Here is a 418,876-nt window from a genome sequence, read left to right on the forward strand (position 1 = left end):
TCGAAGGAGTCTGTCCTCTACAGTAGAGACCACGCCCAACGGGAATGGGTTCACTGCCTTGAGGACTGGGAGTGTACGAATACTAAACGTTCCAGGCCTATAAGAGCCCATTCACTATTTTCCGCCACGGAAGAGGAGGTCTCTCTTCCGTTCGCCACGAAATTGGTGGAGAAGGCTCTTCAGGCAGTCCTCAAGGATGAGCCCCTTCCGCAGTTGAGAGAGTCGGAGCCAGTTCCTTTCGTCCCACTCTTTCCCGCCTTCGGAGAGTTATGGGAAAACCTGCCTGCTACTTTCACGCAGGGTAAACTCAAGCCGGACTGCGCTATGGACCAGTTCTTTTGGTGAGAAGTTGCCTAGGCTGCCGGACTCCCTAATCCAGGCAGAGTTCGATGCGGCGACTAGGTTTGGCAGGTCCCTTAACTCTATCATAATCACGGAAATGGCTGCACTGACTTATGCGAACGAACCGCTATTTAAGATCTTAGCGAAATCACAATTTCACACGGTTTTGCTAGACGCTTTTGACTTCTTCCAAGCCAGGAAGAACTGTCGGAAGCATGTTCTTCAAGAGTGTACTATCAGGCACGAGCCTAATAGACTCTTATCTGCCAGCATGTGGGGAGCGGATCTCTTCCAGAGTCAGCAGTGAACGAAGTTCATCACGAAGCTGCTAGACTCAACCAGAGCCTTAGAGCTGGTGGGGGGCATTTCCTCTAAGAGGAAACAGGAATCCGTTCCTACTGCTGGCAAGAAACCAAAGAAGGCTGGTAAGAGATTCCAGCCATACAAAAAACTCCAGCCTCAGCAGCAGTTTGTGCAGGCGGTCCCAGTCACCCAACAAGGACAACCTGCTACAGCTAAACAAACTCAGCCGTTTCCTCCTGGGTGCCCCAGCAATCCCAGCCTTCGACCTCCTATGCCATCTCGCCTGCCTTTAACCCTGCTTATGAGGTTCAAGGCTACTCTCAATCGAGGGGTAGCGAGAGGTTTACTTTCGTCACCGTGGCGCAGGAAGGGGCGCAAGGAGTAAACAGTTCAGAGGAGGGCGTGGTGGCCAACCCGCCCATCAGCAATGAGGTTCCTCCAGGTAGGAGGGAGGCTGTCCTTTTTCCGCCACAGGTGGGGGTTCAGCAGTTGGGCACAGAGCATAGTGTCCAAAGGATTAGGCTGGAGCTGGATCCAAGATCCTCCTCCAATCAAATCATTCCATCAGCTACCGTCAGAGGAATTGATAGATTACGCGGAAGAACTCCTTCAGAAAGGAGCTATTGCGAGAGTCAAGCATCTAAAATTTCAAGGTCGCTTATTCAGCGTGCCAAAGAAAGGCTCAACAAAAAGAAGGGTAATCTTAGACTTGTCAAAGCTAAACTCTTTCATTCGCTGCGACAAGTTCAAGATGCTTACCCTCTCGCAAGTAAGGACCTTACTGCCGCGTGGAGCCGTCACATGCTCCATCGATCTTACAGACGCATACTATCATATCCCTATAGCCAGGCACTTCCGCCCATTCCTAGGATTCAGGCTAGGAAATCAGACATTCTCATTCAAAGTGATGCCCTTCGGTCTGAATGTAGCCCCCAGGGTATTCACAAAGATGCAGAAGTGGTTGTACAACAATTGAGAGCTCAGGGAATCATGGTAGCGGCATACCTCGACGATTGGTTAATCTGGGCACCAACAGTCGAGGAATGTCTCAAAGCTACCAAAAAAAGGTAGTTCACTTTCTGGAACATCTGGGTTCCAGATAAACAAAACGAAATCCAGACTTGTTCCGGAATCTCGTTTTCAGTGGCTGGGAATCCAGTGGGATTTGTCCTCCACAATCTATCAATTCCAGTAGCCAAACGGAAGGAAATAGCAAAATCTGTCAGGCAATTTCTCAAGTGCAAAACAAAACGTCAAGAAGAAACCAGGAGAGAATCCTAGGGTCTCTTCAGTTTTGCTTCAGTAACAGATATCCTTCTGAAAGCAAGGCTGAAAGATATAAATCGAATTTGGCGGTCAAGAGCAAACTCCAAATATCGAGACAAGTTGTCAGTAATCCCACAGATCCTCCGCAACCAACTACGGCCTTGGTCAAAGTAAAGAACTTAGCCAAAAAAGTACCCCTTCAATATCCCCTCCCAGTGTTAACCATTCCACACGGATGCATCCCTGTCCGGGTGGGGGGATACTCTCAGTTCAAACAGGTTCAGGGGGACTTGGTCAGTTTCAATTTCGCCAGCTCCACATAAACGTGTTGGAAGCAATGGCAGTATTTCTTACTCTGAAGAGACTGCTTCCCCCGAAGAAGTCTCACCTAAGGCTAGTTTTGGACAGTGCAGTGGTAGTTCATTGCATCAACAGAGGAGGGGTCCAAATCCAAGCATGTGAATCATGTCATGATAGCCATCTTTGCATTAGCAAACAAACACAAATGGCATGTCTGCCACTCACCTGGCAGGAGTAAGGAATGTGATAGCAGACTGCCCTGTCCCGTCAGTTCCTCTGGAATCAGAGTGGTCTCTGGACGACGGGTCATTCCAGTGGGTAAGCCGGAGAGGTCCCAGGTCTCCAAGTGGGATCTCTTCGCCTCACAAGCGTAACCACAAGCTCCCTTCCCTTGCTATGTGGCCCCCACCTGGACCCTCTGGCTTATGCCACGGACGCCCTGTCGTTGGTTGGATTGGAATCAGTGGAGGAGAATTTACGTTTTTCCTCCAGTGAATCTTCTCCTGAAAGTCCTAGACAAACTAAGGTCTTTCAAAGGGATAGTAGCTCTGATTGCACCGGACTGGCCCAAGAGCAACTGGTATCCACTTCTCTTGGAATTGGGTCTCCGACCTCAACGGATCCCCAATCCCAAACTATCACAATCAGTACAAATGAGGACTGTGTTCGCTTCCTCAGGAACTCTCCAGACCCTAACTTTATGGACTTCATGAAGTTTGCGGCTATAAAGATGCTAACATTGATCCACAGAATATTCTCTTCCTGGAATCAGATAAGAGGGAGTCAACCATCAGACAATATGACTCAGCTGTTAAGAAATTAGCATCTTTCTTGAGAGAATCGAACACTACAACCATGACAGTTAATTTGGCTATATCCTTTTTCAGATCTTTATTTGAAAAAGGTTTAGCAGCTAGCACGATTACCACTCACAAGTCGGCTTTGAAGAAAATCTTTCAAGTAGGTTTTCAGATAGATTTAACTGAATCTTATTTCACATCTATCCCTAAAGCCTGTGCTAGAACTTAGACCTTCTCAGAGGCCTACTACAGTTTCATGGTTCTTGAATGATGTTCTCAAACTAGCTTCAGATACTGACAACTCTCTTGTACATTCATAATGCTCCTGAGGAAGACTCTATTCTTATTAAGCCTAGCCTCAGGAGCAAGAATTTCAGAACTGTCGGCTCTATCCAGAGATGCGGCCATGTGGAATTCCTCCCATCAGGAGAAGTTCTACTTGCTCCGGATCGTAGCTTTTTAGCCAAAAAATGAAGATCCTCTTGCAAGGTGGGCTCCTTGGAAGGTTATCCCACTTCCACAGGATCCTTCTCTCTGCCCAGTATCAACCCTTAGAGCCTTTCTATCTCGTACTTCTTCTAGATCCTCGGGTGCTCTCTTCATGAGAGAAAAAGGTGGTACTTTGTCAGTTAAAGGTATTAGGCAACAAATCCTTTACTTCATTAAACAAGCCAACCCTGAGTCATTCCCAAGAGCACATGATATCAGGGGAGTAGCCACCTCCTATTAACTATTTCCAACATATGAACTTTGAGGATCTTAGGAAGGTATACTGGATGAAATCCCGACAGTCTTTAAACGGCATATTTCTTTAAAGTCCTTGGAATCTTTAAAGTTTCAGCAGTAGCAGCGGGAAACATAGTTTCCCCATGAATACTGCTTAGTAGTTGTAGTATTGATCCAGGTCTCCTTTCTACCTAACTTCAACCAACATGCCTCAACCCTATCACCAGGCTACTCATCATTATAGCCTTAGCCGTTGTGTGTTATAGTGGTTTGTCCCTTATTTTTTTGCTAGGGACAACCACATGGGTACTGATATGTACCCCAGTGGTCCTAACCTTATTTTTATGCTAGGTTAGGCCACAATATGTTTGTGTAAAATTTCCATTTAACTTGTGATAACTTCAGTCACAATGTGTTTGTATATATTTGAATTACTTGTTTTATTTGTATTAAATGATGGAATTGAGTGTACCTACCCTTATTTTTTATGCTAGGTAGGACACATGTATGTATATATAATTGTACTTATATGTTCTAATTAAGTAAATTCAAACATTTCCTTATTTTACATGCATATTTATGATTTTTGTTACTACCATTTAAGTACTTTAAGTTTATAAACTAACATTCTGTTATTGATTACTGTAATAAGTTAGTTTAAGTACTTATTTTGTATGCTGTATTTGATTTACTTATATTATATCCATCATTTTAATATGTTTTTCATTTTTCCCTTTTCCATCTTGTCTGTTTCTCTGGTACTCTTTCATAGGCCGACACGAGCTGAGCCAGAAAAGGGATTTTGACGAAGGAAAAATCTATTTTCTGTGATTATTGGCTCGTGTCGCCCTATGAAACCCATCCCTTTTATGGTTTGTTTTTCCCCCCCTTGCAGGACAAGATGTATTTATGTTTTAATTAAGGATGACGCTAGGGGCGCTGCTGTTCCGTGGCGTCCTCTAGTAGTAGTAGTAGAGGCTGCATCGCCCGTTGGTATCAGCTCTCTCTTTAGGGGATTCTGATAGGGAAGTTTAATGGTGTTTGTCTCGTGGTAGTGTTCCACACTCGCCCTATATCATACCGACACTCTTTTTAAGAGTGAGCGAGTCAGTCTTACTGACATTTTCTTAATTTTGTTTTTTTCTCTGGTAAGTTTTAGGATAATTTTTACCTAGAAAGATGATATTAAGGATTACTTTCATAGGGCGACACGAGCCAATCACCCAGAAATAGATTTTTCCTTCGTCAAAATCCCTTTTCTGGGCGATTGGCTCGTGTCGCCAGCGAAATCCCACCCTACCCATCCCTTCGCCCAAGATTGTCTGCTAACTTCAGGATGGACCACCAGAGGCGCAGCAGTCGGCAGCATGGGATGGAGTAGTAGTAGTACGAGCTGCTCACGCTGTGGGTCGGCTTCTCCTCGGAGGGTTTTGTAGTGGGAGATTTCTATTGGCATTTGGCTCGTGGTAGTGGTCTCACTCGCCTAGTGTTCATACCGACACCCTCTTGGAGGGTGAGCGAGTCAGTTATACTGACCTTTTTCTTTATTTTATTTATTCTCTGGTATGTGTTAGTACATTTACCCTAGAAATAATAGATTAAAGGATATTTCGCTGGCGACACGAGCCAATCGCCCAGAAATAGATTTTTCCTTACGTCAAAATCCCTTTTTTGTTCCTGAATTGCAATGCAACAGACTGAATTTTATATAAAACTAGATTAGTTTTTCTTACAAACCCCATTCACAGAATGAGTGCCCTCCTAGCCCTACTGATCTCACAACTTTGTATTCAGAATACACAAAAAGTAGAGCAGGAGGGTCATGATTGTTCATTATAATTCTTTTAGTATTTGTTATTCAAGAGAGTGTAGTGTCTGGGGACGTTTGAAGACCACAGTCATATAAAAGTGATCAGTTTGAGAAACTAATTTTTTCCATAAAAAAATTTAGTATTTGAAAGAAGTAGTTTTATATCATATTTTATCAAATTTGCAAACTTTGCACAGTATGTTTTACCTTGAAAATTTGTCCTCAGATATGTGCATAATCAGATTGTGAGTGTGCTCACGGCATCAGCCCTTACTAGAATGTTTGAAAAGCGAAGAAACTATGATTTTCGTCACCTTTTGGGAGGCACAGAGCGATTGCTAGATCATCTGCTGAATCTCTTGGATTCACATCCTTCTTTTCTGTTAGGGGCAATTCAATGTCTACCTCTGAATACTTCAGTCCGAGACACCATAACTAGTACTATAATTCAGTATTGCTCGAAAATTAAGGTAAGAACTCATATTAGTATATAAAAAGTATACGTATTAGCAGTAGAAAACTTCAAAGTTTTTTTGTTCATTGTTATTCATTTATTTCCTGAACCAGTCAATATCTTGAACAAAACATTTCAGAGCCAGGTCTGTTACATGGTAAAAATCCATAGTCAGTATTGTGCCCAGCATCAAATATTAGTTAACAATGTACAGTTGACCCCCCACTGCGTATTGGCAGACTCTGGATTCAGGGACTCACATATTTGCAAATTTCTCTATGGACCTTATATACCCATTATTTGTGGGAAATTCACGTATTTGCAGTATTTTTCTATGAGAAATATCTACAAATTACTGAATCTTCTTGTCAATTTCATGATTAAATTATTTTTTTGTGATAAAACTATTACAATAACCAGGTCTAAGCATTTCTCATGGGTTTTTCTTGAGTTTGAACCAACAAAATGGGCAGTTTTAAGCATTTTTATAGTCTGTAAGTATTCATGGATCCTAGCTATTCACGGCAGGGTCTGGTTCGCATCCCCCGTGAATACGGGGTGTCCACTGTACTTAAATGAAAGAGGCTTAGAATGACCCATATGATTCAGTGACATGCTTTGATATACATGCCTCATTATATATACTGTTTCTTTCATACTAAATAAAGTTATAGTTCATCCTTTTTTATATTAGAAAGTTATGTACAATTTATACACATTAGGTTATTCATTTTTAGGCTGCATATCAAATTTTTTGTGAAGAACCAAAATCTTTTTACTGTATGTAAGATAATGCTGTAAGAATAATTTTCTTGTCCTCATCTAGGTAAGTTAATCATCCACACAAGATGAGAGATAGCGTTTGTGTTTGATGAAAAGAAGATTAGTATTGAGTTGGAGAAACATTGGATGAAACTATTTTCTGTATACATCTACTCTTGCTTCTCCATGGTCTTTAAGTTGACAGAAGTTTAAGGGCTAACTATAGACGTTATTCTTCTCAGGCATTTGTTTGCTATGTTTTACCCTTTAGAAAGGAAATTTCTTGTCTTCATAAGGATGAATCACACTTACTCTCATGTATGTAGCCGTATGTCTTTGAATAAAAGCCCACATTTTAGCTACAGTGATCCATTATATGCTTGCTTTTTAAGAAAGTATACCAGGAGATCCTGGATTGCTTTTGAGTATTGACACCAGTGTGAGAACTGCTAAACTGACATAAATTATTTACGAAAACACATTTAATGCTTATGACCCACTTTATGGTTATATGTGGATTGATTTTCAGGTCTCAGCAGCAGAAGTCATCCACATTCATGGATGGACTTTGATGAGTTAGACATTTCTTCAGATTTCATCCTAGACTTTAGTGGATCACAGAGCTCTTGGTCATCCTTGCATTTTTGGGGATTCATGTTGACAAAGTTGTTTACTTATGCCCACGCATATCTCTGATGAGGCATCACAGAGGTGCAAGACAAAGGCCTAGATTTTCTCTTCTCTTCACCAGACATCTTGCTCATTGATATCCAAGAACTCCATCTCTTGGAACTCAAGGCTTCAAGACCTGCCTCATGTGCATAGCTGTAGCAGTGCCATTTGCTTCATAAAAGTCAAGTTAAAATATTTTATGAAGTTCTCTGTTCTTTGAGCGTAATGTACCTAACTGCACATGCGGTGCATCTAGATTCACACATTTCCCACTGTTTCAAAGGCATTTATGAGTAATAATAGTTACAGAGTGCTCAAAATTAAAACTTAACCTTACTGGACGGGTAAATATATCAATATGCAGCTCATCAGGCTGGGTAAACTTTGAGATTGGCCAAAAAAAAAAAAAAAAAAAAAATCAATGGGAAAATGAAGATAAGCAAATGCACATGGTGAAAGAAAAAATAATTATAACAAATTATTCCTACCTTCTACGAGAAGTTGAAAGTGACTATCCACAACCCCTTGTGGGGCCTCTTTATCAAGACAGTCATAAATTTTACCTACTTATATATGTTTTTTCTAATAAATTTATTTTATTTGGTATAATTTTAATTATACTCTGACAATATCAAAACATAAGAAATAAAATCAGTAACAAATTCCTAGCATTTATCAAAAATTTTTACCTAAATTTACCGAGAGTGAAAATACAGTAAATTTTTTTGTCTGTTTTTCTAATATATTTTTTTGCATTTCTCTTTGCAAAATTACTTTTACAACAGACATAGTATTGTATTAGAAAAGAACTAAAACCAACAGCAGCCATTTGGTATATTTATGAGCCAAATTTACAAAAAGACATCACATGAAACAGAAAGCCACCACATCTCTCCCCCCCCCCCCCCCCAAGTTAAAATCACTACGAAGCTTGCATGAGCCACTGAGTCTGATTTTAGTCAGTGTAAAATTTGCCATTAGGGAATTTATGGGCTATAAAAGTATTGGCACCTCTTTCCCACCCGATTCTTTCCAAATCGATGGTGCTTCATATTGTTTATCTACGGGATCAATCCATCCACCACCCCAAACCTGTTAATACTACTCCCAAGGAGCAATCTGGCCATTAAGGGTTAAAATAATAGAAAAACTTAACCAATCTTTTCAAGATTTTAAACATACAGGTGGCCCTTGGTAGGCAGCAGGGGTTCCATTCCTGGCCACCGACGCTAAGTGATTTTTGCCACTAAGCGATTTAAAGCCTACGGCCACCGCACACCTTCTTTTGAAATTCTAGACCAGTTAACAGCGCCCTAGACCAGTCAAACAGAGCACCGTAATCCCGCGATGGCGCAATAAGTAAAATTATATTTATACAGTATAGTACTCTAGAATTTACTGTACAGTATACATTATAGTATTATAAATGCTGTAAAGTGAAAAAAACCTTGCTTTAATCCTTTGAGTGTCTAGAGTATGTAAAAATATAATAAGGTCTTATACAGTGTACAGGTAGCTGTAGAGTTCAAGTTACAATAATTCGTCTTATGATAATATGATTTTATATGAGAGACCAAATTACAATAGCCTAACTTTATCCCATCTTCTAGTTACTTAAGTTCAAAAACAGCAAAAGAGAATGATGAAAGTATGGTTTTAACATTATACTGATTGCATAAACATGTACAGCCACAAACAACCGAACGAGAAACTACTTTTTTTTTCTAAGTACAACAGACTTGGATAACATCCGTTTGGCTTGTATTTCAATCATCGTACTATAGTGCACTATTACCATAGTTGTTATAGATGACATTATGTAGAATAGAACTGAAATATCTTAATGTAATAACTTTATTCGTTATAGATCAAAGATCAATATAAAGATCAATCAGGAAATATACTGTTAAATTTAAACCTAGTTATAACAGAAGCTGAGAAACTGTTCAAGCTGCTAATGACTATTTCTGGGCTCAGCTCGTGTCGCTGCGCGAAATATCCTTTAATCTATTATTTCTAGGGTAAATGTACTAACACATACCAGAGAATAAATAAAATAAAGAAAAAGGTCAGTATAACTGACTCGCTCACCCTCCAGGAGGGTGTCGGTATGAACACTAGGCGAGTGAGACCACTACCACGAGCCAAATGCCAATAGAAATCTCCCACTACAAAAACCCCTCCAAGAGGGGAGGCCGGACCCACATAGTGAGCAGCTCGTACTACTACTACTCCATCCCATGCTGCCGACTGCTGCGCCTCTGGTGGCCATCCTTTATTCAAGTTAGCACCCACGAGTCGGTTGTGATATTTTTCCTCCTCGTGTGTTTTTTTTGTGCCCTTTCATTGGATTTTCTATTATGGAGCGTGCAGCTATCGCAGCAGCTAAGTTAAGTACTCAGTATTTACGGTTAGTTTTGTTTTTTCCGGCTGAGACAGTATTTGCCGTGTTTTTAGGTATAAATACGATCTCGGGGTCGGAAGCATGGCAGCATGGTTTTCTGCCTCGTGATGGGCTCGTTCTTGGTCTCCCATACCTAGAAACATCCCCTTATTTATCTTCGCTCTTTATGATTATCCGCTTTACTTAGGGTACGGTCTACTCAGGTTTGTCATGCATGCATGTATTTACCTTACTTAGGCTTCTTCTATCCAGACCCTAGTCCAGGTTCTTAGTATCGGCTCTGACTAGCTTTTGAGTGGTAGACTTGCCTTCGGGTTAGTCGTACACTCCTGGATTTTTTCTCCTGCTATATTGTTTTCTTTCTTTCATTTATTTATTTATATAACTGTGTATTTTATTATTGTTAGGTTAGTTAGGCGTCTGGCTTAGCCTAGGTCCTGGCTCTTTGAGCCTATACTACCGCTCATCAGTTCGGTTGCTTCCCTATAGCATCTCTCTGATCAGTTGGTTCGGCCAGTGGGCTTATTTGCCTCCGCTTTTCAGTTCAGTATGCTTCCCGATAGCATTTCCCTGATCAGTGGTTGTCCTAGGCTTAGTTGTCGTTTTTGGTCTTACCGCCTCGTGGTCACTTCGTGATCACGGGCCAGCCAGACGCCTGTCCAGTCATTCTTCCCCCCCTCCCGCTCTTCCATAGAGTCGGGCGGGGGCGGGTCGGTCTGCCCATGCTCGCTCCTCATACCCGAGCCTGCCTCCCTCTCTCCCCTCAGGCGGAGGGGCTAGGGAGTCGGGACAGACCCAGACTGGTCTCGACCTCTCCGGCTTCTCGGTCCGGCCGGTGGTACGGAGTGGGGGGTACTGGCCTTGCCCACCCTCCGCGCTACCTTGTCGCTCCGGGCTAGCTTGAAGCTTGTATGTCTCTCGCTCTTTCCCATCTTACTAGGGCTCCTTCCTGATCGGAGTCCTGGTATCCAGCGGAAAGTTGTTAGTCCACCCAGTAGGGTGGACCGGAGCATACAGTGGGTCTCTACTAACCTTACCGTTTTGCTGAGTTACTACACTCCGCTACGCACTGGACTTAGTCCGGTTTGCTTGTGTGTTAGGTTTAAGTTATCTTTTAAGTTTATCTTAAGAACCTTAAGTTAAGTATATCTTAGTTTTACCAGACCACTGAGCTGATTAACAGCTCTCCTAGGGCTGGCCCGAAGGATTAGATATTTTTACGTGGCTAGGAACCTATTGGTTACCTAGCAACGGGACCTACAGCTTATTGTGGGATCCGAACCACACTATATCGAGAAATGAACTTCTATCACCAGAAATAAATTTCTCTGATTCCGCGTTGACCGAGACGGGAATCGAACCTGGGACCACCGGATTGGCAGCCCAGCTCGAAAACCACTCGTCCAGCGTGGAACTCTTAAGAACCTTAAACCATCCCCCTCCCTTACATATCTTACCGGATCTCTCCGGAATTATAGCCTATTCAGGCGATGCAGGGAGGGGTTATGCCCAAATTTTTTCCGAGCTCCGGCATGCATCGGAGCTCTTCTGTCCTTTAGACTGTAAGTGATGTTTTTAAGATACTCATGTGTCTCCCCACTTACAGGCCACCAACTGTGAGCATCCGGGATGTTCCGCCACACTTCAGGACCCTTGTGGACACGAAGTTTGCCGGTCCCATGCTCCATGCGCGACTCCGCTCGGGGACATCCAGGTCTGGTACCATGAAACGTGTACCATATGTTACGATCTGGTGAGCCAGCTTTTGGAAGGGGTAAGTTTTACATCTCCAGTAGCTGCTCCGCTTCTTTTTTAGCGCTTAAGTTTTCATCATATTAACTTAAGGCAATTAATTTAAGTTATACTTTAAGTTTTAGTTTTAAGTGATTCTTAAATCTAAACTACGCTTTCTCTTCCAGGCTCCGGCGGTAAGAGATACCGCACTGGCTACCCTGCGGGCCTGGGTCGGCGGTTTTGGGAAAAACGCCGCCAAGGGACAGCCCTACATCCTAGAGAAGCGGTTGGCATTACTAATCTTCCCCGGAGGCAAGGCGACAGGATACGGTCGACCCGGTAGAAGCGGATCGACTATCGCCTTCCATTCCAACAACAGCTGGCCCACCTCATTAACTGAGCAGGACCAGGATATCTCTACGGATGTCGCGACCCTAGATATTAATGTTGAACCTATGGTAGGTATAGACGACCTGTTGGTCGAGGTAGGTACGGTGGACACCCAAGGGTCACCCTTGGGCGTAACTGTTTCTTCTACTCCTGCAACCTCTCCATCCTTCCAAGGCTTTACGGGTGCCGAAATATATTCTCCTCCTGGTGCTTCGGTTAGACCTAAGGTCAAGTCTAAGGTGATGACTTTGACTAAGACGTCGTCGTCGTCTAAGAAGACGGCTTCGCGGCTTCATCCTCCTCCCGTAAGTCTCCGGCTGGGAATACCCGAGCATCCAGGTCTAAAGCTTCTAGCTCCGGCTCTAAGTCCTCGAGGAGTAAATCCTCCAGAGAGAGATCTCGCACTCCGGCAGAATCACCAGTTCCGCTACCTTTGGTTCCGATTCAGAGCCTCCCCTCCACCTCCGCAGCAGCTCCGGCTTTGGACTCCAATGCTGGCCTGTTGCAACAAGGTGGGTGACCTGGTTGGGTCCTTAAAGAGTAGCATGGAGCAAATGACTCTCGTCTGTCGGACAGGATTACTTCCCAGGACTCCATTATAGCCGGGCTGAGAGAAGCTCCTCTAGCCTCTCCTCCACTGTCCAACACGAGTGGATCCCAACTTCCTCCGTATGACTCCACTACCTCAGTTCTCTATGAACAATCCGTGGAGAGTAGCGTCATACGCCCCTTCCAGGACGGTCTCATCTCTATACCGGAATTTGGGACTCGAAGAATAGAGGACTTCGAGTTCTTCCCGGAAGACCTCCAGCCTCCGTTCATAGGCTACGCAAGGCTTACGCCGTCGGCTATTGGTGCGGGACGATAATAGGGTAACCGAAGGAAGACAGTCCTCTACTCACGAGACCAGGCTCAGAGAGAATGGCTCAGGTGTTTAGAGGACATGGATTGTTCTAACACCAAGATACAACCATTTAAGAGTCCCTTTACCATTTTTACAATGGATGAGAGTACCCCGCTCCCGTTCCTAACCAAGATCGCGAGGTCGACCATCCCAGCGGCCCAGAAGGGGGAACCTATACCGCAGTTGAAGGAAGCGGATCCCACTTCTCCGTTGCTCCCCTCAGTTGGAGAATTGTGGGAAGACTTGCCGAATACATTCTCAGCCTGGCAAACTCAAACCGGCTGTGCTATGGAGTCAGTTTTGGTGAAAAGCTACCCAGGCTCCCCAGATAGCCTTATTCAGGCTGAGTTTGATGCAAAAATCGCGTCTAGCCAATTCTATGGCTATGTCCTGAGGTAGCTACCATGGCTTATGGATCAGAACCGATTTTTAAGCTCATGACCAAAAGCCCTGACTCAAACGGTACAGTCAGATATGTTGAGTTTGCCACTGCTCGGACGAATTGTAGGAAGCATGTCTACAAGAGGCAAACCAGTTCGGCATGAACCGAATAGGTTACTCTCGTCTAGCATCTGGGGAGCAGATCTCTTCCCAGAAGCTATGGTTAAGGAGGTCCAGTCAGAGGCTACCAGGTTAAACCAGAGCCTTAAGGATGTTGGGGCCTTTCGGCTAAGAGGAGGCAAGACCTGACTCCTAAAGGTAAGGGACAAAAGAAACCCAGGCGTTTCCAACCTTACCCAGAAGAAAACAACTACGCTTTCCTCAACAAGTTCCAACAGTACCGTTAGTGCAGACAGCCCAACCCTCCACTTCTAAAGGTCAATCACAGCCAATTATGTGATATCCCCTCAGCCTCAGCCCTCACCTCTTACGCCATCTCTCCAGCTTACATCAAGCCTTCGAGAGTCAAGCTTCTCAGAAGTATGACCGCTCGGGTAAGGGAGGTAGAGGTAAGCGTTCCTTTCGTGGGAGAGGATCGGGAGGCCCCTTTAACAGGGGAAAGCACTTCAGAGGAGGCCGAGGCGGTTACCAGAACCAATGAAGAACTTCAGGTAGGAGGGAGGCTGTTTCACTTTCGCCACCGGTGGAACTTCCAGCAATGGGCTCAGAGCATAGTGTCAAAAGGTCTGGGTTGGAGCTGTTGACGAACCCACCTCCATCCAGACCTTTCCGTCAACTTCCTTCCAAGGAATTGACAGAGTACGCAGACGATCTCCTTCAAAAGGAGCTATAGCGAGAGTCAAGAGATTAAAATTTCAAGGTCGCTTGTTCAGCGTGCCAAAGAAAGGCTCACAAAAAAGAAGGGTAATCTTAGACTTGTCCCGCTTAAACTTAGCCTCCGCTGCGACAAGTTCAAGATGCTCACGATCTCACAGGTGCGGACCCTACTTCCCCGTGGGGCCGTCACCACCTCTATCGATCTTACAGACGCTTACTATCATATCCCTATTGCAAGACACTTCCGTCCGTATCTGGGTTTCAAGATAGGAGACCAGACATTCTCCTTCAAAGTAGTTCCATTCGGACTCAACGTGGCACCCAGAGTGTTCACGAAGCTAGCGGAAGTGGTAGTGCAACAACTCAGATCGCAAGGGATCATGGTAGTAGCGTATCTCGACGATTGGTTGATCTGGGCCCCAACAGTCGAGGAATGCAACAGAGCTACTCTGAAAGTGATTCAGTTCCTGGAATATCTAGGCTTCAAAATAAACAGGACCAAATCAAGACTCACTCAGAGGTCAAAAACTTCAGTGGCTGGGCATTCAATGGAATCTAGCATCCACACTCTGTCGATTCCATCAACCAAAAGGAAAGAAATAGCAAAAGTCAGTCAAGCAATTTCTAAGTCACAAACTAGCGTCAAGGAGAGCCCAGGAAAGGATCCTGGGTTCTCTCCAGTTTGCATCAGTGACAAACGTCTTAATGAAAGCCAAACTGAAAGACCTAACCAGAATCTGGCGCTCGCGAGCAAACGTCAGGTCCAGGGACAAAACTATCCTCAGTGCCTCTGATTCTAAAGAATCGACTTCGGCCATGGGCGAGAGTCAAGAATTTATCAATGTCAGTAAACCTTCAGTTCCCTCCACCAGGGGTCACCATCCACACAGACGCGTCCTTAAGCGGCTGGGGAGGGTATTCCCAGGTCAAAAAGGTTCAAGGGACTTGGTCACCTCAGTTCCGTCAGTTCCATATAAACGTACTGGAGGCAATGGCAGTGTTCTTGACTCTAAAAAGGTTACGCCCACCCAAGTACTCCCACATAAAGCTAGTCCTGGACAGCGCAGTGGTAGTACATTGTATAAACAGAGGAGGCTCCAAGTCACGGCATCTAAATCACGTCATGATAGCCATCTTCTCCCTGGCAGACAAGTTCAGTTGGCATCTTTCCTCCACTCACATAGCTGGAGTAAGAAACGTCATAGCAGACGCCCTATATCCCGATCAGTACCCCTAGAGTCGGAATGGTCACTGGACAACAGTTCGTTCCAATGGATCCTTCAAAGAGTCCCAGGGCTACAGGTGGACCTCTTCGCATCACAAGCGAACCACAAACTACCGTGTTATGTAGCCCCCAACCTGGACCCTCTGGCCTATGCCACGGACGCCCTGGCTCTAAGACTGGGAACAACGGGAGAAGATTTTACGTCTTCCCTCCAGTGAATCTCCTCATGAAAGTATTGAACAAACTCAGGACATTCAAGGGTCAAGTGGCTCTAGTAGCCCCAGACTGGCCGAAGAGCAACTGGTATCCTCTAATTTTGGAGCTGGGCCTTCGTCCTCTTCAGATCCCCAGTCCCAAGCTCTCCCAGTCAGTGCAAATGAAGACTGTGTTCGCTTCCTCAGGGATTCTCAAAACCCTAACTTTATGGATTTCATGAAGTTTGCGGCAAAAAGAGATGCGAATATTGACCCTCAGAATATTCTATTCTTAGAATCCGATAAAGGGAGGGATTCGACCTTGAGGCAGTATGATGCTGCTGTCAAAAAGTTAGCAAACCTTCCTGAGAGATTCGGATATTAGAATCATGACAGTTAATTCAGCTATATCCTTTTTCAGATCCTTATTTGAAAAAGGTTTAGCAGCTAGCACGATTACGACAAACAAGTCAGCTTTGAAAAAGATATTTCAATTTGGATTTAACATAGACTTGACGGATTCCTACTTCTCGTCTATTCCTAAGGCATGTGCTAGGCTTAGGCCTTCTGTTAGGCCTACGTCAGTTTCATGGTTCTTAAACGATGTCCTAAAACTGGCTTCCGAAACCGATAATGACACATGCTCGTTTATAATGCTCTTAAGAAAAACCCTATTCTTATTAAGCTTAGCTTCAGGAGCAAGAATTTCAGAACTGTCGGCTCTATCCAGAGGACCCGGATCATATTCAGTTCCTTCCCACAGGAGAAGTCCTACTTTCTCCGGAACGTAGCTTTTTAGCAAAGAATGAAGATCCTTTGATGAGGTGGGAACCTTGGAAGGTACTACCCCTTCCACAAGATGTATCTCTTTGCCCAGTTACAACCTTACGAGGCCTTCTGTCTAGGACCTCCTCATCTTCGTCGGGTCCCCTCTTTATGGAGGGAAAAAGGTGGAACTTTATCCATTAAAGGCATCAGGCAACAAATCCTGTACTTTATTAAGCAAGCCAATCCTGACTCTTTCCCGAAAGCACATGATGTCAGGGCAGTAGCCACCTCAATTAATTAGTTTCCAAACATATGAACTTCGATGAGTTGAAAAAGTATACTGGATGGAAATCGCCGACAGTGTTCAAACGTCACTACCTTAAGTCCTTGGAAGCTCTGAAATTCCCAGCAGTAGCAGCGGGTAACATAGTTTCCCCTGACTCTAGCTAGTTTGTAGTAGAAGATTCAGTCCTCCTTTCTACCTGCTTCACCCAAAAGTTTCGTCTATTCCTACCTGGTTCATTTGCATTCACCTTGTGTCTTAGCTGCTTTTGTGATAGTGTAGTGGGTGCCCCTTATTGTCTGGTTAGGGACACTCACAAATGATTATAAACATTGATCTCATGGATGTTTCCCCTTATTTTATGCTAGGGGATACATCATATTATAATGATTACGGGTTTTGTATATTAAGTCATATACATTCTTTATATATTATTATTGTTGATTGTTTTTATTAATTGCTATTATACTTTTGATACATGCTGTTACACAGATAACATTGATACATGTAAATAATTTTACCTGTACATATGTAATTACCTTATGTTAACAAACATGATTAGATTTTATGGGTAATTTAAGCATATTTCTATTTTTATACCCCTGTGTATATGTATCTTTTAGCAATTATAGTCTATTCATATATATTTTATCTTTTATTTGAGACCTATTCTGATTTATTTTTAATTTATTCTCATTTTATTATTTTTGTTTACAATCCTTGTTGCTATTTCTCTGGTACGATTTCGCGCAGCGACACGAGCTGAGCCCAGGAAAAGGGATTTGACGTAAGGAAAAATCTATTTTCTGGGCGATTGGCTCGTGTCGCCAGCGAAATCCCACCCTACCCATCCCTTCGCCCAAGAGTTGTCTGCTAACTTCAGGATGGCCACCAGAGGCGCAGCAGTCGGCAGCATGGGATGGAGTAGTAATAAGTAGTACGAGCTGCTCACTCTGTGGGTCGGCTCCCCTCTTGGAGGGGTTTTGTAGTGGGAGATTTCTATTGGCATTTGGCTCGTGGTAGTGGTCTCACTCGCCTAGTGTTCATACCGACACCCTCTGGAGGGGGGTGTGAGCGAGTCAGTTATTACTGACCTTTTTTTCTTTATTTTATTTATTCTCTGGTATGTTGTTAGTACATTTACCCTAGAAATAATAGATTAAAGGATATTTCGCTGGCGACACGAGCCAATCGCCCAGAAATAGATTTTTCCTTACGTCAAAATCCCTTTATTGTGCATCGGCAACAAGAACAAAACTCCAGTAAACGTATGCCATCAAACACAACCGTAGATAAAATTGAGATAAAATCATTTTAATCAAAACTGTACTTGGAAGAACACATTTTACTGTTGGTTTCACGCCGATATAAGATAACGTAAAGTTCGTATTACGATGATATAAAGGTAAACAGCGAATGGAATCTCGTAATTTTTTTATGCACTAAACATGCCGCCAAAGCAATCTGGTAACGAAAAGAAAAAATTAGTTCACAATCACAACGAGACACATTCAATGCATATATCCACCTAAAACCCCCTCATTTTGGGACCACCTTGACGTGGTGAGGGGGCTCTCGAACCTCAGGAATCTCTTCCCAGGTTCGAACCCAAGAGTCCCATATGACATTATATATTTTCGAGTAAACTTATGTGGACCTTTCCATTTTTTGTCAAAATTTTTGAAAGCAAATAAATGAGAAAACATATCATGGCTTAACGTGGAGTTAAATCCGAAGCTAAATAGTGAGAACTGTGGTAGATCCATCATCTACCCGACAATATTCGGACCTGTTTTTCAGGCGGAACTATTCTGTGGAGCTGGACCACGGATTCCAGGGGGGGCCTGGTTCTAGGAATAGAACTCTCGGCATTCTATCCAGTTTGCCCATAATGTGATTAGGATGGGGATAATTGTATTAACATAATACTCTTAGTCCTAGCAAGCGGGTTCTGCTTACACTTGGGCCATACTAATCATGTTATGCCATCCCCTTTTGGGGTAGGTAGGGATGCGGACATTTGGGAGTCCTTTCTCACTTGTGCCTTTGGCAGAAAATTTAACTTCACGAAGGGCCAATGATATCTTTTCAAGAATTTTTTTGTAAAAACTCAAAATTTATAGAACTGTGAAATAAATGATTTGAGTACCCCTGGGCCCCATGATGGAAAAACTACGGCACAGTTGATGACCATTGGCACGTCACTCCCGAATTTCCTAGGTACTGCCACAAGTAGTGAAAGTACTATAAAAGATACAAAGGAACACCCTGTTCCAAGTAAAGCAGCAGAGCCAGAAAACCAAATAGAGTGCATAAATACAAAAGAAACAAACAAAAATAAATTGGTAAACTCCAATATCGTAACAATGGAACCATATATGATGAACATTAATTCTGAATTAGAGACAAATAATCCTCTCAGCAATACAGAAAAATATAAAAATCATAATAGACAAGCAAACATACATAAAACAAGGACCAAAAAGAAACAAAAATTACCGACTTAATCCCACATTGGTACATTTTGATGACCTCTTTGGACCAGATAATTGGTCAAGATTTCTAGTCCTCAAAGCTGACAACAAAATCTCAGCAGCGATGCTAGAAAACAAATTACTTAACATATATCCAACACAAGACATGGAATGCAGACACATCAAGGACAATGAATGGCTTATCCAAGTAACCAATAAAAAGCAGTCCACTGCCTTTTTAAGTATAACAGAAATAAATAATATAAAGGTAATAATTACAAGCCATGAAACATTGAATTATGTACAGGGTACAGTCATCCTACCCAATAGCGAGCAGGAGCTTCCTTCAAAACAACTATTGCTAGACTCTAAAATTGAGATATAACATACCACGATTTAGAAATATACTCTATTTCAAGTAGGAAAGATAAAAGTAAAAATATCAACATTGCCAAAATAAAATTTACAGGCCAAGACTTACCATTTAAAATAAAAATTCTTGGACAAAATAGAGAAGTTCGTCCTTTGTTCCTAAACCATTACAATGTACACAGTGCTCAAGGTATGGACACACATACAAAAGATGCCGTAATAAAGCTATATGTGCAGTCTGTGCATCAGATGACCATACCACTAATTGGAACTGTAAACAATCAAAATTTATTAATTGTGGACTAGCCCATCACGCAAAATCTAAGGAGTGTTCATTTTACCAATATAACACAGAACTTCAGTTGTTAATAAATAGGACAGGAATGTCAGTCATGGAAGCCAGACTTGAGCTAAAAGTAAGAGGCGTTAACAATCCATCCAAAACCCCCACCTTTTCAAATGTGACTAAAAATCAAGACATCAAACAGCACAATGACAAGATAGTATAATCATGGAAACTGGATTTCATACCAATAATACTGAAACCCAAAATAAAAGTGATATTACAACAACCAATACCACCACCAACATAGATGATTCAGTTATCCATGGAAAAGAACTTCCAATAGAAGAAGAATTAAATAATGATGATAATCGAACTGGCAAAAAGAAAAGAATTCTAGAAAGAACCCCACCTAAGGGAAAAAGTAAATATTGAAAATTACAATCAATCCAGAGAGACTCCAACTACACCAGGAGAACATTTTAAAAAAGATATTAAACTAACCTCATCACAAGTGGAAATACACAATTACCCTCAATCTCAATCAAACAGCCAACATCTGGACAGTAAAGATCACTTTACAATTTCCATCAAATAATACTAATGAAAATCATACCATTAAACCAAACCAAAATATAACTATCACCCCCCAACCATCCACAAGACCGAAATATCCCATTAACAACAACAAAACAAATAACCCCTCAAACCAACAGTCCTTATCACTACAGAAAAGGAACAATAGAATTACAAAACCAGAAATTTCTAAAGCTAGACCAAAAACTTCTGAACCAATAATTAACATTACCAAACATGCTTCATCTTGTGGTTGTAATGAATGCTTTGTAAGTACATATAACAAACTAACTACCAAGACAGAGGACACAGTACGAAATTGTATTGACAATTTTACCAAATTAAGGAGGTGCCCTTTAACACACCAACATGAGAACGAATTATGTTCTGAATCCTTAAAATACAAAAAGGAAATTATAAAATCAAAAAATAGACTTATTAATATTCAACTATGAAAAACAAACAACTGCAGAATCTAATAACCAACATACAAATACAACGATTAAAAAACCACAAATAAATTCAAATGCATATAAACTACGAGATAAAGTAAAATCAGCAATCAATTTACAGAATTTAACACCAATTCCTCCCAATAATGGAATATAAAATCATTCAATGGAATATAAATGGTCTCTTAACCCGACTACGTCTGGGTGAATTACAAAGAATCATACGAGACCACAACCCAATGTGCATATGTCTACAAAACATATAGGAAGTAACCCTACAAATATCCAACACTATAAAATTGCCTGTTATTCACCAACTGACGGTGGAAAATTAGGCACAGCCATATACGTTTCATAATAGGCATTACATATGAAACTGTTGACATACCATCTATGCCATATCAAATAACATCAATTAAACTGTATATGCCTGATAAAAGTAAAATTACTATTGTAATTTATATAAACCAACCAAATTTCAATGCAAATTTCAGTGATTTTTCTGAACTTATTAGCAAAAGTATACAGGAACCACTACTTATAGTAGGAGATTTTAATGCACATAATCCATTATGGGATATTAATAACCCCACTGACACATCCGGAATCAACATAGAGAATACTATAATGAAACACAATCTGTATTGTCTCAATGAAAGCGAAGTTGCCAACATATTTTTCAAATACACCTAACCTTTTCTTCAATTGACATTTCATTATGTTCAAATGATGTAGCGGAGAAATTTGAATGGAACGTCCTAGACGATTCATACACAAGTGACCATTTCCCAATCATTCTGAACTACTTAAGTAATGTCAAAACCAAATATTGCCACCTACAAGATATAATATCCAAAAAGCTAACTGGGATAAATATTTCCTATAACACACGAAACATACCACCATTCCCACATATAATGAAGATCACAATACTACTACATGTGAATCCTTCTCAAACTTCATAATAAATGCTGCAGATAAAAGTATTCCAAAAAACCAAAACACATTCCACAAAATCCCCTGTCCCATGGTGGAATCCAACATTAACAACATTAAGTAAAATAAAACATATATTGAGTCGCAATCTAAACAGACTCAAAACTCGCCTTAAATCACTCAACAAAATGCCCTATATATAAAACATATTAAACAAAATAGTTAATAACAAACATAACAATTAACCACATTAAACCACTATATAACAAATATACAGCCAAATTTAGAAAAACGGTAATAGCTGAAAAAATCGCATCATGGAAGGAATATGTCTCAAACATATCTTCAAACACATCCACAAGGGATGTCTGGCAAAAGATAAGGAAAAAAAATCAATGGAAAACATATAAGACCTCCAAGAAGTGCAATACATTTAAATGGAAAAATATACCATGATACTTATGAAATATCAAACATAATTGGGAAACATTTTGAAAACATCAGTGCTTACTCCAGCCTAGATACACATTTTCAAGTATCAGAAAACAAAAAGAAAAATATAATACTCAATTTTGAAACTCTTGAAGACCTGGAATATAACTATATTTTTAACATGGATGAACTAGATAATGCCATCAACTCTTGTCATCCCTCTGCACCAGGATATGATAAAATATCATTTGAAATGATAGAAAAATTAGCTCCTATAGCTAAATCATATTTATTAAAATTTTACAATAGTATCTGGCTAAAACGTGTCTTTCCTGATAAATGGAAACATGCCATAATTATACCAATAAACAAACCAGGAAATCTTAGAAAAAATGGTTAATGCACGATTAACGTATGTAATAACCAAAGAATCCATTTTAACACCAACACAATCTGGTTCAATAGCTGGCAGATCAACCCTAGATCCCTTAACACATTTAGAAGATCATATCAAAAAAGGCTTTGAACAAAAGAAATTAACAGTAGCTTATATTTTTTATATAGAAAAAGCATACGATACAACATGGAAACATAACATCATGCAAAAACTCCACTCCAAGGGACTAAGAGGCCACTTACCAATATTTATTAAGAACTTCTTAACAAACAGAACTTTCAAGTAAGAGTAGAAAATTCCTACTCAGTAACCTATAAACTGGAAGAAGTAATCCCTCAAGGTAGTGTCTTGAGCTGTACATTGTTTGCTTTAGCAATCAATGACATTACTATAAATTTACCAAGTGGTGTAAAAAACAGTTTATATGTTGATGACTTGTCATTTACTATACGAGTAGTAATCTGAGACATGCTCAGAGAGTTCTCAGTACTGCCATTTCAAATATATGTAGTTGGGCAAATTCAGTTGGATTTAAATTTTCAACTGATAAAACAAAAGCAATCGTTCTTCTACAAAGACAAAAGGTGGATGAAGAACCAAACAATCAAACTGCATCTTTATAGCACTGAAATACAATTTTGTACAAAAATCAAGTATCTAGGAGTAATATTTGATCAAATTTAAAATTTGTTGGTGAAAGAGCACATCAAATACATTAAAGCCAAGGGCATCAAAGCCCTTGCCATATTAAAAAAGTTATCAAACACTAATTGGGGAGCAAAGCGAGACATTTTATTAATGATATATAAGGCAACAGTCTTATCCATAATAGATTACTGCTGTCCAATATATTCATCCGCCTCAGAATCTGCATTAAAATCTCTCGATTTGCAGTGCACCATGAGGCGTGCGATTGTGCACAGGAGCTTTCCGATCGTCCCCAACAAACTCACTTTTGGTGGAGGCAGGTGTTTTGCCCTTAAAACATCACCGTAATTTAATAACAATACAAAGAGGTCTTTCAATGCAAGCAGGATCGTCTCCTGCAACTTACTGCTTCCAAAACTGTAATCAAGTAACAGCAGTTAATAGTACTAGCTCTTTCCCAAAAAGAGCTTGATACATAATGAACATACATAATATGAATCCAATTTTTCACCCACCAATGGAATTGCCACCACCATGGATTTTAAATAGAGTAAAGATATGTACCTCCCTGTCTTACCTACTCAAAAAACAAATGACAAGTACGGAAATGTACCGCCAACATGCTTTGGAGCACATTAGAAGAAAAGGCAACAAATTTATGATATATACAGACGGCTCCAAAAATAATGTTGGAGTAGGAGCATCTGCATATTCGAAAAATATGTTAAGTAAAAAAAGCCTACCTTCAATATCATCAGTATTTTACTGCTGAAGTCACAGCCATACAGATGGCTCTAGATATGATATCTGAGGCAAAAGCAAGTGTGTCTGTTATTTTCAGTGACTCACGTAGCGCTATAGATGCAATAAGACAGTATAAACCAGGAAACCAAATAGTACAGGAAATTCAAATAAAAAAAATTCATCAACTCCTCCAATCAGGAATATCAATGGAAATATGTTGGATCCCAGCACACGTGGGAATAAAAGGAAATGAATATGCAGACTCTGCTGCCAAATTAGCCTGCACTATCCCTCCAACAATTTCATATGCCCCAGTGTCAGACTGGGTAAAATCAGTTAAAACATTAATTTACCAGGATTGGAAAGAAGAATGGGCCTCTGTGCCAACAACAAATAAACTTAAAAATATAAAAACTGAAGTCTATGCATGGAGGACATCCTCACAGGAGGAAAGAGCAAAAGAGGTGATCCTAGCAAGGCTACGTATAGGACACACAAGATTCTCACATGGTCACTTGATGTCAACACCACATGCTGACCCAGTGAAATGTAACAGATGTCAAACACCCATGACAGTACAGCATTTGCTTGTTGAGTGCCCAAATTGGACCCAACAAAGATCTATTTATCTGCGGAGTTCGGAAATGAAAAATATTCTTGCGGAAAGCAGGGATTTTTCAATTAATAAAATCATAAATTTTTTAATTAAGACTGGTTTCTCAAATAAAGTATTTTTTTTTTTTTTTTTTTTTTTTTTTTTTTTGCTTCTCAGGATTGATCCCTGAGAACCAGCCCGAGAAGAGTCTACTTGAGACTCAGAGGTCTGGAAAAACTAACACCTATTAATAATAATAATAATTCCACCTAAAAATGTGTTGTATAAGGAAAAATAAAGTTATCTCAGTAAGTCAAGTATCTAGATATTTGTTTATGCTAACTAGAATTAAGAAAATTCGCTCAGAATTGCGTTAAATATGGCGAAACAAACTCGTATTCACCATCAGCTGATTTCAAACCAAAACATTGGCCGCTCTGCGATATACTGGCTTAGATTTACCGTAGTATTTTATAATATAATAATATGAGAATATATATAATATAATTAGATACAGTGAAGTAATGTATAACTTTTAAAAGGATTTATGGAAAAGGTGCATATTTACTTTTGATTCTGTGCTTATCTTAATTTTCGTTACTATGCCATTTACGTAGCAGCAGCATCTCGAGCTCGTACGGTTGTACCTCAATTTTCTGCTTGAGTAACAAAGCCAAAAATCAACCGAGTTGCACAATTATATTTTGTACTTCTATCCCATGGAAAAACAAACAAATTGCAGTATTGGAAAATTGAATGTATACACGAGTTTTGTCTTTTAAAATCAATTTATACAACAATTGCAAATATAATGTTATAAAAATGTGATTCAATTATATAAATTAAAATTTTATTATTCTGGCATGACTGAGCAACCTATTGTCTTCATCATGTGAAGGGCTGTTACAAAGACTTCAAATGGATATGCGTACCACCACTGTATCATATTTATGTACAAAAATAAAATAAATACCCTGTAATACATTTTTTATGCACATTTTAAACATAAATGTATGAAAACTTAGAACAAAAAGCTTAAGTTTCATTTACAAAATGAGTTATAATTAGCTCCCAACTTAATAAAATAACACAATGCATTTTTCAGAACAGTGGCAGACAAGAACGAACATGAAAAAACATTCTCTGACAACATGGAGGGTAGTTACAATAGCTGCCTTAATTTGTATCATATTTATGTACAAAAATAAAAATACCCTATACGTAATACATTTTCAAACAAATTTTAAACATAAAAGCATGAACATTTCTAAAATCGACACATCGATCACTAAATTTGCACTTTTTTTTAACTATATTTTCGGAAGAGTGCTAGGTGGCGGCTTACAAGAACGAACATGAAAAAATATTGTAGTATTTGATAACTTGAAGGGCAGTTTCAAAAGCTGCCTTTGTATCATATTTCTGCGCAGAAATAAAAATACCCTGCACATAATACATTTTCATACACATTTTAAACATAAATGCACAAACTTTTATAAAATCGAAACATCGATCACTAAATGTGCACTATTTTTAACTATATTTTCGGAAGAGCGGCAGGCAACGGCTCACAAGAAAGAACATGAAAAAACATCCTCTTTGATAACGTGAAGGGCAGTTTCAAAAGCTGGCTTTGTATCATATTTCTGTGCAGAAATAAAAATACACATTTTAAACATAAAAGCATTAACATTTATAAATCGACAAATCCATAGCAAAATTTGCACTTATTTAACTCGATATTTTCGGCATAGAACAGCGTCAGAGGCATATATTTTACCCTAATACCCATGTAATAACTCTCAATAAGTTTTTTAAAATATCATTTGCATAACCTTTATGGTCTGAATGGTATTTCTACAAATGTATATACTCGTTAGACATAACGGTGCTAGCGGCACTGTTGACCGAAAATTGTGCCGTAAAAATACCTTAAAATGCCTTATTTTTTTAATGAATATTTTTGACGTCAGTCGTTAAACAGATTCGCCGCTGAGCAATTACACCATTAACCGCGGGCTGCCAGTATATTCATCTCGTTTAGCAAAACTACTGGTCAAATATTCAGTCTTATAAATTAATTTTAAAATATTTCACACAGTTTTTGAATTTTTGAAAACTTTCCATACATTGGCCTGCCAAGTCCACGAAGAACATAAGATTTGCAAGGGACTTTTCATTCCATTAATAATGTAATCTAATTTTCTTGTTTTTAGAATATTAGTTGAACATCTGCAGGAAGTTTAAAGATTTCAAATTAATGTTACTCATTAAAATTCACTTCAACCTTGTTTAATAGTTGTTAAAATCAATTCTTTACAATAATCTACAGAATATATGTGATTTTCAGCTAATTTGGTTGATTTTTAGTGCAAAATAATGTGACAAACTGTCAATTTAGATGCATCTTCATTCTGATAATAATAATAATAATAATAATAATAATAATAATAATAATAATAATAAGTCTATAGAAGTAAGTATTTATAACATATAATTAATAATAATGTGTATGAATATATTTTTTTAGTATAATCTGATACTTCATCTTAGCCTGAGGCAGTATCAACGCAACTAATGCCAGGTTCCAACCTGAAGGACATGGCAAACTTGCTTACAGTTGTAATAACCATATTCCAAGACGCCTTTATTTCTCTGTTGATATGATCACTTTGCATGACTCTTAGGAGGATCTCACGCCACATCCACAAAACAGGGCTATTCGTCTTCCATCACTTGCACTAACATGATTCTAGACCCACCAGGCAATAGTTCATCAAAGTATTTAACTTCCCAGAACAATACCAAGGCCAGACGAGGCTCAAAATACCGGAGGCCTTAACTGTTTGTAAGCGGCTGACATCAACAAACATCTATTTTGTGCCAAACAGTTTGAACAAATTTTAAAGGAAAAATATTCAAATCACTTCAATGGGTCATAAATGACTTATAGCAACTCTTACACAGCAACTCTAGTAGCTAACTACAGGATAGAGAGAGATCAGTTTGACTTTGAGATTTCATGAGGGAATGTGCTGCTCCTCCGAATCCCAATAAGTCTAATAAATTTTACCATTAAATACTCAGAATTTGTTACTGATTTTAGCTTCTTAACTGTTATGATATTGTGAGCTGTAATTATAATTTTATCAAATAAAATGAAAAATTATTGGAAAAAACAAAAATAACTTGGTAACATTTGCATACTTTTTACGACTGTCTTGGAAAAGAATTCCGCACAGGATTGGAAATACACTGGACCCCCTTATTTCCATTGGGTGCGTACCAGACCACCTGCAAACCCATGAATGCTTAGAACCCCCCTGAAAAGGAATCTACAAAAACTAGAGGCTGATGTAGCTCCAGGACTCATGCAGAAGAGTGTGATCCTAGAAACGGCGCACATAGTAAGAAAAGTGATGTACTCCTAAGGAGGCAGGATGCAACCCAGAACCCCACACTATAAATACCACCCAGTCGAATTGGAGGACTGTGATAAATTACACACATAAAAAAAAAATAATAATAATAATAATAATAATAATAATAATAATAATAATAATAATAATAATAATAATAATAATAATAGTCTATAGAAGTAAGTATTTACAACATACAGTAGTACCTCGAGATACGAAATTAATCCGTTCCGAGGCGCCCTTCGTATCATGAGGTTTTCATATCTTGGACCACATTTTACATGTAAAATGGCTAATCTGTTCCAAGCCCTCCAAAAACACCCCAGTAAATTTCATAATAAAGCTAAATTGACCTATAAACAATGAAATACTACAACAATTTGGACCATTCAATACCTAAATTAATAAAAAAATGCAAAATATAACCTGTATATAAAGTGTATATTAGTGTACATGGTAACAAGAAATATACTGTACGTAAAATGTGAAGCTTACCCTTTCGAGTGAGGCTACGTACATACGTAACTATCCAAGGAAGATTGCTTCTGCCTACTTTTCACAATGTTCCTGTGTGAGCCTTTTCGGGGGGTGTCTTCTACAAATGTTTGCACTTTATGAAAAGCGGCTTTCATTTCTGCTGTTTTTTTTTCTTTTGTACATATGTACGTATGTACATTTTAAAAAATATATATGTCAATGACTACATAACGTAACAACTATCCAAGGAAGTATTGCTTCTGCCTACTTTTCACAATGTTCCTGTGTGAGCCTTTTCGTGGGGTGTTTTCTACAAATGATTGCACTTTTTACTTTCTTTTACTTTACGTAGAATTTTTTTTTTTTTTTTTTTTTTTTTTTTTTTTTTTTTTTTTTTTTTTTTTTTTTTTTTTTTTTTTTTTTTTTTTTTTTTACAGAATTTCAACTTTGTTTTTTACCACTTGGTTCTTTTTTTGCACCTCATGACTCTGTTGGCCCTGGTGTCCATCAAAACCCTGTTCAACCAAATGCTCTCTCTGCAACTGATTTGGGTACTGAATGTTCGGCTGCTGACCTTCAACATAAACTGAAGTGCCTTGATTATACGTATACATACTGGTATGCATGTTGTAAATGATTGGTCTACACCCTCTATTCAGCAGGGAGTGGAGATTCTACCAACCTTGCAAAGTTTCCAGTTATCCCATGAGAGAGACCTTGATCACTTGTCCCATGTGAGAGATCTTGGTCACTTTTAATTTTAGTACACATTGACGATCCCGAAAACAAATACCGCATGCGTACTATAACAATGCTGTACGAGTGGGCCGAGCCACGCCACCACGTGTACATAGTAGATGCATGATGGGAGGGACGCTGGCCAATAGGAGAGAAGGATTTCATGGCCGCAACTAGCATCAGGAACCAATGGGAGAGCAGGAGGATGGTGGCGAGTCTACTAGTACTAAGATGGCAGTGCGCAGCGCGATTTTCAAAATTGTTATCTGGGCGAAGCTCGGACTTTCAGAAACCTTTCATATCTTGAAAACTTTTCGTATGTAGAGCCGTTAAATTTTTCGTATTGGCTTTCGTATCTCGAGTTTTTCGTAAGTTGAGCCTTTCGTATGTCGAGGTACCACTGTATAATTAATAATAATGTGTATGAAAAAATATAAATACCTGTGCAGTGCAATCCAAATGGAAAGAGGCATTTCTTTCCCTTCATCCTCTGGAAGCCAACAGCAAACTGTAATTACCAATAACAATTAAGATTTTAAAAAAACATGGTGGAGGGGTGACAATATCCTATAATTCTGTTATGTAATTAAGTATGTATTACAAATGTCAAGATTAAAAAACTCAAATATACAATATTGTCTCAAATCAATTATATACTATATTGAAATAAAAAGACAAAACCTGACCTTAAGAATTGCTTAAAATAAAAATTAAATTCGAATGATAAAATGAAATTCTGTAGTAATTACTTAGCTAAGTGTCTACTCAATGGCAACTTGAATTTTGAATTGTATTGCATATAGTAGTATTTAGGCCAAAGGCCAAGCACTGGGACCTGTAATGTCATTCAGCTCTGAAACGGAAATTGATAAAAACATGCAAATAGAAAAATCTTGCAGCATTATCAATTCTTATTGTTTCCTTACCTGTTAAGAGAGCTATAGAGACAAAACTGCCTCTGGCACAGGTACTCTGAACTTAGTAGAGGTGTGGTGTTAGACCAGGGTCACCTACTACAGAGTGGGGACCTTACAGCAAGGAATTCACCAAGCACTAGTAAAGCACAGACATTGCCCCTGCCCTAGGCACAGTAACACGAACAACATAAAGCCAGGATACCGACAAAACTACCTACACCAAATATTAAAAACCACCACCCTACCAACGATTCTGGAGGGTATCCAGTACCAAGTACGTTAGCCCCAGACTCCCCAAGGACTCAACACCGATTTTCAAGGTGAAGAGCAAGGTAGGAAAGAATGCTTCCTATGCTTCTTCTCCCATTACCATGCCAGCCACCACAACAGACCCAAGGTACTGCATTCATTAAAAATAGTTTCCACTTCTTCAAAATAACAATTTGCAACAATTGACTTACATTTCCAGTAAGTGGACTGGAGAATGGAAGCCAACGAAAGATTTTATCTGAAGGCCAGAGATGTAGCCACTGCTTTAAATGTAGAGCCTCCACTGCTAACTGAGAGTGGGAATCCTGAATGAGGTCTCTAAGAAAGAACGAAAGGGCGTTCTTAGTGAGAGGATGTGAGGGGTCCTTAACAGACCACCACATGCTATTGGAAGGTCCATAAATGTTTTCAGTCCTGTGAATGCAAAACTTCAGAGCTCTCACTGGACAGTCTCTCGTCTCTTCATCTTCCACTCCTACTATACTAGAAAAGTTCTTGATGGTAAAAGAACAATCCCAAGGTTTCATAAGATTTTCATTCTTAGTGAGGAAGCCTAAAGTAAATGAGACGAAAGCACCTCCATTAGAGAAACCAACTCTCTTATCTATGGCTTGAATTTCGATCACTCTTGGCCAAGGCTAAGGCAATCAGGAAGTGTCTTTCTAGTCAAATTCCTAAGTGAGGCAGAAGCTAGAGGTTCAAAAGGAGGACCAGGCAGCCATTTCAGGACTACATCCAAATTTCACAATACCTGCCGAGTGCCCTTACATTTGCAGGTATCAAAAGACTTAATCAAGTCTGATAAGTCCTGATTCGAAGACAAATCTAATCCTCTGTGCCTTAATACAGAGCTTAGCATAGCCCTATATGCTCTGACTGTAGAAGACAATCCTCTAGAAGAAAATCGGCGATCTGTCACAGATGTTTGAGAAGACTTAATTTCTTCTACACCAAGATTGGAAAATGTTCCACTTGTAATGGTAGACGGAGGATGACTTTCTTCTATATTTCGAGAACGACTCTGCATCTGCTCATGAAAAACCCTTTGCTCTGAGGAGTCGGACAACAGTTTGAATCCTGTCACAGCCAGCATAGATAATCCTTGGTGGAAATTTAGCATGTGTGGTAGTCAGAGCAGTTTTCACCTTTTGGGGGAGTAACCTGGGAAAATCTGCTAACAGACTTACCAAGTCTGGGAACCCTGAGAGGTCAGAAAGGAGCTATGAGGATCATTGACACATTCTCGTGTGACTGGAACTTTTGGGGTGGAATGGCATAAAGTTCCTTGTGCGACCAGTCCAGAAGCAAGGCATCCACTGGCCATGCTGCCGGGTCCGGCACTGGAAAGCAAAAATGTGGAAGCTGATGATTTCTGGCAGTTGCAAACAATTCGATCATCGGTCTTCCCCACAACTTCCAAAGATCTAGGCAGACCACTGGATCCAGAGTACATGCTGCAGGAATGACCTGATTGTGATGACTGAGTTGGTCTGCTAAAACATTCATCCTGCCTTGCACGAACCTTGTCACTAGCTTTGTGAAATTCGAGTGGGCTCAAAGGAGAAGGTCTCTCACTGCCTCGCAGAGAGAAAGAGTGGGTCCCTCCTAGCTTAGAAATGTACAAGAAACTGGTTGCGTTGTCCGAGTTGCACAATCCGTTGAGTCGGGACTAGTTGGGATTTTTACAGGTTGATTAGAAGGCCGAGTTCCTGAGCTAACTTCAAAGTCTTTCGTAGATCTCCCATGCAGCTTAGTGCTGTCGAAGAGCAAAGAAGCCAATCATCCAGATAAAGGGCAATGTTGACCCACATCAGATGTAGTAAACCCACCAGAGGAGCCAGAATACGAGAGAGCACTTGGGGAGCCATAATCAGTCTGATTCATAGGGACTGAAACTGAAAGACTTGGTCTTTGAAGACAAATCTAAGGTACTTCCTTGAGTCAAGATGAATGGGGACATGGACGTACGTATCTTGCAAGTCTATGGAGACCATCCAGTCCCCTCTGTGGATGGAAGCAAGAATCAAACGATTAGTTTCCATTTTGAACTTAGTTCTCAAGACATAGACATTCAGTGCACTCAAGCCTAGGACTGGCCTCCAGCCGCCTGAAGACTTCAGGACCACAAAAAGTAGATTGTAAAAGCCTTCAGTCTGTGGGTCCTCCACTCTGTCGGTCACTTCTTTTAGAAGAGCAGACACCTCATCAGCCTGAGCGGATTACTTCTCTGAGCCGAGAGTACGCCGTCAACTCAATGGGTTGCTTGACTAAGGGTGGATGGTCGAAGAACAGAATAGAGTATCCCACTCTTAGGACCTCTACCACCCATTGTACTGCTCCTCTTCTGCTCCATTCTTGCCAGAAACGATGGAGTCTGGCACCTACTGCTGCTTGGGATAGACAGTTTTCATTGCTTGGGGGTGGACTTGGAGGAAGACTTCTTAACTGTTTTGATTGGAAAGCAGACATTTCCTCAACCTGGATTGCTGTCAGTTTGCCACCTGAAAGGGCAACCGTTGCCAGGAAAACTTAAACCTAGGGACAAAAGATGGAGTCTCCCTGGAATGCTTGGATTATTGGGAGAGCAAATCTTGGGTTAACTTCTGCAAGTCAGAAGCGATCCCTCCAACATCATCCTGAGGAAAAAAGAATTCGTGAACCAGCAGTAAGAACAGAAGAGCCAATTTCTAGACTGAAGTCACTCCTTTAGCCGTGAAGAAGTACCACAGCACACTCTTCTTAAGGATGCACCTGTCAAAGGTAGAAGCGATTTGGCAGGAACCATTGCTAATGCCTCTAAGCAAGCACGGGAGAACTCGTAAGTACGAGAGAACTCCTAAGAGGTAAGAAGACACAGATGGAGAAATTGCAAAAGCAGCATCCTGAATTTTCCTACCAAGGGAGCCAATAATCCAGTCCATAAAACTTAATAACTTCTGAAATCTTAAACAGATTTAGGAGGAGGTGGTCGATCTCAGCCAAAGAAAACTTGATTTTTGCCACCATGAAAAGTCAGTCTCAGAGAAGACTCCAGAAGTCCTGAGAAGTCCCCTTGGGCAGAGGCAGAAACACCCAAAGAGGGAGACTCCCCAGTGAAATAATACGAATGTCTTCTCTTAGCCAAGCAAGGAGGGGAAGAGAAGACTGCCTTTTCTTGTGCTCTCTTTTCTGCTAGCCAACTTTTGACCTCACCCATAGCTTTCTTGGTTGAAATAGAAAGCACTAACAGAGAGATCACGAGAGACTGAAGAAACTTTACTCATCTGAAGAGTTGTAACAGGAGGGGAAGGAGTAGCTGGCTTGAAAAAGTTGAGATAACTTTTCAAGAAAAATTGCAAAAGAGCCTCATAAGCTGTTGGCGATTTAGAATCTTCTGTAGCAAGCTCTTCCTCTTTCACAAAAGATACAGGAGACAAATGAGGGTTAGCCTCGCCAACCAAAGGAGAAGACAAAACACGAGGAGCCGTGAGCAACTCAGGTTTAGGTGGAAAAGGGAGCTCTAGTGCTAATGGGCTTTCCTGCACTGTTGAAGTCCATGCGTCAAAGTCTCAGGTGCCGATGGGCATTTATGCATCAACAAGGGATCCGTAGTCAATATACGCTTGGAAACAGGGACATGGCTAATAGAAACAGCACATACAGGAGCCACAGCAGGAGACAAATCACGCCCTGGTGTCCTAGGCTGCTCATGAGCCGTAACTGGTACAACCTGAGGAGCCTAAGTGACACTGGCACCGAAGCACGCATCGAACTCGGATGTTTACATCTCACTACAGGTAGGGAAAAGTCTCCTGGAAGTTTACCAGAATTATCCATGAAAAAAGTCTCTGGGCTATCCCAGAAACTACAAGAAGGTTTAACCTCCTTTAACTTCTTCAGCGTAAGGTCAAGCCCCTACTGGTCTATCATTCCGAGACTCCTCGAGCCTTCAAGGCCCACAAAGTGCTTAAGGAGAAGTTTCCAGTGATGTGGAGGGCTAATGCAAAAGCCTGGGTGACGAGGCTTTTGTTCACGGAGTGGGTAAATCTGTGTTTCAGGCCGACAGTGAAGAAATTCTTGGAAGAGAAGCGCCTCCCTCTAAAATGCCTGCTGGTGTTGAACAATGCCCCTGCTCACCCTTCTGGCCTCGAGGAAGATATCCTAGCAGAGCATTCCTTCATCAAGGTTCTTTATCTTCTGCCTAACACCACCCCTCTCCTCCAGCCCATGGACCAGCAAGTGATATCGAACTTTAAGAAGCTGTATACGAAACATCTTTTCAAGAGATGTTTTGACATCACTGATACCACAAACCTCACCTTGCGTGAATTTTGGAAGGAGCATTTCGATGTTGTGATATGCATCCGACTCATCGACCAAGCTTGGCAGGAGGTTTCGAGGTGAACCTTGAATTCCTCGTGGAGGAAACTCTGGCCTGATGCCGTACCCGCCCGAGACTTCGAGGGATTCGACGTGGGCGAAGCTGGTGCTGCAGATTCAGAAACAGTTGACGATCCTGAAACTGTTTTGCAACCAGATCTTGACGAGATCGTTGCACTCGGCAAGTCCATGGGGCTGGTCATCGACGAGGACGATATCAACGACCTTCTCGAGGAGCAGCAAGAGGAGCTTACGACGGATGACCTGAAGGAGTTAGAGGCCATGCAACATAACGTTGTTCAAGAAGAGTTATCTAGCAGCAGCGAGGAGGAGGAGGACGACATTATGACAACGGCAGAAATTAAGGATGCTCTAGCTGCTTTTCATAAGTAGCAGTCATTCGTTGAAAAAAAAGACACCCCGAAAAGGCTTACACAGGTCGTATGCTTGCGCAGTTCGATGACGTTTGCCTGAGTCGTTTCAGGAACATTGTGAAAAGTAGGCAGAAGCAATCTTCCTTGGATAGTTATTTTTTAAAGAGGCCTTTAGTACTAGCAGGAGTAAGCAAAAATTAAGAACCAAGTGATACTAAAAAACAGAATGTTGAAAGTGGTGATGAAGTTAAAAAAAAAAAAAAAAAAAAAAAAAAAAAAAAAAAAAAACTTATGTAAAGTATAAAAAAGTAAAAAAAAAATGTAGAAATAAAAAAAAGACAAAAATTTTTTTATTTTAGTTTTTTGTAAAGTTGAGTGTTACAGTTTTGTTAATGTGTCTCGTAAAGTTAAGTGTACGTACGTATCTGCCGTTTGTCCTCCTCCTCTGTCGCCACTTTCGGAGATAGCCTCACTCGAAAGGTAAGCTTCCACATTTTACTACATACGTACAGTATTTCTTGTATACCATGTACACTAATACACTTCATTTACAGGTAGTTAGTAGTACATTTTAAGTTAGGTATTGAATGGTCCAAATTGTTGTAGTATTTCATTGTTTATAGGACAATTTAGCTTTATTATGAAATTTACAGGGGTGTTTTTGGAGGGCTTGGAACGGATTAGCCATTTTACTTTATAAAACACATTAAAAAATGGCAGAAAACTTTTAACGCTAAGCTTTACGAAACGCATTAACAAATGACAGAAAACATTAACACTTAACTTTATAAAAAACTTAAGATTAAATATCTTTTTTTTTTCTTTTTCTGATTTTTAAATCTTTTTTTACTTTTTTATACTTTACGTTTTTTTTTTGCAAAATTTCAATTTCTACACCACTTTCAACTTAATGTTGTTCGTATCACTTGGATCTTCCTGTTTGCTTACTACTATTAAAGGCCTATTTTAAAATTAACTATCCAAGGAAGATTGCTTCTGCCTGCTCTTCAAAATGTTTCTGAAATGACTCAGGCAAACATCATCGAACTATGCAAGTATACGACCTGTGTAAGCCTTTTTGGGGTGTCTTTTTTTTCTACAAATGATTGCACCTTATGAAAAGCAGCTAGAACATCCTTAATTTCTGCCGTTGTCATAGGGTCGTCCTCCTCCTCCTCGCCACTGCTAGAGAACTCTTCTTGAACAACGTTATGTTGCATGGCCTCCAACTCCTTCAGGTCATCCGTCGTAAGCTCCCCTTGGTGCTCCTCGAGAAGGTCATTGATGTCGTCCTTGTCATAGACCAGCCCCATGGACTTGGTGAGTGCAACGATCTCGTCAAGATCTGGTTGCGAAACAGTTTCAGGATCATCAACTGTTCCTGAATCTGTAGCACCAGTTTCGCCCACGTCGAATCCCTTGAAGTTTCGGGCGGATATGGCATCAGGCCAGAGTTTCCTCCACGAGGAATTCAAGGTTCGGATGCATATCACAACATCGAAATGCTCCTTCCAAAATTCACGCAAGGTGAGGTTTGTGGTATCGGTGATGTCGAAACATCTCTTGAAAAGATGTTTCGTATACAGCTTCTTTTATCCCGACAAGAAGCAGCCTTTCCATTTCATCGTACACATGGCTCCTCTTGCTGGACAAAATAGTGACGCCCTTTGAAGGTGTAGCTGCTTTGATGGCATCCTTCTGCTTAAGGATGGTGCCTATTGTCGACGGATTTTGGCCGTATTCCTTGGCGATCACACTCAATCGCATACCAGCTTCATATTTTTTAATAATCTCCATCTTTGTCTCCGAAGAAAGCATCCCCTTCTTTCCTACTTCAACTTTCTTGGGACCCATGACTACATATATACTGTACGTAATTAAGTTATGTAGTATGTATATGTATGAAGTAAAGTTCTCACACAACACGATAAAGCAGTACTACAACGAAATCACTAACGAATTTTCGTTAATAAACTAAATCGTATAGAACGAACGAAATCCGCGTGTTTACGATACCGATGATGCTGCAAAGTGGCTGAAAAAGCACGCTGCTACATAGATGCAAGATGGGATCATGGGAGAGATACTGACCAATAGGAGAGAAGGATCTTATGGCGGTGACTAGCATCAGGAACCAATGGGAGAGCGGGAGGGTGGTGGCAAGTCTACTCAGTTGGCAGCACGCGAGTTTTAAAATTGTTATCGTTGGTACGGGCGAATCTCGAACTTTACAGCAACAAACTTTCGTATCTTGAACAATTTTCGTATGTAGAGCCGGAAAAATCTTCGTATATGCTTTCTTATCTCGAGTTTTTCGTAAGTTGAGCCTTTTGTATCTTGAGGTACCACTGTGTATATATATATATATATATATATATATATATATATATATATATATATATATACATACATACATACATACATACATCTATACATATACATACACATACATATACATACACATACATACATACACATACATATACATATATATATATATATATATATATATATATATATATTTAACTTATTTAATTAGAAGGTAGGATAAACAAAGAGATGATGGAAAAGAGGTTAGGAAGTCCCACGAAGAAGAGGAAGATGATATCAATGGAGATTAAAATTGCCATTGTTAAAATGTTCTGGAAAAAGGTGACTTTTCTTTCTTTCTCTCGATCGATTGATCGATCCCAAGGTTTACCTGTAAGTCCATTGAATCTGGCATTAAAAATTTGTAGAACTACAGTACAGACCATATTAAAGGATTAGGCATATTAGATTCCATATTTTTATTCAAGAGTTATTACTTAATAAGGTAAAATATCTGGCTGTGACCCTAGTCTGGGGCACTGTAAGGTGGATTGTGGTGCCTGCAGACTTTTGAATTGTGGTTATCAACGATTTTCAGTTCCTGTGAAGCCCCATGATATCGTGAATTCAGTTGTTTTATTTATTATTTTTTAATATTTTGTTATACAAATCATGAACAAAATCTACAAGGAAAGTTTGTGATGTGTTTGCTATAAACAAAAAGTGAAGAAACCGTACTGTCTGGTTATGTTTTAGTTAAAATACTTCTTTTATTACAGAACCTTGTATTTGGATTGATTATATGCCAGAACCAGCTCATATCCTTGGTGCGTATGAAAAAGTTCCTGCTTCATCCAGCTGATCTACATCTTCTTTTTAATCTTGTAAATGCTACAGAATCCCTCAAGACAAGCGAAAACTGGATGCCTATTTGCTTACCAAAGTTTGATCCAAAGTGAGTGAGTTATTTTAGTTGTTTCATTATTCTCTCTCTCTCTCTCTCTCTCTCTCTCTCTCTCTCTCTCTCTCTCTCTCCTCTCTCTCTCTCTCTCTCTATATTCATATATATATAGAATATATTATATATAAATATATATATAGTACACAGGCAGTCCCCGGGTTAAGACGGGGTTCCGTTCTTGAGACTCGTTGTAACCCGAAAATCGTCATAAGCCGAAACATCATAAAAAATACAAAGAAAACCTTACTTTTAATGCTTTGGGTGCATTGAAAACTATGTAAACTGCATTCTTATTGCATTTTTTATCAAAAAACGTTCAAATATTGATTATTTTGCATTTTTGGTATCATATTACTTCTGCCAGATGAGCGTTGTGGGCGTCGTAACCCTGGAAATAATTTCTGATGAATATAATTGAAAAGCGCCTTAACCTTGGAATGTCGTAAGCCGAACCAGTTGTAACCTGGGGACTGCCTTTATATGTATGTAATGTTATATGATATATATATATAATATATAATATATATATAGATATATATATATATATATATATATATATATATATATATATATATATATATATATATATATATATATATATATATATATATATATAATATATATATATGTATGTATATCGAGCTACAAATGTCTTTTAATATCTAATTCGCTCTACCTCAGAATTCATATATGTTTAACCGAAGGAGAATTTATTCAGCGATAATAGAATTGCCAGCCGACGGGCACGAACTATCGACATCTTCAATTCCAGGACTGGCAGTGAAGCCTTAGCCAACCCCGCCACCGCAAGAGATATAAGTTTATGCTGCCTCCCATCTCAAATACCTGCCGCGCTCAGGTATTTTTAGTTCTAGAGACTGCATCAAACCCATCTCGTCCTCGGTAGCGTGGTAGTGCTTTTGCCCGCACGTAGTCATTATATAAGTCATATCACATTACCGTGATTCATATACATATATCGAGCTACAAATGTCCTTTAATATCTAATTCACTCTACCTCGGAATTAATATATTTTCATATGTTTAACCGAAGGGGAATTTATTCAGTGATAATAGAATTGCCAGCCGACGGGCACAAACCATCGACATCTTCAATTCCAGGACTGGCAGTGAAGCCTTAGCCAACCCCGCCACCGCAAGAGATATAAGTTTATGCTGTCTCCCATCTCAAATACCTGCTGCGCTCAAGTATTTTTAGTTTTGGAGACTGCATCGAACCTATCTCGTCCTCGATAGCGTGGTAGTGCTTTTGCCCGCACATAGTCATTATATAAGTTATATCACATTACCGTGATTCATATACATATATTGAGCTATAAATGTCCTTTAATATCTAATTCACTCTACCTCGGAATTAATATATTTTCATATATGTTTAACCGAAGGGGAATTTATTCAGTGATAATAGAATTGCCGGCCGACGGGCACGAACCATCAACATCTTCAATTCCAGGACTGGCAGTGAAGCCTTAGCCAACCCCGCCACCGCAAGTTTATGCCGCCTCCCATCTCAAATACCTCCCAGCTTTCAATGCCTCCTTTGAAACACAAGGGGCGTTTCGAGACTTTAATAGACACGCAAGGGGTAGCAGAACCAGAGGTGCTTTCCAGCAGAGAGCTGGCTCTAGAGGCAGAGGCTTCAGAGGAGGCAGAGGAGGCAGAGGAAGTAAGACCTCAACCAGTCAATGAGTCTCTGCAGGTGGGCAGGAGACTGTACCTCTCCCGGGACCATTGGACCTTTAGCATGTGGGCCCACAGTATTTGTGATTCCGAAAAAAAGGTCCTGGGTGGGGTGGAAATGGAAGAAAGGGCCTCCTCCTCCAGTCAGTTTTCATCAGATTCCAACGACAGACCTTCTAGACTATGCCAAAGACCTTCTTCAAAAGAAGGCAATAAAGAAAGTCAGTCACCTGAAATTTCACGGACGTTTGTTCAGTGTATAAAAGAAGGACTCGGACAAACGAAGAGTGATTCTGGACTTGTCACGTCTCAACTCATACATTCAATGCGACAAGTTCCGCATGCTAACCGTCTCGCAGGTGCGGACCCTACTTCCGTGTGGGGTCGTCACCACCTCTATCGGTCTTACAGACGCCTACTATCATGTACCGATAGCAAGAAACTTCTCTCCATACCTAGGCTTCAAACTTGGAAAACAAGCTTACTCGTTCAGAGTCATACCATTCGGGCTCAGCATAGCGCCCAGAATATTCACCAAACTAGGAGAGACAGTAGTACAGGAACTAAGAGCTCAGGGGGTGATGTTAGTAGCTTACCTAGACGACTGGCTCATTTGGGCAACCAACGGCGAGGAATGTCGCAAGGCAACAGCCAAAGTAATAAAATTCCTAGACTACCTGGGTTTCCAGATAAACAAGGAAAAGTCCCGTCTCATTCCGGCGTCTCGCTTTCAATGGTTGGGAATCCAATGGGACCTAACCACACACAAACTACCTCTTCCGCTAAAGAGAACTTAGGTTCACTTCAGTTTCCTTCAATAACAGATGTTCTGTTGAAAGCCAGACTGAAGGATATCAATTGGGTATGGCGGAAAAGAGCCAACAACAAGTTCAGAGACAAAATCTCCTTGATTCCGCCAATGCTAAGGAAAAGACTCCGCCCATGGACGGAAGTCCGGAGTCTTTCCAAATCAGTGCCACTACAATTTCCCCCGCCGTCTCTGATAGTCCACACGGACGCCTCTCGGAGCGGATGGGGGGCTACTCTTAGTACAAGAAGGTTCAAGGAACATGGTCGACAACATTCCGCCAGTTCCACATCAACGTACCAGAGGCAGTGGCCATTTTTCTGACCCTGAAACGACTAGCTCTGACCAGGAACATTCATATCAGACTAGTCTCGGACAGCGCAGTGATAGTTTATTGCATAAACAGAGGAGGCTCCAAGTCGAGCCAAATAAATCATGTGATGATTGCAATTTTTTCGTTGGCAATGAAACATCATTGGCACCTGTCAGCTACTCACCTGGCAGGAGTACGGAATATCATCGTGGACTCACTGTCCAGGACAACTCCGCTGGAGTCGGAGTGGTCCTTAGACACAAAATCATTCCACTGGATTTCCCAACAAATCCTGGGCCTTCAGGTAGACCTGTTCGCCACGGAGTCCAATCACAAACTTCCGTGTTATGTGGCTCCCAATCTGGATCCTCTGGCTCACGCCACAGATGCGATGTCCATAGACTGGAACAATTGGCAGAAAATTTACCTATTTCCGCCAATAAACCTCTTGATGAAAGTTCTACACAAACTCAGATCTTTCAGAGGACAGATAGCATTGGTTGCACCCAACTGGCCGAAGAGCAATTGGTTTCCTCTTCTACTAGAGTTGAAACTCCGTCCCAGACGGATTCCCAACCCAAAACTGACTCAAATAGTACAAACTCACACTGTGTCAGCTTCCTCAAGAATTCTGAATGCCCTAACTTTATGGACTTCATGGAGTTTGCAGTACAGAAGGATGCTAGTATTGACCCACTAAACACCCTGTTCGTGGAGTCAGACAAAAGAGAATCTACACTCAGGCAGTATGATTCGGCAGTAAGGAAGCTAGCCATCTTTCTAAGAGAATCAGATGTCCAGAGTTCGAAAAAGGCCTAGCTGCTAGTACCATTACTACGACTAAATCTGCCTTGAGGAAGATTTTTCAGTTTGGCTTTAATATTGATTTAACAGATTCGTACTTCTCGTCTATCCCTAGAGCATGTGCTCGTCTGAGACCGGTAGACCGCCCTCACACGGTTTCCTGGTTTTTAAATGACATACTCAGGTTGGCTTCAGATACTGATAACGAATCATACTCATATATAACCCTTCTCAGGAAAACATTATTTTTAATGAGTCTGGTCTCAGGCGCCAGAATATCTGAACTGTCGGCTCTCTCTAGAGAACCAAATCATATTGATTTCCTCCCGTCAGGAGAAGTTCTGCTCTCTCCATATCGGAAATTCTTAGCAAAAAATGAAGACTCACAAAACAGGTGGTCTCCATGGAAGATTGTCCCTCTTCCACAGGACCCATCATTATATCCTATTATTACATTAAAATCTTATCTGGGCAGAACTTCTAAAAAGTCTTCAGGTCCTCTTTTTATTAGAGAGAAGGGTGGAACCATTTCCTTGAAGGCCATCAGACAACAAATTCTTTATTTTATTAAACAAGCCAATCCGGATTCAGTCCCTCATGTCCATGATATCTGGGCAGTGGCTACCTAAGTTAATTATTTTCATCATATGAACTTCGAGGGTCTTAAAAATATATATGGGTTGGAAATCCCCGACAGTATTTAAATGCCACTATCTGAAAAATCTTGAGGCCCTTAAATATTTGGCAGTGGCTGCAGGGAACATTGTTTCCCCTGATACGGCCTAGTTATTTAACTCTAAATCTATATTTTATTATTTTGCTATTAATTATCTTTTGGTACTCGCTCTCACCTACCTGCCTCGCTTGTAATCCCTGCCTTTCTGCCTTTTGTTCTGGACTGGATTGCTCATCAACCCACTCCTGTACATGTACATAGTTCATTAATATATTTGTTGTTATGTTCATTACCTGTTGCATTTTCCCATGATAGTATGGATTTGGTCATATTAGGTGCTTTTTACCATTTGTAATTTGTTATCCTTACCTTGGTTATTAAAACAATAATTTTAAGAAAATTTTCATTTTCCTTTCATATAAATTTTTTTTTACATTTTATTTCCAAGCTTGTATGGCCAATTCTCTGTTACTATTTCACTGGCCGACACAGGTCGAGCCCAGAAAAGGGATTTTGACAAAGGAAAAATCTATTTCTGGGGAAAGACCTGTGTCACCCAGTGAACCCATCCCTCTCTTTTTCCTTTCCCCACCCTTTTAGCTGGCCCAAGCTTGGGTGCATATTTCAGGAATGAGGGTTTCTGGCAGGGGTAGTAGTAGCGAGCGGAAGGTAGACGACGTAACGTCACCTCTCTAGAGGGGGATTTTGAGAGAGGAGACTTCTAATTGGCAAAGCATCTGTGATAGTGGTTTCCACTCGCCCCTGTGCTATACCGACACCTTATGAGGGTGAGCGAGCTGGAGGTAGTAACTCTAGCATTCTATATGGCTTTTTTCTCTGGTATATTTAGCATTTATTTATACCCATAAATGAGTGCTATAGGGACATTTCACTGGGCGACACAGGTCTTCCCCCAGAAATAGATTTTTCCTTTGTCAAAATCTCTTATATATATATATATGACTGGTAAAAATGTTCTTTAACAACAGAATTCCATCTAATAAAAGGAGCCCATAAAAACACCAAAATATAGAGAGAAAAGTACTATATTTCAGAGACTGCTGTCTCCCTCTTCAGGTAGATGAATGAGAAGTTTACAAAAAAGGTGGTATTTATACCAAGAGGTCCATCCACAGGCAAGCCCATTTAGGTCACCCCCGCTGATAATCTTCCTTTAATCTTCTTTAAGTGTTGGTTGAATGAAAACCTTGTCGATTGTATCTGAAATCCATGCTCCTTTTTAGATGTTCATTACCTGCCTCTCTTTTATTAAGGCCGATTCCATCATTTGACTCTTGTACTGGCAGTTGCTGGAATTTGTCTTGTGTAATTTATAGTAGTAACTGCCGGTACAAGAGTCAAATGATGGAATCGGCCTTAATAAAAGAGAGGCAGCTAATGAACATCTCAAAAGGAGCATGGATTTCAGATACGATCGACAAGGTTTTCATTCAACCAACACCTCTTGGTATAAATACCACCTTTTCTGTAAACTTTTCTCATTCATCTACCTGAAGAGGGAGACAGCAGTCCCTCCTTCTTCTCCACTTGCTGGTACCAGTCGAGTGAAGACTCATGATGTGCATGGAATGAGCACATCTCTTGCCTTCAAGAAGAACCTCTCTGTTACCCAGGTGATGGAAGCTGGCACATGGTCTCGCCCTTCCACCTTCACTAGGTTCTATTTTAGAAACTGTACCCACAGCTACCTCGACACAACTGACCTTGGTCCTGTGGTAGCCGCTCAGCAAGTGGTTTAGTTGCCTCCGTGCCCTCAGAGGTCGGAAGTATCGAATCGAGGATCGAGGTTCCGTATCAGGGTGGGGGTGAATGTGAAAGTATGACTGGCCTATTTTTTTTTCACCTTATTCCCTTTCTTGGGGCCACAGCATCGAAACCCGTTCTCCATCACCGGTTTTGATACTGGTAAGCAATCCATGTCTGACTAGTGGTTTTTCTGTAGACACACAGAAGTCAGTCTCCACACTTCTTTCTGAGGGGGAGTGTGCTGCAACCCAACAAACCCGTTATAATTATATTGCCTGGTTTTGGTCACCAGGGAAGTTCTACGCTCATGCTTTGATGCCCAGGCTGTCAGCCATCAGGCCACATTTACCATGGCTCGTGGGGTGAAAGATCCACGACCCAAGCTATAAGCCTAGGTCCTGGCATCCCGGGTTCCATTCTCAGCCAGTGAGGCAGGACTTCCATCCCTACCTTAGGATGAGTCTCCTAAATAAAGGACAGAAGGTTTGCATACGGTATAGAAAGAAATGACATTTTTGAAAGTAAAATGTATTTTTCTCTAACCATACAAACCTGGAGTCCTTTACTTGTATGGTCCCGCCAAACACCCACCCTTGATTCAAGGGTCAACATCACAGTCCTGGCTGTAACCAAATTGAAGACTCAGTGAGCTGGTGGGGAGGTGGTGCTTCCCCACAGCCGGGGGCCAGGTAACTACCAGCCCAGTAGTTACTACCTTGGTTTATAAAAGAATGAATTAGCCAGTAGTTTCAGCTGAGCTGCAATCTATCCTAAGTAAAGGACTCCAGGTTTGATGGTTAGGGAAAAATACATTTTACTTTCAAAAATGTCATAGTGTAATACTTACCTGACCTGAATGATTTCCGCCTTCCTCCCCACTTCAGTTTGATAGTGAATGACTCAATTGAGGAGGCAGGCCTCTGGTGGCCGGTATTTGCAGCAGCATTGCCAACAGTAACACAGGTAACTCATTTGGCTACATTTTACCTGCAGCGTTGGTAGCACTGACAGTTAAAAGTACAGTTAAAGAACCCACTTTGTTGGTAAATCTGTGGGGATATAGTTCAGGCTGGTCAGTGACCAGGGCTAATTCAGGTGTTCAGGTAAGTATAACAATATTAGTTTTATTATGAAAACTTCATTTTTATTACAAAATGCCAAATCATTTTAGGATGCACTCATCTTGAAAATGGCTTTCTTGGTGATTGCATGTGTCTTGGTCAGTTTTTTTTAAGGATAACTGATTGTTAATGTTTTTATATAATATACTATAGTTCATTGCTAAATGCTTTTCTCTTTTCAGTGGATATTTGTATGGCCATGTTTCATATCTTGCTGATGATTGTGAGGCGTGCTTATTGTTGTTAACTGTTGACAAAGAGCAGTTCTTCACCCTGTCAGAAGCTAAGCAGAAGATTGTTGATGTAAGTAAGAAAATGATAACCTTTAGGCTGTGTAGTTACCATACTGACTCTTGTGAAACACTGATGTAATATAGTGGTGATTTTCGCCTGAATCACCGATTTATTACTTAACCTTTTTTGGTATCATAACTGCATTTTAATACTTTGAACTGGTCTTGTTATTTCTGCATGGGTTTCAACCCAGCTGGATGTCATTGTCATTGTTGTTTTGGTACAAGTAAGACCACCTTTTGGGGATGAGACTTGTATCCAGGTGTACAACTCAAGAATTATTAGTCCACTAGATGTTATCATACCTTTGAAAACAAAAATAACTCTGACACCTTCGAAATGAGCATTATTTGGCCTCTAATTACACAATCATAAATCTAAAATAAAGGATAACCTAAGTTGGCCATTTAGGCAACAGTTGCCATACCATCCGTCCTTACGTAACTGAATGCAGTCATTTTAGTGTTGCTATATGTAGTATGAAGACTTGGCTTATCAAGTATCAATTGTCTTTGCACTTGCTATTAGTAAACACTTGTTTGCATAACATTTTTTGCTGCATTTTGCAGCACAACCTTGTTTTCATTGACTTCTTGTAATTTTGTCTCAATGGCGTTCTCTGTTATCACATGATGACCTGAATTTAGGATATTTATACCCTGTTATCTCCATTACATCTCTTGGACTAGCCTTATGTAGTGTATATTATTCTGTTGGAGTCAATACTTGATTAATTGTTTTGTGAACATTTCTAGTGTATTTGGGTCTTCAACTTCCCTCTGTTGCAAGTTGTGTTAGAGAAATTCCCCTGCATTAAGACCAAAGGTTTGTTAGTTATGAAAAATACAAACTGATTAAAAATTTATCCTTTTCAGTATGTTAACTAGCACATCTGTGTATGTTGCCTTGTTCTGTACAATGAATGTTTCCTTGCTCAGTCCCCTTGTGCTTATTGCTTACAGTAATGTGCATTTTGCATTGCGGATGGTGCTGAAGGTTCTTTGCAGTGTCCCATTGGCCTAAGCTGCTTTGCTTTGTACTCATCAACCATTCCCCTAGTCTCTTCTCACTTAGCTGCCTAACTTTTCAACATTGCCATGTTCTGCTATCAGCTCTCATTTAAGATCATATCCTTTGAGTGAGCTTTGTGAAAGTCTAGAAGCGTGATACTATTGCTCTGATAGTGTTTTATTATTATAATAATTTTAATAATCCTTTTTCCAGTCAGTTATCACTGTTTGGCATATTTAGCTTGGTATGTTGGGAATCTTCTGACCAGTGAAAAAAACACCCTAGGAAACCATAGAAATTTGTGAAACGTAAAAGGTAAAAAAACAGTACAGATGGGCCCAAAGAGATGTTTTGTAAAACTTTTAGTATTGTCTGCAGAGTGCTACTCAATGCATACTGTGGACACTAGCCCCTTACAGGGTCAGCTACTTCAAAGCTTTGTAATACATATGTAGCATTTATAAAATTGACATCTCTGCAATCAGCAGACCAAGACTCATAAAATATCCTCGTGGCAGAAGCACATGTTGATTGAAGGCCGTGCATGTCGTAATGGCTGGTTTTGGTGATCATCACCATGAAATGCATGCTTGGGGTCACAAAAAAAAAAAAAAAAAAATGATAGCGGCTCAATCACACATTTGTGATTCAACAATGCACAATGTGTAACTGCCAAAAATGTGCTAATTACAATGTAATTACAGTGCAACCAAATCCCCATGAATTGCTACAGGGCCATCAAGTTTGGCGATGTGCACCAAGTGATGGCAGATGTTTTAATGGATGGTGCATGTCGCAATTGTGAGTTAACGATTTGTGCAATCTATGGCAAGCGGCGAAGCCATTGCATCAGTAGCAATACCATTGTATAAGCGTTGCACAATGACAGTTGGCATGAACTGACTGTGTATGTGTTGGGTGGTGTCACGGATCCACCATCACTTGTTGCAAGTTGTCAACCTCGGCAATGCAGTAACAATCCATGGCGATTGTTGGAGATTTGGTCGTAATTGCATCGTAATGGCATCCTAATTAGCAAATTTTCGTCAGTAACAATGTGCATGGTCTTGAATCGCCAATGTTTGATTCAGCCATTATGAATTGAGTTTATAATAATTCAACCTTGAAGTAGTAAAATACACACCAAATAGACCTGGGGTGCATTGCCAGATTATTCTTTTGTTATAACCATTGCTAGTTATTTCAGTGTTTTAAGTTTATCTTAGTTTAACCAGACCACTGAGCTGATTAACAGCTCTCCTAGGGCTGGCCCGAAGGATTAGATATATTTTTACGTGACTAGGAACCAGTTGGTTACCTAGCAACGGGACCTACAGCTTATTGTGGTATCCGAACCACATTGTATCGAGAAATGAATTTATCACCAGAAATAAATTCCTCTGGTTCTGCGTTGGCCAAGCCGAGAATCGAACTTCGAACCACCGGAATGGTAGCCGAGCGCAAAATGCACTCGGCCAACGTGGAACTAAATATTCCAGTGTTGAGAGTTCACAAATCTCCGTTAGTATAACGTGTTCATCCCATTGATGAACTTAGAGAAAATTCAGAGCCATTACATAGGGGCTTTTGATGTGGACACAATTGGAGCAGTATGATGGGAAAAGATTTGGAAGTTATTCAATGAGTCTCAACTTTTCCTTAACCCTATTTATTTCGTTAATAGTATTACAAAAAAGAAAATTAAATTTTCTTGTCATTGTAATTCTTCAAAAACTCATCCTCTTATACCGAACTTAACTTAATACTACCTCGACCCCCTGAAGAACCTAAACCAAATTCTTAACCCTAAATCTATAGTGTTTCCTCCCTAACTATCAGGAGAACCTTAACTTAATTAAACCCTGCTTTCAGTAAATCAGAAAGCAATTATTATATATTCTTTACTTCATGGTTCTCACTGTCAGCATCTATTTCATTAACTTTTTTCACTTCCTTGATTGACCTCAAGCAGTCTTAATTTTTTTCTGTCTCCCTTTAGGAGGTGATATCCCCTTTTCCATACACTATGTATACTTAATTGAGGCTTCCACCTGAGCCGGGAGCCCATAAACTTTTTATAAACAACTCAACAGTGTCCTGACCAGGTGCCCTTGTTTCTGCAATGTGGCTTAGTTTTCTGTTTCTTCAGTCTAAACATTACACTTCCTTGCAGAAATTGAATTAAAGTGTAAAAGCTGAATGAACCACAGATGTGCCTTTGGAAATTTATTCTTGATTTCCTTCCCTAGCATGGTATTATGACCACTTATGTCTTATCTGCTTTTAATCGCTTTTCCTCTTACTCCATCGGTACTTTTCTGATTCCATTGGCTGGTTTCAGCCTCTCCAGCTCTTAGCCTTATTTGGTGATTGCCAATGCAAATCCTATTTATATATGTAGGCTCCCAAGGTTCAGGTGAAGGGGAGCAGATCCTATCTTAACTCCCTCACAAAGGCAAACTGCAAGTAAAAAAGAAGAAAAAGAAGCATTAATTAAGATCACTTTCTCCTAAAAACAATCATGAATAATAAAATAACCAAATCCTACACCTGCACAAGCAGATAAACATTAAAATATGAAAAGAAACTATCAGTCACATTCAGCCTACTACAATGTTCTGAAGACTGGATGCTTTTTTATATGTAAAGATCTTTACTGTTATACCTGAGTGTTATGTGCTCTGTCAAATTGTTTTTGATCAGTTTTGGTCCCAGCAAACCCTTTCAAGTAAAAAATGCATTTTTATATAAGTAACTTACCAAGTATTTACATAGATATTAGTTCCACTTATATGGCAGCTTAAATTTAAAATTCGTGGGTAACACTTCAAATGTCTGTATAGGTGACAAATTCTGCCCACTAGTGGGAATTTTAGGAATGACTTTAGCAGATAACCTCATTCTGTTCTGTAGGGCTTAGTGAAAACACCAAGTACTGGTGGCAGCTTATTCATTATTTTCCACTTATGTATACTATAACTGGATTCCAGTGATGTACACGTCCACTGAAGGCATATTTAGTAACCTTCATGAAATCTCAGGATGATTTTTTTCTTTTTTTGAAATTATTGAGTCATAAACACAATTTTGCCTTAAAAGTAAATCTGTTAGGTCATATATTTTGTTTATGCCTAGGCTATTTGCAAGCCATCAATAATACTAGTTCTCATATGTTATGGGATTCTTTTAGGCTGAAACTTTTGCATTATGTTTCGCTTACTGGGCCTAGGTTAATTGCAAGCCATCAATGGTGTTTTCTGGGTATAGGCACTCGCAAGCTGCCAGTATGGTGTTGCCTTAAAAAGCAATTCTTGTACCTTACACCATTCCTTTAGGCCAAAGCTTTTACATTGCTTTGTTTACTGGGCCTAGACCCCTTGCAAGCTGCCAGTAGATTAGTGTTGCCTTCAAGTAAATTCTCGAATGGTGTTTACAGGGCGTAGGCTTCTTGCAAGCCGTCGATAAATAAATGCCTTAAAAGTAATTCTTGAATGTTTCATTGTTCCTTTAGGCCAAAGATTTGCTATGTTTGTTTACCGAACCTAATCTACTTGCTAGCTGTTAGTAAATAATTTTACCTTAACCCTCCCACTTTCCTTTGCAGAATTGAAAAGTGTAAGGACAGTAAGTAGTAAGGATAGAACGGTGCTTAATGGAAGAAGTAGGTATCGTCGCCAAGGATCGGTCTCAGTATTTGCTTTGGCAGTACATTGTGCATACAGGCAGTCCCTGGTTATCGGCAGGGGTTCCTTTGCGATGGCTTCATGATAACTGAAATTGAGTGATTTTTGTGGCTTATCAGTGCCAATAACCAGTTAATGGCACCTCTGTCAGGTATGTATTGTTGTGCAGATATACTCTACTATTGGTGCTGATAACCAAAATTCGGAGCTTTAGGTGCTAGACAAGCCCCATAAAACTGAATCTCCGATAACCAAGGCCGTTGATAACTGGGGACTGCTTCTACTGCTAGTATTTGCTTCGTCAATACATTTACTAAGTTGGAACGTTTCTGAGGAGCGTGTCATGTCTCCTGTGCGAGGATGACATGCATCTAGGTTGATTTGCAGATCATGAACGTACTACACTTCTAGCACCCAGAAGCGCCTGCTGGCGTCCGCTACATCCTGATGCCAGTTCATGTTGTTCAATGGCGCCATTTACCATCTGCCACCAACTCGTGCCTTAGCAGCCAAAAGGCGCCCAAAGAAGTGCCCATAAGCGCCTGAGCCCCCAAGAGCACCCACAGGCGGCATTTGTAGTAGACAGCAAGGCGTGCACAGAGCTGACCCCACTGGTGCTATCTACCATCTGGCAGCGACTCGTACTCTAGGCAGCCAAAAGACTCCCATAAGTGCCTGAGTGCCCACAGGTGGCATCTTTAGCAGACAGCCAGAGGCATGCACAGTGCTGACATACACTTTTTCTCACCTACTACTAACCCTACATTTTTATCCATGTTGCTTCTGTGGTTGGCTCTCTCGCTTCCTTCCCATGCCATTGCCAGTTTTGTTTCTGGGTTAACAGAAAATAAACCTTGCAAAATGAAGTGTTGTGCAATGGAGGAGATGATTATCCAGGCTGCTGGTTCTCCTAGACCTAAGTCACCATCTTCTTTCCCATCGTTATCCCTATGCTAAGGGGCCACTTGCCTAATGTGCCTTTCCTTACAACATCAGGCATGGTTTATTATTTGGCAAAGGGGTTTTTATGACTGCATGCTCTTGCTGTCATCAACCACAGTTATTGGCAGTGGGCCTTGCCTTTGACTAAAAAGTCCACCTTCAAGGCAGCAGTTTCCACAGTTATCGGTGGTGGGCCTATCCTTTTACTAAACAGTAAGACTGCAAGGCAGCAGTTTCCACAGTTATTGGCGGTGGGCCTAGCCTTTTGCTAAAAATATACGACTGCAAGGCAGCAGCTGTCCTTTTATTCGCCTTTTACGAAATGCAGGACCTACGGTGGTAGTATTCATACACCCCTACCACAGGGTGGAGACCTAAGTCACTGTCTTACTCCCCTAAACCTGGGAGAAGTCATACTGAATGTCCAAGGAAGGCTGGTGGTAATTACCCCAGGTAATTGCCCCTCGGTCAAACCTGTTGCATATTCCCAGGTATCGGTAGACATCCCATGAAAAGGTGTCTTTGTGGAGGTAAAGTGGAAGAGGCAGCTATCCAGCCCATCAGATATCCTAGACCTAAAGTCCTTGTCATACTCCCCTAAACTTGGGGGGAGACATACTGGCAGTCCAAGGGAGTTTGAGGGGTTTTGGCCCTGGATAAGTGCCCCTCAGTTGAGCCTGTGATCCAGGTATCAACAGACAGCCGCTGGAAAGGTGTCTGATGAAGATGTAGTGTGAGCACAACTCAATAACGGTTTTCTTCCTGAGCACCGGGCTCCAGCTTGCTAGGCTGACCCCTCTATTTGGCGCCAAGTGCTTGCCCAGTGGTCAATGGAACACCGGTGACCCCGTCCTAGAGTCAAGTGACTGAGCGCCCAGTGTCCGAAGTACTTGCTTCAGCAATACCTTTTCTAGATTAGAATGATACAGAGAAGATTAGCATGGCTCCTGCACAAGGATGACATGCAAATCATGCAGCCTTCCGTAATTTTCAATCAACACTTTTATAACCCTCAGTGCCTGGTTTTTCCTTAGAACATACTATTGTTTTTTTCTTGGGTGCCACTTCCCAATGGAATGCCTGGCTCCAGCTTCCAAGTAGTCGGCACCAGTCCCCATTTGCCAAGTGCCTACTATCCTCTCACAAACTCTTCAATCAGTTCCACCTTCACTTAGAGTTCAGGACGTTACTACAACCTTTACTATTGCAGCCCTGTCCTTTGTGCACAGTGACATTTTGAGGAGTGACTTTTGTCAGGAAGAGAGAAAGGCTTGTGCCTTCGGCATTCCTCCCTCTTGTAAGGGAGCCCTTAACCTTTTGATGACTGCAAACCCCCAGTGAATTGCCCAATATGGTTCCAAACCCCCTTTGATTAAGTCCACTTAAGTCCCATTTGTTGACAATATAACTTAATACACTTAGTTTAACACATACGTTAGTTATGAATAGCAAGGAATAGACCATAAAGAAAATCAAAAGCATTTATAGTTTTATATGGTTATTTACTTACAAAATATACCCATGTATACATTGACACATTAAAGTCAAATATATAGAAATATCCAGAGATCAAGTCTCAAGGGGGTATGGATACCCCCTGTTAACCCTCTTACGCTGACTGGACGTATTTTACGTCGACATTTTTTGTCTCCCGTGTGCCGACTGGAGGTATTTTATGTTGACTTACAAAAGTTTTTTTTTTAAATTCGCGGAAAAATACTTATAGGCCTACCAGCCTAAAACTTTTGAATCACGCGCCTTGGGGGATGCTGGAGTTCAACGGATCAAGGTGTTGTTTTGTTTACAATCGTTACACAGGCGCGCAAGTGCGAATTTCTTTCTTGCCACACTAAAAAGTATCTGTGACACATCTCGGAAATTATTTCGTCACTTGACATAATTTTTGTACCATTGTATATTAGCCGTTACATGAAGTATTATATATGAAAATGTGCGCATTTTTATGTAAAATACAACAATAAAATACTCATGATTGGAGCTTTTATCAGTTTTGAGATATTTTCATATAAATAACGATAATTGCCAAAATTTCAACCTTCGGTCAACTTTGACTCTACCGAAATGGTCGAAAAACACAATTGTAAGCTAAAACTCTTATATTTTAGTAATATTCAATCATTTACCTTAATTTTGCAACTAATTGGAAGTCTCTAGCGCAATATTTCGATTTATGGTGAATTTATGAAAAAACTTTTTCCTTACGTCCGCGCGGTAACTCTTCCGAAAAAAATCATACATGCGATTGTGGTAATGTTTGCATCATTTTAAAATTAGCCGTTATATAAAGTTTTATATATGGAAATGTGCGCAATTCCATGCACAATACAACTAAGAACAACCCATGGTTGTAGCTTTTATCAGTTTTGAGATATTTTCAAATAAATAACGATAATTACCAAAATTTCAACCTTCGGTCAACTTTGACTCTACCGAAATGGTCGAAAAACGCAATTGTAAGCTAAAACGCTTATATTCTAGTAATATTCAAACATTTACCTTCATTTTGCAACAAATTGGAAGTCTCTAGCACAATATTTCGATTTATGGTGAATTTATGAAAAAAATAACATTTTCTTTACGTCCGCGCGGTAACTCTTCAGAAAAAATCATACGTTGCGATTGTGGTAATGTTTGCACCATTTTAAATTAGCCGTTACATAAAGTTTTATAGTATATGAAAATGTGCGCAATTTCATGTAGAATACAACTAAAAATAATTGAAGGTTGTAGCTTTTCTAATTTTTGAAATATTTGCATATAAATCACGATAAATAGAAAAAAAACCACGTTCGGTCAACTTTGACTCTACCGAAATGGTCGAAAAACGCAATTGTAAGCTAAAACTTACAGTCTAGTAATATTCAGTCATTTATCTTCATCTTGAAATAAATTCGAAGTCTCTAGCAAAATATTTAGATTTATGGTGAATTTAAAAAAAAAATCTTTCCTTCCCTCCGCGCGCGGATTCTCCGCCACAAATCCCCGAAATGCGTACGTCCCATTCTCGGAATATTTGCTCCGTTTCATATTAGGCATTTCATAGAGTTTTATATATGAAAATGTGCGGAATTTCATGTAGAATAAAACGAAAAATATTTGAAGGTTGTAGCTTTTCTTATTTCCGAAATAATTGCATATAAAATATATATATATAAAAAAATTTGACATTCGGTCAACTTTAACTCATCAGATATGGTCGAAAACTGCAATTGTAAGCTAATACTCTTACAGTATAGTAATATTCAATCATTTGTCTTCATTTTGAAAGAAATTGGAAGTCTCTAGGACAATACTTAGATTTATGGTGAATTTTTGAAAAAAAAATTTGTTTACGTCCGCGCGTTACGAATTCATGCATTATTTTGTGATAATGTTTTCTCTGTGTTGCTTTTATCGTTTTACAATGTGTTATATACCAAAATGATCGCAATTTATTGTACATTACAACGAAAAAAAATTAACTTGTTACCTTTAACCGTTTTGCGCACAGCGCGATTTGAATACAATTATATATGAAATTTCGTTTTTGCGCTATCATATATCGCATTATTTATATATGATAATGATAATTTTTTTCATTTCTGATGGTTGCATACTAAACTTCAGCCAATGAAAAAAAAGGAGCCAAAAATGAACTCTTAATCTTGAAAACTAAGCGCGCTGTGATTTTTTGAAAAAAAAAAAAAAATTTCCGCTTCCGCGCTCACTCTGAAACACCTCCGGCACACGGGAGACAATTTTTTTTTTACTGCTTCGGCGTAAGAGTGTTCAGTACTCCTGCTCTAGTACTATGAGAGAACTATCTTCCTTGTGGAAGATTTTGTCTAGTTTCTGGATTGTCTTGACTGGAACCAGGAACCTTGGCTAAGAAGTTGGAGACTCCCTAGAACTTTCTGAGTCATCACCTTGGATTGCTGCTTGATGTGGGCAAGTATAGTTGGATTAGATTTAGAATTGTCCGCTCTTGTCATCAATTTTGGAAGAGGGAGCTTTGGTGCTTTTCAACCAGCATCGACTCACAAGCTATTGTCTTCCTCTGTTTAGAGGATTTCAGCTGGCCTGCGGATGATTGCTATATCACAGTATTTTTTTTATGTGCTCTCCTGTTATTATTTTCTGCTACATACAGTTCTGCATAGTCTTCAGTCTGTACAAATTGATGTCAAGTGTATGGTATGTCCATGTGTCTGCATGGCTACTTAAGAAGATACAGAGTCGGCAGCTGGTCTGCACGGATGTTTGAGAGGCTGCACAATGTTTTGCTAGATTACTCGGTTGTCTGCAGAATGAAGATGAACCAGAAGGCCTGTCTTCTGAGACAGGTTTTCTCAGTTTGGGGACCTGTGCTCCGACCTCTCTGCGGCACTGCAGGCAGTTCCCGGGTTATTGGGGGTTGGGTTTCCATTCCGCCAGCTTGATGATAAGCAAAAATCGCTGATAACTGAAAATCAGCGACCAATTTTCAGGGTTTATCAGCACCAATAACCAGTTAATGGTACCTCTGTTAGGTATTTATTGGTGCCAATACCCTGGTATCGGCACTTGTAGCGGTTATCGGTGCTAGACAAGTGCCATAAAACTGGATCGCTGATGACCAAGGCCATCAATAAGCAGGACTGCCTTTATAGGTCTTCACATGAGTCCTCGCTCTTCTTCACTTAACCTCATTTTCTAGCCTTGACATCAGTCTTTACTTACAAAGACTATCTTGACCGAAGTATTGGATGCCATTGTCATTTCCCATAGCCCTAGATTAAGTCAGGCCTGTACAGTGGACCCCAGTATTTGTGCGGGATGCATACCAGACTCCCCGCGAATAGTTAGAACCCCCCTCTAAAAATGCTTATACTAGTAACTGCCTATCTTGGATGTGTAAACACCAAAGTAATCCCTAAAAATACCATCCTACATCAAATGTACATTAAATTATCATCCTATTATTGTACATATTAATCTTTAAAATATTATTAATACTATTTCGAAGTAAATCTTATATTTTATGGTTAAAAATATATGTATGTACTGTATGACGTAGTTACGTATGTCTGAAAATAATCCAGTCCCCCTATTGGTATTCAGTCATGTATATTTTCTTTCATACATTTACTATTCAAGCCGTCCAGTTTTCTTTTTACAAGTGAGACAATTGTATGTGAAATTACAAGAGAGAGAGAGAACAAAAATATGTATGAACATTAAAAAAATTCATACATTAGTACAACATATATTAATAGGGTACTCGCCAGTGATAAATGTTGATTAGAAATGATGAAGATGAATTAGCTGTGCAGTCTGATGAATAACAATGAAAATAGACTGCACAGTTAAGCAGAGGAGTTATAGCACATCTAAGGGCGCCTCTTCACTTACGGGAGGCGCTTCGGGAGACACTAACTCAGGCGATTTGGGAGGCACTTCTTCAGGCAATTTGGGAGGCACTACTTCAGGGGTTTGGGGAGGCTTTGGATGGTCCTTCTGTGTATGTGTGATGAACATGGTGATTGGCAGCTGGTGTCTTTGCTTCTTCATGGTGATGAGGGCTTGATTATAGGGCTCCAATGCTGTATCAAGGATGTTTGAAAATTTTAAGGAGCTTTCCATGTAAGGATCACATGTTGCAACAAACTCCTGAGCCCCGTTTATCATTTTCCTAATTTGGGATAGGCGTTCCAAAGTCAGGCCCTCGTTCTCCTGCTCCTGTTCCTCTCCAGAACCTGGAGTGTCATCTTCCTCGCTGGCAGACTTTGTCAGGTCTTCCTAATCCTGGTCTGTTAAGGGGTCAGAGTGGGCATCAATGATGGTGGCGGCTTCATCCTCAGTGATATCGCCAAAGCCTTCACCACCAAAAAATCTCGCCAACTGGACTGCCTTATTAATGGCTGAATGCTGGATTCCCTCAGGAGAGAAGCCATATTTATAGACATAATCTAGCCACAACTTACTCCAGCATGCATTTAGGGTCTCCTCCTTCACGTCCCTCAGCAACTGGCCGATTGCAGACACGAGGCAATCGTGAATTTACACTAATGCTCTTTCAGCGTTAATTCACTATAATGGTCCATTGCATCAAAGGTGCTGGAGGGAGTTCCCAGTGTAGATTGTCTTCATATCCTGGTCCATAGGCTGGAGGAGAGAGGTGGTGTTGGAAGGGAGGAACTCCTTTTCTCGCCTGAAAACCTTGGGAAACTGATGATGGTCCTGGTTGTGGCTCTTTCTCTGCATGTTCTTCATCTTCTTCAGGTGCAGGTTCATCAAAGCCCAAGAATTCTAATTCCCCTTCTTCATCACTTTCCTATGCCTCTAGATTGCCGCCTTCCTGTTCCTCTATGTTGCTGCTTTCCATACCAGTTGATAACAGCTGGCAGAGCTGTTGTGCTTTCTTGCGTATGATGTTGGAGTCAAGGGGCACGTTCTTCTTATGGCAGTTCTTGATCCAGTACGGGAGTCCAGAATCCATCCATATGATTATTTCATTTTGCACTGTCAACTCTGTTTTAGCTGTACCAAAGTAGGTCATGCTTACACTTTTTCTGATTTCACACACTTTTTTTCTTAATGTATCTCACCATGCTCTCATTCACATTAAAATGGCGGCCACATGCGGCAAAAGTTTTGCTCTCCAACGTATCAAGAACTTACACCTTCACATTGAGCTTCATGATGGCCTTCTATCTTTTAGGCTCTGCCAGAAGCCTTAGAAGAAGGGTGCTTTTTAGGAGCCATTTTCGGCATAATTCACATGGATATTTGGTGTTACATTAAACACAGCTTCGCAATTACGTCTACTTGTCAGTACTCTCTACGCAGTGAGGCTAATCAAGGAGATATGCACGATACCCACAATTCCATCATCACATCAAGTGTACAGCCGATATCGGAGGGCATCATGGTATCCTAAGATTTGTTTATCTGTGGAAAGTTGGCTTGGGGGAAGCATCTTTTAAGAAAAACCAATTGTTATTGAAATTTTGCTGTGTTTACATTAACTTTTTACAGGACTAATATTTGAAAATTGATAAATCTTTTTTCATCATTAAAAATGTATTTAGTCATGAAAATATGCTTTGTATGTATGCAAGAAAATACATACAGTGGACCCCCATGAATACTTAGAACTCTTCTAAAAGCAAAGTCCTCTTAAACATTTTACCATTAAAAATATATACGTACAGCAAGTAACAAGAGAGAGAGAGAGAGAGAGAGAGAGAGAGAGAGAGAGAGAGAGAGAGAGAGAGAGAGAGAGAGCACTGAATCAGCAACATCATACAGTGTTCACCCCATACTCGCGGGGGATGGGTACCAGACCCCCGCGAATGACTAGAATCTGAATAGTTGAAAAGTCTATAGAAACCCTTAAAACTGCATAATTTTTAGTTAAAACTCAAGAAAAGCCCACTAAAAATGTATATACCTGATTTTTTTAATAGTTTTATCACAAAAAGTGCACTTTATGGTGAAATTTATAAAACAGGAGTTTGTGGATATTTCTCATAGAAAAATACTGTGAATAGGTGAATTTCCCACAAATAAGGGGGTCATACGTTCCAGAGAGAAATCCGTGAATACATGAGTCCACAAATATGGGCCATTGACTTATATCTGACCATCAAGAGTGAAATTATGAATTATTTTGGAGAGAGAGAATAATAATGAAGAGAGAGAGAGAAAAAAATCTTAAAATATCAAAAGGTTGAAATGAACTTCTATGGGCAACACTCCTTCCCCTGTGACGATACATTTATCAGACTATCATTTACTCCTTTCTCGAAGTGGATAAAAAGACTTGGAATCTCAATTTCTTTTATTGATTTTATTAATATTTGAAAATTAGTTATTAGGTAAATGATTTCTTTATCATACTATGAAACAAATAAGTATACATGAGAGAGAGAGAGAGAGAGAGAGATTATTTAGCATACCATGAAACAAATAGATATATGTAAAAGTGAGAGAGAGAGAGAGAGAGAGAGAGAGAGAGAGAGAGAGAGAGAGAGAGAGAGAGAGAGAGAGAGAGAGATTTTATTATTATTGTTTAATCTCATTTAAACTTAATATTATTTGAGAACTAGTATACTGTAAATTATTATTTTGTCATAAAATGCAGTAGTACTCTTAAAGATATTTATACATACTTCTAACACTTCCAGCCAAAACAGAAGGAGAGAGTTACCACCATGACATACATATCTTGTGGAGAGAGAGAGAGACCTTACCTTACCTTACAGACCTTACATCTTGTTCGGGTTGCCCCAGGTCCCTCAGTGTGAGGCACCTCTAATGTCTACCAGAGAGTTGCTAGTACATCTTCCGGTATATTTTGCATCTTCCAATCTTGGATGGTCTGGGATGCAGTTTAGATATTTGTCGAGCTTATTCTTAAACACATCTACGCTCACTCCTGATATATTCCTCAGATGAGCTGGCAACGCATTGAATAGACGCTGCATTATCGATGCTGGTGCGTAGTGGATTAATGTCCTGTGTGCTTTCCTTATTTTTCCTGGTATATTTTTGGGCACTATTAATCTACCTCTGCTTGCTCTTTCTGATATTTTTAGTTCCATGATATTTTCTGCTATTCCTTCTATCTGTTTCCATGCCTGAATTATCATGTAGCGTTCTCTTCTCCTTTCCAGACTATATAATTTTAAGAATTGTAGTCTTTCCCAGTAGTCTAGGTCCTTAACTTCTTCTATTCTAGCTGTAAAGGACCTTTGTACACTCTCTATTTGTGCAATATCCTTTTGATAGTGTGGGTACCATATCATATTGCAATATTCAAGTGTACTACGAACATATGTTTTATAAAGCATAATCATGTGTTTCAGCTTTTCTTGTTTTGAAGTGCCGTAACAACATTCCCATTTTTGCTTTACATTTTGCCAACAGAGTTGCTATTTGATCATTGCATAACATGTTCCTATTCATCATCACACCAAGGTCTTTAACTGCTTCCTTATTTGTGATGGTCTCATTATTAGGTCCCTTATATGCATATAGCTTTCTTTCTCTGTCTCCATAATTTATGATTCAAATTTATCAGAGTTAAATACCATCTATTTACCTCTGCCCAATCATATACTTTGTTAAGGTCTCTTTGTAGAGCGTTCCTATCTTCATCACAAGTAATTTCTCTACTTATTCTTGTGTCATCTGCAAAAACTACTCACTACCGAATCCTTAACATTATTGTCTATGTCTTCAATCATAATAACAAACAGTATTGCAGCTAACACCGTACCTTGCGGCACACCGGATATTACCTTGGCTTCATCCGATTTCTCGTCGTTTGCAATAACTATCTGTTTTCTGTTGTGTAAAAATTCTTTTAACCATCTTCCTACTTTATCCACGATATTGTGTTTTCTAATTTTCTTCGCTATATATTATGGTCTACTTTATCAAAAGCTTTTGCAAAGTCTAAATAAACCACATCTGTTTCATTTCCGCTTTTCATATTTTTGAATATGTTTTCACGGTGGACTAACAGTTGGGTTTGTGTACTTTTTCCGGGTACGAAACCATGTTGTCCTTTATTAAACAAATTATTTTTTATTAAATGTTTCATAATATTTTTCTTCATTACCCTTTCATACACTTTCATTATATGTGATGTTAGACTCACAGGCCTATAATACTTGCCTCTAGTCTTGATCCACTTTTGAAAGTAGGGGTAATATACGCTAATTTGTGCTCATCATATATCTTGCCTGTATCTACACTTTGTCTTAATAATATTGCAAGTGGCTTTGCGATAGAATGAACTACTTTCTTTAACAAAATAGCAGGAATTCCATCAGGCCCTGCAGCAGCTCCATTTTTAATTTCATTAATAGCCTGCACAATATCAGCTTCATTAATATCTATGTCAGCTAAATATTCACTATTTTCATCCCTTGCTTCTATATCATTATCTTCATTATCTATTCTAGGGGTGAATTCTCTCTTATATCGTTCTGCCAGTATGTTGCAAATTTCCTTTTTTTCATTCGTTAATCTCCCTTCAATTCTCAGAGGGCCTATTTCTATTCTTCTTTTATTCATCTTCTTCGCATATGAGTATAATAGTTTGGGGTTTTGCTTGATATTTAATAGGGTTTTTTCTTCCAAGTCCCGTTTTTCATTTTCTTTTGATTGTATAATCTTTTGTTCTGCATTTTCTATCTTACTTTTTAGTTCTATAACTTTCCATGCATTTTTTTCTTTTGCAAGACCTTTTTTCCACTTTCTGATTTTCTGGAACAAGATTCTTCTGTCTCTTGGTATGCATGAATGATGTTTTACTTTTCTTCTTCGGTATATATTTTTCCACTATTATCTCCAATATTATATAATATCTCCGTATTTACCCTTATGTCATCACTTACGAAAATGTTATCCCAATCTTTGTTTAATTCTTCATTAATTTCTGACCATTTTTATATTTTTTTTACTGTAGAAGTTGTATTTTCCATATCCTTCCCACTTTTTCATTTCTTGCTTATCTCTATTTTCACTTGCTTTGGAATGAACTGTTAATTCTATGACATTATGGTCTGAAATACTCGCATTATAAACTATTATTTCTTTAACATAATTCATCTCGTTCACAAATACTAGGTCTAAAGTATTTTCCTTTCTTGTTGGCAGGTGATTTATTTGTTGAATGTTGTATTCTAGTAGCATATCTAATAGCTTTTCAAATTGCCTCTTATCTTCTGCACTACTATTACTCTCTTTTTTATATGTATAAGTACAACCACAATCTCCTATTCGTTCTTTCCATTCTACGAAAGGAAAGTTGAAGTCACCAGATAGGAGAATAGTCCAGTCCTTGTGATTTCTACATATATCATCCAATTTTTCAATTATTAAGTCAAACTCTTTAGTATTAGGAGGTCTATATATTACTATGTTCATCAATTTTTCAGATTCAAATTCTACCGCTATTAGTTCACATTCTGAGTTACTATATTTCTCATATATTTTTCCTTCCTTGTTTTTTGTCTTTCCCATATATTGCGGTTCCCCTTAGTTCCCTATTTTTTCTATCTGATCTATAAGTTTGGAACCCTTTATTTGATCATCATTCCCAGTCTCTTGGGAATACCAGGTTTCACTTATTATTCATTATATCTATTTTCTTTCATTTTGGGTTAGTTCTTCTAAGTACTCTATTTTTCTTTTTGAGTTACTCATAACTAAACCCTGCGCATTCATCACTATGATGGTTTGCGTGTTTCTCCTTCATTTAATACTGATAGTAATAAGGATTTTCCATGTCTCTTTCCTGTTCTGGTATGTTGTTCTTTTTTTCATTTCCAGAAATTCTGACATTAAAAAATCCAACTTTTCCATAATATTTGATCTTCCTTCATCATAATTATTCATTTTGTGTCTGAATCTGCAATTTTCTCCGTTTCTGCAATATCCTCTTGCATAATAAATACAGTTATTATCTCTTGAGTAGAATTTCGGAGCTGATGCTTTGAAATTTTTTGCTGACACCTCTGCATATCTCATTGGTGGTTTGCTTTTCTCTTTTACCTGATATTCTTGATTTCTCTCTTTATTTGTTTCTTTCTTATTTTGGATTTTATTACTTGGTTGGTTATTTATTTGATTATGATTCTTGGCTACAGGGTGCATATATTTGCATTTTTTGTCGAACTTACATCCTTTTCCTTCTTTTATTTTTGGTTTTTACATATTTTTGGATGCAGATCTCTGCAATCATCCCCATATCCATCTAAGTATGCACATTTACCATATATTTCATAGTTTTGACATATCTTAGGATGTTTGTAGTAACATCTTTCTCCAAATCTGCAATTCCCTCTTTTCAAAAGGTTGCAGATTTTGTCTTTCTTGTCTATTTTTTCCTCTTTTCCCGTCATTGTATAGATCTGGGTAGAGCCTCTTCGGGATTTGCTTTTCTGTTGTCATATCGTAATTTATTTCTTCGTAGGTATGCTGCTTTATTGCCTCATATGTAGTATCAATGAGTATCTCTGCATCCATACTTTTATCTTGTTCTTTGTTTTCCTTATTTTTTTCTGTCATTTCATTTTTGTTTACTTCTCTTCCGTTTTCCTCTTCTTCTTTTTCTTCTTCTCTTCCTCTTCCTCTTCTTCTTCATCCTCAACTATTTGTACATTCAATCTTGATTTAATAACATTGTCTATCCATGATAGACATGTTGAACAAAAAATTCTTGTATCTTTTCTCAAATCTTGTATTACCTCAGCACACTGTGGATGGGTCGGAATGTTGCATGCAGCACATTTTCTGATTAGGTTTTGTGGATTGACTATGCTATACCAAACCTTACACAGTTTGCATGCTTTTGGCATTCTTTTTCCTAATGCATCAATTAGTATATTCACAAGATTCACCTTATTCATTTTCTTTGTCGGAATATGTTGGTTTATGTATATTTTCTTTATGAGTCTCTTGACCACTTGGATTTTATTTGGAACTTCTTCAATTATTTTCAAGATGTTTTCATTAGATTTGTTCCAGAGAGAGAGAGAGAGAGAGAGAGAGAGAGAGAGAGAGAGAGAGAGAGAGAGAGTGAGTTATCCTTATTTAAAAGTGTGAAATGGAAAGATTTCTGGGCTTGACCTGTGTCGGCCGGTGAAATGCTCCTGTAGCACGCATTTCTAGGTATAAATAGATGCTAAATATACTAGAGAAAAAGCTAAAAGGAATGCTGAAGTTACTACCTTCAGCTCGCTCACCCATAGGGTGTCGATATAAACACAGGGGCGAGTGGAAGCCACTACCACAGGTTTTCTGCCAATTAGAAGATTCCCTTCAAAACCCCTCTCTAGGTAGGTGCCGTTACAAGGACTACAATACATCTACCTTCCACTCGCTACTACTACAACTCTCGCCTGAAGGCTTCATTCCTGTATCAGCGTGGTACAGTGACCGCACGTGTTTTTCTCGCTGCCCTCTTCCTGTGTTTTTTGACTAAGCCATGTCTGCTCCAGAGCCCCAAGCTTCTTCATCTAAGTTGAGTATTCCATGATGCATCCCTTTTTAGCCCTTATTTGACCCCTTAGTTCTCGCGAACCAGGGTGACGCTCCTTTTACATCCGCCATCTTGGGTGCATCATTCGCCGCATGCATTTTTTCCCATTGGTATTCTATGATGATATTTACCTCACTGTTTGCTTTTCACTGTTTAGTCAACTGTTTTTGTATACCCCATCATTATTCTAGCTCCTGTCGTTTTCTGGAGCTTTGGTTTTACGAATTTTATCCTTACGTCGTAGGCCCTAACTTGCTCCTGACTTACTCTGAGGTCTCTTGTTATATGTTTATTTTTCGTTACTCTAGCCTTTGGCTTTTGTCCTCAGTCCCGTGTTGGTTCCCCTTCGTACGTACTATTTATTTTCTATGTTATACGCGAGTAATGTATTTTGGCTTCTAAGCTAGCCTATAGTACGCCAGTTTTGTGGAGAGGACGGTTCCTCTCTATCTCTCTCGCGATATTCATGCATGCATTCTTTTATTGTGTTTTTCGATGTTAGTCAGTAATGCACTCTACTATATGCACGTTTATAATATTCATATTCTTTGTGAAGTTGGAATTCCTTGCGATACCCTTCCCTGGTCTACCCGACCAGACCTAGGCTAGGTTTTGGAAGGTAGGTCAGGCAGTCCTGCCCCTCCACCCTTTCGGCCCCACTCTTACCACCTCCTGTCCAGGCCATTGTGCTTGCTGGAAGAGCAGTCCAGAACAGAGAGTCCCTCTTGTGCCATGTTTGTTGGGCCAAGACCTATCATATCTGACCAGATCGGAATTTTTGATTTTGGAGGATTTTGTTAGGTTCTATCCGTCCACTTCATGACGTCCTTTGGAGGCCAGGCTAGCCTACATGACCGGATCTGTACCGATCTCAGAGGGTTAGGCTGGGTCCTTGCTGGGTGCATTACCCCCCCCCCCCCACTTGTTATTCCTCTTTCGCAATTCTTCCAGTAATTCCTCATCATTTATTTTATGTTTGTCTTGTTGTGTGTAGCCTGGGCCTTTGCCCCCTTTAGGGTGTCAGTTGGCCTACCGTCTTCTGCTCCCTTTAGTGGTAGGCTTGTTACAGCTCCCGAAAGGTGATGGCTCACTGATCGGTTGCTGTGGCCAGGTGATCACGACTTGTCCACTCTCCTCCAGACACACCCCCCCCTGCCTTGCTCTCGTCCGGCGCTGCCTAGCTAGCTTGCAGTTCAAGTAATCCTTTGATGAACGACCGCTAGAGCATTTAGCTTTTCCAGGGGGATTAGTCGGAGGAGATTGGTTGTTAGTATTTTGTGTAATCTCTTTAATATGTCTCCGGGCCCATAGGTCCTCTGGCCAGGTGGGGTCTACCATCACACCAGCCAGCAGGCTATACACCGGATTGTACGTACTGCTGCTCCGCCGCTCAGTTGTCTATTCTCCCTGTTGTCTCCGCCTCCCCACTCATGTGGGGGCGGAACTGGGCTTAGAGCTGCGTTTCTAGTTACCTTAGAATTGCTTCTCTTCCCCGGTGCGATCAGATTCAGGCCTAGGTTTTACCTTTTTCCCTGTTCTGCTCGTATCAGCCCGTCTCCGCCGGCACTTACTGTTATGATAACGGGATTATGGACTCTGGAGTAGGTGAAGCCTTTAAGAGATTATGCTAGAACTTGTTTTATTAGCCTCTGTAGGTATGTCTCCGGATCCGTATTGGTTCCGACATAGTGTGGTCTTCCATCACACATGCCAGGAAGTATATACCGGAGTTTATTGTACCGCTGTTTCCGTCGCTCAGTTTTCCATCTTCTTTGCTATCGCTGTTCCCCATTTCGGTGGGGACGGAACGGGGCTCAGATAATGTGCCTACATTTGATTACATTGTATTAATCTGCTGCGATGCGATCAGACTCAGGCTTAGGTCTTACCTTATTCCCCTGTTCTGCTCGTATCAGGCCCTCTCCGCTGGTTATAGCTTTCCGATCCCGAGGACGGATTCCGGAGCAGACGGAGACATCCAGAGCTTTTTTAATAACAAGTAAGTTGAAAGTTATACCCGATATTGCCTTTACGGATCAAATATCTAGTTAAAGTGCACCCATCTGGCCGGAATTAACTTTATTTGATGATACTCATTTGACTTTTCAACATACAGATGGTCTGTTGCCAGGTGTCGGGATGTCCGGCTGTCCTATATAGGCCGTACGGGCATGAGGTCTGCCGATCTCATGCCAACTGCGCCATCCCGGTAGAGGGGAATATGGTCTCGCACCCAGAGGCCTGCACAGTTTGTTATGAACTGGTGAGGATCGTGTCAGACGAGTCGGTAAGTAACATTCTCGCCTCATTGTTTCTGCGAAATTTCTGCTATACGATTGACTTTAGAAAATTTCTTTGACACGGGGGATCCTAATTTGGTTATTTTTAAAGGTTAGTTTGTCACTCACGACCGCGTCGATGACGTCCCTTAAGTCCTGGGTGGGAGGATTCAGGAGGAATGCTAAATCCGGCCAGCCCTACGTGCTGTGCTGTCGGAGGAGCTGTGTTCCCTCCTATACCCGGGCGCTCCGGTTTCGGCGGCTGTACCTGCGTCTGTGGTGGCTCCCATTATTGAGGGCATCCGTCAGGAGACCCAACCCCTCCCGGAGGACCAAGAGGGCTTGTGTGACATCGTCACAGAAGTAGTCGCGGCCATCAGCCTTCACAGGGAACCTATGGCCACAGAGGATCAGGAGGTAGGTAGGGAGGTAAGTGAGACAGGTAGTCTCCCTTTTAGTCCCACTCCTTCTCCCCCTTCTTTCCAGGGCTTCCCTACGAAGTCCGCCCCCACTTGGGATAGATCGGCCTCGGTAATCCCCAAGGTCAAGGCCTGGAAAACAAGATCCCTGCCAAAGGTATCCAAACCATCAGAGCCTTCTCCGGCAGGCTCTGCAAGGTCGTCGTCATCTCCCAAGCCGTCGACTTCCTCTTCTAAAGCTTCTCCCCCACCCAAGGGGTCGAGAGCCAAGTCCTCCAAAGCCAGGCCGGCGGAGTCCGGCTTCGACCAGGAGGTTTTAGCAAATCTTCTCATGATGAAGATGAGCAAGGTAGTGGACTCCAGACTTGAAACGGTGTCCACTCGACTTGCCTCAGGCCTAGAGACCTCGGGTCAATCTATCTTGTCTCTGACCCAGAGGCTACAGGCCCAGGGGGAATTGGTGTCCGGATTCCTCCAGTCCGGAACCACACCACAGTCCGTGACGGTACCGGATGCATCCAAGCTGCTGCCATTTGAGAGCGACCCGTGGCGGTTAGCTCTGCATGCCCCGTTCTCGGACGGCAAGCTGACGATCGAAGGTTGCGGAACCCGACCGGTAGAAGACTTTGAGTTCTTCCCGGCGGGCCTTCAATTTCCCTTTCCAGGCTACGCTAGACTAGCCAAAGATGCGCTAGTCAGGGTAGACAAAGTCCTGAAGGAAACAGTTATCTACCCTATGGACCAGGCCCAGTCTGCATGGGTCCGCACCCTCACAGATTGGGACTGTGTCAACACAAAGTTGACACCCCATAAAGGATGCTTTACGATGTTTGTGGCCCCACAAGGAGTTCCGACTCCTTGTACGTCGAAGGTGGCAGAATTGACTCTGCAAGCTGCGGTAGAGGACAAACCTATGCCTCAGCTAAAAGAGACGGAGGCTACCTCCTTGCTCTTCCCCAGCGATATGGAGTTTTGGGCGGAGGCTCCGGGAACGTTCACGGTGGGCAGACTCGATCCAGAGTGTGCCTCCGCCCAATTCAGTGAACGTTTGCCTAGAATTCCGGACCCCATGGTCAAAGCAGAATTCGAGGCAAGATGCAGGCTGAGTAGGTCGATTAACTCGGTCACCATGGCGGAGTTGACTGCTATGACGTTTGCAGATGAGCCTCTATTTCGGATCCACACAAAGTCACTATTACAGGCCTTCCAATCAGACCTGTATGACTTTATAGTGGCTAGGTGAGCCTGCAGGAAGCATGTCTTTGCGAATGCTTCCATAAGACACGAACCAAACAGGCTCATAAAGGCTTCGATCTGGGGTGCCAACCTCTTCCGTTGGGGACTTCCCATCAAAAGGAAGTTTGAGGCCCCCGGACCACAATCCAAAGCTAGGAAGAGGCCGAGGAAATACCAGACTTTCCAGTCCTCTCATCCTCAGACAGTTGTTCAAGCGGTTCCTGTCTCCCAGATCGGCAAGCCTTCAACATCCAAGGCACAGCCACAGCAACAGTTTGTCCTGGTGCAGAGTCCACCAACTCAGCAACCTTCGACTTCAACCGCCTTAGTAACCTCCCTAGCCTTCAATGCCTCCTTTGAGTCACAAGGAGCATTTCGTGGCTACAACAAGCATGCAAGGAGTAGCAGAACCAGAGGTGCCTTCCAACAGAGAGCTGGCTCTAGAGGCAGAGGCTTCAGAGGAGGCAGAGGAGGTAAGACCTCAACCAACCAGTGAGACTCCGCAGGTGGGCGGGAGACTGTATCTCTTTTGGGACCATTGGACCTTCAGTCATGGGCCCACAGCATTGTATCGAAAGGTCTGGGGTGGAAATGGGAGAAAGGGCCTCTTCCACCAGTCAGTTTTCACCAGATTCTAACGAGAGACCTACTAGACTATGGCAAAGATCTCCTTCAAAAGAAGGCAATAAAGAAAGTCAATCGCCTGAAGTTTCAAGGACGTCTGTTCAATGTACCAAAGAAGGACTCGGACAAACGAAGAGTGATTCTGGACCTGTCCCGTCTCACTCATACATTCAATGCGACGCTGACCGTCTCGCAGGTGCGTACCTTACTTCCCCGTGGGGTCGTCACCACCTCTATAGATCTTACAGACGCTTACTATCATGTTCCAATAACAAGAAACTTCTCTCCATACCTAGGCTTCAAACTAGGAAAACAAGCTTACTCATTCAGAGTCATGCCATTCGGGCTCAACATAGCACCCAGAATATTCACCAAACTAGGAGAGACAGTATTCCAAGAACTAAGAGCTCAGGGGGTAATGTTAGTAGCTTACCTAGACGACTGGCTCATTTGGGCAACCAACGATGAGGAGTGTCGCAAACCAACAGCCAAAGTGATAGAATTCCTAGAGTATCTGGGTTTCCAGATAAACAAGGAAAAGTCCCATCTCATCCCGGCGTCCCGCTTTCAATGGTTGGGAATCCAATTGGACCTAACCTCACACAAGCTATCTCTCCCATCAAAGAAGTGCAGAGAGATAGCGAAGGCTACGAGACAGTTCCTCAAGAACAAAAAGGCTTCTCATCGTACCCAAGAGAGAATTCTGGGTTCTCTTCAGTTTGCCTCAATAACAGACGTCCTATTGAAAGCCAGGCTGAAGGATATCAATCGAGTCTGGCGGAAAAGAGCCAACAACAAATTCAGAGACAAGATCTCTCTGATTCCGCCGATATTGAAGAAAAGACTCCGTCCGTGGACGGAAGTCCGGAGTCTCTCCAAGTCAGTGCCACTGCAATTTCCCCCACCGTCTCTGATAGTCCACATGGACGCGCCTCTGAGCTGTTGGGGGGGCTACTCTCTGTACAAGAAGGTTCAAGGAACGTGGTCAAATACATTCCGCCAGTTCCATGTCAACGTCCTAGAAGCAATGGCCATTTTTCTGACCTAGAAACGTCTAGCTCCAGTCAAGAACAGTCATGTAAGATTAGTCTCGGACAGTGCAGTGATAGTTCATTGCATAAACAGAGGAGGCTCCAAGTCGAGCAAAGTAAATCATGTAATGATTGCAATTTTTTCGTTAGCAATGAAAAATCATTGGCACCTGTCAGCTACTCGCTTGGCAGGAGTACAGAATGTCATTGCAGACTCACTATCCAGAACAACTCCGCTGGAGTCGGAGTGGTCCTTGGACATGAAGTCATTCCATTGGATTGCAATCAAATCCCGGGCCTTCAGGTAGACCTGTTCGCCACGGAGTCCAATCACAAACTCCCGTGTTATGTGGCTCCCAATCTGGACCCTCTAGCTCACGCTACAGATGCGATGTATAGACTGGAACAGTTGGCAGAAAATTTACCTATTTCTGCCAGTAAACCTCCTGATGAAAGTCCTGCACAAACTCAGATCTTTCACAGGACAGGTAGCATTGGTTGCACCCAACTGGCCAAAGAGCAATTGGTTTCCTCTTCTACTAGAGTTGAATCTCCATCCCAGACGGATTCCCTGTCCAGAACTGACTCAAGTAGTACAAACTCAGACTGTGTCAGCTTCCTCAAGAATTCTAAATGCCCTAACTTTATGGACTTCATGAAGTTTGTGGCTCAGAAGGATGCTGGTGTCAATCCACTAAACATCCTGTTCGTAGAATCAAATAAAAGAGAATCAACACTCAGACAGTATGATTCTGCAGTAAAGAAATTGACCATCTTTCTAAAAGAATCAGATGCCCAAAAGATGACTACGAATCTGGCAATTTCGTTCTTTAGAACCGTTTGAAAAAGGTCTAGCTGCTAGTACCATTACTACAACTAAATCTGCCTTAAGGAAGATTTTTCAGCTTGGCTTTAATATTGATTTGACAGATTCGTACTTCTCATCTATCCCTTGAGCATGTGCCCGTCTGAGACCAGTGGGCCACCCCCACACGGTCTCCTGGTTTTTAAACGATGTACTCAAGTTGGCTTCAGACACTGATAATGATTCATGTTCATATATAACCCTTCTCAGGAAAACATTATTCTTAATGAGTCTGGCTTCAGGCGCCAGAATATCTGAACTGTCGGCACACTCTAGAGACCCAAATCACATTGATTTCCTCCCGTCGGGTGAAGTTCTACTATCCCCAGATTGGAAGTTCTTAGCCAATTAATGAAGACCCACACAACAGGTGGGCTCTATGGAAGATTATACCTTTCACACAGGACTCATCATTGTGTCCTATTGTCACACTAAAATCTTATCTGGCCAGAACTTCTGAAAAGTCTTCAGGTCCTCTTTTTATTAGAGAGAAAGGCGGAACCATTTCCTTAAAAGGAATCAGACAACAAATCCTTTATTTTATTAAACAAGCCAATCCGGATTCAGTCCCTCATGTCCATGATATCCGGGCTTTGGCTACCTCAATTAACTATTTTCACAATATGAACTTCGAGGATCTTAAAAAATGTACGGGTTGGAAATCTCCAGCAGTATTTAGACGCCACTATCTAAAGAATTTAGAGGCCCTTAAATTTTCAGCAGTGGCTGCAGGTAGCATCGTCTCCACTGATACGGCCTAGTCTTAGAACTCTATTTCCTATTCCTTTATTCTGCTATAAAATTTTTCCCTTGATGCTCACTCTTTCCTACCTGCCTCGCTCGTAATCCCTACCTGTCTCCCTTAGGTTCCGGGCTGGTTTGCTTATCAATCCATTGCCGGACATGTAAATAATTTATATTTGTCATTTTTGTATTCCTTACCTGTTGTTTTCCCAGGATAGTATGGATCTGGTCATATTTGTTCCTCCGTTTTTACCATTGTATCTTGTTACTTTACATTGGTTATTAAAACTTAATTTTAAGACAACATTTTATTTTTATTTTTCCTTGTATCTTTTGATTTTTGTATTTTCCAAGCTTGTTTGGCCATTCTCTGATACTATTTCACTGGCCGACACAGGTCGAGCCCAGAAAAGGGATTTTGACAAAGGAAAAATCTATTTCTTGGGGAAGACCTGTGTCGCCCGGTGAACCCATCCCTCTCTTTTCCTGGTCCCCACCCTGTAGCTGGCTCAAGCTTGGGTGCGTAATCTAGGTATGAAGCCTTCGGGCAGGAGTTGTAGTAGAGCGAGTGGAAGGTAGATGTATTGTAGTCCTTGTAATGGCACCTACCTAGAGAGGGGTTTTGAAGGGAATCTTCTAATTGGCAGAAAACCTGTGGTAGTGGCTTCCACTCGCCCCTGTGTTTATACTGACACCCTATGGGTGAGCGAGCTGAAGGTAGTAACTTCAGCATTCCTTTTAGCTTTTTCTCTGGTATATTTAGTGTCTATTTATACCTAGAAATGTGTGCTACAGGAGCATTTCACCGGGCGACACAGGTCTTCCTGCAGAAATAGATTTTTACTTTGTCAAAATCCCTTTATTGTATTTCTTTAAAATACTACCACATGAATTTTATAATTACAGTTAGTATATTACATATTATCATATCATTATTTGAAAATGTTAACCCTCTTACGCCGGAGCGGTAAATAAAAAATTGTCTCCCGTGTGCCGGAGGGCTTTCGGAGTGAGCGCGGAAGCGGAAAAAATATTTTTTTCAAAAAATCACAGCGCTCTTAGTTTTCAAGATTAAGAGTTCATTTTTGGCTCCTTGTTTTGTCATTGCCTGAAGTTTAGTATGCAACCATCAGAAATGAAAAAAATTATCATTATCATATATAAATAATGCGATATATGATAGCGCAAAAACGAAATTTCATATATAATTGTATTCAAATCGCGCTGTGCGCAAAACGGTTAAAGGTAACAAGTTACTTTTTTTTCGTTGTAATGTACACTAAATTGCGATCATTTTGGTATATAACACATTGTAAAACGATAAAAGCAACACAGAGAAAATATTACCACAAAATAATGTATGAATTCGTAACGCACAGACGTAAACAAATATTTTTTTCAAATATTCACCATAAATCTAAATAGTGTCCTAGAGACTTCCAATTTCTTTCAAAATGAAGAAAAGGGATTGAATATTACTATACTGTAAGAGTATTAGCTTACAATTGCAGTTTTCGACCATATCTGACGAGTTAAAGTAGACCGAATGTCAAATTTTTTTATATATATATTTTTTATATGCAATTATTTCGGAAATAAGAAAAGCTACAACCTTCAAATATTTTTCGTTTTATTCTACATGAAATTGCGCACATTTTCATATATAAAACTCTGTGAAATGCCTAATATGAAACGGAGCAAATATTCCGAGAATGGGACGTACGTATTTCGGAGATTTGTGGCGGAGAATCCGCATGCGGAGGGAAGGAAAGATTTTGTTTTAAATTCACCATAAATCTAAATATTTTGCTAGAGACTTCGAATTTATTTCAAGATGAAGATAAATGACTGAATATTACTAGACTGTAAGAGTTTTAGCTTACAATTGCGTTTTTCGACCATTTCGGTAGAGTCAAAGTTGACCAAACGTGGTTTTTTTTCTATTTATCGTGATTTATATGCAAATATTTCAAAAATTAGGAAAGCTACAACCTTCAATTATTTTTTGTTGTATTCTATATGAAATTGTGCACATTTTCATATATAAAACTTTATGTAACGGCTAATTTAAAATGGTGCAAACATTACCACAATCGCACGTATGATTTTTTCGGAAGAGTTACTGCGCGGACGTAAAGAAAATGTTATTTTTTTCATAAATTCACCATAAATCAAAATATTGTGCTAGAGACTTCCAGTTTGTTGCAAAATGAAGGTAAATGCTTGAATATTACTAGAATATAAGCGTTTTAGCTTACAATTGTGTTTTTCGACCATTTCGGTAGAGTCAAAGTTGACCGAAGGTTGAAATTTTGGCAATTATCATTATTTATATGAAAATATTTCAAAACTGATAAAAGCTACAACCATGGGTTGTTTTTAGTTGTATTGTGCATGAAATTGTGCACATTTCCATATATAAAACTTTATATAACGGCTAATTTTAAAATGGTGCAAACATTACCACAATCGCATGTATGATTTTTTTCGGAAAAGTTACCGCGCGGACGTAAGGAAAAAGTTTTTTCATAAATTCACCATAAATCGAAATATTGCGCTAGAGACTTCCAATTAGTTGCAAAATTAAGGTAAATGATTGAATATTACTAGAATATAAGCGTTTTAGCTTACAATTGCATTTTTCGACCATTTCGGTAGAGTCAAAGTTGACCGAAGGTTGAAATTTTGGCAATTATCGTTATTTATATGAAAATATCTCAAAACTGATAAAAGCTACAATCATGAATATTTTATTGTTGTATTCTACATAAAAATGCGTACATTTTCATATATAATACTTCATGTAACGGCTAATTTACAATGGTACAAAAATTATGTCAAAGTGACGAAATAATTTCTGAAATGTGTCAGATACTTTTTAGTGCGGCAAGAAAGAAATTCGCGCTTGCGCGCCTGCGTAACGATTGTAAACAAAACAACACCTTGATCCGTGAACTCCCAGCATCCCCCAAGGCGCGTGATTCAAAAGTTTTAGGCTGGTAGGCCTATAAGTATTTTTCCGCGAATTAAAAAAAAAAAAAAAACTTTTGTAAGTCGACGTAAAATACGTCCAGTCGGCACACGGGAGACAAAAAATGTCGACGTAAAATACGTCCAGTTGGTGTAAGAGGGTTAATAAACATAGTATACATGCATGTACTACCATAAAAATTCTCTCATCTATGTAAAAGAGAGAGAGAGAGAGAGAGAGAGAGAGAGAGAGAGAGAGAGAAATTACATGAACATTAGCTGGCAACATGCTCCCCCCTCCTGTCACATTACTTGAGAGTTCTGGACCTCAGCTCAGTACTTGGACATTGACTTATATCTGACCATCAAGAGTGAAATTATGAATTATTTTGGAGACACAGAATAATAATGAAGAGAGAGAGAGTCATTTACTCCTTTCTCGAAGTGGATAAAAAGACTGGGAATCTCTATTTCTTTTATTGATCTTATTAATATTTGAAAATTAGTTATTAGGTAAATGATTTATTTATCATACTATGAAACAAATAAGTATAGTACATGGAATCAGCTATGTAATTACTTGGCAAGTTATGACAATTTTATAATAAAATAAAGTTTTGTGTCTATGTACTTACCAAGTAATTACGTACTGAATTGGAGCCCACCCTCCTTACCTCTGATGGACATAAGGCTTGAACAGAATGAGGTATTCTGCTAAAGTCATTCTTAATACTATTCCCACTATTGGGCAGAACTAGTTACCTACACTGACGTTTGAAGTGTTTCCCACGAATTTTGAATTCAAGTGGCCGTACAAGTGGAATGCATAGTTATGTAATTCCTTGGTAAGTATGTATAAAACTTTATTTTATTATAAAAATGTCATTTTTGTTACACAGATTCCAGTTATATTAATTCACAGGCTGATTGACATAATATGCCTTAAGATGAGTTTCATATTTCAGTTCCACTTTTAACCCTGTATATTATATACTATTTGATGTTCAGAGAGCATGAAGTTTAAGAATTAAAACTTCGGAGTCCAGATAACTACTTAGAATATTTTCATGGTGTACTCTTTGCAAGTTGGTACCTTTCTCCATAGAGTTCAGCACTGTTTTTCAACTGTTTAATAATCAGATGAAGATGGCATGCGTGATAGAATATTAGTTTTGAGTTATGTACAATTATTGTAACACAATTATTGCAACATAAGTGGCAGTTTCTGAAAAGAATTAAACTTGTTAAGCTACTTGAGACATCGTTAAAGTACATATACTATTGTGTAGTAGATTAGTTTTGTTTCAGTGTTAAATGGAAATTACTCTATGATGCAGATTGTGTAGTGTCATTTTTTACTGAAAGTTAAACTGTATAATTGACTTGAGAATTTTGTGTTTCAGAGATTACGGAGACATCATTGCCTTGAGGGTATAAATACTGCGATTCGTACATCTTCATATACAGTTAGAACTATAGGAGCCCCGGAGTTGAGACATTTTTTGTACAAGTCTAAAACAACTGCACAATTCACTTGTCCTGAATTTACGCCTCCGTAAGTAATTGCACTATTCTAATTTTTTATTTTAATCAGATACATTCTTGTTGCCTTGTTTGACGTACAGAACTGTATTTTGTATGTAGTAGTAAAGTACAAGTAAAGGGAGTAAAAGGAAATAAGAGTGAGGAATGTTAATAAAACCAGTGAATGTTCCTTTAGAAAACCCATATAAACAGTGCTAGATGTGTTTTTAACAAATCAAAAGTTCTGTTTGACAAAGGGTGCTATGAACTGTCTTTACTATCTTACTTATGATGGGTCATCCTAAGAGTTAGCAATCTCGTTTATGGCTCAGTCAGACATTTTTGTCATTAATTATTTTATATAGTATGTGTAATGGCTTTTGTTTTAGTAGCAAATATTGTAACATGCTCCGTTTTTTCAGTCTCAGTCTTAGTATTATGATGATATTAGGAATATATGAATAGATTTATTATAAAATATGTAACATCCTTAACCCCTAGGAGGTGGTATAAAAAATTAATATGCAACACCCAAGACCTGGGAAACTTTGAAGTTGGCCAATTTAAGACCAAAAAAACACCTCAATGGAAAGAGGAAGATATGCAAATGCAAATGCTGTAAGGAAAAAAATTCTAAAAAATTTTCCCTGCCTTCCATGATAAGTTGAAAATAACTATATTTACAACCCCTTGTGGGGCCTCTTTTATAAGGCAATCGTAAATTTTTCCGAGTTATACATGTTTTTTCTAATAAATGAATCTATTTTGTAAAATTACAATTACAGCTCACATAAAATCAAAACAGATAAGAAATAAAATTGGCAAAAAATTCTGACCCTAATTGTTGTAAAATAGGTAAATTTACCAAGAAGAAGATGCCGTAACTTTTTGGGATTTATGCATGTTTTTCTAATATATCAGCAAAATTACATCTATAACTGACATACTATCATAAAAGATAAGAACTAAAACCAACAGCAACCCCTTGGTATATTTATGAGTAAATTTATAAAAAGACATGATGTTAGACAGAGAAGCAGTACATCCTCCCTTGAAGTCGAGACCACAACTAAGCTCTGAACTGCCCAGCCTCTCATCTTAGCCAGTCTAAAAGTTGCCATTAGTGAATTTATGGTCTGTAAAAGTAGTGACACCTCTAAGCTGCTCAATTCCCCCAAATCGATGGCAGGTAATATTGTCACTCACCAAGAGTCACCCCATCGTCCAACTAAAATCTGTAAATGCTACTCATATGAGCATGTCCCTCCACCAAGGGTTAACTTCCTCTGGCATGAGATTGTCACTTCTCAGATATGTGACAAAAGTTTATTTATAAAATTCATTAAAAACAAAGGTTTTGGGTTTTCTAACCATTATTACACTGTCACAAGGACGGTGATGAAACCAACAACAACATCCTAACACATCCTGTACGACTAATAAATAAATAGAAAACAAGTCACAAAACTTTGGCAAAACCTCTGATCCTAGGTGTAATTCTGTTATTCTTACCACCAAGGGACACTTTTTCCTTAGCATCTTATAATAATCCATTCTGTACAAGTTGTACTTTCCAGCCACTGCTGAACAGACAATGTTTCTTTAAGAAATTAGAATAAATTTTTGTACTTTGCAGGCTTTTTTCTCATAGGTACCATAAGCTCTGTATATTTTAATATTAGGTATTTCCATGTATGCTTCTGGGCTTTTGGGGTTAACCAACCTAGAAGAGTTCAATTTCAAGTCTCTTAACCCTTTACTGCCGACTGGACGTATTTTACGTCGACATTTTTTGTCTCGTGTGCCGACTGGACGTATTTTACGTCGACTTACAAGAGTTTTTTTTTAAATTTGCGGAAAAACACTTATAGGCCTACCAGCCTAAAACTTTCGAATCACGCGCCTAGGGGGATGCTGGGAGTTCACGGATCAAGGTGTTGTTTTGTTTACAATCGTTATGCAGGCGCGCAAGCGCGAATTTCTTAATTGCCACACTAAAAAGTATCTGTGACACATCTCGGAAATTATTTCGTCACTTTGACATAATTTTTGTACCATTGTAAATTAGCCGTTACATGAAGTATTATATATGAAAATGTGCGCAATTTCATGCACAATACAACTAAAAACAACCCATGGTTGTAGCTTTTATCAGTTTTGAGATACTATTTTCATATAAATAACGATAATTGCCAAAATTTCAACCTTCGGTCAACTTTGACTCTACCGAAATGGTCGAAAAACGCAATTGTAAGCTAAAACGCTTATATTCTAGTAATATTCAAGCATTTACCTTCATTTTGCAACAAATTGGAAGTCTCTGGCACAATGTTTTGATTTATGGTGAATTTATGAAAAAAATAACATTTTCTTTACGTCCGCGCGGTAACTCTTCCGAAAAAATCATACGTGCGATTGTGGTAATGTTTGCACCATTTTAAATTAGCCGTTACATAAAGTTTTATATATGAAAATGTGCACAATTTCATGTAGAATACAACCAAAAATAATTGAAGGTTGTAGCTTTTCTAATTTTTGAAATATTTGCATATAAATCACGATAAATAGAAAAAAAACCACGTTCGGTCAACTTTGACTCTACCTAAATGGTCGAAAAACGCAATTGTAAGCTAAAACTCTTACAGTCTAGTAATATTCTGTCATTTATCTTCATCTTGAAACAAATTCGAAGTCTCTAGCAAAATATTTAGATTTATGGTGAATTTAAAACAAAATCTTTCCATCCCTCCGCGCGCGGATTCTCCGCCACAAATCTCCGAAATGCGTACGTCCCATTCTCGGAATATTTGCTCCGTTTCATATTAGGCATTTCATAGAGTTTTATATATGAAAATGTGTGCAATTTCATGTAGAATAAAACGAAAAATATTTGAAGGCAGTAGCTTTTCTTATTTCCGAAATAATTGCATATAAAAAATATATATATAAAAAAATTTGACATTCGGTCTACTTTAACTCGTCAGATATGGTCGAAAACTGCAATTGTAAGCTAATACTCTTACAGTATAGTAATATTCAATCATTTGTCTTCATTTTGAAAGAAATTGGAAGTCTCTAGGACAATATTTAGATTTATGGTGAATTTTTGAAAAAAATATTTGTTTACGTCCGCGCGTTACGAATTCATGCATTATTTTGTGATAATATTTTCTCTGTGTTGCTTTTATCGTTTTACAATGTGTTATATACCAAAATGATCGCAATTTAGTGTAAATTACAATGAATAAAAAAGTAACTTGTTACCTTTAACCGTTTTGCGCACAGCGCGATTTGAATACAATTATATATGAAATTTCGTTTTTGCGCTATCATATATCGCATTATTTATATATGATAATGATAATTTTTTTTATTTCTGATGGTTGCATACTAAACTTCAGCCAATGACAAAAAAAGGAGCAAAAAATAAACTCTTAATCTTGAAAACTAAGCGTGCTGTGATTTTTTGAAAAAAATATTTTTTCTGCTTCCGCGCTCACTCTGAAACACCTCCGGCACACGGGAGACAATTTTTTTTTTACCGCTTCGGCGTTTAAGGTTTAACATAGGAGGATGAAAATATGAGTAGGAAAATTCAGAGAAGGTGAACTAATTAGGAAAATAAAGGCATGTATAAAAGATAGTATGGTGTTTGAGCAAAAAGCGGAAAAGTTAGGGTCTATAGGGAGCTTTTGGATATGGACTAATGGAAAAGAAAATTACTGCTTTTACTACTAATAAGAACTTTGAGTGTCTTGATACTCATGCTGGTTGGGATCTTACTCTGTGAACATAAGTAGAATTGTTAATTTCTTTAGAATGCTATCAAATAAAGTACAGTAACACACAATAACTGGCTGTTTGATTCAAGTACGTATATATCACCCCTTTGAAAATCAAGAATTTTGGTTCAGTGGTCTGGTAAACCACTGGATAATAAAATAATAATAATAATCTTTGATGTTTGTATTTGCTTTACTAGTATTGAGATATGATAACTGTTGCCCTATCTTTTGCAAAAGAACTAAATTGAGAATCAAGGTCAATATTTTAATGTCGCCATAATGGAGGTATATTAAGAGTTACTTATAACTATGAATGTCAAAATATTTGTAATTTTATTCAAAGGTACCATACTGAACAAGAGCAAAAGAGACTGTATGGACTTTATCAGCTTCTTCATCACCGTGTGCATTCTGCAGCCCGTCCTCTAAAAATGGTATATATGGTCATGGACACAGAGACTCTTGTTGGATGGGTAAGAAAAGCTCTGGTCTTATCCAGATAAAAAAAATATTTGTGCATATACTGTATGTGTGTATTTATATATATATTAGAGTATAAATTCTGCTAGTATTTACTTTAAATTACTGAGTTGTAGACACACGCGATATATAAAAACCCATGGCTATTTGTAGGGGTGTTGGGTATTAAGCAAATTTGTGTCTTAGGCATAGGGAGAGTGCCCTCAGGAGCCACTCATTTTAAGGAAACAAATTGCCTTAGACTGGTGGCTTATATAAGCCAGAAAATGAGTAAATGTAAGGTTTTATAATGTTTAACACCAAAGTTTCAAATGACTTTTGTATTTCATGAATACAAATTATAAATTTTTTTGAAGTTTTAAGGGGGCCGGCCGGAACCCCTATATATGGTGGTATAGGGCGAAAAATGCAAAGTCATGAAAAAATTCATGGAGCTTCATATGGCAATTGAGAATACGTATACAAAATATTTCGTCAAAATTCCTCTTACTTTCGTAGTTACAGGGTAATTAGTAAACATAACTCAATAAGCCTAAAACATTCATCCGTACAAGAAAATACAATATTTCTTCTGTTATCGTAAATTTTGATAATTATTGGCAAAGAAATTGTGAGAAATGGCATCTGTAGAGATTCCGTGGCTCGCAGAAGCGTCTGAAGCGAGTATCTGGTGCAATCATGAATCAGTTGGACCATAGACGTCAAGTAGATTATACGTTAGAGTTTCACCTCGTGACATTCGCTTGCTTTTACGTATGTTTATGTATGTTTCGGCAAGAAGTTCATTATGCCAATGAGGAAAAGACAAGGAAAACATCTCGCTAACATACAGACGAAGAAAAATCGCTCAAGTATTATTCCAGAATATCATAATATACTCGTAGTTAGTGAAGAGAGAGGGGAGGGTTGCCTAGTAACCGCCCCCTTCTTGCCTGACAGCACACGTCACACTGCCCAAGGCTACGATCTTTGAGCAAAGAGATCTTCATTTATGATAAATAACATAGTTTTGGTTTTTTAATACCCAAAATGGAATATGAAATTCATAATAATCATGATTTATTAAATTGTCATTGTAAAAAGAGAGTACACCTTCGAGTTTCACCTTTGACATTCTCTTGCATTTATGTTTGTTTATCTTTGTTTCGGCAAGAATGTCATCATGCCAAAGAGGAAAATACAGTTTTCCCCCCGTATTTGCGGGGGATGCGTACCAGACCCCCCGTGAATAGTTAGAATCCGCGAATGTTTGGAACCCCTATAAAAGCGCTAAAAACAGCCTATTTCGTTAGTTAAAACTTAAGAAAAACCACTAAAAATTTTCATACTTGGTTTTTTTAATAGTTTTATCACAAAAAGTGCATTTTATGATGAAATTGATCACAAAAACCAGGAATTTGTGGATATTTCTCATAGAAAAATACCACGAATGCGCAAATTTTCCGCGAATAATGCAGGGAAACGTTCCCGAGAGAAATCCGCGAATGTGAGAGTCCGCGAATCCGGAGAACGCGAATACGGGGGGTCCACTGTACTAGGAAAACATCTCGCTAACATACAGAAGAAAATTCGCTGTAATAAGCCGAGTTAGTGAAGGGGAGAGAGGGGGTTACGTAGGAAGGAGTGCCCCATCTTGCCTCAAGCAGTGCCCCAGGCTACAATATATGAGCAAACGGATCATTATTTATGATTAAATTATGATAAATAAAATAGTTTTGGTTTATTAATACACAAAAAAGAAATATACATTCATAATAATCATTATTTATTAACATTGTCTTTATAGAAATATGAAGGAAAACTTTGAACGCCCGTATCTCAAAACTATACTTATTGACCTTCAAAATCTATCTCCTCACTTAGTTTGGAAGCTATAACATTGGAATTTGGTATATAACTCAGAAAGACATTATAGAACAATCAAACAGAGCCCTTTTTTCCAATTTTTGTTTTGTCTTTTTTTATCAATTTTTTTCTCGTGATTTATAGGGTTTATTTTTTTACCATATTGAAAAATTCATATCTAGCAAAAAAATGACTTTTAGAAAAAAAACTCTCCATTTGATTGGAGGTCGACATCAGGTCTATATATGGTAGTAATCCCAGGTCTTAATATTAAATATCAAGGGAGGAGATAGAATTTGAAAAATGGTTATTTTCGGGATAAATTGCCCTGGCGTCACAAAACCGAAGGTCAGAGGCGAAAATCATATGCGGTTTGGAGATGTCCCAAGTCACCTTATTAAGTGGTATGAATGTCAAAGTCCTGTTAAAAAACGGCATTAGCGGGGGCCGGCCGGCTAATGCCATTTTTTAAGGACAGGACTTTGATACTCATACCACTTAATAAGGTGACTTGGGACATATCCAAACCGCATATGATTTTCGCCTCTGACCTTCGGTTTTGTGACGCCAGGGCGATTTATCCCGAAAATAACAATTTTTTCAAAATTCTATCTCCTCCCTTGATATTTAATATTAAGACCTGGGATTACTACCATATATAGACCTGATGTAGACCTCCAATCAAATGAGGAGTTTTTTTTCTAAAAGTAATTTTTTTGCTAGATATGAATTTTTCATTACGGTAAAAAATAAACCCTATAAATCAGGAAAACAAAATTTATAAAAAAAAAGGACGAAACAAAAATTGGAAAAAAGGGCTTGATTTGATTGTTCTATAATGTCTTTCTGAGTTATATACCAAATTCCAAAGTTGTAGCTTTAAAACTAAGTGAGAAGATAGATTTTGAAGGTCAATAACTATAGTTTTGAGATATTGGCGTTCAAAGTTTTCCTTCGTATTTTTATAACGACAATGTTAATAAATAATGATTATTATGAATGTATATTTATTTTTTGTGTATTAATAAACCCAAACTATTTTATTTATCATAATTTAATCATAAATGATGATCCCTTTGCTCATATATCGTAGCCTTGGGCACTGCGTCAGGCAAGATGGGGCACTCCTTCCTACGCAACTCTCTCTCTCTCCTTCACTAACTCGGCTTATTACAGCGAATTTTCTTCTTCTGCATGTTAGCAAGATGTTTTCCTAGTATTTTCGTCTTTGGCATGATGAAATTCCTGCCGAAACAAAGATAAACAAATGTAAATGCAAGAGAATGTCAGAGGTGAAACTCGAAGGTATTCTCTTTTTACAAAGACAATGTTAATAAATCATGATTATTATGAATTTTAAATTCCTTTTTGGGTATAAATAAACCAAAACTATGTTATTTATCATAAATTAAGATCCCTTTGCTCAAAGATCGTAGCCTGGGGGACAGTGTGACGTGTGCTTCAGGCAAGACGGGGGCGTTTACTTACTACGCAACCCTCCCTCTCTCTGCACTAACTACGCTAATATCGCGTATATTATAATATTCTGTAATTATATTAGAGCGAATTTTCTTCGTCTTTATGTTAGCGAGATGTTTTCCTAGTCTTTTCCTCATTGGCATGATGAAATTCTTGCCAAAACATAGATAAACATATGTAAAAGCAAGCGAATGTCAGAGGTGAAACTCGAACGTGTAGACTACTTGAGGTCTGTGCTCGCACTGCTTCATGGTTCAACTTGATACTCCCTTCTGCGAGTCACGGAATCTCGACAGATGCCATTTCTCACAATTTCTTTGACAATAATTATCAAAATTTATGATAAAAGAAGAAATATTGCATTTTCTTGTATGGATCAATGTTTTAGGCTTATTGAGGTATGTTTACTAATTACCCTGTAACTACGAAAGTAAGAGGAATTTTGACGAAATATTTCGTATACGTATTCTCTATTGCCATATGAAGCTCAATGAATTTTTTCATGACTGCATTTTTCGCCCTATACCCCCATATATAAGGGTTCCGGCCGGCCCCCTTAAGGGATATTCATTTGTGAGGAAAACTCAAGACCTCTTACCTACTGATGACTTTTCAGCAAATGTGACAATATATGGGCAGTGGTCCCCCCTGTATTCATGGGGAATGCGTACCAGACTCCCCTTCAAATAGTTAGAGCCCACAAATGGAACCCCTATAAAAATGCTTAAAACAGCCTATTTTGTTAGTTAAAACTTTAGAAAAACCCACTAAAAGTCTTTATACCTTTTTTTTAATAGTTTTATCACAAAAAGTGCATTTTATGATGAAATTGATAAAACCCAGGAATTTGTGGATATTTCTCATCGAAAAATACCGCAAAGAGGTGAATTTCCCACAAATAAAGGGGGGAAATGTTCCAGAGAGAAATCCGCGAATGCGTGAGTCCACGAATCTGGAGAATGCGAATACAGGGGGTCCACTGTATAGCATTTTACAGCAAATGTGACTGTATGGGACAGTATAGCATAAGCATAAGTACCGTATATTTCCGTGTATAAGACAACCGTTAGATAAGACGAGGTAAAAAATCATGGCAAATTTTCATGAATTGATCTCATATCTGTAGTATGGGATGACTTCTAAATTTCAAAACCGAAATGTTTTTGGATAAAAGTGATTATTTGTAAAACTTAAACAGTACAACTATATTGATAATAATGATGACTTAAATAAAGGTGGTTTTGCTTGTATCCAATTACAGTATTACTATTATCATATTGTTACTGAATTGCAGAATATAAACATTGTCATGTACATCATTTGCTTTTGATCTTGTTTATATTCTCAAAATCTCGGCTGATTTGAGTATTATCTACACATTACTTCATTGTATAAGCATTAGGTGTGATTTCTCCAGTTCCAAAGATCACTTCCACCTGGCCATTATTTATTTTATTCTGCCTCGGCTATAACCAGTAGCTTTAATTTACTAGTATTCTTTCTTGAGATCTCCATTGCATGAGGGATGACCAAAAATGTATTTTATTTTTACTTATAGAAGCCACCATTGAGAATCGGCAGGGTTTAACAACTTGACAATGTTAATGGAGCTCTTGATAAACGCTCGATAGTTTTGGTAAATGACATCAGCAATCAGCTGTTTCTCAATTTGGTTGTTCATGTCACTACATGTTTACAATAATCGCCTCATTCAGAATTTTAAAAGCCAGAATTTCTTAGTGTGGAGAGAGAGAGAGAGAGAGAGAGAGAGAGAGAGAGAGAGAGAGAGAGAGAGAGAGAGAGAGAGAGAGAGAGAGAGAGAGAGAGAGTGAGTTACAAGGAGTTACAAAGATTAGGATGTTTCGAAGACTTGTTAGTCCATCTGAGGAGACATTGTGTGCTCACTTATCTGTAGGAGCAGGTTTTACTGTGCATTCACAGTGTCCTAATGATTTTGTCTAGCTTTTATTTAACTCTTCCACACTGTTGCTGTTTACAACTTCTGGTGGCAGTTTATTCCACATCTCACATATCTTGTATGTAAAGAAGTTCCCACAATGGGATGTGTTGTATCTCTTAAGTTTTAGTTTCCATCCATTATTTCTTGTCTGGTTTTCATTATGCCTTTCAGTATTTTAAATGTTTCTATTAGTTGAGCTCGCAATCGTTGCGTTTCTAAGCCATACATGTTCAGGCTGTCTAGTCACCTTTGGTAACCTATTTGCCTGATGGATGGAATTGACTTTGTGGCTCTTGCTTGTACTCCTTCTAATCTATTTAGGTCTTTTCTTAGTGTTGGTGACCAAAACTGTACTGCATATTCAAGATGGGGTCTAACTATTGATGTGTAGAGCTGCAGCACCATTTCCACGTTTCTGTATTTGAACTACCTCATTATGCATCCCTCTAGTTTCTGTGCATTCCTAGCTTTTATGCACTGTTTTGTGGATTTTAAGTTCTTGGTAATAACGACTCCAAGGTCCTCCTCTTGTTCTACACTATTTATGTCATTTCCAAGCAGCATGTAGCGGGCATGAGGGTTGTTTGTTCCTATTTGTAAAACTTTACACTTATCTACATTAAAAGGCATTTGCCATTTTGTTTACCCCTCTCCCATTTTCATTAGATCATTTCTTAAACTTTCCACTGCATCTGGGTCTGCTGCATTTACAGCTAGTTTAGTGTCATCTGCAAATTTGGCTATCCTACTACTTAAGCCTACATCAGTGTCATTAATGTAAATAAAAAACAAGAGAGGGCCAAGGATAGAACCCTGGGGAACTCCGCTTGTTATGTCTGCCCATTCTGATTCTTCACCATTTATTACGACTCTGTTTTCTATAAGTTAACCAATCTTCAACTCAGTCTGCTGTTTCTCCTACAATTCCTAAAGCTCTAACTTTTTATCATCAGTTTCTTGTGTGGGGGACTTTGTCGAAGGCCTTTTGGAAATCTAAGTCAAGTATATCTATTGCTCTATTATTGTCGTAAATACCAAGCATGTTATGAAAAAACTCCAAGAGGTTTGATAGGCAGGATGTTTTATTTGAAACCGTGTTGGCTGTTTAACAACTTGTTTCTATCCATGTGATCCACAATTTGATCTGCAATTATGGACTCAAAAATCTTGCAAACGACCAACGTTAGGCAGATTGGTCTATAATTTCCTGGCTCTTCTCTTGGGCCTTTTTTGTTAACTGGGGGCACATTTCCTAGTTTCCATCCTTTTGGTGCCTTTCTTTTTTCAGCACTTTTCCTGTAGAGTTTATATAGGTGAAGAACTATCTCCTTTTTTAGCTCTTTAATTTCTCTTGGATGAATCCCATCCGGGCAGGAGATTTGAACGTGTTGAGTTTGTCTATTTTGTTTTTAATGTCTTCTGTAAATTCTGTAAATATTATTTTGTCCAATGGTTCTACCCCTTCATATTTAATAGCAGGTTCCGGTATAGAGGTAGTGTCTTCAGTTGTGAATACACTAGTAAAAACTTATTCAATAACTCTGCTTTTTCCAAGTCTTGAGTTCATCAGGTTACCTCTATTGTCCTTTAAGGGACCTATGCTATTTTTTATTGGTTTTCTACTATTAATGTGCACAAAGAATTCTTTTGGGTTTTCTTTACAAATTGATGCCACTCTCTTATCCTCTTTTATCTTTGCACTTCTTACTAATTTGTCTACCAATCTACAGAGTTCCTTATGCCTGCTTGCTTCTATTGGTGTTGGGTGTGGGTTCATTGATTCATGCAATCTGTCTCTTTCTCTTATCTTATTTTTAATTTCTCTATTGAACCACTTAGGCTGGGGTTACCATTTGTTAGTATTTGCCTTAATGGTATACATCTAGAGCGCTTTTCTGTATATTCCTCATGAAAGGCTTCCCAGTGCTCATCTATGCCTGTGTTCGCGTCGTACTCTAGATTTTTAACGTACTCCTTTAGCTTATTCAGTTCTTGTCGACGGTAGTCTTAATCTCATTAATATCTTCTTTTTTTATGTTGAATATTAATTTGAAATGAGATAATTTTATGGTTGCTTTTGCCTAGATTTGCACCTACTGAAAGTCAGATACTAGATTATCTTCCATTGATAGGACAATGTCTAGTGTGTTGTTTCCTCTACTAGTGGGTTTGTCAACCCATTGGTGGAGGAATTCATTTTTTACAAAATCTAAAATTCTCTTTCCTTCTACCTTTGATGCGGAGATCATCGTGTCCCAATGTACTGCTGCATTGAAATCTCCCATTATTATGAAGTTTGTTGTTTATCTCTTGTCCTAGTAGTTTGGGAGGATCACAAGCTCAAAAATAAAACTGCAAAACTCCCCCACATAAACTTAACCAATCTGGCTACCAAACTCACCCTCAGCCACACTTTCCTCTTTACACTACGGAATACACATTCCTCTTTATAATACGGAATACACACAGGACAACTGACCTACCCACACACACAACAAAAAACACAACACATGTACTCACCCAACTCCAGATACTCTGAGCTAGGCTGTGCTGTTTGCTGGTCAAGGTCACCAAGACACCACCAACAACATAGACAACAACCAAGAACCACAACCCAACAACCAATGACCAACAAACCCAAACAAGGAACACAACAACCAAGACAACACACCCTAAGGACCAACCAACGCCCAACAAACTCAAACAACTAAAAACAAGGGATACAAACCAAACAACTCAACAACACAGCAAACAAACAAGGAACACGACCATAACAAAAAACCACTGCATAAACAATCACTAACACAAAAAGGTAACACACGCCCACTAACAACACCAAGGAATCATAACAGTTCACCAACAACAACCCTCAACAACTCACAACCACACCAAGAAACCACAACAGCCCAACAAACCAAACCCAAACCCTCAACATAATAAAAACTCACATATAACCCAACAGGATCTCACAAGCACAAAAAATCTAACAACACAGGCACAACAACTCCAAAACAAGCAATATCAAACTTAACAACAACTAAACAGCAAATCAATAACATACAACTTGACTGACTTCAATGCCTTCAACACTCTTCATAGACCGCTGCTGACACTACTGGTCATCACAGGCTCTGACCCAAGACTAACTCCAACAGCACCAGCAAACAACCCAGAACTCACCAACAGCCAATTCAATCGTTAACCATCCATCCACCAAGTATGCCCTCTCTCTCTCTCTCTCTCTCTCTCTCTCTCTCTCTCTCTCTCTCTCGTCTCTAACTCTTCTCTTTCTCTCTCCTCTCCTCTCTCTCTCTCTCTCTCTCTTACAGAAAACCAAAACGCAAATACATACTAAATGATTCAACAGCAACACAAACCACGAAACTTTCTCTCTCAATCCCCAAGGACGTTGTCAAATGGAACTCCCACAACTCCTCCATAGTGCTTAAAGCTGCTCATCTTACATTTGTGATTGGCAGGGAGGTCTGTACACTAGTATTAGAGTTAACTTCCTCCCTAGGCTGTTTATATTGATGCCAGTCACTTCTTGCTTGGTTGTAATTTTACACTATTGGTCTGAGGTGGTCCCTAACATATAATATGCCTCCACCCTTTTTATTGAGTTTTATCTTTTTGAAAAATTTATATCCAGCTATCTGGTACTCTCCTACGAAGTCTCTTGTTGCCTCTTGTATCCATATTTCTGTGATACCTATTATTCCTCACTCGCTACCAATGCTTTGAAGAGATCTACTTTGTTCCGAATTAATTGTGCATTAAACTGCGCCACTCTGAGGGACTTTTGTATCTTCTCTTTTGTCCGCAGTGGCTTTATTAGTTTCCCTTAGTATCACTGTTGCCGGCAGTGCTACTACTAACCAGCTTCTTGGAGCGTTCCGATTTCTTATCTTGAAAGTTCAGTTCATTGAGGCATTTCAAGAGGTTTTCATTGAGGTTTCCTATTAGTTTTGCTCCTTCCAAATTCAAGTGAGTTCCATCTCTTTTATAAAGTTTTTTATTCCCTATAAATCTGCCCCAAAAGTGTACAAACCTAACACCTTTTTCTTGGCATGTTAGTTCCAATCTGTCATTGATTCCAATTGCCTTGCTATGGGAGTAATGGCTTACATTGATTCTAGGCAAAAGTCCTGTAAGAATGCCATCATCAGTTTTCTCTCAGATATTTTCTACAATTTTAGTCAGGTTGGCTACAAGACCTTCTGTCTGGCCAGTTCCACCATCTTTTAGAAACAAGTCATATCCTCCTCCCTGCACTATGACTGCACTTTTTCTATTACAGTGGTCCCCCCCGTATTCGCGGGGGATGCGTACCAGACCCGTGTGAATAGTTAGAACCCGCGAATGTTTGGAACCCCTATAAAAATGCTAAAAACAGCCTATTTTGTTGGTTAAAACTCAAGAAAAACCCACAAAAAATGTTCCTACATGGTTTTTTTTTAATAGTTTTATCACAAAAAGTGCATTTTATGATGAAATGCATAAAAAAAAAACAGGAATATGTGGATATTTATCATAGAAAAATACCGTGAGTGCGCGAATTTTCCGCGAATAATGCAGGGAAACGTTCCCGAGAGAAATCCGCGAATGTGTGAGTCCGCGAATCTGGAGAACGCGAATACGGGGGGTCCACTGTATTTACTTTGATTTTTTTTACTTCCTTGGCTAACTTCTTTCCCCCTGCACCTGGATAAAAATTAACTTTTCTCTTACTTTTGTTTTTGGCCACAAAATTTAAGCCCTGGTCTTTTACTAACAAGTCTGATTAAGATTGTTTCCTCTTCTGCTTCTGAGAACACAGCAAATCTATTTGTTGTGTTGATTCCTTTTGGGGGACAGTTGTTTTCTGGCTGCTATCACTCTTCTACCAACCGCTCTCTTGAATTCATCATTTTTATTATTGTAAGCTTCTTTCTTTGTAACTAGTCTAGTGCTTGTTTCTGTTTCATTTCTGGTTCTGATCTTAAGCCATTGTTTTCTAATCTCCATTATACTCTCTCTGTTTTCTACTATGCCGTTGTTCAATTCCTGTTTTTCTTTCTGAGGGTTTGTAACTTCTCTTCTTAGGTCTTCAATTTCCTTTTCCATCCTGTCTTCTCTTCTCTTGCCTTCAAGTTTGTCCTTTTGTCAACTCCTTTAGTTCCTTTGCTAATTCTTTTACTTCCCTCCTCAGTTTAGCTATCTCCTGTTCTTGTTGACAGGAGAGACAGACACTGAGACTACCTAGCTTTGATGCACATGCCTCTTTGTAGTCTACGCACCACTTGTTAACACTGCATTTTGCACATGTGTGCTTTAATTTTAACTTTTCTAGAGTCATCTTTGTTTGTGTCTTGGTTTCAAGACTTCTACCTGTGTTTTTAATTCAGTATTCTTTCTATTGTGACCAGATGAAAAAGGGGTGGTGGTTGAGTACTCCCACAGTCGCTACTTCTGCTTATCTATGGACAGTTTTCCATAGTTCGTCGCCGGGATACCTTTTGTCACTGCCACAGTAACAAATGGTCTCCCTGTTGTTAGACGATCCCAAACATGTCGTAGCTCCCAACTGAGCAACACAGTTAGCCTCAGCAAATGATTTTTTGCCAGGAGTGAACAGCAGCATCCCTTAAATTACTATACTTCCAACAGCCATGAACAGCCAGAATCTTATGACTTGGATGCTTCTCCTCCAACCATGAAAATCCCCAAGGAATGGCCATACCAGCAGGTCCCATGGGTAGGAAGTTCCACAATCAATGTCACAGAAGCTTGTCTGGGGTTTTTAGTTGGCTAGGACTCCAACAAGGCACAAAAGCTCCGCAACCTCAGAGCAGTTTAGCCCTCACTCATAGGGTAGTGGTTGCAGGGGTGGTCATTCATTACACGAAGGAGTGAGCATAACGGGGCACAATAGCAACACTCCATTTCTGCATCCCCAGTTGCCCAAGGATCCCTCCAAAACTGAGAGAGAGAGAGAGAGAGAGAAGAGAGAGAGAGAGAGAGAGAGAGAGAGATATCCACTTGCAAAAGCCAAGTAATAGTTGTACTATTGAGAATAAGGATCATTTTAATAAAACTTGTTTTACTGTAATCATATTGCATGTATTATTGTGTTACAATGTATGAACAGAGTGATGATGTGCCATTTGCATTCTGGGTTTGTTTACATCTTAAAATAATCAGCTGGTCACATTTTACAGATATCATCACTGTCTTTAGTTGCTGAATGGAACATAATTCAGTGGTACATTCCTTTTGTAAATTATCAAGGCTGGTTTTAACAATGCCGATTCTATAACATTGCATAAAAGGGAAACCATTGTTTTGTTTACGTTTCATCGCTGTTCTCAAAAAACCGCTAATAACGATACAATTATCATTCTTATGACTGAATTTTTCTGAACAGCTTTATGTGCTGCCTCACTTGGTGTTCACTGTGTTTTTGTTACAAAAGCATTGGGGAATATGAAAATAGAAAGCATCATAAAATCATTTAAAAAATGCCATGGATGGCATTATCTAGTTTATACCTGTATTCGACGGCCTACTGGGGGTCTTACAAGTTAAAACTGTATTATTATTTTTTTCATTTACAATATGTAGTTTAATGATAACATTTGAGAAAATAAATAAAAGTATAAAAAATTTAATATAAAATATAGCTTTCAATATAACATTTAGCATAAAAGATGTATAAAATCATATGTAACTGCGATGACGTCACTCCCAGCTGACTTGAGACTGAACGAGGGAGCGTTGATATGTTGAGGAGAGAAGGAGAAGAGAAAGTTAAACATTACTGTATGTATGTAAAAGCAATAGCAAGCCACATAAAAAGGGAATTTCCCAATGAATTTAACGTAATGATAAAATATGAGAACAAACAAATGCAATACAGAAAAAAAGAAAAAAAAGCCTTAATTGAGCCAGTGTTCGGTGTGCCGAGTGAGACGGTCTAGTTAAACAATATTACAAAATAGTAAATGAAAGAACAAAGCTTTTCACAATAGAATTTAGCACAAATGATTAACAAAATCATTCGCCATTGCAGTGATACACAGCTAACTTGAGGTAGAGGGAGGAGCGTTTATATTTTTTAGGAATAATGAATAAACGATTTCAAGTTATTGTGCATTGTGGTATTGTTAATGAGTGAAGAGACAGTAAAATCTTTACTATAATATGCATGTAAAAGCAGTACCAATTCACATAAAAAATGTTATTTCACAATAAATTTAACAATGATAAAATATGAAAACAATCAAATGTAATAAAGAAAAAGTCTTAATTGAGCCAATGTTTGGTGCACTGAGTGAGATGGTCTAGTTGAACAATATTAACAAAATAGTAAATGAAAGAACAAAGCTTTTTGCAATAAAATTAGCAAAAATGATTAACAAAATAATTCGTCATTGCGGTGATGCACAGCTAACTTGAGGTAGAGGGAGGGAACGTTTATATTTTTGAGGAATAATGAATGAATGATTTGAAGTTATCTTGCATCGTGGTATCGTAGAGGAGAGAAGAGAGAGTAAAATTGTTACCATAATATGTACGTAAAAGCAGTACCAATTCACATGAAAAATTAAATTATTTCACAATGAATTTAACATAATAATAAAACATGAAAACAAATGCATACAGTAAAAAAAAAAAAAGCTTGCTCGAGTCAGTGGAGAGAAAAGAACGGCTCTGCTTCCCACTGACTTTTCAGCTGATCTGGGATGATTATTCACCCATTTCTTTCACTTACACTCGATTTTCCCAAATCACTTTTATTCTTGTTACAGTAAAATACCAGTCTAGTGACAAATGTTTGTTACAATATTTTACTACTGTAAAAGTAACTCTGCTCTGTGATAAACAAACTGGCTCAGCTTTCAGCATCTGCATGCCTTTGATTGTTTGTTTAAACGGCTTCTTGTGAAAAGGTATTTTATCTCTCTTCCCTTTTCTTGCATTCTTGACTTATTACTTATTTATTTGCAAAATCCTGATGTTTATTTTAAAAGTCTGCTGTTTGCCCACAGTAAGTCAATGTATTGTGGCAAAATTAATCCCTTTCATCCACTTAAGATCCAAGTGTAAACGCACAGATTACTCTCTCTCTCTCTCTCTCATTCACAGTCGGACACACACGCTATCAATTCCTTTGATTGTCTTTGTACCTAATATGTGGATAAAATTGATTTTATCAACCTTTGCATACTGCAACCAATTTGGTTTGCTCAAAGGGTTCCCGTCTCTCCTCCCTCCATCCCCCAGCCAGCTGGCGCCATTTTTACTGAACAGTTCGTAAATCGTACATTGAATGAATAAAATTTAGATTTTACTTCGTATAACGTACTGTTTCATTACTTTAAACTCTTAATTCAACTTTTGAACACAATAATAATAGAAAAAATGTGAAAAGGGAGACTTTTTGGGTTGGCTGGAACGAATTATACTGATTCCCTTTATTTCTTATGGGGATTGTTTCATATTTCGAACAACTCGTACTTCGAACAGCCTTCTAGAACGGATTAAGTTCGAAGTGCAAGGTACTACTGTACTGGGTTTTTAAAAATAGTTTTATCACAAAATATGCAATTTATGATGAAATTGATAGAAAAGACCAGGAATTTCTGGATGATTTTTTAAACAATACTGCGAAGAGGCGAATTTACCGCAAATAATGGTTGGATATGGTCCAGAGAGAAATCTGCGAATCCGGAGAACACAAATATGGGGGGGGCCACTGTATTACCTTTATTATCAGGTTATTTCATGAAGTGAATCTTCATGTATGTTGGTGGTCAGGTTAAATCACTGAGACAGAGCCTAGCATACCAATACACATCTTTGAATTCAAGGTTTGATTTTTAGAATTGTAGTGTAAGAAGACTCCCAATTTTTAAGGATGAATTTTAGGATTTAAAGGTCGTCTTATATGTGGAAATGTACAGTAATTTATTTTTTGGAGTTGAAAACTTTAAATTTATTTAATTACAATATCATGCTATTTAGTCCAGTTACAGTATTATTATTTAAAGAATTTCTTATTGCAGGTAACAAAGGAGTTTGAATTATATGCAGCCCTGGAACCTTTGGTGACCAAGAACAATGCAATTGTTTTTGTCAACAAACTTCTGCGTTGGATAAAAAATGAGGAAAATAAGTTATTTATACTTAATTCTCCTACATTTTAAATATTACTTTTTAAGCATTGATCTCTTTATAATTCCAGCCCTTTTAATTATTTACTTACCTGTTTTATAGGTATCTATGTGTAATAAAATGTAATATAGTTTTATCAGATATATATTTTTTTTTTCCCATTTAGAAAATAGAAAATTAGTCTGCCAATTGAATTTGATACTGCACTTTTTGAAGAGTTCTTAGGCCATTCTTTTGGCATTAGTTACATTGCTTTATGCCTTGTACAGTACTTCTCATCCATTACCTTTGGTATTTTTACATATGTATCTAACTTCTTTAAGTTTATGAAATGTTTTCAGTTTTGATTTAGACATATCCTTCTGGTGGATGCAAAGAGAGTCTAGGAGTGCGACTCAGACATCTCAATAAAGTACTTTGTATTAATATAATAATAATAATCTACACAAATAAAAACCTGAATACTATTTTACTAGCACTTTCTATGCCAAAAGTATTGAAAGTAAATTTAGTTGCCCATGGTTAATTGAAAGGCAAAGGAAATATTACAATGTTTTTCCAGAAGAAAATTTCCACTATTAATGATACTTAGGCTTTGACTTCTTAGCTTCTGAGGCCATATAGCTATTGCCATCCTCTTCCCTTGGGTCAACTCCATCTTATAAACACTGAGGATGATTCTGATGACCCCTCTGATGTTTCGTCAGAATGTCATGTTCAAACTCCTTAACAATGCTTAAGCCATCATTTCTTAGACATAGGCTTTGTGTAGTAACATCATCATTGTCTTTATCAGTCATGGCCAGTTGGTGAGTACCCAGAGTTTTTTTTTTTTTTTTTTTTTTTTTTTGTTTTTTTTTTTTTTTTTTTTTTTTTTTTTTTTTCTCATATACAGCATTTCCATGTCACTATCAAGGTATCACATCACCAGTGCTCTCTCAATCATTTTTATTGTATTTCTTGATGTCATATTTTTCACTGCATAAAATGAGGAAAAGCATAGCACTAGATCTTTGCTTTTAGTCCAGAGTAATGTTCAGAGTAATTTCATAAATTGTTCATTTACGTTTATATTTAAAATTCTTTTCTTATATTTTAAAAGTGTATCCATGATTTTTAAAATTATTTTTTGCCATGTATATCCATTTTTCATATTCATACTGTATAAGATAGTGTATCCTTGATTTTATTATTTTTTGCCATGTAGTACCAATAATGGATATAGTATGAGGTACAGTATTTAGGTTAAATGGGCATAAACAGGTTGTACGCATGATCGGCATATGTATGTTACTCTTTTACATAAGGTGTTTGCAATTATACATGGTTTCAGGGAACATGTGGGTCTTAGAACATATCACAGTATAGTTCCTCAGACTTTCCAGAAGGCTGGTCAAAAAGTGATTTGTTTGAAATATGAAACAAATTTCCCTAAAAGAAATAAAGGGAATCAGGATAATTTGTTGCAGCCCACCCAAAAATTCCCCCTTTTAAAATTTTTCTATTATTAATGTGTTCAAAAGATAGATTAAGAGAGTAAAATAATAGAACAGTATGTTATAAAAAGTAAAATTTTCAAAATATTCTGTTTCCGTGTACAAGCTAAAAATTCCATGTATGAATTGTTTGATGAACTTTGGGCGCAGCTGGCTGGGATTGAGGAGGAAGAGACGGGATCCTCTCGAGGAAACTGAAGTGGTCGCAGTAGGCAAAGGTTAATGATAAAATAAATTTTATTCACATTTTGCAAGGATTATCAAAGGCATTGATAGTCTGTATGTACGTATGTTACAGAGAGAAAGAGTAATCAGCGTCTGACAGATGTGAAAATAATCATGCATGCATGTATAGTTGTTTATTGTGATTTTTACACTAGGATTCAGAGTGCAAGAAAGAGATTAATTATGCCACAACAAATCAACTTACTGTTGGCAAATGGCTTAATTCAAAATTGTAATTCCTTTTAAAGTGCTAAAAAAATGATATTGTAATGATACAATTAAGTTTGTTCATACTTACCTGGCAGATATATATAATTAATTACCCGCCCACCTCCCCTCAGGAGACAGTGGAAATAAAAATTATGAATAGAAAATGGGAATGATTCCTGATACCCGCCTCCCAGCGGCGGGAATGGGTACTAACCACCTGACTCCCACTACGTGTGTCGTAAGTTTTAAATTCTGTCGGTCGTCAGAAATTATCAGCTATATATATATCTGCCAGGTAAGTATGAACAAACTTAATTGTATCATTACAATATCATTTTGTTCATGCAACTTACCTGTCAGATATATATATAGCTGAATCCCACCTTTGGTGGTGGGAGAGACAGAATAGAGGATTTAGGAAACACATATATGCAGATATTTGATATCTTGGTTCCTTACCTGTTAGCATAGCTGGCTTCGTGATTACTGCACGTAAGTCTGCTTGTGCTACTAGAGTTGCCAGCAAGGTAGAGACCTATGAAGCTGGTGCACTCCAGATGATCTGTCAACAGGGGCGAGACCACGACGTGACTAGACCATGGACCATACTAATGAGGGCAACGAGACAAAAATACCACCACCTGGCTTAGTTTACCAAAGGTATCCCACTTAACTAAGCTAATGGAAGGGAGACCCGCCCCAGGCGGTCACCCCACAACCATAAACACAAATTAAAAACCCCCCTAATCCCTAAAGGATAGGATGAGTGTTACCTCCTGCCCCCAAAACAGTGTCTGCAGCAATGTATGGTCCGAGGGAGAAGCAATTTTCGTATGTCACTTTCACCTCCCGCAGGTAGTGTGAAGCGAACACCGAATTGCTTCTCCAAAATGTGGCATTCAAAATATCTTTGAGCGCCATATTTTTGTGAAAGGCTACTGAAGTAGCAATAGCTCTCACCTCGTGAGCTTTTACTTTCAGAAGCTTCAAATCACTATCACTACACTTATTATGCGCTTCTTGAATCGTATTCCTGATGAAGAACGCCAGTGCGTTTTTCGACATAGGAAGATCAGGTTTCCTCACTGAACACCACAAATTGTCCGATGAACCTCTGCAAGCTTTAGTTCTCTGCAGATAGAACTTTAGAGCCCTGACAGGACACAGGAATCTCTCACGTTCATTTCCCACTATATCTGACAACCCTTTGATTTCAAAGGTCCTCGGCCACGGGTTGGAAGGATTCTCGTTCTTTGCTAAGAACATGGGACTTAAAGAACAAATCGCACTACTGTCTGAAAAGCCAATCTGCTTGCTAATGGCCTGAATTTCGCTAACCCTCTTCGCCGTCGCCAGAGCGGTTAGGAAGATCGTTTTCTTCGTCAGATTCCTGATAGAAACTGACTGAAGCGGTTCGAAGTGACTCGACATCAAATATTTGAGCACCACATCCAAGTTCCACGAGGGTACTTTAGGCTGGACTACCTTCTTAGTCTTGAACGATCTAATGAGATCATGAATGTCTTTATTATTAGTCAAATCGAGTCCTCTGTGCCTAAAGACTACAGAAAGCACGCTCCTGTAGCCTTTAATAGTTGGAACAGCCAACTTCACTTCCTCTCTCAGATAAAGAAGGAAGTCAGCTATCTGGCTCACAGAGGTTGTGGTGGAGGAAATGCCCTTCTTCCTGCACCAGGATCTGAAGACAGCCCACTTCGATTGGTACAGAGCGATTGAGGAGGGCCTCCTTGCGGTGGCAATCGCCTTCGCCACAGGTCTTGAAAAACCCCTCGCTCTGGCCAACTTCTTGATAGTCTGAACGCAGTCAGACTCAGAGCGGGGAGGTTTTTGTGGTACCTCTCGAAGTGGGGCTGTCTGAGTAGATCTTTCCTTAAGGGCAGAGTCCTCGGAAAGTCTACCAGGAAGGACATCACCTCTGTGAACCAGTCGGCTGCCGGCCAGAAGGGGGCGATGAGTGTCATCCTCGCTCCTTCCGATGCCGCGAACTTCCTCATCACTTCCCCCGAGGATCTTGAGCGGGGGAAAAGCGTATATGTCTAGACCCGACCAACTCCAAAGTAGGGCGTCTACTGCGACTGCTCCCGGGTCCAGAACTGGGGAGCAATAGAGTTGAAGTCTTCTCGTCCTGGAAGTTGCGAAGACATCCACCTGTGGACAGCCCCACAGGTCCCACAGCGACTGGCAAACCTCTTGGTGAAGGGTCCACTCTGTCGGCAACAGCTGTCCTCGTCGACTGAGAAGGTCCGCTCGAACATTCTGTACTCCTGACACGAACCTTGTCAGGATCGTGACTTCTTGCGCTTTCGCCCATAAAAGGAGTTCCTTTGCGATGGCAAACAGAGAAGGCGAGTGAGTTCCCCCTTGATTTCTTAGGTATGCCAGCGCTGTGGTGTTGTCCGAATTGATCTGAACGACTTTGCCGGATACTTCTTCCTGGAAGAACCTGAGAGCCAGATAAATGGCTGACAGCTTTTTCAGATTGATGTGCCAGGACACCTGTTCCCCTCTCCAGTGAACCCACCTTCTTTCCCTCCTAGTGTTGCTCCCCCCCCCAACCCGTGGACGACGCGTCGGAAAACAACACTAGGTCGGGGTTCCGAAGTTTGAGGGAGAGCCCTTCTGCGAGCTTCCGAGGATCTGACCACCAACTTAGGTGATCCTTCACCTCTCTCGTTAAACACAAGATCGCCTCCAGATCTTGTTTGTTCTTCCAACTGTTGGCTAGGAAGAATTGAAGAGGTCTAAGGTGCAGCCTTCCCAGAGAAACAAACTTCTCCAGTGAGGAAATGGTCCCCAGCAAACTCATCCATTCCCTCACCGAGCATGTTTCCTTCCCCAGAAAGGTCGCCACTTTCTCCAAGCATTGAAGTTGTCGCCCCTGGGACGGAAAAGCCCCACCCGAAAAGCCACTGAGTCCATCTGAATCCCCAGATAGACTAAAGATTGAGACGGAGTCAAATGCGACTTTTCGAGGTTTACCAGAAGCCCCAGGGACTTTGCTAACGTCATGGTCGTGTGCAGGTCCTCCAGACACCGTTCCCGCGATGAAGCTCGAATAAGCCAGTCGTCTAGGTAGAGAGAGATCCTTATATTCTCCAAATGAAGCAGCCTTGCCACGTTCTTCATTAGAATGGTGAAAACCATCGGCGCTGTGGTCAGACCGAAGCAAAGTGCCCTGAATTGGAATACCTTCCCCTTCAGGACAAATCGCAGGTATTTCCTTGATTGGGGATGGATGGGGACGTGAAAATATGCGTCTTGGAGGTCTAGTGAGACCATCCAATCCCCCGGTCTCAAAGCTGACAGCACCGATTGAGTCGTCTCCATCTTGAATTTCTTCTTTATCACGAAGAGATTTAGGCTGCTGACATCGAGGACGGGTCGCCACCCCCCCGAATGTTTCGGCACCAGGAACAGGCGGTTGTAAAATCCTGGAGATTCCAGGTCGAAGACCTGTTCCACCGCTTGCTTCTCGATCATTTGTTCCAGCAGATCGAAAAGCACTTTCTGTTTCTCTCCTCGATAAGAGGGAGACAAATCCTTTGGTGTTGAGGATAGCGGGGGTGACTTCAAGAACGGGATCCTGTACCCTTTCCTCACGACATCCAGCGACCAAGGGTCGGCATCTCTCTCTTCCCAGGCTTTCGCGAACCGAAGAAGCCTGGCTCCTACCGGCGTCTGAAGGACTTCCAAATCACTTCCTACTCTTTGACGGAGCAGGGGTTTTTCCTCTGGAAGAGCCTCTTCCTCGGGAGGCTGTTTTCGAGGAAGATCCAGCACGAAAGGGCTTCGGTTTCTTGGCAAACGAAACTCCAGAAGATGAAGCAGCTGCTGGCCTTCTAGAAGACTGAGCCAGAAGATCTTGCGTTGCCTTCTCCTGAAGGCTTGATGCTATGTCCTTAACCATAGTCTGGGGGAAGAGATGGTCTGAAAACGGAGCGAAAAGCAAGTCCGCCTTTTGCGCTGGAGAGACGGATTTGGCCGTGAAGTTACAAAAGAGTTCTCTCTTTTTGAGAATCCCCGAGCTAAAGTGCGTAGCCAACTCCTCAGAACCATCCCTGACGGCCTTGTCCATACAAGAAAGTACACTGGACAGCTCCCCCAGACTAATAGTATCAGAACTCCTTGACCTGGCATCTAAAACTCCAAGACACCAGTCGAGAAAGTTGAAGACCTCTAGAGTCCTGAAGAGGCCTTTTAGATGAAAGTCGAACTCGTTATGGGTCCAAGAGACTTTTGATGAAGACAGAAGGGCTCTTCTGGAGGCGTCCACGATGCTCCCGAAATCACCTTGAGCAGAGGCTGGTAGTTTAACCCCTACGTCCTCTCCCGTCTCATACCACATGCCTCCTTTACCGCAGAGTCTTGATGGCGGTAAAGCTAAAGAGGACTTTCCTGACGCTTTCCTCTTCTCCATCCACTCATGGACTTTCCGGAACGCTTGCTTCGTGGAAAGCGACTTCTTCATTTTAACGAACCCTGACGCCTTCGTTGCTTTAAAAGAAGAAAATTGAGAAGGGGGAGTACGAGGGGCTTCCGGTTGAAAAGTTTCTCCAAACTCCGACTGTAGAAGACGCATCAAAACTTTATAGTCCGATGAGACAGGAGCTGGTTGCTGTTCTTCCTCTGCTTCTACTAAATTATCGCTAACTCCTTCCTCAGAAACCGGAGAAGTAGGAGGAAAGTCTGAAGAAAACTGACGAACAGGAAGGGTTCCTTCATCCACCTGAACTTGCATTGGTGTCGAACTGGTGTCTACCAGCGCGCGCTTGGTGTCCGAATCCACACGTTTGGCGCCGACAGGTGCGCGCTCGAAATCTACTAACACACGCCTGGCGTCCACTGGCGCACACCGAGCGTCCACTAGTGCACGCTTGGCTTCCACTGGTGCGCGCCGAGCGTTAGTCAGCGCGCGGCTGCCGCCCACTGGTACACGTTTGTCAACAACAGGTGCGCGTTTGGCGGCACCGGAAGCGCGCTCCACTTGCACAGAAGCGCGCTCAGCGTCCACCACTCGCTTGCGAACATACGAAGACTTGCGAGCGGGAGATATCTCATCCTGAGAGCGAGAAACGCACTTCTCACCTCCTCTAGAGAGCTGCTGGGGAGCAGAACGAACTCTAGAGGGAGACTCGAACGAAGAGAGAGGCGAGCGAGGAGAAAGAGCAGGTCTTGACTTCTTCACAGGAAGCTTCTCATCCTTTCTACGACGCGGAAGAGACTCTCTAGAAGCAAGAGCGTCCTGAAGTTGCTGCTGCAGTGACTGAATCATCCTCTTGGTTGGCGAATCTTCCTGCTCCGGGGAGGGACTGATCCTGTGAGCAGGAGAGCGGCGAGGGGACGCCTCCCTCCTCCTCCTAGGAACGGCCTCCTCCCGAGCTCTAGAGCGACTGTATCGCTCGCACGAACTAACCGAATCCAAGTCCGAAGACTCTCTACGCCTTTTCTGCGGCGGAAAAGCAGCGAACGCATTGTCAGGAGAAGATCGCAAATTCGGCGAACTAGGACGTGAAGCGTCAATATCACGCGCCGTCCTTTTCAGCGGACGGGAAGCACCGTGAGAACTCCACCCTTTACGTGGGGATGAAGCCTCCGATGACGAAAAACACTCCTTGAGGAGACGTGCTCGTGCACGGTCCCTGGCAGTCTGGGGATTTTCATCAGTAACTGCCGAAGGCACGCCAGATCGGTGGGGGTTCCTTGTAACCCTCCTTCGGCTTTCGACATGCTCCCTCCCCAGGTCCTGGGAGTCAAGCAGAGGTCCAGGCCTAGAGGCGAAACGAGGCCGATCTGACGCACCCTCCACTACACAAGGGGTATCACTGCACTTTTGCACATCACTTTTGCTCTCAAGAGCCAACACTTTCGATTCTAGATTACGAATCGACTCCAAAATTAAGGATAAAGTATTACTCTCTACAGACACTGCTTCAGGGCCCGGAGGCAAAACTACAGGGTTAGGAGCATTAACAGAAGGAGGGTTAACAGGAGAAACATTAATTTCTTGCACACCTGAAACACTCCTGGAGGAAGACCTCCTTAACCTATCCTTTTCAAGTTTCCTAAGATAGGTATCATACGCCTTCCACTCAGAATCTGTTAATCTTTCGCACTCCTTGCAACGGCTTTCATACACACATTCATGCTCCCTGCAACTCTTACATACCGTATGTGGGTCTACTGAAGCTTTCAGTAGCCTACCTCTACAATCAGTCCTAGAGCAGAACCTAGCGCTAGCTGTACTAGACCCTGACATATTATCCAAGAGAAGTCCAAACCAAAATCAAATCAATCCACTAATAACGTGTGCCTAGCCACCGATCCAAGTCAATTAATCCAAAAAAGAACCAAAAGGGATACTCAAGTAGCAAAAAGTTTCCAAATCCAGACGGAGGTGCTGTAAACAGATGTTCACAACACCGGCGACAGAAAAATTATGAATAGAAAATGGGAATGGTTCCTGATACCCGCCTCCCAGCGGCGGGAATGGGTACTAACCACCTGACTCCCACTACGTGTGTCGTAAGTTTTAAATTCTGTCGGTCGTCGGAAATTATCAGCTATATATATATCTGACAGGTAAGTTGCATGAACAAACTGTAAAATACAAAGTGTCACTCGATAGGTATTATACCATAAAAAGAAGTGATTTGGGTGAATCAAGTGTAAGTGAAAGAAACAGGCACAATGCAGTTTTAAGAGAAAAATCATCTGAGCCCAGCTGGGAAGTCAGTGTGGAATCAAACCCCTTCTCCCATCCAATAACCCACCGCCATCCCCTCACTTGGCCCAGTCCCAAACATTTGCTCAAGACTATTTTTTATTGTTACTGTATTACATTTGATTAAATGTAACAATGATCCGATTTAAAAACCATGTGAAATTCACCTCTTTTATTACTATTTTTTTATGTGAATTGTTATTGCTTTTACACTTTCACATACTTAACAGTAATGTTTTTACGGTCTCTTTTTCCTTTTCTCCTCAATTATGTAAACACTCCCTAACCCTATCTCAAGTCAGCTATGTGTTACTGTAGGGACATATGATTTTGTTCATGTTTTGTGTTAAATGTTTTTGTGAAATGCTGTATTATTTAGTTTGTTGAATATGGTTGTAAATGAAAAACATATTAACCTTTAATGGACAGATATACTCACGAGTAGTAATAACTGATTTGGGTGGTTGACGGATTTACTTGTGGTGAGTAACAATATAACACCATGTGCATTTGCATATCTCCCTTTTTCCATTAATTTTTTTTGTTTTTTTTTTAAATTGGCCGACCTCAAAGTTTACCCAGCCTGGGGTGCTGCATAATGAATTTTTACCCTGGCTCTGAAGGGTTAATATAATTTTTCTCGTAGGATGCAGTAGGGCGTTGAGTACGTACAAGTATAAACAAGACAGTCGGTCAAGTTTAAGTTTTAAGTATTTGTTTGACAAACGAAACAATTTCTTCAAAAATTTCAGTTGAAATATGGAATGTTTGACATAAACATTTGACAAATGAGGTGCTACTGTACTTGCATATACAGGGGCCTTACTGTATTAAACTTAGTCTGTAGTTTAAGAAAACACACTTATCAGCACTAGTAATCGAATAAGTGTTGGGAAATGCATTAAAGAACTGATTGATACTCCGTAACTTTAGATCATACATTTGTTAGGCCAGGTTCATTATTACTGACACCTACTATTCACAGCAGTCTAGGCTTACCCAGCAAACACTTGGTGAGAATTTTTCACTTTTTCTTGATATACCATGCACATATGAATTATTCCCCCTCATTTTGGGACCACCTTGATGTGATGAGGGGGCTCTTGAACCCCGGGAATTTCTTCCTAGGTTTGAACCCAAGAGTCCCATATAACATTATAGGCAGTCCCCGGCTTATGACGGGGGTTCCTGTTAGTGTTTCTGCATATAACGTAAGATATGCAGCTAAATAAAAGATTTAATTTTGTATATGTATATTCGTTATACAATCTGTGCGCATGTATCACGTGGTACGTCACGTGACATGCCATGACGTCATCACAAGGAATGTAGGCCGTGAATGATTGGACCTGCGGCAGTCTTCTAGGAACAGCGAGTTAGTAACATTGAGTTGGATAGATTTTTGCGTTTAACACTGGTAGCAGAGCGTGGTTGGAGAGATCATAATGGCGTCAAGCAAGTGGCCACCTAAGTTCAGTGATGAAAGCGCATATGAAAGCTGGAAGAAGGACATAGACATATGGTGTGAACTGCCGAAGAGCAAACAAGCACTAGCTATACACCTGTCCTTGGAAGGGCGCGCCAGAGTGGCAACCTCGGAACTGGAGACAAGCGATCTAAAAAAAGAAAATGGTGTGAAAACTATCATAGAAAAACTTGACAGTTTGTTTCTTGCTGAAAAAGGGCGTCGGCAGTTTACGGCCTTTCAAGAGTTTTATAATCTCAGAAGATCAGAGAATACGGAAATAAGGAAGTTCGTTTCTGAGTTTGAGCACACATACTTTAAGTTCAAGAAACAAGAAATGGAACTACCTGATCCCGTAATGGCGTTTATGCTTCTTGCATCATGTGGTTTAAGTGACAGTGAGCAGCAACTAGTGATGTCAGCAATCGCAGAGGTATCGTATGATAATATGAAATCTACGTTAAACAGAGTGTTTTCTGGCAACATCGGAGAAAAAGATAATAAGGGTGTGCAGGAATTAACAAAACCAGTCACTGAGATAAAGAGTGAGCCGGTCTTCATGACTAAGGACGAGGGTGGCACTGCAGAAACACCAGAGAGTGCTCTGTATGTTAGGGGGTACCAGCGTGGAAGAGCCAGACAACGTGGTGAGGGTGGTGCAGTGAGAGGCCGTGGAGGATGGTCACATTCAGCAAGAGGACAATCACGGAGGAAACAAAACCCAATTGGTCCAGATGGCAAGGTGTCAAGGTGTGTAATATGTGATTCCCGATTCCATTGGGCTCGTTACTGTCCAGATGCGTACGAAAATTCCGGAGGTTCGGAAGGCAACGAAAAAGGTGAAAAATCTGCGGAAGCAAACAGTGAAAGTGTTCACTTGTCCCTGTTTGTTGGGTACACAGGAAATGGCGATAAGGAAGGAAAACTTAATAAGCTTGTAGATGAGGCCAAGGGATGTGCGTTATTGGACTCAGGTTGCTCAACTACGGTGTGTGGAGTTGACTGGTTGAGTAATTTTGTTTGTGGTTTAAGCGATTATGAACGTAAAAAGATTGTGGAAAATGAATCATCATCCACATTCACGTTTTGCAAGTGGTAATACAGTGTCTTCCATCAAACGTGTTTGTCTTCCTTGCTCTATTGGCGGAATCAGCGCTACGTAACTACAGACGTGGTGAGTTGTAACATACCACTATTGTTGAGTAAACGCTCATGAAGAAGGCTAAAATGATCATAAACTTTGGAACAGATCAGGTAAATGTGTGTGGGAAATTGATTGATTTGAAGACATCGTCATCGGGTCATTATTTAATGGCCCGGTTGTCAGCTTGACTATGGAGAGTGTTTGCCAAACCATTAGCGCTGGCAAACACTGGGGTGGGGAGGGGAAGCGATGTGAGAAGGACTTCTTTGAAAACTACACAAACAGTTTGGCCATCCTACAGCTTCAAGGTTAATTAAACTTGTGAAAGATGCTGGCATTAATAATTTGGAAATAAAAAAAGCCATTGAAAAAGTAAACATAGAGTGTGAAGTGTGTCACAAGCTAAAGAAGGCCAGACCACGTCCTGTTGTGTGCATCCCCATGGCGAGTAAGTTTAATGAAGCTATTGCAATGGATTTAAAGATTTGGGGAAAGAAATATTTGTTGGTGATCATAGACATGGCAACCAGGTACTGTGCTGCCACAGTCATTAGTGACAAGCTTGGAACAACCATTGTGAGTGAGTTATTTAAAAAGTGGATTAGTATTTTTGGTGCACCGCAAAAAAATTCTAACAGACAATGGCTGTGAATTCAATAATGATGAGATGAGGGTGCTAGGAGAAACATTTAACATCAAGGTGATGACAACCTCTGCAGAGAGTCCATGGAGCAATGGAGTGTGCGAGCGACAGAATGCTGTGATTGGCGACACTGTCAGGAAAATTATGGATGACAGTAAATGTAGCTTGGAAGTGGCTTTGGCATGGGCAATATCTGCAAGAAATGCGTTATACAATCACTCAGGGTTCGCACCCAATCAGCTTGTTTTCGGTCATAATCCTGGATTACCCAGTGTGTACACGAATAACCCACCAGCTTTAGAATTTAGTACATCAGAAATTGTGAGAGACAATTTAAATGCATTACACTTGGCTAGACAGGAGTTCATCAAATCAGAATCAAGTGAACGTTTGAGGAGAGCTTTGCGACACAACATACGTGCAAGTGATGTCAATGAACTCGAAAATGGTGATGAAGTATTTTATAAAAGAAATGACAGCCCTGAATGGCATGGCCCGGGTATCGTTATTGGCAAGGATGGGAAGCAAGTTTTTGTGCGACACGGTGGTGTTTACGTAAGAGTACACGAGTGTAGGTTAGCACATCCTCCCGCTAACAGCCCAATAGTGAAAGATATGTGTAGCGTTGCTCCAGAGACAGTGCAAGAGGAAAGAAAACAAGCGTCGCTTTGTTACAACCATGAGTTGTGTGAGGAAGACTCTGAGGATGAAGAGTCTGTGAATAAGTCCGCAGAAGTGGAGATCGAAGAGGTGGAGGCATCTGAATATGCAGAGAGTGAAAATATAGAAATAGCGACAGAAGCAGCATCAAAGGATACATCAAGGCTTTCAGTTGGTGAAAGGGTAAGAGGTATACACGTTGAAAGTGGTGAATTCAGGTCGGGTAAAATTGTCAGTCGAGCCGGTAAAGCTACTGGAAAATACAAGAACTGTTATAATTTAAAGTGGGACTATGATGGAAGTATCTCTTGGGCGGATTTGAGTAAAGATTTTAGTGATTTAGAGATTGTTGATGACAACACTGAGATGATGGTTCTATTTAATTCGGATCAAGTCTTAAGTGCCAAGGAAACAGAAATTCAGAACTGGAAGGATAATGATGTCTATGAAGAGGTGAATAATGATGGACAAGATGCACTATCAGTTTCGATGGGTTATTACTGAAAAATTAAAAGGGGGAAAACCAGTGGTGAAAGCTCGTTTAGTTGCGAGAGGTTTTGAAGAAGACAGCACAGATTTGAAAAAAGATTCTCCTACGTGCTCCAAGGAGGCGGTGCGTTTGGCTTTGTCACTGGCCGCTACACGTCACTGGGACTGCCACACAATGGATATAAAAGCAGCATACCTGCAGGGGGACAAGATTGAAAGAATTGTACACCTGCGTCCTCCACCAGAGTTTGATGAAGGTAAGCTGTGGAGGTTAAAGAAGACTGTTTACGGCTTGTGTGATGCCACTCGACAGTGGTATTTGAGTGTTAAAAATCTGCTGCTAAATCTGGGAGCTAAAGTGTGTACACTTGATCCGGCGCTGTTTTGGTTACGTGACGGCAAAGCTGAAGGAGTGGTGTGCATTCATGTCGATGATTTTTTGTGGGCAGGAACACCAGAGTTTAAGCGACAAGTGATTGATCAGTTGAGAGAGACATTCACCATAGGGAGCTCAGAGACTAAGGCCTTCAAATACGTTGGAATAAATGTTGTATCAAACAAGAATGGCAGCATAGCTCTTGACCAGTTTCAGTATGCAATGACCTTGAAACCAATACCTGTGAGTAGACAACGGGCTGCGGTGAAGTCTGCAGAGCTGTCTGACTCGGAGAAATCAGAGTATAGAGCTATGATTGGACAGTTAAGCTGGATTGCTACTCACACCAGACCTGACATTTCATTTGACGTGTGTGAGTTAAGTGGGTTACGTTGCAATGCAACAGTGTCAGATTTAATGCGACTCAACAAAGTCATAGAGAGAGTAAAGACTGATAATGTTAAATTGTATATGCCAAGGATGAGGAATCTTGAAGAGTGTCACCTCGAGTGTTTTTCCGATGCCTCGTTTGCCAACTTAAAAGGAAATGGATCACAAGGAGGATTCGTGATTTTCTTACGGGATAATGATATGGAGAGATGTCCAGTATTCTGGCAAACAAGAAAAATTAGAAGAGTGGTCAAGTCCACCCTATCAGCTGAAACAATGGCGCTTTTGGAATGTGCAGAGACTGCAGTATACCTGGCTAGAATTCTGTGCGAAATTTCTGGATGTAGGAGCATGAAAATAAAATGTTTCGTTGACAATAAAAGCCTTGTTGACGCTCTTCATTCCTACAAGAATGTGGAAGATAAGAGATTGAGAATTGACATAGCTGTTTTGCGAGACATGCTAGAACGTGGTGAAATTACGGAAGTGGTCTGGGTAGATACATCACAGCAACTTGCTGATTGTCTGACAAAGAGAGGGGCGTCGACCGAGCAGCTACGTGCTGCGGTCAGCAGAGAATGAATGGAGACGACAGCAGTTAAAAAACTCCTTCCAAGACAAAGAAAGAAGGGGGAGAGTGTTAGTGTTTCTGCATATAACGTAAGATATGCAGCTAAATAAAAGATTTAATTTTGTATATGTATATTCGTTATACAATCTGTGCGCATGTATCACGTGGTACGTCACGTGACATGCCATGACGTCATCACAAGGAATGTAGGCCGTGAATGATTGGACCTGCGGCAGTCTTCTAGGAACAGCGAGTTAGTAACATTGAGTTGGATAGATTTTTGCGTTTAACATTCCGTTCTTGAGAGGTGTCGTAAGCTGAAAATCGTTGTAAGCCGGAAAAGTGTCAAAACACACTAAAGGAGCAAAATGGGCAAAAACCGGGAAAAAGGCCAAGAGAGGAAAAAACCCAACTCTCGTCCCAAGGCGGTAAAGAAAGACTGGCGTAGACGTAGATGTTTGGCGTTTGACCACTCTTCACCCGATCTACGCATGCATTGCCAGATACCACAAGATTCCTTGCTTTCATCTACTTTTTTACCGGATCCAGCTAGGTGCTAGAAATGATCCTATTGTTAAGACCGAGGGTTTGTTCGTGTATGAACAACTATGTAAACTGCATTTTTATTGGATTTTATAAAAAGAAAACTTCAAATATTGATTGTTTTGCATTTTTGAAGTCATATTTCTTCCGTCAGATCAGCATCATAAGTGCCGTAACCCTGGAACGTGCGTCGTAAAACTGGAAATAATTTCTGATGAATATAATTGAAAAGCGTCATAGCCTCGGAACGCCGTAAGGCGTAGACTGCCTGTTTATATTATTGAGCTAATATTTGTGGACTTTTCAATTTTTTCCCATTTTTCCAAGTCAAATAAATAAGAAAGCATATGACTTAATGTAAGGTTAAATCTGAAGCTAAATAGTGAGAACTGTGGTAGATCCATTATCTACCCGACAATATTCGGACCTGTTTTTCAGGCGGAACTATTCTGTGGAACTGAACCACAGATTCCAGGGGGCCTCTGGTTCTAGGAATAGAACTCTCAGCATTCTGTCTGGTTTGCCCATAATGTGAGTAGGATGGGGATAATTGTATTATCATAATACTCTTAGTCCTAGCAAGCGGGTTCTGCTTACACTTTGGCCATACTAATCATGTCATGCTATTCCCCTTTTGGTGTAGGGTAGGGGTGCAGACATTTGCGAGTCATTTCTCACTTGTGCCATTGGCAGAAGATTTAAGTTCATGAATGGCCAATGATATCTTTTCAAGATTTTTTTTCCCTCAAATATTTTTATGATTAGTGAACTTGATGATTTGGGCCCCATGATGGAAAAACTCCAGCACAGTTGATGACTATTGGCACCTCACTCCTGAATCTCCTTGGTTCAGCCTCAAGCAATGAAAATGCTACAAAGGAACACCCTGTTCCAAGTAAAATAACAAAGCCAGAACACCAATTAAAGTGCATAGAAAGTCAAAAAGAAACAAACAAAAATCAATTGGTAAACTCCAATATCATACCTATGGAACCATATATAATAAACAATAATTCCGAATTAAAGACAAGTAATCCTCCCATCAATACAGAAGAGTATAATAATCCTAAAGACAAGTAACGTATGTAAAACAAGGACCAAAAAGAAACAAAAAGTACCTACTTAATCCCACATTGGTACATTTTGATGACCTCTTTGGACCAGATAACTGGTCAAGATTTCTAGTCCTCAAAACTGACAACAAAATCTCAGCAGTGATACTCGAAAACAAACTACTCAACATATATGCAACACAGGACATGGAATGTACACACATCAAAGACAATGAATGGCTAATCCAAGTAACCAACAAAAAGCAGTCCACTGCCTTTTTAAGTATAACGGAAATAAATAATATAAAAGTAACAACTACAAGCCACGAAACATTGAATTATGTACAGGGTACAGTCATCCTACCCAACAACGAACAAGAACTTCCTTCAAAACAACTACTACTAGACTCCCTAAAATTGAAATATAACAATATTCATGATATAGAAATATACTCAATTCCAAGTAGGAAAGACAAGAATAAAAATATCAACATTGCCAAAATAAAATTTACATGCCAAGACCTCCCATTTAAAATGAAAATTCTCAGGCGAAATAGAGAAGTTCGTCCTTTCATTCCAAAACCACTACAATGTACACAGTGCTCAAGGTATGGACACACAAAAAATATCGTAATAAGGCAATATGTGCAGTCTGCGCATCAGATAACCGTACCACTAATTGGAACTGTAAGCTCCAATTAGGACAGAAATGTCAGGCATGGAAGTCAGACTCAAGCTAAAACTAAGATGAGTTAATAATCCATCCAAATCCCCACTTTTTTAAATGTAACTAAAAAATCAATACAGCAATCAGCACAATAACAGAAATATAAACACAGAAAATAATTCTCATGCCAATGATACTAAAACCCAAAATAAGAGTAATATTATACCCACCAAAACCACTTCTAACATTACAGATTCAGATATCCATAAAAAAAATGCCAATGGAAAAGGAATCAAATAATAAAAGTAATAACCGAACTGACAATAAAAGAATACTGGAACGAACCCCACCTAAGAGGAAAATAATCCAATATATTGATAATTACAACCAGTTTAAAGAAACACCAGCTACAGCAGGAGAACATTTTAAAAAATACATTGTTTTAACCTCATCACAAGTGGAAATACACAATTATGCTCGGTCCCAATCATATAACCAACATTTTGACAGTAAAGAATCAATTAGTCACTCATTACAATTCCCAAAGGACAATACAGGCGGCCCTCGGTTAGTGGTGGGGGTTCTGTTCCTGGCCGCCGACGCTGAGCAGTTTTCTACGCTAAGCAATTTTAAAGTCTACGGTTGCCACACACTTTTCGGAGCCCTGGACCTGTTAACGGCGCCCTACACCAGTCAGTGACGCTGTAATCCCGCAATAAGTAAAATTATATTTATGCAGTATAGGATGAGCTTCGGCTCCATTTACTGCACATCAAATCAATTTTCCCCATTGAAAATACTTAAAATGTCCTTAATCCGTTCCAACCCTTAAAATGCCACCCCATATTTTTGTTTCATGTTATTAAATAAGGAAAATACATTTCTAAATAACAAATATTGTATATAAACATAATAGACAGAGTATGTAAAGATATAATAAGGTTTTATACAGTGTACGGGTACCTATTTAGTGTTCACAAGTTACGATAATTCGTCTTACGATAATCTGATTTTACGAGAGACCAAATTACTGAAGCCTAACTTTATCCCATCTTCTAGTTACGTAAGTTAAAAAACAGCAAACGAGAATGATGAAAGTATGGCTTTAACATTATACATATTGCGTAAATGTGTACAGCCATGAACAACCGAACGAGAAACTACTTTTTTTTTTCTAAGTACAACTGGATTGGGTAACAACATCCGTTTGGCTTGTATTGCAACCATTGTACTATAGTAAACAATTACCATAGTTGTTATAAATGACATTATGTAAAATAGGACTGAGATACCTTAATGTAATAACTTTATTAACTATAGATCAAAGACCAATAAGGAAATATACTGTTAAATTTAAACATAGTTGTAGCTGGCTGAGGCTGAGAAAACTGTTCAAGCTGCTAATGACCATTATCTTGCATCAGCAACAAGGATAAAACTCCAGTAAACGTATGCCATCAAACAAAACTAAATAAAATTGAGATAATATAATTTTAATCAAAACTACTGTGCTTGAAAGAACACATTTTACTGTTGGTTTCATGCTGATAAAAGATAAATAATGTAAAGTTCATATTACGATGATAAAAAGTTAAATTGCGAATCGAATCATAATTTTTCTACTCAATAAACATGCCGCCAACATAATCTGTGAAAAAAAGTTCACAATCACAACGAGACATATTCAAGTCATATTGCCACCTAAAAACATCGTATAAGGAAAAATAACCTTGTCTCATATAAGTCAAGTATCTAAATATTTGTTTATGCTAACTAGAAGCAAGGAAATTCGCTCCGAACTGAGTTAAATGTGGCTAAACAAACTCGCATTCACCATCAGCTGATTTCCAAACCAAAACTGATTGTTATGTTAGTAGTATTATTTTATAATACAATAATATGAGAATACATACAATATTATTGGATACAGTGAAGTAATGTATAACTTTTTAAATTTAAAAGATTTATGGAAAAGATGCATATTTACTTTTTCTATTTTGCTTATCTTAATTTTCATCACTGCCATCTACGAAGCAGCAGCATCTCGAGCTCGTACGATCATACGTCAATTTTTTGCTTGTGTAACAAGGCAAAAATCGACAGAGTTGCACAGTTATTTTTTGTACTTCTATCCCTTGGAAAAAAAGAAATTGCAGTGTTGCAAAAACAAAAATATAATTTGTTATAAAAACTTGATTCAATGATATAAATTAAAATTTTATTATTCGGGTGCAACTGAACTACCTATTCTCTTCATCATGTGAAGAGCTGTTACAAAGACTTCAAATGGACATGCGTACTGCCACTGTATCATATTTATGTACAAAAATAAAAAAATACCCTGTAAAACATTTTTCATACACATTTTAGGCATAAAAGAATGAAAACTTATAACAAAAGCTGAAGTTTCATTAACAAAATCAGTTATAATGAGCTCCCAAATTAATAAAATATAACCATGTGAAGTCTTTGTAAATGCATTTTTTCGGAACAGTGGCAGACAAGAACAAACATGAAAAAACATCCTCTAATAATGCGGAGGGCAGTTACAAAAGCTGCCTTTGTATCATATTTATGTACAAAAATAAAAATACCCTATACGTAATATAAACATTTATAAAATCGACACATCGATCGCTAAATTTGCATTTTTTTAAACTATATTTTCAGAAGCGCGGCAGGCAGCAGTGGACAAGAATGAACATGAAAAAGTATCCTCTTTGATAACGTGGAGGGCAGTTTCAAAAGCTGCATTTGTATCATATTTATGTATAGAAATAAAAATACCCTATACATAATACATTTTCATACACATTTTAAACATAAAAGCATGAACATTTACAAATTGACACATCGATTGCTAAATTTGCACTTTTTTAATTCAATATTTTCGGAAGAGCGGCAGGCGGCGGCATAGAAGTGTCATGGACTTACCTAATACCTATGTCATAACTCAATAAAAAATTTTAATATCATTTGCATAACCTTTACTACTATGGTCTGAACAGTATTTCTACAAATGTATGTACTCGTTAGACATAACGGCTCTTGTGGCGCTGTTAACCGAAAATTGTGCAGTAAAAATACTTTAAAATACCCTATTTATTGATGAATATCTTTGACGACCGCCGTAAAACCGATTCGACGCAAAGTATTGCACCGCTAACTGCGGGCCGCCTGCATTAATGACAGATTTCTCTTATATAATACTAATGAAAATCATACCATTAAGCCAAAACAAAACACAGCTATCACACCCAACCATCCACAAAACCCAAATATTACACTATTAACAAAAAAGCAAATAACGTTCCAAACCAGCGTTCCTTATTACTACAGAAAAGGACCTATAGAATTAGAAGATCAAATACCTCTGAACCAATAGCTAACAAAACCAAACATGCTTTGTCTTGTGGTTGTAATAAGTGCTTCATAAGTACTTATAACCAACTAACCACCAAGACAGAAGACACAATATGAAATTGTATTGACAATTTTATTAAATTAAGGAAATGGCCTTCAGCACACCAACATGAGAATGAATTATGTTCTGAATCCTTAAAATACAAAAAGGAAATTATAAAATAAATAGACATTAATATTTAATTATGAATAACAAACAACTGCTGAATCTAATAACCAACATACAAATACAACAATTCAAAAACCACAGATCAATTCAAATGCATATAAACTTTGAGGCAAAGTAAAATCGGCAATCAATTTACAGAATTTAACACCAGTTCCTCCAAATAATGGAATATAAAATTATTCAATGGAACATAGTAAATGGCCTCTTAACCCAACTACATTTAGGTGAATTACAAAGAATCCTACGAGACAACCCAATATGTATCAACACAGGATCTAAACCCACAAACATTCGACAGTACAAAATTGCTTGTTATTCACCAACTGATGGTGGAAAACTAGGCATAGCAATATATGTTCATAATAGTATCACCTGTGAACTTGTAAACGTACCATCACAATCATATCAGATAAAAGCTATCAAATTATATATGCCAGATAAAAATATGTTCACAATTTTTAACTTATACAACATGCCAGTTCTTTACGGATTTCATAATAAATGCTGCTGATAAAAGCATACCTAAAACAAGCACAAACCCAAATGAAGCCCTTGTCCCATGATGGACTCCAACCTTATCAACTTTGAGTAAAATCAAACACGCTCAGTCGAAATCTTAGCAGACTTAAAAAACGGCTCAATTAAAGCCCTTAAAAAATTGCCCAACCATACAAACATTCTAAACAAGATAGTAGTAATAATCAACATCATGATCAATTATATTAAACCATTATATAATAAATATAATGCCAAATTCCCAAAATTGTAATATCTGAGAAAATATCAGCATAAAAAAATTATGTATCAAGCTTGTCAACAAATACATATATGAAAGATACAATATGTCAAAAAATAAGGAAAATGAATGGAAAATATAATATTGACACCCAAGAAATGCAACAAACCAAAATGGGAAGCTATATCATGACCCATATGAAATCTCAAATATAATAGGGAAACACTTAGAAACACAAATACCTATTCCAATCTAAATGAACATTTTCAAAATATAAGAACAAGGAAAAAATACTACTATACTCAATTTTGAAACTATTGAAGATCTAGGATATAATTATATAGTATTTAATATGGATGAATTAAACAATGCTCTAGATTCATGTCATCCATTGGCCCTTGGCCACGATAAAAATGTAATTTGAAATGATACAAAGACTAGCCCCCATTGCCAAATCATATCTATCAAAATTCTATAATACCATTTAGAAGGAATATTTTTTTTCCAGATAGATGTAAAAATGCTGGGAAAGATTCAAGTAATCCATCCAATTATAGACCTATCTCTTTGACAAGTTGTCCATGTATAATACTACTAGAAAAAATTGTTAATTCATGACTAACATATGTCTTAACAAAAAAATTCAATTCTGACGACAACACAAGCAGGATCAATAGCTGGTCGATCAACCTTTGATCCACTGACCTGTCTAGAGGATCATATCAAAAAAGGATTTGATCAGAAAAAATTAACTGGCAATTTTTTTGACATAGAAAAAGCATATGATACAACATGGAGACACAATATCATGCAAAAACTTCTCTCTGAAAGTATAAGAGGCCATTTACCAATTTTTGTTGAAAATTTTCTTACAGATAGAACCTTCTAAATTCAGATAGAAAATTCTTATTCAAAAACTTATAAATTAGAAGAAGTAATCCTCCAAGGAAGTGTCTTAAGCTGTACTCTATTTGCTTTGGCAATCAATGACATTACAATAAATTTACCAAAAGGAGTTAAAAACGGCTTGTATGTTGATGACTTTGCCATACAGTATATTATACAAGTAGCACACTAGCACACTAAGACATGCCCAAAGAATCCTCAATATAGCCATCACAAATATTACCAACTGGGCAAATTCAGTAGGATTCCAATTTTCAATAAATAAAACAAATGCAATTATTTTCTATAGAGAAAACACCAAACAATTAAGCTATATACCGAAATTAAATTGGACTACACAAAAGATGCTCGACTTCCTGTTTGCCATCTTTTGTTTACTTTCTTATCTGTGATAAACAACAATTTGTCTTTTCTAACAGGGCTATGATAGTAACACCATATGTTACTGAAGCAGTGATAGTTATCCCACGTGCAAACCATCGTTGTAACAGTTCCGACATAAATAATGCACCAATAATAATTTCTGCTTGGGTGACATATTGCTATTTGATTAAAAATCAATTACATTACAGAAAAGGTAGCAATACATGAATTGTACATTTTAACAACATTGTCTATATATATATATATATATATATATATATATATATAATATATATAGATATATATATATATATATATATATATATATATATATATGATATTGCTACGTCTATAGAACGCCTCGCCTTCCCAGCAGAGTTTTAGTTATATTTAATTATAAAAGTAGCAGCCATGCCTTCTCCTGAAGCGACTGTTGTTGGGAGAGTGGGCATGTCGTAGGAATGATATTTCCGGTCTGACGGAAGCTTAGGGTAAGAGAGGCAAGTCACAAGAGTAGCTAGGCTTCGAGATGGATTTTAGGGACTTCTACAATAAGACCTATTTTCCTTCCCAATTTGCTGGCGTTGTGTTTACCACCTTTCAGGCAATGCTCGAGGCGGTTTTTGGAAGCCCCGTGATTCGAAAACAACCAGTATCGCTCTCAGTCGGCTGCGAGACGTGATCTCGGACAGAGGTCAAATTGCCAGCCTCCCAAAATTAGGCCTACCCACGACGTACTGGTGGACACGAACCCCAGACCTGAACAGAGGTCGGACCGCATTCTTCTACAAGGATACACTGAATATTGCATAAAGGTACGTCTGAAAGTGTAAACTTCAACCCAGCACCTTTTACTACCATACGACTCTTGCTAAATTCATTTTCCATTCTCATTTTTACCCCTTCTACATCAGAAGCCCTTTGTCCTCATCGGGCCACGTGCTCCCCTTTGTGACTTGTTAAAGACCAAGTTTTCGTGCATACCTCAGTGAACCATTCGAGTTACCTTCCCCAATGTTGGAGAATTAATCAGCCTTAATCAAAGCAAGAAGTCATTTTTCCTTTTATCTCGTTTAATCTGGGATTCTTTTCCAGATTCCATGAGTCACGTGCCGTCTCTCTGCCGCAAGTGTGCATTAACCCCAAGTGTATGAAAACCAGCTATAACAGCTCAATGGAGCCATCATTTACCTTTTCTCCAGCCCAGCACGGGCCTTTTAGTAAATAAATAGTTGTTAAGTAACGAGCTGAGTTTTCTGGCGACCTTCCCTCTAAAGTATTCATTAATAACTATCAGTTTACGGTAAGTTAAAGCAATTCCCTCTTGAAATCCCTAAATTACTTCCGTTTACGTATCTAGCCTCTCTCAAGGCCGCTATATACATAACAATATATATATCTATATATATATATATATATATATATATATATAGATATCTATATATAATATATACTTCATCACTGGTGGGCGAATCCTCGGTGAAATAGGTACGGGCATACGGAAGGACATGGCACATTAGATAGATAGATAGATAGATATTTTATTGACCATTCTCCACAGAAACATCAAATACAATATTATGAAATTACACAACGGTCCAAATACATAAACTCATTTCACAAGTTACATTTCCTAAAAAGGAAAAAGAAAATTAAAAAGAACTGTATTCAAAACAAATGGCAACAATAATTAATATTAATTTTTTAAATAACACAAAAGAGATCATATCGAGAGCTGTTTAGAATATCCAATTCTATATTACATAGAAACAATAATATACAATAGACTAATAAACATCACACATTCAGATTAGACTGGAAATGCGTTAAAATTATAACACAAAATGAAGTCAGCTGGGCGAGGCACAATGAGTGTGTTTGCATTTTATTATTTGAAAACTCTCAAAATTAAGCTTGCGATATGACAAACATTTGCATAGTCTGATCTTTCTACCATCAAGTCGCTCATTGATGAGATATCAAATTGGGTCCGAATCTGGTAGGTCCTGGGGCATGCTTCGATTACATGTTGCTCAGTTTGTATTTGGCCACACACACACAATCTCTCCTCTACAGGTAACCGGCCCCTCCCTCTTCTGTTCCAACGGCCAACCTCAATAGCAAGAGAATGGGAACTCAGTCTTAATCGTGTCCACTCCATTCTCTCCAACTCATTTACATTGTTTTTTTTTTTTTTTACTATAAATGTCATGAACGTTAAATTCTGAATTGATGTTTTTATAGAAAGTTAATCTACCTGAGTTTGAGGTAGTTACTTCATGTTTCAATCTTTCAGATGCTTGCATTACATCGTCAATATCATTATCTAACAAGTCTCTGATATAACGTGAGGTAGGGGTATTAAATTGCAAAATTAGATTAATTACATGGGCCAGCGGATCGTCCTCCCATTGTACCACGCTCCACCCAAGCTTTAGCGAAAAACTGTCTCTGCTTTGACCTGACCAGTGAACGAAAATTAACAAGACCAAGTTCGACTAAGCAAAGAGAATTTGTAGTGGTTTTCCTTACACCTAACAGTTGTTTTATGCACCATAAATATAATTTTTCCATGGGTCTCAAATCACCGTTAATCCAAGATTCATTTCCATACATTAATGCTGGTAACAAAGCCGAATGAAAAACCCTTTTCTTGATATAGAAAGGAACATCATTATTTTTATTTAAGAATGAAAAATTTTAAAACATGACACATTCTAGTTTGTGCTTCTGCTTTCACTGATGATGATATAGAGCCATCAGCAGTAAAAATACATCCTAAATATACATATTGCTCACAGGGATCAACAACAATACTCCCTACAACCATTATCTCGTTATCGTGTCCATTGCCATTTATCACAAAAAAATTAGTCTTACTACTATTTATTTTCATTCCATGAGAGCTACAAAACTGATTGAGTAAATTTAACTTTTCCATCATACCACGCCTGGTTGTTGAAAGGATACGTGTCATCCATAAGGACAAGGATGTGTAACCAACCCAAAAACCCATCAATACCACAATTATTTTTAATTAATCTTATAAGATCGTCCACAAAAATGACAAACAATAGACATGAGGTTGGTGACCCCTGGCGAACACCAATTGTCGAAGCAATTAGAGTTGTCCCAACAATACTATTGGTAATTTTGTACATAGAAATAAGTGCTACTATCATTACAGATCCACAACCCAGTCTTTTCAATATAAAAAATAAAGTACGCCTTTGGTACTCTGTCATAAGCTTGTTGGAAATCAATAAATGTCACAAAAAGTTTGAATTTTTTCCTCTTTGCAAGGTCAATCAACAATCGTAAAGATATGATATGCTCCAAACACCCCTTCCCCTCTGCGACCCCGCCTGCTCCCTCCCTGCATGGAGTAAACCAAAGAGAGAGTCGGACACACAGAACTGCATCATACAATTTAGCTATTGAGTTTATCACATTTATCGCTCGATAATTTTTAACCAATAACCTTGAACCACGTTTAAAGACAGTAAACAACTTTGCATTAATCCACGATACAGGATACAATGAGGACATAAATATATTGTTAAACAAGGCTACTATACATAAAATCCAAGACACAGGTAACATTTTATATAATCCAGGGGGCACTCCATTAGGTCCGCTCGCTTTCCCACTCTTCAAACGCTTGATTTGTGATTGTACTTCATGGTATGAAATAGGATCATCCAAAATGGGTACATATATATCAGTTTGTAAGCCATCAAGATTCTCAATCGTATCCCCCGAGTGGTCATACAGTTGTGTGAAGTGTTCAATAAATTCCTGATCTGATGGTGAAGAAGCATTACCAAAGTCAGTTGAATTGGTATTTAACTCTCCGCGCCAATTAATAGCACGCCAAATTGTAGCACTATCATTCTCACTTAAAAGGCGTTCCCACCTATTTACAGTAACATCAACACCAGGTGCGGTCCTCCTAACTGCCGATTTACTTGCGCACTCGTAGAATATAGTACCCAGATTACCTTCAAAATTGTCAATACTTCCATCAAAAGTAGGTTCTCTGTGTTTCGCCAACTCACTGACAAACAATTCCTGATTCATTTTTCCTGACATTATAGGCTGAGTCACATATTTATTAGTAGCTTTACTTTGCAACACTGCATGACCACCGAGCTGAGACGCTCTTTCTTTTATATGAGTTAAATCGAGGCCAGGGCATATAAAGGCTAAGGATAAGGGTGCATGATTAGAAGGTAATCTTAAATCCTGGATTACATCGAAACTCTTAATGTGTATGTACTCATGAGATATCAAACAAGAATCAAGCTCGACACCCACAGTTGTCCCTGCCTATAAGTAAGACCTCCCTTGAATTGCGTGCAAGACGTTTGAAGATTGTTAACAACCAACAGTTTTTCATCCACACAAATCCCGATTCCCGAGTAACATCCTCCCATTGTCATTAGGGTTAGGTACGGCGTCCGGGATAGCAGGGTAAGAATAGCTTTATAGGTAGATTCCCTCTCACCGGCAAGTCACGGACACCGACACCAAAACGAGCGTTTAAATCACCCATCACCACACAACCACCTACATAAGACTTAACTTTCTCCTGTATTTTACTAAGTAATGACATGTCAAAATAAGGTGAATCAGATGGGGGGACATAACAAAAACCAAATAACACATTCGGGGCACAACTAATTGTGAGCCACACCTGATCACTAATACTTATATCTTCAATCACAACATAAGAAAAAAAAGACACCTACGGATCAAAACACATGTAGTACCTCCGCGGTGTTCTGCATTCCTATTACGACTAATACAAGATACATAACCATGGAAATTAATTGATGACGAGGTTTTTACTTCATTAAGGCAAATTATATCATAATCCAATAATAAATTCACTACAAAAGTTTTCTCAATCTTGGTCCTAACACCATTAACGATTCTTTATTGCTAGCGACGTTTCGAGACAAAGTCCCGTCGTCAGGCTAAAGGCAAGAAATAAATGTTACATCAATACCAAGCAATTAAGCAAGTTAACGTAAAATTACGAATTAAAACATCTCAAATAATGACTATTACATCAATACATAACACATTCATGAAAAGGAAATGTAAAATCATAAACAATTAAAATATTTCTAAGTAAAATTACAAATAAAAAACACACACACACACACACACACACACCACACACACACATATATATATATATATATATATAGATATATATATATATATATATATATATATATATATATATATATATAAATTAAATTAGAACATAAGGAAAATACCTTGCTCGAGCAGAGTCCCGCCGTTCCGTGTCAGGACGGTGGATTAAATTCAAGAAGAGGCAAAGAACAAAGTGATGTGGCTTTATGCTATATACAAAGGTACTGAGGTTGTTAAGTGAAGGTACCAGTTTCTTAATTGCCAAACTTTCAAGAACGAGGATTTGGTGTTCGTATGGTGACGTCATGATGACCTTAAAGTTGTTATAATTTATCTCTGCCTTACAGATTCTGGCGTGATTCCTAATATTTGATTGTTCAGGTCTGCTGATTACATCGACAGCAATTAAATAAATACACTACACCGGATTGCATCAAGGAGGGTAATTTCTCTGTGTTTTAGGAAGTTACCAATAGTTCTAGGATTTATGCAAGTGAATCTGGCATCAACTGCTGGATAATGGCGGTTTAAAATTTTCTTAGGGGAGGGCAAAAACTCCCTATCATGTATATAAGGTATTTTAATATAGTATCTAAGTTTCTATGCTAAATGGACTGGACTAGGTGGATGAAAAAGTTATTGATAGTATTTTTGACGTATTTAAAAAAATGGCCCCGATGGGTAACAATTGCTGTTGAAAAATCCCTCAAGAAAGATTATTTCGTCATTGAATAATTTCCAACTTGATGTTGAGTTTATAGCCCTATGGAGGAGTGTTGATAAAGAATTTAATTTAAAATGATAAAATCAGAAACTGTAGAAATTCAAGCCAAGACCGGTGAAAGTAAGTTTCCTGTAGATTCCTATGTTAAAACAGTTATCTTTACGAACTACCATTGTCTAAAAAAGCTAACTGTCCATTTTCTTCTAATTCACAGGTAAATTCAATATCTTGATGTTTGGAGTTAGCATATTGTAAAAAGGAGTCGCTATGATGCCTATCTTTAAACAAAACAAAAGTGTCATCGACATACCTTCGATAAAACAAGTGGTTTAAAAGACGAAGGGCAATTGTCCAGCAATTCCCTTTCAAATTTGAGCATAAAAATATTGGCGAATGTACAGCTTGTGGGATTACCCATACCTACACCATCTGTTTGCAAATAAACCTGTCCATTAAAAATGAAAGCAGTGTCCCACACTGCTAACTCTAACAATTTTCTAAAATCATCACGTTTAAAGCCACTGTATGTAGTATCGCCTTCTGTAAAAATAGTATCTAAAATAAAACTGATGGTTTCCTCCACAGGTATATTAGTGAAAAGTGCTTCAACGTCGAAGCTTGCCATGGTTAGGTCAGAGTCCTGGCATAAAATACAGTTCTTAAAATCAAGAGAGTTAGTTAGATTATATTCATTCTTAAAATGATTCTCTAATAGAGGTGTCAACAATTTAGCTGTTTTGATTGTAACCTGGTGTAGTATAGGATGAAAGGATGGGTCTCATAGGGACACCCTCCTTGTGTATTTTTGGTAGACCATGCATAACACCCAATGAAGAACCTGTTACATAAAGAGTTTCGTAAGTTGTTTGATCTATCGTTTTATTATCTTTCAAAGTTTTCAAGAACCGGTTTATTCTGTCCTCGTTTCTAAAAATTAGTTTGTAGTTAATGTCACCCATGTTTCTAAACTTGGTAGCATCTTTCAGAATTGTTTCCATTTTGTTATCATACTCTGTTTTATTCATTATGACGGTTCCTTTACCTTTATCGGGTGTAGAAAAAAATGATATTGCCGATTTCTTCTAGTTTCTTAAAGGTACGAAGGTCCTGTTTATTAAAAAATGGTGCCCATCTTGGTTTTAGTTTGTTGAAATTGATATGGGCAAATGTGAACAGGTCGTTTTGAAACTTAGAAAGGTCAGTATTCGGAGCTAAGTTTTTTAATTTTGAAAACAAAATTTCAAATGGTAGAAAATATTCATAATATGAAGGTGTGTAAACCTGCAAGCAAGAATCCAGGCCTAAAGATAAAAGGAATTCCTCTCTCTTGGTTAAATTGTAATCAGATAAGTTAAATAGAACCACAGGCGAGGCAGGATTGAAGGGTGCCACGACAGGTGGTGAAGTCAGAGCTGTCTTGACTTTCTTAAATGCTCGCTCATGGTCGGGCGTCCAGACGAATGAGCGTTTGGGGCTCATAAGTGGACGTAGGGGCTGTGCTGCTGCTGCGATGTCTGGAGTGAAGTCGGCAAGTTGATTGAGGAGACCCATAAACGACCTGACGTCTGTGACATTGGACGGTGTCGGGAAGTTGCGTATAGCTGATACCTTGTCGGGGTCTGCTGCAATACCATTGGATGATAAGACATAACCGCAAAAGTTAACTTTAGGGGCGGCTACAGTAAATTTCTCCTTGTTGAGGGTGATGCCATACTGACGGCATCTGGTCAGCATTTGGTGCACGTGTTGTAGGTGGGAAGGGAGATCCTCATCGGAAAGGAGAATGTCATCTACCACCTTCACACAGTTGGGAACACCTTATAGTGCCATATCTCCACGGAGGCAGTATGCATCACCTGTTGCTGAAAATCCCATCGGGCCGCGACAGTGCTGGAACCTTCCATATGGAGTTATAAATGTAGTCAGGTGGCGGTCCTCTTCTGCCAACTCCACTTGCCAATAGCCATGCAGGGCATCCGCTGTGGTGAAGTACTTCTCAGTAGGAGAGATGTTGCGGACGGCATCATGGGGCGTAGGTGAAGGGTGTGTAGGGCGGGCTACCTGAGAATTTAGGTGGGTGTGATCCACAGTGATGCGCACACCTTTGTCCTTGGGTACCAAGACCATGGGATGGCACCATTCAGAGGGTTCGTTGCCTGCTGGTCTGATGATTCCTTGTTGCACCAAGGAGTCCAGTTCTTCTTTCACTTGATCTCTGAGAGCGAACGGAATGGGCCTGGGTGTATGTACAGCGAATGGTGTAGCACCCGGTTTCAGGTGAATCCTCATTGGAGGGCCTGCCATTTTCTTTAGTGGCTGGGTTTGTAGATCCTTCTTGGATATGAGGACATCGCTGAAGTGCCGAAGAAAATAGTCCTTAATAGCTGCGGGTGACGTCATGGCAGAGGCAGGAAACTGAGCGCATCTGTTGACATGTGTTACCTTGAGGATGGGCTTCGGGAATTCCTGTGACACTATGGCGAGGGCTCGGCAATGTTCACGGGAGAGGAGGGGAGTCTGGATATCCTCATGAACATGTATGGTTCCTGAGCAAGACTTGTTGCCAAGACAAAGTGTTGCCTGGAAGCATCCTACAGCCGGTGTCATGGGGGATCCATCTGCTGTCACGACATCTGTCATGGGTTGAGGTTCGAGCCTTGTCCGAGATATGCGGAGTGCATCCAAATGTATGGTGCCAATCACTGTGATGTCTGCTCCTGTATCGGGGATTAGCTTGAGTTGTGCTGATATATCGCCAAATGACAGAGAGACAGTGACTGGTGTGGGGGACTCGCTACCCAAGTTATCACCCACAAAACGGCAGCTGGGATTTGACTTATTAGGAGGAGGTGAAGCTGTGTACCCAGTCTGACTTTTCTTGGTCGACCTGCACATCTTCTCAAAATGTCCCTGTTTCTGGCAGGTCTTGCACTGAGCTTCCTTAGCAGGGCATTTCTGAGTGCGGGGCCAGTGACCCGTGCGTCCGCAGTTATTGCACGATGCACCCGTGGCTGGGCATTGTCCGGAATCGTGCTTGCGAGAGCAATATTGACAAGGGTCACTGTTAGGAGACTGGTGAGAACGTTGGTCAGGAGATCGATGAGAAGTCCTCTTCTGTAGACGCTGGTTCTTCTTGTATGTAGATACTGCGTTGACCTGGCTAGGGGAAGATGCAATGGCTGATGCAGTCGCACGTGTAGATTCGTAGGAGCGGCAGCATGTCACGAACTTTGCGAGGGTAGATGAGGGTTGGAGGGGGATAAGGCATTGTATTAACTCTTCGTCTCTCACACCCATCAAAATTACCATCTGCAATTGCCGTTCAGTGCAGGAAATGGGGTTGCCAGTGCATAAGTCCACTTCATCAGCGAGATCCTTGAGGCGTGCGTAGTAGTCTGCAAACGATTCTCCGACAGCCTGTTTGCAGGACAACAATTCCCTGCGTCGTAAGGCTTCATTTCTGAGGCTGCGAAGTGCTTTTGCAGTGTATCCAACACCTCTGTAAGGGAAAGTGATGTGTTGGGAGGGATGCCCAGTGTATGCGTAAGCAGGTGCTGGACGTCCAGGGAGATGCAAGTTCTCAGGTGAATCAGCTGGGAAGTTTGATGTAACCTATCAAGTCCAACTAATGCCGCATAATCCTCAAAACGGAGTCTCCATTGGCGAAACGCTTGGTACGTTGCATCTTGTTGCAGGAGAGGTGGGGGATGGACCGTAGGCTTGCTAGAAACTGAAGGTGTATTCTCTGAGAAGCCAGGGGGTGGGGGAACAGGTGTAACAGGAGGTGTGATCATGGGGTTAGTTTGCTGGGGTTGCGATGCCGCAATCTGTCCTGATAGCAAGGAGAAAAGTGACATGAACCGCAGGTTGTCTTCCTGTCTTGATTGCTCCATCTGTAGTCTGAAGTTCTGCTCCTCTTGTCGTCGTCGGTCTTGCTCTTGCATGCTGGAGGTCTGCAGAAAGTGTATAAGATGAAGTATGTCATTATTCTGGTCTCCTGTCCTATTGGGAGTCAGGGGAGGAGGGAGAGTGGTGCTGGTATCTTCATCAGCGGTGGGTAGGTGCACAGGTACCTCGTCTCTCATCAGACCCTCCGTTTGATCCTCTGCCTGATCCGCTGTCTGCTCCTCTGTCTCATCCGATGTCTGATCCATTAAATCAATTAGATTTTCCTCTTGCTGAGCCATATCGTGTTCGGTGTTGTAAGAGAGCTTGAGAGCTGCAGAATGCCAGAAAAATGTCCAAGTCGCTGTATGTAAGCGAAAGGAAGCACTTTGTATATTTAAAAATTACAATGTTTTTCAATGCGCTTGTGAAATAAGCGGCAGTTGGGTGGGGTTAGTGAGTGTGTTGCGAGCTAGCGACCAGAGGGGAGTCGGGAGGGGTGAGAGTGCCTCTGGGGGAGCGCCTTGGGCCTCAGTCACCTTCGATGCATGACGAGGGGAGGATGTATGGTGGGGGCTCCCGAGAAAACAGGCGCTAGAGTTCAAATGTCCTGAAGAAAGCTTGGCAAGGACACTTTAATATAAAGCAACACAACACTATAACACACTGTCACTCTAACCCTACACTGCACAAACACTGTATCACTCTTGGAGACACTGTATCCTTCTTGGAGACACTGTAGTGAATTGTCGTTGATATCTTGAGTCACTGTAAGGAATCCAATGTGCGAGACGAGAAGTAAGCGGCAATGGCGGTCGTCTTCTTGGAGTCAATACGTGCGGTTACTCACTGCGCCATGTGTGGGATGCTGCCACATACTACATCCATGCAAGAAATGGAATGAAGGGGTGACAAATTAAATCCGTAGATTCTTTAAAATCTTGTAATGAAGATTAAGAGACATCAAGATGACAGCAGCGGGAGGCAGGTCCGCGCTTGTCACTACAGTGACCACTGGACAGTGACTGACTATGCATATGGTGGGAAATAAAGGCAGTGTTGACACATCTAATTACAATGTTGCCACGATGCATAATGAATAGTGGTCTCACAGTATGTGCAATGGGAAATATACATGGAAACATAAATATAATTCTTCTATAGAATAATACAAAGCAAATGTACAAAATGTTCATAAACTGTACGTAATGTAATTAATATACAGCATAACATTAAATATCTACACAGTCATCAATGGAAGTGACGTCATAAGTGGCGATGACATCACGGCTTCCCCTCGATCCGAACGGGAAGCAGACGCCACTGGCAGATGGATACAAAATGACTGACCCTGTGATGTCACTAGCGGGGCTGACGCCACGGCTTCCCTCTAACTCGAAGATGCGGCAATCTTTACTGGCGGAGCAATACAATATGGCTGACCTCGGCTACCAACAAAGACGAGGCCAGGAGGAGGGAAGAGGGCCTGGACACCGTGAGGAGGGGGGTAGTGAGCATCCAAGAAGTGCGTCAGCAAACCCTCCAAGGAGGGTGGACCCCGTAGCCCAAGTGTCCCCCAGAGCGCCGCCATTTTGGACGCCTCCAAATCTGAAATTAATGAAACTGATGAAAAGCCTCCTCCCTCTCGGGAATTAAATTAACTCCCGAGGAAGAGGGGGCAACATTACATAAATCAGCCTGAAGGCCTCCCGATACTTCCGATGACGAATTGATGGAAGAAAAAGAAGGGGACAAAGGCACAACACTAGTATGGGGTGTGACAGTGGCAGGAGACGAAGCATCGGGAAGAGATGAAAAACCCTCCCATGTAGGAAGAGTAGAAACTCTACGATGCTCCCTCTTACTATAAAATAACTTCCACTGCTCTCTAGGCCACGCATGGCATTCCGTGCAGGGATTCGTTATTGTACAAACATTAGAACGGCACCTACTACAAGTGATGTGAGGATCCATCACTGACGAAGCCAAAAAACGAGAACACGGATAATTTGGAATTCTGGGGCACACACGTTGATGAGGCCAAGAAGGAGCAGAAGAAGCCTAATAAAAGCACACACACACACACACACAGAAATACAAGCCAAAACAGGCAATAAACCGGGTAAAGGCCGAGAGAGATCAACCACAACTCACATCCAGCTAGTTAAAGAAAGACTGACAATGTGGTGTTGGTGAGTCATTCGATATACGGACACATTGCCAGATCTTACAAGATTCCTTGCTTTCATCTGCGATTTAACTGTATGAAGACTGAAGGTTTGCTTGCATATGAAGAAATAACGTTTTATGTATATGTATGAAGTAATTATATTGACCATAGTTTCACTCATCGGCAGCTTTATAAATCTGAAAATCATGGTAAGGCTAGTGTATGTGTAGGTGTAGGTATTAGCCCCGGCCTATTTTGGGGTAAGAGAGGAACAACTTCAGCAAACAGTTAATTGTTTTTGCCCCTTCCCATATGGGGTAAGGAGGGAGGACTCCAATTCGTAATTACTTGATAACTATTAATAAAATGTTATTCTATCATAAAAATTTCATTTTTATTACGAGCGAAGCAAAGTCTTACTGGAAATGGGCACATTTCTGGTGACCTGGGAACGCCAGGCCCTAATGCTATTATGTTTTAATTACTGCATTAGACCCTACCACTATTCAAATGGTAAGTACGTAAGTAAATCTTAGTTTTACCAGACCACTGAGCTGATTAACAGCTCTCCTAGGGCTGGCCCGAAGGATTAGATATTTTTACGTGGATAGGAACCAATTGGTCACCTAGCAACAGGATCTACAGCTTATTGTGGGATCCGAACCACACTATATCGAGAAATTAATTTCTATCACCAGATATAAATTCCTCTGATTCAGAGTTGGTCGAGCCGGGAATCGAACTTCGGACCACTGAATTACATTCAAATGGTAATATCTACAAAAGTATTGAAGATAAAAGAAAAATTCCTCTGGCAAAAAAAAAGAAACCTTACATCTTTACATTTCATCTCATATAAGATTTATTTTTAAAATATCATAAATTCACATTTAAATTATGTTCACCCTTTGATGGTTTAACTTGAAGCATCGCGAGTTATTGCCTTAAGGGAGCCCTACTGGTAAATAGTATGTAACTTATCAAGTAATTACGTTGCTGAATCCAAAATTGACCCGGAGATGAGAAATGGCTAGTTCTACCTCACACATTATTAACAGTTTTGAAAAAGAGAATAGAAAATAATAGCATTAATTCAATGCTTGTTGTTCCTTACCTGATAAGATAGTTGCTACAGGTAGATATTGCCTCGGGTCAGCTCTCACTTCATCCATGTAGGGTGTGGCTAGTTGGCCAAAGGCACCTCTCAACAGGAGTTTTGTAGCATGGAATGAACTCAGTGACTACAAAGCATACAGTAGTTAGTTGCCCCTGCCCTGGGCATACATATAACTAAGTAAACAAATACCAGACAAGAAAAATCAATTATCTACACCATAAACCATATAAAATTTACAAAACCCCACCATAAAAAATAAAACTAAAGGGTGCTCCAAGCACCAAGTGCCCCCAGACTCCCCTTGAACCCAACACCTGTTATCAAGGGGAAATTACTGATAGGAAAAAATTATATCTACACTTCCTCTTCTAACACCCTGCTAGCCACGGATATTGACCTTAATGCACCCCAATATAAGGAATGTTGAAGCTGGAGCAGCTCGAGCTGTGGGAGTAAAAAATCCAGGGAAATCATGCATTAGGTTCTTTAACAATGCTGCATAAACAGTAGGAGGGAAGCCTTGATCCCCAACTTCATCTTCATTATCCGCCTCCAAAGATAAAGGTGAAAGGAGCGAACCTTTAGTGCCTTTCTCAAGAATGCTAAGAATGTCCAACAACTGATGCTGAAGCAACAGGTCTGTCCTGCATGTAGGATTGGATGGTGATATTCATTTGGCATCCGAAGTCAGGCGCATTGCAAAATACTCTGGGTGAACTGAAGGTGCAGCACCAATATCAAGTACATTCTTAATCGAAGACATTTTCTTGTATACTGGTGAACGTAGAAGCTTGAGCTGGTCACCCCTCGGCATTTGGGAACCCACAGATTAGCCGCAGCTCAGCTGCTAGTGGGTGCTCTGGCACCATTGAGCACTCTTTGGAAGATGAAGAATCCTTGAAAAGGGTAGAGCGCTTGTACACTATCACAGGACAATCCAAGGAGAAACAGTCAGGGGAGTCCCAAAAACTACATGACAGTTGTACTAGCTCCCTAAATCTCTTACACAGCACTGTGGGAGTGCAAACCGAGTCTGAAGCAGGCATTTTCAATGGCTGTGACTTGTCATTAAAGTGCCACTGGCACCTATTCTCAGGATTGTACTCTCAGAACTTGAGGACAGACTGTGCACTTCCTTTTGAATGAATTTCCAATGGCCATCCTTCTTCATAACCTGGGAAACTACAAGTCTGACTGAAGAGACAACTGTCCATGGGTAGTCCCCACCAACCTCCTTACAGACTCCGGTATGACAGCTCCCAGATGCAGGAGAATATGCCAGTGAACTTTGCCTAAGAGTGTCGGCCGAACGAATAGCCGCCTCCCCAAATGACACTTCACTACAATTATGTCTACTTTCCTCTTTATCCATGAGGACAATCACTGAATCTGCTAACTGGTAAATTGTCTCTACAAACAACACCATTTTAGCATAAAAAATCTTACTAATCTTCGAGTCGAGGCTGGCAAGGGGGTCAGGTTTGGAAGTGGGGGAGCTGGGCAAGGGAGCAAGATAAATTGGTCGAAGGACTGGGAACAGTGACAAAGTGGAAGCAGGCATAGAGATATTAAGATCATCAACAGAAGGCTATGCACAAATGTCTATGTCTTAGTTTCTACAGTCTTTGACTCGGCTCTAGCGGCCGCCTTACGTCTCCTGTCTCTATCTAATTTTGATAAGTGTGAACCTAACACTTTCCACTTCTTGGCATCCCACCCTGAACATTCACGGCAAGTCTTGTTGATAGAACATTCCTGTCCCCTATATTCAAAGCACAAAGTGTGCGAGTCGTATTTCTCTTTAGACACTCTGGTTTTACAGCAAAGGCACTATTATCAGACATATTGAAAAGAGAGTACTAAGTCATAAACAATCAAATCCGGTGAATTGTATTAATAATTAACGTCTCTGACAGAGAACTAAATAAAAAAGCAACAAAGTCTTAGGCTACCAGTGCTTCACCAAACCAATCTGAAGGTAAAGTCAACGAAAATCAAATCCAAGCCGGCCACTCACAATTGAACTTAAGTCGAGAGTCGGTAGAAAACAATTGACTGTTTGATGAAGTTGTTCCTCTCTTACCCCCGAAAATGGGTGGTGCTAATACCTACACCTACACCTACACTAGTGCTACCATGATTTTCAAATTTTCTAAGCTGCCTGCAAGTGAAATATAAAAATAAATGCTTATAAAACATTAATAAGGCATGAAGTTTTCATAATAAAACTAATATTGTAATATTTACCTGAACACCTGAATTAGCCCTGGTCACTGACCAGCCCGAACTATATCCCCACATATTTACCCACTAAGTGGGTAATTTTAAAACCTAGTCAAATGAGTTCCCTGTGTTACCGTTGGCAACGCTGCCACAAATACCGGCCACCAGTGGCCTTTCTCCTCAACTGAATCATTCACTATCAAATTGAAGTGGGGAGGATGGTGGGAATCATTCAGGTGTTCAGGTAAGTATTACAATATCAGTTTTATTATGAAAACTTCATATTGCAATACACTCCCTGAACACCTGAATTAGCCCGATTAACATTTACTTGGAGGCGGGATCAATCTCATTCAGCCCGACCTGTCCACGGAACATACGCAGGTAACTCATAAGCAACCTACCACGTATAAAAGCATGTACCCTCAACTAGTTATCTAACTCGGAGGTGAGGATGTTTGCAAAGAAAGTACTTCAACATCAGTGTTGAGTCTAAGGTACTGTAGGCCAGAAGTACCTCCCATGTGATAAGCTATACTTCCTATTCATGGAGGTAACAACAAATCTCCTCACCTGGTTGTCCAGCTCAGTAGGTGAGGATGTATGCAAAGAAAGTACTTCAACGTCAGTGTTGAGTCTAAGGTACTATCTGAGTCAGAAGTACCTCCCATGTGATAAGCTATACTTCTTGTTCATGGAGGTAAAAACAAATCTCCTCACCTGGTTGTCCTGCTCAGTAGGTGAGGATGCTTGCAGAGGAAGTACCATACCGTCGGTGTCGAGTCCAAGGTACTGCCTGAGTCTGAAGAACCTCCCATGTGGTATTCTATACCTCTCATGTATAGAGGGGAAATGGTGAACCTCCCATGTGGCTATGTAGCCTCTCATGTATGGAGGAGAAGTTGAGTGTGCAGGACCTTCAGTTCTCTACTGCTCACTGATGAAGATGACTTGTGCTGTAGTAGTAGTTATTCCAACATGACCATCGGGATCTGCCTAACCTCAAGGGCCTAAGGGACAATACACTCGGTCTAAGCTTGACCAACAGAACCACTAGAGTTCATTAGACTATCACTGCCTCCCTAAACTTCTAACACAATAAAGTTCATTTAGACTATCACTGCCTCCCTAAACTTCCAACACCCTAACTCTACCAAGCCAACTATAAGCTGAGTTACCGCAACAACAGGACCCCGAGAGTAACCTCTCTGAAGAAATTGAAATTTCCTAAGGTACGGTGTTGTGAAAAACCACGACGACTCTCAAATAACCACCTACACAATCGCCGACAGCGAAACATTCCTCCGGAAGCCAAAGGGTAGCCCTCCGCGACACTTTGCGCCCTTGGATTGACTAAGAACCCCTTTCTTATGAGTGTCCGGATAGCGCTGAGGCAATGATTAACTAGTCCCTCCTCTCCTTGACAAGAACATAGCATAACCCTCAGAAATGTTAGTCTGGTATGCAAACCCCCTCGAAACCAAAGTGAAGAGGTTATTAAACAGTCCAGGCTCAGAGAAACACCCATCAACTCTCACCACATCCACACAAAGTGGGACAAGGCCTCCCACTGGCTGTGAAAGGTGTCTTCCAAATACGAGCCTCATGATCCGTAACCCCTACCACACGAATCAATGAAGGAACCCAATAGCGAAAAACCTCAACTGACTCGTAAACCAGAAGTCTGACTCCGGCAGAGGAGTTACCCGCTACCTCGATACCGTACGCAGTCAGTCGGCAGCTGTCAGAGTGCCCGAGTCAGTTACGTACTACGATGTAGGCCTAGTGTTGTTCTCAGACACGTCAGAGTAGGGATGGGGAGCAACACTAGGGGCGTATAAAGTGTCAGGCACGTGGAAGGGAGACCAGGTGAACTGGCACATCAACGTGAAACAGCTGTATGCTATCTTTCTGGCTCTTAAGTGGTTTGAGTAAGAAGTCAGAGACACGGTGGTCCAAATCAATTCGGACAACACCACGGCTCTGGCATCCATCAGAAACAAGGAGGACACATTCCTTCTCCCTTTACGAGGTAGCAAGAATCCTTCTTCCGGACGGAGAAGAAAGGGATCACGCTCTTTACCAGATTCGTTCAGGGAGAGAGGAATGTGAGGGCGGCCCTGTTGAGCAAGAGGAACCAAGTCCTTCCTATGGAGTGGACCCTCAATCTCGACGTGTGCCAAAGACTATGGGCCCTGTGAGGCAGTCCACATGTAGACCTGTTCGCCATGTATCAGAACAGGAGACTGGACAACTTTTGCTCCTCGTTAGTGTACCCGAGAGCAATAGCATTCGATGCTCTCCTACTGAACTAGTCAGGCATCGAGGCGTAGGTTTTTTTTCCCCATTCGAACTGGTGGGGGAAGTGATGAAAAAGTTTGTGTCCTCTACAGGAACGATTCTAACCCTATCGCTCCCTTTTGGCCCGCTCAAAAATGGTTCACAGAGGTTCTGGAATGGACATTGGACTTCCCCATATCCCTTCCACTAAGGAGAGATCAGCTCAGACAACCCCACTTCGAGAGTTTTCTCAAAACCTCCCCGCTCTCTGCCTGACTGCCTTTCAACTATCGAAAGACTCGTCAGAACGAGAGGCTTTTCGCAAAAAGGTACTAGCGCGATCGCCAGAGCCCACAGGTCTTCAACCTTACGGTTGTACCTATCGAAGTGGGAAGTCTTTCAACGTTGGTGCAGGTCGAAGAAACTGTCCTCTTCCAGTACCTCTGTGACCATTATTGATGACTTCCTTCTCTTTTTGAGAGGAGAGTGTCATCTGGCAGTCTCGACATTGAAAGGATATAGGAGCATGCTCTCCGCTGTCTTCAGAAACAGAGGCCTGAAGATCACGGAAGATAAAGATCTGTAAGATCTCATCTGATCCTGCGAGACAGCCAAGAGAAAGTCCTCACAACCACCTAGCTGGAATTTAGACATAGTTCTTAAATTCCCGACGTCTAGCAAGTTCGAGCCTCCCCATCAGGCTTCGTTAAGGGCCTGACGAGGAAGTGTATTTTTCTCAGGGCTCTTGCAACTGCAAAGAGGACGAGTGAGTTGCACGCCCTGGACTCGAGAGTAGAGCTTAAAAGGGGACTCTGCTATCTTTTCATGCCCGTATTCTTGGCTAAAAATGAAAATCCCTCGAAGCCCTGGCCTAGAAGCTTCGAGGTTAAGGGACTCTCCCCCTAAGTGGGGAAAGAGATAGAAAGGTCTCTTTGCCCTGTCAGAACCCTTTAGTTCTACCTGCAGAGGAGGAAGCAACTTAAGGGTGTGCGGTCAAAGACCTAAAAAGGCCCTTTGCTAAGAACGCCCTGGCATTCTTTTTGAGAAGCGTCATCACTGAGGCACATGCATCGTGCGATGATGATTCTTTGCGGCAGCTTAGAGTAAAAGCGCATGAGGTTTGAGCCATTGCGACTTCTATATCTTTCCATAGAAACATGTCCATGAAAGATTTTCTGGCTACCACTTACTGGAGATGTAACTCTGTCTTTGCATCCCACTACTTGAAGGACGTAAGGGTTACTTACGAAAAGTGCTTCTCGCTGGGGCCATGTATATCGACGGATTCGGTGCTGGGACAAGGAGCTGATGCTAATCCTTGATAGTTAGTTAGTTTTATTTGTGCTGATGTGTTTTTATGGTTGTTTGAAAAGAGGTTTGGTGGTAACTTTTTTTCAATCGTAGTTCTAACCCGAGTTAGTGGGTCAGGTGGTCAGGATTGATTTTGTGCTCCTTGATTTTGCCAAAGGCAAGAGCTTTTGTCATGTATGTGTAATAGCATCCATTGACCAGATTCTTTTTAAGTTCTGTTGCGTAAGTGGATAAGACCCCAGTAACAGATCCACAAGAACTCTCAGCCATAGGTCTCTACCTCGCTGAGGCTCTTGAGGCGAAGCAGGCTCTTAGACAGTAGCCATGAAGTCTTCTGCCAAATCTTGTAAGAACCAAAGTTTTTATCCTACAACTTGTGTTGTTTCCTGTTTATTTCAGTAATTTAGCCGTCTCTTACCCTCCACCAAGGGTGTCAATCAGCAAAGTATATATCTGACAGGTAAGTTGAATGTACAAAAATGATATTGTTATGATACAATAAAGTTTTGTACATACTTACCTGGCAGATATATATGATTAATGGCCCGCCTAGCCTCCCCTCAGGAGACAGGTGGAAGAGAAAATCTGATTAGAAAATGGGAATGGTTCCTAGTCCCGCTACCCAGCGGCGGGACGGTAGATCACCTGACCTACCTGTAGCGTGCCGCGAAATTTGAATTTCTGTCGGGGACGACGGAGTCTATAGTTTTTTAACTGGTTTCCAGCTGGCGCCAGAAGATTATCCTATTGTTAAGACCAAAGGCTTGTTCCGCATATGAACAACTAAGGAAGTACCTGTACAAGCGTGCACTACTGGCTCAAAACAATAGCAGCAGAGCAAACAGGCTTTTAAGTGAGCATGGGAACAACGCCAACTAGTGGTGACTACTGAACCACTTTTGTTTACAAAAATTGTTTACAAAAATCATATGATTCACTGAGTCGGATTCCTGTTTTGTTTGAGTTCTGATGCAAAATTTACTCAAAATTTCACGTTGGAATTTCGATTTCTAGTACAGTTGAGGACTAGGTCTCTACTATACTGATAATTTTTCAGCTTACAATTCACTGCTTTGTTTTGCATTCTATAACCTCTTGATTCCAGATGGTTAGGTTAAAGAAAAACTTCAAACAAATGATATATTTATTAAATTGGAATGTACAAAAAATGCATATTTAACTAAGCTCAGACTGAAAATTAACAAAATACTAAATAAAAATTTGCAGCACTGACATGGAATGCACGACTGGTAATGCAAAGAATTTAAAAATGGGAAAAAATTATCATTCATCATATAAATATGAATATGATGTCTGATAAAGTATGATAATAAGACATACATGAATTCTCTTGGCACACACACAGTATCAAAGTATGACATTGGGCAAATTTATAAACTTGCAACCTGTTCATTTAATTCAAATTCCAAGGCAGTAAACAATAGTTAACCATTCGTTTACAAAGGATACATCAATGATTTATTTTGCTTGTTCATTTACAATTCACATAAATGACTGGAATGAAAGAGAACATATGCCTGGGAAGTTCATTTATGTATGTATATAACTTTCATTAAGTCACTTTGGGTAGCACACTACGTATTTTGGAAACTGGTACTACTTACCCACTACTAATACTCAAAATTATCCTATGAGCAATGACAGTCTTTTAGTGAAAATAGTATAAATTAAAAGATTACAGGGATTGTCAGACATGCCTAAATTGGTCCACTATATTTAACCACATATCACAACTGTAATTCATCACAGACATGGAGTCATAACCAAGGGTGCTGCACATAAGTATATCATATTGGTAGTAAAATCATGAAAGAAATAAAAATATTTGCAAAACTGGAAATCTCATACAAAAATTTTACCTTTGCCAATGTAGTCACTTGGCATACGCCATTGGTTAAAACATGCCAATTATCAACAAAATACACAGATAATGCATTTACTGGTAGACAGGAAACATCACCTTTAACTTGGAACTCAACAGCATTATTTGTCATGCTTTTTCACAATATTCACAGCCTTGATTCCTCCATCATTTAATCCTTTTAAATAAAATCAAAAGTTAATTCATCACAAAAACTGGTGGCCCAAGAATTATGACAGATCTGTAACTATTCAACAAATGGTTCTGCTGTATGAAAAACTAGTAAACTTTTAACTCCCACAAATTAATTTGTCAGACTACTAATTATCCATTTAATTTTAATGTTGGGGAAATTCTTGCTACAAAAATCCCTTAATATACTCTGCAAAGTACTATATCATTCCTGTTTCATATGATTACATTTTTACAATATCATAACTTAATTTACATTCATTCTTATGACTATATATTTTAGTTATGATTAAGGACACGTTTGGATTATTTCAAATCTTGAAGTTTAATGATAAACATTTAGCCTTTCTAGATGAAAAAGGGTTAACCTATCTTCAAAGTTTCATACACTTCATTTTCCATTTCAAATTCTGAAAATTCAGGTTTACAAAAATTTTTCCACCTAGGATCCCCATTAATAATTTTAACACACTACATATGAACTCTAGCTGTCTATGTAATCCGTAACATGGACAAAAAAATTTTTTAATAGATGACTGGATAAGAAGCACTGACAAACAGATTACCATATACATGGTGTTCAAATGCCAAACTAAATCTGTACAGTTAGGAATATTAAAGGATTGAATTATTGTAATATTAACATCATTCTGAAAATGCCCTAACAACTACTGTAGCATGATCCTTGATTTCTGATTAACTTCCAAATAAAATCAATGGCTAAACCTTTGACACAAGCATGACAAATTGCTGAATTTGAGATAGATGGCTTAGTTCTTGTTTAGTTTGTTTGAATTATTCCTTAAAAATTAGTGGCACAACTGAGAGACTAAGAATTACATCAATGTAAGGACTTTGCAAAGAAATGAAAATAGGCGAGTTTGTGTAAATTTTCTCTTGCAGTGATATGACACAATCAAGACGTGGACCATTTTGAAATATTTTAGTCTTCCTCCTCACATCCACTTTTCCCCTAATTATGTGTTTATGCTATCCCTGTTAAAAAAAATTTGACAAAACTTTATGAATACCATAACAGAGCAGAAATGTCTAGAAAAATAACATACAGTTGTCCCACCAAATGTGTTCCCAAAGAACTCAATTTCTGACCAGGCAATACACCAGGCTACTAGCAAAATGTGGTTCAGTAATACAGTTCTTGTAATCTAAGCTCAGAACAGGTAAGATTACTTCAGTCATTAGTAACTAGAGTTCCCAGCCACAAACATTATGATAATAGTACACATCCAAAGCCTTTCTTTTCTTCGTACTAAACAATACAAAACCCATAAAAGTAACAAATCCCTTAGTTCCACCTGTATACATTAACACAAGACTAGTTTGGAGTGACTGTCCTTGCAACAGCTGTTCAGGCTTTACTCCTGATCATTACACAGACGGTCAAACACTTGTCTAGTCTTGTTTGATTATTTCAAGTTTTATAAATAGACTTACAGATTATTCTTGGAAATAAAGTAATACCTGCAAAGCTCAAGACAATTTTTACAAAGTTCAATATACAAAATAGATGGCAAAACAGAAAACAGTAGATTCTAGACTATGCAAACACAGATGTTCTGTAGTATGACTGTAACATATTAAAGAATTACACTCTGTACATGATAAGGTAATAATATTTGAATAAGTTCTGGTATTGGTATAACATACCTCAAACATAACACCGTTGCTGTATAATATCTACACAAATCAATTAAAATTCTGCTCTGTGTGAGACAGATTGCAGGCTACTCCTTACGCAGAAAAACATACATTATACTACTGCATTTGTTACTTAGTTTGTTTGTTTGTTTGTATGGTGTTTTTACATTGCATGGAACCAGTGGTTATTCAGCAACGGGACCAACGGCTTTACGTGACTTCCAAACCACGTCGAGAGTGAACTTCTATCCCTAGAAATACACATCTCTCACTTCTCAATGGAATACTCGAGAATTGAACTCGCGGCCACTGAGGCAATGTTACTTAGTGTTGACATTATTGCACCATTTACTGGCATATTCACATTGGCTGTATTAGTAAATTATGCACGCATCACAAAATTAGGACTATTATAGATATTAAATATTACAGACATACTGTTATTTATAAAGCATACATCAAATACTGTACTACCATGTAAATAACTATACTGCTGTATGTAATAAATCTTTAATAGGTTAATTATTAATGTGTAATTTATGTTAATAAATGATGAAATAGGCATTACAGTATAGTATATTACAATATGTTTTAAGTACTTATGACTTACTATATCTTTAGTTTTGGTTACACACTGTTCAATCGCACATGGTTTGGATTCAAAAATTCAATAATGATAAAATAGAATATGTAAAAATATTTTATGCACTAATAAGATATGTATTGAGCTCTTTTCACTTTTCTTTACATTTCTAGGCTACAGAAGTTGTCTTCTGACTTACTCAGATTGCTAAGAAAATCCAAAGATTAATTTGTAATTTTATCACTGATAAATAACCCACGAATTTGGAGGGTCAAGTGTACAAAATATCACGGTAAAGAAAAACTTTTCCTGCAAAATATAAATACACAATAAAGACAGGTCAAGTGTACATTTAAATCTATTTCAGTGTGGCGTGAGAATACAATTTGACAAATGTCACTGGCACAAAGAAGACATAAATAATACAGGTTTCTTAACTCCTTTAAGGCATGAAATCAAATTTGCAGTCCTGCAATAGAAAAAAAATAATTTCCACAATTGTATGCCCAATTTCTGTTCATAGAACTTGCATATTATTTTTCATATTTAGAGTTAAAATCAATAATAATGATGATTATCATGAAGGCAAACAAGGTAAACTTTTATTTTCTCCAGACCAGGTAAATCCTACAGCAGTTATGGGGAATGGACGGAGTACCGACATTAACAGTAAAGTTGCCAATGAAAACTGTCAGAATAATTATCCCAGCAATATTCCCTTACATCATCTTGTGCATGACTGAACAGCTTCTTGTTTGGTAAGCTCTTACTAATTTTCATTGATGAATTAATTTTAGAAGTTAAAACTGTATCATAACATTTTGCAACATTCTTATGATAATGAATTAAAAGTCTGTGGTAACATAAGACAAATATTCAAGCAGAACCTATTCTTACTCTGTAACCATTATCTGTACCTACCTACAAACTTCAATTATCTCTTCAATTTTAATAAAATTGGCAATCAAAATGTTCCAGCATATTGGAACAATCAAATTTATGGCCTTCACTTATACAAACACATGATGAATGTTGAGGAATTTATGATTTCATTAATAAAAATAAACAAAATGAATGTCTCAAAAATTAATCTGTCCATTACAAACTACTAAACAATTTGCAATGTTACAAGGCCATGTATGGCTATATTTTTGCAATTAAATCCCACAAGACAGTCCATTAAGTCCTGGTATATTTTGTTTTCCAAAAGTTTAATAATACTAACCAAAATGATATTCCTGTGCAACTACCTATCAAATGCCAATTAAATGGCTGCATATATCAACCAAACAATCATTCATTAACCAAATAAGGATGCTAATATCAATAGTCATTTGTATGTGTGCCATTTTAGGATAACTGGAAACCAACTGACTTATAAGCTGCAGCTTATACAATACTAGGCTTCACAAAAAAAATCTACACATCTGAGAAGTCTTTGACAATTCAAAGGCCACATCAAATTTTAATAGAAAAAAAGAGGAAGCAGTATGTTACAACATGACTCTACAAAAGATGTGCTGTAATACCAGACTGCATTTGATTAATCTTTTCATTCATTTATAGTTATGACATAGACTCTTTGAAGACATCCACCACAAGACCAAGTTACAAAGTTAATAATTATGAAAAATGTTAAAGCATATTTTATGCAAAAGATTGACAATATAAAATGTGGGGAAACAATGAAAAGTGGCAAAAAGTCTTGTAAACAATAGTAGGATATATATGTATAATGGTATGATAACAGTGAAATACCAACCACAAAAAAAATCACTGCAGTATAAATTCATTGCGTCTTCAAGTATACGTTGACTAAGAAATTATTCCAAGCACAAAAATTGTATACGATAATCAACAGTTAACACCTTGAACCTAACTGTAAATGTGATCAATGTAATGCATTATATCAAGAACTTAAGAAATTACTATAGCTTAACAGTTCCAGGCGGTAAACTGGCATTACAAGTTCGGTAGTAACGGAGATCATTGATGAATCGTTGAACATTTTGTGTGAATGTTGGCAAGTCCTGAAAAAAGAAGTAAATAAAATGTCATGAGTTTCCAGAAACTTGAGAAACCAATCACATTCTAATCTAAGTAATAACCACACATGATACACCTATGTTTATCTTGCCTTGTATACGTTGTATGAATTTGGTGACTCAGAAAAATACACTGATGATACTAAACTGTCCTGAACTTTATTCACCCCTTAAAAGCATCTCTTTTCCCTTCTTTTCATTTTCCTTCATACTTCAAAAATAATCTATTGCAGTTAAGTGACCTTATGTAAATTCATACATGTATAAATAGGTATATATACCGAATATACTCGCGTGCCATGCGACTTTTGAAGCTAATTTTAAGGGGTAACATCATACGCAAGATATAAAACTACCATATGTAATATTCACATATGTGTATCGTATCATAAAATACAAACATAATGAATATACATCCTTTCCATGGATTTTTAAAAAAAGTTATGCTTTACTTCACTGTACCCTATAATATTGCATTTATTGTCATTTTACAATTGTATTATAAAATACAATCATAGCAATCAATGCTTTGTTTGTGAATCAGCTGAGGGCGATTACCAGATAAGTTTATTTTGCCATATTGAACTCAAATCAGAGCAACTTTCTTGCCTCTAGTTAGCATAAATGATCTATTTTACTAATTGGCTTACTGTATACAATTACAGCTCATTTTGATTTTAATGTATCACATAAGCATTCATCAGTTTATTACTCTGTATGTGTTTTGACTTTTAACTACTCAAGTTTCCTTCTTGACAAAACTGTCGTGAAGTTCCATTAATACTTATTATGTACATATGATCTTAAATAGAAAACAAATTGAGTCTAGTGCTGTTACCCATCTCCACAGAAAGCCCCTCAAAGTAAAAATAATTATTATGTAAATCAAGATATAAATAATTATGTAAGAAGTAGAAATGATAGCCAACCAAAGCCTTATTTTCATAGTTTCTTAAGCTTTAATATAATTTCAACTTATAAAAATATTAGAACTATATGAACCTCAGTTATGCACTATCTGTATGTGTTATACATCAGAACTTTTTTTTAAGTATTGATACAAATTAGTAAAATCTATGATGATAATGCCAAAAAGGGATTTCTATTTCATTAGTAGCAGGGCCAAGTTCCAAGGGTATGTACAGTCCACCCCCGCAATTCATGAGGGATAGGGACCACAACCATCAGCGAATCACTTCAATCCATGACTACTTAACCTCTACCCCTCTCTCAAAACACTTACAACTGCATAGTATGATGGCTCATAGACCAAAGACATCCCTCTAAATATATCTATAATGCATATTTTAATAGTTCAAACACCAAATGTATACTTTAAACTATCATCCTACACCAAACGTAACCTAAAACTAATATCATTTCAAATTCATCTTGCAACATTACCCTTAAAAATATATGGCTTACAACTACAGGCAGTTCCTGGTTATAGGCGGGGTTCTGTTCTTGGTGGGGTGCTAAGCGAAAACTGCCATTAACCGAAACTCAGTGATTTATGGGGCTTGTGGCTCCTCTGTTGGGTATGATGCTATGGTGCCATAACTATTATTTGCACCTTAAATGTAACCGAACCTTGGCCCGTTATGCCGCCGGTTTTATGGTGCTAGACAAGTGCCATACAACCGGATCACCATTAACCAAGTCTGCTGATAACCAGGGACTGCCTGTATGTGTAAAAACTAGTTACCCCTCTATCCAGATCCAGAAACATCCATTTTTTTTCATACAGTATTGAAGCTGACCCATTTTCTTTTTTAGTAGATGGGTGAGACATTGGTAATTCACAAGTTAATTATATACCAAAATATTTCAGTACACAGTACATTGAAAAAAATACATTTGACTAATATTTTGCTATGTTTACATTAAGTATTATTAATATTTGAAAATTAGTTAATCATTTTTGTTCCTACAAAATATACAAACCTTTACATTAGAAATTGCTTTCAGCAAAGCTGGAAAATGGCCACTAGACTTTTAAACAAGATGGTTAGATAGTTTAATTACAGTTCGGTTGGCAGAACATAAACATTCCAATTTGCCTTTGGTCATCATCTGCGGATGTGTGTACTCTTCACTCTCTGCCTAACTGTCACTATAGTCTTGCCACTGCGACGATAGCTCTCTGGTGTGGCGTTTAAAGAAGCTATTCTGCCCCGTTGCTAATTTTACAAAAACAAGAACTGATTCATGTGTGACAGACCTTTGAATGTCTGAGGCAAACCCCGAGGCTATAATTATAAGATTATAGGGGCTTTTCATTCCCAAGTATTTTAATCTCCTTCCTATTCGGCCCTGCTCTCGATCTCTCTCTTCTAAATCTTACAGCTGTCCGAACGAGAGCCTCTTTATGGGATAACATAGGCCCTCCATTTGCCTTTTCCTCTAGAAAATACCTATTTATTTTATATACAATTGCCTTTTCTCGGCTGTGAAGATGATGTCAATCCATGTCTGTGAGATGAACAGGAATGACCTGTAAGTCGGATTCAAAGTCACTCCACACTTCAGTCGGGCCAAAACTTTGCCATATTGTATTCAAGTAATATTCAGTCATTGTTTCTTATCTACTATTTTGTGAGAGAGACATATCTGTCTGTGTACGATTGTTTATTTTCTCACTTGTCAAACTTACTCTGTTATGCTTTATTTCATATTTCCATGCTTACCAATTTATTCTATATATTAAGAAATCATGATATTTGTAGAAAGAACTGCCTCCAGACACTGAAAGTGACCCCTGGAGAGAATAAGCGGCTTATCCGTGGATTTAATTACATTTGGAACTGTTTGAAATAGTGGCAACAGCGCCAAAATGAAATGCCATGCTGACAGAAAATCTGACTCCGTTTCTTGTTATTTCATTAAAAAGTTTATCAATCGTGAACGTATGTAACTGATTTAGAATTCTGCATATAGTGCAAAAGATGATATTTGTTATCTCTAATGGGAGAAATGGTTTTATCTCTGTTGTTGTTATAAATTTGGCAGATATGCAGAGATTAAACACATGGGAGGAACCAAACAGCCCCGCCAGAGCTCTCTGGTCATTTTGGAAATACCATAGCAGTTTTTCCCAGTGAGATCCTTTCTCATTTGTTGTTTTACTAATAGTATAGTGGGCCCCCTTCTTATGTAGGAATAGGTTCCAGAAACTACCACAGAAATACAAAAATCCCCTCTAAAAATGCTTATATTTGGCATATAATTGCTAAATACCTTGTAACCCTTAAACTAAAATGCGTATAACTGCCTATTTTAATATTTCACTACTTACTTTGATAGTTAAAACAAAAAATACCTTAAATTATCTTACTAAAACAATTTTAATATAATTTAAAACAAAAATACATCCCAAACCATCATCCCAAAACACCCAAAATAACCTTACATTAAAATGCTCTCCTACTACTGTTACTCTTAAGTAGGCTACTTACACCCTTAAATTGCTTATATGTAACTGCCTATTTTAACTGTAAACCTTGACAGTTAAAACAAAAATATAGTATAAAAAACTATCATCCCAGAAAACCCTAATATCATTTCAAAGTCATGTTGCAAAACTAAGTACCACCCTACAACTGCTACTCTTCAGTATTTTCTATCATTCAGGCGCATGTTTTGTTTAGCCTATGACATAATTCTATAATGCGCTGGGCCTGTGTTGTATGAAGATTTTGAAATTATATTTACTGTCCAGGTACATTATTTTAGGATAGTGCACTAATGTACAGAGTATGGTATCTAAAATACGTGAGTGCTTTAGAAGGATAGGACACAACCTCCAAAGAGAATGCTATGTTGATACTACATCATGTTATTATTTTGTGATTAGGTATGAATACATTTATGATAAAAAAATTATTTATACTACTGTAAGTTCTTGGTTTATGTTGTTTTGTGATTAGTCCTCACCATCCATAAATTTATTTTTAAAATCTTGTGCCGTCATTCTAGTAGCAACAAATTTTTCTGTGATGAGGTAATCTTTTTTCTCTCTCTTTCTTGTATGTATATCAGTACTGTACTGTGCCTACATATCCTTTTAATAAAAATATCAATAACTGTACCATAAACATGGAAAAAAAAAATTAAATAAATAAACCAATCCATGAATTTCACGACATGACAAGGGTATATTGTTGCCATATTTCTTGCTTTGTCTGATTTATTATACTGTATTCCATTACAAGTTTAATTGACTATGATTATCACATATAACACTACACAAGAGAATATTTTATCAATGATGATGTTTCATCTCAAATCAATGTAAAAATATTTATAAAACAAAATTAAGGAAACACTTAACATTCTACTCTCTTCCCAGCCAGTTTAAGTACCTGTGAACTCTCATCCCCAACTGCTCTCTCTCTCTCTCTCTCTTTCTTTTTCTCTTTCTCTCAGATAAGTGAGACTGATTTTTTATGCACGTACAGGCAGTTCCCCCATCACTGGCAATCGGTTTTACGGGGCTCGTCTAGTGCCATAAAATTGGCAATTTATGGAGCCATAACAGGCCAAGTTCAGGTTATCAGCGCCATAAGGTGCCTTATGGTGCCATAACAGTGCTTATGGCGCCAATAACTGGATGGCGGTCTTTGCTTGTCGGTATCTCGGCAGGAACAGAAACCTCCCCCCCTTGATATCCGGGGGACTGCCTGTATGTTTTTGTACAGTTTGGTTTTATAGATAAATGTGATGTTAGTTTGTCATTCATGTTTTTCATTCTTTCCATGCTGTAATTACATAAAAGTTTTTGCATCACAATAAAGACTGGAAAAAAAATAAAATAATCAGCAAATATTTCAGATACCGTACAATATGCTCTATCATCCAAAAATACTTTACAATACTGTAATATAATTTCAAATACATCTTATATTACCCCTGAGAGAGAGAGAGAGAGAGAGTCAGCTTCAAAGACTGGTGCTGTGTCGGATGCCTGGTCTGATCAAGAAACAATGTTCGAGTCTCTGCGGCATCTCAAAAATCTTGAACTGGTGAGGGATAGATCTCTCTCCGTACCAGTGAAGGCACAGGGCGAGAGAAAGTCAAAATGTGCAGGTGCCTCAGCTCTCCCTGCCAGTACTTCCACCAGTACTCAACCAGGTGCCCAGTCCAGTGCCTTGGTCTCCAACCAAACACCTAAAGAAGCAAAGAGGAGGTCCCCTGCTCAGACTTCTACAGTTGTGAGTGCAAGTTCTCGCCAGCCAGCCACTTGCTCAACACCGCCCAGTCCCCATCATGTTCAGGCGATCAGTCAGGCTCAACCGAGTCGAGTGCTCAGGTTGAGCCAAGTACTCGGCCTGCCTCACATGAACCTCTCTCCTCAGGACAATGCTTCGCCGAGGTGAAAGCGTTCTCCTAGACCCGTAGTGCCGTCATCACTGTGGGTTGGTGATCGTGTAAGGCTCATGTCACCTGTTGGTTCTGTTGGCAGGACAGGTGAGAGTACCCGATCCTCCTCATCTGTCTCCTCAACCTCTTGGGGTTTTACTGGGAGGCATGACTCAGACAGGAGGAAATCCGATGTGTGTTCTCCTTGGAGTCCTACTACACAGGCCTACATTCCTGGCTCGGTTCTTGGCCCAGACCAGTCGTGTACCTAGGTAGCGCAGGAAGAATTACAGGGGTCTGGTGAGGTTCTCCCTCCTGTAGGGAGAGTAGATCGGGAATACCACACCCTGAATGGACTCAAGGGTTCTCTCTCACGGGATGCAGACACCCCTGAAATACAGAGGATATTTTCAGAAATCACTGCACCAATTCATAAGCACAATGATCTTGGGGAAGGGACCACGGTCTCATCTGTGAATCATCCATCACGCTTCAAATCCTTCTGTGGTCATAAAGAGGAACCTAAGGTTTCGATGGGGCTGCCGTGGTCTGCGCTTGTCGAGGGGGTCCTTGACTAAGTGAACAATCTTGTTTGTGGGTGAGATAATTCGCTTCGTCAAATCGCTTAGACAAGTTACTTCCTCCTCCTCTGCATTGTCAGAAAAGCTAATACACGCCCTCAGAGAGGTCCTTGCTGACTAAAACAGGTTGGTCTGGACCTGATTCGTCTAGGCCCGGGTCTCTTATTGCAGCAACTTACTACAGAAGCAGTATCCCTTTTGCAGCAAGCAGCAGTGAGCTTGGAGGCTGCCGCTATGGCAGCTCTCCAGGCAGTCTCCAGGTTGGATCTGTGGTCGTTCACAGTCTCCAAAGTGGCTGCTTCCTCGGGTGATATCATCCTTGAGGAGGACTCTGCTTTCAGGAGACTGTGCCAGTCTGAAGTTCAGAGTTATTTCCTACCAGGCTAACCAGATGGCAACCCTTTGGGCAGACCTAGTACAGTGGTACCTCGAGATACGAAATTAATCCGTTCCAAGGTGGCCTTCGTATCATGAGTTTTTCATATCTTGAACTGAATTTTACATGTAAAATGCCTAATCGGTTCCAAGCCCTCCAAAAACACCCCAGTAAATTATATATCCAGGCTAACAACACATGTTCTAGGGTTACGACGCCGATCCGATGGAAGAAATATGAATCTGAAAAGGCAAAATACTGTACATACTTGAGTAATATTCAACTGCATGTAATGTTCAGCCCCATTTTTACTGCATATATTAGGACTTTAGCATATGTCCCTTAGCAATAAGCCTAGCCTATGTTAGGAGTTGCTACTGTAGCCTAGTCTATGATTCTGACATCTAAACCTAAGAAGCTAAAAGCTTAGAATATGCCAATAAAATGTATAAGTAATCAGTATGTACTCATTTCAAATAATTATTAATTAATCATTAACTATAATACACAAACAAAACAAAAAAACTTTCCAACCGTTTGTTTACATCCAGCACTTACGAGTACCAAACGATCGCAAAGCAATCACTTTTCCTAGCACACAGTAAGCCATAAATTTTCATTATCTCTCTTCAACTAATAAAACTACCAAAGAGTATAATAACCATTCATTTCTATTCTTTATTCTATCTTTACCTAATGGAGATACTGAGTTACTGACAGCTATAATGAAACATATACGTAATATCAAAACAGAAGAAGAATTCTAGAAAATACGTATTTGTTGGCTTCGATGATAGCAGTCTGATTTATTTTATGTTTTATGAAACCTAATTCACAATTTGCTTTATTAAATGTATTGCATGTACTCATTTCAAATAATTATTAAGTAACCATTAACTATAATAAACAATCAAACAAAAGAAAAAAAGCTTCCAAACTTCTGTTTACATCCAGCACTTACGAGTACCGAACGATTGCCAAGCAATCACTTTTCCTAGCACACAGTATGCCATAAATTTTCATGCTCTCTCTTCAACTACTGAAACTACCAAACGGTATAATATCCATTCATTTCTATTCTTTATTCTATCTATACCTAATGTTTTTTTTTTTTTTTTTTTTTTTTTATTAAATTTATTGCATGAATAAGTTTTTAAATTTACAGCATCCTTTTACCAACAGAATACATAGAGCACAAGGGGTAGATGCTGACCAATAGGAGAGCAGGATCTTATGGGGTGACTAGCATCAGGAACCAATGGGAGAGCAGGAGGATGGTGGCAAATTTACTCAGTCGGCGGCGCGTGAGTTTTAAAATTGTTCTCGGTGGTCCGGGCGAATCTCGGGACTTTACAGCAACAACCTTTCATAACTTGAACTATTTTTGTATGTAGAGTAAAAAAAAATCTTCGTATTTGCTTTCGTATCTCCAGTTTTTCGTAAGTTGAGCCTTTCGTATGTCGAGGTACCAGTGTACCAAAGAGAAGGGATGCTGTCCTGAATCAGATCCCTACATCGGTAGGTCCCAAGTCTGCATTGACCTTATGGAATGGACCTCTGCTAGGTTCCTCCCCTCCCTTCCCTAGGGTTGGTGGATGTTGCGCTGAACAAACGCTGTGTCAAGGATAATGACCACCTTGTTCACCAGGCAGAGACCAAGCCCTCCAGGTCTTCACATGGCACTACGGCCCGACATTTGGATCAGGCTAGCTCTTCCTCAGCCCATAAAAAGTCCTAGATTTCGAAGCACCAGGGGCAGCGTTCCCCTCCAGCTGTTACCACTGTTGGGGGTGCCTGTCAAGCCACTGGCCAACATGGTAGCGACATGGAGCCGAGACCTGGGTGGTGGATGTCCTTCAGGAGGGATATCTACTCCACTTTGAGTCTCAGCCACCCCTCACCAACAACCTGGTCTGTCTCCTGGCTTACGTTCCTGGTTCGCTGAAGGATGTCGCACTCAAGGAAGAAGGGCACTGTGGAAGTCATGTCGGATCGGTCCCCAAACTTTTACAGCTACGTCTTTCTTGTAAAGAAAGCTTCACCAGACTCAGCTCCATCAGGGAGGGACGACTTCATGCTTACGGTAGATCTGAAGGATGCGTATTTTCAAGTACCCAATCATTAGTCCACCCTCAAGTACACCTTCACTTTATCCATGGAGAGACTGTGTATACTAGTTCAGAGCACATTGTTTTGGGCTCTCGGCTGCTTCTCAGGTGTTCATGAAAGTGTTCACCCTTGTGTCAGTCATGGTAGGCGCTTCAGTTAAGAAACATATTTTAAAGAAAAGGAAAATGTATCTTTTTCAAGTACATAGGTCTGGAGAAAGGAGGTATTCCAGCACGTGTTTGGGGTGTCTGTTCTCATGATTCTTTGAGAATACTCTGTTGTTTTGTGGAACTCCAGCAAGCGGTCATCTCTAGTAACACAATGCTTAGGATATGACGTAACATTTTGTCCAGAGGCTTCTGAAAAGTTCCTTTTGGGGGGTGGAAACATTCTCTGGTTAGCTTCGCCCTTTCAGCCTTGCCCCGACATCAATGTATATATATGGGACTCTGAGGAAGAGATAAGAAAAGAGAAGAAGGAAGAGACAAAGGATAAGAGAGGAAGAGTAGGAGAGAGGAAAGAGGATGCATGAGAGAGAGTGGGAACGGAAACAAGATAGTAAAGTTCGTAGTCGGAGAGAGAGAGAGAGAGAGAGAGAGAGAGAGAGAGAGAGAGAGAGAGAGAGAGAGAGAGAGAGAGAGAGAGAGAGAGAGAGAGAAATCCCAATGATGAGTAAACCCTTTCAGAGAAGAAACGTCTTGCGAATGGGTTTGAGAAGTAACCCGCCCTTCAAATTTCAAGACTAAGACATTCCTTCTTGCAATGCAAAGATAAGAAGCCCATCTGAAGCTTCAACTGCCTCCTCCTAAGCCATCGTATCGAGCACCAATCTTAAAAGCTGTTTTACTGGCCAGCAAGTATCTCATTACTGCACTGTTCCCCCTTTTCACATATAGTCAGATTTTATTTTATGTAAATAGGAGAAGCCATTCTGCATTTATCTTTGTGAATAAGCTTGTAAATAAACTTGTGCTCTGATAGAGTTTCTTTCTATATTAGTCCTCCTTCACGTAAACCATTGCTTTATCCTTGGAGAGATGGTATGTATACTAGTTCAGGGTACATTGTTTTGGGCTCTTGACCGCTTCTCAGGTGTTCACGAAAGTGTTCACCCTTGTGTCAGTGTCATAGTAGTCACTTCATAGTGAAGAAACATATTTTAAAGGAAAGGAAAATGTATCTTTTTTGAGTACATAGGTCTGCAGCAAAGAGGTATTCCCGTACGTGTTTGGGTGCCTGTTCTCATGATTGTTCGAGAATACTCTGTTGTTTTGTGGAACTCCAGCACGCGGTTGTCTCTAGCAACACAACGCTTAGGATATGACGTAACATTTTGTCCAGAATCTTCTGAAAAGTTCCTTTCAGGGGGTGGAAACGTTCACTGGTTAGCTGCACCCTTTTAGGCCTGCCCCGATGTATATAGGACTCTGAGGAAGAGAAGAAGGTGGAGACAAAGGATAAGAGAGGAAGAGTAGGAGAGAGGGAAAGGGATGCACAAGAGAGAGTGGAAATGGAAACAAGAAAGTAAAGTTTGTAGTGAGAGAGAGAGAGAGAGAGAGAGAGAGAGAGAGAGAGAGAGAGATCCCAACGACGAGTAAACCCTTTCAGAGAAGAAACGTCCTGTAAGTGGTTTTGAGAAGTAGCTCGCCCTTCAAATTTCAAGACCAAGTCATTCCTTCCTGCAATGCGAAGATAAGATGCCCATCTGAAGCTTTTACTGTCTCCTCCTGAAGCCATCATATCGAGCATCGATCTTAACAGCTGTTTTACTGGCCAGCAAGTATCTCATTACTGTACTGTTCTCCCTTTTCACATATACAGTCATTTTTTATTTTATGTAAATAGAAGAAGCTATTCTGCATTTATCTTTGTGAGTCAGCTTGTAAATAAACTTGTGTTCTGATTGAGTTTCTTTCTATATTTGTATCCCATGTTTCAATTGTTAGTGCTGAATCCTTTTTGTTTATTGTAATAAAGAACCTAAGCAGATTCACGATCCGTAACAGCTGGCGACCTATGGCCAGGATATTCGGCATCATAACAGATTGAAACAGGGAGAATATAGAAAGAACCAAAATGAGCAAGATGATGAAAGAGTGTATTGAGTCTGGTAAGCTTCTGGGTCTAGAAGGTAATGCTCTCTGTGAGTATGTTGAGAGGAAAGAAAGAAAAGTATAAGAAAGATGAAAGAACAGGTGAGGGACATAATGAAAATGAAGCAAGAGAGAGAAGTAATGAAAATGTAGCAAGAGAGATTAGTGATAATAATGCAGCAGGAAGAAAGAAAAAGAACATAAGCATGAGTTAGAAATCGCTCGTTTAAGGCAAAGTGCTCTCAACAGTCAGGTAGGCAAGAACGAAAATGAAGCTGATGATTTAGGTTTAAGTGCAGTGTTGAAATTAGTACCAATATTTGATGAGGAAGATGTAACAAAATATTTCAAGTGTTTTGAGAAGTTAATGGAAAGAGTAGGTTCTCTTAAAGAAATGTGGACTATACTTACAGTCAGTTTTATGTGGTAGGGCACTTACTGTGTATAGTTGCATGTCTAAGGAGGAATGCGAAGCTAATGATATTGTGAAAGAATCTGTTCTTAGCACATATAGGTTAGTACTGGAGGCATACTAAGAAATTTAGAAGTTTGAGAAGGGACAAGAATATTACGTATGTAGAATACGATAAGAAGTTAAAAAGGCTGTTTTGTGAATGGTTAACTTCTGCTAAAATTAATTATTTTGATGGTCTGAAGAACTTAGTGTTGTTAGAAAACTTCAAAGATAACATATCCCCTGAGATTAAGCTTTGCATAGACGACAGGCAAGAAGTATCTTTTGCAGGAGCAACTAGGTTAGCAGACGAATATAGTATGACTCATAATTTAAGTTTCAGGAAGAAGCAAAATGATCCTTCGTTAGGTAAAGTACAAAGCAGTAAAGGTTTCAGTTGTAGTAATAGCAATGCAAGTAAAAGTGACTATTACTGTTATGCATGTGGAAACCTGGTCACACGTCTAATGTTTGTAAGAATAAAGGGGCTTTTAGTAGCTCAGAATTAACTTGTTTCCGATGTAATAAAAAAGGGGATTTAATGAGAAATTGTGCAGTAGAAAGGAAGGATGTTAAGAAACCAGTGTCTCTAATTAATCTTTAGTTAAGTAAAAATGATATGATGAAAGAAACTAGGAAATTTTATGGAGAATTTCTGTCAGAAAGTGTAGTTTCCTCTCTTGGAGAAGGGGATTCGTGAGAAATAGTCTTACTTCAGGACACTTGAGCTGCTGTCTCCCTAACTAGGAGTGTGTGCCAAACATGGCAGAAATCAACATGGAAGAAAAAGTCATGTTAGGCAGATTTCCGAACACTTGTGTTATTTGTCCTTTGTCAAGGTGAACTTAGAAAGTCAGGGAGTGTTGGGAGAAGTGAAATGAGCAGTTATAGACAATTTGCCCATTGATGGCATTGACATTATTGTCAGTAATGACTTAGCTTTATCCAAGTATGTGAATCCTGTTGTGAGAGAGATTCCAGAGCCTGAAATGGTAGTAACTAAGTCAGGTTTAGTTACGGACACAGACTACGGTCATAGTTTGTTTGTGGATTTGGAAGAGCGTGAGTTTGTGGATTCGAACAAGCGTGATACGAGGTTGATCTTGGCATGATTGTGGCTGAGAGAACCGACTCTATCGGTGGTGACAGTGTTAGCCAAGCTGAAGGTGTAGCTGTTGAGAATAACATAGTTGATGTAGTGGAATCAAGTAATAGCTACTGTGATGAATTAGGCACTAACCTTTTGAATTAGGAAGAGCTAGTCAAGTTTCAGAGAGAGGATGAGACACTAACCCGAATTTTTTAATGTGAGCTGGATGATGATCTCGATAATGTATGTAAGGAAACGTTTTGTTTAAAAGATGAAGTTTTGTGCTGTTATGTTCATCCTAAGTCAGGTAGCAAAGAAGAGATTATTGAACAATTAGTGGTCCCTAGGAAGCTTTGTGAATTAGTTTTGAAGTTAGCGCATGATGATCATGGACATTTAGGAGTAAATAAAACTTTCAAGTGTATTACTAGGGCATACTTTTGGCTTGAAATGAGAAGTGACTTGAGGAGATACGTTTTAAGTTATCATGAATGTCAAATTGCTGGAAAACTGAAACAAGTAATTCCCAGAGCTCCATTATGTAATATTCCTTCAGTAGGTGAACCTTTTGAGAATTAGTTATCTATATGGTTGGACCATTGCTTAGAAGTAAAGGAGGGACTATATAACTGTTAACAATCTTTGATACACTAACTCGCTTTCCAGAGGCAATTCCCATAAGAAGCTGTAACGCAAGGACCATAGTTAAACGCTTGTTGAATTATTTTACTAAGTTTGGTCTGCCTCGTATTATACAGTGATAATGGCAGTAATGAAAGGGTTAGGTATTAAACTCGTAACCTCCATACCTTACCACCCCAAATCACAAGGCATTGTGAAGCAGTTTCAACAACATTAAAGGGTTGTTTATGAAAATTGTGTACAAGTTCTTCATAAATGCCAGGAAGGAACTTATTCCTCTGATGTCTATGTGCTTTTGCATGCATAGTATTGGTGCCTGAACTTGACGATGAGGAGTAAGCTTGCCTAATCATCTCACGTAACCAAAACAAAATGGTATTTCTTGGACACTTCTTTCTTGGCCCGGCCCATGCTAACAATCTACGACATCTAGGTTTGAGGTGACGAGTCCTTTTTAGATAACAATGCAGTGCTCTGATGGAGTAAAGCAGTAACTCTTCAGTGTCGTTGTTAACCCTTAATGGACTTGTAGTACCCTCATATGAGTAGCAAAAACAGGTTTTGGATGGTGGACGGATTCACTCATGGATTACACACAATTGACTTGGAGGAATTGGATGGGAAAGAGGTTCCAAAATGTTTACTGCCATATATTCACTAGTGGCAACTTTTAGACTGGATCAGAACAACGATTAGGCAGCTCATGAGTTAGTTGTGATATTGACTTCAAGAGAGCTTATACTGCCGCTCTCTCTCTTACATGTCTTTTTATATATTTGCTCGTAAATATACCCGTGGGTTGCTGTTGGTTTTAATTCTTATTTCATATGATTGTATGTCAATTACAACTCCAATTTTGCAAAGAAAAGTGGAGAGAAACATTTGAAAAAACACAGTTAATCCAAAAAAATTACTGCATCTTCAATCTCGGTAAATTTACGTAAATATTTTACAACAAATATACTTAGAATTTGTTACTGATTTTAGTTCTTCCCTGTTTTGATATTGTGCAAGTTGTACTTATAATTTTACAAAATAAAACAAAAATATTTATTAGAAAAACATGTATAACTAGCAAAATTTATGATTTGTCTTGTAAAATGGGCCCCACAAGTTGTAAACAGTCTTTTCAACTTCTTGTGGAAGGTAGGAAAATTTTTAAGAATTATTTTTCTTACACATTGATTTCTTAAATTGGCTGACCTGAAAGTTTCCCTAGCCTGGGGTGGTGCATTTGCTTCTTTTAGCCAGGCTCTCAAGGGCTAATTAAAACTCCTTATGGAACAGAATCGAAAATGTTGCAAATCTGTCATGAACAGAGGGATTTTGAGTCTTAGCCACGAATTCCAGGACAAATTCAAAAGCTACTGACCCCAAAACTGTGGTGTGTTTTACATCATAATCTAGACACTGGAGCTTTCCAAGTCAGCTCCCTGTCTGGCAATTGATGCAGGGGCTCGAATGGAGCTCAAGTGAAACTACACAAAGCACTAGAGTAAGGTATCACGTAGGAGGTTTGAGTTCATGAACAAGACTGCTCAAAGCTCTTGAACAACATGGTGATTTCTCAGGATGAAGTGATGTCCACATCTTTCAGACAAAGAACTAATCCTAAGGAAGCCCTGTGGCCCTTGACAGTAGAAACAGAAAAATGTTTCTCTGTTCTGAGAAAGCTCAGGAAGTTAACTATCTGCTGAACAGAAGTTCTGAATGGGGAGAAACTACACTAGTGACACCAATCACAGTAGACAGTCCATTTGCTTTGGTACATGGCTGACAGATCTCCTGAGGTAGCCAGATATCCGAATTGCTGCTCTGTGCGAGAGACCTCTCGCTTGTATGAGATACTGGACAGTCTCCAGCCATGAAGAGATAGGGACACTACCGATTAGTGGTACCTCTCTACATGAGGTTGGCCATGGGAGAATCTCTCTTGGCACAGCAGAGAAATGCAATACAAGATCTGGGAACCACTCTGCTTGGGGACACACAGGAGCTACTAGGGTCATCCTGAGATTTTTGGAACCCATCACTCTGTTCAGGACATGATGGATCAGGCAGAACGGGGGGAAGCCATAAACTTCCAGGTTGTCCCAAGTATGCTGAAGGGCATTATCCGCCACAGTGAATGGATCTGGGACCACCAAACAGTAGACCCCATTTTCTGTTGAAGAGGTCTAACATGGGTCTTCCCTAAGTAGACAGAGGAGATGATGGGATAACCCCAAGGGATGTCCTATGATAAAATGCTCTATGCAGACACAGGCTAAGTACTACTCTACTGTCAACTTGTGCACTGCCAATGGAATTTGCACCATAGACAGAGGAGATGTCCTCCCACTGCCAATAGATGTGCATCGTCAACAGAGGAAACATCCTATGAGGAGATCTCCTATAATGACACAAGTTCAGTATGCTACTCAACCGAGATGTCCTATGATGACAGGACATCAAACCAACCCCGCCCCGCCTCAGCTTCGTGAATAACCACAATAGTGCTGTTCCTGAGCAATATTACATAAAAATTAAGTATGGATCTTAATTCTTGTAGAAAGAAGAACAACTAGGGTATGGAGGCACAAAAGCAGTCTGGTTATACTAAGATATGTAAGGCTAGGCTACATTAGGAATTGTACCCTAAACCTAACCCAATGCCAAACTCTTGAAGAAAGGGAAATCATCCTCTTGTAGTAGTCATGAACCAGAAGAATATACTCTGGGATATTGAAGAGCAGGTTTGATAAAAAATAGGTTCAAACTAGCTAAGGTAAGCTAAGAACTCAACTACTTAGGATAGGTTATTAAGTCGCTAAATCTATTCTGCATCCGTCTTTGGCCAAGAAAATCTGGGTGTGTTCTCAAAACCCTTCTTGGTCTAGACTATAGTACCTAATCAGACCTAACCCATTGAGGAGTAAGTCTGATCCGTAGACCAACGGAGTTAGAAAATAATTCCCACTGCACCAGCAAAACACCTTGTACGATCAGGACTGACTCCTGTCTTGTGAGTGTAGGGCAAAATGGATCTACAGAACTCCACTGTAAACAAACCAACCTATTGACTAACTATAAGTACCTTGACACAGGAAGTCAAAGGTTAATATTCACGTAGGAACAATCTGAATTTGAATATGAATGATGAAACAAGAGAATTCCTCCTACTTAAAAGGGTTGAAGTCTTTGGGTAAACAAAAAGACTGTCAATACCCACATCGACGGCCGTATTGGTCTAATTGAATGAATTATTTAACCTCGAGAAAAACCTCATACACCTACGTTATGAAGAACATAAAAGTCGGAAGATCAATTTCGTTTATTCTTACGTAAATGACATGGAACCTCTGTCAACCATTAGTATGATATTAGCCATTACCTTCATGACAAAAAGGCATTGCACATGTTGTATAGCTGTGAGTGAGGCTGACATCTGTTCCTGGACACTCCATCTTGCGACAACTTAGAATGATGACCACGTGTCAACATAGGCTGTATAGTCATGTCCGAGGCCGTGCAAACTCAAACGTCGAGCAGCATCTCTTCCAAAGACACAAGATGTGCTGATGAGCGAGGCAAAAAGGCAGACTGGAAGAATAACCACACGTAAATAACGTGTATCTTCATGGACGTGAGAGCTGGAACAATGAGCAGAGAGTCTTCTGGGAGAACATCAACAAGGAGGATTTCTGGAAACACTGTGACTAAAGTCACCGAAGTTCAATCAACAAGGAGACAATGGGCAAGGTTGAAAACACTTCCACAGTTGTTCAGACTCTCGTGCCCATGTCATCAGGAATCTTGTAGATCAACAAGGAGGATTTCCGAATGGATGGTGACTAAAGTTACAGACGTGCGAACATCGATTCGACAACAGTCCTAAGGTGGAACACGCCCATGATCATGCAAAATCCTTCATGTACACAAAGGAAAGAACATAATTTCTCTAGCTGGTCAGCCTTGAATCACAGGAAAACGAACGTTGAACCTGGTCATAACTGTAGATATCTGGAACTATGGAGAATATGTCACGAATGTGCAAGTGTCGAGGCGACAAAGCATATGCTGGAAACATGTCCCCAAACATCCAGAATCTCTCTTGTCCAACAAAGGAAAGTGCATCGACTCTCTGACTGGAACATCTGCTTGAATTTCCACAGCATCTTCTATCTTGAACTATCTGGGGAGAATTGTTGGCTTGGAGTTCCAAAGAAAATCTTGTGTCCTGCTCAAGCTGAACCCCTGGCCAAAGCTAAGTGCTCAAGACAATCATTCTCTGAGTCTCAGATTTCTGAAGGAACCAAAGAACTCTGATGAGCTACAGTTACATACAGCACAATCGTTAATTTCTCCCTCTACCCGAGTGTCAGTAGAAACAAGGATGGAGGAGATACTAGTTCAGAGAATATTCCTGGAACTAGCATCGGCAGCACAGGTTACCTCTTCAACGTGTCGTATCCGAGAAAACTGCAACTGGTGCTCTGTGTTACAGGGTCTCAGAGAGAGAGAGACCCACAACATGAAAACAGACCCCAGTCCATAGATGAGGGAGAGCACCAATAGAAAAGGCGATGATATGGAGAAAGGATTCTCATCTTTGACTTCTACTGCAGCTGCAGGGCCTCACTATGTAGGGGATTTTGATATGGACACAACTGAGGCAGTATGATGGGAAAAGATATGGTTATTAAATGGAACTCTGATTTTCAATTAACCTACTAGCAGCTTTGAGTTATCTCCCTATGTTCATTAATGCTTCCTTGTTTTATCACTTCCTCTATTTCTAACTACTCATTTAATTGTGATTTCTTTCTTTCTATCAAGTGGGATTGAAGAGAAGCAAGTCTTTTCTAACTGTCAACTCATCAAACTTTAATTTGTTACTGATCCTGAGCTTTAGGAAGTGTCTTGCAAATTTGCATGTTCTATTTGTGCTCTCCCTGGGAACATTCAGTTCACTGCAAGTAAAAAAAAGAAAAAACAAACATGAATAATACAATAACTAAATCCCAACACACACACATAAAGAAAGAAATATTTAAAAACAATAAAAAGAAAAAGAGTCAACCACATTCAGCCTACTACACTCCTCCATACTAAAATTAAATTTAATTTCCTTTTTTTATTTCTCTTCAAAATTCATACTCCAGTACTGGACCTTGACTTCATGTCCATGGCCTCTCATGCACCACCTCTTCTTCACTGGCCCGTACTCCAACCGCACCAGACTCACCCAGCCTTGGTTCATCTACTTCAACCCCACTGACACCTGACATGGCATTCTATCATCTTTTCTATACTCTCACTTAACTTTGCCAAGCCCAGACTCAAGTTATTCAAAACTCCCCCACTTTCACCCTCTGCTACTCTTTCTCATTCCCCACTCACTCCCACATTCACTTTTTCAACCCTTTCACTCAAAGGAAACTTACACAAACTGTACGTATCGTCTTTCTCATGACTTGGTGTTCTTCACAATCTATGCAAATCTTGCATATCCTTGTCCACATTCTCTGTACTCTCCAAGTTCCCTCCTTCCACACTCTTCTCAAATCCCTCAAAATCAATTTCACCCACATTCTTATTAACACCAAACAACATCGCAAGGGTATTTTCACTCCTCATACTTGCTGACTTCTCAACCCCTCAAAATCAAACAACCAATCATGCATACTTTTTCCAAACAGCCTAGTAATCATACCCTTACTCTTTCTACTTCTTTTCCCTTTAGACCTCTTTCGTTCCATCAACACTAGTTGTTTATCTCTCCAATTTATATCTTCTATCTCTCCACTCTCCCTTCCCTTCTCTTCCTTTAACAACTTCCTAATGGAATGTTCCATTATATATTTTGGTGGTTCTCTCCATTTTCTCAACTGATTATAACACTATATATTATTAACTTTACATTTCCTTTTTCACTCCTGTCTTCTAACACACAACTCAACCCATCTGACCACACTGTTTTCACTACATACGGACCTTCATATTTCTCACAGATCTTAGTGTCAATCTTCCTTTCTCAACCACTTCCTTCAACAATCTATCTCCTACTCTTAAAATCTCAAACCTTTCTTTAGCCTGCCTGCCTCCACACATCCAACTCTGCATTCAAATCCAACCTCACTCTCACACACCCCTCATAATTCATGACATTCACTTCACTTGCGGCATCCTAGTGCTCTTATGTACTGACCTATTATATATCGTTACCAGTCTTCCTAACAACAAATCCCATTCCTTCTCTCTATCAGTCAATATTTGTAGCATCTAACTCTGCCAACCCATTCACACTTGGCATGTTTGGAGTTGTTACTACATGCTTGATACCCCACTCTCTCAACATTTGCTCAAAATGTCTACCAAAAACTCTGTCCCATTATCACTCAACAATCTTACTAGTTTCCTTACACACACAAGCAACAAGACCATACTGACCACTCTTGCAATGTCTTCACTAGTCTTATTCTTCACCATTGCACAACTTACAAACTTACTCTTGTGACCTACCATAACGACCACAGCTACATTTCTTCTTCCAGTTACTGGCAAAGTTACACAATCAATTGCTGCTAACTCAAACGGTTCTTTCATGCTCAACTTCAAAACAAGTGGGCTAGCAAACACTCTTATATTTTCCCTTCTGATGTTCTTCACCAGTAACTGCCACATCCAAAAAAAATTTCAATAAATATGGGGGAAAAGATTTGCTCTTTCATACACTATATTAACTTCCCAATATGTCTATATTTCTCATGGACTAACATGTGCCATTCCTACTGCTCCACTCACTGAGAACAATAGAATATACATCAACACTCCCATCCTTTCTCTTGAAAAATACACCACTCCACACAACACAAATCTCTCAGCAAACCATATCCACTTAACAACAAAGGCCATCTTCTTCCAGCATTTCCTCTCGTGTCCAATTCCACCATGTCCTCCTCCTCACTATCAATCACTCCCACTATGTCCTCTCTGACTTCTGTATGCTCATTCTTCTTGTGTTAGTTCTACCACTCCTCAACAGGCCAGGAATGACATCTATTGCAAGATGTATGGGGTCTGTCTTGTCTTAGAGGAAACCAAAAAGCGTGAACATGGGAGCCATGGAAGGCTGGGACGCATATTTTGACGGTCAAGGGACTTCTTAGGCTGGTTAGAGGAATCCATGATAAACCCACGATACATACACAGACAGCCAAAAACACTGTACTACAAGCAGAGAAAGGAATCACATCACAGGCTTACAACAAAAACCGACTTGGGAGTAGGAGAGCAAAAGCAAACGTCTCCTCTCCAAGGCAGTTGAAGAAATACTAATAAATCATTCCATCAACACTAGTCTTTTATCTCTCCAATTTATATCTTCTATCTCTACACTTTCCCTTCCTTTCTCCTCCTTTAACAACTTCCTAATGGGATGTTCCATTATGAATTTTGGTGGTTCTCTCCATTTTCTCAACTGATTATAGTGTGATATTATCAACTTTACATTTCCTTTTTCACTCCTGTCTTTTAACACACAACTCAACCCATTTGACCACACTGTTTTCACTACATATGGACCTTCATATTTCTCACAGATCTTAGTGTCAATCTTCCTTTCTCAACCACTTCCTTCAACAATCTATCTCCTACTCTGAAAATCTCAAACCTTTCTTCAGCCTGCCTCAACACATCCAACTCTGCATTCAAATCCAACCTCGCTCTCACACACCCCTCATAATTCATGACATATTCACTTGGAGGCATGCTAGTGCTCTTATATTTTCTCTTCTGATGTTCTTCACCGGTAACTGCCACATCCAAAAAAATTTTCCAGAAATATGGGGGAAAACATTTGCTCTTTCATACACTCGATTAACTTCCCAATATGTCTATATTTCTCATGGACTAACATGTGCCATTCCTACTGCTCCACTCACTGAGAACACTAGAACATACATCAACTCTCCCATCCTTTCTCTTGGAAAATACACTACTCCACACAACACAAATCTCTCAGCAAACCATATCCACTTAACAACAAAGGCCATCTTCTTCCAGGTACTCCCTCTCTCATACACCTCTAACTCACTCACAATCAGACACTTCCACTGCATCTCAACATCCTACCAATTCATTTCCTCTCGTGTCCAACTCCACCATGTCCTCCTCCTCACTATCAATCACTCCCACTATGTCCTCTCTGACTTCTGTATGCTCATTCTTCTTGTATTAGTTCTACCACTCCTCAACAGGCCAGGAACAACATCTATTGCAAGTTGTATGGGGTCTGTCTTAGAGGAAACCAAAAAGCTTGAACATGGGAGCCATGGAAGGCTGGGACGCATATTTTGACAGTCAAGGGACTTCTTAGGCTGGTTAGAGGAATCTATGATAAACCAACGAAACATACACAGACAACCAAAAGCACTGTACTACAAGCAGAGAAAGGAATCACATCACAAGCTTAGGACAAAAACTGACTTGAGAGGAAGACAGCAAAAGCAAAAGTCTGCTCTCCAAGGCAGTTGAAGAAATACTAAATACATCACAGGTTCAAGTGTCGACTCTGATTTGCTCTCACCTCACCAATGTATCGGATGCCAGATACCACAGATCCCTTGCATATATAAAATTTTTTATTTTTCTTAACTGGTTTCCAGGTGGCACCACAAGATTTATCCTAATGTTAAGACCGAAGATTTGTTCAGTGTATGAACTACATGTAATTTTATATGCCCCTAAGACAAACTCTTCTGGAAACTTTACAGCCAAAACCACCAAAGCCATGCCAATGACCCAACTGTTTACACAAACTTTGTAGGCAAGCTACATATACAAATGTTCTTCACAAAAAATTGATCATCTCCAAGAGAAAATAAAAATTTGTCATTCACATAAAATAAACATATTACTGTTAAAGACCTTGCACTGATGAGAATTCTATACAACAAATCTAATACAGTGTACAAAATTTGTGGAGACAGCTGGAAAGAAAATAGCTCACTATTAATGAATGAATCAGTATTAAACCATGTAACACACTCTTGGTATGCCAAAAACAGCCAAACCACAGGTTATTTAACAATTCTGAATGGTCTATTTGAGTTGCCTTCAGCAGATGAAAGTACATGTAAAACATTAACTTTGTAGTTGTATGCGAATTTACACTAATAGAAAATTATCCAAAAGGGACGTCTCTGCTTTTTGAAGGGTATGGAAAAGGTAAAACATTGAATGCAACTATTTAATAATAACCATATTTCTAGATCAAGGAAACGAGGTCAAGAAGCTCAGCTAAAATTGCTATAGCATTACATCTGCAACACCTCTGCAAATCTACTTCAAGCTGGCTATACCAACTTTACTGCAAAGAGAAAGAGAGAAAACAAAAGATCCAAAAGTAGTCAAAAAAAACACAGCAACTTCATTTGCTTTAAAAATCTGGTTGTAGATATTTTTCACTGGATGAAAGTGGATTAAATCATAAACCAATTTAATTAGTTTATCATAACTATGACAAATTATTAGACCCAAAGTCAAAAATTATATCTCAGTTTGGAAGGTATGAAACTGTTACATATATCCAAAAATCTATACAATACGTAGTAACTAATATCTATGGATAAAGTTAATTTGTAGATACAGTAACAAAATCTATATTACAATACAGCACTATGATCCCTATCCATGCCAACTGATCTATAAGTTGATAATTTAGTTTTCATTTAACTTAGTGGTCTGGTTAATCCTTAAACGCTGACTGGAAGTATTATACATTGACTAAAATTGTCTGTCGGGTGCTTAATTGACGTACGATACGTCGACCACACAAAGTTTTTTTAAATATTCGCGGAAAAATAGTTATAGGCCTAGTTTGCAAAAAATTTTAAATCACACGCCTTGAGGGATGCTGGGAGTTCACGGATCAAGCCATTGTTTTGTTTACAAGCATTACCCAGGCACGCATGCGTGAATTTCTTTCTTCTCGCACTAAAAAGCATCAGCGACACATCTCAGAAATTCTTTTGTCACTTTGTCGTAATTTTTGTACTGTTTTATATTAGCCGTTACATAGAGTTTTATGTATGAAAATGTGCGCAATTTCATGTAGAATACATGAAGATAAGTGCCAAAATTTCAACCATCAGTCAACTTTGACTCTACTAAAATGGTTGAAAAACACAATTGTAAGCTAAAACTCTTACATTCTAGTAATATTCAATCATTTGCCTTCATTTAGCAACAAATTGGAAGTCTCTAGCACAATATTTAGATTTATGGTGAATTTTTGAAAATAACTTTTTCCTTACGTCTACACGGTAACTCTACCGAAAAAATCAGAAATTCTTTCGTCAGTTTGTTATAATGTTTGCTCAGCTTTATATTAACCATTGCATAAAGTTTTATATGTGAGAATGTGCTCAATTTCATGTAGAATAAAAAAAAAAAAAAAAAAAACTCATGGTTGTAGCTTTTATAGGTTTTGAAATATTTTCATATAAATCACAATAAGTGCTAAAATTTCAACCTTCGATCAACTTTGACTCGACCAAAATGGTCGAAAAACGCAATTGTAAGCTAAAACTCTTACATACTAGCAATATTCAATCATTTACTTTCATTTTGCAACAAACGGGAAGTCTCTTAGCACAATATTTTGATTTATGGTGAATTTTAAAAAAAACTTTTTCCTAACATCTGCGCGCAGTAACTGCCGGAAAAAATAATTAATTCTTTCGTCAGTTTGTCGTAATGTCTGCAGTTTTATATTAGCCGTTACAGTTTTATATATGAAAATGTGCGCAATTTCATGTAGAATACAACAAAAAATCACTCATGGTTGTAGTTTTTATTAGTTTTGAAATATTTTCATATAAATCATGATAAATAGAAAAAATTTAACCTTTGGTCAACTTTAACTCGACCGAAATGGTCGAAAACTACAATTGTAAGTTAACCCTTAACGTTGAAGAGGTAAAAATCAAAAACTCCCCCGAATGCCGGAGCCGGTTTTGAGTGAGCGTGGAAGCGGAAAAAATAATTTATTAAAAAAATCACAGCGCGCTTAGTTTTAAAGATTAAGAGTTCATTTTTGGCTCCTTTTTTTGTCATTGCCTGAATTTTAGTATGCAATCATCAGAAATGGAAAATAATATCATTATCATATGTAAATAATGCGATATATGGTAGCGAAAAAAAGAAAATTCATACATAATTGTATTAAAATCACGCTGTGCAAAAAACGGTAAAAGCTAACGAGTTTTTTTTTTTTTTTCATTGTATTGTACACTAAATTGCAATCATTTTGATATATAATACATTGTAAAACAATAAAAGCAACACCGGAAAAATATTATCACAAAATGATGTACGAATTCGTAACGTGCGGACGTAAAAAAATGTTTTTTTCAAAAATTCATCGTATATTTAAATATTGTTCTAGAGACTTCCAATTTCTTTCAAAATGAATACAAATGATTGAATATTATGATACTGTAAGAGTTTTAGCTTACAACTGCAGTTTTCGACCATTTCCGATGAGATAAAAATGCAATTATTTCGGAAATTAGAAAAGCTACAACCTTCAAATATTTTTCCTTTTATTCTACATGAAATTGCGCAGATTTTCATATATAAAACTCTAAGAAATGCCTAATATGAAACGGAGCAAATTTTCCGAGAATGCAATGTACGCAATTCGCGATTTATGGCGGAGAATCGGCACGCGGAGGGAAGGAAAGTTTTTTTCATAAATTCACCATAAATGAAATATTGTGCTAAAGACTTCCAATTTGTTGCAAAATGAAGGTAAATGATTGAATATTACTAAAATATAAGATTTTTAGCTTACAATTGCATTTTTCGACCATTTCGGTAGAGTCAAAGTTGACCGAACGTGGTTTTTTTTCTATTTATCGTGATTTATATGCAAATATTTCGAAAATGAGAAAAGCTACATTTTCAATTTATTTTCGTTGTAGTCTACATGAAATTGCGCACATTTTCATATATAAAACTTTATGTAACGGCTAATTTAAAATGGTGCAAACATTACCACAATCGTACATATGATTTTTTCGGAAGAGTTACCGCGCGGACGTAAGGAAAATGTTATTTTTTTCATAAATTCACCATAAATCGAAATATTGTGCCAGAGACTTCCAATTTGTTACAAAATGAAGGTAAATGATTGAATATTACTAAAATATAAGAGTTTTAGCTTACAATTGCGTTTTTCGACCATTTCGGTAGAGTCAAAATTGACCCAAGGTCGAAATGTGTCACTTATCATTTTTTATATGAAAATATTTCAAAACTGATAAAAGCTACAACCATGGGTTGTTTTTAGTTGTATTGTGCATGAAATTGCGCACATTTCCATATATAAAACTTTATGTAACGGCTAATTTTAAAATGGTGCAAACATTACCATAATCGCATGTATGATTTTTTTTGGAAGAGTTACCGCGCGGACGTAAGGAAAAAGTTTTTTCATAAATTCACCATAAATCGAAATATTGTGCTAGAGACTTCCACTTTGTTGCAAAATTAAGGTAAATAGTTGAATATTACTACAATATAAGCGTTTTAGCTTACAATTGCGTTTTTCGACCATTTCGGTAGTCAAAGTTGACCGAAGGTTGAAATTTTGGCACTTATCGTTATTTATGGAAATATTTCATAACTGATAAAAGTTACAATCATGAGTATTTTTTTGTTGTATTCTAAATGAAATTGTGCACATTTTCATATATAATACTTCATGTAACGGATAATTTAAAACGGTGCAAAAATTATGTCAAAGTGACGAAATAATTTTTGAGATGCGTCACTGATACGTATTTAGACTTTTTAGTGCGATAAGAAAGAAATTCGCGCTTGCGCGCCTGCGTAACGATTGTAAACAAAACAACGCCTTGATCCGTGAACTCCCAGCATCCCCCAAGGCGCGTGATTCAAAAGTTTTTGGCTGGTAGGCCTATAAGTATTTTTCCGCGAATTTTTAAAAAAACTTTTTTGAGTCGACGTGTGGTACGTCCATTCGGCAATCGGGGGAGATTTTTACTAGACGTTTAATACGTCCATTCGGCGTTTAAGGGTTAAATCACTTACAGTATAGTAATATTCAATCAATTACCTTCATTTTGCAACAAACGGGAAGTATCTAGCACAATATTTCGATTTATGGTGAATTTAAAAAAAAAAAATGTAAACGTCCGCACGTTACGAATTCATGCATCATTTTGTGATACTATTTTCTCTTGTGTTGCTCTAATCATTTTACAATTTGTTATATACCAAAATCATCGCAATTTAGTGTACAATACAACAACAAAAAATGATATTGTTATGATACAATAAAGTTTGTTCATACTTACCTGGCAGATATATATAATCAAGTACCCACCCACCTCCCCTCAGGGGACAGTGGAAATAAAAATTATGAATAGAAAATGGGAATGGTTCCTGATACCCGCCTCCCAGCGGCGGGAATGGGTACTAACCACCTGGCCGACCACTGCGTGTGTCGGAAGTTTTTTAAATTCTGTCGGACTTCAGAAAATACAGCTATATATATATCTGCCAGGTAAGTATGAACAAACTTTATTGTATCATAACAATATCATTTTGTTCATGAAACTTACCTGTCAGATATATATATAGCTGAATCCCACCGTTGGAGGTGGGAAGGGACAGAATAGAAGGATTTTGGGAAACAAATGCATGCAGATGATTTACATCTTGGTTCCACCTGTTAGCATAGCCGACTTCGTGATTACTGTCACCCAAGTCTGCTTCTGCTTTACTAGAGTTGCCAGCGAGGTAGAGACCTATAAAGCTGGTGCACTCCAGATGATCTGTCAACGGGGGCGTGACCACAATGTGACTAGACCATATTGACCATACCATGAGGGCTAAAGAAGTAAAATTAAATAATATATATAGATATATATATATCACCACCTGACCAACCTAGCAAAAGTTAAGGTGTGTTAACTAAGGCTTAAGAGTTAAGAAGTCGCCGTTGTCGGCGACTCAACAACTAAAATAAGAGCTCTTCCTAACCATTTTCTACAGGATAGGATGAGTGGTACTTCTTGCCCACAAGATTGTGTCTGCAGACACGTATGGCCCTAGCGAGCAGCAGATCTCATATGCCATCTTCACATCTCGCAGGGAGTGTGAAGTGAACACAGAGTTGCTTCGCTAAAACATGGTACTCAGGATGCTGCTGAGTGCCATGCTCTGTTGAAATGCTTCCGAGGCCGCGCCCTCACCTCGTGAGCATTCAGATAAAAAGATTTCAAATCTTTGTACAAACACAATGAAGGAGCATTTTTGAAAGAACTCCTTAACACTAAAGCCAGGGTGTTCTTCGATATGGGCAAGTCTGGTCTTTTTCGGAACACTGCAGATTGCCCGAATGACTTCGACTTTCTTGAGTTTTATGTAGATAAAACTTGAGAGACCCGACAGGGCACAGGACTCTCTCTGGCTCCTGCCCACTAACTTGTGCCATCCTTGCTTCCAAGCTCCTGGCCCAAAGACAAAACGGGTTTCCATTCTTAGGCCACAACAAAAGGCTTAGAGAGCACACCGCCTTGTGTTCTCTAAAGCCAAAACTTGTGACGATGGCTTAAAATCTCACTAACCCTCTTTGTCGTATCTAGGGTGGTTAGAAGAAGGCCTTCCTGATCACATGCAAGAAGTTAACAGGTCGGAGAGGTTCGAATGCTTTGACATCAAGAACTTCAGACTACGTCCAAGTTCCATATTGAAAGCTTCGATCTGGACATGCACAGTCAGTCCGTCTGTACTAAAGTCAGGTGACCGACCAGTTGACCAGTCAGACGAATCAAGGACAGCAAGGCTGTACCCTGAAGACCATAAGGCACTATTCTTCGCTGAAGGATGAGTGTCTGGACTGCCTGGGCGATTCAATCTAAGCAAACCTTGGGGGGTGTATCAACGCAACCCAAAGTCGTCAGCGAATCAACTCCTGACTCGAGCTTCTGGTGCCAGGAGAAAGGAGCAAGGAGCAAAAAGGCGATTCAGTCCCGAAGGGAGAATGCCTGACAGTCCAACCTGGTCTCATGTTACACGATCATCGGGGGTGTATAAACGCAACCGACTTCGTCAACAAGAAACTCAGGGCTACTATATGTCGCCTGATCTCGCACGAGTGTCTGACTCCGAGAAAACAGGTGAGACAAAAAGTAGATGGTGAGCGAGTTTCGAGATTCCACAGAACTCAAAGATCGTGAAGGGCTTTGTTGTTTGACAGACGCAAATCTCTGAGCCCAAAAGCCGTCAACAACATATTTGCGTATTCTTTAATAGTTGTGACTGCCAGCTTATCCCATTCTTCAGACGGAAATGGAAGACGGTAATCTTATTCCTGTCAACATCTCGATAGTCTGAACGTTGTCAGACTCAGAGCGGAGAGGTTATAGGTACCTTTCGAGTTAGAGTAGACGGACTCTCTCGGAAAAGGTCCTTGGAAAGTGAACTAGGAAGGATGTGACCTCTGTGAATCCATGATCCTGAAGGCCAACATGGGGCGATCAGCGTCATTGTCGCTCCCTGTGACGTCATAAATCCTCTTATTTCATTTCCTAAGCGATTGAAAAAGGGGAAAAGAGACTAAACATCCATCCCCGTTTAATATCATAGGATGGCGTTTAATGGTACCGATCCCGGATCGAGAAAAAGGGAGCAGAGAAGAAGAAGCCTCTTCGTCCTCAACATATCGAAGAGAAGAATGAAAGGGCGTCCCTAAAGTCTCCACAACTCTCAACTTACTTCTAAAGAAAGATTCCACTCGGAAGTCAAAAGTTGCTGCCGTCGATCGAGACGATTCGTACGGACTTTTGCAATCCTGTAACGAACCTCTAGAGGATCGTTACATTCTACGCCTGTTGTTATAATAGGCTCTTTCTCGTAAACTCGAGCAGGGACCGAGAGAAGATACTTCTTAAGATATGAGAGAGCTGTGGAATATCAGAGTTGATGTGGACCACTGGTTCCCAAAACTCGTTTCGAGGACTGGAGGGACGACCGAATTGCATTTACTTCTTTCAGATTAAGATCCAGGACATCTGAAACCCTATCCAGATGTCCGGCACCTTCTTCCTATCATGACGCACTGAGAGATGTTCAGAATCATTCCTAGATCTTGAATAATATTTCAGTTTCCCGGTAGGAAAAAACTGTGGTCTGAATTGCAGTCTATTCGGGGAAACAAACTTCTTCAGGAAGGAAATGGTCCCCAGCAAGCTCATCCATTCCCTCCCCGAGTATGCTTACTTCCCTAATAAGGCTGCGCTTTGCCTAAGCAGGAGAGCATATAAAAGTGCAATGTTGCGGTAGACTCGTAGTTCTATACCGTGCAGTAACGAGCACCGAAAGGATTAAGAGATAACTGTTGAACATAGTAAGGCAAAACGAATGCAACGTTTATTCATTCACGTAAGAAATCCCCTCAATCTTAGGCTAAAGTCCGTGATTGTAGGACAGAGATACAGTTAGTCAGTCAATCCCGCAGGAGAGACGTAACCGCCAGCACAGAGATACGGTTAGTCAGTCAATCCCGCAGGAGAGAGAGACGTAACCCACCGCGAATGACAGCGCACGATCTGTTACTGGCTCGGTTGGACAGTCAGACGCAGCAGCAGCCTGCAGCTTACGAACGTCGTCTCTTAACTTTATGTCTGGGTTGCCAGCTACCCTATTCTACGAAGAAATAGGTTCGTTATTTTTTGAGCAAAAAGAGACTCTCAAGCTGGTATATTTAAGCGAAACAGAAAACGCTAAATATATAGATGCGTTTGTGTCGTCAGAACACTACCATACAACGGTAAAAGATAAATCGGAAACTCCTGGAAGGCTGCAGGGAGTAACGATTAAATGTCCTTAAAATAATAGACAATAGACCTCTCGGTTGCCATCCGAAGAGGTAACTACAGCAAGCGTGTATGACTTGAACCAACCAGTAGTGAAATAACGCAAGGCAAAATATTTTATTATATCACAATACAGTTTGTTCATACCTACCTGGCAGACATATATATAGCTGAATTCGGAAATACAGCTACATACATATCTGACAGGCAAGTTTCATGAACAAAACTTAGAGAATCGAAGCAGACAGCTCAAGCTTCTTATGTTATTGGACATAAGCGTTCATTGACGTAGTCTACAAGTCTATTTCTTGTACGAGTCTGCGAATGACGAATGAGAGCTCTTCCGAATCTTGTCAATAAGAGCTTATTCGCTTACGCAATATAAAGTTAAAGAGATGTTTGTCAATGAGAACTAACCCATTTACGGGACAAAGAGATATTTTGTCAATGAGGGGATACCCACTTACTTGACAAAACGATATTATATTGTCAATGGGGGCAAAACGATAGTATATTGTCAATGGGGGAAAGTCACTGAATTGACAAAACGTAATCCAGGAAGTCGAGCATTTTATTTTTCCGATTCCCGTCTCAAACGAGGAAGGGGCAAGAATCCTGTTAAGAGACAGGGCTTACGGCAGGTAGAACGACGATGTTCAATTCGGCAGCGTAGTCCCGACTAGAAACTAACAAAATCTATCATCTGAAAAACCCTTTCAGATGGGCTAAAAAGCTTGCAAAATTATCCTGGGAAGAGGAAGAAACTCTCCAACCAGCTTCCTCTCCCGTATCACAACTAATGCCTGCTAAAGCTTAAAATTTATTGGCAGTATGGCAAAGGAAGTCCTGTCTTGCGCTTTCCTGAAGAGCGTCCTTTTAATGAATGCCTTTGCAAGAATCCTACTGAACGCCGCCGAGACGTCGAGCCTTTACATAACCCGTAACTGCCTTATCGCAAAGTCTTGACTGCGGTAGAGAAAACGAGATCTTCCCTTGAGCTTTCCTTAACTCCATCCACCTTTGCGAAAAGCAATATAATATTGACAGAGACCTCTTGAATTCACGAAACCCGAGGTCTTGCTGGGTTTCGAAGACGAAGTTGTCTGTTCACTTTAAGCTTCCTCTGAAGCACTGCTTACTTCACATTCTTGAGGCTCAAATCTTAAACAAGAGCTTGAAGAGTTCAACAGAAACGTTCAGCCAGGAGACAAACCTGGTGTGCGCTGGCGCGCGCTCGGCGTCCATTTGCGAGGACGCTCGGCGTCCTGGCGCGCGCTCGGCGTCCACTGGCGCGCGCTCGGCGTCCACTGGCGCGCGCCTGGCGTCCATCCGAGCGTCCCGTTCAAGCCGAGCGTCAAAAGAAGCGTGCAGAAAACCGTCACGCTCCTGACAGGCGTCAAAACAAGCGAGAGAAACTGCCTTCTTTTTCATATTTCTCGGTGGAAAGACGTACACGTGATCAGGCGACGTTCGCCTTCTTACTTCTCACTGAAACGCATAACGAGAGAGAGAGGGGACGTGAAGCGTCCTCTTCTATAAAGCTTCTATTTAGAGGGCGCGAGTCCTTCCGAGAGCTCCAACCCCTGCATGGGGAGGACGCCTCGGAGGACGAGAAGCAATCCTTCGAGATTCGTGCACGTGCACGATCTTCCGCAGCCTGGGAAGCATCAACAGGTCCTACCGAAGGGACGCCAGATCGATGTGGGTTCCCCGTAACCCTCCTTCGGCTTTCGACATGCCCTCTCCCTGGTCCTGGGAGTCCAACAGAGGTCCAGGCCTAGAGGCGTTATGGGGCGGATCTGACGTTCCCTCCTGACGAGAGAGAGGACGTGAAGCGTCCTCTTCTCTAAAGCTTCTTAGAGGGCGCAAGTCCTTCCGAGAGCTCCAACCCTTGCGCGGGGAGGACGCCTCGGAGGACGAGAAGCAATCCTTCAGGATTCGTGCACGTGCACGAACTTTGGCAGTCTGGGGATTTTCATCAGAAACTGCCGAAGGCACGCCAGATCGGTGGGGGTTCCTCGTAACCCTCCTTCGGCTTTCGACATGCCCTCTCCCTGTGGTCCTGGGAGTCCGACAGAGGTCTAGACCTAGAGGCGTTATAAGGCCGATCTGACGCACCCTCCACTACACAAGGGGCACTGTCACTGCACTTAGCCACTTCACTATTGCTCTCTAAAGCAAGCACTTTCGATTCTAAGTTACGAATCGAAAGAGTATAAGAGAAAGGGCAATAACCTCTACAGACACTGTTTTAGGGCCCGAAGGCAACATTACAGGGTTAGGAGTAACAATAACAGAAGTAGCACTCTTCACAACAATGAAGGAGAGCGATCACCTCTCGCAGACATATTCATAACCCGTAGGCCATACTATAGGGTTAGGCAAAATAAAGTCTACAGGAAGGTTAGCAGGTTCACTACCCTGACTTTTGTTTACTGATTAATTGCGTACATACGAATCATACTTTTTCCTTACGGAATTAGACATGTTTACTGATTAATTGCGTACATACAAATCATACGTCTTCCTTACGGAATTAGACATGTTTACTGATTAATTGCGTACATACGAATCATACGTCTTCCTTACGGAATAGACAAAGTCTCACACTCCTTACATGACAAATCTCAACAAAGAAGCAAGACCCATACCCCTCGTGTATACCAAGTGCGGATCTACCGAAGCTTTCGGTAGCCACACCCTATCTTTGCAGACAACCCCCTCTGAAACTAGCCTAACTAGATTCAGATATCTTATGCAAAAATGAATCAAATTCAAATAAATTTAAGATAGCGTATGCCTAGCCACAAATCCAAGTAAATAAATCCAAAGACAATTAGGATACTTAGGGCAATGAAGTTTCCAAAATCCTAAGACGGAGGTACGTACTGAAAACAGGTGTTTTCAGCACCGGCGACAGAAAAATTATGAATAGAAAATGGGAATGGTTCCTGATACCCGCCTCCCAGCGGCGGGAATGGGTACTAACCACCTGGCCGACCACTGCGTGTGTCGGAAGTTTTTTAAATTCTGTCGGACTACAGAAAATACAGCTATATATATATCTGACAGGTAAGTTTCATAAACAAAATTAACTTGTTAGCTTTAACCGTTTTGCTCACAGCGCGATTTGTATACAATTATATATTAAATTTTTTTTTTGCGCTGTCATATATTCCAATATTTATATATGATAATGATATTTTTTTCATTTCTGATGGTTGCATACTAAACTTCAGGCTGGAGCCAAAAATGAACTCTTAAATCTTACAAACTAAGCGTGCTAACTACCGAACGCTGCCGGCATACGAGAGACACTTTGGTAAATAGCTGCTTGGCGTTTAAAGCTTAAATTAAATAATCTTTACAATATAACACAAAGCAAATTTAAGTACATAAATTCCATACATTTTTGTTTAATATGACAATTTTTTTAAAGTAAACTGTATATTTCCTAACTATATAAACCTGAAATCCTTCACATTAGGAATTAATTATGGCAAAAGCTGGAAAATAGCTGCTAGACTTTTTAACAAGGTGTTTAAGTAGTTTAACTACCGCTCACAGGTGGCGGTAGTCCCATCCCACCCAAACGTAAACATTCCAGTGTGCTTTTAGCCCAGGTATCAGATTAAGGATCTACGGTTTGTATAGTTCGGAAAAATACAATTTAGGTTAAAAAAAACTGTCTTTTGTTCCTACATGAGACACAAACCCTCCTTTACATCAGGAAGACTCATACATTGGTACCTCGACATACGAAAGGCTCAACTTATGAAAAACTCGAGATACGAAAGCAAATACGAAAAATTTTACAGCTCTACATATGAAAAGTTTTCAAGATACGAAAGGTTGTTGCTGTAAAGTCCCGAGATTTGCCCGGACCACCAAGAACAATTTTAAAACTCTCGCGCCACCAACTGAGTAAACTTGCCACCATCCTCCCGCTCTCCCATTAGTTCCTGATGCTAGTCACCCCATAAGGTCCTGCTCTCCAATTGGTCAGCATCTACCCCTTGTGCTTTAAGTATTCTATTGGTAAAATGATGCTGTAAATTGAAAAACTTATTCATGCAATACATTTAATAAAAAAAAAAAAAACATTAGGTAAAGATAGAATAAAGAATAGAAATGAATGGTTATTATACTGTTTGGTAGTTTCAGTAGTTGAAGAGAGATAATGAAATTTATGGCTTACTGTGTAAAGTGATTGCTTGGCGATCGTTCGATACTCGTAAGTGCTGGATGTAAACAGAAATTTGGAAGCTTTTTTTTGTTTGTTTATTATAGTTAATGGTTACTTAATAATTATTTGAAATGAGTACATGCAATACATTTAATAAAAAAAATTGTGAATTAGATATCATAAAATATAAAATAAATCAGACTGCCAACAAATAAGTATTTTTTAGAATTCTTCTTCTGTTTTATTATTACGTTACGTATATGTATGTTTCATTATAGCTGTCAGTAACTCGGTATCTCCATTAGGTAAAGATAGAATAAAGAATAGAAATGAATGGTTATTATACTGTTTGGTAGTTTCATTAGTTGAAGAGAGATACTAATGAAAATTTATGGCTTACTGTGTGATAGGAAAAATGATTGCTTGGCGTTCGTTTGGTACTCGTAAGAGGTAAGACGGGTAAGAGCAGAGTGTAAACAATCAGTCTGTAAATCAGGGTCATTGCAATAAGGTTTTTTTTTTTTTTTTTTTTTTTTTGGTTTTTTTTTTTTTTTTTTTTTTTTGAGTATTATAGTTAATGATTAATTAATAATTATTTGAAATGAGTACATACTGATTATTTATACATTTTATTGGCATATTCTAAGCTTTTAGCTCTTAGGTTTAGATGTCAAAATCATAGACTAGGCTACAGTAGCAACCGCTAACATAGGCTAGGTTTATTGCTAAGGGACATATGCTAAAGTCCTAATATATGCAGTAAAAATGGGGTTGAACATTACATGCAATTGAATATTACTCAAGTATGTACAGTATTTTGCCTTTTTGGAGTCATATTTCTTCCATCGGATCGGCGTCGTAACCCTAGAACATGTGTTTTAGGCCTGGAAATATAATTTACTGGGTGTTTTTGGAGGGCTTGGAACGGATTAGCCATTTTACATGTAAAATGTGGTCCAAGATACGAAAACTTCATGATACGAAGGGCGCCTCAGAACGGATTAATTTCGTATCTCGAGGTACTACTGTATTTGGAGGGAGGAATCTGAATGATACAGAGGATGCGTGACTGATCAATAGTCAACCTTCTGGGGTTTTCTTGAATGATAGAGGAAATGTAACCCCACATGAAAAAACAAGCTAGGCTGAATCTGAGTCTGAGACCTCTCCCTCCTCCCCTTGCTAGAAAAAAGGCAGTTGCTTCTATAAATCTAAAAGATGCATAGAATGGTTGCTTGACTACAAAACTTACTTGCATCGGTTGCCAGTTCCAGCATGGTATGACTGAATCCATGAAGGGGCAGAGAAGAAGAGAAGCCCACATTCATTCTCCCATCCACAACCGCACCCCTAAGGCAAGATTCAACCCTGTCATAGCAAAGAAGCCAAGAAAGCTACACAACTTGTTGAGCAGTCATCACAGGTCCCAAGGAAAAAAAAAAAAAAGTGTCCAAGGACTTGTGGGCAATATCCTGAAGGTAGAAGAAAGTGAAGGTGGTCTGTTGAGACAACGCCACCACCTTCAGAACCTGATGGACTGACAGATTCTTCCTGAATGCAAGGGTTGGACAATGGCCATGACCTCGTGAGCTCTCGGACAGGAGGTACCAGTGTTGTCTATGCCAGCAGCAGAGTAACGCTCTTCTACTTGTCACAAGAAGCCAGAAAGAAATTGTGTTCTTGGACACTTGTTTTTTGGACGAGCCAGTGCTAACAAAGAGTCATTGACACTCAGGCCAAAGATGATGAGTCCTCTTCAGATAGCACTGCAGTGTTCTAACAGGACAAAGAAGCATCTTGTCTGTATCCTTATCTATGAAGCCCTCTAGGGAAGGGATCGGAAAGAACTCAAACCTGGAGTCAGGGACCGATGAAATCGAGCATAACAGATCCCCATCCCCTCGAGTATTTCACATCAAAGGAGAGTCCATGAAGTTCACCTAATCTCTATGCCAATGCCAGGGCAAGCAGGAACATTGTTTTGAAGGTCAGATCCCTGGCTGACGACTCTTGTGATATTCGTATGGTGCAGCTGGACTCCTCAGAAAGAGAGCCACGTCACATGCAGGGGGCCTGAGGTCCCTGGGTAGGCAAGACCTTTCGAAGCTTCTCATCAAAAGCGAGATCTCCAAAGAGGAGGAGATATCCACCCCTTTCAGCAGAAGGACTAAACCGAGGGCAGCTCAATAGCCCTTCACTACTGAAACGGAGAGAAGCTTTTTTCAGCGAAGGAAGACGAGGCAATCCATAACCCATTGAAGAGTCCCTCCGACCAGAGAGATACCCCGTCTATGACCAGCATACTGGAGCAGAGGACTACTGTCTGTGGTATCCAGACATGTTACTGCACAGTGCAAAAAAGCCTCTTACTTGCAAGAGATGGTGGATAACCTCTAGCTGTGAAGATACAAGGACTGCACTGGCTGATGGTACTGCTTTATATGAGGGTGAAACACGTTGTGTCAAGGAGGAATCTCTCTCAGTGCTTCAAAGAGCAGAGCTAGAAGGTCGGGATAATGGGAGCCACCAGAATCATCCTGAGACTTAGGGTGATCAACATTCTGCTGATCACCTTGCGAATCAGACCAAACGGAGGGACGGTGTAAAATTCGAGGTTGGAATGTATCCTCCACAGCAGCCCATGGGTCCAGCACAACAGAACAGATCTGAAGTTTTCTGTTCTGCCAGATGGTGAACAGCTATCTCTCTCTCTCTCTCTCTCTCTCTCTCTCTCTCTCTCTCTCTCTCTCTCTACTCTCTCTCTCTCTTGCTACTTCCCTCCTTCACTTCTCTCTCCTCTCTCTCTCAGTCTCTCCTCTCTCCCCCCCTCTCTCTCTCGTCTCCTCTCTCTCTCCCCCTAGACCAGTGACCAAACGGCGCCGTAATCCAGCAATGGCACAATAGGTAAAATTATAACTATGCATAGTACTATTGAATTTACTGTACTGTACAGTACATTATAGTATTATAAATACTGTAAAGTGAAAAAAAGCCTAGCTATAATCCTTTGGATGTCTAGAGTATGTAAAGATATAATAAGGTTTTATACAGTGTACGGGTAGCTGTAGTGTTCAAGTTACGATCATTTGTCTTACGATAATCCAATTTTATGAGAGACCAAATTACAAAGCCTAACTTCATCCCATCTTCTAGTTACATAAGTTCAAAAACAGCAAAAGAGAATGATGAAAGTATGATTTTAATGTTATACTCGTTGCGTAAACGTGTACAGCCATGAACAACCAAACGAGAAACAATTTTTTTTTTTAGTACAACCCAATTGAATAAAAACATCCGTTTGGTTCGTATGTCAATCATCATACTATAGCACACTATTACCGTAGTTATAAATAAATGAGGTTATGTAGAATAGGACCGGGATATCTTAATGTAATAACTTTATTTGCTAGAGATCAAAGATCAATATAGATCAAAGACAATAGGGAAATATACTGTTAAATTTAAACTTAGTTATAGTTGAAGCTGAGAAAACTGTTCAAGCTGCTAATGACCATTATCGTGCATCGGCAACAAGGATAAAACTCCAGTAAACGTATGCCATCAAACACAACCATAGATAAAATTGAGATAAAATAATTTTAATCAAAACTACTGCGCTTGAAAGAACACATTTTACTGTTGGTTTTAAGCTGATAAGAAATAAATAACGTAAAGTTCATATTACGATGATATAAAGGAAAACTGCGAACAGAATCATGTATTGTTTTACTCAATGTACATGTTGCCAACGTAATCTGTTAATGAGAAAAAAATTAGTTCACAATCACGAGACATATTCAATAATATTTCCTCATAAAAATAACCTTGTCTCATATAAGTCAAGTATCTAGATATTTGTTTATGCTAACTAAAAGCAAGAAAATTCACTCAGAATTACTTTAAATATGGCGAAACAAACTCGTATTTGCCATCAGCAGGTGATTTCCAAACCAAACCATTGGCCGCTAAGCAGAATACTGGCTTAGATTTACGGTAGTATTTTATAATACATTAATATGAGAATACATACAATATTATTGGATACAGTGAAGTAATGTATAACTTTTTAAAAGATTTATGGAAAAGATGCATATTTACTTTTTCTTCTGTGCTTATCTTAATTTTCATCCCTATTTTTTGCTTGCGAGTTTTGTCTTTTTAAAATCAATTTATACAACAACTGTAAATATAATTTGTATAAAAACGTGGTTCAATGATATAAATTAAAATATTATTATTCAGGCACGACTGAACAACCTATTGTCTTCATCATGTGAAGGGCTGTTACAAATACTTTGAAAGGATATGTGTACTGCCACTGTATTATATTTATCTACTCAGGTCTCGGCTCCATGTTGCTGCCACGTTGCCCAATGGCTTGACAGTAACCCCCCCCCCCCCAAAGTGGTAGCAGCTGGAGGGGAATGCTGCCCCTAGCTTCCTCCCTTCTTCTTCTTTCTCTTTTCCCCTTTACCTGACAGAAGAGAGCCCTGAAAGAGCCATGACTGGATGCAGGCAGAGGAAGCAGGTGGCTGGGTTTTCCAGCAGGTAACCCTTGAAGTCTGGGACTTCTTAGGGACCGAGGAAGAGCTAGCCTGACCGGGTTCCCTTTGAAGTCTGGGACTTTAGGGGATGAGGCAGGGCTAGCCTGACCAAAACGTCAGGCCACAGAGACACGCGAAAACCCAGAGGTCTTGGTCACTGCTTGGTGAACAAGGTGGTTATTGTTTGTTTGTATGGTGTTTTTACGTTGCATGGAACCAGTGGTTATTCAGCAACAGGGCCAACGGCTTTACATGACTTCCGAACCACGTTGAGAGTGAACTTCTATCACCAGAAATACACATCTCTCACTCCTCAGTGGAATGGCCGAGAATCGAACCCGTGACCACCGAGGTGAGAAGCATACACCAAACCAACCACGCCACTGAGGCGCCAAGGTGGTTATTAACCTTGACACGGTGCTTGAACGCCACAGTATCTACCAACCCTCTAAGGAAGAGAGAGGAGAAACCCAACAACGGTCCATTTCATAAAGTCAATGCCAACTTGGGACCAACCAACCTAGTGAGAGATCAGGGCCAACCTGCTTGGCTGGCAAGGAGCTCTCTGGGAGCATGTAATACACTTCTCATGTTGCAAAGGAGGAAGTATATTGTCCAAGCGGTTTGACTGAAGGGAATTCTCTTGCCAACAAACAAGATAATTCACTTAGTCAAAGACCTCCTCGACAAGTGCGGACCACGATAGCCCCATCAAAACCTTAGGATTCTAGGCGCAACGGACGATCCACAGACGAGGTCGTGGTCCCTTTCCTGAGATCATTGTGCTGATGAATCGGCACATTGATTTCCAAAAACATCCTCTGTATCTCATGGGTGTCCGCATCCTGGGGAAGAGAACCCTAGAGTCCTTTCAGGGTGTAGTCCTCCTAATCTACTCTCCCTACAGGAGGGAGAACCTTGTCAGACCCCTGTGATGATCCTTCCTGCACCATACAGGTGTATGACCATGCTGGGCCAAGAACCGAGCCAGGAATGTGTGCCTGTGTGGTAAGATTCTGAGGAAAACAATCACCAGTGTTCCTCCTGTGTGACTCATGCCTCCAGGTAAAACCCCAAGAAGTTGAAAGGACAGGTGAGGAGGATCGAGCATTCTCACCTGTCCTACTAGTAGAACCAACAGGAGGGGTAAGCCGTATGGGGTCACCAACCAGCACTGATGAGGGCGATATGAGTCTAGGAGAAAGGTTTTGCCTCAGCAATGTGCTATTCCGAGGAGAGTGGAGAGGTTCCTGCAAGCCGAGCCCTCGACTCAGTTGAGCTGGACCAATCGTTAGAATGCGATGGGGGCTGGGCAGAGTTGAGCAAGCAGGTAACTGGTGAGAACTGGCACTCTCCTCATGATGTGCCCCAGTCTTCTTCAAGGCCGAAGCCTCTACCAAAGAAGTTAGATCAGGGAACCTCCTCTTTGTTTCTCCAGGTGTTCGATTGGAGACCAAGACACTGGATCAAGCACCTGGCCGAGTACTGGTGGAAGCACTGGCAAGGAGAGTCAACTTTCTCTTGCTCTGTGCCCTCATCAGTACGGAGATAAGTCTTTCAGACACCGGTTCAGGATGTTCAAGGCTCTGTAGAGACTCGAACACTCAAGAGTGTCTCAGTTAGACCAGGCACCTGACACTGCACCAGTCTTTGAAGCTGACTTCTTAGAGCTGGTGACAGGTGTGTGGACCGAAGTCTGTGCCCTTGGTTTCCGAAATGCTAGACCCTGTCGAGACTCACAAATTAGTTCCCGAGAGAGCCCTCTGCTTCCCCTATGAAGGGAGGAAGCCCCTTAGAAGTCTCGTGACAAGACTTCTTAGGGGAGGGGAGGAGAAGCAACCTTCTTCCTTGAACAAGAAGTCTTGGAAGAGGGGGAGGAGGCAGCAGACAACGATGACAACAAACCCTTCCAGAATCTCTTCTTTGACTTCCTCTTCGTCACCTTCTTCAGGACGGTGGTCAGGTCCTCCATCCAGGCAGAAGCAGCTGCAACAGCAGGAACAGAATGAGACCACTACTACAGGGATAGCGGCAGCAGTGGAGACACCTGTAGGAGCAGAAGGCACAGCAACTGTAGGTGGAGACGCGAAAAAGCATGGTGGTGGAACCGCAACTCAAGGGCCTGACAGATGTAAGGCTGTGCCCATCATCGCTAAGGGAGTGTTAGCCATCAGGTGGTGACAGAATACCATAGTTGGTGCCTTTGCAAAAGCCAAGGTAGTAATGGTGTCGGTAGTCAGGGTCTCCACTATTTGTATTACCACAGTTTAGCAAGGTTAGCCAAAACAACTAGTAAGGCAGGAGTGCCCACAAGTTCTAGTGGGTGCCAAGTTGCCAACAGGTCCGACAGTTGCTCCTCCACCCCACTTGATGAATCAAGAGTCAGGCTAATGGAGAGTCTCTCTCCAAGGGAGGATCAACCCTCTTTGCACGACCGGAGGCGGAAGCAAGAAGGGAAGCTTGCTGGGAGAAACTAAATAAAAAGGATCGGATACGAAGGGAATCGTCAGGGGGCGTATAAACTCAGACAATGCCTTAGCAGGGCGTATAAACTCAGACAATGCCTTAGCGTCCTTCCTACGATACTGTTTCCTCCCTGCAAACTTCACCCACTACACAGGCAACCAGAAACACCACTCGTCACAAGGGAGTTCAGGATCACTATCACGTCCCCTGTAGGAGGTGCAGAGGGCATGAGGGTCAACTTCAACACAGAAGCAAAAGTTATGTACACCCTTTCCCGCCAACCCCAGGAGACACACGCTGGGAAGTAGCGGTATTATGTGCAGGCTTATTACATTTGTGGGCTTGCATACAACAGCAAAAAAAAAAATATTCCTGCACACAAAAACTGAAAAGGTCCCACCAGGAAAAAACTGCTAGCAACAGTTGGGCAGAGACCGAAGAGTACACACGTCCGCATCAGACGACAGCCAAAAGCAAATTGGAATGTTTAAGTTCGGGTGAGATGGGACTCCTGCCAACCGAACAGTAGTTAAACTACCTAAAAACCTTGTTTAAATGTCTAGTGGCCATTTTCAAGCTTTTGCTGAACATAATTTTTAATGTAAAGGATCGAGGGTTTGTATACCATGTAGGAACAAAGATTTTTTGGAGTGTGACCCTCTGAAAGATGTCACACAGCCAATAATAATTCCAAATAACTTCTGCCCTTACACTTCATTCAAGGGTACCGTCTATAAAATGCACCATTCTAAAAGTCAGCACAGCTTAAAAATATTATAATAATGCAGCTGATGTCACATCTTTTGGTACCATGAAGTCTGATCAGCTGAGGGATTATTATACTATGACATTTTTTAACTTTAACTATTTATAGAGGATCTGCAACGCACTTCAAAGTTGGTATATTTTTTTTAAAGCAGATAATTGTTGCCCCTCTCAGTGAGTGAAAGAAAAATTTTATTCTTGCATTATGTATTGTAAAATGTGTAGTACTATTAATGTTTTGTTAAATGACATTTTATATGGATACAAAAAAATAGTTATAACAGACCTGTAGCATATGAAGCTTTAAAAAATTATTGGAATATAATGTTATCTTATCGACTGCTGTGGACTTCATTTTGAACAAAACAAACCTAAATACAACCAAGAAATGGAATCATAAAACTGGCATACAAAATAATGACTTTTTTTTGTTTTAATGCTAACTTCTAAGGTCTCACAATATATAAATTATTCAAATACAGTACAAATGCTAAACTAGTTTCTGATTTCCTCTCCTTATTCTCCTGTTCTTGCAGAGGCTAACTCTACCTACTTTTTGCTTCCACATATTTCTTTACAGAACCATTCTAATATGGAGGAACTTCTGTTCTTCCAATTCAGAGTTTCAATAATGAAGTTCCTATAAACCAGAAACTTTGTAATTCCTCTAAAACCAACAATTTGGTTGTGTAACTCATGCTTTTCAAAGGTTATCTTGCAGATCTGGCTAACCCTCTGCAGTTTTGAGGCACCTTTCAGATGTTACTGTAATTTCTTTGAGTAACTTCAAGTTGCTCCTGCAAAGTAATTTTCCTGTGATAGAAGCAATCTCTGCACCCATCACTTTACACACTTTACACCCATACTTAACCAAAATGGAAAATGTCAAGTGTTTTACGTACTATATTAGTTATTAAGTTGTACACAGGTACAAAGAATGTGCAAACAGCTCCATCAGTTTCTTACTGTCAATCCACTTCCTTCTCTGTACAGTCTTTAAGCTTGGACATTCACATAAAGTGTTCATATGTTAGCGCTAACATAACCATACTCAGCATACAGGGGTTGAGTTATGGACAATATTAACAAAAAATTATAACCTATTAGCATAGTTTTGCCTTTTCTACATTTTGAGATGGGTTACATGGATTATTTATAAAAGACCCAGTGGTAAAACAAATGTGACTAATACACGGATAAGACAAAATTTACTTAATGTTGGAATTTACAGATGGGGAAAAATAATTCACACCAATAACTAGTATATCTGATTCATCTCTAAACTCCTGAATTCCTTAACTATTGTGATGTTCAGGATCCTTTCAAAATGGGGATTCTTCATCAATCATTTACATGAAGGCCACCAAGGTGGGGAAGCAAGATACTTTTACCTAGCGTAGGATGAATCATATAAAATTAAAGGGAGAAAGATTTATAAAACTGGACTCAACACAAAGGAGTTTTTGAAATAAAGGAAAAACATGAACAAATTATACAATTCTTGACATAACCTTGGAAAAACAAACAAATAAACACTCACTAAATGCATAATCTATGGAAGGCCGATCTAGCATGGTAAATACTATGGAAGCCAGTTACAAGGCAGTTCAGTCAAAGGAATGTTTCTAAATAGTAAAGAGACCTAAAAGTCAGTTTTGGGCTCTTCAAAAATATTCACATATTTTGAAGATGAAAAACTTCTTCATAAGCATGTTTTCACATAAAAAAAAAGTCAATATGTCGTAAACTATTTAAGCAAATAACCAAAAATTCCCAATCTACGCCTTAAGGGACTACTACCTAATTTGAAAGCAGAAAATACAGCTTAAAAACTTACTGTGTCAGTCTTAAAATTATCCTTTAGTGTAGTTCTTTGGTCATCATCAAGGCCATCCATATTTTGAAGAAAATGTAAAACAAATGCGGCAAAAAATGTAGTGAAGTCCACAGAGGCCATGTTGTATACAGTGATTGTTATCTGAAAAGATTTATAATACAATTAAAAACACTTACAATTACTTTTGTAACAAATATACGCTGCTATTGTCTTTGTGGCCTCGTAACATTGGGATCAGATTGCAATCCATTAGGGAATAAGGACTCAGGATCTAGGGTATGAAGAGTCTAGTGGTAATGAACTTACAGATTTGAAAGAAGGGTCTGGCCACATGAAAAACATTGGATTATCATGGGGGTAGTAGGCATGCTGAGCAGAAGTTGCCCCTAACTCAGTCCCGACCCAGCTCCCGTCAAGCAATGCTTTTTCCTACTAAGTCCCGATTGATTGGTGGCATCATTTGCTGTAACTATCTAGCATTTACTAAGATTCACATTAAAGTTAAGTTGTTAAACCCTGCCAATTCTCAATGGTGGCCTCCAAAAGCAAAAATAAAATACATTTTTACTCATTCTTCACGCAATGGAGATCTGAAGAAAGAATCCCAGTAAATTGAAGCTGCAGGTTATAGCCAAGGCTGAATAAAATGAATAATGGAGCAGGCTTAAGTGATGTCTGGAACTAGCAAAATCACACTTAATACTTATACAATCAAGTACTACTACATATATCACTGGCCTGCGTTTCAAAACTTTTTTTTTTTTTTTTTTTTACAAAGGTCAAGGGTTTTCCAACTGATTGATGACCCTTTTTGCAGCTGAATTGAAAAAATACAGTTAATTTTTCTGGGTCAGGTCTCGTTTCTAAGATATAACCTATTTTGATTCCAGCATATTTTTCCAAAATTTTGCAATTATCCAAGCATTTATGGGCTTTGTTTTTGCAAAACCAGGTCGTGTGTAACCTTTAATAGTAATTATTGTTATTTCTCTTTTCAGGTCAAGATATGTATAAAAAGGGATTGGAAGCTTAAAAACCATCCTAATAGGTTCTGTTACATGTGGATAAGTAGTTTTTCCAGACCGTCAAGCAAAAATCACAAATATTGTGAAGAAGGCATATCAAGCTTACTTTGGAGTCAAACTAGGGGACTAGGATAAGCCATTCGCTCCCCATATCTGCTGCAAAACATGTGTAGAGAACTTACAGGATTGGTGAAACAAGAAAGGAAGAGTATGCCATTTGGTGTTCCAATGGTGTGGAGGGAAGGGAAAGATCACATTACCAACTGCTACTTTTGCATGACAAATCTAAAAGGCATCAATCACAAGAACAAGCACTATGATATTCCTTCTGCCATACAGCCATTCCCCCACGGCCCTGATCTTCCTGTTCCTGAGCCAAATGTCACCATGGAATCTAGTTCTGATTCCTAATCTAGTGACATGACTGATACAGCTGAGTGTGGTGCATACAGGCCAGAATAGGACAACCAACCAATGCCTTTGACCCAAGCCGAACTCGATGAACTGACACGAGACCTGAACCTTTCAAAGGAGTCTGCCCAGCTACTGGGTTCTTGTCTTTGAGTGAAATGTCTCACTGGCACCAGGAACAACCTTCTATTGGTATCGGGACTGCGAGAGAGAATTTAGAAAATTCTTCACATTTGATGAAGCATCTTCACTGGTCTACTGTAACAATATTGCTGACATGATTGAATTACTTGGTCTGAAGTATGATGCTATTGAACGGAGACTTTTCATTGACTCATATAACAGAAGTCTCAAGACAATTTTTCTGCATAACGAAAATAGTTTTCATCGATCCCTGATGGGCACTCAGTTGAAATGAAAGAATCCCACAAAAGCATGGAACGTCTGTTGTCTGCTCTGAACTACTAGGAAAATAAATAGTTGATCTGTGTAGATCTTCAAGTTGTTGGACTCATCCTAGGACTTCAAGGTGGTTGCACAAAGTATCCATGCTTTCTGTGCTTATGGGATAGCCATGCTGATGACCAGCATTATGTCAGACAAGAGTGGCCATCAAGACTAGGATTAAAACCTGGGTCACACAAAGTTCTGTCCCACCCTCTGGTTGAACCAAGCAAGATATTGCTTAAACCCCTCCACATCAAACTCAATCTCATGAAGAACTTTGTAAAAGGCATTGGACAGGGAAGGTAGAGGATTTGCTTTCCTCCATCAAAAGTTTCAAGAAAAAAGCATGGAGAAACTTAAGGCACGTATACTTGATGGTCCTCAAATCAAGGATGCTAGCTTTGATGATGCCCTGAATCCTGCTGAACTCTCTGCCTGTTTGTCCCTAAGTCAGTCATTGCAAAATTCCTTGGCAACCACAGAAGTTCCCAGTATCAGAAGGTGGTTGATGAGTTAATGGAGAATTTCTGCCAACTTGGTGCACACATGTTTGTGAAAATGCACTTCCTCCAGTCTCATCTGTACTATTTTCCCAAGAATTGTGGAGACTTCAGTGAAGAACAGGGCGAGTGCTTTCACCAAGATATCAGTGCTATGGAGGAACACTATCAAGGCCGATGGAATGTCAACTTTCTGGCTGACTACTGCTGGTGCCTGAAGAGGGATGTGGAGTCTTCTCAGCACAAACAGAAGTCCCTGAAGAGACCATTCACCCATGAGTAGCTTCCTTAGTTCATTTTACTCTTCTTGCTATCTATTCAAAATATTTTGTAAGCCTTCTGTTAATAAATCAGTCCAATATTTTCAATATTGTGTTTTCACCTACAAATAGATCGGAATTTAGGATATTTTTAATGTGCTAATATTTCATTAACTTGATCTGATTGCGTAAAATGAGCATGATTTTTAGATTCAACACAAAAAACTGGCCCAAAATCAGGTATTATATGTTAGTGTTTGAAAAGAGCGCAGGCCAGTGCATTGTGCACGTTTTACACCCAACTTTGTTAATTTGCATGAAAAAGTATCTATGAATACAGCAAATATCAATAGTACTCAATCAGCTAAGATTTTGAGAATTAACTAATATCAACTGCAAATGGTGTACAATGACAATGTTTATATTCTGCAATAGCTTTAACTTTTGCTAATAATAACTTTTCTCCAAAAATCACTTAAGTCTGCAGAGCTTTTCAGTTTTTAGAAGTACAGTTAGAGATTGTACACCTGGAACAAACTGAGAGTGTGCTCATCCTAACTTTTACTTATGGTAATTACTATAATTACAGTTTTTGTTACAGTATCAATAGTTAGAGTTGTTATTGATTCACTTGAATTACCTACGGTTTTTACCATTATTTCAGATGTTTTGTATTAATACTTTCTACGGAGTACTTGCATTTGTTTCTCATTTATGGAAATTGTTTTTGTTGACATAATGAAATGACCTCCACGCCAAAACAAATACATACATCTGTGAAGGATTTGTTCTTACTCATACAGCCACTGTAAGTCGAGAGCTCTCAAGAAACCCTGCAATTATCATTTAGCTTTCTGGGTATTTCTGCAGATTGAACTTCTTCCATAAATTGTGATTTAGGCTAAGAGTCATGGTTTTGTGGAGAGGAAAAAATTTTAATTTTTACATAAATACATAGATTTTTTCTGTACAAGTACACCAGTCACAAAATGTATTCCCTCCTCCTAATTATGCTTATCTCAAAACCTCATTCCCAGATGATGTGAAAGAATGAGGCAGGTGACTGATTGAGTTCCAGGTGGCACATATACTAAGGATGGGGGGGAAGAGAACTGCTCTTTGTTGTTTGATCGACAAAAGACTGCAATGAGTTTGCATATTTTAAGGTAATGAATGCAGACTGTACAAAAGTATTGGTGGTCCTTTAAACAAAAACATCAGTTTTGGTTCAAATCAAAGAAGTTCCTAGTCTTACATATGAAATTGATACAACTGAAAAATACAGAATATATTCAAAACATAACGTGCCACAATGCTTACTGCACTGAAAACTTAAAACTCTTATATCTCCCTTATGAAAAATTATTTCACAAGGCAGATATTGTTTCCAAATTTCAAGAGATATTTTCTATATTAGTAGTGAATGGATACTTCTACACCAAAATTGTTAAAATTCTTACATACTTTTTAAACATTTTTTAGATAAATAGAAATACATACCTCTTCTTGTAGTAAATCTTGTGAGCGATGTACAAGAACCTGAAGCAGGACCGTAATAAAGTGCCCCAACATTGAGTTACGAAATACTGCCTGTAACATTAAAACAAAATACATAAACTTACTAAATAAAATGGTAACATAAAATTCTTTATAATTTAAATAATTAATGAAAGCATGTTTCCTTGACAATGATAGATGTATTACAATTATGAAAACAGATTTGAATTGAAAATTACTTCAATATTGACAAATCATCTCTATAAAACAGTCTGCACTTTCTTCATTTTTTCCAATGTAACAATTCAATTTTATTACTGTTGTCCTGTGTGTAACATCTAAATATTGCTGTATCTGCATTATAAGAGAGGTGTTTCCAGTTCAACTTACCATCACTGCATCACCAAAACCATTTTCCTATAGCCCAGAACTCTTCTTCTTGCAATGCATACATTTTGGTAACTGTGGTATGTTAATTTAAAATAAACTCACCTTATGATACAACTTGTATTTTGAGTTCAGACTTTCCATAGCTTCAAGGTTTTGCTTGAATATCGTAATGTCAGGCTGCATGAAGGACTGACCAAAAGCTTGCATTATCTGTATAAACTGGGCCTCATTTTCTATGGAATCCCAACTGCCTGCCCCCAATGATATATGAACAGATGGTCTAGAAAAGTAGTAAAAGTAAAAAAATTAATAAAAAATAAAACTTTATCCAAGTTGCAATACAATAGAAATGTATATCAGACAATGCAACCAAGTTAAGGAAAGTAGTAATTTGAACTGCACTATGTGGTCTGCTCAGTGTAACAATATAAAACCGATTCCATTAAAAATAATAATGATTAACAAAAAAGAATTTAAAGTCTATCACCCTACCAAGCAAATAGGCTGCTGTTCTAATCCAGATAGGCCCAACTCTGCAAGATCACCTCCACTTGAGATGGGCCTACCTATTCCAGATCAACTTATAAGTGCTGTTCTTAGGTTTCCCAAAGACAAATACTGTCATGCATATCTGCAAATGACTGCAGTCCATAATTTTTTATACAGTAGTACCTCAGGACACAAAATTAATGTTACGAAGCAGCCTTTGTAACCTAATTCGTTCCAAGCCCTACAAAACCCCCACAGTAAATTTTATAATAAAAGCTAAATTGACCAATAAACAATGAAATACAATAATTTGGACCATTCAATACCTAACATAACCTATACTGTACCTGTAAATAAAGTGTACAGTGGACCCCCCGTATTTGTGTATTCACGTTCTCTGGATTCGCGGACTCATACATTGGCGGATTTCTCTCGGGAACATTTCCCCACATTATTCGCGGAAAATTAGTGTATTCGCGGTATGTTTCTATGAGCAATATCTACAAATTCCTGGTTTTTTCTTATATTTCATCATAAAATGCACTTTTTGTGATAAAACTATTAAAAGAACAAGGTATAATAATTTTTAGTGGGTTTTTCTTGAGTTTAAACAACAAAATTGGAGGTTTTAAGCATTTTTATAGGTGTTCCAACTATTTGCGGGATCTAACTATTCACGGGTGTGTGTGTGTGTGTGTGTGTGTGTGTGTGTGTGTGTGTGTGTGTGTGTGTGTGTGTGTGTGTGTGTGGTATGCATCCCCGCGAATACGGGGGGACCACTGTATTAGTGTACATGGTACAAAAAATACTGTACATACATATGTAGTAAAATGTGGAACCTTATCTTGCGAGTAAGGTGATCTCCGAAAGTGGCGACAGAAGAGGAGGACAAATGGCAGAAAACATCAACACTTAACTTTAAGAAACACATTAAAAAATGGCAGAAAACATTAACACTAAACTTTATGAAACACATTAACAAATGACAGAAAACACTAACACTTAACTTTACAAAAAAAACTTAAAATTAAATTTTTTTTTGTCATTTTCATTTTTTTTTTTTTTTTTTTTTACTTTTTATACATTTCGATATTTACAAAATTTCAATTTCTTCGCCACTTTCAACTTTCTGTTTTTTCGTATCACTTGGATCTTCCTGTTTGCTTACTACTACTAAAGGCCTCTAAAAAATAACTATCCAAGGATGATTGCTTCTGCCTACTTTACACAATGTTTCTGAAAGCCAGAGAGGGACCAATACCCCTTACATCATGCACTCTAGCCTGCACAGCCATGGCGGCAGAATCATCATGAGTCTAGTATGCCTGTCTGATGGCCTCCTGTATCCAAAAAGAGATAGCATTCTTTGACACCTCTTTCTTTGTATGCCCTGTGCTAACAAAAAGTCTGCAGCAGCCTGGCCTAATTTTCCATGTCCTTTTAAGATACCAGCTCAGGGCCCAGACAGGACACAATAAAAGTTCTTGAGCATCACCACCCACAAAGTGATGGAATGGAAAAGGAAGTGCACCTATCATCATGCACAGAGGGATTTTGGGTCTTGGCCACGAATTCCAGGACAAATTTGAAGGACATCGACCACCAAACCCTGGTGTACTTCACAACATAGCTCAGACCGTGGAGCTCTCCCACTATCTTCAATGATGCCAAGGCCAAGAGGAAAACCGTCTTGAGCATCAAGTTCCTGTCAGGATGAGGAGATGTCGATACCTCTAAGGCGTAACACTAAACTCAAGGCCGCTCTGTAGCCTCTAATGGCAGAAACTGAAAAACTTTTCTCATCTCTGAGGAAGGTTAAAAAGTCTGCTATGCACTGAATAGAGGTTGTGAGTGGAGAAAAACCCTCGTATGACACCAATCGTAGTAGATCGCCATTTGCCTTGGTAAACTGCAGAGGTCAACCTTCTGAGACTGCTGGACATATGCCCTGCTGTTCTTTGAGAAAAGTCGGTGCTGGTTAAGTATCCGGTCTACCAGCTGTATGCGGTCTAGCCGCCATATGTAGGTGCTGGTTAAGTATGCGGTCTACCCGCTGTATGCCGTCTAGAAATAATAACATTTATGGGGCATAAAAAATCTAGAAAAAGAACAAGGAACATTTATTGGACATATAAAAGTCTACAGTACGAACATCATAAATAAAGTAAAAAAGAATTTATTGTGCATGATTAAAAAAAATCTAGAAAGAAAAACAAAGAACATTTATTGAGCATATATCGTACGAATATCTTTTAAGAAGGCTATAAACAAGTAATTTTCAGTTTTTCTTAGTACTTTCCAACAAAAATAGTTTAGATGAGATTGAAGCATATGAATAGGAACACCTCTTTTCTTTCTTAGAATATCAATTTTTGCATCCAACCAAGAACGTTCTATTGCCTGTGTATGTGCACCAGTTGCAGGATCCACATATTGTCTTTGGTGATTGACTGTTTGATAAATATATCCAAGGGTATTTAGGCAGCCATATGCAGGCCGCTCATCTGAATGAATAACCGATCCAGCCTGGCACTCCCTCTGAATTATTGGTATCAGAGTATTTACATGGCGCTTATGAACTTGAAAATATCTGCAGTCCAAACCTCTTTTTAGGCCAAACACCCAGGGTCCACTAATTCTAGCTCCATGATTTCTATTATTCTGTATATCAGCATCGCTGTCTTCTGTTGAAGGGCATCATCACCGATTAATAGTCGTCCTTGGTTGTATTTTCTTCGACCTGCGAATCGGGCCTCGTCGATCTGTATTGGCTCCTCTGCTATTCCAATCATTTGTTCCCTTTTTGAAAGTATACATCCACATACTTCACGACACATATTGAACCAATCTATAATTGTAGGCTTGGAGAGCCCCGTTAGCGTGACGGTAATTTCCACAGGCGTATCAGGTATAAAATAGAAAATTAACTCCAGTATTTCACATAATTTTAACCTGCAGTTCACACGGTTATTAAGATCTGTGTAATGAAAAAATTCATTTCCGACCCTGACAGAACGTGAGGTTTGGCATCCTTTCTTTGGGCATCTTAAAATCAGTCTAAAATCACCACCTCGATCCCTTTTCTTTTTTGCTGCATTACAGATCCACACTTGTGACACGGATCAGTATCTTGTATTGATTTTATCAGATTATGGTCTCCCAAAAAATCAACTGCACTCTCTTCACTTTCAATTATCTTGTAGAAATCTTTAGCACACATGATGAAACTTGAGGGTACTTCCAAGCAATGTTCTTTGACTATAATGGCAGTAAACTAAAATTCAAGCATTTAACTAAAAATATAAAGGTTTTGGAAGGTTTTAAATTTTTAAAATATTATAGGTTATTCTAAACAAGGTAATTGTTGTGATTGAATGCATAGAACTGCTGAAGGATGTCGAGTATGTAGTTACCTAAACAAATGTATTCTAAAATGGTAATAGTTTTGAATTTTAAAGCCATTGAATGTTGTTGCGTAGTTGGCAGGTCTACTACCCAGTTACCATATCTAGGTTATATTTCTGAAACTTTAAAACCAATTAACAGATTTGACAGAAGTTTGTTAGTAGACCACATACTTAACCATAAATATTTTGGTAGACCGCATACTTAACCAGAAGTTGGTTGGTAGACTGCATACTTAACCAGCACCGAAAAGTCTTTCACTCGGAGGAGGTACTTGATAGCCTCCAACCGTGAAGAGAAAGGGATTCTACTGACTGGTGGAACCTTTCTGTATGCGGCTGACACAGGAGATGCCGCCAAGGGGAAATTCTTTCAGAACCTCCAACAACAACGGCAGCAGATCTGGAAGCCATTCCGCCTGAGGCCACAGAGGGGTTACCAAAGTCATCCTGAGACCCTGCAAACTCATCAGGCTGTTCAGTACTTGACGAATCAAAACAAAATGGAGGGAAAGCACACATCTCCAGGTTATCCCAGGGATGTTGAAACACATCCTCTGCTAATGCTAAAGGATCTGGAACCACTGAACAGAATATTATCTTCAGTTGAATGAAGGGACCACTCTGTGCCTAGGATCTGATCCTGGTGACTGAGTTTGTCTGCGACCACATTCCGTTTGCCTGGGATATACCTGGCTGAGACCTCTGCTGAATTGCTGACTGCCCACTGGTGAACTTCGACGGTCAAGGCGTGAAGTTGACGTGAAACCAGACCTCCCTGCTTGTTCACATGGGCGACCATCGTGGTGTCCAACATGAGAATGACAGAATAACCCTCTACTTTCTCCCAAAACTCCTTCAGACCCAGGAAGGCTGCCTTCAACTCCATGCGTTGATATGCTGCTGTTTGTCCTCCAAACTCCAAATGCCTGAGGCAATGAGCCTGCCTAAATGAGCCCCCCACCCTGCGAGGGAGGCGTCTGATAACAGAAGGAAGTCTGGTGGGAGAGAACGCAGAGGGATACCCTTCAAAAGATTTCGGACTTCCAACCACCAACAAAGGTCTTCTCTCACTTCCAGAGACAGAGGAACCTTTAACATGGGTGAGTCCCCTGCCGGAGACCAGAATTCCCCCAGTCTCCATTGTAGAGACTGAAGATGAAGACGCCCATGAGGGACCAGCTTCTACAGGGAAGACAAAACTCCCGGAAGAACCTGCCACTGATGTGGTTCCGACAGGAAGTCACGCCACCACTTGCAACTTCTCCAACTTCTGATCCGACGGGAAAACTCTTGCAACCGCCGTATCAATGACCATGCCCAGGTAGAGAATCCTTTGACTGGGTACGAGGTTTGACTTTTCCTGGTTGACCACGATGCCCAGTTCCATACAAAACCGAAGTAGATGATCTCTGTCCTGCAGCAGCTTTTCCCTGGAACCTGCCAAAACCAATCAATCGTCGAGGTACCTCAGCAAACAGATCCCCTGAGCATGGGCCCAACTTGAGATGAGAAAGAAGACCCTTGTGAACACTTGAGGGGGTGTGGTCAGCCCGAAGCACAGGACTTTGAATTCGAGACCTTGTCTCCGAGAGAGAAGTGAAGGAACTTCCTGGACCTCAGATGAATAGGGATCTGGAAGTATGCGTCCCTCAAGTCTATCGACAGCATGAAGTCTCCTACCCTCACAGCTGCCAACACTGAACGTGGGGTTTCCATCTTGAACCTTGTCTTCCTGATGAAGTGATTCAAGGTGGATAAGCCAATCACAAGTCTTCAACCTCCCGATGCCTTAGGCACCAAGAAGATGCGACTGTAAAACCCCGGAGACGGACGTACCACTTCCTCTATTGCATCCTTGTATAGCATCTTCTGCACTTCCTCCTGAAGAGCCAAGAACTTCAGAGAAACTGGAGGATACGCCCTCCTTAGCTGCAGCTTGTCCGAGAGAAGAGGAGAAAAGTCGAATGGCAGTAGATACCCCGTCCAAAGGACATCTACCACCCACTTCTCTGCCCCTAACTCTGCCACTTGGCCCAATGGCCGACCAGGCACCCATGGCACAGGAGAGGGAGAGGCATCTTACCTACCGACAACCCCCTTTACCTCTGCCCCTCAAGCCCCTTCTCGGCTTAAATGAACAGAAGCGAAAGGGACATTGGTCCTCTGACCTAGGCTGGGACGAACGGGGAGGCACTGCCAAAACCGAACTCCTCGACGGCCTACCAGGCAACGATCTTCATGACTGCTGCTGGGCAGGGGAAGGAGGAGGAGCCAGACACCTCCAAGAACGAGAGACTGACTTCAGACACAGCCTGGTGCACTAATCTGTCCTTGGTGTCAGCCCGGTGCTAGTCTATCACATCCTCCAGCTCGGTCCAAGGGAACAGAAATTGAGACTCCAACAGATCTCCATTCCTCAATGCCAGCAAGGACTCAGGGTCACCCCACCTTTCCATCCTGGATAAAGCCACTTCTCTTCTATTCAGGAGGAAGTCAGCCCATAAATTAACACTGAGGAGAGCCATATATGAAAACGCCTTGCCTCCGGACTGCAACAGACTAGCAAGAGAGGGAGCACTCACCAACCCCTCTGGGAACCTGTCAGAAGCTATCTTGGCAATGACCGTAGACCAGAAATCCAGCCAAAAAACCGTCTGCAACATGGAGGCTGCCGTAGATTCCAATACTGAAGCATCCTGTGGATACAAGGATGGAGCCACCGAATTCACCTGCTCCAAAGTCAATCACAGCTTCAGACGAATGACATCTGGGTTAAGATGACACAACATCAAAAAAGCAGAGTTCGTAGCACAGTAGTTCCTATGCCTTGTGAGAGGCGGGGGTAGCAGCTTGGCAGAGCCCCTGGAGCGAAGCGAAGCGAACCATCCTGATCTGAAACAGAGGCGTTAACCTAATGTAAGACCGACTGGACATGCCCCGACAAGGGAAGTTGAAACGATGACTTGGGATCCTGCATAGCTCCTAGCAAGGCTTCCAAGCAGGAAGGAGTGTAAGACGACCGAGCCTGAGTCCTACTCTCCAAATTGTTGAATCCACGAAGGAGGTCAACAACTTCTGTAAAGGAAAACAAAAACTCTTGCGTGTCTCCCTCCTGCTCCGGCAATGGAGACTGACGATGAGAAGGGTGAGTAGGCTATCTAAAGCGCCTTCCTCATTTAAATTAACGGAAGAACCAGCAGCCAAAGAGCCTGAAACACCAACTAACCAGCCTGGGCTGGATTCAAGTGCCAACTCCCACAACAAACCATCCACAACACTAGGGACATCACTACGCACTCTTCCATGATATAGGCATGATATAGGAGCAGAGACAACAGGAATATCAATATCACTATAAGACTTCATAGAACCCTGGCTAGCTAAAGTCTTACTCTTATCAGGTCTAGAAGCTGCCTTTCTCAGCCTGCCTCTTTCCAACTTAGCTAAATGTGACTTTAAAGTCTTTCATTTCTTGCTATCCATCTTTACACACACGCCAAATATACTGAATGCACCTGTCCCCTACAATCTGTACAAAGGGTATGAGATTGTAAGAAACCATTGTCTAACTTGTATTGCCGCCTTTGCTACTTAACTCAATGCTAGCTGAGCTTGAGTCAGACATAATACTGCATTCACAAGTCAACTAAAACAAAGTCTAATTTGTGATAAAAAACTAGCCTTTGATCATGAAAAACATAAAAAACTGTGCAGGAAGGCTTCTAAATATAAGAATACTTCACCAATTGGGCCCAAAACTTCATCTAGAAAAGAAAAGAATTCCAAAATAAGCTGCTTCATGTAACTGGTCTGCAGTCATAAGCTGGCAGAAATAAATTGAAGGTCTTTGCTGAGTTGTTTCTCTTTTTCCCTGAAAGTGAGCAGGGTTAGTCACCTTCCCAAAACAAAAGTAGTGCTACCCGAGTTTCAAAATTTTGGCTGCCATACTAGTTGAAAATACAGCTATGTAATTACTTGGTGAGCTACTTATCTAAAAATAAGCTTTCTAACCCTTTCTATCACTACTACTAATACAGAATTTATAACTCACCTGAAAAAGTACTTCCAATTATGCTCTAGTAGACAACGAAGCAATTCAAATAATGGAGATTTGACTTCTGGAGAAGCTCTTTCGGATACAAAAGGATATATGTGTTCCATACATAATGTGATAGTGTTAGGGATGAATCTTTTGAAGGACTGACCAGGTTCACTTACAATGAGTTCAAGTAGCTTCAAGAATCTGAAAAAAAATTATTGATCAGGATGTATACTATGGAAATATTTGTCCAAAACTGAATTTTTCATATAACAAATACTACCGTATATTCCCATGTATAAGATGACCTTTAGATAAGATGAGGTAAAAAATCATGGCAAATTTTCATGAATTTATCACATATCTGTAGTATAGTACGACTTCTAAATTACAAAACCGAAATGTTTTGGAGAAGTCATTAGTATTTGAAAAAATTAAACAGTGCATCTATATCTATATTAATGATGTCTTAAAGAAAGGTTGTTTTGCTTGTTGTACCCAAATACAGTATTACTATTATCATATTGTTACTGTATTACAGAATATAAACATCGTCATGTACATCATTTGAATGTGATATTGTTTACATTCTCAAAATCTGGGCTGATTTGAGTATTACTGATAACTTCATTGCTATTATTTGCTAGAAGAGATATAATTCGGAGATATCTTTTATCATAAATTAACGAAGTTTGGTTGAAAACATGCACATATCGGTTCATTGTATAAGCAGGTGTGATTTCTTCAGTTCCGAACATCACTTCTGCCTGGCCGTTATTCATTTTATTATTTAGCCATGGCTATAACCTGCAGCTTTAATTTACTAGTATTCTTTCTTGAGATCTCCATTGCATGAGGGATGAACAAAAATACCAAATTTGTAACTAATTTGTATTTTTCATAACTAACAAACCTGAGGTCTTAACATCAGGATTTACTAGGATTTACTAGCGCCAAGCTGGAAACCGGTAGAATTAAAATTACACTTGTGAGATCCGGGACTAATGGCATCTATACCAGGTCACGGGGCATGTATACCCAGAATGCCCACGGCTACCTGTGACCCATCAGTTATTTTCCTACCGCCTTTAAGATAAGACGTGTTACTGTCTATCTCATTTAAAGCCGGTTTTTCAGTTTGCCCGTTCTTTATCCATTTCATTTTTTATTTTTCATTCCTTTTCTTTCTCCTAGTGTGATCAGTGTGTGGTAAGAGTGTATACGTGGTATGATGGAGAATTTTGCCTCAACATCGGGATCGTCTACCGTTTCGAAGAGGAGACAAAGGAAATGCCTAGGAGTCAGTGGCTTTCCATGTTCTAGGTTCCTAACTTCGGTGTCGACGGATCAACAAATTTTATTTTTACTTATGGAAGCCACTTGACAATTTTAACGGAGCTCTTAATAAACACTCGATAGTTATCGTAAATGATGTCAGCAATCAAATGTTTCTCAATTCGGTTGTTTATGTCACAATATGCATTTACAATAATCGCTGCATGTGTTATTGTATTACACTCTATGAACAGAGTGATGATGCACCATTTGCATTCTGGTTTTGTTCACAGCCTTAAAATAATCAGCTGATTGCATTTTACTGACATCATCACTGTCTTTAGCTGCCGCATGGAACTTAATTCAGAGATGCATTCCTTTTGCAAATTATCAAAGCTGCTTCATGTTTTCAAACAACCCTAGTTACTGCACTCTTTTTCTCTGATATAAACAGAATAAGAAGAGTAGCATCCTGATGCATTTGCCACTGGAGCTTCAGATACCTATCAGTCCAGTGCTACCATGCTGTCATGAGTGCTATAGTTCAAGTAGACTTGAAAGATAGAATCCAAGCTGAAACAGAGACCCCTTGAATTGGAGTCCTCCTTCCACACATGCACTTGCACGGCTGTCTAATAACTGAGAAAACAAAAGAATAATGCAGGTAGGCCTAAGGGATGGTGCCCTCCTCTCGCTAACATACAATTGTTGCCTCCAGCCCATTTAAGTGTATAATACCTCTTCAGAGAGTAGTACAAAGCAGTGTGGAAGAGGTGGGTTTCCTTCTGTATGAAAGGCTTTTGTTTGCCTACTTTGTTGTCCCCCAACAGTTTGGGAGGCTCCATTGGTGTCTCTTGATGTTATTACACAAGCATCACATTAAGCAGTTTCACCTTATTAAATAGTTTATATATGCTTTCATTCCATCATCTTACAATACATCTAAAGATGAAGGCAAATAAAAATTGGTAAAAAACACTTAAACTAACACAAAATAGCGTAAATAGCAGAGGCCAAAATTTACTTGTTTTGAAGGATTAAACATATAGAGCCATTTAGTTATCATAAAGTTATCTAATTATGAATAATGGGTTTGTTGTGAAACAAATCTCAGAACATTTCCAAACAAAGATTAATCTCTTGAAAAAACCAAGTGAATAAGATGAAACTCCAAACTTACTTCTCAACAACTCTAACTGCTGGTGGGTTGTGGGTGTTAATAGCAAGCTGGAGGTGATGACGTGTGGTAAAGACATCGAGGAATGTTTGTATGGTGGCTTCTACCCGCACTGGACCTAACTGTACTCTTAGCACCTGCATTACAACCACCATCAAGGACAGGATTTCTTCACACACACCTAGTCAATGAAGGTACAGTGGGAAGCAAATTATTTTAAAAAGGAACTTACTTCAAATTTTGTTCAAGACATTTTCCTAGGTAAAGATTCAAAGGCAACCTGTAACTACAAAAGTAACAGGAGGAAAATATGAGTCAATTTCACAACAAAATATTGATTGCTTAAGCCAGTCACAAGTAGGTTATCACACATGAATTACAACTGATGAGTGAAACAATTGTGCCAATTATATTCTAAACTCACCTGCATGCTGTACATAAATTGGAAAGAGAAGAATGGCTTGATGTATCACATCTTGAACACACTGGTAGTAAAGCTCCCGACTGGATTTGTCTGTGCTGTTCAGCTCACCAACCTGATAACGCACCACTGAGAATGTATCACACAGCTTCTCAACCACTGCAATTAAAAAAAAAAACTTGACCACATAGGAATATTAAAAATCACTGTACACCAAGCACAGTGTTCTAAGGAATATAACTGCCATAGGAGAGGAACCACCTACAATGTGCCTTAACCAGAACATCCCACTGACTCTGTTAAGGCTCTTGTTCTTATCTTATAGTTCAAAATATATGACAAAACTACATTTTCTTTTATTTAGAGTAGCAAATGGAATTCCCCACTCTATCCACACACATTAATCCACAAATATTGCTTACAATTTAACTCGCTATACCTTGGGAACAACTTGCACCACAGGGAAATCACAATTGCTTTGTATTTCTGCACTGGCCAGCCTGTGACCCTTGGTCTGTTTTAGAAACCATGATGAACAGTGACTTCAACCAACAGGCTATAAAGGGATAACTGGGTAGTCAAAGTCCCTGTCTACTGTTGTTTCTTAAGCAGACCATGGTCTGCATCCTGGCTGGTACAGAAGTACTTATCAGTTGAAGTTCATTTAGGTGTATGTTGTTCTCAAAGTACAGTGAATTCAATATTAATCAAGATTTGTGGGGTAATATTTGTTCACATAAAAAACTCATGCATGTATGTGACAAAAATTCACCAATACTATATATTTCTATTGGCTTTAAATTGGAATGTATATCTAAAATTTCATCATTTACAAGGTACCCCACATAATAACATTCTCATGTACTATACACCTTTTTTAAAACTAAAAATTACCTAAAACTTGTTTCTTAATACATTTTTGTCCACATTATCTCTTATTCACCAGTAGATGTAATCATTGCAGGTCATTTTCATCGTACTTACTCTTGTTCACATAATTACACTTCTCATTTTTTGACAGCCTTACAATGCCTTTCATTAGTTACTGATGACTGCGGCTCATTATTTTCTTGACTGGCCCAAAATTTGTGTTTGGCAATACATGTAAAATGACATATTTTATAAGACAATTTGTATTTTTCATATCTACAAACCTGAGGTCTTAACAATATGATAGAATAATTTCTAGCGCCTAGCTGGATCCGGTTATAAAAAAACAGATGAAAGCTAAGGAATCTTGTTATATCTGGCAACACATGCGTAGATCGGGTGAAGTGGTCAAAGACCACTCACCTACGGCACCATGTCAGTCTTTCTCAACTCAGGATGTCTTAACACACAGAGGACCGGCTAGAGGTGGGCAGTATAATGTTAAGACCTCAGGTTTGTAGCTATGAAAAATGCAAATTGTCTTAGAAAAGTTGTCATTTGTTTATACGCGAACAAACCTTCGGTCTTAACAATAGGATAGACTCATACTTGCAGAGAGGTATAAGACATCCTTGACTCGCTGGGGGCCTACCCACCAGTCCAGCTTCCAGAAGAAATTACTTCTGGAGAGGGACTGAAGCCTGTGAGAAGCTAGATAAATTGATATCTAACCACTCAGACCCTGAGTGATGTACAATGATATATGGGAGAACCATTGTATAGGGAATCAAAGAGAAACTTTGACTGTCAACAAACCAATACACCAGGGTTTGTACTACTCCCAACTCCCCCTTGCCAAGGAGTGGAGCATTTGCTACCGAATAGAGGGTATGATATTTGTATATTAAGCGACCACACTATCAGTATGACTATTTTACTCACCTGTATCAGACCAGTCCAGCGACTGACGTGTCTATTCCTTAACCTGCCCAAAGGAAGAAGAAAGGTACAAGAGAAAGGAGGAGACCAGCTAATTGACTCATTCTCTCATCCACACAATCATCTTAGGTAAGATACAAAAGTACCCTGTTAAGGGCAATGATGAGTTACACAACCTGTTGGGCAGTCACCACAGAACCCAGGGAAAACGTGTCCAAGTTCTTTTGAAAGCCAGAGATGGACCAATATCCCTAACATCATGCGGTCTAGCCTGAACAGACGTGGTGGTGCAATTATCAAGAGTTAAGTATGCCTGTCTGATGGCTTCCCGTATCCAAAAAGAGAGTATTCTTAGGCACCTCTTTCTATGTACGGCCTGTGCTAACTAAAAGTCTGCAGCAGCCTGGTCTAAGGTGCTGTGTCCTTTTGAGATAGCTACGCAAGGCCCGGACAGGGCAGGAGAGGGAGAGGTGCCTAACCTACCGACGGCCCCCATTACCTCTGCCCCTTGGGCCCCTTCTTGGCTTAAAGGAATGAGAGCGAAAGGGACGTTGATCCTCTGACCTACGCTGAGTCGAACGGGAATGCCCTGCCAAACTCGAATTCCTCAACAGCCTACCAGGCGACAATCTCCTTGACTGCTGCTGGACAGGAGGAGGAGGAGGACCCGGACGTCTCTGAGGACGAAACTCCAACTTAGACACGGCCTGGTGCACTAATCTGTCATAGGCGTCAGCCCCGCGCCAGTCTATCGCATTCTCGAGCTCTACCTGAGGAAACAAATATTGTGACTCCAACAGATCTCCGTTCCTCAATGCCAGCAAGGACTCCGCGTCAACTGATCTCTCCATCCTAGACAAAGCCGCGTCTCTTCTATTCAGAAGAAGATTAGCCCATAAATTAGCGCCGAGGTGAGCCATATATGAAAATGCCTTGCCCCTGGACTGCAACAGACTGGCAAGAGAGGATGCAGTCACCAACCATTCTGGGGACCTGTCAGAAGCTATCTTGGCAACAACCACAGACCAGAAGTCCAGCCAAGAAACCGTCTGCAACATGGAGGCTGCCGTAGATTCCAATGCTGAGGCATCTTGCGGAGACAAGGACGGAGCCACCGACCTCACCTGCTCCAAAGTCAATCCTGGCTTCAGGCGAATGATGTCTGGGTTGAGATGGCGTGACATAAAAAATGCAGAGTTCGTAGCATAGTACTTCCTATGTCTCGTGAGAGGCAGGGGTAGTAGCTTGGCAGAGCCCCTAGAGCGAGGCAAACCATCCCGGTCCGAAACAGAGGCGTTAACTTTATGCAAGACCGACTGGACGTGCCCCGACAAAGAAAGCTGAAGAGATGATTTGGGATCCTGTGTAGCTCCCACCAAGGCTTCCAAGCAAGGAGTGCAAGACGACCAAGCCTGAGTCCTACTATCCAAATTGTTGAACCCACGAACAAGATCAACAACTTCCGAAAAGGAAGACAAAAAATCTTGCGTGTCTCCCTCCTCCTGCTCCGGTAATGGAGACCGACGATGAGAAGGATGTGTAGGCTCCTCTAAGGAACCTTCCCCATTAAAATTAACGTAAGGATCAGCAGCCAAAGAGCCTGAAACCCCAACTAACCAGTCTGGGCTGAGTCCACGCGTTGCCTCCCAAGACAAACTTACTATAACACTAGGAACATCACTATGTACTCCTCCAACAGATGACTCATTAACATGTCCGTGAATGGTCACGGGCATGACAGAGATACGAACGTGAGTGGGAGAAGAATCCTGAACACTCGAGATCGAAGGAGAATCCTCCAGAGTCGAACTCTTGGAAGCACCAGTGAGAGGGGCAGGCAAACACTCCTGCTGCAGCAACTCCGCGCTCACCACCTTCGACCTCTTGACAGGCGCCTTGAGATCCTTACAGTGACGAATAGCCTTGGAGAAGAAGGAGCACTTGCATCATGTGCACAGACAGGGGAGGTTGCAACGCGCTCGCGATGTGCATGGACGGGGAAGTTGCAACACACTCGCGATGTGCACGGATGGGGGAGGTTGCAACACATCTACGATTCGATGCAGAGGACGAAGCAGCCACTGCAGATTGCACAAGGGAAGGTACACTAACACTCTCCGAAACACCAACACTCTCAAGAACACGTCCACGTTGTTCCTCCCTCGTAAGCGAAGAAAGAGCAAAGTCCTTAGCCTTCCAACGCTTGATACGCCGACATGGCATAGAGGGGGAAGAGGGTGAGGAAGACAGCACTGGTTTCTTATGCCATCTCTTTATGGCACGGACGAAGCAACACGTTTCCTACCAGTCCTCCCAACCGACAAGGTAGCCAACTTATCATCCAAAACAGAGTCCAACCTCTTAAGCACTGCCTGGCATATAACCTCAGACTGATCTGCAAGAGAAAGTTCCAATAACATGGAAGGGAGGTGTAGCGAACTGGGCGGCAGGGATGATGTCACAGCTGAGAGAGGCAGTGCAGAGGAGACGACTGGGAGTGACGTCACAAGTGGTGATGACGTCATGGCTTCCCCTCGGTGCAAAGGGGAATCAGACGCCACTGGCGGAGGAATACACAATGATGGATCCCGTGACGCCATCAACGGGGCTGACGCCACCGCTTCCCTCCGACTCGAAGCAGCAGCAGTAGTCACTGGCGGAGCAATACAAGATGGCTGACCTCGGCTACCCATGAAGACGCGGTCAGGAGGAGGGGGGATGGCCTGGCCAGCCTGAGGAGGGGGGTAGCGAGCCTCCATAAGTGTGCTAGCAACCGCTCCAAGGACAGGGGACCCCCTAGCCTGAGCGTCTTACAAATTGCCGCCATCTTGGACACCTCCAACTCTGGAATAAATGGAAATGATGAAAAAGCCTCCTCCTTCCCGGGAATCAAATTAACTCCCGAAGAAGTAGGGGCGACATTACAAACATCAGCCTGGTGGCCTCTCGATACTTCCAGCGACGAATCAATGGAAGAAAAGGAAGGATACACAGGAATAACGCTACTGTGGGAGGTGAATACTGCAGGAGATGAAGCATCGGGAAGAGGCAAAAAACCTTCCCATGAAGGAAGAGTCTAAACCCTCCGATGTTCTCTCTTGCTATAAAACGACTTCCACTGCTCTTTAGGCCATGCCCGGCATTCTGTGCAAGGATTCGTTACAGTACAAAAATAAGAATGGCACCTGCTACACATGATGTGGGTATCAGTTGCCGCCGAAGCCAAAAAAACGAGAACTCGGAAAACCTGGAATTCCAGGGCACACACGCTGACAAGGCCGAGAAGGAGCAGAAGCCATAATATCAGCCAAACATACACACACACTAAACAAAAGCGAAATGGGCAATGAACTGGGTAAAGGCCAAGAGAGGTTAACCACAACTCTCGCCCAGGCGGTTAAAGAAAAGATTGACGCAGTGGCGTAGGTTAGTGGTCTTTGACCACTCTTCACCCGATCTACGCATGCATTGCCAGATATCACAAGATTCCTTACTTTCATAGATTTTTTAACCGGATCCAGCTAGGCACTAGAGATTATCCTATCCTATTGTTAAGACCGAAGGTTTGTTCACGTATGAACACATTTTATAATACCAACTTTTTTTTGTTTTCAATCCCTCAAGGGATACCACTTACATTGTGTACCATGTGCACACTGCAAAAGGTACTCAGCCCCAGCTGCTCTTGTTTCTGTCATGTGCTTTTCACTCATTCATTGCAACCTTTGTATTTGGCTATCCAACTCCTTTGACTCTGCCTTGCTCAAATATTCACCTATTGTTGAAAAAATACATCCTTTTGGCAAACTCTCAATGTTTATGGTTATGTTTTTTATCCCTTTTATATATTTCCAGAATCTCTTGTGTTTTCATACTTAAAAAAAACCATAGTCTACAGTAACTTGTTTTGAAGAATTACAGTATAATGACAAGCAGATCATCAATGGAACACCAACACTTTAGGGGCAAATAAGTTAACTGCGACTCAATCCTTTTCACATTTTTATTTAAAATCACACTTTGACCTAAATTGCAGTGACATGACCTATCATGTGTTTTACTTGAAGGCAGGTTATGACTGCAAATATATTTATACAAAATATGATAAAAAAAAATCTGAGTTAGGTTAGTGTTAATACACTAAATTTGAGTTAGTTTAGTATTAAATACTAAATTTCTTTATGGAACCAAACACAGAACTCAACCAGCCACAAATACTATACAGTACTCCATGCTCAAGATGGGATACAACTTCATGTTTTGTAATTAGTCAAGATGGTTTCTGTTCTGAGTATTTGAAATAAATACCTTCTTGTTCTGAATCTGAAGAAGTATCAAGTATTAATTTTTTTTGTCCATGGCAGCATGAATACTTCACTTACCTAAAAGTAACAAACTAACCACAAGCCAAGTAAAAATAAACTATCCATGGCAAATAAAGCATAAATAAATGCAAGTAAGACAGTTTTTAACTAAAAAAATAAATAAATAAATAAAATACTTACTGCTCTCCTGCATATTTTTGTCATCAGATATTGCCTGGATATCAATCTTTTTCACATCTGAAGTAAAGGAACTTATGAAGGAAGTAAGATGGTGCTTCCGAGTTTCTAAACGATGGTCAACAACAAAACTTGGCCAAGGCAACAAGAGGAAATTGACTAGCGCTCTCAACAACAGGCGACGTACCTAATGATGAAATTGTCATAAGTAACGGTGCCCTTCTAGTAAGAGTATCCTGAATATCCAAATACTACAACCTCATATACACAATCATGCAACTTCATACCGCACCCTGAACATGAACAAATATACAATCCTGTGAAAATTACTGATAAGCTATGATGCACAAAAAATGCACAATAAACAGAAAGACAAATATCTTAAAAATTATGATAAAAAGAAATTAATACATTACCTTTACATCTGATGATATTGACTGGGCCTGTATGTAAAGGGATTGCACTTGGTTTAATTCTAATGCTACGGGAGACCGGACCATCACAGACAACGATAACAAAAGCTGAACTCCGCAATTTACAATTAAAGGAGGTGCCTATGGATGAAGAAAAATCAATTATTATGCTGGTATGGATATATATGTTACTTGTGTGATCACAAACCTAATAATTCTATGCAACCTAAATAAAAAATAACAAACCTCTTCAAAAGTGTCAATGAGCATTGAATGTCTACATGCATAAATAAAAATCAGACTGTAATATTTACTGAAATAATAAAAACTCACCCCAACATTTAAAACATTTGTAGCAGCAACAAGCATCTGTTTGTTAATTGTATGGCAAGTGTCCTGATGTTGGTGCGTTTGAGTGCCACCTGGGAATACTTGCACAAACTGTTGCCCATAAAGTTGAGAAACCCAGTGAACCCATGCCCGTAACGTTGACAATACTTGAGCATGACTGCAAATCAAATACTAATCAGCAGAAAGTAGATAAAAATGTTAAGCAACAAATCTACACAGTTTGGCTTAATATCTATTGTCATGAGATTACACTGCACACAAGTGAAATGAGTTAAATACAATAAATTCAGGCATAAAATAGAGCACATATTTCAATTTAACAAAATGAAACAGACATCTAATTCAAAACAATAGATTATAAAGTTAAAAGATTAAAACTATCAAAACCTTAATTCATAGTATTCCAGTTACAGGAAAACTCAAACCCAATTATACTTAACGTAGTATAAGTACACTTACACTTCCACAAAATCTAAGTGTAGGACATCAACAGCTGTTTCAACCTCAAAGAGCTTGAAACCTGTGCTGTAATTGGCCATTTGGACTAGTCTGAAAAGGAAAAAAAATTCTCTTCACTTTAATGGACAAGCCATGTAAAGCATTAAAGCCAATCTTAACTAATTTACTTGTGCTCTCCCATTTTGTTGATTGAATGTCAACAACTGAAAAAGGTTTCATCAATGACATGTGAATTAACATTCTTTAAGAGGTTCATTGTCATATGATGCTGCTCAGTTCTCTGACTTAAAAAAATACCATACAAATTCCTGAATAGAAAATCTTCTTATTAAAATGTAATGGTTCAGCATCAATATGACAAGGCCTTACTGTGAACTGTATAAAAAAAAAACCCTCAACATAATGAAATACTCCAGAGGAAGCTTACTTTTCAATGACTTGGATAGCAGTGGTAGATCTTTTGGGTAATTCTTCTCCAAGGAAAAGTGTTGACAATCTTCCCACAGCTTGCAATAATGAGGATAAGTCTCGCAGTAAACAATGAAGTCTTGGACATTCATGTTCTGCAGAGATATTCAACCTACGGCGGCCATTCTGCTCTACCATGTTGCTTTGGAGACTCAGATAAATTTTTGCTGCGTCATTCCAAGGCTCATACTGTTGTAAAAAAATAATCACGAGGTCTCGTAACCATTTTAAATTAAAGTAAAAAAGTATTCAACACAGTGCATGCATTTCTTTTGTGAAAAAATCCTTTTCATTTATATCAAGTATACCATACAACTTCTTACAAGTAATACTTAAGGCTGCATTAAGATGTTTCGTCCTTTTTTTATGAACATACAAGTGAAAAAATTTGGATGAACATACCACAAGTGAAAAAATTTGGTCTGGCATAAGGTCTGCAATCTTTGCTAAAAGTTCAAGATTTTTTGTGAAGAAAAAATGCCACTCGGAAACATCTTCGCTTGTGTCCACTTCATCATAGTGGATTATGCTCTCTGAAATTTCTTCACATATTTCATGGTCGAGTTCCTCTAGCTCAGCCTGGAAAGTAACCCATCTTGGCATTATAATGAGTCCACCAAAGCTTACTAGTGGACTCCAAAAACCAATTTAAAAACATGAAACATAGTGAATAATATTAAATAGCACCTGAGCTAATAATGCCTGATCTACCTATAGTAATTAATGGAATGATCCCTTAAAAAATTCTAATTCTTCCATTTTACTATCTTTTATGAATATAAAAGGAAAAATAAGTAGCAACAGTCAGGACGAAGTGTTCAGATATATACACTAATAGTAAATATGAATAATTCATCAGTAAACAAAGTACAGACTCACATCAAAATGTACAAGGCCAGTACTTCTCTATACAGAACAGACAGGGGACTTGTGAAAAGTTACTAAACTGCCATGATTCAATGCAAGATTACATAGGGATAATTGTTGATCGTGTATACCAGTGTGGCAGGATAAATCAAAGGCAGACATAAAAACTGACTTTATTTACCTCTCAGTTCCAAGCTGACAAGTCCCTACATCATTTCAATTCGCTTCCCCTTCCTGCTCACAACATAAACATACACAAACCTCACAAACAAATGATGAGCGCAATGTCGTACACAAACATTCTCAACAGAGTTAACATATTCCCTCTCTTTTGAAAGAAAACAAAAGAAATCCATGTCCAAAGCAAGAAGCATTATATGGCTTAGGAAGAAAAATAAAATAATCTACTTACAAAATCTATTTAAGATTTCAGGGATCCACTCTCAAACAATTTACCTATTCTCAAAGAATCTATCCCCTTTTTGGTTAACACATCAGCCAACTGTGGTTTTGAATCTACCCCCTTTTTGGTTACCACATCAGCCAACTATGCTTTTGAATCTACCCTAAATATCTTGAACTCTCCTTTCTGGACCAATTCTTTGAGAATAGCTATGTCAACTCTCATTCTTTTTTCTGAAACATTTTTTAACAGAGTACACATTCTTATAAAATGAATGGTTATCCACACAAGAGTTCCACAGGCAGATTTCTCTTTTCTCTTTTTTCATCATACAATATTTAGGATAACATGTTTCCAAAATAGTAAACCATATCCACTGCCTCAGCGGCTCCTTGTGTTTCTGCTGCAAGAGTGCTTTTTTCAACCCATCTGATTTTCTTTGACTTCCAGTATAAAGAATAACTATTTCCATTTTCACCCACTAAGAAAATCACAAAACCCCACCAGTTCCAAATCCATCAAGGAGATTGGCATTAGAGGCATCACTGTACACAAAACTTAAAACTATCTCCCAGTCCTGGGAAATACATACAGCTCTCAAAGGTACAGGCTTTTCTTGGACATTTGTTTACCTCAATCAGATCTTTTACTTTAGGGTTATTTATCTTACAGCTAAATTCCAATACATCATATGACAAGACAGGTCTGGAATTTGTGCATAACCACCCTAGTTGGCCTACTAGACTCCTGAAGTTCTCCTTTTCTTCTTCATTACACTCCATCATCTTATTTAATCTTCTCTCAGCACCTACAGTTATAGATTCAAGAGATTTACAATACTCAATTGGCCTACTAGACTCCTGAAGTTCTCATTTTCTTCTTCATTACACTCCATCATCTTATTTAATCTTCTCTCAGCACCTACAGTTATAGATTCAAGAGATTTACAATACTCATTTTGATGAAGTGTGACACCATGCTTATTCTATACAATATCCAGGCCAATGTATCTGAATATAGCATTACTTTGTTCCCTAGCCTGAAAATTATTTCTGATTTGTGCAATGACTACACTTTCAAATTTCTTTATTCCTCCCCACAAGAAATCATCTACATACATCAAAAACATATCACACAGATCTCCATAATACCAATAGAATGCTGCAGGGTCAGTTTTCACCTGATTACATCCCATCTTCAACAGGAAAGTCTTCACTGTGAGATACCATTTTCTAGCAGCATCATTAAGACCATATACACATTTTTTAATTTCTATAGTACATTATTATCACAGCCAGCTTCAACAGGTGGAGTAAGATACACTTCACGCTCAAACTGTTCACTCTGTAGGAATGCAGCATTAACATCAATTGAAGTTACTACCCATCTTTTGGAAGACTATATACCAACAAACTACCTCAACACTTCCTTGCTAACATTGGGAGAATCTAACTGGATTTCTTCTTCTTCCTCAAAACCTCTGGCAACTAGCCATGCTTTAATTTTCTTTTTCCCATCACCGTTTTCCTTTCCTGACTTTGTGTTTTCACAAGCCACTGCAATTTCACTGGGTTCCTGTACTTCATCTTCTTAAACTGGTACTCATTTTTCTACATCTCTGTTCCAGTCAATGGCTGTTATATGTCCATCTTTATGTTTAACATTTCTCCAACTACTATATTTTCCTGTAGATTTTCCAGCACAGCTGTGAGAAGTTCCTATCTCCCATTCATCAGACTCTTTTAGCAGGAATCTTACTCTCTGTCCAATCTTTGGAATACTCTTAATTGTTAAATTATCTTCAGATGAAGTGACCTTAACTTAGTTTGGTTCTCTTGTTCTTCATCATTTTTTTTCACTTTCCGTTGGATTTATAACTGCTTCTACCTCAATCTTCCTACCATTGTCTGTCTCATCCTTTTCTCTTTGATGCCTCAACATATCAAGCAGCGCATTCCTTCCTTCTTCAGTGTTTCTATCAAAAATGTATGGTAGTTCCTGAATGTGTGTTCCATGTGCTCTTACAATATTTGAACCATATTTCAAAATCAATGTTTTGCCATCTTGACCAATGACTGTTGCTGGTCCTTCCCATTCCTTTTACTCTTCTCTCTTAAAACAGACTTGATCTCTATTCTTGAGGACTTTACCAGTGGTCCTTTTGTGTCTTAGTGCCCATCATATTTTCTCAGAAGTTTCAGCAGCAATAAAGGCTTTTCTTGCAGAATGGCAAGCATTGAGATGTTTTGCAACCATTTCACTAGATGTTGTACCCTCCAGTGCAGGAAGTTCATAGCTATTTGATACTTCTTCAGCATACACATAGCACATTTCATCCTTAACACCAGCATCCTTCAACAACTGAATCAGTCTTTTAGATGAGGGATGCCCGAATTGTTGGTGCAATTTTCCTATCGTCTTCTTTTCCTTTTCATTATCTCCCAAGGTCATCATTATTTCTTCTGTTTTCTCCAGGCTTCTTTCTCTCCCTCAGTGGAAGGCAATAGTGTCCTGAGGAAGTGCACCTCAATTTCAATTTTCTTCTATGAATTTCTGCAGTATCATTTTCTAAGTCCAATTTCATTTGTGCTCTCTTCATTGATTTTTTACTAAATAAACTGAAGATAGAGTAGTTCACCACATCTGCTATTACACTTGCTCTGTCACCTACAATGTTCAGTGGAAATTTTACATCATTGACTTATAAACATTACCATCACCAAACCTTAACGTTGTTTCACTTTCTTCCTCTTCTATGCGTAATTTTTCTTTGTCTGACAAAGACTGGGTGTAAGCTTTCAACAAATCACTACCACACACTGTAGAACTGCAAGCTGTGTCTAGGATAGCACAATTAATAGATTCTGTCATTAACACTGACATCATTTTTGGATTTTCAGTAACAGAATATAACTCTTCCTCCTTTACACTACTTACATGCACATTTTTTGGATATGCTGGAGACAGGTGGTACTTTGGATCAACATATATAACATTTCCTAGCCATACCATATATGTCAACTGAGTTTCTATGCCTATTTGTTTCACTTCTATTTATTATGCTTCCTCTTCCTCTGTCTCTAAACCTTCCCTGTCCTCTTCCACGTGTAATAACATTTACCTCCTCTGTGCTAAATACTGGTTCAGATTTTATCACCACAGCAAGGGTCTCACTCTCACTCCTGTTTGACACTGCACCCGATGATAACACTGCCTGACTACCAAAAAACTTCCTACGGGCTTGCTGCGTGGAATCAAACATTCTATCCATTTCACTAAAGGACACTGCTGTCAATACTATTTGTTTATCTTTAACCTCTAGCCCTTAAATTCTAAAGTACATTTTGGTATACTTACTTTGTACCTTTCCAGATCTGTACTTCTCTTCACAAATTCCAAAATGTACTTCTCCATTGTATGTCCCTTCTCCTGTTTAAAGTTAGCAAACCTTGTCCATACCTCATACGTTACTGATATCTCATCCTTCTTTTACCACTTGTCCAAGTGTCGAAGCAAAGCTTTCATTCCATCTTCGACTGTCCACTTATCAGTATCTACTTCCTCGAAAATCTTGCTCCTTACCTCACTTCCTTCTGGGAATGACAGGGCAACAACCACAGCCTGCCTCTTTTTCTTGATGCTTGTGACAAGCTGCCATACTTTCAGCTTGTTTCCAGCGGTCATAGCCATTATCAGCATAGAAAACTGGCAACACCAGCCTACTGCCACATTCGCTGACGCTACTCATGTTTACAACATCTTGGCCTATCTTCTAAACTAGTACTCATTAATCTCATCTTTCCTGCCACAACCACGCTCTGCTACCATTTGTTGATCATGTAGACCAGTGTGGCAAGATAAATCAAAGGCAGACTTTATTTACCTCTCAGTTCCAACCTGACAAGTGCCTACATCATTTCGATTTGCTTCCCCTTCCCGCTCACAACATAAACATAAACAAACCTCACAAACAAATGACGAGCGCAATGCATAACGTCGTACACAAACATTGTCAACAGAGTTAACAATAATCATATATTATATATAAAGTCTCTGCGAGATAAGGTGTCCATAGACAGGGAGACAAAAAAAATATAACAGCAGCTATGGTAGTAGAGAAGTAAGACAATGGGAAAACCCCTAAAAAACAGTGAATAATGATGATGAAAAATACCAAATTTGTAACTAATTTGTATTTTTCATAACTAACAAACCTGAGGTCTTAACAGGTAAAGGCCCACCTCGAACCACCCCTCTAGCAGTCTAAACTGGGTTAGAAATATAACTGGTGGGTCACAGGTAGCCGTGGGCATTCTGGGTATACATGCCCTGTGACCTGGTATAGATGCCAATAGTCCCTGGATCACACAAGTGTAATTTTAATTCTACCGGTTTCCAGCTTGGCGCTAGTAAATCCTAATGTTAAGACCTCAGGTTTGTTAGTTATGAAAAATACAAATTAGTTACAAATTTGGTATTTGTTCATATACGGAACAAACCTTCGGTCTTAACATTAGGATAGACTTACTATTGGAGGGAGGTAAGTCTCTAAAACTGACTGGGAGTTTGCCACCTTATCCATTTCCGAATATATAGGGAAATTCTAAGAGAATGGACGATGAACCTAGAACCAAAGATATAAGCGGATCTATTGGTTTTCCCCCACTGGGTGTAGATACCATTCTATTGTTTACTCTTGTCCCTTGCAACTGGATCCAACTTCACCCCTCTTTTCCCTATTATCCAGAGGGGTGTGTTGCTACTGAAAAGTATATCATAACCTAAGATAGCTTCACAGTATGGCTGACCACCTCACCTGCATCTAGTCCGTTCCAGCACATGACGGTACTCTCCTTCATATTGCCCGTAGTTAAAGGAGTAGGAAGAAAGTAGTAAAGAAAAAAGACCAGTCATCCCATTCATTCTACTTTCATACCTTCATCTTAGACTAGACGCAAACTGACCCGCCCAGGGCACTGGATGAGCTATATCATTTGTTGGGCCGCCACCACTGGACCCAAGGAAAAAGTGTCCAAGGATCTATGGGCAACGTCTTTCAAATAAAACGAGGTGAAAGTTGTTTGGCGTTTCCACACACCAGCTTTCAGAATTCTATCCACAGACATGTTCTTCTTAAATGCCAGAGAAGCACTCAAGCCCCTGATGTCATGAGCTCTAGCTCCCACCTGGCTATCTGACCCTCTGTCTTCTGCCATATAAGCATCTCTGATCGTCTCCCTTAGCCAAAACGATATTGTATTCCTGGACACTTCCTTCTTATTCCGTCCTGTACTTACGAACAACCTCCGGCACCCCGGCCTGAGGTGCCTTGTTCTCTTTAAGTACTCCCTTAGTGTCCTGACGGGGCACAGGAGCATCTCATCTTTGTCATTGTCTACAAAGTCTGCCAAGGAAGGTATGGTAAAGGAGTCGAGTCTGCCATCTACTATTGTTGGATTTTGGGTCTTGGCCACGAATTCTGGGACAAACTCAAATATCATTGATCTCCAACCTCTCGAGTGCTTTATGAGATATGACAGGCCATGTAGCTCCCCCACCCTTTTGGTTGAAGCCAGGGCCAATAAGAAGACTGTCTTCAGGGTCAGGCTCCTATCCGTGGACTGCCTTAGTGGTTCGTAGGGGGGTTTTGTCAGACTACTCAGTACCCTGGTCAGATCCCAATCTGGGGCTTTTAGCTCCTTTAGTGGGCATGACTGCTCAAAGCTCCTCATCAGCATGGCCAACTCCCATGAAGACGATATGTCCACTCCTTTCATTCGTGAGACTGAGGCTAGAGCCGCCCTGTACCCCTTCACTGCAGATACAGACATATGCTTTTCTGTTCTGAGATATATCAGAAAGTCTGCTAACTGCTGAATAGTGGTACCGAGTGGAGACAAGTTCCCTCTACGACACCAATCACAGTATGCTAACCACTTTCCTTGGTATACTGTCGCAGATGATTTTCTGATATTACCTGCCATCTGAGTTGCTGCTTTCTGCGAAAACCCTCTCGCTCGGAGGAGATACTTGACAGTCTCCACCCGTGAAGCGATAGGGACTTCACCGACTGGTGGTACCTCTCCATGTGCGGCTGACACAGTAGGTTGCTCCATGGGGGTAACTCTCTCGGCACATCTACTAGGAGTTCCAGTAGGTCTGGAAACCACTCTGCTTCCGGCCAAAACGGGGCTACCAGGGTCATCTTGAGGTTCTGAGACTGCATTACCCTGTTCAGAACCTGACGGATTAGACAAAATGGAGGAAATGCATACACGTCCAGATTGTCCCAGGGGTGTTGTAGCGCATCTTCTGCTACTGCCTCTGCGTCTGGGACTACTGAACAATACACTTCCAACTTTTTGTTGTGCCTGGTTGCGAATAGGTCTATGATCGGTCCTTCCCACAACATGAGCATCCTGTCCACTACCTGTTGGTGCAGGGACCACTCCGTTCCCAGAATCTGATCCCTGCGGCTCAACTTGTCGGCCACTATGTTTCTTTTTCCCGGAATATACCTAGCCCTGATGTCTACCAGGTTCTCTATAGCCCACTGGTGAAGTTGAACCGTCATCACATGTAACTGCCGAGAAACTAGGCCTCCTTGCTTGTTTATATAAGCTACTACTGTGGTGTTGTCTGACATCAATACTACTGAGTGTCCCTTTACTCTCTCCCTGAATTCCTGTAGAGCTAGAAACGCTGCTTTTAACTCCAGCACGTTTATATGGAGTTCTCTGTCCTTGCAACTCCATTTTGCTGACACCATCAACTCCTCCATATGGGCTCCCCAGCCTTCTAGTGACGCATCCGAGAACAGCAAGAGGTCTGGAGAGGATTGTTGAAGGGGGACACCCAATGTCAGATTGTCGTCGTTCACACACCACAGCAAGTCTTTCCTCACTTCTGCCGACAAGGGAATTTGCTCGTACGGGTGATCTACTATTGGTGACCAAATTCTAAACCTTCTTCCATCCTCCATTGTAGGGACCGAAGGTGTAGCCTTCCTTGTGGTACTAGCTTCTCCAGGGAGGTTAGGATTCCCAGCACCACCTGCCACTGTCTTGCTGGCTGTGTCTGTTTTCCCAGAAAGGCATTCACCACTTGTTTGCATTTCTCTATTCTTTGGTCTGTCGGGAATACTTTGGCTTGTGTTGTGTCTATAACCATTCCCAGATATTCCAAACGTTGACTTGGATCCAACTGCGACTTTTCCTGATTTACCACAATACCTAGGCTGTGACAAAGCTGCAGGAGGGTTGCCCTGTCCCTGAGTAATTTCTCCCTGGACTTTGCTATCACCAGCCAATCGTCCAGATATCTTATTAGCCTGATCCCCTGAGCATGCGCCCACGTCGACACGAGGGTGAACACTTGTAAAAACTTGAGGAGACGTTGTCAATCCGAAGCACAGGACCTTGAATTCGAAAGCTTTCCCTGCAAGACTGAAGCGGAGAAATTTCCTTGAAGACTGATGGACTGGTATCTGAAAGTATGCGTCCTTTAGATCGACTGTCAGCATAAAGTCTCCGATCCTGACTGCTTGTAGAATCGTTTTTGGAGTTTCCATCTTGAAACTGGTTTTCCTTATAAACAGATTCAGCGTTGACAGGTCTATTACTGTCCTCCACTCCCCGTTGGCTTTGGGTACCAGGAAAATCCTGCTGTAGAAGCCTTTTGAAGGACTGCATACTTGTTGCACAGCTCCTTTTTCCATCATCTTCTTCACTTCGTCCTGAAGAATAGTGGCCTTCTGAGATTTGTGGGCATAAGTGACGTGGGGTAATGGCTGATCTGTCAGGGGCGGGGTTACCTCGAACGGGATCAAATACCCGATCCTGAGAACATCCACCACCCACTGCTCTGCCCCTAGTTCCTGCCACACCTTCCAGTGATTTGCCAGGCAACCCCCCACTGGTGTGGCCGAGTGACGGGAGGCGCCCATCCTATCTTCTTGAGCCTCTCCCTCTTCCCCTATTGCCCCTTCCTCTGTTGTTTCTATTGTGAAAGGGCCGATGAGTTAGCCTCTTTAGGGAAGAGGGTCTTGTGACTCTATTAGGGATGTTATGTCTCACTGTCTTCTTTCAAGACATTTGCTGTTGTCTTCCCTCCAAAGGAGTAGTTTGACTGTTAGACATTTTCCTAACTGCCTGTTGCACCAACCTATCGTTAGTGTCCATCCTTCTTCTATCTATCGCCTCTTCCAGTATGACCTCTGGCAACAGCAGTTGCGATTCCAAGATATCCCCATTCCTCATTGCTAACAGGGAATCCAAATCCACATTGCGGCTTAGTCTAGCCAACGCCGCATCTCTCCTCATTAGCAGGATATTTGCCCAAACATTGGCACTTACGTTTGTCAGGTGCGCAATCGCCTTGGAACCTAACTGTAGTAATCTAATGAGCAATGGTTCATCCACTACTTTTCTTGTTGCTTCCGAGGATGCAATCTTCGCCACTGCTGTTGACCAAAGGTCTAACCAAGAAGCAGCCTCTTGGTACGTCATCGAAGGGCACTCCATTTTAACCTGATCCAAGGTTAATCCAGGCCTTAATCTTACAACATTAGGGTTCATTTGTCTAGACAGCAAAGGGACCTTCGGTGTCGTATAATATTTCCATTGCTTTACCATTGGAGGGGGAATAAATTTAAATGACCTATTAGATCTTAAGGAATTATCCCTCCCTGCAATCTTTGCGTTTACGTGTTGCAAGACCGACTCCGCATGACTCGAACAAGGCAATTCATACGACACCTTGGTATCCCTTTTTAATCCAAATGCCATGTCAATTCCAGGCGGAAGCATACTGGCCGGTGTTTCTGTCTTCTCCGAAAGGTTATTGAATTGATGAATCAAATCAATCACCTCTACATACAAGGCCAGAAACTCTTGGTTTTCTCCTTCCTCCGGCTCTAGTGTACCATTCTCCGTCACAAGGGATGTTGTCTCGCCCCTATCTTCTGACATACGGCCCGGAATTCCACGGCCGTGGTCTCTTTGATCTTAGCTGGCCGCTGTTGGCTCGATCCCGGATAGTCAGCAGGGGAACGAGAATGCCTCACTCTTTCTCTGCTCACGGATCTAGAGCGAGAATCTCGTCTAGATCTCCAAGATGAAGGCTCCCTTAAGACAGATATAACTTCGTCTCTATTAGTATTGGCATCGTTTATGAGCGTCGGAGAGCTCGGCCTCGACCTTTCATCCAGACGGACACTGCCTTCCACGAACGTATCCGGCGAGGTTGCCAACTCCCTATTTTTCGTACTTTTAATAGGAGCCTTATCGTCCTTCGTACATATTTTGAACGGCCTTACGGGCGAAACTGGGACCTGCATTCTATCCTCTGCTGCACCTTTCACCGCCAACGTCGATTTTACCAGCGGTATCGTAGTTTTTGCGATCCGAACTGGCAACTCCGCATCGGCCGCTAGTCCGTCAGCCGTCGCCTCTCTCGCTTGTTCAGATTCTTGCGAACGGCTTCGTCTGCTAACCTTGTGCTTAATAGCCACTGACTTCCTGACCTTCCTGCTGACTTGGATATGACAGTCTTGGTCCGAAGATGAGGAAGAATTGATTCTTCTCCTCTTAGCCCGAGGATCCGCCAGGAACTCCCGAATCCTCCTCCAACGCTTGACTGGCGCTCGCCGTGACGTTATCGGACTTAGCGATGACGCCGAACTAGAGGAAGAAGACAAAGAAGGCGAATCACACTTTTTCTATTTGTCTCTCTTATTCATTCTCTTCTCTATATCCTGTAATTTCTGCATTACAGTTTGCATTGACGGATCAGAAGGCGTATTAGCGTCTGGGTGCAGCGAAATAGGCCGAGAAGCAGTCTGTGACGTCATCACGCCTGCCATATCGGTGTGTGACGTATGTTGTGACGTCATCCCTCTCGTAGGGAGAGACTGAGAGGTTTCTGCTGGCAACCGCACGTTTGCTGCCAAACTACCTCCCAACGTCATATAATGCGCAAGCAGACCATCCAAGGTTGGTACGCCTGGTAGGCCTTGCACTGACCACGTACCATCTAACCTATGCGCTTGAGGAGCAGGAGCCTGGAACAAAGATGGCGGATCTCCATCTCTACTTGCTGGGAACAAAGGAGAGTGCATATTATTCATAAAATTACCCAAGGCCCCTCCTGACGTTTCCGATACTGAACCGCTAGGAGAAACCGAAGGGGTATGAGACAAATCAAAAGCAGGTGGAGAAACATATGGAGCAGCCTGGTTTATTGCCGATACAAAAGAAGCCGGAAAGGTTTGGTCATCCAAAGATGGCATCACCACCTTCCTTTTGTAATGGCTTTTCCCATAGAACTTCTTCCACTGTTCCACCGACCAACCGTGACAAACAGAACATGGATTGGTAATCGTACATACGTTTTCCCTGCACCTACTACACGTTGGATGAGGATCCGTCGACACCGAAGTTAGGAACCTAGAACATGGAAAGTCACTGACTCCTGGGCATTTCCTTTGTCTCCTCTTCGAAACGGTAGACGATCCCGATGTTGAAGCAAAATTCTCCATCATACCACTTATACACTCTTTCCTCACACTGAGCACACTCGGAGAAAGAAAAGGTAATAAGAAAAGAAAAATGAAATGGATAAAGAACGGGCAAACTGAAAAACCAGCTTTAAATCAGATAGACAGTAACACGTCTTATCTTAAAGGCGGTAGGAAAATAACTGGTGGGTCACAGGTAGCCGTGGGCATTCTGGGTATACATGCCCCGTGACCTGGTATAGATGCCAATAGTCCCTGGATCTCACAAGTGTAATTTTAATTCTACCGGTTTCCAGCTTGGCGCTAGTAAATCCTAATGTTAAGACCGAAGGTTTGTTCCGTATATGAACAACTGAAACTACAAGAAGAAAATTCTTCCACTAATGGTCAGCCTTCTTAGTGCCCCCCCCAAGTAGATTCCCTTCACATCTAAAATAATACTGTGGAACTAATTCAAGTGCTTTTACTACACTTGTCCCTTATAACAAATATTCACCCCAATTAACATGAGAAATAAACTATTCCAGTATTGACTCTTCTTCATTTTTTCCATTCTACAACAGACAATAATGGACAGCTCAGATTTGTGAATAACAATATTAAAATTTACTATTACTCACTTGATTATGTCGCAGTTGGATTTTATGTAGTATTCCTTGAGCCAGGGATATAAGAGCATCTTCATATTTGCTGCAAAAGAATAAATAAATAAATAAACAGAACAATACACATATACTATCCTTTGAAGGTTTCCAATAGTACAATCTTCTGCCCAAGAAGACTACATCAGATTAATACTAAAATAGGATGCCTTTCAAAACATACTTCATATGGAGGATTTTAAAACACTGAATTTCACCTAGTGTTAGCATCAGTTATTCTTTTGACCCTCATGCACTATCCTTTTAACCTTTAGCAGCTGATATCCACAACTCCTGTCCAACTTATCTAGTCAGTTTTCAATTCCTCACATAAAACAAATCCTTTCAGTCCCTATGAACAAGAAATGAGACTAAGTTGCCAAGTAATAATACTTCAGAGCCACAGGTAGGAAAGATAAGTCTAAGCTCCTTATGCCTGTTTAAGATAACAAAGAAAATGCATTCTGAGTCTGAGTAATAAAAATTCAAAGACAAAATTCAAATAGTGCCAGTACTTTAAATGGACAAAATATACATAGAGCAATTCATACCTAGAATCAGTCAGTAATTTCGTATGTCTGAGTATGAGTTACTCATGGCAATTTGAAAACAAGCTTGAGAGATACTATTTGGAAGAAAAAACATACTGGAAGTCCCAACAAGTGAAATCTGAATTTTCTACTTTCCACATCTGACAAGCACTCCAAGTACATAAAGATTACAATTAAAGTATTTCAGTTCCATACATGAAAGCATTAGGACTGTGTTTACAAAACGTGGCCAGCGGTTAGCAGCACAATCAGCGTCAAATCAGTTTCACGGCCATCGTCAAAAATATTCACTAAAAAATAAGGTATTATGGAGGAGTAATGATAGTAGTTTATATTTCACAACGTCTCCAAAAGTTGAGAGAGAGAGAGAGAGAGAGAGAGAGAGAGAGAGAGAGAGAGAGAGAGAGAGAGATGAGGAGAGAGAGAGAGAGAGAGAGAGAGAGAGAGAGAGAGATTGGTGGAAGAATAAATGGGATTGGTTAAATGGTGGTTGGAAGAGGGTGTCTGCTGTGGTGCTCTGTTGTGTAGTATATCTGTGGGAGAGTCTGTTACGAGTCGTAAGAAGTAAGACATTCGTGGAAGGCATAAAGTTGGTTTTGGCAGCAGTCTTGTCTGTTGATGTGTTATTTGATAGATTTTGGGGTTGTAAAGTTGTTGTGCATGTGTCTGTCTGGTTGTGGTGAGGTTGAAGAGGTTGGTAGTGCGTTTTGGTGTCTGTGAGTGGTGGTTGGGGCAGTGTTGGTGTTGGCGGGTTATTGTGCTGGGGTAGGTTGTGTGGTTGCTGGGTTCTTTCGGGCGGTTGGTGTTTGTCTGCGGTGATTTGTCAGGTTGTTGAGTTGTTGTGGGGTTGTGGATCTCGGTTGGTTGGTTAAGCGTTTGGTTATCGGCGGTGGTTGTGTGTCGGCTAGCCTATAGCCTAGCCCGGTGTATCTGGAGTTTGGTAAGTACGTGTGTATATAGGTAGGGTCAATTGTCCTGCTGTATTCTGTAGTGTAAAGAGGAAAGTGTGATTGAAGGTAGGTTTGGTAGCCAGATAGATTAAGTTTATGGGGGGGGGGGGATGGGGGGGGGGGGGGATTTGCCGCTTGCTTTTAAGCTTTTTATCCTGCCACATTATTTTTTGGCGCCTGAACAGGGACTGTTGGTGCGGCAGCTGCAGGACGATTGGGGTATTGAGTTGTGTGATTGGTGGAGAAAGTGAGGATGGAAGGGTTGAAGGAGTTGGAGAGGCGAGGGAAGCTAAGGAAAGATTGGAAGTGGAGAATGAGAGGTTAAGGGTAGAGTGTGAGCAGCTGAAGAGCGAGTTAGAGGAAATGAGAGGAATGCTAAGGAGTGCGAAAGTTGAAATAAAAGAAGAGGTGAATGGAGCGTAAGAGAGAATGGTTGAGAAAATGGACAAAAAATTCGGGGTAATGATGAATGCAGTGCAAGAGATGATGCAGGAAATGATAATGGGATTCATGGGAGAGGGAGCTGTAGGAGGTAGGCCTACTGGGTCTTGTGATGGGCCAGGAGTGGTAAAGAAAATGAAAGAGCGAGTGGATGAGAGTACGAGTGACGAAGGTGATTTGGTTGTGATAGGTAAGGGAAAGAAGGGGATAAGGATAAACCTGAGGACAAGAATAAGAAGGGGGCTGAGGAAAAGACGACGACTAAGGGAAAGAAGGACAAGATGAGACTAGGACTGAATACGTTGGGGAAAGGGCTGAGAGTGATTTAGATAGTGGTGAGTAGAAACAGGTGGGTAGAAAGAAGGGTAAGAACAGTGTAATCAGGAGCATGGATGTTAGTATGGAAGTTGATTCGCTGTATTCTGACAAGGTTAAGAGGGATCAGAATGGAAGTAGCGAAAGTGAGAGTGAGCGGGAAGTACGAAAGGCTGTGTATATGAGAGAGGTACCCCGATGTGCACAATATGAGGAATATGGTAGTAGGGACATTGGGGACTTAAGGAATATGACAGGTCTTGTGAGGCAAAGTATGGGGATAACAAGTGTCTGGGCAAGAGAGCTGGGTAACTTTTTGATAGGATTTTTGTTGAGTATGTTTGGGGTAATGATGAGTGTGGGCATGAGCCTTATGAGTGTGTGAAAGCCAGGATTGTGGAACAAGCACAGAGGATAAGGAGTAGTGTTAGATATAGGAGAAAACGTGGGTTTGATGAGGTAAGAATGAATGTTGGTGAGTTGTTGTCGATGTATGTGTGCAGGTTGGAAACATTAACCAGGAAAAAGTTTGGGGATGAAGGGATAAATGAGTGTAAAGAGTTAGTGAGGAAGTTATTGGCGACTGTGCCTGAGAGTGTGTATGAGTTTGTAAATCTGAAACATAAGGAGAAAATACGATATACGAATGAAAGGTTGATGTGGAATGACATTTTGGAAATAGTAGAGGATTATGAGTTAGATAGGTGTAGAGTAGGAGTGTTAGTGTTAGGACTGAAGTAGCTGAGGTTGTACCAGAGTTTAAAAGCTATAGGGAGGCAGTATTGGAAGGGCCGAGGCAAATGGCAGAGTGAGTGGTAGATAGGAACATTAGGGCAAGTAACGTGAGTGTAGTTAGCCCTAAAAGAGATAGGATTGCGAGTGTTGGAAGAGTAGGGTCAGTTAGTTGTGAGCGAGAGCAGCAGTGTTATAGATGTGGTAAGCCAGGACACTGGACACAGGAAGAATGAAAATCGGTGGGCGTTAGGAGCGTGTTTCGGGTGTGGGCAAACAGGGCATTTAGTGAGTGAGTGTAAGAAAGATAGGGGTATTAAATGTTATAGGTGTGGACAGGCAGGGCATGTAGCTAGTGGGTGTCGGGGTACCGTATGTACATGGTTTACAACAACTGTGGGAAGAATGGGCATTATGCTAGGAAGTGCTAAGAACAGCGTGCGAAGTGTGTTGAATGTGGAATGGAAGGTTATGTGGTGAGTGTTTGTAGGTGAAAGAGGATGAGTCAGGCTGGGAACTTGGGAAACTAAGTGAAAAGGGGATTCAGTTGGGTGGGTCCTCTAGTATGCGACAGTATGTTCGGGAGAATGCGATGAGCAAGTGGTCAAGGGTGAATAAATGTGAGCCGAGTGTCAGTGAGCATATCGGTTTGGAAGATCTGCAGTTAGTGTTGGTTGAGAATGGAAAAAAGCGGAAGAAGGTGAGGAAAGGGAAGAGGAAAGGGAATGAAAGGGAGAAACGTGAGCTGCATGATAGAGGGGTTAGTGTTAGGGTAAAAATGGTGGATAAGGCATGTAATACAGATGACTTTGAGGGGAGGAATGATACACACAGTGTGTGTGGGTTTGAATTGTCAAGGTTTAGTGAAGTTTCACCAGGAAAGGAATCAGGTGGTAAGGATGTAGTTGGCAATATGAATGAGTCTCTCCGGGAGTTTGGCAGGAGTGTAAATGAGGTAACTGATTTGGTGGCAGAGTTACGAAATAGAGATGTTGGAACCAGAGTTAGAAGATAACGGTGAAGTAGTGAATGGGATTTGGGAGGATGGTAGTGAGGGAGATAATGGGAGTTTGAATGAAAGTGGTTTGGAAGAAGTGAATGGCGATGTAACCGAAAGAATGTATGATGGTCCTCAAACAAGATCCAGGGGGCCTGCATCCAAGCATCCTTGGGTGTTGTGAAAGGCAATTTAGTGTGGATAATGTGAGTGTAAGGAGATGTTGTCAAATGTAATAAGGGAGGTAATATGGAGGAGTAATGATAGTAGTTTATATTTCACAATGTCTCCAAAGGTTGAGAGAGAGAGAGAGAGAGAGAGAGAGAGAGAGAGAGAGAGAGAGAGAGAGAGAGAGAGAGAGAGAGAGAGAGAGAGAGAGAGAGAGACTGGTGGAAGAATAAATGGGATTGGTTAAATGGCGGTTGGAAGCAGGTGTCTGTTGTGGCGCTCTGTTGTGTAGTATATCTGTGGGAGAGTCTGTTACGAGTCGTAAGAAGTAAGACATTCGTGGAAGGCATAAAGTTGGTTTTGGCAGCAGTCTTGTCCATTGATGTGTTATTTGATAGATTTTGGGGTTGTAAAGTTGTTGTGCATGTGTCTGTCTGGTTGTGGTGAGGTTGAAGAGGTTGGTAGTGCGTTTTGGTGTCTGTGAGTGGTGGTTGGGGCAGTGTTGGTGTTGGCGGGTTGTTGTGCTGGGGTAGGTTGTGTGGTTGTCGTGTTCTTTCGGGCTGTTGGTGTTTGTCTGCGGAGATTTGTTGGGTTGTTGAGTTGCTGTGGGGTTGTGGACAGCACCGCATAACCCAGAGTATCTGGAGTTTGATAAGTACATGTTTGTTTGTTTTTTTTTGTTCTGTATGTAGGCATGGGTCAATTGTCCTGCTGTTTTCTGTAACGTAAAGAGGAAAGTGTGATTGAGGGTGGGTTTGGTAGCCAGATAGATTAAGTTTATGTGGGGGGGGATTTGCCGCTTGCTTTTAATCTTGTTATCCTGCCACAGTATTTTAAGGTATTTTTATGACACAATTTTTGGTTAACAGCACCGCAAGCACTGTTATGTCTAACAAGTACATACATTTGTAGAAATACCGTTCAGACCATAAAGGTTATACAAATGATATGAAAAACTTTTATAGAGAGTTTTGCCGCCTCCTGCCGCTCTTCCGAAAATATCAAGTTGAAAAAGTGCAAATTTAGTGATCGATGTGTTCATTTATAAATGTTCATGCTTTTATGTTTAAAACGTGTGTGAAAATGTATTATGTATAGGGTAGTTCTATTTCTGTACATAAATATGATACAAAGGCAGCTTTTGAAGATTCCCTCCACTTATCAAAGAGGATGTTTTTTCATGTTCGTTCTTGTCCACCGCTGCCTGCCACTCTTGCGAAAAGTTAAAAAAAAAAAAAGTGTAAATTTAGCGATCGATGTGTCTATTTTATAAATGCTCATGCTTTTATATTTAAAATGTGTGTGAAAATATATTACGTATAGGGTATGTTTATTTTTGTACATAAATATAATGCAAATTAAGGCAGCTTTTGTAACTGCCCTCCACATTAGCAAATGGTGTTTTTTCATGTACATTCTTGTCTGCTGCTGTTCCTGAAAAATGCCTTTACGAAGACTTCACGTGGTTATATTTTATTTGTTTGGGAGGTAACTATAACTCATTTGTAAATGAAACTTCAGCTTTTTGTTATAAGTTTTCACACTTTCATGTTTAAAATGTGTATGAAAAATGTATTACAGGGTATTCTTTTATTCTTGTATATAAATATGATACAGTGCCAGTACCCATGTCCATTTGAAGTCTTTGTAACAGCCCTTCACATGATGAAGAGAATAGGTTGCTCAGTCTTGCCCGAATAATAAGATTATAATTTTTATCATTGAATAACGTATTTATATCAAATTCTATTTACAATTGTTGCATAAATTGATTTTAAAAGACAAAACTTGCACATACATTTGATTTTGCAACACTATAATTTGTTAGTTTTTTCCATGGGGTAAATACAAAAAATAACTGTGCAACTCGGTTGATTTTTTGCTTTGTTACATGAGCAAATAATTGAGGTTCGATCGTACGAGCTCGTACTGCTATGTAGTGAGGAAAATTAAGATAAGCACAAAAGGAAAAGAAAATATGCATCTTTTCCAAAAATCTTAAAAAGTTATATACTAATTCACTGTATCCAAAAATATTTTATGTATTCTCATATTACTGTATCATAAAATATTACTAACATAGCAGTCAATGTTTTGGTCTGGAAATCAGCTGATAGCAAATATGAGTTTGTTTTGCCATATTTAACACAATTCTGAGTTAATTTTCTTGCTTCTTGTTAGCATACACAAATATCTAAACTCTGTTTTTTTCCATCTGTCCATCCGCCTGTGGTGGTCGCGCATGGTAACACTGCGTCCTGGGATTTTAAATAGTTACGCTATGTCTAAGCTTTAGGTAAATAAAAGGATATCTGGGTGTACACTTGCAACTGAAAAGTGTTTTAATAATTTACTGTATGCGAATTACACCGTTAATATTCGAAATACGATATTATTTAAAGCCCGGGCCGCAATGCTACCATGCTATAACACCACAGGCGGATGGACAGTTGGAAAAAAACAGAGTAGTATAGATACTTAGACCTAAATGAGACAAGGTAATTTTTCTTTATGTCATGATTTTAGGTGGAAATATGACTTGAATAAGTCTTGTTGTGATTGTGAACCAATTTTTTTTTCCGTTAACAGATAACGTTGGTGGCATGTTTATTGAGTAAAACAATTACGTGATTCCATTCACAATTTCTTTTATATCATCATAATACGAACTTTACATTTTTTATCTTTTATCAGCATGAAACAAGTAAAATATGTTCTTTCAAGCACAGAAGTTTTGATTAAAATAATTTTATCTCAATTTTATCTATGGTTGTGTTTGATAGCATACGTTTACTGGAGTTTTATCTTTGTTGCTGATGCATGATAATGGTCATTAGCAGCCTGAACAGCTTTCTCAGCTTCAGCTACAACTAGGTTTAAATTTAACACTATATTTCCCTATTGATCTTTGATCTATAATGAATAGTTATTACAATAAGATATCTCAGTCCTATTATACATAACGTCATTCATAACAACTACAGTAATTGTTTACTATAGTAAGTACGACGGTTGAAATACAAGCCAAACGAATGTTGTTGTTATCCAATTCTGTTGTACTTAGAAAAAAATAATAATAATTTTCTCGTTCGGTTTTCATGGACATAACCGTTTACGCAATGGGTATAACGTTAAAACTATACTTTCATCATTCTCTTTTGCTGTTTTTGAACTTATTTAACTAGAAGATGGGATACAGTTAGGCTATTGTAATTTGGTCTCTCGTAAAATCCGATTATCGTACGACGAATTATCATAACTTGAACACTATGGCTACCTGTACAGTTTATAAAACTTTATTATATCTTTACATACTCTAGACACCCAAAGGATTAAAGGAATAAAGGTAGGCTTTTTTCACTTTACAGTGTTTATAATACTATAGTGTACTGTACAGTACTACTGTACAGTCAGCCCACGCAGAATTGGCATTGTTTCTTAATTCACTGTTCGTCATGGAAATATTGCCATATACAGGTGCCAGATTATTTACTTAACAATAAATAATATTTCCTTTCAAAGGTGCTATACTTGAAATAAATTACATTAGAATTGAGTAGACTTATGCATCGTATCAAAGATAATTATTTTGCAAAGTAAGAAAAATTTATACTGATGGGTCCACGAATTCTAATTTTATTCTCAACTCTAGCCGAGAGCTTCTTGACAGCATAAACATTTTGAAGTTGGCTTTGCTGCTGCTCGAGTCCTGACCCAACGTATCATACTGCACTGGGGTATTGTCATTTTGTCTTCTACAGCCGATAAATAATAAATTGAGGCATCAACATTTTTAATAGCAATGTTTAATTAAACTAATTTTGTCCTTTGATCAATAGAATAATTTGCATGACACATTTAGCGAGCCTAAATTTGACTTCTGCTTTTCACCCATGATTAGCCTAGGTCTATTTTCAGCAGTATACCCTCTCGGATACGTAATGTGAATGAATATTTAAATCGACAATATCTATATTAACCTGCTTTATTTGATTATTCCCATTATTCTTTTTTTCTTATTGGCCATGTTCTCCTTTTTTCTTATCCTTTTTGTAATTGCTTAACAGACTTACCTATTCAAAGTAAAAAAGCAATCATAAAAAAATCAAACTAATATAATTCAGTCTTTTTTTTTATCGAATTCCTTGCATATCACCCTGTATCATCTGGACACGTTGGAAAGCTGTGGGAGTCAAAACTGACGAATACATTAACCCTTTAACGCCGATTGGACGTATTAAACGTTGATATAAATTGTCTGTTGGGTGCCGATTGGAAGTATATACGTTGATATAAAAGTTTTTTTTTAATTCACGGAAAAACAGTTATAGGCCTACTAAAAACTTTTGAATCACGCGCCTTGGGGGATGCTGGGAGCTCACGGATCAAGGCGTTGTTTTGTTTACAATCGTTACCTAGGCGCGCAAGCGCGAATTTCGTTCTCCTCGCACTAAAAAGCATCAGCAACACATCTCAAAAATTATTTCGTCAGTTTGACATAATTTTTGCACCATTTCATATTAGCCGTTACATGGAGTATTACATATGAAAATGTGTGAAATTTCATGTAGAATACAACAAAAAACAACTCATGGTTGTAGCTTTTATCAGTTTTGAAATATTTTCATATTAATATTTATAAGTGCCAAAATTTCAACCTTCGGTCAACTTTGACTCTACCGAAATGGTCGAAAAACGTAATTGTAAGGTAAAACTCTTATATTCTAGTAATATTCAATCATTTACCTTTATTTAACAAATTGGAAGTCTCTAGCACAATATTTCAATTTATGGTGAATTTATGAAAAAAACGTTTTCATTACGTCCGCGCGGTAACTCTTCCGAAAAAATCAGAAATTTTTTCATCCGATTGTCGTAATGTTTGCACCATTTTAAATTAGCCGTTACATAAAGTTTTATATATGGAAATATGTGCAATTTCATGTAGAATACAACAAAAAACAACCCATGGTTGTAACTTTTATCAGTTTTGAAATATTTTCATATAAATAACGATAAGTGCCAAATTTCAACCTTTGGTCAACTTTGACTCGACCGAAATGGACAAAAAACGCAATTGTAAGCTAAAATTCTTACATTCTAGTAATATTCAATCATTTACCTTTATTTTGCAACAAATTGAAAGTCTCTAGCACAATATTTCGACTTATGGTGAATTTACGAAAAAAAAAAAATTTTTTTTCCTTACATTCGCGCGGTAACTCATCCAAAAAAATCAGAAATTTTTTTGTCTGATTGTCGTAATGTTTGCACCATTTAAAATTAGCCGTTACATAAAGTTTTATTTATGAAAATGTGTGCAATTTCATGTAGAATACAACAATAAACAACCCATGGTTGCAGCTTTTATCAGTTTTGAAATATTTTCATATAAATAATGATGTGCCAAAATTTCAACCTTCGGTCAACTTTGACTCGACCGAAATGGTAAAAAAACGCAATTGTAAGCTAAAACTATTACATTCTAGTAATATTCAAATATTTACCTTTATTTTGCAACAAATTGGAAGTCTCTAACACAATATTTCGATTTATGGTGAATTTATGAAAAAAAGCTTTTTCCTTACATCCGCGCGGTAACTCTTCCGAAAAAATCATAAATTAGCCGTTACATAAAGTTTTATATATATGAAAATGTGCGCAATTTCATGTAGAATACAACAAAAAAACCACCCATGGTTGTAGTGTTTATCCATTTTGAAGTATTTTCATATAAATAACGATAAAATAGAAAAAATTCGTCCTTCGGTCAACTTTAACTCGACCAAAATGGTCGAAAACTGCAATTGTAAGCTACATCACTTACAGTCTAGTAATATTCAATCAATTACCTTCATTTTGCAACAAACGAGAAGTCTCTAGCACAATATTTAGATTTATGGTGAATTTTTGAAAACATCTTTTTTTTTATGTCCGCGCATTATGAATTCATGCATCATTTTGTGATAATATTTTCTGTGTTGCCTTGATCATTTTACAATGTGTTATATACCAAAATGATCACTATTTAGTGTACAATACAACGAAAAAAAAATTAACTCGTTAGCTTTAACCGGTTTGCTCACAGCGCGATTTGTATACAATTATATATGAAATTTTTTTTCGCGGTCATATATCCCAATATTTATATATGATAATGATATTTTTTTTATTTCTGATGGTTGCATACTAAACTTCAGGCAATGACAAAAAAAGGAACCAAAAATGGACTCTTAATCTTGAAAACTACGTGTGCTGTGATTTTTTGAAAAAAACATTTTTTATGCTTTGGTGCTCACTCGCGAATGTCGGCGGCATATGGAGAGGATTTTTAAAATACCACTACGGTGTTTAAGGGTTAAGAAAGGCTTACTTTCATAAAAGCTTTCTTGGGTTGATCTTTCTGTAGCTATTCATTTCTTCTAAATAGAAATTAATTAAAATTAGTTTCACATATGGCTAGACCTACTACTATAAGCATATCATAAGTGGCTGAAAGGATAAGAAATATGAAAGGGGATGTTCTCATTCAAGTCTATTTCAGATTCTTTTTCAAAAAAACCTATTGCTTTAATCAGGGGATGCTCTTTGACATCTACAACAATCATACAGGGTGTAACACAAGAGTGTATGCAAATATTTTGGGGAATGAAAGATAAAGTATCTGTGAACAGAAAATATGTTATAAACATGTATTTTAAGGATTCCATTGTCGGTGAGGGGAATTTTAAAATAACCGTTACCAATAGTGATGCTTCCATGCATGGAGTTCGTAGCGAGAAGTCGGATCGAGTCGCATAAGATGTGGAGGGGAGCGGAGGTGCCATATAGGCGTGATGGAGGGTTTAGGCCGATGTTAATGAAGTATCTCCCAATAAAATGTATTGTTTAGGTTTTGAAGAGAAAAAATGCATGCATCATTGAACCTGTTTCCCTCCCTATCCGTGGTATTCACTGGACACCAATAAAAAACAAAACAAAAAGAGTAAGCCTAACTGAATATCTCATCCATCAAAGTAAGTTTGCTTATTCATTAGACTTATTCATAAGACACCTATCAAAGATTTCAAGTGTATTTTTAAAAATCTCTTCCTCTCCATCTAAACTATTCATCAGACACCAGTCATAGGCATAGAGCTAGTAATGATTCCTGGTTCAGCAATATCATGACGAAGCCCTAGAATTCAAATTTCACAAATGAATGTTGCTCAGCAACATTTACACTACTACATTGTCTTGCTTTCTTGTGGTGCTTCAAGGAGTTCCACCTCTAGGCCCATGTTCTAAACTTTGCCAATCTCTAAAGAATTTGATTCATCTATGAATGATTCTCTCCGGTATATTAAGCTTTATTGATATCTCTCTAACAGGAACTTGCTACGAATACAGTGCAATAATTGTCTCTCACGCAGCGAGAGATGTTTCTTAGACTGATAAATAACCCATTAGCATTAAATTCCCACGCACAGAGCGACATCAAAAGCAAAAGAGTGAGGTCGCATGGTTCACACTGTTAGGTTATCTTTTTTTTTTCTTTTTTTTTTAATTTGGTAGCATTTTGTGAGTTTCCAATGTTTTCTGCAAAATTTAACAAATTAAATTGTTCAACTACCTTCAACTTAATAGTGAAATGATAATGTAAGGACTATACCTTCAACTTAATACTGAAATGATAATGTAAGGACTATGTTTATGCGATAGTACTAGTGATAGGTGTCTCCTAACAATTTGGTATTGTATATCAGTGGTTGTGATACACATGACGTTTTTCAGCGCTTCGTTTCGTTCACGTCAATTTTGGTATGTGGAAAATAGTTTAACACAATAACATAACATGATGTTCTAAAGATATCAGTGACTGTTTTTAACGTCATTACATAAGATTTCTTCCATCTTTGACAAGAAAAATAAATAAATAAGGCATGAATAATGCATCAGGCAGGTGAATGAAAAATTATAAAATTCTGCCACCAATTGTTTGAGCGTGTGTACAGTAAATTCTATAGTACTATACTGCATAAATATTATTTTACTTATTGCGCCATCACGGGATTACAGCGCCGTTTGACTGGTCTAGGGCTCTAAAAGAAGGAGTGCAGCGGCTGTAGACTTTAAAATTGCTTAGTGTCGAAAATAAATCAGCGTCAGCCGCCAGGAACGGAACCCCTGCTGCTAACCGAGGGCCACCTATACCTCTTTCCAGCAAGCTGCTGTATAATCATGATAAGAGACCAAGAACAATACTAATGTATCCTTACAGCTGTTGAAGATATTTCAACTTAGAATATGCTTCTATGTAACCAACACTTGAAACTTAAGACAATAATCACCATACAATGCTATACATACAATCACTCATACAAAAGAAAAAATCTGGTTCACTTAGTTTAAGTCATATTTTCTTAATAACAGGAGGATATTAATAGATTTCTGAAATACACTACATTGCCAAATAAAGATATGTTTTCATGTGATTTTCATATACATGGGTGATTCTACATACTATCGCCCACATACATCATGGTCCAATTGTCTACATTCACAGGGGCTCCTTGAGCTGCAAGGTTAATATATTTCAAGTTTAAGATTAATAACTATGAATGACATTTACCTTACAACACTAGTTTGATCTTGTGAACCCTGAATTTTGGATGAAAGATGGTCCAAGAAGATACTCCACACATCAAGGCAGTTGAAGTATGCATCCACAGACTGTTGATGGAATGTATAGCGGAAGAGAAGAGAGAGAAATTCCAAGACTGGGAAGTGAGAGTTATTCTCAAATCGACGAAGATGAACACTCACGAAAAGCCTCAGAAATTCTGAGAATTTATCTATGTAGCTGAAATACAAAAGTAAAATATCATTAATGTTACATGTGAAATTAAGGTTAATATGCAAAGTACAAGTACTAATTCTAAAGACTACTGATGCAGTAAACATAAAAAACATTTTCAAACCTTTTGTACATATAAACCACTGTCTTCTACAGCCTTACTCTTTAGGTATATACTATATACTTGATAATGACAGAATCTTGCAAATATACAGGGTAACACAACTCTTTCAGTATAGTGCTTTGTGATAAAACTGACGAATTTACTGCAAACTATGAAGACAGACAGGGGAAATACTGTGTGTGGCAACAGTTTGTAATCGTACAAGTCAGCTTCATATGGCCAAATATACAGTAACTTCACAGCTATTAAAACATACTATCTGATCAATGATAACATTTGTGACCTCTCACTGTCAGGAAGCTTTTAAAAAACAATCAGATCCATTAATTATGCTCAAACACATGAATGGGCTTGCAAGACCATTGGATACTGTACAGAAATCTTTGTACAGTAACACTTTTCTCAGTACATATCTATCACCTTCCCCAGTCATGTACCGAGCTTGAAAGATCCTTCTCTTCAATCTCCTATACCCCTTTGTATATCTTGAATCTAACCCCATGTTATAAACCTACCCAGATGTTACCATGCCTCCTGTTTCTGCTGACATTTGTATAGATTCTTTCAACAGTTTCCACTTGACCACTTTTTGATGCTTTAACAGATTTTTCAATTATATTCTTATTTCTTTAATTCAATTTTCTGTTTACATTTTTAAAAATCCTTTTGACTAGGGTTTTCATCTTTCCATTCCACAGTATCAAATTAGCTCACAGCTCCCTAAGTCGTGTTAAGTAAGCCTCACCATTAAAACAACATAATCTTTCTCTTTGATGATACTGGGGTAGGCTGAATGTTATTGATTTTTTTTCTTTTTATTTCTAATTGTTGTTTGGTTGTGCTTATGTTGAGACTTAGTTATTTTAGTATTCAGGATTCTTATAATTTTTTTTACTTGCAGTTGCTGCCTTGTTCCTCATGTACCTGACCTGAGAGAAAAGAAGGAACCAAAGAAAGACAAGATGAAGAGTAGTAAAAAATAGAATAAGAGTGAAGAGAAGGGACGTGGAAATTAGAGAAAGTAAAGCTGCTAGATTCCAGAAACAAACATTTCGTATTTGACTGACTGACAACATGCCAATTTATCAGGGACCTCGGCTCCAGTAACATTAGAGATTGAAGAGCAGTGTGAGGAATTAGAAAGGATAGGATTAATTGAACCCTGTATGAGTGCTTGGAATAGTCCAATTGCACTGATAAGAAAACCTGATGGAAGACTTAGAATGTGTATTGAACTACAGGAGAGTAAAAGAAGTAACAGTGAAAGAGATTCCCTATGTGCGTGGTATCCACCTGTGTACTATACAGTATGCATGGGATAAAGGTGTTTAGCAAGATGGATCTGGTAAGGGGTTATTATCAGATGCCAGTGGAGGAGGATTGTAGGCTGATAACTGCTATCTCGACTACATAAAAAAAAAGAGTATCAGTTCTGCAACCTCAGTTTTGGATTGGCTAATGCACCATCTGCATTTCAAAGAGCAACAAATGTAGAACTGAGTGGGTTCCTCAACGAAAATGTGTTGGCATTTTTTTATGACACTTTGGTTATGATTAAGGCCATAGAAGAGTGAAAGAGATTGGTGCGCGTGGTGTTGAAGAAGCTGGGGGGTGAAAGTCAAGGTAAGTGAGAGTGGTTCATGGATGAAGTGGAGTTTTTAGGCCATAAGGTGAGTGAGTCAGGTGTACGAAAAGCGGGAAAGTTTTTGAAGAGAGTGAGAAATTTCCCTCAGCCCAGGACCTTGCAAGAATTGCATGGATTTTGGTACTGATCGAGTTTGGAAGGAAGTTTATGGAAGAATGTTTGGGGATTGCAAAGCCGTTGTCAGAATGGACAGGCTATAAGAAGAGTACAGTTGTGAGGTTGTATAGAAAGATGGTGAAAGCATTTGAGAAGTTGAAGGATGTGGAGCTGGCATACCGACTATGGTACAGATGCCAGTAAGTTAGAAGTGTATACAGTAATACCCTGAACTTACACCCGGTTGGGTTCCAGACATTCTTGCGCAAGGAATTTTTGTGCAAGTGTGGCATGGTCTCTAAAAATGCTAATAAATGCTTACTTTGAGAGTTTGAACACAAAATATGACCCTAAACATCCTCCTTAAGTAATAAGCAAACATTTAAATTAAATTAAAGTTACTGTAATTTCACTTAAAAGTTACCTTAATACATTACCCTTAAGAAAAGAAATAAATGGTTGGTAAAGATATACAAGTGTGTGCAAAGACTACATATTACAACACATTTCTCTCTCTCTCCCTCCCTTCCAACCAACCAATCTATTTTCAGAAGTCTTCTTAATCACTTTTACAAAATTCTTTATTCTGAAATTCCTTTTCATGAACAAGCAGTGCTTTTTATTTGGACTAGTACAACTCTTAGTTATGTGTCTATGTTTTAGAATGGCGCATTTACAGTTGTAACTGGTAAAGGTAAAACTAGATCAAACAAAAATGATCTAACTAACTGAGAGACAGAGAGAGTTGTCTTTATATAAGTATTCAGCAAACTTCTACATGAAATTAAAATATAACTGTAATTCTATTTAAAAGTTAGCTTAATACATTGCCCTTAAAAAAAGAAATAAATGGCTGGTAAAACTTTGGTGTGTGAGGATTACATACGTATGGCGTGAGAGAGAGAGTTATGTAAAAATGACAATTTGTCGAAAATTGCATTTTTCCTAACTATACAAACCTGAGGTCCTTTAACAATAGGAAGGTAACTAGCGGCAGCTGGGACGGTCGTAAGCTTCGAACAAGGGGAGAACGGTAGTTAACTGCTTGTCCGATCGTGCGCGGCGAGGTGAAGAATCACTTTTGCTTTAGGCCCATGCAAAAAGTTGCAGAGTGAGGGGTGGCATGAGGTGGGACTATATGTAAAGGACCTATGGTTTGTATAGTTAGGAAAAATGCAATTTTCGACAAATTGTCATTTGTTCCGATACGTAATACAAACCCTCGGTCCTTTAACAATAGGAAGACTCACTTATTGGTGGGAGGAATCTGAGTCTTTTTGGTGAACAGACTGGTGTTCGTCCAACCCTGGAGTGCCTCCCTGGTCGTAAGAGCAAGGGAGGGATCCAAACCTCTGTCCGATTGATCGGGGTGTGCACCGCAGGATCAATGGTCAGACCTCTGGGCAAGTACTAAGAGAGAGGCAAGCGTATCTCTTCGTACCAGCAAGCAAGAACTTGTTCCTGTTTGCAAGAGACATCATTAAATGATGGGTTTGTCTCAAGTTAGCAACCACTTCCTCCCCCTTGTTGGAGGAAGTGGTGGATATTACTCCTATCCCTACTGAAAGGGATAGGATGGTGCTCTATTGAGTAGCTCACCTGCATCTCGTCCTTACCCAGCAGGGTGACGACTATGTCCCTCTACCCAGAGGTAGAGGAGAGAAAAAGATGGGAAGAGGAGCCAGTCACACTCTCATTCACTCATCCATTCTTACGGTCACACCAGGACTCGATGCTGTTCAGCCTGCGAGGGTCTGGGGGTGGGTTAACTACACAACGTGTGAGCAACCCCACCTACGGTTCCCAAGGAAAAAGATCCAAGGACCTGTGGGCAATATCCCGAAGGTAGAAGGAGGTGCATGCGGTCCGGTTGGACCAGGCCCCTGCCTTCACTACCTGCGCCACGGAGAAGTTCTTGCAGAACGCGAGAGAATGATGAAGAGGCGTCCACACTCATCCTGGGTGTCGAGTTTCTTCAGACAGCTCCATCGCGCCTTCACAGGACAAAGCAGCATAGCCTTCGTATCGGAGGCGGTAAAGTCCATTAGGGAGGGTATTGTGAAGGACTCGAACCAATCGTCAGTTACCGAAGGGTTCTGAGTCTTCGCTACGAAGATCGGTATGAAATTGAGCGTCACAAATCCCCATCCCCTTGTGCTTGACTTCGCAAGAAAAGTCATGCAGTTACCTAAGACGAAAAGAAGGGAATAGTCGTATGACCTATCCCTCTTCTCGACTTTGGTTATGTACAGTACTCATACTGACAAGCTATTAAGACGAAGTAATGATTGCTCTGGAACAACCGAACTAAGTCCACAGCATAGTTCGTAACTGACTCGGGCGCTCTGACAGCTGCCGACTGACTGGTTCGGAATCGGTAGTGAGGCAAGTTGTCCAAGCATCCGGGTAAGTCACGTGACCTTCGCCCTTTAAAGAGTTATGCTGAGAGACCAAACAAATAGTATATTTGTTAGTCACCGATGCCGGACGGCGCGGTGATGATTCTCTTAATGCATAAGCTCAAAAGGCGAAAGTCAATTGCCTTCAAAAGACCGAGGTCCCTGATGGCAAGATAATCTCATAGACGTTGAATCTCAGCTTAAGGAGAAACAACACTATGTGACGTTGAAGACGAAGGTAGGCAATGAATGCAACCTACATCTTCCAGCTGAATCGAGAGAAGGAATCTCAAGATTCTGAACCTGTGCTTACAAATGACTGAAAATGCTAACCGCCATTTCATTGCTGTCCGGTGTGCAATGAAAGTGGGGCGTTCTTCAGTAATGAAAACACGGGAGAGCCGCCTGAAGAACTGCTTCTCATGGGCTGAACGTTTGGAAGTAGAGCTGGCAGGTGTGGGAGTAGACGATGTCTTTCAATACATCTGCTAATCCAGGGTGAACAATGAACAATTGCACACCTCCGAATACGAGATATTTTGAGGACAAACTCAGATTCCGCAAAAATCATTCGCATTATCGCGATACGATGCAGCAAGAGACTATTACAGAATTATGTTACCGTGCGGTAAACAGAAAGATGAGAGTCAAATAGATATCTCTGTTTTAAATTCTCGCAATACCGACGACGATGAATACTAGTGTCACAGCAGTAGATGGTCATTCATGTATGCGAGAATCCCCGTTAATCAGAGACTTAAGTCCGTGATTGTTGGGCAGAGATACGGTTGGTATTCAATCAAAGCAGGCGAGAAAGACATAACCAACCGTGCATCTCGAAGCGGCAGCTGGTACTGAAATGCCTCGGGCAATTCAATACGCAGTAGCTGTCGCTGACTCGTCATCCTGAGTTGCCAAATAATCCTTTCCACGAAGGAATGCGTTTGGCTAGAACCACCGAGCATAAAAAGATATGCTCGAGCAATTATATTTATGCGAAACGAATTTCGGTAAATATAAAAGCTGAAATGGTGTTGTTGTGACAACACCATAAGTATATAAAATTGAAACTGGAAACTCCAGGGAGGTTGCAGGCAACCCCAAGTTCAGTTCAATTAGAATACTTCTCGTCTACGTCGCAATCCGTAGAGTAACCAGGATATGCGCCTACCCCTCGGACCATTCAACTGCTTAGCTAGAATCATGGGGTCCGCGAGGTTAATATACGTAGTATATTTGTAGGATTCTGAACAACAATCTCCATCCTAAATTCTTTCCCTTCAAGAAAACAAAATAAGGATTGGAGATCGACCGCCTTCGATCTCTAAGGAAGAGAGAGAAGGAGAAGTCTTCCCCGAAGGAAAGCTTCAATGGTGCATAGAATAACGAAGACGAAAATTCAAGCCAAACTGGATATTCCTGTCCGTTCTCTCTAATCCAGGGCTGGCCGCCACTGTGAGATATCTTCCTTCGGCGACAGTCTTCTTCCAACGCTAAGAACTCCAGGAATTCGAGCGTTCGGCGAGATCCCCGATTATCGTGGTAACAATTATCGGGAATACTCGTCTAACTCCCTTGGACAGTGGTCTCCCCATGTGTGCTGGAAATTCTGCAGAATTCTAAGCGCCCAGCGAAACCCTCACCGGATTCGTTAAACGAATATCGGTTGGTTGTCCTCTCGATTCCCGTAGAAATCGGAGATGGTGCAGGGTCCCTCCTCCACGACCGGGGTTACGTCAGGTAGGACCTGAAGGTCCCCCCGGTAGCGCAGTCCCCAATCGTGGGATCCTACAGAGAAGTCTGTAGGATCCTACCCCTTTCCCTCGTAGCCATAAGGAGAGAGGGAATGGGGAAGGAAAAGGATATTGCTCGCCCTTCCAGCGGCACTAGCATTTGGAGACGAGAGTAGGAGCAGCCATCACCTTGCGGCGATGGCCTTCCTCCCAACCCAACCCTCCCCCCTCCCCCCCCGAGGAGGGTCACGAACTCGTGCTGTAGGTAAGCATCTGCCACCACTGTGAACTTCGTCTGGGTGGGGCTGATCGACACCTGACAGGAGAGCCAAAACCGTCCTCTGACTCATTCCAGTCCTCGTCGAGATCGAAACCTCTCAGGAGGACGGAAGGGGAGAGAGAGAGAGAGAGAGAGAGAGAGAGAGAGAGAGAGAGAGAGAGAGAGAGAGAGAGAGAGAGAGAGAGAGCTGCAATACTCCGAAAAAACGCCGCTGTCACGGCAGAGGAGGAGAAGTAGTTTGCCCGACCGGCTAGACCTGAGCGAGCCTTCTCGTCCAGAGACGAGAGGCTCTCCTGGTTCAGAACCGAGTCGAGAAGCACTTATCGCGGCAAGCCCACCGTCAGTCTGGTTCCCTACTCGGGCTCGAGAACGACTTGAGCCGTGGAGCGGCGATTCTCTCCCCCAACCCAATCGTTGTGCTGACGAATCAGTGCAATAACCTGGGCAAAGTTACTCTGAATCTCGGAAGTTACAGCGTCTTGAGGAGTAGGACCGTCCAGTCCCTCCAACAAGAGCAGCTCCCAAGACCCTCCTCCTTCAGAAGAAGGACCAGCAACAGATCCCTGACGGTTGCCTCCAATCACTTGCGCGTACGTCCTGGCTGGTCCTAAGACCATACCTGGCACGTGCGGCGTCGTGACGGGATCGTGAGCGGCGCATCTCTCACAGCACTCATATACCCGCTCTTCCCTGGCAGTATGCCGAGGAAGTTGAAGGTATCGGAGAGACAGACCTGACGTCTCCCACCCCCCCCCCCCCCCCCCCCCCCCCCCCCCCCCCCCCCCCCCCCCCTCCCCCCCCCCCCCCCCCCCCCCCTTGACGGTCGCCTCCAATCACTTGCGCGTACGTCCTTGCTGGGTCCTAAAGACCATACGTGGCACGTGCGGCGTCGTGACGGGATCGTGAGCGGCACCGCACCTCTCACGATTCACTCCTAGCTACCTCGTCTTCCCGGCGTACCCCGAGGAAGTTTAAGGTAGTGGAGAGACAGACCTGACGCTCCCCCCCCCCTCGCTGGCAGGACCAGCGTACGTGGGGGGCTGCAGCCGATCACCAACCCGCGGTGGGGATCGATCTACAGGCCTGGCCGTGCCGCTCACCTGTGGCAAGCGGCTCGACTGAGCACGTCGACCCCGGTCCCGTGCGTCAGACGAGCTGCTGCTGGTTGCCCTCTCCGCGCCGTCCCTGTGGGAGCGGCGGTCAGGTGACTTGCAGAGCTCGTTTTCGCGGTGAGACCGGTGAGCGTCCTCAAGGCGCGTCAAACCGCTGGTACCAGCCAAGGCTGGTACCGATGGTCGGGGGGACCTATTCCCAGCCTCAGCCCGTGGCTGGTCAGAGACCGTCACGTCTACCAGGGTTACCAGCTGGTCGCTGCAAGAGCGGCCGCTGGCCTGGCGAGTCACATGAGCGGCTCTCACCAGCTTCTGCTCCGTGCCGCGGTCCTGGCGCCGAGCGAACTCTGGCGCCAAAATTTTGGCTATACGCTCTCCCGCAGGAGATCGTATACTCGGAACTTCTCGCGAACGAGAGACCGAGCCGGAACCTGGCGTAGCGGCAGCGCCGCAAACACCAGGCGAGGAAGTACCGGTGGTAGTCGGTACGCCTCTGGTCCCCGTCTTTTTCTTCCTTGTGGAAGAGGAGACGGACCCTGTTCCCGAAAGAGACAGGATGGACCGGCAGAAGAACCCCCCCGTCCCACGGCGTGGAACGAGCCCTTAGAAGTTCCCGAAGGAGTCTTCTTAGGGGGAAACCCGGGTTACCAGCTGGTCGCTGCGAGAGCGGCCGCTGGCCTGGCGAGAGTCACCTTGATCGGCTCTCCACCATCCTTTTCCTTTCTGCTCCGTGCCGCTTTTCGGTCTTGGCGCCGAGCGAACTCTGGCGCCGAAACTTTGGCTGCACGGTCTCCCGAGGGAGAGCGTACACTCGGGATCTCCCGCGAACGAGAGACCGAGCCGGAACCTGGCGTAGCGGCATCGCCGCTAGCACCAGGCGAGGAAGTACCAGTGCTAACCGATACTCCTCTGGTCCCCGTCTATCTCTTCCTTACGGAAGGGGAGACGTGCCCCGCTCCTGAAGGAGCAAGAGGACCAGCAGAAGAACCCCCCGTCACACCGGAGTGAGACGGGCCCTTCGAAGGTCCCGAAGGAGCCTTCTTAGGGGGGGGAGGCAGCCTTCTTCTTCTTCGGCTTGGAAGCCTTAGAAGTCGAAGGGGGAGAGGCGGCAGCAGACGACGAAGAAGACGATGAAGACGACGACGACACCTTCCTCTTCTTCTTCCTCTTCTTTGTCAGCTCTCTCAGGACAGATGTCAGGTCTTCCATCCACGGAGGAGCCGGGCCAATTGCCGAAGCAACACGCCCCGACTGAACCTGTCCGGAAAGACCTGAGTCCGGGGCAGCACTTCCATGACGCGACACGACGTGGGCAGGGGCAGGCACGGCTGGAGCGGCAGGAACATCAACAGCAGGACCAGCAACAGCAGGACCAGCACCAGCAGGACCAACAACAGCAGGACCAGCAACAGCAGGAGCATCACGCACAGCACGCCTCACAGGAGCGGCGTGAGCGGCTGGGCCAGCAACAACATCAGCGGTAGGTACGGCAGGCCCAGCCATCGCCTCGTAGTCATCGGCAGCCAGTGGGAACCTGGGTACTGGCGGCCGGTCCAGGGGCGAGCTGCTGGAACAGCGGAAGTCTGGGGCAGGCAACAAGAAAACACAGGCGGCGGCGGCATACCCCCCCTCGGTACGGCGGTGACCGGCCCTAGTAGCGGCAGACGGCGTCACCAACACAGCATGGGGAGTGTAGACCAGCGGGGGGAAGCAGCATAAACGGCCGTGGAGGTTGTAGTGGAGACCGCTCCAAGGTCACCGCCCCAGACCTCGGTAGACGCTGCAGCAGATCGTGGATGCTACGCACGCCCTGCAGCCGCAGTGGTCCATACCTGTCCAAGGTCGTCTCCCACGGATGTAGCACCTGCGGTAGCACAGACAGATTAGTAAGAGGGGTTCCCTCACGCACAGGGGGGGAGACATGCCCCACCCCGAACGCAAGGAAGACCCCAAATACAAAATACAACGAGGAAGCTGAGCGGGGGTCAGGAAAGAAGACGAAGAATCGGATACCAAGGGAGTCGCGGGAGAGCTTTCCGACGACTTCCTGGCAGACCTTCGCTTCCTCTACCCCCGCACAGCAGTGAAAAGTAATATGAAAATGAAACAGAATACAGGCGGTCCCCGGGTTACGACGGTTCCGGCTTACGACGTTCTGAGGTTACGACGCTTTTTCTTAAATATTCAATGGAAAAATTCGTCCTGGGTTACGACGCTTGTTCCGAGGTTACGACGCTGAAGCTTCCGACGCTCCGAGTTAACGACGCTTTTAAAAAACGCATACTATGATAAAAATCCTTTATAGTTTAGCACAGTATATTAATAAAAAATAAGTTTTCTTCCTGGTTAGATTAGCAGAAACCAAAAATTTTTGAGGTTATGATGATTTTTGACACTTTTTATGTCGTATTTTTCTATGTTTTTTAGTGACGCCTCATATGCGGAACTAGTTTCCGAGCGAATGAATACATACTAGCTTGGGTGCGCAAAGTTTACATATAACAGTCCAAAAGTGCAAATAATGAAAAATCATTGCTTGTTTCCAGTAATAATAACAAAACGAAGTTTCTGGTTAGATTACAATGCAAATTCCAAGTATCCAAAGAGACCTTACCTTACAGACCTTACATCTTGTTCGGGTTGCCCCAGGTCCCTCAGTGTGAGGCACCTCTAATGTCTACCAGAGAGTTGCTAGTACATCTTCCGGTATATTTTGCATCTTCCAATCTTGGATGGTCTGGGATGCAGTTTAGATATTTGTCGAGCTTATTCTTAAACACATCTACGCTCACTCCTGATATATTCCTCAGATGAGCTGGCAACGCATTGAATAGACGCTGCATTTATCGATGCTGGTGCGTAGTGGATTAATGTCCTGTGTGCTTTCCTTATTTTTCCTTGGTATAGATTGGGTTTTGGGCACTATTAATCTACCTCTGCTTGCTCTTTCTGATATTTTTAGTTCCATGATATTTTCTGCTATTCCTTCTATCTGTTTCCATGCCTGAATTATCATGTAGCGTTCTCTTCTCCTTTCTAGACTATATAATTTTAAGAATGTAGTCTTTCCCAGTAGTCTAGGTCCTTAACTTTCTTCTATTCTAGCTGTAAAGGACCTTTGTACACTCTCTATTTGTGCAATATCCTTTTGATAGTGTGGGTACCATATCATATTGCAATATTCAAGTGGACTACGAACATATGTTTTATAAAGCATAATCATGTGTTCAGCTTTTCTTGTTTTGAAGTGCCGTAACAACATTCCCATTTTTGCTTTACATTTTGCCAACACAGTTGCTATTTGATCATTGCATAACATGTTCCTATTCATCATCACACCAAGGTCTTTAACTGCTTCCTTATTTGTGATGGTCTCATTATTAGGTCCCTTATATGCATATAGCTTTCTTTCTCTGTCTCCATAATTTATTGATTCAAATTTATCAGAGTTAAATACCATCCTATTTACCTCTGCCCAATCATATACTTTGTTAAGGTCTCTTTGTAGAGCGTTCCTATCTTCATCACAAGTAATTTCTCTACTTATTCTTGTGTCATCTGCGAAACTACTCACTACCGAATCCTTCAACATTATTGTCTTATGTCTTCAATCATAATAACAAACAGTATTGCAGCTAACACCGTACCTTGCGGCACACCGGATATTACCTTGACTTCATCCGATTTTGCTCGTCGTTTGCAATAACTATCTGTTTTCTGTTGTGTAAAAATTCTTTTAACCATCTTCCTACTTTATCACGATATTGTGTTTTCTAATTTTCTTCGCTAATATATTATGGTCTACTTTATCAAAAAGCTTTTGCAAAGTCTAAATAAACCACACGTGTTTCATTTCCGCTTTTCATATTTTTGAATATGTTCTCACGGTGGACTAACAGTTGGGTTTGTGTACTTTTTCCGGGTACGAAACCATGTGTCTATTTATTAAACAAATTATTTTTTATTAAAATGTTTCATAATATTTTTCTTCATTACACTTTCATAATATGTGATGTTAGACTTCACAGGACTATAATTACGTGCCTCTAGTCTTGATCCACTTTTGAAAGTAGGGGTAATATATGCTAATTTGTGCTCATCATAAATCTTGCCTGTATCTACACTTTGTCTTAATAATATTGCAAGTGGCTTTGCGATAGAATGAACTACTTTCTTTAACAAAATAGCAGGAATTCTATCAGGCCCTGCAGCAGCTCCATTTTTAATTTCATTAATAGCCTGCACAATATCAGCTTCATTAATATCTATGTCAGCTAAATATTCACTATTTTCATCCCTTACTTCTATATCATTATCTTCATTATCTATTCTAGGGGTGAATTCTCTCTTATATCGTTCTGCCAGTATGTTGCAAATTTCCTTTTTTTTTCATTCGTTAATCTCCCTTCAATTCTCAGAGGGCCTATTTCTATTCTTCTTTTATTCATCTTCTTCGCATATGAGTATAATACTTGGGGTTTTGCTTGATATTTATAGGGTTTTTTCTTCCAAGTCCCGTTTTTCATTTTCTTTTGATTGTATATCTTTTGTTCTGCATTTTCTATCTTACTTTTTAGTTCTATAACTTTCCATGCATTTTTTTCTTTTGCAAGACCTTTTTTCCACTGATTTTCTGGAACAAGATCCTTCTGTCTCTTATTATGCATGAATGATGTTTTACTTTTCTTCTTCGGTATATTTTTATTTTTCCACTATTTTCTCCAATATTTTATATAATATCTCCGTATTTACCCTTATGTCATCACTTACGAAAATGTTATCCCAATCTTTGTTTAATTCTTCATTAATTTTCTGACCATTTTATATTTTACTGTAGAAGTTGTATTTTCCATATCCTTCCCACTTTTCATTTCTTGCTTATCTCTAATTTTCACATTGCTTTGGAAATGAACTGTTAATTCTTGACATTAGGTCTGAAATATTTGCATTATAAACTATTATTTCTTTAACATAATTCATCTCGTTCACAAATACTAGGTCCTAAAAGTATTTTCCTTTCTTTTGGTCGGCAGGTCGATTTATTTGGTTTGAATGTTGATATTTCTAGTAGCATATCTAATAGCTTTTCAAATTGCCTCTTATCTTCTGCACTACTATTACTCTCTTTTTTTATATGTATAAGTACAACCACAATCTCCTATTCGTTCTTTCCATTCTACGAAAGGAACGAAAGTTTGAATAGTCCACCAGATAGGGCGAATAGTTCCAGTCCCTTGGTGATTTCTACATATATCATCCAATTTTTTCAATTATTAAGTCAAACTCTTTAGTATTAGGAGGTCTATATATTACTATGTTCATCAATTTTTCAGATTCAAATTCTACCGCTATTAGTTCACATTCTGAGTTACTATATTTCTCATATATTTTCCTTGTTTTTTGTCTTTCCCATATATTGCGGTTCCCCTTGATTCCTATTTTTTCTATCTGATCTATAAGTTTGGAACCCTTTTATTTGATCATCATTCCCAGTCTCTTGGGAATACCAGGTTTCACTTATATTCATTATATCTATTTTCTTTTCATTTTGGGTTAGTTCTTCTAAGTACTCTATTTTTCTTTTTGAGTTACTCGTAACTAAACCCTGCGCATTCATCACTATGATGGTTTGCGTGTTTTCTCCTTCATTTAATACTGGTAGTAATAAGGATTTTCCATGTCACTTTCCTGTTCTGGTATGTTGTTCTTATTTTCATTTCCAGAAATTCTGACATTAAAAAATCCAACTTTTCCATAATATTTGATCTTCCTTCATCATAATTATTCATTTTGTGTCTGAATCTGCAATTTTCTCCGTTTCTGCAATATCCTCTTGCATAATAAATACAGTTATTATCTCTTGAGTAGAATTTCGGAGCTGCATGCTTTGAAATTTTTTGCTGACACCTCTGCATATCTCATTGGTGGTTTGCTTTTCTCTTTTACCTGATATTCTTGATTTCTCTTTTCTTTATTTGTTTTCTTTTTCTTATTTTGGATTTTATTACTTGGTTGGTTATTTATTTGATTATGATTCATGGCTACAGGGTGCATATATTTGCATTTTTTGTGTCGAATTACATCCTTTTCCTTCTTTTAGGTTTTTACATATTTTTGGTTGGATGCAGATCTCTGCAATCATCCCCATATCCATCTAAGTATGCACATTTACCATATATTTCATAGTTTTGACATATCTTAGGATGTTTGTAGTAACTTCTTTCTCCAAATCTGCAATTCCCTCTTTTCAAAAGGTTGCAGATTTTGTCTTTCTTGTCTATTTTTTCCTCTTTCCCGTCATTGTATAGATCTGGGTAGAGCCTCTTCGGGATTTGCTTTTCTGTTGTCATATCGTAATTTATTCTTCTTCGTAGGTATGCTGCTTTTATTGCCTCATATGTAGTATCAATGAGTATCTCTGCATCCATACTTTTATCTTGTTCTTTGTTTTCCTTATTTTTTCTGTCATTTCATTTTTGTTTACTTCTCTTCCGTTTTCCTCTTCTTCTTTTTCTTCTTCTTCTTCCTCTTCCTCTTCTTCTTCATCCTCAACTATTTGTACATTCAATCTTGATTTAATAACATTGTCTATCCATGATAGACATGTTGAACAAAAAATTCTTGTATCTTTTCTCAAATCTTGTATTACCTCAGCACTGTGGATGGGTCGGAATGTTGCATGCAGCACATTTTCTGATTAGGTTTTGTGATTGACTATGCTATACCAAACCTTACACAGTTTTGCATGCTTTGGCATTCTTTTTCCTAATGCATCAATTAGGATATTCACAAGATTCACCTTATTCATTTTCTTTGTCGGAATATGTTGGTTTATGTATATTTTTCTTTATGAGTCTCTTGACCACTTGGATTTTATTTGGAACTTCTTCAATTATTTTCAAGATGTTTTCATTAGATTTGTTCCAGTTTGAAGGATTATATCCTTCTAAGATATCTATGAATGCTTTTGTATCTTTTTGGTTGGAGGCTGTTGCTGATTTCATAGATGAGAAATGCCAGTTCCCTTCCTGCTACTCATCGTATTGCGAATCTGCTATAAACACGCCAAATTACGCCACCTCTTCCCGCAGTTGGAACTTACTGCCATCTTGTTCTGATTTATAGTATTACACTTGATAAACTAATTAGAAAGACGCTTTATCCTACTATTTCACACTAATCTTATCACCGATAGTTTCACGAACACTTCTAGATATTTCTCAAATTCTAGTCGTATGTTAAACTTGTGATATCTGTTGATTAATCTGACTTCACGCGGGTACGACTCACCAAGCAAGATGGCTACTTACGAGAGACATTATCCAGTAATTTGATCAGAGAGAGAGAGAGAGAGAGAGATGAGAGAGAGATGAGAGAGAGAGAGAGAGAGAGAGAGAGAGGCGTCTTCCGACGCTCCGAGTTAAGGACAGAGAAGTGTTCGTTTCGTTAAACGGCATCTGACTCATGCCAGTAAATGTTTTGTTGATACTAATAATATAAGCCTATTTAAAGATACGTTTACTTTAATTAGTCTATATGATACGTAAATAGTAATCAACTGTTCTTGTAGCCCTCAAGATTTGGCAAAATCGAAGTATCCAAAGAGAAACATTATCCAGTACGTAATGAGAGAGAGAGAGAGAGAGAGAGAGAGACGCTTTGGCAACAATGGTCTCTGGGATTGACGTAACGTTTATTTTCTGAACAGATAGGACAGAGAAGTGTTCATTTCATTAAACGGCCTCTGACTCATGGCAGGAAATGTTTTGTTGATACTAATATATAAGCCTATTTAAAGGTACGTTTACTTTAATTAGTCTATATGATACGTAAATAGTAATCAGCTGTTCTTGTAGCCCTCAAGATTTGGCAGTCACTCCAGGTTGTACATAAAACTTCAAGAATGTAGTGTCACCAGAGGATTACAATAGTTTTTACCTTCAAGAACCAGCATTCTTTTATGAAAATAACTCCAGGTTGTACATAAAACTACAGGAAACAACATGTAGTGTAACCAAAGGATTACAAGTAAGATTTGTATAACTTTTTATTAGTTTAAGACATATTTCCAAGCGTCGTTCCGGCTTACGACGATTTTCGGCTTACGACGCGTCTCAAGAACGGAACCCCCGTCGTAACCCGGGGACTGCCTGTACTGCACTTGCGATTCACTTCATAGAACTTAAAGGGGGAAAGATCAATTCCCAGGTAAGACCGGAAACTTGATCCATAATAATATGATGCTATCAAAAAATATACGAAAATGAAACAGAATACTGCACTTGCGATTTCACTTTCACAGAAAATAAATCGTAAGGATCAATTCCCGGGTAAGAGCGGAAATTGATCCAAAATTAAATTTGATGCAATTAATAAATGAAAATGAAAAGAATACTGCATTGCGAATCCACTTTCATGCATTCTATCCATAAAAATAAGAGGCTCGTGCCGAGCGCAATCACGCTCTCGGCAACGAACGCACAGGGTAAAATATAATGAAAAGAGTACTTACATCTTTCAATTACACTCTTTCGCCCAAAATACATGACTCGGCGCGAGCGCGCCCACCCTCGGCACCGAGACATAATTCAAGGGTATCAATTTCATGAAAAGAGCGGAAATCGCCGCATCTACGGCGATAGCTCCATGTTGGCTCATAATTAAGTAATGAAAATGAAAACAGTGTAGTTTCATTTTCAAGTCAAACAAACCATTAGTAGAAAACACAATATAAACATACGACGATGAAGTGGGCAGAGCGCGATGACGAACACGTCCTTCACACCCGCGGCCGAAAGCAAAAGTGATTCTTCACCTCTCGGGCGCGCGCACGATCGGACAAGCAGTTAACTACCGTTCTCCCCTTGTTCGAAGCTTACGACCGTCCCAGCTGCCGCTAGTTAACTTCCTATTGTTAAAGGACCGAGGGTTTGTATTACGTATCGGAACAAATCATTGACTGGCTCTGAACTTCAAGCTTCTAGTGGAGTTAAAAAATGATGAGGGGAGATAATTTTTTATACCATCATTTCATAATTATCATTATTATTATTATTATTATTATTATTATTATATGGTGACAATGTCTGTGTGTGTGTGTGTGTGTGTGTGTGTGTGTGTGTGTGTGTGTGTGTGTGTGTGTGTGAGAGAGAGAGAGAGAGAGAGAGAGAGAGAGAGAGAGAGAGAGAGAGAGAGAGAGAGAATTTAGCAGTGTTTTTCTTATTAGCAACAATAATTATGCCTACCCCTTACAGTACATACCTATCCTAGCCTAAGGCGCTCAGTCAACCATCATATTATGGCCAAATTGGGTGTACATAGGGCAGTTATTTTACTGCGGTATATATTTAAAAATGAAAAAAAGTATGTTGAATGGTATGTTAATAAACAATGAACTTATTTAATTGTAATATATGTGTATTTATGGGTAATGTTTTTTTTATAAAAAGGCAAGGTTAGGGTAATAACTGGTGGTCAAAAACAGATTAATCCATTTTCAGTTATTTCTTATGGAAAAAATTCATTCAGATCTCAACAAAATCGCATCTCGTCGTTTCTTCTGGAACGAATTAACATCGAGGCCTGGGGCTCTACTGTACTAGGTACAAAGGGGGAGAAATGGATGCTAGATTTACTAAAAACTATATGTGAAGAGGAAGAAATGCCAAGGGACTGGGAGGAGAGTCTACAAGAAAAGAGGAGATGTCATGGATTAATAGAGCATGGGTTGAAAGTTTTAGAGAATACTGGATGAAAGATTAAGAGATGGGTTGAAAGTTTTAGAGAATACTGGATGAAAGATTAAGAGATTGTAAAGATTGAGAAACAGCAGCATGGACTCAAGAGAGGAAGAGGGACAGTGGATGCCATCTTCATAGTATGACAGCTACAAGAAGAGAGGCTAGAGGGAAATGAGGAGCTAGGTTTAGCATTTTTAGTCCTACAGAAAGCATATGACAGAATACCAAGAGAAGTGATGTTTTGGTGTTTGAGGAAAAGGAAAGTCCCAGCACAGTTGGTTAGCCTGGTCGAGATGATATGTAAAAGAACGAGCACAAAAGTAATAACAGCAGTTGGGGAAACACAAAACTTTGAAGTTAGTGTTGGATTACACCAGACGTCAGCATTAAACCCATTTTTGTTTGTGCTGGTTATGGATGTGTTGAGTGATGAGAGAAGGAATGAAGAGCTGTGGGAGTTGTTGGACGCTGATGATCTGGTGATTACTGCTGAAAATGAGGAGGGCCTACAGAGAAGGGTTGTAGAGTGGCAGGAGTCTTCAGAGACAGGTGGCTTAAAGGGGAATGTGAAAAAAAAAAACAGATTTTGCTGAGCAGTAGGGAAGACAGAGACAAAATAGTAATAAAAGAAAGAAGAGGCTCGATTATAACGCAGGAAGAAAAGTTTAAATTCTTAGGATCTACTTAAAGCCAAGAGGATGTGAGACTGAAGTTGACAGTAGGATAAAAGCTGCATGGGGGAAGTGGAGAGAGGTAGCTGGAGCAGTATATGATAAGAAAATGCCAATCAAGCTAAAAGTCAAGATCTATAACACAGTGATAAGACCAGTGTTAATGTATGGAGCGGTAACATTGGCTTTAAGAAGAAATGAGGAAGTAAAGCTTGAGAGAAGAGAGATGAGAATGCTGAGGTGCATTATGGGAATATTGCTGCTTGAGATATTGGAAAATGATGAAATAAGAAAGGTAGGCTTAGTAAAGATTACTGAGGTCATAAGAGAGTCACAACTGAGATGGTATGGGCATGTGTTGAGGATGAATGAGGAGGAGGGAGTGAAGAGGGCTTGGGAGGAACCTGCTTGAGGAAGAAGATAAAGAGAGGGAGACAGAGAATTAGATGGCAAGGTAAAGGGAAGGAAGAAATGGAGAGAAGATGTTTGGTGGAGGATGATGCCTTTGATAGAAAAGAAGAAGTGGCTTTCATAGATATTTAAGGAAAATTTTCTGAAAAACTAACAGAGTAGTAAAAATTTAAGAAAGAAAAATCCCAATTCTTAAATTAAATTGTATTTTTCATAACTATATAAACCTGAGGTCTTTTACAACAGGAATTGCTTATGGCAAAGCTGGAACAAGGACATTAAAACTCCTGAACAAAGGGAATAGGCAGTAACTATTGTCCGGCAGGTGGGTCTCGCCTGGATGTAAACATTCCACTTTGCCTTTCAGCCCAGGTTTCAGATTGAGGTGTAACATGAGGTGGACATTAGTGTAAAGGACCTCAGGTTTGTCTAGTTAGGAAAAATGCCATTTACTTTTAAAAATTGTGATTTGTTCCTACATAATATACAAACCCTCAGTCCTTTACAATAGGAAGACTCACTATTTGGAGGGAGGAATCTGAGTGTGTCTCTTGAACTGACTGGAGTTCAGCACACCTGGGGTACTCCTCCTGCAGAATCAAGTCAGACTTCTGGGCCTTTTTGAATGAATGAGGAATTGTAACTCATACAAAAAAGGCTGAGAAGAATATCAAGCGCTGGAAGTATTAAGGCAAAGATCCAAGAAGGGTTTGCCTTGTTGCCAGTCTCTCCTTCCTCCCTTTGCTAGAGGAAGGAGCAGGACTGCTTCTATGGTAGTGACAAGAAAAATGGAAAGGAAGCTACATGTCAAGACTTATCCCGTCTGATGCCAGTCCAACGTGCGTAGGTTCGAGTTCTATTCTCAGCCTGAAGGAAAAGAAGTAGAAGAATAAGGAAGGAGGAAGAGAGGCCAGTCACTCTTGAATACATTTCACCTTTAGAAACATACACCTTATATGAGCTGCAACCTGCCCTCTTGAAGGAGCCAAGGAAGAAAACACAACTTGTTGGGCAGCCACCAGAGGTCCGAGGAAAAAAGGGTCCCAAGGACTTGTGGGCAAACACGCAAAGGTAAAAAGATAAATGTGCTCCTGATGAGAACTTATCTATCTTCCAGTCCGACAAATTCTTTGGAAAGTGAGGAAAGGACTAAGCCAGTGCTCTCAGGGAAAGTGTACAGGTGACATTTTCATCAGCTGCAGAGAACTTCCACCTGATCTTCACACAAAACCAGGAGAAAAATGTGTCCTTAGACACTTCTCCCTTGGCAAGTAAGTGCTAGAGAAAGGTTATCGACATCCATGTCAAGGATGTTGGTAGAGTCTTTCTGAAAGTACATTAACACATTACGTAATAGGAAAAAGTAATGACTGATCTGGATCGTCAATTACAAAGTTCACGGAACAAGGGATTGTGAAGGGCTCGAATCTGGCAACAGATGCAGAATGACTCAAAGTTCATTACAACATCTGAGACAGAGTCAAGACATCGATACCTGTCATTTGAAGAGTGATAATAAATTAGATCCATACCCTTTGGCCAGAGAGAGAGAGAGAGAGAGAGGAGAGAGAGAGAGAGAGAGAGAGAGAGAGAGAGAGAGAGAGAAAATCAAGCTGGCAACAATTTGGACCCATGGTCACTTTCTGTCAAGTAATGTGACATTTCTGACAGGCCTGCCTTTCCCCCTACTTCACAACTCAAAAGGCAAAAGACTGGGAAAATTCTTTAATTTTTTTTCAAATAACTTACTATAGAAATGCATAATATTGTAATAACAGTGTATTACTATTATTATTATTTAGTCTTATTAATATTTGAACATTGGTACTTCTTGTGAATTAGGTAGTACATCATTTACATATCATACAGAGAGAGAGAGAGAGAGAGAGAGAGAGAGAGAAAGAGAGAGAGAGAGAGAGAGAGAGAGAGAGAGAGAGAGAGAGAGAGAGAGAGAGAGAGAGAGAGAGAGAATTATTATTTTTATTATTCAATATCATCTAATCTTACCAAACTTAAAACAATATCAATCAATATTAACATTATAAAATTAGTAAATAATTTTTGTATCATAAAAATGTATTTAGTCATGAAAATATCATCAAAATACACCAAATAATGAATATTTATTGACTGATGAATGTGTGTTAATACTAATTGGTTAAAAAGAAACTTTAAGGGGGCCGGCCGGAACCTCTATATATGGAGGTATAGGGCGAAAAATGCAAAGTCATGAAAAAATTCATGGAGCTTCATATGGCAATTGAGAATACGTATACGAAATATTTCGTCAAAATTCCTCTTACTTTCGTAGTTACAGGGTAATTAGTTAACGTAACTCAATAAGCCTAAAACATTGATCCGTACAAGAAAATGCAATATTTCTTCTATTATCGTAAATTTTGATAATTATTGTCAAAGAAATTAGGAGAAATGGCATCTGCAGACATTCCCCGAGTCGAGAAGGAGACTTCAGGCTCAAACTACCAAGTCCAGTCCTGATTTAGTGCGATCACAGACGTCAAGTAGTCTACACGTTCCATTTCACGTCTGACATTCGCCTGCTTTCATGTTTATGTATGTTTCGGCAAGAATTTCATCATGCCAATGAGGAAAAGACAAGGGAAACATCTCGCTAACATACAGACGAAGAAAAATCGCTCAAGTATTATTACAGAATATCATAATATATGCGTAGTTAGTGAAGAGAGAGAGGGGAGGGTTGCTTAGTAACGGCCCCATCTTGCTTGAACAGCACAACGTCACACTGTGCTAAGGCTACGATCTTTTGAGCAAAGAGATCTTCATTTATGATAAATAACAAAGTTTTGGTTTTTTAAAACCCAAAATGGAATATGAAATTCATAATAATCATGATTTATTAAATTGTCTTTGTAAAAAAAAGTGTACGCCTTCGAGTTTCACCTCTTGACATTCTCTTGCAATTACGTTTGTTTATCTTTGTTTCGGGCAAGAATTTCATCATGCCAAAGAGGAAAATACAAGGAAAACATCTCGCTAACATACAGAAGAAGAAAATTCGCTGTAGTAAGCCGAGTTAGTGAAGGGGAGAGAGAGAATTGCATAGGAAGGAGTGCCCCATCTTGCCTCAAGCAGTGCCCCAGGCTGCGATATATGAGCAAGGGGATCATCATTTATGATTAAATTATGATAAATAAAATAGTTTTGGTTTATTAATACACAAAAAAACAAATATACATTCATAATAATCATTATTTATTAATATTGTCTTTATAGAAATACGAAGGAAAACTTTGAACGCCTTATCTCAAAACTATACTTATTGACCTTCAAAACTTCTATTTCTCACTTATAGTTTTAAAGCTATAACATTGGAATTTGGTATATAACTCAGAAAGACATAATAGAACAATCAAATAGAGCCCTTTTTTCCAATTTTTGTTTCGTATTTTTTTTATAAATTTTGTTCTCCTGATTTATAGGTTTATTTTTTGACCATATTGAAAAATTCATATCTAGCAAAAAAATGAGTTTTAGAAAAAAAACTCTCCATTCGATTGGAGGTCTACATCAGGTCTATATATGGTAGTAATCCCAGGTCTTAATATTAAATATCAAGGGAGGAGATAGAATTTGAAAAATGGTTATTTTCGGGATAAATCGCCCTGGCGTCACAAAACCGAAGGTCAGAGGCGAAAATCATATGCAGTTTGGAGATGTCCCAAGTCCAAGTCACCTTATTAAGTGGTATGAATATCAAAGTCCTGTCCTTAAAAAAGGGCATTAGCCGGCCGGTCCCCTTAAGAGAGAGAGAGAGAGAGAGAGAGAGAGAGATTACAGTATATCCTTTGACCTCCAGATGGCAGCAATTATTAGAGACTCACTAAGATAGCAACACTCCCCTACCCTAGTTGTCAGGTTTCTTGACATTTGTGACACAGCTCCACCCCCACCCCTCCCTCCAAGTCTCAAGCTGAAAGATTGGGGATTTCCTTCACATTCTTACATCAATTTTTTTATTTATAAACTAAAATATTACTAATTCACAATTTTCTTTAATGAATCAATATTACTGCTGTTTACATTAATATTATTTGAAAATTAGTAAATAATTTATTTATCATATAAAAATAACATACATCTCAGTGAGAGAGAGAGAGAGAGAGAGAGAGAGAGAGAGAGAGAGAGAGAGAGAGAGAGAGAGAGAGAGAGAGAGAGAATTATTATTATTTAATATAATTTAATTGTATTAAACTTAATACAATATTAATCAATGCTAATATTTGAAATTAGAAAATCATTTTGTATCAGAAATGTATTTAGTCATTAAAATAACATAAAAATACATTAATTAGTGAATATTTATAGAAGGAAAAACCTGCGAATGAGTCCTCCTGCAACAATGTTTTAGATAGGTCCCACAGAAAAATCAGCGAATAGGCAAGTCCATTAACCTCGGGAACGCAAATATGGGGGGGCTGACTGTAACTGTATTTACAACCTCTTGTGGGGCCTCTTTTACAAGACCACTGTAAATTTGAGCAAGTTATACAAGTTTTTTCTAAGAAATAATTTTATTTTATATCGTAAAATTATAATTACAGCTCAAAACAGTTAAGAACTAAAATTAGTAACAAATTCAGAGAATATTTTTTAAAAAATACTTACTAAGTTTATTGAGATTGAGGATGCAGTAACTTTTTTGTATTATACATGTCTTTTCTAATATTTCTTTGCACTTTTATTTCCAAAATTACATTTCTGGGCTCAGCTCGTGTCGGCCTATGAAAGGATCCTTAATATCATTCTTTCTAGGTAAAAATTAATCTAACAAAATTACCAGAGAAAAAAACAAAATTAAGAAAATGTCAGTAAAACTGACTCGCTCACATCTTAAAAAGAAGTGTCGGTATGAAAATATAGGGGCGAGTGTGGAACACTACCACGAGACAATCACCAATTAGAACTTCCAATCAGAATCCCCCAAAGAGAGAGCTGATACCAACGGGCGATGCAGCCGCTACTACTACTACTAGAGGACGCCACGGACAGCAGCGCCCCTAGCGGACATCCTTAATTTTTTAGCGCTAGCGTCAAGACGCAATTTTTCCTTGTGCTGTGCTATTCTGGATTTATCTCTATATTCTACCATGGAACGCTCTGCTATTGCCACGGCTAAGTTAAGTAACTCATAAGTAATATTTTACCTCGTTTTATCTTCCGGGTACCAGGTTATTTTCCTCGTAATAGGTCATATACAGTTCCCCGGTTGTCTCGTGGCGGCGCCATGCTGCCTCGTAAGAATTCCCGGTCCTCCATACTGGGACTTCTTATACTTATGGGCTTACTATATTACGTTCATTGTTGTTACATCGAGCTTTAGCTAGTTCAGCCCTCCTACCATTTCTCTTAGTTTGGTATTTAGGGCTACTATTATTATTCCGGCCCAGCATCCCGGCCCTTGCTCTTCATCGGCTATCGCTGGCTCCGAGTAGGCTTCTGTTTCTTGGAACAGTTTGCCTCCTCCTGGGCTTCTTTTCTCTTTTACTAAAAGTGTCTTTTCCATCTTTTCGATGTATATTTTATTATATTTAGGGTGTTAGGCTAGCCTAGGTGCTTGTTCCTTGTATTGGTACAGCCTGGTTCACGTGGCCCTCTCACGGTTGTGTTGCTCGCGGCTATAGGCCACTTGCGGTCACGTGTTCCATCGCTTACCTTACCCTGCCCCCCGCCCTCCCCCTCTGGTATAGGGAGGAGCTGGGGGACCCCTTGGTTGTCATGACAACCTCAGTTGCCTTCTCTCACTCCTACTCTGAGGCGGCCAGGGGTTCCTCCCAGCGGGGGTATAGGGCGACCACTCATGAGGTACCGGGTCTCCGTGCGGATAGTCGGTGAGGCGGGGAGGAGTAGGCCATCCCTCCCCCCCCCTCTCTCGCTCCGCCGTGTTACACCGAGACCTTCCTCCCCCCCCTCCCCAGTTGCTCAGCCACCCCTCCTCGCTATACGAAAGGAGCCTTCCGTCGCAGCCGGGGGAGGGGCAACCTTTGGTTATAGATTACTGGCTCCGCTAGCGGGCGGGGTGGGCACCAACTAGTGGTCGGTTGCTTGCCTACTATATCCTTACATCTCTCCCCCGCTACCGGAAGGGAGCTTGCTTCTTACCCGCGCACTCTTCTAGTAGACGGGCGGAGGGAGGTTTGTATTATTATTATTATTTTTATTTTAAGGATATACCCTAATTTTACAATGAATTATGTAATATGATTATTTTTATCTACCATCCCCGCCATTTTCCGTCGTGGTTTCATTTACCACCACTCCTGGTTGGTTCCCTTTGTGTCTCCGCCATCAGCGGAGCTCTAGCCTAGGGGGCACAACCAACCTAGTTACCACACGTATTTTGGCGGGGCTCTGGTTTAATCTAACTTTATCGCTCCGGCACCAGCGGAGCATTTGTTAGACTGTAAGTGTTTACCTGGTACTCATGTATCTTTCCACTTACAGGCTACCAACTGTCAGGTCCCAGCGTGCAACGCGACGTTGTACGACCCCTGCGGCCATGATGAGTGCAGGTCTCATGCCCCATGTGCCACGTCTACAATGAGATGATCGTCTGGCACCCCGAAGCCTGCGCCATCTGCTACGACCTGGTCGGTCAGCTGGGAGATGGGGTAAGTCCGTGATAGGCTTCCATTATCATTTACTAACAACTCTTAGTCATAAGTTTGTTAACCCCGTTCCGCCACTGGAAGCTAATCTCGCTTTTCTTTCAGGCTACTGGTGTGAGGGAAGTCGCCCTCGCCACCCTGAAAGCTGTGGGTGGGCGGCTTCGGGAAGAACGCCGCCAAAGGCCAGCCCTACATTCTGGATAAGAAGCTGGCCATCCAGAATCTTCCCTGCGGGCAAGTCGACCGGGTTACGTTGACCCCTTGTCCGCTGCCCCTCTGATAGCCTCCATCCAGCAAGACCTCCAGCAATCCTTGGGGTCGTAGCCTCCCAGGAGTCGGTCCCGACGTCGCTGCCCTGGACCTTAACATCGAGCCCATGGCGGTAGGGTGGAGGATTTGTTGGTTGAGGTAGGTGTGTCGGGCGCCCAAGGTCTTTCCTTGGTGCTCCGAAGGTCTCCTGTCCCTTCTTCCTGCATCCTTCTTCCAGTGCTTCATTTCAAGGCTTTTGTGGGATCTGAGTCCCTAGGTCCCTCCCGCTCTCCCGCTCTCTCTGTACCCCCAAAGGTGAAGGGACAGAGAGAACCGAAGACTCTGGCCAAGACAACTTCGAGGAAGTCGTCTTCGTCTTCTTCGGCTAGGAAGTTGTCGTCTTCCTACGCCGATGCGGTGAAAGAAACGAAGCCGAGCTCTTCTCACCTCAAAGAGCTCCAGAAGCAAGGCTTCTAAGGAGAAGGCTCGTCGCTCCCGCCGAGCCAGTGCCTTCTCCCGCCTCCACCGCTTCCACTCCGGTTTTGTTACGCCTTAGTAGGAGGAGCAGGGCCTAGCACCTTTGATCCCTCTGCTTTCTCAGCAGTGGTGATGCAACAGGTGGGCGAGCTGGTTGGCTCGCAAGTCTCCGCCCTGGGGACAAGATTCGAGCAGATGTTCGCACAGTTGTCGAGCACTCTGTCTCAATCAGGCCAATCGATACAAGACCTCTCTAACAGGGTTAGAGAAAATGAGGACCGAGTAGCTGGGCTATCTCAGGTTCCCTCTTCCCGTCTCCCAGCGCCAAGCACTGGGATTTCTCCAACTCCCGCCATACGACTCTCCTGCCAGCTTTCTCCATGGAGACCCTGGAGAGTAGCTGCCTACTCTCCTTTCAAGGATGGGATGATCTCTATCCCGGAGTGTGGAACTCGAAGGATTGAGGACTTCGAGTTTTACCCTCCAGGTCTGACGCAGCCTTTCATCGGTTATGCTAGGCTGACCATGGCGGCTCTGACTAGGGAAGACAAGATCTCTAGAGAGTCGGTCCTATACAGTAGGGATCATGCACAGCGGGAATGGTTCACTGCCTTGAGGACTGGGAGTGTATCGAACACCAAACCTCCAGGCCTACAAGAGTCCCATTCACTATTTTCGCGACGGAAGAGGAGGTTTCTCTTCCGTTTGCCACGAAATTGGTGGAGAAGTCCCTTTCAGGCAGTTCCTCAAGGATGAGCCCATCCCACAGTTGAGGGAGGCGGAGTCTACTTCTCCGCTCTTCCCGGCTTTCGGAGAATTGTGGGAGAACTTGCCAGCTACGTTCACGCTTGGTAAGCTCAAACCGGACTGCGCCATGGACCAGTTCGGCGAGAAGCTACCAAGGCTGCCGGATTCCCTAATCCAGGCAGAGTTTGGATGCGCGAACCAGGTTTTGGCAGGTCCCTCAATTCCCTTATAAATTACGGAAAATGGCTGCCCTCTTATGTTATGTCGGAAACCGCTGTTCAAGATTTTGGCGAAATCTCAGTTCCAGACGGTTCTATCGGACGCTTTTGACTTCTTCCAGGCTAGGAGGAACTGCCGAAAGCATGTTCTACAAGAATGTACTATTAGGCATGAGCCGAATAGACTCTTGGCCTCTAGCATGTGGGGAGCGGATCTCTTCCAGAGTCCGCTGTCAACGAGGTTACCACGAAGCTGCTAGGCTCAACCAGAGCCTTAGAGCTAGGTGGGGTATTTCCTCAAAGAGAAACAAGATTCCGTTCCCACTGCTGGTAAGAAACCGAAGAAGGCTGGTAAGAGATTCCAGCCGTATCAGAAACACCAGCAACAACAGCAATTTGTGCAGGCGGTCCCGTTACCCAAAACAAGGACAACCTGCTAGTTCGAAGCAGAACCAGCCCATCCTCTGTTGTCCCCTCAAATCTCAGCCATCCACCTCCTACGCTATCTCGCCGGCCTTCAACCCCACATATGAGGCTCAAGGCTACAAACAGCCGAGAGGTAGGGCGAGAGGTTACTTTCGTCAGCGTGGCGCAGGAAGGGCCACAAGGAGCAAGCAGTTCAGAGGAGGGCGTGGTGGCCAACCCGCCCATCACCAACAATGAGGCTCCCCAGGTAGGAGGGAGGCTGTTCCTCTTCCGCCACGGTGGGGGTTCAGCAATTGGGCACAGAGCATAGTGTCCAAAGGATTGGGCTGGAGTTGGATCAAAGATCCTCCTCCAATCAAATCATTCCACCAGATACGTCAGAGGAATTGACAGATTACGCGGAAGAACTCCTTCAGAAAGGAGCTTATTGCGAGAGTCAAGCATCTAAAATTTCAAGGTCGCTTATTCAGCGTGCCAAAGAAAGGCTCAACAAAAAGAAGGGTAATCTTAGACTTGTCAAAGCTAAACTCTTTCATTCGTTGCGACAAGTTCAAGATGCTTACCCTCTCGCAAATAAGGACCTTACTTCCGCGTGGAGCCGTCACATGCTCCATCGATCTTACAGACGCATACTATCATATCCCTATAGCCAGGCACTTCCGCCCATTCCTAGGATTCAGGCTAGGAAATCACACTTCTCATTCAAAGTGATGCCCTTCGGTCTGAATATAGCCCCCAGGGTATTCACAAAAATAGCAGAAGTGGTTGTACAACAACTGAGAGCTCAGGGAATCATGGTAGCAGCATACCTCGACGATTGGTTGATCTGGGCACCAACAGTCGAGGAATGTCTCAAAGCCACCAAAAAGGTAGTTCACTTTCTGGAACATCTTGGGGTTCCAGATAAACAAAACGAAATCCAGACTTACTCCGGAATCTCGTTTTCAGTGGCTAGGAATCCAATGGGATTTGGCTTCCCACAATCTGTCAATTCCAGTGGACAAACGGAAGGAAATAGCAAAATCTGTCAGGCAATTTCTCAAGTGCAAACAAACGTCAAGGAGAAACCAGGAGAGAATTCCTAGGTTCCCTTCAGTTTGCTTCGGTAACAGATATCCTTCTGAAGGCAAGGCTGAAAGATATAATCGAATTTGGCGGTCAAGAGCAAACTCCAAATATCGAGACAAGTTTGTCAGTAGTCCCACAGATCTCCGCAATCAACTACGGCCTTGGTCAAAAGTAAAGAACTTAGCCAAGAAAGTACCCCTTCAATATCCCCTTCCAGTGTTAACCATTCACACGGATGCATCCCTGTCGGGGTGGGGGGGATACTCTCAGTTCAAACAGGTTCAGGGGACTTGGTCAGTTCAATTTCGCCAGCTCACATAAACGTGTTGGAAGCAATGGCAGTATTTCTTACTCTGAAGAGACTGCTTCCCCGAAGAAGTCTCATCTAAGGCTAGTTTTGGACAGTGCAGTGGTAGTTCATTGCATCAACAGAGGAGGGTCCAAATCCAAGCACGTAAAAAAAAAAAAAAATCATGTCATGATAGCCATCTTTGCATTAGCAAACAAACACAAATGGCATCTGTCTGCCACTCACCTGGCAGGCGTAAGGAATGTGATAGCAGCGCCCTGTCCCGGTCAGTTCCTCTGGAATCAGAGTGGTCTCTAGACGACGGTCATTCCAGTGGGTAGGCCTGAGAGTCCCAGGTCTCCAAGTGGATCTCTTCGCCTCACAAGCGAACCACAAGCTCCCTTGCTATGTTGGCCCCACCTGGACCCTCTGGCTTATGCCACGGACGCCCTGTCGTTGGATTGGAATCAGTGGAGGAGAATTTATGTTTTTCCTCCAGTGAATCTTCTCTTGAAAGTCCTAAGCAAACTAAGGTCTTTCAAAGGGATAGTAGCTCTGATTGCACCGGACTGGCCCAAGAGCAACTGGTATCCTCTTCTTCTGGAATTGGGTCTCCGGCCTCAACGGATCCCCAATCCCAAGCTATCACAATCAGTACAAATGAGGACTGTGTTCGCTTCCTCAGGAATTCTCCAGACCCTAACTTTATGGACTTCATGAGTTTGCGGCTAATAAAGATGCTGATATGATCCACAGAATATTCTCTTCTAGAATCAGATAAGAGAGAGTCAACCATTTAGACAATATGACTCAGCTGTTTAAAAAATTAGCATCTTTCTTGAGAGAATCGAACACTACAACCATGACAGTTAACCTGGCCATATCCTTTTTCAGATCCTTGTTTGAAAAAGGTTTAGGCAGCTAGCACTATTCCACTCATAAGTCGGCTTTGAAGAAAATCTTTCAAGTAGGTTTTCAGATAGATCTGACTGAATCTTATTTCACATCTATCCCCAAAGAAACCTGTGCTAGACTTAGACCTTCTCAGAGGCCTACTACAGTTTCATGGTTCTTAAATGATGTCCTCAAACTAGCTTCAGATACTGACAACTCATCTTGTACATTCATAATGCTCCTGAGGAAGACATTATTCTTATTAAGCCTAGCCTCAGGAGCTAGAAGTTTCAGAACTGTCGGCTCTATCCAGGGATGCGGGTCATGTGGAATTCCTTTCCCATCCCATACAGAAGTTCTAAACTTGCTCCCTGGATTCGTAGCTTTTTTAGCCAAAAATGAGGATCCTCTTGCAAGGTGGGCTCCTTGGAAGGTTATCCCACTTCCACAGGATCCTTCTCTCTGCCCCAGTATCAACTCTTAGGAGCCTTTCTATCTCGTACTCTTCAAAGATCCTCCAGGTGCTCTCTTCATGAGAGAAAATGGTGGTACTTTGTCAGTTAAAAGGTATTAGACAACAAATCCTTTACTTCATTAAACAAGCCACCCTGAGTCATTCCAAAAGCACATGATATCAGGGAGTAGCACCTCAATTAATTATTTCCAACATATGAACTTTGAGGATCTTAGAAAGTATACTGGATGGAAATCCCCGACAGTCTTTAAACGGCATTATCTAAAGTCCTTGGAATCTTTAAAGTTTCAGCAGTAGCAGCGGGAAACATTGTTTCCCCTGATACTGTATAGTAGTTGTAGTATAGATCCAGGAGGTCTCCTTTCTACCTACATCATCCAACATGCCTCACCTTATCGCCAGGCTACTCGAATATCATAAGCCTTAGCCGCTGAATCATATAGTGGATTGTCCCTTATTTTTTGCTAGGGACATCCACTCTGGTACTGATAATGTACTTCAGTGTACCTACCCTTATTTTTATGCTAGGGTAGGACACATGTGTTTTGTATATATTTTGCCATACTTGTATTAATGATGGACTTCAGTGTACCTACCCATTATTTTTATGCTAGGTAGGACACAATGAGTTTGTATATTTTGTAAATATGTTAAGTAAATCCCCTTTTATTTATATTACATGCATCACTGTAATTTACTGTAATTACCATTTAAGTACTTTAAGGTTACTAACATTCTATTGTTTTACTGTTTAGTATAAGTTAGTTTAAGTGCTTAGTTTGTATGCTGTAATTGATTTACTTATATTATATCCATCATTTTACACTGCTTTTCATTGTTCCTTTTTTCCCATCTTGTCTGTTTCTCTGGTACTCTTTCATAGGCCGACACGAGCTGAGCCCAGAAAGGGATTTTTTTGACGAAGGAAAATCTATTTCTGGGTGATTGGCTCGTCGCCCGTATGAAAACCCCCCCCTTTATGGTTTGTTCCCCCCTTGCAGGACAAGATGTTTTTAGATGTTTTTAGATTAAGGATGTCCGCTAGGGGCGCTTCTTTTTAAGAGTGAGCGAGTCAGTTTTACTGACATTTTCTTAATTTTGTTTTTCTCTGGTAATTTTAGATTAATTTTACCTAGAAAGAATGATATTAAGGATCCTTTCATAGGCCGACACGAGCCAATCACCCAGAAATAGATTTTTCCTTCGTCAAAATCCCTTTTATAACTGACACACTATCCTAAAAGATAAGAACTAAAACCAACAGCAACGCCTGGGTATATTTATGAGCAAATATGAAATAAGATGTCATGTGAGAGAGAGAGAGATCACAACTAGCTCATAAGCTCCCTGCTTCTTGATTCTAGCCAGTCTAAAAGTTGCCATTCATGAATTTATGGGCTACAGAATAATGGCACCTCTTTCCCACCCAATTCCCCCAAATTGATGGCACATAATATTGCTACTCACCATGAGTGAATCTGTCCACCACCCAAAACCTGTTATTACTACTCATGTCAGTAAATCTGTCCATTAAGGGTTATACAGCATGTGAACTGAAGTTGAATATCATATCTTTATAAGCTGTTGGCAGACCAGCTACTTAATTCTAAACTGGTTGCAAGCCCAAAAAAGGGATTTTGACGTAAGGAAAAATCTATTTCTGGGCGATTGGCTCGTGTCGCCAGCGAAATATCCTTTAATCCATTATTTCTAGGGTAAATGTACTAACACATACCAGAGAATAAATAAAATAAAGAAAAAGGTCAGTATAACTGACTCGCTCACCCACCCTCCAGGAGGTGTCGGTATGAACACTAGGCGAGTGAGACCACTACCACACGAGCCAAATGCCAATAGAAATCTCCCACTACAAAATCCCTCCAAGAGGGGAGCCGACCCCACAGTGAGTCAGCTCGTACTACTACTACTCCATCCCATGCTGCCGACTGCTGCGCCTCTGGTGGCCATCCTGAAGTTAGCAGACAACTCTTGGGCGAAGGGGGGATGGGTAGGGTGGGTGGGATTTCGCTGGCGACACGAGCCAATCGCCCAGAAATAGATTTTTCCTTACGTCAAAATCCCTTTTCTGGGCTCAGCTCGTGTCGCTGCGCGAAATCGTACCAGAGAAATAGCACAAGATTGTAAACAAAAGTAATAAAATGATAATAAAAATAAAATAAATCAGAATAGGTCTCAAATGAAAAGATAAAATATATATGAATAGACTATAATTGCTAAAGATACATATACTGCACAGGGGTATAAAATAGAAATATGCTTAAATTACCCTAAATCTAATCATGTTTGCTAACATAAGGTAATTACATATGTACAGGTAAAATTATTTACATGTATCAATGTTATCTGTGTAACAGCATGTATCAAAAGATATAATAGCAATTAATAAAACAATCAACAATAATAATATATAAAGGAATGTATATGACTTAATATACAAAACCCGTAAGGGGAAACATCCATGAGATCAATGTTTATAATCATTTGTGAGTGTCCCTAACCAGACAATAAGGGGCACCCACTACACTATCACAAACAGCCAGCTAAGACACAAGGTGAATGCAAATGAACCAGGTAGGAATAGACGAACTTTTGGTGAGGCAGGTAGAAAGGAGGACTGAATCTTCTACTACAAACTAGCTAGCTTCAGGGGAAACTATGTTACCCGCTGCTACTGCTGGGAATTTCAGAGCTTCCAAGGACTTAAGGTAGTGACGTTTGAACACTGTCGGCGATTTCCATCCAGTATACTTTTTCAACTCATCGAAGTTCATATGTTGGAAATAATTAATTGAGGTGGCTACTGCCCTGACATCATGTGCTTTCGGGAAAGAGTCAGGATTGGCTTGCTTAATAAAGTACAGGATTTGTTGCCTGATGCCTTTAATGATAAAGTTCCACCTTTTTTCCCTCCTAAATGAGGGGACCCGACGAAGATGAGGAGGTCCTAGACAGAAAGGGCTCGTAAGGTTGTAACTGGGCAAAGAGATACATCTTGTGGAAGGGGTAGTACCTTCCAAGGTTCCCACCTCATCAAAGGATCTTCATTCTTTGCTAAAAAGCTACGTTCCGGAGAAAGTAGGACTTCTCCTGTGGGAAGGAACTGAATATGATCCGGGTCTCTGGATAGAGCCGACAGTTCTGAAATTCTTGCTCCTGAAGCTAAGCTTAATAAGAATAGGGTTTTTGTTTCTTAAGAGCAAAAAAATTATAATAAACGAGCATGTGTCATTATCGGTTTCGGAAGCCAGTTTTAGGACATCGTTTAAGAACCATGAAACTGACGTAGGCCTTACAGAAGGCCTAAGCTAGCACATGCCTTAGGAATAGACGAGAAGTAGGAATCCGTCAAGTCTATGTTAAATCCAAATTGAAATATCTTTTTCAAAGCTGACTTGTTTGTCGTAATCGTGCTAGCTGCTAAACTTTTTTTTTTCAAATAAGGATCTGAAAAAGGATATAGCTGAATTAACTGTCATGATTCTAATATCCGAATCTCTCAGGAAGGTTGCTAACTTTTTTGACAGCAGCATCATACTGCCTCAAAGTCGAATCCCTTTTATCGGATTCCAAGAATAGAATATTCTGAGGGTCAATATTCGCATCTCTTTTTGCCGCAAACTTCATGAAATCCATAAAGTTAGGGTTTTGAGAATCCCTGAGGAAGCGAACACAGTCTTCATTTGCACTGACTGGGAGAGCTTGGGACTGGGGATCTGAAGAGGACGAAGGCCCAGCTCCAAAATTAGAGGATACCAGTTGCTCTTCGGCCAGTCTGGGGCTACTAGAGCCACTTGACCCTTGAATGTCCTGAGTTTGTTCAATACTTTCTGAGGAGATTCACTGGAGGGAAGACGTAAATCTTCTCCCAGTTGTTCCAGTCTAGAGCCAGGGCGTCCGTGGCATAGGCAGAGGGTCCAGGTTGGGGGCTACATAACACGGTAGTTTGTGGTTCGCTTGTGATGCGAAGAGGTCCACCTGTAGCCCTGGGACTCTTTGAAGGATCATTGGAACGAACTGTTGTCCAGTGACCATTCCGACTCTAGGGGTACTGATCGGGATAGGGCGTCTGCTATGACGTTTCTTACTCCAGCTATGTGAGTGGAGGAAAGATGCCAACTGAACTTGTCTGCCAGGGAGAAGATGGCTATCATGACGTGATTTAGATGACGTGACTTGGAGCCTCCTCTGTTTATACAATGTACTACCACTGCGCTGTCCAGGACTAGCTTTATGTGGGAGTACTTGGGGTGGGCGTAACCGTTTTTTAGAGTCAAGAACACTGCCATTGCTCCATGATACGTTTATATGGAACTGACGGAACTGAGGTGACCAAGTCCCTTGAACCTTTTTGACCTGGGGAATCCCTCCCCGCCCAGCTTAAGGACGCGTCTGTGTGGATGGTGACCCCTGGTGGAGGGAACTGAAGGGTACTGACATTGATAAATTCTTGACTCTCGCCCATGGCCGAAGTCGATTCTTTAGAATCAGAGGCACTGAGGATAGTTTGTCCCTGGACCTGACGGTTGCTCGCGAGCGCCAGATTCTGGTTAGGTCTTTCAGTTTGGCTTTCATTAAGACGTTTGTCACTGATGCAAACTGGAGAGAACCCAGGATCCTTTCCTGTGCTCTCTTGAAAGCTAGTTTGTGACTTAGAAATTGCTTGACTGACTTTGCTATTTCTTTCCTTTTGGTTGATGGAATCGACAGAGTGTGGGATGCTAGATTCCATTGAATGCCCAGCCACTGAAAGTTTGACTCTGGAGTGAGTCTTGATTTGGTCCTGTTTATTTTGAAGCCTAGATATTCCAGGAACTGAATCACTTTCAGAGTAGCTCTGTTGCATTCCTCGACTGTTGGGGCCCAGATCAACCAATCGTCGAGATACGCTACTACCATGATCCCTTGCGATCTGAGTTGTTGCACTACCACTTCCGCTAGCTTCGTGAACACTCTGGGTGCCACGTTGAGTCCGAATGGAACTACCTTGAAGGAGAATGTCTGGTCTCCTATCTTGAAACCCAGATACGGACGGAAGTGTCTTGCAATAGGGATATGATAGTAAGCGTCTTGTAAGATCGATAGAGGTGGTGACGGCCCCACGGGGAAGTAGGGTCCGCACCTGTGAGATCGTGAGCATCTTGAACTTGTCGCAGCAGATGGCTAAGTTTAAGCGGGACAAGTCTAAGATTACCCTTCTTTTTTGTGAGCCTTTCTTTGGCACGCTGAACAAGCGACCTTGAAATTTTAATCTCTTGACTCTCTCTATAAGCTCCTTTTTGAAGGAGATCGTCTGCGTACTCTGTCAATTCCTTGGAAGGAAGTTGACGGAAAGGTCTGGATGGAGGTGGGTTCGTCAACCAGCTCCCACCCAGGCCTTTGACACTATGCTCTGAGCCCATTGGCTGAAGTTCCACCGGTGGCGAAAGTGAAACAGCCTCCCTCCTACTGAAGTTCTTCATTGGTTCTGGTAACCGCCTCGGCCTCCTCTGAAGTGCTTCCCCTGTTAAAGGGGCCTCCCGATCCTCTCCCACGAAAGGAACGCTTACCTCTACCCTCCTTACCCGAGTCATACTTCTGAGAAGCTTGACTCTCGAAGGCTTGATTGTAAGCTGGAGAGATGGCGTAAGAGGTGGAGGGCTGAGGCTGAGGGGATATCACATAAATTGGCTGTGATTGACCTTTAGAAGTGGAGGGTTGGGCTGTCTGCACTAACGGTACTGTTGGAACTTGTTGAGGAAAGCGTAGTTGCTTCTTCTGGTAAGGTTGGAAACGCCTGGGTTTCTTTTGTCCCTTACCTTTAGGAGTCAGGTCTTGCCTCCTCTTAGCCGAAAGGCCCAACGTTCCTTAAGGCTCTGGTTTAACCTGGTAGCCTCTGACTGGACCTCCTTAACCATAGCTTCTGGGAAGAGATCTGCTCCCCAGATGCTAGACGAGAGTAACCTATTCGGTTCATGCCGAATGGTTGCCTCTTGTAGGACATGCTTCCTACAATTCGTCCGAGCAGTGGCAAACTCAAACATATCTGACTGTACCGTTTGAGTCAGGGCTTTGGTCATGAGCTTAAAAATCGGTTCTGATCCATAAGCCATGGTAGCTACCTCAGACATAGCCATAGAATTGATGGATCTGGCTAGACGCGATTTTGCATCAAACTCAGCCTGAATAAGGCTATCTGGGAGCCTGGGTAGCTTTTCACCAAACTGCTCCATAGCACAGTCCGGTTTTTGAGTTTGCCAGCTGAGAATGTATTCGGCAAGTCTTCCCACAATTCTCCAACTGAGGGGAGCAACGGAGAAGTGGGGTCCGCTTCCTTCAACTGCGGTATAGGTTCCCCCTTCTCGGGCCGCTGGGATGGTCGACCTCGCGATCTTGGTTAGGAACGGGAGCGGGGTACTCTCATCCATTGTAAAAATGGTAAAGGGACTCTTAAATGGTTGTATCTTGGTGTTAGAACAATCCATGTCCCTCTAAACACCTGAGCCATTCTCTCTGAGCCTGGTCTCGTGAGTAAGGATGTCTGTTCCTTAGGTACCTTATCGTCCCGCACCATAGCCGACGGCGTAAGCCTTGCGTAGCCTATGAACGGAGGCTGGAGGTCTTCCGGGAAGTAACTCGAAGTCCTCTATTCTTCGAGTCCCAAATTCCGGTATAGAGATGAGACCGTCCTGGAAGGGGGCGTATGACGCTACTCTCCACGGATTGTTCATAGAGAACTGAGGTAGTGAGTCATACGGAGGAAGTTGGGATCCACTCGTGTTGGACAGTGGAGGAGAGGCTAGAGGACTTGCTTCTTCAGCCCGGCTATAATGGAGTCCTGGGAAGTAATCCTGTCCGACAGACGAGAGATCATTTGCTCCATGCTACTCTTTAAGGACCAACCAGGTCACCCACCTGTTGCAACAGGCCAGCATTGGAGTCCAAAGCCGGAGCTGCTGCGGAGGTGGAGGGGAGGCTCTGAATCGGAACCAAAGGTAGCGGAACTGGTGATTCTGCCGGAGTGCGAGATCTCTCTCTGGAGGATTTACTCCTCGAGGACTTAGAGCCGGACTAGAAGCTTTAGACCTGGATGCTCCGTGATCCCAGCCGGAGAATTACGGGAGGAGGATGAAGCCGAAGTCGTCTTCTTAGACGACGACGACGTCTTAGTCAAAGTCATCACCTTAGACTTGACCTTAGGTCTAACCGAAGACAGGAGGAGAATATATTTCGTCACCCGAAGTAAAGCCTTGGAAAGGATGGAGAGGTTGCAGGAGTAGAAGAACAGTTACAGCCCAATCAAGTGACCCTTGGGTGTCCACTGTACCTACCTCGACCAACAGGTCGTCTATACCTACCATAGGTTCAACATTAATATCTAGGGTTCGCGACATCCGTAGAGATATCCTGGTTCCTGATCAGTTAATGAGGTGGCCAGCTGTTGTTGGATGAAGGCGATAGTCGGATCCGCTTCTACCGGGTCGACGTATCCTGTCGCCTTGCCTCCGGGGAAGATTAGTAATGCCAACCGCTTCTCTAGGATGTATGGGCTGTCCCTTGGCGGCGTTTTTTCCCAAACCGCCGACCCAGGCCCGTAGGGTAGCCAGTGCGGTATCTCTTACCGCCGGAGCCTGGAAGAGAGGGCGTAGTTTAGATTTTAAGAATCACTTAAAACTAAAAACTTAAAAGTATACCTAAATTAATTGCCTTAAGTTAATATGATGAAAACTTAAGCGCTAAAAAAGAAGCGGAGCAGCTACTGGAGATGTAAAACTTACCCCTTCCAAAAGCTGGCTCACCAGATCGTAACATATGGTACACGTCTCATGGTACCCTAGACCTGGATGTCCCCGAGCGGAGTCGCGCATGGAGCAGATGGGACGGCAAACTTCGTTGTCCACAAGGGTCCTGAAGTGTGGCGGAACATCCCGGATGCTCACAGTGGTGGCCTGTAAGTGGGGAGACACATGAGTATCTTAAAAAACATCACTTACAGTCTAAAGGACAGAAGAGCTCCGATGCATGCCGGAGCTCGGAAAAAATTTGGGCATAACCCCTCCCTGCATCGCCTGAATAGGCTATATCCCGGAGAGATCCGGTAAGATATGTAAGGGAGGGGGATGGTTTAAGGGTTCTTAAGATAAACTTAAAAGATAACTTAAACCTAACACACAAGCAAACCGGACTAAGTCCAGTGCGTAGCGGAGTGTAGTAACTCAGCAAAACGGTAAGTTTAGTAGAGACCCACTGTATGCTCCGGTCCACCCTACTGGGTGGACTAACCAACTTTCCGCTGGATACCAGGCAGGAACCACCCACTAGAAGGAAGCCTCCGTCACGGAAGGAGCCCTAGTAAGATGGGAAAGAGCGAGAAGACATACAGGCTCAAGCTAGCCCGGAGCGACAAGGTAGCGCGGAGGGTGGGTAAGGCCAGTCCCCACCCCCCACTCCAGTACCAACAGGCCGGATCCGAGAAGCCGGAGAGGTCGAGACCAGTCTGGTGTGTTTCCCGACTCCCTAGCCCTCCGCCTGAGGGGAGAGATTGGGAGGCAGGCTCGGGTATGAGGAGCGAGCATGGGCAGACCGACCCGCCCCCGCCCGACTCTATGGAAGAGCGGGAGGGGGGGGAAGAACGACTGGACAGGCGTCTGGCTGGCCGTGATCACGAAGTGACCACGAGGCGGTAAGACCAAAAACGACAACTAAGCCTGGACAACCACTGATCAGGGAAATGCTATCGGGAACATACTGAACTGAAAAGCGGAGGCAAATAAGCCCACTGGGCCGAACCAACTGATCAGAGAGATGCTATAGGGAAGCAACCGAAGAACTGATGAGCGGTAGTATAGGCTCAAAGAGCCAGGACCTAGGCTAAGCCAGACGCCTAACTAACCTAACAATAATAAAATACACAGTTATATAAATAAATAAAAGAAAGAAAGAAAACAATATAGCAGGAGAAAAAATCCAGGAGTGTACGACTAACCCGAAGGCAAGTCTACCACTCAAAGCTAGTCAGAGGCCGATACTAAGAACCTGGACTAGGGTCCTGGATAGAAGAAGCCTACGTAAGGTAAATACATGCATGCATGACAAACCTGAGTAGACCGTACCCTAAGTAAAGCGGATAATCATAAAGAGCGAAGATAAATAAGGGGTGTTCTAGGTATGGGAGACCAAGAACGAACCCATCACGAGGCAGAACCATGCTGCCATGCTTCCGACCCCGAGATCGTATTATACCTAAAAAACGGCAAATACTGTCTCAGGGCCGGAAAAAACCAACTAACCGTAAATACTGAGTACTTAACTTAGCTGCTGCGATAGCTGCACGCTCCATAATAGAAAATCCAATGAAAGGGCACAAAAAACACAGAGAGGAAAAATATCACAACTGACTCGTGGGTGCTAACTTGAAAGGATGGCCACCAGAGGCGCAGCAGTCGGCAGCATGGGATGGAGTAGTAGTAGTACGAGCTGCTCACTCTGTGGGTCGGCTCCCCTCTTGGAGGGATTTTGTAGTGGGAGATTTCTATTGGCATTTGGCTCGTGGTAGTGGTCTCACTCGCCTAGTGTTCATACCGACACCCTCCTGGAGGGTGAGCGAGTCAGTTATACTGACCTTTTTCTTTATTTTATTTATTCTCTGGTATGTGTTAGTACATTTACCCTAGAAATAATGGATTAAAGGATATTTCGCGCAGCGACACGAGCTGAGCCCAGAAAAACATTGTTACACACACCTTCAAAGATATAAAAACCTTTTATAAAAGCTGGACTTTCTTATAAGTATATAAGACAAAAGTTTACTCTTGTCAAAATGACTTACAAATTCAAGATAATTTAGTACTTTCTGAGACTTACAAATATGAAGTCTTTTATTTGAAGGTCTAGCTATGGAAGAAAGTACTCCTTATAAAAGAAAAAGGCTTATGTTCTCAAATGAAGTGTATATTATACCTAGATAACAACACAGCAACTCCAGAAAGGTTAATATTTCACACAGTTTTTAATATGCCCAGTGCATACTACACAATATATTGTCACAGAAAAGATGTAGTGGAATCTCACCTTGGCTCCAGTAACTGTAGTCTTGAAGTTGTATTTGGCTCATCTCGCACTAGCCGCTGCAGAAGTTGGAATGTATTACGGAACATTTGTAAAAGGAAGTCTTCAAAGTCATGGGGTACACAGTTTTTACTCATAAGCTCATTGATTGCTCCCATTGCCAGCACTCCAAGAGATTCCCCAGGTACACAGGAACTCTCTATAGTTCCATTTGGCTTCCGTTTATTATGCTTAATAAAAGGAAAAAACAACAATTAACAATTTTATTATATCTATACAAGTGATACTTACAAAAATTGTATAGGAACAACTTAAGCACCATCAAATGTAATCTTGAAATGTAGTATTCCACTCATTTGTAAATTGACAATTAACAAATCATGAAGAAGACAATTTATACCCATGTGCCGTTCCAATCAACTATTGAACAAAACAGAACACTGGTTGTAAACCCATTGTGGAACAGGCCAGACAGCTTTACTCTTGGGAGCTTTACTAAAATTATTTATTCCTAAAATACTGCAACTTTACTTCTTCCAACACTGGCATTTAAGTATAATCACAAAATATATAAAAGTTTCTAGGCAAAGTCTACAAAATCCCAGTAACCCGTTGATTAATGAGACGTCAACCCGTAAGATGTCTATCTGAGATACTTGATGATTACTTTCTAAGACTACCTTTCAAGTGATATGCAGTTTGCAGGTAAATATCTTACAGAATGTCAAGTTTAATGAACAATTTAGTTTTAGCTATAAATTTTGAAAGTAATGTTAGCTGTAGGATATCTTGAATATTCCTGTGTGGACTAAACTACATTTAATATCATTATCATTATTATTATTATTATCATTCAGAAGAAGAACGCTATTCATATGGAACAAGCCCACGGGGGCCGTTGACTTGAGATTCAAGATTCTAAAGAATATGGTGTTCATTATGAAGAGAAGCAAGCTTCTAAAGAATAAGGTGTTCATAAAGAAGAGAAGGTAAAGGGAAATGCAGATTGATTTTTTCTAGTAATAATTTCTGGGTCTTCTAAGATCAATACAGTATCAGTCTTAAAAGTCATTTATAAATAGAAATATTCCATTTTTGGCTGCATTTTGCCTACTGTTTCAAAGAGATCCAACCTTCACATATGTAACTAAAGTTCGTTTTCCCACTTCAAGAATTATCTAAAATTCATTAAATCCAGCTTTTGTGCCAATGTCTTGATTTTTCTTTCAGGTATGTGAAGAAGAAGGGCATTTAGTTAAGGTATACTTCTCTATTACAGTAAAACAAGTCACAAATATTTCTCTCCAACTTTTCCTATCCTTTCCACAGACAGGTTGACAACAAGTGGAGCCCAATTCTTTACACAAATGCTGGATAATTGTATGAAGCTCTCATTAGGACTACCAATAAGTTGTTGACATGTATTCAACCTATTAATGTGCGTGCACATGATAGGTTGCAAACGTGCATGCCCTTTATACCAAAGCCCCCCACGATAAAATACAGCCCCAGTCATTAAGGGTAGTCAATTAATCTATCCTCAGCCAAAAAATTCTCACAGCATGTGAGCAGTTTTAATAAGCTTTCAACATGCATATCAAGTCATTGGCATCTGCATAATTTTCCTTCCCATCCATCCTGCATTTAGTAGTATAAGGGTACCACCATATGTCACACAAAAAATAATGAAGAATGCTTACTTTCAAAGACACTTGGGCCACACAAAGGATGGATGTTATTTTTCCTAATAAATTTTCTCAACAATCAAGGGGATACTCCTAAAGAATGAGTTACAAAAGCCACTGATTTGACCATAAAACCTTCACATCAAACAAAATACCATGGGCAGTAATAGATATTCCCAAAACCAGCAAAGATCTTTTCACTAATTTTCTGGTAGATAACAAGCGTCTGTCTGCTGTCAGCAAATTAGGAGTATGTTCAGACTAACTCCCTAAACTGACTTCAGTAACATAGGTATTATCCAGACATGTACTATCAATTATATGCAACGACTACTTCAGGTGGTATGGATTTACCTTCTCTTCTTGCACTGTGTATGTACTGTTTGAAAAAACAATTAACAGCACTATAAATACAAAACTTTCTACTTTGGTCATTCTCAAGTAGGTTAATATTGCTGTCAGTTAAATTTCTAAATTCCAACTGAGACCAATGCTTTTCTTAGTCCATATAAAAATCATGCACTCCAGTTCTTTAAAATGACCATACTGATAATGAAGATTAGCGAATCTTTCAAGACATCTGTTGCAGAGACTTGCCATACCTGTTTGGTTTAATTGAGTGCCAGGCAGAAAATGTTTTATCTGACTCATGTACAGAAGTCCTTAAAATATCTTTGGGTCAAAAAGTGCTTAATTTTTTGGTGAGATTTTTTCAGTTTTTTTTATATGACAAATCATAATAAGGAAAATCTCACCACTTATAATTTGTAGTCATTAGACTTAACATTCTACAGTCTGCATTTATTAATTTACAGGAATGGCTTCAGTATACATAATCTGATACAGTAACAACCTGTAGCTTTGTCTAGTTTAAATTTTTTTTTTTAAATTATCTAAATAAACAAGGAGCCAGAACATTTCAACATTCATTCCCCAAACCGAGAGGGAAACACATAAAGGACAAGCTCCAGGGAGCCCAAAACATTCAATATTGGTGTTCACATCTCAAAATCTTTGGCACCAACATTTTTATACTGTGGTTGTGACCTATACCCATCTTGCATTATTCTTCATGGTATTGCTTACTGCAACTTATCAAGCAACTATCTTAAGACAATTTTAATTTGGATAATTTTAGTAACTCCATACAAAGAAACCTGAATGTCAACATATATTTGTAAAAACTTACAGTCTTCAGTAAGGAACTGTAAGCCAACATTCAAGTGGTGGAATTACATCCTTTCATATTCTTGTACTTTGACAACTTTACCAAGAGGTACACTACATTTAAAATAATACAAAATAGCATTTCCTGAATGTCAAAGCTATCATCATCATTCTTATTAATATTCTTGTCAAATTTTCATTTATGGGGATACACATGAATTAGTTTTTGCCACTCTCTTCTTGAAGTAAAGGTTACACTATACTAAACTGATGAAACCTTTATTAACTAAGTGCTCAAGATAAAACTTACAATAAATAGTTTGAATTTTAAATTAGGTAATATACATTGATACACAAAATATTCAGGACACTTTTTAATAAACACTACTTTGTAAATAATTAAGAAAAGTACAACTATGGCATGTAATAAAGGCACTCATTACAAAACAGAACATGAAAATAATGCACCTTTTGAAGGCCAAAACAATACCTTTCAAATGATGAAGTATTTCTTGTAAAAAATAAAGTTTCCAGCCTAACCAAACTACAATTAATAGAGCACATGCCTGTAAAATCTGATGGATATTTCATAATCACAACTCATTACCAACTCCACTTACCTGTGGATCTGCTCCCAATGAAGCAAATATGAAAATTGTATTCAAGAGGTGAGGGGTGATGAGGGATGATAATGGAATCCATGAAAAGAGGTGGGTCAAGCAGTTCAAAGAATATGCAGCGATGGTTTCACTTTCCACATCTAGGGGAGGCAAAACCCAAGCAGTCCTTATAGTGGTTCCACTTTCCAAGTTGTGGAACATGTTGCTTAGTATTGTCCCTGTTAAAAACATCACATGAAATATAAAAACATACAATCAAAATTTTTTAAAGTAAATTGTATTTTTCCTAATTATACAAACCTTTACATTTGAATTTACTTTCAGTGAAGCTGGAAATGGTCATTAAACTTTTGAACATGGTGGTTAGGCAGTAACACTTCAATTTGCCTTTCAGCCCAGGTGTCAGATTGAGGGGTGGCATGAGGTCTGCATGCATGTGGCTCTCAAAATGCAAGACCCTGATAGAGAATGTGGGTCGGTTCCCGAACCCGAAGGTCGGGAAGAGCCAATAAGAGACCCCACTGCCTCCCTGGAGAGAGGCAACCCCTAGAAGTCCCTTAGAGAGAGAGAGAGAGAGAGAGAGAGAGAGGAAGGAAGAGAGAGAGAGAGAAGAGAGAGATAGAGAGAGAGAGAGAAGAGAGAGTCGAGGATAAGAGAGAGAGAGAGAGAGAGTGGAGAAGAGAAGAGAGAGAGAGAGGCAGGCTTCCTCTCCTTCAGCTGACGAGCCTCGGAAGAGGAAGATGAGGAGGCATGAAACGAAAAAGTTGAAGATGAACACATAGAGGATGACAATGCAACTTACGTTCTTTGATCTCCTCTTCAACACTTCAACAGGACGGTGACTAGGTCCCCCACCAAAAGGAGCAGGAACCATAAGAACTGCTAGGGCAGCTAAGGCAAGAAGCACAGCAGGAGCGGTCATGGTGGCAGGAACACCTGAAGCAGGAACAGGAGTGGCCAGGGCAGCTGGGCCAGGAGGCACAACAGGAGCTGTCCGGGAGGCAGGAGCTTCAGGAACATCAGAAGAGGTGACAAGAGCAACCAGGACAACTGGAACAGGAGGCACGACAGGAGCAATGCAGGAGGTGCCAGGGCAACAGGAGCAATAAGAGCAGGAGGTACAGCAGCAGCAGACGGGACCCTAATTATGACAGGAGGCAGTGGCACAGCATACAGGAGTGACAGAAGAACAGCGGTTGGTCCACCTTGTCAGGGTCACAGCACACGGTTGGAGAACACCTTGTCAGGGTCACAGGGTTGGAGAACTTTGACACCAATATGGGGACCTTCGCAATTGCCATCAAGGTAACTAAGGTCATGGTCGAAATGATCACAGTATGAGTGACTACAGGGGCACTTCACAAGCCAGGATATTAACCCTTAGGAGGCATGGTAAAAAATCAACATGCAGCCCTGCATGCTGGGAAAACTTTGAGGTTGGTCAACATAAGACAAAAAAATTAATGGAAAGAGGAAGAAGTTATCCAAATGCACATGGTGTATGGAAAAAAATCTAAAAAATTTTCCATACCTTCCATGAGAAGTTGCAAATGACTATTTACAGCCCCTTGCAAGGTATCTTTTACAAGACAATTGTAAATTTGACCATGCTAACATTTTTTTCTAATAAATAGTTTTATGTTATTTTGTAAAATTATTATTACAGCTCACACAATATCAAAGCAGATAAGAACTAAAATGAATAACAAATTCTCAGAATATTTTTTGCAAAATATTTACATAAATTTATTGAGACTGTAGATGCAGTAACATTTTTTTATTACGTACACGTCTTTTCTAATACAGGCAGTCCGCGGCTTACGGCAGTTTCAGCTTACAGAGTTCCAAGTTTGCAATGCTATTCAATTATATTCATCAGAAATTATTTCCAAGTTTACAACACATGTTCTAGGGTTATAGCACCGATCCGACAAAAGAAATATGACTTGCAAAAAGACAAAATAATGTACATACCCGAGTATTATTTGACTGCACGTAATGTTTAACCCCATTTTTACTACATAAAATAGAGTTTTAGCATACATCCCTTATACTATTCTTGAGTTTTGATTCTGGCAATAAGCTTAGGCTATGTTAGCAGTCACTACTGTAGCCTAGTCTAAGATTCTGACATCTAAACCTAAGAAGTTAATAGCTTAGAATATGACTATTATAAAATGTATTTCTGGGCTCAGCTCGTGTCGGCCTATGAAAGTAATCCTTAACATCATTCTTTCTAGGTAAAATTCCTAAAATTACCAGAGAAAAACAAAATTAAGAAAATGTCAGTAAAACTGACTCGCTCACTCTTAAAAAGAAGTGTCGGTATGATATAGGGGCGAGTGTGGAACACTACCACGAGACAAACACCAATTAGAACTTCCTTATCAGAATCCCCCCAAGAGAGAGCCGATACCAACGGGCGATGCAGCCTCTACTACTACTACTAGAGGACGCCACGGACAGCAGCGCCCCTAGCGGTCATCCTTAATTTTTAGCACCAGCGACAAGTCGCCATTTTCTTGTGCTCGTGTTTTTTCTTGAGATTATCCGCTTTGGAACCATGGAACGCTCTGCTATCGCCACGGCTAAGTTAAGTAACTCATAAGTAACATTTTACTGTAATTTTATCTTCCGTACCAGTATTTTCTCTTTTATAGGTCAATACGGTTCCTCGGTTGTCTCGTGGCGGCCATGCCGCCTCGTAAGAATTCCCGGTCCTCCATACTGGGACTTCTTGTGCTTATGGGCTTACTTTTTCACATTCATTGTTTACATCGAATTTTAGCTAGTCCAGCCCTCCTACCATTCTCTTAGCTTGGTATTTAGGGCTATTATTTTTTTTTTATTTCGGCCCAGCATCCCGGCTCTTGCTCTTCATCGGCTATCGCTGGCTCCGCGTAGGCTTCTGTTTTTTTCGGACAGTCTGCCTCCTCCTGGGCTTCTTTTTTCTCTTACTAACAGTGTCTCTTCCCCCTTTTCGATATATGATTTTATTTAGGGTGTTAGGCTAGCCTAGGTGCTTGTTCCACATGTTGGTACAGCTTGGTTCACGTGGCCCTACCACGGTTGTGTTGCTCGTGGCCTAGGCCACTTGCGGTCACGTGTTACTATAGCACCTTACCCTGCCCCTTCCCTCCCTCTCTGATGTAGGGAGGTAGCTGGGGGACCCCTTGGTTGTCATAACAACCTCATCGCCTTCTCTCTCACTCTCGGAGGTGCCGGGGGGTTCCGCCAGCAGGGGGTATAGGGCGACCACTATAAGGTACCGGGTCTCCATACGGGTAGTTGGTGAGGTGGGGAGGAGTAGGCCATCCCTCCCCCCTTTCCTCGCTCCCGCCGTGTTTCGCCGGGACCTCCATCCCCCCCTCCCCTTTTCTCAGCCACCTCCCTTAAGATACGTAAGGAGCCTTCCGTCGCAGCCGGGGCCCCTCCCCTTTTGGTTATAGTATATTGGCTCCGCTAGCGGGCAGGGTGGGTGCTATGGATGGTCGATTGCTTGCCTACTATATCCTTATATCTCTCCCCCGCTACCGGAAGGGAGCTTACCTTACCTACGCACTCTTCTAGTAGACGGTGGAGAGAAGTTGTTTTTATGTTGTTATTTTGCTACTTTAAGGATATATACCCTATTATAAGATATTTTACAATGATTTGTGAATTATTATGTTCTTTTTATCAACCATCCCCGCCATTATCCGTCGTGGTTTCCATTACCACCACTCCTAGTTGGTTGATTCTTGTGCCTCCGCCACTGGCGGAGCCATAGCCTATCTTCCAGCCTGGTTACCACACGTATTTTAGCGGGGCTCTGGTTTTATCTAACTTTATCGCTCCGGCACCAGCGGAGCATATGTTAGGCTATAAGTGTTTACTCTGTACTCATGTACGTTTTCACTTACAGGCTACCAACTGCCAGGTCCTCGCCTGTAATGCGACGCTGTATGACCCCTGTGGACATGACGAGTGCAGGTCTCACGCCCCGTGTGCCACTTCGTACAACGAGTCGATCGTCTGGCACCACGAGGCCTGCGCTATATGCTACGACCTGGTAGCTCAGCTGGGGGATGGGGTAAGTCCATTATGAGGTTACTTATGAATTTACTAACAACTTCTAGTTCGTAAGTTTGTTAACCCTGTCCGCAATTGGTAGCTAATCCAGCCTTTCTTTCAGGCTAGCGGTGTGAGGGAAGTCGCCCTCGCCACCCTGAAAGCGTGGGTGGGCGGCTTTGGGAAGAACGCCGCCAAGGGCCAGCCCTACATTCTGGATAGGAAGCTGGCCATCCAGATCTTTCCTGCGGGCAAGTCGACGGGCTACGTCGACCCCTTGTCCGCCGCCCCCGTCATAGCCGCCATCCAGCAAGAGCTCCAGAATTCATTTGGGGTCGTAGCCTCCCAGGAGTCAGTCCCGGACGTCGCCGCCCTGGACCTGAATCTCGAGCCGATGGCGGTAGTAAGTGAGGATTTGTTGGTTGAGGTAGGTTTGTCGGGCGCCCAAGGTCTTTCCTTGGGCGCTCCTGGGTCTTCTCCTGTCCCTTCTTCTTCCGCCTCCTTCCAAGGCTTTCCGGGATCTGAGATCCCTAGCCGCACTCCCGCTCTCTCTGTACCTCCTAAGGAGAAGGGAAAGAGAGAACCGAAGACCTTGTCTAAGACGACTTCTAGGAAGTCGTCTTCGTCTTCTTCGGCCAGGAAGTCATCGACTTCATACGCCGACGCGGTGAAGGCTAAGCCGAGCTCTTCCCAGTCGAAGAGCTCCAGAAGCAAGGCTTCGAAGGAGAAGGCTCGCGCTACCTCCGAGTCGCTGCCTTCTCCCGCTTCCGCTGCCCCCTCTCCGGCTATGCCGGCAGGGGTAGCAAGCACCAGCTCCTGCGTTCCCTCTCCTGCCTCATCAGGAATGATGGAGCAGGTAGGTTAGGAGCGATGGGGAGTGGGTTCCCAAATTTCAGCTTGGGGCCGGGAAAAACACGTTTTATGCAGCAGATGTTCGGCGCAATGTCGAGCAGTCTTTGTCTCAAAACTGGACAGGACGGTCCAGGAACTCTCTAACAGGATGAGAGAGAATGAGGATCGGGTAGCTGGGCTATCTCAGGCTCCTCCCCCAGTCTCCCCTGCTTCTAGCACGGGGATTCTCCAACTTCCGCCTTACGACTCCTTGCCGGCTTTCTCTATGGACAATCCATGGAGAGTAGCTGCCTATGCTCCTTTTAAGGACGGGATGATTTCGATCCCGGAGTTTGGCACTCGAAGGATTGAGGACTTCGAGTTCTATCCTCCGGGTCTGTCACAGCCTTTCATCGGGTATGCTAGGCTGACGCCAACAGCTCTTACGAGAGAGGACAAGATCTCGAAGGAGTCAGTCCTCTACAGTAGAGATCACGCCCAACGGGAATGGGTTCACTGCCTTGAGGGACTGGGAGTGTACTAATACTAGACTCCAGGCCTATAAGAGCCCCTTCACGATTTTCGCGACGGAAGAGGAGGTCTCTCTTCCGTTCGCCACGAAATTGGTGGAGAAGGCTCTTCAGGCAGTCCTCAAGGATGAGCCCGTTCCACAGTTGAGAGAGTCGGAGTCTACTTCTCCACTCTTCCCCGCCTTCGGAGAGTTATGGGAAAACCTGCCAGCTACTTTCACGCTGGGTAAACTCAAGCCGGACTGCGCTATGGATCAGTTCGGTGAGAAGTTACCTAGGCTGCCGGATTCCTTAATCCAGGCAGAGTTCGATGCGCGAACTAGGTTTGGCAGGTCCCTTAACTCTCTTATCGTTACGGAAAGGCGGCTCTTTCATACGCTAACGAACCGCTGTTCAAGATCCTGGCGAAATCGCAGTTTCAGACGGTTCTGTTAGACGCCTTTGACTTCTTCCAAGCCAGGAGGAACTGTCGGAAGCATGTTCTTCAAGAGTGCACTATCAGGCACGAGCCTAATAGACTCTTGGCTGCGAGCATGTGGGGAGCGGATCTCTTCCCAGAGTCCGCAGTGAACGAGTCCACCCACGAAGCTGCTAGACTCAACCAGAGCCTTAGAGCTAGGTGGGGTATTTCCTCTAAGAGGAAACAGGAATCCGTTCCCTCAGCTGGCAAGAAACCAAAGAAGGCTGGTAAGAGGTTCCAGCCATATAAAAAACTCCAGCATCAGCAGCAGTTTGTGCAGGCAGTCCCAGTTACCCAACAGGGACAACCTGCTACATCTAAGCAAACCCAGCCTTTCCTCCTGGTGCCCCAGCAATCGCAACCTTCGACTTCCTACGCTATCTCGCCGGCCTTTAACCTGCTTATGAGGCTCAAGGCTACTCTCAAACCGAGGGGTAGGGCGAGAGGTTACTTTCGTCACCGTGGCGCAGGAAGGGGCACAAGGAGTAAGCAGTTCAGAGGAGGGCGTGGTGGCCAAACCCGCCCATCAGCAATGAGGCTCCCCAGGTAGGAGGGAGGCTGTTCCTCTTCCGCCACAGGTGGGGGTTCAGCAATTGGGCACAGAGCATAGTGTCCAAAGGATTAGGCTGGAGCTGGATCCAAGATCCTCCTCCAATCAAATCATTTCACCAAATACCGTCAAAGGAATTGATAGATTACGCGGAAGAACTCCTTCAGAAAGGAGCTATTGCGAGAGTCAAACATCTAAAATTTCAAGTCGCTTATTCAGCGTGCCAAAGAAAGGCTCAACAAAAAGAAGGGTAATCTTAGACTTGTCAGCTAAACTCTTTGCATCATTCGCTGCGACAAGTTCAAGATGCATTAACCCTCTCGCAAGTAAGGACCTTACTTCCGCGTGGAGCCGTCACATGCTCCATCGATCTTACAGACGCATACTATCATATCCCTATAGCCAGGCACTTCCGCCCATTCCTAGGATTCAGGCTAGGAAATCAGACATTCTCATTCAAAGTGATGCCCTTCGGTCTGAATGTAGCCCCCAGGGTATTCACAAAGATAGCAGAAGTGGTTGTACAACAATTGAGAGCTCAGGGAATCATGGTAGCGGCATACCTCGACGATTGGTTGATCTGGGCATCAACAGTCGAGGAATGTCTCAAAGCTACCAAAAAGGTAGTTCACTTTCTGGAACATCTGGGGTTCCAGATAAACAAAACGAAATCCAGACTTATTCCGGAATCTCGTTTTCAGTGGCTAGGAATCCAATGGGATTTGTCCTCCCACAATCTATCAATTCCAGTGGTCAAACGGAAGGAAATAGCAAAATCTGTCAGGCAATTTCTCAAATGCAAACAAACGTCAAGAAGAAACCAGGAGAGAATCCTAGGGTCTCTTCAGTTTGCGTCGATAACAGATATCCTTCTGAAAGCAAGGCTGAAAGATATAAATCGAATTTGGCGGTCAAAAGCAAACTCCAAATATCGAGACAAGTTGTCAGTAATTCCACAGATCCTCCGCAACCAACTACGGCCTTGGTCAAAAGTAAAGAACTTAGCCAAGAAAGTACCCCTTCAATATCCCCTCCCAGTGTTAACCATTCACACGGATGCATCCCTGTCCGGATGGGGGGGATACTCTCAGTTCAAACAGGTTCAGGGGACTTGGTCAGTTCAATTTCGCCAGCTCACATAAACGTGTTGGAAGCAATGGCAGTATTTCTTACTCTGAAGAGACTGCTTCCCCGAAGAAGTCTCATCTAAGGCTAGTTTTGGACAGTGCAGTGGTAGTTCATTGCATCAACAGAGGAGGGTCCAAATCCAAGCATGTGAACCATGTCATGATAGCCATCTTTGCATTAGCAAGCAAACACAAATGGCATCTGTCTGCCACTCACCTGGCAGGAGTAAGAAATGTGATAGCAGACGCCCTGTCCCGGTCAGTTCCTCTGGAATCAGAGTGGTCTCTGGACGTCGGGTCATTCCAGTGGGTAAGCCGGAGAGTCCCAGGTCTCCAAGTGGATCTCTTCGCCTCACAAGCGAACCACAAGCTCCCTTGCTATGTGGCCCCCAACCTGGACCCTCTGGCTTATTGCCACGGACGCCCTGTCGTTGGATTGGAATCAGTGGAGGAGAATTTATGTTTTTCCTCCAGTGAATCTTCTCTTGAAAGTCCTAGACAAACTAAGGTCTTTCAAAGGGATAGTAGCTCTGATTGCACCGGACTGGCCCAAGAGCAACTGGTATCCTCTTCTTTTGGAATTGGGTCTCCGACCTCAACGGATCCCCAATCCCAAACTATCACAATCAGTACAAATGAGGACTGTGTTCGCTTCCTCAGGAACTCTCCCACCCTAACTTTATGGACTTCATGAAGTTTGCGGCTAATAAAGATGCTGACATTGATCCACAGAATATTCTCTTCCTAGAATCAGATAAGAGAGAGTCAACCATTAGACAATATGACTCAGCTGTTAAAAAATTAGCATCTTTCTTGAGAGAATCGAACACTACAACCATGACAGTTAATTTGGCTATATCCTTTTTTCAGATCCTTATTTGAAAAAGGTTTAGCAGCTAGCACGATTACCACCCATAAGTCGGCTTTGAAGAAAATCTTTCAAGTAGGTTTTCAGATAGATTTAACTGAATCTTATTTCACATCTATCCCTAAAGCCTGTGCTAGACTTAGACCTTCTCAGAGGCCTACTACAGTTTCATGGTTTTAAAATGATGTCCTCAAGCTAGCTTCAGATACTGACAACTCATCTTGTACATTCCTAATGCTCCTGAGGAAGACACTATTCTTATTAAGCCTAGCCTCAGGAGCTAGAATTTCAGAACTGTCGGCTCTATCCAGGGATGCGGGTCATGTGGAATTCCTCCCATCAGGAGAAGTTCTACTTGCTCCGGATCGTAGCTTTTTAGCCAAAAATGAAGATCCTCTTGCAAGGTGGGCTCCTTGGAAGGTTATCCCACTTCCACAGGATCCTTCTCTCTGCCCAGTATCAACTCTTAGAGCCTTTCTATCTCGCACTTCTTCTAGATCCTCGGGTGCTCTCTTCATGAGAGAAAAAGGTGGTACTTTATCAGTTAAAGGCATTAGACAGCAAATCCTTTACTTCATTAAACAAGCCAACCCTGAGTCATTCCCAAAAGCACATGATATCAGGGGAGTAGCCACCTCAATTAATTATTTCCAACATATGAACTTTGAGGATCTTAGAAAGTATACTGGATGGAAATCCCCGACAGTCTTTAAACGGCATTATTTAAAGTCCTTGGAATCTTTAAAGTTTTCAGCAGTAGCAGCGGGAAACATAGTTTCCCCTGATACTGCTTAGTAGTTGTAGTATTGATCCAGGTCTCCTTTCTACCTACCTCAACCAACATGCCTCAAACCTATCGTCAGGCTACTCAACATCATAGCCTTAGCCGTTGTGTCTTATAGTGGTTTGTCCCTTATTTTTTTGCTAGGGACAACCACCCTTGTACTGATATGTAATTCAGTGTTCCTACCCTTTTTTTTATTTTTTTATGCTAGGGTAGGCCACAATATGTTTGTATAAATCCTCCATTGGGTTTGTGATAAGTTTCACTCACAATGTGTTTGTATATATTTGAATTAATTGTGTTAATTGTATTAATGATGGACTCGAGTGTACCTACCCTTATTTTTTTGCTAGGGTAGGACACATATATGTATATAATTGTAATTATATTTTCTAGTTAAGTAAATCCAAAAAATTTCCTTATTTTACATGCATATTTATAATTTTTATTATATACCATTTAAGTACTTTAAGTTTACTAACATTCTGTTATTGATTATTGTAATAAGTTAGTTTAAGTGCTTATTTTGTATGCTGTATCTGATTTACTTATATTATATCCATCATTTTAATCTGTTTTTCATTATTTCCTTTTCCATCTTGTCTGTTTCTCTGGTACTCTTTCATAGGCCGACACGAGCTGAGCCCAGAAAAGGGATTTTGACGAAGGAAAAATCTATTTCTGGGTGATTGGCTCGTGTCGCCCTATGAAACCCATCCCTCTTTTATGGTTTGTTCTCCCCCCCCCTTGCAGGACAAGATGTATTTATGTTTTAATTAAGGATGACCGCTAGGGGCGCTGCTGTCCGTGGCGTCCTCTAGTAGTAGTAGTAGAGGCTGCATCGCCCGTTGGTATCGGCTCTCTCTTGGGGGGATTCTGATAAGGAAGTTCTAATTGGTGTTTGTCTCGTGGTAGTGTTCCACACTCGCCCCTATATCATACCGACACTTCTTTTTAAGATGAGCGAGTCAGTTTTACTGACATTTTCTTTTAATTTTTGTCTCTGGTAATTTTAGGAATTTTACCTAGAAAGAATGATGTTAAGGATTACTTTCATAGGGCGACACGAGCCAATCACCCAGAAATAGATTTTTCCTTCGTCAAAATCCCTTTAATAATCAGTATGTACTCATTTCAAACAATTATCAATTAACTATAATAAAAAAAACAAAAAATTTCCAACCTTTTGTTTACGTACAGGTTTTGTCAACACTAAGAGTAGCAATCGATTGCCAAGCAACCACTTTTAACTAGGACACAGTAGAGTAATCATAAATTTCTTTCACCATCTTCAACCTCTGAAACTACCAAACAGTATAATAACCATTCATCTCTATTCTTTAACCTATCTTTACCTAATGGAGATACCAGCAGCTATAATGAAACATATAATGACAATATAACAGAAGAGGAATTCTAGAAAATATTTGCTAGCTTTGAAAGTAGTCGTCTTCGATTAATTTTCTATTTCAAGATACGTAATTCACAAATGTTTGACTTTTTCATTAAACATATTGCATGACTAAGTTTTTCAATTTACAGCAGCATTTTACCAATAGAATAAAAAAATACACGATTCTTTGTGAATCGTGAATGAAGAGTTATCAGCTAACGAAATACAAATGGCAGCTAATAGATACTTTGTTTACATTCAGGAAATGAGGGTAGTTTGCACTTATTATAGCCTAGAACAGCCATAAATTAAAAAAAAAACATAACAATAATAAAAGATTCTCAGATAAGTGAAACAATATTTATATTTATTGTCATGGTTATTATACTAAATAAGAAATGCTGCTTGCTTGACTTGGCTGTCAGGAAATCCAAAGAATATGGTAGGTTTAGCCTAGTCTCTTAAAGTTTGCTCTTTTCCAATATAAAAAAAAAAATAACAAAAGATTCTCAAATAAGTAAAACAAAATTTGTATTTATTTTCTGTTGTCAGGAAATCCAAAGTCTAGGCTTAGACTAGTGCCAAACTCTTGCACATTTCCAAAACTAGCCTATACGACATGTAATGTTCAATCCCAAAATTTTAGGCCATAAAATTGGTCTTTAAATACCAAACACTGCAAGAGTGGGTAAAGTAAACAATACAGGCGGCCCGCAGTTAACGGAGCAATTGCTCAGCGGCGAATTGGTTTTACGGCTGTCGTCAAAAATATTCATTAAAAAACTAAGGCATTTTAAGATATTTTTACGGCACAATTTTCAGTTAACAGCGCCGCTAGCGCCGTTATCTAACGAGTTCATATATTTGTAGAAATGCCGTTCAGACCATAAAGCTTATGCAAATTATATTAACAAATTTTATGGAGAGTTACTATATAGGTATTAGGGTAAAATATATGCCTCTGACGCTGTTCTATGCCGAAAATATCAAGTTACATAAGTGCAAATTTAGCTATGGATGTGTCGATTTGTACATGTTCATGCTTTTATGTTTAAAATGTGTATGAAAATGTATTACGTATAGGGTATTTTTATTTCTGCACAGAAATATGATACAAAGGCAGCTTTTGAAACTGCCCTTCATGTTATCAAACATGACGTTTTTTCATGTTCTTTCTTGTGAGCCCCCGCCTGCCGCTCTTCCAAAAGTATAGTTAAAAAAAGTGCAAATTAGCGATCAATGTGTCGGTTTTATGAATGTTCATGCTTTTATGTTTAAAATGTGTATGAAAATGTATTACGTATAGGGTATTTTTATTTCTGTGCAGAAATAGATAAAAAGGCAGCTTTTGAAACTGCCCTTCACGTCATAAAATACAATGTTTTTTTCATGTTCGTTATTGCAAGCCGCCGCTCTTCGGGGGGAGGGGGGGGGGGAGGGGGGGGGGGGGGGGCGCGGCGTCGGCGGCAAATTTAGCGATCGATGTGTCAATTTCTTAAATGTTTATACTTTTATGCTTAAAATGGTTTAAAATGTGTACGAAAATATATTACGTATAAGGTAATTTTACTTTTGTGCATAAATATGATACAAATTAAGGCAGCCTTTGTAACTACGCTCAACATTGTCAGGGGATGTTTTTTCATGTTCATTCTTGTCTGCCACTGTTCTGAAAAATGCATGGTATTTTTTATTAATTATGCATCTTTTCCATAAATCCAATAATATTGTATGTATTCTCATATTATTGTATTATAAAATACTATGGCAAATCTAAGCTAGTATTCCGCGGAGCGGCCAATGTTGTGGTTTGAAATCAACTGATGGCGAATACGAGTTTGTTTCGCCATATTTAACGCAATTCCGAGCAAATTCTCTTGCTTCTAGTTAGCATAAACGAATATCTAGATACTTGACTTATATGAGACAAGGTTATTTTTCCTTATACGTGTTTTTAGGTGGAAATATGAATTGAATATATTTCGTTGTGAATGTGAACTACTTTTTTTTCATTAACAGATTACGTTGGCGGTATGTTAACAGATTACGTTGGCGGTATGTTTATTGCGTAAAAAAATTGTGATTCCGTTCGCATTTCTCCTTTATATCATCGTAATATGAACTTCATGTTATTTATCTTGTATCGGCGTGAAACCAACAGTAAAATGTGTTCTTTCAAGCACAGTAGTTTTGATTAAAATGATTTTATCTCAATTTTATCTACGGTTGTGTTTGGTGGCATACGTTTACTGGAGTGTTATCCTTGTTGCTGATGTACGATAATAGTCATTAGCAGCTTGAACAGTTTTCTCAGCTTCAGTTATAACTAAGTTTATTTTTAACAGTACATTTCCCGACTGATCTTTGATCTATAGCGAATAAAGTTATTTACATTAAGATATCTCAGTTCTATTCTATACATAACGCCATTTATAACTACTATGGTAATAGTGTGCTGTAGTACGATCATTGAAATACAAGCCAAACAGATGTCATCCAATTCGGTTGTACTTAGAAAAAAAAAAAAAAAAGTTTCTCGTTCTGTCGTTCATTGCTGTACGTACACGTTCACGCAACGAGTATAACGTTAAAACCATACTTTCATCATTCTCTTTTGCTGTTATTGAACTTATGTAACTAGAAGATGGATAAAGTTAGGATATTGTAATTTGGTCTCATAAAATTGGACTATCGTAAGATGAATTATCATAACTTGAACACTACAGCTCCCTGTACACTGTATAAACCTTATTATATCTTTACATACTCTAGACACCCAAAGGATTAAAGCTAGGCTTTTTTCACTTTACAGTACTACTGTACAGTAAATTCTATATTACTATACTGCATAAATATAATTTTACTTATTGCGCCATTGTGGGATTACGGTGCCTTTGACTGGTCTAGAGTTTTGAAAGAAAGTGTGCAGCAGCCATAGGCTTTAAAATCACTTAGCGTCGGCGGCCAGGAACGGAACCCCTGCCGCTAACCAAGGGCCGCCTGTATTTGAAGGTTTTTTATGAAAAACACAATAAAAATGCAGTTTACATAGTTATCAATAGACACCCAAAACATTCAAAGTAAGGTTTTCTAAGGACTTTTGACCATTTTCAACAATTTTCCAGTTTACAACGCATCTCAAGAATGGAACCTCGTTGTAAATAGGGGACTGCCTGTATTCCTTTGCACTTTTATTTCCAAAATTACAATTATAACTGACATACTATCGCAAAAGATAGGAACTAAAACCAACAGCAACAGCTGATTATATTTATGAGCAAATATGTAATAAGACATCATGTGAGAGAGAGAGGCAGCACATCTCTCCTTAACGTCAAGTACAAAACTGACTCAGTCATGAAGTACCCATTTTATCTGAACCAGTCTAATAGATGTCATTAGTGAATTTATGGGCTATAAAGTACATAATGGCACCCCTTTCCAGCCAGATTACCTCAAAACGATGGTGCATAATATTGTTACTTTACTACTCAAGTGAGTTACAGGCAGTCCTCAATTATCGGCGGACTTAGTTATCAGCAATCTGGTTTTATGGGGCTTGACTAGAGCCATAAAATTGGCAATTTTTGGCGCCATAAGGAGGCGAGTTCCGGTTATTGGCACCATAAGGGTTCTTACTGCGTGCCATAAGCACCCTCATAGTGCTGATAACCGGTTATCAGTGCCATAAGCCCCATTATGGCACTACAAATCACTGAGCTTTGGTTAATAGCGGTTTTTGCTTATTGGCACACCCCCGGGAACGGAACCCCACGTCCCCATAACTGGGGACTGCCTGTATGTCCATACATTAAAGGTTCATCCTCTCCATAACTGTATTAATTGTTGTAAAATTGTTTGCAATATTTTCAGATTCCTTATTTTGCTTAGAGTTAGTATGTTCTAATAATGTATGTTCAGATTTTGCATAACATGATTTAAAAGTTAAGAACAACATAGATTGTGAGAAGAATGAGATTAGCATTCTGTTCAAAGCACGAAAATAACTCACAACTTGGAACCGCATAATTCAAATTTTTTTTTTTTTTTTTAATATTAATATCGCAATGCTTGTACTTGTTTCACACTTGTGAGTCCAGGTCAAGTAACCACAAGGAGGATTACATCATCTTCCGTAAGCATAAACGTTTCACATACGTCTGATGCCTTTTATTTCATTTAAGTAGTTAACCCTTAAACACCAGAGCGGTATTTTAAAAATCGTCTCCTGTATGCCGGCCGCGTTCGCGAGTGAGCACCAAAGCGGAAAAAATATTTTTTTCATAAAATCACAGCAAGCTTAGTTTTCAAGATTAATAGTTCATTTTTGGCTCCTTTTTTGTCATTGCCTGAAGTTTAGTATGCAACCATCAGAAATGAAAAAAATATCATTATCATATATAAATATTGGGATATATGACAGCGCAAAAAAAAATTTCATATATAATTGTATACAAATTGCACTGTAAGCAAAACGGTTAAAGCATAAAGAGTTAACTTTTGTCGTCGTATTGTACACTAAATTGCGATCATTTCGGTATATAACACATTGTGAAACGATCAAGGCAACACAGAGAAAATATGATCACAACATGATGCTCGAATTCCTAACGCGCAGACGTAAAAAAAAAAAGAAAAAAAAAACTGTTTTTAAAAAATTCACCATAAATCGAAATATTGTGCTAGAGACTTCCTGTTTGTTGCAAAATGAAGGTAATTGATTGAATATTACTAGACTGTAAGTGTTGTAGCTTGCAATTGCAGTTTTCGACCATTTTGGTCGAGTTGAAGTTGACCGAAGGAGGAATTTTTTCTATTTATCGTTATTTATATGAAAATATTTCAAAAGTGATAAAAGCAACAACCATGGGTTGTTTTTGGTTGTATTCTACATGAAATTGTGCACATTTTCATATATAAAACTTTATGTAACAGCTAATTTAAAATGGTGCAACATTACAACACTTGGACGAAAAATTTATTATTTTTTCGGAAGAGTTACCGCGCAGACGTAAGGAAAAAGTTTATTTCATAAATTCACCATAGTAAATCGAAATATTGTGCTAGAGACTTCCAATTTGTTTCAAAATATTGGTATTGATTGAGTATCACTAGAATGTAATAGTTTTAGCTTACAATTGTGTTTTCCGACCATTTCGGTCGAGTCAAAGTTGACCAAAGGTTGAAATTTTGGCACTTATCGTTATTTATATGAAAATATTTCAAAACTGATAAAATCTACAACCATGGGTTAATTTTAGTTGTATTCTAAATGAAATTGTGCACATTTTCATATATAAAACTTTATGTAACGGCTAATTTAAAATGGTGCAAACATTACGACAATCGGACAAAAAAATTTTGATATTTTTCGGAAGAGTTACCGCACGGACGTAAGGAAAATGTTTTTTTTTTCATAAATTCACCATAAATTGAAATATTGTGCTAGAGACTTCCAATTTGTTGCAAAATGAAGGTAAATGATTGAATATTACTAAAATGTAAGAGTTTTAGCTTACAATTGCGTTTTCGACCATTTCGGTCGAGTCAAAGTTGACCAAAGGTTGATATTTTGGCACTTATCGTTATTAATATGAAAATATTTCAAAACTGATAAAAGCTACAACCATGGGTTGTTTTTAGTTGTATTCTACATGAAATTGCGCACATACATAAAACTTTATGTAACGGCTAATTTAAAATGGTGCAAACATTACGACAATGGGACAAAAAAATTTATGATTTTTTCGGAAGAGTTACCATGCGGACATAAGGAAAAAGTTTTTTCATAAATTCACCATAAATCGAAATATTGTGCTACAGACTTCCAATTTGTTGCAAAATAAAGGTAAATGATTGAATATTACAAAAATATAAGAGTTTTAGCTTACAATTGCATTTTTCAACCACTTCGGTAGAGTCAAAGTTGACCAAAGATTGAAATTTTGGCACTTAATTGTTATTTATATGAAAATATTTCAAAACTGATAAAAGCTACAACTATGGGTTGTTTTTTGTTATATACTACATGAAATTGCACACATTTTCATATATAATACTCTATGTAACGGCTAATATAAAATGGTGCAAAAATTATGTCAAAGTGACGAAATAATTTCTGAGATGTGTTGCTGATGCTTTTTAGTGCGAGAAGAAAGAAATTCGCACTTGTGCGCCTGGGTAACGATTGTAAACAAAACAACAGCTTGATCCATGAACCCCCAGCATCCCTCAAGGTGCGTGATTCAAAAGTTTTCGCCAAGTAGGCCTATAGCTATTTTTCCGCGAATTTAAAAAAAAACTTTTTTGCGTTGATGTTTCGTACGTCAATCTGGCACCCAACAGACAATTTTCGTCGACGTTTAATACACCCAATCGGCATTTAAGGGTTATTAATTATTTGAAATGAGTACATGCAATACATTTAATTTAAAAAATTGTGAATTAGATATCATAAAATATAAAATAAATCAAAATGGTATCATCGAAGCCAACAAATATTTTTTAGAATTCTTCTCTGTTTCAATATTATATGTTTCATTATAGCTATCAGTCTCCCGGAATCTCCATTAGGTAAAGATAGAATAAAGAATAGAAATGAATGGTTATTATACTGTTTGGTAGTTTCAGTATAGTTGAAGAGAGATAATGAAAATTTATGATTACTTACTGTGTGCTAGGTAAAAGGGGTTGCTTGGCAATCGTTCAGTACTCGTAAGTGCTGAACGTAAACAAACGGTTGGAAGCTTTTTTTTTTGTTTGTTTGTGTACTATAGTTAATGATTAATTAATAATTATTTGAAATGAGTACATACTGATTATTTATACATTTTATTGGCATATTCTAAGCTTTTAGCTTCTTAGGTTTAGATGTCAGAATCATAGACTAGCCTAGGCTACAGTAGCAACTGCTAACATAGGCTAGACTTATTGGTAAGGGACATATGCTAAAGTTCTATTATATGCAGTAAAAATGGGGTTGAACATTACATGCAGTTGAATATTACTCAATTATGTGCAGTATTTTGCCTATTTATAGTCATATTTCTTCCGTCGGATCGGCGTCGTAATCCTAGAACATGTGTTGTAAGCCTGGAAATATAATTTACTGGGGTGTTTTTGTAGAGCTTGGAATGAATTAGGCATTAGATACGAAAAGCTCAGGTTACGAAGGCCGCCTCGGAACGGATTAATTTTGTAAGTCGAGGTACCATCCTATATCTATTTCGTGAATGAACACATTTATGATAAAAAACATGATTTACTGTAATGATTACAGCACCCAACTGTGATATTAATGTATAAACAGCAAAATACAGTAATAAAAATCTATTTATGTCTTTTGTTTACTTTGGGAATCAGCTGATGGGCGTTTATTACAGAAATATTTTGGAAAACAATTTAGTTGCTAAAAGAAACTAATTTATTGATGGAATTATTATTTTTAACTTTACACATTAAAGTTTATGAGTTTATGATACAGTAATTCATATTTCATTTTGAGAGAGAGAGAGAGAGAGAGAGATGAGAGACGAGAGACGAGAGAGAGAGAGAGAGAGAGAGAGAGAGAGAGAGAGAGCAGCTTAGGATGAGAGTAACTTCTGACTAGCTTAGGTCAAGAATAACAACAATATTGTGTTGTTTACATAATATGAAATTCGTATTTTATATATTTTTACGGTGATAAATAAAGCATCAATAGTGATAAGATATTCTCTTGTATACTGTTGTGTGTGTGATAATCATTGAAGCACAGTTTAGCAAATCACAGAAAGAATAAAAATATGGCAACACGATTGTACCTACAAATGTCGGGGACCATCTGTTCTTTTATTGCAATAATAACAGATCAGTATTATAGTTTATTCTGTGAGTGAAATAAGGTTTTTTGAAAAGTTGCTGGTTTATTTCATTAAGAGAAGTATACAGAGAGAGAGAGATGAGAGAGGAGCAGAGAGAGAGATGAGAGAGGAGAGAGAGAGAGAGAGAGAGAGAGAGAGAGAGAGAGGTTGTGATTTCGTGGAATTTTAACCCTCTTACGCCGGAGCCCTAAAAATCAAAACGTCTCCCGTATGCCGGGCCTGGTTTGGAGTGAGCGCGGAAGTGGAAAAAATAATTTTTTCAAAAAATTACAGCGCGCGTACTTTTGAAGATTAAGAGTTCATTTTTGGCTCCTTTTTTTGTCCTTGCCTGAAGTTTAGAATGCAACCATCAGAAATGAAAAATAATATCATTATCATATGTAAATAATGCGATATATGGTAGCGAAAAAAAAAAAAAAAAATCATACATAATTGTATTCAAATCACGCTGTGCAGAAAACGGTCAAAGCTAACCAGTTACTTTTTTTTGCGTTGTATTGTACACTAAATTGCAATCATTTTGATATATAATACATTGTAAAACAATAAAAGCAACACCGGAAAAATATTATCACAAAATGATGTACGAATTCGTAACGAGCGGACGTAAAAAAATGTTATTTTCAAAAATTCACCGTAATTCTAAATAATGTTCTAGAGACTTCAAATTTGTTTCAAAATTAAGACAAATGATTGAATATTACGACAACTGTAAGAGTTTTAGAATTTAGAATTGACAGATTTCGGACCATTTCGGACGAGTTAAATTTGACCGAATGCCGAAATTTTAATATATATTTTTTTTTATATGGACATATTTCAAAGATGGAAAAAGCTACAACCTTCAATTATTTTTTATTGTATTCTTCATAAATTTGCGCACATTTTGATATATGAAACTCTATAAAAAGGCTAATATGAAAAGGAGCAAATATTAGGATAATGCCATGTACGTATTTCGGAGACTTGCGGCCGCGAATCGGCGCGCGGAGTGAAGGTAAATATATTTTTCAAAAATTCACCATAAATCACAATATTGTTTTAGAGACTTCAAATTTGTTTCAAAATGAAGAAAAAATGAGAAAAATACAGAATATTACTAGGGCCGTAAGAGTTTTAGCTTACAATTCGTTTTTGTTTTCAACTATTTCGGTAGAGTCAAATTTGACCGAACGTGGTTTTTTTTGTTTGTTTTTTTTATTATCGTGATTTATATGCAAATATTTCGAAAAAAGAGAAAAGCTACAACCTTCCATCATTTTTAATTGTATTCTACATGCAATTACGCACATTTTCATATATAAAACTTTATGTAACAGCTAATTTTAAATGGTGCAAACATTTCGACAATCGCACAAAAAAAATTCTGATTTTTTCGGAAGTTACCGCGCGAACGTAATGTTTTTTTTTCATAAATTTACCATAAATCGAATATTGTGCTAGAGACTTCCAAGTCGTTGCAAAATGAAGGTAAATGATTGAATATTACTAGAATATAAGATTTTTAACTTACAATTGCGTTTTTCGACCATTTCGGTAGAGTCAAGTTGACCGAAAGTTGAAATTTTTTGCACTTAACGTTATTTATATGAAAATATTTCAAACTGATAAAAGCTACAACCATGGGTTGTTTTTTGTTGTATTGTGCATGAAATTTCGCACATTTCCATATATAAAACTTTATGTAACGGCAAATTTAAAAGGGTGCAAACATTAGGACAATCGCACGAAAAATTTTTATCGGAAGAGTTATCGCACGAACGTAAGGAAAAAGTTTTTTCATAAAATTCATCATAAATCGAAATATTGTGCTAGAGACGTCCAATTTGTTGCAAATGAAGGCAAATGATTGAATATTACTATAATGTAAGAATTTTAGCTTACAATTGCGTTTCTCGACCATTTCTGTAGAGTCAAAGTTGACCGATGGTTGAAATTTTTGCACTTATCGTTATTTATATGAAAATATTTCAAAACTGATAAAAGCTACAATCATGAGTATTTTTTAGTTGTATTGTGCATGAAATTGCGCACATTTTCATATATAATACTTCATGTAAAGGATAATTTAAAATGGTGCAATAATTATGTCAAAGTGACGAAATAATTTCCGAGATGTGTCACTGATACTTTTTTAGTGCGATAAGAAAGAAATTCGCGCTTGCGCGCCTGCGTGCGATTTGTAAACAAAAACAAGCGCCTTGATTCCGTGAACTCCCAGCATCCCCAAGGCGCGTGATACAAAAGTTTTCGGCTGGTAGACCTATAAGTATTTTTCCGCGAATTTTTAAAAAAACTTTTTTGAGCCGACGTATGATACGTCCAATCGGCATACGGGAGACATTTTGACTCGACGTTTAATACGTCCAATCGGCGTAAGAGGGTTAATTTAGCATTTTGTCAATATTTTGCTATTCACATTCATATTAGTATCTGAAAGTTAGTAAATCATTCTTATCATAAAAATGTATTTAGTCCTGAAAGTATGATGAAAATACAGTAATTAGTAAATCTTGCTCTATGAAAAAATTTGCAATTTCGTAAATTTTCCGGGATATAATACTATTTGGGATCCCCAAAACAGTAAGCAGTGTTATGATAGAGTTTAGAGCATAAGCATGTAAAATATGTGGGTAGTTTGTAGAATGGTGTAACCACTATCTCGTTGTGTAAAAATAGTAGGTACATACGCACAAACAAGACTGTAGGTTGGTGATGTCACGGTGATAATACATATTTTTTTGTGAGAGAATATACATTTATAATGAAAAAATTAGTTACAGTACTGATTACAGTAACACACTGTAATATAAATGTAATCACATTAAAATAAAGTAATCAATGCATACTGTAAACTTGTAAAGTGCATTTTTGTCTTTTGTAAAATGTTTTCCCTTAGAAATTATTCCTTGAAGAGGCTTTTTATTATGAAGATATGTCATTAATATGTATAAGATGGGCATTTTATTATGAAGATATGCCAATAATATACATAAGTAAGGTAAAAATGGTTTTGTGACGTTGACACTTCGTCGCCGATCGCAAACAATAATACGATAATCTATTTACTAAGTGTTATTGCTACCGTAATTACACTACTACTATTAACATTTCTAAAAGATTAACGAATGATAAAGGTCGCTGTGAACGCAAAGTAACTCAATGTTTATATTTTGTTGCTGGCCAATCGAAATATAAGTTGATGTCAATGATGTGGAATTATTCCAAGAATATGATATTGTAATGATACAATTAAGTTTGTTCATACTTACCTGGCAGATATATATATAGCTGATAATTCCGACGACCGACAGAATTTAAAACTTACGACACACGTAGTGGGAGTCAGGTGGTTAGTACCCATTCCCGCCACTGGGAGGCGGGTATCAGGAACCATTCCCATTTTCTATTTCTAATTTTTTTTTATTTTTCCATTTCCACTGTCTCCTGAGGGGAGGTGGGTGGGTACTTAATTATATATATCTGCCAGGTAAGTATGAACAAACTTAATTGTATCATTACAATATCATTTTGTTCATGAAACTTACCTGTCAGATATATATATAGCTGAATCCCACCTTTGGTGGTGGGAGAGACAGAATAGAGGATTTAGGAAACACATATATGCAGATATTTGATATCTTGGTTCCTTACCTGTTAGCATAGCTGGCTTCGTGATTACTGCCACGTAAGTCTGCTTGTGCTACTAGAGTTGCCAGCAAGGTAGAGACCTATATAGCTGGTGCACTCCAGATGATCTGTCAACAGGGGCGAGACCACAACGTGACTTGACCATGAACCATACTGATGAGGGCAACGAGGCAAAAATACAACCACCTGGCTTAGCTTACCAAAGGTATCCCACTTAACTAAGCTAATGGAAGGGAGATCCGCCCTAGGCGGTCACCCCACAACCATAAAACACAAGTTAAAAACCCACCTAATCCCTAAAGGATAGGATGGGTGTTACCTCCTGCCCCCAAAACAGTGTCTGCAGCAACGTATGGTCCGAGGGAGAAGCAATTTTCGTATGTCACTTTCACCTCCCGCAGGTAGTGTGAAGCGAACACCGAATTGCTTCTCCAAATAGTGGCATTCAAAATATCTTTGAGCGCCATATTTTTGTGAAAAGCTACCGAGGTAGCGATAGCTCTCACCTCGTGAGCTTTCACTTTTAGAAGCTTCAAATCACTATCACTGCACTTATCATGAGCTTCTTTAATCGTACTTCTCAGGAAGAACGCCAGTGCGTTCTTCGACATAGGAAGATCAGGTTTCTTCACCGAGCACCACAAATTGTCAGAAGAGCCTCTGCAGGCTTTAGTTCTCTGCAGATAGAACTTTAGAGCCCTGACAGGACACAGGAACCTCTCACGTTCATTTCCCACTATTTCTGACAACCCTTTGATTTCGAACGTCCTCGGCCACGGGTTGGAAGGGATTTCTCGTTCTTTGCTAAGAATGCAGGACTAAAGAACAAAACCGCATTTTGTTGTCCGAGAACCCAATCTGCTGCTGATAGCCTGGATTTCGCTAACCCTCTTCGCCGTCGCCAGAGCGGTTAGGAAGTAAGTTTCTTCGTCAGATTCCTCAGCGAAACTGAATGAAGCGGTTCGAAATGACCTGACATCAGGAACTTAAGCACCACATCCAAGTTCCACGAGGGTACCTTAGGTTGGATGACCTTCGTAGTCTCGAAAGATCTTATGAGATCATGAAGGTCTTTATTATTAGTCAAATCGAGTCCTCTGTGTCTGAAGACTACAGAAAGCACGCTCCTGTAGCCTTTAATAGTGGGAACAGCTAACTTCACTTCTTCTCTCAGATAAAGAAGGAAATCAGCTATTTGGCTCACAGAGGTTGTGGTGGGGGAAATGCCCTTCTTCCTGCACCAGCATCTGAAGACAGCCCACTTCGATTGGTACAGAGCGATTGAGGAGGGCCTCCTTGCGGTGGCAATCGCCTTGGCCACAGGTCTTGAAAAACCCCTCGCTCTGGCCAACTTCTTGATAGTCTGAACGCAGTCAGACTCAGAGCGGGGAGGTTTTTGTGGTACCTCTCGAAGTGGGGCTGTCTGAGTAGATCTTTCCTTAAGGGCAGAGTCCTCGGAAAGTCTACCAAGAAGGACATCACCTCTGTGAACCAGTCGGCTGCTGCCCAGAAGGGGGCGATGAGGGTCATCCTCGCTCCTTCCGATGCCGCGAACTTCCTCATTACTTCCCCGAGGATCTTGAGCGGGGGAAAAGCGTAAAAGTCTAGACCCGACCAACTCCAAAGTAGGGCGTCTACTGCCACTGCTCCCGGGTCCAGAACTGGGGAGCAATACAGCGGAAGTCTTTTCGTCCTGGAAGTTGCGAACACGTCCACATGCGGACAACCCCTCAGGTTCCACAGCGACTGGCAAACCTCCTGGTGAAGGGTCCACTCCGTCAGCAGAAGCTGTCCTCGTCGACTGAGAAGGTCCGCTCGAACGTTCTGTACTCCTGACACGAACCTTGTCAGGAACTTAGTGACGTCTTGCGCCTTCGCCCATAACAGGAGTTCCTTCGCGATGGCCAAACAGAGAATGGCGAGTGGGATTTCCCCTTGATTCCTTAGGTATGCCAGTGCTGTGGTTGTTTGTACCGAGTTGATCTCGAAATGACTTTCTTTGCTAGGAGATTTCCTCCTGGAAGAACCTGAGCGCCAGGTAAATCGCTGATAGCTCTTTCGGATTGATGTGCCAGGACACCTGTTCCCCTCTCCAGGTGCCTGACACTTCTTTCCTTCCTAGTGTTGCTCCCCAACCCGTGGAAGACGCATCGGAAAACAACACTAGGTCGGGGTTCCGAAGCTTGAGAGAAAGCCCTTCTGCAAGCTTCCGTGGATCTGACCACCAACTTAGGTGTTCTTTCACCTCTCTCGTCAACCACAAGATCGCCTCCAGATCTTGTTTGCTCTTCCAATTGTTGGCTAGGAAGAATTGAAGATGTCTGAGGTGCAACCTTCCCAGAGAAACAAACTTCTCCAGTGAGGAAATGGTCCCCAGCAGACTCATCCATTCCCTCACCAAGCATGTTTCCTTCCCCAGAAAGGTCGCCACTTTTTCTAAGCATTGAAGTTGTCGCCCCTGGGACGGAAAAGCCCGAAAAGCCACTGAGTCCATCTGAATCCCCAGATAGACTAAGGATTGAGAAGGAGTCAGATGTGACTTTTCGAGGTTTACCAGAAGCCCCAGGGACTTCGCTAACGACAAGGTCGTGTGCAGGTCCTCCAGACACCGGTCTCGCGATGAAGCTCGAATAAGCCAGTCGTCTAGGTAGAGAGAGATCCTTATCTTTGCAAGATGAAGCAGCCTCGCCACGTTCTTCATCAGAATGGTGAAAACCATCGGCGCTGTGCTCAGACCGAAGCAGAGTGCCCTGAACTGGAATACTTTCCCCTTCAGGACAAATCGCGAAGTATTTCCTTGATTGGGGATGGATGGGGACGTGAAAATACGCGTCTTGGAGGTCTAGTGAGACCATTCAATCCCCCGGTCTTAAAGCTGCCAGCACAGATTGAGGTGTCTCCATCTTGAATTTTTTCTTTGTGACGAAGAGGTTTAGGCTGCTGACATCGAGGACGGGTCGCCACCCCCCTGACTGTTTCGGCACTAGGAACAGACGGTTGTAAAAACCTGGAGAATCCAGGTCGAAGACCTGTTCCACAGCTTGCTTCTCGATCATTTGATCTAGCAGATCGAAAAGCAGTTTCTGTTTTTCTCCTCGGTACGAAGGAGACAAATCCTTTGGTGTTGAGGATAGCGGGGGTGACTTCATGAACGGAATCCTGTATCCCTTCCTCACGATATCTAGCGACCAAGGGTCGGCCTCTCTCTCTTCCCAGGCTTTCGCGAACAGAAGCAGCCTGGCTCCTACTGGCGGCTGAAGGACTTACATATCACTTCCTATTCTTTGACGGAGCAGGGGTTTTTCCTCTGAAGAGCCACTTCCTCGAGAGGCTGGTTTCGAGGAAGATCCAACTTGAAAGGGCTTCGGTTTCTTGGTAAAAGAAACGCCAGAAGAAGAAGTAGCTGCTGGTCTCCTTGAAGACTGAGCCAGAAGATCTTGCGTTGCTTTCTCCTGAAGGCTCGATGCTATGTCCTTAACCATAGTCTGGGGGAAGAGATGGTCTGAAAACGGAGCGAAGAGCAAGTCCGCCTTTTGCGCTGGAGAGACGGATTTGGCTGTAAAGTTACAGAAGAGTGCTCTCTTCTTGAGAATCCCCAAGCTAAAGTGAGTAGTCAACTCCTCAGAACCATCCCTGACGGCCTTGTCCATGCAAGACAGTACACTGGACAGCTCCCCCAGACTAATGGTATCAGAACTCCTGGACCTGGCATCCAAAACTCCAAGACACCAGTCGAGAAAGTTGAAGACCTCTAGAGTCCTGAAGAGGCCTTTTAGATGGAAGTCGAACTCGTTATGAGTCCAAGAGACTTTTGATGAAGACAGGAGGGCTCTTCTGGAGGCATCCACAATGCTCCCGAAATCACCCTCAGCAGAGGCTGGCAGTTTAACGCCTACGTTCTCTCCTGTCTCGTACCAAATGCCCCCTTTTCCGCAGAGTCTTGATGGCGGCAAAGCAAAAGAGGACTTGCCTGACGCTTTCCTCTTCTCCATCCAATCGTGGATTTTGCGGAACGCTTGCTTCGTGGAAAGCGACTTCTTCATTTTAACAAATCCCGATGCCTTCGACGCTTTGAATGAAGAAAATTGAGAAGGAGGAGTACGAGGGGCTTCAGGTTGAAATGTTTCTCCAAACTCCGACTGGAGAAGACGCGTCAAAACTTTGTAGTCCGATGAGACAGGAGCTGGCTGCTGCTCTTCCTCTGCTTCGACTAAATCGTCACTAACTCCCTCTTCAGAAACTGGAGAAGTTGGAGGGAGTACTGAAGAAATTCGACGAACAGGTAGGGTTCCCTCTTCCACCTGTGCTTGCGTTGGTGAGGAACTGGCGTCCACAAGCGCGCGCTTGGTGTCCGAAGCCACACGTTTGGCGCCGACAGGTGCGCGCTCGGTATCTACTAGTGTACGCCTGGAGCCCACTGGCGCACACAGAGCGTCCACAAGTGCGCGCTTGGCGTCCACTGGCGCGCGCCGAGCGTCCGCCAGCGCGCACCCGGCGTCCACTGGCGCACGTTTATCATCAACAGGTGCGCGCTTGGCGGCAACAGAAGCGCGCTCCACTTGCACAGAAGCGCGCTCAGCGTCCACAGCTCGTTTACGAACATCCGAAAACGTGCGAGCGGGTAAAACCTCAAGCGAGAAACTAACTTCTCACCTCCTCTAGAGAGCCGCTGGGGAGCAGAACGAACTCTAGAGGGAGACTCAAACAGAGAGAGAGGCGAGCGAGGAGAAGGAGAAGGTCTTGACTTCTTCACAGGAAGCCTATCATCCTTCCTACGACGATGCGGAAGAGACTCTCTAGAAGCAAGAACGTCCTGAAGTTGTTGCTGCAGTGACTGAAACATCCTCTTGGTTGGCGAATCTTCCTGTTCTGGGGAGGGACTGATCCTGTGAGCAGGAGAGTGGCGAGGGGACGCCTCCCTCCTCCTCCCAGGCACGGTCTCTTCCCGAACTCTAGAGCGACTGTAACGCTCAAACGAGTTAACCAAATCCAGGTCCGAAGACTCTCTACGCCTTTTCTGCGGCGGGAAAGCGGCGAACGCACTATCAGGAGAAGATTGAAGTTCCGGAGAACTTGGACGTGAAGCGTCACCAACACGCACCGTCCTTTTCAGCGGACGGGAAGCACCATGAGAATTCCACCCTTTACGTGGGGATGAAGCCTCCGAAGACGAAAAACACTCCTTGAGGAGACGTGCACGCGCACGCTCCTTGGCAGTCTGGGGATTTTCATCAGAAACTGCCGAAGGCACGCCAGATCGGTGGGGGTTCCTTGTAACCCTCCTTAGGCTTTTGACATGCTCCCTCCCCGGGTCCTGGGAGTCAAGCAGAGGTCCCGGCCTAGAGGCGAAACGAGGCCGATCTGACGCACCCTCCACTACACAAGGGGTATCACTGCACTTCTGCACATCACTTTTGCTCTCAAGAGCAAACACTTTCGATTCTAAATTTAGAATCGACTCCAAAATTAAGGACAAAGTATTACCCTCTACTGACACTGTTTCAGGGCCCGGAGGCAACACTACAGGGTTAGGAGAATTAACAGAAGGAGGGTTAACAGGAGAAACAATAATTTCTTGCATACCCGAAACACTCCTGGAGGAAGACCTCCTTAACCTATCCTTTTCTAGTTTCCTAAGATAGGTTTCATACGCCTTCCACTCAGAATCTGTTAACCTTTCACACTCCTTACAACGGCTTTCATACACACATTCATGCTCCCTGCAACCTTTACATACCGTATGGGGGTCTACTGAAGCTTTCAGTAGCCTACCTCTACAATCAGTCCTAGAACAAAATCTAGCGCTAGCTGTACTAGACCCTGACATTTTATCCAAAGAAAAATCCAAACCAAAATCAATTCAATCCACTAATAACGTGTGCCTAGCCACCAATCCAAGTCAATTAATCCAAAAAAGAACCAAAAGGGATACTCAAGTAGCCAAAAGTTTCCAAATCCAGACGGAGGTGCTGTAAACAGATGTTCACAACACCGGCGACAGAAAAATCATGAATAGAAAATGGGAATGGTTCCTGATACCCGCCTCCCAGCGGCGGGAATGGGTACTAACCACCTGACTCCCACTATGTGTGTCGTAAGTTTTAAATTCTGTCGGTCGTCGGAATTATCAGCTATATATATATCTGACAGGTAAGTTTCATGAACAAAAGGCTATTTATTATGAAGATATGCCAATACAGGCAGTCCCCGGGTTACGAGAGGGGTTCAGTTCTTGAGACGCATTGTAAGCCGGAACATCGTCAAAAATCCTAAGAAAACCTTTAACTGCATTAAAAGTAAGGTACATTAAAAACTATGTAGATATCATTCTCATTGCATTTTTCATAAAAAAAAAAAAAAAAAAAAACAAAAAAAAAAAACTTCAAATATTAATTATTTTGCATTTTTGGAGTCACGAGTCATATTTCTTCTGTCAGATCAGTGTTGTAAGCACCGTAAACCTGGAACATGCATCGTAAACCTGAAAATAGTTTCTGGTAAATATAATTGAAAAGTGTTGTAACCTAGGAATGTTGTAAACCGAGGGGACTGCCTGTGAGGGGAGGGGGGGTGTTGGAGAGAGAGAAAACGGATGTCATTTCAGTGCCTCACTACTACACAGTCATAGCTACCAACCTTTTCAGATTACCGAGGTTGGAACCTTGGTAATAAATATATAAGGTGAGAATGGTTTTATTACCTTTATTGTCAGTTAATATCATAATGTGAATCTGTTCATGCATGTTGGTGGTTATATGACCATGGAACGAGGCTTAGCCTACCAGGGACAAGCCCACGATGCTGTGATTCATACCAGCGATATAGACTGAGAAGTGGTCCAAGGAAAAACCCATGGTTAACTGATCCTGCGACTGCTGATTCTTGACTAAGGGAGGCCCCACTGTATATTTAATTTTGTCTAGGTAGACACACAGTGGTAATTGAGCTGTTTTCCTTCAACTGAATTGAAGTGAGTTAGAACCACGGAAGTACTTAGACTTTTAAAACCAAGGAAATACTTACCCTTTTAACGTTGTTGATGGAGTGATGCCCTTTAATTCATTACCTCACATCTGATTTTCTGCTATATTGATGTATTCAGTCTGATTTTCTGCTATATTGATGTATTCAGTCATATTTTACCGGTGATGAAGGATCAGGTGCCTGGCTGTGGTGAGTTAACTATTTAATGATTGGTAAGTGTAGTAACTAGATACTTGGCACTTCGTAACAATACCAACAGACAGATTTCCAGACATTACTGCTGCTACATCTTCACAATGGTTGTTGTCAACCTGACGAAAATAGTGAAGAAAATTAGTGAAGGGAGGAATGAACGCCCGGCCCCCGCTAAGATCTTCGCCCGGCAAATTGAGCAAAGCGATAAAGGGGAGAACTTCCCTGAGGGGAAGCTCACTAGGTGGAGAACGAAGGAGGAGGGACCTCAAGCAAGGGCAATGTCAGGGACATATATCTTACCGAAGACGTCCTGGTAGCCCCACTCCCGCCCAACCGTTCCCCAAGTACACAGCACAGGTGATCATGAACAAAACTCATCATGATGATTAATTATAGTTATCCCTACTCAAGAAGTGCAAAGGGCATGAGAACATCAAAGGGTAACTGACAGAGGGTACAACCCTTGCCGCCAACCCCAGGGCATACCAACAGGGAAAAATGATACAGTGGAACCTCGGTTTTTGTACAAAATCCATTCCAAAACCTCCCACGAAAACTGAAATGTACAAAAACTGCAACAATAATTCCCATAAGCAATAACGTCAATACAATGACAGGCAGTCCCCTGTTATCGGCAGGGGTTCCATTCTCGGCCGGGTGATCATTAAGTGAAAACTGCCATTAACCGAGACTTGGCAATTTATGGCACTTATGGCATCCAGTTTTGGTTAATGGCACCTCTGTTAGGTATGCTATGGCACCAAACTCTATCATCGGCACCTTATGGCACCGATAACCGAGACTTGGCCCATTATGGCGCCATAAGTCGCTGATTTTATGGTGCTAGTCTAGCATCGTAAATGCAGATTGCCATTAACCAGAGACTGCTTGTAAATGCATTCCAGACCCCCCAAAAAAAAATTTTAAAATACATCTTATAGGGAATAAAAGTTTTACATACAGAAAACAATGAGAAATAAATATAAATGACTAAAGACATGAATAAATAAACATTTAAAATCCCCCTTTCCTTTATGAAAAACACCTTTTAGCGTGTGGAAGATGGAGAGGAGGGGAGGGGGGGAGGAGAGGCTATTGTTTGGAAGGGGAAGTATCAAGGACCTATCTGGGGTTACTTCTCTTTGTTTTTTACTGGCACTATCCGAGGCTACTTCCCCTCTCTGGTTTTTACTGGCACTAGGACCAGCTTGAGAGTTACTGGACCCCTTCGCACAACAAAACTGTCCAGAGACACTTTGTTTCTGACATTTCTTTAAAATTTGCCTTAAGTTAAACATGACATTGTCATTAAACAAGCTGGAGACACGGATTACAACTTCTTTCTTGGGATGATAATTCTCCACAAAATCTTTTACATCATTCCACCTTGCAAACATGTCCTATTCCCTCAAGTAAGCATATTATGCATAACCCATTTGCTCTCTGAATTTTTCAAACCAGCCTCTGCTGGTCTTCAATTCACTAACAGCAGCGCTTATTGTAGGCCTTTTCTCACTGATATCGCCATGCAACTTCCTCCAACACTTTGCTACAAGTTTTTTCTTAAATTCTACATAGTTTTTTGCCTTTTTTACACAAGGCCTAGCACTTGGAACTTTCTCTGGCCTAATGATGGCGTATTTAGCAGTTGCACCAGAGTATAAAAACACAAAAAGCACAAAAACAACAAACACAAAAGCAGAATGAGACATGAAAGAAGCTGGAATGGTATGTTTAGATGCTCGATACAGGGCCTGGTCACACTCTGGACCCTGGATGGTGTTTCTGAATGTACGAAAACTGAGGAAACGTAAAATAACCGAGACAAAATTTTGTAGAATAAAGTCTACGACAAAAGAGGGGCATACGAAAAGAGGTTTGACTGTACATAGGTTTGTAAAAAACAATCAAACAAACAAATACATAAAAAAGGAAATAATAAACAAGAAAGAGTAGAAATCAGCAATCAGAGAAGAGAGCACGATCACATCTGCACCGCATGACAGCCGAAGGCAAATTGGAATGTTTACATTTTGGGAGGCGGTGTTACGAACCGAGAGAGGTCCGCTTCAGGTTCGATATGAAATAAATAAAAAAAATTCAACACCAACAGTTGAAACTGGGGATACGAATATAGAAAGAAACACTAACACAACAAAGGTTTATTTACAAGCTTACTAACAAAGATAAATGCAGAACTATTTACATAAAAAAGGGTAAAATCTTACACTGCATGAACTGGGAAAACAGTGAGGTAATGAAAGTACTTGCCGACCAGTTTTGCAACTCGAAGCTATAGCTTCACAAAAGGAGAACTCTAATGGTAGACGCCTCCTTGCCTCCGTATGGCAGAAAATAATGTCTACTCTTGATACTTGAAGGGCAGGAACTCCCCAAAACCTCTAGCAGAACGTTTCTTCTCTGAAGTCTTGCTCAACGTCGAAATAACTCGGTCGTCCAAACCTTTAGACGACTTGACCAGAATTCAATCAACTCTCGAGCGACTTTTCCTCTGATCCTTCGTCCTGGTTCCTTCTTCTCTTATATCTCTCTGATGATCTCTGCTGCTGATCTCTCACTGATAATCTGATCTGTGGCTCTTACTGATGATCTCTTACTCTGTGACTAACTGATGATCTGCCTTCTCCTACTTCGTCCGTCGTATTTATACGGCATCCTGGGGACGGGGCCAGCGGTGAACGTCACAGACTCCCGAGATTACCGGAACGATTTAGAAGTTTCTCGACGAAGTATTGCTTTATATTTCGCTGCGTTTCTCACAACACTTAGGCACGTGTTGCACTCCACAAAACGCCTGACGATTCCAGAACAACCTCGAGAACAGGCGCCTCCAACACGGGCGCGAATGCCTCCTTGCTGCAGAATTTCTCGAAGATGCGTTTTCCTTTTCCTTTATCTTTCTTTGCTATACAGCAATTACCATTACAGGCGGGCTTCCCGCCTCCTGGGCAGTTACGCCTTACCACCTTGTTCAAGAATTTAATTGCCGTTTCCAGCTTCACTGAAGGTAATACCTAATGTAAAGGACCAATGGTTTGTATATTGGGTAGGAACACATATAAAAGACAAAAAAAATCCCTGTCAACATAAAATATGGAAACAAAAAACAAAGATAATGATAACGTCATATAATCCTGCTGATACAACACACCAAAAACCCTACCATAGCTGGATTCTGGATACTTGGTATGCAAACCCTTGGTTCTGCTATGAAGGAAGTGTGAAATACTTTAAATTCAACAAGCTGTGATATACTGAACAAAATAAAGCAGCAAATTTAAACAATCATAACAAACGGCATAGTACTAGTAACTAGCCATAAGAAGTCTAAAGACATCTTTACCTGTTTGAATAGGAGATGATGACAAATTTGAACGAGTCGGAGAGTGACTGTGGGAGTGTGTTGGTGATGGTGGAGGAGTAGCTGTTACTGCATTCTTATGCTTATCTGCAACACCTTCCAACAACCCTGAAATTCACAAATATCATATTTCCATGATGTCAAAATAGAAGTATAAAAACAATCCTTCAAAATGTGGCTATGTTCAACTGTAATTTGAGACAGTGTACAAGTACCATCTTACAACTGAGCCTGGTTCTGACAAACCAGTTGCAGTCAAGTAGGCCATAACACCAAACCTTTGCGATGTAAACTACCTACATAGTGCAGTAATTAATTTACAATCACTACTCCAACCTTTTTAACTTAATGTAATTCTGTTGATATATTTTAATTATTTATGTACTGTATACTATTAAGTTACAACACATAGGCACCGAGTTACAACGGCTCTTGCATGCATGTCAGAAGTCGGTTTTAATGTAAATCAGTTTGCAATTCAGTTAATACTGAATGATGCTGCTGATAGGGCAGGGTAACTTACTGATACTGCCTTACTGATGAGATAGTTCTCCTGAGATTTTGCAATGCCAAGTAACTCAGTGGTCAACTATCATATGGCATGTACTCTTATGCATGAACCCACCCAGTCCCACTGCCAAAAGTACACTTGTATCAGTGGTTGTATGTTGAGCAAGCTGTAAGTCAGACGATACTGTATTTTTCCTAACTAAACAAACCTGAGGTCCTTTACAATAGGAACTGCTTAAGGCATAGCCTGGACACAGCTGCTGAAGTCTTTAAAGAAGGCGGTTCAGTAGTTAACTACCGGTCTGGTTGTTGGTAGCCCCTCCAACTGGACATAAAGATTCCAATTTGCTTTCGGCCAAGGTAGCAGAATGAGGGGTGGCATGAGGTGGGCAGTTAAGGTAAAGGACCTCAGGTTTGTATAGTTACGAAAAATACAATTTACTTTCAAAATTTGTGTTTTATATAAGTAACTTACCTAGTAATTACTTAGCTAAGAGTTTCTACTCAATGACACCTTAAATTTTGAAAACTATTGGTAGCCATAGTCTTTTGTTCACAGGTGAATAGCCCCTCCAACTTTTGGGGTAAGAGAGGAACAACTACAGCCTAGAGACCAATTCTGTTTCTGCCTGTTGAAGACCAACATGGTTTTAAGATCGCAGAAGTTTTGGATTTTGTTGGATATTTTCACCTTGGTAGCATTTGGCATTGATTATTATTTAGTCATGAGTTTAAATCACTGGACTAGTGACTGTTTTTTTCTGATTTAGTATCTGATTTTGACATTTCTAGTGAGTTATGTCAGGCACTAGTTCGTCTAGTATTTGGTATGCACTGCTTGCAGGGGGCAGGTATGTTCTAGTGAACTGACATGTGAAGAATGGAAGGGGTGGGATGAGAAAACATGGAAAACTTTTAGTTTCTCACCTTTTGAAGTTAAGAGACCATAAAAGGAAAGCAGCATTTAGAGCTGAAGTAAAATCATTAGCTGGTCAGGGGAGTAATCCTTCTAGTAACAAGTCTGTTCTGCTGTTAAATTGCTTTCTCCCATCTCCAGCCCTCCCCATAAAGCATCTGCTCTGTATCAATAGATCACCTATTTGGGGACAAAGATAGATACTCTGACTTTTCCCTCCCCCAAAAGAGTGGAGGACAGCTTAAAGATAATGAATTTATTTCTGTCTCTCCTTACCTACTTGGCGACTCAGTGGATGAGTCTGCCGGGCACGCTAGCCTCTATGGAATAGTTTGTGAGGTTGGGAAGGTTGCACTTGAGACAGTTGTAATTCTTCCTAAGAATTAATTGGGATCAGAAAACAGACTAAAATCTCTGTATTTTTCCGATAACAGAGGAGATAAAAGAACACCTGAGGTGGTGGAACACTGCCGACAGGCTTACAGAAGGAAAATCGCTCTTTGTTGTGAACCTCGACCTAGAGTTCTTTTCAGATGCACCAGATCTAGGTTGGGGAGCTCTTCTTGGGGGAAGAGAAGTGTCAGGTGTGTGGTTGCATCAGGAGAAGAACCACCACATCAACATAAAGGAACTGACAACAATATGTCTGGGTTTGCAGCATTTCTTGACGAAGTACGTGACAAAAATGTTGCATTTCTCTCGGACAACACTACAGTTCTGACTTATTTCAGACTCTGGGGGAGAACTCATTCACTGAATGAGTTCTCCCTGTATGAAACAGCAGGGAAATGCCTCTTTTGCAGACGGATACAATACCACGTTGATGACACTTCATTCAGGGGAAACACGTGATAGCAGATGGTTTGAGTCGCTGAAATCAAGGTCTTCCAAAGGAGTGGACGCTGGACATCGGGTTTGCTCAGAATTATTGAAGTTGTGGGGAAGACCAATGTTGGACCTATTTGCAACATCCAGGAACAATCGTCTGCCTCTATTCTGTTCCCCAGTTTGAATTCTATTGGCTTGGGGGATAGATGTGATGAAGGTGAATCGGTCCAACCTGGATCTGTGTGCATTTCCCCGTTCAGAATGATAAATGAAGTCTTACGGAAATGTTGGTCCCATCAAAATGTCAGGATGACCCTGGTGGCACCATTCTGGCCACAAAAGGAATGGTTCCTGGAGCTTCTCAATCTGTTAGTGGACTTTCCAATACTACTTACCATGATTCCAAGTCTGCTCAGACAACCTCACTTAAGGAGGTTCCATCAGCGGTTATTCGCTCTGGCCCTGACAGGGTTTTGACCATTATCAAACTTGTTCGAGCGAAAAGGTTTTCTAGAGAAGCAGCGAATGCCATTGCTACATGCAGATGTAAGTCAACGGACAGTCTACCAGGCTAAGTGGTCTGTTTTTAGACTCTGGTGTAAATAATACATCTCTTCTTCTAAAACAACTTTAACACAAGTTGCAGAATTTTTTTTGTATTTAAGATCAACGAAAGGCCTTGCATCATCTACTATTAAGGGCTATAAGGCGATGCTCGGGTCAGTGTTTAGACAGAGGTGTCAACATTTTTGAAGATCGTGATACCTCTGACTTGGAAGACTCATGCCCTTGGAACTTAGAGGTAGTGCTTAAGTGGCTAGAGAGTGTGCACTTTGAACCTGCATTATGGAGGAGTTATGGAGTTCCATTTGACAACATCTGAGAGAGAGAGAGAGGAGAGAGAGAGGAGGAGAGAGAGAGAGAGAGAGAGAGAGAGAGAGAGAGAGCATGTCCTGACGAGCTTGTCCCTCCCTTCCTCCTCTCCTGTCCTTCGTGGAAATATTATCATATAAATAACCATAAGTGCCAAAATATCAACCTTCGGTCAACTTTGACTCTACCGAAATGGTCGAAAAACGCAATTGTAAGCTAAAACTCTTACATTCTAGAAATATTCAATCATTTACCTTTATTTTGCAAGAAATTAGAAGTATCTAGCACAATACTTTGATTAATGGTGAATTTATGGATAAAAAAAAAAAAAAAAAAAAAAATTCCTTACGTCCGAGCGGTAACTCTGCCAAAAAAAGATCAGAAATATTTTCGTCTGATTGTCGTAATGTCTGCCACATTTTAAATTAGCCGTTACATGAAGTTATATGAAAATGTGCGCAATTTCATGTAGAATATAACTAAAAACAACCAATGGTTGTAGCTTTTATCAGTTTTGAAATATTTTCATATAAATAACGATAAGTGCCAAAATTTCAACCTTCGGTCAACTTTGACTCGACCGAGATGGTCACAAAACGCAATTGCAAGCTAAAACTATTACATTCTAGCAATATTCAATGATTTACCTTTATTTTGCAACAAATTGGAAGTCTGTAGCACAATATTTCGATTTATGGTGAATTTATGAAAAAACTTTTTCCTTACGTCCACGCGGTAACTCTTCTGAAAAAATCATACATTTTTCGTCCGATTGTCGTAAAGTTTGCACAATTTTAATAGCCGTTACATAAAGTTTTATGTATGAAAATGTGTGCAATTTCATGTAGAATACAAAAAAAAAAACCCACGGTTGTAGCTTTTATCAGTTTTGAAATATTTTCATATAAATAACGATAAATAGAAAAAATTTGACCTTCAGTCAAATTTAACTCGACCGAAATGGTCGAAAACTGCAATTGTAAGCTACAACACATACAGTCTAGTAATATTCAATCAATTACCTTAATTTTGCAACAAACGGGAAGTCTCTTAGCACAATATTTTGCTTTATGGTGAATTTTTGAAAACAGCTTTTTTTACGTCTACGTGTTACGAATTCATGCATCATATTGTGATAACATTTTCTCTTTGTTGCTTTGATCATTTTACAATTTGTTATATACCAAAACCATTGCAATTTAGTGTACAATACAACAAAAAAATAATTAACTCATTAGCTTTAACCGTTTTGCTCACAGAGCGATTTGTATACGTACAATTATATGAAATTTTTTGTTTGCTGTCATATATTCCAATATTTATATATGATATTTTTTTTTTCTGATGGTTGCATACTAATCTTCAGGCAATGACAAAAAAGGAGCCAAAAATAAACTCTTATTCTTGAAAATTAAGCATGCTGTGATTTTTTGAAAAAACTTTTTTCCACTTCGGCACTCACTCGCGAACGCCGCCGGCATACGGGAGACACTTTAGGAAATACCGGCTCGGCATTTAAGGGTTAATATATTTTAGATGTGGAATCCAGGTCAGCTTGCTATCAAAAATCAAGACAAGAAACCTTGTTTCACCAACACATGGAATTCTCTACCTATGAATGAATAGATCTGGACCAGGGTGGATTCCCCTTATACTACAAAAGTGCATAGTTACTGTTTTACTGGCACAAAATCTAAAACCATTAACCTCAGCCCACTTTACTATATTATCAATGCAAAAGAAATCCACAGGTCATCAACAAAAACGGTATATATAATACCTGGGGGAATGATCTTAGAAACCCCGTTGATTACCAAGGCGAACAAGGTTACACTTAAAACACTTCCTTGTGGTACTCCTTTTTCTTGATTTAACACATCTGACATTTTTGCTCCAACCTAAACCTGAAATATCCTGTTTTTTAAAAAAGCCTTAATAAAGAGGGGCAAATTGCCTCTCAGGTTACATTCATAAAGGACACTCAAAATGCCATATCTCCATGTTGTATCATAAGCCTTCTCTGGATCAAAGAAAACAGTGATGTGATGCTGCTTGTTGGCAAAAGCTTCACATATTGAAGATTCCATTCGTACCAATACATCAGTTGTGGAGTGCATAGTCCGAAAACCACACTGAGAAGGCAACATATATTTACCTCTTTCCAAGTACCACATCCAATTTTTCCATGATCTTACACAAACAAGATGTCAATGCAATAGGACGATAATTTTCTGTCTTGAATGGATCTTTTCCAGATTTCACAAATGGCAGTAATTTTGACTTCTCCCAAAGCCTGGGGAAGACATGTTCTCGGTAAATTCTGATAATTAGTCTTAATATGAAAAGACTGGTATTTTCAGGGGTATGCTTAATCATTGAATATGTTATATCATCCAGTCCAGGAGCTGATTCATTACATTTATTCAAGGCTGATTCAAATTCTCTCATAGTAAAGGGAGCATTGTATTGCTCATGTCTTAATGTATTAAACTCAATTTTGACCTGTTCCATTAGCCGCCTTGAACTGAATATGGTCTATCATCATTTTTCTTCGCAACATTAGCAAAGTGATTACCAAACTCATTTGCCACTAACTGGGGGTCTGCTACCTCACAACCATTGATCTTGATAACTGAAGGTTGACAAGGAGTGAACTTGCCTGCTATTTTTCTAACTCTCTTCCAAACTAGAATCAGAGGAGTTTCGAATTTAGTGAAGATATGAATATCGTCCAAGATTATTTTCGTGCTTTTTTTATTTCAATGCAAAAATGAGCTCTTGCTTTTCAAAATTCAACACGGTAATACTCACATTTTCGTCTGCAGTATCTGGTGAAAGAAGATCTCATAGTTCTGTGAGTTTCCTGGCATTTACAAGTCCACCAACAAACTGGCCAATGGATAAATATGCCCAAAGTTCTGGGTACAGATTGAAGACCAGCTGAGAACATTATTGTATTCAAAAAGTCAAGAGCATCATCTACACAGGGATAGTCATCAGCAGAGTCATCTATTGAGCTGTGCTCCTGGAATGCTGCCCAATCAGCTTTACCAATGTTCCATTTAGGTAGCCTTGAAGATGGAGGGCTTGATGCTACACTCACCACTATTGGGAAATGGTCGCTGGTAAATCTATCATTTATAGTTCTCCAATTAAAGTCAATAAGGCAATCATCACTACATATAGATAAATCAATAACTGATAACGTGCCTGTTTGAACATAAAAATGTGTAGACTCCCCACATTTTCATCTTCTATGATGGAACCTAAGCATCTTCCTCTTTGATTGGTGATGATGTCACCCCAAAGAGGGTTTCTGCTGTTGAATAAGAGATTTAAATTCATTGATGGGGAAGACTTCGTTAGGTGGTAGACAGAGAGAGCATAGGGTATATTTTCTTTGCAAATGGATCTGTACACCTATCACTTGTAATGCTGATTGGATACTAATAGGATTTTGAAGGGTGTCATTTCGAAAATATAAAACGACACCACCATGGCTTCCAATATTTAAATTATAGGTGGAGTAATAGGATGTATACTCTCGTGGCCTTGTCCAGACTATGCCTTAAGCAATTCCTATTGTAAAGGACCAAGGGTTTGTATATCGTGTAGGAGCAAATAAATCATAGAGCTTTAAATGTTACTTATTTAGCTGTAAAAACAGAAGCACTAAAGAAGGTATAAAGAATTGGTCTAACCTGACAAAAGAGACAACATTGTTGGGACCTGCTGCGATAATAGCCGACGAAGCTCAGTTCTTCTAGAATAAGACAGTTCTTCGCGTGGACATGCTAACTCTTCACTGATGGTTTGTAAAAATACTATGCATAATGGGACAGTATCTGGACTTCTTGCCAGCTGTAAAAGATACAAAAATATGTAGTCAGGAAGACATATATCCAACTAAACAAGTTTAATATAAAATGCACATTGCAACATATGTAAATAAAACTATCATAGAGGTACAGTATAAACCAACCTACGGAACTGAGAGAGATCAAGACTGTGTTCTGGCATGGCTGGCTGGGATTAAGATTAGTTTGTGTGGGGGAAACTAAATTAGTAATTCCTAAAACATACTTGTCAAAATTTCTGGCCATTCTCAACAACTGAAAATTGACCTCTCCATTACAGCAAAGACAGTAACCATTCAATCTTAATTCTGAAACATTAATTATTACACTCATCTTGCCATAATAATTTGGTAATGGCCCTTTAACCATACTTCATATGTATAATATTCAAATGAGGATGCTATATTCCTTAAACTTCGTTTGATGGGCAGATTTGCGAATACATACATTTGATACTTAAGATTTATTCTAAAGCAAAAGACTTTCCCTTGGAAAAAAACAAAAAAAGTAGGAAACTATCAAAAGCTGTATAATTTTTCTAAGTTATGTACCAAGCTTTTTTCTTGGTACTTGCACAAGGCACGTGGTATAACATATGATAACATGAGCTCATAATGAGATAAACAAATTAAACTACTCTTTTTCCTGGATGATTCAAGAATCAATGTTCTCAGACCAAGATAAATCTAACATGCAAACCATGACCCATTTCCTTTGTACCTTTACCAGTAAAAGAGAAAATACAGTATAACTTACAGATAAAACATTTGTGAAAAAGTCTGGATAAAAATGTGGCCAGGAGAGTCTTGCAATATCCACAACAAGTTTCACTAACTTGTTTCGAATGTAGTATGGAGCTAGTTTATGGTTCTCTAAGATAAAACGATACAAGGTGGAGCGAATCTCTGTCCTTTCTTCTGGCATAAGACCAACCCATTGTTTATTGATGATGTTCTGAAAAATACAATATTTCATGTAATTGCAAAGAATTATGCGGAAATAAAGCCACTGCATAGCCTGTGGCTTACTTTCATCACAGTGCAAATGCAAATTGGAAAATAATAATACTGTTCTGGTGGGGGACTAATATAAATATTTTGCCTCTCACCAAATTATTACTTTAGTCATGTTTCAGGTTATTTCACTAAAAACTACTATGAGATTCAAAGCATTTGTCCCAGTGTTTTTCTGGAAAGACTTTTTTTGTGCATTTGACAAAGATATTACTTAGCCATAGTATACTTTACATCCCTATCTAATTTTTGGCAGCATTCATTATTGCTCATATTAGAAAAATGATATTGTTATGATACAATAAAGTTTTATACATACTTACCTGGCAGATATATACATAGCTATTGACTCCGTCGCGCCGACAGAATTTCGAATTTCGCGCACACGCTACAGGTAGGTCAGGTGATCCACCACGCCGCCGCTGGGTGGCGGGAATAGGAACCCATTCCCGTTTTCCATCAGATTTTTTCTACACCATCTGTCTCCTGAGGGGAGGCTGGGTGGGTAGTTTAATTGTATATATCTGCCAGGTAAGTATGTATAAAACTTTATTGTATCATAACAATATCATTTTTATACATTCAACTTACCTGTCAGATATATACATAGCTGATTCCCAAACCACCATTGGAGGATGGGTAAAGACAGCTAATAACTGATTTAACAGGAAAACACAACAATCGTTGTAGGTATTAATAACATAAAACCTTGGTTCCTACCTGTTTAGACTGAAGACTTCATGGTTAATGCCCAGGAGTCTGCTTAGTCTCAAGAGCCTCAGCGAGATATTGATCTATTGCTAAGAGTTCTTGTAGGTCTGCCAAAGGGGTCTTATCCACTTACTTGGCCGATCCTATAAGGGCTATGTCAAAGGGTTTCAATCACTTATATGACAAGAACCTTTTTTCTAAGGAGCACAATCCCGATCCTGATCACCTTAACCTAACCAAATGTTGTATCTAAGATTGCAAGAAGTCATCCCCGGACTCCTTGCAAACAACCAAAAAACTCAATCACAATATTTTACACCTAATTCTTTATGAAAAATAAATAAAAACAAAAATAAACAAATATAGGCTAATTTCAATTTGTACTACCTCGCTTGTAAGACCTATGCACATTCTCATACTGTCAAAAGCACCAAAAGCCGCCTGTGCTAGCCCAAGCACTCTTGTCAGCAGAAAATCCTGATACTGTCTTAAAAGGAGAGGTCTCTGTACGAATTTAGACAATGTCTTTAATCCTACTCCGTTTAAAAGGCACATTTCTAGTTCCTCACTAGCAAGGGCTATGGCCGCCTGTGCGACACCAAGCACTTTTACCAATAGTAACACAAAAACTGCCTCAAATAGTGGAGATCTCCGTAATCAAAGACACCGTTTTTATCCAAGCCTATCCTGTAAGATAAACTCAAAGTTCCTTACCTAAACAAGGCCATGGCCGCCTGTGCAACAACTAGCCGTCAGGTAAGAAAGTTAGAGCCCATCCCACCAGTATGGTATGGAAGTATTAGACTTTTCATAAAAGTTTAAGGATCGGTATGTGTCCTCAGTCCCAGCACTGTATCCGCAGACACAAAAGGACCTAGAGAGAAGCACTTGTCGTAGGTAATTTTAACATCTCTAAGATAGTGGGATGCAAATACCGAGTGCATCTCCAATAGGTCGCATTAATAATTGTCCTTCATGGACATATTCTTTTGGAATGATAATGATGTTGCCACTGCTCTTACCTCATGAGCTTTAACTCGTAATAATTTAAAGGAATCCTCTGCACAATCGCTATGAGCTTCCATAATCACACTTCTAATAAAATACGCTAGCGCATTCTTGGACATTGGTCTTTTCGTGTCCCGAACTGCGCACCATAGACTCTGTTTACATGCCTTCAACTCTTCTTTCTTTTTAAGATAGAACCTAAGAGCTCTAACCGGGCATAAAGTTCTTTCAATTTCGTCTCCCATTAAGTTTGAAAGACTTTTCACCTCAAAACTCCTTGGCCATGGTTTCGAAGGGTTCTCATTTTTTGCTAAAAACAGAGTTTGAAAAGAACAGATGGCTGCGTCTTTCTTAAAACCCACCCGAGAATCTAGGGCATGGATTTCACTATTTTCTCTTAGCCGTCGCTAAGGCTATGAGAAACACACACTTTCTCGTCCACTCCCTGAACGAGGCACGGCCGGGAGGTTCAAATTTTTCCGATGTAAGGAATTTGAGCACAACATCCAGATTCCAACTTGGCGGAGTAGAGGATATAGATTTGACGTCTCGAACGATCTTATGAGATCGTGCAAATCTCTATCCTCTGCCAAGTTTAAGCCTCTATTTCTAAATACCGCTGAGAGCATACTTCGGTATCCCTTTATTGTAGCTACGGACAGATTGGATTCCTCTCTCAGGAATAACAGAAAAATCTGCTATATTGGTCACAGAGGTATCGGAGGAGGACAGCTTATTCTTCCTACACCATCTTCTAAATACATCCCACTTCGATTGATAGACCCGGATAGTTGACGATCTCCGGGCTCTAGCAATTGCTTTCGAAGCCTTGCTTGAAAAGCCTCTCGCTCTGACCAAACTTTCGATAGTCGAAAGGCAGTCAGAGCGAGAGCGGGGAGGTTTTGATGGAACCTCTTGAAGTGGGGTTGTCTGAGAAGATCTATCCTGTTTGGAAGAGATCTTGGATAGTCTACTGTCCATTCCTGTACCTCTGTGAACCAATCTTGGGATGGCCAAAACGGGGCGATGAGAGTTAATCTCGTCCCTGTTGATGCTACGAACTTCTTCATCACTACTCCTAGCAACTTGAATGGAGGGAAAGCGTAAGCGTCGAGTCCCGACCACTCAGTAGCATGGCATCCACCGTCATCGCTCTCGGGTCTTTCTACTAAGGAGCAGAAGTTCTCTATCCTCTTTGACAGGAACGTCGCAAACAAATCTATCTGCGGCCTCCCCCACAGGTTCCACAGACTTTGGCAGACTTGCTCGTGCAGAGTCCACTCCGTGGGGAGAACTTGTTTCGTCCTGCTGAGCCTGTCTGCTCTGATATTTCTTTCCCCTTTCACAAATCTGGTCAGGAGGGTAATATTCCTCTCCTCCGTCCATGACAACAGATCCTTCGTTATCTCGAATAGGGAAAACGAGTGCGTCCCCCCGTTTTTTTATATAAGCCAACGCCGTGGTGTTGTCTGCGTTGACTTGAATCACTTGATTTCTTACTTCTGACTCGAAGAATTTTAATGCCAGAAACACTGCATATAGTTCTTTGGCATTTATATGCCAATCTCTTTGTTCTTTCTTCCATTTGCCAGAGACTTCTCTTGCCCCTAGAGTCGCTCCCCATCCCGTTTCTGAAGCGTCTGAGAACAAGATTTGGTTTGGGTTCCGAACCTCTAGGGACACTCCCTTGTTCTCTTTGAGTGGAGCAGCCACCACTTTAGGTGTTTCTTCACCTCTAATGTTACCGGAAAAGTGTCCGACAGATGGCCCTTCTTCCAAGTCCAAGATCTCTTTAGGAAGAATTGTAGAGGCCTTAGATGAAGTCTTCCTAGGGATACAAATTGTTCCAGGGAAGAAAGAGTCCCTAGAAGGCTCAGCCCATCCTGGCTGAACTCCTGTCTTTCTTTAGGAAGGATGTAACTTTCTGAATCCCCCGAAGAATCCTTTCTTGGGACGGAAAAACCCGAAAATCCCGAGAATTCATCTGAATCCCCAAATAGACTATGTCCTGACTGGGGGTCATCTGCGATTTCTCGAGATTCACGAGAAGTCCTAATTCCTTTGTCAATTCTAATGTTTTCTTCAGATCCTCCAAACATTGTTCCTGGATTTTGCTCTTATCAGCCAATCGTCTAGGTACAGAGAGACGCTTATGCCTTCCAGGTGTAGCCATCTGGCTACGTTCCGCATCAGGTACGTAAATACCTGTGGAGCCGTGGAGAGGCCGAAGCACAAGGCCCTGAACTGGTAGACTTTCCCTTGAATCACAAACCTGAGATACTTCTTTGATGACGGGTGAATAGGAACGTGGAAATATGCATCCTGCAGGTCTAGAGAGACCATCCAGTCTCCTCTTCGCAGGGCTGAAAGTACCGAGGCAGAAGTCTCCATCGAGAACTTTTTCTTTTCCACATATTTGTTCAGAATGCTCACGTCCAAGACTGGCCTCCATCCCCCGGATGCCTTTGGAACTAAAACAGGCGGTTGTAAAACCCCGGAGAGGAAGGATCCTGAACCTCTTCTATTGCCTCTTTGTCCTTCATTCCTATCACCATCTGAAGAAGTGTCTCCCTCAGAACAGGGTCCTTGTACTTCGCCGACAGTTCCTTTGGGGAATTCAACAAAGGTGGTCTGTCCTGAAAAGGTATAATGTAACCTTTCCCCAAGACTGCTAGCGTCCCAAGGGTCGGCTTCCTTACCTTTCCATTCCCCTACGAAGTTTAGGAGCCTGGCCCCTACAGATGTTTGGAGGACCTTGCTGCTACTTTGATTTCTTGAAAGACCTAAAGGAGGACCTTCCTCGCTTTTCTGCTGTCTTCCTTTTCGTTGGAGGACGAGAGGTGGAACCTCTCCGAAAGGGCACTACCGGAGTACGAGTAGTCTTCTTCGCTACTGGTACTGTTGGTCTTGATTTCTTGGAGGATTGTACTAATAAGTCTTGGGTTGCCTTTTCAGCAAGAGACTTTGAAATCTCCTTCACCAAGTGCGAAGGGAAAAGGTGATCCGAGAGAGGAGCGTATAACAGGGCTGACCTTTGTGAAGGAGAAACCGCTTTGGTTAGAAATGAACCAAATAATGATCTCTTTTTCACTACTCCTGCTCCAAATAGAGATGGGACCAATTCCCCCGATCCATCCTGAACCGCCTTATCCATACAGGATAAAATGCAATGTAACACTTCAGGTTCTAAAACATCTGGTTCATTTGCCTTCTTGGCCAGCACTCCAAGGGACCAATCCAAGAAGTTAAAAACTTCTAGTACATGGAAAAGTCCCTTGAGGTGTTGATCCAATTCTAACATGCTCCAATATGCTTTTAGCTGTATTCAAAGCATGTCTTCTCGATGCTTCAACCAAGCTTGAAAAATCCGCCTCCGCGGAAGATGGAAGCATAAGCCCCATCGCTTCCTCTGTCCTGTACCATATTCCCCTCCTACCTCCGAGCTTACATGGAGGAGTGCAAAAAACTGTCTTCTGAGCTTCCTTCTTCACCTTCATCCAATTATTTAAAGATTGAATAGCCTTCTTCATTGATATGGCTGGTTTCATTTTTAAATACGAAGACGATTTAGGAACCTTCGTACTGGAGAACAGAGATCTCGGGGAAGGAGGAGCTGCAGGGCTTAGAGAGTCTCCAAATTCTTGTAGGAGAAGAGAGGCTAACACTTTGTAGTTAGATACCCCCTCATTGTTCGGGGTTTCTTCCTCCGACACCTCATCCAACTCCAATCCTAGAAGGAGAGCGAGCTCTTTTATTAGATTCTTTGTCCGTAGACATATTCCCTATAGGAGAAATACTCCTAGAAGGAGAGAGACTGACAGATCTAGAAGTTCTCCCTTTCTTATCCACCAAAACATCCTGAGACATGGAGGTTGAAACCGTAACCTTCGATGTACCAGGTTGCTTCCTTGCATTAGGGTTTCTACTTGTAGGAGACTCGCTATCCGAAGACATTACATGAAAAGATCTTCTATTACCCCTTATAACTTCTCGCTCTTGCCGCTCTTCATGATCAGCTGGCGCCTTGCGCCTGACTGGCGCTTCGCGCTTGGTTGAATCTTCTCGCGCGGCTGGCGCTCACGCTCGGCTAGCGCTTCGCGCATCGCTGGCTCCTCTTGCGCGGCTGGCGCTCGCGCTCGACTCGCGCTTCACGCCTGGTTGGCGCTTCGCGGCAGTCTATCGCGTCGCGTCTGGCTGGCGCTTCGCGCCTGTATGTCTCTTCGCGGCCGCCTGGCGCCTGGCTAGCGCTTCTCGCCTGGTAGGCGCTTCTCGGCAGTCTGGCGCATCGCGCCTGGCTGGCTCTTCGCGCCTGGCTGGCGCTTCTCGTCTGGCTGGCGCTACGCTCCTGGATGGCGCCTCGCGCCTGATTGTCTCTTCCTGCTTGTAGGAATTCTCACGCGCGGCTGGCTCCTCGCGCCTGGCCAGCTTCTCGCGCCTAGTCGTCTCCTGCGATATCGGATAGGGCCTGGTTGCCGCGTCGCGCCTGATTGGAGCCTCGCGCTTACGTGTTAGCTCTTTGCGGCTGACTGGCGCTCCGCGCCTGGCTGGCGCTTCGCGCTCGGCTGGCGCTTCACGCCTGGCTGGCGCCATCGCCGCCCCGAACTCGCGGGTCTGTGAAAAATAGACCCTTCATCCGAAGAAGAATCTTCTTTTCTGGGAGGTTGATAGTAAGGGTTTTTTGACTTCTTCACAGGAAGATTAACATCCTTTCTTCTTGGAGGATCTCTCGAAAGAACCCCGACTAGAGAAGCAATAGACTCTTGCATATCTTTAATATCTTCGTCGTTTCTTCTCTCTGGTCTAAACGAGAGGAAGGAGAGCCTTCTTTCTCCATTCCCCACAACTTATCGGGAGAAGCCAAAACCTTTGCTTTCTTATTCTCTGTCGGGGAGTCCTCCGAAAAACGTTCCGGACTCGAGTTTATGCCCGATTCTTCCCAGATCCTCTTCAAGGGACGAGAACGATCCGCTGATCTCCATCCTCTTTTAGGTGAGGAATTCTCCGATGACGAAAAACATTCACGTAGAACGCTTTTTCTAATGCGTTCTCTGGCAGTCTGTGACGTTACAGATTCTGCCGAAGAGACGTCTGACTGGTGGGGATCCTCCATAACCTCCGTAAGGCTTTCGACATTCCTTCTCCTCTGGTCTTGGGAGCTTGAAAGAGGTCTAGGCCTGGGAGCGTTGTGAAGCCAATCAGACGCCTCCTCCACTTCACTGGGGAAATTCACATCACTTTCCACAGCACTACTCTGCTTACCTTCTATGGCAGCCATTTTACGCTCCATTTTCATAAGCGCAGCTTTAAGGCTTGCTATCTCCGACGCAGAGTCCGTAGGATCTGCATTCGGAGAATGACCTGAAATATTACAAGGAGCGTTCATAATGTTAAGAGGAGGGTACAATATTACTCACCAAACCACTTGAAGATTGAGAGCTAGGCTTGGTTTTGGAAGATGACTTCCTTAACCGGTCTTTCTCTAATTTCCTTAAATAAGAAGTTAGAGACTTCCACCCTTCAGCACTCAAACTCTCACATTCATGACAAGTGTTATCCATCGAGCATTCATACTTCCTGCATCTTTTACATACAGTGCGAGGATCAACCGAAGCTTTCGGCATTCTCACCTTGCACCCTTCATTCACACACATTCTCACCACACTTCCAGAATCAGACATCATGATGAAAATTCCAAGCCAAAATCCAAATAACGATCCACAAAAGCGTATGCCAGTACAACGATCCAAATACGTCACCAAAGGGTCCAAAACGATGATCAATTGTATCCAAAAACGAAATCCAGCCGGAGATACCAACAACGATGTTGCCAGTATGGCCGACAGAAAAAATCTGATGGAAAACGGGAATGGGTTCCTATTCCCGCCACCCAGCGGCGGCGCGGTGGATCACCTGACCTACCTGTAGCGTGTGCGCGAAATTCGAAATTCTGTCGGCGCGACGGAGTCAATAGCTATGTATATATCTGACAGGTAAGTTGAATGTATAAAAAAGTATATTCATAAGAGTAAAATAGAGCAGCCAAAGCCACTGGCAGAACACTCTAGTGTATGGGTTCAAAGTTATACATGACATAAGCATAAGACGTCCTGACAACTCCCCACAAGGTGATGACGACAAACAGCTGTCTCTGAAATTCTGAATGAATATTCGTGCCTTGTCAAGGCTTCAAGAATGGCAGCTATGATAAGTCACCGTCCTAGTGCTTGGCTTGAAGTCTAAATTCTACGTATAATCCAATCAAATCCTTTGCAACTGTCTATTTATTCCAATTATCGTCACCGTCATACTAGGAAAAATATCAAAGGAGTTACGACAAATGCCAGTTTCTTTACTTTGTTAATTTATTTTTTATTATATAATTTTTCAATAGAGAAATAGAGATGAAAGTAATTTCTTGGATTACTTGTGGAAACCCTTTTTTCTTCAAGGATTCTAGCACTCAACCTCACGGCATAAATCCTATATAAATTAATAATACTACTCCTACCACTACTACAACGTGTAAACAAGAAGGACTGGTTGTATTTCATTGTTGCCAGAGGTTGAGACTTTTTCATGAATAGCCAATTATCCATTGAGAAGGAGGCAAGTTAATGACGTCATAAGTTACGTCATTATACCTTCGAAAGACATTCCTCCGAGTTTGCTGGCGATGTCTAAACAAAGTCAGTGTGACTCTTATAATTACCAGAATTATGCAATTTTTGTAATACAGAATACAGTAAAAAATTAGATAAGGATGTAAGATATCCTGTGACAAAATGTCACCTTTGTCATGTACGTTGGTAAAATCTTATTCCGCAAAAACACCGGGACATCAGCTGTGAATCTCATAGTAGTAACTTTATTCAAACAGCAAAGCAGTGAGCTGAATAAATTAGCAACAAGGCTGATTAAAAAGGGGATCATGATTTCCAGTGTACTATTGTTCATTGACACAAGTTGCTGTCAGTAATTCTCAGTGTCGAGTGTGAAGCACAATAAAAATTATACTCTAGTTGAAAATGCAGAACAACAAACTATACTCTATAGTACACTGTACATAATGCCAAAATCAATTTATCTCATTTGCATATTACAAAATGGCACCAATGATTTTGAACTGTACTACAACCTGCCAAAGCTGCAAGCTGATAACAAAAGGCCATTACAGTGCACTTTTATAAGTTACCCTTTTCTAAATATGACAAATTTTCTAAGGCAATTTGTATTTTTCATAGCTACAAACCTTCGGTCTTAAAAACAGGATAATTTCTAGCACCTAGCTGGATCCAGTTAAAAAAAAAAAACAGATGAAACCAAGGAATCTTGCAATATCTGGCAACACATGTGTAGATTGGGTGAAGGATGGTCCAAGACCATTCACCTATAATCGCGCATCAGTCTTTCCCAACTCAGGATGTCGTAACACATAGAGGGGCAGCTAGAGGGGGGCAGTATAATGTTAAGACCTCAGGTTTGTAGCTATGAAAAATAAAAATTGTATTAGAAAATTTGTCATTTGTTCATACGCAAATAAACCTTCAGTCTTAACAATAGGATAGACTCATATTTGGAGGGAGGTATAAGACATCCTAAACTGGCAAGGGCCCTACCCACCAGTCCAGCTCTCAAAAGGAATGGTTTTTGGAGAGGGACTGAAGCCCGTTGAGGAGCTAGATAAATTGATATCTAACGACTAAGACCCTGAGTGACGTAAAGTGATCTATGGGATAACCATTGTATAGGGAAGCAAAGAGAAACTTTGACTGTCCAATAACAAACCAAGACACCAGGGTTTGTATTACTCCCAAACCCTCTTTGCCAAGGAGTGGAGCATATGCTACCAAATAGCAGGTAAGATATTTGTATATTGCACAACTGCACTATCAGTATGACTACCTTACTCACCTGTATCAGACCAGTCTAGCGAATGACGTGTCTATTCCTTAACCCGTCTGATGGAAGAAGGAAAGGTAGAAGAGAAAAAAGGAGACCAGCCAACTCACTCAGTCTCTCATCCACACAATCATCTTAGGTAGGATACAAAAGTAACCTGTTAAGGGCAACTATGAGTTACACAATCTGTTGGGCAGCCACCACAGGACCCAGGGTAAACGTGTCCGCAGATCTGTGGTCAGCATCCTTAAGATAGAAAGAGGTGAACGTGGACTCATGTAACCAAGTACCAGAGCTCAGCACTCTACGCACAGCCAAGTTCTCCTTGAAAGCCAGAGAGGGACCAATACCCCTAACATCATGCGCTCTAGCCGGCACAGACGTGGTGGTGGAATCATCAAGAGTCAAGTATGCCTGTCTGATGGCTTCCCGTATCCAAAAATAGATATGTAGTATTCTTAGACACCTCTTTCTTTGTACAGCCGGTGCTAACAAAAAGTCTGCAGCAGCCTTTTCTAAGGTGCCAAGTCCTCTTACGATAGCAACACAGGGCCCGGACAGGGCACAACAAAAGCTCTTGAGCATCACCACCCACAAAGTCATTCAGTGATGGGTCTTGGTCACGAATTCTGGGACAAATTCAAAGGACCGACTCCCAACCCTTCGTGTGCTTCACATCATTGCTCAGAACATGGAGCTCTCCTACCCTCTTGGAAGATACCAAAGCCAGAAGGATAACTGTCTTGAGCATCAGGTTCCTGTCAGATGAGCAACGCAAGGGCTCATATGGACTCTTAGTGAAGCTCTTAAGAACCAAGCAAACATCCCACGTCGGAGGCTTGAGCTCTCTAGGAGACCTCAACTGCTCAAACCCCTTAAATAGCAGGGAAGTTACCAGGAAGATGAGATGTCAATATACCCTTCAGGCGTAACATCAAACTCAGGGCCGCCCTGTAACCTCTGATGGCAGAAATGGACAAATGTTCCTCGTCTCTGAGGAAGGTTTAAAAGTCTGCTATTCGCTGAATAGAGGTTGCGAGTGGAGAAAAACCCCGTTTACGACACCAATCACAGTAGATCGCCCATTTGCCTTGGTAAACCACGGAGGTCGACTTTCTAAGACTGCTGGACATGTGCCATGCTGTTCTCTGAGAAAACCCTCTCGCTTGGAGGAGATACTTGACTATCTCCAACCGTGAAGAACAGGGATTCTACTGAGTGGTGGAACCTTTCTGCATGGGGCTGACACAGGAGATATCGCCAAGGGGGAATCTCTCTCGGAACCTCTGACAATAATGACAGCAGATCTGGAAACCATTCTGCCTGAGACCACAGAGGGGCTATCAAAGTCATCCTGAGACCCTGTGAACTCATCAGCCTATTCAGAACCTGACTGATCAAACAAAACGGAGGGAAGGCATACACCTCCAGGTTGTCACAGGGATGTTGGAATGCATCCTCTGCCAATGCTAAAGGATCTGGAACCACTGAACAGAACATCTTAAGATTCCTGTTGAAGCGTGTCACAAAAAGGTCCAGCATGGGTCTCCCCCAATTCTGGAAAAGCTTGTCTGCCACCACTTGATGAAGGAACCACTCTGTGCCTAGGATCTGATCCCGGTGACTGAGTTTGTCTGCGACCACATTCCATTTCCCTGGGATATACCTGGCTGAGAGCTCTACCGAATTGCTGATCACCCACTGGTGAACCTCGACGGTCAAGGCATTAAGTTGATGAGAAACCAGGCCTCCCTGTTTGTTCACATAGGCTACCCTCATGGTGTTGTCCAACATGAGAATGACAGAATGACCTTCTACCTTCCCCAAAAACTTTTGCCACTGTCGTATCGATGACCATGCCCAGGTAGAGAATCCTTTGAGTGGGTGAGTGGGTACGAGGTTCGACTTTTCCTGGTTGACTAATATACCCAGCTCCAGACAGAACCGAAGTAGACAATCCCTGTCCTGCAGCAACTTCTCCCTGGAAACTGCCAAGACTAACCAATCGTTGAGGTACCTCAGCAAACGGATCCCCTGAGCATGGGCCCAACTTGACACGAGAGAGAAGACCCTTGTGAACACTTGAGGAGCTGTCATCACCCAGAAGCACAAGACTGAACTTAAACACCTTGTCCGCAAGAGAAGCGAAGGATCTTCCTGGACGTGGGATGAACAGCGATTTGGAAGTATGTGTCCCTTAAGTCTATTGACAGCATGAAGTCGCCTCCCCTCACGGCTGCCAACACCGAGCGCGAGGTCTCCATCTTGAACCGTGTCTTCCTGATGAAGTGATTCAAGGTGGATAAGTCTATCATAGACCTCCAACCTCCCGACGCCTTGGCAGTAGGTATCCAACCCGAAGGACATCTACCACCCACTTCTCTGTCCCATAACTCTGCCACTTGGCCCAATGGCCAGCCAAGCAAACTCCCACCCGTGGCGCAGGAGAGGAAGAAGCGCCTAACCTACCGACAGCCCTTTACCTCTGCCCCTTGGGCCCCTTCTTGGCTTAAAGGAATGAGAGCGAAAGGGGTGTTGATCTTCTGACTTAGGCTGTGTCGAAAGGCAAGACCCTCCCAAACTCGAGGTCCTTGACGGCAAACCGGGCAACGATCTCCTTGACTGCTGCTGGACAGGGGGAGGAGGAGGAGCCGGACATCTCCAAGGACAAGACTCCGACTTAAACATGGCCTGGTGCACCAGTCTGTCTTTGGTGTCAGCCCGGCGCCAGTCTATTGCATTCTCAAGTTCTGTCCGAGGAATCAAAAATTGGGACTCCAACAGATCTCCGTTCCTCAATGCCACCAAGGACTCGGTGTCAAGCGATCTCTCCATCCTAGACAAAGCCGAGTCCCTTTTAATCAGAAGAAGATTAGCCCATAAATTAGCCCTGAGGTGAGCCATATATGAAAACGCTTTGCCCCCAGACTGCAACAGACTGGCAAGCGAAGAGGCACTCACCAACCGCCGTAAATTCCAATAATGACGCATCTTGTGGAGATAAGGATGGAGCCACCTGTTCCAAAGTCAATCCCGGCTTCAGGAGAATAAAGTCTGGGTTAAGATGGAGTGACAACAAAAATGCAGAGCTCGTAGCATAGTACTTCCTATATCTTGTGAAAGGCGGGGGTAGTAGTTTGGTAGAGCCCCTAGAGCGAAGTGAACCATCCCGTTCCGAAATAGAGGCGTTAACCTTATGCAAGACCAACTGAACGTGCCCCGACAAAGGAAGCTGAAGAGATGATTTGGGGTCCTGAGTAGCTCCCACCAAGGCTTCCAAGCAAGAAGGAGTGTAAGACGACTGAGCCTGAGTCCTACTTTCCAAATTGTAAAACCCACAAATGAGATCAACAACTTCCGAAAAGGAAGACAGAAACTCTTGCGTGTTTCCCTCCTCCTGCTCCGGCAACGGAGACCAACGACGAGAAGGGTGTGTAGGCTCCTCTAAAGCACCTTCCCCACCAAAATTAATGGAAGGGTTAGCAGCCAAACAGCCCAAAACCCCAACTAACCTGTCTGGGCTGGGTCCATGCGTCGGCTTCTGAGACGAACCCACTATAACACTAGGAACATCACTTACCTCAATAGATGACTCCACATGTCCATGAATGGTCACAGACGTAGTGGACGTACATACGTGAGATGGGGGGAAAACTCGAACACTTGAGATCGAAGGAGAATCCCTTAGAGTCGAACTCTTGGAAGCACCAGTGAGAGAGGCAGGCAAACACTCCAGCTGCACCAACTCCGCGCTCACTACCTTCGACCTCTTGACAGGCGCCTTGAGATCCTTACGGCAACGAATAGGCCTTGGAGAAGAAGGAGCACTAACATCACGTGCACAAGCAGGGTAGGTTGCAACACGCTCAAGATGTGCACGGACGGGGGAGGGGCATGCCCGAGATTCGAGGCAGAGGACGAAGCATCTCCTGCAGATCGCATTCCACTAACACTGCCCAAAACAACAGCACTCTCGGGAACACATCCGCGTTGTTCCTCCCTCGAAGGCAAAGGAAGGGCAAAGTCCTCAGCCTTCCAACGCTTGATACGCCGACGGGGCGTAGAGGGGGAAGAGGGAGTGGAAGACAGCACTAATTTCTTATGCGCACTCTTCTCAGGAGGTGGGGACGAAGCAACACGTTTCCTACCAGTCCTCCCAACTGATAAGGCAGCCAATTTCACATCCAATACAGAGTTCAACCTCTGAAGCACTGCCTGGCATATGACCTCAGACTGAAGTGCCAGAGAAGGCTCCGATGACATGGAAGGGAGATGTAGCGAACTGGGCAGCAGTGATGACATTACGGCTGAGAAAGGCTGATCAGAGGAGATGACTGGGAGAGACGTCATCGATGGGAGTGATGTCACAAGTGGTGGCAATATCACGGCTTCCCCTCGGTGCGAGGGGGAATGAGACGCCACTGGTGGAGGAATACACAAAGATGGTTCCTGTGACGTCATCATCGGTGCTGGCGCCACAGCGTCACTCTGACTCGAAGTGGTAGCAGACACTGGCGGAGCAATACAAGATGGCTGACCTCGGCTACCCACGAAGACGAGGCCGGGAGGAGGGGGATGGCCTGGCCAGAACGAGGGGGGGGGGGGATGCGAGCCTCCACAAAATGCGCTAGCAACCCCTAGCCCAAGTCTTCCAAATCGCCGCCATCTTGGATGCCTCCAACTCTGGAAGAAAAGAGATTGATGAAAAAGCCTCGCCCTTCTCAGGAACCAAATAAACTCCCTAGGAAGAAGGGGCTACATTATAAACATTAGCCTGGCGGTCTCCCGATACTTCCATTGATGAATCAAAGGAAGAAAAGGAAGAAGACGCAAGGAAAACGCTACTACGAGGGTTGACTACTGCAGGAGACGAAACATTGTGAAGAGGTGCAAAACCTTCCCATACCCTCCAATGTTCTCTCTTGCCAAAAAACAACCTCCAGTGGTCCTTAGGCCATGCCCGGAGTTCCATGCAAGGATTCGTAATAGTTAAAAAATTAGAACGACACCTACTGCACATGATGTGAGGGTTGATTGTTACCGAAGCCAAAAAAACAAGAACACGAAAAACCTGGAACTCCATGGCACATACGCTGATGCAGAAAAGGAGCAGAAGAAGCCCTAATACCAGCCAAACACACACACACACTAAACAGAAGCGAAACGGGCAATGAACCGTGAAAAGGCCAAGAGAGGTTAACACGACTCTCGCCCAGGCAGTCAAAAGAAAGACTGATGCACAATCATAGGTGAATGGTCTTCGACCATCCTTCACCAAATCTATGTGTGTGTAGCCCAGATATCACAACATTCTTTGTTTTCATCTTTTTTTTTTCACTGGATCCAGCTAGGCGCTAGAAATTATCCTATTGTTAAGACTAAAGGTTTGAGTATGAACAATACCTCTTTAAATCATATCAAGGCATACATCTCAAATTTTATAAGAGAATCTGGTTATAAAACTAACTTATTTACTTTGAATCAGGTTTTCCTTCTTCTCTGGCAGTCTCAAGCTAGTAATAAAATGCACTCAGTCCAAATACCAGAGTATACATCAGTGTAAGTTAGTATGACAATGAAGGTATATCATCAAATATAAAAATGGATATCATATCAAGAAAATTTATAAAATGTATCATAATCCTACTGATTACATTTAAATAGTGTAAAAAGGTACAGTGCATCCTCGACTTGAGGCGCTACCGACTTATGGCAATTCGATCTTATGGAGCCTTTTCAGCTCAACAAAAAACGCCTGATACAAGAGAGATTTGAGTGGCTAGGCACTAATGCCTGGTGCTCATAATGAGAATCGGTACTATTCTGATGAGCATCTATGACAATAATATTTGAGAAGGCTCAAATATACAAACGCAGGGACAGAATTCTAATTCACTTCCTCTACAGCGGCAAGTCTATGTCTCCACCTTAAAGAGCATTGTGAAGGCAAGCGAGTCAACACACCTAATAGCGAACGCATGGGAGAGGGATGGCTATCTAAAGCAAAAAGTTGCTTATGATACTTCGGACGTCTAGGTGCTAGCACAGGGTGTTCAACATACATACTGGTAATTAGGTAAAATAAGTAACCGTCCTTTAATCTGATGCCTACTGAGCACTACTCACTGAACAAACGCCTTTCCAGTCGAAACCTAATAAAAGAATGACAAGTTCGACCGAGGGGAAAAAGCTCCCATCAGACTCCCTTCAGTTGAATCAGCTGAGTCACGAGTTGAAAATTGACTAGGAGTCAAATCAACTGAGATGCGAGTTGAATATCCTTTGTCACATCAGCCAGTCGTGAGTCAAAAATCAATTGAGAGTCTGAACAGCCAAGTCACGTGTCGAACATCGATTGTGGGTCAACTCACCCAAGTCTCAAATCGTACATCAACTGTGAGGAGTCGGACAAACACGACTGCAAGGGAACGAGGCTTCATTGACCGAATAATACTTTTCCAGAGGTCGAGAGACCAAAGAATCATGCCATTAACACGATCTGTTAGGTGACCAACCGCTGGAATAGGATGACAACGGCGTTCGGTCGAAACCTATAAACTTGAGACAGGTTTGACCGAGGGGGCAACTACTATGGGCAACCCCCTCAGACTCCCTTCGACTACAAGTATATCCTCTCCTAGGCAGTTGTTGGCTGTGAGAAGGAGCAGGACAGTGACTTTAAGTCTAGGAGATCTGAGGGGCCATATAGTCACCTTCTCTAACATGCCTCCAGAAAGACGCCTTTCCAGCGGCTGTCTGTCGATACCTGGGACCAACAAGCAACAGGTTCGACTGAGGGAGCGACTACCTGTATGCAACCACCCGACCTCCCTTGGACCTCTGATATGTCTTCTCCATGCTGCGGGGGAGCGGAATCGAGGGACAAGTAGCCGCCACCTCCACTGCATAAATCACTGTTACATTGGTAATTAATGATAATCAAAATAAAAGCTGGCAAAGGTATGGAAAGGAAGCAATGGCACCAGGCACGGGAGCAAATGACAAAGATCAGAGGCGTAATAGAAGAGAATTGGCATTAGATTTGGGAGGTAAAGGGAGTCACAAATGACAGACAGGAGGCGAGATGCCGGCGCATCTGGTAATCTCGGTTACTGATTACAGGCAGCCCACGGTTAACAGCACAATCACTCAAAGACAAATCGGTTTTATGGCTGTCGTCAAAAATATTCATTAAAAAAGTCAGGCATTTTAACGTATTTTTATGGCACAATTTTCGGTCAACAGCGCCACTAGAGCCATTATGTCTAAGGAGTACATACATTTGTAGAAATACTGTTTAGCCAATAAAGGTTATGCAAATGATATTAAAAAATTGTATTGAGAGTTATTACATAGAAATTAGGGTAAAATATAAGCCTCTGACGCTGTTCTATGCTGAAAATATTGAGTTAAATAAGTGCAAATTTAGCTATGGATGTGTCGATCTATAAATGTACATGCTTTTATGTTTAACATGTGTATGAAAATTTATTACAAATAGGTATTTTTATTTCTGCACATAAATATGATAAAAAGGCATGTTTTGAAACTGCCCTTCACGTTATCAAATATGATGTTTTTTCATGTTCATTCTTTTAAGCCGCCGCCTGCCGCTCTTCCGAAAATAGAGTTAAAAAAAGTGCAAATTCAGCTAGCGATGTGTCGATTTTATAAACGTTCATGCTTTAATGTTTAAAATGTGTATGCAAATGTATGTATAGGGTATTTTTAATTCTACACAGTAATATGATACTAAGGCAGCTTTTGAAACTGCCCTTCACGTTATCAAATACGATGTTTTTTCACATTCATTCTTGTAAGCAGCTGGCTGCCGCTCTTCCGAAAATATCAAATTAAAGAGTGTAAATTTAGCGACTGATGTGTTGATTTTATAAATGTTCATGCTCTTATGTATGAAAATGTATTACGTATGGGGTATTTTTATTTTTGTACATAAATAGGATACAAATTAAGGCAGCTTTTGTAACTACCCTCCACGTTGTCAGAGGATGTTTTTTCATGTTCGTTCTTATCTGCCACTGTTCCGAAAAATGCATGGTGTTATTTTATTAATTATGCATCTTTTCCATAAATCCTTTAAAAAGATATACATTACTTCACTATATCCAATAATTTTGTATGTATTCTCATATTATCGTATTATAAAATACTACGGCAAATCTAAGCTAGTATTCCGCGGAGCAGCCAATGGTTTAGTTTCAAATTAGCTGATGGCGAACGTGAGTTTGTTTTGCCATATTTAACGTAATTCTGAGTGAATTTTCTTGCTTCTAATTGGCGTAAACGAATATCTAGATACTTGACTTATATGAGACAAGGTTATTTTTCCTTAAATGACGTGTTTTTAGGTGGAAATATGAATTAAACATGTCTCGTTGTGATTGTAAATTTTTGTTTTTTTCGTTAACAGATTACGTTGGCGGCATGTTTATTGTGTAAGAAAATTATATGATTCCGTTTGCAATTTTCCTTTATATCATTGTAATACAAATTTCGCGTTATTTATCTTATATCGGCATGAAACCAACCGTAAAATGTTCTTTCAAGCACAGTAGTTTTGATTAAAATTATTTTATCTCAATTTTATCTACGGTTGTGTTTGATGGCATAAGTCTACTGGAGTTTTATCCTTGTTGCCATATATTGGCATGATAATAGTCATTAGCAACTTGAACATTTTCTCAGCTTCAGTTATAACTAGCTTTAAATTTAACAGTATATTTCCCGATTGATCTTTGATCTATAGCGAATAAAGTTATTACATTAAGATATCTCAGTAGCGAATAAAGTTATTACATTAAGATATCTCAGTAGCGAATAAAGTTATTACATTAAGATATCTCAGTTCTATTCTACATAACGTCATTTATAACAACTATGGTAATACTAGTGTACTATAGTACGATGATTGAAATACAAGCCAAACGGATGTTATCAAATTCGGTTGTACTTAGAAAAATAGTCTTCGCACATTCGGTTGTTCATGGCTTTACACGTTTATGCAACGAGTATAACGTTAAAACCATACTCTCATCATTCTCTTTTGCTGTTTTTGAACTTACGTAACTAGAAGATGTGATAAAGTTAGGCTATTGTAATTCTATCTCTCATAAAATTGGATTATCGTAAGACAAATTATCGTAACTTGAACACTACAGCTACCTGTACACTGTATAAAACCTTATTATATCTTTATACACTCTAGACACCCAAAGGATTAAAGCTAAGCTTTTTCACTTTACAGTATTTATAATACTATAATGTACTGTACAGTAGATTCTATAGATCTATACTGCATAAATATAATTTTACTTATTGCGCCATCGCGGGATTAAAGCGCCATTTGACTGGTCGAGGGCGCTGTTAACTGGTCTAGAATTTCGAAAAGTGTGCAGCAGCCGTAAACTTTAAAATCACTTAGCGTCGAAAATCACTTAGCGTCGGTGGCCAGGAACGGAACCCCTGCCGCTAACCAAGGGCCGCCTGTACTTTTGTGAAAATAACCGATAAATATTCAATTACTAAGTACATACTTTATATATATCACTATAGGGAATACTGGCATCAAGGCCTGAAACATTCATAGTATATGAATACATCAGCCTTTCATATATTCAGACATGTATTTAACATAACGTAAACGTATGCATAACCCCAAAATAATAATAATTTTATATCAACAAGTTGTTTTCACATTGAGTATCAAAGCCAATCGGACTCTAGTAATGTAAAAACACTGCTTTTGTTCTCCAATCAGTGATAAAGGAATAAAACAAATATTATTTACAAAAATATGAAACAGCATTTCATGTACTGAGATGTATGTATTATAAAATAACATACCATTCTAAATATATATACATACATGTTTATATCACCAAACATTTTCATATTAAGTCTCAAAGCAAATTAGACTCTAATATAAAAGAAAATTTACAAATAACTGATTACTCAAAAAGAAATCACTATAAAAATTACCAGGAATGAAATTAATTGCGATCAGTAACCGATTAAGTTCCCCCCTTAAATGACTCAAGTGGCCTGGGCTCAAGTCTAAATGACTCGAGTGGCCGCCTGTCCTCCAGTGCGCCTAGTGAGTTCGATGCTATGCTAAATGTGAAACGTTCACAATTGCGTGATGCAAGGAAATACCTCCATAAGCCGAGGCCATGTAAGCCTTCTCTCCCAAAGCCTCCCGTAGCCAAACATTAACATCATTCTCTCCTTAATACTTTCAACCTCCACACTTTCAGTCTCTGCAAGTAAAGTGAAGTGTCGCAAGCACAGTAAACACAACAAAATATATTGGCTGAATGCAACTATTTGGCCTAAAAGAATGTCTCAACATTCAAAAATTACTTTAAGTAACTATATTTACTGGCGAATGTGACTAATAGCCTAGGTTGGTACACAAAATTCCAAAAGCAAGGTATAACCTAAGGGAATTATGTAACCTTCACAAATTACTTTTAAAAGGTAATTATAAACCAGCAACTTGCATGTAGCCCAATCCTGGTAAGTAAATAATAAATGCAAAGCTAAGAGACAAGAATGGAATAACATTCAAGAATTATTTTCACGTAATCATTTACCAGTGTCAGGCTAATGACCAATGGCCAATAAACAAAATCTAAACAAACTTGGCCTAAAGGGATGACGTTAAGATCATGATTACTTAAGGCAATTATTAAATGACGATTTGCGCATAGCATAAGCCCAGTAAGTAAAACTTATATGCAAAAGTATTAGGCCTAATTGAATGGAGTTACATTCAAGGACTACTGCCGGAGAATACAAATATCCGGCTTGATGATAAACTGAATAAAACAAACAAAGGAAAAGACTCATCCAGCTTGAAGGCTACAAATGCGTTCCGGTGGTTATGTAACTACCGAAATCTCGTGATATAACTGGAAAATAAGAATAAGCTGCTGTAAGCACTCCATGTTTAGTCAAGCATGGCAGGAAACAGAATGAAGTGCTTTGCTAAGTTGTTCCTAGTATTGCCGTTGGGGGACAGCAATGTTATGGCTACAATGAACAATCGAAGCGCTACCAGCAAAATTTGAATTAGGCTGCCAAAAATTGGAAACTATAGCTATATAATTACTGGGTAAGTCTCATATACTAAAATGATTGTAGCAACTAGTAAAATTCACTAAATTAAAGGTAGTTCACTTTCTCAAATTAAAGGTAGTTCACTTTCTCAAATATAAGAACTTGAAACTTGATAACAAAAAATGTTGAATTAGTACATACTATGACACCAGGAAATGTAATGGAGAATTTCAGTACAATAAAAAACTTACTTCAACAGTTGTTAAGCAATACATTGACACATAGGAGTTGTGTGTATGGGCAACATAGTAGAGGCATTGTTTCCATGCCCCCCTTTGCTGACCAAAATTGGACAGTATGGTTTCGATTTCCCTCTTCCGAACATTGGTGGTTGTTGATCCAAAAAATTCATTCATTAACCCCTCTAGGGCTTGAAGAGACTGTAGATCAGTGGCCTGAAAATACATTACAAAAAAATTCAAGATTATTCCAAAAAAATTAAGGAACATCTTTTCCATAAGAAAGATACAGTGTGATTTTGAAGTTGGTGATGCCTTGCCAAAGTTTCTTCATGAAGGTGATAATACACAAACTGACATCCAGCATTTTTATACATAAATAAATTCGGTTGAAGTACAATATAAAAGCTTTTGCTATCTTACCTTGGAATTTACCATAACACTAATTTCATTTGGCTGAGCAGTTATGAATACCAAATTGAAAGTAGATAATTAGTGTGGAAAACTAAATTTATGGTTACTTAAAATTACGTTTTATATCTCTTCTGCTTCTATACCCATTATGCCTAGCTAAACAGATGGCATACAATCATACTAAACATGACAAAATCATCAGCTGATCAATTCTTAAGACACTCTATTGAGACCACATTGCACAGTGTTAAAAAATGTTTCAGTAAATACAGTCAACTAATGCTTTGCAAGAGCAACAAATATGGACGATATGGAAGCTATCAAGTTTTTGAAGGTTTGTGGGAGTATGTATTATCTAAACACATGAATATAACAGTTGATTGACAACCCATACTGCAAAATAACTGCAATCTTCACAAAAGATTACATATAAAAATGGGAAAGGCAAACTAAACTCAAAAGGAGATCAAACTAGTAAATGAGAAATAACTATGGAAAGAACTGTTGAGAGTAAGTTTTAAAAGTAGTGATGGGATGATACCAAAACTTTTAAAGATTCCAATGTGAGTCTGATTCCAATACCCACATTAATTCATGGTTATTTTCAGACCCTACACTTGGTTTAAACAGCTGGGCTGTTTAAAAAATATCAAACATACTTTTCCCATTCATTTCATCACATAACCATTTAACAAACACTAAAATTTCTTCTGTAAATGTTTTCAACTTGTTCTTTAGAAATAATGATACTTCAGATATTAAGATCTATTGATTATACTGATACTTTGAAGTCATAAAAAAAAATGGAATCAAAAATTAAGTTTCAAAAATCAAAACTTTTAGAATAAATTGTATTTTTCCTAACTATACAAAACTGAGGCCCTTTAAATTTTACTCTTGAGCAAGGTGGTTAGGTAGTAACTACAGTCTGGTAGGCAGGAATACATGACTGCCCGGATGTAAACATTCGTTTGCTTTCGGCCCAGATTTAAGATTGAGGGGTGGCATGAGGTAGGCATAAATTTAATGTACAAGACCTCAGGTTTGCATAGTTAGCAAAATACAATTAGTACTTTAAAAATTGTGATTTGTTCCTTTAAATTAGGAAGACTCACCGGTTGGGAGGGAGGAATCTAAGTGAATCTCTTTGAACTGATGGAGTTTTCCACATCTGGGTTACTCCTCCTGGTCGAAAGAGCAAGGAGTACTCTGACATATTGATCGGAGTATAGGAACTGCAAGATCAAATGTCAGACCTCTGGGCCTTTTGAACGAGGAATTGTAACTCATGAAAAAAGGCTGCGAAGAACCTTAACATAGTCAGAAGCAGTAAAGCAAAGACCCAAAAAGGATTTGTCTTATTGCCAGTCTCCTTCCTCCCTTTGCTAGAGGAGAGAGCAGGAGTGCTTCTATGATCATAGAAAAAAAATAGAATGGGTGCTCAATATGTAAACGCCAGTTCCCGTAAGTGCAGGTTCAAGTCCTATTCTCAGCCTGAAGGAAAAGAAGTAGGAGGACGAGGAAGGAGGAGGAGGAGGAAAGGCGAATCACTCTTGTAATCCCTCTCACTTCCAGAACCACACAACTTAGGCGAGATGCAACCTGTTCTCCTATAGGAGCTGGGTAAGGAAACACAACTTGTTGAGCAGCCACCTCAGTCTAAGGAAAAAAGGTTCCAAGGGCTTATGGGAAAAGACCCAAAAGTATAAAGGCATAAATGTGGTCCGATGAGACCACATCTTTGCTTCCTGACCAACAGATTCTTTCGGAATGTGAGGGTTGGACTAAGCCATTGACTTTTGAGTGTTCTCAGGAAGAGTATACAGATATTGTCGTCTCCAGCTGCAGAGTACATCCCTCCGATCATCTCCTGAAGCCAGAAGAAAGATGTGTCCTTAGTCACTTCTTCCTTGGGCGAGTTAGTACTACTGAAAAGTCATTGACAACCAGGTTAAGAATGTTGAGCTTTTTCGGAAAGTACCGCAGCACCCTAACAGGACAAAGTGCTGACTGATCTGGACCATCAACTACAAAGTACAAGTAGGAGGGGATCATAAAGGACTCGAACCTGGCAACAGATACCGATGAATTCAGCGACAGAATCAAGGCATTAATCCCCATCCCTTGAAGGTTCACATAAGAGATGGTTCATGAACATCGATTAGCCTCTTCACCAAGGTCGCAGCTAGATGTGAGATGGTCTTGATAGTGAGATCTCTCTGGTGATTCTTGCAAGAGCACATGAGACAGGAACCCCAAATGAAATTCACATGCCATCCAGGGGCCTGAGGCCCATGGGATGGCAAAAGCAATTAAAGTTTCTCGTTAGTAGCTAAATCCTTAATGGAGGAAGAAGAAGAAGAAGAAGAAGAAGAAGAAACTTTCAGGTGAATGACTAGGACAAATGTGGACCTACACCTTTCACAACTGAATCGGAGAGAAGCAATTCTCAGCAGAGGAAGACAAGGAAGTTTGCAACCTGCTGAAGAGCGGTTCTGACCAGAAAAAAGTCCTGTCGAAGACACCAACCAGTGAAGACAGCTCCAATCCCTGAAATACTGCTGCAGTGGACTGGAAGAGATGTTGTGGTGGTTTGGGAGTTTTTTTTTTTTTTCTTATACATACTACAGAAACGGAAAAGAAGTTTACTTTGTCAGTAAGGGGGAAAAAATGGGTTGTAATTAAAGGCAATGGGTTTGTAAGCAGGTTTGTATGAAAAAGTAATACTATTTCCTTATTTAAAAGTATTTTTTAATTTTTTTTTTTTAAGTTGGTTCTTTTTTTTTATATATAAGAGTTTGTTGTGTAATTGATGTGGATGCTTCATTATACTGAATGAAGTCTCATCCAGGTACATTGCAGGTTAATAAAAAAAGAGTCTTTTGTAAATCTTGAAATAGGCACCACACTGACTGCAAGCATTTATATTACAGTGGACCCCCCTTATTCACATTCTTGACATTCCAAGACTCACACACTCACAGATTTCTATACGGACCATATCTACCCATTATTCTATGAGAAATATCCATAAATTCATGTTTTTATTTATCAATTTCATCATAAAATGCACTACCCACATATTTTAGATATGCTCTGTACAATAGTAAGACCATAAAATAATTTCAAAACCATCTTCCTGCACCAGAAAAATGACAAATTTTCTAAGACAATTTGTATTTTTCATAGCTACAAACCTTCGGTCTTAACAATAGGATAATTTCTAGCACCTAGCTGGATCTGGTTAAAAAAAAAAAAAAAAAGATGAAAGCAAGGAATCTTGCGATATCTGGCAAACGCATGCGTAGATCTGGTGAAGAGCAGTCAAGGACCACTCACCTACGCCAACTCATCAGTCTTTCCCAACTCAGGATGTCTTAAGACACAGAGGGGCAGCTAGATGCGGGCAGTATAATGTGAAGACCTCAGGTTTGTAGCTATGAAAAATAAATATTGTCTTAGAAAATTTGTCATTTGTTCATACGAGAACATACATTCGATCTTAACAATAGGATAGACTCAGACTTGGAGGGAGGTATAAGACATCCTAAACCGGCTGGGGGCCTACCCACCAGTCCAGCTTCCAGAAGAAATCACTTCTGGAGAGGGACTGAAGCCCATTGAGAAGCTAGATAAATTGATATCTAACCACTCAGACCGTGAGTGATGTACAATAATATATGGGAGAACCATAGTATATAGGGAACCAAAGAGAAATTTTGACTGCCCAATAACAAACCAAGACACCAGGGTTTGTACTATTCACAACTCCTCCTTGCCAAATAGAGGGTTTGATATATGAATAATAATCAACCATCATATCAGTATGAATAATAATCAACCACCATATCAGTATGAATAACAATCAACCACCATATCAGTATGACTACCTTACTCACCGGTATCAGACCAGTCCAGCGAATGACGTGTCTATTCCTTAACCCACCTGATGGAAGAAGGAAAGGTAGAAGAGAAAGGAGACCAGCCAACTCACTCAGTCTCTCATCCACACAATCATCTTAGGTAGGATGCAAAAGTGCCCTGTTAACCCTTAAACGCCGGGCTGGTATTTCCGAAAGTGTCTCCCATATGCCAGCGGCGTTCGCAAGTGAGCGCCGAAGCGGAAAAAGTTTTTTTCAAAAAATCACAGCACACTAGTTTTCAAGATTAAAAGTTCCTTTTTGGCTCCTTTTTTTGTAATTGCCTGAAGTTTAGTATGCAACCATCAGAAATGACAAAAAATATCATTATCATATGTAAATATTGGAATATATGACGGCGCGAAAAAAATGATATTGTTATGATACAATAAAGTTTCATACATACTTACCTGGCAGATATATACATAGCTAAGACTCCGTCGTCCCCGACAGAAATTCAAATTTCGCGCCACTCGCTACAGGTAGGTCAGGTGATCTACCGGCCTGCCCTGGTTGGCAGGACTAGGAACCATTCCTGTTTTCTATCATATTTTTTCTCTTCCACCTGTCTCCTGGCGGGGAGGCTGGGTGGGCCCTAATCATATATATCTGCCAGGTAAGTATGTATGAAACTTTATTGTATCATAACAATATCATTTTCATACAATCAACTTACCTGTCAGATATATACATAGCTGATTGGCACCCTTCGGTGGAGGGTAAGAGACAACTACTTCTGGAATAGACAGGTAAACAACATATGTTGTAGGTATAAATAAAACCTTGGTTCCTACCTGATAGGTGGTAGACTTTGTGGCTGTAGCCCAGGAGTCTGCATCACCTCAAGAAACTTTAGCGAGATATGTGATCTATGGCCAAGAGTTCTTGTGGGTCTGCCGAAGGGGTCTTATCCACTTACTCGGCAGAGCCTGAAAGGACTTTGTCAATGGGTGCTGATCCACTTATATGACAACATGCCTTATGAAGGAGCACACAACCAATCCCGACCACCTGATCCTAACCACCATGTTAGTATTAAAAATTTCTCCGAGTTATCCCCAAACTCTTCACAACAACCATAACTCTAAACCAAATTGCACACGCACACATTAATTTTCCAAAAAAAAATTTTATGATACTCATCTAATCAAAGATATCACAAGAGTTCCTTACTGAACGAAAGTGACTGGCCGCCTGTGCGGCACCTGCACCTGTTCAGCAGAAAGTCTAGAACATATCTATTAGACTTATGCATCATGTAAAGAATTGGTGTTAGCTCCTGTACCCAGGATTGTGCCCGCCGACACGAAAGGACCTAAAGAAAAACATTTTTCGTAGGTCACACGAACGTCCTTCAAATAGTGAGAAGCAAACACTGAATTACACCTCCAATATGTCGCTTCCAAGATATTCTTTAGTGACATATTTCTCTGAAAAGAGAGAGACGTAGCTACTGCTCTCACTTCATGAGCTCTTACTCTCAGGAGTTTGAAAGTCATCCGTGCAAGCCTTATGAGCGTCAGTAATGACGTTCCTGACAAAAAAGGCTAAAGCATTCTTGGACATAGGTCTTGATGGATCCTTCACCGAGCACCAGAGACCTTGTCTAGAACCTCCCAACTGTTTCTTTCTCTGCATGTAAAACTTTAAAGCCTTACTGGCAAAGAGACCTCTCCGTTTCCCTGCCGACGAGACCCGATAAGCCTTTAACTTCGAAGTTTCTCGGCCAGGGATTCGAAGGATTTTCATTCTTCGCCAAAAATAAATCTTTGAACGAACAGATGGCTGAATCTAGTTTGAAACCCACTTTATCACTAAGGGCGTGCAGCTCACTAACTCTTTTAGCCGTCGCCAGTGACAAAAGAAACAAACATTTTCTCGTTAGGTCACGAAACGAGGCCAAATGCAGAGGTTCAAATCTTGCCGAGGACAAGAACTTCAGGACCACGTCGAGATTCCAGTTAGGGGGAGATGTAATCTTAGACTTCATGGTCTCAAAAGATCTAATCAGATCATGTATCTCTATCATTTCCCAGATCTAGGCCTCTATTCCTAAAGACGGCCGAAAGCATACTCCTATAGCCCTTTATAGTGGCTACGGAGAGACGAGATTCCTCTCTCAAATATAACAGAAAATCAGCGATTTCTGTTACAGAGGTACTGGAGGAGGACAACTTCTTCGACTTGCACCACCTTCTAAAAACTTCCCACTTCGATTGGTAAACTCGGATAGTGGAAGTTCTCCAGGCTCTAGCAATCGAGCTTGCTGCCTTGCGAGAAAAGCCTCTCGCTCTGACAAGTCTTTCGATAGTCGAAAGGCAGTCAGAGCAAGAGCGGGGAGGTTTTGATGAAACCTCTCGAAGTGTGGTTGTCTGAGAAGATCCTTCCTTTGTGGGAGGGATCTGGGGAAGTCTACCATCCACTCCAGCACCTCCGTGAACCACTCTTGAGCTGGCCAAAAGGGGGCTATCAGGGTCATTTTCGTCCCCTTTGATGTCACAAACTTCCTGAGCACTTGCCCCAGAATCTTGAATGGGGGAAATGCGTAAACGTCTACATGAGACCAATCTAGAAGGAAGGCGTCTACTGTTAGAGCTCTGGGGTCTTCTACTACCGAGCAAAAGACTTCCAGTCTTTTTGAGAGGAACGTGGCAAAGAGGTCGACATGAGGAGTCCCCCAAAGAGACCAGAGATTCCGACAAACTTCTGAGTGGAGGGTCCATTCAGTATGAAGGACCTGGTTCCTCCTGCTCAGCCTGTCTGCTCTCACGTTCCTTACTCCTTGAACAAACCTCGTCAAAAGAGAGATGTTCCTCTGTGATGTCCACAAAAGAAGGTCTCTTGCGAGCTCGTATAGGGCATACGAGTGTGTACCTCCTTGCTTTCGAATGTAGGCAAGGGCGGTTGTGTTGTCCGCATTCACTTGGACTATCTTGTTCCTCACTAAAGGTTCGAAGCTCTTTAGGGCCAGGTGTACGGCAAACAGCTCTTTGCAGTTTATGTGCCAGGACACTTGAAGAGCATTCCAGGTGCCTGACACCTCTCTCTTTCCCAAGGTTGCTCCCCAACCTTTTTCCGACGCGTCGGAAAACAATACAAGGTTCGGGTTCTGAGTTTCTAGGGAAGTACCCTTGTTTTCCTTCAGTGGGAGTAACCACCATTCTAAGTGGCGCTTCATCCAAACTGGAATGGGAAAACTGTCCGAAAGAAGTCCTGTCTTCATGTTCCACGATCTGAGGAAGAACTGAAGCGGACGGAGATGAAGTCTTCCTAGAGGAAAGAACTGTTCGAGCGAGGAAAGTGTCCCTAATAGGCTCAACCATTCCCTCGCCGAAGTACGTTCTTTCCCTAAGAAGAGAGAGACTTTCTCTAAGCCTCTCGTTAGTCTCTCTTGAGAAGGAAATACTCGAAAACCCCGAGAATCCATCCGAATCCCCAGATAGACCAAGTTCTGGCTGGGGATCAGTTAGGACTTCTCGAGGTTCACGAGCAATCCTAAGGTCTTTATCAGGTTTAGTGTCAAAGCAAGGTCCTCCAAACACTGTTTCTCTGACTTTGCTCTGATGAGCCAGTCGTCAGTCGTCCAGGTACAGAGAGATACTGATACCTTTCAGGTGAAGCCATCTCGCCACATTTTTCATAAGGCTCGTGAAGACCTGAGGAGCCGTAGAAAGGCCGAAACACAAGGCTCTGAATTGGAAGATCCTTCCCCCAGTCATGAAACGGAGGTACTTCTTCGACGAAGGATGAATCGGGACGTGAAAATAGGCATCCTGGAGATCCAGAGACACCATCCAATCCCCTTGGCGAAGAGCCGCAAGGACTGATGCAGAAGTCTCCATGGAGAACTTCTGTTTCTGAACAAACTTGTTCAGAGCGCTGACATCTAGAACTGGTCTCCAGCCCCCCGAGGCTTTCGCAACCAAGAAAAGACAATTGTAAAACCCTGGGGAGCTTTGATCCAGCACTAGCTCTATTGCTCTCTTGTCCCACATTTGATCCACCATTTGTTGAAGAGTATCTTTCAACACAGGGTCCTTGTAATTGGCGGACAATTCCCGCGGAGTTGACGTCAGGGGAGGATTATCCAGGAAAGGAATGAGGTATCCTTTCTGTAGAACAGACATTGACCAAGCGTCTGTATCGATGAGAGTCCAGGCTTCCGCAAACCCCCGGAGCCTGGCACCTACTGGTGTTTGGAGGAGCGTCACTTCACTTTCCCCTTTTAAAGGGACGGAAAGAAGCTCTACCTCTCTTCTCAGTCGCTTTCCTTTTAGAGGGAGCTCTAGAGGGAGGACCTCCTCGAAAGGGCTGCAGAGGCGTAGTAACACCTTTCTTGTCTCCCACCATCACTGGTCTCTTTTTCCTGGACGATTGAAGGAGAAGATCCTGTGTCGCTTTCTCCGTCAGCGAACGGGAAATGTCCCTCACCAACTGCGAAGGGAACAGAAAGTCAGACCTGGGGAGCGAATAACAAAGCTGCCCTTTGCGAATGCGAAACTGCTTTCGTCAGAAAAGCGCTAAAAACAGATCTCTTCTTCAAGAGACCGGCTCCAAATAAAGAAGAGACTTCCCCTGAGCCGTCCTGTACCACCTTGTCAATGCACGACAAGATCGCAAGGAGTACGTCAGGATCGAGTCCTTCCGAGGCATGGGCCTTCTTGGCCATCACCCCAAGGGACCAATCCAGGAAGTTGAAGACTTCCAAAATATGAAAAAGTCCCTTGAGGAGATGATCCAGCTCCGAAAGACCCCAAGTTATTCTAGCCGTATGAAGGCTATGTCTCCTGGATGCGTCTACCAGACTGGAAAAGTCAGCTTCAGCCGAAGCTGGGAGAGTGAGCCCCATATTCTCCCCAGTCTGGTACCAAATACCTCTCTTGCCCGTAAGTCTAGCGGGAGGCATGCAGAACACCGTTCTAACTAACTCCTTTTTGGTTAGCATCCAGCTATCCAGAGACTGAAGAGCTCTCTTCATAGAAATCGTCGGCCTCATCTTCAGAAAAGCCGACGACTTTGGCGTCTTGGAGCATGAAAAAAGTGAGCGAGGAGAAGGAGGAGCGGCAGGGGTCAAGGCATCTCCGTATTCCTGAAGAAGGAGAGCTGTCAAAACTTTATAGTTAGACAGCCCTTCTCTGCCGTGAGTCTCGTCTTCTGAGTCCTCTTCCAAGAAAGGATCAGAAGGAGAATTCAATTCTTGTTCTGGGTCTTCCTGCCCAATTACTCTCTCTGCGGGAGACAAACTCCTAATTGGAGAGGGGCTAAGAGCATGTACAGAGCCCCTATGAAACAAATCAGACGTCTCGCGCCTGGTTAGCTCCTCGCGCCTGGCTGGCGCCTCGCGCCTCTCTGAAACCTCGCGCCTGGCTGACGCCTCGCGCCTGGCTGGCGCCTCGCACCTTTCTGGCACTATATCCTTGTATGGATGACGCTTGTCTGGCGCCTCGCGCCTGGCTGAATCCTCGCGCCTGGCTGCATCCTCGCGCTTGGCTGACGCTGCTGGCTTGGCAGACGTATCACGTCTGGCTAAATCCTCGCGCCTGTAAAGTTGCTCGCGCTTATCTGGCGCTTGAATCCTATAAGACGCTTCTCGTCTGGAAGAAACCTCGCGCTTGACTGGCGCCTCGCGCTTGTAAAGCGCTTCATATTCGTTGTATGAGTCTCTATCGGAAGAGATCTCAAACGCCTCACGTCCCACAGGAGCCTCACTCCTGGCGGGAGAAGGAAGACGAGACTTCATGACAGGAAGCCTCACGTCTTTCCTACGAGGAGGATCCTTCGAAAGGACTCCTACCAAGGCGGATAACTGTTCTTGTACAGCCAAAATAATCCTCTTGGAAGCTTCTCCGGCGTCTTCTTCAACGGGAGAGGGAGACCTCGAAGGAGTTTTGTCCAAGCCAGGGGACGTCAAAACCCTCTTAGCTTTCTTGATCGAGGGAGGCGCTTCTTCCGAAAAGCGTTCGGGGCTTGAATCCAACATAGGTTCTTTCCAGTGCCTTTTCAGGGGCCTGGAAAGGTCCAAATCCTTCCACCCTCGTTTAGGAGAGGGAGAGGCAGACGAAGAGAAGCACTCTCTGAGGACGCTTTTCCTATAGCGGTCCTGAGCAGTCTGTCTAACTACAGAGCCTGCTGAAGGGACACCTGACCGGGGGGAATTCTCCACAACCTCCGTACGGTTTTCGACTTTTCTTCTCCTCTGGGCTTGGGAGCTTGAAAGAGGTCTAGGCCTGGGAGCACTCACTTCACTAAAATAATCACTTTCACAATCCTTACCTTTCATGGCAGCCATTTTGGATTTCATCCTATGAAGTGTAGCTTTCAGATCAGCAATTTCCGAGGCCGAATCTGAATGTAAAGCCAGTGAGGGCCCTGATACAGAATTAGAATCAAATGCATGGTTTAAAGAAGAGTTAGAATCATTAAAAGGCTCAATAGGCCTTGTACAACCCGCACCCTTAGATGCAGCCCTTCTGACTCTATCCCTCTCTAACTTCTTCAAGTAAGAAGTTAGAGTCTTCCATTCCTCAACATTCAACCTCTCACATTCATGACGGTGTTAGAAAATAGAACAGTCAAAACCTCTACTTTGCGGCATACAGTGTGAGGATCAACCGAAGCCTTCGGTATCCTCACCTTGCAGCCTACATTCACACACACTCTCACACAACCACTTGAATCAGACATTCTTGAAGAAAAATCAAAAGCAAGTCCAAATCCAGTCCACAGTAGCGAATGCCAAAACAACGATCCAGGTATGTCACCAAAAGTCCAACAAAAAGATGATCAATTGTCTAGAAAAGCGAATTCCAGTCAGGAGGTAGCAGCAACGATGTTGATACCACCGGCGACAGAAAAAATATGATAGAAAACGGGAATGGTTCCTAGTCCTGCCACCCAGGGCGGCGGTAGATCACCTGACCTACCTAGTAGCGAGTGGCGCGAAATTTGAATTTCTGTCGGGGACGACGGAGTCTTAGCTATGTATATATCTGACAGGTAAGTTGATTGTATGAAAATTTCATATATAATTGTTTACAAATCAAGCTGAGCAAAACGATTAAAGCTAATGAGTTAATTATTTTTTCGTTTGTACACTAAATTGCGATGATTTTGGTATATAACAAATTGTAAAATGATCAAAGCAACACAGAGAAAATATTATCACAATATGATGCATGAATTAGTAACGTGAGGACATGAAAAAAAGGTTTTAAAAAATTCACCATAATTCAAAATATTGTGCTAGAGACTTGCTCTTTGTTGCAAAATGAAGGTAATTGATTGAATATTACTAGACTCTAAGTGTTGTAGCTTACAATTGCAGTTTTTGACCATTTCGGTCAAGTTAAAGTTGACCGAAGGTTGAATTTTTTCTATTTATCGTTATTTATATGAAAATATTTCAAAACTGATTGAAGCTACAACCATGGGTTGTTTTTAGTTGTATTCTACATAAAATTGTGCACATTTTCATATATAAAACTTTATGTAACAGCTAATTTAAAATGGTGCAAACATTACCACAATTGGACGAAAAAATTTATGATTTTTTCAGAAGAGTTACCGTGTGGACGTAACGAAAAAGTTTTTTTTCATAAATTCACTATAAACCAAAATATTGTGCCAGAGACTTCCATTTTGTTGCAAAATAAAGGTAAATGATTGAATATTACTAGAATGTAATAAGTATTAGCTTACAATCGCGTTTTTTTACCATCTCGGTCAAGTCAAAGTTGACCAAAGGTTGAAATTTTGGCACTTATCGTTATTTATTTTAAAATATTTCAAAACTCATAAAAGCTACAACCATGGGTTGTTTTTTGTTGTATTCTTCATGAAATTGCACACATTTTCATATATAAAACTTTATGTAACAGCTAATTTAAAATGGCACAAACATTACTACAATCGGATGAAAAAATTTATGATTTTTTTCGGAAGAGTTACCACGCTGACATAAGGAAAATGTTTTTTTCATAAATTCATCATTAATCAAAATATTGTGCTAGAGACTTCTAATTTCTTGCAAAATAAAGGTAAATGATTTAATATTACTAGATTGTAAGAGTTTTAACTTACAATTGCATTTTTCGACCATTTCGGTCGAGTCAAAGTTGACCGAAGGTTGAAATTTTGGCACATCGTTATTTATATGGAAATATTTCAAAACTGATAGAAGCTACAACCATGGGTTGTTTTTCATTGTATTCTACATGAAATGGCGCTCATTTTCATATATAAAACTTTATTTAACAGCTAAAATAAAACTGTACAAACATTATGAACAATCGGACCTAAAAATTTATGATTTTTTTGGCAGTTACTGCGCAGACATAGGAAAAAGTTTTTTTCTAAAATTCACCATAAACCGAAATATTGTGCTAGAGACTTAAAATTTGTTGCAAAATAAAGGTAAATAATTGAATATTACTAGAATGTAAGAGTTTTAGCTTACAATTGGGGTTTTTGACCATTTCGGTCGAGTCAAATTTGACCAAAGGTTGAAATTTCGGCACTTATCGTTTATATAAAAATATTTCAAAACTGATAAAAGCTACAACCATGGGTTTTTAGTTGTATTCTACATGAAATTCCACACATTTCCATATATAAAACTTTATGTAACAGCTTATCTAAAATGGTCCAAACATTATGACAATCGGACGAAAAAATTTATGATTTTTTCGGACGAGTTACCGTGCGGACGTAAGGAAAAAGTTTTTCTTCATAAATTCACCATAAATGAAAAAATTGTGCTAGAGACTTCCAATTTGTTGTAAAATGAAGGTAAATGATTGAATATTACTAGAATATAAAATTTTTAGCTTACAATTGCGTTTTTTTACCATTTTGGTAGAGTCAAAGTTGACCGAAGGTTGAAAATTTGGCACTTAGCGGTATTTATATAAAAATATTTCAAAATTATAAAAGCTACAACCATGAGTTGTTTTTAGTTGTATTCTTCATGAAATTACGCATATTTTCATATGTAAAACTCTATGTAATGGCTAATATAAAATGGTGCAAATATTATGTCAAAACGACGAAGTAATTTCTGAGATGTGTCGCTGATTCTTTTTAGTGCAAGAAGAAAGAAATTCGCGCTTGCGCGCCTGGGTAACGATTGTAAACCAAACAACAGCTTGATCCATGAACTTCCAGCATCCCCCAAAGCGTGTGATTCAAAAGTTTTTGCCTAGTAGGCCTATAACTATTTTTGCGCAAATTTTAAAAAAACTTTTTTCCGTCGACGTTTCGTACATCAGTTCGGCACCTGACAAGACAATTTTTGTTGACGTTTAATACGTCCAATCGGCGTTAAAGGGTTAAGTGCAACTATGAGTTACACAACCTGTTGGGCAGCCACCACAGGACCTAGGGTAAACATGTCCGCAGATCTGTGGTCAACATCCTTAAGATAGAAAGAGGTGAACGTGGACTGGTGTAACCAAGTACCAGTGCTCAGCACTCTATGTACAGCCAAGTTCTTCTTGAAAGGCAGAGAGGGACCAATACCCCTAACGTCATGCGCTCTAGCCTGTACAGACTTGGCGGTGGAATCATCAAGAATCAAGTATGCCTGTCTGATGGCTTCCCGTATCCAAAAAGAGATATGTAGTACTATTCTTAGACACCTCTTTCTTTGTACAGCCTGTGCTAACAAAAAGTCTGCGGCAGCCTTTTCTAAGGTACCAAGTCCTCTTACGATAGCAACACAGGGCCCGGACAGGGCACAACAAAAGCTCTTGAGCATCACCACCCACAAAGTCATTCAGTGATGGGTCTTGGCCACAAAATCTGGGACATATTCAAAGGACCGACTCCCAACCCCTCGTGTGCTTCACATCATAGGTCAGAACGTGGAGCTCTCCTACCCTCTTGGAAGATGGCAAGGCCAGAAGGAAAACTGTCTTGAGCGTCAAGTTCCTGTCAGATGAGCGATGCAAGGGCTCGTATGGACTCTTAGTGAAGCTCTTAAGAAGCAAGGAAACATCCCATGTCGGAGGCTTGAGCTCTCTAGAAGAACTCGACTGCTCAAACCCGTTAACTAGCAAGGAAAGTTCCCAGAAAGAGGAGAAGTCAATACCTCCCAGGCATAACACCAAACTCAGGGCCGCCCTATAGCCTCTAATGGTAGAAACGGACAAATGTTTCTCGTCTCTGAGGAAGGTTAAAAAGTCTGCTACTCGTTGATCTGATATGTTGCTGCTTGTCTTCCAAACTCCAAACGACCAGAGCGATGAGGCCGCCTAAGTGAGCCCCTCAACCTGCGAGGGAGGCGTCTGAGAACTGAAGAAGTCCGGTGGAAGAGAACACAGAGGGACACCCTTCAACAGATTCTGGTCATCCAACCACCAACGAAGGTCCTCTCTCACTTCCAGAGACAGAGGAACCTTAAACAGGGGTGAGTCCCCCACCAGAGACCAGAATTCTCCCAGTCTCCATTGCAGAGACCAAAGATGAAGATGCCCATGAGGGACCAGTTTCTCCAGGGAAGACAACATTCCCAGAAGGACCTGCCACAGATGAGCTGACTGATGTGGTTCTGACAGGAAGTCGCGTGCTACCATCCACAACTTCTCCAATCTATAATCCAACGGCAAAACTTTTGCCACTGTCGTATCAATGACCATGCCCAGGTAGAGAATCCTTTGACTGGGTATGAGGTTCGACTTTTCCTGGTTGACTACGATGCACAGCTCCCGACAGAACTGAAGAAGACGATCCCTGTCCTGCAGCAGCTTTTCCCTGGAAACTGCCAAGACCAATCAATCGTCGAGGTACCTCAGCAAACGGATCCCGAGCATGCGCCCAACTTGACACGAGAGAGAAGACCCTTGTGAACACTTAAGGGGCTGTTGTCAGCCCAAAGCATAGGACTTTGAACTTGAAGATCTTGTCCCCAAGAGAGAAGCAAAAGAACTTCTTGGGACGTTGGATGAATAGGGATTTAGAAGTATGCGTCCCATATGTCTATCGACAGCATGAAGTCGCCTTCCCTCACGGCTGCCAACGCCAAATGCAGGGTCTCCATCTTGAACCATGATTCAAGGTGGATAAGTCGATCACAGGTCTCCATCCTCCCAACGCCTTGGGCACCAAGAGGATGTGACTGTAAAACCCAGGAGACAAACACACCACTTCCTCTATCGCATCCTTGTCCAGCATCTTCTGCACTTCCTCATGAAGAGCCAAGAACTTCAGAGAATCTGGAGGATATGCCTTCCTGAGCTGCAGCTTGTCCGACAGAGGAGGAGAGAAGTCGAATGGCAGTAGGTAACCCCACCCGAAGGACATCAACCACCCACTTCTCTGCCCCATAACTCTGCCACTTGGCCCAATGGCCCACCAGGCACCACCCCACCCGTGGCGCAGGAGAGGGAGAGGCGCCTAACCTACTGACGGCCCACATTACCTCTGCCCCTTGGGCCCCTTTTTGGCTTAAAGGAACGAAAGTGAAAGGGACGTTGATCCTCTGACCTAGGCTGAGTCAAATGGGGAGACCCTGCCGAAATCAAATTCCTCGACGGCCTACAGGCGACAATTTTCTTGACTGCTGCTGGACAGGGGAGGAGGATGAGCTGGACGTCTCCAAGGACAAGACTCTAACTTAGACATGGCTTGGTGCACCAGTCTGTCTTTGGTGTCAGCCCTGCGCCGGTCTATCGGATTCTCGAGCTCAGTTCGGGGAAACAAATCCCAACAAGGACTCCATGTCAATTGATCTCTCCATCCTAGAGAAAGCCACGTCTCTTCTAATCAGAAGGTTAGCCCAATTAACACTGAGGTGAGCCATAAGAGATCGAAGAAGAATCCCCCAGAGTCGAACTATTGGAAGCACCAGAAAGAGGGGGCAGGCACACACTCCTGCTGCAACAACCCCGTACTCACCACCTTCGACCTCTTGACAGATACCTTGAGATCCTTATGGCGATGAATAGGCCTTGGAGAAGGAGCACTAGCATCATGAGCACAGACAGGGGAGGTTGCAACACGCTAGAGTGCATGGAGGGGGGGTTGCAACAAGCCCGCAAATTCGATGCAGAGGATGAAGCAGCCAATGCAGATTGCACAATGGAAGAAACACTAACACTCTCCGAAACACCAACACTCTTGCGGACACGTCCGCGTTGGTCCTCCCTCATAAGTAAAGAAACAGCAGTCCTTACCCTTCCAATGCTTGATAGCCGACGTAGCATGGAGGGGGAAGAAAGAGAAGAAGACAGCACAGGTTCTTGTGCGAGCTCTTCGCAGGAGGCAGTGACGAAGCAATATGTTTCCTTCCAGTCCTCCCAACTGACAAGGCAGCCAACTTATCACCCAAAACAGTCCAACCTCTTAAGCACTGCCTGGCATATGACCTCAGACTGTTACGCAAGAGAAGGCTCCGATATGACATGAAAGGGAGATGTAGCGAACTGGGCGGCAGAGATCACGTCACGGCTGAGAGAGGCAGTGCAGAGGAGACGACTGGGAGTGACCTCATTGATGGGAGTAACGTCACAAGTGGAGATGACATCCCGGCTTCCCCTCAGAGTAAAGGGGAATTAGACACCACTGGCGGAGGAATACACAACGATGGATCCCGTGACGTCATCAATGGGGCTGACGCCACGGCTTCCCTCCAACTTGAAGAAGAGGCAACAGTAAGTGGCGGAGCAATACAAGATGGCTGACCTTGGCTACCCACGAAGACGAGGCCGGGAGGAGGGGGAATGGCCTGGCCAGCCTGAGGAGGGGTGTAGCGAGCCTCCATAAAGTGCGCTAGCAACCCCTCCTAGGACGGGGGACCCCCTAGCCCAAGTGTCTTCCAAATCACCGCCATCTTGGACGCCTCACACTCTGGAATAAATGAGAATGATGAAAAAGCCTCCTCCTTCCTGGGAATCAAATTAACTCCCGAAGAAGAAGGGGTGACATTACAAATATCAGCCTGGTGGCCTCCCAATACTTCCAGCGACGAATCAATGGAAGAAAAGGAACGCTACTGTGGGAGGTGAATACTGCAGGAGATGAAGCATCGGGAAGAGACGAAAAACCTTCCCAAGAAGGAACAGTCGAAACCCTCCGTTGCTCTCTTTTGCTTTAAAAAAAAAAAAAAAAAAAAGGGACTTCCACTGTTCTTTAGGCCATGCCCGGCATTCCGTGCAGGGATTCGTTATATAGTACAAAAATTAGAACGGCACCTGCTACACATGATGTGGGGATCGGTTGCCGCTGAAGCCAAAAAACAAGAACACGGAAAACCTGGAATTCCAGGGCACACACGTTGATGAGGCCGAGAAGGAGCAGAAGAAGCCATAATATAGGCCAAACACACAAACACACACAAAACACAAGTGAAACAGGCAAAGAACCGGGTAGGGGCCAAGAGAGGTTAAACACAACTTTCGCCCAGGCAGTTAAACAAAGACTGACGTGTTGGCATAGGTGAGTGGTCCTTGACCGCTCTTCACTAGATCTACGTATTTGCTGCCAGATATCACAATATTCCTTGCTTTCATCTTTTTTTTTTTAACCCAATCCAGCTGGGCGCTAGAAATTATCCTATCGAGACTGAAGGTTTGTTTGCGTATGAACAATATCAATATACATAAATGTTGGCACAGAACGATGCACAAAGTTAGGTAGACCAAAGAAAACGTGCGTCTGATTGGTAGGGGATGCTTAAGAATAACAGTTGTCAGTTGTACATAATTTTGCAACATGACTGGGATGATATTTTGAGGTATGTTTTTGTTTGAATTGCCAAGTTTGGCAATTAACTGTTACAATATGCAGTTATAGGCATTTTAGGGGTGTATATAGCCTACTTAGTAACAGTAGTAGGAGAGTGCTAATGTAATGTAAGGTTCCTTTGGGTGTTCTGAGATGATGGTTCTGGGTATATTCTTATTTGAAATATTAAACTATTTTAGAATGATAATTTAAGGTATACAATTTTTGTTTAACTACCAAATTATGCAGTGACATGTTAAAATAGACAGTATAAACATTTTAGTTTAAGGGGTACTGGGTATTTGGCAGTTTAAGCCAGTTATAAGCATTTTTTTTAGGGGATTTTTGCATTTACACAGCAAGTTCTGGTACCTATTCCCGTGTAAAAGTAGGGGAGCACTGTACTGGTGAAAGGAAAATGTCAACATTCTCTCCTACAATTGTGATTATTCAAAACAATAAAACTTCTAACAATTCTTAATAATTATTCTATATCTGATGAAAACCTTTAAAATAGAATTACTTTTTTTTTTTTACTCCATACTTTGCTTTATTATAAAAATACCATTATGTATAACTTACCATGTCTGCTGGCCGGCAGCAGATCTACTTTGAGCCACTCTGAAAAAAGAAAAAAAAAATCACTTAAAAATTTATTCATCAGAAAATGGCTAAATACCCTATGTACTTTCGATCACCCAGTTCTTTTTTTTTTTATTTCTAGACTGTACAAAATAGTAACTCATCAATAAACTAACTTAATAATAGATCATGAATTCCTACATCTGTAAAATGCATTCCAAGTTAGAGACTGCTTTATCCATGAGCATCATATGCCTTACAGTGCTGGCATCTTTCTTTCTGTATTCTCACATTATGCAAAATGTAGTAGTTCTGGATGAGTTATCACAATTTTTGAAAGTAAATTGTATTTTTCCCAACTATACAAACCTAGGTCCTTTACAATAGAAATTACATAAGGTGAAACCTGGACACAGCTGCTGAATTTTAAAACAAGGCAGTATGGTAGTTAACTACCATCCGGTTGTTGGTTATACCATGACCGGGGTTGAGCGTTCAATTTGCTTTTGGCCCAGGCAACAGAGTGAGGGGTGGCATGAGGTGGGCAGTATGTGTAAAGGACCTAGGTTTGTATAGTTAGGAAAAATAAAATTTACTTTCAAAAACTGTGATTTGCTCCTACACGGTATAAAAACCGTCGATCATTTACAATAGGAAGACTCACTGAACAAGGGAGAGGGACCTGCCACTAACCTCTGATCGGAGTTATAGAACTACGGGATCAGAGGCAGTCTTCTGGGCTTCTCCTTAGAGCAAAAGGTAATTGGCACTTTAGGGAAGGCAAAGAACCATATGTCAGAGATTTTAAGGCCAAAATAATGCAATGGGTTTGTCTTATGTCAGGATCTCCCTTTTCCCACCTTGTAAGGGAAACGGGGCAGATATGTGCTTCTATTAGTAAGTAAGGAATAGAAAGGTTACTCTAAGGAGTGTCTTACCTGCATCTGTGCATTTCCAGCAAGTAACAGTCCGCATACTTTCTGCCCTAAGAGAAAGCGTAGGATGAAAGGGATGAAGAAGAGCCAGTCACTCTGCATTCATACTCAATCATACCATACAAAGAGACCAGATGCTAACCTGTCCTGTTAGAGGAGCTGGGTAAACTACACAACTTGTTGAGCAGCAATCACTGGTCCAAGGAAAAACCTGTGGGTAATATCCCGAAGGTAATGAGAGGTGAAGGTAGTCTGGAGTGCCCAGACTCCCGCCTTCAAAACCTGTTGAACCGACAGGTTCTTCCAGAACACAAGGGACAGGGCAATGCCCCTGACCTTATGAGCTCTTGGACGAAGGGTACAGGTGTCGCCGCCTGCAGCAGAGTACGCCTTCCTGATCGTCTCATAAAGCCAGAGTCATCGACACTCAGGCCGATGATGTAGAGTCCCCTTCAGGTAGCGCATTAGTGCTCTACCTGGACAGAGTAGCATCTCGTCTGGGTCATCAACAACAGTCACTGAGGGAAGGGATGGAGAAAGACTAGAATTTAACGTCAGGGACCGAAGGATTCTGAGTCTCCACTATGAATTCAGGGACAAATTCTAGCGTAACTGATCCCCAACCTCTTGTGAGTTCAACGTCGAAGCATAGTCCACGGAGCTTGCCTACTCTCTTCGCCGATGCGAGGGCCAGCAGAAAGATGGTCTTGAGGGTCAGATCCCTGTCTGACGACTCTCGAAGTGGCTCGTACAGAGCATGAGTCAGGCTCTGCAGTATGATAGTCACATCCCACACAGGAGGCCTCAGATCCCTAGGTGGGCAAGACCTCTCGAAGCCCCTCACGAGAAGAGAAATCTCAAAGGAAGACGAGATAACTTTCCCCTTCAGCTTGAGGACTAAGGCTAAGGCAACCCTATAGCCCTTTACCGCTTAAGTGGAGAGGAGCTTCTCTCAGCGAAGGTAGACTAGGAAGTCTGCGACCTGCTGAATAGTGGCTCCAACCGGAGAGATACTCCGTCTACAACACCAACCACAGAAGATGGCCCACTTTCCCTGGTAAACTGCTGCAGAGGATTTCCTGAGGTATCCAGCCATCTCTGTCGCTGCTCGGCATGAAAATCCTCTCGTTTGTAAGAGATGGTGGATAACCTCCAAGCTGGGAAGGCTGGGAAAGATGGTGGATTGTCCTGGTTAGAACGGCCAGTCACTCGATTGCCGCCATATTGGATTTCAAAACTGCCTTGAAAACATATTTTACAAAGAGCGTCACATGCTTATTTTAGTTCGTATGGGGCTTTCATGTATCACATCATGCTGAAGAAACTTCAATCTTTTGAATGGTATGCTTAAAGTTGTAATTGTATTCTTGTTTCACCAATTAAATATCGAGTGAATAAGGCCTGGCCAGAATGATGACAATGGATCGTCCCGGATTGTTTACCCTAATACGTACTTCGAAAGGAGAGTAGAGGTCTTTAGCTCCATTTCTCACCAACAACAAGTCGCGACTGATGCCCATCTCCAATGTCAGGACGCTTTATAATATGACAATTTGTCCAAAATTGCATTTTTCCTAACTATATAAACCTGAGGTCCTTTTACAATAGGAAGGTACTAGCGGCAGCTAGATAGGTCGTAAGCTTTCGAACAAGGGGTTCGGTAGTTAACTGCTTGTCCGACAAGCGCGCGCGCGACTGGGAGGTAAACAAATCACTTTTGCTTTTGGCCCAAGCAAAAACTGCAGAGTGAGGGGTGGCATGAGGTGGGGCTATGTGTAAAAGGACCTCAGGTTTGTATAGTTAGGAAAAATGCAATGTTGGACAAATTGTCATTTGTTCCGACACGGCATACAAACCTCGTCCTTTTACAATAGGAAGACTCACTTTCTTGGTGGGAGGAATCTGAGTCTTTTGTGAACAGACTGTGTTCGCCCAACCTTGGAAGTCTCCCTGGTCGTAAGAGCGAGGGAGGGATCCAAGCCTCTGTCCGATTGATCGTAGTGTGCACCGCCAGGATCAATGGTCAGACCTCTGGAACCGAGTACTAAGAGAGAGGCAAGCGTATCTCTTCGTAACCAGCAATGTAAGAACTTGTTCCTGTACAGGAGCAAATATAAAGTCAAGGGTTTGACTCTTGTAGGCATCCACTTCCCCCCCCTTGTAGGAGGAAGTGGTGGATATTCTGCTCCTATCCCTAGTGAAAGGGATAGGATGGGGCTCTGTCATATAGCTCACCTGCATCTCGTCCTCATCCAGCGTAGTGACGACCGTGGCCCTCTGCCCACAGGTAGAGGAGGAGAAAAGATGGGAAAGAGGGAGCCAGTCACTCACTCACTCACACATCCATCCACACAGTCACCCAGGACTCGATGCTGTTTCAGCCTGCGAGGGTCTGGGTTAGCTACACAACTTGTTGAGCAGCCACCACGGGTCCCAAGGAAAGGTATCCAAGGACCTGTGGGCAATATCCCGAAGGTAGAAGGACGTAAAGGTAGTCTGGTTAGACCAGACCCCTGCCTTCAGGACCTGCGCCACGGAGAAGTTCTTACGAAACGCCAACGAGGGGCCAATACTTCTGACTTCGTGAGCTCTCGGACGGGGACGGTACGGATGTCGTCACTACCATCAGCCTCATACGCCCTCCTGATGACCTCACGCAGCCAGAATGAAAGAGTGTTCTTGGATACTTCTTTCTTGGTTACCCCGGTGCTAACGAAGAGGCGTCGACAACTCAGGCCTGAGGTGTCGAGTTTTCTTCAGATAGCGCCGTAGCGCCCTCACAGGACAAAGCAGCATCTCATCCGCATCATTATCGGTGAAGTCCATTAGGGAGGGAATCGTGAAGGACTCGAACCTGTCGTCAGGGATCGACGGTTTCTGAGTCTTCGCAACGAAGTTCGGGACGAAATCGAGCGTCACAGATCCCCATCCCCTGGAGTGTCGTACATCATAGGAAAGACCATGAAGTTCCCCTACTCTCTTCGCCGATGCCAGGCCAGCAAGAAGAGGGTCTTGAGGGTCAGATCCCTGTCTGACGACTCTCGGAGTGGCTCGAACGGCGTTCGAGTCAAACTCCTAAGGACGAGAGTCACATCCCACGCAGGGGGCCTGAGTTCCTGGGTGGCAAGACCTTTCGAAGCTCCTCATAAGCAAGGAGATCTCGAACGAGTTCGAGATGTCCAATCCCCTCAGTTTCAGGACGAGAGCCAGGGCGGCTCTGTATCCTTTGGACTGTGGGGACTGAGAGGAGCTTCTCTCGGCGAAGAAAAACGAGGAAATCCGCTACCTGCTGAAGAGTGGCTCTGAGAGAGATAGACCCCGTCTACGACACCAACCACAGAAGACGGCCCACTTCCCCTGGTACACAGCTGCAGAGGACTGACGACGTTTCCAGCCATCTCTGTTGCTGCGCTACGAGAAAAGCCTCTCGTTCGCAAGAGATGGTGGATAACAGCCAGCCGTGAAGACGTAGGACTGGACTGCTCGGTGGTACCGCTCGACGTGTGGCTGGGGCGAGAAGGTTGTGCCAAGGGGGAATCTCTCTCGGTTCTCCTGCGAGAAGAGCCAGCAGGTCCGGATACCAAATGGCCTGTGGCCATTTGGGAGCCACCAGGATCATCCTGAGATTCGGGGTGACCAGTGCTCGACTGATCACCTTGCGAATCAGGCTGAACGGGGGAAAGGCATAGACGAAGAGGTTGTCCCACGGGTGTTGAAGAGCGTCCTCTGCAGCTGCCCATGGGTCCGGCACTGCCGAAAAAGAACACCTGGAGCTTCCTGTTGTGTCCGGTGTGGCGAACAGATCCACGACTGGTCGCCCCCACAGGTCGAAGATCCTTTCCGCCACGTCCTGGTGTAGAGACCACTCGGTCCCTATCACCTGATCCCGACGGCTGAGCGTGTCTGCTACTACATTCCTCTTCCCTGGAATGTAGCGTGCCGACAGCTCTATTGAGTGTGCCTCGGCCCACTCGTGCACCTGCCGAGTCAACTGGTACAACGGGAGAGACACTAGGCCCCCCTGTTTGTTTGACGTAGGCCACTACCGTGGTGTTGTCGCACATCAACACCACTGAGTGTCCCATCAAGCGGTCCTGGAACTCTTGGAGAGCGAGGAACGCTGCCTTGAGTTCCAGTACATTGATGTGAAGGTGCTTGTCGTTCTCGTCCCACACTCCTGAAGTCAGCAACTCCTCCAGGTGTGCGCCCCATCCCTTCGAGTCGATGCCGTCTGGAGAAACAGCTTTGCATGTCCAGGGGGGGGGGAGTGCCGCCAGAAGGCACCTCCTCTTAAGAGGTTCCCTGTCGTCCAGCCCCCCACCGCAGGCTAAAGGTTCCTGGCCCTCACCTCCGGTGTCAGTGGAACACCTGGAAAAGCTTGGGGGATCCGTCGCCTGGTGACCAAACTTCTTCCTTTCAGTCTCCACTGAAGAGACCGCAGGTGAAGACGCCCGTGAGGGACTAACTTCTCGAGTGACGACAGGTGTGCCGATCACGACTTGCCATCGCTGAGCTAACCTTTTGCCTGCCAAGACAGGAACTGGTTGGCTGCCTCCCTGAATCTGCTGATCCGCGAGTCTGCGGGGAAGACTCGCCCTGCTTACCGTGTCGATCAGCATAACCCAGGTACTTCATCCTCTGCTTGGGCTCGAAGATCGGACTTTTCGAAGTTCACAACGATCCCCAGATCGCGACAGAACTCGAGCAGTCGATCCCTGTCCTGTAGCAACACTGCGAGCGGGAGCTCGTCCAGGGACTAACCAATCGTCGAGATACCTCATCAGACGTATCCCGTGCGAATGGGCCCCAAGCAGACACCAGAGTGAACACTCGCGTGAAACACCTGTGGGGCGGTTGAGAGACCGAAGCAAAGTGCCCTGAACTGGTACACCAAACCGTCCCGTCGAGGATGAAGCGAGGTACTTTTCTGGAGGACTGATGAATGGGTATTTGGAAATACGCATCCTTCAAGTCCACTGAAAGCATGAAAATAGTTCTCCCTGATGGAGTCGAGCACTGAACGTGCCGCGTCTTCCATCGTGAACCGGGTCTGGCGAACAAACCGGTTCAGAGGAGAGAGATCTATCACCGGGCGCCAGCCTCCCGTAGACTTTTCCCACCAGGAAGAGTCGACTGTAAAAGCCCGGTGACTGATCCGTGACGATTTCTACAGCTCTCTTGCTCAGCATGGTCTTGATCTCCTGTCTCAATGCTACGTCCTTCGATGACCCTGGAACGTACGACTGGCTGTTGGACCGGGTTGGAGGTGAGGGGTGGCCGAGATTCGAAGGGTAATAGATATCCCTCCCGAAGGACATCTACAATCCAGGTCTCGGCGCCGTAGCGCTGCCAAGTTGCCCAATGGCTGGCCAGGCACCCCCCCCACTTCGGCAGCAGGTGAGGGGGGAACGCCGTCCCTAGCGTTTCCCCCCTTTCTTTCTTCGACTTTCTTCCCAGAGCCTCCACGGGAGGAGGAGGGCTGGGAGAGGGCTGGTTACGGCTCCCCTTTGTAGAAGTCGAAGAAGACAGAGTCTTTCCCCTCCCCCGGGGCTTCGACGCAGCTACCGTCTTAGCCACCGAGGGAAGCGCTAGCCGAGCTCTTTGACTTGGCCGCAGTCCGAGGCTGCCCAGAAGCCTTCGAGACTGCCTGGTGAACCAGACGGTCCCTGTCGTCAGTGCGCCGTCTGTCCACCGCAGCGTCCACCATCTCTCCTGGGAAGAGAGACGTGGAACTCTGTAAAGGTCCGTTGCGAAGTCCCAACGCCGCTTCACGCCCGGGCCGCCCTGGAAAACCCTGGACCCGAGTAAGGACAGCGTCCCTACGCCGGAGAAACCAGGTTGGCCCACAGGTTCACCGTCTGGTGGGCAAGGAAGGAGATGGCTCTTCCCCCAGACTGGCAAAGTCTCCTAAAGGCCGAGTCTCTTCGGAGAAATTCCCCCGGAGTTGGCTGCGACCTTAGATACTGTGAGGGACCACAGATCTAACCAGGAGACGGCCTGGAAAGCTGCCATGGCAGTAGATTCCAGGCCGAGTGCCTCTTGCTGCGAGAAACCATAGGTTCTCGGACAGGAGCTGCTGCAGAGACACCCACCCGGAGTCAGCCTGGCTAACTCCGGGTTCACCTGTTTGGGCGGCATCGGGTCCTCAGATGGCACGTAAAAACGCCGCTGTCGCAGCAGAGGAGGTGGAAGCATGCTTGCTCGACCTGCCAGACTTGAGAGAACCGTCTTGCCCGGAGACAAGCGATTCTACCTGGTCCAGCACTGAGTCGGCAAGCTCGGAACGCGGCAAACCCACCGTCGGTCTGGGTTCCCTCTTCGGGCCCCAGAACGACTCGAGCCGGGGACGTGGGCTCGGATGGTGGGAGCGGCGATCCTTCCGCGAGGTCGTTGGTGCTGACGAATCAGCGCAATAACTCGGCAAAGTTCCTCTGGATCTCAGGAGTGACTGCGTCCTGCGGAGTCGGACCATCCAGTTCCCTCAAACAGGAGCATCTCCCGAGACCCTCCTCCCTCGAGGGAGGAACAGCGACAGACCCCTCTCGGTCTCCTCCAACCACTTGTGCATACGACCTGGCTGGTCCGAGAACCGTTGCCTGGTACGTAGGACGACGTTGGTGGGATCCTGCGGGGCGCACCCCACCCTCACGATCACTCCTCAATACCTCGCCCCTCCCGGTGTAACCCGAGGAGGTTGAAGGTATGGGAGAGGCAGACCTGACGCTCCCGGGTCCTCGCTCGCTGGCAGAACCAGTGGCTTGGAAGACTGCAGGCGATCGTCAACCCGCGGTGGCGATCGAGCTGCAGGCCTAGTCGAGCCGTCTCGCTGTGGAGAACGGCTGGACGAGAACAGCGGCCCCGGTCTCGTGTGTCAGTAGGAGCTGGTGCTGGTTGCCGTACCCGATCGCTCTCTGTGAGAGTGACGGTCAGGCGACCGGCGAGCTCCACTGTCACGGTGAGACCGGTGCGTATCCTCACGGCGCGTCACGTCGCTGGTACCAGCCGTGGCTGGCGCCGGCGAACGAGGGGACCTCTTCCCAGCCTCAGCCCGTGGCCGGTCATGGACCGTCACGTCCGCCCGGGTAGCCAGCTGCTCGCCGCGAGAGCGAGAGCTGGTCTGGTGAGAGTCGCGTGAGCGGCTGTCACCAGTCTTCCGCTCCGTGCCGTGAACCTGACGCTGAGCTGGCTCAGAGGTCTGGTTCCTAGCTGCACGGTCGCTGGTAGGCGACCGTACACTCGGTACCTCTCGCGAACGAGAGGCCGAGACGGATCCTGCTGCCGTGGTCGAACCACTAACAGCAGGTGAGGAAGTGCCGGTATTAGCCGGCACTCCTCTGGTCCCCGTAGTCTTCTTCCGCAAGGAAGAAGACTACGGGTCCTGCCCCCGAAGGAGCAGGGTGACCAGCGGAAGAACCCCCCGTCTCACCAGAGCGAGACGGGCCCTTAGAAGTTCCCGAAGGAGACTTCTTAGGGGGGGGGGGAGGCGACCTTCTTCTTCTTAGGCGGGGGAGCCTTAGAAGAAGAAGGGAAAGAGGCGGCAGACGATGACGACGACGACGATGAAGACGACGACGACACCTTCCTCCTCCTCTTCTTCTTCTTCTTCGTCAACCTCCTCAGGACCGATGTCAGATCTGTCATCCAGAGCGGAGCCGGGGCTGCTGTTGCCGAAGCAACAGGGCCCGGACGCACCTGTCCGAACAGATCAGCATCGGGAGCAGCGGTGCCAGGAACAGGAACAACATCAGCAGGTGCAGGCATCACAGGAACAGCAGTGGAGACGGCAGGAGCAGGTACAGGAACGGCAGCAGTGGTCGGTAACGTCACGTCCGTGAAACAGCGGCTGGGCAGGTACGGCAGGTACGGCAGGCTGTCAGGCGGTCCAGGTGGACGGACCAGCGGCACAGACATCCTTGGTACTGGTGGGAGGTCCAGGGGCGAGCTCTTCGGGCACACAAAGTCCGGTCGCGGCAGCACGGCAAACCCAGGCGGCGGCATCACACTCCCCCGTGGTACGGCGACTGGCCCCTGCACCGATGTAGTTGGTGTGACAGAGACCGCGTGCGGGGTGTACACCAGGTGAGGAGGTGAAGCATAGCCAGGCGTTGTAAGGGTCGTGGTGGTGGTCGTAACCGTAGCATGCGTGACCGCCACAGAGCCAGCGAGATGGTAGAGCAGCCCCTGGACACTCGGCACGCCCTGCAGACCCAACGATGCCCACACCTGTCCGAGGTCGTCCTTCGCGGCAACCGCACCTGAGGAAGCAAAAGTCGGGTGATTAGCAGGATCCTCTACCGCTCGCGCGAAGACGAACGGATAAGAGGACCCAGAGTACAACTCGACATCGGGTATCTAGCGCCCTCCTCCACACTCGACAGGTCGGGTGAGGAGAAGGACCTAGAAACCCCCCCCGAAGGGGAAGGCGCCAAACGTGGGAGCTGAGCGGGCGGCAGGAAAGAAGACGAAGTGTCCGTAACCAAGGAGTCGCGGGAGAGCTTTTCCGACGACTCCTTTGCAGGCCTTCGCTTCTTCCTGCCTTCGTACAAAGTCCACTGCGCCTCCGACCAATTAGAACATACTTCACAGGGCTCGGCTCGGGTGCATTCGCGCCCCCGACACCGAGCGCACAAAATATGTGGATCAATTTCGGGAATGAGCGGAACTTTCCGCATTTTACGCCCTTCGGTACCCGGGCATAGTCTCCGGGGGGTAGCGAGGCGTGGAGATTCCATTATTGATCAATTCAAAATTGAAAGAAATAAGAGAGGAAATGATTGTACTTCCAAATGATTCACACACAAACACAACCAAATACTCATGAAAGCAAACGACGAGAAGCGGGCAGAGAGCGTCGAACACACACGTCCACTCGCTGTGAGGCCGAAAGCAAAAGTGATTTGTTTATCTCCCAGTCGCGCGCGCGCGCCTGTCGGACAAGCAGTTAACTACCGAACCCCTTGTTCGAAAGCTTACGACCTATCCAGCTGCCGCTAGTACCTTCCTATTGTAAAAGGACCTCAGGTTTGTATGCCGTGTCGGAACAAGTAGTACTTTTTTGGGATTGTCCACGCTGATCGTACATGGTCCACTCTGTACCCTACGGTTTTTTACCCTATGGCCTTAATTTCTAACTTTGGAGAAAATATGGCAATTTGTCGAAAATTCCATTTTTCCTAACTATACAAACCTGAGGTCCTTTACACTAGGAAGATTGCTTAAGCGGCAGCTGGAACGGTCGTAAGCTTCGAACAAGGGGTAACGTAGTTAGCTGCTTGTGCGCGCAGCGTGACTGGGAGGCGAGGAATCACTTTTGCTTTAGGCCCAGGAAATGCAGAGTGAGGGGTGGCATGAGGTGGGACTATGTGTAAAGGACCTCAGGTTTGTATAGTTAGGAAAAATGCAATTTTCGACAAATTGCCATTTGTTCCGACACGATATACAAACCATCGGTCCTTTACACTAGGAAGACTCACTGATTGGTGGGAGGACCTGAGTCTTAAAGAACAGACTGGTGTTCGTCCAACCTTGGATATCCTCCCTGGTCGTAAGAGCAGAGGGAGGGATCCTAGCCTCTGCCCAATTGATCGGGGTGTGTACCGCAGGATCAATGATCAGACCTCTGGACCCAAGCACTAAAAGAGAGGCAAGCGTATCTCTTAGTACTAGCAAACAAGAACTTTTGTCGCTGTTGCAAGAGCCAATATAAAGTTATGGGTTTGTCTCTTGTTGGCATCCACTTCCCCCCCCTTGTAGGAGGAAGTGGAGGATATTTACACCTATTCCAAATGAAAGGAATAGACTGGTGCTATGTCGGGTAGCTTACCTGCATCTCTTCCTCTTCCAGCATGGTGACGACCGAGACCCTCTGCCCACAGGTAGAGGGAGAGAAAGATGGGGAAAGAGAAGCCAGTCACACTCTCATTCACCTCATTCATTCATTCAATCGCACCAAGGAATCAATGCTGTTCTGCCTGCTAGGGTGCTGGGTAAGCTTACACGTGTTGAGCAGCCACCACAGGTCCCAAGGAAAAGGTATCCAAGGACTTGTGGGCAATATCCCAAAGGTAGAAGGAGGTAAAGGTGGTCTGGTTGGACCAGACCCCTGCCTTCAGGACCTGCGCCACAGAGAAGTTCTTGCGGAACGCCATTGACGGGCAATGCCTCTGACTTCGTGAGCTCTCGGACGAGGGGGACAGGTGTCGTCACTACCATCAGTCTCGTAAGCCCTCCTGATCACTTCACGTAGCCAGAAAGAAAGCGTGTTCTTGGATACTTCTTTCTTGGTAACCCCCGGTGCTAACGAAGAGTCGTCGACACTCAGGCCTGAAGTGTCGAGTTCTCTTCAGATAGCGCCGTAGCGCCCTCACAGGACAAAGCAGCATCTCATCCGTATCGTTGTCAGTGAAATCCCAATAAGGAGGGGATTGTGAAAGACTCGAATCGGTCGTCAGGGACCGACGGATTCTGTGTCTTAGCTACGGAGTTCGGGACGAAATCAAGCGTCACAGATCCCCATCCTCTGGAATGTTTAACATCAGAAGACAGACCATGGAGTTCTCCTACTCTCTTCGCCAATGCCAGGGCCAGCAAAAAGAGGGTTTTGAGGGTCAGATCCCTGTCTGACGACTCTCAGAGTGGCTCGAATGGCCTTCGAGTCAAACTCCTAAGGACGAGAGTCACATCCCACGCAGGGGGCCTGAGTTCCCTGGGTGGGCAAGACCTTTCGAAGCTCCTCATAAGCAAGGAGATCTCAAACGAGTCCAAGATGTCCAACCCCCTCAGTTTCAGGACCAGAGCCAGGGCGGATCTGTATCCTTTGACTGTGGGGACTGAGAGGAGCTTCTCTCAGCGAAGAAAGACCAGGAAATCCGCTATCTGCTGAATAGTGGCTCTGAGAGGAGAGAGACCCCGTCTACGACACCAACCACAGAAGACGGCCCACTTCCCCTGGTACACAGCTGCAGAGGACTGCCTGACGTGTCCAGCCATCTCTGTTGCTGCGCTGTGAGAAAAGCCTCTCTTTCGCAAGAGATGGTGGATAACAGCCAGCCGTGAAGTTGAAGGGACTGGACTGCCTGGTGGTACCATTCGACGTGCGGTTGGGCGAGAAGGTTGTGCCAGGGGGGAATCTCTCTTGGTGCCTCTGCGAGAAGAGCCAGCACATCCGGATACCAGACAGCCTGCGGCCATCTGGGGGCCACCAGGATCATCCTGAGGTTCAGGGTGGCCAGCACTCGGCTGATCACCTTGCGAATCAGGCAGAATGGAAAAAAGGCGTAGGCGAAGAGGTTGTTCCAGGATTGCTGAAGTGCGTCCTCTGCAGCTGCCCATGGGTCCGGCACGGCTGAGAAGAAAACCTGGAGTTTTCTGTTGTGCCGGGTGGCGAACAGATCGACTGGACGCCCCCACAGGTTGAAGAGCCTTTCCACCACGTCTGGGTGTAGCGACCATTCGGTCCCTATCACCTGATCCCGACGGCTGAGCTTGTCCGCTACTGCATTCCTCTTGCCTGGGATGTAGCGTGCTGACAGCTCTATTGAGTGAGCGATGGCCCACTCGTGCACCTGCATTGTCAACTGGTGCAACGGGAGAGACATGAGTCCCCCCTGTTTGTTGACATATGCCACTACTGTGGTGTTGTCGCACATCAACACCACCGAGTGTCCCATCAAGCGGTCCTGGAATTCTTGGAGAGCGAGGAATGCTGCCTTGAGTTCCAAGACATTGATGTGAAGGTGTTTGTCGCGATTGTCCCACACACCTGAAGCCAGCAACTCCTCCAGGTGTGCGCCCCAACCCTCGGTGGATGCGTCTGAAAACAGCAACATCTCCGGGGGGGGGGGAGAGTGCTGAAAGGCACTCCCTTTAAGAGGTACCTGTCGTCCAGCCACCAACCGAGGTCCCGTCTCACCTCCTCCGTGAGAGCCACGGGGAAGTGCGGTGGGTCCTGAGCCTGTGACCAACTCTCCTTTAGTCTCCACTGAAGAGACCGCAGGTGAAGACCCCCCTGAGGGACTAACTTCTCGAGTGACGACAGGTGTCCAATCACAAGTTGCCATTGCTGAGCCAGTTGCTTCTGTCGAGACAGAAACCGGATAGCTGCCTCCCTGAACCTGCTGATCCGCAAGTCTGCGGGGAAGACTTGCTCTGCTACCGTATCGATCAGCATTCCCAGGTACTTCATCCTCTGCTTGGGTTCGAGATCAAACTTCTCAAAGTTTACCACGATCCCCAGATCATGGCAAAACCTGAGCAGTCGATCCCTGTTCTGTAGCAACTGCGAGCGGGAGCTCGCCAGGACCAGCCAATCGTCGAGATACCTCAGAAGACGTATCCCGTGCGAGTGGGCCCAAGCAAGACACCAGAGTGAACACTCCGTGAACACCTGTGGGGCGGTTGACAGACCGAAACAAAGTGCCCTGAACTGGTACACCGTCCCGTCGAGGATGAAGCGGAGGTACTTCCTGGAGGAATGATGGATGGGTATCTGAAAATACGCAGCCTTCAAGTCCACCGAAAGCATGAAATCGTTCCCCCTGATGGAATCGAGCACAGAACGTGCCGTTTCCATCTTGAACCGAGTCTGGCGAACGAAATGGTTCAGGGGAGAGAGATCTATCACCGGGCGCCAGCCCCCCGAAGACTTCTCCACTAGGAAAAGGCGGCTGTAGAAGCCCGGTGATTGGTCCTGACTATTTCCACAGCTCCTTTGCTCTGCATGGACTTGATCTCCTGTCGCGAGCGCGATGTACCTTTGCAGAACTCTTGACATACATCGGGTTGGACCGGGTGAGAAGTGAGGGGGGGGGGGCCGAGATTCGAAGGGAAGTAGATATTCCTCCCGAAGGACGTCTACTACCCAGGTCTTGGCGCCATAGCGCTGCCAAGTTGCCCAATGGCTCGCCAGGCACCCCCCAACTTTCGGCAGCAGATGAGGGGGAACGCTGTCCCTAGCGTTTCCCTCCTTTCTTCGACTTCTTCCCAGCCGTTCCTCACGAGGAGGAGGGCTGGTTAGAGCCCCCCTTTGCAGAAGAAGACAGAGTCTTTCCCCGGGGTTTAGACGTGGCAGACGTCTTAGCCCCCGAGGAAGCGCTAGCCAAACTCTTGGGTTTGACCGCGGTTCGAGGCTGCCCAGCCCCCTTCGAAACCGCCTGGTGGAGAAGACGGTCACTGTCATCAGTGCGCCGTCTCTCTACCGCAGCGTCCACCATCTCGTCTGGGAAGAGAGAGGAGGAACTCCGAACCGGTCGGTTTCACAGCCCGAGTGCCGCCTCACGCCCAGCCCCCCTGGATACTCGTGTCAGGACTGCGTCCCGACGCCAAAGAACCAGGTTGGCCCACAGGTTAGCCATCTGGTGGGCTAGGTAGGAGATAGCCCTACCTCCAGACTGGCAGAGCCTCCTGAAAGACGGGTCCTCCTCAAGGGCAGAGCCCCCGAAGTTGGCCGCGACTTTCGACACTGTGAGGGACCACAGGTCGAGCCAGGAGACTGCCTGGAATGCTGCCATCGCGGTAGATTCCAGGTCTTGTCTCTTGCTGTGAGAACCATAGGTTCTCAGACAGGAGCTGCTGCAGAGAGACACCCAGTGTTAGCCTAACTAACCCCGGGTTAACCTGTTTAGGCGGCATCGGGTCCTCAGAAGGCACGTAAAAACGCCGCTGTCGCTGCAGAGGAGGAAGAAGCAGCTTCGCTGACCGGCCCGACTTGAGCGAGTTCTCCCGTCTGGAAACGAGAGACTCTACCTGGTCAAGCACTGAATCGGCGAGCTGGGATCGAGGCAGACCCACCGTCAGTCTGGGTTCCCTCTTCGGGCCCTAGAACGACTCGAGCCGGGACGTGGGCTCGGAAGGTGGTAGCGGTGATCCCTCCCCGAGGTCATTGTGCTGACGAATCAGCGCAATAACCTTGGCAAAGTTCCTCTGGATCTCGGGTGTAACGGCGTCTCAAGGAGTAGGACCATCCAGTCCCTCCAACAAGGCCGACTCCCGGGACCCTCCCCCTTCAGAAGGGGGAACAGCAACAGACCCCTCTCGGTCTCCTCCTGCCACCTGAGCGTACGTCCTGGTCGATCCTAGGACAGAGCCAGGCGTGTACAGCAACGTGATGGGATCACGAGAAGCGCGCTCCTCGTGATCGCTCCTAGGTGTCTCACCCCTCCCGGTATAACCCGAGGAGGTTGAAGGCACTGGAGAGGAAAACCTGACGTTCCCTTCATGCTCACCGGCCGGACCGGTAGGCTTGGAGGGCTGCAGGCGATCCCCAACCCGCGGTGGGGACCGAGCTGCAGGCCTGGTTGCAGGAGCGAGCGGCTGGACTGAGCACAGCGACGCCGGTCCTGCGCGTCAGACGAGCTGCTGCCGCTCTCCCTACCCGACCGGTCCTTGTGGGAGCGTCGGTCAGGAGAGCGGCATCGCTCGCTGTCGCGGCTGGGCCGGTGCGTGGGCTCGCGGCGCTGCTGGCACCAGCCGAGGCTGGTGCTAGCGGCTGGGGGGACCTCTTCCCTGCCTCAGCCCGTGGCCGGTCAGCGACCGTCACGTCCACCCTGGGTACTGGCAGGTCGCTACAAGAGCGGCCGCTGGTCTGGCGGGAGCTACCTGAGCGGCTCTCACCAGCCTTCTGTCCCGTGCCGCTGTCTTGGCGCCGAGCGAACTCTGGCGTCAAAACTTTGGCTGCACGGTCTCCTGGGGGAGAGCGTACACTCGGGATCTCTCACGAACAAGAGGCCGAGCCGGATCCTGGCTTAGCGGCAGAACCGCTAGCGCCAGGTGAGGAGGGGCCGGTCGAAACCGGCACTCCTCTGGTCCCCGCTTTCCCCTTCCTTGCGGATGGGGAGGCGGGCCCCCCTCCCGAAGGAGCAGGAGGACCAGCAGAAGGACCCCCCGTCTCACCTCGGCGAGACGGGCCCTTAGAAGCTCCCGAAGGAGACTTCTTAGGGGGGGGGGGGAGGCAGCCTTCTTCTTCGGCTTGCGAGCCTTAGAAGTCGAAGGTGAAGAGGCGGTAGCAGACGACGAAGACGAAGACGACACCTTCCTCCTCTTCTTCCTCTTCTTCGTCAGCTCCTTCAGGACAGTCGTCAGGTCCTCCATCCAGGCCGGAGCCGGGGCTATTACCGAAGCAACATGGCCCGACTACACCTGTCCGGAAGGACCTGGGACTGGAGAAGACACACCATGGGCAGCAGCATGGACAGGGACAGGAACAGCAGACACAGCAATCATCTCAGCAACAGCAGGGGCGGCCGGAACATCAGCAGCAGCACCGACATCAGGGACAGCCAAACCAACATTAACAGGAGCGGCAGGAACGGGCGGTGCAGCCATCGTCCTCTTGGTCTCGGTAGCCAGCGAGAACCTAGGAACTGGTGGACGGTTTTGGGCGAGCTCTTGACACAGCGGAAGTCTGGGGCAGGCAACGCGAAGAGCCCAGGCGTCGGCGGCATCCCCCCTCTCGGTACGGCAGCGACCGGCCCTTGGATGGCAGCAGACGGCGTCACCGACACAGCATGTTGCGTGTAGACCAGGTGAGGGGGAGCGGCATACGCAGGTGTGGAGATGGTGGTGGTCGCGGTGGTGACCACTCCATGGGTTACCGCCCCAGACCCCGCTAGACGCTGCAGCAGCCCCTGGATGCTCGGCATGCCCTGCAGTCCCAGCGCAGCCCACACCTGTCCAAGATCATCACCCACGGACGTCCTACCTGAAGGAACAAGTCGGGTTGATAAGAGAGGTTTCCCCACGCACGGGGGGTGGGGGTGCCCCACCCCGAACGCACAGAAGACCCCGTAAACAACTGTACATCCGGGTAACGGGTGCCCTCCTCCACACTCGCCTGATCGAGAGAAGAGAAGGACTCCGAAACACCCCCCCCCAGCGGAGGAAGGCAACAACCGTGGGAGCTAAGCGGGAGGGAGGAAGGAAGGAAGAAGTATCCGTAACCAAGGGGGTCGCAGGAGAACTTCCCGACGACTCCCAGGCAGGTCTTCTCTTCCTCCTCCCCTAGTACAGCACCCACTGCGCCTCGGACCAATCATCACAAACCAAACAAGTAGGGGAAAAAACCAGCGACTACCAACCCTTATCACGGTTTTCAGGTCTTATTCACTCGATATTTAAATGGTGAAACAAGAATACAATTACAACTCCAAGCATACCATTCAAAAGATTGAAGTTTCGTCAACATAATGTGATATATGAAAGCCCCATAGTACAAACTAAAATAAGCATGTGACGCTCTTCGTAAAATAGTTTTTCAAGGCAGTTTTGAAATCCAATATGGCGGCTACCGTGGGATGTACCAGTTTTGAACAGTGACAACAATCATCTTTCCCAGCCTTCCCAGCAATCAGTTGAAAAATGTTAGCGTATGTATGTAACGTTTATTGATCTTACTCAAGATTGCAGTTGTAATCAGCACAATAAAACAACATTTTGTTGCCTATATTACTGAAAGTATGAAACTTTTTATTCCCAGGGTCATGGTTTGAACTGAATTCATTCTTACCTTGTAATATGATATTGTTAGTATACAATAAAGTTTTGTACATACTTACCTGGCAGATATATACTTAGCTTAGGTCTCTGACGTCACGACAGAAAATTCAAAACTCGCGGCACACTCTACCGGTAGGTCAGGTGATCTACCTTACCGCGCTGGGAGGCGGGTGTAAGAACCAGTCCCCCTTTCTTGTCAGGTTATTTTCTTCCACCTGTCTCCTGAGGGGAGGCTGGGCGGGCCATCAATCGTATATATCTGCCATGTAAGTATGTACAAAACTTTATTGTATACTAACAATATCATTTTTGTACATGAACTTCCCTGCCAGATATATACTTAGCTGATTGACACCCTTGGTGGAGGGAAAGAGACACATACTTACTTAGAAAGTGGGGACAACACATGTTAAAGGAATACATAATATAACCTCTGGTTCTTACTGATTTAGGCAGAAGACTTGATAGTTTACTGTCTATTAGTCTGCGTTGCCTAAAGAGTCTCAGCGAGGGCGTGACCTATGGCTGAAGAACTCTTTGGGTCTACCAATGGGAACTGAGTCCACTTACTTGGCAGAATCCAAGCAGGATCTGGTCAATGGGATCAACCCGCTTACATGCAGAGCCTATCACTACCAATTGCAAGGAGCCTCAAGCACAACCGATCACCTAACCAAATACTAACATTAGTATACGAAAGAACAAGGAGCTGCTCCTGCAACCTCCTTCGTACAACCAAAAACTCAACTTAAAACTAACAGGGAAAAAGGAAAAATTATTAAAAGGATGTGTTTCAGCTCCCTGCCCAGCACTGAATCCGCCGATACGTAAGGGCCTAGCCCAAAACACTTATCATACGTAATCGATACGTCCCTTAGGTAGTGATTAGAGAAGACTGATTCACACCTCCAAAAGTGGCCTTCATAAGGTTTTGTAATGACAAATTCTTCTTGAAAGCCAAAGACGTCGCGATGGCCCGTACTTCGTGCGCCTTGACTTTCAGAAGGTTAAACTGTTGCTGATTGCAAGAAGTGTGTGCTTCTCTAATAATATTCCTGATAAGAATGAGAGTGCATTTTAGATAAGGGCTACTGGGGTCCCTTACAGAGCACCAGAGATTGCTCTCATTAGCGGCAAGTCTTTTCTTCCTCTGAAGATATATTTCAGGCTTCTCACCGGCAAAGAGATCTCTCCTCTTCTGTCCCAACTAAGGAGGATAAGCTTTTGATTTCGAAGCTCCTGGGCCACGGCGAAGAAGGGTTTTCATTCTTGGCTAGGAAAGCCGAAGAAAAGAGCAAACCGCGGAGCCTCCTTGGAAACCTACCTCACCTTCTAGAGCCTGCAGCTCGCTGACCCTGCTCGCTGACGCTAACGCACGAGAAAAAGAGTCTTCATCGAAAGGTCTCTGAACGAAGCAGCATGGGGAGGTTCGAACCTTGAGGACCTCAGGAAGAGCAGCACGACATCAAGATTCCAGCTAGGCACTAAGGAGGAGGTTCTTTTAACCGTTTTCAAACGATCTGATTAAATCATGGAGGTCCTTGTCCTCAGATATGTTTAATCCTCTATGACGAAAAACTGAGGAAAGCATGCTCCTGTATCCCTTGATGGTGGAGACAACCAACCGCATTTTTCCCTCGGAAGATAAGGAAATCTGCAATCTGAGTCACAGAGGTACTGGAGGAGGAAACTTTATGAGTCCTGCACCAGCGTCGAAAACATCCCACTTCGACTGGTAGACTCTAGATGTGGAAGGTCTACGTGCATTGGCATAGCCCTTGCAGACTTTGCCGAAAAAGCCCTTAGCTCTGACGAGACTCTTGATAGTCTGAATCCAGTCAGACTGAGAGCGGGGAGGTTTTTGTGAAACCTGTCGAAGTGGGGCTGTTTGAGCAGATCGACTCTTAGAGGTAGGGATCTTGGGACATCCACCAGCCATTCCAGTACCTCTGTGAACCAGTCGTGGCGGGCAGACAGACGCTATCAACGTCATCCTTGTTCCCTCTGACGCTGCGAATTTCCTTAACGTTTCCCCTATAATCTTGAAAGGCGGGAACGCGTAAAGATCCAGATTCCTCCAATCCATCAGGAATGCATCTATTGCCACTGCTCTTGGGTCTGCAATAGGGGAGCAGTATAATCTATCCGCGCATTCCTGGAGGTCGCAAATAGATCGAGATGGGGCCTGCCCCACGTCCTCCACAGCTCCTGGCATACGTCCGCGTGCAGAGTCCACTCTGAGGGAAGGACTTGATTCCTTCTGCTTAGCAGATCCGCTCTGACATTTCTTTCTCCCTGTACGAACCTGGTGAGAAGCCTTATGTTCCTTTCCTCTGACCACAAGAGGAGCGATCTCGCTGTCTCGTACAGGGAGAAAGAGTGAGTCCCCCCCTGTTTCCGAATGTAAGCCATTGGGCTAGTGTTTTGTCGGAGTTGATCTGAACATATTTCCCTTTTACGAGGGGTTCGAAGGTCTTGAGAGCTAACCAAATCGCTGTTAGCTCCTTCTTGTTTGATGTCCGGACACCTGATCCCCCATCCAGGTGCCTGACACTTCTCTCGACCCGAGAGTAGCTCCCCAACCTTGTCCCGAAGCGTCTGCATACAACACTAGGTTGGGGTTCCGAACCTGCAAGGAAAGGCCCTTCCTTGAACAATAGAGGGTCTAGCCACCAAACGTAGATCCCCTTTATCTCTTGCGAATCTTGAACGCAAAGTTCAGACCTTGAGACTTCCGATCCCAGTTCCTCGTCAGGAGAACTGTAGGGGTCTGAGGTGGCAACCTTCCTAGAGAAACGATTGCTCCAGCGAGAGAGTGTCCCCAACAGACTCAATACTCCCTCGCTGTGCATACATCTTTCTCTAGAAAGATTGCTACCTTCTCCAAACCCATCGGGTTTTCCTCTCCCTGGGGACGGATACGCCGAAAAACCTGAGAAGCCCATCAGAATCCCCAGATAGATACGCTCTTGACTGGGGATTAGCTGTGACTTCTCGAAATTCCACTACAACCAGAGAAGCTGCTAGATCCAACGTCCCTCGTAAGTCCTCCAGACATTTCTCCTTGGATTTGGCCCTGATAGCAATCGTCCAAGTAAAAAGAGGGAAATCCTCACTCCCTCGAGATGAGCCACTGGGCACGTTCTTCATCAGTCCTGTGAATACTTGGGGGGCCGTGGAAAAGGCCGAAGCATAGGGCCCTGAAACTGAAAAACTTTCCCTCCCCACATGATCTGAGATATTTGCGAGAAGAGGATGGATCGCACATGGAAGTAAGCGTCCCTGAAGGTCCAGCGACACCATCCAGTCCCCGGGGACGAAGAGCTGCTAAGACTGATGACGTCGTCTCCATAGCGAAACTTCCTCTTCTTCACAAAGACATTCAGGCGCTTACGTCCAGAACCGGTCTCCATCCTCCTGAGTTCTTGGGAACTAGGGAACAGACGGTTGTAGAACCCCGCTGAAAGGGGGTCCTGAACCATCTCTATTGCCTCTTTCTCTAACATCAGCTCTACCGCTAGAGCTAGGGCTTGATTTCATTAAGTGGGTCTTTGTATTTGGCCACCAGTGCCCTTGAGTGGTGGTCAAAGGGTGGTCTCGAATAAGGGAATGAGGTATCCCCTCTTGATGATCGCGAGGGCCAGTTGTCCGCCCCCTTTCGTGCCAGACATCTGCAAAGTTCAGAAGTCTGGCACCCACAGTTGTCTGGAGGACCCCCGAACTATTTCTTGCCCTAATAAAGGACCGGGAGAAGGTCCTTCCCTCTTCATAGGTGGTCTCGAACCTCTGGAGGAAGAGAGCGAGACGAATGTCCTCCTCGAAAGGGTTCTTGCCTACGTTTGATCCTCTTTTCTTCGTCTTCTGCTGAAACGAAGGTTTCGGGAATTCTAGCCGAGCGAGCTAGCATATCCTGCGTCGCTTTTGCTGATAACGAGCTGGAGATATCGTTAATAGTCTTCTTGGGAAGAGTTGCGGGGAAAAGCTGTGAATACAGCAAGGAAGCTCTCTGTGCGTGAGAAACCGCCTTGGTAAGAAAAAGAGCAGTAAAAACGGCCCTCTTCTTACCACTCCTGCACCAAAAAGTGAAGCAATTTCCCCGGGAACCGTCTCTCACTGCCTTGTCCATGCAAGACAGAACTGCGTGGAGGTCTTCAGGCGAAGAGTGTCTTGCTCTTGAGTCCTCTTAGCCAACACTCCCAGGGTCCAGTCAAGAAAGTTAAAAACTTCTAAGACTCGGAACATTCCCTTCATAAGGTGATCCAACTCGCTCCATACCCCACGTCGTCTTCGCAGAATTCAGCGCCGAGCGACGTGCGGAATCGAACCCAACGAAGAGAAGTCCGAGTTCTGCAGAAGATGGAAGCGTTTAGACCCAAGGGCTCTCCTGACCCTCGTACCAGAACCCATCTTACCCGTCACCCTTGGGCTTGACGGGAAAAGAAAAAACTGTCTTGCCCTTCTCTTCCTTTTGGAAAGCAACCAGTCGTCAAAGTTCTTCATAGCCTTCTTCATAGACACTGTAGGCTTCATCTTAACGACTGAAGACTTCTTAGCCGTATTGGTCGTTGAAAATAAGGAAGGGGAGATACAGAGGAGCAAACGCCGAAAAGAGACTAAACCCCCAAAATCTTGCAAGAGGAGGTCTGTAAGTCTCTTATACGAAGAAAACCGAAGCATCCTTGGGCAAATCTTCCTCCGAATCAGCACAAATTTCTACCGAAGAATTACGTCTAGAAGCTCTACTGCCCGGAGGAGAGCTAATCCCCTTGAGAGCGCCTGTTCGGAGAGCGCCTACTAGGCGAGCGCCTACTGGAAGAAAAAACACCGGAGAGCTTACACGGGGAGCGCCTACCAGGAGAGCGCCTACCAGGAGAGCGCCTACTTAGAGAGCGCCTCCCAAGGAGAGAGCCTACTAGGAGAGCGCCTAGTTTGGAGGAGCGCCTACTAGGAGAGCCCTACTTTAGAGCGCCTCCCAGGAGAGAGCCTACTTGGTGAGCGCCTGCTAGAGACGCCTACTTGGGGAGCGCCTACTGGATGAGCGCCTACAAGTGGAGGCCCGACTGTCGAAACAGATTTCTAACTCCCACAGAATAGCGTCTGATAAGGAGAGCGCCTATCAGGCTCTCTGCGCCTGCTAGGCTCTTGGGCGCCTGCCATCCTCACTACGCCTGCCAGGCTCTTGACGCCTGCCACGGGGAGAGAAAACATCCACAGATAATCCTGTCAGAAGCGCGGCGCTTACAGGCTCTGAGTCGCCTATCCAATCGGGAGTGATCTAACGGGGAGGAGAAAACTTCCGTTGCCGCCTACCAGGCTCTTGCGCCTACTAGGCTCTTGATGCTACTAGGCTCCGAGCGTCCGTCAAAAGGAGAGTGGCCACCAGGCGAAGAACTCTTCCTTCGCTCCTGAACGAAACGAGGCTCTTGACGTCTGTCAAGCTCTTGGCGCCTAACTGAAGAGGAGCGGAAATCCTGAGAGAGAGCCTGTCTGGCTCCTTACGCCTTACATGCTCACACTCTTGCTGGGAAATAGAGGAGAGCCCTACTCGGAGAAAGATCCCGAGCTCCACCTGCACTTCTGACCTCCTACTACAGCTCAAAAGCTCTTCTAGCCAAAGGAGATTTAGCCGAAGGAACGTTTTTAGACTTCTTCACCGGAAGTGGGAGGCGTCCTTCCGACGATGAGAAGTCCCGGCAATAGACTCCGCTAAAGCCGCAATCTGCGCCTGCAGACCCGCCCGGATACTCCGCAGGGAGATCTCTTAAACTCCTCTACAGGGGACGAAGTCCAAAAGAGCAACAGGGAGAAGCGTAACCGGACGAAATCTTTGTTCTCTTGCGTTCCACTTCTGGCTCTTCCGCGAAGGATTCGGGGCTGAAGGAAGGGCCGCAAGGATCCTTCCAGGGCCTCTTGAGAGGGCGAGACGACTCCGATGCGCTCCAATCTACGCTGAGGAGGAAGGCGGACGAGATACGAGAAGCACTGGCGCAATAAACTCCTTCTTGTTCGATCCAAGCAGCCTGGACGAGCAACAGGAACTGCCGAGGGGGTGGGACGCCTGACGTGGGGGTTCTCCCTAACCTTCCTTGCGGCTTTCGACTTTTCCTCCTCCACTGGGTCTGGAGTCTGGAAGAGGTCTAGGCCTGGAAGCGTTAGTGAGCCGGTCAGACGCACCCTCCACTGCACTAGGGGCACTGCACTGATCACTTGCACTATCATCACTCTTACTGTCGAGAGCGAGCGAGGCTCTTCCTTACTCCTGATCGAGGCTCTCCCCAGAAGCAACTTCCGAAACGCAATCTTCGGTTCAAAAGCTGGGCGCAGGGGCTGAAACTGGAGAAGGAACATACTTCTACTACAGGATTCTCAGCGTCAACTTCACTCACCTCGTCTACTAGAACTCTTTGAAGAAGCCTTGCGCACCCTATCCTTCTCTAACTTTCTCATAAGAAAGGAAGAGAGCCCTTCCAACCATCCTCATCCAAATTCTCACACTCTTTGCAAGGGTTAATAAAAGAGCGATTCCTTCCCTCTACACTACTCACATACCGAGTGAGGATCTAATGCAGCTTTTAGGAACCTAACTTTACATTCCTTCTCTGAACAAACCCTAAATAAACTAGGTTTTCTTAACTTCAAAATCATCTCCCATGATTATGATATGTAAAGACATCCAAAAGAAAAAATCCAAAACACGTCCAAAAAGCGTATGCCAAGCCACAACCAAAGGGTGTACTTCCCGAAATCCAAATCGTCGGCACGAGAACGAAATTTTAACTATCGTAAGGACTGAACAACAGTGGTGTCACCCGGCGACAGAAAAATAATCTGACAAGAAAGGGGGACTGGTTCTTACACCCGCCTCCCCAGCGGCGGTAAGGTAGATCACCTAACCTACCGGTAGCGTGTGCCGCGAGTTTTGAATTTTCTGTCGTGACGTCAGAGACCTAAGCTAAGTATATATCTGGCAGGAAGTTCATGTACAAACGGTGGTTTTTTATCCCTTACTGCCATCACAACTGAAACTCACAGTGCTTATTTGATTGTTATTATCACATTTTGGTTTCTCAGTTCCACTCCACTTGCACTTTCAAACCCGTTTCTGTTCCTGGTTCCTAAGCGCGCGCGCCACAAACAACAGTTACGAACAGCAGACGCAAAACTGCAAAGTTTTATTCCCTGAAATTGTTTTTACTTTACTCATTATATGCAACCAAATTACCCCGAAAATTACAGATATTTCTTAAATAGATACAATCAAAAAAAAGCAATAGTTTCTAACGTTTTCGTACATCTGGCTGCCGAAACCATAAAAAGGAGAACGGCTACGGATAATGCATAGAGAACTACGGATAGTGAATTATATACATAATTTTTTTTTTTTGCTTTTTAGTTTTTGCTAGCACTTTTCATTGATTACAGTCTATATTAAGTATTTTGAATTTCTTTAATAACCGATGCCCAGAAATAAATGTAACCTTTAATGTTTTGCATGCTAAAGAATGGCAAAATCATCGTTGCCACATAGTGGAGGCTTCACAGCATACGCCGTTTCATATTATAAACTTTCCATGAATTCTAGTTGTCATAGTAATGCAATAATGATAAAATTGCTTTCATATTTATGTATATATACTTCCAATACATAGCCTAATTTCACCAATTTCAACGTTTTGTGTGTAACAGTCTTATACCCATTTTGGAGGGTCAACACATACCGAATGGCAACAGAGAGAGAAAGAGAGAGAAAGGAAGGCGAAGGAACGAAGAAGAAAAGGGGTGGCGGTGGAGGGGGGGGGAGAGGGTAGGTGGAGCTTTATACGCGTGTTCGTATCCATTTTTGCATAATGGAGTTTTTGTCTCTTGGTACAGGGACAAGTGTCGTTATTCTTTACGATTAGTGATTCACGATACCCTTATAAATTACGGCACTGGGTGTACCTAATGCACTACGTATAGCAAAATCTCGTTCTGAGTGTTCGTTACAGAAATAGGTATTGCCCAAAAACGTGCTTGCACTGTCTCTGAAACCCATAGTGGGTATGCTGCTTAGTTGTCAATCAAGTTTTTTGTAATCAAGTATTTTTTACAAGCTAGCTATTGAATAAATTTGTATTTTTCTCAATCAAATCATATGCCCCTCAATGGTAACTTTCCTCTTTTAACGACTTTCTGGTCATTGCAAATTCGGCCCCATAATTTCTTATGGTGCGAAAACAGAGGCGCATCGACCGAAAACGATTGCGTCACACTACGGCGATAATCCGGCAGTAAAATGACAATTTGTCGAAAATTGCATTTTTCCTAACTATACAAACCTGAGGTCCTTTAACAATAGGAAGTAGCTAGCGGCAGCTGGAACGGTCGTAAGCTTCGAACAAGGGGAGAACGGTAGTTAACTGCTTGTCCGACAGTCGCGCGGGAGGTAAACAAATCACTTTTGCTTTTGGCCCCTGCAAAATACGCAGAGTGAGGGGTGGCATGAGGAGGGACTATATGTAAAGGACCTCAGGTTTGTATAGTTAGGAAAAATGCAATTTTCGACAAATTGTCATTTGTTCCGATACGTAATACAAACCATCGGTCCTTTAACAATAGGAAGACTCACTTCTTGGTGGGAGGAATCTGAGTCTTTGATGAACAGACTGGTGTTCGTCCATCCCTGGAATGCCTCCCTGGTCGTAAGAGCGAGGGAGGGATCCAAGCCTCTGTCCGATTGATCGGGGTGTGCACCGCAGGATCAATGGTCAGACCTCTGGGCCGAGTACTAAGAGAGAGGCAAGCGTATCTCTTCGTACCAGCAAGCAAGAACTTGTTCCTGTTTGCAAGAGGCAACATAAAGTATGGGTTGTCTCAAGCTGGCATCCACTTCCTCCCCCTTGTTGGAGGAAGTGGTGGATATACGCTCCTATCCCTAGTGAAAGGGATAGGAGTGGGGCTCTGTTGAGTAGCTCACCTGCATCTTGTCCTTATCCAGCAGGGTGACGACCGTGTCCCTCTAACCACAGGTAGAGGGGAAGAAAAAGATGGGAAGAGGAGCCAGTCACACTCTCATTCACTCATCCTATTCTTATGGTCACACCAGGACTCGATGCTGTTCAGCCTGCGAGGGTCTGGGTTCGCTACACAACGTGTTTGAGCAAGCCACCACGGGTCCCAAGGAAAAAGATCCAAGGACCTGTGGGCAATATCCCGAAGGTAGAAGGAAGGGCATGTGGTCTGGTTGACCAGACCCCTGCCTTCAGTACCTGCGCCACGGAGAAGTTCTTGCGGACAAGGCAGCATCTCCTTCGCATCGAAGGCGGTGAAGTCCATTAGGGAGGGGATTGTGAACGACTCGACCAATCGCAGGGACCGAAGGGTTCTGAGTCTTCGCTACGAATTCGGTACGAAATCGAGCGTCACGGATCCCCATCCCCTGATGCTTGACTTCGCAGGAGAAGTCATGCAGTTCCTCAGAGGAAAAGAAGGAAATAGTCGCATGACCTATCCCTCTTCTCTACTTCGGTGATGTCCAGTACCCATACTGGTCTGTCCGTTGCCACGAAGTCTCTCGCATCCTCCTATCCCCATGCAGCGAAGTTCTCGGTAGTGGATAGGACACCGACACTCCATGGTGGGTGTCAATGGTATGGGTACTGTGACAAGCTATTAAAACGAAGTAATGATTGTTCTGTAACAACCGAACTAAGTCAACAGCGTAGTTCGTAACTGACTTCGGCCGCTCTGACAGCTGCCGACTGACTGCGTTCGGTAGGAGGCAAGTTGTCAAAGCATCCGAGTAAGTCCACGTGACCTTCGCCTTTAAAGGGTTATGCCGAGAGACCAAACAAATAATGTATTTGTTTGTCCACCAATGCCGGACAGCGAGGTGATGATTCTCTTAATGCATGTGCCCAACAGGCGAAAGTCAATTGCCTTCTAGACACCGAGATCCCTGAAGGTAAAACATCTCATGGTTGTTGAATCTCAGCTAAGGAGAACAACACTATGTACCGTTGAAGACGAAGGTAGATATTGAATGCAACCTACGTCTTCACATATGAAATCGAGAGAAGATTCTCAAGATTCATAAACCTGTGCTTACAAATGACTGAAAACGCTAACCGCTATTTCATTGCTGTCCGGTGAGAAGTCGTGTTTGCAATGAAAGCGGGGCGTTCTTCAGTAATGAAAACACAGGGGAAAGCCGCCTGAAGAACTGCTTCTCATGGGCTGAAAAAAAAAAAAAAACATCCTGGAAGTAGAAGCTGTCAGGTCGGAGAGTAGGCGATGTCTTCTGACACATCTCGTAATTCGGTTGAACAATGAACAATTGTACACCTACGAATAAGAGATATTTTGAAGACAAACTCAGATGTCTGCAAAATCATTCGCATTATCGCAGTGCGATGCAGCGGGAGACTTGTACAGACTTCTGTTACCGTGCGGTAAACAGAAAGATGAAAGAGTCCAAGAGATATCTCTGTTGAAATTCTCGCAATGTCGAAGGCGATGGAATCTAGCGTCACAGCAGTAGATGGTCCTTCATTATTGCGAGAATCCCCGTTAATCAGAGACCTAAGTCCATGATTGTTGGGCAGAGATACGGTTCGGTAGTCAATCAAAGCAGGACAGAGAGAGACATACATGACCGTGCATATCGGAGGCCCAGCTGATACTGAGCTGCTATCAGGCAGTTTCAATACGCAGTAGTTGAGCCTGAGCTCTCGCTGACTCGTCATCCTGAGTTGCCAGGTAATCCATTATTCCACGAAGGAATGCGTTCGGCTAGAACTACCGAGCATAAAAGATATGCTCGAGCAATTATATTTAGGCGAAACGAATTTCGGTAAATATAAAAGTTGAAATGGTGTTGTCATGACAAAACCATAAGTATATAAAATTGAAACTGAAAACTCCTGGAGGTTGCAGGCAACCCCGAGTTGCAGTTCAATTAGAATACTTCTCTTATAAGTCGCAATCCGTAGATTAACTAGGATATGCGCCTACCCCTCGGACAATTCAACTGCTTAGTAGAATCATGTCGCGAGGCTAAATAGTAGTATATTTGTAGGATTCTGAACACGATCTCCATCCTAAATTCTTTCCTTCACGAAAACAAAATAAGGATTGGAGATCGACCACTTCGATCTCTATCAAAGAGAGTGAAGGAGAAGTCTTCCTCGAAGGAAAGCTTCAATGGTGAACAGAATACTAAGACGATAGTTCAAGCCAAACTGGATATTCCCCGTCCGATCTTCTCTAGTCCAGGTTGTCGCCTACTGTGAGATAGTTTCTTCAGCAGCAGTCTTCTTCCCAATGCTAGAAATTCCAGAATTCGCCAGCAATTAGGCGGAAGCATAGGCGAGGTTCCTGATTATCGTGTATATCAGGATTCTCGTCTCGCTCACTTTGGACCGTGGTCTCGCGTAAGTGTTTGGAGATCGTAAAACTCGAACACTGAATGCGTTAGAAATTCCGTAGAATTCTAAGCAGTCTGCGAAACCCCCACCGAATTCGTCAAACGATATCGGCTGGTGGTCCTCTCGATTCCCGTAGAAATCGAGAATGGGGCAGGATTCCTCCTCAACGACCGGGGCTTACGTCAGGTAGGACCCGAAGGTCCTACCGGTAGCGCAGTCCCGAACGTGGGATCCTACAGAGAAATCTCTGTAGGATCCCTCCCCTTTCCCTCGTAACCGTAAGGAGATGAGGGAATGGGGAAGGAATTGGATACTCGACCTCGCCTTCCCAGTGGAAACTAGCAGTTGGAGAAGAGTAGGAACAGCCATCGCCTTGCGGCGATGGCCTCTCAGAGTCTGGGAAAACGTATCGTCAGGAGAAAAACGTTTTCCCGCGGAGGGTTACGAACTCTCACTGTAGGTAAGGGTCTGCCGCCACTGTGAACGTCGTCTGGGTGGGGCTGATCGACACCTGACAGGAAGAGAGCCGATACCAGTCCTCCGACTCATTCCAGTCCTCGTCGAGGTCGAAACCTCTCAGGAGGACCGAAGGAGTATTCAAATACGGTGTCCGAAGACACGTAGAAACGCCGCTGTCGCAGTAGAGGAGGTGGAAGTAGCTTGATCGACCGGCCAGAACTGAGAGAGCCTTCTTGTTCGGAGACGAGAGACTCTGGTTCGAGACAGAATCGGCAAGTTCCGATCGCGCAGACCCACCGTCGGTTTGGGTTCCCTCTCGGGGGGCCCCAAAACGACTCGAGCAGAGACGTGGGCTCTGCTGGTGGGAGCGGCAATCCTTCCGCAAGGTCATTATGCTGACGAATCAGCTTAATGACTTCTGCAAATTTCTCTGTATCTCGGGCGTAACAGCGTCTTGCGGAGTAGGACCGTCCAGTCCCTCCAACAAGAAACAGATCCGAGATACTCCTCCTTCAGAAGGAGGAACAGCGGCAGACCCCTGACGGTCGCCTCCAGCTACTTGCGCGTATGTCCTGGTCGGTCCTAGAACCGTGCCTGGTCCATACGGCGTCATAGCGGGATCGCGAGCGGCGCACCTCTCGCGATCACTCATAGGTACCTCGCTCCTCCCGGTGTAGCCCGAGGAGGTTGAAGGTACAGGAGAGGCAGACCTGACGCTCCCCCCTAGCTCGCTGGCAGGACCAGCGTGCTTGGAGGGCTGCTGCTGATCGTCCACGCAGTGGCGATCGAGCAGCAGGCCTAGCCTTGCCGCTCGCCTGGGGCGAGAGGCTCAGCTAAGAACGTCGACGCTGATCTCTAGCGTCAGGCGAGCTGTTGCTGGTTACCGCCGTCTCCGCCCGGTCCCGATGGGAGCGGCGTCAGGTGACCTGCTAGGCTCGTTGTCGCGGTGAGACCGGCGAGCGTCCTCGTCGGCGCGTCGAGCCGCTGGTACCAGCCGTGGCTGGTACCGATTACGACCGCGGGGAACCCCTTCCTCGCCTCAACCCGTGGCTGGTCAGCGACCGTCACGTCAACCCGAGCAGCCAGCTGGTCGCTGCGAGAGCGTCCACTGGCCTAGCGAGAGTCGTCTGCACGACACTCGCCAGTCTTCTGCTCCGCGCTTCGGTCTTGGCGGCGAGCGAGCTCGAGTGTCAAGACTTTGGCTGACGGTCTCCCGCGGGAAACCGTCCACTCGGTACTTCTCGCTAACGAGAAGCCAAAGAGGCGGATCCTGGTTTAGCGGCAGAACCGCTAGAACCAGGCGAGGAAGTGCCAGCCGAAGCTGGTACTCCTCTGGTCCCCGTCTTCTTCTCCTTGGTAGAAGAAAAGACGGGCCCTGTTCCCGAGGGAGCAGGAGGACCGCCAGCAAGAGCTCCCCGAATCGCCGGAGCGAGACGGGCCCTTAGAAGGTCCCGAAGGAGCCTTCTTAGGGGGGAAAACCCGGGTTACCATCTGGTCGCTGCAAGAGCGGCCGCTGGCCTGGCAAGAGTCACCTGAGCGTCTCTCACCAGCCTTCTGCTCCGTGCCGCGTCCTTGGCGCCGAGCGAACTCTGGCGCCGAAACTTGGCTGCACGGTCTCCCGAGGGAGAACGTACACTCGGGATCTCTCGCGAACGAGAGACCGAGCCGGAACCTGGCGTAGCGGCATCGCCGCTAGCACCAGGCTAGGAAGTACCAGAGCTAACCGATACTCCTCTGGTCCCCGTCTATCTCTTCCTTACGGAAGGGGAGACGGGCCCCCGCTCCCGAAGGAGCAGGAGGACCAGCAGAAGGACCCCCCGTCCCACCGGGGGGCGGTGGGATGGGCCCTTAGAACTTCCCGAAGGAGACTTCTTAGGGGGTGAAGGCATCCTTCTTCTTCTTCGTCTTATGGGCCTTAGAAGTCGAAGGGGAAGAGGCAGCAGCAGACGATGAAGACGAAGATGACAGCTTCCTCTTCTCCTCTTCCTCGTCAGCTCACGCAGGACAGTCGTCAGGTCCTCCATCCAGGCCGGAGCCGGGGCTATTGCCGAAGCAACACGGCCCGACTGCACCTGTCCGGAAGGACCTGGGACTGGGGAAGACACACCGTGGGCAGGACCAGCATGGACAGGCACAGGCAACAGCAACCAGCTCAGGAGCGGCAGGAACAGCGGCAGCGGTAGACCCAGAAGGGACAGCCAAGTCCAAACAGCGGGAATCACATCAGCGGCAGGTACGGCAGGCCCAGCGATCGCCTCGTAAATCATGGCAGCCAGCGGAATCTGGGTCCTGACGGGCCGGTCCAGGGGCGACGCTGCTGGAACAGCGAAGTCTGGGGCAGGCAACACGAAGAAAACAGGCGGCGGCGGCAACCCCACCTCGGTACGGCTGCGGCCCTAGTAGCGGCAAGACGGCGTCATCGACACAGCATGGGGAGTGTAGACCAGGAGGGAGGGGAGCAGCATAAGCGGCCGTGGTAGTAGTGGAGACCGCCCCAGACCTCGCTAGACGCTGCAGCAGCCCGTGGATGCTAGGCACGCCCTGCCTCCGCGTGGTCCATACCTGTCCAAGGTCGTCTCCCACGATGTAGCACCTGCGGTAACATAGATAGATTAGTAGAGGGGTTCCCTCAGCACGGGGGAAGACATGCCCCACCCCGAACGCAAGGAAGACCCCAAATACAAAATACAACGAAGAAGCTGAGCGGGGGCAGGAAGGAAGACGAAGAATCGGATACCAAGGGAGTCGCGGGAGAGCTTTCCGACGACTTCCCTGGCAGACCTTCGCTTCCCCTACCCCCCACCCCGCACAGCAGTGAAAAACGTAAATATTGAAAATGAAACAGAATAACTGCCCTTTTTAAGCTATTCATTTCATAGAACTTAAAGGGGAAGAAAAAGATCAATTCCCGGGTAAGAACGGAAACTTGATCCAATAATATGATGCTATCATAACTATATATGAAAATGAACAGAATACTGCACTTGCGATTCATTTTCACATAAAAAAAATCGTAAGGATCAATTCCCGGGTAAGAACGAAAATTGATCCAAATTAAATTTCATGCAAATAAATAAATGAAAATGAAAAGAATATTGCAATTGCGAATCCACTTTCATTGCATTCTATTATACAAAATTAAAAGGCTCGTGCCGAGCGCAATCACACTCTCGGTAACGAACGCACAGGGCAAAAATATAATAAGAAAAGAGTACTTACATTTTTCAATTACACACTTTCGCCCAAAATACATGACTCGGCGCCGCCCTCGGCACCGAGACATAATTCAAGGGTTCAATTCATGAAAAGAGAGGAAATCGCCGCATCTACGGCGATAACTCCATGTTGGTTCATAATTAAGTAATGAAAATGAAAACAGTGTACTTACAGTTTCATTTTCAAGTCAAAAAAACCAAACCATTAGTAAAAACAAACAATAAATAAACAAAGCATACGACGATGAAGCGGGTGCAGAGGAGCGATGACGAACACGTCCTTCACACCCGCGGCCGAAAGCAAAAGTGATTTGTTTACCTCACGCGCACTGTCGGACAAGCAGTTAACTACCCGTTCTCTTGTTCGAAGCTTACGACCGTTTCCAGCTGCCGCTAGCTACTTCCTATTGTTAAAGGACCGATGGTTTGTATTACGTATCGGAACAAACATCTTCCAAAAAGTAAATAATAAAGATATATATGCGCATTACGATTATACCAATTATGTACATGAAGAGCTGATAATCTGCATGAATAACTGGTAAACTGTTCTGCAAGAAAGTTGAGTAAAGCAATTATTTACAATAGGTACGAAGTCAGATGGTCGTGACGTCATAATACAGGACTTACAAGAACGTTCTAATTCCAAAAAATAATGACTTAAATTTGAGTCAGAATCGAGTTACTTTTTCAATAACGAATATTTTCAAATTAATCATCATAGATATGTAAAATATTGATGTTTTACTATTTATTTAAAAAATTATCGAAGTGCACTCTTCGTCGTCGTCTTCTACAAAACTGTTGTTTACTCGGTGAGGAAAAGTATTCAGATTGTTGTGATAAAAGTGCCCCAGCATCTGTGGGTACAAGTGGTGTGCGGATTTATCACAGGAAATGGTTAGTTTATTGACACAAGCAACTCCGTAAACATCGAGATGGCGTCAATCTTCTAAAAACCTCGAGTTGTAAGTAAAAATGTTGAACGCGTTTTGGTGAGATTTGCACTACGTTTGAGACCGTTTTCACTACCCTCTGTTTAAATATGACAATTTGTCGAAAATTGCATTTTTCCTAACTATACAAACCTGAGGTCCTTTAACAATAGGAAGTAGCTAGCGGCAGCTGGACGGTCCGTAAGCTTCGAACAAGGGGAGAACGTAGTTAACTGCTTGTCCGACAGTCGCGCGCCGCGCGACTGGGAGGTAAACAAATCACTTTTGCTTTTGGCCCATGCAAAATACGCAGAGTGAGGGGTGGCATGCATGAGGGACTATATGTCAAAGGACCTCAGGTTTGTATATTGTTAGGAAAAATGCAATTTTTCGACAAATTGTCATTTGTTCCGATACGTAATATACAAACATCGGTCCTTTAACAATAGGAAGACTCACTTCTTGTGGGAGGAATCTGAGTCTTTTGATGAACAGACTGGTGTTCGTCCAGCCCTGGAATGCCTCCCTGGTCGTAAGAGCGAGGGAGGGGGGGGGGGGATCCAAGGCCTCTGTCCGATTGATCGGGGTGTGCACCGCAGGATCAATGGTCAGACCTCTGGGCCGAGTACTAAGAGAGAGGCAAGCGTATCTCTTCGTACCAGCAAGCAAGAACTTGTTCCTGTTTGCAAGAGGCAACAAAAAGTATGGGTTGTCTCAAGCTGGCATCCACTTCCTTCCCCCTTGTTGGAGGAATATGGTGGATATACGCTCCTATCCCTAGTGAAAGGGATAGGATGGGGCTGGGCTGTTGAGTAGCTCACCTGCATCTTGTCCTAATCCAGCAGGGTGACGACCGTGTCCCTCTAACCACAGGTAGAGGGGAAGAAAAAGATGGGAAGAGGAGCCAGTCACACTCTCATTCACTCATCCATTCTTACGGTTCACACCAGGACTCGATGCTGTTCAGCCTGCGAGGGTCTGGGTTCGCTACACAACGTGTTGAGCAGCCACCACGGGTCCCAAGGAAAAAGATCCAAGGACCTGTGGGCAATATCCCGAAGGTAGAAGGAAGGGCATGTGGTCTGGTTGGACCAGACCCCTGCCTTCAGTACCTGCGCCACGGAGAAGTTCTTGCGGACAAGGCAGCATCTCCTCGCATCGAAGGCGGTGAAGTCCATTTAGGGAGGGGATTGTGAACGACTCGAACCAATCGTCAGGGACCGAAGGGTGCTGAGTCTTCGCTACGAAGTTCGGTACGAAATCGAGCGTCACGTGGATCCCCATCCCCTGGATGCTTGACTTCGCAGGAGAAGTCATGCAGTTCCTCAGAGGAAAAGAAGGAAATAGTCGCATGACCTATTCCTCTTCTCTACTTCGGTGATGTCCAGTACCCATACTGGTCTGTCCGTTTGCCACGAAGTCTCTCGCATCCTCCTATCCCCATGCAGCGAAGTTCTCGGTAGTGGATAGGACACCGACACTCCATGGTGGGTGTCAATGGTATGGGTACTGTGACAAGCTATTAAAACGAAGTAATGATTGCTGTGTAACAACCGAACTAAGTCCAACAGCGTAGTTATCGTAACACTGACTCGTGCGCTCTGACAGCTGCCGACTGACTGCGTTCGGTAGGAGGCAAGTTGTCAAGCATCCGAGTAAGTCACGTGACCTTCGCCTTAAAAGGGTTATGCCGAGAGACCAAACAAATAATGTATTTGTTTGTCACCAATGCCGGACAGCGAGTGATGATTCTCTTAAGGCATGCCCAACAGGCGAAAGTCAATTGCCTTCTAGAGACCGAGGTCCCTGAAGGCAAAACATCTCATGGTTGTTGAATCTCAGCTAAGGAGAAACAACACTATGTACCGTTGAAGACGAAGGTAGATATTGAATGCAACCTACGTCTTCACAGACGAATCGAGAGAAGGATTCTCAAGATTCATAACCTGTGCTTACAAATGACTGAAAACGCTAACCGCTATTTCATTGCTGTCCGGTGAGAAGTCGTAGTTGCAATGAAAGCGGGGCGTTCTTCAGTAATGAAAACACAGGGGAAAAGAGGCCGCCTGAAGAACTGCTTCTCATGGGCTGAACATTTGGAAGTAGAGCTGTCAGGTCGGAGAGTAGGCGATGTCTTCTGACAGATCTCGTAATTCGGGTTGAACAATGAACAATTGTACACCTACGAATACGAGATATTTTGAAGACAAACTCAGATGTCTGCAAAATCATTCGCATTATCGCAGTGCGATGCAGCGGGAGACTTGTACAGACTTCTGTTACCGTGCGGTAAACAGAAAGATGAAAGAGTCCAAGAGATATCTCTATTGAAAATTCTCGCAATGTCGAAGGCGATGGACTCTAGCGTCACAGCGTAAATGGGTCCTTCATTATTGCGAGAATCCCCATTAATCAGAGACCTAAGTCCATGATTGTTGGGCAGAGATACGGTTCGGTAGTCAATCAAAACCAGGGGAGAGAGAGATAACTGACCGTGCATCTCGGAGGCCCAGCTGATACTGAGCTGCTGTCAGGCAGTTCAATACGCAGTAGTTGAGCCTGAGCTCTCGCCGACTCGTCATCCTGAGTTGCCATGTAATCCATTATTCCATGAAGGAATGCGTTCGGCTAGAACTACCGAGCATAAAAGATATGCTCGAGCAATTATATTTAGGCGAAACGAATTTCGGTAAATATAAAAGTTGAAATGGTGTTGTCGTGACAAAACCATAAGTATATAAAATTGAAACTGAAAACTCCTGGGAGGTTGCAGGCACCCCGAGTTGCAGTTCAATTAGAATACTTCTCTTCTAAGTCGCAATCCGTAGATAAACTAGGATATGCGCCTACCCTCGGACAATTCAACTGCTTAGTGAAAATCATGTCGCGAGGTTAATATACGTAGTATATTTGTAGGATTCTGAACAACGATCTCCATCCTAAATTCTTTCCTTCAAGAAAATAAGGTTGGAGATCGACCACCTCGATCTCTATCAAAGAGTGAAGGAGAAGTCTTCCTCGAAGGAAAGCTTCAATGGTGAACAGAATACTAAGACGATAGTTCAAGCCAAACTGGATATTCCCGTCCGATCTTCTCTATTCCAGGTTGGTCGCCTACTGTAAGATAGTTTCTTTCATCAGCAGTCTTCTTCCCAATGCTAGAAATTCCAGGAATTCGAGCATAGGCGAGGTTCCCGATTATCATGTAACATCGGGGATTCTCGTCTCGCTCACTTTAGACCGTGGTCTCGCCTAAGTGTTTGGAGATCGTAAAAAACTCGAACACTCTGAATGCGCTAGAAATTCCTTAGAATTCTAAGCAGTCTGCGAAACCCCCACCGAATTCGTCAAACGATATCGGCTGGTGGTCCTCTCGATTCCCGTAGAAATCGAGAATGGGGCAGGATCCCTCCTCAATCAACGACCGGGGCTTACGTTCAGGTGGACCCGAAGGTCCCCCGCGGTAGCGCAGTCCCGAAACGTGGGATCCTACAGAGAAATCTCTGTAGGATCCCTCCCCTTTCCCTCGTAGCCGTAAGGAGAGAGGGAATGGTGGAGGAATTGGATACTCGCTCGCCTTCCCCAGTGGAACTAGCAGTTGGAGAAGAATGGAGCAGCATCGCCTTGCGGCGATGGTCTCTCAGAGTCTGGGAAAACGTATCGTCAGGAGAAAACGTTTTCCCCCGCGGAGGGTTACGAACTCTCACTGTAGGTAAGGGTCTGCCGCCACTGTGAACGTCGTCTGGGTGGGCTGATCGACACTGACAGGAGAGAGCCGATACCGTCCTCCAGACTCATTCCAGTCCTCGTCGAGGTCGAAACCTCTCAGGAGGACCGAAGGAGTATTTAAATACGGTGTCCGAAGACACGTAGAAACGCCGCTGTCGCAGTAGAGGAGGTGGAAGTAGCTTGATCGATCGGCACAGAATGAGCGAGCCTTCTTGTCCGGAGACAGAGACTCTGGTTCGAGACAGAATCGGCAAGCTCCGATCGCGGCAGACCCACCGTCGGTTTGGGTTTCCCTCTCGGGCCCCAAAACGACTCGAGCAGAGACGTGGGCTCTGCTGGTGGGAGCGGCAATCCTTCCGCAAGGTCATTATGCTGACGAATCAGCTTAATGACTTCTGTAATCTCCTCTGTATCTCGGGAGTAACCGCGTCTTGCGGAGTAGGACCGTCCAGTCCTTCCAACAAGAACAGATCCCGAGATACTCCTCCTTCCGAAGGAGGAAAAGCGGCAGACCCCTGACGGTCGCCTCCAGCTACTTGCACGTATGTCCTGGTCGGTCCTAGAACCGTGCCTGGTCCCATACGGCGTCATAGCGGGATCGCGAGCGGCGCACCTCTCGCGATCACTCATAGGTACCTCGCTCCTCCCCTGGTGTAGCCCGAGGAGGTTGAAGGTTACGGAGAGGCAGACCTGACGCTAGCTCGCTGGCAGGACCAGCGTGCTTGGAGGGCTGCTGCTGATCGTCAACCCGCGGCGTGGCGATCGAGCAGCAGGCCTAGCCTTGCCGCTCGCCTGGGGCGAGAGGCTCGGCTGAGAACGTCGACGCTGATCTCTAGCGTCAGGCGAGCTGTTGCTGGTTACCATCTTCGCCCGGTCCCGATGGGAGCGGCGTCAGGTGACCTGCTAGGTTCGCTGTCGCGGTGAGACCGGCGAGCGTCCTCTCGGCGCGTCGAGCCGCTGGTACCAGCCGTGGCTGGTACCGACGGCCGCGGGGACCCCTTCCTCGCCTCAACTCGTGGCTGGTCAGCGACCGTCACGTCAACCCGAGCAGCCAGCTGGTCGCTGCGAGAGCGTCCACTGGCCTGACGAGCGTCGTCCTGCATGACTCTCGCCAGTCTTCTGCTCCGCGCTTCGGTCTTGACGGCGAGCGAGCTCGGGCGTCAAGACTTTGGCTGGACGGTCTCCCGCGGGAGACCGTCCACTCGGTACTTCTCGCTAAACGATAAGACCGAGGCGGGGATCCTGGTTTTAGTACGGCCAGCAACCGCTAGAACCAGGCGAGGAAGTGCCAGCCGAAGCTGGTACTCCTCTGGTCCCCGTCTTCTTCCTTCCTTGGTAGAAGAAAAGACGGGCCCTGTTCCGAGGGAGCAGGAGGTACCAGCAGAAGAGCTCCCCGAATCGCCGGAGCGAGACGGGCCCTTAGAAGGTCCCGAAGGAGCCTTCTTAGGGGGGAAAACCCGGGTTACCAGCTGGTCGCTGCAAGAGCGGCCGCTGGCCTGGCAAGAGTCACCTGAGCGTCTCTCACCAGCCTTCTGCTCCGTGCCGCGTCTTGGCGCCGAGCGAAACTCTGGCGCCGAAACTTGGCTGCACGGTCTCCCGAGGGAGAACGTACACTCGGGATCTCTCGCGAACGAGAGACCGAGCCGGAACCTGGCGTAGCGGCATCGCCGCTAGCACCAGGCGAGGAAGTACCAGAGCTAACCGATACTCCTCTGGTCCCCGTCTATCTCTTCCTTGCGGAAGGGGAGACGGGCCCCGCTCCCGAAGGAGCAGGAGGACCAGCAGAAGGACCCCCCGTCCCACCGAGGTGGGACGGGCCCTTAGAAGTTCCCGAAGGAGACTTCTTAGGGGGGAAGGCAGCCTTCTTCGGCTTATGGGCCTTAGAAGTCGAAGGGGAAGAGGCAGCAGCAGACGATGAAGACGAAGATGACAGCTTCCTCTCCTCTTCTCGTCAGCTCACGCAGGACAGTCGTCAGGTCCTCCATCTAGGCCGGAGCCGGGGCTATTGCCGAAGCAACCACGGCCCGACTGCACCTGTCCGGAAGGACCTGGGACTGGGGAAGACCCCACCACCGTGGGCATGGACCAGCATGGACCAGGCACATGGAAACCAGGATCGACAGGAACAGCAACCAGCTCAGGAGCGGCAGGAACAGCGGCAGCGGTAGACCCTAGAAGGGACAGCCAAGCCAACAGCGGGAATCACATCAGCGGCAGGTACGGCAGGCCCAGCGATCGCCTCGTAGAATCATCGGCAGCCAGCGGAACCTGGGTCCTGGCGGCCCGGTCCCGGTCCCGGGGGCGAGCTGCTGAACAGCGGAAGTCTGGGGCAGGCAACACGAAGAAACAGGCGGCGGCGGCAACCCCACCTCGGTACGGCTGCGGCCCTAGTAGCGGCAGACGGCGTCATCGACACGCATGGGGAGTGTAGACCAGGAGGGGGGGGAGCAGCATAAGCGGCCGTGGTAGTAGTGGAGACCGCCCCAGACCTCGCTAGACGCTGCAGCAGCCCGTGGATGCTAGGCACGCCCTGCCTCCGCGGTGGTCCATACCTGTCCAAGGTCGTCTCCCACGGATGTAGCACCTGCGGTAACATAGATAGATTAGTAAGAGGGGTTCCCTCACGCACGGGGGGAAGACATGCCCCACCCCGAACGCAAGGAAGACCCCAAATACAAAATACAACGAAAAAGCTGAGCGGGGGGCAGGAAGGAAGACGAAGAATCGGATACCAAGGGAGTCGCGGGAGAGCTTTCCGACGACTTCCTGGCAGACCTTCGCTTCCCCTACCCCCGCACAGCAGTGAAAAGTAATATGAAAATGAAACAGAATACTGCCCTTGCGATTCACTTCATAGAACTTAAAGGGGAAAAGATCAATTCCCGGGTAAGAACGGAAACTTGATCCAATAATATGATGCTATCATAAAATATATATGAAAATGAAACAGAATACTGCACTTGCGATTCATTTTCACATAAAAAAATCGTAAGGATCAATTCCCGGGTAAGAACGAAAATTGATCCAAATTAAATTTCATGCAAATAAATAAATGAAAATGAAAAGAATATTGCAATTGCGAATCCACTTTCATTGCATTCTATTATACAAAATTAAAAGGCTCGTGCCGAGCGCAAACACACTCTCGGTAACGAACGCACAGGGCAAACATATAATGAAAAGAGTACTTACATTTTTCAATTACACACTTTCGCCCACAATACATGACTCGGTGCGAGCGCGCCCGCCCTCGGCACCGAGGCATAATTCAAGGGTTCAATTCATGAAAAGAGAGGAAATCGCCGCATCTACGGCGATAACTCCATGTTGGTTCATAATTAAGTAATGAAAATGAAAACAGTGTACTTACAGTTTCATTTTCAAGTCAAACAAACCATTAGTAGAAAACACAATATAAACAAAGCATACGACGATGAAGCGGGCAGAGAGCGATGACGAACACGTCCTTCACACCCGCGGCCGAAAGCAAAAGTGATTTGTTTACCTCCCAGTCGCGCGGCGCGCGACTGCCGGACAAGCAGTTAACTACCGTTCTCCCCTTGTTCGAAGCTTACGACCGTTCCAGCTGCCGCTAGCTACTTCCTATTGTTAAAGGACCGATGGTTTGTATTACGTATCGGAACAACTTTAAATTTGGCCTTAATTTCTAACTTTGGAGAAAATACTTACTTCGAAAGGAAAGTAGAGGTCTTTAGCTCCGTTTCTCACCAACAACAAGTTGCGACTGATGCCCATCTCCGATGTCAGGACGCGTTATAATGTACTTTATTTGGGGTTGTACACGCTGATCGTACATGGTCCACTCTGGACCCTACGGTTTTTTACCCTATTTGACCGAGAGCAATCACGCCCTCAGCAACGAGAACATAACTCGTGAGGATCTACCTCAACATATGATCTGAATGCCCCACGGCAGCGCCAATCCACGCCAGGACAAATTCTGCGTGACGTGGTAGGGCGCGGGGAATTATCATCAACTTGATCCATATTAGAAAATGAAAAAGACACTGTACTTACAATACACCTTTTTCATACACACAAACCAGAAAGAGAAATCAATCACACAAAGCGAACGACGATCAGCGGGCAGAGAACGCAACGAACACGTCTTCACCCAGCGCGGCCGAAAGCAAAAGTGATTCCTCGCCTCCCACTCGCGCTGCGCGCGCACTGGCGGACAAGCAACTAACTACGTTACCCCTTGTTTGAAGCTTACGACTATTCCAGCTGCTGCTTAAGCAATCTTCCTAGTGTAAAGGACCCATGGTTTGTATATCGTGTCGGAACAAACTTAGGTACTTCGAAAGGAGAGTAGAGGTCTTGAGCTCCTGCTATCACCACCAACAACTCAAGACTGATGACCATCTCCGGTGTTACGACGTGTTAAAGTAGTACTTGGTATTTCTACAGAAGCAGTCCGCACGGACTGCAAGGAATGTAACCACGGATAAGACATCCTCTAGGAATTGGGGCGTCCAATGTATTTCGCCATGTTTAGTACTGGTCCCTGGGGGATTAATTACAGTTGTCCAAATAAATATTACTTAAAATTCTTGTTCAGTAGGTAAAACTGCATAGAAAAACCGCAACTGCCATAGTCTAGGCTGCAACGGATAAGTACCCTAGATCTAGGCTACAAGTACTCAACCGCCGACCGAAATCGGCGGAAGAACACCAAAACCAATATGGCGGCGATACCAAAACAACAACAAACAAAGTAGGGAGCGACTACATATCCGCGACGATCGATTTATGTGTGCTGTCAGTAAGGCCGTGGCGGAACGGCGCTTCGCGCCTTATCCGCATATTTAAAGATTCTTGGCAGGCACAGCATGTTCTGGCAAGAGGTAGGTAATGTTGCGCTGCGCGCACTAACCACAGGGGTTACAGTAAGGCTACTTACCGTGGCGGATGGATTTGGGTGTCGCGATACCAAAACAACAACAAACAAAGTAGGGAGCAACTGGCCCGGTAAAGTGTAAACAACCCCCGTGGGAGCCCGTGAGTTGGCCAGTCCACTCGATTGTTTACCCTAGTTGGTGTTTGCTACCTTACATGACTGAGCTTGACCTAGCCCCTCCCCTAAGTTTTCTTGTGACATTTGTTATGATTAGTACTACCTAGGTAGTAGCTAGGTGGCTGGCAGTACCTACAACCTACCTAGCTGTAGGTAAGTACCTAGATAAGTAGCTAGTTTTAACCCTGCAGCGAAACCTCGGCAAGGTTAGAATTGGAAGACTAACCTTGACTTCCGAATTTAGGTAGTACCCGCAAACCTTATAAAAGTGGTAAACAACCTAGGCATTCAAGCCTCATATGGCCGGAGGACCCAAATTCACCAGAGCAAGATAAACCTGAGGTAATTTTAACGGAAAACCGATTCCTAATCAACCTTGGCCCACATTTGTTTACATTGTTAAGGGTTGGGTTCCAATGCTCTAGCTTAATGTCGTTATTTGCAAGTGTACAAAACCCCTTTTCTCCGGGATATTCAACGGACTTTTATTTTCCAACGACGATTTAAACCTTTACCTGCTAAATAACGTCCGAGTCGTTCATCGTGTACTGCAACACGTAAATGTGCAATCTTGACTTCTGTCTAGTTGGCTCCTTGGCTCTCAGCCTCTATCGTATCTCGTCTCTCACTAGCGTCCTCGGTGAGGTGACAGACGACAACAGAAAATTGGTAATCATAAATACCCAAGTTTTTAAACGTTTCCTAATTCATTCATTATTTACCCATTTATAATATTAGAATAATAATATTACTTTACTATTTAGTTATTGAACAGAACATGTAATAATATAACTTTTTGAATTTAGGGATCCACTCTAAAGTTAGATTAAACATGCAATTTGGATTTAGTTTTTCTTTTAATTTCAAAAATTTTCGGTGAAATTACTAAAAAAAAGATGAATGCAGTTCATTATACCTCATTATTTATTTACCTTTAATGCTTTTCATTAGATAAAGACTTAATGTCTATAAGTCTGTGAAAATTCTACGGGTTGATATACGAATGGTAGTGCTTCTCCTTTATATACTACAGAGCGTCCAGCCCAGGCTTAGTCATAGCCATAACACTCACATATTAATCATATATTAATCAAAAGCAATATTCTAATAGTTATTTTTGTCTCTCTTCTGACTTAGTTTCCAGCCTTCTGTAGCTCATTTCCTTAACTAAAGCCCTTGCACCAGTCCAGTATTTCCAGTATTCCTGTTTAATTCTTTACCACGTATCAAATGCAAGAATCGAACAAGTGGCAACTAGATAGGGAGTACCTCATCTTTTTTGGTTTTGATTCTTACCAGTGCTTCATACTCCTTTCCAGTTTCATCCTCTATCGTTTTCTATTTTATGTACGGTAACATGATCGGCATTCGACAGAATTAGGACAGACATTGGCGGAGCATTCCCAAAGCTATTGTCCGATATTGCTCTCTGGACGACATTCAGGCGAATGTTCGCCCTTCCAAGGTAAAAATCTGTATATCCACATGTCCTCTCTTTTCTTCCAGGAACTAAAATGTAGACCATTTCTTTTGATATATATATATATATATATATATATATATATATATATATATATATATATATATATATATATATATAAAATATATGTCGGGAATTCGTTCCCTCTATGTAAAATTATTCATGTATTGTGTTTGTTCGTGCATGTGTGATGGACACTATGCTTCTGTCAGCATGCCGCCTTGTGTACAGCCTCATTTGCCAAATAGAATTAGATCGCTCACTCTCCTCGTCTTACTCATCCTCACAATTGGTGACCCAAGCAGTTTTGGCTTTGCCATTAAGAGACTAATTATCACCGCTCACCTTCAGAAAACCTTCAACGGACCCATAGGTTCTCTGGTACTCCTAAGCATGAGACTGACAATACGATGGAGAGTTCAGAGCATTCACTCGACTCCTCTGTGTCTGCCTACACCCGGTGATCCATGAGACGATCCTTCTTTGGGCTCAAGTCCTCTCGGCGCCTGTGCTCGCACCCCGGACGACCACATCGTCGGAGCCCCATTACGTCAAGCTGCCACCCTTCTGCAGTCAGGATGTCGCAACATGGCTGCAACAGGCAGATATGCAGTTCCGGATCCACGGTATCACCCGGGACAGCACCAAGGCGAACCTCATAGCCGGGACCCTCACAGCGTATGCCTTCAAACGCCTCGCTCCATGGATGCGCAGCCAGTGTGGGGAGCTGCCCTACAAAGGACCTGAAGAGGGAGGTCATCCAGGTCTTCTCCCTCCCATTTTCCCAGTGAACCGCTCAACCCTGTGACCACCTCGGATCCCAGACTTGCCTGGCACAAGCTCCAGGACCTGGAGCTTGTGTCTCCTGCCAGAGGTGGACCACCAAGGACGAAGGCAGGAGGTGAGCATCCTCTGCCAGCTTGTGCCTGAAGTCCAAAGCCAGATCCCTAATGCTGAGACCATGGAGATGGAAAGTCTGGTGCAATGGGCTTTTGCATTGTCTACCGCCACCCAAGCTGTAAAACTCTTCTCTCCTTCATCAGCCAACAACCTACAGCAGGAGGACACGGTTGGTGCAGCATACCAGTGATTGCCAAAGCCCTTCCCAGATGTCGGGTGGTGCTGCTTCTACCACCAGTTCGGCAGCAAGGTACAGAAGTGCGAGCGCCCTTGCTACTTCCACTCTTCAAAAAACGATGGAGGCAGTGCACAAAACAAACCCCCATGGCAGCGGCAGTAACAAAGTCCCAACCCAGGGGCTTCTACGTCCAGGACAGCATCTCCGGCCTCAGGATGGTGGTTTAACTGGTGCCATGCAGTCGATGTTCCCTACATATGCAGAGGATCGCAGCCGCACCCCCAACAAACCGACCACCTTTGTAGCTGCAAACGGGACGCCCATCTGCACCTACAGCACCAGGGCCCAGACCATCAATTTCCTGGGCCAGACCTACACCTGGCCCTTTGTCCTCGCCCACCACGGCCTCTTGGTGGACGTGGCCCACTAGTGCCTTCTCAATAACGAGACCTGCCTCTCCCACCCACTCACCAGGGGACCAAGGGCACCCACCATCTGCTCCATCCTTCCCCACCACAGATACGCCTCCCCTCTCCAGGATTTCCGGACGTCTTCCACCCCGAGCTTCGCCAGGTGGCTGGGGCTGCGCCTAAGCATGGTGTCTTCTACCATATTGAGACCAAGGGTCCCCCAACACATGCCAGGTTCCACCGCCTCCCGCCGAAGCTCCTCCAGAAAGCCAAGACCACGTTCAAAGAAATGGAGAAGATGGGGATCTGTAAAAAGGCAGCAAGTCTGTGGGAGTCCCCCCCCACATGGTGAAGAAGGCAGATGGTACGTGGAGGCCCTGTGGTGACTACCAGCACCTGAACCTCGTCACCACGCCTGACAGCTACCCCCTGCCAAACATGCAGGACCTCACCGGGCCTCTCCACAGTGCCAAGGTCTTCTCCAAGATCAACTTATTAAAGTCGTATTTTCAAGTCCCCATCCATCCCGATGACATTCTGAAGATGGCAATCATCACGCCCTTTGGATCCTTCATGTTCACCTTCTCCACCTTCAGCCTGTGGAACACTGGGGCCACCTTTCATCTGCTACTTGGACGATATTCTTATCTTTTCCAGATCGCCGGAGCACCTGAACCACATCTGGGCCATCCTCAAGGGCCTACAGGATAATGGACTTGTCGTCCGTTTTGACAAATGCACCTCCAGTGCCAAGAGGATGAATTTCCTTGGCCACGAAATTACAGTAGCAGGAGTTCGTCCCATGACGTCAAAGGTTGCTGCAGTGGAAAAGCTCCCAACACCGATGACTGTCAAGGCCCTCCTAGAATTCATCGGGATGGTGAATTATTACCGAAGGTTTGTCCTGGACATTGCCTGCACCATTTGCCCTTTGACTGAGGTCCTGAAGGGCAAACCTACGAAGCTGACATGGGGAGAAAACCAGCAGATCGCCTTCACCTGAACAAAGTCTTCCCTCAACAGGGCCACCACTCTGGCTCACCATGCCCCAACGTGCCCCTGACACTCACCACCAATGCCAGCAACATTGCTTGTGCCACCGTCCTGGAACTGCTGGTCAACGGAGTCCCCCCACCACTAGCCTTTTTTAACAAGAAGCTCAAACCCACTGAGACTGGCTACAGCACATTCGACAGCAAGCTCCTTGCTGTGTACCAGGCCGTCCGCCACTTCAAATATCTTCTGGAGGGCATCCCCTTCACCATAAGGATGGACCCACCAGCCACTGGTCCACGCCTTTGTCAAGGAGGGCGATGCCTAGTCCGCAAGACAGCTGTCTCCCAGTTTGGGTGCTCCATCGAGTATGTCCCCAGCGGAAGAAATCCCGTAGCCGACAACCTCTCAAGGGTCGAGATCAACTCCCTTCACCTCAGCATCGACTACAAAGGCATAGTGTGGGAACAAGCCTTTGACCTGATGTTCCAGCCTACTGGACCACCATCAATGCCCTTTGCTGGGAGGACATTCCCTTTGGCCCCTCCAGGATGATGCTCCTCTGTGATACCAGCCTAAGATGTCCTCGTCCCCTGATACCAGCCTCCTGCATGGCATCAGGAAGGACACTTGAGAGTGGGCCAGAAATTGCATTGCGTGCAAGAGTAGCAAGACAGGAAGACACATTGAATTGGGGAAAGGCTCTTTTTTCCAGCCCAGGCGAAGATTCGGACACATCCACATAAACGTCATTGGGCTCTTCATTCATCCAACAGTGCCAGATACCTCCTGACAGTGATCGACCGGTCTACCAGGTAGCCCAAGGCCACCCCAATGTCAGAAGCCATGGTAGACGCCTATGCTGGAGCCCTCCTGACCAGCTGGATCAACCACTTTGGAGTGCCCGACGACATCACAACAGACCAAGGACCAACCTTCACGTCAGAGCTCTGGTCTTCCCTGGCACACCTGATGGGGACCAAGCACTAAACCACGATGTCCTACAATCCCACAGCCAATGGTATGGTGGAAAGGGTCCACCGCTCCCTCAAGGCTTCCTTAATGGCAGGGTCCCAATGGGAAGGCACAGCTTCCCTGGGTTCTCCTTGGTTTCCGTCCAGCCCCAAGAGCCAACGGCAACCCTTCCCCAGCAGAGAAGGTGTATGGGGAAACCCTGACAGTGCCAGGCAAATTCTTCTCCGCTGACAGCAACGATCCTGATATTCCCCTTGCTAGGTTGCGTGCAGCTGCCCAGAAGTTTGTTCCCTGCTGGGAGACATACTTTGACAGAATGAAGCAGTTCTGCCAGAGAGCCTGGGACTCCTGCAGGTTTGCCTGCATGAAGAACAACACCACCTGCCTGCCCTTGACGAGGCCCTACCGGGGCCCTCACCAAGTCTTCCATCGGGAGGAGAAGGCATTCCTCGTGTCAATTGGTGGCCACAAGGACTGGGTGGGTCTTGATAGATTGCCTCAAGCCCACCATCATCCCTGATAAATACGACCCTGCTGAAGGCCCTCACAAAATCCCGATGCAGCTGGTTCCTGGCAGTGCCCCTAAATGTCGTCGAGGCCACCTAAGGAAAGCAGCTGAACCCCCCAGGCCCACTATCAGGGACGGCATCCTGCTTTCCAGCCCTCAAGGCAATGAGGACACACAAGACGCCCTTCAACCAAGGGAATCACAAACCAGAGGACTCCTTGAGCTCCCCGCAAGATTCCGTTAGTCATCCAACGATTCTACGTAATCATTGTCTTGGGAGGAATATTTTTAAGGATGACATTCGGACGAATGTTCGCCCTTCCATTGTAAAAATCTGTATATCCATATTACCTCTCTTTTCTTCCAGGAACTAAAATGTAAAACCATTTTTACATAACACCCTTTCTTTTGATATATATATATATATATATATTATATATATATATATATATATATATATATATTATATATATGTCGGGAATCCATTCCCTCTATGTAAAATTATTCATGTATTTTTCGTCTGTGAACACATTCACAGCAGGGGCCCTGTCCCTTTTTGTTTATGTTTGTTCGTGCGTGCATGATGGACACTATGCTTCCATCTGCACACCACCTTATGTACAGCCTCATTTGCTGAATAAAATTAGTTCGCTCGCTCTCCTCATCTTACTCAGTCCTCACATAGGTATCAACCTAAAATTTCAACAACTTGGGTATCCTTTCACCCTTATTATTATTATTATTATTATTATTATTATTGTTATTATTATTATTATTACTATGAGTGCTACAAGTCCAAGAGAAAGCAGGACAATTGAAAAAAGAACAGCGAAGTGAATAATCTATTATATATTTGGCAATGTGTGTATGTATGTTTGTATGTATGTTTGTATGTATGTATGTATGTATGATTGGTATGGGCGCCCGGGCCGATGGTCTGACGGGACTGAGATTCGGAACAGAGATGGGTTTCCACCCCGGAAAGGTCGAGACCTATGTTCGGGAGCCCGGAAACCCCAGGAGCCTGGGGTCCCAAAATTTCTACTTCGCACCCCCCCCCCCCCCCCCCCCCCCTCTAAAGGGTGAGTCGGGATTCCGTGAAACAGAGCTGGTTCTGCCCATGAAACGGGGCTGGCTATGCCCGTAGACTTAGTTACTTTACAAATTTCTGTATACATATGACTTATCATTTGGAAAAGAAGACTATAGGGCAAGCATCAATGACATCAAAGAGGGTGGTTTTAGAAGGGCGTTGACAGAGAGAGAGAAAATGAGAGGGAGAGAAAAATGAGAGAGAGTAGACCGGGTGTTAGGGAGAAGAAAGAGGAAAAAAGACAGAGAGAGAGAGAGAGAGAGAGATTCTTAGTATATTATTATATATATATATATATATCTATATATATATATATATATATATATATATATGCTCTAGGTTACACAAGTTCCTCGCTGGCCGAGTGGTTTTCGAGCTGGGCTGCCAATCCGGTGGTCTCAGGTTCGATTCCCGGCTCGGCCAACGCGGAATCAGAGAAATTTAGTTCTGGTAATAGAAGTTCATTTCTCGATATAGTGTGGTTCGGATCCCACAATAAGCTGTAGGTCCCGTTGCTAGGTGACCAATTGGTTCCTAGCCACGTAAAAATATCTAATCCTTCGGGCCAGCCCTAGGAGAGCTGTTAATCAGCTCAGTGGTCTGGTAAAACTAAGATATACTTATCTAGGTTACACAGACCAATCTAGCTGGGACCCGCCCGTAGGGCGGGTAACCAGCTAGTAAACTATAAAAGAGAAATGGTGAAGAAAAAATAAATATGGTTAAAAAGAAATAAATCAGTAAGTGAAATTCAAGTGGGTCTGATTTGTAATAGACTGCTTACACCAAGTTTGAACTCCTGAAATTCCAATGATTCAACTGTAAGACGGGGAAGATCACTCATCGTTTTAGAAGACAATGTGGTTTTGAACCTTGCTAAAGGAAAATTGTGACTCTTAGAAGAGACTGCATATCTAGTCCAATATTTGGTGAATGTAATATGGGAAGCTCGATCTGACTACAAAGTCTTGTGCCGCAGCTCTTGTTATGCTGTAATGAAAGCTACTCTAATTAGGTTTCAGGTTGAATTTTAAGTGGTCACTGCTGCATGCACCACCTGTATTGACATTCCATGCACAGTAGCTCACGTTTACTATGAGGCGTCACTATCCACAATTCACATGCAGTGGGTAAAGGGCACACTTTCATTTATAAGATCTCTGATTTAAACCATTACTCTTTCCATATTTCCTTACTATAGTACGGCAAGTGTCTTACTCCATTAATGTAAAATAAAAAAAAATATGATGACCCCGGCGTCCTCGTAAATTTATGCTATGTCCAGAAGTTGACTAAGTTTTTAAAAAAATTTATTTTCAGTTATATTCATACTGTTGCTCTAGATTTGAAAGTAATCATTTCAGTGCTCTTCATACATTTGCTCTAGATTGCTAACTAATATATCAGTGTTATTCATGTTTTTGCTATAGATTCAAACGAATTGTCATGTTGTACTTTCTTACTTTATTTGTTCTCTTTAATTTGTTTTAGTTTATAGATCCTTTATCATGTCTTGTTTTTTTATTGTTAGTTGTTAGAGTTTCAGGAGGCTTAGGAAGACTCAGTGCAGGTTTCTTACTTCATTCACACACTGGCAGAAATATACATAAAATTATAAGTTAAGCATATGACTACAATCGAAGTGTGAGCCTTCTTGAATCTTCTAACCCACAACTGTGAGGTTCTGGACCCCACACCGCTTCTGCTTAGGCTCCTGGCTATTTTCTATCTGCACCTCTGCTCTCTGCATGCTTTCTGGAAGGTTCTTCAAAGGAGACTGTCCCACCTACCATAGGCGGAGAATCTGCTACTGTCCCACCTGGTGGGAGTCCTTATTAGTTGAAGATTATCTACCGCCGTCCCTTGGGTGTAATTGAGTGACTTAATTCCCCCCCTTGTTGGTGGAACTAATGACGTCACCGGAACTGTTGAGTTTTTGGTGAAAGATCAAAAGCCAGGTCACATGTGAGAATTTTAATGGCAGTGCTTAGATTAAAACTTTGTGCATGTTAGGGCTATTGTTCAAGACTCTTCCTGTGCCCAATTCTCTCTCTCTCTCTATTATTCGTTTTCTCTCTCTCTTTCTTTCTCTGTCTATCATTTGTCTATTAATGGTTTTCTCTCATTTATTTTTCTCTCTTTTATATATGCCCTATTCTTAACTGATATTCGCCTAGCTATTGTAAGGACGGCATTACGCCAAATGTCCGTCCTTCCTCTGTACATACTTTTTATCCATATATTAAAATGTAGAGCATTTCACGGCCTATCCACCGATATATATATCATGTACAAATGTACTCTCTGCACGAATACATATGTATATTTTCAGCTGCAAAGAAACACAATCAGATCCCTTTTTGTGTGTGTGTGTGACGAAAACTGTTTCCATCAGCACTGCTGCCTCATATACAGCAGTCTCTGCTCAATAAAGTTCGTTAGAGCTTTTTCCCTGTCTTCCAGTCCTCACAACTGGTGACCTCCCGGAATTAGGACGGTAGCAGCTCAGGCCACCTACCCCAGAAAACCTTTAATGGCCCATATGGCACGCAGTCTAGGTCCTCTGGTGTTCATATCCGTGGTCGACCACAACACCATTAGTGGACTAAAAACAACACGTCCTCTACAGGAGTGTTTTGGTGTTTATCTCACGGTTCGGCCCACCAATTATGACACCTGTTGACCGTAAGAGTGAGCTGGCAGACATGGAGAACTCAGCTCAAAACTGGGAGCTGTCCATCGCTGTTCCTTCTGGTTCTTTGATGCCCTAACCCGCAGCACGATCCATGTTCTCCCCAGGTGGTCCCCTGACGCCCCAATCGACGTCCTTGTGCATCGCCACCAGCACCGGCTGCCCACAACCACTGATAACCACCTCCCGGAGAAAGCAGGTATTCGACGTGATCCATGGTCTCACACACCCATCACCCTGCACAACAACCAGACTCATGACAGAAAGGTTCGTTTGGCACAGCATCAAGAGGGACTCCCAGGAGTGGGCCAGGAACTGCACTGCGTGCCAGAGCAACAAGACAGGAAGGCACACTGAATCAGGAATAGGTATCTTCCCTCAACCCAGGCAGAGATTTGGGCATAGCCACGTCGACATCGTCGGGCCCCTTCCCCCTTCCGACAGTGCCAGATACCCCCTGATGGTGATTGCCCGGTCCACCGGGAGGCCAGAAGCCACCCCAATGTCAGAAGCCACCGCAGATGCCTGCGCTGAAGCCCTCCTGTCCAGCTGGATCAGCCGCTTCAGAGTGTCAGATGACATCACTACAGACTGGGGAACCGCCTTCACCTCAGAACCCTGGAATGCCTGATGGGGACCAAGCATCATACGACCACGGCCTACAACCCTGCAGCCAACGGCGTGGTGGAAAGGACCCACCGCTACCTCAAGGCCTCCCTGATGGCACACTGCACAGGCCCTGACTGGAAGGCACAGCTACTGCGGGTCCTCTGCGGCCTCTGCACCACCCCAAGAGCCAATGGCGACCTGTCACTGGCAGAGAGTGTTTACGGCGAGACCCTGACAGTACCAGGTGAATTCTTCCCCACCGACAGCGATGACCCTGGCATGCCACTGGCAAGGCTCCGGGCAGCCTCCCAGAAATTTTTTCACTTGTGTTGAAAAAATGTCTTGGTATTTATGTTGGTTCTTCATGTAGACTGTTACAAGTCCAGTATTATAGCCATTTGGGACTAAGTTATACAGAACTGGCTCCAGAATCTCTAATCCCGAGTTCTCTAATATGAGAATACATGCAAAGAGTTGTAAAATTACTATTGACAAGAAACATTTCTCTATTATTGGCACCACAAAGCAAACTACCCATCAAGCTACCCTTGAGTCATTGTTTATTAAGCACCTTTCACCTAATTTAAACTCCAACACCTCGTCATCTCCTCTCTCTCTCTCTAGCGTGAGGTTTACGTTGTGACTTGTGTGCAGACCTTACCCGTTTTGGTCACTCGCCTCTTTCTTTCTTTATGAATAGGTAGTTTTCTTCTCATTCTCTATTTTAACATTCTGAGTATATTTTAATTTTATTGTAATTTTTAAGTTTATTTAATTTTTATTGTAATTTTTAAGTTTATTTAATTTTTATTGTAATTTTTAAGTTTATTTTAATTGTGAATTTCAATTGCAGACTGATGATGTGTTGGTGACAACATGAAACGTTTCTTAGTAAAACACGTGTACATGACTGTCATCTGATTGGGCACCTCTTCCTTTATATTTATGGTTTTCCTGATGTGATATATATATATATATATATATATATATATATATATATATATATATATATATATACACGCACGCACGCACACACACACACACACACATATATACGAAGATATATGCAGCTGCAAAGAAACCCAATTGCAGCGGGGACCCATCCCTTTTTGTATGTGCATGCATGACGAACACTACGTTTCCGTCGCACTACTGCCTCATATACACCCGTCTCTGCTCTAGGAGTTTTTTTTTACGGCTGCTCTGTGAGCAAGAGCCCGTGCTGACACAAGGTCAGCTAAATCAAAAACAACAACAACTCTAGGAGCTGCTCTGTGAGCAAGAGCCCGTGCTGGCACAAGGCCAGCTTAATCTTAAACAACAACAACTAGGAGCATACGGGCCTGCTCTGTGAGCAAGAGCCCGTGCTGGCACAAGGCCAGCTTAATCTTAAACAACAACTCTAGGAGCAAGAGCCCGTGCTGGCATAAGGCCAACTTAATCTCAAACAACAACAACACTCAAGAAAGTTACGGGCTGCTCTGTGTGCAAGAGCCCGTGCTGACACAATGTCAGCCTACTAAAAAAACAACAACAACAAATCAGTAAAGTTAGTTAGACCTTTCTCCCTGTCTGATTCCAGTTCTCATACTTTCATCACATCTTTATTTCAGTGTTATTCCTAATTTTGCTCTGGATTTCAAACAAATCACTTCAGTATTATTCCTATTTTAGGTCTAATTTAAAATTAATAATTTCATTCATACTTTTGTTCTAGATTTCAAAACAATAATTTTCAGTTATTCATGCCTAGAGAGAGGCTACTTTACACTACTTAGAATAACATTCAAAGAACCATTACTTAGTCCAGCTGTAATCCAACCAAAGGGTGGAAATATCGAAAGTTGCACAGCTGCGACGCCATATTGTTATCAATACTCCAAGTACGTCAATAGAAAAACAAAGTAAGTGATGCCTGAATACTTGTGTAGTTACGGTATATGTGAATCGCTTTTATAAATTAGAGAGTAGTATCCATACCAAGTTGTCAATACAAAGATATTATATTGTCGTGTTAAGTAAGCGTTGTTGATTTTATACTTGCCTTAGAGGCGTCGAGTCTGTAGGCTGTTGTTAACTGAATCTTCAGTTTAGGAAACGTAAGAACACAACGTTAATAGGTAGTAGTCGTCAATTGGCAATCCAGGGACTTCAGCAAGTGCAGCCGAAACGCCAAGCATTTCGTATACCTATCGCCTACCTTACCGATTTTCTAGGCATCTGTGAGGTGAAGTAGCCTACAGGGGAAACAACCTATTGGACTACCTTGGCCAGTCTTGGCCGCTTGTTGATCTACCCTCCGAAAAAAGTACTTTAACACGTCCTCGTGACACCGAGATGGGCACCAGTCACGAGTCATTGTTGGTGAGAGCAACACCTCGGGACCTCTACTTTCAAAGGATTTTCTCCACAGTTTGAAATTAGGGTAAACAATCACGGACGATCCACCAGCATCACGCTGCCCGGGTCTTATTCACTCGATATTAAATTGGTGAAATAAGAATACAATTACAACTCCAAGCATACCATTCAAAAGATTGAAGCTTCGTCAACATAGGGGAAAAAACCACCGACTAACAACCCTTATCACGGTTTTCAGGTCTTATTCACTCAATATTTAAATGGTGAAACAAGAATACAATTACAACTCCAAGCATACCATTCAAAAGATTGAATATTCGTCAACATAATGTGATATATGAAAGCCCCATATGAACTAAAATAAGCATGTGACGCTCTTCGTAAAATATTTTTTCAAGGCAGTTTTGAAATCCAATATGGCGGCTACCATGGGATGTACAGGTTCTGATCAGTGACGACAGTCATCTTTCCCAGCCTTCCCAGCACTCATTTGAACAATGTTAGCGTAGGGTAAAACATCACAGCAGGCCAAGCAGGCCACCTACAATCAACACCTAGCCACCCTCCGAAAAAGTACATTATAACGCGTCCTGACACCCGAGATGGGCATCAGTCGCGACTTGTTGTTGGTGAGAAACGGAGCTAAAGACCTCTACTCTCCTTTCGAAGTAAGTATTTTCTCCAAAGTTAGAAATTAAGGCCAAATTTTAAGATTTAAACAGAGGGTACTGAAAATGGCGCCCACGGCAGTGGAAATCTCACCAAAACGCTTTAGAAATTTTTACTTACAACTAAAAATGTTTCGAAGATTGACGCCATCTCGATGTTTACGGAGTCGCTTGTGTCAACAAACTTTCCATTTCCTGTGATAAATCCGCACACCACTTGTACCCACAGACGCTGGAGCACTTTTATCACAACAATCGAAACATGATTTCTCATCAACAAACAAGCCAGGAGTAAACAGCTGTTTTGGTAGAAGATGACGAGAAGCGTGCTCTTAGCTAATTTTTAAATAAGTAGTAAAACATCAATATTTTACATATTTATGATGATTAATTTGAAAATATTCGTTATTGAAAAAGTAACTCGACTCTGACTCAAATTTAAGTAATTATTTTTCTGAATTAGAACGTTCTTTTAAGTTCTGTATTATGACGTCACGACATCTTGACTTTCGTACCTATTGTAAATAATTGCTATACTCAACTGTCATTGCAGAACAGTTTACCAGTTATTCATGCAGATTGTTATCAGCTATACATGTAATTGTTATAATCGTAATGCGCATATATATCTTTATTATTTACTTTTTGGATATATGAAGATGTTTTACTGCTGGATTATCGCCGTAGTGTGACACAATCGTTTTCGGTCCATGGGCCTCTGTCTGTTTTCGCACCATAAGAAATTATGGGGCCGAATTTGCAATGACCAGAAAGTCGTTAAAAAGAGGAAAGTTAGCATTGAGGGGCATATGTTTTGACTGAGAAAAATACAAATTTATTCAATAGCTAGCTTGTAAAAAATACTTGGTTATAAAAACTTGATGACAACTAAGCAGCATGTCTACTATGGGTTTCAGAGACAGTGCAAGCACGTTTTTGGGCAATACCTATTTCTGTAACGAACACTCGTAAAACAGAACGAGATTTTGCTATAGTGCATTACACCCAGTGCCGTAATTTATAAGGGTATCGTGAATCACTAATCGTAAAGAAATAACGACACTTGTCCTTGTACCAAGAGACAAAAACTCCATTATGCAGAAATGGATAGAACACGGTATAAAGCTCCACCTACCCTCTCCCCCCCCCCCCCCCCCCTCCTACCGCCATCCCTTTTCTTCTTCGTTCCTCCGCCTTTTTCCTTTCTCTCTCTCTCCCTCTCTTCTCTCTCTCTCTCGTCTCTCTCTCTCTCTCTCCTCTCTCTCTCTCTGTTGCCATTCGGTATGTGTTGACCCTCCAAACTGGGTATAAGACTACACACAAAACGTTGAAATTGGTGAAATTAGGCTATGTATTGGAAGTATATATACATAAATATTAAAGCAATTTTTGTTCTCATTATTGCATTACTATGACAACTAGAATTCATGGAAACAGTTTATAATAATGGAACGGCGTATGTGTGAAGCCTCCACTAATGTGGCAACGATGATTTTGCCATTCTTAGCATGCAAACATTAAAGCATGCAAACATTAAAGGTTACATTTATTTCTGGCATACGATTATTAAAGAAATTCAAAATACTAATAAAGACTGAAATCAATGAAAAGTGCTAGCAAAAACAAAAAAGCAAAAAAAAAAAAAAAACGTAGTCGTTCCTCTATGCACTTTTCGTATTCGTTCCTCTATGGTTTTCGGCAGCCAGATGTACGAAAACGTTAGAAACATTTGATTTTATCTACTTTAGAAATATCTGTAATTTTTCGGGGTAATTTGGTTGCAAAAAAGGGATAATATACATGAATTAAATCTAAATTTTTAAATAACAAAGTAAATTTAAACTAAATAACGAGTAAAGTAAACAGTTTAGGGGAATAAACTTTGCAGTTTCGTCGTCTGTCGTCGTCTGCTGTTCTGAAATGTTTATTGTTAGTATACTAAGGTTTTGTACATACTTACCTGGCAGATATATACTTAGCTTTACGTCTCTGACGTCACGACAGAATTCAAAACTCGCGGCACACGCGACAGGTAGGTCAGGTGATCTACCTTACCCGCGCTGGGGTGGCGGCTGTAAGAACCAATCTCCCTTTCCAGCCAGAATTTTTTTTCCCTTCCACCGGTCTCCTGAGGGAGGCTGGGCGGGTCCATCAATCGTATATAATCTTGCCAGGTAAGTATGTAAAAACCTTAAAACCTATTTGTATACTAACAATAACATTTTTGTACATGAACTTTCCTGTCAGATATATACTTAGCTGATTGACCACCCTTGGTGGAGGGGAAAGAGAAACAGCAATATAAATATGGAAAAAAAGGGGGAAAAGAAAACAACACTAGTTGTCAGGATGTAAATACACCTTGGTTTCTTACCATGTTTCAGGCAGAAGACTTCGTAGTTAACTGTTCTATGAGTCTGCGTTGCCTTAAGAGCTTCAGCGAGGGCGTGACCTACAGCTGACAGACTCTTTGGGTCTATCAAAGGGATTTGGTTATCCGCTTACTTGATAGAATCCGAGCAGGATCTGTCAACGGGGATGACAGAACTTAACCACTATCATTGCAAGGAGCTCAAACATAAACCGATCACCTAACCAATCTAATCATTGTTAGACTACGAAATGAAAAAACATGCCTACCCGCATGTTCTTTCAAACAACCAAAAACTTACAACCTAACAAGGGGAAAAATATATACTACAAAGGATATGTCTCAGCTCCCTGCCCCAGCACCGAATCCGCCGATACGTACGGGCCTAACCCGAAGCACTTTTCATACGTAATTTTGACGTCTCTCAGATAGTGGTTTGCAAAGACTGAGTTGCAACGCCAGAACGTTGCCTTCATTACTCAGTGATATGTTTTTGTTAAAAGTCAATGACGTGGCAATAGCTCTTACCTCATGAGCTTTTACCTTAAGAACTTTGAATTGACTTTCATCACATATCGCATGCGCTTCTTTCACCAGGCTTCTGATAAAGAAAGAAAGCGCATTCTTCGAAAGAGTCCTCCTTGGATCTCTTACAGAGCACCAAAGGTTGACTCATTGCCCTTAAGTTTTTTCTTTCTCTGTAGATAGAATTTTAAACTTCGTACTGGGCAAAGCGACCTCTCTGCTTCCTCGCCTACTAATGCAGACAAGCCTTGTACTGCAAAGCTCCTAGGCCAAGGATTTGAGGGGTTCTCGTTCTTGGCCAAGAACGAAGGAAGGAACGAACAGATAGCTGCATCTCCTCTGAATCCCACATTTCCTTCTAGTGCATGGAGTTCACTAACCCTCTTTGCAGAAGCCAGTGCCATGAGAAAAATTGTCTTCTTCGTGAGGTCTTTAAACGAGGCAGACTGAGGCGGTTCGAACTTATTGGACCTCAGTAACGTAGCACTACATCCAGATTCCAACTCGGAATCCCTGGAGAAACCTTCTTGGATGTTTCAAACGATCTTATTAGATCATGAAGGTCCTTATCTTCTGAAATGTTTAAGTTTCTGTACCTAAACACTGCAGATAGCATGCTACGATAGCCTTTAATGGTTGATACCGCCAATCCACTTTTCTTCCTAGGAAAAGTAAGAAGTCTGCTATTTGGGTCACAGAGGTACTGGAAGAGGAAAAGTGATGGTTCCTACACCATCGCCGAAAGACGTCCCACTTCGATTGGTAGACTCTAAGGGTAGAAGGCCTTCTTGCTGCTGCGATAGCCGTTGCAACTCTTGCAGAAAAGCCTCTCGTTCTGACCAAAACTTTTGACAGTCTGAAAGCCAGTCATATCTAGAGCGGGGGAGGTTTTTGTGATACCTCTCGAAGTGGGGTTGTCTGAGCAGATCGATCCTCTGTGGTATGTTCTCGAAGATCTACTAACCATGTCCCAGTACCTCTGTGAACCATACTTGTCGGGCCAGCACGGGCTACCTAGCGTCATCCTTGCTGCCTCCGATTCTGCAAATTTCTTTAGAGTCTCTCCAGTATCTTGAATGGAGGAAAAGCATACATGTCTATACCCTTCCAATCTAGTAGAAACGTGTCTATCGACACTGCCCTCGGGTCCGATATCGGAGAGCAGTAATTGCTATCCTCGCATTCTTGGCTGTGGCGAAGAGGTCTATAGAGGCTTGCCCCAAAGCTTCCACAGGTCCTGGCAAACATCCTCGTGAAGAGTCCACTCTGCAGGTAGGACCCTTGATCTTTCCTGCTTAGGAGGTCTGCTCTGACGTTCTTTTCTCCCTGTACGAACCTGGTAAGGAGGACAAATCTTCCTTTGCTCTGCCCAAAGCAGAAGTTCTTTTGCTGTCTCGTACAGGGAGAAGAGTGAGTCCCCCCCTGCTTCCTGATGTAAGCCAGGGCCGTGGTGTTGTCCCGAGTTGATCTGTACTGCTGAAGCTAGGACGTGGGGCTCGAAAGCTTTCAAAGCTAGCCAAACCGCCATCAGCTACTTCTTGTTGATGTGCCAGGTCACCTGTTCCTTCTTCCAGGTGCCTGACACTTCTCTTGAGCCGAGCGTTGCTCCCCAACCTGTTTCCGAGGCGTCGGAATACAACACTTGGTTGGGTTCGGAATGTGAAGGGACATCCCTTCTGCAAACCTGAGAGGGTTGGCCCACCAAGAGAGGTCCTTCTTGATTTCCCTGAGATCTCGAAGGAGAACTCTAGGTTTTGCGAACGACACCTCCAGTTTCGATGTAGAAAGAACTGGAGAGGTCTGAGGTGCAAACCTTCCTAGAGAAAGGAATTGTTCCAACGAGGAGAGTGTCCCCAACAAACTCATCCACTCCCTCGCTGTGCATACTTCTTTCTCTAGGAAGGCTTTGACTTTCTCTGACCCTCGGGCTATCCTTTCTGGAGACGGAAAAGCCCGAAAATCCAGAGAAGCCATCCGAATCCCCAGATAGATACGATCTTGACTGGGGATCAACTGAGACTTTTGAAAGTTCACCAAAGTCCCAGAGAACTTGCCATGAAAAGGGTCTTTTGTATGGTCCTCCAAACATCTTTTTCTGCGACTTGGCTCTGATTAGGCCGTCGTCCAAGTAAAGGGACACTCTGACTCCCTCCAATGTAGCCCATCTTGCTACATTTTTTCATTAGGCCTGTGAAGACCTGAGGGGCTGTTGAAAGCCGAAGCACAAAGCCCTGAACTGGAATATCCTTCCTCCCATCATGAACCTGAGGTATTTCCTTGAAGAAGGATGGATAGGCACATGGAAGTAAGCGTCCTGAAGATCTAGGGACACCATCCAGTCCCCTGGCCGAAGGGCCGCCAACACTGATGGATGTCCGTCTTCATGGCGAACTTCCTCTTTTCTACAAAGAAATTTCAGGGCGCTTACATCCAGACGGTCTCCATCCTCCTGAGGAGCTTTTGGAACTAGAAAAGGCGGTTGTAAAAGCCCGCTGAGCAAGGGTCCGCTCCACTAGCTCTATAGCCTCTTTCTCGAACATTTGTTCCATTGCTTTGTGTTAAAGCAAGGCTCATGATGGGATCCCTGTACCTGGCCACCAACTCCCTCGGAGTCGTTGTCAACGGTGGTCTTTCCGTAAAGGGAATCAGATATCCTTTCCGGATAATCGAGAGGGACCAGTTGTCCGCTCCTCTCTTTGCCCAGGCTTCCGAGAATCTTAGAAGTCTGGCACCTACTGGTGTTTGGAGGACTACTTCCCTACTTCTTAGCTCTGGCAGAGCGTGAGAAGGATCTACCTCTTCTGAAAGGTCATTACCTCTCGAGGTAGAGGCTCTAGAAGGAGGCCCCTCGAAAGGGCTCCTGTCTAGCTGAGTCCTCCTTCGTCTTCGTCTGGAAGGAGGTCCTAGGCTTCTGTGCCGACAGCGCGAGCATGT

The 418,876-nt window shown here is 42.0% G+C and overlaps 3 protein-coding genes and 1 non-coding gene across 4 annotated transcripts in view; 3 read left to right on the forward strand and 1 right to left on the reverse strand.

Moving 5' to 3' along the window:
- LOC135219232 (vacuolar fusion protein MON1 homolog) overlaps positions 1 to 94,981 on the forward strand; it is a 169,035-nt gene extending 74,054 nt beyond the window's left edge. The window contains exons 3-8 of the mRNA XM_064255825.1: positions 5,774 to 6,017; positions 38,108 to 38,283; positions 45,662 to 45,782; positions 76,017 to 76,168; positions 80,266 to 80,395; positions 94,734 to 94,981. Coding sequence (XP_064111895.1) covers positions 5,774 to 6,017; positions 38,108 to 38,283; positions 45,662 to 45,782; positions 76,017 to 76,168; positions 80,266 to 80,395; positions 94,734 to 94,874 — 964 coding nt within the window. The 3' untranslated portion in view covers positions 94,875 to 94,981. The remainder of the gene's footprint in view (positions 1 to 5,773; positions 6,018 to 38,107; positions 38,284 to 45,661; positions 45,783 to 76,016; positions 76,169 to 80,265; positions 80,396 to 94,733) is intronic.
- LOC135220393 (U6 spliceosomal RNA) lies at positions 52,296 to 52,401 on the forward strand. The gene has a single exon (XR_010315697.1). It is a non-coding gene; the product is annotated as a U6 spliceosomal RNA (small nuclear RNA).
- A 42,137-nt stretch (positions 94,982 to 137,118) lies between the features above and the next one.
- LOC135219233 (exportin-6-like) lies at positions 137,119 to 400,850 on the reverse strand. The gene is made up of 23 exons (XM_064255826.1): positions 400,695 to 400,850; positions 357,973 to 358,011; positions 339,350 to 339,553; positions 318,145 to 318,342; positions 317,233 to 317,392; positions 310,387 to 310,512; positions 277,738 to 277,955; positions 274,269 to 274,495; positions 234,275 to 234,505; positions 221,489 to 221,558; positions 209,485 to 209,661; positions 209,042 to 209,271; positions 208,615 to 208,704; positions 208,138 to 208,312; positions 207,808 to 207,945; positions 207,395 to 207,578; positions 201,084 to 201,239; positions 200,663 to 200,840; positions 198,220 to 198,411; positions 190,375 to 190,552; positions 189,886 to 189,975; positions 185,743 to 185,883; positions 137,119 to 142,334 (listed from the first exon to the last, which is right to left on the reverse strand). The coding sequence occupies exons 2-23, from the start codon at positions 357,973 to 357,975 to the stop codon at positions 142,233 to 142,235; spliced, it is 3,468 nt and encodes a 1,155-aa protein (XP_064111896.1). The 5' UTR covers positions 357,976 to 358,011; positions 400,695 to 400,850; the 3' UTR covers positions 137,119 to 142,232.
- A 10,952-nt stretch (positions 400,851 to 411,802) lies between these two features.
- LOC135219235 (transcription elongation factor SPT6-like) overlaps positions 411,803 to 418,876 on the forward strand; it is a 165,042-nt gene continuing 157,968 nt past the window's right edge. Inside the window, exon 1 of the mRNA XM_064255827.1 lies at positions 411,803 to 411,921. The gene's annotated coding sequence lies outside the window, so the exon portion shown is untranslated. The remainder of the gene's footprint in view (positions 411,922 to 418,876) is intronic.

The sequence above is a fragment of the Macrobrachium nipponense genome, chromosome 1 (assembly GCF_015104395.2).
Source record: "Macrobrachium nipponense isolate FS-2020 chromosome 1, ASM1510439v2, whole genome shotgun sequence".
NCBI lineage: Eukaryota > Metazoa > Arthropoda > Malacostraca > Decapoda > Palaemonidae > Macrobrachium > Macrobrachium nipponense.

Coding starts and splice junctions, on each gene's coding strand:
- LOC135219233 (XM_064255826.1), bottom strand. Junction 274,496..277,737: donor CATTGGGAGCAGATCCACAG/GTAAGTGGAGTT, acceptor CCTTTTATTAAG/CATAATAAACGGAAGCCAAA. Junction 201,240..207,394: donor CAAAAATATGCAGGAGAGCA/GTAAGTATTTTA, acceptor TTTTAATTGCAG/TGGTTGAGAAGCTGTGTGAT.